Consider the following 576,716-nt stretch of genomic DNA (forward strand, 5'->3'; position numbering starts at 1 on the left):
CTTCCCTCACCAGCACGACTCCCCGCCGCATCGCATGCCGCCCTGCTGCGTCCCCGACGGGCGGCATGCCAAGCCACTTCCCACCATCTCCGCGGCCCGCCAACTACCTCCTGCACAGCCGCCGACTTGAGCCGCCACGCCACCAACGCCAATAGGACCATCCACGCACAGCCTCTACGACCTGCCCGCTCGACCCCGTCGCTGGAGACAAGGTGGCGGCCTCACCCCCTTGCCCCGACGCGCCGCTAACTGTCCCTCTCCCTCTCACCATGGCGGCGGTGAGTCTCCCCCGCTCCCGGCCGCTGCGAAAAACACCTAGCGCCCGCTGTATTCAGCCCACAGTGAGCTTAAATTCTATTATTTTCATAAGGCAGAGCCTGCAGTGCCAGTAGCTGGATGAGCCATTTAAGAGCCATTCAAACCCTTGCCTTCCAGTCTTCACAAATAGCCACAAACCACCACGAACTACATCAAAATTCTTGGACGTTCGTGGCAGTTCTTCAGTTCGCAGACATTCCTTTGCAAACCATGAACTGGTTAAAATTCATTATGAACTTTCGCTTAAGAGCTGGTTTGTGCCCATCCCTATTCAATATAACTTCATTTCAGGATATTGCAGATCTGGGGAAAATGCAGAAATGGTGGACCAAAACAATGTACTTTTCCTGCATAGGGAGAGTCAACTTGTGGAATGCATTGCGACATACTGTGATGGCAGCTGACTTTTAAAGGGCACGAGATAAATTTATGGAGAGTCTGCTATGCTAAGTGCAATCTTGCTCAACTGCAGGGTATCATGGCATATAAGCTTCTGGGGAACAACAACAGGGGCATGCTTTGACCTCTGCATTTTACTTGTCGTCTCCCCCTGGTTTCTGGTTGGCCACAGGAGGATACAGGGGGCTGGACTAGGTAATCCTTTGGATTGATTCAGTATGGTAATGTTCAGGAGTTCTGGTTTGATATATCAGCTGTTGTATTTTTTGGCAAAACCTCTTTATTTTAATAGCATATACTGTTTACTCGGGAAACCTCCATGAGCCCTGAACACTTGGTAACGCTTTATGTGAGACTGAGCAGAATGAAACCACCACAGTGAGTGATAGATGAGATCCCCAAGTGGTAGAAAAGTAGATTGGCCGTATTTATGTGACTGAGAGACTGGGTTCTGGTGAGTGTATTCCAAATATCCCTGGGCTCACTAAACAGGCTCTTTTCCAGAGTACCAATTTTGCAACATGAAAATTGTGCTTTTCTTTCTTTTTTCGATGGAGCATAAAACCAACTGCATTTCAGTTTATTTTCTGGTCTTGTTTCTGAGCTATGAGCCATGGCATTACTCGCTGCTCGTGGACAGCTTTTCTAAAGGTTTTAATTGAATGACTGACATTCTAATTTTTTAACATTTAAAGCTTAGTAAACACACTCCCCCCCACAAAGCCTCTTTAAAGCTTTTCCATTATTCTGCTTCTAGATTTACTCAACATCCTTCAAGAAGTATTTCCCCTGGGAATGCAGAATGTTCTGAAATATTATGTTTTATATACAGCAGACAGGCCAGCATTCCAATAAACTCATCCTATTTTCAGGGACAGTGGCAAGCTTGCATCAGTTTGATTCTTATCCATTTCAGTCTAGCACGGACTATTTGAACATATTATGTTATTTTATTTCTAAACAAATCACCCCTATATTTAGACAAAACAACCAGAAGTTAGTCTCTTGAGCCTGGGCTAAGAAAAAGCACAGCCCATGATGGAAATGATTTCTGGAAAAGATAGCGGATACATTGGTTGTCTAATCCTGACTAAGGTTTATTATACTAGGAATATTGTATCTACTTCTGTGCTAGTGCAGCAATACAATGCACTGACGACGTAGCTATATGACAGCAATGTCAGTGGCATTCTATGTGAAATAAGGAGGATATAATAGTCTGAAGACCCTGATTTGGATGACCCAGGCTAGCTTATTTCATCTGCTCTTAGAGGATAATCATTGTTTGCTCTGATTAATACTTGGATGGAGACCACTAAGGAGGTCCACGGCTGTTAAACAGAGACAGGCAATGGCAAATTGCCTCTTAATGCCTCGCGCCATGAAAATAATGGGTATGATGGCTGTGACTTGATGGCAATTTTCACCACCAATAGCATTAAGACAATTTTTTAACAATTACCAATCAGAATATTGGACTGAATTGTTCATATTTGGTAAACTGATGTTGGCACCAGCCATTCATCCAAGGGGATCTTTTGCCAGAGGAAATCTCCTGCAGCAGAGGAATGCACCACCTTTAGTTGAACTGAATGAGATCATGCAATCCAACATATTTATGTTGGTTAATCTGCATAACTAGGCATTTCAGAGAATCAAGGTACCAGTGAGAACATTTCTAATGCATAGTGGGTTGGATCCAATTGGTTTTTTTCTCATGGGGAAAAATGGAGGAGAGGGTTCCTTTGGGGCTCAAAAGGCTCCAGTAAGAAGGGGGCTCCAATAAGAAGGGGAATGAGGTGAGATTGAGTGAAAAAAACTGGCTGAATCCAACCCAACTAGAAGGAGAATTATTAGATTCTGTAAATTGGTACCACCCATCACAAATTTAATGAGCCTGAAGTACTCTTGGTTTAGTAACTACGTGAACTCACAATTAACAACTTTATTGGAAACTGTATATTGGATGGGAGACCCAGAGGAATTAAATGGGGGTTAAATTCTATGTTCTCCCCAAGAAAGTGCCCCATCCTCCATTGCTACCAACAGGGACAGGAATTTAACCTTAAAGGGAACACTTTAAAATTTTAATGCCTTTTGCAAGCCATGATGTTGGTGCGAGTGAACCATGCAGGCATTTAAAGGGACTACAAGCCCCTTCTCCAATATGAGGATTCACTCCACAGGCATTTAAAAGGAGAGACCTTCAAATGGACTTTAGTCACTCCTATTCAGCATCTCTGAAATATTTTCACGATTTTTCAGGCGTGGCCATTTTAGATAGATAGCCAAAAATTATATCTGGCTGAATTAATACTTGAAAACTCAAGATAAGGCATTTTTTGGATTTTTTCCCCTTGGATTAGCCGAATCACACCCCTAGCTGTGTATTTTTAAGTTGTGCATTTTTAAGCAAGTTAATTGGACTGCTGGTGTTGCACTGTTAGCCACCAGTCTGAAGAGATAAGGTGGGAGATACATGTTTTAAATGAGTAAACGAGTTGCATAAGCAAAACAATCTTATCTCATCACCGTTTCGGTATTCCTGACTTGGAGCCTAATAAAAGGCTGCTGATGAATTCCTCCTTTGCCCCTTATGGGATGCTTTTCATTGTGAACCCTATTGATTTCCTCCTGAAAAGTAGAGAGAATAAGCATTTCCTTCTGAAGCTGCAGATATGTTTATTTTATGTAATCGCAAGAATAGTCTCCAATAAATTCACAAGCATGAGAGGCATTAAAACCTAGCAGACATTTATCCCCACTAGAGTTATTTGCCATAATTGCTCTTAACAATAGTTATTCTCTTCATTGCACAATGCATCACTTTGTCAAAAGCTCTTCCTGTCTTACTCGGAGCAGAGTATGGACTTCTGTCTTTGACGAATAATGTGCCTGGAGTTATCCTCTTGGAGTCTTGACACTTGAGCATGTTCCTTCATTATCTTCCTTGATTGCAGATTTCCCATGCACAGGCCTGGTTTTTCTCTCTCCAGTCTGAGTTGAATGGTACTTGTCAGTGTTGCAGATCATTTGTATTTGACTTCAGGCAGGCATTGCTGCCCTGCAGATGCTTACAGTTTATTCAGGTGTTAGATGCTTCTTCTTTTTTAAAGAAGATACTCTTTGCCACAGAAAATGCTGTTAAAAGTTATTTCGAATAAGCACATCTTGTGTAGTATTTCTGCAGTTTCCTTCAGGAATCATTGTCTTTCTGTGTGCTTATTTCTGGGTTACATAACATTGATTTGGGGCATATCAAAGTTAGACCTATTCCAAGCTTCCTTGGGTCATGCAGGAGCACCCTAGGAATTACTTTTGTTGCTGTTTGCTGCTTAAGAATATTACAGCCGTAACTGTAATGGTGATTGCTCCTAAGAACCAAAACTGGAAAAGACAATGCAAAGGTTGATGTCGGTCTTCAGAAATTCCAAATGTCCAAATGGTAGAAGAAAATATTTTCCAATGTTAGAGAACATTGTTACAAAAGAGGATTGGCAAATATAGACAAACTAGAAAAAAAAGCCCATTTATAAAAATGGGCAGAGTGCAGGCATAGTGCCAGGGCTCCGTACCTGGGAACTCGCAGAGCAGCTGGTGGGGACAGGCTGGTAAACGGCGCAGTTTGGAGGGCCGGTGGTGCAGGCGATGGGGAAGGGAAGCACGCATGCTCGGGAGTCTGGGCATGCGTGCTGGAGCTAGGGGCGGGGGCGGGGCGTCGGGGCAAGCAACCAGGCATGCGCGTGAGTCCGCGCATGCCTGGTTCATTCGCGTGGCCTGCCGGCCAGCGGGCAAGCCGCGCTGGCTGGCGGCGTGGCTAGCAGGAGAAAGGGAAGAGAGGGAGAGGGAGCAGGAGGCCCGGCAGAAGGTGAGCGCGGAGCAGGGAGCGGCCGGGGGAAGGGTGAGTTGGTGTCGGGTTTAGAAGTGTGGGGACAGGGGCTGGGGTAGAGGCGGCAGATGGTTTTTGGGGCGTTGTGGCGTGTCGGGAAGGGGTTTGCGGAGGGTGGGCGGGTGAGCGGGCTGCAGGTGGGAGGCGGGGTGGGTTGTTTTTTGTTGGGAAGCGGCGGGAGGTTGTGCAGGGGTCTGGGGAGGGTTTGGGGGGTTGGGTGGCGGCGGGTGGGTGTCGGAGTGTGTGGCTGGGTGGGTTTTGTTGTCTCGGGAAGCGGCGGCGGGTTGGGAAGGGGTCTGGGGAGGGTTGGGTGGTTGGCTGGCGAGCTTCTATCATTGGCGGCGGGCTGACGCGGTCCCTCCGAGTCCCAGCTCCCGGAACTGCGAGCCGCGCGTAGCGTGGCTCGCATTACCTCCCGGCCTCTCGCCGCGCCAGCCCGCCAGGCAGGGAACCCCCGGCAGCCGCGCTTCACGCGACTGCCTGGGGCTCCCTGGGTTGGTGGCCTGACGCGGTGAGAGGCGCTTCGCGCCTCTCACCGCGTCAGGCCGGGAGGTAATGCGAGCCACGCTACGCGCGGCTCGCAGTTCCGGGAGCTGGGACTCGGAGGGACCAATCGGCAGGCGCTTCGCGCCTGCCGATTGGTCCCTCCGATTGTCTGTCGTGAGGAAGGGTCCAATCCGGACCCTTCCTCATCACGGACACATCCCGCCTCGGCAGGCCTTACCGAATTATTTAGTCCGTGGCGCCTGTGGCGCCAGGGGCGGTTTAAAGATGGGATGGTTTGTAGTGAATACAATAAAGGGGAGAAAAACTTACCCGAACCTCTAACTGCAGTTGGTATTACTAGCATCCCCATATTGAAGAGCCAAAGGCTGATATATATATATTATTCAATAGAGGTTGAATTTCACAATTTGGACATTCATAACATTCACATTCAAAACCGAGGACAACCATTGAGGAAGATTATTATTTGAAAACGGGACAAATCTAGATACCGTTCTGGTTGGATCCTATATAGGAATAAACAAGAATGAAGAACCTTTTATTTCATGTCTTCTGTATAATTTGTCTACAAAAGAGGATTGGGCTAATCTTCCCCAGCTCCTCCCCCAAATAGTTTTGCAGAGAGAAGGTTGCACTTGCCTATTCATGCAGTCAAGGAATATTCCCATTAGTATTTATTTATTTAATTATATTTATGTACTGCCCTCCCTGAAGGCTCAGGACGGTTTACATGAAACAGAAACAAATCAGATAATTCAGTTTATAACAATAATACTGTGATAACGGCAAGCAACATAGTAGAATGATAGATTAATATGGAGAACATTAAATCAACGCATACTGATAGCCTAGTGGGTTGGGTGGATCTGCGGTGATTGACATAGGAGATGGAGGTTCAGGTCGTCCTCAACCAAATACCTGGTGGAGGAGCATACATTTACAGGTCCTGCGGAACTGTTTGAGTTCTGTTAGTAGAGGAATGTGTGGAGGCATCACCCATGGGACTGTAGTTAAGTGAACTGTGTTCACTCAGCCTCATTCAACATTAGGAAACAGCAGGCTCAGCAACACTGGGGTGACTCACTGCTGTATCCTGTGGGCTCTTGGGCCAAGCACCATACTCCTTGTCATCTGGTCACAATCGGATTGTCATCGAGCATTGCTTGTAAGGTGGGACCAGGTCCACAGTTCCGTTGGTTTTGAGATTTCATTGGCATGTATGCTACCATAGACTGGAGGAAGTTCTTACAGTGTAAAGAGTTTTCTCCAGTTTAAGTGGTCTTTCCTCCAATGGCACCTTTAAGACCAACAAAGATTTATTCAAGCACTCTTCGTCAGACTAAGAACTGACCATCATAACAGGAATATAAAAGCAAAAGTTATTCCTACTGTTAAGAGCCTCTTGTGGTGCAGAGTGGTAAGGCAGCAGACATGCAGTCTGAAGCTTTGCCCATGCGGCTGGGAGTTCAATCCCAGCAGCCGGCTCAAGGTTGACTCAGCCTTCCATCCTTCCGAGGTTGGTAAAATGAGTACCCAGCTTGCTGTGGGGGTAAAACTGTAATGACTGGGGAAGGCACTGGCAAACCACCCTGCATTGAGTCTACCATGAAAACGCTCAAGTTGGATGCTCATCCAATGGATGAGCCGCTCAAGTTGGAGGAAGGCTTCAAACTTTGCTCAGTGTTGTGGCAAGATACATGCTGCTGTCATGTGCTGTACAATGGACACATAAAAAACCTTGTACTTACTATTGCATGTCCAGCTTCGAAGCTCATTGAGGTGTTAGCATGTCAGAGTAGAACCTGGGACAACCTCAAATCCTCACGACTCCATTAAATGTCAGGGGTGATGTTGGACCAATCATATTAATCTAACCTGTGTCACAGGGTTGTTCTGAGGATAACTTGTAGGAAGGGAGTACCTTAAATGGCAAGAAGTTCCTTGGAGGAAGAGCAAGAGAAACATATGCAGTACCAGGCTAGGTTTAGACATAACACAAAACCATGATTTATCTTAACCATAGTTAGTTTGTGAAATCAGGATACAGCAAGGGAAAATTAGCATGGCTTCTGCAAAGAGAAGTTCTGACTCACCAACATATTTCATAACATGAATAAACATGTTGAATACAGTGACCTGGTAGACTTTATATAGTACCTTCAAAAGGCTTTGAACCAGGCGCTTCACAAAAGACTCCTGAGTAAATTTAGCAGTCATGGGATAAGAGGTTGGGCTCTCTTATGGATTAAAAATGGTTAAATGAGAGACAGCAAAGAGTAGGAATAAATGGACAGTTCTCACTATAGCCATGATGCTGAACTTATCATGTATACCTGATTGGCATAGCCCTCTGCAGACCAGAACACCTGAGCTCACGCAATTCGCTGGCCTCAGCCTTCCTAGCAGCTGCAATTCATCTCCCAGATGCTATTAAACTTTGACAACTCCTGAATTCTGACTACCTCTGCAGAAGGAAGTAATCAGTGGGGTCCCACAAGGATCAGTACTAGGGCTGCTACTGTATAATTTATTCATAAATAATCTGGAACTAGAGGTGAGTAACGTAGTGGTCAATTCTGCAGATGGCACAAAATTATTCTGGATGGTGGAAACCAAGGCTGGCTGTGAAGAACTCCAAGATAATCTCCACAAAGTGGGTGAGTGGGTGACACAGTGGCAAATGAAGTTAACGATAACCCAAAGTCAAACCACGGTTTCATATCATAGCTCGGTGTATTTTAATTAATCACAGTTAGTGAAAAGGCCCATGTAGAGATAATCATAGTAACTATGGCAGATTAAATAATTATATATGATACTTGAACTGAGCCATATAGTGTTCCCAATTAATCTATAACCACAAAGATGCTTGGTGTGAGTTTGACACTATAAATAAAGGTTGTGATATGAGGTACGCACAGGGTGAATACTTTGGTAGTAGGAATGAGCCTTCGTTGTTGTTGTTAGGTGCGAAGTCATGTCCGACCCATCACGACCCCATGGACAATGATCCTCCAGGTCTTCCTGTCCTCTGCTATTTCCTGGAGTCCATTTAAGTTCGCACCGACTGCTTCAGTGACTCCATCCAGCCACCTCATTCTCTGTCGTCCCCTTCTTCTTTTGCCCTTAATCGCTCCCAGCATTAGGCTCTTCTCCAGGGAGTCCTTCCTTCTCATGAGGTGGCCAAAGTATTTGAGTTTCATCTTCAAGATCTGGCCTTCTAAGGAGCAGTCAGGGCTGATCTCCTCTAGGACTGACCGGTTTGTTAGCCTTGCAGTCCAAGGGACTCGCAAGAGTCTTCTCCAGCACCAGAGTTCAAAAGCATCAATTCTTTGACGCTCGGCCTTCCTTATGGTCCAACTTTCACAGCCATACATTGCAACTGGGAAGAGAATAGCCTTGACTAGATGCACTTTAGTTGGCAGGGTGATGTCTAGATTTGCCATAGCTTTTCTCCCCAGGAGCAATTTTTTAAAAATTTCTTTGCTGCAGTCCCCATCTGCAGTGATCTTGGAGCCCAGGAAAATAAAATCTATCACTATCTCCATTTCTTCCCCATCTATCTGCCAGGAATTGAGAGGGCCGGATGCCATGATCTTTGTTTTCTTGATGTTGAGTTTCAAGCCAACTTTTGCACTCTCCTCCTTCACCCGCATCAGCAGGCTCTTTAGTTCCTCTTCACTTTCTGCCATTAGAGTGGTATCATCTGCATATCTGAGGTTGTTGATATTTCTCCCTGCAATCTTGATCCCAATTTGTGACTCAATAAGCCTTTAGACTCTGTTCTTTCTAGGAAATATGTGGTACGCAGTTTGAGCCTGATTTCCCCCCCCCCCCCCAACAATAACCCAAATTCATCTATATCAATTTTATATACATTTATATCTGAAAGCTGCCTCAAAGTGCAACCCTGTCCATACTTACTGGCATTCAGCGTGACTCCTTTCTGAGTAAAAATTGTGTGGGAACCGACTGTAAATAATATTTTTAAAGAGAGGGTGTTTTCTTATTTGTGTAGGAATAAGGGTGACTAGATTGCCTTCTCTCATCTTTCACACCGCAGCGAATGACCGCTAGGCCGTCAGTATTCCAGTCATGTTTCCAGAAGCATTTTCAGTTTCTCATCACTTCATGTGTTGCTAAGGCGAGTTCACAGGATTCTCTGAAGGGCAGCAGCTTTCTGATCGAAGCCATAGAAATCCTCAGCTAAACTTTCTGCAAGCCGAGGCCTAGAATCTTTTGATTAAATATGGAAAAGCTACATGTAAACAGTCGAAATTTTGTTTTTCTTTTAAAAAAAGGAACCCAGAAATGATTAAATCATGTATCTGCAACAAATGATAAAATGAACAAAAGACACTTGGGCAACACGTAAACATTCCCCTGTTATGCAGACATATTAGAAACTCTTGTTAGAAAATCATGCTTTTTATAAACACTCTGGTTGTTACCAAGGAAATTGTTTTCATTTGGATTACTGATTAAATATTTTCTGACTCTGAGGCAAAAAATCATTCAAATCAACACTTCCTTTCATTCCAATTTACTTATAAAGTGCTTAGACACCCTCTGGATTTCTCTTTACCAGATGACTTCCCCAAATGAAAAATCCCTCACACCATTGCATGGCTGAGACTCACACTGGCTGCCAGTTGACGCTGTAGAGGGTTCACAGCATACATGCTGGGTGTCAGCAGATTTGGGCATGGGAAGGAGCCTGTTGGCAGGGAGCCCAGTTGCTATTGGACTCTCTGGAGTTCAGGGCCTCCTAAGAGGCAGCATGTAAATGAGCATGGCTGACCCACCTGGGAGGGGGCTCATTTTGCCAGGTGGCCTGGGGTCAGCCAAATGAGGTTGGTGCCCTTTGGCCCCCCACACAGGATGCTTCCCTTAGTGGTGGACTCCAGTAGGCAAGGGGAAGCTGGTTTCCCGGCTGGGAATGGTGCTGATCCCCAGAGCGCCTCTGGATTCAGGGGGTTTGGTGCAGTCCACTGACTTGCTCGGTCAATCTCCCTCACTCATGCGGTGCCAACCCTCCAGTGAGGAAAATAAACCTGTGGCCATGTTTAATGCTAACCAGTGGTGTCATGTCTTATTCCAGTCAAAATCTCCTCCTGCCAGTCAATACATTTTTTCAACACTCAAAGCGTATTAGGAATCTAGTCTTATTATGAGTGACTGTGTGCATAGTGCAGGGGGTTGGACTAGATGACCCTTGAGGTATCTTCCAACTCTATGATTCCATGATTATTTAAGAGGGCAAATATCATTCACTTAAAATCCACATGATGTGTTCTTGAGTTCACTTACCCCCCCCCCCCCAAGCAAGGCAGGTCATCCTTGTAAGCTACAGTGAAGAATAAAGCTAAGGAGATCTTACTCTGGACATATTATCCTCTCCATCACCAATACACGATACAATAAACGCCATATCCTATATAAGCCTAGAATTTGGCCTCTGGGGATTTGGCACCCTCTTAAAACTGACAGCGGAAGAGAGACACAGTTTTGCCTTCAGAGTAATTACTTTTTTCATTTTGTCCTAGAGTAATAAGGTTCTTCATTTCCTCAGCACTGCAGATAGTAGCCGCAGGTATTGATGCGATCCGTATTGCGTTCCCCTCTATGCACCTACTGTATATCAATCCTAATTAATATTGACTTAGTCTGCCAGGAGCCGTCCCCCTTGTAGAATTTATTCATTCTGTGATACACAATTTAAAACTTGTTGGTTTTAGAGAAGCAAAGGCCTAAGCCCTCTGGTGCAGACTTCGTTCCTGCACCTGCCATCACCTTCTGTTTACTTAGGCCCTAATGTTCTGAAAGGCTGTTAAGAGATAAAATACATCCCTAACTCACTAGCAAAATGAGGAAGGAGAAATTATGGCTTTCTCCACGTGACTCAGAGAAAGGTATACAGTTCAGATTCATTATATATTTATTTTACTCAACCAAGGATCCAGTTTGTATACTATATTCCCCACCCATATCACATTCCTTTATTCTGTCATCTTTATATGTATCAACATCAGTTTTTCTGAAATATCTTCTGGGCTGAGGGCTGGAAATCAGGGGAGCTTGGTCTGTTTAGCCTGAGGAAAAGACAATATGATAGCCATCTTAAAGTATTTGAAAGGATGTCATAGACCCATTATGCACGGGGCTAGAAATCCGGGATGGTGGCAGCAGGGCAACCCCGATTATGCACCTTGCTGCCGCCATCCCAGCCCTGGCCCGGCGCAGTGCCCCAGAAGACCTGCAACAAGGGAACGTGGGATTTTCTGCATTCCCTGGGATGCTGCGGGTGCCAGAGGAGGCTGGGTTGGGCCGCGGAGATGAATGAGGCTGTGCTTGTCAGGGTGCTGGGGAAAAAATGTATTTCTAGCAAAAAACATATACTTCTAGTATAATCTATATTGTGTTTTAGTTGATGAGGATGCCATAGTGAAAGGACAGTTGTTGTTTTGGATGTATACCTGGAAACTTCTAGCAAAAATGTTGAAAGATGTAAGTGAGGAACAAAGACTTGCTTTCAGGTAAAAAATATTTTACCAATTAACAAAATCTCATAGTTTAAAACGTATCTGTATAGCTCAGCTAAAAAGCCTGAGCTTATCAAGTTCTTGATGCAACAGTGGAGGATGCCTAAGACCTTGAAGAGGTTGGAGGAGAAAACACTTCATGCAATAAGACCTGTTTCAAGATGACCATAAGCCATTGGGAAGACCACTGTCTGAGGAAATGTGCATGCACATGGAAGCTCACACCCTGGATAAATTTGTTGGCCTTAAAGGTGCTATTGGATTAAAATTTCATTGGGAAGAAGTATGTGAGCTGAAATCTTTTCAAGAAGTTGAAACTAGGATGTGGCAGCTGCATGCATGACATGTAGCAAAGGGTGCAGCAAATCTGTCATTTCAGAAGACACAGATGTGAGTGCATCTTGGATTCGCAAATGAAATATGTCCCATGTTTGTTAAATGTGGAACAGACATTTCCACATGGTTCACTGACAAACTGAGTTTCCCTTGGACAGAAAATGTCTGCTTACTGGATTGAATAGGGAAAAAAAGGAAAGAGATAAACAAGAGGGGCTTGAATAGGGACTAGGCTCTTTCAGTAGCAGGAGGGATTGGAGTATTGCCAACCTCTAGGTGGGGGCAATCTATATGCTGTCATACTCTGATGAGGACCCTCCCTAGGCTCCAGGAATTTTCCTACCTGGAGTTCTCGCTCTCAGGAGAATTGTATTCTGGGCCTGAGTAAAGAAAGAACAAGTAATTGTTCTCAGCAAGGACCATGGAGGAAGTGTCAGTCACAGGGCCTAACTCTGAAGCAAGGGTGCAGAGACTCAAAGCTGTAACTAAAAGAAGCTGGAGAGACCAATTCCCCCAGGATCAGAGCAGGAGACTGGGTGTGACTCCAACAACCAAAACAAAAGCATTGTTAATGACCACAGACATCCTTGCTCTAATTTGGCCACCTGAAATCTCTTAAACGGGAACTTATTCTGCTTAAAGGCAGGCTCATCTGCTTCACCTGTGTCTGGGTTGTGATTGTTGTGGCAGCAGGAGGGTGAGAAACCCTTAAGCAGGGAAACCTTATTCACAGCTAGAGTTCTTCATTGGTAAGTAAGCATTCTTTCTAGTTGCACTAGTGAGCTGAATTTAATTAGAATTTATTATGCTTTATTGGTGAGGACCAGTGTGTCAGAAAGTTGTTATTCTGTGCTTTTGTGGGAAAGATTTATTTCATATGTATAAAAAGCAAAATGTGAAATAGCTGTTTATATTACAGTACTGCATTTTTCATGGAGTGAGGCTGTGGCTCAGTGGTGGTTTTATGTGTATATTTGTATTTAAAAAAATATCCTGTTACTGGCCACTTTTTGTGTCTTGAAGCTATTAGCTGCTTTGTTACCTGCCTTGAGTTGGAAGAGATAAGGTGAGACATACGTAAATTAAATGAGCAGAGCATCTTCAGTACTATGCAAAAGAAAAAAGAAAATCATCAAAAATGTACGTTCCCCCCACATGCTGTGAGATCTGATTTACCTTCTGTGGTTAAGTGATCATGATGAGTAATACATAGGCACACTTGGAGTATCTTCAGAACTGTTTTAGAAGGAGTTAAAATATACTTTACAGATTGCTTGCTTCCTATCTTCCATGTTGTCCCTCATTGGAGTGAAAAGCAAAGGGCGTGGAGCAGACAATATTGACCCCTTCAGAATTCTCTGAATCTCTATGGTTTGTATCATAGACACTGGGGAATTCCTAGAGCATTGCAATGTCACTTCTGGATGAAACTAGAAGCGAAATCCTATGATATAATTCCACCCTTTATTTTTTGTCTCACTGCTGTAAAACCTCTGGCTGGCAATCGTAATACTTGGACCTGAATGAAAGGTTCATATAAAACTTCCTTAAAGTGAGTCAAGCCCATGACTCTTTTAGATGGTACTGTCTGTCCTGACCAGCAACAAGTCCCTGGGGTGCTGCACAGAGGGAGAGAAAGAGGTCTTTTTCAATACCTGCTGCTGCAGGCTTTTAAACATGATTCCATTGATTGAACCTGGGACTTCCTACATGTAAATCTGCTCTATCCCTGCTCTGTTCCTGAACCCTAACTTTTCAGAGATGCAGCTTTCCTAGTCGGTCTGGCAGAGGTCCTCATTGCCATGTAGATCAGCCAGATCAGCCTTTCAAAGCCAGCCATAGTGTTGGAGATCATCCAGAATTAAGATGTTGACTTTTATTCCTAGTGGAGAACCATTGTTTGTATCAGAACGGTTGGGGGTCGCTCTTGTCCTTTTCAATACTTTAAATAATCTAGTGGTATTTGAGTAAAAGTTTTTTTTTTTGGGGGGGGGGGTTGAAATTGGCGATCTCTATGAGCCAAACTTCTGAGCAGGTAAGGTCAGCAACAATTTGGGTCTGGGATTGTTTCAGATACCTGTATATTGGAAAGATCATCAGATATCTTGTGTTGCAACTTTAGGGTTTAAAAAAAAAGAATGTCTCTGTGAAATCTTATGAAATTTTTCAGTTGTCTCATTTTTACCATGCTATGTAAGAAATGAATACAATGGGTAGTGGATTGGATCTAAAGAGTTCTTGCTATTGGGAGAGTTTCTGCTGTAAGTGGAAAATTCTTGTGAGTGGAAGATTGCCCTTGGATACAACAACTAGTTGTATCCTGTGCATGTGGAACTGATTGCGATTTTTATATGTGATAGATTACCTTAATTTTCTTGTTCTAGGGAATACCTTCTCTGCTTAATACTCTTGATAGATCAGTCAGCTGTCTTAGTGTAAGGTAGCTTCTCATGGTAGGGGAAGGATTTATGTCAGATATTTATGGTGGGGACAGATAAGGTGAATATGGGTTTTGTGTAGGGCCTACCCATTTTTGAGTAAGAAAACTATTTTCCTACAATCTAATATTTCTCAATTAACCTGTTCCTTTTTATTGGTGTACACTTTATTTTCTTGAGGCTCCCCACTGACTTGTGAGAGTCTGTGCGATGAATGTCCCAGCTTTATGGAATATTCTGTGTCCCAAGAGACCTGGCCTGGCTAAAGCAATGTGAAAGCTACCAATCTTATTGTCTTGAGCTTTAATTGTGTAGGGCAAACTTACTGAAAGATAGCTTGCTTGTTTTTATCAAAGTCTCCCTGCAATGCATGCTTGAAGGAGAGCACTGGGAGACTTTCTGACTTGTTCACAGGTATGGTGACACCCATGCAAATGCTATAGTTCTGGGGAAGACAGACTTTTTGGTCCATGTAATATCTTCTAAAAAAGGCTGGGCCAAAAAAGTATGTGCTAATGTAACCCTGATTCCACTAGAGGGAGTTAAAGAGCTGGGGTATTCCTAATAAGGAAGAAAAGGCGCAATTTCCCCAGGAGGACTGGAGCTGCAGGGAGAAGGCCTCTCCCCTCAGAAGCACGCCTTCGCATAAAAACTATATTCACATTTTTGGTAAGGGATTCTGCTGCCACTTGTAGCCTGACGCCTTCCATGTGGAGAATGCAGAGATACCAGAGACTTCTGTGAGGAACAGAAGATTTTCCAGCACAGCACAGCTGCAGGTTGCTGCTTCTGCAAGGGACTGCCTGGGCAGAAGTATATAAAAAAAAGACGGAGGCCCTGGTCTGCCTGAATGCAACAGGCCTGAATGGTTTACTCCTGGTTGCTGTTGGATGTACTTGATTATTGTTCCAAATGTGGTATCTGTTGAAGTTGGGTTACAGCTATTTCCATGAATGAAAGGGTCACAAGGTGGGATCACACTGTCATAGATGTGAACTCCCTCTTCCCCAATAAAAATAAATTATTTTTGATATTGATGTTTAAACTAAATAGGTTACGCTGGCAAACAAAAGAGGGGGGCGGGCGGGAGAGATTAGTCTTGCACTTGAGTAGACGGACTAAGAGCAAGGCAACCAGCATCTCAGAGGCTCACTTCATTCCTTTGGGTTGAGAACTGGTCTCGTGGGCCAAGTGGACCGAACAGGCGTGCCACTATCTAGTTCTTGGCCTACTCTTGCTGTAGTGGCTTCTGGGCTTGTTTCTAGGCAGCCCGGACAAAGGTACTGTTCATGGGACTTAGTTCATGCATAGCTGCCATTATTCTAGGGCTAGAGGCAAAGCCCAGTGCACCCAGGAAAGCACCGGGCGCTAGGATGCACACATGGATTGTGGCCTTCGGGGGTGCTGGCCACATGGCAAAAGCATAAATCATGGTTTTGACATCCCCTTCCCCCCGCTTCCCACTCGATCTTCAGATTCAGTATAGTGCAGTGGTTAAATAGTGGTGGACTCTAATCTCAAGAGCTGGATTTCATGCCACTTTTCTGTGCAGCCAACTGGGTTGCCAACCTCTGGGGAAGCTGAGAAAAAGAATTAATAATTGGCTGGGTAATAAAGGCTGTTTTGAATAAATAGGCTTTATCCCACAGCCAATCATCTGTTTGTGTCTTGGCCTCTACTTAGTGGGTTCAACAGGTTTTTTGGTTTTGAACCTCATGGGGAAGCCTGGAGATCTTCAGGAAGTACAACTGGTCTCCATGCAGAGAGGGCAGAGAAAAGCATTCTGCCAGCTGTTGCTAATCTGTGGCATGGTGTAGGTCTTTCCAGGGGAATTTCGCATACATGTCATCTCAAAAGTACAAATATCCAGAGTATAAAGATCAGCTCTGCAGGGGAAAAGGGCTGCTGTGGAGGGCAGACTGTGAGGCACTGCACCATCTTGAGACCCCAGCTCCAAACCTCCAGGAATATTCCCACCCCAGGGGTTGCTAACCTCTAGGTGGGGCCTGGAGATCTATGGGAATTGGAGTTCATGTGCAGACTATACAAATCAGCTCCGCTGGCAGCTGGGGAGGGGGGACTCTGGCCTTGGACCCAACTGTGGTTCAGGGATGCCACTCTCCAGGTGGGACCTGGGGATCCCCTGCAACTATAGCTCTTCTCCCGACCACAGTGATGAGTCCCCCTGGAGGGGGGGACTTCAGGTGACATGTGGAGATCTCACAGGATTTCAAGAACTCTTACTTGCAAAAGGCAGTCATCCTGGAGGAGGACTGCATGACATAGAATTGCAGATGCCAGCATCCAGAAGAGGCCTGAGGTGAAAAATTGGAGATCCTCCTTCAGAGCAGCCAGAGGAGCAGACTCTAGCAATATCCCTGCCCACTAAAAATCATGTCCACTTCCAGCCCCAAAGCCAAAACCTCCAGGTATTTTCCAATCCAGAGGTGTCAACTCTCAACCCCCACCCCCCAAGCTTTCTGGCCATGGAGGAGGGAGAGAGATTTTGGTAGTATGGAAGGAAAGAAGGAAAAGAGAAAGAGGACTGGAGACAGGAATGGAGATAGAGATGGGGGAAGGAGTGGGAAGAAGGGAGGGAGGGGGGAAGCTTCCCCTTGGTGCCCTGCATCCCATAGGATTGGTAGGTGGTTGTTTCTGGACAGAAGGCCAATCCAGAGTCTGCACTGCCATAGCCCCGTTTCAGCATGAGTGCACAGCAGCCCTCTCCTGATTCAGCGTGTGTGCCATCTCGGTCTTGATTCAACACCAGCCCAGCCCTGATCCAGGGAAGAGCATGTGAAGGCTTCTCCCGGCTGTTCTGCACCCAATATGGCTGGCAAGGGGCCATGGCCCTGATGCCTGGCACACTGCAGATGGGCACCGCCAAGGCTGGCAGAGGCCTCGGTAGGCCCAGTGGGGTGGGTGTAATTGTGGACCTTCTGGGCAATAGCTTCTCAGAGCTCTCCAAGGAGAGAGACAAGTATTTCCTACAAGGAGAGGTGATTGTGTGCTACATAAGGTTTGCAGTTGGAGAAGGGAGGGATGCTTTTGTCTTCTGTGTTCACTCTCTTTGTGAGTGTATGTAGTCCTCCCTCCAAAACAGCCATTTTTTGTGAGGAGCTGCTTTCTAGAGTCTGTAGATGACATCCCTTTCCAGGAGATTTCCAGGAGGCTTTTGACCCTTGGGTCAAGAATGTTCCTTGAGGTTTGGAGCCTCAAGATTCCAGGGATGGACAGGAGCTTTTGCCATGTAACCAGCCCACAGGAAGGCCACAGTGCAGGTGTGCATCCTAGTGCCTGTTGTTTCCCTGGGTATGTCGGGCTTTGCCTCTAGTAGATTATAATGGAGAATTGACCCGGGGGCAGTATCTGAGGCTCAGAAGATCTTTGTTTTGAGGTCGAGGCATCTAATTTAAAGCATAGCTACTGGTGCTTCTTCTAAAAAACCCCCACCAAGCTTCAAAAAGATTGGACCACAGTGTCCAATTCTAAGAGCCCCCAAAGAAGGTGTCCCCATCCTTAATTATTTCCAATGGAGAGGGAAAGGGGCATTTAAAGGGATCATGATCCCTTTAAATACTTTATTCCTGCCATGACTGGCTTGGAGTGAACTCCTAAGGCATTTACAGGGCTCACATTCACTTTAAATGCCTTCTCCAAATCGAGAATTCACTTGGAAGGCATTTAAAGGGACTGTAATATCTTTAACTTTGACGATCTTCAGCCCAATCTATATTCGATTAAATTCAGCCCAATTATATCTGGTTAAAGAATATCTAAAAAATTACTGATAAGGTATTTTTCAGGGTTTTCTTTGGATCACACTGGCTGATACATCCACACACATTGGATAATGTCAGTGAGCTTTTGCAGCTGGATGTCCTTGTTCAAAATAGGAAAATATGCTTCTAAAATAAATTGAAAGTGCATTATCCAGCATGTGCAGAATGTGAACCATGCTGCCTTATTTCTGGTTATGTGTATGTGTGTTTGTGTGTGTGCATAATTGAATAGAAACCATCAATAGTGCAAGATATTTTTTAGCTCCTAGTTTATTATTATTATTTTACAATTTGGATTTTTATGCCAATCTGGGGATTCCCCTGAGGTTTGCAGAGCCCAGAATACTTGTCATGGTTAGCTGTGCAGATTCTCTGTATCATGGTCTTGAAGAGTTCTATTAAATAGGGGAGGGGGAATTATTACCTGATCTGGTCACAAGATGTCAGTGTTCCTCCACAGACCCTTCACCTTTTGCCTAGCCATAAAGGGCGGAAAAAGGCATCTTGGAGAAAGTTCAGGTATGTCTGTATAATGCATGTCAAAACAAGTGTTCTGATAATTTAATTAGGGGGCAAAGATTCAGTATAGTTCAGAACCCTGCCCTTTCTTGCTTAATTTTTTATTTAAATTGAGATACTTGATCAGTGTTTGTCTTTAGATTAAAAAGGTTTATTTCTTTGAACTGCAAAATCCTTGGAAAACAGGGTCAATTAAACTGATTTGTTATAACATGCAGAACATTTAGTAAAGCAGTAAACTTTTTTGGGGGAGGGGGAAAGTGCCAAGAAAGGTGAGATTTATATTTAGAATTTTCTATTGAATACACTATAGCTGTTTTTTTTTTTAAATAAAGGCTTAACAGCATCAAATGGCAGTCTTCTCACTCCAAAGTAAACTGAAATTTCCTACAACGTCCCCTGACAATTGTGGCTATAACTCAATGAAGAAATTTACCATGACAGCCTCGAGGTTGTTAACTTTCTTTCAAACTTGTGTCTAAAATTTCTGTGGTTGATGGGGATAACATTTGAACTGGTAGGTTCACCCAGTGGAAGAAATTCTCTTCCCGTGATTTCCCAAAGGGTTATGGTTACTGACTCTTAAAGTTTGATTAATTCAACAAATGTGTTAAAGCAGACTCACAGTCTCTCATCCAGGACTGACTTACAGCGCTCTGAGTTCCATGTAATGGATTTCAATGGGTATCTCCAGCCCCTGCCTTGCTCTGTGTAACCAGAGCAATAAGAATAAGGGTAAAACCCTGGCAATACTTAACTCAGTTTAGCAAGTCAGATAATACTAATCGGAAGAAGGTGTATGGGACTTTAGCATATTTTTGCTCTAGAACTTTCCTTGCTGTGTCAGGAGCTAACCTGTTATGGGACCGTGGCTGAATGGCAGGGTATCTGCCTTGCATGCAGAAAGTCCCTGGTTGAATCCCTGGCATCTTCAATTCAAAGAATTAAGTAGGTGGAGATAGGAAAATAAGATTGCCAGGTCCCTACTGTCCACTGGCAGGGGGTGCAAAGTTAGGGTTGTCAGCTTCAGGTTGGGAAACTTCTGGAGATTTAGGAATGGAACCTGGAAAGGACAGGGACCTTAGTGGGGTAAAACTGTTTATTTATTTGGATTTTTATACTACCCATTCTTTACAGCTCTGGCCGGTTTACATGGAACATTATATAACTTTACATAGAACATTATAATAATCTATAACATTATACAAGTAAAATGCCATTGAGGCCACCCTCCAAAGCAGCCATTTTCTCCAGGGGGAATTATCTTTGTAATCTGGAAATGAGCTGTGATACCTGGGGATCCCCACATCCTACCTTGAGGCTGCATCCTTATATACAAATCCCCTAGCCAAGACCTTGGAGATCTGCTGCCAATCAGAGTAGACAGTACTGACGTTGATGGACTAATGTTGCAACACTGTTCAAGCTAAACTGGGTATGATCCTGGGCTATTTTTGAGGAGGATACAAAGAGGGCCATTCCGCACCAGGATCTATGTTGCAAATTGGTTGCGGAACAAAAAAACGCCATTTTAAATAGTGGAATTCGTCGTTATGCATACCTGCCTTCGTAGTGGAATATCGTTTCCCACAGGTTTCCGGTCTGTGGGAGCCAGTTTGGTGTAGTGGTTAGGAGTGCGGACTTCTAATCTGGCATGCCGGGTCCGATTCTGCGCTCCCCCGCATGCAACCAGCTGGGTGACCTTGGGCTCGCCACAGCACTGATAAAACTGTTCTGACCGGGCAGTGATATCAGGGCTCTCTCAGCCTCACCTACCCCACAGGGTGTCTGTTGTGGGGAGAGGAATGGGAAGGCGACTGTAAGCCGCTTTGAGCCTCCTTCGGGTAGGGAAAAGCGGCATATAAGAACCAACTCTTCTTCTTCTTCTTCTTCTTGGCAAAAATCGCTAGCCAGGAAGCGATATTGCTGAGCTTTGTCCCGCCCCTGGCCGTCAATCAAACGAGCAGCCAATGGGCGGCCATTATCATGCTCCAGAAAAGCCCCTTTCCCTTTAAGGCAGGTTTAAAAAAAAGAAACACATGTTGCAACGAATCTGCGTTGATTCGTTGCAGCAGAGAGACCAATCTAGCTAGCAGGTGGTGTTTGAGCTGCCGTTTCATCGTTGCCACGCTCCCCCCGAGTGAAAGAAAAATACCCCCCTAGCATGGGCGCGATTTTCGGCCGAAAATTAAGGGAAAAATAAAGGGAAAATAAACCAGCAAACGGGACTGTGTGGTGCTTGGTGCCTTAAAACAGCTCTGGGGAGGGACTGCAGCCGGGGAAGCCTTGCTGGGTAAACAAAGGCTCGCCGGTGCGTTGATCTCCGCTCGCTCGGAGAAAAAAAATGGCGATCGCTTCGCCGGAAGATCAGAGGAGAGAGCTAGGGGGAGGGACTTTGCAGAAACTGCAACAATGGTAACCCACAGAATTTTCCAACTAGTGTTGCAGATTGGTTGCAAGAGTGTAGCGCTTTCCAGAGGGTGAATCTACTTGTGGGGATTTCCCTGAAAGCGCTACAACAAAGCACTTTTTGCAGATCGGTTTCAGGAGTGTGGCAGATTGTCAACAACGTTGTACATAACTGCAAATTAGTAGCGATTTCAATTTGCCATACTCCTGCTACAAACAATCAGTGCGGAATGGCCCAGAGAATCCTTGAAAGGAAGAGAAAGATGGAAATAAAAACCCTCAAAAAACAGAAGTTTGGGAACTTGGACCTCCTCAGTCCCATGCAACATAGAAGAATAGGGGAGAGAGCATTTTATATCACTGTCCCTCCCTGCTCCCAGAAAACGATGCTAAGAAGAGTTAGGCACAGAAGAGAGCAGCTACTTGGGTAAGCATCTTTGCCCTGAGTTCAGACAATCCTAGTGTTATGTGATCTGGTTTCTAGGTAGCACATCTGGTTGAGGGTAGCATCTATTATTGCATGGTGGTTGTGGGGCCTTTGAAGAGAAACCGCTGGGGTAGCAACTGGGTGTAAGAAGCTTTGTGTCACTGCTCCTCCAGCATATGCATCAGTTACAACTAGCTTTTTAAAATTATGTCCGTAGGTTCTTAATCTTCTTCTGCTGTGAATTGCCTTGGAGTCAGAATGGCAGCCCAGAAATCAATCAATCAATATATGATATCAGGAGTGATGTCTTGCCAGAGAAGCTGGCCTTCAGTTCACTGCACTGATGTGATTCTTGACTACAACCGTCTGGTGCCCCCATTCTTGTATTAAACCATTCTCAGAAAGTCCTTCATAATGCTTACTTTGCTCCATACAATTAGATTAGATGGGATTTCATAGGAGGAGGTCATGTTTGGTTGCTATGGATTCCCAGCTACTTCTTTCCTAGGCTGGATTTGGGAGCATCTTGAAAATCCAAATGTCTTGGAAATAATAGGGGATGCTACCTTTTTCCAGATGACATTTTAAGATATGGGAGTGAGGCTGAGGAGTGTTATGATGCCCATTATGGTAAGCCATGATTTACATAGGGTCCTCCCTGTTGGTCAACATTTCTCTTCTTGACAGTCTTGACTGGATATTTTTGCTTGTATCCATGTACTTTTCTCAACCTTGTTGATCATCTTGGCCTATCGTCTAATGGAAAAGAGGCCAAATGGCGTATTATTTACAAAATGCCAATGTGCGTATTTAAACCTGCCAGGAACTGTTTCTAGGGAAAAGTAGCTTTGGGAGTAGGGCTGCCAGCCGAATTACTATTTGAATTACAATTTGAAAGTCCAAAATGAAAGGCCTCAGTTCCCCTGGAAAAAATGGCAGCACTGGCAAGTAGGTGGGATTATACTCTACTGAGATTCTTCTTCTCCCTAAGTGCTGCTCTTCCCACCCCAAAATATTTTGGAATCTACCAACCTGAAAATAGAAATTCTCTTTGGGAGTGGGTGATGTTCAGTAGGAAGCCGGGCAAGAGGAGGGATGTTTAATCCTTGGCTTGTCTTCTGCAGCCTGTCTTCCCCCAATGGTAGTCTCCCCAAAGCTTTTGGACACATAGTCGCAGAGATAAATATGTGTCTGCCATGTGCCTCTGGGTGTATAAAGACACTTAGGGAAGGAGTTGGGGAAAGGTTAAACCCCTTTTCTGTTCCAGAAACTGTTTGGAGCCACTGAAGATAGCTCCTCTCAATGTTTCTTTTCCTTAGAAGTAGCCACCAAAGTTTATATACACATGTAGCAGGCTAATATGGCGTTTGGCCCTGTGTAGTAAGGCTCACAAGCAAAGGTGCTGGAATGTGGTTTAAGTAGATTCTCTGCGGGTGAGAATCTCCTGGTTGTTCCCGGCCCTAGGGAAGCACTCCTAGCCTTGACCAGGGCCAGGGCCTTCTTGGTCTTGGCCCCCACCTGGTGGAACGAGCTCCCGGGAGAGCTGCGGGCCCTGCGGGATCTTCCAGCATTCTGCAGGGCCTGCAAGACGGAGCTCTTCCGCCAGGTCTATGGTTGAGGCGGGGGCTGCCGAGGTACATCGACTGCTCTCCCCCGGGCTTCTCCTTGAACATCGTTGACCTCCTTCTCCGCCCCCCCTTTTAGGAATGGGGGGTAGGAAGGGGATTTTGTTATTGCGCCGCCATGTTGTGATGGTTTTAAGTCTTTTAATTGGAGTTTTAATGGGGTTTTAAGACATTGTAACCCGTCACGAGCCATTTGGGAGTAGCGGGAAATAAACAAACAAACAAATAAATAAATATTATTATAATAATAAAGCTTAACCCTAGGTAAAGGTAAAGGTAAAGGTATCCCCTGTGCAAGCACCAAGTCATGTCTGACCCTTGGGGTGACGCCCTCTAGCGTTTTCTTGGCAGACTCAATACGGGGTGGTTTGCCAGTGCCTTCCCCAGTCATCACCGTTTACCCCCCAGCAAGCTGGGTACTCATTTTACCGACCTCGGAAGGATGGAAGGCTGAGTCAACCTTGAGCCGGCTGCTGGGATCGAACTCCCAACCTCATGGGCAGACAGATTCAGACAGCATATCGCTGCCTTACCACTCTGCGCCACAAGAGGCTCCTTACCCTAGGAGCTTAACCCTATTCTGATTGATGAGCTCTTTCTGAGGCTTTGAATAATTTGTGAACTGGGAATAACAGTGACAGACTTTACAGATTTGCAGTATGAACAAATAAAATAAAAGCATATTTTCCATTTCAACTATGAAAGCAATGATTATTAATCATAGAGTTTTAGCCGAGTGTTCTAACCTGCCCTTTTGGATATATTCATTGATGAATCCCATTGTATTTCAATGCTTATTTAAGCCCCCTCTTTTCCCGATGGGGACCCAATGCAGCTTACATTGTTCTCTTCTCTATTTTATAGTCATAACAGTCCAGTGAGTGGACATGATTTGGTCAAAGTCACCCAGAAAGTTTCCATAGCAGAGTGAAAATTCAGCCTGGGGAAGAGAAGGTTAAGGGGAATATTATTACTCTTTTAAAGCATCTGAATGGCTGTCATTTAATTGTTTCAACTGATAGTGGAGAGCAGGACTCTTAATAATAGGTTCAGATTTTGAATGGGGAGCTGTGGGGGATATTGGGAAAAACTTCCTAACAATTTGTACTCCTTGGATGTTGAGTGTTGGCCAGGGTTTCTTTAGGTCAATGCTTTCAGTCCCTTCCTTCTTTTAAATTCTATATTGAGTTTGCCAAATCCTCAAATATCCTTAAATATAGATAATAGCAGTTTGGGATGACCCCGTACACAGAACTGTTTCCTGTTCCTTCTTAGACAAAATACTCCCTTCCATTCAAATCAGTATAATGCTTTTAATTCATTTGCCCCACAGACCCTTTATTTCTTTTCCAGGGATACAGAGAGCCCAAGATTTACTTAGCAACTTCTTGCCTGGGTACCTCATTCCAACAAAAACACTTTTCTGTTTATAGCTGTTTGGTGTGTACTGGCTGACAATACATCTGCCAGTCATTCCAAGATAATTTCAATCTAACATAACAACAGCAACTTTATTTTTATAGCCTGCCCTTCCTGGTTGGCTCAGGGAAGGAGCTGTTGTATCCAATAGCTTTATCTCATATATAATGCTGTGCTGAAATTCAGCACCAGTTTGCTTATTATGGTTACATTGCTTCTTAATCAATGCAACCCATAAAGCTTTTATTTATTTATTTATTTTGTTTTGATTACTTGTATCCTGCCCCTATTGTACTCACTGTCTTGTGCTGGTGAACAGAAAATTCAGAATTCACATTCATGGAATAAAACCATAAAAACACTAAAACAATAAAACAATGTAATTTTTTTACAATTGTAACTAAAATACTGATTCTCAGTACTGATGAAGAAGAAATTTCTGGCCTATTAGAGTTAGAAAGGCAACGAGGTGGTGGGCGGCCACATCTGTAAGCAGCTATTTCATCCTGCATGTGAAAATATATTGCAGAGCAGGGGAAAAGCAGACCCCCCCCCAACAATCCTGCCCAAAGAAAACCAAACCTTTTGTCATGCTACAGTCCTGTGCACAGTTGCTTGCTATTCAATCTTATTGAATAATGCAGGACTTATTTATTTATGTTATTTATAGTCAAGTCTCTCTCAGTGGGACTCAAAACAGATTACACAGAATAAGGCAGTACAGTCAACAGAGTGGAACTTCCAATAGACAGTGCAATAAGATTGGACTTGTAGAAACCAGGATGCAGCCAGCGGTAAAGCAAAAGATAAGCATTCAAAGGATGTGTTAAACAAATTACGTAGTAGGAACCTGCCCTAAGCATAAATTAGTACGAATTATATGTAGTTCCTTTACTCCCGCTTGTTTCTGAACCACATTGTTAACCGTGCCGCCCTCTTTCCCATGCAAAAACCCCTCTTGTATAATTCAAAGCCAGGATAATGGGAGTCTTCCTTGCCTCCTCAGGCAGGCCATTCCATAAGGTGGTGACCACAACAGAGAATGCACAGGTACAGGTAGTTGATGATTTGGGCCATTTGCAGAGCAGCGCCCCCAGGAGGCCCTGCTCAGATGAGCAAAGCACTTGTGGCAGAGCAGAGGGAGAGAAGCAGTCCTGCAGATATGAGGGAGCAAGGCCATGCAGGACTTTGTATGTGACAGACAGAATCTTAAATTAAGCCTGGGAACTGATGGGCAACCAATGGTGTAACCACGGAATGGGAGGAATGGGCCTGCATTATCTGTGGCGTTCTGCACCAGCTGGAGTCTCCAGATTAGCTTTCTTCCTCATGTTAAGTCCACCCTGCAAGGGATTGCATCATTAGTGGTCAGTTAAAGGGACACTGTATGTGCTGTCAATCATTTTGTTTAACTCTTGAAGGTAAGCGTTCTGGGGTTCTTGAAAACTGTTTTCTGGAACCAGCAGGACTTTAGCTTGGGCTCGTTGTATGTACTTAATTACCCTGCGGTAGGCCTTTTTGTGCCTGTGACCAAAGGCCTCCTTACTTGCATATTTATTTAGAAATAAATTATGCTGCCTCTCCAGTTATCTGCTTGGGAAGGCTTTCAAAAGAAACAATAATAAAATGTTAAAAGGTATCATGGCCCAGCATTTAAAAACTCAGCCCAGCAGAAAAATATGGACCCTAAAAACAGAGCACTGAGACCTTAAGATAACAGACAAAACAGTGCTAAAATTATCCCCTTAATTAAAGGCCTGGATGGACAGAAACATTCTGGGCTGATGATGGATAGAAAGCAGTATAGGTGCTAAAGGAGACTGAAGGAGAAGGGCAGTTTATAAGCAAGGTCCCACAACTGAAACAGCCTTGTCTCTGGTGTCCCCTTGCATCACCTCTGAAGATGAGGACACAGCGACCATAATTTGTGAGGCAGAACTTAACTGGCAGTTTGGACGGTATGGGAGGAGGTGGTCCTTCAAGTACCATGGCCCCAAGCCATTTGAGGAAGAATCCGCCCTTTGAATTCCGCCCAGAAACAAGTGGGTGGCCAGTGCAGATCTTTTAGCACTGGGGTGATAATGATCCCTGTTATCAGCCCCTGCCAGGGGCCTGGCTGCTGCATTTCAGAGTAGCTGAAATCTCTGGGCCTTTTTCAAAGACAGCCTCTGTAGAGTACATTATCGTGATTGATGTGATCAGTGTATGGATCATTGTGGCCAGATCATGCTTTCTGAGGAATGGCCATAGCTGGGGAGCCTGCCAGGGCTGATAAAAGGGGCTTCATGTCATAGAGAAGAACTGACCTTTCAACTGTAGGCCAGGTTCTAATTTCACCCCTTCAGGATCAATCTCTTCCAGGACAAACTGACTCCTCCATCCTTGATCAGCTTTTTCATTGATCAGCAGCACTTCAGTCTTGGCTGGACAGAATTTTAGGTTATTGATCATCATCCTTCCCATTACCCTCTCCAAGCACCTGTCCTTTATTTTCATAGACCCCAATGGCCCAGCTGTTAGGGAGAGGTGGAGTATGGTATCATCTGCGTATTGGTGGCATTTTACTCCAAATCCTCTGACTTCTCCCTGTGGTTTCATGTAGATATTAAAAAGTATGGAGGACAAGGTGGCATAAATGCCATGGTGCTGTGGGACAGAATACATGGAGTCCAGCAGCAGTCCCTCTTCTACAATCAAGCAGCCAAGAGGACCAACCAAAGTATGGTACCCTGCTCCCCACAACTAAGTCAGCATGTCCAGAATGATACCATGCTTGATGGGGTGAAATGCCTTGCATGTGTTACATTGCAACATGACTACTGAGTACATGAGCAAGGGTTTGTGGGGAATTCAGGATCAGATTGAGACCTGCAAAGCTCCTGCCCTCCTTTGTCTCATGAGCCTTACGCTTCTTTTCAGTGTTGAGTAGTGGGCTTTAGGAAAGCAGGAAAGGTGGCAGGATTTCTCTGCTGCACTGTGATCATGGTAGCCCTGTCCACATGTTGCAGTGAAGGCTTATGCGATCTGAGTACAACGGATACCTGATTTTTCTTTATACATCTGTTGAATAACTCTCCAGTTATATCCAATGGGTGCAGAGCTGCAGATGTGATTCAAACCCCACATTTATCCAACCACTGAACCTTGGCTTGATTTGTAAAGTGGCTCTCACATACAGACAGTTATATGCCCACACATGCTGGCTATATATGTGTTCATGGTAAGATGTTAACTGGGCTAGTTGCAAAAGGAGAGGTTGCATTAGACTGGAACTTCCAAGGAGATCCATTATGTTTATGAGCTCCTGTGTATATTATAATGTATTTGGTGACAATCATCCTTGGGTAGGGTCTGATCTAGCCTGTACATTCTTGTTGATATGGGCTGTAATGTCACAGTGTTGGTCCACGCAGCAAGCCTTAAGAAGATTAAGATTAGTAAGGTGCCACCAATATGCAGATGAGAGCCAAGTCACTTTCCCAAAAGTCATGTTGCAGCTGCAGGGAACTGTCTCGTAAAGAGCTTCAGGATCCCAGTTGTGCTCAGGTCTGTGCCATGTGGGAGTGGGGGAGTGTCAGGGCTTTCAGACTTGGCTGGGCCCTCCAGAGAAACAGAGCTGCAGGGTAACAGAGGGTTTGAAAGTATGCCGTTATTAGTTACCTTTGTGGATGAGGCACAGAACTCACAGGTTTAAAAGAGGGATAGGTTTTACAGATATATCATATTCATCTGTTCCAGTCTCTTTACTAAAGCAGAATACAAAAGTTTAAAAGATAGTTACAAAGACAAGGATTGCAAGTCTCTTGTGGCTAGGAATCAGGCAGGCTACAGCTCATACATCAGCGGATGAAGAGAGCTGAGAGCCTCAATGGCTGTTGCTCCTTGCTTCAGCAGAGGACAACATACTGATCTGCTCTTCCTGAAGAAAGTCGAAGTGGGTGGGAGCCCACCTTAAAAGAATCCCCAGGCCATGTGCTCAGGGTTTTTCCATTGCAACCTCACCGGTAAGCACTTGATGCACTAGTGAATACAAAGGTACAACTCATCTGCTTAAACAGCTTAACAACAGCCCTTCGAGACTGATGTCACCAAATTAACTTGCTGATTGCAATTCCAACAGGGAGGAGGGGCTCCTGCCTTCCTCTAAGATGTTTCTTGAACCTAAACAGTCTTGAGGGACAATAGTTTTTTTGAAATCTGTTTTGAAATCCCTGAACCTGACTTGTTAGAAGTCATAATATCTAGCTTGAGCAAAAGATATCAAAATACATACTTTAAAAGAAAATAGGTTTCCTTTCTCAGTAAACCATCTCAACATTCTTTATTAAATGGTTACTAGAAGAATAGGTAGCTGTTGAAGAAATAATAGTAGCCTCCTGTACTTCTTTTCCCTGACAAGTGCTCTAGCGCCTCATACTAATGGAAATGAGAGAGGCTATTATGCGGTGAAGAGGACTGGTGGAAAGTTTTTGAACTAGCTGTGAATTTCTGGGAAAAGAGAGGCAGAAGGAAAGGTAACGATGTTTTATAACCTAGCCAGCTCCATGCCCCATGGTTTCTGGGAATCAGCTACTGTGTATTCCGCTCCTTAATTTTATGAGCGCAAAAAATTTAGCAAGAAGGAAACTGGGAATGTTAAAGTGATTAAAACAACTGCTTCTTTATTAGTCTACATGGTACTAGTTCTGTATAATGAGTTGCATAATTATATAGTGCAAAGCCCCTGAAGCCTTGTATTATATGAATAAGATAGTTAAATTGTAAAATAGATCTGATCACTGTAAGATAAAAGAAATACACACAAAATTTGCAGACTAATCTTTTTGTTTTTGTTAAAATTGGCTCTGTACAAAGACATTATTTTAGAAACCTTGTGTCCTAAATAGGTGTGTACTTCTGCTCCCCCCCCCTTTAACTGGTGGTTCTCCACTGGAACTCTGGTGTTCCCCCCATCTCTACCTTTGAACTGAGGCTTTTTTTAGCTCTCATACTGTAGTCTGTTAAACAGAACACTTTTCTCCAGACCAGCTGGAAACCTTACCAACAATCCAAATATGGCCACTGGACAAACAATCTGTATACCTATAATAAAAGGCCTAATGACCTTTTGGGCCTCAGAAGGACTTTTGGGACCTCATAATTTACAAGCCAATGAATGCTCCTGCCTTGGGCCTCACAATGTAAGGGCCAATGAGTACTTTGGCCTGTGTCAACCTGCCACCTGAGTGGCTGGCTGCCCAATGGCCACCCACCCAATCAGGCTGTGTCTCCTGCCCCTAACTATCACATCCAACAACTTCACTCACTTTGCCTCAGATCACTGATGGAGCTGGCAGGAGGCTGGTGAGTGTGCTCCCCCCCCTTCCCTTCAGGTCTGCTGTGAAGGAGCCGCTGACAGCCCCTGACTGAGGGGAGAGACGCATTTCCAAAAGCAATGCAGAGGAGTCTGTGGGGGACTTGGGCTTTCCTTTGGGGGGGGGAAGCTTTCCCCTTCTGCCAAACAGGTAGCTGACAGAAAATCCGCTTCTCACTTAAAATACTGCTGTGGCTGGCCTCACTGCTGGAGAGAAAATGCAGCCAAGCAACTCTCTGTAGATTTGAGGCGTACCACTCAGGGTTGTTGTGCAGAAAAAACTGGATGCTGTTGCAGAGGTTCTTTTGCTTCCTGTTTCATCTGCATAACAACCCTGTGCAGTAGGCCTCAAGTGTTTCAACTCCACAATAAGCTGCGTGGGAGTCCTTAAATATTCTCCACAACAACCCTGTCCTATCTCCAAAGCAGCCCTTTCTGCCTGAGGACCTGATCTTTATAGTCTGGAGATGAGCTGTAATTCCAGGAGCTCTCCAGGCCACACATGGAGGTTAGAAATATTCCTGGAGGTTTGGAGGCAGGACAATGCCTCAGAGTCCACCCTTCAAAACAGTCATTTTTGCCAGGGAAGCTGATCTTTATAATTTGGAAATGAGCTTTAATTTCAGGAGCTCTCCAGGCCCTTACGAGCAACTATTTGTATTCTGGGGCGCAAACAGACAAGCCATCATGGTTCCCGTGAGTCTGGAAAGTGCAGGAAGATCTAAATAAAGAATATTAACAGGCTGAAACTGTAAATGATGAACAAGTAAACGGCTGGAGAGACACAGGAACTGAAGTGACTTTTCTCAAGCTTGGCCTGGTAAATACAAATCAGTATTTGCCAGTAAGATCCTACAAAATCAAAGGCATAAGCAGCCCAGAATTTCAAGTGGAGTTAGCCTTACAGGAAAGTATTCAGTTTGTTAGCCCTATTTCAAAACTGCCTTCAGATACCTGTTCACAGTTCCCATAGCCTCCCTGGGCTCTGCTGGAAGCACAAGGTAGAGCTGAGCATCAGCCACATATTGGTGGCAATTCAGTCCAGATCTCTGAATTACCTCTCCCAACTGCTTTACGTAGATATTGAAAAGCATGGCAGCTAGATGAAACCTTGTGGAATCTTGTAGACCTGGCTCCTATATATCAGCAGTCCTTGGACAGATTTAAATTGGTCCTGCAGTTTGAACATTCCTCAGCCAACAGGCACTTGGGTATTAATGTAGTGGATAAGTTGAGTGGTGAAGTAAAAGAGAAACTCTGGTATATGGTTGATGCTCTGGGTTAGGAATCCTTTGCAGAAGACCAGAGAATAGCTGTATTACAAGGAATGGATGTGAGTTGGTTGGCAGAGAAGCAGGGAAGGCAGCAGGAATAGTTGCTTATGATCCAAGTAAGCATGCGTGCGAGAAGTTTGAAACAGACCTCCTCTGAGTTGTATGTGCACAACAAGTTGCCACTGTGGAACGAAACCAGAGCTGGTGCAACAGCAAGCCCTTCTCAGTTTCCTTTAGCCCTTTCACTTCCTAGTCTTTTCCATCAATGAAAAGAACCACTTAAGGGCATTTCACAGTTTCTTTGTCTACATCTTGCAAAGAAATAGGCCAAAGAGACATCATCAGCCAGGGGCCACCAGAATGAACTGCAGTGCAGGTAGTCTCTTGTGCCCTGCAGTTTTTGAAGGATGACTGTACTTCTTAGAGGAAAATGTTCACCCTGCCACTTTAAAGGAAACTGCGGTTCACCTTCCTCGGAGCTGATTCACCGTACCTTGCTCATGCCAATAAAAAAAAGGAATGAATAATCTGGACACAGATAAGACCTTTGACAGCAATCAAAGTAAGTACTTGTGGGTTTTGCCCCTGGAGCTATAACCAGCTGCATATGCGATGTGAGGATGACACCACAGGACCAATTATGCGCTAGTCCCCTGTGTAATGCTCCATCTAATGACCACTCACAGGGAACATTACAATGTTACCCTATGACATTACATTTCAAAACTGGGCAGGAAACGTTCTCTTTATATTTGCTGTAATGTTTAATGATTTGTGAAATCAACAGCCACAAAATCGCCCTCTTTTTCGCCAGGTAGCAAGTGGAGAATGTAGTTTTTATATTCATTGCTTGGCCTTTTATCTGCTCCATTTGCGACTTTGGCAGAGAGGCACTTGGGTCTAATAACCTAAAACCCCGGAAGGAAAACCTGTGCTTTAACCAAAGCTGATGTCAGGCTGGGGAGCCTATTCTTGAACATGTATGTACTGTAAAATATCAACAATAGACATACAGTAGTCTCCAGCTTGAGAGAACCAGTGTTGAAGACTTGGTACCACAATCAGTTGTCTGTCTGCCTTGGTTTGGGAAAGGAAAGAAATAAGTGACTTCTGATGAGTGATGGACCAGCTCGTCCTAGGCTGGGTCCCACTCCATCCCGGGTTTTACTGAAAATTCCTGGAGTAAAGTTTTTTAGATGCTCCAACTTTCTGACTGTTTCCGAACTAGTGATATCCCTTCCTTTTGACTTTTTAGAGTGTTCATTTCTGCACCTCATTTTGCCTTTTTTGCAGACCCAAACGGCACGCTTATCCCCCAATTAAGGATTCCCCAGTTACAGCCATGTAATTTTTAAAGGCAGATTCTAATTTGGGGCTACTCAATAGAGAAATCCTTGCATTCGGGTTTCCCCCCAGCTACCATTTTGATTTGTTTCTGCACACCCCCTTCCTCAACACCATCATGCTCCCCCCTCCCTCCGTCCTGAAACATCTGACTTCATTTTTTTTATATAAAAGGGGTGATCACATTACAATGCTGTCACTAACCATAAAAAATAGCAATCAGTCTTGCTTGTTATACTGCAACAGCACTGTAATGCAAGTTTTTTTTTTTAATCACATACTGTATATTTTTGCAAACTTAAATGGACTCCGGGGAATGGTAGAGGACAGGAAGGCCTGGAGGATCATTGTCCATGGGGTTGCGATGGGTCGGACACGACTTCGCACATAACAACAACAACAACTGTATATTTGGGGGGAAGGTGATCAGGATGTCTGAAGGAGGGCACAGAATGGTGGAATTAAGGGGCTCAATAAGAAAGGTGTAAGCAGACACCATTTTGCAAAAATAACTTTTTGGAAATGGGGAAGGGACCAAAGCATGAGGGGAGGCTGCCAAATCAGCTGAGGAAAACATATGGTGAATTTCAGCCTGGGAAATGAGGGGAGGAAATCCCAAATGCAGAAAGCCTAGAGTTGACTCACGGCATCCAATGGAAATCCGAAATGAGGCTAAAACAATGTATGTCCCAAATGCAGAAATGGTCTCTGAGGGAACAAAGAGAATCCCGTTCTCTGCCAGTTCTCCCTTCTAGGGAAAATGCTATTGAGACTGGGGAATGGATAACAGGTACCAAGGAGAACTATAGAGAGGTGATGCATAGTTTCCAGCTTCACTCATCCCTAGACATAGCAGTCATGCTCAATGTTATTTCCCGCCTGGAAGTTATAGTTCCTTCTGCTGCTGGAACTCACCTGGGAAGTGAAGGCATCCAAACTCCATATTCTTCAGCTAACTTTTCTTGTTGGGGAGGATGGGATTGAAAATTTTGCTTCCTTTTGATTGAGCTCAAGAAGGAGAGCAAAATAGGAATGCCATGCTTTCAGCAGGATATGATGCTCCCAAGCATGTTGAACACTTTCACTTTCAGTTATTGATGAGGCTTGTGGGCAGGCTTGTCATGTTTAGTGGGACTTCCCAGTTACTAATTTCCTGTTCTTGAGCATTATATGTTTTCCTTTGGGAAAGAGGGTGATAGAGAAGTTGAGCTATTGAGAAAAGGACCTGATTTATGAGGTAATAAAGATAAAGATTTCAGAACTGTAGGAGTTTGTACTCCAACCTCCTCCAATACAGAACAGTCAACACGTAGTCCTTGCATCCTGAGCTAGAAATATAATTCCCACTGAAATTTCATCTGAATCAAAATTTCCTGAGGCAAAAATTCTAAAGAGATCTGAGGGAAGTCAAGAGCGCTGCGTAAACAGTGGGATTTCTGAATAAAGCTTATCACTGTTCTGGGTTTTCTCTGGATAATCACCCAAAGCAAGCCTGAAAATGAATCTTGAAGGACCTACTTGGGAGAAACACCAAGAAATGTTGAAGAAAACCGGACATTTAATGAGATTAGCTAAACATTGCAGAAGAACATGTCATATCCCTTGACAAAATGAAACTAATTTTGATTTGTGTTGCATAATGACCCAATTTGTTTCTTTTCCTCATATGCTTTCAACTGTTTATTTTCCTTAATGCCAGTCCCCTTGTTTAATGTGCAGAAACTTCTCTGGGATTCTCAATGGTTCACTCCATCTGGACTTCAAGACGATGTATGTTTACTCTGCTCATGAGCTGCTTTGGTTTTGCATGGGATTAATTATCCTGGTGATGTCTAAGAAGAAATATTATGTACCCCAAACCTATGAAAAACAAATCCCTGCTGTGTGTACTGCAGACCTGAACAAAAGCAAAGTTGCTAGTGATGATAGTGATAAGCTTATTCCAGGCAGAATACCTGTAAAGACTTGTGACATAGACTAATGTCGGGTCTAGCAGATCCATGACTTTCGCTTTAAAGAAGCTTGCAGGGGGACTTGAATTTGCTAAGAGCAGTGGTGCAAGGTGAGAGGATTTAATAGCCCTGTTAGGATAACATTACCTTCAGGATGATTTAAATTGGGAACTGGGGAGGTATTAAACACTTCTCTGCCAGGTGCTGCTACTTGTGATCCATTTTGGAGCTTCTCCCCACATGAAATGGATGCTGACTCCCCCCCCCCCACACACACACATCTAAATACCCTGGAAGATCTAGCCATAGATCTCATATATAATATGTAGTTTGGACCCTGGTGTGAAGCCACAAGCATTAGATTTATAATGGTAGGTTTTGTTTTTGCTTCAAGTTAATCATGAGCTGTTTTGAGCAACGTTTGTCCATGTAGCTCGAATTGCCTAACGAAGCTCCTCGTCAGCGAGCCAATGAAAGGTTCTTTTGTTTTTTCTATTACAAAATTAAAATATAAAACCAGCTCATCTATGCAGACAGTAAACAAGACATTCAGCTTCAGATGCAAGCATTCTAGATGTGCCAGATACCAATAAACTCTGAACACAGTAGACTTTCAAAATGAGGCAAGCCAACACAGGCCCAAACTGTTTGGGGGCAAACTACTTGGGAAGCTGGGAATGAAAGAGAGATGAACGGTGAGCCAAGCTCAGTTCTTCATATACGTCCCTGCTTATTTCTTTTCCTGTCTTTGGAGCTGTTGTTGATTCAGGCCTTCAGCCTGTGTAAACATAAGGAACTCTAGCAACCTCTAGGGTGATTTAGGTCTGACTTTAAGAGAGCGATGCCCTTTCCGTGTGAGCATTTGTATTGAAATCTTGACCCTACTTGCCCAAATGTGTTTTTACCACCAGGGAGATCCTGAATTAGTAACATTCCTCCAGTACAATTCAGGTATATAGTTACGGTGGTCTGAAAGAATAGAACCAAATTTTGGGCTCAGTGGAACCTTTAAGGCCAACAAAGTTTAATTCTGGTTATAAGTTGTCACATGCTCCAGATCTTAACTGTGCATGCACATTAAAGCTTATAAGTAGAAATAAACTTTGCTGGTCTTAAAGGCACCCATGGAATCAAACATTCTTTTCCTACGGTATGCTGGACACCCTGGCAGTTCTCATTCCTCTTTCAAATGACAACTTGAAAACACACAAACTATACACTTCATGCTGCTTTGGATGGAGCTACTACAGCCTGGAGGCCTGGAGGATCATTGTCCATGGGGTCGCGATGGGTCGGACACGACTTTGCACCTAATAATAACAACAACAACAACACTACAGCTTGAAATCACAGTAGTTCCATAGCAACATCCAGGATTCCAAAATGTTGGCTGGCTTTGGAAGAATCTTGCCATTTTTTGCTGTGCTTTAGAGCAGTGGTCCCCAACCCCCAGTCTGGAGACCGGTCCCGGTTTGTGGATCAGTTGGTACCAGGCCGCGACTCCTCCTCCTCCCCCCCCGGCTACTGCCTCGGGGGCTGCCCTGACACTCTGCTGCCAGCTCACCTTTAGTGGTGAGAAGCGGGTGGTGAGAAGTCAGGCGTACCAGCAGGAAAGCAAGTGGAGCAGGGGTCAGGCGGCAGTGGCAGCGATGTCCCTCGGCAAAAGACTACCTGCCCCCGGGCCTCAGTAAAATTGGCATGCGTTGACCGGTCCCCGGTGATAAAAAGGTTGGGGACCACTGCTTTAGAGGTTCTCCCTGAGGCTCAGAGCGACTGAAGGGATGATCCTACTCCCTAATACAGGAAGAAGAGTCTTGTCACACTCGCCAGCAAGGTGGGAGATGCTCACTATTAAGACTGCTCTACTCCTAAAATGAACACCCCATGTCTTTGAGTTTAGACTACTGGATCTAGAGGCTCCTAATTTAACCTTTACTGTTTTATGCAAGTAAACGTAAATTGCAACTGATACGTTGCCATTTATTTTAAAGTGTTTAAAACTATTGTTCATTTATTATCTCAAGATAGGACTACAAGAATGAATACAGATCTAACCACATGCGTAGTGGTGGGTACCATAACTCTGCTGCTACTGCCCCAGTGGGATGGATAAAGGGATTGATCTGACATAGAGAAATGGCATGGTGTAAACTGTAATGTATACATAGAAAGCTGGGGACTAAAATGACATTTACCTAGATACCACAATGCAAAGTTTACTATGACAGTAGTATTAAAATCCAATGAGGCAACTGCTTCCATACATAATATCTTGTCACAAATGATTGTTGTCAGGCAGCTATAAAACAGGTGGTATCGTCAAAACATAGCATGGGAATAGCCATAAATACCTTTGCTAAATTTTTAGTTCATGTTGTATACTGCATGTTTTGTGAAGGTAATGTGGCTTGGAGCACCTGTTTTGCATTCAGACATTCCAAGGTTCAATCCTTGGCATCCTCAGTTAAAAGGATCAGGTAGCAGGCAATGTTAAAAGATTTCTTCCAAAGGCAGTGGAAGGTAGACTATACTGACCTTGATAGACCAATGGCCCGAATCAGTATAAGCTAGCTTCATGTGTAAGGAGGTTGGAATGAAACCCACTCCATACCTGCTGATTTGGCACTCCAGTCTCCCCCAAGCTTCTGCTTTAGCTCCTCAATAGGAGTTTCAAAGGAGTGTTTGATTATTAGATTTTCAGTTTACCTCTAGCGTCTCTTGGTGGCTTTAAATAACAATGATAATGGACTGCCTATGTGGGATGGGTTTGAGAAGTACAATTCTGTGCTGGTTGGGGTCCTACTTGGAAAGTAGATCCAGAAGGTGATATTGGGGAACTGCTGTTCAACCCCTTGGCCTTTGGCCTAAGTAGTCCTCCAAAGTTCCATCTTGTCACCTATGGTCTTTAATATCTACATGAAACCCCTGTGTGAGTTCATCTGGATATATGGTCTGGGTTGTCACCAAGGGTGCTGGGTTACACCAATGGTATGAACTCAAGGAGGGGGGAATCAGGGCTCAGGACTACCCGGGAGGGGCGGGCGGGCAACACCTGTTCAGGGTACCAGGTAACACCATACAACTACTTAGGCTATCAGGATCTCAAAATCATCCTCAAACAACAGTAGTGCATGACAAAGATCACAGCAAAAAACAGTTTATGTATATATACAATAATAAGCTCTTAATAAATAATTATGATTCCTGTTTATTTCCAATCCTTAATAACCAGGGGGGAAATTCTCAATAATGCCTGCTGAACAGGATTCCAGTACAAACAAAGCCTGTTTCATTACTTTCCTCAGCAGCATTAACACAGCTCTATCTTGTGCTTCCAGGGAGGTTGAGGAAACCATGAAGGCAATTTCTAAGTGGTTGTAGGCTAATAAACTACTACTGGTGGCCAGAAAGTCTGACCCAGATTTAAGGTTGGGTTGCACTCCCTGTGAAAGGAATTGGTCCATAATTTGGGGGTGTTCTTAGACCTGGGCCTGTAGATGGGTAAACAGGTAGCATAAAACATTTAATTACCCCATTAAAACTACTTTAAAAATCCCATGGCGGCGGCAAGTCCAAAATCCCATACTCATTGGCTGCTATTTAAAATGTGATTTTATCATATGTTTAAAAAAATTAGCAACCTTGATGGCCTTTGTGAGGGCAGTAAGGTGAGATGTCAGCTCTGCAAATAAGTAGATACTTCTTCAACCAGATCAGCCTCTCCATGAAGTTCTTTTCCTTAAAAAGAAAATCTTTCATTGGTCACCTTAGACATAAAGCTGTTTTTCCAGGAGACCTGTAAGCCTCCAGGAGACTTCTTGTACCTGTAAGCCTTCTTCTCTAGGGAAACAGAATTTTTGTGCAAAATATATGCCTTGGTAACATATTAATGTTGGGTAGCATACACGTTTCTTGATAGTACAGACACTTATTTTTAGTTTAGTACTCTTATTCTTAATTATATTTTCTCGGGCTAACTCCAGTTCTGAAAAGCTTTGGTGTCTTCCGTTCTTGACATGATTTGATGCAATTGTATTCCCAACAGAGAAGTCCATAACTTCTGTGGTTGGTATGAATCAGTAATGCAAAAACTTCATTAAAAATAACTGTCAGGGGTTTTAGCTTTTGGGAACAGTAGCCTAGGATGTGGCAGTGAGGGTTTCTTTATTCTTTTGGCTGACTGCCCTTTTCAAAAATTATTGGATTCATTAATGTAAAGCCTGTTATTAAAGCTGTTAAGTTCAGGTTCTTGCTTCTGACAGTGTTCGGTATCAGTACGTGGACTTTTTAGAAATAGCTTTTGGGCATAGTTGTCTGGAGATGTTTATTTCCAGGGAAGCCTTACGTATTGTTTCTGTCATGTGTCATCTGACTTTGCTCGCATTAATTTGTTAAAAATGCATCAATTTTTCAATATTGTGATTTGCTCTATAAATGGTTTAGAGTAGAGAGATGAAAAATGTGTTTCCAGCGAAGACAAAGGAGGACAAAGTCTTGAAAATGCTCGCTCGTTTCACAACTGGTGATTTAAGGAAATATTAATTGTGCAAAAATGTGCCCTGTAAATCTTTAGCAATTTTATGGGGCAATTTTATCAAACTTTAACTGCGGTTTACAGTATGATTAAGCAATGGGGAAGACAAGCAGAAACTCACTGACTTTGGATTTAAGACGGACATGACATTATACAGAGGTAACGCCCTGGCAATGGTGTATTTTCTTTGTACATTTTGCCAAGGATAAACCAAATTTCACCATATTTCTTTTAGAATTGAAAACACAGCTGTGTATGTGTCTGCTGGACTCAAGTTCCATGTGTCTTTGGTTTAACTTGTGAACAGATCACATGCCAGTGCAGAATGCATGCAAGTAACTTTGGCTGGTGCAGGCAAGAACCCTGGCCAATGTATGACCAGTCCCTTTTCATTCATATACTTTATCTGCCATAAGCTCTGTTGACAATTGATATCAAATGCACAGAGGGACAAGACCAGTGGGTACCATTCTGCTTCCCCTTCCCTGTTCACCTCTTCCTCCCATGAGTTCTGAATAGTCCTCTAGTCTCTTTGAGATGCTAGTTTCAGAAACACCTGCTGAATAACAGAAAACTAGTCTCACCCAGGGCAATTCATGTATGCTTATTAGTGAAATAAAGCAACATATTTCTATTGACGGCTTTGACGTTAGGGTGATTCAAGTTGTCATCAATTGTTATCAAAACATGAGGATTGAAAGGCGAGAAAAACGATTGATAGTTGACAACTGTAGAAAAAAGTGTTGCCATGCTGGATCAGACCAATGGTCCATCCAGTCTTCATCCTGTTTATAACAACACCCATTCTGATACCCGTGGGCAAGCAGCAGCCCTCAACTACTCACTGTACCCTAAATCTTACAATCAATGGCATTCTGCTCAAGAAAGACTCTTTACCAAATATTTCAACTTCTGAGATTTGATAGAACACCGAGAACCTGTAATTGCCTCATGTGGGAGGTTGTAAGGACTGGAAGAGAGGCTTTCAAATTCTTTCTGTCTTGTTTAGAAAATTCTCATGTTGGTTTTGTTTCTCCGAACAACCCATGCATATTCAGCATCTTTTCCATGTCATTATATTTTCCCCTTAAGACAAACAAATTCTGTGTTAATGACATAGACATAAAATGTGTCAAGAAAACAAAAGTATTGGCACTAGCGAGGTGAACCAAAATCAGCGATAAAGATGGCATATCCTTATCCATGGTTCCCTTATATCAGGGGTAGTCAAACTGTGCCCCTCCAGATATCCAAGGACTACAATTCCCATGAGCCCCTGCCAGCATTTGCCCCACGACTGGACCACTACCTTCCCCAACCCTGCCTTCCAGGCCGCCCCATCACACAAATGCCACACCAGGAGGAACAACACCTGCCACTGTGAAACACAGTTATTCCTCTCCACAGCCCAGCGACTGGAGCACTACCTGCCCCAACCCTGTCTTCCAGGCCGCTGTGCTGCACAAATGCCGCACCAGGGGGCATGCCGCCTGCCTACCACCCCTGCCAGCACAAAACACAGCTCCACCCCCCACAGCCCTGTGACTGCCCTGCTACCTTCCGTAACACAACCCAAGAAACCCGGGATGGAGGCCGCTCCACCCCCCCACATCCCCCAGCCTCCCCAACCCAAACAACCATCCTTGCTAGCGCCCGCTGCATTGCACACTGTTCCTTAATAAACTTTTATTTATAATCAGGTTGTGCACTGTTATTGTGTTAATTATACTGACCCCTCTGTTTCCCACAACAGAAGGCGGGAACTGGAAAAAAAATTGCCACTTCCTTTAGAAGAAATTTGAGGGCACACTGTTTAAATTGCATTGTTGGATACAGGCCAATGTATTATTGTCTGCGAGGTACTGGACTACTTGCCCTTCTCCACTGTTTATTTCAGACTAATATCAAAGCTCATTTTAAAAACAAACTTTGAAAGGGGTGGCAGGCAGAAGGGCGCCTGCAGACTGCAGTGCCCAGCCTCCCCTGCTCACTGGATCTGACAAGAGGCTTCGGCACTGGTGGGCAAGTCATGGCGGTAAGCCACTGGTGGGCAAGCTATGGAGTGCCACTACAGTCCACCTGACTTACCTGCTGCCAGCTCTTTTTCCTCCCAAGTCCACAGAAAGGGCAGTAAGGAGGAGGGCGAGGAGGATGGGGGTAGGGAAGTCCTGCAGTTGGCCCTCAGTGGGGGGAGTGCCTGCTCCCTATTGGGTCATATCTCCCAGCAATGGCCAATCGGGTAGGGTGTGTCATCTGCACACCAACCAAAGGTTATCTTGGCTATAGATAACAAAAACAGGATTTCACTGTACCTAACTGGTGGGCTGTATTCAACTTCAGGGACACAATGGCAAGTTTAGGGCTGTGGGGAATCCCACAAGGATACATATTAATTTCTGAGATGAGTGTAAATTGCAACAATGAGTACAACATACATTGCTTTGCTAAAAAAAAAAAAAACATCACCCCAAATTAACAGTGAAGTACTCAAGTCTTGGTCAAACAAGAAATGAGAAGACTGAACATCGACATTTTAGGAATCAGTGAACTAAAATGGACAGGAATGGGTGAATTTAATTCAGATGACCATCAGGTATACTACTGTGGACAAGAATCTCGCAGAAGAAATGGAGTAGCCTTCATAATCAATAAGAGAGTAGGAAAAGCAGTCTTGGGATACAATCTCCAAAATGACAGAATGATCTCAGTTCGAATCCAAGGCAAACCATTCAACATCACAGTGATCCAGGTCTATGCCCCAACCACTGCTGCTGAAGAGGATGAAGTTGATCAGTTCTATGAAGCCCTACAACACCTTCTAGAAGCAACGCCAAAAAATGATGTACTTATCATCATGGGGGATTGGAATGCTAAAGTAGGAAGCCAAAAGATAACCGGGATAACAGGCAAGTTTGGCCTTGGAGTACAAAATGAAGCAGGGCACAGGCTGGTAGAATTTTGTCAAGAGAATACAATGGTCATAGCAAACACTCTTTTCCAACAACCCAAGAGACGACTCTACACATGGACATCACCAGACGGTCAACACAGAAATCAGATTGACTATGTGCTCTGCAGCCAAAGATGGAAAAGTTCTATCCAGTCAATAAAAACAAGACCAGGAGCTGATTGTGGTTCAGATCATGAGCTTCTTGTTGCAAAATTTAGGCTTAAATTGAAGAAAGTAGGGAAAAGCACTAGGCCACTCAGGTATGAACTAAATCATATCCCCAACGAATACACAGTAGAGGTGACAAATAGATTTAAGGAATTAGATCTGATAGACAGAGTGCCTGAAGAACTATGGATGGAGGTTCGCAACATTGTACAAGAGGTAGCAACTAAAACCATCCCAAAGAAAAAGAAATGCAAGAAATCAAAATGGCTGTCTGAGGAAGCTTTACAAATAGCTAAGGAGAGAAGGGAAGTGAAAGGCAAGGGAGAAAGAGAAAGATACACCCAATTGAATGCAGAATTCCAGAGAAAAGCTAGAAGAGATAAGAATGCCTTCTTAAATGAACAGTGCAAACAAATAGAAGAAAACAATAGAATGGGGAGGACCAGAGATCTTTTCAAGAAAATTGGAGATATGAAGAGAACGTTTCATGCAAAGATGGGTATAATAAGGGACCAAAATGGTAGGGACCTCACAGAAGCAGAAGAGATTAAACAAAGGTGGCAAAATTATACAGAAGAACTATACAAGAGTGAGCTTAACATCCCTGATGACCACAATGGGGTAGTTACTGACATGGAGCCAGACATCCTGGAATGTGAAGTCAAATGGGCCTTAGGAACTCTGAGCAACAATAAAGCTAGTGGTGGTGACAGCATTCCAGTTGAACTATTCAAAATCTTAAAGGACGATGCAGTAAAAGTGCTACACTCAATATGCCAGCAAATTTGGAAAACTCAACAATGGCCACAGGATTGGAAAAGGTCAGTTTACATTCCAATCCCAAAGAAGGGCAATGCCAAAGAATGTTCAAACTACCGCACCATTGCACTAATTTCTCATGCTAGCAAAGTTATGCTCAAAATCCTACAAGCTAGGCTCCAGCAATATGTGGACCGAGAACTTCCAGAAGTACAGGCAGGATTTCGAAGAGGCAGAGGAACTAGAGATCAAATTGCCAACATACGCTGGATCATGGAGAAAGCTAGGGAGTACCAGAAGAATGTCTACTTCTGCTTCATTGACTATGCTAAAGCCTTTGATTGTGTGGAGCACAACAAATTGTGGCAAGTTCTTAAAGAGATGGGAATACCAGAGCATCTTATTTGTCTCTTGAGAAATTTATATGCAGGTCAAGAAGCAACAGTGAGAACTGAACATGGAATCACTAACTGGTTCAAAATTGAGAAAGGAGTTCGGCAAGGCTGTATACTGTCGCCTTGCCTATTTAACTTGTATGCAGAGCACATCATGAGAAATGCGGGATTAGAGGAGTCACAAATTGGGATCAAGATTGCAGGGAGAAATATCAACAACCTCAGATATGCAGATGATACCACTCTAATGGCAGAAAGTGAAGAGGAACTAAAGAGCCTGTTGATGCGGGTGAAGGAGGAGAGTGCAAAAGTTGGCTTGAAACTCAACATCAAGAAAACGAAGATCATGGCATCCGGCCCTCTCAATTCATGGCAAATAGATGGGGAAGAAATGGAGATAGTGACAGATTTTATTTTCCTGGGCTCCAAGATCACTGCAGATGGGGACTGTAGCAAAGAAATTAAAAGACGCTTGCTCCTGGGGAGGAAAGCTATGGCAAATCTAGACAGCATCCTAAAAAGCAGAGACATCACCCTGCCAACAAAAGTGCGTTTAGTCAAGGCTATGGTATTCCCAGTTGCAATGTATGGCTGCGAAAGTTGGACCATAAGGAAGGCCGAGCGTCAAAGAATTGAGGCTTTTGAACTCTGGTGCTGGAGAAGACTCTTGCAAGTCCCTTGGACTGCAAGGCGAACAAACCGGTCAGTCCTAGAGGAGATCAACCCTGACTGCTCTTTAGAAGGCCAGATCCTGAAGATGAAACTCAAATACTTTGGCCACCTCATGAGAAGGAAGGACTCCCTGGAGAAGAGCCTAATGCTGGGAGCGATCGAGGGCAAAAGAAGAAGGGGGCGACAGAGAATGAGGTGGCTGGATGGAGTCACTGAAGCAGTAGGTGCAAACTTAAATGGACTCCGGGGAATGGTAGAGGACAGGAAGGCCTGGAGGATCATTGTCCATGGGGTCGCGATGGGTCGGACACGACTTCGCACATAACAACAACTCAAGTCTTTGTTAATGTTTCCTCTGCTATTTGTGAGGAGTAGTAATTTAAATTTTTAAAAAGGCAATAAAGATTATATTTGTGACAAATGGGCCTGTAGAATGTGGGTATAATCTACTGGAGGAACAAATTGACATTTACTATTTTAATCATGTTATCACCCTAATGGTAAAACAAACAGGAGTGTAAAATTATAATCTTGATTGTTCAGGTCTCAAACCTTCGATAAAAACACAGAAAAATACACAGCTGCATTAATGGCTTTAGAATGCCAGCAGACATTCACAGGGGGGGGCAGAGGAAGAAGGCACTACTAAATGTCAGTTTTATTGACAAGAAGAAAATAATAACTTTAAACACTCCTCAAAAAGCTAGACTTCAAAGATTAATTAATATGCCGCTGAGGTGCCACACTGGAAAAATTTCCACACAGCCAAAAATTTACTTTATCCTGCTGTCTAGTAAAAAAAAAACCCCAAAACAACCACTCCCTTAATATTTACACTAAATTCTGTTTACAGAAGGGCATCTGTGCTAAGTGAATTAACTGTGAACTTACATTTCATTTGAGTTTTAGCCACTACCAAATGCAAAAACAAGGAACCTGATTAAGGCTGTATTTATGCAAGACATGATTGTAACTTTCGTGTGCCCAATACCTCTTAATTTGGATAACTTTGGGTTGATCTCCTCAATGCTACCTCCACAAAGGTTGAAATGAAAATAATTCAGAGTGTTGTAAACACACAAGACTTTTGACAGAGCTTGATTTTAATCTTTCTTTAGAACTGGGCCCATTCTGCACACATTCGATAATGCACTTTCAATGCACTTTTAAAGTAGATTTTCCTGTTCTGCACAAGAAAATCCAGTTGCCAAAGCACATTGAAAGTGCATTATCCAACGTGTGCGGAATGGATGGGGTGTAAAGGGATCCCAGCTCAGAGGTGGAACATGTTTCTTATATCAAGTCAATACCTATAAAGGTATCCCCTGTGCAAGCACCGAGTCATATCTGACCCTTGGGGTGACGCCCTCTAGCGTTTTCTTGGCAGACTCAATACAGGGTGGTTTGCCAGTGCCTTCCCCAGTCATTACCGTTTACCCCCCAGCAAGCTGGGTACTCATTTTACCGACCTCGGAAGGATGGAAGGCTGAGTCAACCTTGAGCCAGCTCTTGGGATTGAACTCCCAGCCTCATGGGCAAAGCTTTCAGACGGCTGCCTTACCACTCTGCGCCACAAGAGGCTCAATACCTATAATATGAGCAAATTCAGGCTTCTTGTAGATTCTGCCATATTGTACCTTTGGGCAAATGCTTGTGCATTTAGCACATCACACCCAAGGTGCTTTTGTACACTGGGGTATTAAAAATACACAAATATCACCTGTAATGAAATATGATACAAGTTTGTGGGAAGGGTACACCGAAGATGCACAGTAGCTGTTGGGAGGATTATGCTGCTCGATTTAGAGGCTGGTGATTTATAAGACTGTATTGCATTTGAGCTCATAATTATATTTGCCAATAAATTTCCCAGGCAAGCATCATTTATAATTTTCATGTTCATTTTATAACAAGCATCGTCATAAATGGCATTCTTCCCCTCCCCCTCGCCCCCCGCCTCCTGAAAATAAGAGGCTGGCTTGTTAGAATGATCTAAGATTACATAAAAATGAGAACCACCCCCATGAGAAAATAATCACTCCAGCGGAACACAACAAAAGTCATTATGGCCTTTATCAGGGTCATGAGATGTAAGAAACAAAGTTTCACTTTAAATGCCAAGGTGATTCGGTTGTTGCCGTTGTTCCTAGCGCTTTTGTTGGAGCTATTTAAAAGACAGAAATATTTCCCCTGCCTATGCATATATTTCAGACTGATGAGAGGGAAAGTGTAGTATTTGTGAATTACTTTGTACATTTCAGGATCTTTAATTACCTTTGAAATGTAATCCTAGCCATGAAAAGGAGCTATATATTACATTCGAGGAAAAGTTTAATTTTTCTTTCTTACCCATGAATTTGAATTGGAATGGTAATTGCACATTGTTTAAAGGACAATTGTTTCTAAATCAGGAAATGCATATTATCTGGCGTTGAAATAGATTCTACTTTTAATCATAATGTATACATGTCAAAGTGTTGTGGCTGAACTCAGAAGATGAGGGTGCAACAAAGACCCAAGCCTGCAGTCTCTTAAAAACATTGATTACTGATATGGGGTTCCATAATCAGCATAATTAGCATAATCAGTTAAATTTAGGCAGCAGCAGACCTGGACCCTTAACTCTGTCTAAAAACCTTGGGTTTATTTCAAGGAAATTGATTAGTTGTATATTCAAAGGAATTAGAGCCAGCTTGGTGTAGTGGTTAGGAGCACGGATTTCTAATCTGGTGAGCCGGGTTTGATTCTGCACTCCCCCACATGCAGCCAGCTGGGTGACCTTGGGCTCACCACAGCACTGATAAAGCTGTCCTGGCCAAGCAGTAATATCAGGGCTCTATCAGCCTCACCTACCTCACAGGGTGTCTGTTGTGGGGAGAGAAAAGGGAAGGTGGTTGTAAGTTGCTTTGAGACTCCTTTGGGGTAGAGAAAAACGGCATATAAGAACCAACTCTCCTCCTCCTCTTCCTCCTTCTTCTTGTGAATACAATGCATAGCTTAATTTACATAATTCACTACTACAGAATGTTGTGATCACCACAGACTTAGATTTTATTTCTTTTACAAAATTTATACACTGCCTTTCTGCCCTCATAAGGTCCACCAAGAAAGTTAACAGACTAAAAATACACATCATAAAATTACATCTTTAAAATTGTTAAAACGGTTGGCAGAATGTCAGTGTGCAAAGAATGCAAACACCAAGCTGATTAAAAGAATAAAATAGTTCTACTAATAAGAGGAAAAAAAGAAGAGAGTTTCCTAAATGTCTTAACAGTTCTGTTGGCTTGATTCTGTCTGTTCATTCTGGAGGCAAGCTGGAAGTATGTGCAAAGGAGCATAAAGACTCTAGGACCATTTACGCACTGGGAACTTCACTGCCCCAGCTCTCATGCAGGAGCTCAAATTTGGGGCGGATGAGGCGCACCAGTCCAAATACTCCCCCGTGTAGGTGCAGGAAGAGGAGGGGCAACCAGCCACAACTAAAACTCTAGCCTGCAGCCCAGCATGAAACCTCTAGTGCATTAACAGTCTTGTTGTTGTTAGGTGCAAAGTCGTGTCCGATCCATTGCGACCCCATGGACAATGATCCTCCAGGCCTTCCTGTCCTCTACCATTCCCCGGAGTCCATTTAAGTTTGCACCTACTGCTTCAGTGACTCCATCCAGCCACCTCATTCTCTGTCGTCCCCTTCTTCTTTTGCCCTCAATCGCTCCCAGCATTAGGCTCTTCTCCAGAGAGTCCTTCCTTCTCATGAGGTGGCCAAAGTATTTGAGTTTCATCTTCAGGATCTGGCCTTCTAAGGAGCAGTCTAGTTGAGCAAATTAGAACATAGGCGGAGACGATTTGAAAAATATTGGGAAGTTCCTGCTCCATATATGCTAAATACACATTTCATCTGATGCCCCCGGTAGGATATTCCTCATATTCTGTTCAATCATGCACATTGCAGATCTTGCATAGTCCAACAAAAGCACATAATTAAACAAAATTAAAGCCCAAACTAAAATATGTATGCAAACCAATAAAAAACATTGGGCAGGAAGTAGGGCTCACTGAGGAAATGCCAAATGAAGCCAAAAATATCTTTACCTGCCAGCAGAAGATGGCAATAGAAGAGTTTCCCTGAGGAGAGAATTACAGAATTTTGGTGCCACTACCGAAAATGCCTCGTCTTGAGTTTATTTTATTACCCCCCACTCCTGGACTACCTGGTTCATTGCCACGGACTTAATCTCAGAAGGTGGAGGGACTGAAGCAGGACCTTAGAAAATGACTATAGTAGTTGGGTAGGTCGATAATGGAGAAAACACACCTTCAGTTATGTTGGATCCAACCCATATAGTGTTATAAAGCTCAATACCATGAATTGAGACTGGAAACCGATTGGGAGACAGTGTAGGCCGAAACTAGAGTAATATGGTTCCTACAATCCCCTCCAGTCAGCATCCTGCCTCCAGTATTTTGTAACAACTGACGTTTCTTTTTTAAATATATATAACCTTTTATTGCAGGTTTTTGATTATATAAAGAGGAGCAAAAGTAATAAAGAAGAAACATTAGAAATAGCAAGAAAAATGAAGAGGAAAAATGCAGTAGAAGAAACAGACATACAAAAGTCATATAAAATGCAGTTCATCGGTTTCTCATTTATCATATCTGATTAAATACATTGAAACACCTTATTATACCTTAGTAATTCAGTCTAGAGAAGAGCCTCTTGTGACGCAGAGTGGTAAGCTTTGCCCATGAGGCTAGGAGTTCAATCCCAGCAGCCGGCTCAAGGTTGACTCAGCCTTCCATCCTTCCGAGGTAGGTAAAATGAGTACCCAGCTTGCTGGGGGGTAAACGGTAATGACTGGGGAAGGCACTGGCAAACCACCCCGTATTGAGTCTGACATGAAAACACTTGAGGGCGTCACCCCAAGGGTCAGACATGACTCGGTGCTTGCACAGGGGATACCTTTACCTTTAATTCATTCTAGAGCCTCTTGAGGCACAGAGTGGTAAGGCAGCAGATATGCAGTCTGAAAGCTTTGCCCATGAGGCTGGGAGTTCAATCCCAGCAGCCGGCTCAAGGTTGACTTCCATCCTTCAGAGGTCAGTAAAATGAGTACCCAGCTTGCTGGGGGGTAAATGGTAATGACTGGGGAAAGCACTGGCAAACCACCCCGTATTGAGTGTGCCATGAAAACGCTGGAGGGCGTCACCCTAAGGGTCAGACATAACTCGGTGCTTGCACAGGGAATACCTTGTTAATACCTTTTTAATTCAGTCTAAAGTTATCACAGCATTTGTGTAGAGACCAATATGATATTTATTACTCCTCATTTAACCCTTAAATCCCTTAAGTTAAAAAATTATTTTTGTCATGATAATGCAAGAAGTCAATAAAAGGTTTCCATTCTGTTTCAAAAGATTCTTCCCTGATCAATGCTGTGAGTTTTGCCATTTCAACAAGTCTTGTTTTTAGTATCCACTCCTCAATTGTAGGTAGTTCTACCGAGAACCAAACTTGAGGTCTGAAGAGGATTGTTAGCCTGCACAGTAATTGACCAATGCACGTCTAAATCCCATCTGCTGGATCCAGTCAGTTTAAAGTGAAACTGACCAATAACATGCACTGGTAGGAAGATCTATTGTGTGGCTTTTGTATACAAGTTGGTGTTGGTTGTGGGTTTCTTTGGTTCAGTTTTTGCCTCTTGTACCATCATGCTGAGGTCACAATAAAGAGCTGAAATGAACTTCCAGTGTCCTGGTCTCTCAACCCACAGATCTAACGGGTAGCTTCTCATTTTTCCAGTTCTGCACTGTTATCATATATAGAACTAATGTCTCCTTAATCTTCAAAATCTTTTGTACATACATGTGAATCTGAGACCAAATTATATTGACCTTATAGCAAGTCCACCATATGATAAAACGCCCCCGGCATTTGTTTCCATTTCCAATACTTGATATATTTTTGTACATTTTACACTGCCTGTTCAGCATCAAATACTACATATACATCAGTTTATTAAAAAATCTCTTTCAATTAGCACACAGTGTAAACTTAATCCCCTTACTCCTCATTATTTTCCATTGATTCATTTGAACATTATAACCAAAAATTCTATGCCATTTAACAATACACTCTGCAGGAGCTTACAGCGTTCCTCAGGGCCTGTAAAACGGAGCTCTTCCGCCGGGTTGTTGGATGAGGCTGGGCCACAAGGAAGATCTGCCCCCTCCTTATAGCAATGTGGCAGCAGTAGCAAAATGTAATCAGCACCCTCTGTTTTCTATCACCCACCACCCTCTAGAATGGGTTATTGGGGGTAATTTATATCGACATTGGAGTTTTTGCCACATCTGTTTTATTGTTTTATTTTGTGTATTATTATGTATTTGGGGCTTTATGGATTTTACTGTACGGTTTTATTGGGGGGTTTATGCTGTAACTCGCCTCGAGCCTCCAGGGAGAGAGATGAGTAACAAGTCTAATAAACAATAATAATAAAATAATAATACTTGTTCACCTGTTTCGTATTTCAATAAAATCTTGTACATTTTTTCATCATTTGCACACAATTCAGTTTCAAATACCATATTCTCTTATCTATTTTAAATCTTTCTGTCGATTTTACATATAAGAACCATTAACAGTCAAAACGTTCTCTTATTTGGGACTTTATGGATTTTACTGTACGGTTTTATTGGGCCTCCAGGGAGAGAGGCGAGTAACAAGTCTAATAAATAATAATAATAATAAATAATAAAATATAATAATAATAATACTTGTTCACCTTCTGTTTTGTATTTCAATAAAATCTTGTACATTTTTCATCATTTGCACACAATTCAGTTTCAAATACCATATTCTCTTATCTATTTTAAATCTTTCTGCCAATTTTACATATAAGAACCATTGACAGTCATAACTTTCTCTTAACATTTCTCTTGATTTCATCTTACATTCACATGAAAATATCAAAATGTCTGTTAACCACTTGTCTTTCAGAGTCATTTCTCTTCTAAAAAAATCTTCTTGCATAAAGATCCATAGTGGAGTATTGGTATAAAACCTTTTCCTATACTTATTCCAAATTCTCTGCAAATGACCCTCGCCAGGAGCGGGCTGAGACCCCGGAAGCTGCAACGCTTGCACCGGGCCTCCCAGGAGCCGGCGAGCGGTGTCCCCAGCAAGCCTCTCAGGTAGGTGCCGCCACGGGGCCCAAGAACCCAGCCGGCGACCCATGGCCTTCCTCCACTGCACAGCCGCCCCAACCCCCACAGTCCGCCAGCTAGCGCCCGCTGTATTTACAGCACAGCGGGCTTAATTTCTAGTTTTGATATAATCTATTATGATCAGTTTTGGAACCACTGTGTTTGCTGTCACTAGGTTATGATGTATACTCATGAAATTTAATGTAAACCACCCTGAGCCTTATAGGAGGGCGGTATAGAAATTCCAGAAAACAAAATAAATAAATAAAATATTTTTAATAGGAAGTTGGAATATACTTTTTCAAATTAAATGAGTCACTGCGAGAGTCAACAACAGTAGGCAAGAAAGAACTGTGACCTTACTAAGTCTATCATTGGCACCACTGCACCACCAACATGGGTAACTTATACCATGCCCTTGTCTAGTAGAAAACAGAAATGTCAAGAAAGAACACCCAGCCCCAAGGAGCTGTGAACATACACAATACTGCTGAAACCAAAGTCACCAAATGGCATGCACCAAATGGCAATGATGACTCTGTGTCAGTCAAACATGGAAGTGGGGAATCAGTTGATGGCAATACCAGACTGCTTACCTCCAAAATAGAACCAGGTAAGACAGAAAGGTTTCACAGTCCTCTCCACTGTATGGAGGGGTGTGATGTGTCCTTTGCTTACCAGCTTTCCAGGATCTTGACAGGATCTTCAAATTCTCTCTTGCACAAAAAAACTTCCCAGCAGCTCCCTCCAACAAAGAAACAAAACCATACTCTTGATAGGAGGACATCTCGGGGGATGTTTATGATTATTTCAACTTTTTTGCCAGCATAGAATCATAGAGTTGGAAGGGATTCCAGGGTCACCTAGTCCAACCCCCTGCTCAATGCAGGAAAAGGTTAGGGCAAAGCCTGTGCTGGGACATAGGCATAAAGGGATTTAGGCTGCTGACTAGTCCTATTCCTTTCCAATTGTTGTCTTCCTTGCTGCTACATTCTACAGAGTTTATACCAGTGCACCATCAGTTTATGTCAAGAAACTCTTGCATATCTTTGACGTCATCATAAGCATTTTTCTGAATGGCTTTAGGATTGTGCTTACTGAAATCTGGGTATCTGAGATGTACCCACAAGAAAATGCAACCCTGAAGCAGCCATGTACATGGTATATGCAGAAGCAGCAAATGGGGCATTTTTAATGGTCAGTTATTAATTCCCCCAAGAGGCTCTACAACTAATAAGACACTTGAAACCAATTTTTCATCTGTATGAAATTCAGCCCCTCATCTATTTGTGGAAGTCTGTTGACATTGTGGACTGGTTTATTTTATTCTGAACAAGAAGAAAACCTTTTTTTCTTGCACCCACACACACTTCCTTTCATAATATATTAAGAACTTTGTACCCTAATGCCATTATGTGAGGTAATTATGTAATTGTACATCATTACACATTCTGGAGACACAAACACGCATGGGTTCCATTAATTGTGTAATTAGACCTAATTACAGCAGTTGTGGATGTATATGGTAGCAGGGAAGGGGGGAAAGGGCAGAAAATTTTAAACAAGATCCAAATTTCATGAATAGTCATATGAATACATGGAAGCCCATCACTGAAATAGGGGGCCCTTTTATTTCATCCTGATTATATAGTATTTCGTGGTGTATATTCAGTGCTTTCTATGCACGAGTACTGTATCCAGGAATAGAGATCAGCAGGGAAACATTGAGATTTGCCATTTCAGGGAAGAAAGCAGGTCAGACCTAATTTTTGAATGTTTCATCTAGCAGCCCTGGTGAGACTGAATGTTATTAGCTCTGACATGCACCAATTCATGCAAGTACATCACTGGTAGGGCTAATGTCTTAGAGGGTGTAATTGTGGAAGAAATGCCAGTTCACTGAAACTGGGCTGCAAAAATTTAATTCCGGCAGTACTGGCTACTTGAGCAGTGCCAGTGAGTAGAGACAAGGAAGGCCCTACAAGGGAACATCCAATGATGTATGCATATCACCACAGGGATGGTAGAAATCAGGCTAGACTGGTTTAGGGTCAGGGTTTATGTTGTTAGTTTGGGGGGTAACATTGTGGCTGGAACATGACAAGGTCTGGGCTCTGTATCCAATCCCTGGGTTTCCAAGAAGGAAGGGCACTTCTGTCTTCAGAAAAAAGGGGCAGAGATTTTCACTGATTCCGTTTTCTCACAGAAGACCCTGTTTTAGGATCATAGAATCACAAGGGCTTTCCGCACCGGGATCCTTGTAGCAAATTGTTTGCTGAACGAAAAACCGCCATTTAAAATAGTGGAATTCGTCATTATGCATACCTGACTTTGTAGTGGAATCCAGTTGCGTTTCCATCGTTTCCCACAAGCTTCCGGTCTCAGCAAAAATCGCTAGAAAGGAAGCGCTATTGCCGAGCTCGTCCCGCCCCTGGCCGTCAAGCAGCCAATGGGCAGCCGTTAGCATGCTCCCAAACAGCCCCTTTCCCTTTAAGAAAGGTTTTTTTTTTTAAACACACCCATTGCAACGAATATGTGTTGATTCGTTGCAACGGAGAGACCCATCCAGCTGGCAGGTGTGTTTGAGCTGCCGTTTCATCGTTGCCACGCTCCCCCGAGTGAAAAAAAAAATCCCCCCCCCTCACGGGCCCGATTTTCGGCTGAAAACAGTGTAAAAAATAAAGGGAAAATACATCAGCAAACGGGCTTCTCTGTTGTTTGTGCTTAGTGACTAAACAGCTCTGGGGAGGGACTGAAGCCGGGGAAGCCTCTAAACAGGCTTGCTGGTGGGTTGAACTTCGCTCGCTCGGAGAAAAAAAAATGGCGATCGCTTCGCCGGAAGATCAGAGGAGAGAGCCAGTGGGAGGGACTTTGTAGAAACCACAACAATGGTAACGCACAGAACTTTCCCGCTAGTGTTGCAGATTGGTTGCAGGAGTGTAGCGCTTTCCGGAGGGTGAATCCACTTTTGGGGATTTCCCTGAAAGCGCTACAAGGAAGCGCTTTTTGCGGATCGGTTTCAGGTGTGTGGCAGATTGCCAACGACGTTGTGCATAATGGCAAATCAGTAGCGTTTTCAATTGGCAACCATTGTGCGATTTTGAAGTCGTGCGAAAAGCCCCACAGAATTGGAAATGATCCCCAGAGTCATTTAGTTCAGGGGTAGTCAACCTGTGGTCCTTCAGATGTTCATGGACTACAATTCCCATGAGCCCCTGCCAGAAAACACTGGCAGGGGCTCATAGGAATTGTAGTTCATGAACATCTGGAGGACCACAGGTAGACTACCTCTGATCTAGTTCAACCCCTTGCAGAATGGAGGAAATTCACAACTTCCTGCCCACCCACAATGACACAATTCCATGCCCACATGATGCCCCCCCCCAAACCAGAACCCTTGGCGAGTCTGTTTTGTTCCCTGTGTTGTTCTTGCAGATCTGCTGACTCACAGGAATAAATGGGTGTGTGTATGTGAGTGTGCTCCGTAGAGTGTAGTAAAATGGGAAATGAGACAGTCAGGAGATCTTGTTGAATTCAGTCTCTGGATTTTGTTGATGTTTCAGCCTCTGATACTGGTTAATTGACAGAGGACATTTTGGTGGCTAGGGTGATAAAATGTAGGCTGGTTGGTAGCCCTGTACATTACTACTCTATGTTCTATGTTTTTTTTAACACTGTAATTTTATCTTCTTAGCAGAAGTGTACAGTACTATATAATGAATGACCTACTTTTTCAACCTTATACATAGAAATAGAAGATTGCTTGTGTGGACTGGTAGATGTGCTCAGGGTTACCAGCTCCATGTTGGGAAATACCTGGATATTTGGGGGGTGAGAAGGATGGGGTTTGGGGAGGGGAGGGACTTCAACAGGGTATTATGCAGGGGTGGCCAAGCTGTGGCTCTCCAGATGTCCATGGACTACAATTCCCATGAGCCCCTGCCAGTATGGAAATTGAAGTCCATGGACATCTGGAGCTTGGCCATCCCTGCATAGAGTCTACCTTCCAAAGTGACCATTTTCTCTAGAGAGCCAGTTTGGTGTAGTGGTTAGGAGTGCGGACTTCTAATCTGGCATGCCAGGTTCGATTCTGTGCTCCCCGACATGCAACCAGCTGGGTGACCTTGGGCTCGCCACGGCACTGATAAAACGGTTCTGACCAGGCAGTGATATCAGGGCTCTCTCAGCCTCACTCACCTCACAGGGTGTCTGTTGTGGGGAGAGGAATGGGAAGGCAACTGTAAGCCGCTTTGAGCCTCCTTCAGGTAGGGAAAAGCAGCATATAAGAACCAACTCTTCTTCTTCTTCTAGGTCAACTGATCTCTGTTGGAGATCGATTGTAATAGCAGATCTTCAGCCACCACTAGAGGATGGCAACTTTAATTGTGTAAGGCAGTTGTCCCCAACCTTTTTATCACCGGGGACCGGTCAACGCTTGACAATTTTACTGAGGCCCGGTGTGGGGGGGGTAGATTTCTGCCGAGGTAGGTCCCTGCCGCTGCCTGAGCCCCTGCTCCACTTGCTTTCCACCAGCGCCACTGACTTCCCGCTGCCCGCTTGGGGGCGCTGCCAGCAGCAGCTGTGTAGTGCCGCGCCGAGGGGTGGCCGCTGGAGAGCACCAAAGGTGAGCCGGCAGCACAGTGGCAGGGCAACCCCCAAGGCAGCAGCCGGGGAAGAGGACGAGGAGGGGCCGCAGCCCGATACCGACTGATCCACGGACCGGCACCGGTCCTTGGACCGGGGGTTGGGGACTACTGGTGTAAGGTATACCAATTCTATCTCAGAGTCCTTAAAGACTTATAGTGGAATTTCACATATTAAGGCCCCATATAATCCCTTCAGAGAAAATCTCTTTTCTTATTTAAAAAAAAATACATACTGGCTGATGGAAATGGCATATCCGTGTGTGTGTGTGTGTGTATGAATTGCATTTCTTTCATCTCAGTTATTTAATAATTTATCCAATCTGCTCCCTTTCTCCCAGTTCCATGTCACATGTATAAACCTTTTTATTTGTCGAATTGTTCCTGATGACAGCTAAATAACAATAATGGTACAGATAATTCTCCATAGAAACGGAGGGTCTGTTTTCTCTTCAGGCTTCTTCTGGCAGTCAGACATGTATTCTTACAGAGGTGAGAATGCTTTGGGCTTTTGGGGGGTTGTTTTTAATCTAATTTTAATTGCGTCTTCTGCCGGAGATTCAACAAAATGGTTAGTTTAATTTCCTGGAGGAGCATATCTGAGCTCTCCTAGCATATGGAAAATGTCTCTTGCTTGATTGTATTGGCTAGGAAATGAGAAGATTTAATTCCTCTGGTAGCCGCTTTCTCTCTCTCTCCTCATTAAGCTTAGTCAGGAAATCTAGCTGTGAATACCTTGGCCTCTCTCATTTGTCCACCCTAAGCAGGTGACAAGGTAAAATCTAGCCACGAGGGAACGTAACCTTTGCAGGGCCCATCATTAGGCTGCTCTGCGATGCTTTGTCCTGGATTCCATTTTGTGCCGGTGACAGAATGTGAGAGGGTGGCTCTTCCGCTTCATTATAGCTAGAGGAAAGAGCACAACCACCAAAGGCCTTTGTGGTCTGTGCCCAGTGATGACAATGGAGTGATACCGGGGATTAATTTAGCTCCTTGTATGTAGTCTCACTCCCTGCTGTGGAGGAGTGGAAGTTCTTGGTGCCTTTATTTAGAAGCTGCAGTTTCCATTAAATTTAATTACTTTTCCTTGTGGCTGTAAATAGAAGGTGACTCTGGTTATATTTAATTCCTTCTCCTGGCAGTTAGTGTGATAAAAGTGTGGCTACTAAATGAGGGGGGGCTTTGGAATGGAAACTGCTAATATGTACTGTGGCTATCTAATGTCTAGGTAAAGCTATAATAGCCGGAAACCAACTGTCACAACGAGAGAGAGAGAGAGAGAGAGAGAGAGAGAGATTTGTTAAGACTTTTTAAAAATCTATTGTTAAAAAATAGACTGTATCAGCCAGGTTGAGGCTTGCCTTCCAAATTAAATTCAAAACATATAAAAATGGAGATCTGGACCATTACCACGTAGGAAGCATTGCACTGCGCTGCTGCCTGGTTTCTTGCTCTGGGCAGGTTGCCTCAATTCTTCCTGGTACCACATGGGGAAGCATTTGGGCTGCTTCCCCTCATCCAACCCAGATCTGTGCTCCTGAACGAGTCACCTGGGGCAGCGAGGTTCCACAGTGCTGCGGGGCACTGTGGACCTTTTGCTTTTTATTTGTAAGAACGTGTGATGGTGTAACAACACAATACCACTTTCTTACCAAAAAAAAAAAAAGAAAAAGAAAGAAAGAAAGAAATGCCCCAGGCATTTCTGCACACATGGTATTGTGAGAGGGGGTGGGGAGAGGCTGGGCCAGGACAGCCTGATACTCCCCTTCTGGACAGTGAATCCACTTTATGTGGGCTTTTCTGCACCTGTTAAAAATAGTGTCATACCCTCCAAATGGAAGCTGAATATTCCAGCCCCTCCATATGACTTCACCCACATCCAGTGTCTGGCCAGCTGACTGCTCGCTACATCATCAGTTTTAAAGCACTTCTTTGGGAATCACATAAAGTGGTTTCATCACCCTAAAAAGTGCAATCCACTGGCAGGCAACCAGCAGGAAACCAGCAGATGAAAAGTATAGAGGCTCAAACGCGCTACAGTCGTCTGCATCATTTCGTCCTTGCACCCGTCTCCCTCTCCATCGTACCCAGGAGTGTGAATTTCTTTTCTTTTTAAAAATGGCGACATGCCTGGAGCAATGAATAGGCAGACATGTGTCTAAGTAATGCCAGAAATAAAATAATATTTTATTCAGTGTGGTGACACAAAACATATTTCTCAAAAGTTTTCTTCCCCCAAAATCAGGAATGATATTAATGTATCAAAGGACTCATGATCCAATAAGGGGTGGCATTCAAAAAGCGCTATGCATCTACAATTCCATGCATAGACATTGCAACGGATAAGTATGGAATTAAACAAAAAAAATAGTGGGCATTACGGGACCTTTAAATTGCATCAAAATATGGAGAAAGGGATTGGTTGCCTGAATTGATTGACAAGCTGAAGCACGACACGTATAAGGTGTATTGCTCTCTTCTGCCTTTTACAGCAGAAGACGAGATGAGGAGGGCATGGGAGATGCAATATAATTTTGCGCTTTGCCATTCCATGGGCATAACACTATTTTTACTAATATGTGGACATTCCCCCTGATTCCTGAAGAAGCACTTTAAAATGGAGGATGTAGACAGCAGTCAGTTGGCCCGTTGCTGGATGTGGTTGACGTCAGATGGAGGGGCTGGAATATTCATCTTCCATTCGGTGGGCATGACACTATTTTTAACGAGTGTGGAGAAGCCCTAGAGGTCTTCAGTCACAGTAGGCAATATTCACCTTGAAAGATGAATAGTCTGACTGAACATTAGGAAGCTTCACAAATTCATATGTTTAGGTATCCTGGGAGTGAAAGCCTAATCAGAGATGGTGCTTGAGTCCAAGTGCATATTGTGTCTGATTTAACTGGTGTGGTTCATTTGCATTGGAACATTACATTGAAAGAGAATCTGTTTTAGTAAAACACATTGTACTGTAGGAAATGTAAGCAGCAATGAACTCCTGTGAGCCTGTTCCATGAATGGCGGTGTCTTCCTCTGAGGCAAGGCAATTTTCCTGTACCCAAGAACCCTAGTGGAAGAGATTCCTGCATTAAGGGAAGGCAATTTGTGCTGTAAGAATGCACCGCCATTAGCAGAACACGTGTTTGCAGTCCAGACCTGAAAAAGGTTACAAATGTTGAACAGATGCCACCATAAGTAGCTCTCTCTGGGAAAGAGGTGTATCGAGTAGAACTATTGAATCTGCCCACATGAAAACTTATATTTCGTTCTTTATCATTTTTCACAGGAGAAAAATGTGGCCAAGTAACTGCAGAGGTTAGGACTTATGCACTGATCAACTCAGCCTTGAAGAGGGCATGAGAACAAACTCTCCTTTTCCAGCTTTATCTATTTACATTCTTGGGCCAGACACCTAAGGGGCGTTATTATAGGGTTTATTTTGTAAAATAGTCAGTGCTAGTTGAATTATAGTTCTGCCAATCCAGGCAAAACGTGTTTTGCTTTAAACTTAATTTCTAGTCATAAATCATCATAAATATTCCAGGACAAGCTTTCTGTCGACTCTAGTACAAGACTAGTGCTGTTGTTGTTTTTAATGACACTTAAAACATTTGGTCCTTGCTCTTGAGACACGTAAACAGGGAATTATTCTTTTGTTAGAAATTGTACTTGAGCTGATTGTTTGATTGGCACCTTGAGGAATCTGAACTCTTAACATGCTGCCGCTCACATAGATTTCATAATTAATGCTAAAGAAGATTAGAGGATTATTTCATATAATGAACTTGAGAGCTAGAAGAAAACCAACAAAGAAAGTCATGGTGCCCTAAAGACTAAGAATTGGCACAAAGTTTTCCCTCTGCTAATGGAGGAGCCTTTCCTGATGTAAGAAAGTTCTTGCCAGGGGCACACATCTCTTCTACTGCAGAAAGTCTCTGTGGTTGTGGAAAGTTATTTATTGATTAGATTTTTATACCATCCTTCCTAAAAGCTCAGGATGGTTTACATCTTGGTAGAATCATGCAATCATCTTACCATCGCGTCCCAGGCCAGAAACTTGGGTGTGACCATTGATGCCTCCCTGACTATGGAGGCGCAGGTCAGGAAAGTAGCCGGCCAGGCATTTTTCCATTTTCGCCAAGCCCGGCTACTAGCGCCCTACCTGTCCCCCGAACACCTGGCCACCGTGATCCATGTAACGGTCACCTCCAGATTAGATTTCTGTAACTCGCTCTACGCGGGCCTATCCCTGTCTCTGATCCGGAAACTCCAGCTGGTACAAAATGCAGCCGCTAGGGTCCTCACTGACACACCTTGGAGGGCCCACATCCAGCCTGTGCTGAGGCAGCTGCACTGGTTACCAATTGCTGTCCGGATCCGGTTCAAGGTTCTGGTTCTAACCTTTAAGGCTTTACGCGGGCTGGGACCCACATACCTGAGGGACCGCCTAGTGCCCTATGCCCCCCGCAGGGCTCTGCGCTCTGCGAGTGAGAATCTCCTGGTCGTTCCCGGCCCTAGGGAAGCACGCCTAGCCTCGACCAAGGCCAGGGCCTTTTCGGTCCTGGCCCCCACCTGGTGGAATGAGCTCCCGGGTGAGCTGCGGGCCCTGCGGGACCTTTCAACGTTCCGCAGGGCCTGCAAGACGGAGCTCTTCCGCCAGGTCTATGGTTGAGGCTGGGGCTGCCGGGGTACATCGACTGCTCTCCCCCGGGCTTCTTGAACATCGTCGACCTCCTTCTCCTCCACCCCCCCTTTTTTAGGAATGGGGGTAGGAAGGGGATCTTATTATTGTGCTGCCATGTTGTGACATTTTAAAGTCTTTTAATGGGAGTTTTAATGGGTTTTTTAAGACATTGTAACCCGCCGCGAGCCATTTGGGAGTGGCGGGAAATAAATCGAAATAATAATAATAATAATAATAATAATAATAATAATAATAATAATAATAATAATATCAGAATAAAACATAACTATAATTTCATACCACTCTTGATTCAAAGGAGGATTAGGGTGAACCAGTAGTGAGATAGAACCTTTGGCCACAACCCTGAAAACTCTTACAGTAGAAGTGTTCAGAACAGGTTGTCAAATTCATCCAAGCAGAGGAACATCCATGTTCCTTTTGTGTGCAAAACCCATATTTGTGCAACATATATAACACGCATGTTGGATAATGCACTTTCAGTGTGCTTTCGTAGCTGGATTTTCCCTTGTGAAACAGGAAAAACTGCTTCTAGTGCATTATCCAACATGTGAAGTATGAACATAGAACGCTTTCACACTCACCAAATATGCACTTTTTGATGCAGTTTACAACTGGATTTTATTGTGTGAAATGGTGAAATCCACTTGCCAACGGTTGCTGATGTGAATTGAAACTGCATGGTTTAGCATGCACGAGAGTGCTCTTAAGTCAAAATGAGTGCCAAAAGGCCCTTCTGTCAATGTGTACTTAAGACTGAAGTTTATAATCTAGTTTGCCTTCTTTTACTATACAAACCAGACCCTCGAAACAGTGAGGAATAGAACACCTCAAAAACACAGAGCAGCAAAATAACAGAACGAACCAATGAATGAAACGGCAGCTCCATCTACTGCTGCCCAAAGTCTTCTGGAACATGAACAGTCATGGCAATATGTCAAAATATTGCGAAATGCAAAATGGATGTATTCTTAGGCTGCTTGTACTTTGACTGCTAAGCCATCAAATATCATGACAGGATGGGAAACACTCAGAAATTTATCATACAATGCAGTGTAACAATTACTGCCTGACCTGGCTTGCCAAGAGCAATCCCTTCATCTCCTCTGAAAGTCCTGAATGTTTTAAGATCCTGAACCGAACAAGACTCCAGTTCTTATTGTTGCCAACCCCTTCCTCAAGGGCAGCTTTCCAAGTTCATTTATATGATTCATAGGAGTGCGTAACACAGCAAGGCCATTGCTCGTGCCTCCCTGTGAATCAAAGTGAACCCAAAATAAATTCAAACGTTCAGGGTTGTCCTCTCAGAAATGTTTCACTTTACAATGTATCATGTTAGAATTACTTCTTGGGTCAAATATTGCCTCTGTGTGGAACACTAGCACCTCACAGAAATAGATTTCATTTTATTTAAGGCATTTTTCACCTACTGCTTTTCTAGCAAGGACTCAAGGTGAGTTGCAGTGTTAATTAAAATAATCGGACAACAGTAAAAACCAACCTATACCCCCATTAAAACAATTTTCAAGGGCTAGGGATTGCTCATTTCATCCCGATGCTTTGCTCTCAGAACTATTATGCATCTGCTGGAAAGGGCTTTCTCAATCATTCATTAGGATACCATACTATTAATAACAAGATGGTTTGCCTGACAATCTCAGGCAATCTCCCTGACAATCTCCCGTGTCAATACATGGGGGCATTTCCCACGGCTTAAAAATAGCACAATGGTTGCCGATTGAAAACGCTACTAATTTGCCATAACGCACGACGTCGTCAACAATCTGCAACAATCCTGAAACCGATCAGCAATAAGCGCTTCGTTGTGGCGCTTTCAGGGGAATCCAGAAAACTGGATTCACCCTCCGGATAGCGATACACTCCTGCAACCAATCTGCAACACTAGCGCTAAAGACCTGTGCGTTACCATTGTAGCTGGTTCTTCAAAGTCCCTCCCCCTGGATCTCTCCTCCAAACTTCCGGCGAAGCGATCGCCATTTTTTTTTCTCGGAGCGAGCGGGGATAAACGCACCGGCGAGCCTCTTTCTGTTTAGAGGCTTCCCTGGCTTCAGTCCTTCACCTTTAGTCACTAAGCACAAACCACTTAAAAGCCCGTTTGCTGAAATAAAGTCCCTTTATTTTTTACACATAAATTCAGCCGAAAATCGAGCCCGTGAGAAGGGGGGGGGGGAATTTTTTTTTATCACTCGGGGCAGCGTGCAAACGATCATACAATCAAACGATAGCTCACAATAGGCAGCTGGATGGGTCTCTCCGTAGCAACGAATCTACACAGATTCGTTGCTATGGGTCTGTTTTTTTTTTTTAAAAACCTTCCTTAAAGGGAAAGCGGCTGTTTGGGAGCATGCTAACGGCTGCCCATTGGCTGCTTGACGGCCAGGGGCGGGACGAGCTTGGCAATAGCGCTTCCTTTCTAGCGATTTCTGCCGAGACCGGAAGCCTGTGGGAAATGCTAAAAAACGCAACTGATTCCACTACAAAGCCAGGTGTGCAAAACGACGAATTCCACTATTTTAAATGGAGATTTTTCATTCCGCAAACAATTTGCAACAAAGATCCCCGTGCGAAATGGCCCATGGAATGTGTCAATACAGATCGGTATCATCAAAGCTATGTGAGCCTGTGGCCAGTATTATATTATTATTATTATATATAAGGACTTGTCACTGATGAAAGAATCTCACTGAAAATGGATATTACCTGGATTCCGTTTTGACAGAAGTCCTACAGAATGAAGAAATAAGGAAAACTACAAAAAAAGGACACCTTTCTTTTATGAATATATTTATTGTATTGCCATTGGATAGGTCTATTTCTCTGTTTGGTTTAATTATTAGACCGTCCTTCTTATATTCTTATATGGTGCAACCTATCATGACTAAAACTCCAGCCTGCAGCCTGGCATGAAACCTCCAGTGCATAAACGGTCAGTTGCCCTGCTAGAACATGGTCTACATCAGGTTTTCTCAACCAGGGTTTCATGAAACCCTGGGGTTTCTTGACTGCTCTAGAAGGGTATCTGAATGGTTGGGAATTAAAACATTTGTTAAAAATTTATCAGGTGATATTTCATATATGGACATGTCAACCCATCGACCCATCCCAAAATGGCCAATAATGGGCCTAAAGGGGGTGGGAAAGGGAGGGGCCCGGTCTGGTTTTGAATACTGATAAACTTCCCAACCATTTTCTGCAAAATCATACCACTTCTGGGGTTTCTCAAAGCATGAAGAATGTTTCATGGGTTTCTCAATGGTAAAAAGTTGAGAAAGGCTGGTCTACATGGAGCTGCCATTGAAGACAACTTAAGTGGGTGTAAAAGGCAGCAGTGTATTTACTATCTGGAGTACATTGTCTATGTGATGGCACAAACTTGAGGATGTCAGGATTGTCTTCAAATTATTGATTTTCCAGAGGCTTTACAAAACCTTACTTGGTTGAAGGAGTTTCTATGACTGATTGTTTAGATCTCGTAGTCAATGTCTCTTTCTTGTATGGAAGCTGACAAGGCATCTCGTGATGCAAACCTGAGCAGAGTTTCATCCTTCTAAGTTCCTTGAAATCAATGAAGTGACAGGCTGTGTCTCTGGATTGCTTATGACACTGCCTGATATTCCTGGAAGATAAGATGGAAGGAGGCAGCATTTCCTGTAGTGCAGCTAACCAACTGTGTTTCCATTATTTATTAGCAAGGTGAAATGTTGTGCCTGATTCTTTGTCTCCTGCCCACTGGAACATCTTGGCTGTTCCTCAGTCATTTGGAGTAAATTTAAGAGAGCTGTCCTATGTATGTGAAGTTTTGAGAACTGTTTTATCCCTTATCAAGAGGATACATTAGGTTAATAGCTACAGGAACCGAATTATTGAGAATGAGACTTTTAGGTTTAATTTGATACACCTATGACCATTAATTCCATCTGTTTGAGTGTAAATTACTTTTAAGGGTCCTTTGCATCATGGAATAAGCCAGTACTTCTGTAAAAATTAACCTTTGATCCTACATCACGATTGTTTTGTGCCATAAAGTGAAATTATTTCTTGTGGTGTGAATGTGATACAACAATAAGAGGATAATTTGATCACAAGTGTACTAACAGATGGACATTCTTTTGATGCCAAGCTGCTGTGTCAGTTTTGTTTGCATGAAAACCAAATCTTCACCCCAATGCTATGTGTCGTATCAATTTGATGTAGAAAATGAAAATATCTCCCTATTAGTGCCGTCTAAAATCGGCTTTGTTTTAGACATTTTAGACCATCTGTATAGATCCATCTGAGATATATTTATCTCTATATCGTGTTGGGAATGACTGCATAATACTGCCGATTATAATGTCAGATGTATGTTATGTCATCAACTTCAGGTATATAGCCAGTGTCCAGATGACTTTTGTTTTCTGTAAAACATCACTGAGATTGTTATATTGGATGAATATTCAAAAATAGACTGGAGTAATCCTATCACTAAAAATGTTCTAAATTTTAGGCCTATCACAAAGTGCTGTCACCCCTCTACCATGACTGGCCCAAATTTCAGGATATTCTTTTCAAACTAGGCATATAGATATATAGAGAATATGTGTTGCTGGAGATTCCGATTTATTGTATAGTTTTGCTGATTGTAGAATATATTTAATATATTCATTCAATTTTTCATAATACCTATATTAATATAAAATATATGTACACTTTTCTGGCCTTCATGAGCTTCAGTGGAGATTATGTAGGAGGAGGAAATGTACAATAAAAGTCCTCGCTACAGATTGAATGAGTTTCTTTAAATATTAAAGATTAGAGAATTGCCACAGAAAATTTACATCTCCCATTTAAATTTCCATTGATTGTGCAAATTTTCTAATCTGTGACAAATTGTGTTGAGACTCTGTTGAAGTTAATAATTTTTTAATAGACTGGGTAGATTTTCCAAAAGCTAATAAAATTGAAGTATCAATGTGGACGGCAGAATAGTTGGCCAAAGGTTCAGATGTTTGAAGTTGTAAAATAGCGTGCAGTCCAGCTAACTATGCTTTTTGGCAGTCATTGCAGACATTTGAGTTTTGATCTCTGCTGTGATTTTGTATTCTGTGAAATGTTCTCTCAAATGCAAGTCCATAGCTTTAGGATCGGTGGGTACTGAAGTCTCACTTCAGCTCGTAAAAGTGCCATAACCTTTAATCCAGTACTGCCCATCAAGCGTGCAAAATTATCACTGAATGCCTTGCAGAATGGGTTTCTGCAGTGGGTTTTTATTTGCGATTTTAGCCTGCATTAGGGATCACTCATGGCACAGTCAGTCACGCTAGGAGTTCTGTTAGATAAAGGATTATTTATTTATCTATATTTAAATTTATTAACTGCCACTCCCAGATCAAGCTGGCTTGTGGCGATTTTCAATAAAACCCATAAAACACAAGACAGACTAACAAATAGATAACCAGTATTAGCAGCAGAATCCCATCTATTCCCTCCCAACTCACCAGTCCGGACCTAGTACCCACAGCCCACTGACCTAGAGAGAGGCCACCTTCCTAGATGGTTGGGCATCTGAAGGGCCTCTAAGGGAGTGACCCAGATCTTCCTTAGCCTGGCCTCAACCAAAATGCCTGGTGGAAGAACTCCATCTTGCAGGCCCTGCGGAACTGTGATAGCTCTCTCAGAGCCATCAGCTTTTCCAGGAGCTCATTCCATCAGGTCAGGGTCAGGCCTGAAAAGGCCCTGGCCCTGGTTGAGGCCAGGAATGCCTCCCGAGGGCCATGGAACACCAGCAAATCCAAACCCGCAGAGCAAAGAGCCCTACGAGGGGCATAAGGAGACAAGCGGTCTTTTAGATACGAGGGGCCCAGACCATGAATGGCCTTGAAAGTAAGTAGCAGAACTTAATCCGGTGCACAATTGGCAACCAATGCAGCTGCCTCAAAGCAGGCTGGACATGGGCCCTCCAAGATGATGACAGGTTGGGTGCTAATAGCCTGGATTGGCACAGGTGGGAAAATGTCACCTGGGCTACTCTCGTGATCTGCGCCTCCATAGATAAGGAGGCATCAAAGATCATCCCCAAATTCCTGGCTAAGGGTACAGCCACAAGCTGCACCCCGTCTAGGGAGGGGAGGTGCACTTCCTGGTCCTGCCCTCTTCTGCCCAGCCACAGAAGCTCCATCTTGTCTCCACTGAACAACCTGTTTGGAGTCCAGTTCTAAAACTCTGTCCCAGTTGCTTTCAGTGATAGGGACTGTGCATTGCTTTGACATATCTAGATATTGTTCCTTTATCATACCCTGAAATTGCTTCTATTGTGATGGTAGGCAGAATTCCAAGAGCGGTAAGCCAAATCGAAATGATTCAGCAGGTCATTCCAGAACAGTAGCCAAGTGTTCTCTAAAGCAATTTAGTAATGAGCACAATGGAACAAAAGACTAACAAATTAATTAGTGTATGAACTTCCATGAGTCCTTGAACACTTGATCAGGTACACACAATGTTATATTGTATTGACAAATACTTATATGTACAATTGGGGCACTCATGACTAGGGAGGTGCCTTCAGCTCAGTTTAGCTGGGGGGCGGAGGGATTTCAGAAAAATAGTTTACCAGTATTTTTTCCGTATTTCTCAGTTGAATTCAGATTAGAGAATGTGCTATTGCTACCAATACAGCTGACCCAAATTAGAAGAGTTCGGATCAGGGCGTGGAGCAGAGCCACATGGGACTGTGCCAAAGGGGCTGGGCAGGATCACCCTCTTCAGCTACGTTGGGGTCGGGCTTTGTTCCTGCTTGCTGAGCCACTGCCTGCACTTCTGGGTTCGATCTGGTTGCTTCTTGTTCCCTCAGTTTTCTCCTGGTGTGCCACTACCTTCTCCTCCTCCTCTGATGCTGTCCTTACTCCTATGCTGGCTTGTTGCCCTTCCGGGCCATCTGTATGTAGCCTCTATGCCTGGAAGAGCTCAGCTTCTGCGGATGGAGCAAGCCTGGGGATATTTCAGATGTTTTAGACACATGACTCCGGAGAATGGTAGAGGACAGGAAGGCCTGGAGGATCATTGTCCATGGGGTCGCAATGGGTCGGACACGACTTCGCACCTAACAACAACAACAAATTATGAAGCATGTGCCAAAGTTGATGGGGTTCATGTTCCAGGAACTGCAATTATGGCTCATCATGCCAGTATGAGAAAATTATCACAAAATATTAAACGATAGCAGTGACCATACATTTACCACTTGGTAGTCAAGCTGCCGTTTTGCCAGTAACAGTAATAATTTTTATTTGCTGATCTTTATAGCAATATAATGGCTCTCGAACTTGCATAGTGAAGCTAGTGCTGTGGACAGGTATTCCTATGTCTTACTGCTGCTCCTTCTACATTGTGAAATGATCCACAGTGCATATGTTATCATTTTGATAGCACTGAAATATAGATTTTATTCTGCTGCTTTCCTTTATAACGTATGTCTTTTAATAGCCTCTTACTTTCAAATGCCATTCTGGAAGTATTGGAGATTGCCATTCACATTTTTAAACAGTGAAACCAGAATCTTGTTGGCAGCAACTGAACTCTGCTGTTGATGCCTGGATTACTTCTTCAATGTTGTGTCTCTCTATTCTATGTTATTCTCTCTTGCCTGGCCTCTTCTCTGCAAAGCTTCCTGGGACTATGTTCTCCTGACCCGTGGAACAATTTTTCAAGCTAAGAGTTCTCTAACTTTACTTTCCCGACCCTTCATTTGAAAGCAGCTCTTAACACCTACACCAACGCAAAACTGTGCAGAGCTACACATGTGTACGATGCTCAGGTTTTCCCAGCTGACCCCCCCAATACAAACTTAAATTATACATTCAAATGGAGTTTGATATTTAAGAAGGAGAAGGAAAATGAAGTAAAGCAAAGGACTACCGGGTGGCATGCTTTTCTAAGCGGATGATCTTTTCTGCGTCCTTCGGCATAAAGTTCTGAGACTAAATTTAGCAGCTCAGTCCATTGGGAATTTAATGCCTTTGTTCACAGGATATGCCCATCCTGTATGCCAACAAGCCAGGATTTACTTGAATACTTCGAGTTGTTTTTGCTTGGTGTACAGCCAGCTTGGTGTAGTGGTTAGGAGTGCAGACTTCTAATCTGGTGAGTGGGGTTCGATTCTGCAGTCCCCCACATGCAGCCAGCTGGGTGTCCTTGGGCTTGCAACAGCACTGATAAAACTGTTCTGACTGAGCAGTAATGTCAGGGCTCTCTCAGCCTCACCCACCTCACAGGGTTTCTGTTGTGGGGAAGGAAAGGGAAGGCGAATGTACGCCGCTTTGAGCCTCCTCCGGGTTGAGAAAAGCGGCATCTTCTTCTTCTTCTTCTTCTTCTTCTTCTTCTTCTTCTTCTTCTTCTTCTTCTTCTTCTTCTTCTTCTTCTTCTTCTTCTTGCTGATGTACTTTCAGCAGCCTTATGGATGGGAAGTTGAGTCACTGACTCCAGCCATGGGTTTTTCTTCTCTGCCTATCCTCAGGTGGTCAGCTCGTCTGCTTTGCCGAGACCCTGCTTCAACTGCTTGTAGTGGGTATTTATGTCTTTAATCAAGTAATTCCTTCCCTAAGGACAGCGGCACATGGAGTTCTCTGGTGTGGAGGTCACCAAACAGTTATTATTAAACATCATTATAGCACTCTGTTATCTGCATTATAACTACAGTTACCTTGTATCGAGTCAGACGCTCACAATAAAAAAGGCCAAGATTGGGCATTTTTCTTGACCATGGCTAATTGGCTGTCAGAGCATAACAAGGAATCCTAATGAACACAACTCGAACTGTTGTTTGTCTTAATTATCTGAGTGCAAACTCTCACTGGAAGGTACTTCCAGAGTTTGGGGGTGGAGGGAGTGAGCTCTTTGTGTTTTTCTTCCTTTGCCAATATCACCTCACTGGTTTACAGGATTTTGCTTTCAACAAGAAGCTCTTTTCATCCATGTTTGGACACTAAAGGGGCCTTATTGTCTGATGCTGAAAAATCAATACTGTGTATACCGTGCATGTTTAGATTACTTGTTCTGTATGGTTGTCATGGCTACGCATAGAGGTATTGATTCATTCCTAGGACTTGGATAGTGCTGGCAGTGAAGCAGGAGCCCTTTGTCCTGAAAACCCAAGTACTTTATGTATTTTCCACGGATCACTGTATGAGTTACTTTTCTTTCTCAAGCGCCTGCTGCTAAACCCGGCATTTTTTGTTGCCGTGCTGTAGCCTTTTTTTCGTAGGAATGTTTTCTTCTCCTTTCTTATTTGATCCTTGCTAAGAACATATTATTGGGCAAATAGACTGTATGCTAAAGAAGAGTAATGCAATAAAATGAAAGAAAATGTTAGAAAATATGATTTAGTCTAATATATAATCTAGAACTTGAAATCTGGAAAGACCTGGACCTTCAGGATTAGATCAGTATGCACATCAGAATTTATTTTCCATTTCTCTACTGAGGAATTTGTGCAATAGAAGCATACTTGAACAGATCATTACCCTCTCATTTCAAAAACTGGTTTTGTAAGAACTGCCATAAGTGAAAATTAGACTACTTTATGGCACATTTAATGAGATTTTAATATGATAATATGGTTGGAAAATGCTCTTTCTGGATATTAGGCTTACACAATAAAGACTGAGCATTCATATTAACAGTACTCCTATTTACTTATTTACTTATATACACACACATACATATATACATACATATATACATATGTGTGTGTGTGTGTGTGTATACACACACAACCCACGTGGTTCAGGACAGTTCACAGGGAACAAGAAAACCATATGACAGATACAACGTAAGTTCAGAAACTGCATCAATTAAAAGTAACAACAGAAACAACAATTGAACATTTGATTGTTCTCTGTTTATCTGTTAACATTTCAACCATAACCCCATAGATTAGTCAGACTGGAATTGCCCCACAATGTGATTAATAAGTGTATCTGAATGGGAGGGGATTCTGGGAGCCCAGTAGATGTCATTTCACTGACCTCAACCAAATGCTTGGCAAAAGAGCTCCATTTGGCAGGTCTTGCAGAACTGTGCTGCTTCTAACAGGGCCCAGATCTCCTCTGGGGGCTCATTCCACCAGGTGGGGGCCAGGACAGAAAATAACCTGGCCCTGGTTGAGGCCAAAGGTGCTTCCTTGGGAGCCTTCCCATCCATTTATGGATATGATGCCTCATTTTGAATACACTCTGCTTAGCACAAGATGATTTTACATGATTCCCTCTTTAATACATGCACGAGAACTACACGTTATCAATTGCGATAAATACTTTGAATATCAGTAAACATATCACATGATCCACTATGCCTGTTCCCACAGCAACAAGTGTCAACACATCTGTTAACCCTTTTTCTGACAGTCAGTGGCTGACTCCTGCTCACAGATAAAGTCTAACAATATTTCCATGCCCCCCCCCCCACTTTCCTCATAGGGCTTGGTCTCCGGGTCCGTGATCATCTTTGTTGCCCCCCTCTGCATTCACTTCATCACATCCACATCCTTTTTCAAATGAGGCCGGGAGAACTACACATGGTACTCCAGGTATAGCCTGACCAATGTGGTGTGCAGTAGAACCATGACATCTTGTGATTGGGATGTCATCTCTATGTTGGTACACCCCAAGACCACATTGTCCTTTACCCCCACTGCATCACACTGACTGCTTATATTCAACTTCACCCGTATCCCAAGATCTTGTTCATACACACTGCTACTCAGAAGTGCTTCCCCCATCCAGTATGCATTCTTGTTATCCAAATGTAGAACGTAATCAATCAATCAATGGATTGGTCAATTGATAGACTTTTAGGTCATCACTCCTAGCCTGCTAGGCCGCAGTGTCTTACGATGTTGTTTAAACAATAATATCCACAACAACAAAGATCCCCTCCCACCCACCCCAGCTCTCCCTTCCAAACCCTTTGCACTTATGTTTCCTGAAGTGCATGCTATTTATCTCTGCTGAGTTTTCCAGTGTGTTCACATCTCATTGAATTCTGTCTCTATTTTCCCGTGTGTTCACTACTTCTCCCAATTTGGTGCCCTATGCCAATTTAATGAGTAGTATTTCCACCCCCTCATCTAGGTCTTGTGTTGTTAGCACGCAGGCATTTTAGACTTTTCTGTCCTTTTCCTAACCAAGGGAATGCATTCTGTCTGGACTTTAGTGAACCTGGTTAAATAGCTTCCAAGCATCCACTAAGGATTTGACTCTCCTGTGTTTCCCTTCCAGCTTTGTTTTCACTACATCCTTCATTTTTTTTGGCAAAGTTGCCTCTACAGAAATCAGATCTTTGAGCCGTAAGTTTTAAAAAAAATTAAACATTTTATGGTACTCTCTGACAAGGGAGGGGATATAGCTGGTTGAGCTCTTATATCCATCTTAAAATTTTATTCCTTGTATATACAATTTATAATTGGTATTGCTAAGTTAAGTGACAATTGAATAATTGAATATTTATATTTTAACTCGAATGGACTGTAAAACACTGAGAAGGGAAAGTCCAGCTGAGGCAACAACACTAAAGCAAAGATTCTTGTTCCCTCCTCACTCTAATAAATTTGATATATTAATTTCTGAAATCCCTGTCCTTGAAGCTATCTGTGAATTCCCTAATCGAGAACAGAGAAATATTGCTTTACCACAAACGAATAAAACTTTGGACACCCTTATTATTGAAAATATGATGGAAGGACCACAATTAGCTCCAAAGCTTAAAAGACAGGCTACACAAAGTGACTTTTCTGATAGCTGCACATCTATGTTTTAGCAATGATTTTTTCTTTGAGTTCCAGTACTAATTCTCAAGGAATGCGTGTTGGTCTTTGCCTAAATTAACTCATCTAGGTTAAATGACTGCACTGTGTCAGCTGATTATAATATATCAGCTTCCCACACATTACTGGCAGCAGAAACTCTTCAAGATATTTTTAGTACATTAAAGATAATGAGTAAGAACCTAAATGCTTTACAATCAGCATATTCAAATATAGCAACAAAACCTCATGCTTTATGTAGAAAAACCATATCCAATTTAGAAACTGGCAAATGTATAAATTCTTCCCAGTCTACAATGGATCTCTCTTTGAATTCAAAATTTTTTAGCACATATCTTCCCAAACAATAGTCCATATCTCTCCCGGAGATCAAAGTGGAAGGCTAGGGAACCTCAGCTCTTTATTACGTTTGCAGTAAGATTAATTGTTCTTGTTTCAACTTATTCTCTGACAAGTTCTCAAAGCATGAAAGGTTATTCCTGCCTTCAGGTGTACTAATTTTCCTATTATTTTTAGGCAAATAATAGAGGCTAAGGAGCTTCTTCCCAAGTGTGGAGTTTTCCCTACTTGAGTTTTTAAAGATAATCAGAAGAGGTCTTTCATTTTTCCTCACTTTTATATTCTAATAGCAGTTGGCTAAATCTGACAGACTTACATTTAGTGACTGGAATTGTGAACAGGCAAGACAAATCTTTCTACAAGGTTTCATGGAAAATGTAGAATCTTATTAATAAACAAACAAACATATAAATAAAAAGAGGGGTTTAAAAACCCTCAAATGATAAAAGGGATGCCTATAGCTTTATGAAAGAAAAAACCCTCAGTGGTTGTTGCTGGGGAACCACAGAATTCTAGGCTTGGTTTCTCTAAAAGGTACAGGTGGAGAAAGGGTCCTTTCCATAGCTATTTTGATCTTTGAGAGAGGACTCAATGGATCCAGGCCTGCCTGGTAGCAGCCAATGGGTGGCTTGTAATCATCCAACTTGTATTACTTACCAATACTTGGCTGCTTGCCATTGTCAACAACAGCCAACTCATGAAAGCCATTGTGGTGTAGCTTCAGGGCAGGGTCTGGGAGACCCTGGTTCAAATCCCCATCTTGCTGTGGTGGATCATCGAATGATTCTGGGCCTGTCACATATTTTCAGACTAATCTACCTCAGTTGGTCTGCTGTGAGGATAACAGAGGGAATAATGGAAGCTGCTTTGGTTCCCACTGTGGAGAAAGGTAGAATATAAATCAAGTAAATAAATAAGAAATATAGCCAAAGATGGGAGGCTGATAAAAGGTAGCTGGTGAGTGGCTGAAAGGGAGAGAATGAAGCTGGGAAAGTGTAGAGGATATGGGGATTGCCAAGAAGAGATGAAAAGAAAATAATGTGGGAAGAATCTGGGATATGCACTTGGATGCACCTGAGTAAAAATATATATCTGCTGCAGTTTGGCGCTCATATTTAAAAAAAATAACCCCCAGCCACTTGGAAAATTTCCCCTTGTGCAATAATGGACATGAAAAATTAGGATCCCCCCCCAAATAATAATCCAAATACTGAACCAATATTTGGATTTTGGAAATATTTTTCAGATCCAACATACCTGAACCCAACACACACCTTGAATTTTTGCACAGCCCTAGGGAGTAGATATAGGGGAAAGTGAGGTGACCCCCTCATAAGACCTTGAGGGTTTCTTGCCATGCAAGAGGGCCTGGCTCAGAAGTGGCACCACACAAGTAGGCTACAATTTCCCCAGACAGAGGCTGCTTGGAAGGGATGCTGAAGACAGAGATGCAGATAAAAGTACGTTGGATATTGGGTGGGAAGAAAAGAAGGAAGCAGTAAAAGGGGGAGAAAAGAAGGAGAAAAGAAAAATAATGGGGGAGGGAGAAAGCAGATTCCTCCTGCAAATCCTTCCAAGTTTCTGCTTATCGGCTCCAATGCTGATTAGATTAGTATTTGTTTTAGATTTCTATAATCATAGTTCTATAACAGTGCTTTTTAGATGTCTTGTCCTATTGAGAGCATTGATTTATGCCTTGTAATACGCCTTGAGACTCAGCCAGAAAGACTATAAATATTCTAATGAAATAAAATAAATAAATGTAAAAATGCCTTTCCATCAGATCAGTATTGTGTGCATTCATTCAGAGGATGAAAGCAAAGCATTCATTTCTCAGAGTGTTCTTGGATGCTTATTCCCACATAATTTCTCGTTATCACATATATCTGCTTAAACTGTCCTATAAAGGGAAATTAGAATACAGATCTATTTAATTTGTTTGGAGAGACAATTATCTGAATTTTAGTCATGAGGATTTCATCAGTCTGATTAGATCCCCCAAATGGAATTCAGCCTTCTGGTATTATTGTAGTATAGCTTAAAAGAAAAGCTTCAATACAATATCTTCTAAAAATAATGCCATGGAAGGCATAAAGTATATTACTATTTACCTCTTAATCAGAGATGAGTATTCACTCCCTTTAACCCTAATTTCCTTCTTGATCTGCCAGTTCATAAACATCATTCTTAAATACTAGACAGTTTAAAATGTACATCTTAATGCAAAGAAGGCCGCTAGATCTGCAGGTTTAGATTTATGTATTCCATCCATTAAAACGGCTTTCCTGGATGACAGCTATTAATTTATTTACTTTTAAAATATCACATTGCTATTGTAGTAAGTTTGTTAGCAGATAAATTAGTGGCAAGATGTTGATGAATTGCTTAAATTCCAGCCTGGCTTGTCGGTAATCAATAAGAAGAGAAAATAAACTTTTGTAGAAATGTACTGCATCAACTTACAGAGCAGTGCCAAGGAAAGTACTTCAAGTTGTGGAGATGACAACCCCCTGAGACCCCCTGAGATAGTAGGTGAGCCGATACAAACGGACATATCTGATAAGGAGTCTGGGCCAATTGGCCTCTAAGGTTTGGGAAGAGTTTTTTTGGCTTTGCTTAATGTTGGCCAAAGGAGCCTCTTGTGGCGCAGAGTGGTAAGGCAGCCATCTGAAAGCTTTGCCCATTAGGCTGGGAGTTCGATCCCAGCAGCTGGCTCAAAGTTGACTCAGCCTTCCATCCTTCCGAGGTCGGTAAAATGAGTACCCAGCTTGCTGGGGGGTAAAAGGGTAATGACTGGGGAAGGCACTGGCAAACCACCCCGTATTGAGTCTGCCATGAAAACACTAGAGGGTGTCACCCTAAGGGTCAGACATGACCTGGTGCTTGCACAGGGGATACCTTTTACCTTGTTTAATGTTGGCCCTCTTGGACAGTGGCCCTCCAAGAAAGCTTCCTGGAAGTTAAATGACCAATCTGCCCCTGGGCCTGAAGATCACCAAGAATTAAATGCTAGTCTCTGGACTTAAGAGGTCCATTCCCCTGGTGGAAATGGTTGCTTTGGAGTCTAGATTAGTATCAACTCTGATGAATTAGTTTTCCATAGGTAGGAAACTCTTCATGGGATGTGTTGTGTACCTGAGTCAACAGAAACACAGAAAGAGAACTACAATCCAAACTAGGGGGACTTCTAATATTATTGGGTCCATTCAGATGGGCCAATCAATTCTTACCTGAGGAACTTGCACAGCCCAATCACAGATTTTGGTAGGAATCCCCAACTGTTTATAAGTTTGGGTTGTGGGCCATTGAGTTAGTTCTGTGGTGTGATCTTAATAACGAGCTGATGCTTCACTCTATGAATGATTCCATGCCTTACTGAACCCACTATTCAATAGGATGCATGCATAAAAGTTACATCTACATCTGCTTTTTGAAGCATTACAGACTAAGAAGAACTGTATATAGCCATTTTCAGAACATCTGGGTTGATAATGGCCCAAAATTTGGAAATTATCTTTCCTTCTAATTTGGGCTGGCTTAAGGTGACTAAGGCTGATAGAGGTTTTCATGGATGTCTTTTGGAACACAAATCTGGACATTTTCAATTTTGCACCTGATTGTTCGTGTCTCTGGAGTAGCTTTTAAGAAGGGATGGCATAGGGCAGGGGTAGTCAAACTGCGGCCCTCCAGATGTCCATGGACTACAATTCCCAGGAGCCCCCTGCCAGCAAATGCTGGCAGGGGGCTCCTGGGAATTGTAGTCCATGGACATCTGGAGGGCCGCAGTTTGACTACCCCTGGCATAGGGCATAGACTACACCTTGAGTCTGTGGGAAAGAAAAGGGATTGAAGAAGCAGCTCTCCTGCAGAGATCTGGGCAGTTTAGGGGAGGTTAGTGGGGTTAGTTAGTGCTTGCCTGTTGCCTAACGTTGATAGTGTGAATTAGTTTTAATGGTTTTAACTATGGGTTTTATTGTAATTTTTATCTTGTAAACTGCCGTGAGCCTAAGGGAACGGCGGTATAAAATAATGAATGAATGAATGAATGAATGAATGAATGAATGAATGAATGAATGAATAAATAAATAAATAAATAAATAAGTAAAGATTCACATGGTTCAAAACTTGAGTTGCCAAATGCAGCTTGGGAAATTCCTGAAGATTTGATGGCGACACCTGGGGAGGGATTACAGAGGGATATAAGACCACAGGATCTATTCCTCAAAGTAGCTGTTTCTCCAGGGAAACTGATCTTGGTAGTCAGTTGTAATACTGGGAAAACTCCAAGCCCACCTGGAGGCTGGCCATCCTACAGCCACGTTGTCTAACATGTAAAATAAATAGGCTGAGTTCCTTCATAAGAGGCTGGGATTAGTACTTCAGGGAACCTGAAGGATCTTTCTAAACTCTATTACAACTGACAGCACTGGGGCTATATAAGCCAGTGGTGCCTCATCCTAACTGATCACGGCTTGTGGTCCAAAGAACCACAACACTCATGGTCATTGTCCAGTAAGGTGGAATAGAGTCAATGCTCATCGGCATTACATAACATCTATCAATAGTTCGGGTATTTCGTTCCAGGTAAGTAAATAGCTTTCTGCATGTGGCAAAATTTCTCTCTCATTCTATTCAAAGCAAAATAAAATCAGAGTCCAGTAGCACCTTTAAGACCAACAAAGATTTATTCAAGGCGTGAACTTTTGAGTGCAAACACTCTTTGTCAGATTAAGAACTGACCATCATAACAGTAGAATATATAAACAAAGGTTAATCCTGTTACATTAGTAAACTGTGTCACAGCATCCAAACACAGCCACGTGATAACTCCCTGCGAAACCAGCCGATCAAAACCCTCGAACCCATTTGTAGTTCACAAAGGCATGTCAGAAATAAAACTGTCAAAGCCAGTGATGCCAACAATGTCCCTCTGTTCTCTACAAACAGGTCAAACCCTCCGCCAAAGAATTAATGGACACAAGTCTGATATCAAAAGCCACAAGACTGAAAAACCTGTAGGGGAACACTTCAGCCTTCCAGGACATTCTATAAGGGACCAAAAAGTAGCTGTTTTATTACAAAGAAACTTCAAGAACAGGCTAGAAAGGGAGATTGCAGAAATGCAAGTTATTACAACACTCAATACTTTGACATATTCTGGACTCAACAAGGACAAAGGTTTTTTATCTCACTATGCATGCTAACCTTATGTAACTTGTGTATCCACATTCCTCACAATTTATTTTAACTGGGATTATGTGACTGTTAGTAATATGTAATGTAATTTTGAATACTACTTTCTGGTCCCAGGACAAGATAGCTGCCAGGTTAGCTTCTACTTATAAGAAAGTTTCACACTGGTATGGAGACAGATGAGGCCGCCAGTAAATAGTAGGGTGTGAGCCGTGGATCACTGGCGTTGACAGTTTTATTTCTAATATGTCCTTGTGAACTACAAATGGGTTCGAGGGGTTTGATTGGCTGGCTTGGCAGAGAGTTATCATATGGCTGTGTTTGGATGCTGTGACACAGTTTACTAATGTAACAGGGTTAACTTTTGCTTATATATTCCTACTGTAATAATGGTCAGTCTGAGAAAGACTAAGTGCTTGCACTCGAAAGCTCACGCCTTGAATAAATCTTCGTTGGTCTTTATTGTGCTACTTCAGACCAACACGACTACTCATTTGAATCTATTCAAAGCAAAGCACTGCAGTTTTAAAGGACTTGCATCCTGCCCTCCCCTTCACTTCTCCCTCACTCCAGTTCTAACATTACAGATCGTCCCACACCATTCCTGGCCAAGTACAAATACCCAAACTGATACCAATTAACAGGTCTTTGTAACGAGGCCTGCAGAGATTCCAGCCGGGTTAGAAATGAGAAGAGAGAAAGCAAAGGGATCACACTAAGTGTTCTATATTTAGCAAGTCTAACAAAAAAAAAACAAAGACACCATCATTAACCTTCAAGGGCTCAGGGCTTTAAATATTACCAGAGTCACGACAAGTATTAATAATTAATTACTAAGTATTTAATGTAGCACGGAGATGACTATTTTGCGACTGCTGTTCCTTAGACCCAGAATTCAAAAGGGGGCAGGTAAGGAAATAGATGTTTTTCTGATAGCTGGGCTGAAGCCATTAAGGATGTTAAGGCTTCGCTCCCTTTCAGAGCTTAAAGAGAGGCCCTGCTGGGAGAAGTTCATGAAAAATTTAAAAAGGAACATTCAACCAGGAACATCCTTGTGTCTCACACTAGCTTGCCTGAGGTCAAACTGTGTTTTCCCTCTGCAATATTCAGTTAATGTCTTAGAAATAAATCATTCAGCAGATGCAGATGCCAAAACCTCAAAAATGAAACTTTTAACAGTTTCAATCAGAAACCAATTTGGATTAAGTGAGTGGATGCTACCGTTCAAAACTGTTTAACAGATGCTATTTTCCTTGCCGCTGTACAATGATGTGCAGGGAAACACTCTGGTGAACTTTCTCACAAGCCTCACCAAAGTATACAGGAGCTGTAAAAGCTACACTTTCCTTCCTACTGATGGATTATAAGACATTTCATTGTTCACCATTTGAACTGGAACAGCGTGCTAAACTCTCTTCCCTTACTGTGCTAGGAAATTGTGATTTTCCAATACTGGACATGCTTTCTAAGAGTGTGTCACCTGGATGAATTTGAATACATTTATTGTGCAGAACAAGGTATAATTCAGCCTTTCAGCAAGAAAATTGAAGGAAAAGGACCTCTAAAGTAAAACTGTACAATATAGTAAATGTCTGGCTTAAAGAAACCTGGAAGTGAAATCAGTTCTCTTTGGGAATTCTTGAAAACTCTATGTTTTGAGCATAGAGTTTGTGACAATTCCTAGAGCACCATCATGCCATCAACCAAAGGTCACCCCCTAATATTTGTACCGCCCCAGTCTCCTGCTGGTTGCCAGACACTTAGAATCATAGAATCATAGAATCATAGAGTTGGAAGGGGACATACAGGCCATCTAGTCCAACCCCCTGCTCAACGCAGGATCAGCCCTAAGCATCCTAAAACATCCAAGAAAAGTGTGTATCCAACCTTTGCTTGAAGACTGCCAGTGAGGGGGAGCTTACCACCTCCTTAGGCAGCCTATTCCACTGTTGAACTACTCTGACAGTGAAAATTTTTTTCCTGATATCTAGCCTATATCGTTGTACTTGAAGTTTAAACCCATTACTGCGTGTCCTCTCCTCTGCAGCCAACAGAAACAGCATCCTGCCCTCCTCCAAGTGACAACCTTTCAAATACTATCATGTCCCCTCTCAACCTCCTTTTCTCCAGGCTGAACATTCCCAAGTCCCTCAACCTATCTTCATAGGGCTTGGTCACTTGGCCCCAGATCATCTTCATCGCTCTTCTCTGTACCCTTTCAATTTTATCTACATCCTTCTTGAAGTGAGGCCTCCAGAACTGCACACAGTACTCCAGGTGTGGTCTGACCAGTGCCGTATACAATGGGACTATGACATCTTGTGATTTTGATGTGATGCCTCTGTTGATACAGCCCAAAATGGCATTTGCCTTTTTTACCGCTGCATCACACTGCCTGCTCATGTTTAGTTTACAATCCACAAGTACCCCAAGGTCTCGTTCACACACAGTGCTACCTAGAAGCGTATCCCCCATCCTGTAGGCATGATTTTCATTTTTCTGACCCAGATGCAGAACTTTACACTTATCTTTATTAAATTGCATCTTGTTCTCATTTGCCCATTTTTCCATTGTGTTCAGATCTTGTTGAACTCTGTCTCTATCTTCTGGAGTATTTGCCAGTCCTCCCAATTTGGTGTCATCTGCAAACTTGATGAGTAGTCCCTCCACCCCCTCATCTAGATCATTAATAAATTGTTAAAAAGTACCGGGCCGAGCACCAAGCCCTGAGGTACCCCGCTACTCACCTCTCTCCAGTCTGATGAAACACCATTGACAACAACTCTTTGAGTGCGGTTCTCTAACCAATTCCCTATCCACAACTATATGAAAATCCAGATTGCAGTCCTTCAATTTATCAATCAGAACATCATGGGGAACCTTGTCAAAAGCTTTACTAAAATCCAAGTAAACGACATCAACCGAATTTCCACAATCCAGCAAACCTGTTACTTGGTCAAAAAAAGAAACCAGGTTGGTCTGGCAGGACCTGTTGGAGACAAATCCATGCTGACTTCCTTGGATCACCAAATTGTCCTCCAGATGTTTGCAGATCGTTCCCTTTAATATCTGCTCTAATAACTTATCATAATGCCTAGGATTGCCAGACTCCTGAGTGGGAGAAAGCTTTTTAGAAAGGAAAAAAAAAGTTGTTGGACCAATGGTGCAACGTCACTTCTGGAAGGAATGCCAGACCTCTCTAAGAGGAACTCTGTGGCAAAACCAAGGGATTTTGTGTGATTCTTACAGAGGACTGAAATAACATCACCAGTGACCACCTCTCCATATTCCCACCCTGCTCTAGAAAGGTTGCGAGGCCCAGCCTGACAACCTTACTAAAGATTCTAACTACAACCACTCCAGAAGCCATCTTACAAAAACTTTTCTTCTTATGCGTGCTTCTGGCTGTCACAAAGAGTCACAAGAATGTTCATTGGTTGTCAGAATTCTACCTTTTTCTGTCTCTTTTTTGTGCTTCTCCGTGGTCCCATGAAATATTAAATCTATTGTTGAGTCATTCCCTGCTTTGCCTTAGCCATTCTGGAATGATTTCTTATAAATCCTGGCAAAGAAGAGAATGACTGGTTCAAGACATAAGGGAACGATTGATTCAAGACGCAAGGGGATTTCCCCATTCTTTGCCCCTTTTGGATAGCTCTTCATAAGAACGTAGGAAGAACCTTGCTAGAACAAACCAGCAGTCTGTCTGGTCCACCATCGTATCTCAAACAGCGGCCAACCGGTTCTACTGGAGGGTCAACAATAGGCCACAGAGGCTGAGGCCTTCCCCTGTTTTTACTTCCTGGCTCTGGGATTCAGAGGTTCAGGGCCTCTGAATTTACAGATTCCCCTCAGTTACCATTACTAGTAACCATCAGCTTCACTGGATACCCCCAAGTTCTGGTATTTTGGGAGAGGGCGAATAATTTCTCTTTTTCGACCCTCTCTACCCCGTGTATAATTTTATGAACATATATCATGTCCCTCTTATTAGTCTCTCTTCCAATCTGAAAACAAGTCCCAGACTTGTTACAAATGCTAAGATTTAAAGTGCAAAGGGTAGTAGCTGAGTAACTCTCTTTGTAGCTATATTTTGCAATACCTTACCTCCCCTTCTGATGATTAGTAAGCTTTTGTGTTCATGACTTCCTAGGAATAAATACATATCTCTGATTCATTTTATTTTACATCCTTTCATTTATTAATTATATACTGACTACTTTTTCTGTGCTTTGCATTAAGGCGTCTGCCTAGTGCTAGCAAAAGCTGGCAGATTTTTGTGCATTTTCAGTGCTCTAAGAATTGGTTTCCGCTCCATGGTGTCTAGGTGGTAAAAGTCCTCTGTGACTGAATAGATGCCTCTTGTTTCTGCACTGCTAATAGGTATATTGGAGCTGGTCTTTAGATGGCTTATATATTAATAGTACGATTCATTCTGATTGATTTTAATTTCAAGAATTTCAACATCAGAAGAGGGAAGATAGAGCCATTTGGGGATGTGGCTCAAGAATTACAAAAATTCTGATGTTTACCAAGTTCTTGTACATAAATCAGTCCTGTTATCCTAGCGGAATCTATCAATCCTTTGTGATTTTTATAAAAAGGAAGGAACAAAGCAAAGCTTTCTCAGAAGTGTAAATCCTTTAAGACTGTCCACAATATATTTTAAGAATAAGAATTAAATATATTCTTTGCTTAGCTCAGAATTGTTTTCTTAATCACCAATCTACGGGCTTCATAATTTATGACCTGCATAATGTTTAGGAAATGGCTGTTTTTTATTGCTAATTATAGAGTGGGAAAAATTATCAGAGGAGCATTTTACCATTTTTAGTGCATACACATCCTGTTTTAATATTACACCATGAATCTATTTGAGTCATGGCTAGGAATGCTGGGAAAACTTGAGGTTTCTATGAGACATCTTAGTAAGTGATGATCCTCTGAAATGTGCCTAAAAGTAATTAACGAGATTAACCTGCTAGCCAAGCAGCACAATTAGTTTTAAGCTTGTTTAACCACATTCTCTAAAAAGGAAATCAACTGATTAAGGCCATCATGTTGTAGATCCTATTACCATTTTCACATGGAGGGGTAAAACATGAGTGGCTTCCTTCTTGCAAATGTGAGGTTTACCATGGGGAGACCCCTCCTGCCTTTCCCTTTGCCGCCTTGCAGCTTTTTGCCTCCTGACAAGACTGTAAGAGAAAGCAAAATGAACTTCTCCCTCCACTTCTTGGCTTGTTAATCACAGCAAGTCACCAATCACAGCACAGCAGTTATCTCATGGACTGAAACTCCCCCCCCCCAAGCCTCGAAAATAATATATTATATTATTATATATATTATATATATATATAATTTTGCTATGCAGTAATGCCACCACACACATGCATTTTTAATAAAAATCAACACTGATGCATTGGTATGAAGAAATGCCAGAACAATACATTATTTTCCCTCTTTTGGGGATTTTTTAAACTTTATTTCTGTCTGGGCAGATTTTTGAGACACTGAACATGGTCACTGGAGCCCAAAAAAGACTTTTTGTGTTAATGGTTGGCTTAAAAACCATGCGCTCAGACCCCTGTATGATCAGGAGAAGGGTGCCTGATCACCTACCTCCACCCTTTTTTCCAGCTCATTTCCCACCTCCAGAAAACAGAAACGGGGCTGTTTTTGCCTGCCCGAGTTGTGAGGAGGCTGGACATGGTCCCTGGAACCCAAAAAGACACTTTGTGTTAATGTCTGGATTAAAAACAAAGTGCTCAGACCCCTGTATGATTGGGAGAAGCCTGCCCAATCATCCGTCCCCCCTCTTTCCCAGCTCATTTCCCACATCCAGAAAGCAGAAAGGGGCTGTGTTTACCTGCCTGATCCCAAAAAGACTGTGGACATTATAAAGAAGACTGTAGGTTTGTGGTTGCACTACAACACAGGCTGCACCATTAAAAAAAGAAAAATTACTCGGAGCAGGAAATGCAGAGGGAAGGGCAGGTGTGACAGCAGGATAATGCTGTAGAGTTTAGCATACCTTTCCCCCTCCATACATGCTTGCCTCTAGTTGCTCACTAGCTGCTCACTGGTTGCTCACCAATGGTACATGCAATTTAGTGTTGTAAATCCAGTTTTGGCTATTCCCCTAATCACGATGTAAAAATGGCCAAAACTCCACCCAGCTACTGGACAGCCTCGGGATGGAGATGACGTCATGTGAAGGAGGTTCTAAAAGCTGCCAAAATTCGAAGGCTGTCCAAGAGCAGATTCCTCGGGCGGAAATGGTCCATGTTTTACATGAAGTAAGTTGCTTTTATTCTAGCATTTCCATTTTAAAAAAATTAACAGAAAGACTAGGGAAGACTTTGTATTGTCTCCAGATTAATGTTGGCAACCTCCAAATTGGGGCTGGAGTTCTGGGACAAAAGCCAATTTTAAGATTACCAGCTACCTCCAGTGGAGGTGGGAGATCCCTGTCACCACACACCCCCCCGACTACTGATCAGGAGAGGGATAGAGGCCCAGGCTACATCATTGGTCACATAGAGATAGTACTTCTAGCATACACCAGAAGTGACATCATCACACTGCTGATGTCACAGCAATTGCCTGGTAAAGTCCATTTTACCATAGCATTTTCCCCAAGTACCAGAGGATTTCCACAACAGCACAGTGTCATAATGCCACTTCTGGTGCACACCAGAAGCGATGTAGCCACATTGCTACAAATACTAGGCTCACCGTTGAAGAGAAACTACATGACTGGCCAGGAAACAAGGAGGATAGGATGCCGGGACACGATAATATCCAGGCTGTTCTATAGCTAAGCATATGATGCCTGTTGATCGTTCTGTGGCAATATAAAAAAGGTAAAGGTAAAGGTATCCCTGTGCAAGCACCGAGTCATGTCTGACCCTTGGGGTGACACCCTCTAGCGTTTTCATGGCAGACTCAATACGGGGTGGTTGGCCAGTGCCTTCCCCAGTCATTACCTTTTACCCCCCCAGCAATCTGGGTACTCATTTTACCGACCTCGGAAGGATGGAAGGCTGAGTCAACCTTGAGCCGGCTGCTGGGATTGAACTCCCAGCCTCATGGGCAAAGCTTTCAGACGGCTGCCTTACCACTCTGTGCCACAAGAGGCTCATTCTGTGGCAATATATATTCTTTTAAATGTAAAGGTGTGCCTCCAGTCTTAAGTTCTGCCCAGTTGCTGCTTTATAAAAAAAAAATTGTTAATTCAGCAGTTCAGTGAGTTGTGCAATGTCCTTTAAGTGTTTCACTTCTGTATGTCAGAAAACTAAAAACAAACAAACAAAAACCCCCCCCCAACAACCCAGGGATTCTATAAAAGAGGAATTCAGCATTAAACAAAAGGGACCTGACTGTTGAGAAAGTTACTTATGGTCTTAAGCAGGAAGAGAATGAACAAAAATCCTTTGAGACAAATCTGAGTGCCAGATGGTTGGCAATCAGCTCTTCAAGAGAACAGATCCAGAGGTTTTTGTCCACATAAAGAAACCGAGGAATGGGTGAATGCATATCAGTGGGGGATGTAGGCAGCAATCCTAGGCAGGGTTACTTTGGAGGCAGACATGTTGAACAAAGTAGGATGGACTTCTAAGGAAACAGTTATAGAACTGGGCTGATGGCCTTCTCATTTTGGATTATCCTAAAGGTAACTTGTCCCCACAGCTGGAACTGGTAATCACAACTTCAAATAAATGTGGGTGCCAGCTGCATTTTTTTTTTGTAGTAGTTTATTTGGACGTATTTGTTAACTAAATGCCTTTTCTGCCAGTCAGATAACAGCAGAATCAATATACAATTGTTATTCAGTGGGCTGTGTCCGGCAATCTGTCAGCGGAACACACTGATGGATGAAGATGCTCTCTGCTTATCCCTTCCTCACCAGTCCCTAGTTCCTGGGATCACTGGATCTACATGGAATAATAGCCATGCAGGCCAGTGGATTGCAGTGAGGAGCAGGAACGGTGTGAGATTGCCTTTCCTGCCTCTTCCAGCAGCAAAGCTTTGCAGATTTGTGTGCATGTACGAGTAGCTATAAAACTCTACTTCCCTTCCATTGGCTATATCGACATCCAACCAAAATGTAATATTCCTTAGAAGAAGAAAAGAACTGCTTATATGTAGACCATTTTTACTGCCAAAGGAGTCCCAGAGTGGCTTATACTAGCCTACCCTTCCTCTCCTCACAACAGTCACCCTGTGAGGTAGGTGGAACTGAGATAACTCTGAGAAGTTCTCAACTAGGAATCAGCTGCTGTTAGTTGCAGAAGAGATGTAAACACAGTAGGTTCATGGACTAATAATCTTAATTTGATTGCATGATACCATGCTATTGTTGCAGCATTTTAATTTCTTTACTGACATTATTTCATTTATCCTCACAAAAGCCATTAGGCACAGGACACCTCCCTGAAAACAGGGGTAGTCAACCTGTGGTCCTCCAGATGTCCATGGACTACAGTCCCCATGAGACCCTGCCAGAGTTTGCTGGCAGGGGCTCATGGGAATTGTAGTCCATGGACATCTGGAGGACCACAGGTTGACTATCCCTGCCTTAAAACACAACTCACTTCATAGAATGAATATTTTTGATCATATAAGTCTGACATTGTCTTAGTAGGTTTATAGTTTCAGTTATAGTCTGTGCAGTACCTTTTAATAGGTCAAGCTAAATTACCCCTAAAAATTCTGTGAGCACTCAGGCTGACTAGAAGTCTTCAACAGGCTGGTTGTTACAAAACCTTTAAAAGATAAAAGGGTGGACAGTAGATTTTTCAGCTCATGATCTCAAAGTCAGATCTTACATGCAATACAATTAGTTTAAATTTATTCCTGGCGTGTTGAGTTACCTCATGCTCTCTGGAAAGCTGTGTTCAATCCATGTTCTCATTCTTTGTTTTGTCACTGAAATACAGAAACTATCTCAAGTCCATCCAAAACTGTCAATTCCATATTTCCAAAGGTGCAGAAGTTACACAGAGCCGTTTTGGAACAAGTCACCACAGTCAATCTTTCCCATCAAAGTTGCCTCAAATAAAGGTAAATAGCAACATTCAAGTGTCATTACAACAAAACGTTTAGGGTTCAGCTTATTAATTAATTAATTAATTCATTCATTAATTCATTAATTCATTCATTTGGATTTTTATACTGCCCATTCTTTACGCCTCTGGGCGGTTTACATGGAACATTGCATAAATTTACATGGAACATTATAACAATCTATAACATTATACAATTTTCAATAGAACATCACAACAATCTATCAGTAACAATTAAAACACAACCAGAATATTAACAACAACACTGGGGAGATCAAATTGTTCAATCATGGAAAGTTGTCTGAAAGGGCCCACCTAATACTCTCTGACAGTCTTTTAATATCCCTTCATGCATTTTCCAAAGGAGCAAGAATAAGAATATAAGATCAAACAGAATCTGTTTGGATACACACAATGAGATTTGATACTATAAATGGAGAGTTTCAAAGATATCAAGAAGCATGATGTGCAGGAAAGTATTCAAAATTCCTGGCACTCTTTCAAATATCAATAACCAACTGAGTAAAAGGTTTTAGCTTTGCTTTACTAAAAATACCAATCATGCAGCAGTTAAGCTGATAGGTTAGGTATGTGAAAAATGCTTGCTAATCATTTCAGGGTTTTTTTGTCAGTTATGTAACACACCGCACATAAATCTGTTTTCTGTCCTACGTTTATTGCATGGACATTTTACAGACATGCATCCTAAAAATACATTTTATTAGCAGGATGGTATAGGAGTTTGAATGAGGGGATTAGGATGGGGTGGGAAGATGGATGGATCCAGGGGTAAATTGCTACTTAGCTGTGAAACTGGCAGGATGACTTTAGGCTAGCTACTTTTTCTTAGTCCTGCCTTACTAGGGTTGCTATGACAATAAAATGAGAGTTAAGTGTGCATGCTGTAATGGATAAAACATTATTCTTAGGGCAAAAAGGCTGGCTGATCCCACCTCCCCTGTACTCGGTCTTCTCCTGAGATGTAAAGTTCATGTATGCATCCAGGCTGTGGGATTTGCCTTCCGGGGAGAGGGACTCAAAGGGGAGTCTTCTGGGGTTTGTCATGTTCTTGCAGTTCCCAACACACACAGCCCCCACATTTCTAGATGCAAAACCATGCACAATCAGATGAGATGTGTTTTGGAGAGGGGTTCTGAATGAGACTGCTTTCTGGCTAGCATACAGAGGAACTGGAAAATGTAGCTCTGGGTGACTTCATATATTTGTTTAAATATTTGGTGCAAGTGGGTGCAGCTGCCAGAATATCCAAGTATCTGTAGAAGATGTGGCATTCAATATCCTATGACTGTGTTTCACAGAACAAGCATGGGGAAAAAAGCCCTTTAACTCTGTCTTTGTACTTCAAAGTGCTGATAGCATATAATCTGCCAGACTTTATGTTTAGATTTCTGTGTCCTGACTGTCCTTCTTTTCTTTTTTTACTTATTCGTCATCACATTCCATGATAACGTGATAAGTGGGACATCTAGATTGAACCATAGTTTTGGTACAACCCAGATGTGAACTGAACTCTTTGATCATTCAAGTGATGTTATGACACCTGTGGCTGAGTTTGAGAGAGTTTAGTGCTCGTTTTTATTTTTAAATTTTTAGAGATTTGCAGAGTGATTTCGCTGAATAAGTTTTAGGTTTGGGATTGACTAGAAGCCTCAGACAAAGCTAAAAAGGAAAAAAAAAAAAGATCAAATGGCGAAACAATTTTCTGTTGCTTTTACTTTTTTTAAAGCATTGCTGTAAATCGCTTTCAGTTTACCTGACACTTCCTATCATACTGTGAAGGTGAATGTTCTTTTCTCCAAACTTACTGTGATGAAAAACAATCTGAGGTCAACTGCAGGACAGGTGATTGAATAGGTTATCACTGATGTCAGTTTGATTCATTTGCTGCGTTTCAGCGTCAGGGTTCTGCAACAATCCCAAATCAGGACGTCTCTAGGAAGTAAGACTTGCACATTAATTCCTGGATCAAAACAGAAGGAGTAGTTTTTTCACTTTAAAAATACATTTTAAAATTGTAATGGTAGATGTATAATAAAAGTACTGAAATTTCCTTTCGCTGTTTACTTTATATGGTGACATTCATTAATGAATAATGGAATTTCAACTAGTAAAGCCCTTATACAAGCTGAATTTAAAAACATAAGAGTTGGTGTAAATGTAATATTTTTCTCAGGTTTAGTGTGTAATCCAGAACATATACAGAAAGATCAGAAATGTAGATCTCATAGACGGAACAAATAACTTGCCATATTTACTCAAAAGGAAAATGACTGGATTTAAGATAACCCTACTCTGACCTGCATATCCCAGGTTTGCCCTATCTCATCAGAACTCAGAAGATAAGCAGAGTCTGGTCAGAATTTGGATGGGAAACCAGGGTTGCTATGCCGAGCCAGACAACGGCAAATAGCCTCTGAATGTCTTTTGTCTTGATAATCCCACCAGGGGCCACCATAAGCCAGCTGCAACTGGACAGCAAAAAAAAAAAAAATCCCCTCCCAAAGTTATATGCAGAAAGCTTTGTAAATCACTCGACACAGCTGTAGCTAGAACATGATTTTATGACAACCCTCTTTTAAAAAATATATATTACATTTTTTTTGACAGACCAGAAGCTGTCCTGTCCCTATCTGAGCCAGTGGGAGTGCTGCTACAACAGCCAATCACGTTTCAGAAGAGGTGGGGTGGAATGTTGGAAAAGAAGCACAGAAAGAGTTTAGTTAAGGGGCTATTATGCACATATTGGTTTTCACCGCAGTCAGTTTGCCAACTCTTTTAAATCGTCCTTTAAAAAAAGTTTTTAAAATGTCCCCATTTAAGCATGTGCTCTGATACTGCATTTTTGGCAGTGATTATGCATTTGAAGCAGTTATGATGGTAACTCTTCAAGTGGGAGGGGGAACTTTGTTGTGCTAGACGCTCATTGGAAGGCCATGGTCAGCTGCAGTGTCACCTGACTGCCACTCCGGCACATGCTGCTGGCAGGACCTCATGGAAATTGTAGTTCATGGACATGGAGACTTCAACAAGAATCCCCCTTCGGGCCATTTCGCACGGCTTCAAAATAGCACAATGGTTGCTAATTGGAAACGCTACTAATTTGCCATAACCCACGACGTCGTAGACAATCTGCAACAATCCTGAAACCGACCCGCAAAAAGCGCTTCGTTGTAGCGCTTTCAGGGGAATCCAGAAAAGTGGATTCACCCTCCGGATAGCGATACACTCCTGCAACCAATCTGCAACAGTAGCGCTAAAGACCTGTGCGTTACCATTGTTGCTGGTTCTTCAAAGTCCCTCCCCCTGGCTCTCTCCTCCAAACTTCCGGCGAAGCGATCGCCATTTTTTTTTCTCCGAGCGAGCGGGGATAAACGCACCAGCGAGCCTCTTTCTGTTTAGAGGCTTCCCTGGCTTCAGTCCTTCACCTTTAGTCACTAAGCACAAACCACATAAAAGCCCGTTTGCTGAAATAAAGTCCCTTTATTTTTTACACATAAATTCAGCCGAAAATGGGGCCCGTGAGAGGGGGGGGGGATTTTTTTTTTATCACTCGAGGCAGCGTGCCAACGATCATACAATCAAACGACAGCTCACATTAGGCAGCTGGATGGGTCTCTCCGTAGCAACGAATCTACCTAGATTCGTTGCTATGGGTCTGTTTTTTTTTTTTTAAAACCTTTCTTAAAGGGAAAGGGGCTGTTTGGGAGCATGCTAACGGCTGCCCATTGGCTGCTTGACGGCCAGGGGCGGGACGAGCTTGGCCATAGCGCTTCCTTTCTAGCGATTTCTGCCGAGACCGGAAGCCTGTGGGAAACGCTAAAAAACGCAACTGATTCCACTACAAAGGCAGGTATGCATAACAACGAATTCCACTATTTTAAATGGCGATTTTTCATTCCGCAAACAATTTGCAACAAAGATCCCCGTGCGAAAAGGCCCGAAATTTATGTGGCGGCATACAGGCTTTTTAATGCCAAAACTACCACCTTTCCCCCTCTGAGGTATACTGTTCCTTGTAGAGAGTAGGCAGGACGGACCATAGCAGACCACAGGTTCCCATGCAAATCCCCACCACACCTTCCCCAACCTTAAGGTTTTTTTTATCACTAGCAAGCCGGTCCAAAATGAGAGCTTCCACCCATAGACTGAAGCACCCCTGCTTCCTCATTCTCCTACAAGAAGGATCCAGCCGCTGAGCCCACGCAAGGCAGCAAAGGGAAGACCCCTCTGCTTTTCCAGCCTGATAAACTATCAAACAACAGCCCCTCTCCCCCACCATGGTCACTGCTTAGAGGTAAACTGCCGCTGCACATAATTACATGTGTGCTACAGTTCTACAGAGAAGCTACAGTTTTGTAGTCCATGTGGTTCCATAAAGCCAGAGGCTGCACTTCCCTACAGCGAAGGCAGCTCACCTCCTTTGGCAAAGAATCAGCAGCAGGTTCCTCTCGCTCCCTTTGATGGATGAGGGACTGCAAGCAGAAAAGGGGATGTCACAGAGGAGGAGACAAAAAATACGCTAATATTTATGCATGAGCAGAAGGGTGTCCTCGGTACTGTCCTAAAAGAAAAACTGTAAAGCCGGTTTTAAATACTATGCTGAAAAGATGCAGTTGTCACTATGAGGAGGGGGGAGTGCCATAAAGAATCAAAAATACTATGGTGGGTTTTCTGCAGTGAAAATGGTGCCACGTGCAGAAATAATAAAAAGTGCATCTTTGGGGCAGATTTTTTGTGAGGTTTCCTGCTTTGCATAATACACTCAGGTCTGCTTCAAGACAAATACAAAGAAAGTTCAGTTCTGCTTCAGAAAAGGAGCAAACAGCATGAAGCTGTGCTTGGTAGTGGGGTTTAGCTGTACCTATGGGAAAGAGTAGAGTACTTGATTGTTAGGCCTGTCTGGTAATAAGCAGACCTTGTACCGTTTAGTCTAACTCTTGGGAAAGGGCAGGTTGGTGGGGATGGAATCCCAGGTGGGTGAAAGGATCCAAACTAGTGGCTAATCAGTAAATCCCTGCTTGTGCTTCAAATCATTAAACAAGACTCATGCCACTCTCTGAAGCCATAGGTTAAATTTTATGTGCCTCAGCCAGGATTCTCCTTTGTCTACCTGCTGCTTATCTGTTCTTTGAACCATTAAATAGACAAATTATCTGTGTTAATATAAAAATCCTGCTTTAGTGATGTCCATATTCTACTGGCAAAACACAAAACTTACCTCATAGGAGCTAACTCATTCTTATACGCTTGCTACTTAAGAACACCTGGTAATTGAGGGGAAGGTTTGTAGTTTAACACAAACTTGGTTCTCCCCAAATCACAGGAGGTGCAATTTTATTTTAATTTTTTTTGGTGTGTGTGTTTTTTTTGGGGGGGGTGTCACAGGAAATCATTAGATAATTTTCCTTAAAACAACTTAACATAAATCCAATTCAATTCTGGATGACTCGGCATATATATACACATATATGTGTAGATATATGACCAAGCACATCTGTGACTGGACTCAGGCATCTATCGTACCCATATGGGCTCACTTATGGGGTACCACAGGGCGCGGTACTCCCCCATGTTACTCTTGAACAGCTGGTCTGGAGCTATGGGCTGGGTTGTCATCAATATGCAGACACCCAGCTCCGTCTCCTCATGGATGGCCACCTGGACTCTGCCTCGGATACATTTGTCGGTTGTTTGGAAGCCTGTCTGAAACTCAGCCCTTCCTAGACGGAGGTCCTGTGGCTGAGTAGGAAAAGTGCATCTTCCCACCTTTGCGGGGGCACAACTTAACATCTTGCCCACAGCAAGGAATTTGGGAGTGACCTTGGATGCCTTCCTTATGATGAAGGCACAGGTCACAGGGCGTTTTATCATCTTTGCCAAGCATGACTACCAACGCCCTATTTGCCCCAGACTGTCTGGCCACAGTGATCCATGCGATGGTCACCTCTAGACTAAACTTCTGTAACTTGCTCTATGCTGGCCTGGAAACTCCAGCTGGTGCAGAATGCTGCTAGGGTCCTTACTGGTTCACCTTGGAGGACACATATCCAGCCAGTGCTGAGGCAGCTGCTCTGGGTGCCAGTTTTGACTAGGGTTGTGCGTGGTGGCGTCTGAATCGGCCGTTCCAGGCTGCGCCTGTATGTGTGTGCCGAGTTACGCACCGGTGCCCGCGCTTCTCTTCCCCCCCCCCCATGGCGCGGTGCTGGCTGCATTGGCCTGTAATGGCCAATTCAGAAGCTACTGCACACAAACCTAGTTTTGACCCAGATGAAGTTCAAGGTCTTGTTTCTGACTTTTAAGGGGATTCGCAGCTTGGCCCCACTTTTCTGCTTAAGGACCGCTTTTCTGCTTGTCCCCTGAAGGGCCCTTTGTTCTACAGATACTAACCTGTTGGCCCCAGAGAGATATACCTGGCTTTGACCCAGGCCAGGACCTTTTTGGTGGCCCCAACCTGGTGGAATGAGCTCCCAGGAGAGCTGAGAGCCCTGATGGAGCTGATGAAGTTCCACAGGGCCTGCAAAATGGAGCTCACACCTCCCACACCTCCCTAACAAGGGGTGTGCTAGAGCCCAGGTCAGTAAGAGCAATGGGCCCCCCTCAGGCTGCGCTATACAACCCCTAGCACACCTCTTGTTAGGGAGGTGTGGAAGGTAGGAGGGACCTGGCTAGCTTGGTACCTTGGGAGTTATGCTGATCAGGGGATTTTATGGGATTTTATGAAATTTATATTTTATCTAATCCGCCTTGAGTCTTAGGAGGAAGGTGGGCTATAAATTCAAAAACAACAACAACAACAACAACAACTACTACTACTACAACTACTACTACTACTACTACTACTTCACTTAGCCAATAGGTTAAGAAGCAATACCTTCGCCAATAGGTTAAGAAGCAATACCTGGCATGTATCACTGAGACCTGATTGGGAAAGGGGAAGGTGCTGACCTTTTTCAACTATGCCTGCAACGATAGTCAGATCTCAGTATAGGTCTAGTGTGTGGGGAGGTGATGCGGTAGTCCATCGGGATTCTGTCACTATCCAGGACCTTGCTAGGTTAGGGAGTGTGTATTCAGCAGTGATTTTGTGAGAGAAGGTTGGGATTCTGTTGGTGTATAGTCCACCCTGCTGCCCAGCCATGACTACTTGAGCTTTTGGAGGTAGTCAGCCATGATGCTGAGAGCTCCTAGGCTGATTGTCTTGAGGGACTTCAACATCCATGTGGAGGCTACCATATTGGGAGCAGTTCAGGATTTCATAGTCTCCACGACAACCGTATAACAGGCCCTATATACTGTCCAGGTTGATTTTCAGTTTTGTTTTGGGCAGGTAGAAAATCCCAGGCAGCCCTTTGGTTTATTGAGGGGCTGTAGATGATGAAAATATAGGGGAGACTTGATATTTGAATAAATTCATTGTGCATCGTTTTGTAAGAATATGCAGACCTTCAGCTCTATTTTGATTTGCTGGATACCAGAAATGAATAATGCTATTACTTCAAAGTAATCTCTGTCTAATCTCTACCTATATCATTTATATAATCTACATTTTACAGTCGCTACAGCTCAGCTATGGAAGCAACCATTATTCTACAGTTTTGCAGGTAGGAAATCAAGACTGGCAGAATACTGGTTAGCTGATGCTATCTAGTGCTCAACTGACTGGTATGAAATTTTGAGCAGATGTTTTGGTGGTGAGTGGTATGTTGTTTTTCATCCTGGGGGAGGGGTGGTCAAGCTTGTGCTTTGCACCAAAAAAAGAGAGTCTAAAAATTCTTAATGATCATACCAACAGATACAACTTCTATGACAGAGGGGGGGAAACACCACTTTTCTCCTGCCAATCAGCATTAATTCTAACTTCCATCATCTACTTAAGCATTCACCATATTCATTTAACTTAATGAACTAAATCCACATGGCAATTTTGCTGGTGTGCAGTAATCTTTCCTTTAATGGGCCTTGTGTCTGGACTTCACATTACGTTTGTGTGGGTTTAATGTACCAACATGGGGTGGCTGATTACAAAAAGCTCTTGGTGTGCTTAAGGAGATTTATGGTTCTGGGAATGTAAGGATACACATTGGCGCTAACAACAATAAACTTTGTTCATTGCGCCCAATTAATGCAAAATTCACTTGCCCCAACCAAGTGGGAGAAGCAGCGCGCATTATAGGAGCCATATGCATGTAAGTCAAGAATGAATGGCAGGCCCGTTGTTGGGGACTCATTAAACAGTGGCCGACACAACCGTCATTTTACATGTTAATCTAATATTCCAATGAAAAGCAAGCTGCTTAAATTGGCCTGCTTAACCTTTTCACAAAGTCTTGTTAGAGTCTATCCCGTGGACCCAATTTCCTGGTTCAGCAGGGAGTGTTTGTGCAAGGCCAGCTCAACAACAACCCCTGAACAAAGAGCATCAATACATGATTCACAGGTGGCTGTAATCATGTCAATTAAAGGGTAGCACAAAGGCAACTGGGCAGCTCTTAAGCACACCTCACTTTTTCAGAATTCTCGGTCTGATGCCCAAACTATCCCGTAATTGAAGCTGTCAATGCTCGGGCTTCATGGGCAAGATGGGTGCCGCAGAAGGAGCGGTCTCATTTTTTTGCCAGCTGGTTGAATACATCGAAGGGGAAAATGCTGACATTATTATGAAAGTAGAGGTATGATATATTTGAAATTCAGGGCACAGCACGTTCGATTGTCTGGCCACGGTACCAATTAGGGAGTGCTCCCTGAACCCATATATTAGGTATAGTCCCATGAAAATAAGAAAGACCGGTGGTAGTGTGAAAGGGGTCAAAAATCTAGGCCATTAGCTACCTTTTGAACAGATAATAATGACTTCAGATCAACTAAACAAGGAGCCATAGGTCAGATGGATACCTATAATTTACAGAGGACAAAAATAACCTTTTACAGAACATTACAAAATAGTAATTACAAATGCCATCATAGTTCAAAGATGGAAGCCCACCTAAAGTGAAAACATAAGTTTAGTAAAGCCCTGTTACCAAAGATGCCATCACCCGGATTCAGCTGAACAGGGTTGTTTGTGGGAGGAGAAGCACCATAAGGCTTATCTGGGACATTTCTGTGGAGAGGTCCAACATAAGTAATGATACAAATAATCCATGTATAGATGGATTGTGCTTCTGGGTGTGGAGGCTAGTTATCTAATCTGTACTGTGTTCAATGGAATGGGTACATTTATTTATTTCTATGCTGCCTTTCTCACAAAAGGACCAGGATGGCTTATAAGAAATGCGTATCTCCACAAGCGAGTCTGGCATGAAAACCCAGTCATGTGTTTGAAAGTGCAGCCATAACTGATTTGGGGCTCCTAGGGTGTCCCTTACCACTATCCTACCACTCCACTGAACCAAGTTAGTTTGTTTTACTGAAATATTTATACCCTATCTTTCCTTCTGGCTCACATTTGAAGCCTTCTTCCCATATAAGGATTCCTCCCATTTAGGTAGGAGGAAGATCCAACTTAAGTTGGGGGAAGTCTCTTTTGGTTAGAGAAGAGCTACTTGGAGGATGATTGAATCCACTCTACGGGCTATACTTAACCACATGAAATGGAAACCAGTGGCTGGATCCACAGCAGGGTCTGCTAAAGGAAGACCTTCTGCCTCTCCTTTCCCATAGAGGCTCCCAAATTGCTGCTCCTGGAGGATGGGGCATTTCCAGGAACTGAGAGTGGAGCAAAGTGGAGGTTTGCAGAAGAAAGGGTGAACTGAAGTGTATCACCCACCTTCTTGTGTTCTGGTGGAAGTGCCTTACACCAGGGGTAGTCAACCTGTGGTCCTCCAGATGTTCATGGACTACAATTCCCATGAGCCCCTGACAGCAAACGCTGGCAGGGGCTCATGGGAATTGTAGTCCATGAAAAATCTGGAGGACCACAGATTGACTACCCCTACCTTACACCAGTGGAAAAGAAACCTTTGGATCCAAACTCATAGCACTTTAACATATAATCTATAGATAAGGAATGGCTTTTCTGTGCCTTTAGCAACTATGCGACAGACAAAATAATTGCAGCAGATCTCTACAGAAAAGCATTCTATATTGTTTCCAAATTATAGTTGTTATAGTCAGAAACTACACCTATATAAACACATGGAGCAGCTTTACTCTGGGTACTTTGACAGGCAAGAGTTCTCCAGGTTGCCAATTCTGGCCCTTGCGTATTTTCCATATGGAAGAAATGTTTTAAACAACCTATATTGATAGTAAACTGAAGATCTGGAGAACTACTTTTTAGTGATAGTATACTTAAGTGGAGATTACATTTGCACAGTCTATGTACTCTGGCCTAAGTTGTAAGAGATCAAATGTATTCTAAATAGTAATTTCTTAATTTGTACAATGAAATCTATATAGACTTGGATTCTAAGAAGCTCAAGGAGATTCACACTAGGAAAGCAACTTCCAGAGATGGAAAAGCCATCCCATCAGAGGACCTGCAGTTGTGCCACTGGAATGAGATCTTAGGATCCAAGCCTCGTTCTTTCTTGGACTCATTCTCCGTTCCCTATAGAATCCGTTCCGTATAGAATCCCAAGGGGGAATTGTTTTTCTCACGCTCCAACAGAAACTCTGGTGTAAAAATATACAATATGAATATGAATCCAGCCTCTCCCATAAGTCCTGTCCCTTGAAGGACGACCTGAGGGATAAACAGAGATTTGTATATGTCTCTACCATAGCTTAAGAAAATCAGCATAGGACAGCATTTGTACGGAAATCCTTATCCTGTGAAAATGAGCTGATCCAGAGTGAAGACTACAGAAAGCGGGACTCTAAAGAGAGAATGTTTCAGCATCTTCTGGCATCCGATTTCAGTGCGTTGGGCTTGAACACTAAAGAATATTATATCCTTGTTCTGTCATATCATGCAGGACAGACTTTCTATCCTATTTTATGATTGTATAGAAGGGGAAATTTCTTTCTTTTTTACTATAACATCCATTTACTGTATATATGTCTACTAACAGATCATTTCCCATTTACCCAATAATTCAACACACATACATTGTGATTCAATAAATACCACATTAACACTGTGACTGGGGGATGGCCACATTATGTTGTTATAAAGGTAAAGGTATTCCTTCTGCAAGCATCGAATCATATCTGACTCTTGGGGTGACGCCCTCTAGCGTTTTCTTGGCAGATTAATACAGGGTGGTTTGCCGTTTCCTTCCCCAGTCATTACCATTTTACCCCCCCCCCCGAAAGCTGGGTACTCATTTTACCAACCTTGGAAGGATGGAAGGCTGAGTCAACCTTGAGCAGGCTGCTGGGATCGAACTCCTAGCCTCATGGTCATAGCTTCAGGCAGCATGTTGGCTGCATTACCACCCTGCGCTACAAGAGGCTCTGTTATGTTGTTATAGAGTGACACAAATTTCGGCCAGGTACAAAGGGGCTAGGGTAGAAAGCAGTTATTTCTCATGTTTAAACACAAGGGACAATTTATCCCTTTCTGCAATATTACCAGAGCCTGTCTAAGTGTTCTGTAAGAGATATGACAAGAATTTAATTTGTAGTGCTTTGCCAAGCTTCACAAATGGAGTAGGGACCTACTAGATAAGTTAGTAGAGGTGAGTATTCCTGTCTCTCCCCCCACCCCCAAAAGAAAGGAAGAACGGTCATGTTCCCAAACCCCTTTAACTGACTTACACATGTTATAACAGGTCTGTCCCTTCTGACCATCATTGCAAGCTGAAACCATGTCAAAGTTCAAATGAAGAAAGATTCAGTAGACAAAAGAGGGACATTTACTGAAAGCTATCTTACTGTCTAAAACAAGTGGAAGAGGGTTTGATGCACAGTTATCACCCTAAACTGAGTAACTAGACAATTAAACAACAGTGAATTTTTTTCCAGCACTGTAAATCAGTTTTGCAACATCGATTGTAGAAGAGTTATACAGATGTTCGGAGGGTCTCCCCCATCAGTATTAATGATCTTTACCGGCTCATTTATTGCTGTTCTTTGCTCTGTCACTCATGAGTTACTGGGGGCTATCGATAGATTGCAAACATAAATAATGTAGCCATAAAGAAACGCTTTTGAATTCACAGTAGCAAATATATTGCAGGAGGTATAGGGCACAAGAGAGACTAGGAAAGGTCTTGCTGAAAACAGAAGACAAGGAGCATTCTGGGAAACAGCCGAGCACAATGCTGATTAGTGTTGAGCACTGGCAAGTCTGCACAAGCTTCTTGCTAGACATCTATAGAGTCGGGCTTCTCTCTCAGTGAGCTATAGAAAGCTCAAGAAGCAAGCAATACACTGAAATACAGATGTCAAAACCATCCATCAGTGAAGACGTTTGAGTCTCTGTTGAAGATAAAAAGTTTCTTTCCATCATTGGCGTCCATTTTTCCTATACAAATGGTCAAATTATTCCACTGTTTTTGCCCTATTTGTGCAGTGTAAAATGATTTTGTTTGCTAGCATGAAAAAAGAGCTTGTGAGATTGGACGCACATCTTGCAGCTGATGCTCTCTTCCTCTTTTGCTTCCATTGGCATGGCCGGTGTGTAGCCATCCTCAAGAACTAGCCGGTAACAGACAGCCATGAAATTGGATAGAATTATTGGAAATGACAGGATGGAAATTGGACAGAATTGTGTCCTCCAGGAGGCTTGTAAGTGTGCAGCACCTGAATATAGGATAGAGCCAGGTAATTAAGTGCAAGCTGTAAGAGCACTCAGAAGTTTCAGTGGGTGCAGTTACTATCTCCTCATCCTTAGGAAGTGTTTTTTTGTATGTGTGTATTGTATTGTATTGTATTGTACGTATGCTTCTTTCTTGTACATAGTTACAGCACTGCAAAATTTTACTTAGAAAAGATTAACTTTATATCATTGTACTTGTTGGAGTGTGTTTCTCATATTTAGAACAGTGATCATAATCCATGCATACAATTGTCCCTCCTTTAATTATTGCATGGTAATATTTTTGGGGTCTGCTTCCTCATTCAAGATGTTTGATATGATTGGCTCAGGAGAGGTGTATTCCAAAACTTGTTTCTATGGATGTAAGAGTTAGTTTCTTTAAAGTGCTTTTCGAATGGTATCTGCTTCTGCAGAATTTGGCTTTATCAAACTCTATTGGAGATTCCGTTGGCATGTAGTCCACTCTGTTGCCCACCTGTGCCCCCTCCTGAGCTTCTGGAAGTGGTCAGCCATGGTGCTGAAGTCCCCCAGGCTGATTGTCTTGAGGGACTTCAGCATCCATGTGGAAGCTACCATATTGGGATCAGTTCAGGATTTCATAGTCTCCATGAAACTCATGGACATCTTACTGCAGATTTTGAGAGCATTAAGCCTTTAATCATGACTTTAGATTCTGTGCCCATCTTACACAGCATTCTGTAGCTATAATTAAAAAAAAACTTTTCTAAATTGGGATGGAACGTTATTTGTGATATACTTGGGGTAGTGTCCAAAGCTTTTTTTTTAAAAAAAAAATATGCAATTGCCCTATTGCAGCCACACAGCACTAGCATTCAGCAAACACCTTCCAGTTAAATCCTTGTAATATGGGTTTTATGCATGCAATTTAGCATTAGTTCCTTGAATGAAAAGGGAAAGCAAGGAACACAGCAAAGGGAAGGGGGATCCAGTGTTGAAACTGGCAAGCATCTGGGAAGCCCCATTTTCCATATTGCTGTAAGGTAAAGGTAAAGGTATCCCCGTCTGACCCTTGGGGTGACGCCCTCCAGCGTTCTCATGGCAGACTCAATACGGGGTGGTTTGCCAGTGCCTTCCCCAGTCATTACCGTTTACCCCCCAGCAAGCAAGCTGGGTACTCATTTTACCAACCTCGGAAGGATGGAAGGCTGAGTCAACCTTGAGCCGGCTGCTGGGATTGAACTCCCAGCCTCATGGACAGAGAGCTTCAGACTGCATGTCTACTGCCTTACCATCCTGCGCCACAAGAGGCTCTTCCATATTGCTGAGCACTAGGGAATTCTCTGCTGAGTTATTGGCCACAGTGAAATATGGGAAAGAGTTATATGATCTCAGAATATGGGGAAACATGTTGAGTGCACATAATGACACTGACATTGAAACTGCAAGCTGTGTTTGTTAGCAACATGTGTGTGCCCGTGCTGCAATTGTATGGGGGAGGAGTCTTCTGAGATCTTTTTTCATCTTGTCCCACTAAATTGGAAAAAAAGCTGGAGGGGGGTGGGACAGTTCACTTAAATAAGTGAGGACAATCCTGGGGAATGACACAGATTCCCCTCCCCCCAAAAGAAAACCCATACAACCACATATTGTTATTATTTGTTATTATATTTATAACCCACAACTCCCAGGCTAGCTGGCTCTTGGTGGGTTACTTAATAAAATACCCCACAATATAATCCCCAGTAAAAACAGTATAAACATTTTCCCTCCCTGGTGGCGAAAAACTAACCTCCCCCTCCCTGCTCAATGGACTTCCATCATCTCATACCTTGGGGATAGATGATAACAGGAGGGGGGGGGAGAGGTCCGGCTATCTCAGGGAGGGACCTTCAATCTTAACTGCCCTGGCCTCAACCAAAGACCTGGCAGAAGAGCTCCATCTTGAAAACCCTGCAGAACTGAGAAAGTTCCTGCAGGGCCCTCAGCTCTCCCGGGAGCTCATTCCACTAGGTCGAGGCCAGGATCGAAAAGGCCCTGGCCCTGGTCAAGAGCAGGTGTACCTCCGTTGGACGAGGGATCAACAGCAAATTCATACCCATAGAGCGAAGAGTCCTGTGGAGGACATAAGGAGGTTGGTGGTCCCACAGCTGTGTGGGGCCCAGACTGGGGATAGCCTTGAATGTCAGCATCAAAACCTTTAATTTGATCTGGGTCACAACTTGCAACTAATGCAGCACTGGCTTGATATGGGCCTTCCAAGATGTTTCCGTAAGGACCCTAGCAGCTGCATCCTGCACCAGCTACAATTTCAGGGTCAAGGACAAGGGAAGGTCCACGTAGAACAAGTTGCAGAAATCAATCCTGGAAGTGACCATAACATGCAATAAGACATCTACTTATTGAATGTCCTGGAAGGTTGAAGTGTCCCCCTACAGGTTTCTCAGTCCTGTGATTTCTGATGTCAGACTTATGATCATTAATTCTTTGGTGGAAGGTTTGACCCGTTTGTCCTGTGTAGAGAAGAAAAGGGCATTGTTGGCATTTAACGGCATTTACAGTGTTAGAAGATGAGCAATTGAATAAAATTTTGATGGTGTAGGTCGGTGGTCCCCAACCACTGGGCCGCGGCCTGGGGCCGGGCCGCGGCCTAGTGTCGGGCCGCGAAGGCCCTGGCACCGGGCCGCGACTCGCTGCCTCCACAGGGCCACACCGGGCCGCACATATGCGTTTGCGCCATGCATGGCTGCAAACATGCATTCGTGGCACTCCCGCACATGTGCGCATGTGCGGCTGGGTCACGCATGCACATCTGTGGATGTGCATGGCGCAAATGCATATGCTCAACCCGGCCGCGCATGCGTGGCGTGCACAGCCGGGCGATCGACCTCCCCGCCGCTGCCAGTCCGCAGCCTGGAAAAGGTAGCGGACCACTGGTGTAGGTGATGTTGTTAGGTCCAGTGACTGTGTTATTGGACTGTATATGGCAGCAAAGTTGGCATCTGGGTTTGTTGCAAGCTGCAGTACCTGTGTCCATGTTCAAATTTGATGTTGCATTGTTGTGAGTGAGGAGTTGTTTGAGATTGAGGGTTGTCTATGTGCAAGAAAAGGTTTGCCCCCCAGAATTTAGGAATGAGAACTGTCATTTTCCATTACAGGCTGTAGGTCACTGGTGATGCACTGAACTGTTTTGCATTGAGAGCTATATGTAACCACTAGTGGTGTTCTGTTATTGTCTCTTTTGGGCCTGTCTTCCAACAAGATTTCTCTGGCTTTGTCAATCTGTTTCTTGACCTCATTGGGTGGGTACTTTAGTCCCAAGAAGGCTTGTTGTAGACCCTTCAGGTGAGAATCTCTGTGGGTTTGCAGCAGATCTGGTTGTAGTGTAGAGCCTGGCTGTATACAATGGAAGGTTTGGTATGTGTTGGATAGTAGCTAGAGGCATGCAGGTATGTTTGTCAGTCAGTAGGTTTTTGTTATAAAGTGGTCTCTAGGCATCCATTGTTTATTTTTACAATAGTACCTGGAAAATGTATTTCTTATGTAGATGGGTTCATTTTCAGGTTGATAGTGGGGTGAAAGTTATTGTATGCCTAGTGGAAAGTATCCAGGGCTTCTTTACCATGTGTCCATTTGATAAAAATGTCATCAGTGAATCGTAGGTATAATAGAGGTGTGAGTGGGTGGGAGTTTAGGAAGTATTGCTCCAAATCTGCCATGAACATGTTGACATATTGACCGTTTATGCACTGGAGGTTTCATGCCGGGCTGAAGGGTGGAGTTTTAGTCGTGGCAGGTTGCCCCACCTCTTCCTGCACCCACACAGGGGAGCATTTGGCCCGGTGCACTTCATCCGCCCCCAATTTGTACTCCTGCATGAGAGATGGGGCAGTGAAGTTCCCAGTGCATAAATGGTCATTGAGGGACCATGCGGGTGCCCATGGCTGTAGGAACAAGTTGATCTGAAGGAACAAGTTGTCACCAAATCTGAACTGGTTTTGGTTGAGAACAAAATGGCAGTTGGTGGCTGAGTCAGCTATGGTGTTAGAATTTGTATTCCTTATGGCTTGTAATCCATCTTTGTGTGGGATTTTGGTATGCAGGGATTCCACATCCATGGCGGCTAAAATAGTATTCTTTGGTAGGTTGTTCAAAGATTGTGTTTTCCTCAGAAAGTCTGTGGTGTCATGAACGTAACTAGGAGCGCTAATGGCATAGGACAGAGTCCATATAGTCAGATACCCCCATTGTGATAGTGTTTATGCCTGAGAGAATGGGGCGCCCTGGGTTGCCAGGTCTGTGGATTTCGGGTAGAAGATAAAAGGTACCTGTTTGAGGTTCCTTTGATGTGTCTGAAAGGATTTCTTCCTGAATGTGCCAGGGTAATTCTTTAATAAATGTGTAGTTTTTTTTTTTTTTGTATTCCTTTGTGGGGTCTGAATCCAGTTGTTAGTAAAAGGTGTACCTGAGAGTTGTCTTTGAGCCTCCTGGATGTATTCTGCTCTATTCATGATGTCAATATCCAGTTTCCTTAATAATCTGATGGTGTAAAGTGCCATCAAGTCACAGCTGATTTCTGGCAATCCCACTGGATTTCTGAGACAAGAAACATTCAGAGATATCTAGTTTGGGTGGGGTGGAAGAGTGGGGGAGAACCATTTGAATTACCTTCAGTCTCAGATAACAATTCACATATTACAGAGTACACAGGTTGGGGCCAGTGTTTCCACCTGTGTAGGAATCAAATATGAGCTGCAGGATCTCCTCAGTTCCCATGTGTATGGTGCCCTTTTTGGAACTTTACTCTGGCATATGAGCCTCTTGTGGCACAGAGTGGTAAGGCAGCAGACATGCTGTCTGAAGCTCTGTCCATGAGGCTAGGAGTTCAATCTCAGCAGCCGGCTCAAGGTTGACTCAGCCTTCCATCCTTCTGAGGTCGGTAAAATGAGTACCCATCTTGCTGGGGGGTAAACGGTAATAACTGGGGAAGGCACTGGCAAACCACCCCGTATTGAGTCTGCCATGAAAACGCTAGAGGGCGTCACCCCAAGTGCTTGCACAGTGCTTGCACAGGGGATACCTTTACTCAGGCATATGCAGAGAAGGGACTTCAGTCTTCCATCCTGTGCTGATTTGTTTCAATCTGCAGCAGACCCAGGGCTGATAAAATGGCGTGTGTGTGTTTTTGTGTGTTAGTGGTGCAGGCTGAAGCCCCTTCATGACATTTACTGCAGTCACAATTCTAACCAGGCACTGCAAGTACGGGCATTAAAGAGATCCTGCAATTCATAGGTGACTATTACAAAGATGGAGACCCCAGCCCAAAACTGTGTTCTCCTTATGTGTGAGTGGTACATCTCAGAAGCAAGGAGCTAGTTCCTTTGTATCACTGTGAATTGGTGTTGTGAGCAAGACTTTGGTATCATATAAGCTGCCTTTCTCTCTATGAGCCAGTTTGGTGTAGTGGTTAGGAGTGCGGACTTCTAATCTGGCATGCCAGGTTCGATTCTGCGCTCCCCCACATGCAACCAGCTGGGTGACCTTGGGCTCGCCACGGCACTGATAAAACTGTTCTGACCGGGCAGTGATATCAGGGCTCTCTCAGCCTCACCCACCCCACAGGGTGTCTGTTGTGGGGAGAGGAATGGGAAGGGACTGTAAGCCGCTTTGAGCCTCCTTCGGGTAGGGAAAAGCGGCATATAAGAACCAACTCTTCTTCTTCTTCTTCTTCTTCTATGAAGCTTCCTTTTTTGTTTAAAATCATACTTTGCTGTTGCCACTAAATCAGGCCAATTATAGTTAGGGTGAAACAAAATTAGAAACTGTGGCTTGCAGCTGTCAGGCTTTTATTACACACACATGTGTTATTTAATGGGTAATCTGCTATTGACCTGGATATTCGTCACATGATGTAAGTCTCTGTCAGGGGAGATGCTTTACAAAAGCTTTTTCCGTATTTTTAAAAATTAATGTATATGTAAGATTCCAGAATATGCAGAGAAGGGGAAAAAAGCCATCAATAAATGTGAACTTTGATTAATTTTTCATCTGATTCACCATATGAGATATTGACATTTTTAAAGGTTTACATTTTAGTTAAGCAATCAGCTTGGACATACAAAACCGTTTAGTTGATCGAGCCATCCTTTTTTTCCCTGGGAGTGATTTTTTTTCTTCCAGTATGTAACTTAGGCAAGGCAAGTGGTTGTAACTGTGTGTAAAACTTGGAGATGAGATCGAATAGTAATGACATAATTTAACAGTAGCTACTTTAAAGCCTACAGCAGGGAAATGTTTGCCACATTCATTTTCAAATATTTTACAGCTTGTGAGCTGTTGCACCACATATGAAAAACATGATGTTGTTATTGCTACAAAACCAGCACAACCAGAAGTCATTTGTAGTATTATGGATCTGAAGGGATTTGCTTGTTGAAGTAGCAGGTCATTCTGCTACTTTTTTGGATACCTTCCTCCTTTCCTTCTTACTTAAAAGAATTCATTAGTAAATAATCTAGCCTAAAGATTAGCTTCGTGTTTTCTTGTAAGGCTAATTCCACAAATTTTATCGATACTCTTATTAATAATCCCTTGCTTTATTGGGACACTAGAGTCCCACCACAAAATCTGTTTTCGACACATTGGAATCTTCGACACATTGCAAAGTGACTCATGCATTTATGACATCCATGCATTTATGACATCCTGATTTCATGGAAATTAACACAACGTGCTGAAGCTGCATTTTTCACGAAATGACTTAGAAAATGTACCTGATCCAAAATGTTTTGGTTAGGGTGTTGATAAGCACCTCATGCAGTGAGCATGTTATTTCTGTATTGAGAGATTTTGATTGCCTTTTAGTATATTATTTATTTATTCAATTTGTATACCACTTCCCACTGAAATGCTGGTTTTGAGCACTAAAGCCCATAATGGTTTGGGGCCAAGATATATGAAGAACCATCTGCTTCCATATTGTCCAGCCAGTTCTGGTCATTGAATACATCTATGGGGACTGTGCTCTTTGTGCCTCCAATGAGTTAGGGGGAGGTGAGATGGGAGAGAGCTTTTTGAAGGTGGTGTGTGATGATTCTGGAATAGCTTCCCCTTATAGGCTTAGTTGGAGCTGAAATTTCTGTTTCACTCAACATTAGTATATTGTTGACATATTGTTCTGTTGTTGTCCTTGTTGACATATTGTTCTGTTGTTGTCCTTGCTCTTGAGTTTAATGTGTATTTATTTTATCACCTTTTTCTCTAACTAAGATGAGATGTTTTGTCTGTATTCCAAAACCCCTTGTTAAAAGAAGTAGTTTTTATATATCCTGCTTTTCACTATCTGAAATAGTAAAGTATTAATAAAGTAATAGCAAATCAATAGTAAAGTAGTAGTAAAGTATTAGTGAAGCAGTAGTAAAGTAATAGTAGAGGAATAGTAAAATATTGGTAAAGTAATAGTAAAGCAGTAGTGAAATAATAGTAAAGTATTAGTAAACTAGTGGTAAAGTAGTAGAGATGTAGTAGTGGTAGTAGTAGTAATAAAATGAAGCTGTGTGGCTTTAACAGGAAAGTGGCACCTACCAACCTCTTTCAATTTTGCATTAGTGGAGCAAGCTGTATGAATGAGATGTTTTGTCTGTATTCCAAAAAACCCTTGTTAGAAGTAGTTTTTATATATCCTGCTTTCACTATCTGAACTAGTAAAGTAATAGTAAAGTGTTAGTAACGCAGTAGTAAAATCGTGGTAAAGTAATAGTAAATCAGTAGCGAAGTGATAGTAAAGAAGTAGTAAAGAAGTAGTAAAGTAGTAGTAAAGTAGTAGTGGTAGTAGTCATAATTGTAAAATGAAGCTGTGTGGCTTTAACAGGAAAGTGGCATCTGCCCACCTCTTTCAATTTTGCACTAATGGAGCAAGCTGTATGAATGAGATGTTTTGTCTATATTCCAAAAAAAAAAACCTTGTTACAAGTAGTTTTTATATATCCTGCTTTTTACTAAATTTGAAGTAGTAAAGTAATAGTAAAGTGTTAGTAAAGCAATAGTAAAGCAGTAGTAAATGGTAGTAAAGTAATAGCAAATCAGTAGTAAAGTAATAGTGAAGTGATAGTAAAGTAGTAGTAAAGTAGTAGTGGTAGTAGTGGTAGTCATTATCGTAAAATGAAGCTGTGTGGCTTTAACAGGAAAGTGGTATCTTCCCACCTCTTTCCGTTTTGTACTAATGGAGCAAGCTGTATGAATGAAGCTAAAGCTTGCATAGGGCAGGCAGTAGGGGATAGCAGACCACTTGTACTACATGTTGTAGCAGCCCACTTGTACTACATGTTGGGAGGTCCCCCTAATTTTAAGCAGTAACGTTTCCATTGGGTGCATGATTTGCTGTTGAAACTGGTTGCCACGATCTTGTTCCATTCACAAACCACTGAAAATAAATTTCAAAACTAATTATTGTAGGTCACTTAAAAGTTACCATTAATACCTTGTCTGTTCAGACAATTCAGAATCTACAAGTTATTTGTATTCATTACAGGCAAACATTTACGTCTAGTTGTAATGCTTATCTTTGATTTAGTGCTAGACTAAATTTGGTTTCAAAAGGCAAAGATGTCTTGCTATTGCCTTAATAACCAATATCATACACTGGGTGTGCTTACTATAGTAGCTATTTATTTGTATATCTAAAAATGCAGAGCTTCCTTTCTTAATTGCCTTGTTCTCCTTCCTGAGCTGCCTGTAGCTTTTGGACTTCTTATAGCAAGCTGTCTAGAAACATGCTTTCCATTGCTGCCTCTGAAGATTCAGGTCATTGCGATGCTGGGAATATTTATCTATTAATACTGTGTAATTTCCATGGTGATAGTTTACTTCTTGACAGGTATTATATGCAGGACTGGAATTTTGCAGTTGGCTAATCACGTGTGCGGAATTCAGTTTGCTGAGTGCAGCTTTCCTCCAAAAGTATTTTCCACCTTGAAAGGACAATATTGTTTCAGAAAATAACACGAATCATAGCAGAGTATGAAATAATTATCACCCTCTAGATCAGTGGTCCATGGATCAGTCGGTACCGGGCCGCGGCTCCTCCTCGTCCTCTTCCCGACTGCTGCCTCGGAGGCTGCCCTGCCACTCTGCCGCCAGCTCACCTTTGGTGCTCTCCAGTGGCCGCCATGGCTGGGGCTCCGCCTTGGCATGGCAGCTGCTGCTGGCAACGTCCCCCCAGCGGGCGGCAGGAAGTCAGGGGCGCCGGTGGGAAAGCAAGTGGAGCAGGGGCTCAGGCGATGGCAATGTCCCTCGGCAAAAGACTACCCCCCTCAGCAAAATTGTCAAGTGTAAACCGGTCCCCGGTGATAAAAAGTTTTAGGGTTCACAGTTCAAATATTTGGCTTATTTATTATATTTATAATTTATAATTGGTCTTTCTTCCATCATGGAAGTCAAGATAGTATATAAAGTGTTCCCAAGTGGCATCCCATCCAAGAACTGACCTACTTAGTTTCAGAAAAGTGACTCTTTTGTGTATTATTCACCTATATTGTGGGCACAAAATGGGTAAAAGAAGTGAAAAGAGAAAACACACAGCAAAAAATCAAAGCTGGAGAGAAGACTCTGATAAGATCAGTGACAAACCTGGGATTGTTGAACACCTCAGGTTGCCTTAAACTGAGTCAGAACATTGGTGTAACAAGGAAGCTATGGCTTACTCTTACTGACAGCAGCTCTCTGGAGTCTCAGGTAGAGCTCATACCTTGATCCTTTGAACTGGAGATGCCAGGAGCTGAATCCTACATATTTTGCATGCAGAGCAGATGCTTTACCTTTGAGCCTTGACCCACATAATGCATGCACAGCTCCTGAATTACCTGCAAATCTACACCAATGACTTACTCTCTCATTTTCTTTGATTAAATGACAAGAACAAAGCTCTTTTTGTCAGCTGCATATCAGAACCCGTCATATTGAACAGAATGTGAAGTGTGTCAGTAAGACAGAAACAATAAATAGTGTCAATATGCTAAGGACAGAAAATGGACTAGTGCTCTATTTATCGTATTTTCTGTCCCCTACCTACCCCATCATTCTAGCTACATTTGGGTTTCTAACAGCACAACCTTCTCCTTCATTCCACATTTCTGGAAGGGTTACTGTATCATTTATCATTGGCAGACTGACTTTCCTAGCACAGCATTAACATGACTCACCAGAGTGCTGAGATGCTGCTGTGCTTTTTATGAAACATGATAAAAACAGCACGGCTGATGGGCTTTAGCACAGTGGCTTTCCGGCCGGAAGTGCAAATGTCTGGGTGTACAGAGGCCAACAAATCTGCTCCCCAGTGGTGGCTAGAGAAGGATGTGAGGACTATTCCAAGAGGACTCTCTTGGAAGGTGTTTTCATCGGCCGTTGGAAATGACATCAAAACCACAAAAACAAGGGACAGGCATTTTTAAAATTTTAATTGTATTATAACACGAATGCATTATTGCGCATGCTCAGACCAAAAAAAAGGGGGCGGAGGTGGAATGGGAGGCGGGACTGGCCACTCTCCCGATGGAATTATAGAACACATGCTGAGAATGGAGTCCTGGCCAGTGATGGAAGAACAGCACAAATGCAGAATGCCAGGTGCAAATTCAGAGTCTGCATTTAGAATCTGATGCGGTGAGAACACACAGGCAAATCCCATCTGTGGAAACAATCTTGGATTTGGCTAAGATAACATTATGTAGGTTATTCAGAATGAGAGCAACACTTCTTGTTTTCATACTGGCTTTTTGATGTCATCATCTTTTGCACCAAAAATGTTCCCACTTGAGAATCTTCATGGCAAGTTTGTCTACTCTTCACCACTATTGGAGGTGGATAAACTCTAATATTTTTATGTTAATGTGATATCATGGTTGCTTCTACACATTATGGCAAATAAAAGGAGAATTTTATTCAAAGATGTTCATTTTTTGGCAGCATGCCCATAGGGTGTGTAGTTTAGGCTATTTGTCTCTGTACATCTCCAAAGACAATCACAGAGACACACACAGTTTAGCCCCAGAATAGCCATAGAATCATGGAGTTGGTAGGGGCCATCCAGGCCATCCAGTCCAACTCCCTGCTCAATGCTCAATGCAGGATCAGCCTAAACGGAGCTTAAACAGTTCCGCAGGGCCTGCAAAAAGGAGCTCTTCCGCCAGGCATTCGGCTGAGACCAGACGTAATCAACAGCGACCGAAGGGCCCCTGCTCCCCCCCGCCCCCCCCCCCAGAATCCCACCTATAAGCCCTGGACCTGTTGTACTTTTATATTGTTGTGTTGTTATAGTGCTATTGTTATATTGTTATATTGTACTGTTACATTGTTATCTGGTTATAACTATTAGTTGTTATTATAAGGTTATTCACATGTTTTTATAGACCGCTGTTATGTATTGTTCCTTGTTATATGTAAACCGCCCTGAGCCTCCGGGGAGGGCGGTATATAAGTATGATAGATAGATAGATAGATAGATAGATAGATAGATAGATAGATAGATAGATAGATAGATAGATAGATAGATAGATAGATAGATAGATAGATAGATAAAGCATCTATGAAAAAATCTGTCCAATGTTTTTCTTGGTGCCTACTTGCTTCTTCTGTAACGTATCTCCTTCCCAAAGCAAAGCCAATCAAGGCTTTTCTCCAGTTCACTGGAATAGTGGCGCTTCAGCAGAGCCTTGGAGGCATCATCTTTGTATCTACAAGAAGCATCCATTTGGAAGGAGAGGCCTCCATCACTGGAGGATACATGGCTCGAACCGTGTTAACAGTTTGTGAAACCTCCCAGCATTTTGTGCTGGGATCCAGCCCTTCTGGTGGCCATTTTGTTGTGGTGTTCTCTGCCTGTTCTCAAAATTCTGACCATGTTTGGAAGTTCAATAAGGTTGGTGATCCTTGATGAAAAGACATGGGGCTCCACTCTCCTATTATATCAATGTATCTTAAAAGTGTTTCGCTTTGCTGCATCATATCCAAATGCGTATTTTTACAGCAGAATCCTGCGTCAAATGGCATAGAAAGTAGTCCATTCATGATAGAAGAATAATAAGTAGTCTCCTGCTGTGATTTTAAAACAGTTTCAATGGGGGAAATGTGTAAAGTGATTGATTTTTTTTAAGTGCTTCATGAACAAGTGTTCCCAGCAAAAGATCAAATGTTCATACTTAGAGTCCCTAAAAGCATGAACCTGCAGAAGCCACAGCTAGTATATTGTGGAAATAAGTTTGCTTTACCCAGCTTGAATGGATTCTAATGAGCAAAAAAAGCCTTGAAATTTCTGTGCCAGGCTTTGAAATATTTAATAACCTTCAAGAAATATGGTCAGTTAAGAACAGGGCTTCCATCAGCTCTCATTATTCCTATTCTCGCTACAAAAATTTCCCTAAATTGTACATTTAAATTAGCCTTCACATTAAAAAAAGGGCACCGCAGCAGGGGTTAGAGTATAAATATCTGCTGTGTATTTTAAGAGCTGTTTTGAAAGAAATCGTCCAAGCATTATTTCGTCATGATTTGTACAATTGCTTTCAGACTTAACTGCTATACTTGGTTATTTCTGACCCTTCATTTTTCCTTGGCAACTGCAAGAATTCTAATGAACCAAACGCTTTCTGAAGTGTAAGACAAGGGCATTTTACTACTGCTCCTAATGGCTTCAATGGATGTACATTAAATTCTGCCACTGTGCATAGATCTTTAACATTGCCAGTCCCAGTTAATCAATGTTGCCCTCTCTGGGTTAAGGGATTATGTTATAACTGAAGGGGGAAAAAAAGGTTTAGCATTTTAAAGCTGAGGAAAACAATTTACATTTGCAAGATCCCTGTCACTGGGAGCCAAACAATACTTCTCCCCTTAATAAATGATTTCCCTGTGTGAAGATGTGCAACAGCCCTTCATCTTGAATTAGAAAGGGGCCTTTCTCTAAGGATTTGGGGTCAGTTTGCCTTGGGATCAAAATAATAAGGTGTTGGGACTTTTGGACTAGGCTCAGTCCTGAGTCCTGCCAGAGAAATGGTGCTGCAGAGTAACAGAGCATTTTGAAAATGTGCATTTACTAGTTACCTTTGTGATGAGGCACAGATCCAGACTCACAGCGCTTTAGGTTTAAATGAGAGATAATCTTTAGTGGGAAAATTATACATGAAAATATATCATATTCATCTGCTTCAGTCTCCTTACTGAAGCAGATTACAAAAGCTTAGTTACAGGAGCAGCATATTTCAAGACTCTGTGGCTAGGCTGCAAGCAGACTACAGGCCACACATGTGTGGATGGAGAGAGCAGAGAGCCTAATGGAGGCTTGCTTGCTTCTGCAAAACACACACATTGAACTTCTTCTTTCTGAAAAAGCAGGAAGTGGGCAGGAGGGCACGTTAAACAAAAGAATCCCCAGAATATGTGCTCAGGGTTTTTCCATTGCAACCTCACTAGTGACCACTTGATGCACTAGTGAATACAAAGGTACAACTCATCTGCTTAAACAGCTTAAGAACAGGCCTTCAAGGCTGACTTCAACAAATTACTTGCTGATTGCAATTCCAACATAAGGAATTGTTTCATATTTACGCACTTCCTGTGATGTCAAAGGCGCATGAAGAAGTCTTGGGGCCCAGATCCTACTATCTTTCCCCCCCACCACCCTGGTCCATTTTATTCTCTTTTGCCTAATGCAGCTCCCGAGAGGATCTTTGTCAGACCCTAGATCAAGATGTGTAGTTGTCAGTCTGTTTTCAGTAGTAGAAAAGAGCAAGAGTCCAGTAGCACTTAAAGACTAACAACATTTGTGGCACTGTTCACTTGAACTGAGCTGTGACTCACAAAAATTCATACCCTGCCATTATTTTTGTTAGTCTTTAAGGAGCTACCGGACTTTTGCTCTTTTCTGTTGTTAGGTCCTTGTTACTGCCATGATTATATGGCACTGCCAGTAACTGTGAAAAATATAGTTGCCTCAAAGCCTCACAGAGAAGCTGATTCTCTGAGGTTCAAGGAGGTGGCAGGCTATAGTGGGTGAGCAATAGGGTTCTGACTGTCCTGCATTGTGTGTGGGGGCTGGACTAGATGACCTAGGAGGTACCTTCCAACTCTGTGATTCTGTGATTCCTGCTGCTTGTAGGATAGATGGTAGGACAGTCCAGCAGCTGCTAATGTGTAATAAGATGACCAAGGACTCAGGTATTCCTAATGGAGGTTTTGATCCCCACCCATGCTTTAAAGCAGGGGTAGTCAAACTGCGGCCCTCCAGATGTCCATGGACTACAATTCCCAGGAGCCCCCTGCCAGCATTCACTGGCAGGGGGCTCCTGGGAATTGTAGTCCATGGACATCTGGAGGGCCGCAGTTTGACTACCCCTGCTTTAAACAGCCGGTGGCTGGGCTATACAACAAAATGCTTTCAAAAACATTGAAGATTACTCAAAGGAAGAGTGGTCATTTATTGGCTTTGGTGGACCGTAGCCCCAAAACAAGCTTTCTAATGTGCCTGTATAGTTCTTGAGGGATAAAGAGTCTCCTTCAGACTGATGGAATATTTAATGCACATGCACTAGTTTTTTCAGGATGTTGTGAGTGTGCCCGTCTTCCTAAACAGAATCACACCCTTCAAGGTCCGTTGAAGTAAACAGAAGGCTGCAGTTCTGCTTAGGAATGGATGGCCCTGTGAACCTGTGTATCTTCATTGTGAGTCCAGTTACTCCATTGATCTGCATATAATTAGAGGGAGGGGCTGTGGCTGTGCGGGATAGCATCATCACTGCCTGCAGAAGGTCCCAGGTGGAGTCTCTGGCATCTCCCGTCAAAAGAATCAGATAGCGGGTGATACGAAGGATCTGAGACCCCTACGAGCTGCTGTCAGTCAGAATACACCAGGCTTTCTCTGCCAGGGTTTCATGAAACTCAGGGGTTTCTTGATGGCAATGAATGGGTCTCCCAAGTGGTTGGGAGTTCATTTTAATATATTTTAAAATTTGTTAAACATTTATTGGGTGATATGATTACATATGGTTATGTCAACCAACCTACACCTTCCCAAAATGGTTGATGATGGGCCTGGAGGGGGTAGGAAGGGCAGAGGCCCCAGGTGAGCATGTACACAGTTGTGTTCCCCAAGCGTATTCTGCATGATCGTGTCACTTCTGGGGTTTCTGGAAGCCTGAAGAATGTTGCAGGGGTTTCTCAATGCAAACAAAATTGAGAAAGGTTGGAGTACACTATATTGATCTGGACCGTCCAGTAGTTTGACTTGATATAAGGCACAATAAAATCAGAGTCCAGTAGCACCTTTAAGACCAACAGATATTTATTCAAGGCATGAGCTTTCGAGTGCAAGCACTCTTCCTCAGACTTCAGACCAACATGACTACCCATTTGAATCTTGGTATAAGGCAGTTTTGTGTATTCAGGTATTTGCCACTAAGGCCTAACTGTGCAAAGACTTGCTGCAGGTTGTTGTATTGCATCTGATGTAATCAGGTGTGATGTATGAAGCTGAAGATCCTGGGTTAGCAAGTAGGGAACTGGAAGGCCAAAGTGATGAGGGGACAGTGGGTGGTTGAGGGGCCTGAGTCTTCTCAGGTGGACAGCTGAGTAGTCCCAGAGCCATAGAGATAACTCAAATACCATTTTTGTCTTCAATAGCTGTCAGTGGACTAGACTTGCCTAGTTGGAAGCTTTCAGGCCTGCTCCTTTTCCCTGATCTAAATCTCTGCACAATAAAGGTGATAAACGTTAGGTTTATAGACTGTTCTATGTATTGTTCTTTGTTCCTATGTAAACCGCCCTGAGCCTTCGGGGAGGGCGGTATATAAATATAATAAATAAAATAAATAAATAAATAATAATATCCTTTACCTTTGTTATGTCCAGATATTATCCATTTTAATGATTTTTTTATTAATACCCAATTTCTAGAATTTAAGTATCTATTTTCATGCCTGCATTGGAAAAATCTCCAATAATTAAAAAAAAAAAACCACCTTTGCAAATTACGGCTATAAAACATAACTTTAGAAATAATTCCCTTTCAAGGTTTTCTGACAAAAAATACGTCAAGTAATTTTCTGGACATCACTTACCTTCTTTCGTCAAACATTTTAACCATGTAATTAACAAAAAAATATCAGAAAGCACTCTGCTGCAAATTTCTCTCCTGCAGACAGGTTAATACATTTCCGACACTTTTGCTTTGTGCGTAAAGAGGTACGTGTGCGAAAGATGGGCTGGAATCCAAGTCGGGGTGTAATAATTCACTCATGAGAACTGTAGCTGTGTGGCCTCCCAGAGAAGTGTCCTACAGCCCTACAGCTGCAGAATGGGCTCTGGGCATAAGTCTGTTTGGCTCCACTGCCGTCCACTCATCCATCATCCTCTCCCTTCTGCTGACACACAGTAGAAAGTCACCTTAAGAGTGAGCACCGTTGTCCACCAAAGACTCTGAATACAGCGTCTCCTCATTCATTTAAGCATATGTTTTCACTCCCTCGCCCCTTAAGGTTAAGGGAACAAGTTTTAGGGTGACCAACTTTAGCTATACTATTACTATCAGCTCTTTTTGTAGAAATGAAGCATTGGGACAGAGGGAACTTCACCTGAAGGACTCTCAAAATGGCGTACAAATTCCTTTCCCTTCCTCTCCCCACAACAGACACTCTGTAAGATAGGTGGGGCTGACAGACTTCTATGTGAACTGCTATTCAGGGACTGCTCTAAAAGAAATGTGGCTACCTCAAGGTCACCCAGCTGGCTGCATGTGGAGGAGTGGGGAATCCAACCCGGCACTCCAGATTAGAACTCACTGCTTTTAACTGCTCTGCCGCTATTATCTGATTATTTGAGATGCCAGTTCCACAGTGCAGAGGAAGATGGCAGGATGAGCTGAGCTTCAATTCACGCTGAGTTCATTTTAAAAACAAAAGGATTCCTTGGCCATGGGAAGGTGTTATATAGGAGTGTGATATAGGAGTAAGACCAGGGTCTGGGAGAACTAGGATCATATTCCTGTTCTGTCTGAGAAACTTGCTGGGTGACCTTGGGCTAGTAATTCGACCTCAGCTGCATCTACTTCTTGAAGTTCTTGTGAGGATAAAACAGAGGAGGGGAGAAAATCACATACAACATTGCCCTGAGCACCGGAGTTGGGTGGGGAGTGAAGGTTGGGATGGAACTGTACTAAATCAAGAAATTCTCTGACAGCAGGCAGGGTGCCATATTTCCAAGCAATGCTACAGTTTCTCACCCTTCTCAAAAGACAAAGGTTCCAATATCAGAGAGACTCTTAAACAGAAGCGGAAAGTAAAGCCAGAGTAACTACAAAGATCCGCCTCTTTCTTTCCTGACAAGGAGTGAAAGGTTTGCTCCAATTGGCAAATGAGAGAAAAGACTGTGATCTGATTGGTTGCAGCTACACTCAGTACTGGCTGGGTCTCTGTTTACTTCTTAGGTAAAGTGACCAGATTGTCCCACTTTTGGAGGGACATCTGGGGGTACCTGGCAAATTGTACTTATGTTGAATTAAAAAAATATATATTACAAAACTTTGTTTGCGTTCTATGAAACTTTTTTTTGCTCCATTTAGACCAAATTTTTAATCAAGACCCCCCCCCCCCCCGGTCAATGGTGTCCCGCTTTACCAATGATAAAATCTGGTCACCTTATTCTTAGGAGCTCTGTCACTACAAGGCAGGTGACTCTGCCATGGAGATGGCATTTCTCAAAGCCATTCAGAAGCAAGATAGCACATTTCAGACTCCTGTCCCCCCACTCAATCTCATAACAAGTAGAGCACTTAGATCCCAATGTAGTAACAAGTTATCAGTAAATTTGTACATCTAAGTAGTTATTAAATTTCCCCAATACCCTAGGCTATAAATATTGGTTTGATAGCTTCCAGGCTGATTTCTATTATTAGCTTTCCTTAGACTGCCCGATGTTTTAAGCTTCGGGGTATTGTTGGTTGGTTTTTAATGGCAGTTAATTTTCACAATTTTATGTTTTATGATGATTTTAACCTTTTCTATTGAGAGCGGTCACGAGCAGGTATCTGAAGAGGGGGCATGTAAATGTTTCTAGTAAACAAACATCCATGCACTGGTTAGATCCCTACCAAGTCCTCAAGTACGCCTGGCTGCTTCTAATCTGCCATCTAGAGAGAAAACCTCTAGAGCAGGGGTGGCCAAACTGATTAAAACACCCCTGGATGCTGTCGGTCATAAGGCAGCTGAATATTCAGCATTGGCAGGTGACTGTCTTAAACTACATCTACCACATGGTCACCATGAGGATTTGCAGCAGGAAAACCAACTGCACGTTCCCTATTGTACCTCAATTTAGAAGCTCTGCAGGGGCCTGAAATGGGTTTCTGCCTTCTCCCCGGCATCATTTTTGCAATCTAAAACAGCACTGAGGGGTGTTATTTGCCTGGGGGGGAGGAGATGCACATTCAAGCATTCAAAGCTTATAATTCCTCTCCGGGCCAATTCAGTTTGGGGAAACCATGCAGGAGGAAAGTCAGGGGACGCTATTTCCTCTGCCCTGCTGTCAAAGTCTGAATTGGACTTCTGTGGCATTCCTGAATGGAGTGCCCATGGGAAACTCACAGCTATCATATGGCTGTGTCTCCATGGTGATCATATGGTAGATGTAACACGAAGTTTAGATCTTAGTTCAAGGCTGTTTCAAAGCTGGCACTGCCATGCTTCTTAAACATCTCCCACAAAGCCACCATTGTATAGAAACTAGAGGAGGGTTGCCAGGTAAGAATGGCAACCAGTGTGGGGCTGGGGAGGGGAGGATTTATTGGCAACAGGGGAAGCTTGCACCAGCATCTCAGTGTCATTGCAGACAGTGTGGAGACCTCACTTCCAGTGGCATGGGGACACTCTGGTACTTGGGCAAAAACTTGGTTGAAGCTATTTGTTCCATGGAATTTTTGCTCAAGTACCAGCATGTCCCTGTGTTGCCAGTGATGTGGTGATGTCACTTCCAGCAATAAAGTTGAAATGCTGGTGTAGGCCTCCAGTTCTGCTGGCAAGTCTGCCTGCCAGTGAACTGATTGATACTAGGGAGGGAGGTGCCCTCACCACCAGCAGAGGGGTGGCAACTCTAAGCGTATTGGGATTGGCCTGCAGTTATTTTTTAATTTATTTTATTATTATTAAATTGACTAGCCGCAAAGCCCGTTCCTAAGAACAGGCTTTGAAAGGCACCTCACCCTCACTGGCCTGGCTGCTGTCCCATAGTGTGTGAAGCGGTGGCCAGGCAGCGTGGAAGCGTCCAGGGGGGGAAGGGGGAAGAGATTGCTTCCCTGGGGCCCAGCAAGCACAGCAGGCGCCTCAGTGAAGCAGCGGGTGTGCTTGGGCAATGGTGGGGAAGCGGCCCCCCTGGTGGGCAGAACGCTTCTCTGTGGCCGGGAAGCACATCCGGCACTTCCATGAGGCGCGGAGAAGCATTCCCTCCCCCTGGTGGCTGGAATGCTTATCTGCGGCTGGGAAGCACACCCGCTTCATGCATCCAGGCCGTGGAGAAGCGTTTCCTCCCACCCCTCCCCCTGCTGGTGGCCGGAACGTTTCTCTGCAGCCAGGAAACACACCCGGTGCGTCCAAGAGGCGCTGGGTGTGCATCCAGGCTGCAAAGAAGCGTTCCCTCCCCCCTCCCCCTGGCAGCTGGAACACTTCTCTGCGCCTGGGAAGCACACCCGTGCTCCCGGCCATGGAGAAGTGTTCCCTCCCCCCTCCCCCTGGCGGCCAGGCCTCTTAGCTGGGGTCCTGCAAGTCCGTGGAGCAGCAGAGACTAACAGACGTGCCTGGCTTTAGCCAGGTGTGATGGCTCAGTGAGGGAGGGTGGGAGCTGCAGGGGCAGGGCCAATCAGGGTGCAGCTGGCTGCACCCTGATTGACCCTATTCCAACTTGGACAGCCCCTGAGGCTATTTCACACACATATATAGGAACCAATGGATAAGGATATCCCACCCCTCCTGACAAGTTGGCTTGGGGTGGCTTACAGAATAAAATGGGCTCAGTAGCCCCAGAACAATAAAACAATAAAATCAACATGCTCCCACCCTATTTTAACAATAAAACAGTGTAACAGCAACAAGATGGTGGGCAGAAATCAAAATACCTCCCCCCCGTTGCCCATATCCTGCCAACAAAGTAGCTGTCAGATGCACTTGCCATGTATCTAAGCTCAGGTGGAGATCAGTTCTCCTGATTTGAATCTCCAGCCAGCCATGGAACTTTCTGGATGACTAAAGATCAGTTACTCAGCTCTCCTGACAGGATAAAGTGGGGTAACCTCTATTTACTCTGTCCTATGCTGCTCAAAAGGTCAGAACACAAACATTATTTATGAACATCACCACCAGAAACGCAGACCCATGCGGGCTGGTGATATAGCTTCCACACGTGGTAGTTTTCTGCATGCTTCCAAGTGTGCTCTGTGGGTATGATTGTCACTACCACTGTGGTGACTTGCTGCCTCTTCTTTTTGTTCTTTTTCTCATGAGTGCCCTATAGTGCTATAGCGATTCTGTTCTGTTCAACGTTGAGATAGGTAAATGGCAGTAGCTCATTATAGCACTTAAAAGTAAATCCTCAGAAGGTCCTCTGATGATCCAGCAGGAAGATGTTGCTAGAAAAATGGTACCTACAAAGGGCTGTCTTTCACATGTGGAATCAAATCATTCCTTCAAGTCGGCATGCATATTGGGCATTCCCATTGCTCTCTGAGAGGCACAGAATGTTGAGGGGAACTGAACATCTGTTAAGAAACGAGGAAGAGGGCATTTCTTAGCTCAATCTGCTAAGTACTTATAATATTTTAGAGGGGAGTTGCAGGTGGTGGTAGGGAACTTTCTCAGCCATTTATCCCCACCCTGTTGTCCCTTGCAGGCTTCCAGCTTTACTTCCTTTATTAAATAACTTTTCCTAATGCTTTAAATGTGATTTTGGGAGTGGTGGTCATATAAATCCAATAATAAACAAACAAACAAACAAATAAATAAATAATTTTGAAAAGAGAAAATTCAGTTTAGAGTTCTATTTTGGCCCCATATCCGACCCGTGCAGCCTATGATGTGTGCACAGAAGATATTTCTCCCTCCAAATTGTTCAGTCATCTCTGACACTCTCTTCTTTTAGTCTGGTCATGCTACCTAGGCTGTAATGGTGGTTTCTGTGTGTGGAAATGCCCTCCAGGTTCTAGCAACTGAACTTGAAAAAAGGAATGTACCATAAGGAAGAATGGCACAATGAGGTATTTATTTATTTATCTATCTATTTAATAGATAGATAGATAGATAGATAGATAGATAGATAGATAGATAGATAGATAGATAGATAGATAGATAGATAGATAGATAAACAATTTTGAGAAGAGAAAATTCAGTTTCGAGTTCTGTTTGGCTCCATTTCCGAGTCCAGTAGCACCCTGTCATGTAAGGAGTTCATATTCTGAGGAGGAGTGCTTGCACTTGAAAGCTCACACCCTGAATAAATCTTGGTTGGTCTTAAAGGTGCCATTGGACTCTGATTTTATTGTGCTACCCTTTTGAATACAAATAAGCCATCTGCCACTCATGTTTATTTGGGAAGTATTCTTTTTTTGTTCTGCACGCATATTTTATTGTGTGGAGAAGGTGCATTAGCATAAATGTTGGGCCCAGTGACTGTAGGTCACCAAGTTCTGAAAGCAGCTTCAAACAGTAAGCCTTGTAAGCAATGCCGGCATAATTTAGCAGCCGTCACTCAGTGTCTGTGGAATTTTGAGTTTTAAGGTCCTCATAGGCCCTTCCCCCGCATATCACTGTTGCCAAGTTTAAGTCTTCTATGACATCAGATCACAACGCATCATGAGCAACAGAGAAGCCATGACATGTTTACCTGTCAGATCACAGCAAATCAGCAACTTCCAATGGAAGGGCATCAGGAATGTATAGCATTTGGAGATTCCGCTGAGTATATCTGACAGTGAATGTTGACATTCACAGGCGCATGTTGAAAGTTCCAGGCACATTTCATGGTTGGTTGAAAACTCAGAGATATGCTGTGAAAATATGATATTCCGTATTCACTAAAGTGTGTATCAGTTTTGAAGAAAGGCCCCGTTTATTTCAGCTATTTGCAAAGTTTATCTGGGATGGTCAGAATTCAGATGTGAGTGATGATACTGAAATATAGTACATGGAACACGTAAGGAAGTGAAATCGTGAAACCACAGCATGACCTATGTGATTTCCCAGTAACGGAGAACATAAAGTTCATGAATAGTGTCTCCTGTTTTAGATGTTTTAGAATAAATGTGTCAATTGGAGAAACAGACGAAGCCTTGGGAGGCCTCAATTCGGAAAAAGAGCTCCTTCATGCTCTTAGCCGTGCCACTGTGTTTCTGCCTCAGTTCCCCGTAATGGCAAGACTAATGGTCCGTCTCGGGAGGGTAGCAACGATAAATGAAATGAGGAAATGTTGTTACCTGCCTGGAAATCTATGAATCTGGTGAGCTGTAAATTTAAATCACAACTGAACTTGTGAACTCCAGCACATTTTAGCGGAGTCTAAATTCACAGGTCTGCTAGTTACGGTGTAGGAGCTGGACTTTCCGATTTACTGTAGAGAAATCTTTCCGAACAGCTAAGATTTAAACGCATTTTTCCCCAACTAGTTCATGCCTTATCTCCGCTTCCATGACAATTGGATTTTAAAGGTTCACAGGAGCGAATGTTGACGTAAGAATCATTATGGAATAATGCTGAGTGCCTGGAAAAAAAAACAGCTTGAAGATGTGATGCTGTACTTTGCCCTCTCACTTCCTCCCCTCCTTTCCTCCCATTTTCTCCTGAGGGCACACCCAAATGTTCAGTATTCCCTGGGCCCCCTGGATTGCTTGTGTAAAAAAATGTCAAAATGTTGGCTGCCATAAGTATGGATTGGCAGAAGGCTACAGGGTTACAAACTGCGCACCATTTTAAAGAGCTCTGATCATAGGGTGTAAAACAGAGATTACGGATGGAGTTCTTGTGCATTTTGTGAACGCAGAATTGTGCGTCAGCCAACATCATCTTTTCATTGCCTTTTCTTTGCTTATAAGTGAAATGAAACGTCAGTATGCTGCAGGAAATATGGGAAAATTAGTTGAAATTAGAAGGAAGGAGGTCAACAGAGCCTGTGCTGTGTGCCATTTTTCACCCCATATACAACAAGAAATTAGTTATCAATATATTCCCCTGGTGTACCGATCTGGGAAGTGTACATTAATGATGGAAAATGAAATAAAAACTATATTTGTTAACCTGACCAGCCTCTGGCTAAATACTGTATTAAATGTGTACCACCGTTTTATTTGTAGTTAGTTTGTTTTAGTGTATTATTCATTGTGTTGTATAGTTTTATACCGTATACTCTTTTTAATGCCATTATTGTGAACCGCCGCAAGCCAGCTTTCTGGGAGCGGGAATAGATAGATAGATAGATAGATAGATAGATAGATAGATAGATAGATAGATAGATAGATAGATAGATAGATAGATAGATAGATAGATAGATAGATTCTGATTCTGATTCTGATTCTGATTCTGATTCTGATTCTGATTCTGAACCTAACCAGCACAAAATGCTGGTGTACAAAGTGGGCCAATGTACATTTTGTTTTTATCCTGGCTCTGTGGATCAGGTTTATATGTGACAGCATAGCCTACTATGTGTGAATGGCTGGATGGTTTGTAATTGACCAACCTAAAAAGTAGCCAAAAAGGAGGTATGAGAGCAAGGTCTTCCGCTGCCTCGAATGAATCCAGCTGCAAGTTATTGATCATTTTATGATTACCTGTATTTTCAAGTATTCTGCAAAGATTGTTCTACTTCAAATGGGGTGGGAGGAGAAGAGAGAGGAAAACGGCTCCCATGATCAACATCCCCCCCCTCCCCAGCAGTATTTTAAAAACTCTATTTTTACAGCTGAATAGCTACGGACTTGGAATTTGCTCAGTGCTTTATTTTTTTTTTAGTCTTAGCTGGCCGTTTTTGTGAACATGCAATTTCCTACAGAACTTTCTTGGCAGATATCAGCTGGTAATTGTCCCTGGCCCTCCTTTCTTCTCCCCCACTACCGTTCCCCTTCAGCTTATGTGCAATTAAGGTGAACAGAAATGATTTCCTGCCAATGAAAAATGCTGTTCAAGGAAGTTTGCCAGAAAGCCCCTCTGTTTTGTTGTGGAAAGAACGTTCACTCGAGTAATTGGACTGAAGATTTCTGTGTCCTTTCAGAGCAGCAAAATATATTGATCTCTGTAGTGTTTTTGCATCTGCAATAAATTCTTCAAAATCAGCACAATTGTTATTGTTCTGAAAAAATTGATAATTGGGCTCCAGGGATTAGTAAATGTAGAGGCTTAGCCTATTAGCGGGCATCTGGAAGCAGTGTGCAGCTATTGCAAATGTCACATTTTTAGAAAATATCTGAATTGCTATGATTAGGTTATCATGTCACTTTCACTATTTCTAGCCAAGTGATGTAGCTGAATATGCTTTCCAAACACAAAGAGTTTTGAGGGAGGAAGTCTTTAAGTTACTGGCGTAAAGTGCCATATTTCCGGCACTGTTAAATACCCCCTCTTCCCTTTCCTTGTTATCTCTTGTACTTACAGATCTTGTAACCAATTCCCTCTTTTTCATTCTTCCATCTTTCTTCAGCACTGTGATGACTGACTAGCTTACACCCTGGCACAAAGACATGACTTTGCTGTTCGATGATTGGAGGAAACTGGGGGATGCAATGGTATATAATTAGCTCTGGAAAAGTGCCAGGCGTGCAAAACCCTTTTAGAGGCAGAGCCACCTGGCAGTTTACGATAGTGATGTTTCTGCCGCTTTAAAGGCTTTCTAGCGTCCTTGTTAGGAAGTTGGGTTATTCATGCTTCCTTTTTTCCGCTTTACAAAATGAATTGTCTATTTATTTTGTAAAAAAGAGAGAACACTCTAGCTTGATGAGATTATCTCACATAACATGTTGCAAGATGCACAAGGATTTTTTTGGGAGAGAGAAGATGAAGAGTTGGTTCTTATATGCCGCTTTTCCCTACCCAAAGGAGACTCAAAGCGGCTTACAATTGCCTTCCCATTCTTCTCCCCACAACAGACACCCTGTAGGGTGGGTAAGGCTGAGAGAGCCCTGATATCACTGCCCGGTCAGAACAGTTTTTATCAGTGCCGTGGCGAGCCCAAGGTCACCCAGCAGGATGCATGTGGGGGAGCGCAGAATCGAACCTGGAATGCCAGATTAGAAGTCCGCACTCCTAACCACTACACCAAACTGGGGGTTGCACAGCTTCCTAGCATATGTGCAACCAATGTACATATGGATGAATAGTGATCATACATGAGGGTCTTTCAGTAGAATCTCCTTCGTGCATTGTGGCCTCCGTCAGAAGGGTCCCATATAGAATTCTTCTGCAGGATTCCAGGGAGTGCTTACCATGCAAGTGAACCTCATTATAGTGGTGGCAGCTGACACTGATCTGCCAACATGGCTGGTGACTTGAATAAATCAAAAATGTTAAGCACAGCAGTACATGGTATTTCTGTTGGGCAGCAGCTCTCTGACAATCATAAGATGGTGGCAGATTGTAGCCAAATACTGGGGTGGATCCAGACAGCTGCTCCAGAAAGGGGAAAATGCCTTCCTTATGCCCAAAGGAACTTCCTCCTGATTAAAGTAACTCTTCTGTTGGCGGAAGAACCATTTAAGTAGAAGGAAAGTTGCTGGATTCATCCCAGACCTTCTCACTGACAGCATAGCCCTCTTAGTCTCTAAAGGAGAGCACCAGTCGGCTTCTTCTTACTTGGGTCTTAGAACAATAAGGACACCTTGACTTTAGTAGGAGAGAATTCAGCATTTACTCAGCAGGAAAAGGAAGACATAGTGCATACTATATAAATATACTTTACTGTGTCTCTCTCTGTATGTATATATTTATAGACTGACAGACAGACAGATTGATAAAACCTTATAAAATCGAAACTGACAACTCACTCCCTACCTGATTGGTGCTCCCTGGGTGTGTGCCACCACTAGAGCACTCAACCAGTGAGGGCCAATAGTTCAAACTGTACTCTTTCATCGAGGGCCAATCGGTTCAAATACCACTCTGCCAACAAGGGACAATCAGCTCAAATTGCACTCTGCCAATGAGGGCCACTCAGTTGAAATTGCATGCAGATGACTCACTCTCTACCTGATTGCCCCTCACCTGCAAATATTCCCCCATTAGGAGATGGCCTTCAGTCAGAAATAGCTCACCCTGGTAATTTAGCCCCAATCAGGAGGAAGCTCACAGCCAGGAAAGGCTAATAAGTAGTTTGCTGTCTGCCTCCAATTTACGAACAGTTTTAGAAGTTTGTTGGGTGGGAGAGGAGCCAGCCTCAGAATATGTTATACTGCCAGTAAGTTGCCCTGGGAACTTTCAACTCAGGGGGGTTGAACATGCTGCCTCCTGGTGCAGCCTTTGCACATCTTCTGGAGGGGGGGATATGGGAGGTCCAGAAGCAGCTCCCTGTCACCCCTCTGGGACCCAGGGCAGCCATGAAAAGTCTCTGCCCTGGGAATGTTTACTCATGAATAAGTCATGTAAGGTTTGAAATTTGCAATCTGAGAAGGGAAGAATGCTTTAGGAGTAACCATCACAGGCAATTGCAGCAGGGAAAATAAGGCTGGGAAGATGCAGACTTTCCCTTTCCATATGGATACCACCTCGGTCCTGCTGCAGTCTTCCCAAAACCTAGCAAATTTGAGACCAATGGCATGGAAGATGGGGAAACTGTAGGTGGGGCACAAAAGTACCATGTAGCCATGGGGACCTGTGGAGAGGGGAGTTTCCCAGTAGCACCTTCCCAGTAGAAGAGTTGTTTTTATACCCTGCTTTTCCCTGCCCAAAGGAGTCTCAGAATGGCTTATAACAGCTTTCTTTCCTCTCCCCACAACAGACCTACTTATGAGGTAGGCGAGGCTGAGAGAGCTCTGAAATAAACTGCTCTGTGAGAACAGTTTCTAACAGGACTGTGACTAGCCCAAGGTCACCCAGTATGTGGAGGAGCAGGGAATCAAATCCAGCTCACCATATTAGAAGCTGCTGCTCTTAACCATTACACCAAGTTGTACAAATGGCCATTGCCTTTAAGAGGTGTAGCTAGAGCACAGGCAGAAGAAGCTGTTGCAGGAGGATGGTGTAAGTTTTTTTTTTACTTGCTCAGTGAGTGTTATGGGATTCTTTTCCTTCAAATATGGACCTTCTGGGCAATGGCTTCTCAGAGCAATTCAAGGAGAGAGCTACTTAGGTACTTCCTACACAGAGAGGTGATTGTGTGCTTCATAAGGTGTGCAATTGGACAAGGGAGGAATGCTTTTGTCTTCTGTGTTCTCTCTCTCTTTCTCTCTCTGTGTGTAGAGGGGAGTGCTACACAGCCCCCATCCCCGTCCCAAGCAGCTCTTTCCTCCAGGGGAACTGATCTTTGCAGTCTGGAGAGGAACTTTCATTCTGGGGGTTCACCAGGTCAGGCATCCCTGAACAATGGCAGGGATGCTAGCCTCTAGCTGGGATCTGGAGATCTCACTTCTGGGGTTTTCTGAAGCCTGAGGAACATTTCAGGGGTTTCTTAATGGGGTAAAAATTGAGAAAAGCTGACATAGAGGCAGAAATTGAGACACCCTCTGTAAGTTCTTTGCCAATCAATGTTTTCATGCTTAATTGTAACATACAACTGTTTTTGATTTACTTTGATATTGAATTGAACTGAAGAACATACAGACTGAAAGGTTTTCAGTTCTTCAAGCAAATTTTGATATCAATTAAATATTTTCATTGAAGGAAGAAACTGACAAGTTTATTAATTATTTGGTGTTTATTGTTATTACCAATTGCCCCCACCCTGCTGGGCCCACTGAGGCCTCTGCCAGCCTTAGCAGCGCCCATCCGTGTCTGGGGGGACCAGGAAGCCTCCCTGTGGTGTGACAGGAATCATGGCCATGGTGCTGGCCCAGAAATGGTCCCCTGCTGGCCCTGTGGGATGCAGGGCAGCCAGGAGAATCCTTGTCCTTCTCCTTCTTGGATCAGGGCTCGGCACTGCTGACTTGAGACTGGGGTGCCACACATGCTGAATTGGGGGCAAGGTGCTGTGCACACATGCTGAACTGGAGTCATGGCAGTGTGCCCTTTGGTTTGGCCCTCTGTCCAGAAACATCCTTCTGCTGGTCTAAGGGGATGCAGGGCACCCAGGAGAAGCCTCACCCCTCCCTGCCTCCCTCCCTTCTTCCCCCTCCTTTCTCCTTTCCTTTTTCTAGTGCTCTTTATCTAGTCTCCTTCCTTCCTTCCTTCCTTCCTTCCTTCCTTCCTTCCTTCCTTCCTTCCTTCCTTCCTTCCTTCCTTCCTTCCCTCCTTCCTTCCTTCCTTCCTTCCTTCCTTCCTTCCTTCCTTCCTTCCTTCCTTCCTTCCTTCCTTCCTTCCTTCCTTCCTTCCTTCCTTCCTTCCTTCCTTCCACAGGCTTCCATGCTACCAAAATATCTCTCTCCCTATCCCGCACTCTCTTCCATGGCCAGAAAGCTTGGGGTGGTGGTGGTAGTGGAGAGTTGCAAACTCTGGGTTGGAAAATACCTGGAGGATTTGGCTTTGGGGCTGGAAGTGGACATGATTTTGGGTGGACAGGGACCTTGCTGGAGTCTGCTCCTCTGAGTTCCCCCTTCAGAACAGCTAATTTTGTCACCTGAGGATCCTCAGTCCCAGATAAGGACTGCCATGCAAGTCTTGTTGTACACTGCCCTGAGCTGACATAACATGAGGAGTGGAATAGAAGCTCAACAAAGAAACAAACTTGATTTTTCTTTACTTGTACGTTTAGTAATTCTCATGATACATTCAAAGCATATGCAGCTGATAATGGGATTGAAATCACACATTTACCCAGGTTCTGCTACAAGGTTTTATTTGGGATGTGAATGTACGTTGGCTCTATGTTACAAACAGGTGTAGTCATGTATGCGTAGAGTACATATATTCACCGAAACGTGAACAGGCTTAATGAAGGGTGGTAACAGAAGGAGGTTTTAAGTGGCTAGTTGAAATGCAGAGAGAAATGGGAAACTGGGTTGCTGTGAGGGAAGGGACATTTCCGGTGTGCAAAGAAACACAAACATTTGGGCATAAATGAGGCCACAACATTTGTTAAATACAAATAAGCGTAGGCATAAACCTGTGCAGGGGGGCAGACCCAATGCCCCAATCCCCTCCCGCCAGTAGTCATGCCAACCATACTTTACAGGAGGGGAAAACCCACCCCCACCGGCAGGCCCGCCTGCGGGGTCCGAGCGACACACCTGTCATGCTCCCCCTCTCCATCAGGCCTGCTGAACTGTCTGGAAGGGGCTGCTTGGAAGAAGCCCATGGGCATCAGCCTCTGTTGTGGTCTCGCTTAGCTGCCCCTTAGCAGGGTTCCTGTTTGGGGAGACCCTGCTGCTTTGGCACATGTGTAGCCTCATAGGGAGTCTCCTGAGACTAAGTGGAACCCCATCACTTGTGTGTGCTCTGCCTCCAAAGGATCCGGCCCCCAGCAAACCACCAGCTGTGACAATGAAACATAACCACAACAAAATAGGGAGGGGAGGTGGTTGCCTGGCACTGGTTGTCTCTTATGAAGCTGCCCTACTGGTGACCACGCCCCGCCCTACGGCAACCGGGCATCCACATGGCCAGCCAGCAGGCCTCCCCTCAGCGCTTCTGGAGCCCTTGCCCCCCCAGCTGCGCCGTCTACTCTCTGAGGTGTGTGTGTGTGTGTGAAGGGGGGGATGCGTGAAGGTATTTATGAAGAAGAGTTGGTTCTTATATCCCACTTTTCCCTACCCGAAGGAGGCTCAAAGCGGCTTACATTCGCCTTCCCTTTCCTCTCCCCACAACAGACACCCTGTGAGGTGGGTGAGGCTGAGAGAGCCCTGATATCACTGCCCGGTCAGAACAGCTTTATCAGTGCAGTGGAGAGCCCAAGGTCACCCAGCTTAGCGGTCGGCAACCTTCTGGTTGCTGCGGCCTGCTGCTGCCGCCGAGTAAAGGGAGAGCACGGCCCGGGGCTCCGCGCACGCGCGGCAGCCCCAGCACAAACGCGCATGCGTGGACTTGCTGCGCGTGCGCGTTTGCGTCTGGCGGGGGCGCAAACGCATGCGCGCGGAAGCACTGTGCACGGGCGCATGTGCAGAACTGCCACACGTGCGCGTTTGCACCGCCGCGTGCGTTTGCGCCGCCACGGCTCTCCCTCCCTGCCCCTCCAGGCCGCCAGGGCTCTCTCTCCCCGCCCCTCCAGGCCGCCAGCTTTTCTTCCCCCCTCCCAAAGCAAGAAGCTTGCCAGGCCACAAGCTAATTGGCTGCTTTGGCGGCTGGTTTGCTTGTGGGCTGGCGAGCTTCTTGCTGCTGGGGGGGCGGGAAGAGGGAGCCGCGGCCTCGTGCCACGGCCCGCAGGTTGGGGACCACTGACCCAGCTGGCTGCATGTGGGGGAGCGCAGAATCAAACCCGGCTTGCCAGATTAGAAGTCCACACTCCTAACCGCTACACCAAGGAAATACAGCTAGATGATAACAAAATGCTTTCCTGCTGTTATTGAAACTCTCTAGAGTCGGCGGCTTCCAAGTTTGGGGAGGTGTGGCTAGAATAACTTGGCTGAGAACCCTTTTACCATTAAACATTCTCTTTATATCTTTTTAGAGATAAAGCTAGGCCTTAATTTTGGATTCTATTAGAAGTGTTCAAAGATAACATTCAACAATTGCTTGCTGCTGCCTATACAACCCCACCCCCCATGTTCTTTCCCAGCAGAGAACTGCAAAAGAATGGAAAGCAGAATAGAATTATTAGATCTCACAAAGATAACAGTCTGATTACCTCCAGGCTGAGTGTATTTCCTGCGAACAGCCAGTCACGGAGAAGGCTTACGGTCTAGCAATATGCTTCAGGCTTGTAATTATTTTTTTTAAACTGCATTTCAAGTGTTAGAACACATTGCATAAGTAAAATGCCACGACCATGTTGAAACACAAATCGATCATGTTACCGTATATTAAAAGATTTCTATATTGTCTGTTTTCACATCACAGACATTTTTGTGTTTCCTGCTCCACAGATTGATGCCTGCCCCTCAGTCCTTTAATTTCTCTAGTTGAGGTAAGAGCACTTATTTTCTAATGAATATGTAAATCTATGGAGCTGTCTTGTTTCGAAGACCATCTGTTCAATAAAGCTGACTTGAATTCTTGTCATGTTATGCATCATCATATGTATGCATATTGCGCGCATGTCAAGCAATCGTAAGTAGGGAATTTGTATACTGAAACGTGAGATCTTTATGATCTGTAAAGGCAGTCAGTTTCCAAATGGATCAGTGGACATTTGCCAAAAGCGTCGCCTCTTCAAAGTAAGGATTTTGAGCATTGAGAAAATTTGGCCTATTCCTGAGTAATATATGCACAGATTTCCATATTTAGTTTTAGCTACGCAGAACGTAGAACTTCACAGAACTTCAACATTAAGGACAGCAGGCTCCATACTGCCATTCAGTCTTCCTAATAGAAAAACACTAGAGGTAGAGTTGCTACTAATGTTTTGGCAAATGCCTGGAAATGATGAGGGTTATGCCTGGGGGGATTGGGGGAGGATGTGACGTCACTTCTGGGGGACACTCTAGCAATCTTCCCTAACCTTTATGGTAAATACAACAGCATCACTATGCAGGCCATTTTTTTCACCACTTTCCCCCTCCCCCTTACTCCCCAGTTTCCCAAGGGTGGGGGATTGAGTTTAAGGCCATGGATTTACCTATGGCAGTGGGCTAATGGCAAGGCCTAATGAGACAAGAGTGAAGGATATCCATGATCTTCTAAATTAATAGGAGTTGCCAGGTGTGGGCATGCCAACTGGATTTGGCCATACTGCTATGGAAGAGCATTCCCAACTCCCTGCACGCCCCTCATGCTGTTTTGCTGATATAAATCATTCTTCCCTCTCCAGTTCCTCTTAATCCTATGTGGAGTGGTGCAAATCAGGAAAGAACCAGGGGAAAAGATCTAAAAGCCCAGTCAGGTAATGTGCGATGAATCCTTGATGGAAGATTTCTGATTTCAAATGATTAGAATTACTTCGAAGTATATTTCTCTGAATGCAAATTGTAACATCAGTAGATCTCAACATAATATTTTCTATCCTGTAGCTCACAGTAGTGGGGCAACAGGAGTGCTCCCTACCTTAAATATGGACAGAAGCGCAAAATGGGACTCAGGAAATGAGTAATAAATAAGAAATAATGTTATGTGTTTTGGTTTCACATTTGGAATAATATGGCCCAGTATGAGAGTTTCAAATGAAAAGCTTGTTGGGAGGTTAATTGTTGATAACAAAGAAGAATGGTGCTCATGGCTCTTCTCTTTGGCTCCGTGTCTATAGTTTAAGATTGTAACCCCCTTTTCACAACTGAATACTGCTAAAGGCAAGGCGATAACTGGAGATAGGTTACTTCTGCTCCAGCTACTGAGTAATAGTGGGGCTAAGGCAACTTGTGGGTTTTTCTAATTTTTTTGTTTGTACCGTCATACACATTGATGTATATCTCAGTGGCCTTACTAAACCAGGTTCCTGTAGAATCACCCAAGGCAAGAGTGGTCTGCTTACCATGGAATTTCAGCAACAGCACACAAAAGAACACAAAAGAGGTCCGTTCCCCTTGGGAAAATGGCTGCTTTGGAAGGTGGACTCTGACAGGTCTGCTGAGGTCTCCCCTCCACAAAGTCTACCCCCCAGACTCCACCCCCAAATCTCCAGGAACTTTCCACCCTAGAGTTAGCAGCTCTAATATCCAGCATTGGTTGCCCCTTGGAATTGTTATTGTTGTTAGGTGCGAAGTCGTGTCCGACCCATCGCAACCCCATGGACAATGATCCTCCAGGCCTTCCTGTCCTCTACCATTTCCCGGAGTCCATTTAAGTTTGCATCCACTGCTTCAGTGACTCCATCCAGCCACCTCATTCTCTGTCGTCCCCTTCTTCTTTTGCCCTCGATCACTCCCAGCATTAGGCTCTTCTCCAGGGAGTCCTTCCTTCTCATGAGGTGGCCAAAGTATTTGAGTTTCAACCCCCTTGGAATATCTTATTGCAAAAAGAATTAAGCTTTGCATGGAGTTTCAAGGTGGTTTGTTCACATTTACCTCTTAGACAGTAGCTTGCATTTAGCAATCTTTACTATGAAAATGGCTACCAAAATTGTGAGTGGAAAGCAGCGATGAAAAGGAAGCAAGGAGGAAGTAGCTTGCTAAATTTTTTTTTTTGCAAATTCCTGACTTATCCAGCTAACGTTATGGTGTAATATATCAAAATCTCATAGAATGTATGTGGATTGTGGCTGAATGAGTACATTGTTTTTTTCAGACTCTATTGAAGGTTATTTAGTAGAACACAGTTGCAGAGGCAAAATGGATAAAATTCTGTTTGGGATTGGGAATGCTAGTCAAGCATAAGAAAAGGTGTTCAAAGGAAATCTTACCTGTCCATTTTTCTTCTTGATCCTTTATTCATTTTAATTATGAAACGTATGGATTAATAATAGTAATAAAAAGACTTGCATGGACATACACTAAGGGTTTCATTCCCTGTGAATCTCAAACCATCTTGTGCTTTCACACCTTAAATATTTCACTACGCCATTGATTTAAATGATGTTTCTAAGGGATAGAACTAGACAGCTTTGGTGTGAATCCAGCCATTAATGAACACATGAGCCAATCAATGGTAGACTCAAAAGGTCATTGTATTTGCCTTGAAGGTCGATGCAGGGAATGAAACTGTTATAAAAGTATCCAGAGTTCAGAAGTCAAATATTTATTAACACTGAAGGGAAGACTGAGTTGATTACATGACTTCCAATTGGAAGGTAGCCTCTCTTCTTTCAAATAAAACACAATCAATATTGCTCAACCAAGTAGTCCTCAATTTATTAGATTTTTCCACTTAGAAAAGCCTCTGCAAAGTTCAATTTGCTTTATTGGTTCAGTGGAGAAGTACTGAAGCAGATCTGCATCTATGCTTTTTGCTGCTATTTGAAAAGCAGAGTCTCTCCTTCCTATTCCATGAAGCACAATAAGGCAAATCAATCTAGTGTATTGGTTGTTGCGACATTTGTGGCAAAATCTGTTTTTCCACAATGGTCATGCTTAAAATGGCATCACTCACTCAGAAGTCTTAGGCGTAATAATTTCACACAATTTTTTGCAAAGGCACTTTGGTTTTTAACTTCTGCTTACATTCAGTGTTTGGGATTGAAGTTTATTGTGGGACCGTTTACAGTTTTGCCTAGCTGACTCTTATTAAAACTGTAATTATGCTTTGTAATATAATATTATTATGCAAATAGCCATGTTCTAATTATACAATTAGACTTACACTAATTGTGTTATCTACAGAAGACTTTCTTTTCTATTTTTTTGGAAACTCAAGATGAATTATCTTAAACACTAATAGCAAATTGCCGTCCGCTGTGGGCACACGCACAATAACAATAGGATAAAATTAAAGGGGAAGGTTAAATCCTGTTACAACTTGGCTTTCCTCAGCTAAACTTGCGTCCTAATAGGTATGTTCATTCTGCCTCTCTCTCGCTATTCTCTTTGATGGTAACTATAAGCAGTCTCTATTTATAACAACTGTTTTCTACTTGCTTGGCTATCCAAATAATATTGTAGTTGTGTTTGCAGAGCTTTACTCAGAGCGTCTTCTGCTGTTAGCTTTTGAAGCCATGCTACCTTTCCATTAAAATGATCCACAAGGCGGCTCCACAGCAACTGTAGAAGTAAAAGCATTAAAAACACTATTGAACCAGCCCTAAACCAAATCAACAATGCAAATAAATTTAACAGTAGGAAGAACAATAAAATCGACAAATATCTTGGTATTTTGGAAGCTGACGACATCAGCTTGTTAAGGCAAATATAACCAAGGAGACCAAAGGGTTAGAAAGAGATTGTGAACAAAATTAACGTATGGGCAGTCCCAGTTCTAAGATACACAGCTCCCATTATCTATTGGAAACAAGCCGAATTAGAAACAATAGATTGCCAAACTCACATGCTTAACTTTCAGGAGACCTCTTCCATCTAATTTTCTTGCACTGAATGACTACACCAAGAAAAGCAAAGAGAAGTTTCTAGCTGAAGTGTACAAGGCAGACTCATTTAAGTTTACAGAAACCCAAGATTACAAAAAAGATTGAATAAAAAAACTCACTTTGACAACTGGAAGCAAAAGCACTTGCAAGGGCAATACTTGAAAGACATAGAGAACAAAGTTGATAACAAAAACACCTTGAAATCATGCCCTTGTTCCCTTCCCTTCAGGAACCCTTTTTGATCTTGGGAAGGTCGATTCCTAGGTCGCAGCCATAAAGTTTGATGTGGGAGGGGTGCACTGAGGAATAGAAAAGAGGCCCTTTCTGCCTCTTCCGTCAGCGTTGGACCTGAAAAGGAAGGAGAGGGTGATTTTTTTTACCCCTTCCAATGCAGCCTCCCTATGCATATGGCTGCTAAGACCATGTGGGCCCTGCAATCCCAGAAATCAACTTTCCTGGGATCCAGAAAGGAGTGTTAAGGGGAGGGGAACAAGGGAAAGACCTGCACATGTCGGTTCCTTCCAATGACAGATGGGCCCCCTCCCAAATATAGAACTATTTGTTAACGGCAGTCTGAAGACTGCATCAGCATAAACAAAATGGTAAGGCTGCTTTGCTCTGACTTGCTGAGGTTGCTGTTCGTTTGTTGGTTTTCAGATTTTAGTATTTTCAATGTTGAATCTGGTTTTACTGTTACCTACCTTTTATTAGTTTTGTAAGTTGCTTCTTCCTTTTCTTGGAGAAGTGGGACATAAAGAATTCAATGAATTTTTTAAAAGAAAATGAAAACGTTCTCTTCTTCAGCCTCTCTTAAGACATGGCTTTCTCTAATTCTCTTGGCCACTTTTCCAAATTGCCTTTGCAGAGCAGAAGAATTTTGATTTATACACTTTATTTTACTGAATGCAGCACTATTTCCTTTTGATCTATCACTACATACACAACATCTTGAAGTCACAAATCTTTTCTGAGGCATCCTAGCGCATAGGCACAGGAAGCTGAAGTCACATGTTCTGCTCCTGATGCTGTAAATTTATCAAGTGCCACAGCTGTATATGGAGAAATTAGCTTGATGCAGTTAATGGGTTCACCTCCACATAGTTCAGGCAACCTTACGCAAAGGTCATAGGAAGCACTAACTCCGATTTATGATATTGAGAAGTATTGATGTTTTATATATGTGATCTTCTAATTCGGTGAGGTGAGGGTGGGGTCAGGGTAATCTCACTGATCTAAGGGGAGCTTTATGGGAGTTCAGATGCAGGGTAAGCAGCACATTACGAAGGAATCCCTTTAGTTTTCACAACTAACATCTCCAGTCCTGAAGCTGCAGTGACAGATTTTGGGGGAGAGTCATTGGAAGAAATGCTAAACAGCAGAAGAGAACTTCATGTAATAATTCTGTAGATGTTCCCAAAGAGCTAATGGAGCAGATCCCCCTCCCATCCCTTTAGAATGTAGGTAGAAAGTGTGTGTGGGGGGGGGACATCCATGTGGGCCCTGCAATCCCTGCGCATGGGATTGCGCAGTTGCACTTCAGTTTATTCTTACAAGCTTTTCTTCATGCAAATGACATTAAGGTTTTAGAAGCTTCAGAGCGGAACACAGGAGAGGTCATGTGAGACGAAACAGCACAATTTCAGGACATTTCATATAAGCCAAGATGTGGAGGTTAAGTTGTAAGCATACCATTGGTGCGCTGAGGATGACTTGTGGTGAAGTGGACTGTAATGATTGAAAACCGTATTGCACACGGATGCTCACTTTCAATTATTTGCTCATGGCAGGCAACCTTTTTGGTCACTTGGTAGTGACAGTTGGGAGTCCTGGGGAAATCAGTCTCTTGGATATGATGAGCAATCGTTTGAATAGAACATTTCTTGTGCTTTTGGGTCAGCTACTGCCCAAGAAAGGTTTTTAAAAATCCGCCCAACCAATCAGAGGCTCTGCTGGGCATGATAGCCCAGGGCCTGGTCTGGGTGTTTTGGAATCGTTTGCCTAGTGTGCAGCACCCAAACAGAGTGACCAACAGACTGGAAAACCTTTTCAAAATGTTATTCGACTGCAGAAGAACAAAATGACACAGGGGGGTTGTCTCAGAAAAGCCTGTGTGTCAAACAAAGAATTACACGAGCTTTTATAATATTTCATTGAAGGCAGGGAAAGATGATGCTTTTCAGGTCAAACCAATAACCTTGGGTCTCCACCCCTTTGCATGTCCCACAGGACCACCCCATTGCTATTATGCTAAGTCACCGAAAAAAGGTTACAAAAGGCAATTTCCCATTCTTTCTCAATCCTCTGGTAACAAACAATGGCATGATATAAACAACTGTCCCTGACCTTCAGAATAGAACATATCAGATACAGTCAAAAGCAAGTTCCTGGGCCTTCTATTGCGAAATGGTTTGGTACACTAAGCTTCTCTTTACAGAACAATTATAAAAAAAAATTATTTCACTCTCCTATACATCAGGCAGAAACTCCACCTGGTCCCTCTCACAAGTTGAGTACCATCACTTACAGAGTGGAACGTTGGGGATCCCTGATGTCCCTGTTTAATTTCCCATCAGTCTATCACACAGTGTGTGACATTTTCCAGCCGAATGTGTGGAATGATTAGGTTGAAAGGGTGGCGAAGACATGGTGAAAATTCTGCTTGTGGTGAAGAATATGCAAAAGGCTCATTCACACATGCACATAATCACTTTTTATTACAACCAACGAGCAATTAACATAAACTTTTAGTCCAGGGGCACCTTTTCAACCAACCAAGTTCTATTCACGGTATAAGCTTTCATGCACAAGCACGCTTCTTCAGATACATAGAAGTTCATATATATTTTGAATAAAATGTGGTTGCCCTTAAAGGTGCCACGGGACTCCAACTTTCTTTTGCTGCTTCAGACCAACATGACTACCCACCTGAAGCTATTAACATGCTTGGGTGGGCTCACCATGAGATGTTTTCTGCTAGCCATTAAAACTGGAATGATTTCTGCACTTCTGGACCTTGTGATTGTGAGAAAATTATGTGCAGAATATTGAGGAAAAGCCAGAGATTATCTGAGCTTATCTAGTTTCGATGTATTGGAACTTTGCGATGGTTTCTTAAAGGAAAAGGCATAATTTAAGAGCAATAACTTGGCAAATGGGAAGGAAGGCAACAGGGTATAGCTCAGGGCATTTCCGCACTCGTTAAATGTAGTGAAATGCTTACCTTATGTAGCCAATGTATTCCAGCCTCTCCATATGACGTCGCCAGTATTCAGCGACTGGGGATTAACAGGCCAGCTATATCCTCCATTTTAAAGTGCTGCTTGGGGAATTGTATAACGTGTATTCCCCAACCTGTTTAGCAGTAGCTACCGGAGAGCAACCAGCAGGCAAGCAGCAGAAGGAAGATATTTATTTATTTATTTATAATTGGATTTATATACCGCCGTTCGCCAAAAGGTCTCACGGCGGTTCACAATAAAGTATAAAATCAAAGTAAAATCACATAGAATCCCATTATTACAATAAAAGATGGCATTCTATTCTATAACTTTCCCCGCTTGTTCAGAGAGAGGTTGGGCGTTAATCCTGTAAGAGAGAGAGGAGAGAAAGACTGGCCAATGGATTAGGGATCTTGGAAGGAACCCGGGCTCTGCCCTGGCCTCAACCATATGCCTGGCAGAAGAGCTCCGTCTTACAGGCCCTGCGGAAAGATGGTAATTCCGACAAGGCCCTTAGTTCCTCCGGGAGCTCATTACACCAGGTTGGGGCCAGGACCGAAAAGGACCTGGTCCTGGTCAAGGCCAGGCGAACGTCCCGGGGGCCCGGGACAGTCAGTAGATTCATACCCGCAGAGCGGAGAGCCCTGCGGGGGGCATAAGCAACCAAACGGTCCCGCAGGTAAGTAGGACCCAAGCTGCGTATGGCCTTAAAGTTTAATACCAACACCTTAAACTTGACCCGGAAAAAGACTGGTAACCAATGAAGATGATGGAGTACCGGCTGAATATGGGCCCTCCAAAGTGTCCTAGTGAGGACCCTAGCTGCCATATTTTGTACCAGCTGTAACTTCCGGATCAGAGTCAAGGGTAGGCCTGCGTAGAGTGAGTTACAGTAGTCTAGTCTGGAAGTGACTAGACTATGGAATATGGAGGCTCAAACGCACTTAAGGCGCCTGCCTCATCCCGCCCTCACACCATCTCCCTCTCCCTTGTTTTAAAAATGGATAACTTCCTGGAGCTACAAATAGATGGACAAGCGTGCAGACGATGCCAGAAATAAAAGATTCCCCCCCAAAGATTTACCACAAAGCATATCTCTCTAAAGTCTCCCCCCCTAAAATCAGGAGTGAGAATTTTTAGAAGTATCAAAAACTTGTGATTCCATAAGGAGTGGCATTCAAAAAGCTCTACGCATCTATGAGTAGATCCGTTTTAAACAGAGAAGCATGAATAAAAAAAAATAGCATGCATTGCGGGACCTTTGAAGCATGGAGAAAGGGGATTGGTTGCCTGGATTGATGGACAGGTGGAAGAGAGTCACATATAAAGTGCATTGCTCCCTTCCACCATTTGCAGCAGCAGATATGGAGGGTGAGAAACGCAAAAATGCGGCAGATGAAAGTGACACAAGAAAAAGGTGAGGAGGGGCTTGGAGGCGCGATAATATTTAGCGCTACACCATTCAACTGGCATAGCGCTATTTTTCTGGTGTGCGGAAATGCCCTCAGTCTTGGCAGTCCAATCTTGTCAGATCTCAGAATGTAAGCACGTTTAGTAGGAGGCCACAGAAGAAGACTCTGCAGAGGAAGGCAAGGACAACTTCCTTTTGCTTCTCACATGCCTTGAGAGACCTTTGCTGGGTTCACAAGTCAGCTGTGACTTGACCGTACTTTACACACACGCATCACAGCAACCATTAGGTTTATGTAACTAGAACTTTAATTTGCTTTGATGCCCAGAGATTTTTCATTAATGACTAGAGGCAAAGCCCAGTGCGCCCAGGAAAGCACTGGGCGCTAGGAGGCATGTCTGGACTGTGGCCTTCGTGGGTGCTGGCCACATGGTAAAAGCATAAATCATGGTTTTGACATCCCCTTCCCCCTGCTTCCCACTTTATCAAGATTCAGTGTGGTGTAGTGGTTGAAGGATGGCAACTCTAATCTCAAGAGCTGGACTTGATACCACCTCCATGTGCAGCCAGCTGGGTTGCCAACTTCCAGGGGAGCCAAGAAAAAGGAACAATAATTAGCTGTACAATAAAGTCTATTTTGAATAAATAGACTTTAACATACAGCCATCAATTTGTTTCTCAGCTTCTATTTAGTGGGATCGACAGGTTTTTGTTTTTGAACCTCATGGGGAGGCCTGGAGGAACAACTGGTGTCCAGGCAGCAGTCCCCATGGAGAAAACAGGTGCATTTGAGAGTGAGCTCCCCCCCCCGCACTCTCTGGATGCAGAGAAGGCAGAGAAAAGTGCTTAGCCAGCAGTTGCTAATCTGTGACCTGGTGTAGGTCCTGCCAGGGGAATTTCACACACACAAACGTGCATGTCATCTCAAAGTGCTCATCTGCAGCTCTGCAGAGGAAAAGGTCCTACCTCTAAACCACCAGGAATATTCCCACCCCGGGGTTCGCTAACCTCCAGGTGGTGCCTGGAGATCTCCAGGAATTAGAGTTCATGGGCAGACTATACAGAACAGCTCCCCTGGCAGAAAGGCAGCAAAAAGGGGAGGGGGGGACTCTGGCCTTGGATCCCACTGAGGTTCAGGGTTGCCACACTCCAGGTGGGACCTGGGAATCTCCTGGAACCATAGCTCTTCTCCAGACCACAGCGATGAGTCCCCCTGGAGAACATGGCTGCTTTGGAGAGGGGACTACAGGTGAGATGTGGAGGTCTCCACAAATTACAACAACTCTTGCCTGCAAAAGGCAGTCATCCCACACTGCATGGCATAGTGTTGCATGTGCCAGCATCCAGAAGGGGGCTGAGGTTCCTCAGGTGACAAAATTGGCTGCTCTGAAGGGAGAACTCCAGAGGAGCAGACTCCAGTGAGGTCCCTGCCCCCCAAAAATCCTGTCCACTTCCAGCCCCTAAACCAAAGCCTCCAGGTATTTTTCAACCCAGAGCTGGCAATCCCCCCCCCCAAAGGTTCCTGGCCATGGAGGAGGGAGCGGGGGAGAGATTTTGGTAGCATGGAAGCCTGTGGAAGGCATGAAGGATGGAAGGAATGAAAAGAGAAAGATGCCTAAGGCATTTTAATTCAAAAAAAAGATGCAGCAATACCACGTTCTTACAGATTAAAATTAAATTAAATAAAAAAAAAACCAGGCCCACACCACCCTTGCAGCCCTGGGTTCTGTGTAGGAGTACAAATCTGGAGTGGATGAGATGTGCTGGGCCTACCTTTCCCCTGTGAAGGAGCAGGAAGAGGCGGAGCAACCTACCCGGGGCCCAAGCAGCAGGCTGCAGCCAGGGGCAATGGCGACCATGCAGCAAACATCCCTGTGGTAGGAATCTATATTTATTTATTTATTTATTTATTTTATTTATTTATTTAGATTTATATACCGCCCTCCCCGAAGGCTCAGGGCGGTTTACATTAAAACTAGTCAACGATACATGAAACAGTCTTCGTTAAAACATACAGTAATTAATAACAGTGGTTGTAACCATATAACAGAATAATGTAACAGTATAACAATATAATAAAATAATATAACGATGGAACGGTGCAATACCACAACAGGTCCAGAGTGCTCTGGTGGAGTTCTGGGAGGAAGGGGGGAGAGGGGGGGAGGGGGAGGAGCGGGGGGGGGGGAGCGGGGGCCCTTCATTCGCTGTTGGTTGTGCCTGGTCTCAACCAAATGCCTGGCGGAGGAGCTCCTTTTTGCAGGCCCTGCGGAACTGTTTAAGCTCCGTCAGGGCCCTGATCTCCTCCGGGAGCTCGTTCCACCAGGTGGGGGCCAGGACAGAGAATGTTCTGGCCCTGGTCGAGACCAGGCGGGAAAGAATGTTCTGGCCCTGGTCGAGACCAGGCGGGAAAGAATGTTCTGGCCCTGGTCGAGACCAGGGAAAGATATCATTTCCAATCTATTATTTATCAGATGGCTTGCAGGGAAAAATCCAGTACCTGTGAAATATTATTTGAACGCAGTTTACCAGGCAACCAGCTTTAAAGGTATCATTTTGTTGTATCTGGTTTTAAAAAAGATAAGGTATGCTGGTGAGAAGTAATGATGAAGAAATGTTTAGGAATGGTTTATATATTGTAAAAAGGTTTACAAAGTGTTAAAATGCCCCCATCAAATCTTGTGGGGAAGACTCATTCTCTGCAGCAATACTATTTTTAGAAAGATTAATTAAAAATCCATTCAGTAGGTTGAAGACTAACACAGACAGATCACCTGGTATGCTTTTAATTTCCACTGAAATTTGCCTGATACTGTGTATTAGCGCTCTTAACAATTTATCTTCATGATTCGATACTCTGGCAGACTGGTAGATTGCAAGGATAAAAGTATTAATTTTTTTTATATAAAAAAATTCTCTTCCATCGATATAGTAAGTTGCAGTAAAGATTTTCTACTTAATAATCCTGGCACTTTGCAAATAAGGCTTTGCTGAGAGTAGCTTTCAGTCCAAAAATACACCCAGAGCTGAAAGAACACGGTTGGGAACAACTACGGATCAAGGACAAATTACAAAGATGGACAAAGGTGCCCTCAACTTAAAGAGATCGATTTAACATATATGCTCAAGGGGCTCAGCTATAGCTTGAGAGCCAGGGTGGCTAGAGTACACTGGGTTCCAATCCCCACTTAACCATAATACATGTTCGGTGACTGACATGTGGGTCTACTCTGAATTCTACTGAAGTCTACACCATGTACTCTCAGGATAGCTTTATTAGGATTGCAACGTTTAGCTATTCTTTCTTTCTGTGTAGATTAGTTATCCCAGAGGAAATGGCTACTTTGAAGGGGTAACTATCATATCGCATTCTGTCTGATTCCCCCTCCCCTCCCCAGGCTCTGTTCTCCATAGGCACTGCCCCCAAATCATTAGAAATTTTTAAAGATGAGGAAGGCAGCCCATTGACAGCAAGAACTGTACACAGTATTGCAAAGGAGGCTGCACCACATATGAGGGGTTCCAGGCTACTGACTGGTGGACTGGGGGAAATAAAGGGGCACACAGTGTCAGGAAAGCCCAGAAGTGACATGGAGTAGCTCTGGGAATCACCAGAAACTTTATGGCAGTGGTTCCCAAACTTATCTGGCCTACCGCCCCCTTTCCAGAAAAAATATTACTCAGCGCCCTGGAAATTAATTTTTAAAAATTTTAATAGTTATTCATCACCCCCAAATGCACCTGTGGCCCATCACCGCCCCCCCCTGGATCACTGCAGCACCCACCAGGGGGCGGTAGCACCCACTTTGGGAATCACTGCTTTATGGTTTCACTGTAGGGTAAAACCATAGAATTTACAGTGATTCCTGATGATGATGTTAGCCATTCAGTTGTGTTGGCAGTCATACAGCTCAGCTCTCTCCCAGTCTTCTGATCAGTGATTTCTAGAGCTACACTGTGTTTCTTCTCTGGAAGTGACATTGCAACACAGCTGACATTACTGCTGATGTTTAAAAACGGGCCCCTGTCATAGTGGGAGCCCTACCATAGAAACATGATATTGGTAATTTCATTTTTAGTTCCTTTTGCCTTCCATGTTGTAGTGGTGAAGAGTGATGGCCTCTAACCTGGAGAACTGGGTTTGATTCCCCGTTCCTCCCCATGCAGCCAGTTGGTTGACCTTGGGCCAGTCACAGTTCTCTCAGAGCTCACTCATCATCACCTACCTCACAGGGTGTCTGCAGTGGGAAGAGGAAGGGTAGGGGATGGTAAGCCACTTTGAGACTAGGGAGAGAAAAGCAGGGTACAACACTCACAACTATCACTTGCTGTCTTCTTTTGTTGGTCAGCACCAGACACTGAATCAACATTTTCATTGTGTTATCCACTACAACCTCAAAATATCTTTGTTGCAGTCTTGGCCAGTTTAAATTTAAAGCTGGATTTGTTTTGTTTTGCAGTTGACAGTTATCCTAATTGAACTTCATTAGCTACATCATTTTCAGCTTGCCTAATTTATAGAAGATCCTCCTGTAGCTCTTCACAATCAACCTTCAACTTCTCCTTGCATCAATGTGGGCATTTCTACACATCAGTAAAAATAGCGTTTTGCCAGCTGAATGGCAAAGCACTAATTGTTATCTTGCTTCCCAGCCATTCCTCACCTTTGTTGCTGTCTCGCCTTGTCTGCCACCGTTTCACCCTTCTTACACTCCACGTGCTGCTGGAAGTGGCGGAGGAGAGCAACGCACGTTATACACGACTCTCTTCCACCTATCAATCAATCCAGGCAGCCAATCCCCTTCCTCCATATTCTATAATGGGAATTTCAGCATTCCCACCTTTCCTGGGGCCTGGGGGGGTGTTGGGGTTTTAGATAGAGCCTCCAATCTTTTAGGGTAGTGCTGGGAGACTATTCCCTGACTCCCCTCCAAATTTCAGAATGATTGGTCCGGTGGTCTATGTCTAGGGGCTCCCAAAGAGGGAGCCCCCCTCCCTCCATTATATCCAATGGGACAGACTCACCATAGGATATAATAGAGGGATGGGAGCACACTCTTCAGGATCCTTATGGGTGGGGGGAACAAAAAACTTTAAAGAGACATCCTTTGTGGGACAACTTGGGAAAGAATTATTTTTTGCCTTGACTGCACAATTCAACACCTCTTCATTGCTCTAGGCAGATTGCTCTAACCCCCCCCCAAAAAAAAAAACATCCCCGGGAGAAGGGAGAGGGAGGTGGGTGCGAGGGTGGGACATTGGAGGCGGAGATAATGCTTCTTCGCCTCCACACATTTCTTTAGCATGTGGCCTGCTGGTTGCTCTCTTGTAGCTAGTGCTTTTTAGGCTGGGGAATCCACTTTATACGATTCCCCACCAAGTGCTTTAAGATAATGTAACTAACGATTTGTTCCTTGGACGCTGGATATCGGTGAAGTGCGAAAGGCCAAAAATGTAGCATCTTCACCAGGTAAGCATTTCTCTATATTTATGGTGTGCAGAAAAGCCCTGTCTTTTCCAGTGAGTCTTGTTTTCTCACAGTGTGACCAGAGCAAATGATAACTAGCAGAGAACCAAGTTTGAGTCCAGTGGCGCCTTTAAGAATAACACATTTTTATTCAAGCTGTAAACTTTCATATGCACAGCACACTACCTCAGATGCAATGGAATGGGAATTACAAGTCATGGAATACCTGGGAGTCCTTTTTTGCCACTAGACTCAAATTTAGTTCTACTGCTTCAGACCAACATGGCTACTCACCTGAATCTGATTACAAGCACAGGGCCAGTTCCAGAAGAGCAGCCACAGCAAGGCAAATGTGGTTAGCCTAGCTGTTTGTGGCAGGTTGTATTTTAGCATTATCACGGTGGATGAGCCATTTGAATAGTCAATCACAGACAGAATTCTTGCCACCACCTGAAACACTTTGAATCCTTTTTACCAAGAGAGAAGAATAACATACTCGGATCCTAGAATATCAGGCTAGGATCCGAGGGAATTGGGTCTGGATTGCCCACTTTGTCATGGGTGACTCTGGGATAGTCACTCTTGGCCTAAACTACCAAGAGGCGGGGTGGGTTGTTTTTTGTTGGGAAGCGGCGGGAGGTTGCGCAGGGGTCTGGGGAGGGTTTGGGGGGTTGGGTGGCGGCGGGTGGGTGTCGGAGTGTGTGGCTGGGTGGGTTTTGTTTTATCGGGAAGCGGCGGCGGGTTGGGAAGGGGTCTGGGGAGGGTTGGGTGGTTGGCTGGCGAGCTTGGGCCTCTCGCCGCATCAGCCCGCCAGGCAGGGAACCCCCGGCAGCCGCGCTTCGCGCGACTGCCGGGGGCTCCCTGGGTCGGTGGCCTGGGAGGAACTGTGAGCCGCGCTGCGCGCGGCTCGCAGTTCCTGGAGCTGGGACTCGGAGGGACCAATCGGCAGGCGCTTCGCGCCTGCCGATTGGTCCCTCCGATTGTCTGTCGTGAGGAAGGGTCCAATCCGGACCCTTCCTCATCACGGACACATCCCGCCTCGGCAGGCCTTACCGAATTATTTAGTCCGTGGCGCCCGTGGCGCCACGGGCGGTTTAAAGATACTGTGGCTTTTAACAAACCTACTATGGCCATTGTGGCATAAGAAGATATTTGCCAGGTGAACATTGGTCTTTGTTTGATTGCTGCAGCGCCTAGCAAAACCATGCACGTCTGAATGGATCATTACATGTAGAACTTGCATTCGCTTTCCATTTCTGAAGTTCAGACCTCTTCAGTAGAGGCAGTCCACTCTTGTTGCATCACCTGTAGAGAGAGCTGTAGATGCAGGTGGAGGATTTTGCTCAGTGAGATTATAGTCCTGAGCTCATGAGTGCCTGCCTCGGCTGGTTTCCTACACATCAGGATTGTCATTTCAGTAGAACGTCAAGAGACACAGCAAAGAAATCATTTCCTGGCTCAGTGGGAGATCACATGGAGAAGGAGCAGCCAGGAAGACAGAAGCAAGGCTGGGGAGGGGGGAGGGAGTAAAATAAATGCAGTGACCGAAATTCAGGCTTGCATCTAGGCTATGTACAGTTTCTGTGTGGTCGGCACCTTCTGAACCTGTCCTAACAGCTACAAATACAAGTGTAAGCTTCCATTCCTTACAATAATTAGAGATGAGCCTCTTTTCCCTTATAGAAAGCCGTTTGTGAGTGTAATGAAAGCTAGAAGATACTTGGAATAACCAATGACTAGCAATTTAGAAATTAAAGTGCAGCCTCAGTAAATGATATACCATGGTGCTAATAAGATTAGGAAGTTTGAGCCGATTTTCATATGCAGAAACATGTGGAAAATAATTTCTAATCCCCAGAGCGCTACAAGGGCATATTTAGTGTAATTAGCATTTGTATGTATATCTGCTCAGGCACAAATTCTGTTGTCTCTTCCGTGACACCTTTTGAAATCCTGGGTATAATTAAAAGCTAGAAGAGTTCTAGCTAGTTGCAGAATGGCATCTGAGGAAGGCATCTGAAGAAGGGAACAGCAACTCAAAAAAGCTGACCCCCTGCCACAAATTCTGTTTGTCTTTAAGGTGTTCCTGGACTGTTTTCCCCCATTCCCCCCCTGCTACAGACAGACTAACATGGCTACTCATCGTGATCTGCTATACATAATCGGCTATACCCTGGATGTTATGTTTCACTGCATGTATATTCTCCTATGTTTAGAAGAAGAAGAAGAGTTGGTTCTTATACACCATTTTTCTTTACCCAAAGGAGTCTCAAAGCGGCTTACATTCGCCTTCTGTTTCCTCTCCCCACGACAGACACCCTGTGAGGTGGGTGAGGCTGAGAGAGCCCTGAAATTGCTTCTCAGTCAGAACAGCTTTATCAATGCTGTGCCAAGCCCAAGGTCACCCAGCATGTGGAGAAGGAGCAGGGAATCAAACCTGGTTCGCCAGCTTAGAAGTCCATGCTCCTAACCACTACACCAAGCTAGCTTTCTGGGAAGAGCTGATACGTTATACTGTTCTGTATTCTTATTCTGTAGGCTCACTGAATTCCATGTTCAGATTCCCCATGTTCTTGAAGTTTGAAATTAATTTCAGAATCAGTGCATATGCAGAGTTGAGACAAGTTTTTACCACTCTACCCCCCAAGCTATCCTATAAAGGGAAATAACTGCTTCTAGCATGTCTAAACCCTGTTTGGAATCCAATGGATCACTCAAGATTTAAAGGATAAGGTGCCTTAGAAGTAGTGAGCACAGATGTGATGTGTTGTTTAATTTTTGCCCCCCCCATGGGTCTTCTTCAGTGGTCAATATTATTATACAATACACTCCTATCTAAAACCAATTCTGAAGTTTAGCTGGGTAGTCAAGGGAAATCCTGGGAAAATGAATGTAAAAAGCATATTAGAATGAGCAAATATTTTAAAAAGGAAAGTCTAATATATTTTGTAAGTTTGCTGTTCAAAAACATGTGGCGCTTTGCCATTTTGTGTAGCTCCAACAAATACTTCTATTGTGTTTCTTTTTGGAGCCCACCTTCTAAGATATACAATATCTAGGACCACCACTCTGTAAAGATAATAAAGATAGAAGTCTAGCATTCAAAAAGTATAAGGTAAAAATGCCCATACTTCAAACAGGATATCTCCATACATACCTCAGCTATTGTCTTATTCTGCATAGAGAGTGCATTACGTGTGTGTCAGAAAAAAAGCTTTATTACAGTGGAGAGGAGACGTTTTATGCCAACCTGTAAGACTGACACAATCTAGCTGTTATTGCATCAGCAATTTTCTGTGGACTAGCCTTGAAGTCCACCAAAGGAATGTGTGGGGGAGGGAAGAAGGAACAAAGATAAACCACCATATCAAGCCTACCAACATGCAGTTTGAAATACAGTTTTACAGACATTAAAATGCCGATATCCAATCCATCTCCTCATTCAGGCCATGTGTGATAGAGTCCAGCTGGTACATCCAAAATGGTTCCCTTTTTATCAAAAGTTTGGATAACTCTCCCCTATGTTATTTAACATTTATACATGCCCTCTGGCACAGCTGGTCTGGAGCTTCGGCTGGGGTGTCACCAGTATGGAAGTGGTGTCTAGATGGCTCAGGCAGAGTCACCAGAAACGCAACCCCTCCATGATGGAGGTCCTGTGGTTGGGTAGAAGAGGGTAGGATCAGGAAGTGAGCTTACCCTTACTGGATGGGGTGCAGCTTACAGCTGTGCCTACTGCCAGGAATCTGAAGAAGAAGAATTGGTTCTTGCATGCCAATTTTCTCTATCAGAAGGAGTCTCAAAGTGGCTTACAATCGCCTTCCCTTTCCTCTCCCCACAACAGACAGCCTGTGAGGTAGGTGAGGCTGATATTACTGCTCGGTCAGAACAGCTTTATCAGTATTGTGGCAAACCCAAGGTCACCCAGCTGGCTGCATGTGGGGGGAGCGGGGAATCAAACTCGGCTCACCAGATTAGAAGTCCACACTCCTAACCACTACACCAATCTGGCTGAGGGTGGTTTTTGATGCCTCCCTATCTATGGAGGCTCAGATCACAAGAGTAGCACAAGTGGCATTTTACCATCTGCACCAAGTGTGGCTACCTGTCCCCAGAACACTTGGCCACCATGATCCATGCAACGATCACTTCCAGGCTAGACTTGTATAACACTCTATGCAGGCCTTCCCTTATCTCTGACTCAGAAATTGCAATTGGTCCAAAATGTGGCTGCTAGGGTCCTCACAAGGTAATATTGGAGGGTCTATATCCAGCCTGCGCGGAGGCAGCTGCATTGGTTACTGGTTAGCTTCCAGATCTGGTTTATGCTTTAGGATCTTACCTTCAAGGCCACATCTCCAGGTCTGCTTGTCTCCTTATATTCCCTGCAGAGCCCTTTGCTCTACCAGATTTAATATGTTGGTTGTCCCTCATCCCTGGGAGGAATGCCTCCCTGTCATGGCCTCAACCTAGTGGAATGATCTCCAGGAAGAACTGAGAGCCCTGACGGAGCTATTACAGTTCTGCTAGTACAGTTCAGGCAGTGCGATGCAGCAGTAAAAAAGGCAAATGCCATTTTGGGCTGTATCAACAGGGGCATCACATCAAAATGACAAGATGTCATAGTCCCATTGTATACGGTACTGGTCAGACCACACTTGGAGTACTGGGTGCAGTTCTGGAGGCCTCACTTCAAGAAGGACGTAGATAAAATTGAAAGGGTACAGAGGAGAGTGACGAAGATGATCTGGGGCCAAGGGACCAAGCCCTATGAAGATAGGTTGAGGGACTTGGGAATGTTCAGCCTGGAGAAAAGGAGGTTGAGAGGGGACATGATAGCCCTCTTTAAGTATTTGAAAGGTTGTCACTTGGAGGAGGGCAGGATGCTGTTCCCGTTGGCTGCAGAGGAGAGGACACGCAGTCATGGGTTTAAACTTCAAGTACAACGATATAGGCTAGATATCAGGAAAAAAAATTTCACAGTCAGAGTAGTTCAGCAGTGGAATAGGCTACCTAAGGAGGTGGTGAGCTCCCCCTCACTGGCAGTCTTCAAGCAAAGGTTGGATACACACTTTTCTTGGATGCTTCAGGATGCTTTGGGCTGATCCTGCGTTGAGCAGGGGGTTGGACTAGATGGCCTGTATGGCCCCTTCCAACTCTATGATTCTATGCACAGCCTGTAAGATGGAGCTCTTCCATCAGGCTTTTAGTTGAGGCCAGGCCAGGAAGACTGGGTCCCTCCCTGTATGGGCCCATGTACCGGATATCTACGCAGGAGTTCCTCCCCTCCACCCGGCGCAGTGCTGTGGGGTTGCTGTTGGGTAGGGACATGTGGAGGGGGAGGATTTTTGCTGCCATATTTTATTTGTACTTTTACGTGGTGTTTGATTTGAGTTTTATAATCTTACTGTAAACTGCCAAGAGTGGCGGTCAATAAGAACAAATATAATTCAATAAAATATAAAGTAAGTATTCTTTCTCTCCCCTCCCCTCCTGGTCTTTTCTCTCTCACTATTCTTTCTTCACAGACAGTATTGCCCACTGAAGTCCCCTTCCCTCTCTTGTCTTCACAAAAACCAGCAAACAAAACCAGCCCCTTACCTCCTATGAACTCGCTAAGTTGCTATAGAACAAGACCAACTGAACTTGACACCCTGAGCAGTTGCATGATGCTACCTAGCAGTCCCCCCCCCCCTATTGATTCAACTTGAAAATCACCTAGCAGCCTGAGCCTCACTGCCCCCTGATGGAGGGAGAATGTTATTCCAGCGCTATAAGATCTGCAATGGATGAACCATTTGTTTCCGGCCAGATTTCAAAGTACTGGGGATGGGATAGTTGAAAGAGCGTCTCTTCCTACATTGTCCAGCCCACCAGTTAAAATCTGTTTCACAAGCCCTGCTGTCTGGGCCTCTCTCTGCCTTCAGAGATGGGCAACCAGGGACAAGGCTGTTTCGGTAGGGGCACCACATTCATAGAATGTCTCGCCTGCACCTACATTGCTTTCTATTTGGCCAAAATGTGTCTATTTATCCAGACATCATAATTAAAAAGTGGATTTTTTGGACACCATTTAAGTCTGTTATTCTAAGTCTCTAAGATGTCAGTGGTGTGTTTTTATGCTCTATGTTTAATGTTGGGTTAGTGTTTATGCTGGATTTTAATTAATGTCTATTAATGTGTTATTTTTATTGATTGTATTTTATAAGCCACTTTAGGCTTACAAAAATGGAGAGATGGCATAAAAATGTTCTAAAAATAATTACATGTGTTTTGGTACTTGAGAGTCACTGGCATAGACTATAGTTCTTGGTGTGTGTGTGTTAAATAAAAGACCCTTCCAAGCCATTCCATTTTACCACTGCCCTATTACCCTTATTAACACGCTGTCCTGAACAACTCTGTTTTACAAGGGTTTGAATTGACAGAAGGAGGGGAGCCTTCCTGACCTAGCCAAACTAAAAATGTGGGGCTCTGCATATTTTTTTTGTGAGTGAAAATTTACAAAGTGAAAAGTAGATTCAGGGAAGTATGAAATGGTCCTCTTGGCCACTTTCCTCCCCCTTCTGTCTCATTTCCTGGCCCCAGCCAATCAGGGACCATATAGTGTGCAAGAGCATAGTGTTTACATAGCCAATCAGAATGGCTTTGTAGGACTGTTCTCGAGAGCCAGTTAAGTTACATTATGTTTATCTCCCTGTGTTTTTAAAGGTAACTGGATCATGTTTCTGGGCTGCACTTTGAAGAGGAACAATGAAATTATGGCAGCCGAGTGTGACAAGACAGGATGCGTTACATCTGTAATCCAGAGACACTTTTGGTGTCACCTTTCCCAGGACATCTGCCTCCAGAAGAAATGTGAATGCTTTAAGCCCTGCTGCCCATGATGCAAACAGGGTGTGTGTGCTACAAAGATACCCCGTTTCAATTCAGCTCAGTTAACAGCTCAACTATCTTTCCTGCTATTTGCATAATCATTATTGACTGACACAGCTGCAATGCTCTCATCTCTTGCACGTTATGGCCTGTGATTCCTACCCTACTGTGCATTTTGTGGTCTCTTTAGACTGAGTACTTTCTGGAGCAGTGACTGCAGAGTGCCTGACTCAGTGCTTCTTGCTCTCAATTGGTCCCCAGACACAAGCACAGTAAACATGAGTAATATTAGTAATAAAGTGGCTGTTGGTGCCCATTAGTCCAAAATACTTTCCCTCCAGACTGTCACATCCCAACAGGCTCTGCTAGCAATAGCCAGCAGGGAGGGAAGGTGTCAGTATAGCTTGAGGTGTAGAAGCAGTGAGGGTGGGGGAGGGAGAAAAGAAAACAGAGCTTCTGTGGGCAATTAGCTTTGGAGAGAGGGCATGGGCCAAGGTGATGCTTTGAATTAGATTCCAAGTAAAGATGTTCAAGCTAAAGAGAAAGTCTTTGTAGACCTCTCCGCTGTCTTCGATAGGATCAATTGAAAGAGATTGTGGTGCTGATGAGAGTCAGAATAGGAGCAGAAAAGCTGCTTTCTGGTAAGATCTCTCTACTGTTCAGGAGGTGAGAACAGGCTGCTTAATGGCTTCATTTTTTTTTAACATATCCCTGATGTGAGCTACTAGAATTACAGTGAACAACAAAAGCGGGAACACAATAACCCAATCTGTTACACAAGCTAGGAACCTAAATGGTTAAGCAGCAGAAGAATATATTATAAATTAAAACACAATTTTATATTATACATAAATATATTATACATTAAATATTAAATTATGTATTTAAATGCAAATATTTATTATAATTCATGTGCACATATGAAATATTTAAACATCAACATCAGTCACGCACTATTGCATAAATCCAAAGCAGATTCTCATCCACGTTAAATTGAGATAGTTATAGAAAGATTATATGTACCCCATACCAAAGTGATAAAACAGTGGCATTTTAGTTGGCTGGACGGCAGTGTGACTCATAGTGACATGTGCTGTTTTTGACCCAGGAATCTGATATAAATAATGAAGCTGCCTTACACTGAATCAGGCCATTGGTCCATCAAAATCAGTATTGCCTACTCAGACTGGCAGTGGTTTTCCAGGATCTCAAGCAGAGAACTTTCGCATCCTTCATTAAACTGGAGATGCTGGGAATGGAACCTGGGACCTTCTCCATGTCAAGCAGTGCTCTACCAGTGAGCTACAGCCACTTTCTTAATTTAGATATGGACGCTATGGAGGATTTTCTCAAAGGGAAGGGGGGATTCTTTTTACTAATTTCCTCTTCCTGCTGCAACTTGAAACTCCACCTCCCCCATGCTGTTCCGGGGTGTGTGTGTTCCCCTGACCTCTAGAACTAGCACGTCAGAGGACATTTTGAAGTGCAGAGATTTCAGGAAAGATTGTGTTCTTTGGATGCAAATCCCTTCTGGCCATTGAAATTACCAGTGGATGGCCACTCATTTTTAAGGCTCTAAAACATGACTGGAGGACAAGTCTATTGACAATTATTGTTTATTTATAATTTCATTGGCAAAATTCATTGCATGTATTTCTGCTTTCACAAGTGTCCCCAAAGCAGCTGACAATTTAAAATATGCATGATAAGAAACACACTTTAAAATCATTAAAATCAATCCATCATCAATCTTTGATGACCAGAGGCAGTATACTTCTGAATATTAACATTGTAGGAAGGGGGAGGGATGGAGGGCAGAGGTTTAGCAAAATCCAAAATTTCTTTATTAAGACCATCCTAAACCAAACAACATAGCATATGATATTCTGAATACTTAAGATTCTTCTTCAGGCTGGATGTTAGAACAAAATAAAAGGGGGTACAGAGAGAAAATATATACAGTATTTGCTGGCGTATAGGACTACTTTTCCTCCCTGAAAAACATGCCTCTAAGTGGGGGGGGGGGGTCTTTCCTATACGCTGGGTGCACTTCAGTTGGGATAGACATAGCTGCCCATAGTGGCCCATAGTACTGTACTGTACTGTAATGTAACAAACTCTATATTTTGAGTGGAAATGTTGGGGGGTCATCTTATATGCCCAGTCATCTTATATGCCGGCAAATACGGTATATATATTTCAGGTCCTTTAAGGCAATGATCCCCAACCATACTACCCATTAATGTGCTTCTTGCCTATTTTCTTCTCCCCAAGATGTCAGTCCTGGCTTTCTTCCATCCCATTGGAACAGGAGGTGGTTCAGAAGAACCCGGTAAGTTTCATCTTTCATTTAATGTGAGCACCCATTTCAAAACAGCTGTCCTCATTATGAGTAGACACTTGGTCTGGAACCTCCTAATATTTTCTGAAGTGGTGTAACCTCTATGGTAGCCATTTTGTGGTAGGCTGCACCACCCCCTGGCAGCCATTTGTGCTTAAGGTGTCTTTTCTGTAGCCTGTGTAGAATAGGTAGTGGTACTGGGTGGAACTAGTATCAGGCTGTACCTTTGGCTTTCTGGTAAGAAGGGGGTGGGGAGTCAACAGCAGCAGTTGCAAATATCAAGAACAGTCGTTCATTAAATGTGTCTCCAAAGGAAAAGACATTGCTGTTGAATTTCCCAGAAGCATTATCTGACTACTTCCAGAAACTGGATGCTGAATTACTTAGAACCTTCTTCAAATCCTATAGGGCTCTTACGTTTGGAAGAGAGTGTTAATAAGACAGTAGTATCTGTGGTGACTGTTGGGAGCCATTACACAAAATGTGTCATGCAAAGCTTACACTGGTGTTTCTGTGGGAGTTAGTTTCTGAAGAACTTTGCAATATCCAGAAGAAGAAAACATTGATTGAAGAGGGAGGATGGAATATGAGTGGTCCATCTGGCCCAGTTGTCAGTGATATGTGCAAGCTATTGAACAGATACCAGCCCATTAAGCTGTTATTGGCTTCAGCTACATGATTTACCACCAGGACAAGCTGGGTGACTAGAATTATTAACATGTGTTGACATTAATGTGTTGAATTTTTTTTTTCTTTAGAAGTAAATTTCTCTTGGACATTTGCTCAGTGTGTACATTTGCTAGAAGCCTGGAAGATGAAAGTCATTCCCGCTTGTCATTTAATAGGTTAGATTACAAGTGGTTTAGTCATGCTCAGCATATGTTCTTTGGTCTGTGAATGCTTTTGCTATTGGTGCTCTCCAGACTTGTGTTTTTAATTATTTAAAACACTGTGTGGCTTCATCCTGATTTATTCGTTTCCCTTGGAGTAATATGGCTTGGGGGAGAGGAAGGGAGTTAGACATATTTCCTTTTGGAGATTATGGAGTACATAATCATCATCTTTAGCGTTTATATAGCACATTTCAAGTCTTTGAAGTGCTTCACATATATTACCTCAGTGATCCTCATAACAGTCCAGGACTACAATGCATATATTGCAGATGGTGGTTGGAGGACTGAAGTTAAGAGAGCAGTGTCTTGTTACATTGGTGTTTTCTTACAGCAAATACATGCTGAGAAAACCTGCTGGGTTAAACTAAGGATTCAGCATTCTGCTTCCCAGACTGGACAGCCAGATGCCTCCAGGAATCTTTCAAGCACAGTGGGAAAGTAACGGGTTGGATCCTATGATTTGTCAGTGTGTTATTTCTGCTCCATAGATAAAGGCTGCCAGAATGAGGAACAACTTCAAAGAACTTTAATGTGAACAGCAATTAAGACGTCCTGTGCAACAGTTGCTAAGCCTTGTTGAAAAAATAAGGTCATATGATCTTGTAGCAAGCCAAACAATTACCAGTTCCCCAACAGTGTAAAATATAAGATATTGTCTCGAATCTGTAAATTTTACCAGAACAGACGTTTACCAGAACAGACATATCCAAATCTTGGGAAATGTGATTCTGGGGTCTTGGCAGCCATGTCAATAATGTAGGTTTGAATGCTGCAACAATGGGGGGAAATCACCCAGTCCTCACTCTTCTGCTAGTGCAGCTCTGCTGATGGAAGAGTCAGGAAGGGCTTTCTTGTTCTCTTCTCTCCATGAAGCCATAAGTGTATTTGTCCATGTAGAACTGCAAGCCTAGTTCTACATGGGGACGGGGGGAGACTTGGGTAATGTCCATTACCATCAATGCTTCCTGCTGATGGATCATGGTATCTAGTCATTAGCTGTACCCCCATAAAGGTTAGACCAGTGGTCCCCAACCTGCAGTCTGCGGCCCGGTGCCGGGCTGCAATAGCCAGGGCACCGGGCCGCGGTTCCCCCCCCCGCCCCCCGCAGTAAAAACTTCCCCGGGCCGCAAGCTTGTGGCCCGGGAAGCTTCTTACTGCGGGAGGGGGGGAGAGGAATCAGGGCCGCAATTGCGCATGCGCGAAAGTGCCACGCATGTGCGGCCCGGCCGCGCATGCGTGCTGCGCAGGCGGGGCAGTTGCCCCGCTGGTCCCCAGCCAGAAAAAGGCTGGGGACCACTGGGTTAGACTACTGCAGTATGAGTCTTTGAAGAGTGTCTGGAAGCTACAGCTGGTACAGAACACTGCAGCTAGACTGGTGACTGGAGTGGGTTGTAGGGGCCATCTCTTTCCGGTCTTGTTCCACCTACATTGGCTCTAATCAGCTTTCAAGCCCAAGTCAAGGAGCTGGTTTTGATTTTTAAGGTCCTGTATGGCTTAGGCCAATATATTTTAAGGGCCACCTTCTCCCATATGAGCCTACTTGATCACCATGGTTATCTTTACATAAAGTTGTTTGGGTGCCTTCATGAGCTGAGGCTAAGTAGATGGCAACTGGAGTGAGGGCCTTGGAGATCCTAGCCCCTACCCCTGCCCTTTGCTGACAGAGCAAAGCTTGGAATTCTGTAGTTGCCTAGTGACAACCACTGAGGGAATCCATTGCTTAAAGCCAAAGAACAGGTTGATTTAGATGCTATGGATTAGACTTCTTAGCTATTTCTTTATATTCCAGATTTGTAATGGATGTTTCTTAATTCGGTGTTGATTTATTATGTTATTCACGGTGTTCAAACGAGAATGGATTTCCTTGCTATCAAACTAATATCAGAATAGTGTGTAAGAGAAACCCAGTGTTTTGCCATTTTATGGACAAGGAGCCCAAAGCACAGAGACACCAGTAAATCCTTGCTGCATCTTTCCCCATCAATGCCAACGCATAAAAGAGCATCAATCCTCAAACCATATATTTGGCATAGCAGTTGGAAGAAGTCAGGCTTAATTGATTTGTCCTGGGCCACACAGTTATTTAGTGCTACGACAATCCCTTCGAAGTTCCATTTTTTCTCAAGCTACATCTGGTACAAAGAGACAAAAGACAATCAATTTCTCATTCATTGAGTTTTACTGTTTGATTGTTATTTGTCTTAAACAAGGCTTGCATTCTGCTCCTTCCTTTGTGCGGGTTGTATTGACTTGTGTCAGCTGTAATCATCTCCTCCTCAAAGATGCACATGACCTTTAGATTATCTTCCAAGCAGAAAACAGTGAGCAAGAGTGAATAATACATCGTTCTTTTTTTTCCAAAGTGTAGGAGGAAGGCTTCAGCCTCTTACACACAAAAAGTGTGGTGTAGAGGTTGCAGCAGGCTTTCTCAACTGGGGTTTCATGAAACTCTAGGGTTTCGTGACTGCCGCAAAAAGGTTTTGCTGATTGGGTGGAGTTAATTTTTTATATATATTTTTAATTTAAAAAATGATATGACCATATGTGGTCATGTTGATCAGCCCCATCCCAAAATGGCCAATGATGGGCCTAGAAGGGAATAGAAGGGGAGGAGCCCCAGCTATACAAATCTTTGCTGGCCAAGAATCATTGCATGTGATAGTGATTGGAGTCCAGACAGGTGAGTACTCTCATTTTAACTCAACTGGGGGGAGGGGGGAAACAGAGCAGCATAGGCCTACTACAGTCCTGTTTCTGGTGTTGGGGGAGGGTAGAGGTGATGGAGAAACATAGGTCTGCCCTGATTCTGTTCCTTGCAGGCTCCCACTATAGGCTCTCTTTGGCAAAGAAGAGCAAACTTGTAGCCAGCCCAGAGTGCAGGTATGGTTCTGTTCACAAATCTCTGAAAAAAATCTTTGTGCTGTCACTTCCTGTGCTGTGGGAGTGGCGTGGTCTTATCTGGTGGGAGTATTTGGGTGATGTCACTTCTGGTGTGACTTCTAGGGGCATGGCAGGAAGGTCTGTCATGCTAACATTACTTCTGAATTTTCTTGAAGCCTGAAGAATGCTTCAGGGATTTCTCAATGGTAAAAAGTTTAAAATATTGAGAAAGGCTGGGTGTTGGACTAGGATACGGAAAATCTAGGTTGGAACCCCTAGTCTGATTTGTAAGCTTGATGAGTGATGTTGGGCCAGTCGCACACCCTAAACCTACTTAGGGATTCTAGCTCAATGCTGGCAACCAATGGGAGCTTTAGCGACGTGGAGACAGGCAAATAAGCATGTGGACACTGCAGTATCACTTCCAGCATGAACCAGGAACTGACATCATTGCATTGGTACAACACTACCATATTCCCCTGTAACTCAATGATTTTGCAAAGAAATTTCAGGAGGACTGCAAAGTGTTGTATTGGTGTTTGACCATTTTATGGAAGAGGAGTCCAAAACACATCAAACCAGATGCTGGATTCAGCCAATTTCCCCATTCAATCCTGTTGGAATTGCAATCAGCAAGTAATTTGGTGAAGTCAGCTCTAAAGGGCTGTTGTTGAGCTGTTTAAGCAGCTAAGCTGCACCTGTGTGCTCACTAGGGGTGCTGGGTGGTCAATGCTGAGGTTACACTCATGAGCAGTGGAAAAAACCCAAACACATGCTTTGGGATTCCCTTTGTTTAAAAGTGGGCTGTTTCCCACTTCCTGCTTCTTCAGGAAGAGCAGCTTAGTGTGTGCTTTGCTCAAGCAAGGAGCTGAATCCTCCATTAAGGCTCTCTGCTCTCCATCTGCTGAAGTGTGGGCATGTAGTCTGCTTGCAGCCTAGCCATAGAGGCTTACATTGCGCTGCTTTTATAACTACTTTTTAAATTTTTTGTACTCTGTTTCAGTAAGGAGACTGAGGTAGATGAATATGATATATTTCTGTAAATAATCTTTCTCAGTAAAGATTACTGTCCTTTAAACCTCAAAGTGCTCTGAATCTGGATTTGTGCCTCATCCACAAATGTAACTAATAACTAGCATACTTACAAATGCTGTCACTCTGCTGCTCTATTTCTCTAGAGGGACTTAGGACAAAGCCAAGCCCCCAAAGTCCCAACAAATCCCACCTAATTTCTCTCCTTATGACAGCCCCTATCTTTTGTCCATATTGATCCCTTTTGTGTTGTTGAAGGGACTCCTTTTTCCCTTGTGAAAAACTATTTGGATCCAACATAGTGAGAAAGATTTCACCAACTTAGTTTCTACATATTAGGTCGATGTGACACTTTCACCTTTGATATCTAGGGCTGTCTAAAAGGTAAAGGTAAAGGTATTCCCTGTGCAAGCACCGAATCATGTCTGACCCTTGGGGTGACGCCCTCCAGCGTTTTCATAGCAGACTCAATACGGGGTGGTTTGCCAGTGCCTTCCCCAGTCATTACCGTTTACCTCCCAGCAATCTGGGTACTCATTTTACCGACCTCGGAAGGATGGAAGGCTGAGTCAACCTTGAGCCGGCTGCTGGGATTGAACTCCCAGCCTCATGGACAGAGCTTTCAGACGGCTGCCGTACCACTCTGCACCACAAGAGGCTCTGCAGGGCTGTCTGTGTTGTGCATTAAAATAATTAACTTCATAATAGGAAGGAGAACACATGCTGCAATGAGAAGGGAAAAGAAGATGTTTATCAGGTATTTACCATTTATATAGCAGTATAGTTTACAGTTGCACCAATAGAAGAAAGCCGGAGCAGAACAGTCTCTTTCTACTGAGTAGAGGAAAAAAGGTGCAGGGTTTCTAAAACACAGAATTTATATCCAGAATGAAAACATTGGTAGTTTTCAGAAATATCCATTATGATTACTAATTGCATTTGATGCTCTTTTGCAGTACTTGCCTGTGAAAGTAGTTTGCTTGCAGTGTCCAAAGAGGAACACCAGATCAAGCTGGATATAAGAATACAAGTCTCTCTATATTCTCCTCCTCCCCCTTGACATAGCCAGTGTACCTGCAGGGAAGAAAGGCTATAACTCTGCTTGTACTCTCTGGAAGGCAGGCAGAGCAGACTTGGAAGGAAATAGAGGGAAATGCGAAAAAACTGTGCTAAAAGTAATTTTATTTGTTTGTTTATTTTATATTTATAGACTGCCACTCTCAGCGCAGCTGGCTCATGGCGGTTTAAATAAAAACAGCATAAAACCCCAATACAATCGCAATACAATTGATGGCAGCAACAATTCACAGTCTACTTTCTCATGCAAACCCTCAGCCCTTTTGAATACCAGTTGCTGCTGTGCTGATAGATGACCACAGGCAATGTTTGGCCTGGAGGGGCTGCAGATACAAAGGGATACAAGGAATACAAAGGGGAGGGACCTGATCTTACTACCCTGGCCTCAACTAAACGTCTGGTGGAAGAGCTCCATCTTGCAGGCCTTGCAGAACCTAGAGAGCTCTGACAGGGCCCTCAGCTCTTCCGGAAGCTCATTCCACCAGCAGATTCATAAATCTTGCACTGATTTTTTTTTTTTGGGGGGGGGGAAGGACGGATCCAGAATATTCTCCTTTGTACTTTAGTATTCATGTAGAATATGCCTAGTATTGTGATAACAGCTGTGTGTGGGCTGCAAAATTATGACTTCACCTCATCAAAGAGGCTCAAAAAAGACAATCAACAAACTGCTGAATTTATTAAAATAATACGTCAAAGGCCACTTCGTTCTTTCTTTCACCCTCTGGTCTTAGCCCGGGGTCTTGAACAATCATATTGAAAAAAATAAAACCACACCTCCCTTTGACATTTCTCCCCAGTCTCTAGAAATGGAGCAACAGAATAACTACACTGAGAATCTTAGTCTACGGATGTGGGGCGAGAAGCCTATTGATGGACATTTGCTTGTCAGAGATGGCAAGTCTGATGCAATCCAAGCCGTTTCAGTTTTCTTTTAATGTTGAGTGGTCTACATTTTGACTATTCCCGGGCGTTTTAAATGACCCCAGCTCTCCATACCATTTTCACAGCTAATCTGCTTGCTAATGGAAATATTCTAATTGCAAAAGCAGACAAACATTTATTAAGAGGTTCTTTAACATTATGCCATGTGCTTGGATGGACAATTGGATGAGCAGTAATTTGTGCAAGTTTTAGTTGATGACAATAATGTCCATACTAGGTTCTGTAACTACATGTGTGCATCTGCTGAGGCATAGAGAAGGGGCAGCTGCATGAACAAATACGAACACGTGATGCTCCCTTTAAGTGCCTTTGTCCCCAGATCTCTTGAGGTCACAACTGTCTATTATTCTCTCTGGCAGTGGCAGAGTCACAGGCAGAGGCTTTTCACACCTATTAACTGATCCTTCTAGCTGGAGATGCAGAAGATTGAACCTGGGACCTTTTGTATGCCAAGCATGTATCCTACTGGTTGTTGTGGGTTTTCTGGGCTGTGTGGCCGTGGTCTGGTAGTTTTAGTCCTTGACATTTCGCCATGAACTGTGTCTGGCATCTTCAGAAGTAGGGCATGGCAAGATGGGGATCTCTCCATGCCAAAGTGTGGAGAAAAACTTTGGCACAGAGAGATTTCCACCTTGCTGAGTGCTACCTTTGAAGATGTCAGCCACAGTTACTGGCAAAATGTCTGAGGCTATAACTACGGACCACGGCCACACAGTCCAGAAAACCATCAACAACCAGTTGACTCCTGCTGGGAAAGCCTTCGGCCATTCATGTACTCTACTACTGAGCCATGACTTTATCCAAAGAGATTTTAAGCGCCAGAATGGAAAAATGGTAATAGACATTTTTAATTGTTGATTTTTTAAAAAATCACAGCAAATCAGATATATTAAAAACTAGGGTCCAAGACTGTTGAATTCAGAAAAACAACGGGTACTAGATTAGGGGGTGGAGTGGAAGAACTCTCTGGATAGCCTCTCCCTCCCCCCAGGACCTGGAAAGGCTGCAGGCAGCTGTTACTCACTGGCAGGAGCAGCCCTCATGCAGCAGGGATCTGCAGCCTCCAAGCCTCAGAGGGAAGTGGAAGGAGGAGGGGTGGTTAGGGATGGGGGATGGAAGATGATTGGCTGGCTAGCCGGTTGGAGGAGGAGGCACTCAGGGGCGGGACAGCCACCCTGAGTGGGTGTTAAGCGCTGAGTGGCACTTAAGCCATGAGACCAGTTCCTCCTCCAAGCCCTTATACCAGATATATTAAGTGGAACAGATACTTGAGAATAATGTTTAAGGATTTAGAAGCACTGACCCTTTTATTATCCCATTCCAAGACAGAATATATTTTTAACAACTAAAGTACCCAAATTTGGGTAGCAAAACAGTGCAAATGGTGGTGTGTTAACAAATCAGAGAGTAGACTGTGGACCACTGGCCTATTTGCAATGAATTAACATGTTGGGATTCATGCAGAAATTATTAAAATGAATCATAGCAAGATGGGTTTATATGTTCTTAAACAAGAGTGCATGTCCAGAATTACATCATAAAGATTAGAACAAAGTCTGAGTCCAACGGCACCTTTAAAAACAACATGAAAGCTGGATATAACCTTCCATATATATACACACCGATCTGATGAAGTGTGCACATAAAATCTTATACCCTGAATAAAAGTTTCTTGGGCTTAAAGGTGCCACTGGACTCAGACTTTGTTCTGCTGCTTCAGGCCAACGTGCCTGCCAACCCGAATCGTAATACTGATTATTTATTCCTTAATGGTGGTGAAATCTTGAGAAGGCCTTCTCACCCCTGAAATTTAAAGCCTCCATAAACATCCATGCACCTGCCTTATGTTGAATGAGACCACTGGTCCATTGTGGTCGGTATTGTCCACCCAGACTGGCAGTAGCTCTCCAGAGTCTCAGGGCTGAGGTTTTTCACATCACCTGCATCTGATCCTTTTAAGTGGGGATGCTGGTGACTGAGCCTGGGACCGTCTGCATGCAAAGCAGGGGCTCCTCAACCCCTCCCATTCCACACAGCTGTTGAAAAAATGGAATTCTAGTTGTTGCTTGAAAGTATACCATGCAAGAGTGAAATAAGCCAATCCATATTATAAAGAAACCAAGACCCTGTTCTTATCATTCAGCATATCATTCAGCATTCAGCTGATGACCCTGTCTCAGAATACCAGGATTTTAGACACTTTCCAGACTGGCAAGACACTTCATATGTCAGAGGAGTGGGTGTTCTCCTTTATCACCTACCCACACGTGTGATGTAGCCTCCCAGGCATCTGTTTCGTGAGATTCTTGCAACCTAAATAGGGAAGTTGGAAGAACAGATGCCTGTGGGATCAGGCATCCACATGGACCGTCTGTGGCACAACACGGCATTTTACACCCAGTGGAAGGGACAAACTGCTCAGTTTCAGCCCGTGAAAAAACTCTCCTCCAGCACATCCAGTAGTGAATTGCATCCAAGAACTGCCGTGTCTTGGGTGCTAAAGAAATGGGGGTGGAGTGGCATGGTATCGCTCAATCTGATCAGACACCAAGCAGGCTTGGCATTTGGATGGAAGAGCACCAAGGAAGGCTTTGCAGAGGGAGGGAATAGCAAACCAGCTTTGCTTCTCACTTGCCTTGAAAGCCCCTTACTGGGGTCTCCGTAAGTCAGCTGTGACTTAACAACATCTCGCTCTCTTTCTCTCGTAGATTCAAATGGGTAGCCATGTTGGTCTGAAGCAGCACAATAAAATCAGAGTCCAGTGGCACTTTTAAGACCAACAAAGATCTTTGTTGGTCTTAAAGGTGCTACTGGACTCTGATTTTGTTCTTTCTCTCATACTCACTCACACAGATTACTCCACTTGCAAAAATCACCAGTTAAATATTGGAGAAAATTAAAATCTGCTAGTGTAGACAAGAAGGACAAAATGCATAGAATTCTAGGTGAAAGTGATCTGGAGATTATCCGAGAAGTAGCCAAGGTATTCTTTGAAAGGGTGAATTGCTCATATCTGAACCCTGTACTGGCTAACAGTGGACCACTGTGTTACCCACTGTGGACCGCGCATTGCGGTATGGCCATCTTGTAATATTTGTGTGTTGCTGGAGTGCATGTCGCTTGGTCGACCTGTTTTGGCTGTATCATTTAATCTTTAAAAAAAAATCATTGTTATGCCAATGTTATGTTGGCAGGTGGGAGTAGATTGTGATTGGCTGCCGCCATGTTATGATTTTTAATGTCTCTTAATGGGGTTTTAATTGGGATATTTAAGACAACTGTTACCCGCCACGAGCCTACCCAGGGAGTGGCGGGAAATAAATATAATAATACTAATAATAATACTACTACTACTACTAATAATAATAATAATAAATAATGTTATTCTGTATTCTTTCACTCACACACATACACATGCGCACTGACTGCTGGTCCACTGAAGATACTGAGTTGGCTTGCAGACCTGTGGAAAAATAACATACCATGGGGAATTGGGGGGCAAGTATTACAATGGAATGAAAAAGAAAATTATTTCAGGTGGCTTTAGTGGCCTGGGTGTCTGAAAACGCTTGTCTCACCATACCTCAAATAGATACGCAATTATTTCCAGACATAAAAGCAAAAGAGAAGAGGGCATTGCCTTGAGCTCATAGAAAGAAAGGGGATGGCAAAAAGGGGATCAGGTGACCTGCATCTTCCAGACAGAATGGCGTGATGTAGATACACAGATGTGTGAACATTTCAAAGAAAGATGGGGGAGGGGGGAATCACACATGAGAAGCCAGATTCTTGCCACATGAAATTGTCCAGATTCCTATAGATTGAATGTTTAAAACTACTGTTCCTTTACATAGCAGGTTTTCTCAGCATCTCCTCTTCCTCAGACTCATCCATTTAAGGTGGGGCAGCTCTGATTAGTTTTGAAAGCAGAACAGTTTACATTGCAAGGGACTCTTGGGTGCCTGTGAGGTAGGAGATGGCTGTCATTGGTGGAATGTCTCCAAGACCTGGCTGCAGCTTAGGGACACCAGCCTCCAGGTGGGACCAGGGGGTTCCCCAGAATCCCAGATCATTTCCAGACCACAGAGATTGGTTATCCTGGAGAAAATTGGTGCTTGGGAGGGTGGACTCTATGGTATTGTACCCACCTCTTGGAGTTTCCCAACCTTGAGCTAGCAACTTAACTCCTCCATCCCACGCTGGTGACCAAGGCCTAGCAACTCTCATGCAGCTGCTGAATAGGGGCTATCCTTATGAAACCAGAAGATATAAAATGGGAGCAGGGCACAAGAAATACATCTAGTTACAGGGTGGCTCATTTTGATTCCAAGGACAAGGGTTTTAAAAAAAAGCATGTGGTAGTCAAAAGGGGTTTTATGCAGTGTGCTAAAGGATAATTTCAGTCATGGTACCCGATGTTGGTTTGGGAATGACACAGTCATAATTACAGGGTAGTTCAGGATCTTTGCGTGGCAACAACTAGATTGCTTATCAAATCAGATGGCTATCAGGAGGGACAGGAAAAGACAAAAGAGTGGAAATTAATTCACAGGGTAATGATTTTTAATTAGTGTTTAAAAACTCAGACTTCAGCAGTATATTTCCCTGTAGGGAACCATATAGAATAATCCAGGTAATTAGACCAAGTGGAGATACTAAAACAAACTTATGGATATAATGTAATAAAAGTTGTTTGAAGGTCAATTGCAACCATCAAAGCCAGGGTATGAAATCGTTAGATGAAGGTAAGCAGTGGATACCACCAGGTCTTTTCTTTTTAGAAAACATTCAAAAGGTCACAGCATTTAAAATAAAAGATGAAACAAATATTGTTTCTTTTCCTTTTTGGTAAAATATCTTATTGTTCTTCAGAGATATACAGGGATGCTTATTTTGAAGTAGTGACTGTGGGAAATTAATTTTTGCCATCAGATTTGGGGGTGGGAAAGAGATTGGGGAGGAGAGACTGCTAGCCTGGAAGAACTGAGGGTCTTGACGGAGCTGTCATCATTCCGCAGGGCCTGTAGGACGGAGCTCTTCCGCCAGGCATTTGGTTCAGGCCAGGCCAGGAAGATTGGGTCCCTCCCTATATAGGCCCTGCGGGGACACTGCCTTTGATATCTAGGCATGGTTTCTCTCCCGAGGATGACGGCGGTTATTGGGGATTGATTGGGGAGGGGGTGGGTTTTTAGTTTCTTTTCCTGCCGTCTTGGTTATTGTTACTGTTGAAGGGTCATATTTTATTTTTTTATTTTTATTATATGTCATATTGTGTTTTATTCTGTTACTGTAAACCACCATGAGCCGAACTGATTTTGGGACTGGCAGGGATAAGCCAAATACAAATAAATAAGTCTTGTTCCCAATCTCATTGGGCACCGATTTTAGGAAGTAAGATTTAAATAATTTTTAATCCTTTGTATATGCCTTTATATATCTTTCTCTTTTGCAATACAGTAGCAATTTCCATTGCACAGTTTATTTTGCATTCTTTCAGTACAAAATTACTCTGTTCTGATATTAACATAGCAGTGCAATCCAGAGTAGAACTACACCCTTCACTGGACTCAGAAGGGGGTGTAATCCTGCTTAGCATGGCACAGGAAGAGTAGCTTTGCAAGAGCAAACTAAATAACAAAGCTAGGATGTTTGAGTGAAAGTCACATGAAGCTAACATATTCAGACATTATAAGATTGGTATTGTCTCCTTTGATTGATAGTGGTTCCCCATGTCCCCACTGGTTCACATAGTCTATTACTTGATCATTACAGTTAGTTAGGATGGGGATTGAAGCTGGGTTGATCTGCATGTAAAGCAGATTCAGTGTCTCTCAGACTGTTTCTGCAGTAGTGCTATTGTTCAGATTTGCATTTTTAAAGTGTTGACTTTTTTGTCTGTTTCTGCGCTAAAATTTACTTCTTCAGGCACAATCCTGAATTGCCCCTCACTTGCCCCAAGCAAAGGAATCCCCAGAAAACTGGATTTCATCTTTTCAATCGGGGGGTCTAATGGGGTCTAATTTGGGGCTGCCCAATGTGGAAATGGATGCCACTGGTTTTTTCCCTCAAGCCCACCATTTTGAATCATTTGGGAATGCCCCTTCCTTGACCCTGTACTTCCTCCCCCTCGCTCCCTCCATTTGGAAAAATCTGCCTTTAAACAAATAAGGTGATCACGTTATAACGCGGTTTCGAAGTTTTTAAAAAAAAGTAGTCTTGCACAGCAGCGTATAATGCTATAACGTTATAATGTTATAATTCAGGGTCTAAAAAATATTACATTCAGGACTCTTTGGGAGGAAGGGAGAAGGCAATCAAGGGTGCAGAATGGTGGGATGAAGGGGCGCAACAAAAACAAAGGTTCAGGTTGGCACCATTTTTTTAAAAACATGTTTTTGAAAAGGGGAACGAAAGCATGCTTGGAGGCTGCCTCTATTGGACTCAGTGGGGAAAGCATGTTGTGAATTTCAGCCTGGGAAATAAGGGGAGGAAAGGTGGGGGGAGAAATATGGAAGTTTAGTTGAGTATCTGCATACAGCCTAGGTGCTTATGACTACACATGCAATGAGGCTTCCTCTGCACAATTGGCAACTCTGCAAAAAGGCTTCCCTGTTATATTCAAAGTCTAATCTTTGTTTATTACCCAGCTTACAAATGTAGCCTCCATGCAGACCTTTAACAGGCCACAGCCAATAGGACACAATCAACTTAAAGAGGTCATCTGAACGCAGCTGGTAAAAACTTCCTTTGTAACATTTTCTATGCTATGCACCTGTTTTAGCACAACCTGAAAAAGAAGGTAAAGTAAAATGTGGACACATATGGAATAAAAACCAGAATACATAGACTTGTGTATGCTTTGAGATGTACTATTTGTTACCACATTCCTCCTACATACATCTTAAGCCAGATTTTACAATAAGAAGTCCATAAAACTAAATAGCTGGTATCAATCACAAAATATGCTTTTGAAAAGTAAGTGTGAATGCAGTGTATAAAGTCATGCATTCTATCACTTTTTATGCAAGGTTTTGTTTAAATTTCACTCAGATGTTCACAGCCACCCAAAACTAAACTAAAATGCTGGACTATCTTTATGGAAATGACTGGTTAAGGTCAAGTATCTGATATAGCTAATGCTCCAAGGCATTAAAAGGAGATGAAGGGCCAATTAAGATTAAAAGATGAAAACCAGAAAAGATCTGGGAGAAAGAATAATTACCTTTCTAGTGTTATCTTTTGAAAGTGTTGTCTTTAGGCACTGATTCAAACCACATGAGTTTACAGTAAGGTGACAAGATTGTCCCACTTTTGGAGGGACATCTGGGGGCACCTGGCAAATTGTACTTATGTTGAAATTTAAAATATATATATTACAATACAATTTTTGCGTTCTATGAAACTTTTTGTTGCTTCATATAGACCAAATTTTTAAGCAAGAACCCCCCCCCCCCCGGTCAATGGTGTCCCGCTTTACCAATGTTAAATTGGGTCACCTTAGTTTAGAGGGAACCTTCTAGCCTTTGTAGACTCTTATATAATAATAGTAGACCATCAAGTTGCAATGGGCTCATGGCAACTTTAGGACCATGGGGTATTCAAGGCAAGACATGAGAAGAGGTGGTTTCCTCTGCATAGTAACTCAGTCTTCCTTATTGGTCTCCCATCACAATACTAACTATGGCCAACCTTGCTTAACTTCCAAGTTCTAATGAGGTTGGACTATGGCCAACCTTGCTTAATTTTCAAGTTCTAATGAGGTTGGGCTAGTCAGAGCTATTTAGGCTGCTAGACTCTTATATACACCTAAGTGCCATCAATTTGCAATCCATATATGGTGACCTCAGCAAGGGGCTTTCAGGGCAATTGAGAAGCAAAAGGTGGTTTGCCATTGCCTTTCTCTGCAGAGTTTTCCATGGTAGTCATCCATCCCAAACCAACCCTGCTTAACTTATGATGTAATGATATGATGAAATAGGACTTTACTCTGCACCTTTCATCCAAGCTAGACTCTAGTGTTCTGGAACTTTCTAAGCTCCAGTTTCGAAGAAGGATATTGATGTTGTGAGATTATGTGTAAATTTATGTGTGGGATAAGGTAATATGTGTTTTTCTTCTCCAGTTCTCGTGTACAATCTGCTGTTTCACATATTCTTCAAGCTAACGGTGACTAACCTTTTTGGCAAACATGTCACAAGTCATGTCCAAAATATGAGCTGTTACCATTGTAAAACACTTTTCAGTTCATATGGTGTCTGCCATGCCTGTGGGCGGTTTTTCCTGTCATCCACTGAGCCATGGAACAGCCACCAGAATGTCGCAGAGAGCCAGGCCAAGATGCCATTTCAAAGGGAAGAGGCGTATATTTTTTAAATTGATGGTGCAGTGGGAAAAGACATCGTATTGTGTTTTACAGACATCCCTATGGAAAATCCCTACACATTTCACATGCTGCTTTGCATCATAAGTGGGAATATTCTGAGAGTTAATTGTCTTACAGATCACCTGACAGTGTGGTTGTGAGTGTGGGTGGGCCCACAAGAAAAAGCTACTGCCTATGGGACCTTTCACATACACCCATAGGAAGGGGGAGAGTTGATGGACACATCAGTCCCTAGGGATTGGCCTCATAAGGGCCCAGCGGGCATCTAGGGAGAAGCTGGAGTTCTTTCCAGCTGTTGCGATCCAGGAGGGAGCACTGGGCAAAGGAAGAAAGAGATGCGTTTAACCCCTTCCATTCTCTTGACCTAGGCCTCTGAGGAGTGTTGGGGGAAAAGTGAGGGGCTTTTTGCACGGCTTCAAAATAGCACAATGGTTGCTAATTGAAAACGCTACTAATTTGCCTTAACGCACGACGTCGTAGACAATCTGCAACACTCCTGAAACCAATCAGCAAAAAGCGCTTCGTTGTGGCGCTTTTAGGGGAATCCCAAAAAGTGGATTCACCCTCCGGAAAGCGATACACTCCTGCATCCAATCTGCAACAGTAGCGAAAAAGACCTGTGCGTTCCCATTGTTGCGGTTTCTTCAAAGTCCCTCCTCCTGAGCCTGTCCTCCAAACTTCCGGCGAAGCGATCGCCATTTTTTTTTCCCCGAGCGAGTGGAGATCAACGCACCGGCGAGCCTCCGTTTAGCCAGTGAGGCTTCCCAGGCTGCAGTCCCTCCTCAGAGCTGTTTACAGTCACAAGAAGCCCGCAGAAGCCCGTTTGCTGATGTATTTTCCCTTTATTTTTCACACTGTTTCGGCTGAAAATCGCGCCCGTGAGGGGGGGGGGGAGGGGGGATTTTTTTTTCCACTCCGAGGCAGCGTGGCCACGATCAAATGACAGCTCAAACAGAGGATTCCCGGCTTCAGTCCCTCCCCTTCAGTCACTAAGCACACACATTTCACACACACATTTCACACACACATTTCACACATTCCATTCAGCCGAAAATCGGGCCCGTGAGAGGGGGGGGGATTTTTTTTTTTTCACTCTGAGGCAGCGTGTTAACGATCAACCGATCAAACGACAGCTCAAAAACCCCAGGCAGCTGGATGGGTCTCTCCGTTGCAACGAATCTACCCAGATTCGTTACAATGGGTCTGTTTTTTTTTTTTTTTTTTAAAAACCTTCCTTAAAGGGAAAGGGGCTGTTTGGGAGCATGCTAACGGCTGCCCATTGGCTGCTTGACGGCCAGGGGCGGGACGAGCTTGGCAATAGCGCTTCCTTTCTAGCGATTTCTGCTGAGACCGGAAGCCTGTGGGAAACGCTAAAAAACGCAACTGATTCCACTACAAAGGCAGGTATGCATAACGACGAATTCCACTATTTTAAATGGCGATTTTTCATTCCGCAAACAATTTGCAACAAAGATCCCCGTGCAAAAAGGCCCTGAGATTGTAAAGCCTCATTTGTGGCAATAATTTGGTTGTCAATATTACTGTAATTACAAGTAAAATGCAAGTTGTCTTAGCTTTGAAAATTTCCAAGGAAGTGGCAAAATGGTATTTTAGATCTTGACTGTTTAGCTCACTATGTTTTATTTTATGATCTATTAAAATATTTATAGGATCACCTTTCAATCAAACGAATTGTCACCCAGAGAGAGCAACAAAATAAAACAAAAAATATTGCAGTAAAAGGTCAAATAGAAAATAAAAGAAACAGTAAATGAGTTAAAAATAGACAGAAATCTTCTTAATTAACACTCATTCAGACCAGGGCCCCTTATCCAAGTAGCATATGTAGCACGTGCTATAGGCCCCACACTTCCAATGGCCCTGTGTGGTGCCTTCCCCCACATGGATCACGGCCATAGCTTCTCCTCCCCCCTTCAAGGACTCTCCAAGTGACACCCCTTTTCACCTGGGGGCCCTCTCTGCCCCCAGTCCAGCTGCTCCCATCACAATTGTCCCTGCTAGGGCCCCATAACTCCTTATACTGGCTCTGGTGCTATGGGTCCCGCGAATCCTCAAACTACTCCTGATTTAGACACCTGCATCCCCAAAGCCTATGAAGCTGTAGCAAAAAATCCTGATTTAGAACCCTTATGAAAATAGAGTTGTGAGGCAAAGCACTCCTGATTCTTCCCAGGAGTTAATGTGTACAGTAATGGACTCATTCCATCTTGCAGGTGTTAACTGGGCCTCACTGCTTACTTGGCTCTTAGCATCTTCAAGGCCAGAGTTAGAAATGGGGTAATTTGCTCTTCATGAGAACCTGCAGCCCACAGGATGGAAGGGGGAATCAGGAGTGATTTTTCTAGAATGTTCCAGAAAGAACAAATCCTGCTTGGGTTGTTATCATCCCTTGAGGCTGATTGTTTGAAAAACATAATTGAACTAAGAGCCTAAAGAAAAGCTTGTTTGGATACTGATGGACTAAAAGCATAGACCACAGTAGCAGCATAGGGAATGCTTGAGCCTTTGACTGCCTTTGACTTTGGGACTGTAAGATTGTGCCATGTGATGCAGATTTTCAAATTTGTTAGATAGTTAAACTAGATTTTCTTGCTTCCTTGTGGTATGACTTTTAGAGTTGTAAGTTGCCTAAAGATAAAACTATTTCTGAAGTATTGAAATAGACTTTCACTATAAACATTGAAGAAGGATTGATTTCTTGTGCACACTAGCCCTGGAAACCTGTAGGGTTCGGATTTGGACTCCTTTGACAATTATTATTTATTCTTGTATTTGTTGACTGCCACTCCTAGACCAGCTGGCTCATGGTGGTTCACATCAAATTAAAATACAACCCCAACAATATTCCCCAACTACACCCAACCCACCCTTCTCCCCTCCTGAGAACTCGATGGACCGTCAGCTCCATGCCGAGGTGGGGTGCTCAGCAGTGTTCGAAATGGTTCCGAGTTGTTTGAAATTCTGCTGAAATTCAGGTGTTCAATCCCCAGGGAGTCCAGTGTTCAATGATCAGATGCTCGTGGTATTCAGAGCAGGGACCTTGTAGATATTTTTCTAATAAAGATGAAGTATGTCAGCATTTAGAAGTCTGTTCCATGGGGTAGAGGCAGCAACTTAAAAATAACCATGAGGCAGTGGAGTAAATAAGCACTGGATTGGGCTTTAATTTAGGGTGGGAGAGTATACATACTTGGAATAAATGTACATCTTACTCCCTGTCTTGGCCTAGGATCTTGCAAACACCTTTGTAGCATATGCTTGTTCATGTTATTAATAAAAGTATTGTTGTTTGTACGCTTCATTAAATCCATCAGTTCAGTAACAGTTCTTATGCCTTTAGCAAAATCAAATCCTTCATTACTTGACTTCTAGTTAATAGAATCTGTCCATCAATATGTCGGTCATCATCTTAGACAAAAACTTGATTAGTGAACTTCAGGAGAAATGAATCTTCAAGGTGAATATCCAATACAATTCTACATGTGGCAGAATCAGCATAATCTTTGGTATTGATTGACTGATATTTAGCAATTAATGTAGTTCTTATTTGTGGAAGTTAAGAGGTGCTTTTACAGATAGTCTGAAAATGTAGCAAGATCACATGGAGCATGAGACCATTTATAAAATATAATAAGCGTTTTCATGAGGGTTTCTTAGTCTGTATCACACAAAGCTTGTTAAGGTGATCTTTCAAGGAAGATGAAATGTTCTTGGGAAAGAAAAAGAAAACTCCAATAAAAGTAATGGATCCAGCCATGTATGCTTGGAAGGCGCACTGATTCCCCCCACATTCTTCTCTGTTCTTGTGGCTACTTTGAACACTTGGAAAAATCATTCCTGAGGTCCTGGAATCCATGTGGTTGGATGGGCTAGGGTGAAGAGGGACAGGGTGACTGACCTTTTCTGTTGGAATATTCAAGATCTGTTGAGTTCATGATTGAACCGAATATGAAGTGTGTCCTGCAGGGAAAATTGGAGGAGATGTATATTTAGCATAGTTAGATTAGAAATTTCCTGGAATTTTTCTAAAAGTCTCATTCAGTGTCCTGGGTTAAATCTGCACTCATTTTTTTCTGCTGTTGATCCTGCAGAAATCTGATCAATCTGAACCCAGACCTTCTGTTTTCCTTTTTTCTGATTTGAAACAAACACTGTCTTCTGCACTTAATTGTCTGGCTATTCTCTTCTTCCCGCTTGATTAGGGAAGCTATGCAGGGGGGAGGAGGGCGGGGGTGTGGTGGTTGTATGAAGCTCCAGCCCTCATTGAAGGAGCAAAAAGCTGTAGAGGGGTTTATTTCCAGCCTTTTGTCTCTCAATTCTACAGTGAAATCAAGCTGGGTAGTGTCACCACGGATCCAACCATATGTAGACGTTACAGATGGAAAATTTAAAGCACTAAATATCAAAATTGAATAATGTGCATAGGGTTTTTTAAAATTCAGACTGACAGAGGATAAAAAGTCCAGTGCAGAAAGTACCCTGATTGCCTCTATTGGAGACTTTCTGCTTCTTTGCGCACGCTCCCTCCCTGCTTGTGTCCAGAGCAGCCAGAATGAAGACAACAGAACAGAGCAGTTAGACAGACTGCTAAGACTCTAGCAGTTCTTCTTAATAAAAGTATTTTATTCTTTCAAGCAGCCTGGTGCTTTACCTCTTTTTGTATATTGAAACGCTGCCAACACGTTCTTCAATAGAATTGCACTTGAAGAGGAAGAAGGAACGATTTCACTCCCCTCACTCCTACTAACTCATATGATAATTGCTTTTTTTGAGAGCCTGATCCTGAATCCAGGACTAGATTAAGACACGTTGAAGCCCTTAAAGTTTAGGAGGGCCCCACAGCATTTCTAAAAATAAAAATGGTAATATGGTAATTTTTTGTAATTATTTTATTGTGGTGTAATTTGAGGCATAAATCCAGCTCTGCCCACTACCCTGGGAATAATCTTTCCAGGGGGCATAAGAGACTGCAAGAGACTGGGTCCAGGTAAGGTTTCTGATTAACCATTGGAGATTTAATTGGCTGAGCCAATTTTTAAAATGTTGTTTTGGCAGCAGTTGCCACCAATGCACAGGTATCTTTCCTGCGTGTAAAACCTGTGGGTTTGGCAAGACACAGATGTAGCTTCTTCAGATCCAACAGCTCTTTATCCAACACCAACAAGAATACCAAACAGTAAACATAGGAACTCATGGAACGTACATACATTTAAGCTGGCCCACCAAGGAACCTGTTTGGCCCTTAATGGAGCCGTTTGATTGGCCTATAAGAGAAGCCGAATACAAGTCACTCATTGGTCACATTAGGATCCCTCAGTTTCTTACCACAGCTCTTGAGCAGAATGTCTTCATACACAACACCATGTTACTGAAGTTAAGCTGTGGCAGTCATTTTATGGTAAAGCCCAACTGCTGTGGCAGCCATTTTGTTGCTGCACTCACCACGCCATGTCAGAATTTCCCGTACACCCTCCAGCTGCAAAAGGCTGGGGATCATTGAACCATTTTTATATAACAGCAGACTAACACTATCCTATTTTTAACAAAGTTTGAAAAAACCTCAATGATGGAGGAGAGGAATGGCAGCCATAGGGTGGGGCTGAGGCAAGCAATGTGCAGGGGAAAACTTCAGCTGTTTTTGCTCTGATTGTGAAAGCTGCATGGAGAATCACCACTGTGTGGAAGGAATCTTAGAATCAATCACAGCTCCTCAAAAACTGGACGGACTTTTCCTGTTCGTTTCATAAAATGCTAATATTTAGTCCGAAAAGAATTCGGATCTGAAACCATTTCAGGTTGAGGCTAGTTTCTCGGTGTGCATTATTCCTGCACAAATGATGCCCTCATCGTTTCTGTATGATAAATGATTGGAAGTAAGTATTTAAAAGATTCTCTTCTCTGGCTTTCCACTTAACAAAACTGTGCTTCTGAAGCATTATTTAAAGAATGAATAGCAATTATGGCTTTTTCGCAAAGTGCTATTAAGAATGAAAAAGATCATAAATCATTCTAAGTATTATGGAATGACGGTGCTCTGTCAACGAGTAAAACCTCTAATAAAGTACTGTAAAGTCGTATGGTAAGTTTGTTACGTTACCAATTTTAATTTGTTCAATAACGCTAATTTAAGCCACGTGCAGATTACTTTTGTTTGCCCTGTTTGTCTGCAATGGGATTAGTAAATGCGTTTTATGAATGGGAAACTTGGGGAGGGAGGTGCTATGGCTCGTAAATCCAGGTGGAGAGGAACTAAGGTATCTGCACTTTTTCAATTTATGAAAGAACTGTTTTGTGTTAATGCCTCTGAGCTGAAGTCTGTCAGCTCACAGTGCGTAATGGATCGAACATGATACTGAAACGGTTAAGTCTGTTATTAAATCTGCCAATGGAGTGGCAGCTTTTTAGTGTCTTTAAACAGTTTTCTTTAGTTTTGCTTCAGGTATCTTCTTTTCAGATCCCTTCCCGCCTTAACGTTCCTAAGACAAATTCTGAACATAACATGGCTTTTATGACCCATCATTGCCAATTAATCAGCTGGAGTGCTAAGAGATGGCTGGTACGGCTGCCGATATATCTCCTGCTCCAGCCACTCATGTGTTTTATGTTTCCCTTAAATTATTAGATCACTTTTCCTGAGATCAGCTTTTCTTTAGATCTGCTAGTCTCCGGGTAACGAGAAAATATGAAGCGAATTTTTACTTCAAATTGATTTAATCTAGACCCATTCACTTCACAGATATCCCATAAGCCTACCACAAACTTTTTAATGAATGCAACCTTTCTGCCACGGGCATATTTACGTCCAGTCCAGAATAGACTGTAACACGCTTGTGCGTGTAGATGTTGGAGGTTTGTTACGTGTTCCCTAAGCTCTTGTCAAAAGACGTCCAAGGGATTTGTCATTGCGCTTTCTGCCTACCTGGAGGGATCAGTATTATGGTCTGAAGCAATAACACGGTTTTCCCTTTAGGACTCAGCTCGCCTCTGCCTTTCACCACACACTCACTTCTGTGTTGTAGGCTTTTAATGTGCATCTTACCTACAAGCACCTGTTCACCTGGGATTTGGCATAGCCATTTGGTCTCCGCACTAAAACTGTCCCGGACTGAAGGGGATATATTATCCTTCTTCATTTTGCACGACACCAATAGCTGTACGAATGAAGGTTTTATTTTCATCTGGGGGCTCTGCTGACGTGCTTGCTGTTTGTAGGAAGAGACGCTTGTGTATCCTTCTGACATGAGCCAGGCGCTGGTGGTGGGGAAGAGTCATTTGTCATATTATAGTGCTGCAGAACTCATGAAGGCAAGAAATGCTGTATAACCCCCCTCAGCTGCTGGGATAAAATTTGAGCTTAATGGTAGTGGGGTATGGTTCGAGTAGCTGTGAAATCACAACAGTTTCGCATGAGAAAGGAGGCAAAATCCATCACTACTATTTAATGATCACTCTTGTTAAAAAATTGAGGCTTAAAATTCCTTCACTAACACTTGACACAGTGGCAAGGAAAGTCCATCCAGAGTTGGAGACGTTTCTTTTAGCACTCCTCTGTGCATTTGACCAACGGCATATGGCCCCCTTTCTCTAAAAGAGCTGATTTCAAGTGAGTCCATTGTAATCCTGAGTGCCCCGTGGCATGAGATATGTGAGCCAGAAGAACAACATGAAATGAAGTCCACGAAGGTGTCAAACCCGGAAGGACAAAGAACGAGATCTCTCAAATAAAAGCCCATTTGAAAGATCTATCTCTGCTGAGGTTGCAAAGAGAGCTGGAGAGCAGAGGTCAGGAAGGGGCCAGCGGACTATTGATCAAAACTACCTGGCAGGAGAGAGAGATTCTGAACAGACTGCTCAAGAGAGAAGTTGAGAATCCCACAGTATTCAGTACTCAGCCCTTCTCAACTTTGTTAGCTTTGAGAACCCCCTGAAATATTCTTCAGGCTTCGAGATACCCATGATCATGTAGAATATGGTTGGGAAGCATATTTGTGTACACACCCATCTAGGGCCCCTCCCCTTCCTACCCTCTCCATGTCCATCACTGGCCATTTTGGGAGATGCAGATTGGTCAACATGGACATATATGGACATATCACCCAATAAATGTTTAACATACATAAAAAAAAAAATTAAATCCCACCCATTCGGGAAACCCTTCCAGGGCTGTCAAGAAACCCCAGGGTTTCACAAAACCCTTGTTGAGAAAGCCTGGGCTATGTTGTCTAAATTTGTACTTTTAAACTGTGGCATTACCCTTTCAATTACAATTTCAGCATTTCACTTGCCTCTGCCATTCAGAGAGATGAAAAGAAGCGACATGACAGCAAGCAGTTCAGAAGATTTCCTCCACCATGTGGATTTCCTCCACCAAGTAAAATACTTGGCCCTTCTCACACGTTCATTTGTGTTTGTTTCGTTATATAATTCCATTGTCCCAGCAAATGCATTTCTTCTATAAATATTAATTTTAAAACCCTGATTGAACAATTGAATGAATGTTCTGAGGGCCAGTTCATAAAGTATCAAATCTCTCCCTTAGTGTACCTCCTTTCAGGGAAGGTAAAGTCCTTAATAAGAGGGTTCAGATTGAATGCTTTTCTTAAGACGATATACAAGATTATTGTGTTAAGCAAGGGGGGGGGAGGGCACAACCAAATGAAACGGCAGCCCTTCAGTCCCTGACTTAAGTGATGCTGGAACTGCTTGCAAATTCAATGTGATCGTTGTAAAAGATTTCAAAAACGACTTCTTCTCCTTATGACTTGCCTAATGAGAATTCTCTCACTTGAGCTTGTAGCTGAATCGGAGTGTAATAAATTATTTTGCAGATTTCTTCTGAAGCGTTGGCAACTGTCAGTAAGTTAGTGCTTGTCTGCGGTCTCCCAAACGGATCGCAGCACAGAAGAACGTTCTGCTGAAGGGCAGAAGGTTGCATTTATTTGAGATTCAGAGAGAGAGAGAGAGAGAGAGAGAGAGAGAGAGAGAGAGAGAGAGAGAGAAGCATTCAAAGAGCTTAAAGTCCAACACCTTTATTACAGAAGGTCCTTCATCTGGGGAGGCAATACCAAACAGACAAGCGCATGAACTCAGCATATAGTTTACGAAATGCCTGCCAGCTTGTCATAATTTGCTCCACTATTTCTCTTTTCTCGAAAAGCCAACAGTCAAAAAGAAAAGCTTGACAAATCTCCAGTGGAAGAACAACCCTCTCATGCAGGCTTCCTTCCAGAAACTCTTTGGAAAACTCTAGCCTGCCGATGGAGGTGGATCACGGCTGTTGTCGCACTGCCTTTTGCCATGCTGTCTGTCACCCAGAGGTGCGATCGCCCCCTTTCCATCCTGTTATGGGCAAGGGTGGCTTTTTTTAGTTAGGTTACTTGAGTGAGAAATATTCAAAACTGTGCAACACTCTGTGAGGTTTATCGAAGTACCATGGGGTGTAGCAGATGGCAAGCCCTTACCCCGAGGGCTGAGAGAAAACCACACCATAACAGACCGTTTGACACAGGGGAGAGTGCTGTGCTACACTGCCAATGCTGGGTCTGCTTATAGGGAGGCAGAATTTCAGAAGCAGCTGATATGGTTGAAGGGTAGCACAAGTCTGGTTCCATTCTCTGTCTTAGTCCCATGTAGCTGGCTGAAGTGAAGCCATGAGTTTTTCTTCTCTCTCTCTCTCTCTCTCTCTCTCTCTCTCTCTCTCTCTCTCTCTCTCTCTCTCTCTCATTCTCTCTCTCTCTCTCAAAGCTGTCATCAAATTTATGCACCACTGCTGTTTCTCCGAACAAAATATTCCAAAGTGGAAAGAAGATCTGATCAAATATTGCCGTTTTTTATTCCCTCTCTCCAGCCCGCATCAATAGACTGCAAATTATTTAATTCTGTTCCATGTGATGGAGCTATTAAAGGGCTGCGAGTCTGTTGTAGCTTCTTTGAAGTATACAGAACAATCCTAGGGTCAGTGGTTATTAAATTATCCTGAGTGTAATGAGTTCAAACGGCACCGTCTTCGTGAACTTTAAATGTTCAGAAATGCTACATGCAAGCTCTTTGATCTAAGGGCTAGGACGGGAAGAGGTGCTGGAAAGGCAAGCCGACTGCCATTTTGCTTCCAATTAAATCTATGGTTTGTGTGCTTGAAAAATGTTATCAGCAAATACAGGAGGTGTTCCGGTATTGAGGATTCATTACAGATACACTTGATTTTAATGGGAACTCCTCTGCCTCCCCATTACTGTTGTTTAGTAGTTTTTCTCTGAATAATTTAAAAAAGAAACATGACAACGTCATCTGTGATTCTCAACCAAATCACAGTCTCTTGGTTCTGGCAAAACAGAGCTTCAACAAAGCACTAAGGAAGGGATAGTATGGGTTTATAACAGGATGCAAGAGGCATATAGTCAGCCAATGACTCTCTGCTTGGCATGCAAAAGATCCCAGGTTTAATCTCTGGCATCTCCAGTTCAAAAGAATAGCCTTGCTCAACTTCTTTACCATTGACAAAGCCCTGAAACATTCTTCAGGCTTGGAAAAACTTTCTTCAGGCTTGGAAACATTCTTCAGGCTTGGAAAAACCCAGAAGTGGTGCAAGCATGCAGAATATGGTTGGGAAGCATAGCTGTATACATGCTCACCTGGAGCCCTTCCCCTTCACACCCCCTCCAGGCCAATCATTGGCCTTTTGTTTGGGGTGGTGGTGGTATGTTGACATGGCCATATATTGTCATATTATTTGGTAAATGTTTAACAAATTAAAAAATTATAGCCTGGCTGGCTCGTGGTGGTTTACATAAAAACATAAACTGAAAAACTTAGGTCCCAATAAAACCCACAGTACATCCAAAATGGCGGCAGCAATCAACAATCTAAGATCCCCCCCCTCAACCCTTCTACTAACATTCACCATTACCCTTGTAGATGTTCGCAGGCGATGGTCAGACTAGGGGGCCACAGCTATAAAGGCTGCCGAGGCTACAGAGAGAGGGACCTGATCGTACTACTCCGGCCTCCACCAAAATCCTGGTCGAGAAAGCCTGGATCAGTGATATGAGTGACCTCTGCTTCGGCTGCTGAAAGTCTGCATAGATAACATCAAAAATCGGATTCAGTATAAGGCTGCTTTATGTGTTCATGTGATGATAACAACCATGGCATAACTTTTTTTTTTAGAAGTACCATCTTTAGAAGAGTTACACACTGGAGAACCAGTGTGGTGTAGTGGTTAAGGAGCGGCAAACTCTCCTGGAGAGGTGGGTTTGGTTCCCCACTCCTCCACATGCACCCTGCCGAGTGACTGAGGGCTAGTCACAGTTCTCTTAAAGCTGTTCTTGCAGAGCAATTCTCTCAGAGCTCTCTCAGCCCCACCTAGCTCACATTGTAAGGTGAGGAAGGCAAAGGTGTTTGTAAGCTGCTTTGGGACTCCTTCGGGCATTGAAAAGCAGAGTAATAAAAAACTTGCTCTACTTTCTATCCATCGATATAAATGGAATTTAAAGGGTGTAAGTCTATATCAAATGACACTACCAATTACCTCCCCCAGTATCTTCATGCCATTTTAAAATATATGTTTATGAAAGCAAATGTCATCTGGTACTTTCATGGGGAGGATAACTGGAGTGATTTTGAGCAGGGAAAACTAGCAGGTGGGGAGAGGTTTAAGGACCAAAACAGCTTCTTCCAAGACAGGAAGGGAAGACTGTTGTTAGATATGTTTGCTTATAATGTTTAGCTTGATCCTGTGATTGTGTGAGGAGGACTACTGTTCATGACCACTAGATATCCTTGAGAACAACATTTTTTTTGGTATCAGCCAATGAAATGGTTCAGGCAGCAGACTGGCTCATGATCTTTCCTGCTAGCCACAACAGTGGGGTGGGGGGAGTTCTTTTCTGCTTGTATTGAGGCAATCAGCATTATGGTACTACCTTTGCACAGTCAAAACAGCATTGCGTTGCAGCAGCCAAGACAGGCTATTACTCATTGGAGGATGCGATAAGGACACAGCGGTGACTTATGCTATGTGGGTGGTTTGAAAGGGTAATGCCTGTAACTCAAATCCTCAGCCAAGCCTGCTCGGGAATAAGAGTGTTTTTTCCTCTTCCACTCTTTCTGGGCAGTCCTTGCCTGCCCTTCAAAGAAATAAAGCTTCATTTTGATTGTATCGTCTTGTATTAATGCGCAATTTAATTGCCACAAATGCATTTTCAAATCGGTATCTATATGTTTCTGTGAACAGGAGACATCAGCACATACACACACGTGTTCTGTTTTGTTCTGTTTTGAGACTCAGCAAAGGATACGATGCCCTCTGAAAAGAAAAGAAAAAACAATAACCTGTAGGCCTACATAAGGGACTGTGGCTCACAGATGGAGCACTTGCTTGGCATTCAGCTGGTCCCTCCTTCAGTCCCCGAGACCTCAAGTTTAGGTCAGCATGAAAACATGGCTATTGTGTCAGACCAGGATCTGGGAGATCAAATCTTCATTCAGCCAAAGGAAGCTCTCTGGGTGATTTTGGGCCAATCAATTCCTCTTCGCTTAGCCCATCACACAGGGTTGATGTAAAGATAGAATTAGCGATACCAGCCTCCAGATGGGACCTGGGGATCCCTTGGAATGACAGCTCATCTCCAGTTAACAGGTGGACTCAATAGGATTGTACTCTACCGAGGTCTGCTCCCCAGGCTCCATCCCAAATTCACCGGGAGTTTCCCAACCTGAATCTAATAACCCTCCTTGCTGGTGGCCAGGAGGGCCTTTGCAACCCTAGATAAAGTGGAAGAGGCGAGAAGAGAGTTGTAAGTTGCTTTGGATCCTCAGAGGGATGGGGACGACATGGTATAAATATCCAAACAAAATTGGGAGAGATTTCTGCCTAAAATCCTGGAGAGCTGTTGCCAGTCAGAGTAGACAGTACTGCACTGGATGGAGCAATGGCCCGATTCTGTATGGGGCAAATTCATATGTCCAACTGATAGCTCATATTAAACGAGTTTTCGGTTGCTTCTGAAGAGTACTTGTTCAATTTTAAGGTAACTGTTGACTATAGAGCAAGAACTGAGCACTCCTTCTATACGACCTTATGAAGAAAAAGAAGAGTTGGTTCTTATATGCCACTTTTCTGTACCCGAAGGAGGCTCAAAGTGGCTTCCAATCGCCTTCCCTTTCCGATCCCCACAACAGATACCCTGTGAGGTGAGTGAGGCTGAGAGAGCCCTGATATCACTGCCCAGTCAGAGCAGTTTTATCAGTGCTGTGGCGAGCCCAAGGTCACCCAGCTGGCTGCATGTGGGGGAGCGCAGAATCAAACCTGGCGTGCCAGATTAGAAGTTCACACTCCTAACCACTACACCCCTACTAGTTCAACATTGATGTTGTCAAAACTGGATTGTTGAATGAGGACTTTATTTATTTATTTAGAACATTTTTATGCCAGGAACCTGAGTCAGCTGACTTACAAATGAAGAAATTAAAATACAAAAATTCCAAACATTTAAATATGTTAAATTTAAAATCTGGCATTTAGAAAAAACCCAGCCTAGCATAATAACATAGATCATAAAAACAGACCACAAATAGCTTAAAACAGTTGCTAAAATAGTGTTAAAAATCAACCCCTTAATTAAAAACCTGGGTGAATTGAAGCTTTTTGTCCTGGCAGTGGCACCTAAAAAGAGGCAAAGGAGGTGCCTAGTAAGCCACAAAAGAAAGGGCATTCCAGTGAGTTGATACTGTTCCTACAAACTACTACTACTACTGCTGCCGAAAAGGCTCTGTCACTGCTTTTTTGAAGGGTACAGCGAGGAGGCCTAATGAAGCATATTTTAACTGGTCAGCTGGGCAATATGGGAAGAGGTGGTCCATCAAGGTACTTGAAAAATATGTTGGAGAGAAACGGAAGACATAGTTGGCCAGTGTTAGCTTTAAAAGCAGTCTGCTGTCCTTAGATATACTCTTTATTCTAACTACTCATTTCTGTTTTCTAAATTCTGTGTTTATGGGTTCAGTGATTGCTCTTGGGCAAATTATTTATTGTGGTCCAGCTTTCCTCGGCTCGAAAATGGAACGGATGTTCCGCACATGATAGAAATGTCATGTCCTTCTGTGACTCAGCTCACCTGCTTTGGTCGTCACAAGTCATCTGTTGAGATGGTGGCAGTCTTAGCTCCAGCGTTCAGCTTGTGGCATGTTTGACCCTTGATCGTACTGATATTGCCACTGTCCGCCAGACCCTGTAGCTGAGCTGCTGGACTCTGCCAATTCATGCACTAGAATGTGAAATGTTGGAGGGTTGAAGTCAGAGACAAAGCGTTTTGATGTGGGTAACACAAGGCCTCCAGAGTTGTGAATTTTCAAGATATTGCCATGTGTTGCCCAAGAATACCTCAAGTTTCATGACAATATAAGGTGGTAGAAAAGGGCTGCCTATGTGAATCAATGCGAGCCTAGGAGTTTTTAAATGTATGAAGTGATCCACGGGATTCAACTGGAATCCCTTGCATCCCTTGTGCTGGAACAACCACAAGTGAGCAGGGAGACTATTCCTACTGTAATCCCCCTTCTTCCCCAGTGTGCTCTGAAAAAAGGCAATTTTAGCAGAAATGATGTCTCATGCCCTCTCACTCACCTGCCTACTTGTCCCTCGTTCCTTCCATCCATGTGGTACATTTTTATCCCTCCAAACACCTCAAGATGGGATATATAGTTTTCCCTTCCTCCTTTTCCCTCAAAATGACCGAGCCTCCGGGGAGGGCGGTATATAAATAAAATAATAAAAAGAAATAAAAAGAAAATGAAAGTTAGGTTGGACCAAGATAGAAATGGACTTGTCAGCTAGTGAGCTTCATGGCAGAGTAAGGATTTGGGACCCAGATTTAACCACTGGCTCGGGCCAGGTGTCACCCAGAACACTTGTTTGCCAGGATAATGCATAATTCCACACCAAGGTCTTAGGTGGACCAGGCAAAAGCATTTGAATTGCTGAGCAGTTGAAGAGTTCTGTCCTTTGTGAACAGGTAGTGTGAGGAATGTGATTCCTACTGATCTCCATCACTAAAAGGAAGATTTTCTAAAAGCCAAGCAGTCAGAGTGAGAGCTCAGGTCTTTCATTTGCCTTAATTATATACATAAAACCTTATTGCTTCCCATTACTTTTAATATTCATTCTTTGAAATTATTGAAGTAATCAGTTGGACTGGAAGATACTGAAATGTAGCTGACTGAATGAAAGAGCCGATCCAGGCTCATTCCATTACAAAGGAGGGAAAGCTTAGTCTCAGTCCAGTGCCTTTTGTATCATCCACGTCTCCTCTACCTTTACAAGAAATTCAAATTTGATTGCAGCCTGCTTTTTAGGTTTACCTTCGGAATAACTCATGAATAGCCCTTTCATTTAGCAATGAATCTGAGCAAACGCTTCAGGACTCTGTATATATTATTTGCAAGAGATACATATTTGATCTGTCTGTGGCTGCATTTCTCTCTGCCTTTATGTCCACATGATAAGGGAAATGCCTTGTCTGACTGAAGATATGGGAAACAGCGAATTCTCAGGAAGAGCAGCAGCTTCTGCCACCAACTAGCACTTGCTAGTGGGTGTTTGGCTGCCCGCATCCTCCCATGACAGGCACCACCTTTTGCATACTATAGCCGTAGTGGATCTTTTTTGAGTAACGAACCGTCTGCATTAGTGTGTGTCTTGGGTATGTCGTCGAAGGTTTACCTGACCTTCCGTCAGACGCCCCCGTGCTTCCGAATCCCTTCCATTCGGGATCTTGGTAAGGTGTTAAGATTATTGTTAGAGGCTTAATACACTCATTAGCTTTCTGCCTTAATGCTGAGGGATTAAATCCATTACACGGTTATTCAGCTTTGAATATTACATTTGCCCATGAATATCCATTTCCCTTTGTGTTTCAAAATGGAAAACGCACAGCCACCCTATTTGGCTTGCCCGAAGTTCTTTTCAGTGCAGCACAATTATGGCAAATTGGGAGTCGTGATTGATGCGAAGATTATAGGATACCTTTGGATCCGATGAAAAATGGAGGGGGGGGGGGAGTTTAGCAAATACTGCTGTCTGCAAATACAATGCCACCTTCTGATTGCATGAGAACCTGCAGAGTTATCTCATCTGAGAGTTAGTGCCTCAATATGCTTGTTTGCCTCTTCCCTTTCAGTCCTCTCTTCCTTTTATGCTGTGAGTATTATTTTGGCTTGAAAAGTCTTTACGGTGCTCCTCATCAAACCTTTCAACACCACTTGCAAATGAACTTCCACTTCTCTTCCCCACCTTTCTTGGATACAGATTTGTGTAGTAAAGGAAACAGTTTCTACAACTCCCTTGGGCAAAGTAGCCAGTTGCCAGACTTCCCTTTTGACTTGTAGTCTTCTCCCAACACCAAATAACACCAGAGATGCTCACAAAATTGCAAAAATTACAATCAACAATCAGACTTAGCAGGATCAAAATGCCTGTTTTTTGGTTGGGCTGAATCTCTCTTTGAGGACCTCAAAGATTTGATCATCAGCAAATTAGTGTCTCATAGGTCATCATGGGGAAGTCTCTTTTAAAAAGGAGCTATGCTTCATTATAAATATATATTAATTTTAGACCTGCATGATTGGTTTAATTCCTTACTCTCCCCCTTTTCCATTGCTCTTCATAGGCTTTCCCCTTTAGTTCTTTATTTCTGTATATTCCAAGTGTTTGTACTTCTGAAGTTTAAAAGGCCTTGATCAATTGCATATCAAGTTCCCGAATTCAGAACTGCACCCCTCTAAACTAATTCACCAAAACAGCTCATCCTGACTATTTCTGCACATTCATTCATTCATTCATTCATTCATTCATTCATTCATTCATTCATTCATTCATTCATTATTTTTCAGTTTATTTCCCGCCACTCCCTAAGCGGCTCGTGGCGGGTCACAATGTCTTAAAAACCCCATTAAAACTCCCATTAAAAGACTTAAAATCCATCACAACATGGCGGCAGCAAAAAAGATCCCCTTCCTACCCCCATTGCTAAGGGGGAGGTGGAGAAGAAGGAGGTCAATGATGTACAAGAAGTCCGGGGGGGGAGCCATCGGTGTACCTCGCCGACCCTAGCCTCAACCATGGACCTGGCAGAAGGGCTCCGTTTTGCAGGCCCTGCGGAACGCCGAAAGATCCTGCAGGGCCCGCAGCTTACCCGGAGCTCATTCCACCAGGTGGGGACCAGGACCGAAAATGCCTGGCCCTGGTAGAGGCTAGGCAGGCTTCCCTAGGGCCGGGAATGACCATCAAGTTTTCACCCGCAGAGCACAAGGCCCTGTAGGGGGCATAAGGCAACAGGCGGTCCCTCAGGTATGCAATATCGTTTGTGCATTTGTCTGCAAGCCACTCACAATCCTCTGAGAAGAGGTTCCAGGCTATCGGCAGATTGCTGGGAGGAGGGGAGGGTGAGGAATGATCTATGTCACCAATTCCTTCTGTGGACTCTTCCACGGGATTCAATCCACTGAAAGATGCAATCTGAAAACATATTTACACACTGAAATTTAGGGGGAGGGGCACACTATTGATATCAAAGTGATATTGATATCAGAGTGAGGTGAGAACTTGGAATAGGAACTCTTCTTGATTATTTGAACTCTTTGGGCCTTCCATTTCGTGATTTATTGTCATTTCTGTTGTAATCAAATATATTGCACAATGAGGCTGAACAATCCAGGGGTCTAGCAGAAATCATTATATTCTCCTGCTAGTGGAAAGCAAATATAAATTTCTTTGAGATGGGTATGGATCATACCTTCATGGCTTTCTGTGGCCTACAATTATAGCAGTGTTTGGGGTGGCATGCTAATCTGGTCCCAAATGCTGTGGTCCTAGGTCCCAAAATTAGACAAACTGGGATGCCTGTGTGTAGATCAGGGCTAGTCAAACTGCGGCCCTCCAGATGTCCATAGACTACAATTCCCATGAGCCCCTGCCAGCATTCGCTAGCAGGAGCTCTTGGGAATTGTAGTCCATGGACATCTGGAGGGCCACAGTTTGACTACCCCTGGTGTAGATCCTTGACAACATCCCATGTGGAAATCTTCAGCCCCCCCCCCCCCTGGAGGAGATTATATGTTAACAAACTAGGCTTTCATTTCTGTTGTTAAACTTACCACATGTTCAGAGTAACGGTGAGCAGCATTTTAAATAAGAAGTTTGAAATGAGTGAGGTTTCCCTGGACATGCAGAGCAATGTACAGTAAGGAAAGGATCAACCACAGTATTAAAATAAATATATATATATAACTTTGGAATGAGTGTTGGAGGAGATTTGACAAAAAAGGGCTTGAGTGTATTGTGATATTTTCCATGGCAAGTCTATCAGAGTTGTGGTATGTCCATCTGCCGGACAGGTAAACAACTGGGCTAATCTCTGATGTCTATCTAGCTTCCAAATAAAGTACCTCACCCTGTCCCTGGCTCTATATATGTTACCACCTCCTTGTATAAACACTGTGAGATAATGCTTGATTTATCTTAGTGTGGGAAACTGTCGAAGGCAAACTGAATCAGTCCAGAATAAGTTATGTTACCCAAACAGCAGTGACCGTAACAGCATAAAGGTTAAAGATAAGACTTAGATAATATTTTGTTTTAAAAAAAATCCAGGAGCAGTGGGCTAAAAATGTTTAAAATCTTGAAAGGTTTATTATCAGTTCCTTGAAAAGTTGCAGTCAGTTCAACCCCCGGTGGAGTGTTACACTAGAGTAGTCTTACAGAATTGAGTGGAACTTCACTAACTCCGCTGCCATGTAATCCATCAGTGAAAAGTTCCTGGCCCCTCTATCAATCAATTCATCATCTGGTACGTTTTTATCCCATCCTTCCTCTAGGGAGTTGAGGCAGCAGACCTGTTGCTCTCATTTTCTCCTTGCAGAGAATATTGCAAGGTAGATTAGCACAGATGCATTGGCAAATGATTGCTGCCTATAGCAATCATTTACAACTGGATCTTCCTTTGTGGACAAGGCAGTCCAGCTGCAGGTGATGGGTACAGCAGAACAATATTGCATTATCCTACAATGTAGGGATAACATTTAGAATCCAAAACCTTATGCAAGCATGTCCAACTGTCCAAGTCTTTCTCAACCTTCTAGATTATTATTGTTATAATAATATATATATAATAATATATAATACTATATATTATAATATATAATTATTGTTATAATATATTATTATTGTTATGATGTTATTACTGTTACTGTTACCTGTTACCATATGTTAATTGTATCTTTTCCTGTTTTCTGTAAACCGCCCTGGGCCCTCGGGGAGGGCGGTATATAAATATAATAGATAGATAGATAGATAGATAGATAGATAGATAGATAGATAGATAGATAGATAGATAGATAGATAGATAGATAGATAGATAGATAGATAGATAGATAGATAGATAGGTCAGGTACAAAGGACTTTTTGACTGGCCCCACTCTTCTTTTTTAAAAGATCATGTGATAGCTTTAGAAGAAGCCACAGGGAAGAATCTTTTATGTCACTAGTGTTCTGTATTAAGGGACTTTTATTTTCATCCAGAATTATTGATATTGGCGGTTCTTGGAACCTAACTTTTCTCCATCTCCGTTTAACTTACTTCCAATCAATATTCAAGCTATAATCCACTGGCTTCTGACAACAAATCTGCACATGATTTGGATAGATGACAGACTGTGCATTGGACTGGAATGCAAGAGATAGAGTCTACCTGACCTGACTAAGAACAAACCCATAAATATTCATACCATTGTATGAATTAATACTAAATACTTTTGGATATAGGCCTTGATGTCAGTGAGAGACAACTTTCATTTTAGATCTTTTCTGTTCTTTTTCTGCTACTAGTACTTTTAGGACTGCTATTACAATGAACATGAGCCTCTTGTGGTGCAGAGTGGTAAAACAGCAGACATGCAGTCTGAAAGCTCTGCCCATGAGGCTGGGAGTTCAATCCCAGCAGCCGGCTCATGGTTGACTCAGCCTTCCATCCTTCCGAGGTTGGTAAAATGAGTACCCAGCTTGCTGGGGGGTAAACGGTAATGACTGGGGAAGGCACCAGCAAACCACCCGTATTGAGTCTGCCATGAAAACGCTAGAGGGTGTCACCCCAAGGGTCAGACATGACCCAGTGCTTGCACAGGGGATACCTTTACCTTTATTACAATGAACAGTAGTTGTACTATTACTGGTACTGTTGAATAACTTAGACTTGGAGACAACTTGTTCCTTCAATCAATGGTACATCTGTATGGCCCCACATTATGGTAACATCTTAACTTGGAGCAATGTTTCCTAAACCCCCACCCTCTATTATACCCGCGATCAACTGATCACATTTTTATTCTCCAGACACATGATAAAGATGCCCTGGACATGTTCCACCAGACATTCAACAACTTTCAACCCACCATCAAACTGACAATGAAACAATCTATATAACACATTTTCTGGACACTACTAGAAAAATACCCAATGAACACATAGACACTGCCTTGCTGACTGACAAATATACCTACATGCCTCTAGCAACCATCCTAAACATAGAAAATGATCCATTGTATACAGCCGTGCTCTAAGCTACAGCCTCATCTACACCAATCCCACAGACAGAGATTCTCACCTGAGGGATCTACTACTAAACTTTTTGGAACTCAAGTACCCACCTGATGAAGCCAAAAAATAGAGTTAAAAAGCTAGAATGGTACCCAGGGAAAATCTGCTGCAAGACAAGCTCAAAAGAGACAATAACAGAACATCACTGATAGTCACCTACAGTTCTCAGCTCAAAATAGTTCAGTGCAACAACCTTTACTGGATAATGACCGTTCTCTTGCACAAGTACTGGGCGGCAAACCTTTTCTTGCACACCGGCAGCACCCAATCTCAAACAACTCCTCACCCACAATAATGTAACATCCAATTTGAACATGGACATGAGTACCAAGATGCCTACTTTGCTGCTTCATATACCCAGACAAATCACTAAATCTAACAAGAATGCCCTCAGGACATTCGCCTAGCCTTGATCAGGGCCAGGGCCTTTTTGGCCCTGGCCCCAGCCTAGTGGAATGAGCTCCCAGGAGAGCTACGGGTCTTGATGGAGCTATCAACATTCCACAGGGCCTGTAAGATGGAGCTCTTCTGCCAGGCTTTTGGTTGAGGCTAGGGAGGAAGAGCTGTCCCGGGGAATAAATAATCTACAAACTGAAGGTCCCGCCTAGTAGATGATCTATTTGGTTGCACCAGAGCACAGATGCTATTAGGATAGGTGATCCACTGACTGGTGTAGGAGAGGAATGTAAGTATGAATGGATAACTCCTGTTGCATTGCATCTGAAGAAGTGTGCATTCACATGAAAACTTATACTGTGAATAAAACTTTGTTCATCTTAAAGGCTGCCACTGGATTACCTTTTAGTAATACCTTTAGTAGTATATTTTAGAGTTTGCTGTACTCTGTGTCAATAAAGGAAATCCACAGCCCTTAGTTTGCAAGACCTGAGTGAATACATGGTGTTTTGTGAAGCTGACCTCTGTTTGGAATAATATTTCAGAGTTGAGTTTCCGGAAAGTTTAAGGACTGATATACGCAAAAAGTTGGCTTACCTCTGGATGGTGTGAAAAAGCAATTGTCAGTACTTATGCTGAATGGCATATATTTGTCCCACTGTTGGTCAGCTGAGAATTCACAGATTGGAAACCCTCAGTTATCAGCATAGCACTAGAATCTACTCCATGCCTTTGTCTGAGAAGGTAGAAAGAATACCAACAACTCCTTGAAGTGTTCTGGTCGCAGCATGGACTGTGAATTTTACTATGTGTCCCTTGTCATACTCACTCCTAGTGGATGCTGGCTTTAGAGAGCTTCCTCATGGCTATGGTGATAGTAGCTCAAAGAAGAAGCAGGACAAAATACCTTTGAAAAGGGGTCATTTTTAGAGTGAGACTTGATACTACTTGTGAGGTTCTTGTGCTATGGAACCTGTGCTGCCTATGTTAAACCTAGCAGCAGGCAGAATGGTCCCTGACAATGAAAAAGTGTGTTGAATGCATTCTTTTGCAACAACTATTAGTAGCAATAGTACTGCTATTAATACGACTGAAAATAGTAGTACAATAAAAGCATTGTGGTTAAGGTTTGTTATACTGTTGAATAGTATTATAGGGAAACCTAGCTGTGATTGCTTTCGTATTCTTTTAGGTTGTGTATGACAATAGATCATTTAGGTTCAGATGACAGTAAGCGACTGTTGAGCTGTAAAAACTCCCGAGGTGACTTTGTAAACCTGGTGTGGTGTTACTCCATCACTTTGTAGATCATTGATTCATTTAAACCTGAGCCTGTTTGCTTTTCCCACATTGCTAGTTACAGAGCTCAAGGTTCCAGCAAACCAGGTAAACAGAAGCACCTTTGCTTTTCCCTTTTACACCAGACCTCTTAGCTAAGTGAAGCAAGGGGCTTGCTGTCACTCACTTTTCAAATATGCTGCTGTTTTGTTTTAATTTTGGTCCGCTTCAGTCATCATAGGAAAAATGGGGGTTCTTTTCTGCTCTTGAGGATTTAAATGATTTCAGATATTGAGCCTGAATAACTATTTTAAGTAACAGGCAGTATCAAATGAACAGTTTTAAAATATTTACATATATATTAATTGTTGTAAATGTTAAGATTGTAAAGTCTATTTGTTCAGCCAGATCATTTCCAGTTGTCCTATGCCCATAGGCTTCCTGGTGTAACCATGTATGAGATATTTCCTAAGAAGAAATTAATATATTCATATTCTGATGCAAAATGATAAACTAACTTTGGATCAGATCCAGCCAGCTTTTTTGCTCACTCTCTGTCAATTCCACTCCTTATCACAGCTCCTATTCCACATGGCATTTGTCCTGTGATTCCAAACATAGCTTGTTTTGGTGACCCTAGCGGGCTCTTTCCTTCTATTTTTCTCTAGTGGAAAATCTGATTGGATCCAACCCTTGTACTTCCACAGAATTGCTGAGAAACACTACAATTAAAAAATGCTAAAAATAGGGGCACACAATACAATTTCTAGGTGCCGTGGTGACCTGATGCCTGGAATTTGTAGAGCTCTGCATCAAACATCCCCTTTCATATATAGCCATACATATCCCCCATCTTAACACTATCCAGTAAAAATTCCTTGCACAGATGCTTACCTTACATGCTTATTTCCACGCTGTAGAAGCACTTGTGTAAATCAATTATTTGTGTGTAGAAAACATACAATTCCTAGGATTTCTCTTCCCTATGATACGTGCTCTGTAATGGAATGTATGGGAGAGACTGGATCCACATATTATAAGCACCTAAATACCTTTTCCACGTGAGGAGAAAAAGGCTGGCCGGTGCTTGTCTGGCAGAGAGGGCTAAATGAGCTATGACAGTGTCCATGGGTCAGACTTGTAGATGGGTCAGATTTGTAGATTGTTCAGGAGTGGTGGTTGATAAATACAAGCTTAGATACAAAAATAAAATAAGAATGCAATTTCTTTTAAAAAATACATTTTTATTAAGAGACAAACTGATTTTTCTAAACTCAAAAGGGAACTTCAAAGGCAACAGTTATAGCGGTGCTCCCCAACCACTGGAGGCCTCGGTACCGGGCCGCGGCAGGGAGAGAGGGAGGGAGGTGTGGGTGCCTACCCCCCCCCCCCCGTGGCGCACGCTGGCTGCACTGGGAGTGATTGGCTGCCTCCTGGCACAGCGAGCGCCGTACTGCGGGGGGAGGCACTGGTGCTGGTGGGCTGGCGGGCATTTGCGACCACCGGCACCCCGGCACCCGCACCTCCCCCCCACAGCGCATTCCCGGTGCAACAAGCGCCGCACCCCGGAGGGGGTGGGAGGCATGCCTGCTGGTTTGTGGGTGCTGGCACTCCGGTGCCTGCACCTCCTTCTGCCCCCCTGTCCCCGCACTTTCTTCTCCCCCCCTGGGCCCCAGCCTGAAAAAGGTTGGTGACCGCTGAGTTATAGGATGTAGACAAAGGGGTCCCATTCATTTCCTGTCCATCCAGTGCAACACCAGGCTTTAGCTTATTGCCCGGCTGGTTCTTCCTTGATGCTCCTAGATCTGGTTGTTGGAAAGGTTCGCCCTGCTAAATAAATTGTGAATTGGCCTTTGTCTGATTTTAGAAAGGGCAAAAATTCCTCAACTCTTCTCCCCAACTCTGTTAGGCGCAAGCCGTTTTGCATAATTGCATATTTTTCTCTCATTTGCATTCCAGTTTTCTACCGTCATAATAAAAATACATTTGAAGAGCTGCAAGCCAAGCAGGAGAATTTCTTCTGAGATGCTCCAGGATATTAAATGACAATTTGGGAAGTCAATGTGCTTCCTACTGCATATAGTCAATTACCAGATGTTGTTAGTATTCTAGGCACAATTTCTTGTTTATTTGAATAATGCAAAACCTTCAGAAGAAGCTGAGTGTAAATCATTCATGAATAGAGCCTTTCCTGTTTCCCCTCTACTTTAAGCTATTTACTGTAAATAGGATAGTATAATCTCTCATGTAATGTGATCAGCGCTTAATTGCAACACAAAACAGCAGTGCTGGAGCATAATGTAGTTGGCGTGATGTTAACACAACAAGATCTCAAAGTAAATTGTTTTACATAAAAGATCTGCTTTTAAATAATTTTGCTGCTTAATGCTCTTATTAGAGTTTGCTTCGAGCAGCAGTCTAGTTATTAGGGGGGGGGGAATGGAAACATACTCAACTTTGGAGAGGGGGAAAGGAAATCTTCTCTCATGATCCACAGTAAAATTTAGCAGGTATGCTGTTGTTCTTTCGTATGAGTGGACCGCTCTGGGATGTTTCCTGGAGGTGGGTCTGTGATATGGTGTGGGAGCCAGGATGGTTGGACTACAATCTAGAAGCCCCAGGTTCGAATGTGACCTTGAGAACGCTAAGAATGCTAAGAATGCTAAAAGAAAAATGGTCTGGGATCAGCATACCTGCGAGGCTGCCTTTCCCACTATAGCCCCATTAGAACTTTACACTCTCAAACAGCAAATCTCCTGGTGGTCCCTGATCTGATCTGGGTCCATCCCTGATTGGCCAGAACCAGGCTTTTTCAGCCCTGGCCTCAACCTGGTGGAACGCTCCAAACAATGTGGTACTTCCTACAGTTCCACAGGGCCTGTAAAACTGAGCTGTTCTGCTGTGCCTATGGTTGATGGTAGGCATCTTCCATTGTTGGACTCCTGGTCTAGCCCCCTCCTCAGGTGATTGACCCATAAAATGCTGGGTTGTCTTTTTCAATTGAGATCTTTCTAGCTTTTAATAATTATTGATATTTTTTCTTTTGAGCCCGCTGAAAAATGGGTTGGGCAGCCTATAAATCGAATTTATAAATAAATAAATTATGCACACTGTAGGTCTTGCATCTTCCAACCCCCTCTCATATAGCTCCAGTGATATTTGTATTACCTGTAGTCCAATCCCAGAAGAAAAGACAGTGAATGGGAAAGGAAGAGGTGGAATAAATTGTGGTATTGACATTCAAGTTTCTCCTTGCTTGACAACTGATAAGTTCTCATTAGCTTCCTGTTCACCACTTACAAAGCATTTGCATCCAGTTGGGTAAAGGTAAAGGTAAAGGTATCCCCTGTGCAAGCACCGAGTCATGTCTGACCCTTGGGGTGACACCCTCCAGCGTTTTCATGGCAGACTCAATACAGGGTGGCCTTGCCAGTGCCTTCCCCATTCATTACCGTTTTACTCCCCAGCAAGCTGCATACTCATTTACCAACCTTGGAAGGATGGAAGGCTGAGTCAACCTTGAGCTGGCTGCTGGGATCGAACTCCCAACCTCATGGACATTGCTTCAGACAGCATTTCTGCTGCTTACCACTCTGCGCCACCAGAGGCTCATATCCAGTTGGGTAGTATCTGTTAGTTTAATTATGTTTTTAATTCTCAGTGATTGTAAACGTACTTGGAAGTTGTTGCTATTAAGTACTGGCAACGCAGTGACAGCACAGTGGGCTGCCTCAGGAGGGCAAAATTCATAAGCTGGGTTGGAGGAATGCAAACTGGAAAGTTCAGGTTGGTAGTAAGAGTTGTTGGACAACTTGTCGGACCAGGTCAATTCATGCACGAGGCCAGCTTAGAGGAAGGAGCTTTCTAATAAGAGATGTTGCCAAATTATGTGCAGAAGATGTAGTCCAAAACACATTCCATCAGTTCAATAAGAAATCATAAAATAGGTTTGTGAGAGACATTTTTATTTGTTTGTTTTCATTTATATACCGCCCTCCCTTGCGGCTTTACAGAAAGATGTTAGGTGAGTAACAATACAGGGTAAATGTGGTAATTATAGCCTTTAAAACATGTATTTTCTGTTTTACCAACAGAAGCTGGTGTTTAGCTAAAAGAATTTGCATTCTCTCTGTGATCTTAACATTTCTTACAGGTTATCTTCAGACACTTTTGGTTAGCGACTCTGATAAGGGATTCTGTTATCTAGCTGGCTAGAAAAATCTATAATCACTCCTATCACCGTCGTATATATGACCCTGTCATATGACATGCTTCTCTTCTCTTCAGATGATCAAATTCTCATTCCTGTTGGAAAGATCCACTCTCCTGGATCCCTGTTGGAAAGATCCACTCTCCTGGATCCCTGTTGGAAAGATCCACTCTTTTGGAATTTTAAACAGTTCTCATTTTTTTCTAGAACAGAAACGATGTGCTTCATTCTTCCTATTTTCTATCACTAAGCTTATGGGTTCAACTGCAGGAAAAAAAGCTCTGCTGAAGTAATGTGATCACTACACGGCAATCAACAACACATTCTTTTGGAAAACCATTATTTTCCTTCTAGTGGGGCGGAATGGATGAAGCTTTAAAAAAGAATAACTTAAGCAATCCATTTCGTGCGGCTGTTTTACATGTATTCACCAATCATCCGTAGAAGCTGTCCCGTCCTGTTTAGCTTTACTGTGCTCAGGCTGCCTGTCCAGATTCCATGAAAAGATCTCCAAGAACAATATCTCTCCCAGAAAATGTTTGGAATCACTAAGTGATATGTGAGCAGTAGGCATTTGCCTGCTGTGCATTGTAAATCAGTGTTTTACGGTCGACTTTTGACATTTTTTGTACACCATGGTATCTTGTTTTTATTGTGAGATGTTGGGTGTCCAAGATACTTTGAACATAATTCAGTTGTGGACCCAGAGTCAAAAGGGGGGGGGGGGAAGGGCAAGGCAAATGGACTGAACAAGCTTGTCACCGCAGATGCATCATGGAAGTAGAAGTGGCCCCACTGTATTGGTTACAGTTGAAAAAAATTTGACCCAGCACGGAGTGGGTGGGTGGTTCGAGGCATCAACATGGAAGTGTGCTAAGCAGAGTCCTAACCAACCTCCAAAGTCCTAACCAACCTCTTTACTTGCCAAGTGGCCTACAGAGCGGTGAGCAAGTCTGGGACCTGTGAGGCTACAACTAGCAATGTCTCTTGGACACGTCTGGGATGCCACACTCCAACCTCTCTTTGCCCACCCTCTGTAAAGAGGCTTAGTTGCCCTCGGTCTCTTCACATATACCCCAAATCTACTCTGGAACAGAAGAAGAAGAGTTAGTTCTTAAATGTCGTTTTTCTTTACCCGAAGAAGTCTCAAAGCAGTTTACAATCTCCTTCCCTTTCCTCTCCCCACAACAGACACCCAGTGAGGTAGGTGAGGCCGAGAGAGCCCTGATATCACTGCTTGGTCAGAACAGCTTTATCAGGGCTGTGGTGAGCCCAAGATCACCCAACTGGTTGCATGTGGGGGAGTGGGGAATCAAACCTGGCTCTCCAGATTAGAAGCCACCACTCTTACCAACTACATCATGCTGGCTCTCCATCATCAACTGTTTCTGCTAATCCCTAACTATTATGAAACGTACTTCAAACTGTTGTCAAGTGTTGCTTCATCTAGTCGAGAGTGAACCTTCCCTCCATATAACTCTGCATCCTCCCCTCTAGTTCAAGATGTGGCCATGTCTCTAATCTCAGTTATTTCTCTACCAAGGTTTTTCATTCATGCTCCCCCCCCCCCTACTTTCCTACTCCAGTCCAAGAGGAGCTTGGGCTCTGGCTATTACATTCTTAGGATCTTTATTTCTCCTGCCAATTGCGAGTATTTCCCCTTATCTGTGAGGATTAAAGGCACAGTAGCCATGCCTCATATTGATTTTGGCAGCTCCAGTCCACATGGCTGGGTGCAGCTGTTTTAGTTACAACCTATGGCTAGATCAAGGGTGGTGGCAGAAGTAAAGAAATTCAGCAGCTCCAAAATTGATATATTTTCAGTTCACTTAATTCAATCTACAGCACTATTCACTGTGCCAACTAGAGGAAAATAAACCCTTTATTGCCTTCTGCAGATATAGGGAAAGAAAAGGATGAAGGGGGAAAATCTATCCAGCCAAGAATTTAGGTCAATCAATTTTTTACAGTCTTTTCCTCAGCCAGCTAGGAGTTTAACCACTAATGAAGCCAGTAAACAAACTGCTTTATTATTCAAATAAATAGAAAACCTTGTATTTGTGTGTGAATCTCTCTGTTGATATTCATTGGTCAGTTTAGGATTGTCCTTATTTAAGAAGTGTAAAGGTAAAGGTAAAGGTATCCCCTGTGCAAGCACCGAGTCAAGGGATGGATTAAATGAGATTAGAAAGAAGCAGCAACTTCAGTCGTTCTTCAGCGCAGAGCAATATTATGCTCTTGTGAAGCAAGATTCTTATAGTTCCTCCTGCTCAAAAACTGAGATAAAAACTCTTAATGGGAAATGGTTGCTGATTGGTTTATTGATGTGGAACATCTATTGGCACACTCCCACAAACGGATATGTAGACGGACGTGATGTCCATTATCCTGCCTTAGGGAGCGCACCAGTAGATGACCTGCAGCAGTGGCGGAGGCACCAGAGCTCTCATTGCTCTGGCGCTGCCACCATCTGAGGAGCAGGAGACTGGTGGAGCTGCCGGCAGCGTGCCTGTGTGTTGGGGCTCACTGGACTGGGCTGGTGCTGCCCCTGCTAGGCTTCCGAGGCTGCTCCTGCGCTCTGGAGAGCAGGAGAAGCCTCGGGAAACTTGCAGGGGCCGTGGCAGCAAGCATGCCTCAGCGTGGGTTCCAACCACCAGGGCTGCACCAGCCACTGCGCCAAGGAGCCATGCAGGCAGGTAGGAAAAGGGAGTAGGGGGTGGAGGGGAGGAGGGAGTGGGCAGGGGTAAGGATTCTCATCTCCTATGTAGATGTTCTGCATGAGGGATGAGAAACATTGTCGGTTGATTTTTATTTTATTACTAGCCCAAAAGCCCATTGCATAAAAATGCAATGGGCGCTAGCGGGGGCTGTGATAGAAAGGGGGAATCAGAGGGAGGTGAAGCACCTTGGGACACCGTGGAGGAATAGGTGAGGTCCTCAGGCGGTGAAGCATGTTGACGGCGGGGCCAAGGCCCTCTCAGGCGTAACCCCAGGCCCCCATCCCCGTGGCAAGGCCGCGGCTTCGCTATGGCCCTCTGTGAGGTGGCGGGTGTGCTCTGCAGGCCGCGGGGAAGGCCTCCCTGTCCCCACCTCTGACAGCCTCCTAACTGGGGAGAACTCATGGTCTCCGGGTTGCGCAGTCGGCTCCTGGAGGTGGGTGCTCCAGGGGCTGGCCCATTCCGGATGTGCCCAGCTTTGCTGGGTACATCCAGATTGGCCCGCTGCCTGTGGTTTTGGAAGGCCAGACAGGGCCGGACAGGCCCATACAGCAGCCCTGAGACCTGGACAGTGCCGCCCAGATGGCCTTTTCAAAAATATATAGAGGAACTGTGGTAAGGATTATTACTGAACTCAGTAATTTGGAGTTCTTTATTGTAACTTAGACCATTGAAAAGATTGATTCTGGTGGGTAGCCATGTTGGCCTGATGCAACAGAACATAGTTTTTGAGTCCAGCAGCACGTTTAAGACCAACCAAGCTGAAAGTAGGGGGTCACGATCTACTACGAAACAGTTGGGTTTGAAACAGAGTTTAATTCTGGGTATAAGTTTCATTTACATGCACACAAATACCCTGAATCAAACTCTGTTGGCCTTAAAGGTACCAGTGGATTCATACTTTGTTCTGTTGAAAAGGTTGATTATGCTAGCTCAGTGTCTTGGGCTTGTCATGCATGAGTATCTCCATCTTTTGGTATCCTTCCCCCAAGACATTTGCCATCATCATCATCAGTATTAGTATTATTAAAATGCATTCCTTGAATACAGCATATGTTTCCCTTCAGGGGCACTCCGGCTGACTTGTTCCCCCACGGAATTCTCCCCCTCCCCAACCCCTTCTTGGCAGCCCTGCCTAGTGGAGGTCAGGCATGACTGAAGGTGGCTTCAGCTGTCTGAGATGCTTGTAAGCTTCAACGTGTTTGAATAGGTTCAGGCTGATTTCAGTGGTGGATGCTGATAGGATTTGGGTGTTGTAAAAGTCACCTGCTGTTCTGAGTCCTTGCATTTCCAGATGTGTACAGTTTTGCTGGGAAAATGGTTTTGGACCACTCTCCAAACACAGAGTTAGACTGAAGACTTTGAAAGAATAAGTTTTGTTCTTTTTAAAAAGTTTTCTCTAGCTGTAGAAGATGAGACCAATCACAGGCTTTCCATATATCATTGTTGGACAAAATAACTGCAGGTAAAACTTCTAGCTGTTCTTCCAATTAAGGCAGCCTAAAGTTGTCCGTGTCCTTTTTGGCTGTGGTTCCTAGTTTATGGAATCGACTCCCTGAAGAGGTTAAGAATTAGAAGGCACTGTATGGCCATTTTATTTGTGAAGGTTTTAAATGGAGTTTAAGCTACAGGCATTTTCTCAGAGAGGGTTATGAAACTGGATGTAGAAGTGTGAATGGTTTATTTCCATGGTTTTGGTCTCAGATTGACTAGTGGTCATCAGTTTTGTTTTGTTTTTAATGATGATTACATCCTGTATTTAGCTTTTTCTTTTTCTTTCTGAAGTCATGTATGCTCTATCCGTCAACAATGGCTACCTTTTTTAGATTCTTGTTCGTCTGTGTCAGCAGCTCAAGTGTTTTAGGTAGACTTTGCCTCATCTCACCCATGCTCATCTTTGGACTTGGGAAGGGATTTTCCTTCAGATCAAATTGATCCGCTTGGAGGGATATTTGGAGGGATGGTTGCCTTTTTCTGGTACATGTAGCCTGATTCATTGGATTGCATTTTCTGGATCTGTTAGCCCTGCAGGCGCTTTTGACACTGAGCTTTTGCAGTGAGCTTGTGGCCCATGATATTTGAATGCCGTCATTTCTGCACATTGGTTGGTGTTAGCAATTAGCTATAATGAAAGCTGAGGGTCAGGGAAGGGGTGGTCCGTCTCCTCCTTGACACCCAAACAGTTAAGCCTAAGATTTGTTTCAAGCTCAGGCACTAACGGCGAGAAAAGACCCCAGCATGATTTGCAAACAAAGCTGCAGCTCTTATTAATTAGAGAATTCCCCTGCCAAAAAACTTTCATACATTTTACCCTTAACTGGAAAGCCATCTGGGTTCCATGGCTGATTGATTAGGAGAAACCTGCCAAAGGAGATTTCTGCCTCATGCTGGGTGAGCCTAGGGTTGCTAGCTCCGATTTGGGAAAATTTTTTTTAGGGTAGAGCCTCTAGAGAGCGGGCTTGGGGGAGGGGAAGGATCAATTGGGTATAATGACATCTAAGTGGCCATTTTCTCCAGGGGAACTGACTGCTGTTATCTGGAGATTCCAGGGGACTCCCAGTTCCCACCTGGAGGCTGGCATCCCAAAGTGAACCTTGCTTCTGTAATGTTAGTCCGGATCCAATATCTGTGTATGTCATCTTGTGAACTTTGAAATACTGTTAGCATTTGCTAGATGAGGAAGAGGAGTAAACTAACCAGTCACACATTCTAGGGACTTTTCTTAGCTTATTTCAATGTGTAGCCATAGCTGTGGCTTGTGCCTATGTGATTTTATCCTCCTAGGGCCCCTTCTATCTTAAGAGGTCATGGCCTTGCCCGATCTCAGCCTCATGTCCCTCCTCTTCCCATATTGACCTGCCAGCAAATATATAGATGTTTTCATACTTATCTCCTTGATCCACCTGCTTGCCCACATATGGGGCAGCTGCAAATTCTCTTTACGGTACAGGGTTGAATAAAATCAAATTTTAATCATTAAGCTCCAATAATTGTGCAAGAGCAGCTGACTTTGGACTTGAAACCTGACCATAGTCAGCCGTTTCCGGGAAACAGAACTTCTGGCATTTGTGAATGAAGGCCATGTCTGCTTGTGCAGAGGCCACACCTGCCCTGGTCAAGCAGGCTCTCTTTTCCAGGAAAAACATGTACTTTTCCTATGGTTACACAATTAGTTCTGCAGAGCACAGTAAGCTCGGCAACCATTAGAACTGACATAATCAGATACGTATGAGCATTAAGATCCATCATATCCAAGTGGAGAGGAGAAGGGCCAACTGGGTCAGGATGCAAAAGCCCAATGGAAAACATAATCGGATTGATTAGACTAAGGCAGCCTTTCTCAAAGGTTTTATCATTGAGAAACTCCTGAAAGAATCTTCAGGTATTGAGAAACCACATAAATATTGTGATTATGCAGAATATGGTTGGGAAGCATTGCTGTTTACATGCCCACTGGGGGCACCCTCCTCTTCCCCCTTCTTCCCCCCTCCAGGCCCATCATTGGCCATTTTGGGACGGGTTTACGTGACCATTTATTTATTTATCTATCTGCTTATTTATTTATTTCATGTCTACCCCACCATTCCTGTGACTGGCTCGTGGCTGCTAACCATCTGGGTAAAACGACATTAAAAGCCATACTAAACCCCCTTAAAATAACAGCATAATCCAGGGGTAGTCAAACTGTGGCCCTCCAGATGTCCATGGACTACAATTCCCAGAAGCCCCTGCCAGCATTCGCTGGGAATTGTAGTCCATGGACATCTGGAGGGCCGCAGTTTGACTACCCCTGGCATAATCCATAAAACCAACCCAATAGGCAATTGATAACTTTCCCCATCTCCTTGCTCATACAGATAGATACATATTGGGGGGGGGGGGTATTAGAGAAGCTGCCTCGATCTTAATCAATGAAAATAAGGAAAAATAAGGATGGGAGCCAGATCTTATAGCTCTGGCCTCAACCAAAGACCAGGCAGAAGAGCTCTGTCTTGTAGGCTCTGATAAATGTTTATCAAATTTAAAAAATGACTCCCACTCATTCAGGAAACCCTTCCAGGGCCATCAAGGGTTTCATGAAAGCCTGGACTAAGGAAATATACATAGAAGTGGGAAATGCAGATTAGCATTAGCATTCATAAACAAGTTATGAGAATCAAAAGGACTTGGGGCAAATTATTTAGCTAATGGTAAGCTTGTACTTCCCAACATAATTTAGTGTTCAGGCACATACCACCAGCATTGTGAAATTAGATTCAAGTGGGTAGGCAAGTTGGTCTGACACTGAGAGGAAAGAGGCCAGACACAGGCATGTAACCGCATATATATGGGCTTTCTGGCCAAGGGCCTATCAAGCGCCACCTCTGAGTTTCATGTAGGCTGTGCCCAGCCAGCTCCACACACTGGCTGTGCCAGCGTCTTGGCCTGCCTCACCCCAACATGAAGGCCTTCCCTCCTTGACCGGCTTCTCGTTCTCGGAGGCTGCAGTCTTGCATCTTCTTTTCCTTGGCAAAACAATTGGGGAATTAATGTTACATTGAATGGAAATGTTTTAAGGCAGACCCAGTGACCTTCTGCGGAAAGAGTTCATTTTCACTGGAGTTTACTCAGGGCTCACTGTTCCTCTTTGTATGGCCTGACAACATTTCAGGATCCGAATCCTCTGAAATAGAAAGAATAATAGATCAGCTACAGAGACAGTGATTGTGGGCAGACCCAAATTGCAAAATGAATTTTAATGACAGAACCCACCAATAACAGCTCCTGCATCGGCCCCATCAAACCGTTCTCGTTCATTCCTGGGGGCATATCCTGACAAATTTGCTGGTGGACTGGGACCAAAACCTAGGGAGGAAATCCGAGGCTGCTGGCATTCATATTTCAAGCAGAAAGAAACAGCTGAGTATTCATCAAGTATATTACTCATAGTGAATTATTCATTTGGCAGGGCTCATGTGGTTATAGCTGTATGACATACTTTCATATTATTGATTATCGTTATTTTTTTGGGGGGGTATTCATTATGGCTTCATCATAAATAGCACTTTATTTTTCTGAGTTTGCCTTTTGATGTGCTAGAAAATGGTATTCATAAGTACACCAGTGTTGATTTAATATTCAGTGTGTTTACGGAATCAGTTTTAATGTTTTTGCTGTGTAAGTACAGGCTGGTTCTTCATATAGAGGACCAACCAGCATTCCATGTCCTCTCGGGATTCCCATACTAACGGCAACCCAGAAAGTAACCTAATGCATGTACCATAAAATTACTGCCCACTCTGATTTTGCCACTTCTTTGCCAGACATACATTACTATGAACAGCCACAAGAAGTAAAGTATTGTTTCAGAATTGGAATTCTTGTGAGCTGCATCTAGGAAAAAAAATATTTCCTGAAAATATTGATCAGTCTTTGTGTGCGCTTAAGGTTATTTTTTAAAGTTCACACCGAGATTGCAATGCAGTCTTTTCCAATTAATTCCCATTTTTTTCCCATTACATATTTTTGAAACTGCATAATAACCTTTCTTCGGTTGATCAGCTAGCTTAATCTCCAATAATGAAAGACTAGCCAGCCAGACATAATACAAACAGCATAGAAAACAAACACACACAAAAAGGCAATTCAACTAACTCTTCGAACAGAGTGGTATTAAAAACTTGGAATCTTTTCTAATTGAAAAGCAAACATGATACTGGTATTCAGTTGTACATATGAGCTAGCACAGGATAGTGGCTAAGATAAGAAAGGATCCAAGAGATTCCCTGTGCAAATCTTGCTTTGCGACAAATTCTTTGGGTGTACCTCCATCTGTAATATGAGAATAATAAAACTGGTCTACTTCAAAGAGCTGTTGTGATTAAGACATAACCATGTACACGAACACCTTAAAGCGATATGTAAATATTAATCCTACTATTGGGCTTTATCCAAAGGTTGTATTTTTCTAGCAGTTGTCATCAGTTCCTGGCCCAGTACTGACCTCTACTTCACCATCCACACAGTTCTTGGGGTTACTGGGTTGGAGAGCCAGCATGGTGTAGTGATTAGGAGTGCAGACTTCTAATCTGGCATGCCGGGTTTGATTCCCCACTCTTTCCCCACATGTAACCAGCTGAGTGACCTTGGGCTTGCCATAGCACCGATAAAGCTGCAGTAATATCAGGGCTCTCTCAGCCTCACCTACCTCACAGGGTATTTGTTGTGAGGAGAGGAAAGGGAAGATGATTGTAAGCTGCTTTGAGACTCCTTCGGGTAGAGAAAAGCGGCATATAAGAACCAATTCTTCTTGTTGCCATGCATGGTTCAAAGACACTTATCAATGTGAATATAGCACACTTTCCAATACAAGCCCAAACCCCCAATTGAAATAACTTCTGGAAGAAAACTCTCCTTCCACAGCCTCTCACTCCTATGCTAAAGATAAAGGTATGTCATTTATCTGCCCAGAGAATCACACTAGAAAACAGCAGAGATGGATAATGCATCAAAGGGAAGCCCCTATAGTGACCAGCAGGGGTGTAGCAAGGAGAAGAACACATATGGGTGAAGAATCTAGTTCCACTCTTAGGCCAGACAGCCAACTCAATGGAAGATTATTTTCTTTCCAGGTTTAGAAAGATGGAGAAGGCAAGAAGGTGCTCAGATATACTGGCTGAACAGGTAAGTGGGAATTGTGTGTTTCAGTGTGCTAGCAACCTCTCCAAACTTGTTAAAGAGGGGAAGGGTGCATGTTGGGAGTATTCTTGGTCAAATCAGAGAGTGGAGCACTTCAGCAGTGCCGTCCTCGTTGGCAGTAAGCTGACCATTTTCAGTGGGCTTACAGTGAAGTAACTCTGTGTCCTGGGGGACAACATGCCTGTCCTGAACTGGAGTTAAAGGGCAGAAAGCTGGCGGGAGGAGACTGCCTGCCAGTGGACTGTAATGTCTGAATTCAGCCCTACCTCTTCTAGCTATTGTGGCAGGGCTGGGTCAGGGAGGAATGGCAGGTAGATTGGTATGGCGCTGAGCCTTAGATCAATTCTAAGGAAAGAGAATTTTCCTTTGAGAAATGCTGACTCAATGGATTCTTTATGTACCTAAAGGCACATTGATGAATCACGGAAAGGACTTGATGAATGAGCCAACAGCCAGAGACAGGGTAAAGCATAGCTTCTGGAGATGACCATTCCACTTAATGCTGTACTTGTGATAAGACTCAGAAACTTGCTTAACACAAAGAGAGAGAGAAAGAGAGAGAGAGAGAAAAACAGCTGGTCTTAACACCAGGGTGCAAAGAGGAATATATTCCCGCCAGGCCCCTTGATGTCAGCACTGTATCCCAGGAGCCGCATCTTAGGAAACTAATAGGCTTCAGTGAAAGTAGCAGGAATATCCTAGTAGCTGAAAGACACCAAGCTGCACCTTTTTTTACAGCTTGGTATGGAGGCAAATTGTCCATGGTACTACTTTCCCTATGTAGCACTGGGGGAGAAAAGAGATGCAGGACTCATGTTCTGAGCTTCAGCCATGCGCTTCACTTGAACTTCTTCGCCTGGTAATACTCCCATGTGCTAGTTTCCATCCTCAGAAAAGCCTTCTCCTGTTGCTAGTGTCTCCTAGGACTACTTGGCAACAGGTCCGGATCTTTTGCTGTTGTTTTTGTTGTTGTTGGTATACACCTATGGAACAGCCTGCCAAGAAGGGGTCTGCACTTGCTGCATGTAGGAAGGCATGTAAGACGGAGTTGTTTCAGAGGGTGTTTGGTGGAAGGCACGACAGTTAAGCAGATTTGGCTGCATTTTTACCTGACTTGCATGCTTTAATTGTGAATTGTGGGTTGTTTTTAATGAGAGGTTTGTGATTTTGTTTGTGTATGTCCTTGCAGCTTTGTTAGCAGCCTTGAGTGTAAGAAAATAAGGAAAGGTATAAATAAATAAATAAAATTTAAATAAGTCATGTGCCATTCAGCCATCAGCCTAAGCACTCTAGATGTGTAACTCTTCAAGCGCTTTAAATGTTCAGGGATGTTCAAGCATGGCTTAGCTTTGGTTTAATTGCTGACATTTTGTGCTATCACAAACATCTAGGAAAATCTTTTAGACAGTTTTGAATCTCAGGAGAGAAGCCAAGAAGTGTAAAATGTGGAGACGGTACCCTGTTGACCTACAGGCCTAAATGATAAAGCAAATATATTGTAAATTCAGGAAAGTCATTCTGTAGACCGTATCTTAGCTTTTCAGGTAGTTTCTGAATATCAAGACATGCAATTACTGAGTAAAACGTTGCATATTAATGGCTTCTTCCAATACAGAGTTCAAGATAAATAATTTATTTTCTCCCTGTTGTGATTTAGGATTTGCTTTGGTTTTTTTTTTTTTTTTTTTGGAGGTGCAGGGACTAGATTCATTTTACTTATTCCCATGCTGTTTCACCCAATTTCCCAGTCCACTTGACTGATTCTCCAGGAGGCCAAGCGATTATCCCAGGATGACCGGAAGGTTGGTCCGATTAAGAAGGCTTCCTCCAGCCTACTTCTATTACGTGTGAAGATAAAGATCATAATGGGACAGAGATACCTTTCAGCAAGAGCACTTAAATAGTTTAGATTTCCACTGGGTTTGAGAGCTTCATGCCTGCAATCTGCATTCTCCTTCAAGCTTGCTGACATCTTATTAAAGTTGTGTTCAAATATTATTAAAAGGATAGGCAGATAAAGCCTACTGCGCACTGGCCCATTTTCACAGGCCTTGGTCACTGAGAATTATCGGACCTAACTCTGGCTAATCTATGGATGTGGGTGTCACAGGAGGCTACAGATGGCATGCTGCAAGAAACCAGGTTGCCGATAGCTTACAAATGAGGAGAGAAATATGTTGCTTCCTTCCCTCCTAACCCGCTCATTTTTCCCCCATAGCACCAGGCAGTCAATCATAATATTGGTAATTTTACTGACAGGGCACCACACATAATTGGCATTAAATATGTATTAATATCCCCCCCCCCAATTACATTTCTCCCTTTGTTCCCTCTGTGTGAGTTATCGGAGGCCAATTCATGTGACATTTGTGAAAGCCGTTTGCACAGCAATAATCTTGTGTGAGTTGTTGGTCGCTGGCAGAGTCAGCGCCCGTTGAAATTTCATTCACGTAGAGAACTGCCATGAGAAGAAAAGTTCAAACAATCAGGTTAGCATCTGATAACTGTTGGGCTCAGAACACCAGCAGACTGGATGGAAGCCATTTTCTGTGTTATCTCTAAAGTAACAGGAAAATAATGAAAGAGATGACCATTCCGGCAACAAACATGCCATTTTATTTCAGGTAATACAATGATAATTAAGCCTGGGGCACAATTTCTCTCTCCCCTACCCAAGAGAATAGTATAACCTACGTTGAATCTGAATAGGCAAAGTACTGGGAGTATGCCTATAAGACTGGTTAATCTAATCTTAGCGTAACTGTCAACGGACACCAAGAGAGGTTTCTTTCCAAAAATTCAAAGTGGAAGGTGTTTGAAAAGGGTTGCGTGCCTCGCAGGCAAGGCAGCTAGTAAACCATAAATCCTAACAAGTGGACAGCACATATTTGCCAGGGGTAGCTAGTTCATTAAGGGAAAAGGGGCAGTGCTCCACCAATGTTAGCTCCTTGTTGCTTGCCTCCTTCATAGGAAGAGTAATACAGCCTTACTGAACTTGCTACTAGTCCAGGGCTTGCTTAATCCACAGTTATTGTCTTCTCTGTCTGGACCTCAGCTAAGTTTGTCTGTACCTTTACAGCAATAGGGGGTCCTCCTATTATTAAAAGTATAGACACTTACCTGGAGCATAACCAATGGCTATCCACAGAAAAACAAAGAAGAGGAGGAGGAGGAGGAGGAGTTGGTTCTTATATGCTTCTTTTCTCTACCCTAAGGAGTCTCAAAGCGGCTTACAGTCGACTTCCCTTTCCACTCCCCACAACAGACACCTTGTGAGGTGGGTGAGGCTGAGAGAGCCCTGATATTATTGAAGAAGAAGAGTTGGTTCTTATATGCTGCTTTTCTCTACCTGAGGAGTCTCAAAGCGGCTTACAGTCGCCTTCCCTTTCCGCTCCTCACAACAGACACCTTGTGAGGTGGGTGAGGCTGAGAGAGCCCTGATATTACTGCTCGGTCAGAACAGCTTTTTCAGTGCTGTGGTGAGCCCAAGGTCACCCAGCTGGTTGCATGTGGGGGAGCGCAGAATCAAACCTGGCTCGTCAGAGTAGAAATCCGCCCTCCTAACCACTACACCAAGAAAGGATAAGGCATATTAAAATAAGAAAAGACTGAACATGTGAATGGCATATTAGGGAAATCTCACATTCTAATAGTGAAGGCCAGATATCTTTGCATACTTATATCTGGTGATTGGAACTGTGGGTGGGCAAGACAGGTTTTTCTACAAACTTGGAAAGGCCCTAAGTTTGCAGAAAAATATGAAATCATTAAAAAAAAACATTGTCCAGCTTAAAAAAATCCAAAAATGATAAAAGGGGCTCCTGTAGCTTTAAGCATCAGATTCCCTCAGTGGCTGTTACTAAGTAACCATAGCATTCCAAGCTTGGCTCCCATCAGTAGAAGTCTTGAGCCCTGTTTTGGCCTTTGAGGGAGAACTCCATATATTTCCAGCGCCAGATCGGAAAATCCCTGGAGATTTTGTAATGTAGCCTGAGGTCTGCTGTGTTTGGGGAGGGGATAATGTGGCGAATTATAATGCCACAGAGTTCACCCTCGAATGCGGCCATTTTCTTTAGGAGTTCAGTTTTCATTTCGGGCGATCTTTAAGTCTGACCTGGAGGTTGGAAACCCTAGCCTTGGCAGCAATATCTGGGTAACTTGATGCTACCAATATTGCATGACTCAAGTACACAGCTTACTACTGTTCAAAAGCTGGCAATCCATGAGGCTCATTGTGGTGTAGCAGTTAGAACTTCAGAATAGGGTCTACGTGACCCAGATTCAGTTCTTTGTCTTGCTATGGAAGCTCACTGGGTGATTTTTGACCAGTCACATACTTGTGCCCTAACCGACCTCACATGATTGTTGTGTGAATAAAAATTATATAATAATGTTTTGGTCTCCACGGTAGAGAGAGGTGGGGTATAAATATTGAGATCTCTAATATCGAGATCATTGTTAGATCTATTGTATTGGTGCCACCCTCTTCTGAATATTATTCTCCCCACCAGGCTGAACTTGGGGGAAGTCAGGTAACTAAGATCAGAATTGTGACCACGGCCGCTTATATGTTATATGTAACTTGTTGTTGATGTTAATTGGGGGTTTTATGGGGATTTTATTGTGTTTTAACTGTTTATGTTGTAAACCGCCCTGAGACCTATTGGAGAAGGGCGGTCTAAAAATTAAATAATAATAATAATAATAATAATAATAATAATAATAATAATAATAAAATGAAGTTTAAAAACATAGCTTAAAATGGGAGGCAGATAGGCCGATTTCACATGGGCAGAAAAGGCTGAGAGGGCAGTCATATGTAAGTGGGGCAAATTCCTGTTTTGAAATGACGTTGCCGCCAGGCCTAGTGCGGATCAGGCCCCAGAAGTCCGAGGCTAAGGGAACATGGATTCTTCTCAGTTCCATAGCCCACTGCAGGGCCAACAGGGCCTGTCCCGTGGAAGGCCCATGTGGATAGGCAAAAGCTGACCCTTCCAGGCCCAGCTCCTCTCTGTCTTACGGTGGCTCAGAGGAAGCAAAAAATGCCCCACTCGGCTTTGTGGCACTTTGCTGCTTTGCGAGGCGAACCGAGGCATTTATTTTGATTCTGCAGGAAGATGAGATTGTGTTCCACACTGACAAGTGTCTCCTGCAGGGCAACAGAAAGCTGTAGAGCTTTATGCTTTGCAGCACCGCACCACTGGCGGTCTGCCCTAGCTAATCAACCATAGATGGTGAATAGTTGAGAAGGAGAGAATGAGGCATATAGAGGATATGGGGAATGCTAAGAGGTGGGAAAGAGGCTAGGAAAAACCTAGAATTTTGGGGGGGAGAAGCCAAAGTGACTAGGAAAGCACTTGGAAGTACAACAGCTTGCCAAATGCCAGAGATCCGTTCCCTAAGAGAAAGTGGTTGCTTTGGAGGGTAAATTTTATGGCATTGTAACCCCCTGAGATTCCTGTCCTCCCAAGTCTCCACTCCCAAAGCTACAGGAATTTCCCGTCCTCAATTTGTCAACTCTAAGGGGAAATGATTCTCAATAGCTGGAAGATCTGTTGTGATTCCAGGAGATCTCCAGTCCCCATGAGAAAAGAAGGAGGCAAGAAAAGGAGAGTGGCTAATGGGTTTTTCAGGAAAAGGAAAGAAGAAATAATGGAAGGAGAGGTGAGATGGGCTTCCAGCTGTCTAGTGATGCATGACTTCTATCTGCGGATATCTAAATCTGCTAATTGGGGCCATATGGATGCTAACCAGATATTTCAGCAAACTTGACGAACTCCCCAGGTGGAGAGAACTCCCTGGGGAGGGAGGCATATAAATATAAATAAATATGTGATAGATATTTCCATGCTATGTCCTATAGGTATAATTAAGAGCATGACGTGAATCCTGTAGCCTCTGTTGCAATCTTTCATTAATAAAGCTATTTCAAAACACCCAGCCCTCCTCACGTTTTGAGGACAGAAACTATCCTTAGTGTGAGCTGAAAGTTCAGGATCCTAGTAATCACTATCGATTTATAAGCATATTATTTTACTTGTACAGGTTCAGTATGGCTCCTAGAGATGGTGAATAAACATGTCACTTTGGGGGGTTCTCTTACTCATATTAAATGAAAACCACCTCGAGCCAAGAGGTGAGGCTTGTACATATTTTAAGAAAGAGCAAAGTAATAAACACACAAAATGGTACATGTGTTGCCAGAGGTGATATTTGGTCTTCTTCCTACCCCACCTTAAGCAAAGAAGCACATCTCCATCCCAGCCCAAAGATCAATGGCAAATCACAGTGCCATCTAGTGATTAAACCACAAAATAACACTTGTTCTCCGCAAAAATGTGTGCAGTGCAGTCCTAAATAGAGTTATGCCCTGCTAAGTTTATTGACTTCAATAGATCTAGAAGGGTGGGACTCTGCTTAGGATTGCACTGGTTCTTACTTATGTGGTTTGACCTTTAAATGGTGTTTCCAGAATGAATATCCCTAGTTTTTTTTAACACATAGCTTCCCATTCTGAACAATCAGCTTGGACAGGCCATATCTCTGTGTGAATATCTTTCCATTTTTAGACATCCTACCAGAGCTTGGAAGCTAAGCTAGTATGTGCATGGGAGACCACCCAGGAAGATGGGGCTCCTAGGCCAACAGCAAACCACCTCTTCTAATCTCTTGCCTTGAAAAATAGAGTGTCAAAGGGTCGCCTGTGACTTGACTTGACAATGCCCTTTACCTTCCCCCAAGGTGCATCTCTCAGCCAATATGCTTCCATTTTCCGGCATCCTTCCTAAGGCAATAGCTTGTTCTTTACATCTGTAAGTGATGCCTCATAATATTACTGTGGATTTAGATCTGGTAGCCCTAACTTTGACATTGCTTCTTTCAAGTTTTAGTTCAGCATTGTAGACTGGAGACCCTGCATGGAAACTAGGCATTTGTGCTTCCTCTCAACAACGTTATGTTGCAATGCAGGCACTGGCCGTTCCCATGCGAAGATGGTTCAATGCGACTGTCGCATTGCTCTCCTGCTAACAGCTGGAAGCCGAATTAAGGGTGTGCTTCAGCACAGCAGTTATTATAGCACTATGTTCCCATTAAGATCCTGTAATGACTGTCTGCGCTCGTGGACATGACCCCCCTGCGGGCTGACACGGCCCCCTGCCTGCAGTAACTCAAAACCAGCTCTGTTTGACTCTCCTCTGCCTGCCAACTGCTCACACCATATGCCGGCATGACGAGGTCTTAAAATTACGACCTGAAAAATCTGGGTCCCTCCCCCCCTTTATTTCAGTTTTTAAGTTTTTATGACATCTGACCCAGTGAAGTGTTCTGATGAGCTGGAAAGCTTACACTTTGTTATCTGTTGTTGTCCTGGTTCGAATTACAGATAGGGACTTTTTTCAGATTTGCCCCAGAAAGGCAGGTGAGGAAGCTGTTTTTACTCCCATTCCTTCCCCTCTGTCCCCCCAGATGTGGGAATGGCAGTGTTTTAGTCCATTTCAAGTAGTTTTGTCCAGCTGTGTCCTCTTTTTCTTGTGACATTCTAATCTTTTGTAAGTTTCATGGAGTCATTTCAAGCTATGAACTATTTCTCCATTGCACAGCTACTGGGCTACAAGTACAAGCAAAGGCCATTCTGTACTTCTAAAAAAATAGTGTTAAACCAGCACAATTGCTTATTGCTATTAAAAAATGCACCCCTGCCATTTCTCACCTCCTCACTCTCTTCCCGCTTTCTCACGCTTCCTGGCACTCTGCATGGCTGATTAAAATGGCTGCAGAGAGGGACTCGCAATACTAGCGAGTCTCCCCCTGCCTGTCAATCATGGCAGCCAGCCAATCAGCTTTCTCCTAGCTTTAAAGGGAAAGCAAAAATTTTAAAGTAGAAATTCTCTGTTGCTATGCCTATGCATCTAATCATGAATGAATAGTGCATATTTTAATGCCACCCCATTTTGGAATTATGTGGCTTGAAGATCCACAAAAGTAATTTTCCCCAATCAAATAAACAAACAAACAAATAAATAAAATGTGGGGAGGGGGTTGAGAGGCATGCTTTGTGTGCCAACTGGTAGATCGAAATTTTTTTTACTCTACCTGGCTTAAGCAACGTGTATTCGTTGCTCCAGACAGCTTGCTACAAAAAAAAAGCCCCATTCCAGGGAGGGGAAAAGGAGGCAGGTATGAGGGCGGGCACTGGAGATGGAGATCACGCTACTTCTGGCCACTTTGGTTATGAGCAGACATTTCGCTAGGGGTTGCTGGTTGCTGTCCTCCCACTCACGCAATATAGATGGGGTAATCCAGTTTTGTGGATTCCCCAGCTAGCGCTTTAAAATGGAGGATGTAGCTGCCGGTTTGCTGCTGGAACACTGAATGCTGACATCATGTAAAATGGGGGGGGGTAGTGTCTACAAGAGGTAACCCTTTCACTTCATTTTCTGGGTGTGGATTGGCCCCAAGATTTTACAAACAGAAAAAAAATGGTTGTACTCAGGCTTCTTTCATACAGTATTAAAACATTTTTTTATTTTTCTGTGAATTATTATTTCACTATTGAAAACCAGGGGAAATGATTGCTCCCCACCCCCCAAAAAAACCCTTTCACACTTGAAGCTGAAATTTTAAAAATCAGGATCTTATGCTTTTTCTATACATTTACTTGACCATTTTTATGAAGATATCTCCTCTTTGTTCTCGTAACCATTTTAAAATAATGGATGAAGGGACCACATTATAAGCTATTTCAAAACAGCAGTGCATCCAGTGTGGTGCTGTGGTTAAGAACGATGGCTTCTAATCTGGTAAACTGAGTTTGATTCCCCACTCTTCCACATGCCCCCAGCTAGGTGACCATGGGCTAGTCTCGCAGAACTCTCTCAGCCTCACCTACTTAACAAGGTGTCTGTTGTAGGGAGAGGAAGGGAAGGCAACTGGAAGCCGCTTTGAGACTCCTTCGGGCAGTGGAAAGCAGGGTATAAAAAACCAACTCTTCTTCATCCACACAATGAAGGGCTGCTACATACCATGTCACTGAACCAACCACTCAATATGCTACAAACTCAACAGGCCAACACTATTATTCTGGTCAATGTCAAAAATATTGTAAAAGAGTGTTTAGGAAAAAATACAGGCGGGGAAGAATCAACAGAGAAACAAAGGCAGGCAACAATTGGGCAAAATTGGCACCACTTCAAGTTGGGACACCACAACTTCTTTCTCAGAGGCCTCTCCCCCATTTCACTTTGTTAGCAGTTGGCCCAGTAGGTAGTATTCTTGTTCAACCCCCCCCCCCCTTTTCTTTCTCATTCATGGAGGAAGGTCCTTTTACTCATTGCTAATTCAAGTTCTTCTCAAAATTAACTTCCGATGGTGTGTTTCCTGGAAGCAGTCTTCTAAAACAAATGTTCATTGTGCGGCTCTGATCTATATCGAGCACTTGGTGGAGGTGGGGAGACTGCAAAGAGTGCATGCATAATAAACACTGATGACTAAAAATACAATCTGCATTGGTTTAAGTGCTGCAGAGTTAGGAATCTCTAAACAAATGGGCTGCTTTGTAATATGTTATTACAGAGTAGTGTGATCCCCCCCCCCAGGTGGCAGGGCAGGGAGGCACATCTGGTGGTTTCTAGAGCCATTTGTTTTGATCTGGATAAAGATTTGGTTTCTTGAGGGCCAGCAACCAATGTGTTTTTATCTATCCTAATCTGCACCTTCTATGAATTAAGTCTCAGAATTACCCTAACATTTGGAAAATGCATTAAAAATCATCAGATTCCAGAAAGTATACCCCACATGGAGGGAAAAAACACACGTTTTCTATAACCTATAACTCAAAGTGGCTTACAATAACCTTCCCTTCCTCTCCCCACAACAGACACCCTGTGAGGTAGGTGGAGCAGAGAGAGCCCTGACAGGACTGCCTTGTGAAAACAACTCTAAAAGGACTGTGACTAGCCCAAGGTCATCCAGCTGATTGCATATGGAGGAGCGGGGAATCAAATGAGGCTTGCCAGATTAAAAGCCGCTGCTCTTAACCACCCCACCAACCCACTAGAAGTATTAGCAGAGCCCAGATCATTACTTCTGTGGACCTCACCACAAATCTTCCCATCCCTTAAGTACAATCTTTATAGTTTTAAAAAGAAGAATGTCTATTATAGCTCTGAAAAGACATAAATAATTGCAGCCTTGGGATTTTCTCCAGAATTTCCGTTGAAGATGGCTTATGACCAGGCTGAAGAAGTTATTAAACTGCGAGCAGTGGACATAGAAAACATGATTTAGCAAGTAACATGATTTAGCAAGTAACTCTGTTTTTATCATTAGTGAAAGCAATAGGTATCTCACTTTTCCCATGGCTTATTTAGCTAATCTTGCGGTGCGTAGTAACCGGAAGGCTTTTACTTTGGCTCGCTGCAATGTCCTTCCTTCAGCTGTACTTGAAGGAAGATACAAGAAAATTCCCTATGCTGAAAGGAAGTGCCCCTGTGGCTCTGGTCAAATAGAAACAATGGAATGTATCCTTCTTCACTGTCAGTATTATAATGATATACGTTCCATTTTTATACAGAATCCCAGGATGCTCAGGTCAATTTTATACCTCCTTACAGCTCACAGACACAAATTATGCTGGAATGTATAGTGTTGCCAGATTCTGTGCTGCTAATGTGAAAATTCGGCAGTAGACAACTAACACCTAACTGGTTCAGAGAGAATAATTTCCTATATGTATTTCCTATATGTATAATCTAATTTATGCTTTTAGCAATTTTATGTTAAGTTATTTTATATTATTAGCAAATTTATTCCTTTAGCTGTATTATATTTTATATTTATATATGTACTAGTAATCAAGCCCGCTGCAGGGGAATGCAGCGGGCGCTAGGTCCTACCTCAGGCGGCGGCGGCGGGCTGGTCGGTGGCGGCGGTGGGCTGGTCGGCGGCGGGCTTGTCGGTGGCGGCGAGGTCGTTTCGTTGGCGGTGGGCTGACGCGGTGAGAGGCGCTTTGCTCCTCTCGCCGCGTCAGCCCGCCAGGCAGGGAACCCCCAGCAGCCGCGCTTCGCGCGACTGCCGGGGGCTCCCTGGATCGGCGCCCTGACGCGGTGAGAGGCGCTTCGCGCCTCTCGCCGCGTCAGGCCGGGAGGAACTGTGAGCCGCGCTGCGCGCGGCTCGCAGTTCCTTCAGCTGGGAATCGGGGGCTCCCTGGGTCAGCGGCCTGGGTTGGCTTCGCGCGACTGCCGGGGGCTCCCTGGATCGGCGCCCTGACGCGGCGAGAGGCGCTTTGCGCCTCTCGCCGTGTCAGGCCGGGAGGAACTGCGAGCCGCGCTGTGCGCGGCTCGCAGTTCCTTCAGCTGGGAATCGGGGGCTCCCTGGGTTGGCGGCCTGACGCGGCGAGAGGTGCTTTGCGCCTCTCGCCGCGTCAGGCCGGGAGGAACTGTGAGCCGCGCTGCGCGCGGCTCACAGTTCCTGGAGCTGGGAATCGGAGGGGCCAATCCGATTGGTCCCTCCGATTGTCTGTCGTGAGATTGGACCCTTCCTCATCACGGATTGGACCCTTCCTCATCACGGACTAATCCCACCTCTACCCCCCTTACCGAATTATATAGTCCGTGGTGCCCGTGGCGCCACGGGCGATTTAAAGATTATAACTTACATGCCGCTGCTCTCAAAGACTCGTGGTGTTTACAATAAAAGAATAAAACAACTCTTAAAATCTCCACACATAAAAGATGGCAATTCATTAAAATTAGCCCCCCATCTCTTCCCCTGTCCAGCTTGCAGTCTGGAGCTCTTTCATTAAGAGCGAGGGTCCTGATCTCATTGGTTCTAGGGGGTCCCCTGATGGTATCTCTGGGACCACAACCTGGCCTCACCCATATGCCTGGCGGAAGAGCTCTATCTTACAGGCCCTGTGGAAAGCCGGTAAATCCGGCAGGGCCCTTAGCTCTTCCGGGAGCTCATTTCACTAGGTTGGGGCCAGGGCCAAAAAGCCGTGGCCCTGGTCGAGGCCAGGCAAATGTCCCAGGGGCCCGGGACCAGGAGCAGATTCATACCCGCAGAGCAGAGTCCCCTGCGGGGAGCATAGGCAAACAAGCGGTCCTGCAGATAGGCTGGGCCCAAGCCACGTATAGCCTTAAAGGTTAAAAACTGATATCTTAAACTTGATCCAAAAACAGACTGGTAACAGTACAGATGATGTAACAGCAGTAGGATGTGGGTCCTCCAAGCTATACCAGTGAGGACCCTAGCAGCCGCATTTTGTACCAGCTGTAATTTCCGGGTCAAAGCCAAGGGTAGGCCCATGTAAAGCGAGTTACAGTAGTCTAGCCTGGAAGTGACCGTTGCATGGATCACTGTGGCCAGATGTTCAAAGGACAGGTAGGGTGCTACCTGGCACGCTTGGCACAGATGAAAAAACACTGTTCAGGCTACCTTAGTGACCTGAGCCTCCATCGAGATGAAGAAAAAAGGAAATCACTTTATGAAATCCCCAGACGATTATGAGCATATTGCCAATGTGATACTACGACTACTACTATGACAGTATATTGGAAGAGCAACCACTGACGAAGATAAAACAGAAAGCGGGTAACTTAACCTAGGATCCCGTTTTGGTTGACTCTTTATGTTTGATCATTTAGACTTTATGTTATAACCTTTTCACCTATAAATATAGAGAACACTACTATACATTGTGCCTCGTGATTTCCTTTTTTCTTCTGAGTCCACATTGAGGAATCCACGGCTCTATACTCCATCGAGATGAAGGCATCAAAGATCACCCCCAAGTTCCTGGTGGTTGGTACAGGTGTCAGTTGAACCCCATCCAGTCATGGGAGGTACACTTCCTGGTTCTGACCTTGTCTCTCCGGCCACAGGACCTCCGTCTTAGAGGGGTTGAGTTTCAGGTGGCTCTGCCTGAGCCATCCAGCCACTGCTTCCAAACATCTGGCGAATGTTTTTTTGGGGGGGGAGTCCATTCGTCCATTAGGAGATAGAGCTGGGCGTCATCCGCATATTGGTGAGAACCCAGCCGATAATTCCAGGTCAACTGGGCTAGAAGGTGCATATTATACAATGTAGGGTCCTTGTGGGACCGTTTTGTAACTGATTGATTGCTAATTTTCACTCTGCTGGTCTGTGACCATAATAAAGATCTGTTTACTGTTTACTTACATAAATAAAACATTTTGTTAATGGTAGGCTCTTCTCTGGAACCCCAGACCTCTGGTAACTTGAGACCGTTTTCTCTCCCTGCTCTCAAAACTAGAGTTTGAGTCAAACTTGGACAGTTTCCTCACTAGTGATATTGCTCGGGTTTGCTATTTTAAAGGGCTGACTTTTCCATCCATTTCTGCATTAAAATCCGCCCTTCCAAGCACAGACCTGAATCATCCTATCACTTACCACCCGGTTAGGGAATTCTTGGTTATAGTGATTTCATCTTTCAAGACGGAATCTAATTTGGGGCTGCCCAATGGAGAAATGCTTGCATTGGTCCCCGCCCCCCCCCGAGCTATCTTTTTTAGTTGTTTGTACCTGCCCATTTCCTCATGGCCATCCTCCCTCCCCTCCCTTTCTCCCCTCCCTCCCTAAAATCTCACTTAAAAAAAAAGAGGGGTGATCATATTGCAATGCTTTTTCTAAATGTTAAACAAGAACAATCTTGCATGTTACACTGCAGCAGGGTTGTATAGTGATAACCTAGTTTTTTTTTAAATTGCATCCACTATACTTGGGGGGGGGCAGTCAGAGGCACAGAATGGCAGAATGAAGGGGCGCAATCAAAATCTGGGCTCTAAGAAGATGTTGATTTTTAATATATTAAACCTTTTGTATGCTGCCTTTCCCCACACCATTGGCTAAGTCTTTGCACTTGTTTGATTACAAGGAAGAGGAGGCAGGCTGTCGTGGGGGTGGGCAATGAAGCCGATGCAAAGGGAGAGTTAAAGACTCTCCCCAGAGGGAAGTCTAGGGGGTGAAACTGAGGCGTGTTCTTGGCATAAGGATACAAACAGAAAAGGTAACTGGAGAAACAGGTAAGGGAAAAGAAGTGCTGAATTTTAGATACTGATTTCAAACAACCAGCCAAATCTTTGGCCGAGTTACCTCATTTCCAGATAACAGTACAGCTGCTATCACCAAAGGAACACATCCCAGCCTCGAATGGATTCAGTATGACAGTTTGCTCTCTCCAAACGAACAGCATGCAACGATATTGTGAACCATTTCGGAAGCAAATTATCCATGTTACATTTTCATCGTTTTGTTTTGTGTTCAGGCACCCAGGAGCGAGTCCCCATTTTCATAGAAAATTGTCTGTCTATTGATATTTTCCATATAACATCCAAGTTGCCTCAAGAAATGAGGCTGAGGAAGCATCCCAGACCACTTGTTTGATTTTTATATATAATTTCTTTGGCAAAAAAAAAGAAGAAAGAAAAGCCCAACAACTTCCAGGAACTGTAAATATTAAAAAGCAACATAGTATGTTGTTACATTGAGTGCATCCACAATGATTTCTCAGTATAAATTTTCAAGAAATGAAATGACTGTATATATCTGGAAGGTTTGATAATTTCCTCTCTCCCTCTCTCTCCCTCTCTCTCTCTCTCTCTCTCTCACCCTTAAAACAAGTTGTTTTTATCAGCTTAAGCAAGGGAACTTAATGGGTGTACCATATGCCAACCGTGGAGTCAGATTAAAAACAAATAATTAATCTGGATCCTTTTTCAATCAAAACAGATTGTGATATGTTTGTGGAAAGGAGCCTAATCTGATTTACCATGTTTTGATAGTTTTTCTTTTTTTTTAGGGGGGGGGGGAGGGATCAGTCAGACTTGAATATCAGATTTAGAGATTCCATTTGGAATACACAAATTCATACTTCCACAAAAGCCAGCTAGTCTATCATCATCACATATCTAGATGTAGGACTTGCTATTTACACATACTCACACATGCATATGCACTCCCTCCCTTGATTCAATTCTTAAAGATAAACTGCTACCAGCTGAGGATGTTCTACTGATTTCTTCCCAATAAGATGTCAGTGTCCTAGTTCACCATGGAGCGTGCTGGCTTTGGGGGAGTTTAACTCATGCTTTGGCAGCCTGCCACATGCTAGACACCATGTGGATGTGTTTTTGGATCGGCGCACTGGGGAAAAGGTGCTGAGCCAGTACATAATGAGTTCTCTGTGCCATTCCCAGTGGATCAGAGTGAAAATTTTCCTTGGCCTGCTGGCTCCCTGTTTACCTCGTCTGACACTAGAATACTTTGTACCTGAGGGAAATATCCCATTACCTCGGCACAAAGGAAAGGATTTGTGTGAGTGATGCAATGGATGTTGTTCTGAGGTGCAAGAAAAAGTGGGAAAGGGATGGCCTGATGTTTTGATTTTTTTTAAACCCTCCAATGTCATGTAGTGAAAACCCGTCTTTGTTGAAATAGGTAACTTTGTTTTGAGTGGACTCATTTTACCATATTCCTAAATGGAAAGATACTTAAAAATTCCACCTGCGAATACGCATAATAACTTAGAAATAAACTGAACCTTTGGATTGTGGGTTACTTGTGAAATTAGCCTGCATTAGTGAAAAGGACATCAGAAAATCTGTTTGGGCTGGTAAAATCAATCATGCCAGTCATGCCAGGAGGTATCCCCTTCTCCCTCTAGTGCTGCAGAGAATTAGAGAGGGCTGCTGTTTAGCAGGCAAATGTGGTCTGTCTTTTCCCTCTTTCCTTCTTCAAAGCTGCCCCATGTGTCTGTGCCACAGTGCAATAGTGTGCCTTCACACATCCTGAAAAAATGCACTTCCAGTCCACTTTGGATGCACTTTAGTGATCATTGGCGAGTGGCTTTTGATTTTGCACACATTTAAATCCAGTTGCAAAGTGCTTTGAGGTTAGATTGATGGGCCGGATTGTTAAACATTCTTGTTAGAGCTGGCTGCAGAGTCAACTTTAACAGTTTTACTAGTCTTCTGCCATTCCTTTAGTAATGTATTTGCTGCCTTTCCAGGTTGAGAGGATTCAAAGCTGGTTCAGTACCATGACTGGGATCATATGCCTTGTTTCCATTTGTGCTCCTCCTGTCATGGAGGTGCTACTAGACTCTGATTTTATTGTATACAAATTAGTTTTTTTCCAGGGTTTCTCAGTTCTGCCTCCTGTCCCACCATGCCGATCTCACTCTTTTCCACTGCTCCAGACAGATGAATGCTCTATCTCGATCTACCACGCAAGGCTGTTGTGTGGATGGCCCCCCCGGGCCAAGCTGCTTGTCCTGCCGCGACCCCTGTGAAAGGGTTGTTCGACCCCCAAAGGGGTCCTGACCCCCAGGTTGAGAACCACAGCTCTACGACAAAAAAGAGCAAGTGGAAGCAAGGAATACGATCTAGGCCCAAATAAATACAACCCTGGAATAAAAACAAGAGATTAAAAACAAATACATTTGGAGTAAGTAAACATGGTTTTCACTTGCTTTGGAAGTCCTGTGGTGTAGGGGCCAGAATAGGGAGATACGGGACAACTATCCAGCAGGCCCCCATGAGATTCATCCTCAACATATACACCTCTGCCTTCATTGGTTTCTGCAGTACGGCCTCCCCACAGATCTTAAAGAAATCCTTGGGTGCAGATGCTTCTGTCTTTAAAAGTTTTTAATAGCACTTTCTGTGGTGTCTGCAGACAGGGAGAGAGCCAGTATATGGAAGGCTTGTGGGGAAAAACTGGTTGATGTCTGGCAAGCAGCCCCTGACTGTAATCCCCATCTGATTTAGCATACCTGAAGATGTTAGGGCCTTCCCACTGGAAGAAGCGTTTTAATTTGTGGACAGAGCAGACCTGCTACTGACTGCCACTGGACCTCCCACGGTTCTTATTGTAATGAACATCACTGAATATTAAAACAGGAGAAAACACGCAATTTTTTTATTATGGCTTTTGAATACTGTTCTTAATGTATTAAAAAAATCTGCAGATTTTTATAAAAATAATACATTTTCTCAACTAGCTCCAGGTATCTTTTCTTTTACCTGGTTTGTTTTCCTCTTCTAAGTAATCAACAGAATTTGCAGTATTTTGTTTTCCTGAGCGTCATTATGTGCTCTTAAAAAATATCTCCAAAGCCATTAGTAGCTACAATTGCTGACACAGGCCATGCGGTGCAATACAGAAATTGTAAGCAGGGGAGGCGAATAGGACACATCTTACCTAACTACTGCTATCATCACAGTAACAACTCCTCCATGCTCCTATAATTTATTTTGTGTATCTCTTTCCTCAATGCCTGAAAAATAGCCAATGATAACAGCATACATAGAAGCAAAACTGGTCAGCCAGATGACCTTTGTGCAGAATACAGATGTAATGTTTTCCTTGACAAAAGAAGAACTGTGTTTGGCATTTCACTGATCAAAGCTGAACACAAGGGAATGAATATCGAAAGCTGAGTTTTGAAAAGCGCAGCTCAGGGCGTGAAAACGAATCGGTGCTCTCGGTGTCAAAACAGATTCACAATGAATAGTCTCTTTCACTTGCTCTACTGTGAATTATTTTGAAACAGGCAAAATCTCCTTGCTTCCCTTTTTATTTTATTTTCAGTGGGGCTTACTCCCAGGAAAGCGCCCTTAATACAACTATTGTTTCTGCTTTTACCATAGATTTTTTGACTTTTGACACAGTATAACTTCACAAGAGCCTCTTGTGGCGCAGAGTGGTAAGGCAGCCGTCTGAAAGCTTTGCCCATGAGGCTGAGAGTTCAATCTCAGCAGCCGGCTCCAGGTTGACTCAGCCTTCCATCCTTCCGAGGTCGGTAAAATGAGTACCCATCTTGCTGGGGGGTAAACGGTAATGACTGGGGAAGGCACTGGCAAACCACCCCGTATTGAGTCTGCCATGAAAACGCTAGAGGGCGTCACCCCAAGGGTCAGACATGACCCAGTGCTTGCACAGGGGATACCTTTACCTTTACCTAACTTCTTCGCCCAAGTTATGGACTACCTTGGGTCAGTACAGCGTAGGGATGTGCGCCTCGGCTCGGCTGCCTTGGTGATCACCGAAGCTCAAGGCGGCGCTTAGGAGGCCCATTGGTGTTCAGTGGCACAGGGGAGATCAAAAGCATGCTAGCATTTATGCATGCAAAAATAGGTGTTTTCATGACCATTGTAAAAGAAAAGTCGTTTTAAAGCTAGTTTTAAATACTGCACTGTTTTAAATACTGCACTGCAGTGGCTGCTATGAAGGGGGGATGCCATGCAGAATCAAAAATACTATGGTGACTTTTCCGTGGCGAAACCAGCTCCACATGTAGAAATAAAAAAAAGAAACATCTTTGGGGGTAGAATTTTTGTGAGGTTTCCTGCTGTGCATTTTCTCAACTATACTTACTCAAGTATCCTTAAAGAGGGAAAAGGTGGTGGGGGAAGGAGAGAGGCTACAGCCCTGATCCTTGGGGAGGAGGCACAGCATGGGGCCCCTGAAAGCACAGGGCCCCTACACATGTTACATGTGCTACATGGATAAACTGGCCCTGTACCACCTTTATATGTCTCCCGCGATTATCAGCTCTCTCTCTCCCTCTGAAAGCACATTCAACCTCTTCCCTTTTCTTCCTTCCTCCATCCTAAACTTTTCTGTCTCCGCATTCAGTTAACTTCTTTCCTTCCTCCTTCCTTCTCCTCTCATCTTTACGTTTTTCAGTCTTTCTTCCTCCATTGACAGTAATCGAGATGTCACAACATAGCCTTCTCTCAATCAGCATTCATTTCCTAAAATGAAGGACAATGTGTTTATTATGTGGAATTTTTTTTACCTCTTCTGATCTCAGATTTTTCTATTTCCCCCCCAGTTTGTAGAAATCCCCTCCATCTGTCTCTGACCCCACTGTATGGATTTCTTTTTATCTGCACTCTAGCACCAGGTTTAGCATTGGATATATGATACGTCAGTGTCTAGTTAAATGTGATATGATAATCAGTGCGAAGTTACATATTACACTTCTCACGTAATGAATAGCTCAGTGCTCCTCAAACAGAACTATGAAATTGTCCCAAGAAGACTCATTCCTTGCTCGCCCTGGGCTTCTGGGAAGGAAGGCAGGATGGTAGAGGAGAGAGAAGAACTTGTGGGTTGGCTTGGCTTTCATGTCCCTTTCTTGCAGATCATCTTCTGTCAACTCTGTGGTGGAAGAGCAGAGACATCTGCCATGAGAAATAATGTTGTAAGATTGGAAGAAAAGCCAGAAAAGATTCTATCCTTTGGCAAGGAGCTACTCTTCTGAGTGTGACATTTGTAAAACGGTTTAGAGAGGAGCCAATATTCCCTATTTCATTTCTTGTGATATTCCTCTACAGTTTTTCAGTGGTTTTGGCTCTCAGCTTTTGCTGTTGGCTTTGCAGATTTGTTTGTAGTGTGGGCTCATCTTGAATGGTTTTGATAAACAGTTTGTGACATTTATATGCAAAATATATTTTATAATCAGAGCAGGCCCAAGGATTTTTGGATCTTCAGCCAGTTATAGCTTGGATGTGCAACCACCACCACCAACCCTGCCCCATGCACACATATTGCTTTGAGGGTGTGGAATGGCAGGCAGATTGGGGAAATCTGGCCTGAGCTATAGATCAGGACACACCTGCCCAGCCTACCTGGCTGGAAGATGGCTTGGAGCATGACCACCCTGTGCCCAGGGCTTGCCCCTGAGTGCTCACCGGTTGCTCACCAATGGGATGCGAGATAACAAGTGGCAAATCCACTTTTTGCAATTTCCCTCCTGAGGCAAATCTGGGAAAATGTGAGCTAGCCCCTGGACAGCCTCAGGATGTAGGCTACATCATGTGGAGGGGCCTCTAAAACCCTCCAGCAACCAGAAGATGTCCAGGGGTAACTTGTTGCAGACTACTATTTCTGATTACAGTTCAGCCATATAAAATGGTTTGCCCCTGTCTATTCTCCTTCTCCTTACCTACATTTTGTCCTTTAAAAGACTCCCCAGAACTGTCCTCAGACAAGAGTTTGCCAGATTTCCTTGAGGTTTGCTGGGCAGGTGGGGTGATTACTGTTATGTATATAGACAATCTAAGGCAGGGAGCTTGAAACAAGAGAACAAGAGACTGGAATCCTGGACGAATTGGATTATTTGAGTCACCATTTCTGATTGCTAATTGGGCTATGTAATTGACCTATCAGAAGCCTCCATTAAAGACCAGTTGCATTTCTTGGCAGGAGCCTCAAACATGTATATAAATTCCACAGTTTTGCTTGTTGTTCAGTGTTCTTGTGCTTAGTAAAGAGTTGGTTGTTTGGAGCTGAAGTGTTTGTGCCTTTCCTGAACCCATAGATTTAACAGTTACCAAACAAACTAAAGTGACTGGTATGGAGCCACCAACTTAGGACAGAAGCTGCCAAAAGCTCCTTGTTACCAGTGGTCCAGTCTGTAGCACATTCTGAGTTGGGGTGTGACTTAGACCGTTTATGCACTGGGAGCTTCACTGTCCCAGCTCCCGTGCAGGAACACAAATAGGAGGTGGATGAGGTGCAACAGGCCAAATGCTCCCCTGTGTGGGGGCATGAATAGGTGGGGCCACCTGCCACGACTAAAACTCCAATCTGCAGCGCAGCATGAAACCTCCGGTGCATAAACGGTCATTCAGAAGCATTTCAATGTCTAAAGTCATTCCCTCCCCTGCCCCTGGCATTCCTTTCCATGGTAAATGTTCTACCACAAACTTTCATACACTCTCCAGTTCTCCTTCTCCCAATGCCCTTTTATTCTCTTCTGGACAAACTGGGATTCATATGGAAGATCAGTGGGTAAGAGTCTTCCAACATGTTATATGGTTTCCATCTTTTAAGAACTCTATAGAAGGATAGCATTCCATATACATATATATATACACACACACCACTACCACCATTTCAGTAACCTGGATCTGGCCCTTGGAAAAATATAGCAACCTGAAAACTTGTTAGAATCCATATCACACATGATGAATTGTGCAAAATATAATGCCAACACAAATCCCATCATAACGTGAATTCAGAACATTTGTTGATTCATCTGGTTGTCAAGGATGAGTTAGAAGAGTGATAGGTCTGGGTTCTGAGTGATATTTTGCACACTGTTTACTTAAGTGAGGAAATATGGCTTGTCAGCTTTGTGAAAGACATGTCATCCAAAGGTGTGTGTAGCAGGAAGGGAAGTAATAGCCTAAGCGGGGTGTGAACAGGCTTGCCTGCATTCAGGTTACAGGACAGCAGAATGAATAATTCATAGGGAATAATTTAGCCCGTGAATACAATTCAAAAGTTTCAGTCTTGGGTGCCTGAATTTGTCACAGAGATACATATGCAAATATTGTTCTTTTTAAAAACTGAATTGCTTTGTGACAAAATAATATGATGGACGCTTTCGGTATCAGTTATTCTTACTGCTTACTTATGCCTCACTCTTTGCTTGCTGTAAGTAGTACTCTTCTGCTGTGGCATCATTTTAGGATGCTGACTTTAAGACTTCTAAGATTCCTTTGGAAACCACAGGAGTTGGGGACTTAAAACAGCCCTAATTAATTCGGGATTATAGACTGCCTCCAGTTCTGCCTCTTTCTGTTACATGGATGGTTGAGATGACATACCAGTGTATGTCCACTCCTTTGCCTCCTGTACCCCACCCCCCATAAATGGCGGGTCGGATAATCATAGAATCATAGAGTTGGAATGGGCCTTACAGGCCATATAGTCCAACCCCCTGCGCAATGCAGGAGCAGCTCAAAGCATCCTAAAGCAAGTTCTATAATAAGTTCTATGAACACACAAAAGTGGCTTCTTGCCTGTAGTGGCCCTTCTCCATGGAGGCACCTGATCATCTGTCACAGGACCCCAGGGTGAAAGTAGTTGAAGTGCTGGCATGAGATCTGGGAGAGCCCAACTCTTCCATGGATGATCCAGGGCCATTCACCCTCTCAGCCCAACCTAATGCATGGAAGTGGATGGAGGACTGAATAATTATGTAAGCCACTTTTGGGTCCCTGCTGCGGGGAGAGATGGAGTATGAAGATAAATATGGAGGATTCTGTGCTGTGTTCTAGGATGCACAATCATTCTGCATTGGCTAATGGACAGGTGGATTAGTAGGGCTCTATATAGCTCATTGTGAACTAAGGTTGCACTCTTGTGCCTGTATATGGCTATAACTGCAGTAAGTAACTAGCTGCATCCACCAGTTAGATTACAGGATCCATGGACCTCATCAGTAAGATGGTGACAGACAGACATAATCCTTCATTCGCTGCACACACTCATTTTAACCTGTGCTTTTAAATATCTTCTGGTAGTTTAAGGTATCTTAGATGGCTCTGTTTAGTCTAATTGGATCTGAACCACCAGATTTTGTTTGGACTGTTTTGCATTCCAATATAAAGGAGGAGCCGTTGATACATCTATCGCCAGATCACCAGCCATCTAATGGAGATAAATCCTGTAATACAATGGGGACGATAGCCAACAAACGTCAGAGCAAAGGAGCTCCTTTTGAGGGTGAGGAATGACAAGCTACCATTTACAGGAGGTTGTCTTCCATTACTTCTCTTCTAACACATTTCCTAGACTCTCCAAGGTCCCATAAGCACTTGATCTATGGCCTGCTTTAAAACAACAACAGCAACCCCCCCCCCAAAAAAAAAGTCTATGAAGGAGAAAATAAGCAAATAATTGGAGAGGAAATGTAGTAGGAAGGTGCTGGATTTTTTAGATACCCCTGTTTCTGTATCTGTAGCCAAAGCAATCATTGACCTACTTGCAATGAAACGCAGTATTTGTCTCCTAGGGTGAGATGGGCTGCCATCTGGGCCCAGGTGTAGAAATAAGACTGCTTTTCTTCTTTGGATGCAGAAGCTCAGTAACCAGCTCACATTCCCTATGCTATGTAATCAGCACTCTCTCCCCAAGCACACCCCTCTGTTTGCAATTTTTAGAAAACACAAGCAAAACGTGAATGTGCCTATTCTGACATTACAGGGCAACTTCTTGGAGCGTGCCTATTGCTGTGCATGTTTGTTTCTCTGTATGCACCCAACCCTGTTCTCTGTGAAACTTTTAGTGAGGCGAAGACATCAATTGTCAGCCTGGTGCAGAAATACCGTTGGCAGTGCTGTGAACTGTCATCCGAAGGAAGCCAAGTTAAAGCTTGATTAAAACAACAACAAGGTTGTAAATTTTCCACAGTATGCAATTGCTGACGTTATAGGATCTCTTTTTGTACTTTTCTTATTCTGGTTATTTTGCTGGGGCTTTTTTTGCTGGCGGAATCTCTTGCAGAGAATCAAAATATTTTATATTGTCTGACACTATCTGGGCCTCTAATCCCATTAAATGAATGGATTAACCATGAATCTGTTTGAATGCAGTGCACACACTGGGCACCCACCAGGGCAAATGCCATATATTTAAACATATCCCAGCTGGATGCAATTATCCTTCATTACTTCTCTTCCAACTGAGGACCTGAGCAAGGAAATGCAGGAAGACAGGCATGTTTGTAGTGACCTGGGCCCATTCCGCACACATAGGATAATGTACTTTCAGTGTGCTTTGGCAGCTGGATTTTCCTGTGCAGAACAGGAAAATCTACTTCTAAAGTGCATTGAAAGTGCATTATCTATTGTGTCAGAATAGGTCCTGGATGAAGCAACGCAGCAGAAGCTGTTTGCATGCCAGGACTTTACCTTCCAGTTGGTCCTCAATATGGTGCTGGTGGTGGAGATTGCGGAGGCCAGTATGCAGGCAGTGTGGCAACCTGAGGGTGCAGCATCTGAGGCTCCTGTCCTGCAAAGTGACTCAGTCTGTAAACACCATTTGGCGCCTCATCTCACAAGATAACCAGTGAACAATTGCAGTCATAGGTGAGACAAACCTGTGCTAGCTGTGGGGGTCAACATGATCGGGCATCCTGCTTTGGGTACCCCCTGCCTTCTGAGACTAGGCATGTAGTAGCTTGGGGGAAGGTCTTCTCCTTCATGGCACCAAAGCTCTGGAACTCTCTCTCCAGGGAGCTTTGTCTGTTCTCTTCTGTTTCTATTTTCCACCAGCAGGTGAAGACTTCTGTTTCATTAGGCATTTCCTCAACGATCCTTCCTTCCTAATCCAAGTATTTATGTTTTGCATGTATATTAATTATGTTTTTTTAAAAAAGTGTTTCAATGATATACTAGGAGAAGTGTTGGTTTTAATGCTTTTAAAATGTAACAGTATCTTATATGTTTTAAATTGCGAGTCTCCTTGGCAGTCAGTGCAAGGGCAGAAAGGTGGGATGCAAATTTTATAAATAAATAAGCACCTGTGGAGAAGCAGCAGCAAAGATGGCAGGTTCCTTATGAAGTGTCAATCAATTACCTTGTTCAAAATTCTGGGTCAAAATTCCTCCTTGATAAGTTATTCTCCTTGCAGCATGCTTTCTCTTCTGAGTTGTCCAGGTCATGCCATGAAACTGAATGTATATTTACTCATCCTATTTTCTGTTGCTGCATTTAATGCATGTAGAGAGGGGAGAAGGGCACGCATTTGGACATACATTTTGATGAATATGACACTGCTGCGGAAGTGTGGATTGCATAACATATTGCATGAATTCTGTATAATTATCTGAAAGAAGAATGTTTTGAAAAAAGGTAAAAAAAAATGACAGCTAGCAGCTTAATGATAATCATGCTTCAGTATTTCTTCCTGCTTGTAGTTCATAAAATCTGCAGAGTGAAATTTTGACAAGTGATAAACATTCCTATAATTAACCCCCCTCCCCACGCCTTGGGTCGCTTTGTTCCTGGACTACGAGAATGTCCATGTAGGGGTGTGTGAAAACGCTCTCCGAAAAATTGTTTGCCTTTATCAAAACTCTTCAGGCTTCCTTCTGACTTCTCCAGATGTTTTCCATAAGAAGGCTTCTTATGCTTCAAATCTAATCTCTGTCAGAAACAGGTGACAACCTAGGGTTGGGCCAAATTCCCCTGAGGAATTGGATTAGTTTTATCATCACTTTTGGCTTCCCTCATAAATTCTTTAGATGTTTTGCTTGATGAAAAAAGCTTCCCTCCTTGTTAGCCTTACTTGATAGGTGAGGCTTCAAAGAAATGAATAGAAAATCTGTCATTACCTTCTAACTAACAGAAACTTCCAGAACCCAAGCCCAAATTTCTGTGTGAGCAGTAGGATCTCTGAATTGTTTGTGTCAGAAATGTATAAGGTGAAGGAAGCAATTATCTCCTTATAACAAATACTTGTCTTAAATCAATAATAATTTCCTTAAACTACCATTGACTCAGCCCCCTCCCACCATTCCAACTCAAAGGAGCTGAAGGTAGACTTTCCCCATCAAAGTATTTGAAAAATACCCATGATGAATCTGGGAAAGAAAGAGCTGTGTGGGTCTGGTGAGTGAAATCTGGAAACTACTATTGGCAGAAATTTAAAAGCTTGGTTTTATTTATTTGTTTGTTAACGTTGGGATGAATCAACACACACTGTCCCTCTCCACCCTATCTACAACACAGGCACCCCAACATTCATTTAGAATTTAATTTTAAGCATAACTGAGTTGGCCATTCTTAGTGGGCATCCCTAGTTCAAAGCTTTTTAGGTGCTCTAATTTGGTGCTTTGTCTCTGGATTTAGGTACTTTGTCTCTAATTTAGGTGCTTTGTTTCTGGATGCTATAGAGCAGTGGTCCTCAACCTTTTTATCACCAGGGACCACTCAACGCCAGGGACCACTCACCGGGGACCACTCAACGCCTTTCACTGAGGCCCAGTAGGGGGGGTAGTTTACTCCTCTACTCTCAACAACTGCCCTAACACTCTCTGATCGCTATGGTAATGTTTAAACATCCCTTCAAAATAAGATACAGACACGCCACAACAATGAACATAAGGAACATTTTATTTTCATGGAAATTTTAACTCATGACAATGACAAATCAATGGGAACCCTGAGCTTGTTTCTCTGCAACGAGATAGTCTCATCTGGGAGTGATGGGAGAAAATGACACCCGAAGTGTGATGTAAAGGGCCGGGGTGGATGAAGTAAAGGTCTGGAGGGGAGAAGGTGTCCTTCAGGGCCCACCTCCAATTAGTCGAAGGACCACATGTGGTCTGCGGCCCACAGGTTGGGGATCGCTACTATGGAGGCCTATCATGAACTACGGCTTAGATTGCCAGAAGCCTACTAGGAAGAAGGGATCCCCCACTGCGGCATCAGGAGGACAAATGGGAGCCTTGCACAAAAAGCTAGGAAGCCGGAAGCTACATAGCCACAATGCCCTAGGAATGTCCCCAGCATCTATGGTTTTTCCAGTGCAGTTTCTCTCTCCAGTTGCCAGTAATGGGCTGGTAACCCTAGCCCACAGGTTGATTATATTTTTCTCTGTTCTGCCAAGTTCTGTTTCCTGTGGTCTTCCTGCTCCCTCAGGACAACTTACTGTGTTTTTGAAGTTACTAATGGTGATCTTTTTCTTTTAAAGGATGATTTATTTCTATGAGGCAGGTTAGTCCTTCATTTCCTGCCTAAGATAGCTTCAGGTGGGTAGCTGTGTTGGTTTGCAATAGAAGAGCAAGAATCAAGCCCAATAGCACCTTAAACAGCAACAAGTTCTCCAGGTTATAGGCTTTTGAGAGCCAAAGCTCTCTTAGGCAGATGCCACTTCCTAGAGAAATTCAGGACTTAGGATTCGCTCTTGCCCATTTTATGGAGAAAGTCTTGACCAGCCCTGAGGAAAGGCACAAGAGCCTAGGGAAACTTCTAAAACTTTCCTCAAGAATTCAGTGTTGGGGTTGTTGTGGGTAGGAAAGTGTATCTGTTGCTGCATGATTTCAGGTTCAGTTTTTTGGCTTGTACAGGTGGCTTCAGCAAGCTTGAGAAAGGGCTACCTTCCATCCCTTGGTGACGGGCACCATGAATGCAAAACAGTTTGCGGCACCAGACTTTAATTCAGGGTCCAGTGTTTTTCAGGGCAGTCCCAGCACTTCTTCGATCCCTGCCACCTAAGTTCCCTCCCCTACCCCAGTGGTCCCCAACCTTTTTATCACCGGGGACCAGTCAACACTTGACAATTTTACTGAGGCCCGGGGGGGGGGGTAGTCTTTTGCTGAGGGACGTCGCTGCCTGGGCCCCTGTTGCACTTGCTTTCCCGCTGGCGCCCCTGTCTTCCTGCCTCCCGCTGAGGGGCACTGCTAATAGCAGCTGCGCAGTGCAATGCCGAAAGGGAGCCCCAGCCATGGCGGCCACTGGAGAGCACCAAAGGTGAGCCGGTGGCAGGGCAGCCCCCGAGCCAGCAGCCGGAGAGGAGGACGAGGAGGAGCCGTGGCCCAGTACCAACTGATCCACGGACCGGGACCGGTCCCTGGACCGGGAGTTGAAGACCACTGCCCTACCCCATGCCATCAGGACTATCTCAGTCTCTGCCTTGTGTCCCTCATATGTCTTCTCCCACCTAGTTCTTCAGTTCAGCCATTCTTCAATCCTCCCCTAGTTTCAGCCATGGACCTTTTCTCAGGGCCATTCCGCACCAGGATCTATGTGGCAAATTGGTTGCGGGACAAAAAAACGCCATTTTAAATAGTGGAATTCGTCGTTATGCATACCTGGCTTTGTAGTGGAATCCAGTTGCGTTTCTATCGTTTCCCACAGGGTTCCAGCCCCTAGCAAACATTCTCTCTCCAGTCAGTGCTCCTCCAGCCATATCTGAGCCACAGGTGGCCTCCAGCAGGGTTCCCTCATGCACCTCCTATTGGTGCCTCACCCCTTCCTAGTTCCCCCCTGCCACAGTATCCTCACACAAGGAAGTGTTGGTATGTTTATTAGATTCAGAATCTGCTTTAATGTAATATAGTTGAACTGGAGACCAGATCAAAGAAGTTGTGTTAAGGACTTCATTGTTGTTTCCTATATTCTGTTAGCTCAGAGAGATATTTTTAGCACTGAAGTCAGGCTAACTGTTCATTGTTTTGAAAGGTGCAAGTTATTGACAACTACTGGAGCATTTTTGTTTTTTCTGTCAAAGGCAATATTTTAATAGATGTTTTTAAAACCCTGCAAGGATTTTCACATCTCAGGCTTCATTTCACTTGTGGATAGCTTCCCCTTTATCCAAGAAGAAGAGTCGGTTCTTATTTGCCGCTTTTCTCTACCTGAAAGAGTCTCAAAGCGGTTTACAATCGCCTTCCCTTTCCTCTCCCCACAACAGGCACCCTATGAGGTGGGTGAGGCTAAGAGAGCCCAGATATTACTGCTTAGTCAGAAAAGCTTTATCAGTGCTGTGTCGAGCCCAAGGTCACCCAGTTGGCTGTGTGTAGAGGAGTGAGGAATCAAAACTGGCATGCCATATTAGAAGACCTAACCAGTACACCAAGAAGGCCCGGCCTGGGTGTGTTAGAAAGGAAATGGGGTGACCTGGCCTTCTCCCACGTACAGGAAAATCCCCAACCCAGTTTGGTGTCAGGTAGGATCTGGTCTTCTCAAAGTTAACTGAGGCAGGTAGAAGAAAGGGAACAGTGGTATATTGCATCAAACTCTTTCCCATATAGGGTACCTTGTGTTGTCACCAGAGCCACAGAAGAGCTGTCACATACACAAAAAGCCATAGAATCAGTATTTCCAACTTTACAAGCAAATATAAGAGTCATAATTTTTGTAAGAAGAAATGTACTTTCCCCCCTTCGTATTCCAGCGCTGCGATAGTAAAAAAAGTTGATAAACTTCGGTTTCTTAACTTACACAGTTAGGACAGTGCTTTGATTCTCAGGTTTTACAAACCTATGTTTACCTTTTATAGAAGACTAGGTGAGAAGGTAATATTATGCCTCCTGTCTTAATCTGAGCATATTTCACATTGAGACATGGCGACAGAAGGAAATGTATTCTTCATTTTCTTTGCTGATGCTTCGGGAACACCCCTTGATTCATTTTTTTAAAAGCTTGCAAAAACCATTGAAAGGCTCAGTGTTTGCATAGCGAAATCTGCAGAACCAAAATATAATCCTTCAATTTATAGGAACTGCCAGGTCGGCTAAAACTCTTGCTGTCTCCATCAATTTCTGCATTGCAGCAAATATAACCTTTCATGCTGATTTAGATTTAAGCAACAGAGCAGGTAGCTCAAATCTTGGTTTCTCTCTCCCTTCTTCCGTTCTCCAGAGCAGAAAACACACAGCTCCAGGAACGTTTTTGCTGCTAAGGGAGATTTAAATAGAGTAGACATTCCACTAACACGCGGAGCTTCATCATTTCTCTGCCTTCCCCAAATTAAGACTTTTAGTTTTTCTCTTCAAAGCATTTACCAAATTGTTTGAGTAAGAGAAGCTTATATCTGAGACTTCGTATAGGAATTGGGAGGCCTCACTACTTGCTGACTAGAATATGCACCATTTTGGTATCCTACTATAGTCTCTGCACAAATTGTAATTTGTCAGCTGTTTAGCACTTAAGTCACAAAGCCATGGCTAATGCTGTATCAATAACTAATGGTGCCAACTGATACAGCTGTTGAACACTGTCCATCGTGCCCATGCCTTGAGAGCTCATGGAACAGTTTTTCAATGTTTTAGCCCACATCCTCCAAATGAAAACATTTAAAATGGATCCATTCCAAATTAAATATAGGAATAGGATGAGCATGCACACATTTTCCAGTGGCATCGTATTTATTTCATCGATGTTTCCATTGTGCAGTGTAGAAATGGGCTGAATGAGAATGAACAAGCTGAAACATAATCCTGACAAGTTCTTGGGCTTTGTAGAGAGTCAGACCAGAGATGCCAGATCTTCCCAGTATTGGATGGGATTATATTCACCTTGAAAAACAGGATTAGCAGTTTGTAATTGCTACTTGATATAGCAGGCACCTTATGTGTCTGTTCTTCGGTCACTCAGGAACCCCTGAAATCAGGTTTTGAAGCCCCTCAGAAGTGGTCAGCTGGTCACACCTCCCTGCCTCAAACCCCAGAAGTGACATGTCCCCACGACATAACCAGCTGCACCCTTCACCCTCCTTTACTACTACCATGGCAACTCTGCCTTACGTTGACTTGAAAAAAATGTCAGAAGCTGAGAAGACAGCTCAGACCCTCCCATACCATGATCCAACTGACTCCTCCCCTTTGATTTTTACATACATAGCCTAACTACTGAGCCCTCTGGATGGAGGCAGCCAGTTTCCTAGCTAGTGGCTAAGTTTGTTAAGGTAGGAGAAGAAAGGCCATAGACCCCCTCTGGAGCTCCCAAAGACCCCAATGTTCCATGAATTCCCAGCTGAAAATCCCTGCCTTAGTTACACCTAGAATGGACGGTTTCAATATTCTTTACTTGGACCTACCCTTGAAGACTCTCCAGAGGCTGCAAACTACTACAGAATGCTATGGCTAGATTTCTGGTTGGGACCAGCTATTGGGAGCATGTGACCCCAACACTACAGCAATTGGTTACTGATCCATTCTTGAGCCCAATACTGGGTGTTGTTTTGGACTTTTAAAGGCCTCCATGGCTTGGAACTGAAATATTTTCCCATATATTCCTGCCTGGGAATTAAGATCAGAGGCTGAAGCCCTCTTGATTGTCCCACCAACCAATGAAGGTTGTCTGATGGGTACATGAAAGAGGACCTTGTTGGTACCAGCCCTATGATTATAGAACCTGGGTTGTTCACTTTTGAGCTTTAGCAGGATGCCGGAAACAGTTTTATTTAAGACTGCATTTGATTAAAGGAGTTCTAAATTGTAGCTGTGCATTTTTGTTTGTTTATTTTTACGTACTCTTTTGTATGTATTGTATCTATTATATTGTAAGCCCCCATGAGCTCTGTAAGGGAGAAAGACATGAATAAGTAATAATAGATAGTAGTGAATGACTGATCTTATTCATGGGGGGATGTGGTATAATTCTGTCATGGGACTGTTCTTCTAAAGTACATAAAGTAGCACTTGTTTGAAAGTGTTGACATTTCTCATATGGAAAAGTACCGGGCTGCTAGAAAACATCTCTCTGACATGTAGGGTTCTTTTTCATACACAGAGATTTTGACATGGAATTGTCTTTATACAAGTAACTCAGCTTGTGTATTTTGAGGCTGAAGTCATATTGCCATAACATGTCCCCCCTTTAGATCCTTTTTCACATGCCCTTTTAAAATTGGTTTATTCTTTGGTTTATTCCAATTTTTACATGCATTTTTATGCCTTTAGTTTTTGGTCCAGTGTTTTGTGCCCCCCCCCCCCACTTGAGACCTGATACCTCAGGCTTTTTCCTGGAAGCCGATTTTGGTTTGGCTTTTACCTTGTGCTTAATATTTCTCTTCCCACCACCACCCACTTCCAGTCCACTTTTTTGATGATTATTCTCATCATCATCAAACTACTCCCTCTCCTTTCCCCCACCCTGAAGACAAGGGATTTTAAAAAACTGGCACTACAATAGTGCTATATTGATAAAGTGCTGTAATAATAGGTTAAGAAAATTCTCTGAATTCCTACCTTTCTGTCTCCTTTGTAAAAAAAGTACAAGTCTCTTGCTTTTTCCCTAGTGGGGATATAAGGAGAACAAAATCTCTATCAGAGAAGGAGGTAGGGACATACTGAAAAAAAGAAAAAGAAATCTGGGAATTCAGAGACACTGCTTGAGCCATAATTATAGCACTTTGTTGTTGGAAGGTGCAAAGTCGTGTCCAACCCATCACGACCCCATGGACAATGATCCTCCAGGCCTTCCTGTCTTCTACCATTCCCCAGAGTCCATTTAAGTTTGCACCTACTGCTTCAGGGACTCCATCCAGCCACCTCATTCTATGTCGTCCCCTTCTTCTTTTGCCCTCGATTGCTCCCAGCATTAGGCTCTTCTCCAGGGAATCCTTCCTTCTCATGAGGTGGCCAAAGTATTTGAGTTTCATCTTCAGGATCTGGCCTTCTAAGGAGCAGTCAGGGCTGATCTCCTCTAGGACTGACCGGGTTGTTCACCTTGCAGTCCAAGGGACTCGCAAGAGTCTTCTCCAGCACCAGAGTTCAAAAGCCTCAATTCTTTGACGCTCGGCCTTCCTTATGGTCCAACTTTCGCAGCCATACATTGCAACTGGGAATACCATAGCATTGACTAAATGCACTTTTGTTGGCAGGGTGATGTCTCTGCTTTTTAGGATGCTGTTTAGATTTGCCATAGCTTTCCTCCCCAGGAGCAAGGGTCTTTTAATTTCTTTGCTGCAGTCCCCATCTGCAGTGATCTTGGAGCCCAGGAAAATAAAATCTGTCACTATCTCCATTTCTTCCCCTTCTATTTGCCATGAATTGAGAGGGCCGGATGCCATGATCTTTGTTTTCTTGATGTTGAGTTTCAAGCCAACATTTGCACTTTCCTCCTTCACCCGCCTCAACAGGCTCTTTAGTTCCTCTTCACTTTCTGCCATTAGAATGGTATCATCTGCATATCTGAGGTTGTTGATATTTCTCCCTGCAATCTTGATCCCAATTTGTGACTCCTCTAATCCCGCCTTTCTCATGATGTGCTCTGCATACAAGTTAAATAGGCAAGGCGACAGTATACAGCCTTGCCGAACTCCTTTCTCAATTTTGAACCAATCAGTGATTTCATGTTCAGTTCTCACTGTTGCTTCTTGACCTGCATATAAGTTTCTCAAGAGACAAATAAGATGCTCTGGTATTCCCATCTCTTTAATGTTGTTGTTGTTATGTGCGAAGTCGTGTCCGACCCATCGCGACCCCATGGACAATGATCCTCCAGGCCTTCCTGTCCTCTACCATTCCCCGGAATCCATTTAAGTTTGCACCTACTGCTTCAGTGACTCCATCCAGCCACCTCATTCTCTGTCGTCCCCTTCTTCTTTTGCCCTCGATCGCTCCCAGCATTAGGCTCTTCTCCAGGGAGTCCTTCCTTCTCATGAGGTGGCCAAAATATTTGAGTTTCATCTTCAGGATCTGGCCTTCTAAAGAGCAGTCAGGGCTGATCTCCTCTAGGACTGACCGGGTTGTTCGCCTTGCAGTCCAAGGGACTCGCAAGAGTCTTCTCCAGCACCAGAGTTCAAAAGCCTCAATTCTTTGATGCTCGGCCTTCCTTATGGTCCAACTTTCGCAGCCATACATTGCAACTGGGAAGACCATAGCCTTGACTAAACGCACTTTTGTTGGCAGGGTGATGTCTCTGCTTTTTAGGATGCTGTCTAGATTTGCCATAGCTTTCCTCCCCAGGAGCAAGCGTCTTTTAATTTCTTTGCTGCAGTCCCCATCTGCAGTGATCTTGGAGCCCAGGAAAATAAAATCTGTCACTATCTCCATTTCTTCCCCTTCTATTTGCCATGAATTGAGAGGGCCGGATGCCATGATCTTTGTTTTCTTGATGTTGAGTTTCAAGCCAACTTTTGCACTCTCCTCCTTCACCCGCATCAACAGGCTCTTTAGTTCCTCTTCACTTTCTGCCATTAGAGTGGTATCATCTGCATATCTGAGGTTGTTGATATTTCTCCCTGCAATCTTGATCCCAATTTGTGACTCCTCTAATCCCGCATTTCTCATGATGTGCTCTGCATACAAGTTAAATAGGCAAGGCGACAGTATACAGCCTTGCCGAACTCCTTTCTCAATTTTGAACCAGTCAGTGATTCCATGTTCAGTTCTCACTGTTGCTTCTTGACCTGCATATAAATTTCTCAAGAGACAAATAAGATGCTCTGGTATTCCCATCTCTTTAATAACTTGCCGCAATTTGTTGTGCTCCACACAATCAAAGGCTTTAGCATAGTCAATGAAGCAGAAGTAGATGTTCTTCTGGAACTCCCTAGCTTTCTCCATGATCCAGCATATGTTGGCAATTTGATCTCTAGTTCCTCTGCCTCTTCGAAATCCTGACTGTACTTCTGGAAGTTCTCGGTCCACATATTGCTGGAGGCTAGCTTGTAGGATTTTGAGCATAACTTTGCTAGCATGAGAAATGAGTGCAATGGTGCGGTAGTTTGAACATTCTTTGGCATTGCCCTTCTTTGGGATTGGAATGTAAACTGCCCTTTTCCAATCCTGTGGCCATTGTTGAGTTTTCCAAATTTGCTGGCATATTGAGTGTAGCACTTTTACTGCATCGTCTTTTAAGATTTTGAATAGTTCAACTGGAATGCTATTACAGCACTATATATATCAAAATAAGAATGTGAAAAAGGGAGGGGGTGCTATGACACCACTGATGATGACAACACATTCCTTTGAAAATCTTCATTCATGAAGGCATGTGTAGAAGAAAACAAAGTGACTTCACAACTGTGAAAATGTCGAGAGAAGGCAGACTTTAGGAAGAACTAGGCCAACATTCATTCCAGTGCTTGTGGATCAACTCCCAATAAAATCAGGAGTCAGTGGAGGATGAGGAAAAGCCCTAGGATAACCTCTTATTATGTTCCTCTAAACATTCAGAGCAATTTCTTTTCAATATACTCCAAGGAGAACCCAAGTTGGCATTTAAAAAAAATCAAATACAAAATACAATTACTGTGTAGATCAGCCTTTTTGAACCTTTTGACCATGGAGGTACCGCTGAAATATTTTTCAGGCTTTGAGAGACCAGGAAGTGATATTAGCTGTCTGTGCCTCCCTGCCACACCCCTGCACGTCAGAGGAGCCTTGGGCAGCAAAAGGTTTAAATGGCCTACGACCCTTCCTCTTCCCACTCCCACCAGGCCCAACAGTGGCCATGGGGAGGGAGCAGATCAACCTGCCCAATTAAGGGGAGATTTTTATTTTAATTAAAAATTTCACAAGGCAGGAGTGCTCTCCCCAGCCGCCATTTAGAACCCCACCTCCCCATGCCCCAGTACCATTGAGGAGCCCACATGGTACCCAATGGCACCTCAGTACCATGAATGAGAAACCCTGGTGTAGAGAGATTCAGAGTTGGTCTGAAGCTGAAGAAAAATTTTTTTACAGTCAGAGTAGTTCAGCAGTGGAATAGGCTGCCTAAGGAGGTGGTGAGCTCCCCCTCACTGGCAGTCTTCAAGCAAAGGTTGGATACACACTTTTCTTGGATGCTTTAGGATGCTTTGGTCTGATCCTGCGTTGAGCACGGGGTTGGACTAGATGGCCTGTATGGCCCCTTCCAACTCTATGATTCTGTGATTCTAACAAAGTCCAGTGGCACCTTTAAGATCACCTTTATTCAAGGTATAAACTTTTTTGTGCATGCACAAGTTCTCAGATACAACTTATTTCTTATTTAACATTTGTATATCGCCCTCTCATAAATTGAAATTGCCATTCCATACATGTAGGTAGAGGGTGAGCAGTAAATTACTACAAGGATAATAAATGGTGTTTCTCTGAAGGAAACCTGCCACTGGCTGAACCTCTGCTTAAGTCTTCTGTTTGTTCCTCCTTTGAGGATGCTGTCTTTGCTCCTGCCATCAATTTTCCAAAAAGTGTTCAGGAGAGAGGGAGATATATATATATATTTCAAGACAGTAATGGATTGTGACTAGGATACCTGCTGTGCATGAGGAGGCTATCTAATCTGTAAATAGTCACAAGGAGTCCAATTAAAATGTTGCTGTGTAACTGTGCAAGCTGAAGCAGTTCATTCCAAAGATGAGTTTTATATGGCAGAGGGAACTGGTAGTGATTTTATGCTAAATGAGTAGAGTAGGTCCGCTTTTCTGAGATGAGGTTTGATTTAAACAATATTGTTGGAAATAATTTTGGTGTTTGTTATGGCTGAAATGACAGAAGCGTCGAGGTTTGTATTTTCCACTTCAGTCCATTTTGGGAGCTTCAGCTGAACAGATTGGACTGAAAATGCAAAGATCGCCCCTCAAGTCATTTCTCCTGTTATTTCAGCCGTGGCAACATCAGAACCTGTTCAAATTGTTTCCAATATTGCCTTTTAAAATTGGATTTCAATTTTCTAGTCTGTCTGAGCACACCTGTGCACACAGAAATAAGATTTCTTTTCCTCCTCCTTTGAAAACTAAACCCATGTAATGTTAAAAATGATCTGTTTTTCTGCTGTTTAGTCTCCAGAAGTTACTTAGTTAGTCCCTGCAGTGCATGAACAGACATGAAGCATAACATAAAAGCTAGAAATAATGTGTATGGGGCGACTCAGTAGCAACAATAATAAAAAAGGTCTAGGTTTTGTTGGCATGTTTCATAAACCAAAGTTAGTGTATATGTTTTTATTTATTTATTTATTGTATAGCCTCAGTTGTGGAGAACCTCCCATTGTACACTGAACCAAGGAAAAACTTTCTTGCTAATTTAATAAATAGTTTAAATGGTCAGTCTAAGGAAAAACTGACTTTCGAATGCTTGCCCTCGAAAGCTCACGCCTTGAATAAATCTTTGTTGGTCTTAAAGGTGCTACTGGACTCAGATTTTGTTGTGCTACTTCAGACCAACACAGCTACCCATTTGAATCTTTTCTTGTTGTTGGATACTAATTCTTTAGTTACCAACAGAATGTCATGGTTTGCCCTTGTAGCTAAGTAAATAAGGGCTAAAGAGCAGCTAAAGAGAGCAAATATCTAGAGTCTCTAGTTTATAATATATAATCTGAATATTTTTTTAATTGATTGGTAGGTATATTCTAATTTGTCAGTCAGTTAGTCAGTAACCTTTTATTGGCATAAAATATTTTAATTTGTATTGTTTATTTTGTGTTATGTTTTATAATGTCTTAATAATTTTAATTTATTTTGTAATGGCTTATGTAAATAAAATGACTGTGATATATAGATTTATTCAATTTATATATTGCCCTTCACTGTGACATCTTGGAGCGGTGTACGTAAAACCAGTGGGGAATGGAAAAGGTACATAGAACATCGGAACAGTATGAACAAGAAAAGGTATAAGATGGGTAATCATGAACAATGGAAGTGGTAACAGCAGTAGTCAGGGCCAGTTTGTTGCCAGGTTGCCTGGTAGAGGGACAGGTTGTGAGAAGGTCCACCAGGTTAGGGCCATGGTCGAGATGGCCTTAGATCTGGTCAAGGCCAGGTGGACTTCTTTGGGGCCAGGGATCACCAAGTTGTTGGAATGGATAAAGTGTGTGGCTATTCAGGGAATATATGCAGACAGACGGTCCTTGAGGTATGCAGGACCCTGGCCGCATATGGCTTTGAATGTATCAGCACCTTAAACCTGATCCTTATTTTGGACTCCTTGTTTTGCAAGTATCAGCTAGATAAGCTATGTTTTTTAAACATCCATGCAACATTCAAGCACATCATAGGAATACTTTCCTTGGAGTAAATCCCGTTGAATAGACCTGGGTATTCTGAGCACTTGAGTATCAGTTGTTTGGCTTGCTGTAGAATTTCTATATAAAAAGATTTGGTTTATATTGTAGATTTCCAACAGGAGAGATTAAAGTTCTACTCTACTGAACCACCTGTCCATATTATTCCTGGGAATGTAATTTAATTCTGTTGGAGATTTCCAATACATCATTCAGAAATCTTCCTTCCAAAGTTTTGATTGTTAAATATTTCTGAGAAGTCAATACGTTGTTTATCCCGATTCTGTACACAAATGGCTCTCTGGCATGAGGGGACACAAATAATTTCCCAGGGGATGTGGTTAGTAAGAGGTGACAAAATGAATCCGTGACTTTGGGCAACACTGAGGTTACAGGTGTCCTGATAACGATGACAGGTAAAAGACCATTGCTTCTTGCTTCAGACCCAGCCTCCAGGTTCTCAAAGATTTTTCTGGCTTTGCCCTAATGCGGAAATGAAATGTCTGTATAGTGAAGAAAACTGTCATTCTGATCAGTGAAATTACAATTTGAAGGCAAAGGAAAATATTAATTAGGCAGGAATCTATTATGTCAGTACTGGTGTAATGACATTGCCGATTTTTTTTTTTTTTACTGGATTCTTATGAGATGTCAACTGACTCAATGTAGTAATGATCTGTTTCACAGCCCACATCACTGCTACATTTTAGAGTGACTCTGCAGAGACTGGTTCTTTGGTGGTTGTGCTGACAGGTGTGATTCCAGAGCTGTTCGTCTTGGTATTTTACACCCCTTCCTGACACTTCCTGCATTCTAGGAAAATCAAGAAATAAAACTGAAAAACTCAAAGGAGGCCCTGCAATTTGGGAACCGATTTTTATCAGTTGGTGGAAAGAAGTCCAAGACTTTGAATTGTGAGGTGGAGTTTGCTTTGAGCGGCTCAGAGGTTGAAGGAATTGATTGGATCTTCTGGCAAGCAGCCAGCAGGGAGGAGATAGCAGTGCACGGTGGAGCCTTCAGAGAGTAACAGTGCAATCCTACACAGAATTTTACTTTTCTCCATATAAGCTTATAGCTCTGCTAAGAGCTACACTATAAAACATGTATGTGTGTGTGTGTGTGTGTGTGTGTGTGATCCATGATGCAAAGTTCTGCCAAATCAGATTCTTGGGAACCCATGAATTGGTGAAAAAATTTATTTAATGTATTTATTATATTTATATAGTGCCCTCCATTTCGGCTCAGGGCAGTTTACGTAATAACTCTCATATGTGGTAAAGTACATTGAACATTCAATATGAAACTTATTTAACAGTGAACTTGTATCAAACAGTGTAATATAACAACAGTACTTAATAACAGCAGCAGCAAAGTGTGGTATAACAGTATTCAATAACAACAGTTTGGTCAGTCTGCACCATGGCCTGGTTTTCAGTTAGTGCAGATTATGGGGCTTCTGGTTGGTGGTAGCTGCTTATTCACTAATCTTGGCCAAATGCCCGGTGGAAGAATTCCTTTTTGCAGGCCTGGTTTTAGCTCCGGCAGGGCCCTGATGTCTTCCGGGAGCTCGTTCCACCAGGTGGGGGCCAAGACTGAGAAAGCCCTGGCTCTGGTCATTGATAGACGAGCTTCCTTGGGGCTAGGGGTCACCAGCTTATTGGTGTTAGAGGAGTATAAAGCTCTTTGGGGGCATAGGTGGAGAGGCGGTTTCTCAGATAGGGCCCAGACCACATATGGCCTTGAAGGTAATTACCAGAAACTTAAGCCTGATCTGGTTGGTAGCCAACTGGCAGCCAGTTGGAGTGCGGGCCTGATATGGGCCCTCCAAGGTGCCCCCATAAGGACTCTGGCTGCCACGTACTGCACTAGTTGGAGTTTCCAGGTTAGGGATAAGGGTAGGCCTTCATAGAGTGGGTTGCATAAATCCAGCCTAGAGTTGAAAATAAGGGCAAGCTCAGTCTTCTTTCTTAAGGCCCCTTTCTCATTCACACACCTTAGCTTAAGCAAAGTAACTATTTAATGCAACAAAGAAAATACAATTCTGCACAAAGGGTATAGTACTCTCCACTCCCAAACTCCTTTTCCTTCCCAAACCAAAGGTCCTGTAATTAGAGTCTTAGAAATGCTGTTTCCAGGGTGAAGCTGGTCTAGTCGTAGTCCCTCAGAAGCAGCCTACACTGAGAAGGAAAGTTCTTCAGGCCTCCAAGGAAATGTTATCCAGGCCTCTCACGGGGAAGGAAAGTTCTCTAGGCCTCCCTCCTTACCAGTCAAGAAGAAATCAGCTCCAGTTCACAGGCAGTTGATCTTGGGGGCTAACCTCCTTCAGAAGAAGTGATTTGCATAAAGAATCACCAGACAAACTTCTTCAACCAAGTCCTTTTCAGCAATCCAGACCTTGGAGACACCAACGACCAGGCCTTATGCTCCATCCCTCCTCAATTCCTTCTTTTTTTCCAGTCCTTCTACACTTATAATATGTAAATTAAGTCATTTCATTAGTCCACCCAACAGCAGGTATCCCCCCAAACCCCTTATTGATCACGACTGAGAACAGTGGGTTAAGAATATCACAATGGTGCCATGAAAGATCAGTGATAAACAAAACCATACATTCCTGGTTTGTACAAGACCTGCCGGTTTCCTGTGTGTGAGGAGATCATGCCATCCACTCTCCATGTAAGTTCACCCAGCTGACCTTTCTACTGTCATTTGCTACAGAGAAGAGGATTTCGGATTTGGCGAGATTGTCAAATGAGTCATATGAAAACGAGGGGGGGGGTGAGTTTCCTTGTTATTTATTATTTTGAAGTTGCCAGCTGCCAAATGTAAGGACTGAGCAGAAGTAGAAAAAGGGACAAAGACATTGGGACACCCAGGTCACAGGATAAGCAGTAGGCAGGATGTTGGGGAGGTGGACTGTGCAGAATTGAAAGCCAGTGATAGACGGAAGGTACTTCACAGTAGAAAAGCCTGAGGCAAAGCACTTTTTGGTGAGGAAAACTTCAAGAAAGTTCCCACAGTTGTGTGTTTAGGAAACAGGGAGTGATTAAAGGGGAGGAGGTTAGCGACCTGAGACAGGAAGCAGAGTGGTCAGAGGGATTACCAACTTGAATGCTGCATTCATCAAGGAACAAGGCAGAGGGGCCAGCAAAAAGGAATGAAGTGATTTGTATACATTTTTAAAAGAAAATACATTGACCTGTATTGGTAAGTTTACAAGGGGCAAGTATACTTGAAGTCACCTTGCAATGGGGAACGAAGGTGCTCCTTGCACTGAAAACTCGGGAATTTTTGGAAAGGGTGAAGGAATTTTTGGAAAGGGTCTCTCAATGGCAGGCTTTACATTGCTGATCCAGGCGACATGGAGTTGCACCAAAAACAGCTTGGCTACTAAAACAGTTAAACAATCTGGGTACCTTTGACTAAGCCAAGAAGGTATGCTCAAATTATTCTGGTTTTGAAGACATTGCACTAGCTACTACAATGCTTCTGAGTCCCATTCCAGAGGTTGATTATTTCCTTTCAAGTCTTTCATGACCCAGGGCCCTCAGGTGTTTTCCCCATTTGGGCAACTGTTAATTTTAATCTGAGTATGTATTTAAAAGTGAATCATAATTTTATACAGAGTTGTAATTCTTTTCGATGTTTAGCACCAAGTTGTTGTCAGTAAGCTGTATAGATTTCTTTTAGGAAGATATTTGGTGATTAATTTCTGGCTGCCTGTGTAAGGCAAGGTGGGACACAGTGGGCCTGTGACATAAAGGTACTTTATGAAAGATCAGTGATAAACAAAATCATACATTCTTGGTTTGTACAAAACCTGCCATTTTCTGGGGAAAAATCTGGATGTCAGTTTCTAGCAATTCCTCTGTGATGTCACTTCTGTAGTTTTCCTGACAGTCATACCCATATCATCTTTCCTACTGGTTAACAGGCTGGGACTGGGGACACTAATCAGCCTGCAGATCTAAATTCCCATGAGGCAGGTGCCAGAGTGATGGTCAGGTGACATTGCAACACAACGGTGGAAGTTTCCCCCGTTTCAAATGCATAATTGGTACAAAAAATATCCCCAACGTAGTATCAGAGCTCATGCGTAAACAGGAATGTTTAAAAAAAAATTTTTTAAGGGATGATTTAAAAGGGTCAGTGAACTGACTGCAGTAAAAATCAGTATATGCATAATAGCTCCAGGGCCCTGTTGGAGCTGTCTGAGTTCCGTAGGGCCTGCAAGATGGAACTCTTCCTCCAAGCATTCGGTTTGGGCCAGTGATTCCAGTAACATCAATTGTGTTTCCCCCAGATAACCCCCCCATGGAAAATGCCTTCTGTCAGGTATATTGGAAAACTGCTGAGAAACTGAAATTTTGATGTGTTGAGATTTTAATATTTGGACATTTATTGGGTTAAGGTTTTAATACTGTGTTTTATTGATGTATGATATTATATATGTTGCATACTGCCCTAAACCATATGGGAAGGCAGTATATAAATCAAGTAAATGATGTTGATGATGATGATGATGATGTAGTCCAGGGCTCTAGTTCTTGCTTACAATAGATCCTGACACCAGATTCTGACTGGTGATGCATGTCAAATCCATCTGCATTGGTATCAAGCTGTACCTCGCTGCAGATGCAGTCCCCAATCATGGCCACCATGCATGCTCAACATATTATTGTGCATTCAGAATGAATTTCTTGATTCTCCTTCCTTATTTGTTCTGGAAACCAGTGTTTCATTCAGGCACAAAAAGGATCCTGTGAGAATTTCTGCACTGCAGGCACTTTTCTATGTGGCATAAGACCCAGGAAGCTGCACATATGGCAGAGTTTTCTGTATTTGGAGCATAAATACTGAATCAGAACCCTCTGTCACTTAAAGTGATAGAGAGATATCTTCAGAGAGTTTGGAAAGTACAGTATCTTGTGTTAATGATACACCATTTCTGCTGATAGGCAGACCATTAATTCCTACCAGTTTTGTAGACTATGAACGTATCATTATGGCTATTGACTTTTTTCCTCCCTTTGTATTCTGAAGTGCTCTTGAGTGTCTTTCTTTAAGAGCTGTTTGAGTTAACTACCTTGGACCCCAAGTTCAGTGCTTAAACTTTTTCTGTTGGTTCATAAAAGTCCCAGAGTTGCCCTGTCAAGGAAAATGCTCATTTCAGAGTTTTTTCACATGTGGTAACTTCTTCAGGTTTGTTGTGCTGATGCTATTTCACATACATTTCACATACATTTCACATATATTATATCATTTTAGTACATTTATATACTGCCCTCCCCTGCGGCTCAGGGCAGTTTACATTGCAACTTGTGGTGTGGTACAAGGAACGTCATCATTTTTGAACATATAATAATTGGAAATACATAATACTTCTGAACATACAACAAATTGAGAACACATAAAACCTCTAATGGTAGAGTGCATAACCATAACGTTTAGCATTCAATATCATATTCAACAATTAGCTGTAATGCTCTGAATTCACAGATTCATTAACTGATGTCTCTTCATTTTGGCTCGGCACAGTTATCTTCAAGATGTAGTTGGTGGTGGGAGGGGCCCCTGGGCTCTGATAGGTGGCAATGATTAATTGGCTCACCCGAAAGCCTGGTGGAAGAACTCCATTTTGCACACCCTGCGGAAGTGTTTTAATTTCAGCAGGGCCCTGATCTTTTCTGGGAATTCATTCCACAAGGTAGAGCCAGGATGGAAAAATCCCTGGCCCTGGTTGAGGCCAAACGAGCCTCCCTGGGGCCACAAATCACCATGAGCACCTCATGGATGTCTGGGGCTTGCAAGGGCGTCTTTCCCTCCCTGGCCAGTCTAGCAAGTAGCTTCCTGCCCTCCCACGCTATATGGTTGGGGATTCACGGTTGGTGTTGGTGTTGTGTTGTTGGTGTGTTTGCATTGTGCTGGGGCTTTAATGCATATGTTGCATTGTCACAGCTGGTGGAGGACAAGGGAAAGGATCCTAAACAGGGAAGGGGAGAACAAAGAGAGAGGGATAGGACTCCCCTGATTGTGGGACCTTGGGAAGAGGCAACAACACCGAGTGAGGCCAACCCGAAAGGGTAAGCCCAAATGCTCTAGGTCAGGTTGACTGGAATGAGCTGAGGGAGGTCTACACCTCTTGAAGCATTCTGCGCTACCTACACTTAAGCATACTCAATGGCAAGGGATCCCATGACCCAGCAGGGGTCTGGAACAGGATACCTAGGGCGCCATTTGGGTAGCTTAGGGTAGCGATCCCCAACCTGTGGGCCGCGCACCACATGTGGTCCGACTAATTGGACGTGGGCCCCGAAGGACGCCTTCTCCCCCCCCAGCCCTTTACTTCATCCCCCCCCCCAGCCCTTTACAACACACTTCATTGTCTGTATCGTATTTTGAAGGGATGTTTAAACATTACCATAGCGATCAGAGAGCGCTAGGGCAGTGGTTGAGAGTAGAAGAGTAAACTACCCCCCCCCCTCACTGGGCCTCAGTAAAAGGCGTTGAGTGGTCCCCGGCGAGTGGTCCCCGGCGTTGAGTGGTCTCCGGTGATAAAAAGGTTGGGAACCACTGGCTTAGGGTCAGGTGACCCAGGAAATAAGTCTAGGTTCCTAAACCCTTGTTGCCCAACACCCTGTTGTTGTTAAAATAATAAAACTGTGGCCTGTTTGCCAATTCAAAAGGCGGTGAGCATCATCCTTAGCCCAACTGCACGCCTGCGAGTCAACAATGTGTTGTGTGAACCAGACCAAAGCCACCACATCACACTCTCCAAAATTAAACTGCCCTATATTTTTAGTGTACCCCAGTGAGACAGTACAAAAGGAACTGTCTTAATATTTTGTGGTTAGGGTCCGTCAAGTCATTTCCGCTTCATGGTGTTGTAGTGCATTTATTATACATTTGCAAAATAATATTCATGCAGAATGGCTTGTTGCAGATGGCATTGAGAGGTTGGAAATACTGATACACAGAGTGAGTTGTTTAGAATGTGGAAGGGTTATATTTGATATGGTTGGAACCCACTGCAGTGATACATACGGCTTTCCTTTGCTCCTTGAATTTGTGTTCTCCTGACCCTGTTTGCCTACTTAACATTTGAAGTGTTAGCTGCACAGAACCTAGCACAGAGCACTCCGGAGCCCTCTAGATGGCACTCTCATTGCATAATCTGGCAATTTCTTATTCTAGTCCATTTACCAGCTGTTCACAACTGTGTGTCCCACCGCACACAGAGATGCCTTTTAATTTGGCCTTATCCAGTATGCTGATCAACGTCCTGAATATTTTGGCCAGCTGCACAGGCAACATCAGTTACTTCTTGGCCTGGCACAGCCAAAGAGACCACAGATTTTTCAAGTTAGGAAACAAGCCAGTAACTTTTGGCCATGAATAGTAACTTAGTCACTCAGCCCTCGATTTTGATTTTTCTTATATTCTCTTAGTTGCAAGGAGTTACACCCAGGTGGAGCAGTACTCATTGAATAACCCCTTCAGAAGAATGTATTCTACAGCTGAGCAATTTTAAAATAGAAATGTGGCTTCCACGGTCTTTTGATTGCCCTGTACAGTTTTTATATATTAAAGCATGGAAAATACATGACTTCAAAGCAAGCAAGGATATCCACAAAGTTGGGACTACAAATATTCTAGCGCAAATGTAGAGAGAAGTAGTTCTGCAGAAACCAGTAGGTCAAGTATGTTTATTTTCTCAAGTTTTATTTTCTGCAATGATACAAAAGTGATCAAAGCAGTTAACAGTCTTGGATTGTGAATAACACCAGTCATAAAATCAAAGGATAGCTTTGAATAAATGGTAACTTTCTTGTCTCCCATTTCTCTGTGCCCCAAATTATGCCCTAGGACTCAGCCAACCCAAGAACATAATGAGGAAAGTGAGGGGGAATTAATGAAGGCCACCTTTCTTCTCTTCTTTGATTGGAAGGGCATATTATTTACGAAAGGGCACTTCCGATCCAAGCCTAAATGACTAGTTATGACAAGGGTTGACAGTTGGGAAATACCGAGATTTTTTTTGGGGGGGGGGTCCTGAGGAAGGTGGGATTTGGGGAAGGGAAGGACTTCAATGTTATACAATGCAATAAAGTTCACCTTCCAAAGTGGCCATTTTCTCCAGGAGAACTGATCTTTCACCTAGAGATCAATTGTAATAGTAGGAGATCTCCAGCTAAAGATCATAGTAGATATTTTAATATGTGCAAATTAAAGGTTTTTTATGTGACATCTTACAAAACAGATTTAAGTTATAGCCTATGTGAAAATTTGAGATAATGTTGAATTATGTACCAAAGGGTACTTGTTAATGGTTCAGCATCCTCTTGAAGAAGAGTGACAAGTGGATCTGTCCTGGGACCTGTGTTGTTCAACATATTTATAAATGATTTGGATGAGGGATTAGATGGGGTACTTATTAAATTTGCATATTATACTAGACTGGGAGGGGTAGCAAACACAACAGAATCAGAGTACAGGATGATCTTGATAGGCTCGAGAAGTGGGATAAACTGAATAAAATGATGTTCAATGGGGACAAATGTAAAGTTCTGCATTTACGTTGGAAAAACCATATCATAGAAACATAGAATCATAGAGTTGGAAGGGGCCATACAGGCCATCTAGTCCAACCCCCTGCTCTACGCGGGATCAGCCCTAAGCATCCTAAAGCATCCAAGAAAAGTGTGTATCCAACCTTTGCTTGAAGACTGCCAGTGAGGGGGAGCTCACCACCTCCTTAGGCAGCCTATTCCACTGCTGAACTACTCTGACTGTGAAAAATTATACACCAATTTTTATACACCAATATAGGATGGGGGAGGCTTGTCTTGGCAGTAATATGTGCAAAAAGGATCTAGGAATTTTAGTAGACCATACATTGAACATGATTCAACAGTGTGACTCAGTGGCTAAAAGGGCAAATGGGATTTTGGGCTGTATCAAATGGAGTATCATGTCCAGGAGGTGATGGCACCGCTTTGCTCTGGTTCGGCCTCACTTGGAGTACTGTGTTCAGTTTTGGGCACCCCAGTTGAAGAGGGATGTAGACGAACTGAAGTGTGTCCAGAGGAGGGCAACAAAGATGGTGAGGGGTTTGGAGACCAAAACGTATGAGGAAAAGTTGGGGGAGCTTGGTCTGTTTAGCTTGGAGAGGATACGACTGAGAGGGGATTTGATAACCATCTTCAATTATTTAAAAGGGTGCCATATAGAGGATGGAGCAGAGTTGTTCTCTCTTGCTCCAGAGGTACGGACCAGAACCATTGGAATGAAATTAATTCAAAAGTAATTCCGTCTAAACATCCGGAAAAGATTCCTAACATTTAGAGCAGTTTCTCAGGGGAACAGGCTTCCTCGGGAGGTGGTGGGTTCTCCATCCTTGGAAATTTTTAAACAGAGGCTAGATAGCCATATGACGGAGACACTGATTCTGTGAAGGTTCAAGCGGGTGGCAGGATACAGTAGATAAGTGATTGGATTGGGCATGTCCTGCATGGTGCAGGGGGTTAGACTAGATGACCTAGGGTGTCTCTTCTAACTCTATGATTCTGTGTGTGAAGAACATACTTTTCTTTCAGTATGTGGTAGCCTGTGTCAGCTTCTAAGTTTTTCCAGTTTTTTTTAATCATCACTGTCTCTTCAGTTTTAATAAGGACTAAACTTCTCTGATTAGGACCTGGTCCATTGCCTGTAAAAGTCTTTTGTATGCAATTTTAAATCGACAATGTTTTACTTACCATTTCACTTAATGACAATAACATCCCTTCTAAGGACGTACTGGACGTGAACAGAGAAATATAATATTTACGTTGAAAATACAAATCCGCTCACAGTTCAGATCCGTGGGCACCTTGTGCTCAAAACGTCAGCCAGGTATTGAAAACATCTTGGCATTCCGAAATGAGATACGACTATTTACGTGGAAAGCATATTTACATGGAAAGCAGTTGGAGACATGATATGAGGCAACAGAGGCCTATTGATTGCTAAACATGGGTTCCCCTAAATTCCCCTTGATAAAGCAATTTGTTGATTTTTAATACATGTTAAAATATTCTACACTTTAGGCATAAGCAGAAAAATTACACACTTTTATACATTTGATTTCAATGTCATTATAGACTAGGGGGAAAAAAAACCTTCCTAAACTTGTTGGATAGGCAAGGGACCAGTTTTCGATGATTGCACCATTTCGATGTTTCAGTGGTTTGATGGAGGTGTGATAGCACATGCAGTCATCAATTTCATCTTGAAACCCACCTCCTAAAACCATCATCTGCACGTCTGCTCATGACTTTAGCGGGATTAAGCACATGCTGATTTAGTGAATGCACGTGTGTTCCATATTTTTCTATTACACATCTTGCTATGCGAAAGTGCAAGAATAGTGAAATTGTGTGACAATCATTCATTTACCCCATTTTTCTCCCAGTGAGCTTATAATATTAACCACTTCTCTATTTTATCCTTGCATTGCAACTACTCTGTGATGTACGTTAGAGTGACCATATGTAGCTGATCTAAGAGCACACTGTGAATTTCCATGGCAGAATTGCTGGAGCGGGGGGGGGGGGTCTCATCTGGGCTTCCTGGAACCTAGTCTGACACTTTACTATGCCACAATGGCTGCTTACAATTCCAGAATGTGTCTGCTTAAAATTATTTCTTACTAAAACTTGCCATAAAAGTTTTAAAAAACAGAATTACAAAATCTACTTTTTGCACATTATTTGATTTTAAAGTCTCCAGGGGAAAAAAAATGTACCCCTCCAAGTTTTTCATAGACAGTACCAACATGTAAAAATCCTCCAAATATAATTTTATTGCAGCTATCCAGAGGTTGTTCCCTTTCTTAAACTAGATTTCCCTCCCCTATTTAACTTAGAGCTTGCAATTCATACTGAACTGGGTTTGGGTTCCTGTTTACTCGTCTCTTCTGGGGTGGGAGAAAACAAACTTTACCAGGATGACTCTGAGGCAGGATGTTTATGGGAATAATGTCTTAATCTTTTTCCAGAATTTTTTCCCCCCTTCGCTGCCAAATAATTAGGTTGCCAAAGCTAGCAGACCATCCGAAACGGTAGCTCTGTCCCTTTCCAGATTACAGCCCTGGATCATTCATTCTTTTACATAAATAGGCCCCTCTTTGCAGATGGCCCTGATCAAAGAAAAAGGTGTCACTGAAGAAGAATTGGGATCCAATGTATTTTTCTGGGTTCTGACAGCTTTTGGCCCTTTGATCAGACACCTATCAGCTCAGACAGTCACCTGTCTCCCCCCCCCCCTTCCCTCCCCTTTAGTCTGAGCCAGGAAATGAGAGTTGATAGCAGCATTTTGGCCATATTCCACACCACTCTTCTTGACAGGAGATGAAAGGATCCCTGGTTATTTACAAGTAATAGCTGACTAGTGTATGCCTTCATTATCATAACAAATTATATGCTAAGTCTATCTTTCTTACCTGTGATTTATAGAAGGAGAACACACAAAAACAAAAAAAAAAAATGATAGCATTACTTACCCAGAGGTGTGGAAGATCTTGGAGTGGTAATGCATTCAGCTAGGGATATATAATAAGCGTACAATCAAATGAAAAGTGTGCTCCCAGAGTGCTTGGAATCTAATAACGATGTTAAGAGCTACGGTTTAAAATCTTGATACATAAAACCTTACATTTTGTTCCAAGGGCTTGTAAAATACTGCTAGAAGGCTCTTATGATAACTCGGCAGTCTTACGAAGAAATGCCCACAAAGAGGAAAAATTATCTTGCTGAAATGAGTGTTGAGTAGGGAATTAGGCCCCAACTGAAGTTTGGCAACCATGTTTCGAAGATTCCCAGAGATTTCTCGGGGGAAAGTGGAGTTCTGACAGTCAGGGAGCCCAGGATGAGATGCCATAGAGTAGCGGTCCCCAACCTTTCTCAGGTCAGGGACTGCCTCCGGAGTGAGGGAGGAGCCGACGGCCCGGGTGCTGCGAAAACACGCACGCACAATTGCCGAGCATGCGTGCTTTCACCACCAGGTGGCGCTAACGCACATGTGCGGCAACTGCACGTGCGTGTTTTCGCCACTAGGGGCGCTAACGTACATGCGCGGCAACAGCGCGCATGCGCGTTTGCGTCACCGCCATGCCGGCGGCTGCGCCTGCCTCTTCCCTCCCTTCTTGCTGCCGGCGAGGGAAGGCAGGCGTGGCTGGCCGCGGCCCGGTACCGTGGCCTTTGCGGACCGGGGGTTGATGACCCCTGCCATAGAGTCCACTCCTCAAAACTGCCATATCCCCTGTGGAACTCATATGTGTAGTCTGGAGATAATTCTGGAAATAGAATTTTCTGGGGTAGAATGTTTAATGCCATAACTTGCTAGATTAGAAATCATCCATTATGGGATCTCTTTTATTTCCTTCTTTAAAAAAAAAAAAAAAAAAAGCCAACAGCTCCCAAAGGAACTTACGTTGGCATACATATTTAATTTCTCCTCCACTGTATGTTCATGACAATTCTGTGACATAAATAGCATGTCAGGTCTCCTGTTATGGGGCAGACCTCCCACTAGCAGCCCACTCTTTCCACTGTTGCTCAGAGCAGTGGGAGAATTAAAAACAAAACAAAACAACAAAACAGCATCAGGCCAAAAAATAGAAATTATATCAGTGCCCTCTAGGAATCAACAGCAATGCTTCAGTTTCACCACAAAGTTTCCAATGATTCCTAGAGAGAACTAGTTTTTTTATTTTATTTTGGAATTTTCACCAGAAGTAAACTCATTCTGTTACATACCACACCCCCCGTGTCTGCATACGCTGGAATTCTCACCAGTTTCTAAGCATGGCCTGGGAAACCTACCAAATCAGGGGCCCCAAGGCAGTACACATGAAAATAGTAGAACATTTGAACAATTACAAACATTTCATTTTGAATAATAAATAATTCAATAGCAAACACCAGCACCAGGGAAAGAGGGCCAATATTTTTACACAAGGCCGTAAGGGCTTAGGGGGAGGAGTTAGGGCAGGCTCTGTCCGCGAAGCACCTCTCGCCTCGTCAAGCCGCCCGCCAAGGGAGCCCCCGCCAACCGCGCTCCGCGCGACTGCCGGGGGCTCCCTTGCCTAGCGCCCGCTGTATTTATTTTACAGCGTGCTTGATTACTAGTCCATTATAAGGGATATGCCAAACAGAAAAGTCTCCATCCATTGGTGGAAGACACTGACTGACAGAGTCATATGAATCTCCCTGGGCCTCCAAAGATTACTGGAATGAATGGAGAGGCTTATATGGAAGTGGGTAGCCCTTAAAATAAGGGGGTATCAGAGCATACAGTACTTTAAAGGTCAATATCTGCTCCTTTAATTGTTGCTGGAAGCAACTTGGTAGCCAGTTTAGATGGAGCAAGACTGGAGCAATATGGTCCATAGGAGGACCATAATGATAAATATTAAAGTACATTATGCATGTAAATGTTTTCATCGAAGCCAGCACGCTGACCCTTTGAAATCTTCATTTTTTTAAAAATGTTAATTCCTCCATTGTGCTATACGTTCATTGGAAGGCCATGGTCAGCTGCAATGTCACATGACCGCTACTCTGGCACATGCTACTGGCAGGGCCTTGTGGGAATTGTAGTTCATGGACATGGAGATCTCAACAAGAAATTTCTGTGGAGGCACCCAGTCTTTTGAAAACACTACAACCTTTCCCCCCCCAGAGGTATGCTGTTCCGTGTAGAGAGCCAGCTTGGTGTAGTGATTAGTAGTGTAGACTTCTAATCTGGCCAGCTAGGGTTGATTCCCTACTCCTCCCCCACATACAACCAGCAGGGTGACCCTGGGCTTGCCACATCACTGATAAAAACTGTTCTCACTGAGCAGTGATATCAGGGCTTTCTCAGCCTCACCTACCTCACAGGGTGTCTGTGGTGGGGAGAGGAAAGGGAAGGTAAATGTAAGCCACTTTGAGACTCCATCGGGGAGATAAAAACAGCATATAAGAACTAATTCTTCTTCAGAGTGAATTGAAATACTTGCAAATGTCTCTGAGGGAATGACTAAATTAATTTTCTGCTAGTGTAATCTTGTCATAGCAGAGGTGGGTGGGTCTGTGCTGAATAAGGGGCAACTCAAGCTCCCATTCGTGGATGAGGGACTAGAGGCTGTCCCTCTCCCTCATTGGGGTACAGTGGCACAGGGGAGGAGATCAAAAACACATTAGCGTTTATGCATGCAAAAACTGGCATTTTCATGACCATTGTAAAAAAAGAGGTAGTTTTAAACCTAGTTTTAAATACTGGACTGAAAAGACGCAGGGGCTGCTCTGAGGGGGGAACACTGTGTATAATCAAAAATACAATGGTGACTTTTCCATGGTGAAACCAGCCTCATATGCAGAAATAAAAACACCAACGTCTTTTGGGGCAGACTTTTTGCGAGATTTCCTGCCATGCATAATACACCCTGAATTGAAAAATGGCACAAGCCTTCTTAGAAAGTATTTATTTCAGGGGGAGACGTGACCATTGTTCACCAGCCACCCCTCTTTCAGAATGTGTATTTTGGGAAGCTACAGTGGGCTTCCCTAAAGCTTTGTTTTCTGTGTACCTAACATCCTGGCATTGCGAGCATTGTGCGGCCTTGTGGAGGTTCCTGCCAGTGTTGGCTTTGTGTTTAGCATTCTGCCCACCGTTCCCGGGAAGCCTTTCATTTAACACCTTAGCCTTTGTTCTCATTGAACTAGCTGGATTTGCTGACATTTGTACTATTGCGTTGTAGGACACTTCTGTATTTAACTTGGAACCCTTCCTTCTGAAAGCTGCGTGAGCCATCCAAATGGAAAACGATGCGAACAAATCACAAAAAAACATCTGTCTGTTTCTACCTTTTGGTTTTGGAGCTACCTTTTCCTGGGTCTGATCCCAGCTGCTTGTTTTGCTGCTGAAAAAAAGGGAACAAGAAGTCCTGCCCCCCCTCCCTGCCGAAGACTGTTTGTGGGGTCTGTGCGGACAATAGCCCTGTGCGATGGGAGCTGTAATGAAGAGGGGGATTGGGAAATATAGAGTGACACGGCTGGCAGGATCCAAATATTCTATGAAACAAACAAAAAGCGAAAAGTAGTTTGGCTTTTGATGACACTCAAAGCTGCAAAACGGTTGTTTTATAAAAGGCGCTGGTGGTAAATGCAGTGAGAAAAGCAATCAAATATGTTGTCTGCGAGAAGGAAAATCCTTGGAACCCATTTGGATTACAGCCCATCAGAATGACACAAAATATTGTGCAAGTTGAGATCATACCAACTCTAGATCAGGCAGATATTACAATTCTTTTTAAGGGAAAGAGGGAGGAGACAGCTTCTGATGCCCAGGAAGCCTTTGATTTAACACCTTTATTCTCATTAAAGTCAACTGGATTTGCTGATCATACTATTGTTGGGTGCTGGATGCTAACAGGCACCCCAAATAGTTTAACAGCTGGAGGTGTCAGAGTCCAGCACTGGTAGAAGGCAACAACAGAGGCACATCTCAGTAAAGAAAATGAAGTCCAGTTAGATCTCTCCTTTAGTAGACTTACATAAACATAATTGCCCAGCATATCCCAGCTTGGTGTAAGAGTGTGGTGGTTAAGAGTGGTGGCCTCTAATCTGGAGAACTGGATTTGATTCCCCGCTCCTCCTCCATATACCCCATATGGTGGGTGGATGACCTTGGGCCACCTTGGGCCTCAGATGTCTCTCAGCCTCATCTACCTCACAATGTCTGTTATGGGGAGAGGAAGGGTAGGCAATTGTAAGCCGCTTTGAGACTCCTTTGGGCAGTGAGAAATGGTGTATAGAAAACCAGTTCTTCTCTTCAAGTGTTCATCATTACATAAAGATATACTCTTCACTGTATCCAGAAAGGTCAGTACCTAATATAGCATTATTAGTGCCATGTCATCCTTTGGAATTATACCCTTTTACCTCTGCTGAAGTCAATGAGTATAAAAGGTTATATCCCTCTTTAGGATTGCAATGTTAGGCTGCCACATGTTGGAAATGAACAGAAGAGAAAGAGGGAAAGAAACATGATCCTGCTAATGTTGAAGGGGTACTATTCTCAGAGCAGCATCAGCACCCAGTAACACAAGGAAATGAAGAATCACAAGGGCATGACAGAATTGATGTACTTTAAACAAACAGCAAAACATTTATACCATGGATTGCTTAGGATGCATTCATACGTTGTCATTCCGATTGCCTAAGATCGTGGCAACAGTCTTTGCACCAATGAAAGTACTAAATTAATTGTTGTGCTGCACACATTTTGTCAGCTACATACCAAGATGTCACTTTTATCAAATTTGCTTCTTTCTGCTTCCTCCCCTTTTGCTTTGTTGTCTTTCGCTTTGCTCCAATTCTGTGCTTGGGGAAGGTTCCTTCCTTCCTTCCTTCCTTCCTTCCTTCCTTCCTTCCTTCCTTCCTTCCTTCCTTCCTTCCTTCCTTCCTTCCTTCCTTCCTTCCTTCCTTCCTTCCTTCCTTCGCCTTTAACAGTGCTGCACACGTAGCATAATTCTGAATTGCTTCTGTTGCCATTTGGAATCGTTACAACAGTTAAAATGTGCTTGAAGACTGAGGATAAATAGAGGTATCTGTGATGACTAGACACTGATTAGCATTTATTTGGATTCCAAAGGCATGAAAGCAACCTCAAAATCAAACTTTCTTGCTTGAGCACACCATGTACTTCCTTTGCGGTGTGCTGCTGGATGTGAAGGAGGTTCAGTTAAGCCCCTGGGCTTGATTTGGAATGGGTCTCAAGGAAGTTGAATGGTGTGCCTCCAAAAATGGCAAATGCCTTGGCCCCATTTTGACCTTGGAGTCGCTTGGAAGGCTGATCCCTTCCTCTTCTTTTACTTCTGGCCTTGGTGCTGACTGGGTGGCCAATACAGTAGCCCTATATCTGATGGGTAGGTGGGAACAAGCAAGTTTTCTTTCCCTTCCCCTCCTCTTTTACTAGCATAGTTCAAAGTGCCTACAGACACCTTCAGAAATGCAGTCAACAGTGTATCTGATATCTGGTGTAGGGTTCCCTGTGCCCTTGTGGTACATCTAGTGAAAGGAGGGCGAAGGAGTGGGAGGGAGGGAAGGGGAGAGAGAGAGAGAGAGAGATTGCCTGCCTACCTGTCGCTACTGCCTGCCCGCATTAAGCATGGGTGAGGTATAGTGGGGGTGGGGGAAGAACGCAGAGGAAGAGGGGTTCATCTGTGACTTGGGCAGGCAATCCAAGCCACAGGAAAAGTTGTGACTTGTAAAGCTTGACACTGCATTGCGAGTAAGCACTACAAAGGTGGGTCTCTCTAATTCACTCCAGTTCATTCCCATAATTGGGCTCCAAAACAGCAGCAAAGTAGGGAGGTCAATGCAAATTGGAGTTATTTGGGGACCCGGGAGGTTCTACAACCTGGAAGGTCTGCCCTGGATTTCGCAGTATATGACTTTGTCCTGGACCCAGCAGATCCCACTTATAGCCCTATGGAGGCAATGGTTCATGAGAAGAGAGGCAGGGTCTTGGATGGGGAGGTGCCAGGTCTCTCAGAGACGCTTGATGGCTGCACAGTGTGTCTCTTGGCTCCTCTCCAGAGTTGCCAGACTCAGCAGAGAGCTGGGCAATTAAAGGTACAAGAGTCCTGTCCTCTATTGAGTCTGGCAACCCTACCTCATTCCCAGTAATTGCTGTCAGGTATTTATGTATAATTTATTGGTCCCTTGGAGAGAACATCCTGGTAAACAACCCTGGAACTGATTGATTAATTCTTTCAGATAAGTGTCAAGATTGATTAACTAATTCCATAATAATTTATTCCCCTATGAATAAAAGATGGACCAAGAGACAAGAGGCAGAACAGCAGGGGGTAAGTGATTATGGCAAGAGCAGCATCTGCAATAACAAGAGACGCAGTTCATTGTTACATCATCACACTATATTGCAGAGAGGTAAAAGGTCTTTTAAGTTGAGATAGCTGGGGAATTAGCGTGTTGCGCATGGAGTGTTCCCATGGTATTTCAATGGCCCATGGAAAGGCAGACAGCTGGAAGTTCATCCCATGAATTTGCCATTTCACTGTTTGATTGATCTGATCCTGATGTTTTTGAATTCACTTTGCTTTGCCTCTCCAGACTAGATGGGCCACTCGTCTGGTCTAGCAGTATTCATGCTATAAGCCAGGGGTAGTCAAACTGAGGCCCTCCAGATGTCCATGAACTACGATTCCCATGAGCTCATGGGAATTGTAGTCCATGGACATCTGGAGGGCCACAGTTTGACTACCCCAGCTATAAGCACTTGGGTAAGAAAATGGAGTTCCACTGGATAAATGTGATTGGTTAATCATAACAGTGGCACTTCAGGTGATACCATGTAGTGATAGGGAAATGCATAATGGTGTCTAATGTGAATTCAGAATTACAGCTGCTAATAGGGAGGCCTGATAATAAATCCTGGGATGAACAGGTGATCAGCCTTTGAACTGTGACCAGAAGCCAATAGGGATTGGTACAGATGCTCAAGTGCCATTCCCTTGAAAAAGGCAAGGGGCACACCACATTAAATCTTTAATTGCTTCACCGCCAGTCAAGAAATCAACACAATGCTGATTCCAATCAGTAGCTACCATGTTACAGGCACTTGGGGACTGCCTCCTAACTCAATCCATTTAGTCTGTGTGAGGTTATAATTACTATTGTAGTGCTCTCTAAATATACAATTTGGAGAATATCTCACCAGGCATTCCTCATTGTGGGCATTTTACTGCCTGGGCCTCATGATTCCCAAGTATGTGCTTAAGAAATAAAAGCGATTTAAGTGGTTTTATACTTTAGAAAAGGAGCCTCTTGTGGCGCAGAGTGGTAAGCAGCAGAAACACTGTCTGAAGCTTTGCCCATGAGGCTGGGAGTTCGATCCCAGCAGCCGGCTCAAGATTGACTCAGCCTTCCATCCTTCCGAGGTCGGTAAAATGAGGACCCAGCTTGCTGGGGGGTAAACGGTAATGACTGGGGAAGGCACTGGCCAACCACCCCGTATTGAGTCTGCCATGAAAACGCTGGAGGGCGTCTCCCCAAGGGTCAGACATGACTCGGTGCTTGCACAGGGGATACCTTTATACTTTAGACCTAGGGAATCATTCTGCACTCTATGTCTGCAATCCTTAAAAAAAAAACACTTTCCTGGGAGTAAGCCCAATCGAATAAAATGAGACTTACTCCTTAGTAGACCCACTTAGGCTTGCTCTCTAACTCTTTTTTTTCCTTTCCTTCATTCCTTTAATCCAAACAACAGGATTTCCCTGTCCTTTGCTGTATTTAAATGGTGTGTCTGTTGCTCTTCTATATGCATCCACTTCTCACTCCTGTTTCACTTTGATAAAAAATAGCCTGACTGGCAAGATTGTTCCTTCCACATGCGTGAACTACTGCTTCAAAATCTGGTGTGACGATCATGTCGTCAGTGCAAGGCCCTTGCACCTCCGATAGCCATCAGAGGGCAGGTTGGTCCTCCCCCACGTTGACAGAGAGATCTCCAGGTGTGTCGAGTGGGCTTTAAAGGCAAACAGTGTGCAGCAGTGCCTAGACATCTGATGCCTGATCAAGGATACATTTGCACTTTGATGGATATTACTCCATGATTTGCAATTGGGCGTTCCTGTGTGGACAAGCCACCTAGTTGTGAATTATAGCTGTAACATAACAAAAGTGGAAAATCCAACCAGGAATGCACTGGTTAGGCTTCTGTACTGCCATTTTTCCATAGCAGTCATTGTTACTGAAGTGTCATATGCCAGGGTGGCCAAACAGTGGCTCTCCAGATGTCCATGAACTGCAATTACTATGATCCACAGCCAGCAGGGGCTAATGGTACTTATAGTCTGTGAACATCAGGAGAGCCACAGTTTGGCTATCTCTGGCATATGCATACTAGGAAAATCCAGTTGCCAATGATTTGGAAAGCACACTGGTCATACAACATCTGAGCAATTGTGGGAGTGGTGGGCTATAAATCTAATCAATCACAATCCAACAATGTGTGAATGAAACAACTGTCATCCAGGGAATTAAGGGCAAAGGTAATTCTTAAAGTATCCTGTACCTTGAACATATAGAGGTATGGCCCCTGAAGCAGATAGGTAGCCAGTGTAGGTCTTTCTAGATTGGTTTCCTGTTAGATTTCCAGATTTCTGTAGACCAAGCAAGGTCTGTAGACCAAGGTTCGACTGTAACATTTTGTACCAGTTGATGTTTCTAAGCAGTTTTGAAGGGCAGCCCATTGTGTGGCGCTCTGCAGTAATTCAGTGTGAACATGACCAGAGCAAGGATAACAGCAGCCATATCATCCCTGCTAGTAGTAGTGAGGTAGTAGTGGTAGTAGTAGCAGTCATAAAATGAAGCCGTGTGGCATTAACAGGAAAGTGGCATATGCTCATCTCAATCAGTTTTGCACTAATGGAGCAAGCTGTATGAATGAGATGTTTTGCCTGTATTCCAAAACCCCTTGTTAGAAGTTTTTTATATATCCTGCTTTTCACTATCTGAAGTAGTAAAGCAATAGTATCATAGAATCATAGAATCATAGAATCATAGAGTTGGAAGGGGCCATACAGGCCATCTAGTCCAACACCCTGCTCTACGCAGGATCAACCCTAAGCATCCTAAAGTATCCAAGAAAAGTGTGCATCCAACCTTTGCTTGAAGACTGCCAGTGAGGGGGAGCTCACCACCTCCTTGGGCAGCCTATTCCACTGCTGAACTACTCTGACTGTGAATTTTTTTTTCCTGATATCGTTGTACTTGAAGTTTAAAACCATTACTGCATGTCCTCTCCTCTGCAGCCAACAGAAACAGCATCCTGCCCTCCTCCAAGTGACAACCTTTCAAATACTTAAAGAGGGCTATCATGTCCCCTCTCAACCTCCTTTTCTCCAGGCTGAACATTCCCAAATCCCTCAACCTATCTTCATAGGGTTGGTCCCTTGGCCCCAGATCATCTTCGTCGCTCTCCTCTGCACCCTTTCTATTTTATCTACGTCCTTCTTGAAGTGAGGCCTCCAGAACTGCACACAGTACTCCAGGTGTGGTCTGACCAGTGCCGTATACTGGTATTAGTATTAGTAAAGCAGTAGTAAATTGTCAGTAAAGTAATAGTAAAGTGTTAGTAAGGCAGTAGTAAAGCAGTAGTAAATAGTGGTGAGGTGTTAGTGAGGTAGTAGTAAAGTGTTAGTTAAGTAATAGTAGACTGTTAGCAAAATAGTTGTGAAGAGTCAGTAAAGTAGTGGCAAAGTAGTAGTAAAGTGTTAGAGTAATAGAGCAGTAGCAAAGTGTTAGTAAAGTAATAGTAAACCAGTAGTAAAGTGTTAGCAAAATAGCCGCAAAGTGTCAGTAAAGTAGTGGTGAAGTAGTAGTGATTTGCTAGTGTAGTAATAGTAAAGCAGTAGTTAAGTGTTAGTAAAGTAGTAGTAATGTGTTAGTAAAATAGTCATAAAGTGTCGGTAAAGCAGTAGTGGAATAGTCGTGAAGTGTTGGTAAAGTAGTAGTAAAGTATTAGTAAAGTAGTAGTAAAGTGATAGTGAAATGATAGTGAAACAGTAGTGAAGTAGTAACAAAGTAATAGTGAAGTGATAGTAAAGCAGTAGTAAAGCAGAGGTACAGTAGTAGTGGTAGTAGTAGTAATCATTGTAAGATGAAGCTGTGTGGCTTTAACAGGAAAGTGGCATCTGCCCACCTCTTTCAATTTTGCATTAATGGAGCAAGCAGTATGAATTAGATGTTTTGTCTGTATTCCAAAACTTCTTGTTAGAAGTAGTTTTTTAATATATCCTGCTTTTCACTATCTGAAGTAGTAAAGCAGTAGTAAAGTATTAGTAAAGTAACAGTAAAGCAGTAGTGAAAAAAACAGTAAAGTAATGGTGAAGTAGTAGTGAAGTAGTAGTAGTCGTCGTAAAATGAAGCTGTGTGGCTTTAACAGGAAAGTGCCATCTGCCTACCCCTTTCAATTTTGCACTAATGGAATAAGCTGTATGAATGTAGCTGAAGCTTATATAGGGCAGGCAGTAGGGGATAGATTTGGAACAATATCAGCTTTTTGCAGCAGCCCACTTGTACTACATGTTGGGAGATCCCCCTAATCTTAAGCAGTAACTTTTCCATTGGGTGCATGATTTGCTGTTGAAACTGGTTGCCACGATCTTGTTCCATTCACAACCCACTGAAAATAAATAAATTATTGTAGGTCACTTAGGTACCGGGCCGCGGTAATAAGTAATCTTATTACTTAATAAGTAATATTACTTAATAAGTAATAAGTATCTCAGTGGTGCATTGCAAGGGTGACATGCTGGAGTACAGCCTTGGAATTCAGAAGTCAGTCTTTCGAAATAAGGACTGCTTGACTAAGTCTGTTTCCAATATCGGAAGAGGGGGCTTGCAAAGCCCTCAAATGGTCCACAGAGGTAAGGCCATCCCTTTGCAGGAATGAATTGCTCAGTCAGTAGCTTTATCAGCAGAGGGACCAGTTTGTGCCAGAATGGCGCCTGTAAAACCATGAATCAGAATACTGATGTTGGGAAATGCCGAAGGATAAGGGAGTTGTTCCTGTCAATGGTTTATGTGCAGTGACTGTGCAAAAGAATCTGACCCAGTGGTTGTACTTGAAGAGTCTTCATTTGGCCTGCTAAGCAGTATTAGCCTAGAAGAAGCCTTGGTCCTTATGTGCCGTTTTTCTCTACTGGAAGGAGTCTCAAGCTGGCTTACAGTCGCCTCCCCCCCCCAGACACCCTGTGGGGTGGGTGAGGCTGAGAGAGCCCTGACATCACTGCTCGGTCAGAACAGCTTTATCAGTGCCACGGCAAGCCCAAGGTCACCCAGCTGGCTGCATGTGGGGGAGGAGCGGGGAAGCAAACCTGGCTCACCAGATTAGGAGTCTACACTCCTAACCACTACACCAAGCTGACTATCTGACAAGGAACAAAGAAGTTTGGAAAACACACAAAAGACACCCATTTAAGCAGAATCCCAACAGTGATGCTGTTGTCATCTTCCCTATTTTGATACCATCACACCCAGGTGGATTTTATGAGTGAAACTGTAAGTGCCAAGTGTTTGCTCAATTTCCTGTGTGCCTTCAGTTTTCCATGAATCTCTGGAAACAGTAAGTGATATATTCTGTTTGGAGGGAAAACAATTTGTGCAGCAGTGTACAGATTTACTAGTTGAGGAACGATTTCCTTTAACTATTTCTTCTGGCTTTCTCTTCTAAGGAAGATTTGGGCATGTCTTGCAATAGGGTGTGGGATTCTTGATGGGTTCTGTGATACCTGAGTTGGTATTTAAGATCAATAACATTTATCCTGTCAATACTTTTCTAAGTTTATTCAGCCAATGATTTATACACACTTTCCCTCCTTATCCATAGGCCTTTAGATTTTTTGGTAGAACTCACATAGTAGAAAAACTTCTGTGCAATGCTTTGGTGTGGCCAACTCTAATTAAAGGCCCACTTGCTTAGTTCTTTTTGCAGCTCTGTTTTGGGATTTTGTCTGATTCCAATCTGTTCCACATAATATATTTCTGGTAAGGGCTTGGATGAGGAATGTGTCTCACGGCTTAAGTGCACAGCACTTAACATCCATTCAGGATGGCTGTCCCATCCCTGCGTGCCTCCTCCTCCAACCGGTTTGCCTCTCTGTCCAGTGGCCAGCCAATCACCTTCCATCCCCCACCCCTGATCACCCCTCCTCCTTCCACTTCCCTCTGAGGCTCAGAGGCTGCAGATCCCTGCTGCATGAAAGCTGCTCCTGCCTTTGAGTTCCCTAACAGCTGCCTGCAGCCTTTCCAGGTCCTGGGTACAGAGGGAGGCCATCCACAGAGTTCTCCCACCCCCAACCCAATCTAGTGCCCATTGTATTCCTGAATGCAACAGGCATGGCCCCTAGTTTTCATAATAAATTACATTTGGTCATAAAGTTTGTCTGAATCTACCATAGGTAACAAAGGAAGGATACGTACAGAAGTTGTTTTGCTTTGTTCATTTATTATTAGAGGATTAATTATCAGGATTGTGGGTTGTTTTTATTGTATTTTATTTACTCTGTGGACCACCCTGAGCAGGTCACAAGAGGAGGAGAAGAGCTGGTGTTTGTACCCCACTTTTTACTACCCGAAGGAGTCTCAAAGTGGTCAACAACTGCCTAGCTTTCCTCTCTCCACAACGGCCACCCTGTGAGATAGGTGAGGCTGAGAGAATCCTGAGAGAACTGTGACTGAGAGAGGCTGAGAGAGCTCTGAGAGAACTGTGACTGGCCCAAGGTCACCCTGCTGTGAAGGCATACTAGAAATAGTGGAATTGTGGTTCTCAGTTTCCCTAATTGCCCTTTTGCTAAGCTGCTGTTGACCACACAAGGAAAACGTAGAGGTAGCATATGAAGCAGCATGTAAATGAATGAATAGATGCTGAATTTAATCCTGAAGCTCCTGACACTATAGCAGATTCTACCGATGAAACACAAGCATTACACACCCAGCAAACAGCACACAAAAAATTGACTTCTGGAAGTGTACCTTCCTTGCTACTTCTCTCCGCTCAATATATTACACCATGACATTCATTGCAGGCTACTGCCGATTGCCAAGAGATCAATAATTTAGCTCAGACCAGTGAAACAATCTTTGCTCAGTCATTGTGATCATTCTAATGCTGAGCAAAGTCCAAGCCAATGACTGTGAAACGTGCTCTGTGAAACAGAAATCTGCAGTGGGGAATGAAAGTACCATAAAAATGATTACAATTATATTTATTTGGTTGCTCCACGATTGCACACGCATTAAAGTCTGAAGATCATTGATGTCTGAAAAACTCTCTTTTTTGATAACGTCTGTGACATTATGACTATGTATCAAATAGTGAAACATAAGCACATGGCAGGGAAGAAATTGCAGGGCATTACTGTGATGTTAAATAGCCAAAATGTTTTCTCCATTCAATATTTTCATATTTCTTGGTCCCTAACGACAGTCATACTTGAAATCAGTGGGATTTAATATGCAGCATTTCCCACAGTACATTCTTGCAACTCAGCAATTGCAGCACAACTGAAATGCCATCCCTTGTTTTCTGGTTGGAGCTCCTATGTTTTGCGCTGCCTTGGGCCTCATTCATTTTGCTGCCATGTGGAAGCTGCTTAGCCTTGCTTGTTGGAAAGACCAACTGAATTCATCTTCCGCCATACCGTGCCAAGTGATCTCCCTGGGATGGGGGTAACTTTTGATAGCCTGGAGCAGTGGTCCCCAACCTTTTTATCACTGGGGACCACTCAACGCCGGGGACCGCTCACCGGGGACCACTCAACGCCTTTTACTGAGGCCCGGTGGGGGGGGTAGTTTACTCCTCTACTCTCAACCACTGCCCTAGTGCTCTCTGATCGCTATGGTAATGTTTAAACATCCCTTCAAAATAAGATACAGACACGCCACAACAATGAAGTGTGTTGTAAAGGGCTGGGGGGGATGAAGTAAAGGGCCGGGGGGGGGGGAGAAGGCGTCCTTCGGGGCCCACCTCCAATTAGTCGAAGGACCACATGTGGTCCACGGCCCACAGGTTGGGGATCGCTAGCCTGGAGGACATGGTCACATGAATATTGGAGGCAAGTTGAAACTGTCCCGGAAAAGCAAGTCTATTCCTACTTTCTTTACCCACATCAATGGCAACTAGGGTGGCCAACTCAGGTTGCAAAATCCCTGGATATTTAGGGATTGGTGCCTGGGGAGGGCGGAGAAGAGGAAAGGGAGGGAGCTCAGAGGATGGGATGCTGGAGAGTCTGCCTTGCAGGGGTGGCCAAAGTGTGGATCTCCAGATGTCCATGGACTATAATTGTAGTTCATGGACATCTGGAGAGCCATAGATTGGCCACCCTGCAAAACTGAGCTCTTGGGCACTGAGTCTTGATCTGTGGTCTGTGATCACTTTTTGTTGTCAGCAAAAAGTGTTCAGGAGGCTCCTTTGGAGGTGCCTGTATTGGGTCATGCAGACAGAGCTGTTCCACCAGGACTAAGCTTGAGGCCAGAATTAACATCAAGAAGGTACTGCCCTCCCTGCTTGAAAGTCCCTCCATAAGCAACATCTTAAGCACTCCGTATGGCTCTCCCAGGCAGAAACCTATCTTAATATTTTGTAAGAAGAGAGGGCCTTAGGTTTTTGTAATTGGATTACTTTGCTTTTTTAAAAACTAAATTTTAGATTTTAAACTGTATCGTTTAATTATTTGTATTTTAATCTCGGTTAGAAGCTGCCCTGAGCCCTTTTGAAGAATGGCAAGGTAGACGTCTAAAAATGAATAATTTTTTAAACTTTCATTTCAGCAATGTGTTTATCCTCTTGCCAAGGACATTCCCAAAAGCTGAATGATGGGAGTGAAAATCATCAGTAGGTACTAGCATCCTGATCGATGCCACTGTCTGAGAATGCATCTTTGTACTTTTTGGGAGGGTCTGTAACCTACCAAGCAGATGCAGAAATCACTTAGAGTTGAGGAATTACAGAACCTTCTTGCCTGGATTCCAAGAAACCATTTGTTATTTGTTTCTTCCCCAACCTAAATCAATCCAAAGTTTCTTTTTTTTTTTTTAAGGTTTTCACTGTAATCTCTACTGCTGTCCAATCACTTGGCTCTAAGACAAAATCTAATGGCCACCATGTCAACAGGTGGTTGCTGATCTACAGAACACACACACACACACACACACACACACACACACACAAAGAATCCCTGTGGCTTGGGGAGGGAATCGATGCCGCTGGACAGCTATGACAGACATTTAAGTCTATTCAGCTTTTCTAAATTTCAGTCCTCCCATTTCTATATGAGGAAGAAGACAGGCTGTGAATAGGTTCCTAAATGAAGGAGAGAGAAGCTTTTTGAGATAATTGCATAAAGCCATTTTAAAGATTTTGCTTTGGTATGAAACACTATACATTTCTGTCATGTAATTTTGAACATCATTTCTAGCCCTAATTCAGTGCCATTTACCCAGTGATTAGTGGCAGAATCATTCATTCTGAACTCTTATTATCTGTCAGTGGGGCCACAGAATACCCCTTCCCTACTGCTAGGGAATTTGCTTTAAATATTACTCACAGTGGTACTAATGTATGTGGATGGTCTTACTACAGTTTCTGAGGTGAGCAGCATTTGCTTTGAATGAGCAAAAGATAATACAAAAATAAACCGACTGAGGGGTTTACAGTACATATTACAGTATTTTAAATATATTTCAGAGAACAAATATGTCTGTTTATGTCTTGGTGAGTCAAACAGTGATGTTTAAATAGCAAATAAAAGACTATGACGTAACTTCCATAGAAAGATATTATATTTGTTATTTTTTTAAGAAAAAAGGGGAAAAGTGGGAACTATATATATATATATAGACTCTATTTCTATAGAGCCTTCCTTTCTGATTGATGAAAATTTTATAAAATGAATCATTTTCCATTTATATAGATGCCTAGTACATTACTAGTCTTGTTGAACTGTAGGCACTGTTACAATTTTGAGGACAGGTCGTTAGCGGGTGCCTCCGCAAAATGACTGTCATGGGGGCCGAAGCTAATCAGGAAATAGCGGTTCATTCCAAGCTAAGCATGTTAATGCTGGAGTTAATCCTGAAGCGGTACCAATCCCTATCGCGATGAAAGGAGCTGTTTCCAAATGGTGCTCCCCGTAGACACAAAATAATGTCTTGTGCACTGTTCTGAAATATTGGCTCTTTGCTCCGGGAAAGGAGGAGGCCGGTAATTGGAAACCTATCAGCAAAGCATACTAGAAATAGTGGAATTGTGGTTCTCACAAAGGGAAAAGAACTCTTGGCTTCCCTAATCCCAATGACGTTTCTCTTAACATGCTGTTAACAAGTAAAACATACAGATACCCTCAGAGTTAGCCCAGCACCCAGATTCCAGTCCAAATTATTCCTTCCCACCACTTCTGGTTTTAGCCATTCGAAGAACTGGGAAATTTTAATCACAAATGTTATGTCTAATTGGATTTTCCCCCCCAAAGCTGTGGAATAATTCGTCATAAGCAAAAAAAGGGATTCCTTTGTAAGTGTCAGGAGGTCACTTTTTCTTCCCTGTAATATTTAGATAGGTTTTGGAGAAAAATATTTGTTTCTATACGTATTCTAGCTTTTGCGATTTTGAAATGTTCTCTTGGTTATGAACTTGCACCTCAATGGGAAACTCTTACTAACCCAAGCTCCCTACTTCTTTAAACATTACAAATGTGACATTTAAAAAAAAGCCTCTGACTCTAGTCAACGAAGTGCCTCTAACATTCATCATTCCTGTTTTCATTCATTCTGCATTAGCAAGCAGAAATGGGCCAACTGACCTCGAGTTTAATAAATTGGAACCAGCCTTTGAACTGTGACCAGAAGCCAATAGGGATTGGTACAGATGCTCAAGTGCCATTCCCTTGAAAAAGGCAAGGGGCACACCACATTCAATCTTTAATTGCTTTACCGCCAGTCAAGAAATCAACACAATGTTGATTCCAATCAGTAGCTACCCTGTTACAGGCAACTGTCCTTGGGGACTGCCTCCTAACTCAATCCATTTAGTCTATGTGAGGTTATAATTACTATTGTAGTGCTCTCTAAATGTACAATTTGGAGAATATCTCACCAGGCATTCCTCACGGTGGGCATTCTACTGCCTGGGCCTCGTGATTCCCAAGCCTGTGCTTAAGCAACACGCCAGCCTCCGTGTCTGTCAATGGTTATGCTAGCCTGTGACTAGTAGCTCTCATCTCCTGACAAAATTGCTAATGGGAAAGCTGTGAAAAAAAAGGCCCATCAGGCTAATCAAACTCTCCAAGCGCACAAGCCTCATTAAAATAGAGTAAACGGCTCTGGGAGGAAAGTTCCTTAGTATATCAAGTATAGGCTGTGTTCCTCAACCCTTGAAGGAATTTGTGTAATAAGCTTAATAGGTTTTACATGGGAAGAAAAGTAATATGGCTTGTTTCTAATTGTCCCCCCGGAATCATCTAATTTAGTGTCGTGTTTATGAAATAAATAAAAAAAAAATGACCATATTCTCCAGTTTACTGTTCATTGATTGGAAATTTGCAGCTGGGAATTAGGAGCCTAATTTTTGAGGGTTGGGGGTGTGACCTGTCGTGACTCGTACTGGTTCCATTATGGAGGGGCTGGTTATTAAAAAAAAAAACTCATACAGGGATAGTGGTAAAAATGGGAGGCTATTCCCCTTCCGTTTACTATTTCTTGCTTTGTTACCAAGAAAATGATACCATTTCTCCATTCATTGAGCACTTGAAGAAACCTGCTGGGATGGATCCAAAGAACTGGGTAGGTTCATGCCTGGATAATTTGTGAATATTCTTTTGTCTGTGAACACTGGCCATATTTAGTCTTAGTCTTAGTTGTTGTTTTTTTCTTTCATGTTTCCCATTGTGGGATATTTTCATCCCTGCCGGTTCATCCCTGCTCTTGACCACTCTTATAGCGGGAGAAAACCAAGAAGGAAATGAAATGGCAGATGCAGCAAGGTCATTTCTGTATGCCACATCCACAGCACTCTAGGAATTTCTCCAATCTCTGTGGTCTTTACCATAGAGATTGGGGGAATTCCTTGAGCATTGTTGTGATATCACTTCCTAGTCTGCATTGCTTGACACTCCCCCTCCCCAGGCCCCATCTTCAAAGGAGCAGGGATTACTAGACCCAGGCCTGGTAAACCTATCTAATTCAACCATTTCAAAAGCAGATTTTTCATGTGTTCCATAAGATGTCCAAAGCACGCTTGAGCTAACAGAACTAATTTCACAGTTCATTGCCTTAGATGCAATGAGGGTCACTCAGGGGGGCCTGTAGTTCAGGCACTAGTTTGCTACTCTCTGTGCCATCGGCAATGCCATGGACCTTGGCTGATTCCTTATGTTGGTTTAGCAACAGAACATTTTCTTCTGCGTTGAGTCTCAAAAGAGGGTGTGTGTGTGTGTATATATGAGGATGATGGACATTTAATTTCTTAGTCATAGTATCTATAGCTTAAAAGCTAAGCTTTCAATCACCTTCCCTTCCTCTCCCTACAATACACATCTTATGAAGCAGCTGTGGCTAAGAGAGTTCTGAGATAATTATGACTGACCCAAGGTCTCCTAGCTGGCTTTATGTGAAGGAGGAGCGTGGAATCAAACTTAGTTCTCCAGGTTAGAGTCCACTGGTCTTAACCACTACACGAAGCTGGCTTTCCAAGAGAATGCTGCAGCTAGCTATAGACAACTCCCAGAAACATGTGACCCCAATCCCACATTCAATCTGTTCCTAAGCCCAATTCAAGGGGTTAGTTTTGTCATTTATAGCCTTACATGGTTTGGGACTGGGATATCTGAAGGACTATTTTCTCCCATATGTTTCCTGCCTGGGAATTAAGATCACAGAGATATTTGTGTCCTCCAAATCAAAGAAGCTCATTCGGGCCCATTATGCACGGCCGTCCTTAACAGCGGCGATCCCCTCGCCCCCCTCCACTGTGAGCTCTCCGGCCGCCTTTCCGTCCGTGTTCCCTTGGGTTCCCCCCGGCCTGCGCCGCCGTTCGTTCCAGCAGCCACTTGAGCGGTTGCGCCGCCTCCGACCCTCCGGCCTCCCCTATTATGCACGCGGTCAATTCGGCGCCGCCTCCAGTTGCGCCCTGATTGCCCAGGAAGCTGCGCTTTCTTCCGCGTTCCACTTTTTCGGCAGCATGCACCGAATCTGCGGCCGGTTGCAGCCGACTCCGCGCATTATTGGTGATTTTAGTCGCCGCCATTCCACCCCGAACGCGCGCTAAAATCCCCGTGCATAATGGGTCTCGGTGAATACAAGAAAGAGGACCTTTTCAGTGGCAAATACACAATTATGGAACAACCTCCCCAGGGAGATGTGCCCAGCCCCCTAACTTTTGAGCATCCAGAGGCAGCATTTGACTAATTTACTTTTTATTTACTAGCAATTGTAATTGACATTTTTACTCGTTGTTTGTATGTGTTTTATATCCTTTATTTTATATTTTAATTACATTGTAAGGTGACTTGAGTGCCTCAAAGTAGAAAGGCAGTGAATAAACTATCACAGCATAATAAAATGTGATGGAGGTTGTGGGAGGAGTTCTGCAACCAACTCAATGCCTATCTGATTGACCGTCTGTCCAATGAATGGCCAGTCAGGATGTCTCCCCCTCCAACATCTTCCACCAGGAAGAAGCACTGGCCCACTCTACTTACCTGCCTCCATGAGGTAAACCAGCAAGAAGGAACTGAGAGGAAAGGCCTGGAATGCTGCTGGGGGGGGGGGGGAGGTCCAACCAATGCTGCAGTCCGAAGCCTCCTCACCACCTGGCCGTCCACCTTCACGTGGCCCAAGCCCACCTCCAAGCTGCATGCTCAGAGTGGTTACATATGCTAGGCAGGGCTCTCCCTGAAGCCTCCCAGTCCGCCACCAGAGCCCTCCATGCTGCCTGCCCACTCACCTTCCCTTGGGCTGAGGAGTGGCGTTGCTGTCCTGCTGGGGACACAGCAGCTTCCCAGCCCCGCATGGACACAGTTGGCCTTTCCCCATGGCCACCAGACCCTTCCCTGCCAACTGCCTGCCCTCCTCCTCAAGGGCTGAGAGGTGGTGGCAGCAGCCTGCTGTAACTGCATGGAGTTGGGAAATGGCTGCCTTCCCAGCTGGCATGGTTGCACTGCCCCTCAGTCCACGGGAAGGCAGGTGAACAGGTGGCAGGCAAGAAAAATCACGTTCTCCTTCTTTGACACCATAACTTTTCAGTTTATTCTTTCAGTTCCTTTGTATCATCTTGAGTCTGTATTGGAGCTTTCTGCAACCAGTCCACATTTTGTACTCTTTTCTCCGGAGCCCAAACATTTCATTTTAGTTTCAGCCAAAGCTTCCTCAGTTTGTATTGCTATAGCTTTCTCTAAAAAGAGTTCTAGTTACAAAAGCAACCCTTCTCTTATGCAAGACATATTTGTCTTTTCAACTAGCTGGTTTCTAATTATCTCAACAGCCAGCGCTCCAAACTCACAGGGTCCAATTAAGTCTCTCAAAACAGCGATATAGTGTAAAGTTGATTCCCCCGGCTTCTGTTCACGCTGATGAAATTTATGATGATTAGCTACCACATTAACTCTGGGCACAAAAAAATCCTTCAGTGCAGTAAGAGCAATCTCATATTTACCATCAGTAAGAGGAAATGTACAAAAAGTACATTGTCCTTCTACTCCCAAGGAGTGAATAAGCAGCACAAGTTTTTTCCCCCTTCGCACACATCTGTATCACTAATTGAAAGCAGATAATGATTAAAAAATATGAATCCATGAAATAAAAGCAATTGGAGGCTCACCTGAATTCTGCAAAAAAGGTGCCAGTGGGTTTAAAGGCAAAAAAGCCATCCCACCTTGATCACCAATGTGTCGTATCTGTTCAATAACATCTCCAAGTCAAAATCCAAAAGCTGTTTATTAGGGTCTCAGCCAAATAGCAGATAAAACACATTCCTACAACTGCATTCAGTCTCACTGAATCTAACTGATGTACACCTCTTCCCATAACAGTTCTCTTAAAGAAACATACACATACATGTACCACACATATGTAAACATGCAAGAAAAGCTAACAATCTTCGCAAAATAAGAACTGACTAAAGAACGTGAAAAGGAAACTCAATCAGTAGGATAAAAGGATTTCCCTGAAAAGGATGAACATCCAATCATTAACAGATCAGAGAAAATATATAACAGTCTTACATGTTTCACCCAAATCACTGTGGATTTTGTAAAATAGCCAAGGCTTATTTATTTATTTACCATCCTCCCCTGAGGCTCAGGACGGTTTAATCCCCAACAAACTGGAAAATTGAAATTCTACCACTACCATTCTACCACTGGGAGTTTCCATCCACTAAGGCAGAGGGACTGTAGGTAGGAAAAGATGTCAATGAACAAGACCGCCAAGCCCAAGTTTAAAGACTATAATACACATAAGTAGATGATCTGGACCAGAACATTAGCCTTTTCAGGTGCCTCCTTAACATATAAGAATAATTTGAAATAGCATCTTTTTCTGTTCCAAGAGTGGTGCTAACTGAATTATTAATGGGAGGCAGGCAACCTGCCTTCAGTGGAAGGGTGGAGAAGATCTTGGTTCTGAGCCCATATAGTGCCATAGGTGTGAAAATAATTGTAAGACTCCTGTGAGTGGTAGTCATGACAGCAGACCAGGGGATTTTATTTCTTTTGTCTTGTAGAATAAATCACCATAGAGGAGAAATGAAAGAATTCAAAAGATTTTTGACAAATCTGATTACCAGAGACTTTTTCAGTAGGAGATACCTAAGAAAGAACCCGGCATCTTGCACATGGAAAAAATATGTTCACAACTAGGAAACATCACAGTATTTGAAAGGCCCATTACGCACGGCCGACGAAACGGCGGTTTCGGGTCACATGGAAAACGCGGAGGGGGAAGACACACCGGTTATGCACGGGGCGGGGCGCGCCCGCGGGGCGGGTTATGCACGGGCCGGTTATGCACGGGGCGGGGCGCAACGGCGGCAAAACCCAGAGTAACCGATTATGCACGCGGCGATTCGGGCACCGCTTCTGGTTGCGCCCCGGTCACCCGGAAGCTGCGCTTTCTTCCGCATTTCGCTAACGCGGCTTTTTCGGCGGCATGCACCGAAGCTGCGGCCGGTTGCAGCCGGCACCGTGCGTTATCGGTGATTTTAGTCGCCACCATTCCACCCCGAATGTGCGCTAAAAACCCCGTGCATAATGGGTCAAAGGGAGGAAACGAGGTGACTCTTAAAAGTTCTGACAGAAAGCCTGTTCCTCCCCATAGAGTGTTGGCCAACTGGGCTGAAGAACTCATAGCCTTTTTTTGGAGCCTCTCCACCCCTGCCCCGACATTAATCCCTAGTATAGGCTAGGGAAGTGTAAAAAGACTGACCCAAATTAAAGGACAGATTTACCATGTACATCAGAACCAGAAGCTGTGAGACACGGTACAACAAGCTACCTTCAAAGGGTATAGTAAAAGAGCTATATGACCCTATTGATGCACAATAAGAATAAAGAATAAAGATTTTTTAAAACTTAAAGGGAAATTGTGGCAGAGAAAATCTGCTTCCCATCCAGGCTAATAGTTTATAGCTCTCACACTCTGCAGTGGCTGAATTAGAAATGAAGTTCTATTTACTCTGCAAGCCATCAGTCACAGTAGAGATGACCCGTGATATCCATATATATGGGGAGCACTGTTTAGAGTAGAACAAACAAGCAACCACAACTAGAGGGCACAGTACCTGGTACGTAACACCTCTCAGAAAGAGCCATAGAGAATATCAAGATTGTTGACCTATACCTCCATGGATTTCATCTTGAAAGTAAGGGCAGCCAGTAAAGACAGCCAGGAAAAGATGAGCACAACTCAGGTACATATCATAGATGCTTTAGGCTGATCTTGCATTCAGGAGGGGGTTGGATTAGATGGCCTGCATGGCCCCTTCCAACTCTATGATTCTATGATGCTAGGTTCTTTCAGTCAGGCATGGGCAAGCTTTAAACAGGCTTTCATCAAGCCACACCTTCCAGTTTCTGGACAGTCTGGCAGCCTCTGCTAGACCACACCTCAAGGCTCTTGGATTTGAGAGAAGCCAGGGAAGGGAAACTAAAACTAATGAGATCAGGACCCTTGCTCCTAATGGAAGAGCTCCTGACTGCAAGCTGGGCAGGGGGTTAACACTAATTGAATTGCCATCTTTTAATGTGATGGTTTTTTTTAAGGGTTATATTGGTTTTATTCTTTTATATTATAAACCACCGTGAGTCTTTCGAGAGCAGCAGTATATAAGTTAAAATATGAATGAATGAATGAATGAATGAACGAACGAACGGACGAACGAACGAACGAACGAACGAACGAACGAACGAATGAATGAATGAATGAATGAATGAATGAATGAGAATTCCTTCTGTCAGACATGCTGCAGCCAAAGCCTTTGAAAATTGCCATTCTGAATGGAGGGCTCTGTCAGACAACACCTTCACATTTCTCCCCTTCAAAGCCAAGGAGTGGGAATGTGCCTTTATTCAGGTTGGTGTGCAGTAAAAGCCATTGAAAAGAGCCAGCCAATCTGAGGCTCTGTCACACTACACCTTGCCAGTGAGGGGGAATGTGCTTTTATTCAGGTTGGCGCACAGCCAAAGCCTTTAAAACAGAGTTCTTTCGAGTCCAGATCTATCAAATCCTTAAGTGGAAATCGGTGACAGAAAGAGCAGGCAGCTCTGTTGTGTGAAGCCCTAGGCAGTTAACGTGCACCGAGAATGGTTGTTTAAGAGCACCATCCTAAAACGATAGTTGCCACAATGACATACTGGGAATCCAGAAACATTCCTTCCTTAAATGTAGTTTATTCTTCACTATAATGAGTACAGATGAGAAATATCTTTTGATAGAAATATGTCTCTTGAGCCTCAAGAATGCGGTGAGGAAAGAACAGAGGCAAGCAGCCGTGATCTTCTCTGAGGCCCTTCCCTTCTGCAAACCTTGTCCTTCCCAGACCACTCCCAAATCTCCAGGAATTTCCAAACCCAGAGTTGGTAAGCCTAACAGCAGATGATTCCCCCCCTCCTTTAACAGCATCATGCCCTTATTGTTTCCTACTGATCTTTGTTCTCAACTTCTTCCCACTCTGCAGAGTTTTAAAGTTTCGTTTTTCTTCCCTTACTCTAACTCAGTTGTTCCACTGTTGCGTGTGGCATCTGGGCTGTGGTAGAAAACCCCAGAAGTTGTCAATCAGCCGTTCCCTTCAGATTGGGTCCCCCAGATGTTTCTGAACAGGGGCCATCTGACCTCAGTGCATCATATGCCAGGATTCAGAATGTTGAAAGCACACGCTCTCCTGAATTGTGCCCGGAAGTATAAAGATCCTCACAAATGAACCAAAAATGGCTACATTTATCTCTCTGTTTGTTGAATTTCAATTATTCTGACGCTATTGATTTCAAATAACAGAAGTGTGGGATAATCTATGGCGTGAGTGCAGTACATGCATAAAAAAGTAGATGAAGGGTAAAGAATCCTTCACAAGAATCTGTCAAAGTTCACAGTGAGTGCCCTGCACCACTCCAGAGCCCAAAACACTGAGAAAGCAGGGTACTCTAAATCAGGGGTAGTCAACCTGTGGTCCTCCAGATGCCCATGGACTACAATTCCCATGAGCCCCTGCCAGTGTTTGCTGGCAGGGGCTCATGGGAATTGTAGTCCATGGGCATCTGGAGGACCACAGGTTGACTACCCTTGCTCTAAATGACATTCCTCAAATATTCATTTATTTATAAATATGATTTATAGGCTGCCCAACCCACAGTGGGCTCAGGGCGGCTAAAAATAACACGAATAACTATAATGTAAAGTTGCTAGAACTAATAACATCTTAGATTTAAAAGATGAACTCAACAGTTGAGGAGAGGGCGTGGGGTACACCAGGAGGCCATGATGGAAGCTCTGCAGGAAAACTCAGTTTTACAGGTCCTGCAGAACTGCAATAAGCCCCCCAGGGCCTGGAGCTCTGTTGGCCAGGGTTAAAAGGCTCTGGCTCTGGGTGATTAAAGGGCCACAAGTTTCAGGCTAAGGGCCAGCAGGAGGCTCTCTGCTTGAGAGTGTAAAGCTGTAAGGGGGTATATTGGGAAAGTATACACATCATGGAATGCAACATTGCTAGGATTGCATCCATGTTTATTTCATTTCTCACAAAGTTCAAGTTACATAATTGGGGCATTACTGCAGCATATTTGTACTCTTCAACCCAAAGAAGCTACAGTTTTGGGAAATGTGGGTTTTGGCCTTCAGATTAGGAAGATAAAGTATGAACTCAGTTAAGGTTTCTTTCAAAACATACAGTGCTGACATGGCAGGTTTCTACTTTCGAGTTTACGCGGCAGGTAGGACCAGGTGGTATATGGCGTCCTGGTTGCACGGACATGCAGATTCTATAAAACAGATACAATGGAACATCTGTTTTCAAAACTAAATGTTCATAATTACAATGGAATTAAACTGGACAAGGCAGAAACATTGTTACCCAATGCCAATGAGTAATTTTATGACCCGTTTTTGGAAAATATGTGCTCATTCCCTTCCTTATCCCTTGAAGGATGCACAGTTTAAGAGTGAAACTGGGAGCACAGAATGTAGTTTTGTGTTCTTCTTGTCATATCTGACAGAATCAGCAGCTATGGCATCTCCTGACGGTATCACATTCTGTAACTCTTAAATGCCCTGAGTGAAATTAGGGTGCTGAAGTGCTCTTGGCAGTGCATCCTCTGTGCCTCTAAGGGGCCTGGAAATGCCAGGTGGTAAATAAAAATGTGGGAAAGAGAATTCTTGTGGAGACCCTTCATGGAAAACTCATGACAACAGTGTTTTGTTAACCCTCACTCATTGCCAGAATGTTCCTGGACACAGTTCAAGGTGGAATTTTTTGTTGTTTTTGACCTTTAATAAATAGATTGTTGAGGACCACGGTATTTGAATGACAACCATCCATCTGTTATGATCTTGCTCTGTGTACTTTCACTGACAGAGGTGAAAAGGATTGGCATGGAAAACACTCTATTATTATGCCTGTATTCTAGAAACTTCCCCTACTAGAATGCTCATGTTCCAACAACTTCCAAGACCTGTCTAATCTGGAAGGCTTTTGGCTACCGTCAATCACAAGAGAAAGGTGGAGAGGACATATTTTAATAATTTTTAAAAAAGAGAATGGTGTAATTTCCCCACAATTTGAGGCCAGATATGTTTGATGCTGTAATGTTAACACTTTAATTACTGCACTGTTATAGTTTTAAGTCTCAGCTACGTTGTGGCTCATATTGTTCAAAGGTGATATTTTTGAGTTTGTTAATGGTTGATTTTAGTTGGATGTATATTTTAACTCGAGGGGGATGCAGTACAAACGGGGAGGAAGCCACCAGTGCATAAAAGACCATAGCCACACAAGCTTCACAAGCTTTACCCCAAGGGTAAAAACCAGGACAAACTAGGGAGTGGCCAGAGACCATGCATGCAGCATGCCTTTCAGTACACTTTAAGGCTTCCAGGAATATATTAGGCCCGCCCCTCTGGTCTTCTACTATTCTCTGACTATCCACTGCACTAATGTCATGTGAAAACAAACAGGAGTCTTGTGGCGCCTGAAAGGTTGACTTAAAAGAAGAAGAAAAATCTTACCGTAAGCTTTGAACGAGGGCCCACTTTCTCAGATGTTAGTATTTAAGGGGCCATGGGAGTCTTGTTTGCTTTTCTTGCACTAGGCTACAATGGCCACCATGATATAATTGAGTATAATCAGAAACACAACATAGTGGCAGGGCAAATGATCTGCATGTAGAAAGTCCTAGGTTCAACTCTTGGTTTGGCATTTCTGATTAAGAAAAAGTTAAGCCTTGTTTGGAGAGAGACACGCAGGCAGAGGAGACCATGGTTCAAAAGGAATACAAGGGAATAAACTCAGAAGAAGCACAGATCCCCACCGGTCTGCACAAGGATAATTGTGCATGTACTAACCTCAGTTTATCCTTTCAATCCCATCTCAGTTCTGTTAATGGAAACCAAGCTGTCTGCCCTGTTATTACTATTGGTTGAGCTGGCTGCCATAGAAAAGTGGTAAAATGTTGAAATTGAATCCTGATAGGACAGCAGTGATGCTGAGCAGTAAGGCTGAGGTCTTAGAGAGTATTGTGCTTCTTATATTAGTTGGGATTCTGCTGGCTTTTGCTGAGTGTGTTTGGGGCTAAGGGGCTGTATGGACTCCACCATTATTACTGGGGAAGCAGGTGGATTCAGCTGTGAAAAATGTCTCCTATCATTAGCATGGACATGACCTCCATATGTTCACCCAGCCAATCTGACCACGTGGATCCAGGTGACAGTAACATAGAGGCTAGACTATTGTAATGCTCTGGATCCGGGACTGTTTTTGGCGAGAACTTGGAAACGTCAGTCGGTGCAAAATGCTGCAGCTTGTTTGAACGTATTACACAGACTTTTACAATTGCTTTCCTGGTTGATGATCAGTTTACAGTCGGTGATCTGTTATCTTTATCACATCCATTTGTGTCCCAAGAAAGTGCCTTGTATCCAATACCGGGGCAGTTCATAAATATAAAATATATTATACTTTGGCTTTACCAACATGTTTTTAGTTATGAGAAGTTGCACCTACAGCTTTATCAGCTTAATATCATAAACTCTGTTATTATGTTGGCACTGTAGAGCCATAAGGAACAAATATTTCAGAGCAGATGTTCGACATGTACAGCTTGGGTGTGCTGTACTGAAGGCACACATGATGGGTTTAGAATCTGAATGCCTGATTCAGCTTTCCCCACTCCCTTCCTTTATGCTCTGGACACCAATCAAGGTTCCATCATTATTAATGCGGTGTAGCAGTGACAAGCTGGCAATGCTGCCTTTTCACATCTAAGTGCATCTCCGAGAGATTTGCGCATGCTGCTGCCTGTAATGTCTGTTAAGTGCATTTGTACATTGTAAGACCGGGGTGGGGGGGGGGAGACTGAACTGCCGCAAGGGCTGCCAAGAGAAAGCATCGGCTACAAGCAGCCCGCTCGGTCTCAAACAACATCATGTCTCTTCAGCGTCTCTCAAGTTTATCTGAGTTATGCAGCTGTTGCCTCCGCTGGAGGAAGTGCCAACTAGACATAATGAGATTACATTGAACTCCAAACAGTGGCTTTCTTAAGGAAAGAAAAAGGTGGGGGAAAGAGGGGCTTTCAAAGGAAATTACAGAGTACCGGAGCTGAAACCGCAGTCGGACTTACTGCTTATTTACATAACATACTTTAAATGATTTGCATTAGGGTTTTACTTTGAAAACTGGCCTTCACTGGAATAAGCTTAAACACTCCAGTTATTCATCCAGCAAAAGTTAATCTGAAGAAAGGTTTTGCTGTCTTAAGATGTAGAGGATTGGGCCCTTCCTTCCTTCCTTCCTTCCTTCCTTCCTTCCTTCCTTCCTTCCTTCCTTCCTTCCTTCCTTCCTTCCTTCCTTCCTTCCTTCCTTCCTGATTTTTGACCTAATTATATAACTATCTGGGCTGTTTCAGTTTCAAGTGGAAGTCATGAAGTGGTGGCACAACCCTGGAAAAGTGAAGCCACTTTTAAGACCCGATTTCTTTCAAAGGGAAAATAGCAGTTCGATCCTAAACTGAATTATACTTAAAAAAAAAAAAAAAAAAGCAATGAACTTCAGTGGACCTAGAAGAATTGTGCTGCATGGCACATGCTCAGATATTTCACACTGAAATGAACGAGCCTTGAAAGTGCTTAATTTTACCCAAAGTTTTTGTTGGCCTTCAACATTGAATAACATGTAGAGAAACATTCCTTCACCAATAAGTATAAGGACCACATTATAAGTCAGTACTCCCTGTCTCGTAACATCAGGAAAACAAAACCCTTGTAAGGTAAAAAGTAGATAATGTGAAACAGACTAGGCATTAGATTAGCACTGCTTCAGGCCAGATGTGAGAGAGCCAGACGTGAGTGTCAAAATGTTTTATTGATTGTTCCATATGTTACTATGGTCTGACAATACATTAACCTTGACACTGAAAAGAAAAGGAATGATTTTGATTTGTTTTTAACATGTCTTACACATGGTGAATTTTGCCATCTTGGGAATATAGGAGAAAATGATACATTATGGTGATATTTTAGAAATATATAATTCTACACTTCCCCTGCACAAACACTGTACAGCTCCTGAAAATACTCTACTTACTTTTTCTTTGATTCCTTTAACTTCTGTCACGTGGACTTCATCTTGTCCTCCTCTTTTTCCTTCAGCTTTCTTTGGGTCATCATTTTTTGATTTTCAAGCAAAATGTAGGATTTTGTGGCAATGCACCGACTCTCTGGGCTCCTCCCTGTTGCTCAGTTCAGACAGTCCTCCATGCCACAGTTGGAACATTAGAATCAAACTGTAGGCTCATGAGCTCCCTTCTTCTGTTGCTCGTGGCTTTCTTTTAACTTTCTTTGACATCCAAATGAGCAAACTATGGTTTATGCCAGGCATTTTCAACTAGGGTTGGGTGAAACGATGGGGGTTCTTGTCGGCCCTGGAAGGGTTTCCCAAATAAGTGGGAGTTAATTAATATTTAATATATTTTAAAATTTGTTAAGCATATTTGTTAAGCATAACCATATATGGTCATGTTGATTTGCCCCCCCCCCCCCCCAAATGGTCAATGATGGACCTGGAGGGGATGGGAAGGGGAGGGCCCCCGAGTAGGCATGTACCCAGCTATGCTTCCCAACCATATTCTGCACAACTGCGTCACTTCTGGGGCTTCTCAAAGCCTGAAGAACGTTTCAGGGCTTTCTCAATGGTAAAAAAAGTTGAGAAAGGCTGGTTTATGCTATCCCTAAAAAACAAACATCAGAAACCCATTTCAGAGTATGGTTTCTAATTCTGGATTGGAGGGAAAATAACCTGCTGATTTGAACATCACAGCTAACTATGATTGCACCAAGCAAGAAATCTAAAAGGAATCTGTGCTCACAAGGAAAGAAGGGAAGAGGAGCATATCAGTCTGTGGTTCATTTCCAATACAGTAAGTTATTTCATATACCTGAATGTATTTTGCTGTGCACACATTTTCCTACCACAGTCTGATACTGCACTTAATTATGTTGAGCTAGCTGTTTTACTGTGGTATTGGATGCAGGCGTAGCATCATATTGTCTTCTCTCTCAGTGAAAAAGTTGCTGGTCGCAAGTAGAAGCCGAGGGGGAGGGGGCATTTCTGCATCCACAGCCAAACCAGTGCAACGTACTACAGCCTAGCAGCAGAACCCAGTGCCACCCTCCTAGTGCCCAGCAACAGAACTCAGGGGGCTTGCAGAACAAGTACAATGCTGCAGAAATTCCCCTTCCACCAAGTTTTTACTTGAGATAGTCACAGGTGTGAACTTAGCCCTGATCGGTTTGGCCACTACCACAGTGACACTGGTTCTGCTGGGCAATGCTTTCCCTACTGTCCTGGCAGATCTCTCCTCCTTCCTAGGATTGTGATTCTGTGCTGCAGTCCTGTTGCACTGACATTTGCCACCATGGGGCACTGGGTTCTGCTGCTGGGCACTAATACACTGCTTGCACTGATTCTGCTGTCTTTGCAGATATGTCCCCTTTCCCATTTCTGCTTCAAAGATTCTCAGATTTGACCTTCATCCTGTTGGGTTTTGCCACTGCCACAATGGCACTGGTTGTGCCAGCTCACTGCACTGTTCTGGCTGCTGGACTGGCCTTGCAAAACAGCCCCTCCTTCATTCTCACTGCAGAGATTCTCTGGGACATTCTGCTGGGCTTGTACTGATGCTTAGCTATTTCCTCCCATTGGTAACAATGGAGGATCGTGGCACCTTCTTTAGGTGTCCATACACTTGAACCCATTTTGAAACTTGGGGGTTCTTGTTAGGAGGGACACCAGCCGCTACACTGCAAATTTGGTACCTCTATCTCAAACCCTCCCTGCACCAGAACAATGAATAGACTCAGGCTACATTTGCCGTGAACTTTAACAACCCTATAGGGTATAATGTAGCCAAAAATATTTGGCATTCCAGAATACTGTTGAATCTAAATTAAAGTATTAGAAATTTCAGCAAATACTGGTATTTTCCAGCTCTAATATACCTGAACCTAAAAAATACTGATCCCCCCACGTACATGCTTAGTTGTTAGCACATGTTAGGGCAGCCAGATACTAGGGGCTTTTCGCACGCCTTCAAAATCGCACAATGGTTGCCAATTGAAAACGCTACTGATTTGCCGTTATGCACAACGTCGTTGACAATCTGCCACACACCTGAAACCGATCTGCAAAAAGCGCTTCCTTGTAGCGCTTTCAGGGAAATCCCCAAAAGTGGATTCACCCTCCGGAAAACGATACACTCCTGCAACCAATCTGCAACACTAGCGAAAAAGACCTGTGCGTTAACATTGTTGCGGTTTCTACGAAGTCCCTCCCCCTGGCTCCCTCCTCTGATCTTCCGGCGAAGCGATCGCCATTTTTTTTTCTCCGAGCGAGCGGGGATAAACGCACCAGCGAGCCTCTTTCTGTTTAGAGGCTTCCCCGGCTTCAGTCCCTCCCCAGAGTCACTAAGCACAAACAACAGAAAAGCCCGTTTGCTGATGTATTTTCCCTTTATTTTTTACACTTTCAGCCTAAAATCGGGCCCGTGAGAGGGGGGGGGGATTTTTTTTTTTCACTCGGAGGGAGCGTGGCAACGATGAAATGACAGCTCAAACACACCAGGCAGCTGGATGGGTCTCTCCGTTGCAACGAATCAACACAGATTCGTTGCAATGGGTCTGTTTTTTTTTTTTAAAAAAACCTTTCTTAAAGGGAAAGGGGCTGTTTGGGAGCATGCTAACGGCTGCCCATTGGCTGCTTGACGGCCAGGGGCGGGACGAGCTTGGCAATAGCGCTTCTTTCTAGCGATTTTTGCCGAGACCGGAAGCCTGTGGGAAACGCTACAAAACGCAACTGGATTCCACTACAAAGGCAGGTATGCATAACGACGAATTCCACTATTTTAAATGGCGATTTTTCATTCAGCAACCAATTTGCTACAAAGATCCCGGTGCGGAAAGCCCCCTAGTATTCTCTCTTCATTTGGTGAGTTGTACAGGGTTTTCTTGGAAAGAACTGCTGAGGGGAAAACCTGAATGCATAACGGCATTGATTATGCTCAGTAATTTCAAAACCCATCTAATCGTCGGACAAATTGCTTAAACCAGTTTTAGTCATTCTTGCTGAAATCTTTGTTTCTCATATCATCGTCACAAAATAATGCTGGGTTTCATTATTTTGTTCTTTTGGATTCAAGGGGGATTTGTGGGCTCATCGAGGGACACATTTTAGACTAAAGAGAAAACTATATTACATTATTCCAAGGAGCACTGCAGAAATTAGAAGCGTTTTTTTTCCAACACCAGAATTTCCATCTTGCGTTCAAAGCTCTTTCAGACCTTGTGGTAGTTGCTGTGTTAGAATTTTAATAGAAGAAAGCAGTTCCACTGATACCCTTTGCTTGGTACCTGTTCGTGGATGTCATCACAAAGCTTCTTTCATAGGAAGTGGGTTAGAAGGCAAGATGGTCCGCCAAGAATCAGAGGTTTTCAAGTATTTTTCTCCAATGTAACTTTGAGAATCATCGCTCTTGTAGAGTATATAATATGTACTCAAATTTCATTAACGCCTGTATTTAGAAACGATGCCATCTTTAAGAGGAAAAAGGAAATTACGTTCAAATTAGTATCTCCCAGAGTTTCTATTTAGGGGACATTAGGGAATCGCATAAGCCAAAAGTTGAGTCAGAACCATTTTTAAAACTCCTTCTGTTAACTTAAGATTTCTTTTTTTCCCATTTAATGCTGGCTGGAAATCTGAAACCTTTTAAATATCGCTAATGGCATACAGATTTAGAATGTGAGCTTTAGGCACAAATGAGTTGTGTCTCCTATGTTCAGAGCAGCTGACCTGAAGGCACTCTTAAATTTATACAGGTCACCGGAGTTACTAATTTGTGGTGTGAAGTCCTGAATTTGAAATGTTGGGGATAAAAGAGGGTACTGCCTTGTAGGATTAACTACTGCATTCCTGGCATCATTTGAAATTCTTTAGAAGGAAATTCTGAGAATTACACTCCACGTGCTTGGGTATTGGAAGCTTGCTTTGCTCCAGAAGAAGACGACTTTGTTGTAGTCATAGGGAGAATGGCTGAAGGCAATCAAGTGGCCATCTCATATTTGAAATCCTAGGCGTGATTCTCAGATCACAGTTAATGTTGCTTATGCTGGCACACAGACAAAAAAAAAAAAAGTTAGCCAAGAGATTATCAGTCCTTAGATTGCTCATTTTGAAGGCTTTTGGCAGCAACATCTCGACCTTATAGATACTCTCCAGTGTCAAGTTAACTTTCTCTTCAAGGCTGAACTTTGCTCTTCTATGAGATAATGACCTAAAGGAAGAGATTTTTTTAAAGCTCATGTAAGGACATCATGGAGAGACAGCAGCATGTGCATGATCTCACTTTTGTGATTCAGATGACATGCTGTTATTCCTCAAAAGCACATAAATCTCTGCTAGTGCAAAGTGGCTAAATATCAACTGAGTAGTTTTTTAAAAATAAAGAATGACTGGCTTACTTACTAGAGATGGTTGTTGATGATGGCGCAAATCACGTTGCTTAGAGGGCAGGTGTTTGACCTCTATTGCTGTGGGATGCTGTAGATACTGGAGTATTTCAAGAGTAACTGCAACAAATAAATTGCTTCTTTGTTTTGTTTGCAGTTTGATATTCGTACCTTCATGAACAGGCCTTGGAAACTAGCCAGGAATGCTGTCCCTTAATAAAATCTCTTGAATATGGAATAGGCTCTCTGCTGATAAATGTGAACACCCTAAAGTCTAAAGAAATACCTTTTTCATTACATCATACAGGTTGGGACAATACTCTGACTATTTTGGAAATGCACAAATAGGTAACGAGTAATTATTGCAGCATACAGTTCAAACTCATTGTAACTCTTAGACCACCCTGATCCATATATGCTTCTGGAAAGGATGTCAAATTGTATTAAATAGTATACTTTTTTAAAAACAGAAAGATTATTTAATAACACTTACATTGCATTTGTATGCCTATTGGTTTCAATGGATTTCATTCATGCCATTGGCCTTATTTTTGACAGCTTAATTTCCTTTTTTCCAGCGTCGTGAACAAGGAATGGGAGCTTAAATTGTGATTTTGAAGACTATTCGTAAAGGAATGTAAAGAAAGTCCTGTTGATATGTTTCCTGTAAGCCTCGGGCCTTTACTTGACTAGCATGGCAACTATTAAAAACCACAAGAAGTTTATGACACACTGCTGTAGGGTGACGGTATTTCTTTGTAAATGAATGTGGGTTGTGATTGAGACATAAGGGCTGCGGCTGTTAAGGAGCTCACAATCAGACAAATGTGGACTATGTTGTTTTTACCTTGATAAATACTGGACTGAAAAGTCCTTTTTCATATCGAATGAATAGAAACAGTGGACAGGATCCAAAGCACCATGTGAGGCACTTAAGTAGGCCTCAGGATTCTGTTTCTCAAAGGGAAAATTTCTTACTGCATAGAGAACTATTTTTGAATTTGGAGAAACTTCCAAAAGTTGTTTGTGCCTGGAGTATTTATGTTCACACTTGAAAAATAAAACTTTTTGTGCATGGCTAACCCTTTGGTCATACGTAAAATAAGACCTTAGATCCTCAAATAACAGACTGGATCCATAGGAATTATTAACAAGATAAAAATTTAGCAGTACATCTTTTTTTTAAAATTAAGGAAAGTAAGGGACAAAAAGATTAGTGTATCTTTTTTAAGAAGTGCATGTTGTCTCAGTCTAGACAATCTTTGTGAATACAAAGTTCTGGAGAAACAAACATCTTCTGAACCATGTAAGTAATGTAATCAATACTGTTGTCAGATTGCATTCCCCTATAATGTTGCTCAGCCACTTCAGTGACATGAAAGTGTGGCAATGCTTTGATTACATAACTCATGAATACTGAAATCAATAGGTAGGATCCCCCCAGATCATTTGTGTGTACCAAGGGAGGGTGATGTTGGCCAGTTTCCTTCTCTTGTACCCAACTCTTCATGTTTGTCCTTGGAGAATCCTAGTTTAAAGCTAAGTTCAGTTGCCCATAATATGTGAATCCAAGAGAGTTTTAAACCAAGGTGTACTATGCAGTATGGAAAACTTGTAAAAAGACTGCCAAAAATGTTGCCTTTTTTTTTTTAATTCTTAATGTGGCACTGGTTTCACAGTGCAAAAACCATCATATCATTTTTGTTTTTGCATTACAAATGCTGCCCACAGTTCCGGCAGTGTTTTATCAGTGAGGCTTCTGAAACTAGCTTTACAGCAACTTTTCTTACGGCACTGAGGATGGTCTTTTTGATGCATAAATGTTGGCATGATTTTGGTCTCCCCCCCCCCTTTTTCTGCTTGCAGTCCCTCACCTACCAATGGGAGCTTGAGTGCCTACTGCTGATACTCTGCCTTTGTCAGTGATCATGTGAATATGCCATTTGCCTTGGCAACTGAGCCCACTGTATTGCTATGTAAATTAGTAGAAATTACCCTGTAGTATTTATTTATTTAGATTTTTATACCACCCATTCCATATGGCTCTGGCATTTCCTCCTTCTGCAAACGCTCCTGAGACTACAAAGTTCTACCTCTGATCTGTGGGTGGGCGGGTGGGGGTTGAAAGTTTATCAGGCTGGTGAAGCGGAGGAGTCTGAAATGCCGGTTCCGAATTGCAGGAGAATGAGGAAACAGAGCTTCTTCAGGCTATGGGCAGAGGCTCCTGTTTTGGGCTTGCCAGTGATAAAAAAAATTCACAGTGGAAGGGATGGTATGGTGGGGGCTTTATGTTTGCATGGGAGCCTGTGGTATGCTGTGGTCTATCCTGCCTACACTCTACGAGGAACAATATATTTCAGAGAGGAAAAGGTGGTAGTTTTGGCATTCAGAACGCTTTGTATATCACAGAAATCAGTCCTTCATAGCTTGATGTATGCAGACCTAGGATCTCTGTCTTGAAGATACTGGCTGCAGCTCTAGGCGAAGCTGCAATTGAAATGCCAGTTGAGAACAAAACTAGCTGGAATGTGCATGGCATTGGCTAGCAGTGGAATTCCCTCCTCGAATGCTCCTGAGACTACAAAACTAGTAATTACTTGCAATGGCAGAATACTTCTGGTCAGTCACCATGGGGTGTGAGTTGTTTGATAAGCTGACAAAGCGGAGGGGTCTTCCCTATACTGCCTAGCGTTGGCTCAGCAGCTGTCTGAAAGGCAAAAGTCTGTGTGTCCCCATGGACATTTCTTGTTAGGTCTCCATGTTTATGAACTACATGTTTATGAACTACAATTCCCATGAGGCCCTGCCGGCCTCCATGTTTATGAACTACAATTCCCATGAGGCCCTGCCGGCAGCATGTGCTATAGTAGTGGTCAAGTGACATTGTAGCACAACAGAGGAAGTTCCCTCTCCCAGAGTTATCATCAGAATGTTTTAAGGGGCATAATTGCTGGGGAGGGGGAAAACAACACAGTATCACAGTGCATGCATAAATGGGAATGTTTTTTAAAATGACAATTTAAAGGGATAGTGAATTGACTGTGGAGAAAACGGAAATATGCATAATAGGCCCAGTTCACCTTCACTGAAACTTGCACAGAGGGAGAAACAAAGCATGTCTAAATACAGCTGGAGCATCTCTCGCAACATCTAGCTAGATGTTATGGTTATGGCTTCCAGTCCTTATGTTAAGATAAGACTATGGAAAGAGACGTCTGGGCACCTGTTGAGCTATTTGATAACAGTTGTAAGTATCCAGGGCAACTTTCCAAAATTTTTCCTACCAACTGTATGTTATGAGATACGGCATGAAGTCTATCCCGTCGCAATCATTCCTGGACATATCGTGAAGTGGGGTTTTTATCATGGCGATCTATTCCAGCGCACCTGAATCTGACAAAGAACATAATACATTGGCCAGGAATTGCATTACAACTTGAAATTACAAGAGAGCATTTGTGTGCTTTTCGGTATCACATGTGCAGTGCATACAAGCTGTGCATCTTTGAAGCGGACTGAAAATTCAGTAAAAAACATTGAACTGGTTTTACTTGCGGATGGAGGAAACAAAATACAATTTTTAAAAAACTTATAAGGGACTGTGGAATTGCTTAGCACTGAAGCCAGTCTAATGTTTCTTCTGTAAGCAGAGCACAAACCTTGATAGTTTCAGGCTATGAATAAAAAATAATTTAAGCCAATGCAGAGATCAAGGCAGTAGTGACTGCTGTGACTCCATTTCAGCTGAAAACACCAGGCAGGATAGCCCAGGCTCACCTGGCACCACCTTTAATAGATGGAGAGAGGTTACAAATATCCTAAGCTCCCTCCACTTTAAACAGCAGCCAGAGGGATTGATCCCATTCATCCCTCCATTTGGACCCTGCCTGCCCAGGGGCTCTGTGTCCAAAGGGGCTGATCGGGCTCAATCCCCAAATCTGGCAGCTAATCTAGAAAGCCCATTTCTACAGCCTCCACCAACTCAGGGTGAAGCAGTCATATGGCGGAATGGTCAGTAACCCCCAAATTCAGCACCTGCAAACTCCGCTCGGAATCCTTCTGCGGATGCAGATATATTTTAAATGTAAATCAGTGAGATTAAAAGCAGAGACCACCTTTGCAGGACAAAACGATCGATGGTGCACGCATAGGCCCATGCTCCAGTAGGGCCTTGTTTGGGAGCACCAGTGCATGTAATCCGTCTGTAGCAGGAGTGTCTTGCAGGACTGCTAGTAAAATGTATTTTAGAGACTAAAGCACAGCTACATCAGCTGCGGTGAAGGGCTTGAATTGCAATCCAGGAACCACAATAAAGCCCACTTCCTTCTATCAGATGTGATGATTAATATGTGGTAGGCCAGAGCTCCAAGTCCCTCCCCACCCCCCACCCCCCAGGCCTGGCCTTTTAACTGATCAGGAGCCAAAGCTTGTGGCTATATAATTACATTAGCTGGAAAATTAATGCAGGAAATGGCTTGTTGACTCAACTGGGTTAAAAAACAAAATACACTTTGTACTTTTAAACCTCTTTTTTTTTCCAATTTCACTTGGTGCCAAAAAATTAGGTTTAACTACATCTTTGCAGTTTTCTGACCTTGGGGTACTTTTTTTCTTCAGTCTTTACCATGTGTGATGTTTATACCGAAAGACAGTAAGCACAGGGTAGCCCATTAAAGAGCTCTTCCTAGCTGCTGAATAGGCTTCAGGCGCATAAATGTTTTGGTCTGGCGATGGGTCTGTCTGGAAAAGTGCCCAGAAACGGTGGCAAAAAGGTGCGGATCAGTGGAGAATGCTGTTGGGTTGCAGAAGTAGCTAAATGGGGGACATACGATCGTTACTTTCTGCTGGGAAATGTGACTCAAGAGCCAGTTTCGTGTAGTGGTTAGGAGTGCGGACTTCTAATCTGGCATGCCGGGTTCGATTCTGCGCTCCCCCACATGCAGCCAGCTGGGTGACCTTGGGCTCGCCACGGCACTGATAAAACTGTTCTGACCGGGCAGTGATATCAGGGCTCTCTCAGCCTCACCCACCTCACAGGGTGTCTGTTGTGGGGAGAGGAATGGGAAGGCGACTGTAAGCCGCTTTGAGCCTCCTTCGGGTAGGGAAAAGCGGCATATAAGAACCAACTCTTCTTCTTCTTCTTCTTCTTAATATTTGAGTTAGTGCAATAGATAGAGAGGCGGATAGATAATTCTTTGTAATGGAGACCCAAAGCAGCTTACATCTCATCTCTGTAATGATATAACCTTGCAAACTGCCCCGGTCAGAATCAAATATCCTTTTCCAGGATTTAAGGATTCCCAGGACCCATAGCACCAGAGCCAGCTTCAGGATTTGCGGGGCCCTAGCAGAGTGCAGTTGCAGTGCGAGTAGCCAGACTACAGGTGGAGGGGGTCCCAGACTGTAGACAGGCATGTCACTCTGAGATCTAATATCCACGACAGCAGCCGCACCAGGCTGCTGCCAGTTTCTTGTGGTGGAGAAGCATGCCCTGCCACTTCTTGTGTATGAACGGGAGGAAATTTCCCCCGCTGGACATGATCTGCCCTGGATTTCTTTGTGCACACATGCTGCTGGTACGGAAAAGTTGCTCAATGCTTCGCTGTGCTGGTAGGGGATTACTTTCATGACGGTGGGGTTGGGTCACAATGCAATCCCACCGTTTGGCTCTGCACTAACATGATGCACTGTGGAGCTGAACGGGATGTTTTCTGTCCCTGCTGGGACACTGTAGGCAGGGGAGGAGCTGGGCCTGGAAGGGTCGACTCTTCCTTGTATACACAGGATAGGCTTGACATGGATGCTGATGGTGCCCATGGTGAAAGAGGGAAGGTGGAAACATCCACATCCCCTTCCCGCGGGGCATGGGAGGCCCTAAAACAAGCCAAAGCTCGGAGAGGGCCATGCTGATTCCGACGTCATGTGTAAACTGGGATTAGCCCTACTGCTATGCGAGTGTTGGCCTGGCCTTTCCCCACCATGTGGAATCTTTCTGAGTGCCCTTAAGGAGGGAAAAGGAGGGAGGAGACTGGCTGGAGGGGGGGGAGGCACAGTGCGGGACCCCTGGAAGCGCAGGGCCTGTAGCATGTGCCACATGGAAAAATCGGCCCTGTCCTTTTCATGTTGACCACAGGTAAAGGAACCCTATCCACGGTTGCAAGACCAGACGTGCATCAGTATCACCCTTTTGAATGCCAACTCACTTGTTTATATAGGGTGTGTTCCTTGGAACTTTCCTCACATTTGAATTTGGGCTGCAGTACCTCCCCTTCTGCTCCGTCCACCCAGGTTGGGGGTGTGGGTGGGGTAGCTGCTCTGCATACTGTTATTGGGCCACACTGCCTCAAGCAGGCCAGTCAGTGAGAAGCAATGCAAGACAAGATAAAAATGGCCTCGTATACTGTTTTTCTGGATCGCTTAGCCAACTGCCCAGCAGTACTCCCCTATCCTGCCATGGATGGCTACTGGGATTTAGCCCAGCTGGCACTATTTCTTCTTATAGCCTAAATTAATCAGTAGTTTGGGTGGGGAAGTTGTCTATTCCCTTCCTGGCGGGATTAGCATACAGCGAGAGCAAAACGTTTCACGTTAAGTAGATAATTGTTAAGTAGTTCACAGTGGGCAAGAGCTGTGCTGGGTAGACTGGAAATTAAAAGAAAGCAGTGCTGGTATGTTCCTGAATGTGGGTGAAAGACAGGGAGTCCCCCTTCCCCAGCTCTTCTACCAGCTGCCACTCAGTGGGGGGGGGGGTTCAGGGAGAAAGGGGTAATAGGGGAGGAAATGATGTTGCCGGGATGCCATTACATCACTTCAGGAATGACCCAGAAGTGACATCATTATGTTGTGTGACATCCTAGCATGCACCTCAAAAATCGTGACTTAGCAAGACCTCCCTGTGCACACCGGGATGGGCATGAAAACCCTGGAACCAATTACACAGTTGCTTCTCATCTCTGAACAACTTGAGTCACTGTGGGTAGTTGGTTGTTGTGTCTTAATAGCGGTATCTCATTTCATTGTGTTGTTCAGGCTCATTTCTAGGCTGCCCCTCCCTGCACAGCAGGTTCGGGGTGGCTTAGAACATGAAATTTATACATAGATTAAAATTATAAAACATTTGTATAAAAACAATACATAGACTAGTAGTTTTTATGGATAAGGAGTGGAGCTCCAATGATTAAATTAGTGGGATTATACAGTTGTTTCCAATTCTGATTTCTCCTGGTGCGGAAGGGGAGAGGAGGGAAGGGGCCCCCATTTCAATGTTCTGTTGGACATTTTGGCCTCAACCACATGCCTGGTGGAAGCGTGCATTTTTGCAGGCCCTTCAGAACTTTGATGGAGCCCAGGTCTCCACTAGCAGCTCATTCCATTAGGCTGGAGCCAAGGCCAAACATATTTCTTTGAAACCAGGGACCACAAACAGGTTGGAACTATCAGAGTGCAATGCTCTTTGGGGGACAGAGTAGCACTTCCTTAGATATACAGAGCCTGGACTGCATAAGGCCTTGAAGCTTAGAGCCAATACCTTGAGCCTGACCTGGAACTCAAGTGACAGCCAATACAGCTGTTGGAGAGCAGGTCGAATATGAGCCCTCCATAGGGTCCTTGTAAGGACCCGGGCAGCCTGGTGAAGTCCATCAAATTAGGTGGTCTAATAGTATATACTGAAGAGAGCATAGAGTAGGGACAAGAAAGAAAGGTGGAAGAGAAAGTGGAACAGAAGCTGTAAGAAGGATGGAATATAAAACGTTGTGTTATGAACCCTTCTTGTTTCGTCTCTGTTGCCAATTTATATGTACATTGAAGGGGCGCAGTGGTGACAGGTAATAGTTGATATGTGCACATCATAAATACATTTACCTTTATAAAAAGGCCAACTATCAAGCCCCGAAAAGAAGCATCCACAGCTGCAAAACCGAGAATTCATTTGTCCCAGCCCCTCTTCAAATAAGGCATGAGACAGTGATTGGTTGGTGGAATTGTGTAGCTGTGTGGAATATAAGAGTTTTTGTTTACTTTAATTCTGTGCAGTGAACAGCATGTGTAGTAGCTGATGGTTGGTGAATAATGGTTCTATTGTGGCTAGGGTTGTGAGATCTACGTTTGGGAAATTACTGGAGAATTTGGGGGTGGAGATGAGAGTGAGCAGGTTTTGGGGTGGGAAAGGACCTCAGTGCTGTATAAGACTATGGAGTCACCCCTCCAAAGCAGCCATTTTCTCCAGAACTGCTGTCTTTAGTCTGGAGATGATCTGTAATTCTGGGGGATACCCAGGTCCTACTTGGGCACTGGCGTCCCTACTTGGGACCGTCTGCTCAAGTTCTTCCATTCAGTGGGTACAACTGGAGGTCTCTGACAAGGTCATCTCTATTGTGTATTGGGAGGGGTCTGTTGAACTGCTTTCTTGCTGCATCAGAGATCTGGCATGGAAACATATATGGGGGGGGGGGGAGGAATCTCAACACCATGATGGGGTAGGCTGAAGAAGAATTGAATGGCAAGAGCAGTTTTAGAAGAAGAGTTGGTTCTTATATGCTGCTTTTCTCTACCCGAAAGAGTCTCAGTATGGCTTACAGTCGCCTTCCCTTTCCTCTCCCCACAACAGACACCCTGTGAGGTGGTTAAGGCTGAGAGCGCCCTGATATCACTGCTTGGGCAGAACAGCTTTATTAGGGCTGTGGCGAGCCCAAAGTCATCAGCTGGCTGCATGTGGGGGAGGGCAGAATCGAACCCGGCTCGCCAGATTAGAAGTCTGCACTCCTAACCACTACACCAAGCTGGCTCTAAGCAAAACATGTTGACAGGGGTGTGTGCCGTAGAGCCTTTTGAGCAGTGGTGCTAATTTTTGCAGATATTTTCTTGGCTGCATGGCCATTTGTGGAATGACCTTTAAATCAGAGGCCTTTTTGTGATCTGGGGCCAGGTGGTGGCCATTTCATTAGCCTCTCCTTGGCAAAGCTTTTACCACCCCTCCTCTTTGGTATGGTGTCATTAAAAGCCATAACACTAGAGACATATTTAGGTAAGTAAAGTTGTGGATGGAGCAGTTAAGCATATTAAGGTAGGCTCAGTAATATTAGGTTACTTATAAAGGGATAATTAAGTCTGTGGAGTTTAAAGTGAGTCACAAAGAGGAATTTTCTGTAATTTGTTGTAGAAGCTATAATATAATAAAAGAGAAGGAAATAAATTAATAACCATAGGGAATTATAGTAGCATTATACACGTAAGTTAAGTCGAAAACAATATTTAAACAATTGCTGGGTTGGAATAGTTGCATAATATAACCTGGAGGAAGGGGTCAAACACTGTTTTTGTGGTTTCTTACTGTGTGAGATTTGCTATCTTTTCAGGATGGCTTCGAAAACAATTTAGCAGAAGAAGGGCTATCTTCAGATGAGGAGGAGCTTGTGGCCAGGATTGAAGCCATGTTGGCCATGTAGCTGGGGTGGCTCCATGTCTGTCAATGGGAGAGGAATGGGAAGGCTACTGTAAGCCGCTTTGAGCCTCCTTCGGGTAGGGAAAAGCGGCATATAAGAACCAACTCTTCTTCTTCTTCTTCTTCTTCTTCTTCTTCTTCTTCTTCTTCTTCTTCTTCTTCTTCTTCTTCTTCTTCTTCTTCCTTCTTCTTCTTCTTCTTCTTCTTCTTCTTCTTCTTCAAAGCATGCTAAGCAGGCTTCCAACAAATCCTCTTCTTGAGTGGATAGGGTGGCAGCATTGGAACTGGATATGTTAGGCAATCCTGCAAGTATGCCTGGTATGGAGGGATGAGGGTGGACCTTGCCGCATGATTCTACGAATAAGAGTGAGGGTGCAGAGGCAACAGGGATGCAGAGTTGCAAGCTGTATCCACTGAGACTGGTGGAGTGGGATGGAACCCTGAGCAATAGAATGATTGGCTGGGCCGTCAGGGCTGCAGGGACCAGTCACCACGGTCCCTGCCACAAGAAATGATATTTGAGGGCACTGGAGGTGATATGCCAACCAAGCTCTTGCAGGGCCTCATCTGCAAAACAGTGCCACAGGCCAGCTACCAAAGTTAGAGCCCCAACCGGCCCTCTTAAAAACATGTTAAGGAACAGCAGTTTTGCAACCTGATAGTGAGCACTGATCACAGTCAGGTGTCAGTGCTCGTCGAGCTATGGCACTTTGGGGAGCTGAAGCACAATGTGCAATAATGGCACCATTGGCACCCAGTGTAAGAGTTGCTTATGAAAGGCAAAGTTCTGAGTTTCTTTGGTGACAAGACGGGGATCAAATCTAGCCTTTGCAAATTGCCCAGGTCCAAAGGTGTATAAGAAGAAGAGAAAGAGTTTTTTTTTCATATGCCGCTTTTCTCTGCCAGAAAGAGTCTGAAAGTGTTTTACGGTCACCTTTCCTTTCCTTTCCAGTCGCCTTCCCTTTCCTCTCCCCACAACAGACACCCTGTGAGGTGGGTGAGGCCGAAAGAGCCCTGATATTACTGCTCATTCAGAGCAGCTTTATCAGTGCTGTGACAAGCCCAAGGTCACCCAGCTGGCTGCTTGTGGGGGTAGGAGTGGGGAATCACATCTGGCTTGCCAGATTAAAAGCTGCCACTCTTATCCACCACGCCAGGCTGAGGGTGAAAGGACTAGTTCCTGAGACTGTTAGGGATTACCTGGTGACCTTGATACTCTCAGAAAAGGCAAAGGGTATAAGGAGTTCTACTTCAACTTTTTAACCAATTAGGCTAGCCTTTCTCAACTTTTTTACCATTGAAAAGCCCCAGAAGTGGTGTGATTGTGCAGAATATGATTGGGAAGCATAGCTGTATACATGCCCACCTGGGGTCTCTCCCCTTCCCACCCTTCCAGGCCCATCATTGCCCATTTTGGGGAAGGGGAAGATTGACAGGACCACATATGGCCATATCACCTGATAAATGTATAACAAAATTTTAATATATATATATATATAAATAATTAACTCCAACCCTTTTGGGAAACCCTTCCAGGGCCACCAAGAAACTCCAGGCTTTCATGAAACCCTGGTTGAGAAAACCTGAGCTAGGCTAGGCACCTTGTATGGCAGGGATAGAGTGGGTTGGTCATGAAAGGCAGAGATGAGTGGTGAGCACCCCGAGCCATTGAGCATGATGGAAGATGTGTCTGGAACAGGCAACCACTGGCTTTTCAGTGGGATTTGGCTTGGGGATTGCTTTAGGATTCTTTGGGCTGATCCTGCGTAGAGCAGGGGGTTGGACTAGATGGCCTGTATGGCCCCTTCCAACTCTATGATTCTATGAGGAGAACCTTTGGTGCTGGTAGTGGCCTTACAGTGCATCAGGAATGAGGCTTGGCATCTCTCAGTGCAGGCCAGTATAAACAAGGCTGGCAGAAGCCATTGACCAAATTTGACACCAGGCTGGATTTGCCAAAACAAAGGCAGCTGTATCTAAGCTGCCAAAACTGTCCCCCCCATTAAATGTTAGCATAATTTATGATGTTGATTTGCTAATTTTAATAAGCTCCTTAACCCATGCTCTGATCTTGGGTTCTGGGACAATGAATTTTGTCCTCTTATTTGCTGAATGTGTATGCAACAGAACAATATGCTGAGGGTAAAAGATATATTTATTATATAAATCTCTCACTCACACAATACACTCCCTACAGATATCCATTGAAAAGTACATCTTTATTGAGGAAAGAAAAAGTCCAGTGTGTATTACACTTGTGACTACTGGGTTTAGATAAGATTAAAATATATGATACAACCGTATCACCCCCAATGGTTTTTGAGGCAATGATCCTTTTTCTGCATTCATCTAATTCTGCATGAAAATGAAAACTATTTTCACATAATGGGGTTTCAGTCAAGCAGTCTTATCTATAAATACAGTTGAGTGTATATTGCTAACAATTTATGAAATGTTTCCAGATAAAACATGACCAAGATGAAATGTTTCCCTGCTACAGTACTTATATTCCTGAATCAGCCAGTGGCCACATGTGGGAGAATGCAGGCTTCACCTTGCATGAGAACCAGTGTGGTGTAATGCTTAGAATATGGGTCTAGGATCTGGGAGCCCCATGTTCACGACTTCTTTCTTGCCTTGGTGACATTTGTTTTCTTAAGCACGCCTACATAGGTTTGCCAGCCCTGACCCTGACAGAAGTAGAGAGGGCAGAGACTGGCAAAATGGCACTGCATGTGGCACTGTAAAACGGAGCTCTTCTGCCAGGTCTATGGTTGAGGCTGGGATTGGCAAGGAAGAACATTGCCCCCCTGGGGGTTTTGAAGTAGTCATCATCACCCCCCCCCATCCCCCAATGCCCTTGTTTGGGTAGGGGAGAGTGGTATTTTCCGCCATGTTGGGTATTTTTATAGTCTTTTAACGGGGGTTTTAATGGGGGATTTTAAGACTATTGTTACCCGCCACGAGCCTGTAGGGAGTGGCGGGAAATAAATCTAATAATAACAACAACAACAACAACAACAACAACAACAACTTCTGGCTAGGAACTCAGAAGTACATTGCATTACACCCTACTATTTCCCCTGATTTCTATGGTGAAAACCATTGAGATGGATGAAAACCACTGAGATTGGGGGACAGTACATCTTGCATCATGCAGTGATGATACTTCCAGGTTGCTTTGGGGTTGTTTCTTTTTTTTGGGGGGGGGTTCAGCACTGCAGTTGGGAGAAGCATTTGGAGGGGCTGTCTTCTTATGTCATTGTCAAGCTGTTTATCAGCAGCAATCATAGAACATTTGATCTGGGAGAGAGCAGAGGAAATGGAAACCATTAATTATGCCTTGAGGATCAAGGGTTGTGCTGACTGTATTTCTGCATGTTTTATTTCTAATTCTTCTACAATATAATCTCCATTAACTACATTTCAAAGTAGGATACAGTCAGTAATAAAAGAGCACTACTGTCCCATCATTTCTAAAACAAGTCTTATTTCTGGTAAAACAGAGGGCAACTCTTGGTCATGGAGTATTTACTTTTCTTGGTTTGTCTCTTCTGACAAACCACTAGACTTAGATCTAGTGAAACCTTTCAGTTCCTATCAGGTTTCCCTGACAAGTTTCTTCTTCCTGACCAAGACCTTGTGGCACTGAAGGTCGGGGCAACCTTCGAGCTTGTGGGAGCAATAATGGGAAATGATCTTGCATCCATAGCATGGATGGACATCCATAGAATGGATGTCAGCCCTGTGCCAGCAGCTGTCATAAAATTTGGAAGGAAGTACCCGAGGAAGGTTCAGGAAATGTGATTTCACATCTTCTGCAACACATCAGGAATTTTCCCAATCACTCAGGTAAAGATCATAGAGACTGGGGACATTTCTAGATTATTACAAAGCATGGGAAGTCACTTCTGTATGGAGGTTAGGAGAATGTGACATGACTTCTGGATTAGACTTTAGGAATCCATCAAATCTTTATGGTTTTTACAAGAGAAATTGGGGGACTCCCTAGGCCCACTCCGCTCAATGGGAAAAGTAACCTGAGCGGCCCTACATGGGCCAGCACAACACTTTGTAGTGTCCTACCTTCATTTTACACTGGGAAGCCCTCTCAGTTTTATCTCCATGATTGTAGCGTTTGCAGCATTCCTTACCTCCTTCCAAGGAGTGAGGAATACGCTATGAGCTTCCAGTGCCTCCCACAGCTTGCGCCTGTCAATCACTCCCAACAACCAATCACCTTGCAGCAAGGTTGGGACATGTTTTTAAACCATCTTGCAGCCTCGCAGACACCTATTTGTTGTCCCGGCGGCTTTCCCATTTTTAAAAAAGGCAGCAAAACCCTGCTCCCAGAAATGAAGGGGGCAGAAGCAAGGGTGGGACGTCTCTTTGCGTAACAACCACTGCCCTCGCCTCCTGACTCTCCCTTGGCTGGCTGCTTGTGGCAGCTGGCGGGATTTCCCCAGGGGAATCCACTTTTTGGGATTACCCTGATCTCACTACAAATCAGAAGATGTAGCAAGATCAGTGCTGGGAGGAGGCGGGAGGCTGACGGCATTGTTTAAAACCACAAAAAAACCCTTCTGCATAAGGTGAGAGTCTCGCTGCTTTTTCTTTGTGCAGAATGGCCCCTAGAGCCCTCACCATTGGTGATAACCCCCCCTCCTCCTTTCCCCTCACCTCTTCAAGTCATCAAGGATGGGGGACTGAGAGCAAGGGATTGGCTGCAGTCAGTGGATTAATTTCAAGCCTAACCGAAATGTCCTGCACTGTTCCACCCAAGTAGAGGTAGCTGGGAGTAGCAAGCCTGGCTTGGCTTGGCTGGAGGAGTAATGGCTTTTGCTTATTGCTGAGGATAACCACCTTCAGGTTTCTGTAAACGTTAATCCCCAAACTGAAACTTGTAGTAACAAAAAGCGGTGGTGGAAAATGTTATGGGGGAGTACCTGCTGCTTGCTGTTTTTCATCATAATCGGCCACCGTGGATTGCAGCTGGTAGTCAGTAAGTTTCTGCTGCTTCCTTTGAGCTGAAAATGCTATTGTAATTAAAAAAAGATAAGATGGCAGAGCATCAAAGCCTACAGAAACCAAAAAAATGTAAATTTTCCATATATTAGCTTCATGTGTTTCTGGAGCTACCTACTTCAGAGCTGGATGTGGGAAAGGCTTGCGGTAGCATAAACATTATATGCTTATTTTGCCATGAGGCAGCTCCACATCTCTTATTTGATTCTTGCCATGTGCAGATGAATGGTCCTCAGAAATCTGCAGCCAATTTAGCTTTGAGTCCAAGAAATTTCATAGGATCCTGTAAATGTTTGCATTGATTTTCTTTTACTCAGACTGGACAAAGCAGATATGCAGTACGTTGGCTGAGCTTCATTGTCAGTTTCTAGTTAAACAGTAGCTTCCGAAGATACTCATATTTTTCTCAACTGCTAGTAGACTATACAAGAACAGAGAAATGGTAGGCTGCCTATTTACCGGCCACAACAGAAGTGCAATAACATTACTATTAATAGTAACATGAAACTAGTTAGCCTTCTTTTGTAAATGTTGAATGTAAACCTCCAAGAGTATAATTACAGTTTCTTAAAAAAAAAAATCCCTCTGGGTTATTTTTTTCTTTAAATGGCCCTAAATCGGCTAATACTATTTATAATCATAATAATTAGTTTTGCCATATAAGAACAGCCATCTGTGCTCCTTGTTGTAGTGTATATACTATATGTTCTGATGAAGAAACCGTTGCGCAAGAACCCTCTCGGGAATTTTAGGTAGCGTACTATTCCTGGCAATTTGCGGCTCCCGTTGGCAGTGCTGATGGTCCTCAGGAGCAACCTCGGTGGGTCACAGGTGCTGCAGGGGGAAAGGGGGGTGGGTGGGGAGAGTTAGGCATTCACAATTAGGCCCATTTCGCACAAGGATCAATGTGGCAAATTGCTTACGGAAAGAAAAAATGGAATTTAAAATTGTGGAATTCGGCGTAACGCGTACCTGCCTTTGTAGTGGAATCCAGTTGCGTTTCAATCGTTTCCCACAGGTTTCCAGTCTCGGCAAAAATCGCTAGAAAGGAAGCTTTGTCCCGCCCCTGGCTGTCAATCAAACGAGCAGCCAACAGGCGGTTGTTACCATGCTCCGGAAAAGCCCCTTTCCCTTTAAGAACAGGTTTAAAAAAAAAACACAAACACACACGTTGCAACGAATATGCCTTGATTCCTTGATTCCTTGCTTCCTCCTAACGTGTGAGCTGCCGTGTGAGCTGCCGTTTCATTGTTGCCACGCTCCACCCAGTGAAAAAAAATCCCCCCCCCGTGCACGGGCACGATTTTCAGCCGCAAATAAAGGGAACTTGCAAAAGGGGCTGTGTTGTGCTTGGTGACTTGAGGGGAGTTTTAAAGCAGCTCTGTGCAGCCGGAGAAGCCTCGCTGGGTGAATGAAGGCTCGCTGGTTCATTGCTCTCCGCTTGCTCCGAGAAAAAAAAATAGCAATCGCTTCACCGGAAGTTCAGAGGAGAGAGCCAGGGGGAGGGGCTTTGCTGAAACCGCAACAATGGTAACGCACAGAACTTTTTTGAAACCGTTGCAGATTTTGCAAGAGTGTAGCACTTTCCAGAGGGTGAATCCATGTTTTGGGATTTCCCTGGAAGCGCTACAACGAAGCGCTTTTAGCGGGACTGTTTCAGGAGTGTGGCAGATTGTGTATGACGTCGTGCATAACTGCATATTAGAAGCGATTACAATTTCCAACCTTTCTGCTACATTAAACTTGTGCAGAATGGACCTTAGTATAGACTTTAGGTTACAAACTAGCCTCAAACTGTAATTTCAAATCCCAATGCCACGCCTCCCCATGAAGTCTTTCTTCAGCGATCTGCATTTAGAGATCACAGCAGGTGAGATTTCTGTTTTAAAAACGTGGTGTCTGAATGCTGCCTTGGTCTGATCTGGAAGGGCTTTTCTTAGGAGCATCAATGATACTGAAGTGAAAACGGGTATGCATTCGAAAGAGGCTTGTTGATATTATCTGTTTGGTGCTGCAAAATCACAGTGATCGGGCTCCCCGCCCCGCCCCTGGGTGTGCAGTTATGCATTAACAATGCATCAATAGTCTAAGTAGAGCTCCCCCCCCCCTAATTAAAAAAAGGGTTTAACAAAATGTGCTTCTGATAGCAGGGTTGTCTGCAGAATGTAGACAGTGTTGTTTTTCTCCATGATAAATAATGGGGCTACATGAGACAGTGGTAATAATTTACATAAATAAAATCAAGTCCAAACCTTCAAATGCCCTGAAAAGTTAAAGCGGGGGGGAGGGGAGGGGGGAGAGACTTCCAGCCAGCCAGAAAAAACACTCCATCCATTAAAAACTAGAATGAAGTGTTAAATCAGCACATTGAAATGTTATATAAAATGTCATTGCCTTATTTAGTCTCAGACTTCTATTTCAAACCTCTCAAAGCGGCATTTCATTAAAATAAATATCTGGTATCAGTTTTCACATCCCACTTGGTGAGCTTCAGGCAAAGAGTAAAGTTTGCCCATTGTTGTTCTTTATACCCCTCACTACATCTTCACCCTTCTCCACCTCTATCCACACACACACCCCTCCCCAATCCTGGCCCCAGGCCGGCTTCCTTTGCTTCCATGCACAGCCTACAGACGATCTGAAGGCAGGATTGTGAAGGACGCAGTGTTGCTAATTTACTAAACCTCTGCCGGTGTAGAGATTAGGCTGCTGAAATTAGTGTAAGCATCGGTGATCCCAGATAAGAAGAAGGAGGGTTGGCCTGCTTATACGTTTCTTTTGTGGCTTGAAAATCCAATTTAGAGACCAAATTTAACATGATGGAGCGGTGTTATTGGAAACTTCATTGGAAATTTCATAACTAAGGCCGGAAGTATTAAGATAGGCTGGAAGTCGGTACTCATTCTCCCCTCCCTCCTGGAATCTCAAGATCGAAGGTGGTTTTCCAAACTTAAAATAATAAGACAAAAGATTGGTGGCTTGCAAAATGACCCAGGATGTCTTGTGATTGTGGGTTTAATTAGTTATAGGTTGTCTGTGCAGTGCAGAAGTGACAGTAACACTATCTTTTTGAAAATATATTTTGTTATATAGAGTTGTATAGCCCAGCAGCTAGACATTTTAAATATCACAGACTCCATGTGGAGACTGCTAAAAAGTGAACCCATTTGCTAGTACTCCATAGTATTGAGAAAGTCTCCTTAACGTGGACCCCCAACCCTCCCCCCCCCGGGATCCTCTTCATATCTTTGATAGCAGCTCATGCTGGTATGTAGACATCAGACATAAGTGGACCTAAGATGCAGCATGAAATTTTCAGACATGACAGGACACCTGTAAGTGCTGCTGAACAGAAATTCCTTTTTAGCAGGCTAATGTCTGAAATCACCGTGATTCTTAAGAGCCAGATGATGAGGAATACTCATGGTTTTTGTTATCTCAAAACAAGTTTAGTTATATTAAAGGTAAAGGTAAAGGTATCCCCTGTGCAAGCACCGGGTCATGTCTGACCCTTGGGGTGACGCCCTCCAGCGTTTTCATGGCAGACTCAATACGGGGTGGTTTGCCAGTGCCTTCCCCAGTCATTACCGTTTACTCCCCAGCAAGCTGGGTACTCATTTTACCGACCTCGGAAGGATGGAAGGCTGAGTCAACCTTGAGCCGGCTGCTGAGATTGAACTCCCAGCCTCACGGGCAGACAGCTTCAGACAGCATTTCTGCCGCTTACCACTCTGCGCCACAATCCTAATAATTTATTTTATACAAAGATTAATTCTCAACAAAAACAAACATACTTTTCTGTCTTGTATTTAATTCAGCTTTTGAAGAGACCCAAACACAGACTTCAGTTCTAAAGCATAACGCCCCTTTCCCGACGTTTCGCTGTGGGCCTTATCAAAGGAAATGTGGGGCTTATGGGAGATTCTCCACTGTTCAAAAACATATCGTAAATTGTCTTATCATGGGGGTATATTTGATTTGTGTTTACACGGGAAGTTCAGATTGTCTCTCTGACACAGTGCACCTTCCAGCAGCTTCTGATGGTTCATCAGCCGTGGCGCTTTCCCGAGAAAGGTGAGATGAACACACTTATGCCATGGTGCGATCATATCCAATCCCTGCATAGTTTATTTTAAAAATTCCTTTATTAAAATATTTATTCCCCACCTTTCCTCTCGGCTGAAGAGGTATCCTACTGCCTTCATCTTCCTTAAACACCTCTGTCGGTCTGGAGCCCAAGATTATTGCAATTCAGCTTTTAGAAAAGCGTCTATTCCCATTTCTAAACATGTTAGCTGTTTTTATTTCACTTTTATGGCAGACGAATGGTGCAATTCCGAACAGAGTTACAGGCTTCTAAGCCTATTGACTTGAACGGATTTAGAAGAGTACAACTCTGTTTAGGGCTGCACGATATTTTCATTGTACCGACAACAGTTGATACACTTCATTAAACTGCTAAAACAGCAGAGAGTCTTGTGGCATCTTAAAAATGAACAGATTTATTGCTGCTCTTAATTACCTAATGATGTAAGTATACCACTTGTAGCTATTAAGTGTTCAGTCTTCTTGTGCTAACAGCAAAATATTTATTTGTTTGGTAATTTCTGCCACAGTTTATTGGTGTGTGCAATGACATGGGCAATATCTGAGGACATTCCTCTCTGAAATGTTGCATTGTGGAATGATGGGACACAAGTATTCAAAACGGAATGTTTATTCAGGTGTTCCCCCCCCCCCGAATTAAATGTACCATATAAAAAATTGACTGTGTGGATGATGACAGTATAAAGTGAAAAGAAAAGAAAGTTTATAGCAGCATCACTGATTTGAAATTATTTCACAAACAAATTCATTTTAGATCCTGCAGCATCATCTCACACTTGATATTTCCCCATCATTAGAATGGGACAAAATAATTATAAGTATGAAAGGCACACAAAAACCTGTTTTGCCATGAGAACACCTAATCAGAAATTGTGGTACTCAGCTGCTGTATCGAGACAGCTCAAGCAAAGCAGTATTTGCAAGCAAACCTGAAATGCTCTGGCTTACATCCGTTCTTTCTCTCTTCTCCTTTCTCCCTTTCCCTTTCCTCGGGAGACAAAAATGTGTATTATGCAATCTTCACGTTTGTATAAAACCCTGTCTTGAGTCTAACGTGATTCTGATTCAAGTTTCAAAAAAGTATATATTTCCATGGTAATGTCTTACATTCTGGGACAATCTGCAGGTTCTTACAACTGTGGACCAAGCCCACACAGAAGAAAGACAGATGCTCTTGTCACCTTGCGGACTCCCCAGATCGGCAGAACAATCTGAAAATTCTGGAACAAAATTAATCAGGGAGATTGATCGCGCCCCACCCCCCCCATTTCAAAAGTGTTGTCTGTGCAAGCTCAGAAATCTCCCCTGTCAATATAGGATTCAGCCCCCCCCCCGTTCATTGCCACATTTGGGGAAGCTCCCAGCAGAAAGCTGTGCGTTGCCAGAATCCAGAGTGCCTCCCCATCCCTGCTAATGTGTGACAGCAGGACCACCCAGGGGCAAAGTCACCTCCAGCTCTCCACCTTCTTCCAGTCTGGTCAGTGGCAGTAATGTTAGGATCAGGTGGCCTTTCCTAGGGTGCTGATGCTTCTGGGCCTGCCTGTGGCTTCCAGCATCTGCAATACCTTGGAGCTCACCTCCCTCTTGCCTGTGCCAAACCACACAACCCTCTGTGGCTGCCGCTACTGCCAGGTGCTGTCCTCAACACCATCAAGTCCTGCTGCAGAACAAGTTGTGCAACATCACACTTTTCCACTGGAAACGAATATAAAGAAAAAAGGAAGTAAGTCAGGGGTGGGGGGAGGATGATGAAGATGAGAAAGCAAATAAAGGTAGGCTTGCTGGTAGGTGGGTAGGTAGGTAGGTAGGTAGGTAGGTAGGAAGGAAGGAAGGAAGGAAGGAAGGAAGGAAGGAAGGAAGGAAGGAAGGAAGGAAGGAAGGAAGGAAGGAAGGAAGGAAGGAAGGAAGGAAGCCAGAAAGTGGAAGAAGTTATGGGGTTTTCAGGGAACAGAAGGAGAAAATAATGGGGGATGGGTAAATGCTATGTCCTGCACAAGTCCATGTAAGTCCCCTGCTTGTACATTACTTAGTTTTATTCTGCCCCAAATTTTATTCTAACCACACTAACCACATATTTCTGTGTCTAAGTACTTCAGCATATTAGATTTTGTTTCTTACCCACAGATTGGGATTCTAAACTAGTTTGGGGGCAAGACACACTCAGTTGGTGGACCCACTTCCAAATTTGGATATTGCAGAAAATTTTTTTGATCACAGACTTATGAGAGCCAGTTTGGTGTAGTGGTTAGGAGTGTGGACTTCTAATCTGGCATGCCAGGTTCGATTCTGCACTCCCCCACATGCAGCCAGCTGGGTGACCTTGGGCTCGCCATGGCACTGATAAAACTGTTCTGACTGGGCAGTGATATCAGGGCTCTCTCAGCCTCACCCACCCCACAGGGTGTCTGTTGTGGGGAGAGGAATGGGAAGGCGCTTTGAGCCTCCTTCGGGTAGGGAAAAGCGGCATATAAGAACCAACTCTTCTTCTTCTTCTATTAAGGCAGGCTGTCTCCAATTTGAGCTCCACCTGCAAAGGAAGACAAAAGGCAGGGAAGGTGGGAGGAATTAAATTGGGTTTCAAATATATTTGCATCATAAATATGTTTCAGGTATATTTACATCGTCTGTTTAAGATGTCTGATTGCACCAATTGGCTTGTAAGTATTTTCAGTTGTGGCAAAATAGGTCCTTGTACCTTCCCCCCCCCCTTATATAAGAACAATTGTCAGACATTAAGCAGCTTTTCAGGGTATTTTGACAAGTGAGGCCAAGCAGGACTTTTAAGCAGGAGTGGGTAACTTGTGCCTCTCTGCAGTGCAGGACAGAGAGCCAATCTTAACTCACCTGTACGTTGTAACCGATGTCAGGTTTACACATGAATTAGTAATGTGAAATATTAAACTCATGAATTATGAACAGATGGCAGTTAAATATAATGATGGGGATCCATTGATCCCAAAGCACCTGGCCTTTAACTTTTTATCGTATTGACGAACAACCAGTAAAAAGTAAAACTGTGCCATTAAAATATCTTTCTGCTACCTGTCTCTATGTGCTATATTTCATTGTACAGGGTATTATATATGCATACAGGAAAATCAGGTTCACATCTCCACTCACCAAATGTTTTTTTTTTGGGGGGGGGAAGCTATTGTTTGTCAAATGGGATAATAATGAGGATAAAGCAGGTTAATTATGATAACGAAGTTTGCAAGCAGATGATGTGGTGAAATTACAATCTATTCATTTCATTTATGCTCCACCTTTCTCATCAAAGGCATCCCAAAGTAACTTACCACATCCTTCCTGCTTTCATTTTATCCTCACAACAACCCTGTGAGGTCGGCCACGTGAAGAGTGTGTAACTAGCCTAAGGTCACCCAGCAAGCTTCCCTAGCGCAGTGGGGATCTGAATTAGGGTCTCCCAAAACTTGGTTTGATGTTCTAGCCACTGTGCCATGCTGGCTTGTATTGTCCAGATAGTCTTTATGAACTTTACAGGTGTCGTGACAAAGTCTAATTTGTACTCTAAAACCAGACACTCGCTTTAAGAACCCTTAGTGTAAAACCAGCCTTTTCAGCCTGGAGGACAGCTGAGACCTGGCCTTTCATAGGAAGACAACATGGGCTTTGTGAGAAAGGAGAGGCTTTCTGAAAAGCAGCTGAATTTCACTTTTACAATGTAAGAATCTCCTCAGAAATGACTATATATTTCTGGAAAGTTACTGTGCGTAGTTGAAAGGGATTTGATTAGGAATAAGGGAGGGGGGGAAGAGATGGATTGATTTTTGCAGGCCGTAGTTTGAAAAATATTTTGACAAAAGGGGAGAAGAGATCAAAAAGTATCCTAGATAGAAGGATAAAGATTATGAGAAGGAGAAAGCATATAAAGGTAAAGGTATCCCCTGTGCAAGCACTGGGTCATGTCTGACCCTTGGGGTGACGCCCTCTAGCGTTTTCTTAGCAAACTCAATACAGGGTGGTTTGCCAGTGCCTTCCCCAGTTCCCCAGAAGGCATCTAGATAGTGGAAATGTTGGAAATTTGGGGCAGGGGGTTCTGGGAGGGGCTATAGTTTCTCTTAGGCTGTGTAGTATATCACAGAGTTCACCCTGCCATGTTCTCCGGGGGAAGTGATCTCTGTAGTCTGGAGAACTCTTCTCAAAGAATGCCAACCTCCACTTGGGTGTTGGTAAATCTAGATTTAAATCTTTCTCTCACTTATATCTTTATTTAATTTAATACATTCCATTGGGGGATCTAATTTTCCACTCGTTAAGTGTAAAATCAGGCTTGGTCCATCTAGTCCAGCCTCATGTACCACCCGGTGGCCAACCAGTTCCTCTGGATCAGGGGTAGTCAAACTGCGGCCCTCCAGATGTCCATGGACTACAATTCCCAGGAGCCCCCTGCCAGCATTCGCTGGCAGGGGGCTCCTGGGAATTGTAGTCCATGGACATCTGGAGGGCCGCAGTTTGACTACCCCTGCTCTGGATGGCCAACCCACAAGGCATAGAGGCTGAGGCCTTCCCCAGGTGTTGCCTCCTGGCTCTGTGTTTCAGAGGCTTATTCTCCAGTAGCCAGACTGAGCAGCTGAAAGGCTGGAAGATTATTTCAAATTACCCATTTAATGTAATTAAGTTCATGTCTGCCAAGATGTGAGCTGGGCAGTGATAGGTCTATCCCCTCCCCTCATTCTGTTATGACACTTTAGAGATGAACTGAATCTCCTGTGGTGTATCACCTAGCAGTAGTGTGAACATTTTGATTAACTGGTGAAGCTGAAGTTATTTGAGATCTATTAATACAGGGAGGCCAGGTCACTGCAAATATCTGATATTTCAGAGAATCCATAGGATCCAGCTCATTTCCAGCGCATCTGTGTGTCCCCAGTCAAGCATGCTTTATTTCTGTTCACGTCTCCAGTGGCTACCTTTGATCTTACTATGTGCCAAAACTACAATATCCTTTTTTTGACAGACCTTGAGCAGAGCTGTATTCTATTGCTTCTTCACGGAAAAGGAGGTCATTCAGAGAATGCGCAAGGTGGCAATGGCCATCCCATCATGTACTCTAGAAATGAGCAATGCTGTTTAATGGCAGGATGAAGTGATACAGCATCCTGATCAGGAAGGCTGATGTTTTAGAAGCTGGTTCTGTGAAAGCTTAAGGGGGTGGCAGGTTACAGTAGATGAGTGATAGGGTTGTGAGTGTCCTGCATAGTGCAGGGGGTTGGACTAGGTGACCCATGAGGTCCATTCCAACTCTATGATTCTAGGATTCCAGGGGCTGGAACCACCAGTGGCAGACTGAGTGGAGTTGGCACTTGCAGAGCAGGGGAAGAGACCAGAGGTGCTTGTAGACCATGGACCTCATGGTTGGATTACTATACTATCGAGCACTGGATCCTTTAAGAGAATCCAGGAATAGCAGCTGATTGAGAATATTTAGTATGATTATTATTAGCCAAAAGGAACATATCTTGTCTACCTTGAAAGTGCTACATTGGTTGCCCGTTTGTTACCAAATTCAGTTCAAGGTGTTGATTTATGACCATTAAAGCCCTTCATGTCCTAAGACCTACATCTCTCAAGGACTGTCTCTTCTCATATGTCTCTGTGTGCTAGTTGTGTTCTTCAGGCTGCCACCTGCTAGTTGTTCCCCCAGAGCTCGTGTCTTTGTGGAATGGCCTCCCTGAGAAGGTGAGGGGCACTGTCCTTAGGAATTTCTAGGAGGTGCTGTAGGACCACATTATTTCCTGGGACTTTTAATGGGGATTAATGGGGATCTCTCTTTGGAGAGACAAGGGGTATTTGGGGTTATATTTTATTCTGCATGCTTTAAATCATGATTTGTGATCTGTCGTGAGCGATGAGGAAAGGTGGGATATAAATATATATTTTAAAATAAACAAAAAAACTATATAGTTTTTCTTCAAAGCATATTTTATTTTCTATTTATTTTCTTAGATTTTTGTATCGCCCTCCCCTAAGGTCCAGGGTGGTATATCAAGCACACTGTTCAATCATCTATGCTAGTTTAGTTGAAGGCAAAAAATTGGTCAGCCTTCCACACAAGATCAAACTGTGGAGTGGGAGTTTAATATAACATCTATTTGCCGCTCAAGCACTTTGATCTTTCATAATACACATTAAATTGGCATGTAATTAAAGAGTACACAGACATTTCCTGACACCTAGTAGACGAATAGCCCCGTCCTGTACATAATTACTCAGACATATCCCATTTTATTTAGGATTACTCCCAGGTAAATGTGCATAGAGCAGCCATCGCATGGTGCAGTCCTGTAGGTTCAGACTGGAGTAACTTTGAAGAAGAGTTGTTTTTTATACCCTATTTTAACTATCTAAGGCAGTGGTCCCCAACCTTTTTATCACTGGGGACCGGTCAACACTCGACAATTTTACTGAGGCCCTGGGGGGAGGGACACTTTTGCCAAGGGATGTCGCCACTACCGCCTGAACCCCTGCTCCACTTGCTTTCCCGCTGGCACCCCTGATTTCCCGCTGCCCACTGGGGGGGTGCTGCCAGCAGCAGCTGTGCAGTGCTATGCCAAGGGGGAGCCCCAGCCATGGCAGCCGCCAGACAGCACCAAAGGTGATCTGGCAGCAGAGTGGCAAGGCAGCCCCCGAGGCAGCAGCCGGGGAGGAGGACAAGGAGGAGCCATGGCCCAGTACTGACTGATCCATGGACCGGTCCCCGGACCAGGGGTTGGGGACAGCTGATCTAAGGGAACCTCAAGGTGGCATACAATTGTCTTCACTTCCTCTCCCCTGACTTTTTCTGCAAAAGGAATTTGCCCCGACTCACTGCATGTCCGGGGCAACTTCCTAGTTCTGCTTGATGTCAGTGCCAGTCCAGGGCCATCCCAGGCCTGTCTCGACTCAGGCCCTCAGTTGCCCCAGGGCGATAGAGCATGGACCAATCAGCCTTCCCTTTTTTTGCCCTGTATGGCAATGTGGCCTATGTCAGGCAGTGGCTCATCCCCACCCTCATCTGACAGGCGGCATCCCGGAAGGAACAAAAAATGCCCGAGGTGGCTCCACAACATTACACAGCATGGTGGAGCCTCCTGGGGCATTTTTGTTTTGTTTAGGAACGTGGCATTGCTTCCCAACGCAGTACCGCGTTCTTAAACAAACAAAGTAACAAACATAAAAAGTCCTCCGCATGATGGAACCTCGCTCCCTTGGCTCCCATGTGGAAGCACAAATCTGGCACGGACAGGATGCAACAGGCAAAATGCTCCCCTGTGTCGGAGCAGGAAGAGGCAGGGTAACCTGTTCCGGCCTAAAACCTGGCAATAGCCCGGTGCGCAGGCCCGGGTGTGGAAAACGTCCCTGCAAAGTAGGTGAGACTGAGAGTTCTGTAATAATAGCTCTAACAGAACTGTGATGAGCCCAAGGGCACATGCAGCTGGCTGCATGTGGAGGATCAGGTAATCCAACCTGGCTGTCCGGACTAGAAGGTGCCACTATTAACAGTGGTCCCCAACCTTTTTATCACCGGGGACCACTCAACGCCGGGGACCACTCACCGGGGACCACTCAACGCCTTTTACTGAGGCCCGGTGTGGGGGGGGGTAGTTTACTCCTCTACTCTCAACCTCTGCCTTAACGTTCTCTGATCGCTATGGTAATGTTTAAACATCCCTTCAGAATAAGATACAGACACGCCACAACAATGAAGTGTGTTGTAAAGGGCTGGGGGGGATAAAATAAAGGGCCGGGGGGGGGGGGAGAAGGCGTCCTTCGGGGCCCACCTCCAATTAGTCAAAGGACCACATGTGGTCCACGGCCCACAGGTTGGGGATCGCTACTCTACGTTACACTCTAAAGCTTTCTTTATCATTATATTTCATTAAGTTTCTTTTAAATATGTCATGAAGTTGAAGTTGTTCCATAGTTTTAAAAAGCCAACACTAAAACCGACTTTCTGTCAACTTCATTTGAGCATGTACTAATGAAATTAGCTTCTCAATTTTCCCATTAGCCCCACATAAGAAAGACAAAGGAAGGGCAAAGGGTGCTGCCCCCTCCTTCATGCATGACTGGGCATTGGGTAGAATGGTGCACAAAACCTTTCCAGAAGGCACCCACTTCCTGTCATGCTAATTGCATACCCCAGAGAAGCATTCCATGCTATTATCAAAGGTTTAGCTCTGATGTCAAAATTATTCCTGTTAATCTGCATGTGCATGAAAAGTGGGTATTCTTCTGTCTTTTGAAGAATGGGCTGGCTTCTGACTGGAGCTATATGCTCCCCACTACCATCCCCAACCCCCTTCCCATTTCATATGTGCATGATGCATTAGTTTGGACCATCTGGGTGGATTTTAATGGCATATGTTCTTTGTCATGCAAGGGCTTTGGATGTGGATCATCTTGCTCTCTGTTTCTCTCCCCTCTCTGCTTCTGACTGTGGGCCAAAGTAAGGATACTGTGGGCCAAAGTAGGGATACTGTGATTTGCAATTGTTTTTGGATTAATGGGGAAAAGGGCCCTGACCTGGGTGTAAACTGCACGGAGCTTTTCTTCCAACCCCAGGTCGATTCAGTCCCTGCCCTCTACACAGAATGCGATTTCCGTTTGGATTTTGGCTGATTTAAATTTTCCTTCTGCAGGAAGAAGGATTGATCTGGAGTGACCCTATCTTTATTGTGCGATATCTCAGACTGCTTTTAATTCTCAATATCCATTTGGGAAAGAAAGCTCCGTGGTAGGGAACCTCTGATAGGCTACACCTGGTCATGTGACACGCTTGCTTTAAAGGAGAAGCCCCTGATTTCTCTCAACTTTTCCTCCCTCCTCTGCCTTTTTCGATCCTCTCCCCCACCCCTCCAAGAAAAGAAAGAGGCTCCCTGCCTGGCTCCTCTCCCCCCACCCTTCAAGAAAAGAAAGAGGCTTGGCTCCCCCCCCCCTTCTCAACTACCCTAACCACGTGCAGAAGACTTTCCTGTTTCAATGGGGGGGGGGAGAAGAAGACCCGAGTTCAAAGCGATCTGAATTCAACAGGATTGACAATGGAATAAAGAAAGTAAGTGCAAACTCTGCCCTGGATAGCCCAAACTGGCTTGATCTTATCAGATCTCAGAAGATAAGCAGGTCAGCCCTAATCAGAATTTGGATGGGACATCCCCAATGAATACCCAGGTTGCTGCGCAGAGGCAGGCAATTTTCTTGTCTCACAGCTTTTTTAATTTAAAAAGAAACAAAATCAGGAGCAAGTAACTTTCACAACATAACATGTTGTGACAGACTCTCAGTATGACTGAGTGGAAATTAAGGGGTTTAAAAAATACCTTTCAGGAGAAATTGCTCTAGCAATGTCACATTCTCCATTTAACCCGATACACTTAAATTAAACATTTCACAAATACTTCTGACCTCCAATATGTTAATCTTCTTCCACTGAATGCATAACTGTAATTATTCCTGCCAGTTTCCCCTGAAAGCAGAAAACAAATGGAAGAGAAAAATCTCTTTTTGTATATCTTTTGTGTCAATGTACTTTTTAGTTTAAGTGTGACACCTGAGGACCTCCTCGGCCATTGCTATATTTAATAAGTGAGAAACAAATTTGGGGAGAATATGTTAACATGTTTACTTGGCATATGAGGGGGAGAGGGGGGAGAGAGAGAGAGAGAGAAAGAGAGAGATCATGGTTCAAATTGATTCTTATATCATACTGAATGTGAGTGTAAACTTCTTGGAAAGCTAGAAAATTTTTCCTAATTAATCCCTGGGAGAATAATTAGCACAGCTGAAAATATAAAATTTAAACCTCCCAGGTGGATTTCTTTATAACAGCCTCATGGGACACGAATATGACTACTGCACTTTTCCTAAGAGCCAATGTGTTTGTAAAATGACCAGAGCATAAAATATTTGTGTAATAATCCAGAGAATGGAACATGAAGCAAGAAGTGCATTCTAATAAGCAGTGCTGCAATTGAGAACAGAACACAGACACTTTTTTTTCAACTAAGGTTAGTCATTGCATTGAAGAGATTCTCCTTATGCCTCCTCTCTCAGCAATATGAATGATGCATTTGATGGAAACAACCCATCGATTTAAGGTTAGGAAGTTCCTTGGAAGTTCCATGGAAAACTGGATGGTCTCATAGGCACTCTTGTCTCTCCGCTGTTCTAATAAACACAATACAAAGGATGGGTCCCCACCCAAGATGAATGTGTAATGGATGAATTTATGGAAAAATATGACCCTGGGGTCTTTTTGGAAAGAGGTTTTCCCTTTTTTTTTGGTTGCCAAACTGCAGTGGTCTTTCCTCACACACTCATATTCCATTCCATTCCATTCCATTCCATTCCATTCCATTCATTCATTCATTCATTCATTCATTCATTCATTCATATTATTTATTTACAGCCCTCCCCTGGGACTCAGGGTGGTTTTCAGTGAAATTCATAATTCAAAGAACGTCATCATCTTTAGAACATATCATAACTGAGAACATGTAATATTTCTAAGGGTACAACTCATCACAATAGAATGTTTAACATTTAATGTATAATGTTTAATTATAACTTTCTGATTTTGCAGCTTGCTGTTTTACAACATTGTGGCTTGACACCCTGTGAAATTAGTTAGTGGTGGGAGGAACCTGTTACCCGAATTGCATTTACATGTATCCTGCGACATGTGTATTAAGCCATGGAGAACTAGCTGAGCAGCGGGGGGAGGGGTAACTTAGCATTTAAGGATCGAATGCCTGTGTATACGAGGTAATTAAACCCTTAAGAACTCAAGGCGGACAACTTTGGTAAATTCTAAAAATAGTAACAGTCGTTATTAGAAAGAAAATAATAAAAGCATAAATATATCTAACACACCTATCAAGCAGTTGTATACGGAAGAATCAGGGTGGGAAAAGAAGGTTCAGTATAATTACCGTTCCTGTAGAGAGTCAGAGAGTAGCAACATGAGCCAGCGTGACGGGAGGTTCCAATGGATCCTGAGTTGGAAAGCACTCAGAGATGCTGTGTACAGCCACAGTTTATATAAGTTTTTTGGGGAGGTGGGGAGGTAATGTGGCCTAAGTGAGCACATGATGGAATTTTCCAGGGGTCAGGGTGTTGGACAATGCCCTGGTCAGGTTCGGAGATGGCCGTTGATGGGCTTAAACACAGGCATTAATGGGTCTAAGAAAAAGGAGCCATCATGTCTCACTAGGTCTAACTGCAGGGTTTGGGGAAGAGATTTCCCAGTGCAGAGGGGCCAAGTAGTAGCCATATGAAAGACAAAATGGTTTGCCTAGGAGTCCCTGGGCAAACAGATTTTAGCCAGTCCACTAAATCAGCAATATAATTTTTTGGGGGGCGGGGGGTTAGGAGGAAAGCAATCTTGAGTCAGGAGGTACCTGTGTCAGGCAGAGACTGCCTTTCTGAACCTGTGGCCAAGGGCAATATCTTTAAGTCTGATCTGACTTGGCAGACTTTAACAGTGCCATGGCTTTGGCTTAAGGCTAGACCAGGGGTAGTCAAACTGCGGCCCTCCAGATGTCCATGGACTACAATTCCCAGGAGCCCCTGCCAGCGAACGCTGGCAGGGGGCTCATGGGAATTGTAGTCCATGGACATCTGTAGGGCCGCAGTTTGACTACCCCTGGCCTAGACTATAGAGGGTGTCACTGGTTGTAGAACACAGTATGCCAGTTTGTGAGGCAGGGGTCCCGCTATGCGTTACAACTCTGATTGGTGTTATTGCTTCATTGGCCCCAACCAAAAGCCTGGTGGAAGAACTCCATTTTCCAGGCCCTGCAGAACTGTTTTATTTATTTCTTTCTTATATTTCTATACCACCCTGATCTCTTCTGGGAGCTCTTTCCACCAGGTGGAGGCCAGGATGGAGAAAGCCCTGGCCCTGGTTGAAGCCAGATGAGCCTCCCTGGGGCCAGGGATCACCAGCTGTCTTTCCACGTTTTCCTCTTCATTCCACCGTGCTTTCTCAACCTACCTTTGATGCAGTGTGAGAAATGACAGAGGATCAGCAAAGCAACCATGGAAAAACAACAACCTTAAAATGACATTGCAAGGAAGCCGTGAGGAAAAACCAACAACTGGAGATGCTCTGTGTGAAAAGACCACAGGCTGTTTGTGAGGATAAGGTAGTAAAACAAAAGGGGGTAACTAAAAGCCTACCTTCATGTTTAGTAAGTGCAGTTTGCGTGCCGCTTCCAAGATTTTCAACATTTTGGAATGCAGGTGTGAGCGTGCATGTTCAAATGTTTGCTCCATGTGACTCTATGGTAGAAGATGTGCTTTGCATGCAGAAAGCAGGTTTAAACGGTCATCTCTAGTGAAAAAGATCAAGTAGTAGGGGGTGTAAAATAGAGTAGATCATACCTTGATGGATGAATGTTTATTATAAGGCAGCTTCATGGGTTTAAGAAAAAAGCAAGCCAGAAGATCTGAGAGCAGTCTAAGCCCAAACTCTCCTTCCTCCCTTGCTGTCTTCTGTTTTCAGGGAGTGTGGGGGAGGAGGGAAGAATTCAAACTTGAACTAATTCCTCACAAATTGGCCTCGTCTGCTCTGTACTACCTCATCTCCTTGTTCTTCCCATACGAAGGCAATTAATGTAGACTAGGAAAAACTCTGCATAGGATTACACTTTTAGACCATTTACGCACTGGAGATTTCATGCCGGGCTGCAGGCTGGAGTTTTACTTGTGGCAGGTTGCCCCACCTCTTCCTGCACCCACACGAGGGAGCATTTGGCCCGGTGTGCCTCATCTGTCCCCGATTTGTGCTCCTGCATGGGAGCTGGGGCAGTGAATTTCCCAGTGCATAAACGGGCATAGTGTCTCATGAAACAGACATAAAGGATGGTTTGAAAGCCTGTGTAACTTCATTTGCAATGAGAATAAAGTGGACAAGAGCTGAGTAAGTCTTTTAATAGTTGCGTTGGTGCAGATAGGCATAGAGATATGTTGGATGGAAACAGTTTCAGTGTGTATCCTATTGTGAAGTGTAGACTTATTTTTGTCTGTATATAAATGACCGAGACAGCTCCGACTTAATTTTCCGGTCATGGAATGAACGCAGTAGCTAACCAAGGGAAAATATAGGAAGCTGTGCTAAATCTTTAGGTAGCAGCTCAGATTTTGACTTAATTTAATATCTGAAATTAGACCTGAGCTAACTGACTGCCGAGGTTAGTAAGGGAACCTTAATAAGAACACAAGATTCAGTCTCCATGGGGAAAGTACTTCCCCCAGTTTTGATGTTTCTCCCTGTGCAAATGCCAACTGGACTAATGTAAGAGTTAGAATACTGCTTTTCTGTCTTGCCTTCATCTTGAAGGTTGGTAAGTGGTGAAAAGTTTTAAATTCCAAAATCCTTATTCAGCTGTGGAACACAGAGGCTTGCTTTCTGGAGAATGGGGCTGTGATGATGATGATGTTATCCGTTCAGTCGTGTCCGACCCTCAGCGATTCTATAGGAAAGTCTTCGCCACGCATCTCTGTCAATGACCGCTTCTTTCAGTTGGTCCACGGTCGTCCCTGTATCGGCTTTGATCGTGTCAAGCCAGCGGATCCTTTGGCAGCCATGTTTCTTTTTGCTGCTGACCATGCCGAGCATTAATGATTTCTCCAACGAGTTTGATCTCATGATGTGTCCAAAGTAATAGCTGTAATAATAGCATTTTATCATTTTAGGCACATACTCTTAGACAGAGTCCTAAGGAAATGGAATTTGTGGACCTGTCCTAGGATCACATGACCTTGTTTCTAAAACAAGATTTAAAGACTGCTATCCAAGTTGTAGAGCCTCTTGTGGCGCAGAGCAGTAAGGCAGCAGACATGCAGCCTGAAAGCTCTGCCCATGAGGCTGGGAGTTCGATCCCAGCAGCCGGCTCAAGGTTGACTCAGCCTTCTATCCTTCCGAGGTCGGTAAAATGAGTACCCAGCTTGCTGGGGGGGGGGGGGTAAATGGTAATGACTGGGGAAGGCACTGGCAAACCACCCTGTATTGAGTCTGCCATGAAAACGATAGAGGGCGTCACCCCAAGGGTCAGACATGATCCGGTGCTTGCACAGGGGATACCTTTACCTTTATCCAAGTTGTGTTGCCTTACACCTATGATTATTATTAATATTATTAATGTTGGTGTCGTTTGGCCCTCTTCAGCCCCTGTAGTCTTGGAGAGAGGCTGAACAAAGTGGAGTTCAGCGTTAGTGTTGGCTGTGTTCTGAGACAATAACCCTAGTTATGATTAAGGCCCGTTTCTTATTATTACCAGATAGAGAAATTGCTCTTTATATTAAAGTAGTTTTAAGCTGGTGGCTTCTATCCCAGAATCAAGAAATATTTCATAGGGCATCTCCAGTTTGTCCTAACACAATGCTGAGTTTTAGTACATTTTCATGGGATTTTTTCTGGCTCAGAAAAGCACTGGCACATGGGATATAAAATGTTTATGGAAAAGCTTACTCTGCTCTCACTTTTGCTGCATGATCTTTGCAGGGCTCAGGGAATTCCTGCAGACATCTAAAAACTGAGAAATCACGTCAATGACTTTTCTTATGAACTGGAAATAGGAGACATCCTAGAACTGGGGAGCCTTACCTTTTCATCCTGTGAAAGGAAGAACAGTTTTAAAAAAATGATATTGTTCAATCATAAAATTCCTTTAAAGCATGCAGTTGGAGAGGAAAAATAATCTATATTTGGGAGTTTTCAGGGTACGGCTTTTTATCACTTTAAAAACAGTCCACTCAACCAAGTCCTCGCGGAGCTTCACTTCAACAAAGCAAAGCGCATAGGAAAGGAATTTAAATCAATAGGCTGATATTGACACAAAGCAATGCTTATATGGTTGCCATTAAATCAGTGACCCCTTTGCCTAACCTCTGTATGCTCAGCTGCAAATGCAATCGGAGCAACAAAAATCAAGATCAGAACAAGGGTCTGACCAAAAACAAAAGGCTTTTTCCCTCTGGCAAAGACAAAAAAAAAAAGAAGGGAAGTGGCGATAGTAAAATTAATAGAGTAACTTTCATCCTACTGACAAACATTTACCTGAATGATACTCAAAAGCACACAAGACACTCTCCACAGTGACATCAACAGGCAATTATGGCCCAGTAAATCTTAGCTGGAAGTGTAAACTGACCTTCAACTCTTGCTCATTCCTCAGATTAAGTGGACATATTTACCTATGACGCAAGATTGCTCTGAGCTTTGTTTAACCCATTTTCACTCATACATGTTATGCCTCGTCTCCACAGGCTGTGAAAAATACTTCTGGGACTGGAAACAGAGATAAGTCTACATCCTTCATTTTTTTAAAGGAAAAAAAAGAGAGTTTTTGAAAAAGAATAGAAAAAGGGGATCCAGTGCCTCAGTTTAACATTTCCGTGCTAAATGGAAAGGACATTTTCCTGAGTTTTCTTACTCCTTGTGCAATTACTTTTTGAGCCTTTGTCTCCAAATAGTGGTGATTGTCAAGAAAAATTACAAATGTAAGACAGGTAATAGTATTAAAATGTAATGGTTTAAAGTTATTTTTAAAACACCGTTAATAACAAACATCAATCAATGAGAGAAGTGACAATTTAGTATCTCATTGTTATTGAAGCAAAATGAAATGAAACATATCTAAATATATTAATATTCTAACGATGCTTTAAAAAGGAATTGTAATACAGTTTCATAAAGCATCACTTGGATATTCCATATTAATGCACCCACTATTATAAAATATATTATGAATAAGTAACCCTTTTCTTCAATGAGATCTGTAATTTTTGTTATAATTAATTTAAACCTTATCTTTTTGTGGCCAGCTTCTCAGCGACAATCTAAGTTGTGGTTTCCACTGAGCTGCTACAGCTACTCCATCAGTAGCTAATAATTGGTCTATGAATCCAGTATGTCTAGTTCTCATTTTTATAATGAAAAATAACTAAAACTGCTAATACCACAGATTTATCAACCTTCTGCTCCATAGTTTAGCCCAAAGCACTAAACTTGAGAGTAGCACATAGAAGTTGTGTTACCGACCATTGTATCCCTCCAGCATCTCCCCTCGTTATTCATTGGTTTTGCTGTGCAAATGCTACCTTAATGCTATAGGTTAACTCAGGGGTAGTCAAACTGCGGCCCTCCAGATGTCCATGGACTACAATTCCCAGAAGCCCCTGCCAGCATTCGCTGGCAGGGGCTTCTGGAATTGTGGTCCATGGACATCTGGAGGGCCGCAGTTTGACTACCCCTGGGTTAACTCATCACTCCCTCACAAAGTCAGTGTTCTAATTTCTATAATTTCCTTTAATTTCCAACTCTCTTACACCATTCCATTAATCCATCAGATACTAATTTATTATCTATCATCTATTATTTATATATTTTTCCTTTTTTATTTTCAATTTTTTATACTGCCACTCCAGAGAACACCGGCTTGTGGCAGTTTACAGAAATCTAAAAATCCGTAAAGCAGTAACATCCCAAGATGGCCATAAAAAACAGGATGAAACCACTAGACTGTACCCACCCCCAGCTTCCAAAATTAACAGTCGCAAATTCCCCAGAGTGCAACTGCAGATATGTCCTGGCTGCTATATGAGACCCGCACAGGGTGGGAGTAGTTCTTCCTAGCCCAGCCTCAACCGAACACCTGGTGGAAGAGCTCCATCTTGCAGGGCCCTTAGCTCATTTCACCAGGTTGGGGCCAGGACCGAAAATGCTCACCTCCCGGGGGCCAGGGACAACCAGCAAATTCCTACCTGCAGAGCGAAGAGCCCTGCAGGGGGCATAAGGAGATAAGTGGTCCCTCAGAGAAGCAGGGCCCAGGCTGCAGATGGTCTCAAAGGTAAGTACCAAGACCTTGAACCTGTTCTAGAAGCTGATCGACAACCAATACGTTTGCCTCAGCATAGGCTGGACATGGGCCTCCAAGAGGACCCATTTTGTACCAGCTGTAATTTCCTGGTCAGAGACAAGGGAAGGCCCGCATAGAGCGAACAACATCTAATATCAGTTATTGAGATTAAGCCGATGGCCTTTTCTACTATAAAAAGTAAATGGATTTTGTTCTCAAATGGTGAAAATCTGAGGTATTAGTGTTAGGGTTCAACAGCAGGTACCCTATGAAAGCCAGTGTGGTGTCGCTTCAGAGCATGGTCTGGGTGACCCAGACTTGAATCCCTATCTTTCTGTGGAAGCTCACTGGATCCTTTCCCACAATGGAAATTTGCCCTGCCTTACCTCTCGTCTGGTGGAAGGGCAAATTCCTGGTTCTGCTCGATGTCAGTGCCGGGCCACAGCCATCCTGGACCTGGTCCAACTCAGGCCCTCCATTGCCACACGGCAAGGGAACGCGGATACATCCATGTTCCCTTTCCTGCCCCAGGCGTCAATGGGGCCTATGCTGAGCCTGGGCTGTAGGGAAGTGAAGAGTTGGGCTGCCGAGGCCTGGCTCCTCCCTCTACTACAGCATCTCAGAGTGGACAAAAAATGCCCTTGGCAGCTCTGCAGCTGCGCACCGCCATGCAAAAAGGCCCCCGCTGCCTTGCAGCATGGTGGAACCTGGCTGCCCTGGCTGCCAGTGTAGGGGCACAAACACATGATGGACTGGGTTCAGCTGCCAAAAGGCTCCCCTGCTCTGCTCTGGGCTCTGGGCAGTAAATGTCTGGGTGATTTTCTGCCAGTCACATACTTTCAGCCTAACCTACCTCCAAGATTTTTTGAAATGGCTCACAGGTGATGGGTGCACCCACCTCACTGTTAGACTGAAATGGCCACAAGCCATTAAAACACATCCGTTTTGCTTGCTCTCACTTCAAAGCTCTCTTTCTCCTGGCTGTGGCTTGCTGTGGCCAGGAGAAAGGAGAATCCAAACTGGCCTGTTCGGCTTGGGGAAATTCTGACTCTGTTTGGGGTTCAGTTTGGACACCGAACCTAATGAGCATATTTAGATGCTATGTAACTGCTGAGTACTATTAGAAGTATCAAGTAGTATTTCAGTAGGAAAGCTTTTGGATTTCTTATTGCATGCGATTTGATACTAAACATCTTTTCATTCCTGAACTGGAATTGCCCATTTCATTGCACTACAAATGGATCAATTATGCTGAAAAACATGCCTCCCCCCCAACTATTCACTTATTTTGAATATTTTCCCTTTGGAAATAATGCATCCCTTAAAAGTTTCTATGCATACAATATAGTGGTTTTTACTGCCTTTGTCCCAAATACATGTCGCTAATGTATAAAATCCATATCCTTTCTGTTCAAAAAGCCAAATGTTGAAGGAATTTAAGTAAAGTGATAGAAATACACAGTACAAGTCTGTAAGGAAGAGAACCTAAAACACTGACAAAATAATAACCAGATAAAGAAAGAAGCACAATACATTCTTACATCCGTATATTGAATCTCTCCATGTTTCAGCTGTGGTGGGGGATGTATAAATTGCAAGGTAGAGAAATAGTTAGTTGTTACAGAAAAGAATATAAAAAGCTCTATTCCCAGAGGATGCCATTGTTTGCATTTCTCTTTTCTGATGAAATTGCTGAGGCAGGATACTGTGCCGCAAGGAAATGCTGACCTAGAGGGAGATATTATTGTCAATTTGTTAATTAGAGATCTATTTCTTGTTTATGAAAGAAGGCAAAGCAAAACAAACAAACAAACCCTCAGTTATTACTTGGGAGCAAATTCCAATGTGGCCTGACATAGGTTTCCTCTAGAGATTTCACATTTCATGTTCACTGCTCTTCGAACCTTTGTTGTTGTTATGTACGAAGTCGTGTCCGACCCATCGCTACCCCATGGCCAATGATCCTCCAGGCCTTCCTGTCCTCTACTATTCCCCGGAGTCCATTTAAGTTTGCACCTACTGCTTCAGGGACCCCATCCAGCCACCTCATTCTCTGTCGTCCCCTTCTTCTTTTGCCCTCAATCGCTCCCAGATTAGGCTCTTCTCCAGGGAGTCCTTCTTTCTCATGAGGTGGCCAAAGTATTTGAGTTTCATCTTCAGGATCTGGCTTTCTAAGGAGCAGTCCGGGACTCGCAAGAGTCTTCTCCAGCACCAGAGTTCAAAAGCCTCAATTCTTTGACGCTCGGCCTTCCTTATGGTCCAACTTTCGCAGCCATACATTGCAACTGGGAATACCATAGCCTTGACTAAGCACACTTTTGTTGGCAGGGTGATATCTCTGCTTTTTAGGATGCTGTCTAGATTTGCCATAGCTTTCCTCCCTAGGAGCAAACGTCTTTTAATTTCTTTGCTGCAGTCCCCATCTGCAGTGATCTTGGAGCCCAGGAAAATAAAATCTGTCACTATCTCCATTTCTTCCCCATCTATTTGCCAGGAATTGAGAGGGCCGGATGCCATGATCTTTGTTTTCTTGATGTTGAGTTTCAAGCCAACTTTTGCACTCTCCTCCTTCACCCGCCTCAACAGGCTCTTTAGTTCCTCTTCACTTTCTGCCATTAGAGTGGTATCATCTGCATATCTGAGGTTGTTGATATTTCTCCCTGAAATCTTGATCCCAATTTGTGATTCCTCTAATCCTGCCTTTCTCATGATGTGCTCTGCATACAAGTTAAATAGGCAAGGCGACAGTATACAGTCTTGCTGAACTCCTTTCTCAATTTTGAACCAATCAGTGATTCCATGTTCAGTTCTCACTGTTGCTTCTTGACCTGCATATAAGTTGCTCAAGAAACAAATAAAATGCTCTGGTATTCCCATCTCTTTAAGAACTTGCCACACTCCACACAATCAAAGGCTTTAGCATAGTCAATGAAGCAGAAGTAGATGTTCTTCTGGAACTCCCTAGCTTTCTCCATGATCCAGCATATGTTGGCAATTTGATCTCTAGTTACTCTGCCTCTTCGAAATCCTGCCTGTACTTCTGGAAGTTCTCGGTCCACATATTGCTGGAGCCTAGCTTGTAGGATTTTGAGCATAACTTTGCTAGCATGAGAAATGAGTGCAATGGTGTGGTAGTTTGAACATTCTTTGGCATTGCCCTTCTTTGGGATTGGAATGTAAACTGGCCTTTTCCAATCCTGTGGCCATTATTGAGTTTTCCAAATTTGCTGGCATATTGAGTGTAGCACTTTTACTGCATCGTCTTTTAAGATTTTGAATAGTTCAACTGGAATGCTGTCACCACCACTAGCTTTATTGTTGCTCAGACTTCCTGAGGCCCATTTGACTTCACAGGTCAGTAACTACCCCATTGTGGTTATCAGGGATGTTAAGCTCGCTCCTGTATAGTTCTTCTGTATAATTCTGCCACCTTTTTAAAATCTCTTCTGCTTCTGTGAGGTCCCTACCATTTTGGTCCCTTATCATACTCATCGTTGCATGAAATGTTCTCTTCATGTCTCCAATTTTCTTGAAAAGATCTCTGGTCCTCCCCATTCTATTGTTTTCTATTTGTTTGCGCTGTTCATTTAAGAAAGCATTCTTATCTCTTCTAGCTTTTAATTCCTTAAATCTATTTGTCACCTCTACTGTATACTCGTTGGGGATATGATTTAGTTCATACCTGAGTGGCCTAGTGCTTTTCCCTACTTCTAACCTTACATCATAATATCTTGCACCTCTGGGAATCTGCTTACTCCTCCAAACTGCAATTCCAGTGGGAGTAGGAATGGGGTGGTTGAAAGGAAATAAACAAGGAAAACAGATGGACGGCAGCTAGTTATAAAAGTGGATTGGGCAGATTCATGGAAGAAGGCTCCATCAATCCGTCAGTGAGCCAAGGTACAGAAAGGTAACCTCCACATCCAGAATGAGTAAAACTCAGTGCAGCTGCTCTGCCAGGTTTGTTTGGCCCTCCAATGGTTTTTCATGGGTTAGGACTGTTGTCTAAATGGTTGTGGCCATGAAGTCCCTGTCACTAGGCTATTCAGTTTTCACCTTGTTCACCTGTGTTACTCTTGTGTCAAACAGCAGAACGGCATTTTGAATCCATTGTGCATTCTTGGCAATACAGCTTTTCACTTCAATTCACAGAGGGGGAAAAAATGGAAACAGCCGAAGCATTAATAGTGAACAGGGGTTGCAATCTGGAAAGATATATATTTTCATGCCACCCATCGCTATAAAATGATTGCTTGATAAAAGAGGTGTTGTACGGAAGACCAGAAATGTTTGAAAGGCTCTCATTGTTAGAAACTGACATCAGAAAGAGGTTGGGAATGGACAGTTTCCACAGTCCATAAAGACAAGCTGATCTTTCACAAAGAGCCAAATATACTTACAGGGCTCCTCGGAATGCATAATTTCATAAATTAGAAGCCTTCTAAATTGCATGTTTGTGATGTTTACAATGTAGCTTAATTGTGACAAATGCTTTAATTGTTTCCCAGTGATAGTGCGCATCCTTATGTTCCACAGAGACATGTCTGTCTAAATTTTCAAAGGTAATGTGTGTCGGCAGAGATTTCATTCTCTCCCTCTATGGCAGAACCTGTCAATCTGCTTCTTGAAAAGGTTAGTTGCTTGGTTGCTTGACTAAATTATAAGTCGAAACATCTGCATTCACTACCTCATGAATGAAGGCTCCGGTGCTATTAGCTAATCAATCAGTACTGGAAAGAGAGGGGTCCCTGTTCTGTGGTGAAAGAAAATCAGAAAAAAGGGGGGTGGGGTGGAAATTAACTACTGCTTGCTTGATAGCCTTCACAATTTCACTAATTCTCTTCTCTGGCAGTTGGCAGCGACCAATTTGATTTTAAAAGCTTCTCGGCGTTACTGCCATGACATTCAACCAGAAGCTATATATTTGCATAAACTATTTTCTTTACTATTGTGCTGGTCAGTAACTGTTATTTTAGATTCCAGGGGCTGGTAGGTGGACAGTTCTCTCCCTATTTTTTTTCAGTTTTGAGGAGCTACTGATTACTTGAGAGTCTATTTGAGAGTCATTTTTGTTGTACCCAAAAACTAAACAATAAGGATGTAATAGGGTGGGGGGGATAGGTAGTTTTGTTTCTCCATCAATGAAGAGCCCTACTGGCTCACATGAGGAGGAGGAGGAATTGGTTCTTATATGCTGCTTTTCTCTACCTGAAGGAGGCTCAAAGTGGCTTAACAATCACCTTCCCTTCTGTCTCCCCACAACAGACACCCTGTGAGGGAGGTGAGGCTGAGAGAGCCCTGATATCACTGCTCAGTCAGAACAGCTTTATCAGTGCCGTGGTGAGCCCAGGGTCACCCAGCTGGCTGCATGTGGGGGAGCGCAGAATCGAATCCTACTCACCAGATTAGAAGTCCGCACTCCTAACCACTACACCAAACTGGTAAGGTGACATGCCAGATGCACTGCTCTTATGTATTTGACGCCATACATAGCTGATAATGGTGGAACCAGGAGCTGTAAAGCTCTATATTTTGAAGCCACCAGACCATACAGCCATTCTTCCCTATGTGGATGTAGCCCTAGAACACCTGTCTGACCTAAGGGGAAGGGGAGGGCATTCGTCACTCAAGGGTCACCTCATGTGTTACATTTTTCTCGGTTTCATCTATACTTGCAAAACTGAAGTGTGTTCAGGGAGCACATGTGTATCTATGACACAATGTATCTTGTAGATGAAGCAATTGTATGTATTTACATATTCATATAAAGGCACTCATGGATAAGCGCGCGTTTGCGGATATGTAGCAGTTGGGGGAGGCCTCAATCGGATGCCATTTCAGAACTCTGAGGCCTCTTATTAAGCGGGAAGGGTTGACATTACAGAAAAGCAGATCAGACTTTTGCATAAACTTCAGTTTTTAATACTCCAAGAGAAGAGGGATAATGTCTTCCAGATGATGACTTTCTACACAGGAGTCTGAAGCCTTCAGCGAGATGAAATTTTCATTACTATTCAGATGACATTTCATTTTGATTCCTGCTCTGTGAGGAAGCTCATTTGGACTCCAGCCAGCCTTGCAGTGTGATGACAACACAATGTGTCCCTCCGTCTCTTTTCCCCTGATAACGATGCCCTGAATGGCAGCCGCGATTGATCTCCGAGGTCACCATGACGCTTCAGAACAGAGTCCTTAGGCATTTGGTCTTCCAGTTGCTCTGCACTGTCTCTTGGCCATGTGCATGCATGCACAAATACATCGCAGATACTTTCAGGTGACTAGCTTCTTGCCCCATTACATGTCACATCCTGTACCATTTTGTGATACGCTGGTCTGGGTCCAGGCTAGTGTTTCCTTGGGCACAAAGATTTCTGCCTAAGGACCAATGTTCTTATTGTTTTTGCCTCACCCTTCCTACAGGATCCTGAAATGCATCCCGAAATCCTCTTCTAGTTTTCACCTTCACCAGAATTAGTGCTGCAACTTGAAATGGGAGAGATAGGGCTGGACAAGAGGAGAGATTATTCACTCTGCCTCTCCTGTTCCTCCTTTTTACCTCTTCCCTTCTTCTGTGTCTATGATACCCAGCGACTATAGCACTCGGTGCACTCTGGGAAATGTAGTTCTCAGAATACTTGACATTCTTATTCGAGAGGAAGGGGAGGAGGGAGGAGCCTCTTCACTGGCTAGCCCACCACATCTTGCTTCTGCATTCAGTAGGCCTTGATCATGGAAATATGTATAAACTTGGGGTTAGGTACTGTCATTACTAAACACCTGAACAGACTCTGTCTTGTGGCATTATTGTCTAAGGTTATGAGTAAACCTTTGATCTTACGGGCATCATCTGCTATCAGTATGCCTGAACAAACCAGTTCTCAGCGTAGGACTTGCCTAATTTTATTGTAACTGATAAGGACATGAAGTTTGACACCTAAAACCAAAACTGTGGCAGAAAGATGAGTGCACGAGAGGGCGGCATGCATGGTGGGTGCAGCTCTATAAGCCTTGGGGCCATTTGTGTATCTAAAAACATGTGCCGTTTTTTGATTCCGTGGTTCTGTGATTTATATATGTCAAGGCTAGGCAGACACATATTTTCAATGTGGATCCTGTTATCTTACAAAAGCACTGCAGAGCAACAGTTAAACACAGATAATAATATACATCGATGTTTCAAAAGCAGCAGAAGCAGTTTATAAAGCTGTTTGGTAGAAGAATATCAATTTCCACTGCTGATTGCTACTGCAGGGGGAGGGAAGACTTGACCTCACCCAACTAAAAGTATATTGAAAAGTAGAGGCAAGGGGTTGGATACAGTTGACTTTTCTGCTGGTTAAAATGGGAGGAAGGGTCCCCCTTTGACTGCCAAAAAGACTCTGTTGGAGGCCAGAAAACCTGCATTGACAAAAGTCATGGGAGAAGGGGGCTGTATCAGGGACAGGAATTGGGTGACTGAGTGGATGAGCTGGCTGGATCTAAATCATTTGGTCTCCTCCTTCTGTTCTGGCGTTGCAGTTGCTGAGTGAGAGCCGTGTCGAGGAGGGGCGGCTGGCACCAGGGCATAAGCCATTGCAGCTTTTCAGTTGTAACTCATCACTAATGCAGAGAACATAAGGGAAGCCATGTTGGATCAGGCCAATAGCCCATCCAGTCCAACACTCTGTGTCACACAGGGTTCAAAACCCAGATACCACCAGGAGTTTCATCAGCAGGGCCAGAGGGAACAAAATGACTGCTATGCATGCAGAGGAGAAAATTGCTGTACTATAAAATAATTCAACATGGACAGGGGCTGCTGCTGATTTTGATCTGACAGCTCCAACATTCCAGGCTGCAAGTGAAGATTTTCTGTAGCCGCCTCCAAAACAACAGTGTGTCGCTTTTCAGGAATCCTGGTTTGCTTTCCTTTATGCCCTATTAATATTTAAGAGTTGGTTTAATTTTGCTGATCCTCTCATGCTCTTTTTTGATGTAAATGTACATATAAGCCTTTTTTTTTCTCCCTGTGTGAACAAGAATTTTAGCATAACAAAAGTGCTGGGGTGAATCTGTGGTTACTGGCACAGAGCAGAAAATTCATCCATTTTATATCAGGGTTTAATTTTAAAGTCGGGATGACTTAAAATGCATTTATTACAACTGACCTACTTTTTAAATCTTTAATATTCCAATTTGATTTCTTTGCTACATGGTGCTTCAAGATATCCTTGCTCAAGCCAGCACCTTGCTAGTAATGTTGCATTTGTGTGCAAAAGGGTGGCGGGGAGCTAATCTGTAATAGCATAGCACAGGAGGCTGTACATTGTACCTTCCTGAGGTACGTTGTTGCCCTCATACAAACTCATAGTCCAGTTGCAAAATAAAGAAATTTAAAAAAGGCCTCCTTGGACGTTTTGACTGAGGAGGAGCAATCTCCAAAGTTGCTAGAAATTTCACGTTAGGCAGCAAACAATGAACAATGGGAGCAGAATTATATACTGTTCAGGCTATCAAAAGTAACACAATAGTATTCTGTTCAAGCTGCATTTCTTTTCATTTGTGTCCCTCGCTGTTAAGTGAATATTTTCATTCATTCTGGTTCCTTACTCTAAAATGTTCATTTACATCCTGAAACTGTGGATTGAAAAAAAAATGTACAATTTGAAAGTTTTAGCTTTCTGTTAAAGCAATGAATGTGTCTGAGCAATGGGCCTTGTTTGCCATTACCTTTGCATAGAAAAGGTTCGTGAATGAACGTGAGAAGGAGGAAGGAAGTCTTTAAACCAGGCTTTCAGTCTTTCTGTACTAATGTTCATGCTTTCTTAATACGAATTGACATCTTGTGGTCTTCACTATGATGGCAGTCTTGTTTGCAAATGTTGGTGCTATCTGGAATTCCAGGCATAACATTCAGTGGCAAGATAATGCTTCACTTGACTCACATTCTAAACTTTCATTTTTAAAAAGAGAAATGGCTATCCTTTTGGCAGAGGACTGAGGCACCTGGCTGCTTAAAATAATAAAACAGGTTTATTGTGAAGAGAGAAACAACATTGCATAGAAAGAGAAAGGAGAAAAAGTCCTACAGTCTAACTTCATTATGGGAGCAGGTCTTCTCGGTGGTCCTCCCTTGTTTTCTCTAGTTGATCCTCTGACTTCAACTTCTGCATGACCTTCTGGTTCTTGGGGCTCTGCTGCTGCTTCATCCGCAAAGTTCATGATGCTCCGCTGCACTGCCTCTGGCTGCTGTACTCTGTTTTCCCCCAAGGTACTCTTCAAGTTGGCTGATTACTTCAGAGAGAGACATTTTTTTCATTCTTTCAATATAAGAACAAAGTTTGAGGCTCTATCAGTCAGTTCCTTAAGTATGGCTCCTCTTACATTTTCATTATCAGAATTAGGTCCCTTGTCTTGTGCTAGTCATCTCTTGGTCAGGGGTCTTTAATGGTATACCACAGCCCTGTCTCTAGCAGGTGGCTCTTCATTCTCTCCTTCCAGATCAGATAGTTGCCTTCAGTAAGCCTACCCAGTTGGTAGTTATGCTGTGTGTTGCAGAAAACTGTTATTTTGTTTCTTCTTCTACTTTGCCTGTCAAAAACTATCTCATATTTTGGATCCGGAGTGTTCACACTGGGACTGGAACTCTGTTGGCAGAATTTCAGTATGCAAAGAGGTGTGTAACACCAGGATGCTTAAAAGAATCAAAGTTTTATCGTGAAGAGAGAAACAACTTTGTATAGAAAGAGAAAGGAAAGAGAGTACTATAGTCTGTCTCTTACTAACATTCTGTCCGTTGGCTGTGGAGGCAAGTATGGAGGAAATATGCTCAAAGGAGCAGGAAGTCTCCAAGGAACCTATCTGGATACTGGAGGCAATTATCTGAAAAACAGGAAGTTCCCATGCTTACTACACATCTCCTCTGATGCTAAATACACATTTCCTTTGATGTCTTCTGCATTACATTCTTCATATGTTTCTGAATCATGAACACTACAGACCTTACATATTCCAACATATCCCTCATTGTATTTAAACAAAACAAGAATATGTGAAGATCTTTTGATAAATTGACCTTGTTAATAGGAGTCAAGCTTCAGTTGTGATTGACAATCCAAAGAAGCAATAAAGAGTTGGTTTTTGTACCCTGCTTTTCTCTACCCTAAGGAGTTTCAAAGCAACTTAGTATCACCTTCCCATAACAGTCACCTTGTGAAGCAGGTGAGGCTGAGAGAGTTCTGAGAGAATCGTGACTGGCTGAAGATCATCCAGCTGACTGCATGTGAAGGAGGCATGGGGAATCAAACCACATCCTCCAGATTAGAGGCTGCCACTCTTAACCCACTACATCAAGCTGGCTCTCAAGTGAGCCTCATCTGTCCCCTACCTTGGCCAATGGAGAAAAAAAAGTCTTATTGGTGTTCTGAAAATAATGTAATAGGAAGGCTGTACTTCCATGATTGCATTTATCTCTATTGCCATCTAATTTTTTCACTGTAGATAGCTTATGAAGAGTATAAATATAATTTTGACTAAAAAATACTCAGTACAACTCCAACTTCTGGGACGGTCCAGGATATACTGGGTCCACTCACTCAGGGTTACAGGCTGTGAGCTGTGAGCTTAAGGCCAGTACCCCTTTGGCTCTTGCCCTTTGACCTTAGTGAAAAGTCCTCTGGCCACGTATAGGCTAAAATGCATGCAAAAAGATGAGGGAATCGAAGCTGAGCACTGGAGCCATATCCCCAGTTCTCCTTCCCTGCTTTCTCTTGAACATTCAATTATTGTTTGATTTCTAAATTAGTTGAACTGGTAATATCACATCTTTTGTGGAAGTTTAGCTTTCTCTAACCGTGCTGGACTAGTGTAATCAGAGGCTGCTTAATGCATTAAGCTTCAATGGTTCCATTGTTCCACTTGTGACGAAGTTGCGAGAACATCCTAACCCCGCCCGCGGTGCCATGGACTAAATAAAGCCATAAGGGCTTAGGGGGAGGAGTTAGGGCGGGCTCTCTCTGGGATGAGGAAGGGTGCTGATTGGCCCCTTCCTCCGGACAGACCATCAACGGGGCCAATCGCGTCTGCCGATTGGCCTCTCCGATTCCCGCCCACGCGGCTCGCAGTTGCTCCCTTGCCGGTGGCCTGATGCGTCGGAGGCGCGAAGCGCCTCTCGCCGTGTCAGGCCGCCGGCCAGGGAGCCCCCGCCAGCCGCGCTGCGCGCGACTGCTGGGGGCTCCCTTGCCTAGCGCCCGATGTATTGTGACTACAGCGGGCTTGATTACTAGTCCTATAGAATGCAGTTCAGAGGCTATGAAATGCTGGTGAAGTGGGTAAAACACAAATTTTACCCAACTGAAATCGAATTTGCAATTATTTAGGGTAGTTCGATCTCTTACCACTCTAGAGAAAGGGTGCTAAAATAATAACCAATTGGACATCAGCTGTGAGGCATTTGCAAGTCATTTTGCAGACAAAATCTCGACACTCCGCCAGGACCTCCCTCCAGCTTTAGATACAGAAAGTGAACTAGAGACTCCCTGGCCATCTTTGGAGATTACACTGAATAACTGCAGACAACACATGCTGACCGAAGTGGACATGTTGCTAAAGGCAGTGAAGCCAACCAGTTGCTCTCTAGACCCATGTCCATCATGGATGCTAAAAACGACTGATATAAGCCCCACTCCGGTAGATAATCAATCACTCCCTCTCAACAGGAGAATTCCTGAAGGGGCTAAAAGAGACAGTGGTTTGCCAACTACTCAAAAAAACATCTCTGGACCCAAGACATCCTGTCAATTATCGTCTTGTCTTGGGATGATGCTTCAGAGGGCTGTCATAGACCAACTGTCAGCATACTTGGAAGAAATTCTGGTCCTAGTAAGTTTTCCAGCCTTGCCATGGGGTAGAGACAAATGACCTCCACTGCCAGTTCAACAAGAACGGGTTGGTGCTGCTTGTGTTATTAGACCTCTCAGCAGCATTTGACACAGTCAACTATGAGCTTTTAGCTCACTGCCTTGCTTATGCCAGGATCAAAGGGGCTGCCCTTCAGTGACTAATCTCCTTTTTCCAGAATCGCAAACATAGGAGAGAATTCATCAAGCCATCAACAGCTGGCATGTGGAGTCCCTCAGGGAGCAGTTCTCTCTCCAATCCTATTTAATACCTTTATGCACCCACTTGCTCAACTGGTGTGGAGGTTTGGGCCAGGCTGTGACCAATATGCTGATGACACCCAGCTCTTCCTCCTGATGGACAGCCAGCCTGATTCTCCCCCAGAAACATTAGCCAGCTGCCTGGAAGCAGTGATGAGGTGGCTCAAGCAGAGTGAACTAGACTGGACTTCTGCAACTCACTCTGTGCTGGCCTGCCCTTAATCTTGATCCAGAAGCTACAGCTGGTCCAGAATACAGCGGCCAGTGTCCTCACAGTAACACCATGGAAGTCCCACATTTGGCCTATCCTCTAGCAGCTGTGCTGGCTTCTGGTCAAATCCAGATCAGGCTTAAGTTTCTGGTTATCACCTTTAAGGACATACCTGAGGGAATCACCATTCTGCCTACACCCCTCAAAGAGCATTATGCTCCTCTACCTCCAACTACCTGGTGATCCCTTGCCCCAAATCAGTAGATACATTCATACCGATGCCTCCACTGACAGGACACGTTTTGGTATTAACAACTTTATCAGGCATGAAATAAAAACAGCATACATGAAATACAAGAATTGTTCTATGCACTTAGCTCCTTTACATAAAATGGTATTATAGGAGACTATGGACCTCTGAAACTGCAACGCCTGGTCATGTGGGAATTGATTACCTGCATTTTCTGCTGCGTATACCCTTAGTATACACATCTGTAACAAGAAAATCTGCAGCTACTTTATTTCTGGTATGTCATACAGTCCTATAACTCCCCACTCCCTCCCTTCATATGCTATAATGCAGAGAGCAAAGCTGCCGTCAGCTCCCTCTCCTTTGAATCCTGGCTACCGACAGTAATTGAAACCAGCTCTCCTTCAGCCCTTGCTGCATAAGTGCAAGACAGAAACTCTTCCCATCTATTTTGTACATCCAGTGAGATCCGTCTTGCAACTTTTGATGAGTATTTGGAGACTCATGGATTACAAGTAATGGAGGTATTTGTTAAGCACATGTCTGCTTGACTGAGAGCGACTCGCAGTCCCCCCACTGAGCCTGGCTGTTCTAATGGGGCAAACCGAGCCGTAAGGATGCCTTGGGGAGCCTTCTGTTTATAAATATACATGTTCCTGTTCATAACTTGATATATTTTCAACCATTTCTCTGTGATCGCACGGTGTAATATCAGACCTTAGCGCTAAAATGTAGCCTGGAAAATAGAGCCCTTCGGTAGCTCAGGGTCCCACTGCACCACTCATTTTGCTTGCACATGTTGTTCTCGTTATGCTCTTTTTCTTTGTATGTTTCGTAAGGAAGTGGTCCTGGCACTCCTGAGCTTAGTAGGATTGGCTGCGCAATTTGCATTAAGCGACTTCAGAACTATCCATACTCCGGCAAAACAGGGAGAAATGACTTGTTGTAGTGCACCTGGTGGTGCTCATCTACTTTTTGCTCAGGTATGTCTGATCCAGTTTTGGACTCTGCTGAGCACTGGGCATTATATGAAGAAGAAGAGTTGGTTCTTATAGGCTGCTTTTCTCTACCCAAAGGAGTAGCAGCTTACAGTCACCTTCCCTTCTGTCTCCCCACAACAGACACCCTGTGAGGTGGGTGAGGCTGAGAGAGCCCTGATATTACTGCTTGGTCAGAACAGCTTTATCAGTGCTGTGGCGAGCCCAAGGTCACCCAGCTGGCTGCATGTGGGGGAGTGCAGATTAGAAGTCCGCACTCCTAACCACTACACCAAGCTGGCTGTAATTTGTATCTGATCCATGTGCCTTTAAAGCAGCCTTTCTCAACTTTTTTAACATTGAGAAACCCCCAAAACATTTTTCAGGCTTTGCAAACCCCAGAAGTGGCGCGATCATGCAGATTAGGATTAGGAAGGATAGTTGTGTACATGCCCACCCCGGGGCCCATCCCCTCCAGGTCCATCTTTGGCCATTTTGGGAGGAGGGGGCAGGTCGACATGACCATATGTAGTCATATCACCCAATAAATGTCTGACAAATTTTAAAAATATATTAAACATTTATTAACTCCCACCCATTTGGGAAACGCTTCCAGGGGTATCGAGAAACCCAAGGGTTTTATAGAACCCTGGTTTTGAAAGCCTGCTTTAGAACTCATATGCCTGATAATCTCTGATACTTCCATGGCAAACCAAGCACAGGATTATTGTGCTATGTTCCTGGGCTCCACATATACTCCGGGCCATTCCGCACAACGGGCAATGTTGCTAAATCTGAGCGCTATTGAAAAGTGCTGCAAACAATAGCGGCAGGTCTTGGTAACACACACAGCCGTTTCTATTTTTAAAAGGCTCTCCCACTAGTTCTGTTCTCGTAACGCACAAGTTTCTGGTCTCGCTGAAATTGCAACAAAGGAGGTGATATTTTTCCGTGCTTCCTCCCGCCCCTGGCCGTTAATCAAACAGAACAGCCAGTTAACTGTTGTGTTCATGCTTCCGTTTAAAATCTGTTTTTTAAAAACCTGAAAACACCAGTAGCAATGCAGATTTGTTCATTTGATGTATCAGAAAGACCTTTCTCGCTGGTGTAGGAGCTGGCGCTTAATCGTTTACATGCTCTTAAAGTTTAAAAAAATCCCCCCGTGCTATTTCTGGCTGAAATTACGGGCAGTGTCAAAAGGGGTGGGGGTGGGGGGCTGTATTTTGCTTGGAAACTTTACAGACAATTGCTTGTGGAGGGATTTCAGACAAAGAAGCATTGCTTATTTGTTGCTTTTGCTGGTTTAAGGGGGGGGGGGAATGGCGATCGTGACACCGGAAGCTCGGATGCGAGAGTTTAGGGAGGGACATGCTTGCTACCACTATGCTGAGAATGCACATGTCATTTTCGGATGTGTTGCAGGTTGTTCTCAAGAGTCTAGCAGTTTTTAAAGGGGGAATCCACTTTTGTGGATTCCACTTTTGTGGATTCCCCAAAAAGCGCTATAATGAAGCAATTTTTGCAGGAGTGTTGCAGGAGTGTTGCAGATTGTGTACGACATCGTGAATAATGAAAAATAAATAGTGTTATACAATGATAACACTTCAGCAACATTAATGCTGTGCAGAATGGCCCACGGCTTTGGTGCACATTATCATGTCCAGTTTCTGGGTTCGAGGTGAATCTGAGGAAAGGGTTAGTGGGGACGATGCTTGCAGCATATTGCTGGGAGTGCTGGGAGGGACTGTTAGGAAAACAAGAATGTAACAAAAGGGGTAGAGAGATACCTGCAAAACCATAGCAAATGAATTCTTGCAATATCAGAACTAGGAGATCGAACACGAAACTGGCCATGTAGCCATTTCCACAGGCAATGTTAGCCCATTTTATGCCTGGTTTAAATCAGGCTTAATTTAACTTTACACCCAAGACAGAAGTCAGAAGCTTCTTTAGGAAAGAGAAATCTTCCAACCTAACGTATTAATAGTGCAATCCTATGCAGAATTACTATACTATGACAATCCCAGTTGGTTTATACTGGAATAACATTGCATAGGATTGCATTTTGAAGGGCTCTGCAAGCTTAGGTCACCTTTCAAGGTCATGTCTCATTTTGAATTTGAAACAGATGGAGAAATATCAATGCCTTAAATGGATGAAAATACAAAGATAAATCTATAATGCTTGTTGCTCTTACAGAAATTATAAGGTAGGAAATACTGAAGAAGTGATTTTATTCAGTGTTTCAATATCTTGTGTGTCGGGTGGTGGTGGGGTGTGGATTTAATATTATATTTCCACACATGGTTAGTATGCTTGCCATAAAATGCCCTTGCACCTTTTGAAAAGGACATGAATCTAATAGAACACTTAGTGTCAAATTGAAAAACAAACAAACATGGATAAAATATTATGTCAAAACAAGCAAGCAAATGAAAGCCCTCTAACTGGAGAATGTCAGCTGATTGAAAGAATCCAATGACTTTTGTCCTGAAGGTATGAAGTTACTGGCACATTGAGCTAAAAATGAGTTCAATTGCAGAAAAAAAGAGACTTTTGAGTGTGAGATTTTTAAGAGCTGGGCCCTATGCCACTTCCTACCCTACATCTGTCACTAGTCCAACTTAAAGGCACTTTGTTAAATATCAAAAAGAAAAAAAAATGGCATTTTTGAACCGCTAAGGCTGTGTTTGCACATGGGTTCTGTTCAAAACTGGTTTTTTTCATTGCTTCCCCATAGCATTGTGGCACATTCTTTCTCAAACTTGATTTGCTCAAGTTGTGCATTCATCGTAACATATGTATTTGCATATTTAATACATTATTTATCTCACCCTTCCTCCAAGGAGCTCAGGGTTGTGTTCTAGTTTCCTCTTTCCCATACAACAGACTTGAGAAAGGCTGAAAGAGGGTGACTGACCCAAGATCACCTAGCAACCATCAATGCACAGTAGGATTCCAGATCCCAGAAACCATTACACTAGTTCCAAAAATCTATATATGAGTGTATGACTCTTTCCATGCAGTGATGGATCCTGTTTTTTGTGGGGTCCTAAGTGTGAGCCCTACGTATGTATATTCTATAGCAGGGGTGGCCAAACCAGATGTCCATGGACTGCCATGGGCCCCAGGAACTCATGCTAATTGTAGGCCATGGACATCTAGAGAGCCACAGCTTAGCCACCCCTGCTCTGTAGTATGTTTCAGGCACATGTAGGTTGTAGGGTGGAGTTGTACACCGCCATCCCATTTCCCATAGTTTGTGTGCTCAGTCTACCTGATCCAAATAGCTAAGACAGGCTTTCTCAACCAGTGTTTTGTGAAACTCTGGGTTCTCGACAGCTCTGGAAGGGTTTCCTGAATGAGTGGGAGTTAATTTTTTACATATTTTAAACATTTGTTAAACATTTATTGGGTGATATGACCATATGTGTTCATGTCGGCCTGTCCTCCCCCCATTGGCCAATGATGGGCCTGGAGCTGGTGGGGAGTGGCCCCAAGTGGGCATGTACACAGATATGCTTCCCACCATATCCTGCACCATTGCACCATTTCTGGGGTTTCTCGAAGCCTGCAGGATGTTTCAAGGGTGTCTTAATGGTTAACAAGTTCAGAAAGACTGATCTGAGAGTCTAAGAGCTACAGGCCCTGCAGGAGCTTCTGGCTTTTTGCAGGGCCTGCAAAACAAAGCTCTTCCACTGGGTCTATGGTTGAGGCCAGGGCGAAGAGAAGATCTGTGGCCCCCCCAAAGGAGGAGTAAGGAGGGAAGGTATTCCACCATGTTTTATCAATGGTGGCCAGCTGTTTCCCCCTTGTACCCAGTGGGGGTAGGTGTAGGGTTGGTCTGCCGTCGTGTTTTTGCTGGATTGTATTCTTTTAACTTCTGTGCTCTGGGGGGGGGGGTGTTTAGGGTATTGTATTTTACTTATTTTATCTTGTAACTCACCACGAGCCGGCTTTGCTGAAAGTGGTGGGCAATAAATTCAAATTTATTACTACTACTACTACTATTACTACTACTACTAAAGCAATGTAATCTAGGATTTGGCTATTGCTCATGAAGGGGTGGGAATATGCAGATACAAGTTTAATTCTCAGTGATTGAGGTCACTAAGGTCAGGACAAAGCTGCAGGATCCAACCTAGAAGTCCATCCCTTTATTTTTCCCCACTATTGTTGCCATTTAATACAAGGGAAAATACTGCTTATGAGGATAATTGCAGTGCAAACAACACCTGACATCTGACAGTGGACAACCTACCGATACGGAGCTGGATGCCACATAAACATGCATGTCTGTCTCTAATTCCCTAATGATACATGTCCGATCTCCCCACAAAATCTGTCATAACAATGGGCACTTTGCTAGCAGAAATAATAGCAGCTAGACATACAGCGCTGAATACATGTTCAAAATGTTTTGCAGACATCAAATCCCTAATTCTTACAAGAAGTCCTGTGTGTGTTTATTTCTCACAGCTTCTATGCATTTGGGAACAGGGGACTGTGTTTCCAGAGCACCATGTGTGACTCCTAGGCGGGCTGAACTCCGAACATTTCTCCTTAATACAAATTAAGTATTGGTTGCACACAAACACCATGTTATTTGTGAGCTCAGAAATCATTCCAACAATGACATAATGGTAAGTGAAACAAACAGATGGGGGCAGGATGAGATAACAGTAATTTAAGCATGTTTTTCCTCGTCTGTCTCACCAGAGAGACAGGTAATCGCAGTGGGTAAAGTTTAGTCCTAATTAGAGCAGTGTCAGCGGAACAGTTATTGTCACAATCGGGGCACTAGCAGACACATGGTGGGTAAGAACATGTTTTAAAGGATGTGCTGCACATAATAAAGTCACTGGAGAATAGGACACGATTGGTGTGTTTTCAAAAATTGCCCTTTTCATTTATAATCAGGTCCCAATCAGGTTTTCTTTTAAAACCAGACATGCAAAATACTTTTAGTATATGTGGACCAACATTTTCCACTCTGTCCCTTAATGCTGAGAGAATGTAAAATTTATTTTGCTTTATTTTCAGTATGTTTTGTCATTTGAAGGAGAAATCCAATTCTGCAAGGCTAGTAAAGTCAGATGAAGATCTTTTCTGCACCAGTGGTTTCCTCTGGATTCACAGTGAATTCCCATCTGATTATTTTTTTCAGTTCCGCATTTGACCCCACTTTCTAAGCAGATGTCAGTCAGAGTCCCCTACCCCCCCTTCTGTATTGTTTTTATAACCTTCAGGATTCAGCAGACATTCCATTTGTGGTTCTTACAGGTTTTTTATGGGTTCCTGTGCCCCCCCCCCAAAAGGAGGGGCCATGATTTTTCTAATATTTTTTACCCCAAGTTGAAGTTATTTCAAAGCAGAAATATTCTGTTCAATTTTTTGCCTCACCCTTCTTCCGTCATTGGGACACTCTTGCATCACCCCCATTAATCAGGGACCACCTGTTGTGTTCCTTCAACCTCCAGCCCTCTTAGGCATACCATCACTAATGTTGGTGCACTATTATATTTATTTTTTAAAAAAAACTGAACGTGCAAACATGTTTGAATGAAATCTCTATCAAATTGACTGCACTGAACATTGAAAGTAGGCTGTGCATGAGGAAAAAGTTGAAGTCCCCAGATCCCTTCATCACGTTCTTGTTTCAAGATGGATGGAAATTTACAACCTGGTGCCATAATGGATTGTATCTACTTAGCCACAGAAATATCAGGCCACTAGTTGGCCACTTCTGCAAAAGCTGCACCCCACAAAGCTTCTATTGTCATCTGGATTTGGTGTAAAGGATCAAGTGTAATCTTACTCACTGTTACGCTTACATCACCTTTATTGGCATTCAAAAAAATACAACAAGCCGTAAGATCTCAACAGCCCAGCAAAGGTTTCCAAATAGACAACAAAACCAAATTTAAAATAGGAAGATTAACACAGTGTAAAGTTAAAATTAGCTATAACCTCAGGTCTGTGTCTTTGAATTACAATTCTGGTACAATTTGTAAATCTTTGCAGTTGAGCCTAGGATGTGTCTAGACAGAATACGGTGGAAAGGAAGGAAGAGGTCAACTAGGGGACCCCATTTTGTACAGAGAGTACAACTGTTGTTTGTTTTGCTTTGAAAAAAAACCACAGCAGTGTATCAAACCATTTCAGTCTTTTTCTTGAGAGCCAGCAGGGTGTAGTCATTAAGAGCATCAGCCTGAAATCTTGAGAACCAGGTTCAATTCCCTATTCCTCCACATGAAGCCAGCTGGGTGACCGTGGACTAGTCACCATTCTTCTCAGAGCTCTCTCAGCTGTACCTACTTCACAGGGTGAGCCTTGTGGGAGGTGGAAGGGTAGGTGATTGTTACCCATTTTGACACTCCTTTGGATAGTAAAAAGTGAGGTACAAAAATAACTCTTCTTCTTCTGGAGTCTTAGTATTACCAAAATAATACCCAATGGGGACAAAGGTTCCTTTTCATGACATCTCATTGTTTTGTCATTTGACATAAGATATTGTTCTTTCCTTTTCCACAGGCGTCACATTTCAGGCAGCTCTCCTGGCTGAAATGACAGAGAAGGGATGGGGCTCATATAGGATTGAGCTGGATATAGCAAGCCAAGCTCTGCCATCAGGGAGGCCTTAGTAGGCACCAGTCCAGTTCACTGGGTCACCAGTTTCATATTCTTTCCACCCACAGGAATGCCAACTCCCGTGGGAGGTCAGAAGTACTAATGGGGCTTGCATGAGATGTGCTGTACTAGTTAGGAAGCCTGGAGAAGGCATGGTAAGGATGATGAATGTAAGCCAGCTCTCAGATATAAGGGACGTGCCATGTGGAGATGAGTATGATGTTGTATAACCCCCCCCCCCCCTCCCAGTCTGGCTGAGGCTGCAGCAAAGCAGCAGAGCTCTGAGGGCCTGAAGAGGAGCAGTGTGACCTGATGTCTCTCTCATTTACCTTTTGGTTGTTCCAGCTTCCCCACACCTCCAGAGAACCTCCCCACCACCAACAACAGGGTGATGATCCATCCCAGTCTCCATGGAACAGACAGGGAGGGCAGCCAGATGTGACTTGAGTGCTCTAGGCCAGGGGTAGTCAAACTGCGGCCCTCCAGATGTCCATGGACTACAATTCCCAGGAACCCCTGCCAGTGAATGCTGGCAGGGGCTCCTGGGAATTGTAGTCCATGGACATCTGGAGGGCCGCAGTTTGACTACCCCTGCTCTAGGCTATGATATTTATGCTGGAGGCTTTTGGCTGATCGTGCATTGAGCAGGGGGTTGGACTAGATGGCCTGTATGGCCCCTTCCAACTCTATGATTCTATGATAACTATAGCCTTCTATTCAAGAATGGTTGAATCCACAGCCCGATTTCCCACATAGAGCCATGTTCACATTCCCAAGCTCCTTTGCGGCAGGGTGGGATAAGAACAAGAACTCTATGTATAGTAATTCCACAGTGCTCAGAAAAGAGCAAGGGTGTTGCTTCTCTGGTCTCAGTATGTGGCTCCCTGTATCCCAGCTGCTCCTCCACATGGCATTCCAATAATGCTTGAAATCTAGGATGTGAATAATTGAATGAACCAAAATGTGTACTGGGATTATTTTTGAAACCACCTTTTAAAAATGTAGCATGGGGGGATGTTTTCAGCCTGACATGTGCAATAAAAAGCCACTTGAAAGGATTAGAGAACAAAAGCTACCTTTGTAAACTGACTGAGTTTGGATGCCTGTCAAGTATGTTCTCTATCATAAAATGGTTGTATTTGATTATATGTATTGCTGTTTCTCTTATTGGCTATTACAAGCTGTTTCAAGTGTATTGTTTTATCGTGTGTGTCCTTTGAGAGCTGCCTTTGGCACTCTCATGAAAGAAAAAGCAGGAGCTATATTGCCCAAAAAGTAATGATAAAGGCAAAATAGATTTTGTTTGCCACATGGAAATGTATAGGGAAGGTGGAACTTTCAATGGAACTTTAAGATCTATATTCTAACATGTGAATGCCAGTCTCCTTTTTGGAGAACAAAACCAAAATTTCAGATGGGGTGATAGTTCAGACCTTACATTTTCATACCTTTTTGGAATCTGATCCTATATTTTTAAATTACCCTTTTGGAATGTGATTTAATGTGTGGTTAAATTTCGAGAAAGACTTTGTGCTGAATTTTAACTTCACTTATTACATTTTCATATTGATACTCTGATACCTTACTTGTCATCAAAACTCAACATTCCACAATATTCATAAGGGAAAATGTCAGAGAGGAAAATCAAACCAGGAATGAGAATTCGACTAGAAGTTGCAGTGGTTGGAATGTCTGGTAGTCATCCATGAATCTGGTTGCGCTTCTTTTTCCTGGTGGGCATTCACCAGTATGGCATTGTGGCAATATCGTACATGCTGCTGGAATATTCCTGTGGGTGTCCTTTTCTGCACAGTACAGACTTATCCTTGTGCCTCCTGTGTTACAGACAGTGCTTCCAACAGTTGAGAGAGGAGAATTGTTGAGTGTATACAGTATTTACCTGGTTCAGGGCAAGAGGAAACATTAACAACTGATCCCTCCCTTCCTTGCCTACCTGTGTTGAGTGCATAGTTCTTACATTTGCAGTTGCAGGACCAGAGGCTCCCAATCACTGTTAGAGTCACGAGGTGGAGTACCTGAAAAAGTTTGGAGCAGAGCAGGTCTTAGCAATATTCTGATACAATATTTTCCCCTTCCTTGTCTCCTTGTGCAATGTGCCTTTTCTTAGGAACCATAATTTTGAGTATACATGCTTTAAGTATGCCCAGTGTGAGCTCAGAAAGATGTGGTGCCCTATCTGAAATATAAGTGCCCTGGCAGTAGGCTATGTAGCATTATAGAGTATAAAGCAAGCTTTCTCAATCAGGGTTTCATGAAACCCTGGAGCTTCTTGATGGCCATGGAAGAGTTTCCTGAATGGGTGGGAGTTAATTAGTTTCTTATATATTTTTAAAAATTCTTAAACATGTATTGGGTGACATGGCCATACGTAGTCATGTCAACCTACCCCCGCAACAATGCATCTGGATAGGGTGGGAAGGGGGGGCCTTGTACACAGCTATGCTTCCTAACCATATTCTGCATGATCATATCACTTCTGGGGTTTCTCAAAGCCTGAAGAATGTTTCAGGGGTTTCTGGACCATCAAAAGTTAAGAAAGACTCGTATATAATGATCCATGACTGGTTGCAGACTCGACGGGCATCCTAAACTGCTGTGGTTATGTGGACATGATGAGTCAGTCTCTGCCTTCTTTACTTACATTCATCCTAGGTGTGTTCTTATTTACGAGAATAACATTATTGCACACCACACCAGGCCACAAGATGGAGAAGCTTTAGGACTCCAGATAATCCCTACTTTGTCTCCAGGGAGCCCCCAACATGGACCATTTCTAATCCAGTGCTGGGTGTATACTAGACACTATGGCACAGCATAGCGTCACCCCAAATATACCAGCATATCTTGAAGTTATGCCCTCCCAGAGGCTACCTTAAGCAGTCCCCAGACTGGCTTTAGGATTAATATGCAATCAATATGATTAGCAAAAGCAAGAACTTTTGTATGCCCTTTATTTGCATAGCCCTCTTTAAAATATCATAGCTTTCCGGTACTTTGAATGCTTGGATTCATCTTGTTTAGGGGAAACTGATATGCATTAACAGGAAGGTTTCAAAAGATTTAAGACATTCTCCCCTAAAGGTCATTCCCATTCTCAGGCTCTCCAGGACCACATGATCAGAGACATGACAGGAAAGATTCAGCTCTGACTCACTTGGGTTGGTTGATTCCATTTCTAGCATGTGGTTGCCTGACTATTGAAGTCATTTTATTGTGTCAAATTCCCGTTGGGCATATTCTGAAATTCGGTTTGCTCACTGTGGTGAATAAGTGGTCACTCATTTTTTACGGTCTGAGAGGCTGATGTGATCGACCTTCCGGTTCAATGAGATGATCTCAAAGAGTTCTTGCTTCCCCTGTTTAGCAGTTACTTTATCTGAAGAGCTTTATCTAGAGAGCTATACTTTATTTGAGAACTACCATCACTGCAGAAGAAGCCTTCCAGAAAGTCAGTGCTGGAGTGTTTCCCCACACCACTTTAACTATAGGGAAGCAACAGAGGAGAAGGAAATGGAATCTGCCAGGTCAGGTTTCATTTGCGTACTATTATCAATAACAGGCTAAAAAAAGTTCCAGAGGGGAGTCATGTTGGCTTGCAGTAGAACAGTTAGATACAAGTCTAGTGGAAGCTGAGAGATCAACAAGATTTTCATGGGCCACCACAGTATACGATCCATGGGAAACTTCTCCCACAAAACCTTTGGAGGTTGTGCAAGAATGCACTTACATGTTCCATTCATCATGTTCCACATCTTTGGATAGTAGATCATACCCATTGTGAGTCAAAATGGTACTTAGAGATGTGTTAATGTGTGGTATGTTGGTTCAGGTGATGGACTAGAACCCAGGGACCTAAATTCTTGCCCAATCATGAAGCTTATTGAGTAACCCCAAATTGGTCACTCTCTCTTTCTTTGTAGCCTACCTCACAAGGTTGTTGTGAGGATAAGTTGGAGGAAAGGAGAACAATGCATGTTGCCTTAACTTTTTGGGAAAGAGGGATGAATAAAATATATAGTTAATGTCATGTATCATCGCTCCATTTTCTAGAGCTGCATACTTTGGACAGGTTTCCAGAGTAAATACCACTATGAACCATATTACTGTAAATTCTAACAAATGGTGCGTGTGGTGGTAGAGAGCACATATTGTTGACGTGTTCCAGGAAACAAGCTGGATTCCCAGCACAGTTATACCCATTCTGTTTTGTTTCCTTTTTCCTTTTTGGTATTATTAGCACACAGTGACAATCTGCAAGATTCTTGAAATCTTGGGCACTTTTATGTCCCATTGATTCCAATGCAAAAGCTAGATGCATGCATCTGCCTGTTCCATTGAAATTAATGGAGCTTTAAAGTGCTTAATTTCTTTGGATTCCCATTATTCCCCAGAAGCTGTAGCCATAGCAACAAAAGATATCCCAGTTCAACAACGGCTGTTTGGGTTCGTAGGGTTTTTTTCTTTTTTCTTTTTTGGTAAAAATATCATTTTGTAATGAGCTAAACTTCATGTTGGGGACAAAAACCCAACAAGCCACTTCACGATTTCTTCTTCACTTTCCTTTGGCATTGAGAAAATGGCGCGTGTGAATCCAAGAACAATGGGACTGGTTTCTCATCAAAATATGCCAAGTTGCGGCTTTGTCACCGTGTCCTACACCACTCAGAGAAAGTGCCAGCAACCTTTCAAAAAGAATTACGGCAACATTTGTACTTCATAGAACTCCAGCTGGGAGTTAGTTATTTAAGACTCAGACACAGAATAAAAGATGACACTCTGAGATACATTATTCTGTGAGGTCAAGTATCAGGAACATGGTAAGACGGATGACAGGAAAGCTATCAGTCGGGATGGGAAAGTGAATTGCAGCCACAGGGTAATAAAAGCACGGGGAAATTGAATGCACCAGAGAGCTCTTGTACTTCTGCCCCACAGTCTGGCAGGGTTCCTTTCAAGTGCTCAGCATGGGTGTGTGTGTGTGTGTGTGTGTGTGTGTGTGTGTGTGTGTGAGGGATTGTGTTTGAATCTGTAATGATTTTATTTAGTCTATAATGGAGCAATACTATTTAGCAATTATATAACGTTGTCAAAGGACTTCCTGTATACAACTCTCATGTGGTCAGCATGACATGCAAGTAACTGCTTGTGTGAACGGTCCGCTTGAGTGAGTGGTGAAGGGGCTGCAAACAGACAGAAGACCATAATTTTACAGGAGAGTTTTGTGGCTAGGTGTGTGTTCCCAGCTCCAGCATTTCAGCTGAATGAGCAGCTTACATAACAAATATCTTTGTGGCAGTCTCTTGCTCCCTGATACCAGATAATCCTTAAAGAGGGTATCACAAGTTGGTGTCAGTATTTGATGGGTGGCCAAGACGGAGAGGGCAGTAGGTTGTCCAAGGCCACCAAAGCTGTAGGGGGATTTGAAGTGGAGTCATACAAGTTTGCAACCCATGAAATACACTGGGTTCATTCACATTTTTGGCCTACCATTCTTTATATATGAATGTGGCTCCGGTATTGCCATAGAAAACCCACCATAGTAATTTTGATTTTGCATGACACTTCCCCCTCATAGCAGCAACTGCATCTTTTCCGTGCAGTATTTAAAACTAGCTTTACAACAACTTTTCTTTTACGATGGTACTGAGGACTCCTGTTTTCACATGCATAAACGTTTAACATGTTTTTGGTCTCCTCCTCTGCGCCACCGTACACCAATGGGTGAAAGGACAGCCTCTAGTCCCTCATCCACCAATGGGAGCTTGAGGTGCCCCTTGTTCAGCACAGACCCTTCTACTTCTAGTATGACAACATTACACCAGCAGAAATTAATGTATGCATTCCCTCAGAGGCTTTTCAGTCCACTCTCTAGGAGGAACAGCACCCCTCTGAGGGGGAAAGGTTGAAGTGTTTTCAAAAGGCTGCATGTCCCCATGGAAATTTCTTGTTGAGGTCTCCATGCCCATGAACTACAATTCCCATGAGGCCCTGCCAGCAGCATGTGCCAGAATGGCGGTCATGTCATATCGCAGCTGACCATGGATTGCCAATGAGCATCTAGCACAATGGAGGAAGTGCCCCCTCACTTAAAGATTTGCCATTGTAAGTCTTGCAAATGCATAATCGTATGCAAAAAAAAACAACACAGCATCAGAGCACAGGCATAATTGTGACCATTTAAAAATATGACAATTTAAAAGGGTTGGCGCACTGACTTCAGTGAAAACCTGCATATGTATAATAGTCCTGGGACTCTTACACTGTCATCCTATGACTTCACAAGAGGAAATGTTTACCAATTGGAAGATTGGCGTAGTTTGTCTCTTGAAGATTGCCAACAATTTATCAGGGCCTTTGAAGTGAGGATATTGGCCTCAGAAATGTTTATTTTTTAATTTATATCCCATCGCTCTCGGCAAGCCGTCTCAAGACAGGTTACAGATAAAACCCCACATAAAACATCAATATAAAATCCCAATTAAACACCACCACCCCTGCCGGTAAAAACTCCAAATCCCATCGCCTCTGGGCCTTCTCCCGGCGTCCAAGGGGGTCCCAGAATACTGACAATCAGTGGGTGGAGATCACTGGGTGGAGATCTCATCTCTTTGGTTCTTCCTCTCCTCCTCCTTCTTCTGGGGGGTGGGGGGGGGAGAGAAGAAACATTTAAGAAATGTTGTTCAAGAAATGTTGTTAGGATGATCAGAGGAGATGAGCGTTGTAGTATATGGTTCTCTTGCAAAGGCATCTTCCTGAGTTGTGAAATTGTTCCTTGTCCCAAAATACCTTTCTGTTTTTGAATTTCTCTGCAAGAAGATGATGGTTACTTTTTTCCAAGTATCCAAAGCTAAGCAGTGAGTCCATTTATCACCTTGATCGTTCTATTTACTTGGGTCTTCCCAACCTGCCTGCTTGGACACTGCCTTCTTCCTCCCCAACTCATCCAGTTGTCCGATTTTCCCCACCCCACCCTGTCCTACAAAATGCATTGTGTCCTATCCCCTCCCCAACACATCCAATTGTGTGGTTTCCTCTCCCTTCCTGCTGCCAATCTCTACCTTCTTACACCTTTTTAACAGCAGCATTTTCACATGCATGGAGGTTGGAGACTATTTGGGGAGTTTTCTTGTACTCTGGCATATTTTTTGCACTCTAGATTGACTTATCAGTTTTGGAGCCACTTGGGAATGCTGCCCATCACTCTTAGATGTGTGCTATAATAGCTTTATTATGTTCTGCAGCTGTATCCATTATGGCATAAGGCTTTATTATTGAAAATTTAAGCATACATCCTGGTTAGCCTGATGGAATACCAACATGCTTGATTTTTAAATGGGCTTATAGACGTGCCCATCCTGCTGTTCATTGAGCACAGATAGTATGCAAGCCATTGCAGTTGATGTACTTTGATTTCAGGGCTTATAAATGCAGATGTGTGCCTTTTAGAGATACAAATACATGGTTGTCAGGAGAGAGATCCAGATGACTTGTGAAAAACCCATTGATGCAGTGATAATTTCATCATGCATTAGCTTTCTTCTCAGTGATGCCTACTGGGGAATGAAAAATAAAAACTATCTAGTTGTGAGCTATGATGTGATAAAAGCATCAAATAGCTGAGCTATCATGTGATAATTGCTGTCATCATGTTAATAAGATGGTGGCCTGATTCCTTCCTGGGTGATAAGAAAATGTGTTCTTAAAACTATCTTGTTTTCATTACTTGTAGTATACTCCACTCATCACGATGTGAAATGTACACTTAATTTCAACTGTCAAATATCATAGATTATACAAAACACCTAAACCGTTGAGCGGAAAGGACATACCCATCCCTTAATCATGCAGGTAACAGGTGTAAGCAAAGCATGTAGACTGAAATATCACTGAATTCTGACAAAGTTGGGTCCAATATTTGTTTGTTTGTTTGTTTTGTCGTTACATTTCTGTGCCACCCTCCCTTGCTGCTCAGGGTGGTTTACAATAGAAGTTCATAGCTTGCAGCTCATAGTACAAAGAACACAGAACACAAGAACACTTTGAATTTGTAACACTTTGAACAAAACAGTACAGAATATATCACAAGTTTTGGCTTATAACAATTCTAAACTTAACAGCAATTTAGCAGTCTATAATGTGCAATGTACACTATTGGCTGCTTAGCGGTGAGTGTTGTTCCTTTTTATGCATGGCCGGTCAGGCGTTACCCTATATTGTTTCTGTTGGGCACAGCTGGTGATTGGGAGGAGGCTTCTGGGTTGGTGTTGCTCTACTGGCCTCAACCAAAGCTTGGTGGAAGAGCTCCATTTTGCAGGCCCTGTGGGACTGTTTTAGCTCCTGCAGAGCCCTGATATCATATGGGAGCTCATTCCACCAAGTGGGAGACAGGACAGAGAAGGCTCTGGTTGAGTCCAGGCAAGCCTTTTTGGGGCCAGGGAATACCAATTTGTTGGGGAGCATTGAGTTCTTTGGGGGGCATAAGTAGAGAGGCGGTCCCTCAAGTACACAGGGCCTAGACCGCATATGGCCTTGAAGGTGATTACCAAGACCTTAAACCTAGACCTATTCTGCACACAATAGAAAATGTACTTTCAATGCACTTTAGAAGTAGATTTTCCTGTTCTGCACAGGAAAGTCCAGCTGCCAAAGCGCATTGAAAGGGCATTATCCTATATGTGTGGAATGGGTCCTCATCTGGATTATGTGTGACTCACCTACCTACATGGCAGCCACCATGGCAGTACTCAGATCATAGCACAAAGGCAGAGGAAAACATTCCTGTTGCATCATAAAACATTCTCAGAATTTACCCAAAAGCATAGTTATACAAGTAATATGTGCAAAGAATCTACATAATGTATGACATATGGATTTTTAAAAAAAATGTCCATAATGTTACACGGCTGTAATCCAGTCAGTCTCATTTGCCCCTGACAGGTATTTGATACAGCTTGTACATACTGAGAGGCTTCTGATTTGTATACAGTAGACTCAACATGGGATTGACAATCTCATCCATTATATGCACAATTTTATTCATGACTTTGAAGGAAATCCCGAAAGCATCCCAAAATATGTTTAAGTAAATACCCCATAGCATCTATAGAAGGAAGTGATACTATAGCAACTGTCACCTGGACTCTCCTTTCTTGGATATCTGCAGCAGTACTCAAAAAGGAGAGAGAGAGAGAGAGAGAGAGAGAGAGAGAGAGAGAGAGACTTTTTTCACATTAGGAGACATACCTCATTTTAGAATTTGCTTTGAATTTCCTTTGGATGCTGTGGCCACACTATACTTTTCATTTTCCCAAGGGGGACCCAAAGCAGAGGCAGATTAGCAAAGCCAACCGGGGTCTCCATAGGACAGGGAGGAGCCAGGTCTGGAAGGCCCAGTTCTTCCGTGTTGGCCCCCACAGTGGGCTAAGGGAACTCAAAAGAACCTGTGTTCCCTTAGGCTGGGGCTTTTGGGGCCTGATCCATGCCAGGCCTGGGAGAGTGGCAGCCTGGCAGCAACATCAAATGGAAATGAGGTTTTGCCCCACTTCCAAATGGCTGCCCTCTTGGCCTTTACCACCCATGCGGAATAGGCCTGTGAGTTGACTCCAGGCTTTCCACATTTGGGCTTTCCTTCCCTTATTTCCCAGGCTGAAATTGTGGCATGGAGGCAGCCTCCCATGATACTTTGCTCCCCCCCCATTTTTTTTTTTTTTTGCAAAATGGTGCCTGCTTGCACCTTTCGTTTTGTTGAGCCCCTTAATCTCACCATTCTGCATCCTCTGTTGCCTACCTCCTTTTCCCCAAGTATACTGGAAGTGGATTTTTTAAAATGTGGGTTATCACATTAAATACTGTTGCAGTGCAACATGGAAGACTGCTGCTGTTTTTTATTGTTAGAAACAGCATTGTAACACAATAATCCAGTTTTTTTAAAAAGCTGATGTTTTGGAACAGAGGGAGGGAGAGGAAGGGGGAAAGATGGCGATGAGAAAAGAGATGTACACAAATGACTAAAAATGGCATCTTTGGGGAAGAACTCAAATGCAGGCATTTCTCCATTGGGCAGACCCAAATTAGATTCCGCCTTGACCAATGAAATCGCCATAACCGGGAATTTCCAAAACACAGTAAATCACAGAGCTATTTGGGCCTGTACCTGGAAAGGCAGATTTTAATGCAGAAATGGATGGAAAACTCATCTCTTTAAAAATGCAAATTCGAATGAATAGTGCAGCAACGGTCAGGGTAAGACACTATCCATTGGTTGGCCTGCCCCTCCTCAGTAACAAGACACTACAAGGCCTTTCCATTGGCTTACTCTCATTCATTGTACAATGTCTTGGTCCCAAGATTGGATGCAATGGACTGTCCAGGGGGATGCTATCTGTTAAACTTCACCACTGCTCCAAACTCAGTCCAGACTAAGTTGAATCTCCACCATCAATTATTGCTGGCTTTTTCTTGCTTGCCATGGACGCTGCCAAGAGGAGCACAGTTTCATCCCCTTTCCAGAATGAAAGTTCTTGTGGATGTTGGCCCAGCACTGAGGGTGTTCCCTCCCAACCCAACCCACAATACAATGACTGATGAGCTTTTGCAGGAAATGACCTTCACTGTATTAAGACTACTACCCCGCGGGTAGCCCCCAGTTTGCCCTTCCTATCATAAGCAACTACTCTGTCCCTGCCATCTCTCATTAGGGGCTAACCAGGTCAAAGTCTAGGCCCTGTTTGGTCTCATCCCTTCTATGGCAGCATGAAATGGATGAAAACATGGTCCCCTAAACTGCCAGTCATAGGAGACTCTGAAACAACCAGTTGATCTCACGTCAACCTGAAGGAAGGTGGCTGGATGGGTCAGCAACGCCCAGCAAATGCCTATATGGGGAAGACAAGGTGCATTTTTATGGCTTTCCCCATAGCCCACACTCCGTAGGCTCAGCAATTAACTGCCCTCAGCCAATCACATCCTGTACCTGATTTGAATGTTTAAGAAAGGTTGGGTTGACAGCATCCCTACTGCCAATGGCCGGGAGTGAATTTGATTTGCACTTCGCTGAAACAAAATAACACATGTTTAAAGCAATGCAAAAATGTAAAATAGCATCCGGATTGTGACTTGAGGCGTCGCCTGCAGGCATGTTTAAGATAATTGCTCCGATTTGTATTGTGTTGTAACAAAAGCAGCCCTTTCTGGTTTTGCTGGTCACCACCCAGGTACTTTTTAATACCTCTCAGAAGATGTCAATTAGGATGGGATTACTTTAATTCTCTCAGATGTCTCTCCAGAATTTGTGAACTGAGGCCAGTGACCTCACTGCACATGGCTGGGCACCTGGAATGTGCAGTAAGCTTTCTGCCAGTTAGTACCAAGTATTCTTAGACGTGTGGGAAAAAAAAATACTGTGTCAGCTGATGATGTGTAACAGAAGGAATACTGTGGTGGTGCTGGAAGAAGGCTTCTGGTTCTGAGATACTGCGGGGCTTTCAGGGTGATTTCATTGTTTGGAATGAGAGCTGTGATTCATTCTCATTTCTAAAGGCAAAAATATGAGGATTGTTTGAAGGCAAGGTGATACGAGCTCTAGCCAATTAAAAGTTGAAGAATAGCTCTTTCTGTGATCAAGGGTTTCATGTCCCAGATTTAGATCCTTTAAAGTTAATGACATCTCGGTACATGTGTCTAGCTGCTTCTGGTATGCACGATGGTTCTTGCTGCATATAGTGTGTATGTGCAATGTATATAGTACAATGGAAAAAAGGAGCTTGATAAAAGTAATATAAAGTCACAAGTTCCCTAGAGAATGTGACTGCTAGATATTCAGGCTAGTAAAGCACAAGCAGAGCCAGGCGGTTGTGGCGGTGGCGTCTTCTAATGTGGAACCCAAGTGGCGGCTTCTAATGTGGAACCCGAGTTTGATTCCTCGCTTCTCCACATGGGTGACCTTGGGCTAGTAACAGTCCTGTTAGAGCTGTTATCACAGAGCAATTCCGCCAGAGCTCTCTCAGCCCACGTACCTCCTGGGGTGTCTGTTGTGGGGAAAGGAAAGCGATTGTATGCCACTTTGTGACTCCATCAGGCAGTGAAAAGAAGGGTATAAAAACCAACTCCTCCTCTTCTTCTGATACTATCACACGCCCAGCAAAGCCTTTATCATTCATGAGTGTGGCTCTCCTGATAAGGTGTGCCATGGATTTACATGTAGAGATAATCATTGGATGTTGTAAACAAATCAGGGGTCAACTCTTTTGGACTCCTCACTGGATAACATCTTGAACATCGTTGACCTCCTTCTCCTCCACCCCCCCCTTTTTTAGGAATGGGGGTAGGAAGGGGATCTTATTATTGTGCTGCCATGTTGTGACATTTTAAAGTCTTTTAATGGGAGTTTTAATGGGTTTTTTAAGACATTGTAACCCGCCGCGAGCCATTTGGGAGTGGCGGGAAATAAATCGAAATAATAATAATAAATAATAATAATAATAATAATAATAATAATAATAATAATAATAATAATAATAATAATAATAAATGTCTGGGACCTCAGGAGAGCAGTTCAAAGGGGTTCATGCTGTTTTAAATTCATTTCCCCAGTGTCCATGAAAATGGAAAATGCCACCTTTCCTGCATGATGTCATGAATAAAACTATACCAAAAGAGAGAGACATGGTGGCATCAACCATTAAGCTTGGCTTAATAGACAAATCTTACTAGTCTAAGATTAAGATAATTTTTAATAACATGATGGAAATAATGTTGTGTAGGTTTTATATAGTCTTAATAATTTTAACAATGTCATTGGGGTATTTAAGGAGTTTTCTTGTATATAAGTGGGAATGGCGGTATATACATTAAATAAATAAATAAATAATAGTAGTCTTGGAGCTGTCTTACAAATAAATTTGAATTTGATGTAAATAGTCTTACTAAGGTTATTAATTGAGACTTGTTAATCAGCTGGCTTTTTAAGCTCACCTTCATTATATTATTGTTGTTGTTGTTGTTGTTAAATTTATAGACTGCCCTTTCCAGTCAGCGTCATTGGTGTCCTGTTAGAGCTACAAATGGAGGGTGTCCTTAAACTTGATAATTTAAAATTATTTGGTCATAACTAGCCAGTAATTATTGCTTGTACCATTCTTGAATACCTGCAGAGCTTCCGTAGGTGTTTTGTTCCAGATGCATTGCCTTTAACTCTCAGGCACTAGTGAGTGCTAATACTCACCTGGGACCCACTAAACTGCCAGCATGTGATCAGGGAAAGGGGGAGTCAGAATTCTGACCTCCCCAGTATTAAGGCAGGATCATAGGCAGCAGGTCAAGAGAGCCAGGGACAGGAAACCCAAGTTGTGTGCCACAGTGAGGAATGAGTCTAGAGCTGACCACAGGAATGAGTCTAGAGCTCTCCATCTCAGAGAGGCCTCGCCTTATTGTCCTACTGCTACTCTCTTGGCATGAGTGCCAAGAGAAGCAGGAGCTGTGGTACCCTTGTTCTTTGTGCATGCATACTAGCAGCAGGTCACCTGCATAACCAGCAGAATAAAAGAGGGACTCACAACTTAACATGTAGGGTTCTGTGGGAGCCATCTCATGGTCCTGACATATTAGCTGAAGACCAACAACAGAGTGGACACCCTGGAATTCCTATGATTTCCCCAGTTGATTTTGTCATAGACTCAGAATCACAGAGTAGGAAGGGGCCATACAGGCCACCTAGTACAACCCCCTGCTCAATGCAAGATCAGCCGAAATCATGCAAGATAAGTAACTGTCCAGCCACTGCTTGAAGACCACCAGTGAGGGGGAGCTCACCACCTCCTTAGGCAGCCTATTCCACTGCTGAACTACTCTGACTATGAAAAATGTTTTCCTGTTATCTAGCCAATATCGTTCTCCACATAGTTTAAACCCATTACTGCAGGGCCTATCCTCTGCTGCCAACAGGAACCTTTCCCAGCCCTCCTCTAAGTGACAACCATTCATACATGTAAAAAACAGCAGTCCTGTCCCCTCTCAGCCTCCTCTTCTCCAGGCTGAACATTCCCAAGTCCCTTGCCCTTTCCTCAAAGGACTTTGTCCCCAGGCCCCAGATCATTCTCGTTGGTGTCCTCTGAACCCTCTCAATTTTGTCCATGTGCTTATTGAACTGCACATGGTACTTCAAGTGCAGTCTGACCAATCCAGCATCCAGTGGGCCTGATTCTGCATGGTGGGGACAGAGGGTTTACAATGGGGGACTATTTTTCATAGTGTCACAGAGCACTTTGGGGCATGTTCTGTCCATTCTGGGACACTGTAGGAGGGGGAGGAGCTGGGCCTGGAAGGAGACGAGCCCGTCTATACAGGCTTTCTCTGGGACAGGCCCCATTGGCCCCCTCCGCAAAAAAAGGGAATGTGGTGGGCAACAGAGGACTGATCAGATTAGCCCCGTTGCCCTACACATGCCAGACCAGTCTTTTCCTCCCAAGCAGAATCAGTGGACTATGACAATTAGTGATTTTGATTTCCTATGTTGGCATTTATCTAGACACTGACTCTGAGACAACCCAGCTTAGTTTTCTTCAATTCCTACAATGAACATTATGTAGTTTCCTGAAGGTAAAGATATAGGAAAGGTGTCACTGGGACATAACATAGATTAATTCAAGCGGGTAGCCGCTTGAATCCAGGGGCACCTTTAAGACCAACAAAGTTCTATTCAAGGGTATAAGCTTTCATGAGCACATTTGTTCTGGCACATAATGTAGTCTGGTATAATTGAAAATATAGATCTTAATTACATTTTCCATTTCTGAACCCAGCAGTGAGTCTGGTGCAGTGTGAAAGTTAAACACAGTGATCAAAAAGTTAAACATTCAAGTTTTCCCTCCCTTGGTCAAAGACTTTTCAGCAAGAAAGAAACAAGTTTCAAGTCCCTTCCGTTAGTCTTCTCATCCTCTTAATTGATGCCAGGTTTTTTTGGTCACATATCGTCCTTGGTATCACTTTTAGAGCCTCTTGTGGCACAGAGTGGTAAGCGGCAGAAATGCTGTCTGAAGCTGTCTGTCCATGAGGCTGGGAGTTCAATCCCAGCAGCCGGCTCAAGGTTGACTCAGCCTTCCATCCTTCCGAGGTTGGTGAAATGAGTACCCAGCTTGCTGGGGGGTAAATGGTAATGACTGGGGAAGGCACTGGCAAACCACCCCGTATTGAGTCTGCCATGAAAACGCTGGAGGGCGTCACCCCAAGGGTCAGACATGACCCGGTGCTTGCACAGGGCATACCTTTACCTTTTATCACTTTTAATCAATGGCTATTTTGAAGCATGCTTCACCTGTGCCTGGGAATTTTAAAATGTCTTCTACCTTGGACAACTGTCATAAATTTGTTCTGGGACTGAGTTGACTTTCTTACATAATTATCAATTCTCCCCACCCAACCTCTCTCCCCGCCCTGAATGGCTTATTTATGAACTATCTCCCAGACCAGGAAAACAAAACAAATCAGAACAGAACAACCTGGAATTTTGTGATGGAATATGCAAGATCTGTAGTGTGATTCAAAAACATACGAAGAATATCCTACAGAGGGCACTGGAGGGAATATGTATTTAGTATAGTTAGAATAGGAGTTTCCTGATCTTTTAAAAATCATCTCCTCCAGCGTCCTGATTGGCTCAGTTGCAGACTTCCTGCTCCTTTGAGCACACTTCCTCCCTGCTTTCCTCCTTCACAGACAGGATGAAGACAGAACAGTTGGACTCTCTCTCTCTCTCTCCAAAATTGATTAGTAAAGCCAGGGGTAGTCAAACTGCGGCCCTCCAGAGGTCCATGGACTACAATTCCCAGGAGCCCCCTGCCAGCGAATGCATTCGCTGGCAGGGGGCTCCTGGGAATTGTAGTCCATGGACCTCTGGAAGGCCGCAGTTTGACTACCCCTGGTAAAGCTATCTCATTATATTAAGCAGCCTCGTGCCTTGCTCCTCTTTGCCAATTTTAATTCTGCCACCCATTTGTAAAGCAGTTTGAACAGTGTAATGAGTGCACATGGGCTCTGCAGACTTTCCATAAATAAGCAAGGCAATTTCTTCCCCCACAACAAAATGCCAATGTGACCAGATTAAAACATTGGTAAAGCGGGACGCCATTGACTGGAGGGAGGGGGGGGGTTCTTGATTAAAATTTGGTCTCTATGGAGCAACAATTTTTTTCATAGAACGCATAGTACACACTAATAGTATTGTAATATATATATTTTTATTATAACATAGGTACAATTTACCAGGTGCCCCCAGATGTCCCTCCAAAAGTGGAACAATCTGGTCACCTAACATTTTGAAATGTATCAATAAGAATGCCTAGCCCTATGGGAAGTGGGGACTGGTTTCCTAGGGCATCTTTCCACATGGTTCTGATAAATTGGATGGAGCAACCATATGGTGAGGACCACAGTGTGGTTCTAAGACTGAAGCCAGCCAGCCGTTTTCTCACAAGATGGGGCTGCAGCTTTTCCAAAGAGGATCAGGCTTTCTGCAGTGAATTTGCAGAGTGTGATGGGGAAGAGTCTGCCCCACAGAGCTTCAGTCTTGAGGCTGAAGAAACCACCTATCCTTGCCTTAATTTAACCCCCAATCCCTTAAGCCAGGCTCATTCACAGTCAAGGTAGCTTTAGGATAAAGTTTTGTCCTTGAAATTTAACCATAAAGGAAAGCTGTCAAAAAATTCATAAGTAAAAATGCATAAGCGGAAGAGCGCAATGCAGGCAGCCAATCTCCTTTCTCCATGTTATAAAGGTCCTGCGATGCCTGCTAATTTTTTTAAATTACAATTTCTTTGTTTAATCGCCTATGCGTAGATGCATAGTGTTTTTTTAACACCACCCCTTATGGAATCACGAGTCTTTAGATACTTTTAAACATTAATCTTGTTCCTGATTTTGGGGGAAGGGGACTTTAAAGAGACATGTTTTGTGTCACAACTTTGGAAAAATACTTTTATTTCTGGCATTGCCTGCACGTTTTTGCGCCTGTTTGTTGCTCCAGGCTGTTCTCCATTTTTAAAAAGCAATTCCCATCCTCCGGAAGAAGGGAGAGGGAGGTGGGTGCAAGGGTGGGACATTGGAGGTGGAGGTAGCGCTTCTTCACCTCCATATATTTCTTTGGCTGGTGGCCTGCTGCTTGTCTGCTGGGGGATAGCACTTTTTAGGTTGGTGAATCCACTTTTGGGGATTCACCAACTCGCACTTTAAAATGGCGGATATTTTGAGCTGTTTGCTGACCGGATGTTGGAAGTTGGCGACATCATGCAGAGCGCCCGGAATATAACAACTACATTAGGTAAGCATTTCACTATATTTACTGCGTGCAGAAAAGCTCCAAGTTTTGAATTCCTAGTCTACTATGCAAGCTTGCTGGGTAACCTTGGGCTGATCACATACTAACCTACTCCACAGTGGTTCTGTGAGGATAAAATGGAGGAGAGGGGGACCAAGTAAACCATTTTAGGGATACCTTGGGAAGAAAGGTGAGGTATAAATAAAGTAAATAAGTAGCTGTTCACAACCCCACTGACATTTCATCTCAAGAAGGCACTGTTAAGCCTCTCTGAATTCAAAATCAATTAGACCTAAATATTCTTCACTCTGGACAGATTGCATCCTATGTTTATGATGGGAAAAGTTATAACTCCAAAGGTTTTTGCTGCCCTTGGAGAATTAAGACATTGCCTGCATTTCAACAATGTACTGAAAGATGAAAAATTGGCCAAAGTAATTTGTATGGGTAATAGCTGCCACTTCTTTACTACTTCTCCTTTAAAGCTATGCCCTTGGTATTGGATAGCAATTGGAAGACTCTCAATCATGTCCAGCAGAATGTATGGGATATTGAGCAGATAATGAGGTGTTCGCTTCTTCCAGAAGACCAGGCTGTGGCTGTCCTTCCAAGACAATTAGATGCCTGCCTAGTATATCTTTGCCACTGTTGAACAGGGGAACAAGAACAACAGTCTTCCCAGTTTCCAGAATAAACCACCTAGGAAGCTATCGGTGTGCTGCTTGAGAATGAAACATGGTCAGGTTCGGTGAAAGTGTGTTCATTCACTTCTGGTGATGTGAATCAAACATCTCACATATCTTAGAGATAGCAAGGATTTGGAATTTGCAAAAGTCAATCAGGAGCAATAAAATTTCATTTTCTGTGCTAATGAAAGTCGATTTGAATGAAACACTTTGGACATTGAATTAATAGTTAAGGAAGAATAGAATAGCTGTCTTATTTCTCTCTGGCTCATTCTGCATGTGTTAGAAAATGCACTTTCAATGCACTTTAGAAGCAGATTTTCTTGTGCACAGGAAAATCCAGCTGCAAAAAACACATTGAAAGGGCATTATCCAATATGTGTACAATCAGACTTTGGGACAGCATGGCAAGGAATTTGGAAAAATTTCCTATGACACATTTGCAGACATTTAAGTGTTTGCACTCCTTCCTGAGTGCATCTCTAGATCCCTGGGCCAAAGGACCTTTGGTCTGTGTTTCAGTAGATACAAGCCTGGTTAGAATCATAGAATCATAGAGTTGGAAGGGGCCATACAGGCCATCTAGTCCAACCCCCTGCTCAATGCAGGATCACCCCAAAGCATCCTAAAGCATCCAAGAAAAGTGTGTATCCAACCTTTGCTTGAAGACTGCCAGTGAGGGGGAGCTCACCACCTCCTTAGGCAGCCTATTCCACTGCTGAACTACTCTGACTGTTCTAGTAGAAACCACCCTTGGTGTTGTTAAGGTCACAGTATCTCCAGAGAGATGGGGTGTGCTAGTTATAAGAGGAAGAATCGAGTTTCTTTCTGAGCTGCTCTTGGAGAGGAGAAGGGGAGCAAGGAGGTCAGGATTGGAGGGAAGGAAGAGCGGATAAGGAAGCAGAGCAGTGAGTTTCATATGTTGCCTGATCCAATGGAATCAAAACAGTTGAAGTCCCTACGTAGCAGCGGTAGGGTAGGGGAGAGTGAAGAGAGGTCTTTTGTCCTGGGGAAGAGCAACAATGGAGAGGAGCAATCCTGGGGATGGGACTGAACCTTTACACCACTAATACTTGTCTTATGATGGGGAAGGAACTGTCTGGGTAGAGAACTGAATATACACATGCCAGATTACAATTGTGATTTCTATTATGGCCAGATCTTACTGGTCACCAACTGAACCCTAGTAGTATAGCCCTGGGGAAAAGTTGATAGGGCTCTGCATAATTCTGTGCCAGATTATTTTTAAGTCTTAAATACCTGAGATCAAGCTCTGTTGGTTGTACTCCAGAATTCTCCCTGGCACTGGGCCAAATTGCTGAAGCTGGCTGTGACTAATTTGGGATGTTCTGTGATTGAATAAATATTGCAGTTGTTGTTCTTGAAGAAGAAGAAGAGTTGGTTCTTATATGCCGCTTTTCTCTACTCGAAGGAGGCTCAAAGCAGCTTGCAGTCGCCTTCCCTTTCCTCTCCCCACAACAGACACCCTGTGGGGTGGGTGAGGCTGAAAGAGCCCTGATATTCCTGCTTGGTCAAAACAGCTTTATCAGTGCCGTGGCGAGCCCAAGGTCACCCAGCTGGCTGCATGTGGCGGAGTGCAGAATCAAGCCCAGCATGCCGGATTAGAAGTCCGCACTCCTAATCACTACACCAAACTGGCTTGGGGGGTGGGGGTGGGGGGACTCAGAATCCTGGCTCCAGTTGATGGTTCCAATTTCTGTGTGTGTTTGTTTGAACAAAATATCCTGGTACAAAGAAAACCAGATGAGGTAATGGGAAGGTGCAATGGATCTGGGTGGGATGACTGAATCATCTGAATGACAGGTCTGAATAATGCCTTTTAACAAAGGCCAAAGGATGGGTTGATGCTCGCAGCCATACTCTTCATCACATTTCCAGAGAAGTCTGCAGCATGAGACAAATTCCTCCACGGCCTTAGAAAGGTGGGTATTGTCCTGCAAGTTTCAATCATTAATCATAACTTGAATTTTGATGTTTCTTCGGGTTGCCTCAGAATAGAGCCATTGTCTAGAGCTAACCAAACTCCCTTGGTAACCTGGCTCCCCTCCCTTCTAAGGTGTTGACATCTTGATAGCAGGTAGCCTGGTCTTAAATTCTCAGCTTTAATATCAACCTTGGGCCTTCAACAATCTCAGGCATCACAAGGTCTGAGGAGTCAGAGAGTGTGTGGATACAAGCCGTCGTTTATACTTTCTGCCAGCCACTGAACTTTCTATTTCAGTGGAAATGAAAACAAATGGATGTAATAGGGGTAAATGACAATGTAATCCAAAATAAAAGGTGTACTAAAATGGATATGATTTTATGCTGTGAGTTTGGAGTGAGCTTCCCTAGTCCATTTCAATGGCATCCACTTGGTGGGGGGAAGGGGGTCAAGAAAACGCAGTACTCTATGAGCAGTATTTATATAGTACTAGCAGAAAAGCCCATTGTATAAAAAATTCATCGGGCTCTAGCGTCCTGCTCCCCTTCTTGGCAGCCCCAGTGAGGCCTCACCAGGCTGCTGCGAGGCTGGTTGGGGCAGGGGAGAACTCTGGCAGGCGCTCCCTGCCTCCCACACCCACCCACCTGGGCAGCCCTGCTGAAGCTTTACCATGCTGCAGTGAGGTGGGGGTGAGTTCAAGTGGTCTCTCCTTGCCTCCCTCCTCCACCCACCTGGGCAGGCCCACTGAGGCCTGTGTGTGTGTGTTTATATATATATGTGTGTGTATATGTTTGTGTATGTATATATGGCCCATTATGCACAGAGTGTAAGGTCGGCATTCGGGGTGGAATGGCAGCGGCTAAAATCACCAATTATGCACGCAGCAGGCGGCAACTGGGCGCAGTGTCAACGTATGCCGCCGAAAAAGCTGCGTTAGCGAGATGTGGAAGAAAGTGGAGCTTCCCGGGACCAGGGCACAACCAGAAGCGGCTCCAGAGTAGCCATGTGCATAATCGGATACTCTGGGTTTTGCTGCTGTTGCGTTCCGTCCTGTGCGTAAACGGTTTGCTTCGCTTCTTCCTCCTCCGCATACTCCATGCCGCCGTTTCAGCGGCCGTGCATAATAGGCCTTTGTGTATTCCACTTTGTGCATTTCAGCCTTATATTCGGTTTACACTTCGGCCTATTATGCACGGCCGCTGAAACGGTGGCATGGAGAACGAGGAGGAGGAAGAAGCGAAGCACAACGATTATGCACGGGATGGAACACAATGGCGGCAAAACCCAGAGTATCCGATTATGCACGCAGATACTCCGGAGCCGCTTCTGGTTGTGCCCTGGTCCCAGGAAGCTCCACTTTCTTCTGCATCTCGCTAATGAGGCTTTTTCGGCGGCATAAGTTGACTCTGCACCCGGTTGCCGCCTGCAGCGTGCATAATTGGTGATTTTAGCCGCCGCCATTCCACCCCGAATGCAGACTTTCCACTCCGTGCATAATGGGCCTTTAAGAAGCAGATATATATTCTTATGAAATACATTGTGCTCTCCTCATTCACTGGACTATTGTGCTAACAATAAACCAAGATGGCGGACAATAAATTGTGACCGCCTACAGTCCAGTGTTGCATGTGCCACTTTTAAGCACTGGTGGCAAGTCAGGAAGTCTAACGGATTTGCTGTCAGAAGATAACACCAGCTCGGAAGAGCCAATCACAAATCTACCAGTTACTATTTCAAGCCTGTGCAGGTAGTTTCTTGATATATTCATTTATCTAGCGTTCAGTGAATTGTTTAAAAGACGGCCACTTCCCCTGTAAAAAAAGCCCAAAACATTGGTTTTAGAGCCCCTTTTAACCAAAATCTTCCCCACAGGTATTTTGTATAGCTTTGAATAGCTATGATTGTTTTCCCCCCCAGTTGTGGCGCCTGGTTCTCAGCTTTGGCTTCATGTCCCTCAGGCCAAAATTTCTTCATGAATCATTACGTTTCTTGCCTCCTAAGTGCGACAAGAGAGACTAAATCAGCAGTTGCGAGATGACTCATTCCTCTTTATTACCTTACTAAATATAGGCCTGGTGGTTTTGTTTACTTTAGTTTCTTCTAAGGTCCCCTCTCCTTCTCTTAATCCTGCAGACAGAATTCTTGGTAGGACAGGAAATTGAGAGGAGGCAGAATGTTTGCTTGTTTTACAAGAGCCAAAAAGAGGGTGAGCAGGAGAGCGTAGCCAGGGCGTGAGAGACCAGAGAGGAGAAAGAGGTGAACAACTGGGATCAGATAATGAGTAACAGGAAATTTGAGCAGGGAGATAGTAGCAAAGGTAGCTGTTGTCAACAGGTGGCTGTTGAGCACAGCTTTAGAGCTCTGGATTGTTCGACAGCACAAGGTGCGCTGAGGTAGCTCTGAAGCATGTGAAACCGGGAGAGCATTTTCTCATGCGTTTGGAATGAAGGGTAAATCTCTCCTTCCCTCCCCACTGGCTAGAGCAAATATGAAGCAAGGGCATGATGACTGTCCAAACTAGCTGCCTAAAACCCCACTTTGGACTCCTTTAAAAACAAAACAGTGAGCGTTCTCGTCTGCAGTTATGTGCGAACACCAGTATGGATTTCTTAAGCAAATGGCTAGCAAGGCTGTCTGGATAGGCAGGCCTCCAACAAATTTAAAAGGTTTGGGAGATGGATTTCTTCTTACTGGGGGCTTTCTTTTTTCTGGCCTATGACTGAGGCCAGAAGAATATCATCTGCTGAAAATGCACCTGCAGATAGAAAATCCCTCCAATTTCTGTGTAACCTCATAGGGACATTTTTTTTCCCTGGGTGGCAGGGAAGAACTGGGCTTTCCAGGCCTGGCTCCTTCCCTGCCCTGGGCGAACTACAGTGTCCCAGAAGGTGCACAAAAATGCCCTAGCTGGCTCTGCTTCCGCATTCCTAAACAGAAAAAAATTCCCCCTGTTATGCTGGGGAATTTCTCCCCCATTTTGCAGGACACTTTCTCCCCCATTTTGCAGGACACTCATAACCCTATCGCTCCTCCACTGTAACCTGCCGCCCCCTTGAACCTTCATGGAATCAGCCTCTCCAACAGATGGCCATCCAGCCTCTATTTAAAAATCTCCAAAGATGGAGAATCCACCACCTCCCGAGGAAGCCTGTTCCACTGAGAAACCGCTCTTTCAGGAACTTCTTCTGAATGTGTAGATGGAATTTCTTTTGAATTAATTTTATCCCATTAGTTCTGGTCTGTCCCTCCAGGGCAAGAGAGAACAACTCTCCTCCATCCTCTATATGGCAGCCTTTTAAATACTTGAAGATGGTTATCAGATCCCCTCTTAGTCGTCTGCTCTCTAGGCTAAACAGACCAAACTCTCCCAACCTTTCTTCATATGTCTTGGTCTCCGAACCCCTCACCATCTTTGTTGCCCTCCTCTGGACACATTCCAGTTTGTCTATATCCCTCTTCAATTGGGGTGCCCAAAACTGAACACAGTACTTGAAATGAGGCCGAACCAGAGCAAAGTAAAGCGGTAACATCACCTCCCATGATCTGGACATGATATCCGTTTGATACAGTCCAAAATCCCATTTGCCTTTTTAGCCACCTAATCACTGGGGGGGGGGGGAGAGGATGTTGGAGGTTTTTTTAACGCCACTGTGGTTGTTTTGAATGCAAAGAAACCAAGAACCAGGGTCGTCTGTTAGCTGCAGACTGCTGGGAGCCTCCTTCGTTAGCTTTATTAGGCTACTAGGTGGTCCTTGGGGCTAAATTGCGACTCAGGCTATGCAGGCCCATGTGAGTCTGCCATGCAAGTCTCTTTGGCGTCCACAGTTTTGCAAGTTTCTTTGCCATTACAATGACCAATGAGAAGATTTCATCACCCCTCCAGTTTCCATGGAGAAACAGATGCAGACAACAGCAACTCTGTGAAGGCTGTTTCAGATTGCGGAAAATATCTGGGCCCCGACCGAACAGAAATCGGCAGGACCAGGAGCGGAAGAAATCCATGAGTGCAGATTCAGCCTTTATTGTGTATGGACCTTCTGCTTCAGTGCAATCAACTTGCACCCATCTTGTTCAGAAAACTAGTGCTGTGACTTTGCTGCTTTCTGGGACGGTCAAAAGCTGGAGCTCACCACCTTGCAACTTGCATGCACCAAAGTGTGAAATGATTTTGAGAGTTGAGAGCAAGATATTGTCTGGCAGGGAAATGTCCTCTGGAAGATATTTTGAGATGAGAAAATCCACCTTGAAGATTTGCCTGCGGTCCTCATCATCCTGGGATTTTGTCACGTCTCCGCCTGTCATTTGTATGGCTGTGAATTCAGTGGCAAATGGATAGATTCTTTCGTGTGTGTGTGTGTGTGTTTTTTTAAATGCTACTAACAGCTTCCTCTCGATTAATGCCTTCTCTGAGCTGGGTTGCTCCTTTCCTATTCGTGGAAACTGATGTCATCAAGACCATTTGAGGGGATTCACGTTGGAGCCTCTTGCAAACACTGACCCCCTTGTCCTCTGCCCTTCTCTTCGGTTTCTTGCAAAAGTTGATGACACAAAAGTCTAGGTTGTTTCCTCAACTCTTGCTCTCTCTTTTCTCTCTCTCCCCTCCTCCTCTGAAATGATCCGCTTTCTCAGGGTATCATTCTTCTTCTGGACTGTTTGAACAAACTCCGGGCAAGCTTGTTCCATTCGTGACCAGAAATTCTGTACAGTCCAAAGAAAATGACAATTAAGGAAATGGATTGTATATTTCTAGATTTATATCGACATTGAGAAGCAAAGAAGCATGACCAAGTGAATCACTAATGAAGGACTTTGAATTAGGCAGGCCATCCCTCCTGTTTGCCTTATGGGCCAAAGTGGGATAATGCCCCATCTGCTCCTTTCGCTTCCTGAGAGCCAGTGTGGAATAGTGATTTAAGAGCAGCTGCCCCTGATCTGGAGAACTGAGTTTGATTCCCCACTCCTCTTCCACATGGGTGACCTGGGGCCAGTCACAGTTCTCTCTGAACTCTCTCAGCCTCATCTAACTCACAAGATGTGTATCGTGGGGAGAGGAAGGGTAAGTGATTGTAAGCTGCTTTGAGATTCCTTCAGTTTAAAAAAGTGGGGTAGAAAACCCAGCTCTTCTCTTGTGCTGCTGCTTAGTCATCCTGCTGGAGTCTCTCCAGTGCTATCAAGCTGAAAGAGAGCTCACTTGCAGCTGGATTTCTTCCCCATTCAGATACAGTTGGAACACCTAAAGCTATCAAAGGTATTTATACACATTTTTCCATGTGGCTTCTTCAACAGAGGGAAACACGTTGAAGATATTTATTTATAGATCCAATCCAATATCTGTGATGTCCTCAAGGGTTGTCCCATCCCAACACAGGCCAGTTCCAGAACTGCTTGCCTTCAGCAAACTTGCATCCTCCTGCACCTTCAGGCTGTGCCCCTCTGCTGTGGCAAGGGTAGTCAAACTGCGACCCTCCAGATGGCCATGGACTACAATTCCCATGAGCCCCTGCCAGCATTTGTAGTCCATGGACATCTGGAGGGCTGCAGTTTGACTACCCCCGTGCTTTGGTATAGGAACCAAAGGAGATTATAACCTGTTGCTTGCTCTTAAAAGTTGCAATCCTAAATATCCTGCTGGAATCCTAAACTATGTTTGTAAAAAGCGGATAGTAAAAAGCGGGGTATAACAAAACCAGCTATTCTTCTTCAAAAAGGGAAGCCTTAAACTAATTTCCTGTCGTTCGAACATCCTACGAGTTCTGAGGAGCTCTATTATAATACCCACAGTCTGGAGCAGTAATCCTTCCCACTCCATCTCTTTCCTTCCTTCGAGTGTTTACAGGCTCAGGTCTCTTTGTGGGCTGCCTCTTGCCTATCTAGCCATCTACCCAATTTCCTTTCAGCCTTTCTTGTCTATTGCAGGCAATCGCAGTCTGCTATAAATAAGCCTGCTGTGGGAGAGTGCGGATGTCTGATGATCCATGCCAGGAGGGTCATCCACCAGACAGATACCACCTGCACATTCCTGACTGCTATGGGAAACTGGAATGCCAGTGATTTACTTCTAGACCATCCCTTCTCTTGTGTTCATGCTCAAATATCTATGTGACAGAGGAGTCTTTCTGAAGTAAATGAAAACTGACCTAAGTTTAAATTTTTTCTATTACAAAGATACCAATGAGACTCCCAGTTCCTCCTTCAGGTCTCCCAACCTTTCCCTTGACTATATTTCAGCATTCCTTAACTCAGGGTTACACATTTTGTTTTCACATATTGTCTGTGTTGACTCCACGAGAGGGGCCCGGGCCCTTCCCCCTGAGGCCAGAAGAGGCAAAAAAGGCCAGAAGAAGAACAAGAGTTGTTCTTTTGTACCCCACTTTTCACTACCCAATGGAGTCTCCAAGCACCTTATAATTGCCTACCTTTCTTCTCCCCACAACAGATACCCTGTGAGGTCGGTAGGGCTGAGGGAGAGAGCTGTGACGGTCCCAAGGTCACCCATCTGGCTGCATGTGGAGGAGAGGGGAAATCAAACTCGGCTCACCAGATTAGAGGCTCCAATTCTTAACCATTACACCATATTTCCTCTTAGCCCACCACCTGAACTCATAGGGAGGACGTGCTAGAACCATGGCTCAGACCAAGGCAGCAAATTCAGACTCCTCAGGAGGTGACCAGAAAGGGCCAAGATGTGGGCTTCCAGCCACCCCAAACACACTTACCCAACCCGAGCAGGATGCCAAGCACTAGCAGTGATGTGTGCAAGCAGGAAAGGAGGAAAAGCCATCCCCAGTCCAGTGGGGGCATGTCGGAACAGGAGCAGAGCAGAGCTAAGGAGGCTGGCTGTGCCCATCCCAAAGGAAGAATAAGGAGGACGTATGGGGAGGGATAGAAGGCCAAAGATGATGGGGTGAATGGGAGTGGGCAGTGGTAACAAGCCCCCTGAGTGCAGGATGAGATCATGATTAGGTGGTAGACATGTGTGGTAATCCAACTGGATGAGTGGCCCATTCCTCCATAATGATATTTGGGGGGGGGGGGCTGTCAGGCAAAGCAACCCCATTCCCCCCTCCTAAGAGTTAATGCGTACTTTATAAACTTGGTTCCATCCCACAGGTGTTCCTAACTGAAGCTCAGCTGACCCTGGTTCTCTTTTCATCTTCAAGGACAAGGCATGGGCCAGGGATGTGGTTACGTGAGAAACATCCAGCCAGTGCTGGATGACCGTTCTCAGCCCCAGGGAGGCTCGCCTGGCCTCAACCAGGGCCAGGGCCTTTTCAGTCCTGGCCCCAACCTGGTGGAATGAGCTCCTGGAGGAGGTGCGGGTCCTGCTCTTCCGCCAGGTCTATGGTTGAGGCTGGGCAGCAAGGAAGAACAGCCACCCCCCATAGGAGTGGCAGTAGCAAAGTCTATCGGTACCCTCTTGCACCTTCCCCTCTAAGTGAAGTAGATTGGGGTCTTATGTACAGGAGGAGTTTTTTTGCCGCAGCATCTTGGTTTTATGGGGTTGTTTGTATTGTATGTATTGTGAGTTTTATTCTGGTTTTAATGGATTGTACTGGGGTTTTAAGAGCTTCTTGTGGCGCAGAGTGGTAAGGCAGCAGTCATGCTGTCTGAAAGCTCTGCCCATGAGGCTGGGAGTTCGATCCCAGCAGCCGGCTCAAGGTTGACTCAGCCTTTCATCCTTCCGAGGTCGGTAAAATGAGTACCCAGCTTGCTGGGGGATAAAATGGTAATGAATGGGGAAGGCACTGGCAAACCACCCCGTATTGAGTCTGCCAAGAAAACGCTGGAGGGCGTCTCCCCAAGGGTCAGACATGACCCGGTGCTTGCACAGGGGATACCTTTACCTTTACCTTACTGGGGTTTTTATCTGAGTGTTGTAACCCATCTTGAGCCTTTGGAGGGAGGCAGGTAACAAATAAACAAACAAATCACCAACAAATAATAATAAACAAGGGAGAGAGGGAGAGCTAGAGGTATGAGGTAATTTCCCCAAAGGGTTTTAACAAGGATGGCCTCTAATTGGTTCAATGTCATTGCCTGACTGAGGTAGGCCAAAGCCTCTATCTGGTGCGGTCAGAGAAAGAGAGGTTAGTGTAGATTTTCAGAGGCTACATCGATGAACTGCTGCAGCTGTGTGGAAAGAAAGCTTGAATTGTGGCCCACAACTGTAAGGATGTATAACCGTGTCACCTAATGTCATTCTTAAAGTATTAGGCAGTAAGCTAGCTGTCATTATGTTCTGTGTTGCTTGTTTTAGAGTCGTCCTGTACCTAACTTATTAGCTTAAAGCAATATTTCTAAATTCCTTATCATAATTTACATGTATATTTTCTATGAAAATGTCTGGTGATTTGCACACTCTTGCCCTGGGGACCCGCAGAGTTCAGTCAGGAACTCCTGGACAGGGGCAAACAGCTATGCTTGGGAGGAGTCCAGCTGAATCGCCTCAGGGAGGTCTGTTCTCATATGGAAACTGAACGGCTGGCCTCAGGGATGCTCTCCCCGTGCCATGCCATGTACATCTGTTTAAGATTGCACTGTTAACCACCTTAGCCGTTCACACCAGCGACTTAAGCTACGTACCAGGAGGAGAGCAAAACATTTTTTCCTGTGTAATTTGGATTGTATATACCTGTGAAGAAGAAGAAGAAGAAGAGTTGGTTCTTATATGCCGCTTTTCTCTAACCAGAGTCTCAAAGTGGCTTACATTCGCCTTCCCTTTCCTCTCCCCACAACAGACACCCTGTGAGGTAGGTGAGGCTAAGAGAGCCCTGAGATTACTGCTTGGTCAGAACAGCTTTATCAGTGCCGTGGCGAGCCCAAGGTCACCCAGCCGGCTGCATGTGGGGTAGCATGGAATCAAACCCGGCTTGTCAGATTAGAAGTCCGCACTCCTAACCACTACACCAAACTGGCTCTCAGTAACCTGAGAAGGCTTAGGTTTCGTTATCCATACTGTACAACCAGAAGTCCCAGTTCATCGCAGGTGTCCTTTTCTCATTGTCTCTCCTGCTTCACGGCGGAACAAAAATTCCAAGTGTTCGTCTCATTTCATTGCTTTGGCAAACGTATACACCGTATAGTATTAAATCAAGATGATCGCTTGGTCATCCCCTTGAATATTTCTTCCAGCTAAAACGCTATTCCTCTCTTGTGGCATAATTAATGTGGCTTCCTCCTCCCCTCCCTGCAGTTGTCAGCTTGGTTCATAACAGCCAGGAAGAATGATCGGAGGGTAATGCACTTGGCATGTGTGGTTTCAGAGTGTCAGGATGAGTATTCGGTGTAATCTCTGCCTTCACACTCCAAGAACCTGCCAGCTGGCAGAGCAGGCAAGTTGTCTGCTGCTCATTCTGTTACACCTTCTGCAGTCTGCCACCTTATTTCCTGCAATCCTGTCTTCAGCAAGAGCTCCCCCCCCCCAGCTCCATCGTTTGTTCCCTAAAAATGGTGGTGCCTCCCCATGGAAACACCCCAGAGAAGCTGCCTGCTCCGTTCAGTGCTGCTGCTCGTTTTTCCTCGCCGTCTTGGGGATAAGCATAAAAACATTAGATTCAAATGGGTAGTCCTGTTGGTCTGAAGTAGCACAACAAAATCAGAGCCCAGTAGCACTTCTAAGACCAACAAAGATTTATTCAAGGCGTGAGCTTTCAAGTGCAAGCACTCTTCCTCAGACGTTGTTCTAGAGAGCTACTGTCAAGTGTGGAGTTTAGTGCTCTAATGTGACAACACGATGTTCCCCATTTCCTTCAGGTTGCAACTTTGCACCCAAATGAAAAAAGACAGCAGTGGCAAACCTGTGGCTTCTTAATTTTTGTCTCTGTGCATCTTGGGATTTTGGGCAATCACTTCCTGGTGTGGTTGGGCCACGAGGGCCATCTGTATAATATAATATATAATCAAATTCTTGTTCAACAACAATCCTGTCAATAAAGTTGTCTTAGTTTGAGGAGGGTCAAACTATTTGTGAGGATAGCAAATGCCTGCCTTGAAATCTGAGCCAAACCTCTATCATACAAGGTTGTTGGGATGATCAAAGGAGGAGGGGGAAATAGTGCTCTGAGATCTGTGGAGGAAAAGCAAGACAAAAATGGGACCAATGCATATGCAAGCTATTGTGGAGATGAATGGTGGTCTGCGTTCTTGTTGTATAAATGCAGATGCATTTTAAAGGGAATATAGATTCAGGTGGGTAGTAGTGTTGGTCTGAAGTAGAAGAAGAAAATTTGAGTCCAGTGGGATCTTTAAGAAAAATAAGCTTTCATGTTTATGCACAATTCTTCAGATAATGAATTGTTATAGATGTTAGAATAGGCAAGATCAGCAGTGTGCATAATTGAGCAGAACATAAAGGGGGCATTGGGGGAGGTGTATATGTAGCATAGAGAGGATAGGAAATTCCTGATGGTTTTTAAATGATCTTCTCCAGTGTCCTGACCGGCTCAACTGGAGACTTCCTACTTTGGTTCACACTCCCTCTCTGCTTGCCTCCAGAACAGCAGTCAAACAAAAGAGTGACTGCAGATAACAAACAAAACTATTTTATTCTTCAAGCAGCCTGGTGCTGAATCCTCTCTGCATATTCAAACTCTGTCAGCAGTGGAACCCGGGAAACAAATTAAATGTTGCATGTGAACATGGGTGTAGGGTGAGTCACATTGGGGTTACACCAGAATGCTTTTTGCTGCATTATAGCTCACAATGACTCTGAAAAGAAGAAATGAGGGAGAAAAGGATATTATTTCCTTAAGAGCAGAAGTGAATGTCTTTGTCTGTTAAACTAGCTAATGTGAGATGGTGTTGAGGTTCAGGCCAAGGCTTGGATGGGATGCAGAATGACAGAACAATGAGCACTGGAACGGAGATACTTGGGCTGACACCCTTTGGTTCCCCAGAGAACAGAAAGCAAAACTAACGATGGCAAACTCTATTTATTCCAACAATGGCGAAGTCAAAGTCAAAACAAGTCCCTAGGCAGATTACTTGCTTTCAAACAACTTCTTCAGTGACGATATACAGATATACAAAAGATATCTCACTATCAGTATCAGTATCTTAATATCATATCATATCATATCATATCAGTATCTTAAATAAACCAATTAGTCAGAATAAAGAATACAGCAGTAATTCTTCTTCTTACAGCATACCTTACTTTTACATCACAAAGTTTTCTATCATAACAATATATTCCAATTAAGTGATTTATCCTCACACAGCAAACAATAATATCATTTACTTATAAAGCATATTTTAGCATCACACCCCACAACCTCTTCTTGTCTATACTGCTTGCCACAATTTATCACATCCACCCAAAGGTTTTCACATTCAATTGGCTTGGAGATCTAGTGGTCTCAGGATACAAACGTCCCAACTCTCATACAATCCTGTCGGTAATTTAACGCTACCAGGTGTGAGTCAGCATTTTTACTTAAAGGACCAGCATTCGGTTAGTGAAATCATTCTACTAGTGAAATTGACCAGTCTCTATTACATTGTATATTTATAAAAGACAAATCCCAACTGTTATTGAGCCCAATAAGAGTAACAGTGACTAATAAAAATATAAACTGTGCTTCTTGTTGTAGCAAGCGTTTCACAATATCCATTTTTCCCAGTCCAGATGTTCAAGACTACAAAAGTGAAACTGATCCAATGAGTGGCCTTTTAAATATATATAATGCAGTGCTATTGGCGCATCCAGTATATCATGTTTGATTCTGAAAATGTGCTCAAGAATGTAAACTTTGAGAGGGCAGGTGGTCATTCCAATATACAAAAGTTTACATTCACATATTATAGTGTAAACAATATTTGAATTATTAGAACTGATGAAACTTTTAATAGATAAAGTAAAATCTTTGGTAGGATGTTTAAAGTTTCTTACATCCTTCATGTACTTACAAGCTGCACATGAACCACACTTGAAAGAACCCTGTAATGAGGTAGGAATGAGCTTAATTTTCAGTGGGGGTAATAAGATCTCTGACATTTCTATCCCGTTTCAAAGCAAATAACAGTTTATTCTCACATCCCTTAATGTGAGATGATACGTCAATGTTTCAAAATTATGTGTTTATTATCAAGGGTATATGGAGAAAATCCCAAGGGACAAGGTATTCTATCCAAAAGTGAGGGCCAATAAGTTCTAATTGCATGTTCTGCCAATGAGGACCAATCAGTTCAAATTGCACTCTGTCAATGAGATTCAGTCAGTTCAAATTGCATGCAGACAATTCACTCCCAGCCTGATTGGCACTCCCTGGGGGTGTGCCACCAATAGGGAGAGAACACACTGCCAGTGAGTGCCAATCAGTTCAAATTGTGTGCAGATAACCCAATCCCTGTCTGATAGGTCATCCGTGGGGATGTGCTGCCAAAAGGGAGAGAACACTCTTCTGATGAGGGCCAATTGTGGGGCTTATCTGTCCTCTTCATCCTCTTCCTGCTGCTTGCTGGGTGGTAGAGGTGCTGGCCTCCCTCAGGGCTCTGCTGCTGGTAAGTTGCCCAATCCTCAGCCTGTTCCCACCTTCTATCTTGCCTAGGCAAGGGAGAAGAAGAGTTGGTTCTTATATGCTGCTTTCTACCAGAAGGAATCTCAAAGCGGCCTACAAACACTTTTTCTTTCCTCTCCTCACAACAGACACCCTGTGAGGCAGGCGAGGCTGAGAAAGCCCTGAGATTCCTGCTTGATCAGAACAGCTTTATTAGTGCTGTGGCAAGCTTAATTGGCTCAGGTGAGCCAGGTTGGCTGACAAAGCAGCAAGCTGCAGCTGGAGGTTGAGCATAAAAATTAAGAGCTCCTGAAACAACTTAGGAATCATAGCCATGGTTTTTCTGCATTTCCTCCTGCTAGTCAGAGCTCTCTGCCTATTGAACATGTATGCATGTATGTATGTATTCTGCACTCCCCCAGCCCACATGCAACCAGGTGGGTGACCTTGGGCTCACCACGGCACTGATAAAGCTGTTCTGACTGAGCAGTGATATCAGGGCTCTCTCAGCCTGACCTACCCCACAGGGTGTCTGTTGTGGGGAGAGGAAAGGGAAGGCGACTTTAAGCCACTTCGAGCCTCCTTTGGGTAGAGAAAAGCGACCTATAAGAACCAACTCTTCTTCTGCTGCTGCTTCTGCTTCTTCTACTTCATAACAGAATCCAATGAAGCCAGATAGATTTTGCTATCGAGCAAAATTTGGCTACATTCTCTGTAATCTGATCGCGTTTCTCTGCCAGGTGGACGGTAAGATAAGGCTTTTCTGTTCTCCGCGGGAGTGTTCATAGACTAGAGAAAAGCTGCTCGTCTTGAATGCATGCTGCTTTGTATCATTTGGGTGGGTCCTAATAAAAGCCAGTTTGTGGGGTTTGTTTTTGTTTAGTTTAACCAGGAGCAAAGAACGACCTCCTTTTCTCCAGCTAGGGGCCAATGTTTTATGAGGTGCAGAGAGCACTTCCATGTGAAAGCTCTGTCTGTAGCTTTTCTGGAGTGGGGGCAGAGCCTTGCATCACTTTCAAAATGGGGGTACTCTGCTCCAGCAGTTTCCCCACTCTTCTGGCCCTTTTACCCTCAGGAGGGTAGCGGCTCCTCCAGAGCAGCAGCAGCAGTTGTGGGGAAGACACCAGCCACAGTGAACTCTTACAGTGGTAGCAGTCACCACAAGATTGGGTTGGGAACCAAACCTGCTAGCACTCCAACTGGTCAATTGTGGAAGCAGCAAGGCCAGGCTGACTTGAGGCAGAAGAGATCAGCCAACTCTTGATTGCTGGAAAATGAATGAGAAATGTAGTTTCCTTCACCCTCCTGCAGGACCAGCAGTTTCAGCGATGGCTCAGGAAGTCTGATTGGGAATGTGTGAGATGTATGGCTTTATTTAGGGGAGGGGGAGGGGGGTTAGAATCTGATTTCTGCTGAAAGGGGCAGGGTGGGAGGAGAGGAGGAGGATCAGGATGCTGCATATCCCTTCCCTTTAATCTCAGAAGAAGAAGCAGAATTGGATTTTATACCCTTCTTTTCACTGTCCAAAGGAGTCTCAAAGTGGCTTTCAATCGCCTTCCCTTCCTCTCCCTGTAACAGACACCCTGTGAGGTAGTTGGGGCTGAGAGAGCTCTGCCAGGACTGCTCTGTGAGAACAGCAGTATCAGGTCTGTGACGAGCCCAAGGTCACCCAGCTGGCTGCACGTGGAGGAGTGGGGAATCAAATCGAGCTTGCCAGGTTAGAAGCTGCTGCTCTTACCCACTACACCATGCAGGCCCTGAGGTCTTCTGAGAAAGGAAACTGCATGGGCAGTTGCTCAGAAGCAGAAGATGCTCAGAGGAGGTGCCAAGGACTTCATTTTAGATGGCAACAGAGAAAACCTCTCAGCGAGGGCTTCTCCCATACACACAGGCCCAGGTCATGCTGGAGCTTACAGTTGAGGCTGAAGGACTCGTAACTTGGTGCTCCACTGGGGATTTTTAAAAGCAATCAAGCCATCTCTCAGCTACTGTAGAGAAGGAGGTTGAGGGACCATGGGCAAGCCATCAAGATGATCCTCGAGTTGGCCCTTTTGTGCTGATGTGATAAAAGAAACAGGGATTAGGATTGGGACAGGATGGGTAGAGGTTACCTCTGCATGCCTTTACCTTGCCTTCTTTCACAGCAGGGGCCACTCCCCCCCCCATCAAGTGGAACTGGCCTGTGCTTCTTTAATCCTTAGCAGCAAAAGGAATAAAACCGTGTTTCCATTTCTTTGTCCCTGAGATTCTTTCTTTTAACCAACATTCTAGCAAGCCAAACTACATTTTAATACTAAGCCATGGTTGCCAAGTGACCATTGGAAAAGATCATCCTGGCCTATTTGCATCCCTTTATCTGGGCTTTGATGTGCCTGCAATCCGCAGGTGAGCCTTTTCAGGGCCGGAGCACAACATTATCACCTTCTTAGAGCTGCAGATCAAATTGCTTTCGAGGGCCCGGGTTACAAGAACCAGTTCCAAAACTGGCAGCCCAAGACTAAGCGGTGTGGTTTTTCGGAGAATATTAATCAGCGCTTTTTTAGCATTATGACAATTTCATTGCTCGTGTGTGCCACTTCTTAAAAGAAAATCATGACAGATTCACAAAATGCCTCTTGTAAGGGTTGGAATGGTAAAAGAGAAAGCCTGTTAGGTGTGCTGTTTTGCTTGAAGAACTTGGCTGGAAATACTTAAGCATTTTGCCTGGGCAGATGGACAATGTGGTCATTTTTAAAATGGCAACACATAGATGCATTTCATTAAAACATGATTTGCCAAACACTTGTTCCATTCTTCATGTCCTCCTGCACGAGGCGGACAATTATTTGTCTGAGGAATAATGTTATTAGGTGTCTTTCTGCCGCACAGGGTCATGTTTGTGTAGTTTGACAGTGACAATAACACAAGGAGCCGGGACAATATGTACTCCAAAGTCTGATTTTGTCTTTGATGAAAATGAGCACCTTAGTGAATAGCAACTAACTTCCTGCCATCGGCTTGAACAGATACGTTTCTGGTGTCCTTTTCTCCTGTCCATTGCCCTTTGCTGTGCTCTTTTATGGTTGGAGCTTACTTTCTCAAAAATGTTAATGATATTTTGTGCATAGTGTTTATGATGGAACAGATAGATCCATTTCACCATCCTTGCCAAAGATCCAGGCTTTCTACTGAAATAACAAACCGGAGTGCATTCTAGGTATTCACTCACTCACTCACTGATTTTTTAATTTATACCCCGCCTCTCTTGACAATGTCGCCTCAAGGCAGCTTACAGAATGAAACAATGAAACAACATAGCCCATAAAAGCCCATTAAAACATAATAACATTAGTCACAAAATCAAAGCAGTTATAAAGATGGCGGTACAAATTCCCAGATACCTCCGTGCACAGACAGAACAGACATAATTTGCAAGATTTGCCACGTACTTTTTGTCTAAGGATCACCATCGCTACCAGTTTTATCAAAGGAAACTGGGAAGTCCAAAATAAGTCTTTCAATGAGTGAGGTGTTGTGGATAGAGGGGGTGAGAGATACTAGTAAGAATGGGTCAGTTTGCTATCTATTTTTTATTGTTACGGGTGTTTTTATGGGGTTTATTGTATTTTTACCCTTTTATCTTGTGGGAGCAAGTTACAGTGATGCAGTTTGGACTTGACCATTGCATGGACCACGTGATCTAGGGACAGGTAGTAGCTTAGATTGGCAAAGATAGTAGAATGCCAGCTGTGCTACTCCATCTGTCCATCTGTCCATCCTCTATTTATTTTTCAATTTATTACCCACCACTCCTGGATCCCACCAGCTTGTGGCAGCTTACAATAAGATTTAAAACCCACATAAAAACATACAATATCAAAAGACCATATTGGTGTCAAAAAAACACTCCATAAACCTCCTTCCCCCATAACAACCCTATAATAGTGGCGCCCACTGCACCCACGCCCAGGGGGAGATCTTCTAGTGATGTCCCACCTATGGCAGCCTATACTGGGAGGGACCCATTCTTCTTAGCCTGGACTCAACTAAATGCTTAGTGGAAGAGCTCCATCTTGCAGGCCCTGCAGAACTGTGATAGTTCCATTAGGGCCCTTAGCTCTTTCAGGAGCTCATTCTACTATGTCGGGACTACCAAAAAGGCCCCGGCCCTGGTCGAGGCCAGGCATGCCTCCCAAGGACCGGGGATAACCAACCAATTCAAACCCACAGAGCAAAGGGTCCTGCAGGAGGCATAAGAAGACCAACGGTCCCTCAGGGGCTCAAGCCATGGATGTTCTTAAAGGTAAGAACCAAAACCTTAAACCGGATCCAGAAGCTAACTGGCAACCAGTGCATCTGCCTCAGCACAGGCTGGATGTGGGTCCTCCAAGATGACATCATAAGGACCCTTGCCGCTGCATTTTGCACCAATTGAAGTTTCCTGGTCAGAGATAAGAGTAGGCTTGTGTAGAGTGAGTTACAGAACTCTAATCTGGAAGTGACCATTGTGTGGATCACTGTGGCCAAGTGTTCTAGAAACAGATAGGGCGTTAGTAGTCTTACTTGGCACAGGTGGTAAAATGCCAATTGGGCTAACCTCATTATATGAGCCGCCATAGAAAGAGAGGCATCAAAGATCACCTCCAAATTCCTGGCACTAGGTACAGCCATAAGCTGCAACCCATCCAGGAAGGGAAGGCACACTTCCTGATCCTGCCCTGTTCTACCCAGCCACAGGACCCCCCGTCTTGGAGGGGTTGAGTTTCAGGCAACTCTGCCTGAGCCATCCAGACACTGGCAAATGTTTCTGGGGGGAAGTCTGGCCGGCCATCTATCAGGAGATACAGCTGGGTGTCATCCACATATTGGTGACAACCCAGCCTAAGGGGCTTTCTGCACCGGGATCCTTGTAGCAAATTGTTTGCTGAACGAAAAATCACCATTTAAAATAGTGGAATTCGTCGTTATGCATACCTGCCTTTGTAGTGGAATCCAGTTGCGTTTCCATCGTTTCCCACAGGCTTCCGGTCTCGGCAAAAATTGCTAGAAAGGAAGCGCTATTGCCAAGCTCGTCCCGCCCCTGGCCGTCAAGCAGCCAATGGGCGGCCGTTAGCATGCTCCCAAACAGCCCCTTTCCCTTTAAGAAAGGTTTAAAAAAAAAAAAACACAAACCCGTTGCAACGAATATGAGTTGCTTCGTTGCAACGGAGAGACCCATCCAGCTGGCAGGTGTGTTTGAGCTGCCGTTTCATCGTTGCCACACTCCCCCCCCCCTCATGGGCGCGATTTTCGGCCGAAAACAGTGTGAAAAATAAAGGGAAAATAAATCAGCAAACGGGCTTCTCTGTTGTTTGTGCTTAGTGACTGTAAACAGCTCTGGGGAGGGACTGCAGCCGGGAAAGCCTCACTGGCTAAACGGAGGCTCGCCGGTGCGTTGATCTCCGCTCGCTCGGAGAAAAAAAAATGGCGATCGCTTCGACGGAAGATCAGAGGAGAGAGCCAGGGGGAGGGACTTTGTAGAAACCACAACAATGGTAACGCAAAAAACTTTCCCGCTAGTGTTGCAGATTGGTTGCAGGAGTGTAGCGCTTTCCGGAGGGTGAATCCACTTTTGGGGATTTCCCTGAAAACGCTACAAGGAAGCGCATTTTGCAGATCGGTTTCAGGTGTGTGGCAGATTGTCAATGACGTTGTGCATAACGGCAAATCAGTAGCGTTTTCAATTGGCAACCATTATGCGATTTTGAAGGAGTGCGGAAAGCCCCTAAAACTCTGGGCGAGCTGTACCTGAGGGTACATATAGATGGTGAAAAATAGGGGGGGAGTATTGCCCCCTGTGGGACCTCACAGGGGAGGCTATAGGAGCGTGATAGCTCTTTCCCCACTGCCACCCTCTGTGTCCGGTTCTGGTGAAAGGAGACTAGCCACTGTAGGGCTGTCCCCCTAATCCCCAACCCAGCGAGATGGTGCACTAAAAACTCGTGGTCGACTATATCAAATGCAGCCCACAGATCCAAAAGGACAAAGATAGCTGGATTGCCCCAATCCAGCTGGCCCCAGAGATCGTCCATCAAGGCAACCAGCACAGTCTCCACCCTGTGGCCAGGTTGGAAGCCTGACTGGTATGGGTCCAGGGCCGAACTTTCCTCCAAGAATGTCATGACCTGGTCTGCAGCAGCCCTCTCAACCACCTTATCCAGAAATGCCAAGTGCGAAACCGGGCGGTAGCTGGCAGAGTCCCACAGATCCAGCAATGGCTTTTTTGGAACCACTGCCCTTCAGGGATCTCTCTTGATGATCAGGAGAGGTTAACAGTATCTCTCCAAGAGCCTCCTATTCCTTAGTCGCCAAATTTGAGTATCCACAACAGACAGGGATTTAAATCACAAGTAGTTGCCCTTACTGAACCCAGCAACTTGTCCAGTTCGGTTAAAGAAAGGCACCTAAAGCCATCAAATATCACCCCCCTCCCCATCAATGGCCATTTCATGTTCTGTCTCTATCATGGCAGGAAGGTCATGGCGGAGCAACAAGGCTTTATCTGCAAAAAAGCTAGCAAATGCCACACAGCTCAAATCCAATCTACTTCCATTCTGGAACCCTTCCTTGAGGGCAGTAAAGGTCCAAGTTACCATAAATAACTGTGTTGGTGAGAAGTTGCGGATGAATTTCAGCAGCGAAAAATTCACGTTTTGCTGCCTTCACTGCCATCTCATATGCTTTCATAAGTGTGCCGTAGGAGACTTGGACTAAATTTTATTTATTTGAATATTTATTAACCACCTTTCTGCCTTGTGGAACTCACGGCAGTTCACAATGTAAATTTATTTATTTATTTAATTTATATACCACCCTATCTAGTAAACTGGCTCAGGGCAGCGAATATCACCTTCCACTGAGAGATTAAACAATTTATTAAAATTAATTCTTAAATAAAATAGATCAAATCTAAAATGTAATATAGCATTTACAGAGTTTCCATTACGTTGCAGCTTCCTCCACCTCTTCAGGCCACACATGGCCTCCTCCTACAGACCTCAGTTAAGAGTTCTGTCTACTTTGATGGACTCAGCACCAAATAGACCTTTTGCTTTCCTCCCCTGAGTTTTATCACCTGTCTTATCCTACCCACTGACCAGATCATGCTGGGTCAGAGAAACTTTTCCTGGAGATTGTTTCTGAAGACTCTCTTGCATCAAACACTTCCCAATCTCTGTTCCCTGCTTAGAGAAGAGGGACGGGTCTGGACCCTCATATAGTCCCTAGCTAGATTTATTAGCATTCCTTAAGAGGTAGCTGAGGTGAGCCTGGAAAGCAATTGACCTGACTTCCTCCTCTCTGCCTGATCTCTGATGAGAGAGTGGGGGGGGGGGAGGGAGAGAGAGGATTTTTAAAACACTAAGTAAAGAATTCACCCATTTCAGCCTGTAAAGAAAAATGTACCCAGTGAGCTTTGCTGCTGAATGGAGATTTCAACTCAGGTCTAATTCAAAACAATATGATATAATCATTCAACAACCAAGTGTCAAAAAGTGGTCATGCCAGTTAAACTATCACTCCTGGCGATTGAGAATAGGAGTGACAATACCAGCAGTTGTGCCATTTGACAATGAAAATTGTATAGATCAGCTGGTCATCAACAGTTCAACAGTGTCATCACATAGTATATATATAGATTAGTGTGTACAGGCTCAAGTGTGCAGGCAACCCCTGGGTTTGTGCCAACAAAGGCCCAGTAAGCTCCACCGTAGACAAACTTTAATGAAAATGCTTCCACAGATAATTTTTTTTCTCAAAGGCGTTTAATTTCCACTGTTCATCTTTGCCCTGATCATGTTAGAACAAGGGCCAGATGGTCATGCATAGATTTGCTACAAAAAAGAGCTGTGACTCAAATTTTAATTAGGCAATTGTGTTTGGTGTATTTTTGGTCCCTTTGAACAATAGAATCTTGGGCGGGTTTATTTAAAAGAATTAAGAAACAATAAAAGGAATCTTTAAACAGTTATAAATAACAGATCTCTGTGCTCATCACAAAGCAATCGATTGTGTTTGTCAAGTTTCTTCACTGCAGAACAGACAAGTCTGGCCACGGATCCCGCAATATCAAGGACTCACCCATGCCAAAATATCCATCCATGTGGAAGAAAAACACATTAAGGAAACAATCTCCCTGATGTCCTGGGGACTAAGTACTCCTAGGATACAATGGATGGAATTCTATCTTGCCTGCATTTAATAACTAAAAATCAGCCTGTGCCCCAAAACGGACCTTGACTGTGAACATCTTGAGGTTTATGAACATAAAGTGGTGACTCCCATATAAGTTCATGTATTTAATTTGCATTCTAAGGATGCAAGCAGAATGACTGTATAAATCACACATACACACACACACACACACAGATGCAGGATGTCAATTAAATGACGTTTAATTAATACCTGTATTTTAAGCTGTAATTTAAGCAATATTTTTTTGAGTAAAAAAATCCACAATGCTTATTATAAAAACCCATTAAAAGATATTTTTTAGCAATTAAAGTATGCTTTATTTAATTGCCATTGGTCACCATTGGCATTTGATTAAACTATCCATTAAGCCCATTTCTCCTAGATTTAATCCAGGGAGTGTTTCTAACATTCCTGTCTGACTTACAGGGTATATTTCAAATATAGGGAAACTATATTTGGGGACACTTACAATATTAATCTGCACTTGTACAACTGTGATGTATGAATGTAGAAATTTGGCAGATTTCAAACACTCACTGTCAAAAATCGGGTATCAGTTTATGAGGATATCATTTAATATGAGCATTTTGTTAATGAATAATATGGAAAATATGCCATGGACTTTTACTAACGGCTGCTATTGTTTATGGGGTTTGAGACTCTCACAGGCATATCCCCTGCATGTGCTCCTATAACAGCTAGTTGGCTCCCTTAGTGCTTTTAGTCCCCCTCCCCAAGGATTGCACTGCAAGACTCACAAATAAAGGGGAGATTAGAAGGGAGGAGGCTGGATGAAGGGCATACCGTGAAAGGAAGAGGACAAAAGGAAGGAAGAGGGAAGAGCTGAAAAGTGGAAGAGAAATTAAGATAAGAGGAGAGGTTGTTTTATTTTCTAAAACTGGTTGAGCAGACAAAATGATGGAGCTAGAGGGAAGGAAAGGAGGAGAGAAACACACTTCTGGAAACAATAACTTCAACAGGAGGAGGCAGCCTGGCCATGAGCATAGCAGCGATGAGCTGTGATCTGGTCTTTCCTTTCCTTGTTCTGGCTTGGTTGACAAGGTTTAGCAAGTGCTCGCTTCCTTGTAGTCAAATCTGCAGGAAGGCACCGCAAAGCGAAAGCAGAGCTACTGGTACTTAGATCATTTCTGCATTAGGAGACATGCCTTATTTTAGCCTCACTTTGGACTTCAGAGCTCTTAATGCTCAAATTCTGAACACTGCACATAGGAGAGCGCCGTTCCTTTATTACAGGGGTAGTCCAACTGTGACCTTCCAGCTGTCCAGGGGCTCGTGGGAATTGTAGTCCGTTGTCATCTGGAGGGCCGCAGTTTGACTACGCCTGCTTTATGTCAAAACCACAAACACCTATATACCTAATATTAGGTGATTTTTAGGTTGGAGAAAATGATTTTAGTTCATGGGACTTGGGAATTTCCTGATGTAGTAACCAAAATTCTGATTAATTGCCCTGCCCTCAGCTTTCCAAACACTGCTTTGACTCATGCCCCCCTTAAGAGAAGAATATTAGTATGCTAGTTAACTAAACAAAGGACTTGTATTATGATTTAAAAGATTTGTATGCTGCCTTTCCAGACCTCAGTGCCAGGTAGCCGGGGGTGGGACCAAGGGTGGTGGGTGCCTCTCCTTGGCATCCCAGGGTTTACCATGCCAGATGGTCTGGGAGAGACCAAGGGAAGTGTGTGCTTCCTCTTGGCACCCCATGTGGGACACTTCCCTGTGGTGGAATCCAGCAGCAAGGGGGCCCACATTCTCTGTGGGGGATCCGGATGGGCCCCAGGGTGCCGCAGGGGACCAGATTATTGTGGTTGGATGACTGAAAGTCAGGCTCCCTCTCCCATGCTGCGGCCACACTCCTGCGGAGGTAATAGTAAAGCTGTAGCCTTGTTCAAGCCAACGGAAGTGTGTGCAAGTCTTCCTTAAGTCTAAGGTACTGTTATGATATGTGATGGCTATATGGCTTTATTTAAAACTTCTGTGTATTCCAGCACATTGTAATTAGTACACATGTAAATTGAAGACATCCGGCAGTAATCTAGCTTTAACAGTTCATCTGAAGTGTGGTGACAGAAAATGCTGTCAAGTTGCAGCCAATTTATGGTGACCCTGTGGGGTTTTCTAGGCAAGAGTTGTGCAGAGGCAGTTTGCCATTGCCTGCCCCTGCATAGTAACCCTGGATTTCCTTGGTGGTCTCCCATCCCAGTACTAACCAGGGCTAACCCTGCTTAGCTTCCAAAGCCTGCCTCAATCAGGATAGCCTGGGCCATTTCCCCTCTGCTGAATAGCATAATTTTTCAAGGATGCATTATGGTTGCTACAAACATACCATGCCTGGAAGTGGAGATCCAGCATGCTGTAGTGGTGAAAGTGTTGGCCTAGTATCTGGGTTTAAATCTGAGTTTAAATCCCCACTCTGCCATGGAAGCTTGCTAGGTAAGCTTGGGCCAGCCACACACTTTCAGCCTCACCTCCTTCACCTGTTCGTTGGAAGGATAAAGCGGAGGAGAACAGAACAGCACAAGCCGATCAGGGTCTGTGTTGAGGAGAAAGGCATAATAAAGTCAAGAAATAAGGATAGATTCAAATGGGTAGCCGTGTTGGTCTGAAGTAGCACAATAGAATCCGAGTCCAGTAGCACCTTTAAGACCAACAAAGAGTTATTCAGGGCGTGAGCTTTCGAGTGCAAGCACTCTTCGTCGGACTAAGAACTCCATACATGACAGGGAGTATATAGTAAATATTCCCTGTCATGTAAGAAGATCTAATCTGAGGAAGAGTGCTTGCCCTCGAAAGCTCACAACCTGCATAACTCTTTGTTTGTCTTAAAGGTGCTACTGGACTCTGGTTTCAATAACTAAGGAACAAGTAAATCATGCTATTAATGTTCAATTTGGTATCAACAGGTCCTTTCTCATGACATCACTGTAACCAGTGATCTCAAGAAGCAAAACAAGAAGGGAACAAAAACCCAACCTGAGAGAACAAGTCAGGTTGCTGAAGGCTGAACAAAAAATAGTAACATTCAAATACAAATATTTATTATTTAGTGCACATAAAGAGGATAAAAATATTGGATCTCAAGGCAATGCTAGTCCCTTCAGTGTGCTCATGCTCCCTTCATTAAACTGACAGCTACTGCAGTGTCTTCTGGAAATTGTTGGTGGACTTGTATATAAAAAATGCACCATAGCCCTCATTTGCATGACACAGTTCGCCAAAGATCATTCTGAATATCTTTCCCCACTTCTCAGAAATATTAGCTTCCTTTACTCTGTGTGCCTGAGCCTCTTGTGGCACAGAGTGGTAAGACAGCAGACATGCAGTCTGAAGCTCTGCCCATGAGGCTGGGAGTCCGATCCCAGCAGCTGGCTCAAGGTTGACTCAGCCTTCCATCCTTCCGAGGTCGGTAAAATGAGTACTCAGCTTGCTAGGGGGTAAACGGTAATGACCGGGGAAGGCACTGGCAAACCACCCCGTATTGAGTCTGCCATGAAAACGCTGACCCCAAGGGTCAGACATGACTCGGTGCTTGCACAGGGGATACCTTTACCTTTACTCTTTGTACCACTAACACAGCCCAAATTTACCCAGTTTATCTTTGGGTGGCTGATTAAGAGTTGAAGGATCTAAAGATGGAGGACAGAAAATATGATTTGACTGATTTGGGTTCACCCATTCTAAGACATTTTAACACTGCACAGTTGGGCGGTTTGTATGTGAGATAAGAAAGCATGTCTACTGCTTTTTGAGGGGTGTGTTCCAGGATATCTCTAACAATATATATATATATTTGCAGTTTAGTACTTGTATAATCAAGGTTGACTCAGCCTTCCATCCTTCCGAGGTTGGTAAAATGAGTACCCAGCTTGCTGGGGGGTAAAACGGTAATGACTGGGGAAGGCACTGGCAAACCACCCCGTATTGAGTCTGCCATGAAAACACTAGAGGACGTCACCCCAATGGTCAGACATGACCCGGTGCTTGCACAGGGGATACCTTTACCTTTACAAACTAAGGGGCTTTTTGCACGGCTTCAAAATAGCACAATGGTTGCCAATTGAAAACGCTACTAATTTGGAATAACCCACGACGTCGTAGACAATCTGCAACACTCCTGAAACCGACCCGCAAAAAGCGCTTCGTTGTAGCGCTTTCAGGGGAATCCCAAAAAGTGGATTCACCCTCCGGAAAGCGATACACTCCTGCAACCAATCTACAACAATAGCGATAAAGACCTGTGCGTTAACATTGTTGCAGTTTCTTCAAAGTCCCTCCTCCTGAGCCTGTCCTCCAAACTTCCGGCGAAGCGATCGCCATTTTTTTTTCCCCGAGCGAGTGGAGATCAACGCACCGGCGAGCCTCCGTTTAGCCAGTGAGGCTTCCCAGGCTGCAGTCCCTCCTCAGAGCTGTTTACAGTCACTAAGCACAAGAAGCCCGCAGAAGCCCGTTTGCTGATGTATTTTCCCTTTATTTTTCACACTGTTCCCTTTATTTTTCACACTGCTGAAAATCGCGCCCGTGAGGGGGGGGGAGGGGGGATTTTTTTTTTCCACTCGGAGGCAGCGTGGCCACGATCAAATGACAGCTCGAACAGAGGCTTCCCCGGCTTCAGTCCCTCCCCTTCAGTCACTAAGCACACACATTTCACACATTCCATTCAGCCGAAAATCGGGCCCGTGAGAGGGGGGGGGGATTTTTTTTTTCACTAGGAGGCAGCGTGTTAACGATCAACCGATCAAACGACAGCTCAAACACCCCAGGCAGCTGGATGGGTCTCTCCGTAGCAACGAATCATCACAGATTCGTTATAATGGGTGTGTTTTTTTTAAAAAAAAACCTTCCTTAAAGGGAAAGGGGCTGTTTGGGAGCATGCTAACGGCTGCCCATTGGCTGCTTGACGGCCAGGGGCGGGACGAGCTTGGCAATAGCGCTTCCTTTCTAGCGATTTCTGCCGAGACCGGAAGCCTGTGGGAAACGCTAAAAAACGCAACTGATTCCACTACAAAGCCAGGTATGCATAACGACGAATTCCACTATTTTAAATGGCGATTTTTCATTCAGTGACCAATTTGCAACAAAGATCCCCGTGCGAAAAGGCCCTAAATGTTTGTTCGTGCAATTGCCACCCTCAGTTCTTTTTGAAAGCGAAGCTTTGTGAGCTGGCTGGAGGTTCACCTGTGTGTAGGAGAGGAGATTCTATCAGCAAGGCAGCATATATGTGGAAAATCTGGAATGTATTAAGTTAGCCAGGCTGAAAAGAGAAGCTGTTGGACAAACAACCCATTCTGGAGATGTAACTGATCACTGAATTCAGCTGTTGTACCAGAAGTCTGGAGAATAGTAAACGCCATGTCAATTTTAAAAAGGGATTCAGAAGGGAACCAGGAAAGTACCAACCAGTTAGCCTCATGTCTATTCCAGGCAGATTCATAGAAACTGTCCTTAAAGATAGGATTATTATGATAGGGAAGCAAAGCCTGCTTAGGGAAAATCAGCATGCTGTCTGCAAAGGGAAGGCCTGCCTCACCAACCTTTTGGACTTTTTTGAGGCAAGCATGTAGACAACAGTAATCTAGTAGATATTATGTATTTGGGCTTTCAAAAGGCTTTGGACAAAGTACCTCACCAAAGACACCTGATTAAACTTAGAAGTCAGGTGATAAGATGAGAGGATTAAAAACTGGTTAAATGACAGGGAGCAAAGGTAAAAGGTAAAGGTAAAGGTATCCCCCTGTGCAAGCACCGGGTCATGTCTGACCCTTGGGGTGACGCCCTCTAGCGTTTTCATGGCAGACTCAATAGGAGTGGTTTGCCAGTGCCTTCTCCAGTCATTACCATTTTTACCCCCCAGCAAGCTGGGTACTCAGAGCCTCTTGTGGTGCAGAGTGGTAACGCAGCAGACATGCTGTCTGAAGCTCTGCCCATGAGGCTGGGAGCTCAATCCCAGCAGCCGGCTCAAGGTTGACTCAACCTTCCATCCTTCTGAGGGAGCAAAGAGTGGGAATCAATTGACAGTTCTCACAATGGAGGCAAGTAAGCAGTGACATCTATGACATGTTGTTTGACCTTCCAAGCCATGGTGAACTGACCATGACACAAACTTTTCATGAGGAATGCATGCAAAGGAAGAATGGGGCATTGTATGATAAATTGCTCCTTATTCTGTGTAACGTGATAAACAAAATATCTAGCTTTCTTCCTGACATACTATTTTCCGTGTTCAGAGACATTTTTTTTTTGTTTGTGGAGGAGCATTCAGGTTACTTCCACATCAGCAGTGCCACTCTGGGCTGCCCCCTGTGTACTGCAGGGGACACATGGGAGCAGGACACCCTGTGTCCTGCTGAAATGAGTTCCCCTGGGGAACACAGTAGAGGCAGATAGCCTCCATCATGTGGGGGGGGCAGTGGGTGTTGTTTTAGTTTGTTGGAAGGCGGGATTGTGTTCCACGCAATCCCACCTTCCTGCAAACTAAATAAGTGCCACAAACCTGTGCAGGGCATTTGTTGTCCCTGCAGGCCTCTGTAGGACGGGGAGAAGCCAGGCCTTCTTCCCATCCAGATGTTGGCCCCTGCAGCGCCAAAAGGGAATGATCTGCGCCAGGCCTAGGAGGGCCTCCATATAGATGCTGTCCCGGGTTGTAATGCCTGTGTGGAATCGGCCTCAGACAAACTCCCATCTACATTCCAAAGTGGCACAATCCAGATAATAGCTTTATTACTTCAATCCGATTGAGGCCCAAGATAAGGATGGAGTGTGTTCAGTGCTATTTTTCTGAATAATAAGCACAGTGTTAAAAGACACAGCCATGGGGAAATCATGCAACGTGAAGCCGCACATATTAATGAAGTGGGAAGTCAGACACTGGGCAAATGCCAATATTATTTAGAATTTTAAGGCACACTCTCACATGGCAGCAAATTAGCACCCAATTTGTGTATGCAAACTAATGGTAATCCTGGGTCAACATTTTTGCAATTGGAATCTATGCATCTGGGAAAGCCCTGTTAATGAGGGATGCCCAAACTCCGTAGGTTCAGATTGCACCTTGACTGCTGGTTACGATTATGCCATCGATTTATCAATGATTGGGTCAATTATCTGCTGATCCATTTGTAGGATTTTCACTGGGTGGCTGCTTAGCTGCCCACAACAGATTGGCTTTCACAAATGTTCAGTGTCTCTCACAACCTGAAGGCACTTCTGCATAGGCAGAATTTTTTGTTCTGCAATGAAATTTAGATCTATCATGAATGTGAATTAGTGTTAAAGCAGAGCCTACCTTTTACTGTTCCCATTAATGGTTTTTTTTTGGATTACATGGTTTTGCCGAGTACCATGTACATTGTTTTGCCGAAAATTATCGTTGCCCCACAAGTCAATGTAGAATACACACAGTGAGGGAAATAACCCTAAGGTAGTATTGGGTATTAATGCCCCAAGTCAACAGAGTTTTGTAATGTAACACCCAGGTCAGTCTGACCCTTTTATCCTTTTGACCAAGAATGATAGGGAAGCAATGACATAAAAACAACCCACTGCTGCCTTGCCGGTTTCAGTGAATGCAGCTGAAAACTTTCTTTCCCACTTCTGGCTCAGCACGCATCCTTGCCTGCAAAGCTAGACTGCTCCAGGGTTCATTCCACACACTCTCCCTCCTAGATCCAGGACAATTTGGTTCACTATTTCACTGGTTCATCCATCTGTCTATAATGTCAGAGAGCAAAGAAGTAGCATGGCTAGGAAGCAAAAAAACTACTGGGCAACCAGTTTACCAGAATCACTGATTATGGTAAATTAATCTGGCAAGCTCATCCCTAATTAACTGAAGTTTTAGCATAATATACGTTCCCGTTAAAATCGAGTTCTGGAATGTTTCTGTGTAGATTTTACTGAACAGCTTCATAATAAATCCGAACATTAAGTTCGGGAGCACTGACATTAAGTTCGGCATCCACAAAGAAATATATGAATAAGTCCAATTATTCATCGATGGATTCTTTACTAACAGATTCGTTAGCAGTAGTAGAACAAAGAATTTCCTAATCTGGGTCGGTTATGCACAACAGTGTGCAAAAATAGATTATTGTCTTTTTTGATTCTGCATGTGGCAGTGGTTTTGCCACGGAAAACCCACTGGAGTATTTTTGATTATGCATGGCACTCACCCCTCATGGCATTTTCTGCGTTGTTTCCTCACAGTATTGTAAACTTGTTTTGCTACAGTTCTTTCCTGTAAACCAGATCCAAGGATGCTCTGCATATAATGCATAAATGTTACTGTGTTTTCTATGTCATATGTCATCCCCTGAGCTGTCTTACACCAATGACTGAATGGAAAGCCCATGAACTACAATTCCCATGAGTCTCTGCCAGCAGCATGTGTCCATTAGGTGACCTTGCTGCTGACAACAGCCTACCGATGAGCTCTGAGAACAATGGATGAAGTACTCTCTCACTTGAGGAAGGCTCTTTCAAATGCATAATCGTTTGCTTCACTCTACAGTGGTATGCAAATAGCACAAAACGCACGTTTTAACAAGGGGCGATTTACAAGGGCTATTTAACAGCATCAGTGATCTGACTTCAATGAATAATTGTGCATAACCGCCCCAGGATAGCCCAGATGAACCTCATCTAGATGGAAACTAAGTAGGGATGGTCCTGGATAGTATTTGGATGGGAGATCTCCAAGGCATACCAGGAATGTGATGTAGAGACAGGCATTGGCAAGCCATGTCTGCTGACACATCTATTGCCTTGAAAACCCTATGTGGCCATCATAAGACAGCTGTGGTGTAACAACACTATCCACCACCATCAACAGGACGAGGATCATCTTGACTCCCTCTGTTGGCTTTTGCACCACCGGCTATGTTAGCTGTTTTGTTGGTGCTGTCATTGTTGGGTAGGTGAGACTGATTTCCTGCTTGGTGAGGTGACCAGAAGAAGCAAGACTGTAACTATGGTGGATCCTCCACTCCTCATACCAAATGCAATCCCTTCCTAGGTAGGGTTCACGTTGAACATCCTTTTCCTGCCCAATTCAACCATGTCTAGAATCATCTCTATGAATGCCAAGAGCCAGTTCTCTTGTTCAAAAACCAAGAGCCAGCAGAACAATATCTCCTAGTTTGTCCTTTCATTGACTTGTGGAGGCAGCATGCTGGGAAGTATTTCTTTTATGGCTCGGTGGGAATCCAGTGTAGTTTTTAAATGCACTTTATCTTGAAACAGTGATTAAAACATTGAAATCCTGTAGAACGTTATAATTGCTCTGGACCTTTGTGTCATCAGCAGAAATATTTTTAATGATCAATGGAGCATAAAGCACAGTATTTTCATTTGATGTCCCTCATCAACAAATTGATTCCGCATTTCCATATGATTAAAGAAACATGGCCTTTCCCTCAAAAGAATTGTTTGAAATCCTAGGGAAAAAAATGAGCCACCGAAAGAGAGCTCACAGCAGTTACGGAAAACTTGTCTAGACTGGAGGGGCAAGGATCACATAAACAACTTGTTTGGTCATAGAATCATAGAATAATAGAGTTGGAAAGGGACCTCATGGGTCATCTAGTCCAACCCCCTGCACTATGCAGGACACTCACATCCCAATCGCTCATCTACTGTAACCTGCCACCCCTTTGCCTTCACAGAATCAGCCTCTCCGTCAGATGGCTATCTAGCATCTGTTTAAAAATTTCCGAAGATGGAAACCCACCACCTCCCGAGGAAGCCTGTTCCACTGAGAAACCGCTCTAACTGTCAGGAACTTCTTCCGGATGTTGAGACGGAATTTCTGTTGGATTAATTTCATCCCATTTGTTCTGGTCTGTCCCTCTGGGGCAAGAGAGAACAATTCTACTTCATCCTCCATATGGCATCCTTTTAAATACTTGAAGATGGTTATCAGATCCCCTCACAGTCGTCTCCTTTCTAGGTTAAACAGACCAAGCTCCCACAACCTTTCTTCATACGTCTTGGTCTCCAAACCCCTCACCATCTTTGTTGCCCTCCTCTGGACACGTTCCAGTTTGTCAACATCCCTCTTCAATTGGGGTGCCCCAAACTGAACACAATACTCCAAGTGAGGCCGAACCAGAGCAGAGTAAAGCGTTACCATCACCTCTCGTGATCTGGACACGATACTCCGTTTGATAGAGCCCAAATGCAGAATGGTCAATGCATTCTGTTCCATTAATGCCTGAGATGGTAAGTCTCAGAAACGGCCAAAGCAGTGTGCTCTCCTAGGCCAGTTGTTCTTAACCTTCCTAATGCTGCGACCCTTTAATACAGTTCCTCATGTTTGTTTGTTTGTTTATTTATTTATCATACTTATAAATACTTGTGGTGACCACCAACCATAAAATGATGCAAGTGTTCTTTCACAGAAATTAAACTGAAACTGACCAATGGCGTGAAGATCCATTGTTCATGATTGTATATAAATTGTTTTTCCCCCAGGGTTTCTCAGTTCATTTCTGCCTCTTGTCCCACCATGTCGATCTCGCTCTTTTCCACTGCTCCAGACAGACGAACGCTCTATCTTGATCTACCTCGCAGGGCTGTTGTGTGGATGGCACACCCCCCCAGCCAAGCTGCCTGTCCTGCCACGACCCCTGTGAAAGTGTCGTTCGATCCCCAAAGGGGTCCCAACCCCAGGTTGAGAACCACTGTCCTAGGAGATTTCCTTTTTAGAAGGGATGAAAGGAAGTGATAAAGGACTGTGATCCCATGATGCATCCCATGCACACAAGCTAGTCATGGTTTGCATAAAATGCTGTTTTGGAAAAAGCCTTGGCTGCTTCTTGAAATCAGTGAGTCTTAAAAAGGCTGAAGTCTGACTATCTTGAGTTTGGATTGCATGTACCCATGTATAATATGTATGTGACAGAGTAATTAAAGGTTATCCAGATGACAGCTGTTATGCACCCATATTTGTCCAGTTCTGCCTCTTCATACTGCTGCAGCAATTCCTCCATCTATCTGGAATACCTAGAAACAGGCATCTTACAATTGCTGTTCACCCAGCTTTTCTAACTCTGGGGATTTGGCTTATATAATTATATTGGGGGAATGATCATTTTTTAAAATCCCTGGCAAAGCGAGCTGCAATGATACTTCCTGACCTGTTTAGAATAATCCAAAGTTTGCAGGTCCACATGCAGGTAATTTAGTTACCTGACTAAATAACATTTAGACAAGGGTTAGGCCATGGCCACCAATTTTTGCCGAGCCTTAGTAGAACTGTGCTGAACTGCTCCTGACACAGTAGCACCTTCTCAGGGAACATAACATAGCAAACATGTGGGTTTTGAGTCACTTTCCGTTTGTGTTCTTTAAGGAATACTGTGTCATTTTGCCATAGTCCTTGCTGCACAGCACCCTGGCCACTGCTCAGGCACAGGGCTTCTACTGGACACATATAAATGACCATAGAAGACTTTGCTAGAACAGGACAACAACAGTGGATTTAATCCTGAACTGCTGGGGTCAATAGTGCAACAGCAAGATTGTACCAGCAGTGCTTGTTTTGCAGTACTGGCTCCTGTGGTCAGGATTTACAGAAAGGTAACTGATTTACCTTTCAGTACCCCCCCTGTGCCTACCTGCTTCATTAAAAACCAGCTTGGTGTACTGGTTAGGAGCATGACTTCTAATCTGGCGAGCCGGGTTTGATTCCCCGCTCCCCCACATGCAGCCAGCTGGGTGACCTTGGGCTCACCATGGCACTTATAAAGCTGTTCTGGTAGAGCAGCTCTCTCAGCCTCACCCACCTCACAGGGTGTCTGTTGTAAAGTAGATCCTGTGGACTTTTCCTGGCACTGAAGTGTTACCTATGAAAGTCATTACCAAGTAAGTGGGTCGTGAGAAATCAGTTAACTGGAATATTTATACTCCCCCCCCCCCCAAATTGGTGATGGTTTGACACCAGTATTTCTGTCCTTGTAAGTTTGTTTCTGGAAATCAAGTGGAACAGCCTTTGATACCCTTGTTTAGGCTCTTCCCACATAGCAATTTGATGGTGTGCTTGCTCAGTTTGTTAAGAAGAACAGCAAGGTGGTGCACTGTGGGAAAACTGAGCCATAATTATTTGGTTAAGTACTCAAGAGTGGCAGAAACAGGTTTGAAATAAATGATTAGGATTTCCGCTACCTCTTTAGCTTCTTATATATTGTAATTACAATATTGATTCCTACTTTAAGATTGGTCCATTGCCAAATGAATGCAACCTATTTGGACTGGTTAAATCAGCAAACAAGAACACCACATTGATTGCTAGCATTTTGTTCCAATTAGTAATTAGGAACTACCCTAAATCCATTAGCAGCGTTTATGAGAGCTGAAGACAAGACTGGGGTTTCTGTGTACTTTGGGATCTGCCTGGGTATACAGAAAATTACTAGTTTGTAAAAGGTTTCTGAAAATTGATCATCCAAACATGATCTGATAGTGGGGTAGATTCAACCATCTTCTCAGGAACCTTCCTCCAGCCTGCCTAAGGAAATTTCCTCCATCTTAAGTGGCTGTTCCTTCAACAGAAGGACCTGTAGGGTTGACAGTCTGCTGGCCAGCGGAAAGGACTTACCAGGAGCAGGAGGGAGGCCCAGGGGCTATTATACACTTACCAATTTTCACTGAAGTCAGTTCTCTGACCCTGTTCAGTCTCCCCTTTTTAAACCATTCCTGCTTATGCATGTGAGCTAATACTGCAGTGGGCCTTTTTCTTCCTACTATAGTAGACTGAAGTAAACAATTATGCATTTAAGAGCGTTATTTCCAAGTGGGAACTTCCTCCATTGTACTGGGAGCTCATTGGTTGGTTATGGTCAGCAGCAATGTCACCTGACTGACACATGTGCTTGCAGAGGCTCCTGGGAATTGTAGTTCATGGGCTTTCCATTCAGTCATTGGTGTGAGGCAGCCCAGGAGAGGAGACAAAAACATGATCACATTTATGCATGTAAAAAATGGCATCCTTAGAACTATCTTAAAAGAAAAGTTGTAGCAAAGCAAGTTTACAATACTGCGAGTAAACAACGTGGAAAAGGTTCTCAACCTTACCGGGACCGCAACTTCAACTTCAGTGGCAGTGTGCGTACACGCAGGCGCACAACAATCGAGGCGGTGTGGAGGCGGCCAGTGACTCCACTGGCCACCTGCCACCACCACCACCACCACCGTGGGCCGCCGCCAGCAATCTGGCAACCCCGGGGAAGGGGCCAAGTGGCCCCAAATGGGGTCGCGACCCCAAGGTTGAGAACCACTAATGTAGAAGAAAAGTTGGTTTTTATGCCCTATTTTTCACTACCTGAAGGAGTCTCAAAGCAGCTTAAAATCACCTTGCCTTCCTCTCCCCACAACAGACACTATGAGGTTGGTGGGGCTGAGAGAACAGCTCTGTGAGAACAGCTCTAACGAGATTGTGATGAGCCCAGGCTGGCTGCATATGGAGGAGTAGGGAATCAAACCCAGCTTGCCTGATTAGAAGCCACTACTCTTGACCACTATACCAGTGGCAAAAGAAGACATTCCATGTTCTCATGCTGCACAGGATCCTCTGCTGGAGGTTGCCCAGGCCCTTAGCACAGGTGTTTCAAGTTTGCTGCCGTACAAGGAAGCTGGAAAAAGAATCCATGAACTGACATAACTTAGAAGTTTAGCCAGTAAGGCCTGAGCCCCATTTTCTGTGGGGCACTTGGATACAGAAGAGTGCAACAACATGAAGACTTCCCACTGATAATCTGAAGTAGTACAGTTAGCGTGGGGTAGGGGTTAAGAGCGGTGGCTCCTAATCTGATAAGCCCGTTCCCCCACATGCAGCCAGCTGGGTGACCTTGGGCTCGCCAAGCACTGATAAAGCTGTTCTGACTGAGCAGTAATATCAGGGCTCTCTCAGTCTCAGCCACCTCACAGGGTGTCTGTTGTGGGGAGAGGAAAAGGAAGGCAATTGTAAGCCACTTTGAGACTCCTTAGGGTAGAGAAAAGCGGCATATAAGAACCAACCCTTCCCTTTCAGTAATATCAGGGCTCTCTCAGCCTCACCTACCTCACAGGGCGTCTGTTGTTGGAGAGGAATGGGAAGGCGACTGTAAGCCACTTTGAGACTCCTTTGGGTAGAGAAAAGCAACATATAAGAACCAACTCTTCTTCTTCTACAACAATTGCCAGGTTTCCTCGGCCCTCCTGTGGGATACCAGAGGATAAGGCTGCCAGATTTATGTTGGGAATCTCTTCTAGATTTGTCAATGGAACTTGGGAAGGATAGGGACCTCAGTACAGTTCAGTGCCATAGAGAACATCAAAAGCATCCATTTCCCCCCCAGGGGAACTGATCTCTGTCATCTGGAGATGAGCTGTAATTCCAGGGGCTCCTCAGGTCCTACTTGGAGGCTGGCATCCTTAGGCACAGGCCCAGAACATGACAACCCCCGAGTCTTAAGGATACGCAACTCATGATGCACATGCAAATGTTTCTCTTGAAATAAGTAATTTCTTGCTGGGGAGAATACGGCTTCAGCTGGGAGCTTTATTTCTGAATTTCTGCTTCAGAGATCTCAGGCAACACAGATTTTGTGTTGGCTGGATATTTCATTTATCATTTTTATGGCTTTTTAAAGTTGTTTAGAAGAAGAAGGGGGATCCAAATCTTGGCTGTTAAGTCCCCCTGTATTATAAATAACGGCATTAAAAACATCAAACAAATATATTGAGGTAAACACAGACTCTGAGCTGCCATCCCATCATTTAAAGAGGGATAGGCCAAGTCTAGCAAAACGACAGCACACCACACCTTCTTTCGTGTCCTTCAAACAGAAAATTCCGTTTTTTTGTAAATTCAAACAGAAAATACCCTTGTATTTCTACACATCACACAAAGAAAAATGCCATGTATGAAAGTAAGTTTTGTATGGGTAGGCAGTAGACCAGGGGTTAACAAGCTGCAACCCTCCAGATGTCCATGGACTGCAATTCCCATGAGCCCCTGCCAGCAAACGCTGGCAGGGGCTCATGGGAATTGTAGTCCATGAACATCTGGAGGGCCACAGGTTGACTACCCCTGCTCTAGAGGACAACCTTACAGAAAGCTGACAGAACAAACCTTTCTCCACCTTTCCCTCCCCCAAACAACCTGCTGTTTTCTCTCTGAGAATCAGGAGAATTGAGTGAAATCACCACTGGTTCCTTCTTCCCAGCTTGCAATTCTGCTTGGTCCTCCAACATTCCCTGTTCCATCATGTGCTGCTTTTTCTTACAGGCCTCTTCTGAGAGGAATTTTGAGGCACACAGCAAGCTACTGCGCGAAGGGGAAATGTTGGCATGGCAATCAGCAAGTAATTTGGTGAAGTCAGCCTTGAAGGACTGTTGTGATACTATTTAAGCAGTTGTGCTCTACCTGTGTGCTTAGTAGTGATGCCTGGTGGTCAGTGTTGGCTAGAAACAATGGCTCCTTTGTTCAAGGTGGGCTTCTTTCAGTGAATGTGCTTTGCTCAAGCAAGGAGCAGCAGGTTTCAGCTCTTTCCATCAGCTGATATGTGAGTTGTAATCTTCTTGCTCCTGTCTGAGAGACTCCCTTGTTGAAGGTGGGCTCCTGCCTACTTCCTGCTTCTTCAGGAAGAGGAGGTTAGTCTCTACGTGTGCTTGCTGAAGCAAGGAGAAGACTCCATTAAGGCCCTCAGCTCTCCATCTGCTGGTGTGTAGGCATGTAATTTGCTTGAGCCAACCATAGAGGCTTGCAATGTGTTTTCTTTGTAACAATGTTTTAAGCTTTTGTAAGGAGACTAAAGCAGATGAATATTTTATGTTTTCTGTAAATAACCATCCAGTAAAGCTTCTCTCTCTTTTAAACCTCAAAGTACTGTGAATCTGGATCTGTGCTTCATCCACAAAGGTAACTAATAACTTCATACTTTCAAAACACTCTGTTACTCTGCAGCTCTGTTTTCTGGGGTGCCTCAGGACCAACCAAGTTCTAAAGCCCCAACAGGAAAGCGGAGAAATATTAATTCCGTCAACTCCTTGCATGAACTCTTCCACTGGTTCCAAGTGAGTAAACAATAAAATATACATATTATTTTCAAGCAGAAAGTTACTTATGCACATGCAAATGTACATAAATTTATTTGGTTAAATCAGTCTGTTGACTAGAAACTCAGATGATGAGCATTCGTTGGGGTGATCTCTCTACTACTGTTGTGTGGTGGGAAAATTTGGGGGCTGATTTGTTCAAGATTATATATATCTTGGTTCCTGTTGATATACCTCAAATGATCAGTAGATGCTAGATTGTTTTCCTAACTGATTGAGCCGCTTGTTAAAAAGCCTTGTTCTTGCTGACCAAAGTGAATTTCCAGAGATTGTTACCACGATAACACTCATGGTGATTCTTGAATGTTCCCAGTGCCACTGCTAGTGGATCTCCATTATAATAAAAGTTTTCACCAGTTTCCTTTTTAATTTTTTATCCTGGATTTCTGGGTGTCTCGTTACTATTTTGGGATTCTCCATAACAGCAGAGAGACCAGGGGATGGGCCGGGAGGCTGGTGCGCCCTTTCCAGGAGCTTGTTAAATAAGAAGTTAGTTTAATTTTTGTGTGTGCAGTACCTTGCCTGAGCAAAACAAAGACACATTCATCTCAGCAGTCATAAAGCCCACCGTGCAAAGCAGCAATTCTTCTCAGGGAAAACGATCTGTGTGATTTGGAGATTACTTGTAAATTTGAAAGATCTCCAGGTACCACTAGGAGGTTAGCAATCCTAGCAAGACCTAAGAATATATTTTCTCAGGGGCAGAAATGGCTACCAAGGCAAGGGGAAACCTGGGAAGAAAGGAATCCTTGTGCAGGCTGTGCACAGTCCTTGCACTGGATCCAGGTGGAGTAGCTCTTGGCTAGGGACCTGAAGATCCCCAGGAATTTCAGCTCATCTCTAAACTATAGAGATCAGTTTACTGGAGAAAAGTGCTACTTGGGAGGGGGGACTCTGTGGCATTGGATGCAGCCCTCTCCTGCTTGAATATCTGAATCTCACTGCTTGCAACAGCTTTCCTCCAGCTTTCTCTGTAGAGGCCCAGGTCACAAAAGTGGTGTGGCTGGCATTCTTCTGTCTACATCAAGCAAGGCTACTAGTGCCCTTCCTGGCTCGTCTCCAGATTGGACTTCTGTAACTTGCTCTACATGGGCGTGTCCATGACTTGCAAACTGCAGCTAGGGCACTAGAACACCTTGGAGAGACCATATTCAGCCTGTGCTGAGGCAGCTGCGTTGGTTGCCAGTTGAATTCTGGATCAAGTTCAAGGTCTTGGTTCTGACCTTTAAGGTTATCCACAGTCTGGACCCAGTCTGAAGGACCATCTTTACTCCCTGTGCCCCTGGCAGAATGCTTCACTCTGCAAATACCAACAGGTTGGTGATCCCTGGCCTGCATGAGGTTCACCTGGCCTTAGCCAGGGTTTTTTTGGTCCTGCCTGGTGGAATGAGTTCCCAGAAGAGCTGCAGGCCCTGTACTTCCACAAGGCTTGTGAGACAGATCTCTTCTGCAAGGTGTTTGCTTAAGGTCAGGTCGAGGAGACATCATAGGTCCCTTCTCCTAAACTGATCTCTGTTATTCCCCATCTGGGTCGCATCTCCTTCCTGGGTATTGGCAGATGGGGTTGGGTGGGGTGGGTGGGTATTATTACTTGTATAAAATATGTTGTTGTTTTTATTTATTTACTTGAAATTTTGATGTTAGCTGCTGTGAGCCGACTGGCCGGGACCATCAGTCTACAATCACAAACACACACACCAAACATTCTTCCAGTGGGGCTTTAAGAAGAAATTTGGGGGGGGGGATTGGGAGGATCAAATGCAGGGGGGGGGGGTGAAGCAGATCCAGCTTTCCCCTCCTATTCCTTTTCCATTGTATGTGAATTAAACAAGGTCACCACAAACCAGACAGATGAGCTGATAAGCCACTCTGTCCTCCTGACTCCTCCCTGGGTTAGTTAATTTTTTAAAAACCATATATGTTTTAACAATTTAAATCTCTCCCCCACTGGAGTAACCCCTCTGGGTTTCCGGAGTAACCTTGGGGTTACTCTAAATTTGTTCTTGGGGTTGCTGGTAACCCAGGTTGAGAATGACTGGGTTAGATCAACATTTTCTCATTTAAATTATTTAAGAACCCTTAGGATATATGATGCAATATGAACTTGGATCTTTATTAGTTTTTAATTTGTCCATGAATCCTAGAACTTGATTTGATTTGATTTATTGGATTTATAAAACCGCCCCTCTTGGCAAAGCCATCTCTGGGCGGTGTTCAACAATTTAAAAACCAGTAATACAATAAAACAAGATAAAGTTATTTAAAACCATCGCAGGACTGCAGTCGGCATCCTTATAATTCCCGGCCCAATGCAAAGGATTGTTTAGCTCAGATGTTATGAAGGGGGTACCTAGTTGTTACTTGTAGCCTGGCCTCAATCAAATGCATGGTGGAAAAGCTCCTTCTCACAGGCCCTGTAGAACTACTTGTAACCTGGCCCATATCTCTTCTGGGAGCTTATTTTACCATGTGGAGGCCAGGACCCAAAAGGCCCTGACTCTGGTCAAGGCCAGGTGGACATCTCTTGGGCCAGGGACCATTAGTCTGTTGGAACCAACAGTAGCCAAGAGTAACACTCTTGAGCGGGTATATTCAGGTATGTGAGCCCCAGACCTTAAAGGTGAAACCCAGCATCTTGAACCTAATCTGATAGTCCACTGTGAGCCAATGCAACTGCCTGAGCACAGGGCATAAATGAGGCATCCACCATGGTGTTCTGGTGAAAACTCTGGCAGCTGTATTTTGGACCAGCTGTACCTTCTGAAGGAGGGAACCACTCACTGGCTGGTTTTAGGAGCCAAGAGGGGTAAGGGTCCAAGGGGCATGTGGTTGGTCTCAGCCTAACTAGTATCCTATCCACCTCATCCTGGGACAGACATCTGAAGCTCTCTTGTCACCTCTATTTGACTCAGATTTTCAGACCTCCTTCCTGAAAACAGCTTGTCCCACATTATCCATGTGAACACAGATGCCAAGAATTCATTCAACTTCTCTGGCATCTCTGCATCTTCCTTATGCAATCATTTCACTCTAGTGGCCTACCTGTCTCCATGGCTGGTTTCCTGATTCTGATAAATTTGAGGAAATGTTCAGTGCTCAATATTTTCTAACAATTTTCTCCTCCGGTGCTAATTTGCTTGCTTTATTGTCAGTTTGCAGTTGTTTTGCCAGGACGTGTGTTCCTTTCTGTTTACCTTATTCAGTTAAATATTCAGCATTTGTAGTTAAATCTTCGTGCTTCAAATGGCATCCTTAATTTGGATCATTAACTGCGCTGGCATTCTTTCACATTCGGTACCTTTCCTAATCCAATTCTCTCTGGACATTCAGTTAACGTGGCTTTACACAGTTTCCAAATATTCTGGAAGGATTTGAAGAACCTAAATCTTTCTTTCAGCTCCCTTCTTGCATATCCCTTCACTTTTGTTGTTCTAACTTTGTGGGATTTGGGGAACAACTTTCCATTGACATAAATGCTGAACTAAATAGAACAGAGATTACTTTCCACAGTTGGTACAACAGCATCTACATTTGATACCGGGTCTTGAACACTCAGTCCAGGCAGGGTCATTTCCCATCAAGTCATCTTCATGGACGACTGACCTAACATGCAATCATTTATGATGTCCAGAAACCTTGCATCCGTGGTATGACCAGAGCACACATTCGCCAAATCCATGTATGGAAAATAGAAACATATATTGTTTGCTTTGGTCGCTTTCCTTATTTCCTTCTCCATCTCAATATATGCTCCATAGTTTTGACTAGGGAAATAATTCACCTTCACCTTTAAATAACCTGAAGGACCCATGTGTCTCCACCTATAGTGATTCCAATGGGGGAGTTTATTCCACTGATGTTTTCTAGCTTATCTGATTTTATACTCTCGTTGAGATACAAAACAAACAACACCGTCATCAAAACATCCTTCCCTGCCCTGTCAATACAGTTTACATCTGGGAATAAATGTATCCCATTGATTTCTCTTATTCTGCCAGGTTTCTGAATTGCCCACTGTAATCTATGTTGTCATTTAGCACCAAGCAGTACAGCAATCATTTGCAAGTGAACTGGCCTGTCCACAGCAGAAAATTCAGGTGCAAACAATTGCTGTAACACAACTGTAGCACCATATCTGACAATGGCACCTAAGATGAATAGTAAACGATAGGGGAATTTTTTTCCCATGGAAGTTGATCTTTCTGCATGATTGTATTCCAGCTTTAAACAATTGCAGGTAGTGTGTGCTTCATGGTAACAATGGGGGAAGGGAACACAGAAAGCAACCCTGAAAACAGATTCAAGTTGTTTGCATGCAGCTCAGTCTGCTATACATACAATAAGCTCTATGATTGTCCATGACAAAAGCTGAATCAAGCATTTCTTGAACGTAACTTGTACGGATGAAGAGAGAGTGCATAGCAGGGTGTTTCCTCTGAATGATCCACATTTGTCATATGCTGTCTCTAAAGAAACCTAGCGTGCACCACCAGTGTTTAGATGCTTTATTGCAATTTTACCTGTCCTGCCAGGTTTTTCATAATAGTAACGGAGAAAGTGACCTATCAGTCGACTGCAATCAGAATAGATGATGAGAAAACACTGACAGCTGGACTATCAGTTGTAGAAGCAAATGACCACCTTTATTTTCATGCAGCTATGTTGTAACGTGGACCAGTTATAAAACACATTTTCATAGTGGCTTCCTCAGTGACATAACTGTGAGGTGAAATGAAATATACATATGTATGATATCCTTTAATGAAAATAAATACAACCTTATTGAGTTGTTTGTTGTCTGTTACTTACACAGTTTCCAAGTTGATGAAACACTCTTAAGTAAAGCTTCTTAATTCCAATACATCACACACTTAAAACCAAAAAGAAACAGAGCTGGGGTGGTTATGCACTCACAGTTTTTCATTGAAGTCAGATCACTGACACTGTTCAATCGCCCCTTTTTAAATCTGCTCTTTATTTTTGCATACCATAGTAGACTGAAGTAAAGGGTTTTGCTTTTATGACCGTTTATGCACTGGGAACTTCACTGCCCCACCCCCCTGTCAGGAGTACAGATCGGGGGTGGATGAGGTGCATCAGGCCAAATGCTCCCCCATGTGGGTGCAGGAAGAGATGGAGCAACCTGTCATGACTAAAACTCCAGCCTGCAACCTGGCATGAAACCTTCAGTGCATAAACGGTCTAAGAGAGCCTTCCTCAAGTGGGAGAGTACTTCATCCACTGTTCTCGGAGCTCATCGGTAGGCTGTGGTCAACAGCAATGTTACCTGACCTACACATGCTGCTGGCAGAGCCTCATGGGAATTGTAGTTCATGGTCTTCCATTCAGCCTTTGTTGTAAGGTAGCTCAGGGGAGGAGACGTGCCCTAAAAAGCATGCCCTAAAAAGTGTCCCTGGAATCGGCTTTCAGGGGAAAAACTGTAGCAAAGCAAGTTTACAGTACTGTGAGGAAATGACAGAAAATTCCATGAGGGGTGAAATGCTCTGATGGGTTTTCTGTCTGCCACATGCAGAATCAAAAACACAAATGTCTTTTTTTGTAGACTTTTTGTGAGGTTTCCTGTTGTGCATAATCGGCCCTGGTTTCAATATGAGTTTTTGATAACAGAAACACAAAAACAGTAGAGAGTACAAATTCAGGCATTGTAATCAAAGATGCAATATATTAAAAAAAATCATGAGCTCCACAATAATCGATAATGAAGTCCCATGCAAAGCAAAATATAAATCCATGTTTGGTTCTGTGGCTCTTTGTTCAAAGTATAGCAGTGAAGCACTGCACTGAATCCATGTTTGGCTCTCTGGCTTGACAGACATTCCAGGTAATTCAGTCTGTTTTGAATTTCTATTTCAATTAGTCACAGGAGATCAGACATTGTGTCTTGTACAAGAGTGAAATTGCAGCATGTTCACAAGTCCAAGGGGACCTGAAGGGAACTTGCCCCTTGTGACTTTTAGTTGATTTTTACCAGTTTTAGTTAATTGTTTTCATTTAGATCATTGGTTGCTATTTTATCATTTGGGCCCATTTCACACACATTGGATAATGCACTATCAGTGTGCTTTTGTACTGGATTTTACAGGAAAAACTACTTCTAAAGTTCATTGGAAGTGTATTACCTAATGTGTATGGAATATGAATTAATTCTTTAGTGATTAATGGAGTAGTGCCACTATATGCCTGCTAGGCTAGGAAATCTCCTACCAACTGTCAATCCAGAAGCCAATGGGAGAGGGGTTTTTTAAGCAATTGGTGACAAGATGATATTGCTTCTTGTAAAAATACAAAAATGACACTATGCCTTTCTAGAAATTTCTAGGAACTCTGTGATAAAACTACAGTGTCTAGTAATTCCTAGGGAGGCCTGATGTCATTTCCAGATTTTCATGGCATTGACACGTCAGAATCACAGAATCATAGAGTTGGAAGGGGCCACACAGGCCATCTAGTCCAACCCCCTGCTCAATGCAGGATCAGTCCAAAGTATCCTAAAGCATCCAAGAAAAATCTGTATCCAACCTTTCCTTGAAGACTGCCAGTGAGGGGGAGCTCACCAACTCCTTAGGCAGCCTATTCCACTGCTGAACTACTCTGACTGTGAAATTATTTTTCCTGATATCTAGCCTATATCGTTGTACTTGCAGTTTAAACCCATTACTGCGTGTCCTTTCCTCTGCAGCCAATGGGAACAGCATCCTGCCCTCCTCCAAATGACAACCTTTCAAATACTTAAAGAGGGCTATGTTCAACTGGAAAGATTTGTATCAAAGGAGAATAAAAGAATAAAGCATGCATAGAAACACACTGAAAAAGTCATACAAGGTTAGCTAAGAGGAAGTCAAGGAGGAAAGGGGAGAATTTCAGGGGAAGGCAATAATTACAGTTTTCAATTAAAGAGGTTCACAGAGAGAAGAAGAGAAAGACCCAAGCAGACTTAGGAGTGTATATACAGATATGAGAACACACACAGTGGTAGGGAGCAAGATAATTTATATGGCAAAATGCTCCCTGGGGCAATCTGACATATTTGCCCCCAAAACAATCTCGATGGGTTTTCTAAATGTGAACAATGATTTGGGAGAAGCTTGATGGGGTTTCCTGAGGTGGACTAAAGGTATAAATGGTGCTTGATGACCCTAAAAATAGCAGATGGGACAAGCTACCAGTCTTGATGAAAAGAATTAAATGTTGCTTAATTGGGGTAAAAGAGTGAAGGGAATTGAGGCTGGATGTTGATGAAATTATAGAATCATAGAATCAGAGTTGGAAGGGGCCATACAGGCCATCTAGTCCCAACCCCCTGCTCAACGCAGGATCAGCCCTAAGCATCCTAAAGCATCCAAGAAAAGTGTGTATCCAACCTTTGCTTGAAGACTTCCAGTGAGGGAGAGCTCACCACCTCCCTAGGCAGCCTATTCCACTGATGAACTACTCTGACTGTGAAAACGTTTTCCTGATATCTAGCCTATATCGTTGTACTTGAAGTTTAAACCCATTACTGCGTGTCCTCTCCTCTGCAGCCAGCAGAAACAGCATCCTGCCCTCCTCCAAGTGACAACCTTTCAAATACTTAAAGAGGGCTAACCATGTCACCTCTCAACCTCCTTTTCTCCAGGCTGAACATTCCCAAGTCCCTCAACCTATCTTCATAGGGCTTGGCCCCAGGTCATCCTCGTCGCTTTCCTCTGTACCCTTTCAATTTTATCTATGTCCCTGCCTCCTTGATCTCCTGCCTGTTGTCAGGCGGGGCTTGGCAACTATATAACGGAGAAATGATAAATATATTTAAATACAATAAAAATTCTGTTGATCTGTTGGTGGCATTGTTCTTCATGGTTCCATGTGGGTTCTATCTATTCTAGGTAGCAGTAATTATTGGGCGTTCCCAAACATACAAGCATGCTTACATACACATATATTCATGTGTACTGATATGCATATTGACCCCTCTACTTCCAGGATGGGAACTTACCTTAAGCAGTTCCGCACCCAGGAAAAATAGTGAAATACTTACCTTTTGCAAAGCCATATTTTTGGCGCGTTGCATGATGTTGTCAGCATTCAGTGACCCAGCAGCAAACTCGCAGCTAAAACCTCCATTTTAAAGTGTTAGTGGGGGAATCGCATAAACTGGATTCCCCCAACTATGTAGGGCGAGCGGCAGGAGAGCTTTGTATTTTTTAATATACAAACTGCCTAGAGCAATGAATAGTGTACAATCGCCTCGGCAGAGCAAAAAAAAAAATCGGGGAAAATATAATTTCTTAAAAGCTTCAACGCTCAGGATTCCAAGGCAGGTAGCAGTAAAAAAAAAAAAAAAAAAAAAGCCCTATGCATAGGCCTTTAAACAGAGAACTTTTATTTTTTTAAAAATTACCTCGCATTGTGGTCCCTTTAAGAGAGGGAGAAAGGTGATTGGCCGCCTGTCTTGATTGACAGGTGGAAGAGAGGAGTGTGTGTAGTGCATTCTCCTCTTCCACCATTTCAAGCAGGTGTGCAGAGTGGCAAGACTCGCAAGAGGGCGGCAGAGGAGCCAGGAGGTGAGGAATTGCCAGAGGTGCGATTTTTTTCTAGCATTACTCAATTATGCTGGAGAAATGCTATTTTTAAGGGTGTGGAAAAGCCCCTTCTTTTTCTCCCAGGCTGTCTAATTTACTCATGCCGGGACCCATCAAGTGTGGTTGATTATTGATGTGATGGAGGAGTTGTATGATCTATATTGTAATTTTATCCTACTTTTATTTTACTTTTGCAGGTTATTGTGTTACTTTGTTAGCTGCCCTGAGACTTCGTGAGGGGTGGGAAATAAATAAAAAATGAGGAAATGGACAAGAATTAGTGAAAAAGCTTGCTGGATCTAACCATGCATGTTCATTTTATATTGATATGATTAGAAGAGTTAATTCCAATGCCCTTTTAACAGTGAAATGAAATGTCCAAAAGGAGATGGAGCTAAATATTTGTTTTTCTGTCCTTGACTTTGAAGATGGCCTGGCAAGTGGACACCAGAGGCTGCATCTGAAAATAGCAATAATGAATCAGAGAGCTAAGGTGGTGGGAATACCATTTGGAAAACAAATAGCTGCCAGTAGTGAATTTAGAACGAAAAAAGATAGAGACCAGGGATGGTGTCTCTCTGCTATAGCCAATGTAGCCCAAGGGGCTTGTGGAAAAGATTGGACTAAACCTGCCCCACACTGGGGAGCAAATCAAATTGTGTTGCATTTTCATCAGCTGTCAGAGGCAGACGGATATTTCTACAGGGCCTGGCAGGAAATTAGGCTATTAAATTTCTCTCTCTCTCTCTCTCTCTCTCTCTCTCTCTCTCTCTCTCTCTCTCTCTCTCTCTCTCTCTCACACACACACACACACACACACACACACACACACACACACACACACACACACACACACACACACACACACACAGCTGTCATTCTCTTCTCCTTTACTACAGATGTCCTATCAAAGCAAGTCATTGTAATCATTTATCTTTCCAAACTTAAAATACCTTCTTCAGAACTAATTTCCCCCCCTCAGCACTTGAGGTCTTTGTACTCTGTGTCTTGCTTCCCTGATCTTGTATGGATCTAAGATTAATTTGCACCAGCTAGGAGTTCAACAACAGAATCAATTTCAATTGGGTCATCTGGGGTCACCAGCAGCTCAGTAGTGTGAGGAGAGAAACAGATTATTATCATTCTGGGAACATACTACTATGCTTTGGTGTATACACACACAAAGGGGAGGGGGAGAAAATGCACATATTATTATTATTTGAAAAACAGAGCTTTGGGTTTTGCTATATTTAACATGAGCAGAGCCAATAATGTTCATACAGTCTCCCCTTGTACGCTCTTACACGTCGAGAAAATGATGGGAGAGGCTTTGTTGTTGGACTGGTAGCATTTCACTAGCAAAAACATGGCACTGTCAAAGCAATATTGCAGTACCTTTGATAGATCTTTTTTATACTCCTAGCACGTAGCAGGTGTAAATTAAACAGCATTCTGTCTGTTAGATATTCCATGCTACAGAAGGATGGCTAGAGGTGGAATTAAAGGGGCAGTACCCCTAGAAATACAGTAAACCCTGATAGCATTTCACTTTGAACATTTTAGAATTAAAATGTTCAGTTAGAAATGCCAGGGCAGAAGAAATGTCAGAAATTCTTTCCAAACCTCCGTATGCATTTGGGGGTGGGGGGAACGCGGGGGGAAAGAGGTGTAATTTGTTTGCCAACCTTGTTGAGTTATTGGTGCATTGGTTTTATTTGTTTTTCATTTACTCATCTGCCTAATCTACGGCATAGGAATAACCTTGACGTGGGCAGGAAGGATTAATGTGGGGTTTACGTTCCGTACAGCGCTTATTAATATCACGCGCACACATTCAGGTGATGAAAACTAATTGTAGATTCTTTCCCCTTCAAATGCTGCATGTTGATTTATGCTTCAGAAATCCATCCCATAATCACTGGTTGCAATATGATTACTCGGCTAGGACTGTCTGGTGGAGTCCTCCCTTGAAACTTCAGACAGCTCAAATTCTCATGCAATTGGATAAGAGGGTTATTTTGTACAAGAGGCTCTGTTGTTGAAGTCCGAGTCTTTAGGTCTGTTATCTATGGATACCTTAGAGGCGCAGGTTCTTTAATGCACAAAGAAACGAGTTAAACGAATTTTCTTGAAAATAAATGTGCTTGTGACAAAAGAAACGAAATGGGCAACATCTGCTCCCAAGCATTACATAGGGAGTGAATCTAGTCGATCGGTTAGCAGTTGCTTAAGTATCCTTCAGTGCCATCAGAATGTTAAAATATTCTGGGCCAATTTAAATCTCTAGCCATGCAATCCTATGCGCAGTTATTCTACCGTTAGCCCAGTAACATAAATGGATTCAGACTGAGCTACCTCTGCATAGGATTGCACCATTAATCATCTTTCTGAGAACTGTAGAAATGATTGATTTGGCCCAGTGAACTTCCATTACCTCTTCTGATAATCCTGACTGCAGGATTCAAATGTGTTAAATTAGATAATCCTAACAGTCATTTCTCATGCCTTAGAGGATGTATTTTATTTATTCTGAAGCATGTATATATTTAAATTTAATTAAATATTTAGACGAGGTCAATTAGCTTAAGTACACACAAGGTTTTGTTCCTCATTACCTGGTTTCTGTTTTTTCCCCCCATGAGGGCCCTTAAAAGTATGTTTCTGAACAGCAATCACAACCTCCAGTACGGTAATTTTTATGAAACTGCTACTATGGAACAACTAATCCCTTGAATCCTTTCATAAAACCTTCTCTTGCTGCATAATATTAAATAAATCTCTCTTCCCTGTTGGAACTGGACTTTTTATGACATAGATAAAGTTCAGATGCTTAACCCTTTGAAGATAGTAATCCAAGCATCTTGTCGCCAAGGAACATTTTCAATATGACGAACGAAAAAAGTTAGCTTCATAATATCTTATTAATATTACTAAATCCTAAAGAGAAAGAATCCTTGCACATATAGCAGTCATGTATCACCATGCTTAGAGACCCAACAGCACTTTCAGCATGCAACTCTGTGCATGTAGAATCATAGAATAACAGAAAAGAGGTTTGATAATAAATAAATAAAGCTGCTTACTGCTATTTAACTAGTTTGGTATAGTGGTTAGGAGCGCGGACTTCTAATCTGGCATGGCGGGTTCGATTCTGCGCTCCCCCACATGCAGCCAGTTGGGTGACCTTGGGCTCGCCACAGCACTGATCAGGCTGAGCAGTGATATCAGGGCTCTCTCAGCCTCACCTACCTCACAGGGTGTCTGTTGTGGGGAGAGGAAAGGGAAGGCGATTGTAAGCTGCTTTGAGACTCCTTCGCGTAGAGAAAAGCGGCATTTAAGAACCAACTGTTGTTCTTCTACATGATATGAGACATATCCCGCTACACGTTTGGTAGCGTTACACTGGGGCTCTGTGAACTGCTGTGTCCCTCAATTTTCTGAGTCTGTAGAAGCCTACAAGTTCTGTAATCAGTAAAATTAAATTCAGTCATTTGAGTCTGTTTCAGTCAGCTCCAGACTGAACATGGGATTTGGTAAGTATCTAGGCTTAATTCAGCTGTCTTTCAGCCACTTCATCTAACGTAATATTAGTAACAGTGTCAGAGATATTGGTTGAGGAGTGTAACCTTTTTACAACCCCACCCCCTTTTATTTTTTTTTTACAAAACATAACAAGAGTTTTCTAAAATACTTTGTGGCATGCTCCCATAATGTTTTACTCCTGAAATTGTCTGCAGTATGTGCTTTCTCATTAATCTTATAGAAATGTATTCACTTTTAAGTTCTCAAGATGTCATGGTTGCCACTTAAAAGCAAACTCTCCAGAGAGTTTAGGGTTTTTTTTCTTTTTTAAAAGGTATCTCTCCGTGGTTTTTAGTTTCTTCTAAATTTACACCACATCTTTTAAAACGTATCTTTCTACTAGTTTACTTGAGAAAGTTTGATTTATAGTTCAGATCAAAGGCAGGGCCATTGTGTTTCTCTGTGGAACAAATTATCTGAGGGGCAGATCCTCGACTTGGGTAAATCAGTTTAGCTTAACTGGATCCTGTAACTGAGATATTTGATTCGTAATATATTAAGTGCACCTTGTTTACACAAGAAGAAAGAACCTTCCAATTAGTGTAGCTGTTTGATCTGACTCTTAAATTTATTTAGTCAGTATTAATATTTTATGGTGATATACTGTTTCCTGCTTTGTTTGTCTTATGTTCTCTACTTTGGACTTCTGTTTAAAGCCACCTTTGTATAGCTGCTATTGATGTTAACATCTGAAAGGAGAAAATAGGTAGGCATTTATTGAACAAGGAGACCATAGCATAGTTAAATAGCAAGCCGAAGACTAAGCTTTCTCCATTCAATCTTGCAACATTGGGCAGGATATAAAAACTACAATAGAATGTACTGTGTTCAGCCTGATTCTGACATCATTTTGTAGTGGGCAATGCAGCATGTAGTAGATAAGGTCTTCTACTTGGTTAAGCCCACAAGGGCACAACCGACTATCTGGTGGGACCCAATTAAATCTACCATGCAAGTATGCAAAATGGAAGGTAGAGGTAAAGCCCTTTCTAAGATGTGCATTTGTTAAATCATTTAGGTATCTGGAGAAAAATCTGGAATATTTAACCTTGGATACCACCTGGAAAATTGAGAGATTAGGATCATATACCTGCCATGTAAGGCATTTCCCCCCATGAACCCAATCTTGAATTTGACAAAATTTCCAAGTTTTGAACAAATCAGGGGGAGGGGGGGGGATCCATATAAACACAAGATAGGGGAAAGCACAGTTGTCCAGCAATTCATCTGTAACACTTAGCTGCTCTTACTATTTGAGCAGGAGCCTCCTGGGCTGAGCTGGTCCAGCTTCTTTTTCCGGTCCAGGATTGTGTGCGTCCTAATTGGCCTGTGGACTGGAAACAGAGGCTGGCTCGGCCCACAACGAACCCAGCGACGGGCAGTCTGGCGCAATCACTGCCAGTCTGCCCCTGCTCTCCACTGGAAGAGGAGGTTGGTGGGGCTGGCTGGGGGGAGGAGAACGAGAGTTCCCTGCCCCAAAAATGCCCACCGAAGCTTGGACAGGCTGCATTGGGTGTTTTCGGGGCAGGGGAGGAGGGCTGGCTGGAGAGGTGTCGGGGGGGGAGGAGGACAGGGCATGCTAGCATCCATTGCAATTACATGTGCAATGGGTTATAAATCTAGTTTATAAATAAAACTGAAAGCTGAATTTAACTACGTTTGTTATGATTGTTATAGTTGTTGTGATGTTCCATGTAATTACCTCATGATGTTTTATGAAAACCACCCAGAGCCTTGAGGAAGGGTGGTATAAACATCTAAATAAATAAATAAGTGGGTCTCAGTTTTATTAATAAGAGATAAATAGAATTTCAGGTACGCTCTGGAGGTAATACTTGGGAGTCCAACCTCAGTTCTAAGGAAGGCAGCTGGTATGCCTTGAGGAAGACCCAAACTTTTCCTCATAAAGGTATTTTGTACTGCTGTTGTATGTAGGAGTGAATTCATTAAATGCCAACCACCCTTGAATAAAACAAATATATAATACCATATATAAAGATAAAGGTATCCCCTGTGCAAGCACCAAGGGCCATTCCTCACCGGGATCCATGTTGCAAATTGGTTGCGGAATGAAAAATCGCCATTTTAAATAGTGGAATTCGTCATTATGCATACCTGCCTTTGTAGTGGAATCCAGTTGCGTTTCTATCGTTTCCCACAGGTTTCCGGTCTCAGCAAAAATCGCTAGCCAGGAAGCGATATTGCCGAGCTGTGTCCCGCCCCTGGCCGTCAAGCAGCCAATGGGCGGCCGTTATCATGCTCCCAAACAGCCCCTTTCCCTTTAAGGAAAGTTTAAAAAAACACACACACGTTGCAACGAATCTGCATTGATTCGTTGCAACGGAGAGACCCATCCAGCTAGCAGGTGGTGTTTGAGCTGCCATTTCATCGTTGCCACGCTCCCCCCGAGTGAAAAAAAATACCCCCCCTCACGGGGGCGATTTTCGGCCGAAAATAGTGTGAAAAATAAAGGGAAAATAAACCAGCATACGGGCCTCTGTGTTGCTTGTGCTTGGTGACTTTAAACAGAGGGACTGCAGCCGGGGAAGCCTCACTGGGTAAACGAAGGCTTGCCGGTGCGTTAATCTCCGCTCGCTCGGAGAAAAAAAAATGGCGATTGCTTCACCGGAAGATCAGAGGAGAGAGCCAGGGGGAGGGACTTTGTAGAAACCGCAACAATGGTAACGCACAGAACTTTTCCGCTAGTGTTGCAGATTGGTTGCAGGAGTGTAGCGCTTTCCGGAGGGTGAATCCACTTTTTGGGATTTCCCTAAAAGTGCTACAACGAAGCGCTTTTTGCGGATCGGTTTCAGGAGTGTTGCAGATTGTCAACGACGTTGTGCATAATGGCAAAATTTGTAACCAGTGTGCTATTTTGGACGAGTGCGGAACGGCCCCAAGTCATGTCTGACCCTTGAGGTGATGCCCTCTAGCGTTTTCATGGCAGACTCAATACGGGGTGGTTTGCCAGTGCCTTCCCCAGTCATTACCGTTTACCCCCCCAGCAAGCTGGGTACTCATTTTACCCACCTCGGAAGGAAGGAAGGCTGAGTCAACCTTGAGCCGGCTGTTGGGATCAAACTCCCAGCCTCATGGGCAGAGCTTTGGACTCGCCACGGCACTGAGAAAACTGTTCTGACCGAGCAGGAGTATCAGTGCTCTCTCAGCCTCACCCACCCCACAGGGTGTCTGTTGTGGGGAGAGGAATGGGAAGGTGACTGTAAGTCGCTTTGAGCCTCCTTCGGGTAAAGAAAAGCCGCATATAAGAACCAACTCTTCTTCTAAAAGCTCTCCTTTGAGTTTTAATTTGCAATCAGAATAAGTATTCTGCTGGGGCTTGAATATTTCTAGAATGGGGGGGGGAGGAGTTAGAAAATTTGGAGAACTCAGGAGGTCAGTCTGCCCATGTATAGTACATATGATCTCTCCCATGTGGATTGAGGAACATAGGTGAGTAGTGGGGAAGTCATATTAATTGTAAACATAAAAAGATATAAGCTTACTGCTCGACCTACAGGTGACACCATATTGGAAGATATATGCATAGTCTCAACTATGTATTTCAGATTATTGTACTGCGCACCATATGGATCATCCCTACAAAAATCTGTCTGTGCTAAATAAAATAGCAATATGCTTATTTAAATGAAACATTTGCCACCATGTGTACAGGCAATAGATCACAGTATGACCCTCAAGCCAATGATGCTTTGGTCAAAATGCCTCCAATTTCTCCCACCATTTCATTATCCTGCTTAGAGGCCTTTGGATATGAAGCAAGCACCAGTGTTCCTTGTGTTTTGCCAGGCCTTTAATTTTAGCACACGAAGCTTTGGAAGGTTATTAGAAAGATACATTTAATGTGTAAATAGTGTTGAAGGGGAAACATTTGGCAAAAGTTTATTTTTTCCATTCATTCCAGCTTTTTGAGCAGCAGCTGTCACTGGGTTGGAACCAGGATCTGCTGGCCGATAACTGGGTGGAAGCCAGGTTGAATCAAATCCTTGCTGGGAATTATTCCCCTCGATCTCAACTCAACTTTTGATGTCCTCTGTGCTGTGAAAGAAGACAGACTCAGATCTCTCATATACTCTGCTCTGCCCTAGAAAGGGCAAAGAGGTGATTCTGAGAAGCCCCTTCCCCATTGTGTACCCTTCAGTTTAAATTTAAAGCAAGCCTGGAGGTTTGTTTGGGACCAGAGCCCGAGGTTCGTGCTGACTTGTTAAGTTTTCCAACCAGCTTATCAGTCCATGCCAAAAAAATGTATCTCTTTTCAGTCTCGGGCGCTGGCTACCATGTGGCTGTGCTCACATTTTCCCTTGCCTTCATTAAAGTGGTTGAGCAGCAGCCAAGAAAGGGTCTATTTTAGAACTCTGCTATATTTGAGGAAATAGGAACATCCTAAGAAAAAGAATCCTCTCATCTCAGAAGAATGTTAAACTTCGTTTCCCTTCAGCTGCTTACTGGGTCTTCCGCTGTAAGGCAGAGGTTTGGTTCTGGTCATTGCAGTTTGCATGATTTACTATGCAGTGCTAATCAGATTTACACCCTTTGAAGTCCAGCTAATTCAGTGAGGTTTAAAAGGCATATCTCTGGGCAGGAGCACACTGATGGCATATTTCAAATGCCGTCTGTGGCGATCCACGTAACGTTTAGGGTTATGGACTACTGGTCATTGCTAGTTTCACACCTGTACGGCACGACTATAACATTTGTTAATGATTTTGACAGAAGTCCCCTTGAATTAATATTATGTCTTGTTACTTAGCTGCAAAATTCTATGTGGACTGCTAGAGCATCCCCTGAAATTTAAATAACGTGAAAACTGAGAAGAGTGTTACCGACATGTTCAAAACATCTGCTAAAATACATACAAATGAGTCCCATTTCCCTAGGTAAGTGGGTATCACACATCTCGCAAATATACATAATCACATCCTGTAAAATCTGAGGTTGCCAACTCTGGCTTAGAAAATCCTTGGAGACCAGGGGGTGGCTGTCTGAGGAGGCTGAAGTGTGAATAAGGAAGGGAGATCAGCAGGGATTCAATGCCCTTGAGAAAGCCCCCCAAAGTGCTATTTTTGCCAGGGAACCAATCTCTGAGCCTGGAGGTTTGGCGTAATTCTAGGAGAACTACAGGTTGCACCTGGAGGTAGGTAACCCAATTCCTCCCCAATCTGTATGTTTTGATTCTTCATGACTGCTTCTTCTGATTTTCTTTACTAGATATAAGTCTAACAGGTGAACAAAGCTTTGAAACATAGACATTTAATACCATGAGCAATAAAAATCAAGGAACTTCTGAATCAGGAGAAAATGCAGGCCGGACTCAAACTTTTGCATCATTTCCTTCCCAAGTAACTGCAAAGGAGCTGCTTTGTCTGGGGTCCTTCACTTCTTGCAGGGTCTGCTGTGTGGCTTCCATGTCCCTTTCACTGCCCGTTTCCCGCCAAGGGGTTATCCTTTGATGGACTATTAGTGCCCAATGATAACATAGGAGCTCTGGTTGGGGTTATCCTAGTGAAGATAAGTAGATTAGTTTTTGAACAGGGAGGAAGAACAATTGGATTGCATTAATAGTACCACCCTAAACAGAATTACACCCTTCTAAATCTGTTGACTCCCAGGAAGAGAAGGGTGTCACTCTGCTAAGGACGGGGCATTTCAGATCTTTAGGGATTCAGGCAGTCTACTGGATCGAGCTAGGATTATGATGCATAACTGTTCTTATGACGGATTTCACTCCAGTAGCTGTAAATATATAGGACAGTAAACTGTTTCCCATGGTAACTGCAAACCTATATGACTGATGTCTTCTCAGCATAAATCATCACCACTCTGTGGACATTGACCTTGGCGGATGACCCAAGTGACCTTGACCGAGGTCAGAAGACTGAAGCTGGGCTGTGAAGGTTCAGAGTTTTATAAGCATGTTTGTGTGACAGGCCCATATTATACTCACCGTTGCCTGTGGGCTTCAGCTTTGTGATAGACGCCTATTTGAGTAATACCTTGTAAAACAAAGTAAATTGGTAGTTGCGAGAAAAGAATGTGTATGTGTATATAGTATACATCCCATTGATGCAAAAAAAAAAAAATGCTAGCGTAGCAAAGATTGCAACTATTCCCCCCTTCACTGTTCACAAAAGAAAATTGTTTCTTTGCAGTGTCAAACATGGTTAACTACCTGCACCTTTATCCAGTTTTTGAAAGGTTTTAAGAAGGCTGTTTGTACTCCAAGAACAGATTCACTAATGGGAATCCTGTATATACATTTCCCTCCCATCTTAAAACATTCAACCTCTTAGGTAGTACATCTGTATACATATGAATTCAGTTTTCATAAACAGGAAGCTTCTTTTCTCTCTCTCTCTCTCTCTCTCTCTCTCTCTCTTTCTCTCTTTTGCTATAACATGAATCTTCCGGGGGAGCTTGTATAGCGTGAGAGTTCAACTGAAGGCCAATAATACAATATATATGTTTTTGAAGGGAGGGAAAGGACAATAGAAATCCTGCCTTTCACAGGATGAGAAATAAAAATAGCTCTGAATGTTATCACTTAGAAATGATTCCTAGGCCTGGAGAGACGTGATCCACATAGCAAGCAACAAGCCTCATGCATACAATGGCGGTAGATAAAGGCCCCATGCTGGAATTTGATTAAACATTATCGAGAACCATATAAAAGATGGCAAGCAGCCAACCAAGCATTCCATTTTCTGTCCATCTGCATGCTTCTCGCTAGTTGTTTATGCAACTTGTCATAAAAACCAATTCTGCAGGCCACACGGAGTATCAGGTAGCAGAGTGAACATTTTCCCCATCCCCATCAAGGGTGACTTCCATGTGATTCTCATTGTCATCGTGATAAGAGCAAGGCTGCGTATTTCAACGGCATCGCTTGCTGACTTTGGAATTGCACGCCGACAGTCCAATATCGATTTCCTTCTATGGGGGTTAGAATGGAAGTTTGCATGACTGTCCGTGTGCTCACCATGTCAAATTGTCAAGAACAGGAAAGAGGGGAGCCCGTTGCAGGTGTTCTAGTCATGTACAAAGAGCTTGTATAGGGAAGGTTGGGATGGTTGCAGCAAGCTCTGTGCCCATAACATCTGACCCATAACATCTACAGGTTCCCCCCACCCCCCAGACTGAGGGATCGAACCTACTGAGGGAGTTTCAAAAGTTATTATTGAAATACTGTTCTAGTTGTTCTAGTTGGTATGTTATTGTTATTGTTATATTGATTTTGAGAGTGTTCTATGTAAATGTTCCAAAATGTTTTATGTAAACCACCCAGAGCCGTAGGGAAGGGAGGTATAAAAATCTAAATGAAGTAAGACTCAGGAGCTTAAGAACTAATGTGGGCATACCAGGCCTGCCAAGCTATCAGCAAGAGCAGAGAACCACCCACCCTATGCTCCTTTTGCCCACTGCTAGGGTGGGGAATCACCCACCTTTTTGCTCACTGCCATGTTGAGCTGCAGCATATGTTAGGGGGAACTCATCCACATAGCAAGGATGAGGGTGTTATTTCCATGGAAAGCCGGGAAGCAACAGCAGTTGCTTCTAGGACTGCTGAAAAATCTGTTGTTTTGCTGTAGCATTTCCAGTGATTCCTTGAGATACCAGTGTCACTTCTGGACATATATGCAATGGAGCAATCTGCTCTTTCCCTAATATCTGGGTGAATTAGTTTGGTCCTATGGGGTGGAGCTCTTTTTTTAGTGTCTAGTTTGTATGGTAGCTGTTATGATAGCTGGTGTTGGAGTTCTGTCCTTGGAATGGGGGAGAAATGGGGGTTATGCCGCCTCCTGTATTTTTATGGTTTTAGGGGTTATGACTGTTTTACTGGGGTTCTTATTCGGTTTTATGTAACCTGCCAAGAGTCCATGGAGAGTGGTGGGATATAAATTGAAACAATAAATACATACATAAATAACCTGACGATGCTTTGAGCCAGCTTGTCTCTGCCAAGTGAGTACTCTAACCAGGGAACCAACAGCCATCCATCATCTATCTGTCCATCCATCATCTATCCCACTCTCCTGTAAGGCTCAGGTGGTTTACATAAAATATTGTAACCATAGCAATAATCATAATTTAACAGTAACAATAACAGTTATAACCAGTATTGAACAATAGTATGGCAATTAACAATACAATAGAACTTTTTAAACAGAGCACATAAGGGGTCAGTCGGGTTCAGAATGTGAAAGGATTTCTGCAATGTCTGGGGGGCCAGCTGAATGCCTGGCAGAAGAGCTCACTTTTACAGGCCTTGTGGAATTGCAGGAGTTCATGAAGGGCCCTGATTTCTTCAGGGAGCTCGTTCCACCAGGTAGGGGCCAGGTGTTACCAAAAACCCACATGTGTCCAAGACACGTGTATATATATATATAGTGGGGAATGACTTGTGAGAGGTTGGTAACATAGCAAATGGATCATGTGCCAATGTTTACAAGGTAATAGAACCCTTTGGAACTCAAGGCAGACAACAAATAGTAATAGTAAAATAACAAGCAATCTTTATAAGAAAACAATAAAAAGAAATAGACAAACATATATCAAGCACATTAACAGTCAATTGGATAGGAATTCAAAGAGGGAAAAGGGTTTCAGTAGGTATATTTACCAGTCCTGGAGAGCGGAGAGACAGAGATACGACATAGCCAGCCAGCAGCATGAAGGGTGATCTGAATGGTTCCTGGATCAGAAGCACACTTTGGCTTGGCAAAGCCAGAGTTTTCATATCTTTTTGAGAGAAGGGGTTGAGCTTGGCACATGATGGGGGTGTGATCGGGGCATGGTAGAGGCATGATGGAATTTTCCATGGGTGAGAAGTTGGGAAATGGCCTGGCTGGGTCCGGAGATGGATGCTGATGAGCTTAAAGAAAGGAAGCCATCCTGTCTCAATAGGTTTGCCAGTCTATTGAGCAGGGTCCAGCCACACAGAACAGAGAAGGCTCTGGCCCTGGTTGAGGCCTGATGTGCTTCTTTTGGGCCAGGGATCCTCAACCAGTTGGTGGTGGCAGAACGTAATGCTCTTTGGGGGGTATAGGCAGAGAGGCAGTCTCTCCGATATACTGGGCCCAGACTGCATATGGCCTTGAAGGTGATTACCAGAACCTTAAGCCTGATCCGGAATTCAACTGGGAGCCGGTGATCATGCACAGAGAGGGCATTGATCTATTTTATATCACAGTATATAAAAACTGTTATTTAGTTTACTGCTCACTGAATGGCTGATGCAGTGAAATGACTTGGCTTATAGAGGTTGAACTGTCACTCTCAGAGGGTAAAGCTATAGAATTGTAAGATTGCTTGAAGATATCAGTGGACAGTTTGAGCAAGGTGAAACGTGCAACAGGATCAGATGGTAAAGCTTCCTCTAGCCTATATCACTTGATAATGCAGGTACCATGTTACTAGTTTGATTTATGAACAAACACTGGTTAAATCTAGAAGAAAAGAATTTAAGAATGAAAATAGGGCTGAGTTCTTCCCATTTCTTAATTTTATGTATGCAGATGCTGGAGAAGTGAGATGTGAACAGCTGAGTCAACATAATTACTGATACAGGGCCTGTTTAGTTCATTTGAACTCTAGGAGGAACTGTAATTTATGCCTTTTGTTGTTCAGAGGCTGCTCAATCCTCTTATCCCCTCCCCACCTCTTCTGCTGCTTCTCCACCTCTTAAGTCGGATGTAACTTCAAGGCCTCGCTGATAATGGAAGACTACAGTTATTTATTACTTGTAGTGCTGTTCTGGCTGAGCAGTTCTGTCAGAGCTCTTTTAGCCCCACCTACCTCATAATGTGTCTGTTGTGGGGAGAAGAAGGGAAGGCGATTTTAAGCTGCTTTGAGATTCCACCTGGAAGTGAAAAGTGGGATATAAAAAATAACTCTTCTGATTCTTCTAGTCCTGTGTCAGCAACCTTTACAGACTGCTATTCTACATGTGTGGGACAGGTTTATTTCACCTACTCTTACAACAACAGGGAAGTTTTCCTAAGGGGGGAGACCGGTGATTCAGAAGCATTCAAACATTGTATTTCCCAGTATATTTCAGGGGGAAATAACATTATTACTTACATCTATTAGAACACATATCTTGGTGTCTGTGTCCATGTGGGTTTTTTAAAAAAAATCTGGCAGTATACAATCTCTCTCTCTCTCGGGCTGGGCTACCTTTGTGATCTGAGCCTCCATAGATAAGGAGGCATCGACGATCACCCCCAAATTCTTGGCTGCAGATACAGCTGTAAGCTGGACCTCATCCAGGCAGGGTAGGGGGGCACGCTTCCTGATCCTGCCCCTTCCTGCCCAGCCACAGGACCTCAGTCTTGGAGGGGTTGGTCTGAAGTAGCACAATAAAATCAGAGTCCAGTAGCACTTTTAAGACCAACAAAGATTTATTCAAGGTGTGAGCTTTTGAGGGCAAGCACCCTTCGTCAGACTCACGCCTTGAATAAATCTTTGTTGGTCTTAACGGTGGTACTGGACTCTGATTTTATTGTGCCTTTTGTTTTGTTCTGCTGTTGTATTGGAGCCAACAGCTTGTCCTGGCTTTGGAAAATAGTACGAAACCTGTGGGACCTGTCCGTCAGGGGCCAAAGTGGGATGTGTACAAAGAACTCCACTAAGCAGCGGTTCTATCTCTCTCGAGAAAATACTCCACAAACAGTAATCTGTCTTTAGTCTTGCTTCTCTCCAGCACAGCAGTCTAGCCTTTTCTGCATATATTCTTCCTACTATTGACCTCTGTTGCCAAGTAATGTGGGTTAATAAGAAGAAGAAGAAGAAGAAGAGTTGGTTCTTATATGCCGCTTTTCCCTACCCGAAGGAGTCTCAAAGCGGCTTACAGTCGCCTTCCCTTTCCTCTCCCCACAACAGACACCCTGTGAGGTGGGTGAGGCTGAGAGAGCCCTGATATTACTGCCCGGTCAGAACAGTTTTATCAGTGCCGTGGCGAGCCCAAGGTCACCCAGCTGGCTGCATGTGGGGGAGCGCAGAATCGAACCTGGCATGCCAGATTAGAAGTCCGCACTCCTAACCACTACACCAAACTGGCAACAAAAATTGCCATGCTGCTAATGGTTTTGTTGAAATTCCTTAGCATCTGCCACCATTCTTCATGATATGAAACATTTAACAAATCTGAAAGAATGTAATAATGTTGGGAGCATTTTTTTTTTACCTCAGCTATTTGGAGATTACATTTGACTCTGCCTAAAGAGCAATTTACTTGGATTTTTTTTTTACATAAAGTTGAACCAATAATGAAGTAGGATTCATTAAATGAAACCCAGCGTGTGGCAATAGAGATTTCTGACCCACCAGCAGCATTGCTATTATGACAGACTACTAAGTCATAATTGCCTCCATCTATTTGAGTGTTCTTTTAAAACGGCATAATAAGATATGAATTTTTGTTTTAATTTAAAGTGTTGATCTCCTGCCTTTTAGATTTCTGCACATCCAGATACTGTTAAGGCCCCCCAACACTTGTTAATAGTGAATAAACAGTTCTTGGCCCTAGAGGGGACTCCCTGACTATGTAGGGATGAGTTGGGGTATAGAATCATATAATCATAGAATCATAGAGTTGGAAGGGGCCATGCAGGCCATCTAGTCCAACCCCCTGCTCAACGCAGGATTAGCCCTAAGCATCCTAAAGCATCCAAGAAAAGTGTGTATCTAACCTTTGCTTGAAGACTGCCAGTGTGCTGTTGGGACTCCACTAATCACAATCCAGTCCAATAGGAGGGACTGACTCCCTGAAGAGGTGAAGGGAGACCCTCACTGGAGGCCTTCAGAAGGCAATGCAAGTCATACTTATTTACCAGGGCTTTTGATGAGGTATGAACACCAGGCATCTTTGAAGGGAGGGGGAAGTAATTTGTTTTTGGTTTTTTACATTCCATTTGTTTGTAATTGGTGACCAACTCTGCATGGAAAATACTGGTGAGTGGCTCCCCCCCCCTTGTGTGTGTGTTCCCCCCCTTGTCTGTTGTTGATAGTGGGTATCCATTGGACAAAGTCGGACTTCATGGTAGATACAAAAGGGTGCTTAGCTCAGAATTCTGGAGAATCCTTGTTCATGCTTAGTGGTGCCTATGCTGTTTCTACTGCAGTGACAGCTGCTGGAAGATTGTCTGTTTCTAGGCTGTTTTTTTTTTAAAAAGAAAGAAAACAAATTAACATTTAAAGATTTACTGGCCTATAATATGGTAGTAATGTGTGAATTACTGTGCTTGTATTTTTACACTAAGCAACATCTGGTTTACAGCTGTGTGTGTATATGCCATGTTTAAAATGTTTCTGAAGTTAAGGCTTGAGACATGAAAAAAAAAATCTTATCAACAGTGACATATGGTATCAAAAACAGTGCCGCTGTACATGGTCGAGTATATTTTCCGTCTGCATGCCTCAGTGCTTTTGGGATATGTACTGTGTTCCTGGGTGGGACGCAAGCCTCCTTTTGCTAAGCTTGGAACAAATGTGGAACGTACCACCAATCCTGCCCCATACATTCTCATGAAATGTGAAGGAAAAACATTCACTTTTATTCTGAAATGAAATAAATCACGCCGGACGTCCAGAGAACCATCCCCATCCGCACACATATACACCCTGGTGCAGCCGAGTTTCTTGAATTTGCTTAGTTCAGGGGTAGTCAAACTGCGGCCCTCCAGATGTCCATGGACTACAATTCCCAGGAGCCCCCTGCCAGCATTCGCTGGCAGGGGCTCCTGGGAATTGTAGTCCATGGACATCTGGAGGGCCGCAGTTTGACTACCCCTGGCTTAGTTGATCTTGTTTAGCCTGTTTAAGCTGTTGGTCCCAATCGTGTTAAACTTACTTTTGCAACTAAGTCCCCATTGTAGTAAGTCTTACCATGAAATCCTAATAAAATCAGTGTCCAGTAGCACCTTTAAGACCAACAAAGATTTATTCAAGGCTTGAGCTTTCGAGTGCAAGCACCCTTCGTCAGACTATGATCTTCTTACATGAAGTATGTGACACCAACATCATGACAGGAAGAGGCTGACCCATATTTATGACTTCTATCATATAAAGGACACATTTGTGGACTGAGAAAGCTGAGCACCAAGATGTGTACCATTTATTTATCTTATTTTTTATGCATTTATTTATTGAATTTCTATACTGCCCATTGTGGCGACTTGGCTCTGGGCTGTGCACAGTATGGCATACTGCACACTGAAATTGGCTAGGGCAGTTTAAAGAGCCAGATTGGTGTAGTGGTTAGGAGTGTGGACTTCTAATTTGGAGAGCCGGGTTTGATTCCACGCTCCTCCTCCACGTGCAGCCAGCTGGGTGACCTTGGGCTCACCACAGCACTGATAAAGCTGTTCTGAGCAAGCAGTAATATTAGGGCTCTCTCAGCCTCACCTCCCTCACAGCGTGTCTGTAGTGGGGAGAAGAAAGGGAAGGCAATTGTAAGCTGCTTTGAGACTCCTTTGGGTAGGGAAAAGTGGCATATAAGAACCAACTCTTCTTCTTCTAAAATACAATTAAAATGAGTAGCCGTGTTGGTCTGAAGTAGCACAATAAAATCAGAGCCCAGTAGCACCTTTAAGACCAACAAAGATTTATTCAAGGCGTGAGCTTTTGAGTGCAAAAATCCTAGGCAGAGTTACTCCCTTGTTCATCCGTTACCCAATCCGGGCTGTGAGAATGGAGAAGCTGTTCAAGGTACAGCCAATTTTAAAACATGAACCTTTTAAAAGTAAAAAAAATGTGAACTGAATCTGATGGTCATTTTTCTACTTCAGTTTTCAGCACAGTCAATAGCTCAGTTTGGAAGATATGAGGTTGAAGATTAGAAGGCTTCTGGTTCAATCCCAGGTTTGGCCACTAACTTTCCTTCCCTTCCTAGTTCACCTTTTCTGCTTTTGAAAAGCTCATCTTTAGCTATGATGATTAATACGGCATCCCATCTATAATTTGGGCTTCATTCTTTAATTTGTCTAAGACCTCACTGGGTTTTAGATCAGCATCTGTTTTACAGCTTACACATACACATAGAGCGCTCCCTGATGCCTTTTTTTTACCAGTCTTGCATGGCTAGACTTATTTCATTTCCTAAACAAAAAAGAAAATGACATTGACAAGATGGGGAAAGTAAAGAGGGATTGGGAAGGGGGTCTTCTGCTAAGATGACTACTGGACAGTAAATGCAGCCGGAAGAATCTCTTCTTAAAATTTCAAAAAATACTCAGTGCAGAGTTGACCAGTAAGGAGAGAACGACCATGCTGCTCCCAACAGCACCTGTTGTATGTCTCTCACTGCTACCAAACTATCTGTTTTTTTCTCATTGGCATGCAAAACACATCTCCGCTGTTCCAATGGGAAAATCAGACTTTTTAAAAAGTGCAGGTTGCAAGCACAGGATTTGAGTTAAAGGCATACTGATGCAAATTCAGTGATAATTGAAGGTAAGCTATGCATGCAGAAAGGACCCAAAATATGCCCACTTTTTGTAGGATTTGATTCCAGGGTTTATGTCTTTGGTAAACCAGCTCACTGAATGTTTGTCATCAAAATGAATCCCTACCATAAGCTTGTAGCCTTATTACTTTGGCCAAAAAAGTCCCAGCTGAGCCACCTCTCATCTTTTGCAATTGCTTCCCCCCCCCCCAAGTGCTTTTGAGTCTATTGGACCTGAAAAATATCAAGAAGTCCTGAAGAATCCCGGATCAAATTCCTGTACTGAAATCTGATTTTTTTTTTTTTTTGTCGGGAGGGGATTCTGTCATTTTTAGGGTCTAATAGATCCGAACCCAAAAATACTGAGGAAAAAATTGCACACCCCTACCACACACCTTTTAGATAGCTTGCATTTAATATGATATGCAAAGTGGGAAGAAATTTCTTAATTGTAAGATCTACAGTGTATGGAGGACTTGGATGCTGTAGATAGAAATACTGACAATGTGTATCCACATCAAGTTTAAAACAAAATCTTCATTCCCCCCTCCCTTTCTGTATTAGTGTTTGATTATATTATGTTGCTGTAAGTTGAAATGTTGAAAAAATATGGAAAGTGGTATGATCTAGCCACAACATAAGATTATTTTAAGCCAGATTTTTATGGGAGAGAGTTGACGTCTTGCTTGACTTTTCCAATTAAATTAATTTGGTTTAAATATGATTGATTTCGGTTGTATTGTATCGAAAGTGATTTTTTTCGGAATGTTGACACCAATTTGGTAGCTCAGCAGCTTTAGTCTTGGTTTCAAAACTTTAGTATAAACTAAGCTAAGTTAAACTGCTAATGGAAATATTTATGCCCAAGGCACAGCACTTATAGCGTGGTGTTGCAGTTAAGAGCGGTGGCTTCTAATCGGGTGAGCCGGGTTTGAGTCCCTGCTCCTCCACACCCCCTCAACTGGGTGTCCTTGGGCTAGTCACAGCCCTGTTAGAGCTATGTTCTCAGAGCAGTCCTGTCAGAGCTCTCTCAGCCTCATCTACCTCACAGAGTATCTGTTGTGGGGAGAGGAAGGGAAGGTGTTTGTAAGCTGCTTTGAGACTCCTTCAGGCAGTAAAAAGCAGGGTATAAAAACCAACTGTTTTTCTTTTACAAACCTGGGATTGTTGCCAGGTGAATGTCATCAGACTTCTGCTGAGTTTCTTTCCGTCAGCAAGTGACAACAGCTATCCTAATCGGGGTTAATGCTGTTGCATGTCGTTTCTAGGAATTCCTCTCCAGTCTTAACAAAAGGGAAGATAATTCTCTTAGGAGCTGTTGCCTATCCATCTCAACAAATAGTTCACAGTGTAAGGTAATCTTAATGGTTGAATTAGTGAGCCAAGTTACCATTTTCAGGAAAAGGTAACTTTGTATAGCCAACGAGCCCAGTACTACAGTTTTTCTATCCCCAATATGATTGTCAGGGATGCCGTCAGATCTCAGGAGTCTTGTTGGTAGTAGTAGGTGGCAGGATTCACAGTAAAATTCAAAGTCTTAATATTGAATATATTTTATATTAAATTGCCAAAATATTGTATATTGTAAGCACATCTGATGTTATTGTTATTTTATTTATTTATTTATTTTATTATTATATTTATATACCACTCTCCCCTGAGGCTCAGGGCGGTTTACATGGGACTTGAGAAAATATTATCTGTTAATAACTACACATTTAGGACTTCCTGAGGTTCACACCTCACCTGAAATCCAGGTTAGGCAGTATGATTTGGTAACTGATAGGTGTGATTTGTGATGTGGATCTTGTTCCACTGGTGTCAGCTGCCTAACAGTGTAACAAAATAATTACTTATTATTATTATTATTATTATTATTATTATTATTATTATTATTTCCCACCACTCCCAAATGGCTCATGGCGGGTTACAATGTCTTAAAACCCCATTAAAACTCCCATTAAAAGACTTAAAACCATCACAACATGGCAGAGTAAAAAAAAAAAAATCCCCTTTCTACCCCCGTTCCTAAAGGGGGAGCGGAGGAGAAGGTCAACGATGTTCAAGAAGAAGCCCGGGGGAGAGCAGTCGATGTATCACGGCAGCCCCAGCCTCAACCGTAGATCTGGCGGAAGAGCTCCGTCACTAAAGATCTTTTTACTATAACAAAATTAACTTTTAAGGATGAAATCTTAACGAATTATTTAGTCCGCGGCGTCCGCGGCGCCGCAGGCGTGTTAAGGATGTTATTTTTGACTATGTTATATGTTAGATCATTCCATGTATCCCCCTGCGACTTTATATGTAAACCGCCCTGAGCCGTATGGAAGGGTGGTATAAAAATTTAATAAAATAAATACATACATACATTTATTTCAGTATTTTTGTTGCTTTTCCTCCTGAATTGGAACCCAAAGAAGCTTACAAAAGACAAAATGCAGTTTACAAAAAAGCAACTTAAACAGGAAAATAGGAAAAAACCAAGCAAGCAAACCAAAAATAATACATCACACCACATAGTGGGATAGTTCTTGGAACATCTACCCTGATTCACTTAAGGTCTTAGGCTACAAGACAAGTCATGCGCAAACAGCATTGGAGGTAGATGGGAATATTTAATTCCTTCTCCTCACACCCATTTCACCATCCAAAATTAACACCTCAAGTTAACTCCACCGAGGGCATCTTATGAATATCTGTATACTTTCCACAATGCAGGTTAAATTTTCAGCAGGAAAATAGGGGAAAAGAAACAGTTCAATGGGCCCTCTTCCTCTATGCCAGATTTTACTCCATGAGATGGTTTTCTGTAAAAGAAAAGCACTTCTACCCAACAAAAAAAAATCATGAAACGACACGTTGTTCTGACTCTTATCTTTCAGAAAAATATTTTTTTCCCAGTTCGACAAAGTGCTCCTTTTCTGTGTGAAAAGGTGACTCAAGACAATATAGAACTTGTTTCCACAGCAATAACAATAGTCAACTCTTTGGTGAAAGCGTTGTATGAAACTAGACGAAGAATGTTCTGGAGATAGCTTGTTTTCTTAAAACATTTTATAATGATCCAAACTGTTATGAAACATGACTTATAAAAACCTTCTGTTATCTCCCTTATTTCAAATTCTCTGTCTGTGGTTTTCTTTTTATGCCATTCTTCGTCTACCTACCCACCCAGTAGAAAAAGGAAGGAGAGAGAGACAAGAAAATAAAAAATGGGAATAAGTTATCATCTACCAGAAGTTTAATGATCATGGTGCTGTCATTTTTAAAATCTGTACATGGGTGGCAAGTTGGGTGAGACGGGCAAGAGGCAACCAAGGGGTAGATTTCTGAAATGTAAAATAGCTTCTTTGATCCTAAAATACAGTTATTTCTATTTGCATTGGGATGGCAGCTACCAGAATTACAGGTCCTCTCCAGACTACAGAGATCAGTTCCCTTGGAGAAAATGGCATGGTACACCACTGTCCTCCCGGGGCTCCTCCCCCAAATCTTGAGGAGTTTTTTAACCATGATCTGGCAACTCAACATCTCCCCGCCCCACCCTGCACACACACTAGTAGTCAGGGGAAATCTCTCAACCTTAAGAACCAAATTTGGCAGCATTTCACTTTTTTTCCGTGCTGTCTCTCCCCCATCTCCCTGTCAATTTTATTGCAGGGAGCTACTATGAAATGTGCTCAAGCTCTGTTTTTTCCCCTTCCTCTGATGGTACCTTTTAAGAAATTTCAGTGAAATGCTCCGAAGAAGATCCAGTGGTTGACAGTCTAGAAAAGGCACATAAATAGGATTAAAACCAAATATTAGAAGCACAAGGCATTTCTGAGAAAAGACAGGTTTCTCTGTTTATATAATAGATTAGTGTCATATATAGACCTTCTGAGGAGGTGGAGATTGCCAGAGGTCAGGACCCTGTGCTAAGAAAGCCTGAGTTGTCTTGGCTGAATCTCCTTTAACCTTACAAGCAGAAGGAAAACCATTCCACTTTCAACACTTGCTGTGGCATAAAGGAAGTTTTGGTTTGCATGTTTAAATGATTTATTTATTAAAATTTGAGGATATATGTGCACTTCTTGAACATAAGTATTGTCCCCCCCCTCTCCCCAGTTGAATGTTTTCTCTTCACACACAATTCACTCACCTTATCTTCTGGTCCTATGACAATAGTCCGATTTCCGGTTTCCAACAAAGCAAACTTGTTTTACACTGGCACCCTAATGAATCAGCAGGAATGAAAAGGACACAAAGGGTAGCCTTCTTCTCTTTAGATGGATCCTATAGAAATTTGATGCTAACAGTCAAGGAGAGGTGAATTTATTTGTAGTTTGATTTGTATATTGTCCCTCTTGGACTCACCATTTCTGTGCCCCCTTTCCACCCAGTTTAGGGTTCTCAAGACAGTGAACAATCAATAACATTAAAACAACTAAGATATTGTTGATTCTTCCCTCTCCCTGCTGGTCTCTGACTTCCTCCCTCCAAATTCTTCTTGTGAGCCCCTCATTTCCCTGGACAAGTCAAAAAGTATTGCTACAAAATCATACAAACCTTTATTAAACAAAAATACCAAAATGTGAAATTATTGTTCCTTGACATATTCTCCGTCTAGGTTTATCCACCTCTGATGGCAGTGGTTCTCAGCCTTCCTAATACCATGACCCTTTAATACAGCTCCTCATGTTGTGGTGACCCCCAACCATAAAATTATGCAAGTGTTCTTTCACAGAAATTAAACCGAAACTGACCAATGGTGTGAAGATCCATTGTTCATGATTGCCCTGCTGCGACCCCTGCGAACGGGTCATTCAACCCCCAAAGGGGTCCCGACCCCCAGGTTGGGAACCACTGCTGTACCCCTTCCCTGAAGTATTCTTTGTTCTTTGGTTTACACCATGTCAAACTGGCAGTTTGGCATCCTCAAGGAACCCAAATAGTGTTCCTTTGAAATGTTCTTTGAGTTTGGGGAACTTTTTGTTTGAAGGGGCAAGATCAGGGCTTTAGGATGGATGGAGTAAGGTTTACCAATATAAAATCCTTGCTTCCCTCAAAGAATGAGCAGGTGCATTGTTGTGATGGGGAAAATATTCCGTGTTGCAACTTTCTGGGCCTTTTTCTCACCAATGCAGCTTTCAGTATTTTTAAGGCACCCTAATGAGACTAAGACAAGTGTGTTTCCAAGAGAACTTGTCTGCAGCCATCCACTGATGATAGAGATACGTTTAAACATGTTTTGTTTGGAATAAACCTGTGCATATATGAACTCTAGTAGCAATAATATTTGACTTACCCTTGTACCTTTATACTTAATTTATCATTTAGTGAATGTACAGGTTTTTTAAAAATGTTTCTGTGCCCCATTTCCACCCAGCTTAGGGTTCTCAAGACAGTGAACAATCCAAAACATTAAAAGAATCGAAGCAAGCAAAACAGAATGCTGACACAGCTAAAATGCACACATGGGAAGGGGGGTCAGTGAAGGAATGCTGGAAAAAACAGACATTTTCACCCACTGGCAGATGATAAGAGAGGGGCAGACAGATCTTTGGGGGGAGAGTGGAACATTCAGTTCTCCCAGGGGAGGGAATGCCATCATTTTGAACCTGTAATTTATCCAGGCCCTGATCCCCAGTTTTATTTGTACTTTGAATGTAAGTTGGGTCTTCCAAAGAGGTTGGGTCTGATGTAAAAAGTGCTTCTAACAGAAGAAGGGAGGGTGTTGGGGAGTATTTGGTATACACCCAGTACTGATGCTGATTTTACTACAAATTCTAACATACCTCAATGCTTGTTATGTTCTGAGGACATTTATGTACTGAGGACATAATCGTCCTTCCATGATACTCTGGATTCTCAGCCCAAAGTTTGATTCTCTGTGTAGGCTTGTATTTGGAACCAGATGTGATATCTGCATCAAAACTTCTGGAAATGGCCCTGCTATTAATAGTTGGTTTGTTTCTCCGGGGCCCAGTTAGATCAGGGTTATGGATGAACAGAACATCCCACAGCATTTTTTTAAAACAACGCCAGTGGACAATGCTGCCTGAGGGATGCTAACATTATTATCTATGATATTGAAAGTCTGTCTTCCTTACTGAGACTCAGGCCTAACTATCTCATACCTAAACAGAAATACCTAGGTAAAATGATGTTAAATAGAGGGTCTTTAAATGTTACTTATTCATTGCAAGGGAGTATGGAATCCTCACAACACTATTTTAGACGTGGAGATAAATCCAAGGAAAGCAAGACGGCAGAGAAATGTAATGTACGTAATTGAATCTTACAGATTCTGAAATAAACAGTGTAGTGATATCATTATTTTATAGCACATTCAGTTTGCAGTGTACTTTACATTCTTTAATGCACTTATCTGCACCACAGTTTCTCAGAGTAATCACATTTCTTCTCATTTTTCAGATGAGGAATTGAGGGTAGGAATTGATTGCTGGTAAAATTCCACCTTGCACCTCAGGAGCAGGGCTTAGTGGGGGGTTTTTTCAAGGTGCGCACAGTACTGCTCTATATGTAGATGATTTAAAACAGCTAGTGATATTTCTATGAGAGAAGTTGCTTTGATTTAATATCAGAACATCAGCCACTTGGGAGAAATCCAAGGCATGTTTTGAGCAGACAGCAAAGAAGGAATACAAATATGGCCGCCTATGCAATAATTGATCCAATAAAGCAGACTCGATTCCGGATAGTAATAGATTGACCCATTTGTTGACCTGACTTCAGAAAGAAATACAGAAAGGGTGTCAGGTGCCTACAAAGCAGGCAGCAGCTGGCCATTCCCATACTAAACAGGAAACAGAAGTTATATCCATCTGAAGAATGTCAACAGAGCAAAGAAAATTAAAAGCAGGGAAGCAGCAGAGGATGGAATTTATCAGTAAGAGCTCAAAAATGACATAACCTCTTAGAAAAGGTGGCAAAAATGTGAACAGGCATGTGACACTTTAATTAAGCACTTCTCAGTGAACAGCAGTGAGGTATTCTGAAAGATTAAGATAGAAGGTTGTGTTGGGAAAAGGTCTCTGCACTGGAACCAGGGAGCGTCAAGATAGGAGATGGAAATGATGCTCTTGCCCAGGGGTAGTCAAACTGCGGCCCTCCAGATGTCCATGGACTACAATTCCCAGGAGCCCCTGTCAGCGAATGCTGGCAGGGGCTTCTGGGAATTGTAGTCCATGGACATCTGGAGGGCCACAGTTTGACTACCCCTGCTCTTGCCTATAGAAGGGCACAAACACCTGGAGCTCTGGTTGCAAGGTGATGGTTAAAAGATGAAGGGACATTTTAGAACTTTTTCTAGATTTATTTCAACTTATTATTCTATAGACCACCGTGCAGCACTTGTATCTGATGAAGTGGTCTCCAGCTCACAAAAAGTTACGCACTAGTCTGCCATTGGTCAGCCCTAGACTTCTTGTTGTTTTAGTCATAAGTTACATTTTAAATTTATTTTGGGTTTGTGTTAGTGCTCCTGAGAAAGGCATGCTTTCAAGATTATGTATCACACATCCTCTTCCACGGCTCTAACCACCACAAGCATACAGGCTCTTCTAAGTCAGAATTATAAAATCAGAGTCCAGTGGCACCTTTAAGACCAACAAAGATTTATTAGGGCGTGAGCTTTCAAGGGCAAGCACTCTTCCTCAGACTGTGAACTCCTTACATGACAGGAAATATATAGCAAAAATCTTATTGTGCTACTTCAGACCAACACGGCTACCCATTTGAATCTAAGTCAGAATTGTTATCTCCATATCGAGAGGCTTACTACCATTCATCCCGTCAAGTTACGGACACTCTGGTATTTTACCTCATCTGTGTGGCTTCTAATCATTATTGCCATATAATTACTATCGTTATTAAATATAGAATTGCATGAAATATACAAATGTTAAGCTGGTTATGAAAGAAAATAAATGGAAAAACAAACTAAATTAATTAATACTCTGTAAAATTAATGGTTGTGATACCTGACTGGTTTAGAATTGAAGGAGGGAAGAGAGTGAGGAGAAGAGAAGAGAAGGTGGGGTGAACAAGGGGAAGCTGCAAGCAAATGGTTTCATTAATGAAAATAACAAAAACAGACATTTTTATTCTCATTGGGTGGGAAGCAGAAGAACATAGCCTCACTTTCTTACCTCAAGAAGCCTTTTGCAAGACAAGGTCTTCATGCCCTTTACAAAAAAAGGTATTATCGAGGTAACAAAGAACAATACGTATTTTGAAACTAAAGGCAGACCTGACTGAAGTTGGTTTCAGCACCACAATAATATAGAAACTCATTCCATAATAATTTATCATTATTGTGGATGGAACTCCGGAATCAGATAAAAATATATCAATCATAAATACCAATCGTGCAGAAAATTATAAGGCTGGTTGAAGGGCTGCTTGCCTTAGCCTCTTTAGGGGGTTTGTTGTTGAGGCAGAATTTGATCTGGGGACTTTGTGAGTCACAGTTCAGTCTTCTAGGCCCTGTCGTTTTAATGTCGTCTAAAGAGCCCTGAGAAAATACTGGGCCCTCTGCTCAAATGACAAAACTCAAAACCAGCCCAGTGAAAATAATCAAAGCAGATAAACCATGCTAAGCCAGGGCATGTGTTGAAGAGCCTTGATGTGCCAGACATTGAATCACATTAATATTCAACTGCTCTAGCGAGCCGTCTGTGGTTGGGGGTGTTTTTAAGTCAGCTCCAAATGTACCAACAGACGAAAAATGAATGTCTTACATCAGCTTTAATTTTCTAATGCAGTGACCCATCCTGCTGTGGTGTAAGAAGAGGTGCTAGCAAGGCAATTAAAACAAATCACCTTACAGAACATGCTGCTGGGTGTGGTCATGCCTCATCAGGATCTGAATTCTTAGATATCTTAGGGGAAGTTTTAGAACATTGGCTAGCTAAAAGTTTAACATAAATTAATGGATTTCATTGTGTATTCTATGATAACGGAATACAAAACACTGGATATTGAGTTCAATATTTTCTAGCTAGCAAAATGGAAATGAGATCTAGGCCGGGGACATATATTTACTGGATGATAGGGCAAAGAACCCGTAGAAGGGAGAGCTTAACCCCTTCCTAACTCCCTGCATCTACTCCATTACCTTTTCTCCCAAACCTTTGGTCGCCTGGCTGGCTTTATTTGGAGTCAGCTGGGAGCAGATTGTTGGGAAGAATCTGTGAGTGAGGGAAGGGGGAAGGGGGTGACTTAACTTCTCACCCAACACGTCCTTTACTTTGAGTTAAGCATTATGAGGTATAGACAGGGTGGGGAAATCCCTTTTGTTGTAAAGTAGCTTTACTCAAAGCCATGCCTTCATAAACAGTATAATCTTGCTATCTAGACACATTTCAAATGCCATACATGGTAGAAAAGCTCAAGAGTCCAGTATCACCTTAAAGGCTAACAAAATTATGAGCTTTCATGAGTCTTCAGAAACCAACATGGCTTCCTATCTTGTGTGATGGTGTCCACATTTGTAAGAATTAAATTAGCAGTGCATCGCTATCAATGAATTAGAAAAAGAAGACATATTGCGTATCTTTTGTGCCTATAACATTTTAGTACATGTCATGAGATGCCCAGACAAATAATTTGGCTTTCTGTTGGTAATTACAATTGTATGTCTTGTGTCTAAATGTAGAATTGGTTTTCCCTCCCCCCTCCATTGTATTGATGTAGTGTGATTAATACTAGAAAAAAGTTTTCCCATAATATGCCTCAATATTATTAATTTATCTATGTCAAATCACAATCCATATATTAAATCTTTATTAATATTGAAGTTCATTTTGTTATTCATTGCATGATTCTCCTTCACACTGCATGGTCTTGTTTTAACTGTGATTGCTTTGATTAGTACTTGTAGTCCGTAGGAAGCCATAACCTTTTGATAAAGTTATTCATAAAAGTTCTGGAATTTGACAAAAGTTTGTCTGATACATGGATTTATGCTGTGGGTAGAGGTTGTCTTTTTGATCAAGAAAGGCAGTATAGAAAATGGAAGACATGGGTCATTAGGTTGCAAAAATTTACTTTCACATTTTTGTAAACTAGGGAAATTGTTAAATTGTTATGTAACATGATTCCATTTGGGCATCTCCAAACTGGCTGATATTCCCAATACTCCTGCATTAAGTGGGAATGTTCCATGTTTTGCCACCAGTTCATTTATTTTCATAGCTCCACTCATTCAGTGCTTTCCCGAGAAGGTGGTTTCATGGACTGACTTAATTCACAATGTCAGTCTCATAACCTTACAAAAAAATGTCTCCCCACCTCTGAAACACTACTTACAGTGCCTCACTGCCAGCAGGTTTGTCATGTATTCACAAATCTCATGTATTCACCTATTATTATTATTGTTATTAGATTTATTGATCACCGTTCCTTAGGACAAGCTTGGGGCAGCTACCAAGAAGAACACACACACACACACACATGAATCAACAGTAATTAAAAATTTTTTTTACCTAAAGACCCCACTTTAGAGCCCCAAATCCGACCACTAGGTCATGAAAATTCTGACACAGATTTTATAGCCAGATTTTGGATTTCAAGATGGATAGGAATGTGGAAAAGGGAGGGGGGTTGGTGTCATATTGTGCTTGTGTTGGCCTCAACCATAAATCTGGTGGAAGGTGTTGTCTTGCAGGCCCTTCAGGACTTTGTCAGCTCTGATAGGGCCCAAATCTTGACTAGCAACTCATTCCACCTAGCTGAGCGCTTCCATACAATGAAAACAGTCACTGAGTTGGGCAACTTGATTGATATCACGGAAGAAAGGCTGACTGCTCTATGGTGTGCTTCAAATTCTTTACTGGGAGAGTATTCTTCAATACACAGGGCCATTCCGCACCGGGATCCATGTTGCAAATTGGTTGCGGAATGCAAAACCGCTATTGTAAATAGTGGAATTTGTCATTATGCATACCTGCCTTTGTAGTGGAATCCAGTTGCGTTTCTATCGTTTCCCACAGGTTTCCGTTCTCGGCAAAAATCACTAGCCAGGAAGCGATATTGCTGAGCTGTGTCCCGCCCCTGGCCGTCAAGCAGCCAATGGGTGGCCGTTATCATGCTCCCAAACATCCCCTTTCCCTTTAAGGAAGATTAAAAAAAAAACACGTTGCAACGAATCTGCGTTGATTCGTTGCAATGGAGAGACCCATCCAGCTAGCAGGTGGTGTTTGAGCTGCCGTTTCATCATTGCCATGCTCCCCCCGAGTGAAAAAAAAATAACCCCCCCCCGGCACGGGCACGATTTTCGGCCGAAAACAGTGTGAAAAATAAAGGGAAAATAAACCAGCAAACGGGCCTCTGTGTTGCTTGTGCTTGGTGACTTTAAACGGAGGGACTGCAGCCAGGGAAGCCTCACTGGGTAAACGAAGGCTTGCCGGTGCGTTGATCTCCGCTCGCTCGGAGAAAAAAAAATGGCGATCGCTTCGCCAGAAGATCAGAGGAGAGAGCCAGGGGGAGGGACTTTGCAGAAACCGCAACAATGGTAACGCACAGAATTTTCCCGCTAGTGTTGCAGATTGGTTGCAGGAGTGTAGCGCTTTCCGGAGGGTGAATCCACTTTTTGGGATTTCCCTGAAAGCGCTACAAAGAAGCACTTTTTGCGGATCAACGTTGTGCATAATGGCAAAACTGTAGCGATTTCAATTTGTAACCATTGTGCTATTTTGGACGAGTGCGGAACGGCCCATAGTCATGACTCCTAATTCAAGGCAAGTGGTTCCCACAGGCAGAAATTAGGCTAGGTGTGCTTTTCCATATTTTCAAAATGTACTCAGATTTAATAATCCATATGTATATAGAACTAATACATACAATCTCTGATGATATGTCCCCATTTTCTTAACTTTATTGTTTTTAGTATGCCTATCAAGGACTTTTAGATTGTATTCAAGATGGTAGAAACCAAAGCAGGTGGTGAAAACTTTCAAAACAATTTGACTGAATGGTTAACATCATAGGAGATGAGAGTCGTTGTAAGTTAATGTACAGTAATATGCATAAGGACAAAATCTACAGATTCCACATATATAACTCTTGAAGTCAAAACTAGCAGTAACTCATCAGAAAAGTGATTTTTGAGGTCTTGGTTATTTAAAACATCTTGCTATCCCAAACCAATTAAAATGCAAAGTCTGTGTAGCTGCTTATTTAAAGTGATAGATAAACATCACTTATTATGATGTTCTTGTACTGACTATTGTACAGCCATATTTGAAATACTCCATACAGTTGCTTATCTAAAAGCAGCAACTTGAGGGTTTATAAAATTCTATATAGTGTAGTGCAAAGAGAACATTTTCTTGTTCTCTCGTAATACTAGGACATAGTCAGTGAAATCACAAGCAGAATTACACCTAAGTTCGTGATTTCAAGAGATTTGGAAGAATATAACTGTCCTAAATGTAACTGTACTGGTGATGGTCAGTAGATACAGGACAAATTATTTACTATATTGATGTAGTAATGACCATTAGGGGAGGTCTGACAATGAAACAACAAAAGAGGGAACAAAGTAACCCAACCTGTATAACAAGTAACCCAACCTGAAAGTTTGAGCAGCAGCAGAATATATTAAATATTAAAATGCAAATATTGATTCCAATGCATGTGTACATATAAAACTTTAAAACATCAAGAAGAAGAAGAAGAGTTGGTTCTTATATGCCGCTTTTCCCTACCCGAAGGAGGCTCAAAGCGGCTTACAGTCGCCTTCCCATTCCTCTCCCCACAACAGACACCCTGTGGGGTGGGTGAGGCTGAGAGAGCCCTGATATCACTGCCCGGTCAGAACAGTTTTATCAGTGCCGTGGCCAGCCCAAGGTCACCCAGCTGGTTGCATGTGGGAGAGCGCAGAATCGAACCTGGCATGCCAGATTACAAGTCCGCACTCCTAACCACTACACCAAACTGGCTCTTATGCTAGCAAGGGGTGATGCTCTCCCATCGGCAGTTCCAGGTTTGGTGTCAAGAGGTTGGGTGTTGAGAGATAGGGTGCAAGCCACCATGCCTATATCACGCACTATTGCACAAATCCAAAGCACATGGATAAATGACAGAAAACAGAAAACCAAACACATTTCAAACAAACACACACACATACATACATATAGTGGCTGGCATGCTGACTGAAGCTCTGACCATGAGTCTGGGAGTTTGATCCCAGCAGCCGGCTCACTGTTGACTCAGCCTTCCATCCTTCCGAGGTCAGTAAAATGAGTAGCCATCTTGCTGGGGAGTTAAATGGTAATGACTGGGGAAGGGAATGGCAAACCCCTCGGTATTGAGTCTGCCAAGAAAATGCTAGAGGGCATCACCCCAAGAGTCAGGATGACTTGGTGCATATGCACACACACACATATATAGAGAAGATACACACATATATAGAGAGTATTTAGAGAAGAGGCTCTTTAAGCTTCACTGAAAGTTTAGACCCCCATCCACCCCAGGCCTTAGAGAAGATGGAAATAGGAAAATTCCCATTGACTATATATGTGTGTGTATACTATCTTTAGTAAGACTAAAATGTGTGTGTATACTATCTTCTGTTGATTTTAGAAGACATCTGGTTTGTCAATAAAATCAGAGTCCAGTAGCACCTTTAAGACCAACAAAGATTTATTCAAGGCGTGAGCTTTGGAGTGCAAGCACTCTTCGTCAGAATCTGGTTTGTCAGTTTGGCTTTGATTCTATGTTTGTCTATTTTATTGTTCTATCTTGAATTTTAAAAAATGTTTTTGAGCCATTGTGAGAACCCCCATGTAATTGTTGGTGGGGTAAAGTTTCTTTAATGAACTAACTAAATTAATCCCTCAGATCCCCCAAAACCCTTAAAGCAGGGGTAGTCAAACTGCGGCACTCCAGATGTCCATTTGCTGGCAGGGGCTCCTGGGAATTGTAGTCCATGGACATCTGGAGGGCTGCAGTTTGACTACCCCTGCCTTAAAGAAACCTTCTTCCAACAGGTTCAGGCTGTGCTGTCATGAAGAGATTTGTTTTCAGTGGCACTCCTCTGTCATATTATTTAAAAACTCACACTATAATAGTGGCAGCCCCCAATTATGGAACTCATTGTAGACTTGCCAGCATCCAAAACTTTCAAAATACTTGCCTTTTGATAGTTAGGAACAAACATGGGTCATGCAGTTGACATTCTATCCCTGCCTGCTGGATACATTCTTTTTTGTGTGGGGTGGAGGGCAGCTTTGACTAATCACATTGGATCTTCCGTATAAAGTGGGTTTTAAATGTGGAGAAATAAATAATGCTTAGCAGCAATGTTGAGTCAAGGAAAAATGTCACAGGAAATGCGACAGCCTTTTCATAACCTATTTCTCTGTTCTTGTTCAGCTGGGCAAAGCTGCCAGTAATATAGTCTGAAGGTGGTTTTCCTGCAGACAAAGAGAAATGCTGTTCTGTTGTGTAGCAGTAACAAGGTTATAAGCAATGGGGGAATATACCTGATCCTCCCATAGGGCTCCCACTAAATACTACAATGGCTCTTTACAACTCTATTGGTTAAAACCTCCAAAGCTTTACTACCGTGGAGCGGCGAGATATAAGCAAAAGTCAGAAAAAGGAGAGAAGGAGGGAGGACTTCACATTGGTGCTTGAATATTTGTAAACATGCCTCTGAGGTAACTGTATTACCTTGAGATCTTCTCTAGTCATCAGTAGTTCAGTAATATGAAAAAGTGGTCCCTTTTTCTTTTCCTTAAGATAGAGATTTAAAATCTAATCTTATTTTCTGAGCAAACCAGAAACAGTCTTGCTCTCAATTTTGTCAAGATTTGGCAAATGGATTCCAGTGTATTATGTCTCACCCCATTGTCTGACTTTTCTTTTAAACTCAGGCATTGTATTATCCAAAGATTAAAAAGAGTCAAGTGTCTCTATTAAGTAGGTTCCAATCTTCCACATTTATATTAATATCTCTAACTGTACTCTTCCTTAATTTTCTATTTTTCTAAAAGAACAAAACAATATTTAAAAAGAAAAATCAGATTCCAGTGGCACCTTTAAGACCAACAAAGATTTATTCAAGGTGTGAGCTTTCGAGTGCTTGCAAGCACTCGAAAACTCACACCTTGAATAAATCTTTGTTGGTCTTAAAGGTGCCACTGGACTCTGATTTTCTTTTGTTGGGCTGCTTCAGACCAACACGGCTACCCACTTTAATCAATGTTGAAAAAGAACTACTTCAGTAAGGCCAGTTTGGATCTCAATAGAAGTCTCTTGAATTATGAGCAACTTTACTGTGGTTTTCCACTTCCGTGTGGAATACATTAGGAATTCTTGGTAGAATCGTGAGAATAGCTGGCCACTTAATTTTTTTTTTAAATCTGGATTTCAGCGAGTGCATTGGTTCTATTATTCCAAATGTGAGAATGTTTGAGAATGGGAGGGTTTTACAGAATTATGGACCTATTTTATCCTCTCCCATAACACACACACACACACACACATTGAAGCAGTGGGGAGAAATTGGCCTTAGCAAAGAGTTCGTAGTTGTTCTCCCTTAAGGGCTATTGTATTCTGTGGAAAGGTCTTCCCTCATATATCTCCACAATGGAAGGAGCTATAGTCTTTATTTTGAAAAAAAGAAGAAAAAAGCTGTGAATTCAGAGAACCAGCTTCTCTTATTATTATAATGTTATATTGATATAATAATATTAATTTTCTGATTTAAAAAAAAAAATGAGCCCCCTGGTGGCTGTGGAAGAAATGGCCACCATAGGGACGCTGTGATTGCCTTGGCACTCATCCTTTTGTTTTAAACCCTAAAAGAATGAGGATGAGGTAGATGGTCACTGGATAACAGCTCTACTCCTTATAGGAAATAATGGCCCGTAAAGCTGGCCTGTGGATGTCCAGACTGTCAAGGGTGAGTTGGCTCATCTGTCAGTTGGTGTCTTTGTTCTCTTTAAAGTTTAGAGGACTGTTATTTTTTTTATGGGACTCGTCCTGATCTCTGGAACACTGCAGGCCAAGTTTTCCCATAAAAAATAACAACCCTTTAAATTTTAAAGAGACCAAAGACACTGACTAAACTATTGACTGGTGTCAGGTTTCTCTCTGTCTCCATTCTGATTTCTGCCCTGAAACTTTAAATATTCCAAAAAATCAAGTAGATAACTTTTCATTATGTCTGGAATTTTGGAAGAATTTGGAGAGTTTCAAATATCCCCTGAACTGAAACAGTGGGTTTGGGGTGTATTTTTGACAGAACATCTAAATGAATGCTCTGATAATGACACATACAGCCAGCTGGGTGACCTTGGGCAGAGCTTTGGACTCGCCACGGCACTGAGAAAACTGTTCTGACCAAGCAATGATATCAGGGCTCTCTCAGCCACACCCACCTCACAGGGTGTCTGTTTTAGGGAGAGGAAGGGAAGGCGACTGTAAGCCACTTTGAGTCTCCTTCGGGTAGGGAAAAGCGGCATATAAGAACCAACTCTTCTTCTTCTTCTTCTTCCATCTTTCAAGCCAGGATCTGAAGTGGTTTATTTACCACAGTTAGTCTTAACAACGGTTTTGTGTGATATAAAAATCTGGCTATTTTGGCTTAATCCGGATTGCATCCTCTCTTGTGACCAGGTAACATCCTCCCAGGTTAAAAAAGAAAAGCCAATGATGCCAGGATTTGTCAAAGCAAACCAAGAGTGATTCTCTGTGAGCTAAATCCTGGTTTTATAACCAAGCCATCTTTAAAATCAACCGTGGCTTTGTGTGGTTTCCTCCTTTGCCTCTAACAATAACAGCAGCCAGGCATGCAGAAATTTCCTGCCACTTCATCTCTATTCCAGAATGAGTATCACCTGCTAAATTTCTCTATGCCAAGTTGTTGTTATTGGCACAAGAGCAGAGACAGAAAAAATGGTGGCATCTCTAAGAGTATAAAGGTAAAGGTAAAGGTATCCCCTGTGCAAGCACCGAGTCATGTCTGACCCTTGGGGTGACGCCCTCTAGCGTTTTCATGGCAGACTCAATACGGGGTGGTTTGCCAGTGCCTTCCCCAGTCATTACCGTTTACCCCCCAGCAAGCTGGGTACTCATTTTACCAACCTCGGAAGGATGGAAGGCTGAGTCAACCTTGAGCCGGCTGCTGGGATTGAACTCCCAGCCTCATGGGCAAAGCTTTCAGACGGCTGCCTTACCACTCTGCACCACAAGAGGCTCTTCCTCTAAGAGTATATGAAGAGAATATTCTGTGACCATAGAAACTTGTGTCTCCCTGAAGTGAAAAGAATCCCTGGGCTAAAATATATGCTTAAGAAGAATGTGACCATAATCAGATTCTGACCTGACCAGACTGTCCTGTCCCACCCTGAATCCAAAATATAGCCCACTTTATCATCTATATGGGAGAGTGGGTTGTGTTCCATCTGAGTGCCAGGAAAAATGCAAGAATTATTTTGGTTGTATTTTAAAATGCTAGCCTGACATTTCTGCATTTCTGATCTGTGAACACATCTGATGTTATAACTCCCCAGTCTAATTCCAGTCTCATGCAAATATTGAAATGCCAGAACTTCTCAAGTGGCGGAAACACAGTTTTAAGCAGTTGTGAAAGCAATATATTCTAAAAGCTTTCCCCGGGAGTCAGAAACATATTTCTCACAGACATTACAGAAGGAACCTGTATTTTCCCCTCACATCCGGAATATATCGCTTTCTTTGAGCTGGGTATGTATTCCGAGACAGAGCTGTTTTTCTGACAGTATACAGTAGTACAGACTACCATTACCTTTTTAAATGGCCATTTTAGTTTAACAGCCTCTGTGACCAGGTGCAGTCACTGCTGGGTGGCAGGAGAAGAAGGAGGCTCCATGAACACTCTGCAGGCCACCAGTGAGCTGTAGTCTGGTCATGCCTGCTGCCTTGGATGAAGGATGGAGGCCAGGTGTGTGTGTCCCATTTGGCTCCTCCAGGAAGGATTTAGCTGCAGATAAGGTTCTTTAACAGCCTGCGGACAGAGGAGGCAAGAAATGATTCCTGACAAGGCCATGAGGGATGGGGAGTTTTGCCATGCTTGTGCAGACAGCCATCACTTGCAGGTTAGTTGTAGCTGCAAGACACATGCAGAACAGAAAAAAATAATGCAGAAAGGCCTATTGTCCTGTAGTTTGTCCTGGGAAATCTTAACCTCTAAGAATAGCAGAGAGAAAGGTGAATCTGTGTGGATCTAAAGTAGCCTGTGGGTTGCTGACTGAAGGACACATGTAGAACTTGGTCTGACATGGAAAAGAGGGTGACTTTAGAAGACATAGTTATGAGGAGAGGGACGTCTGTTGTTCTGTAGATGATGGTAATGTGATATCACATTTGGTACTGTTTTTGGTACTGCTGGAACCTCTCATTTTCCTTGAAAGGTTCTTGGTCACTTTCTCACTGGAATAAATAGACTGGGTTGGATCCTATACTAACATCAATGGAGAGAATTCACAGATTAATTTATTGAATTAATTCATACTCAATAACTGACTCAGTAAGTTTAATTTCAGGTAGAGATTTGAACCTGAACGTCCCAGATGGATACTCTAGCCCCTGCACTACACGGGCTTAAAGAAGTGGGCTAAATTCTAGCCCAAATTCAGCAATTGTTATCTGGGACTGAGTACTGTGAAAGGGACTTAAGCATACACAAATCAGGGGACTTAACCATTTTTGAATAGGCTGTGTCCATTCTAAACACATTTTCTACTTAAGAGCAGTTTCAGTGGAACACATTTTTACCTCTAGCTTGAAATTCTTCCATCTAATTGAAGTGAAACTCTGAGGGACCCACACAAAAGATCCCACATGTCCAGTTTCAAGCAGATAGGTTCATTTTTAAAGTAACGACAGTTCTCACTTTAAAAAGAGACAGGTCATGAATTGATGTGAGTTTTTCCTCCTTACATGGGATCCCTAAGTGGAAAATAAGGGGGCTCTAGTTTTAAACAAAAATGAGAGATAAAGATGAAGGGAACCAAATGCTTCTCCATCATCTTACCTCCCCAGTGTTTTTGGTAATGTCGGCTTCAGATATCCAAATACTAGAGTAAGTTAAGGCATGATGCAATGTAAACCTTAACCTCCATGGAAGCTTTGTTTCTGCTTAGAAATAGATGTCATTTTGCTTACTCCTGTATTGGAGGCTTTCAGTCATTAAAAATAATCCAAGAAATGTTTCTCTGTATTGGAATCAACAGTGATGCCACTTTTAATTAAATCCAGGAACCTGTGCTTCTTCATATTGATCCTTTATAATCTACCATATTTCATTAAGTATGTTATTACTGGTGCTAATGAAGATTTGGCATGAGGATTTTGTAGATCTAATAATTCTTTGGAGCAACACCTGCTTCCTCTCATATAATCTGTTGAATTTATTCAGCTTTCAAGCATGTTGTTCAAAGCCTTTCTAGTTTTTCCTTTTGGCTATTCTGTTAGCAGTCACACTCCTCCCCTCACTGAGGGGCAGTTTATAGCTAGAAACCATAAATACCCTCCCTAAAGTATCATCTCAAATATCCTAAGTGCAATACACTGCCAGGCCCAAATGACTTACAATGGATGCCAGCCACAGATAAGCCTGGACATTTAGTTTAGAAGTGTGAGTAAGAGCGGCTAGTTAAAGAGGACAATGGGCCTTCTAAGAACCCATTGACTAATTTAATCAACATCCAGCCTCAATTCCCTTCACTCTTTTACCCCAATTAAGCAACATTTAATTCTTTTCATAAAGACTGGTAGCTTGTCCCATCTGCTATTTTTAGGGTCATCAAGCATCATTTATACCTTTAGTCCACCTCAGGAAACCCCATCAAGCTTCTCCCAAATCATTGTTCACATTTAGAAAACCCATCGAGATTGTTTTGGGGGCAAATATGTCAGATTGCCCCAGGGAGCATTTTGCCATATAAATTATCTTGCTCCCTACCACTGTGTGTGTTCTCAGATCTGTATATACTCCCCTAAGTCTGCTTGGGTCTTTCTCTTCTCTCTGTGAACCTCTTTAATTGAAAACTGTAATTATTGCCTTCCCCTGAAATTCTCCCCTTTCCTCCTTGACTTCCTCTTAGCTAACCTTGTATGAATTTTTCAGTGTGTTTCTATGCATGCTTTATTCTTTTATTCTCCTTTGATAAAAATCTTTCCAGTTGAACATCTGCATGGTTAATTTCAAGTCGTCTTAAGGGAAAAAATCTTGGTATATATTGGTGGAGAATCCTAGTAACCCTTTCTCACTTTGTCTTGTTTAAAGCTTATTTCCCCCAACTAATTAGGAGACTGCCTCTTTGGATAACACGTCTAACTATGGTAATGCCAGAAAGAAATCACACAGCTATTTTTCCTACATACAATTTTATACTCCTCCAAATACTATATTAATGGGGTTTTTTTTTAGCTACATAACTTCTGAATTAGTTTCTATAGTACTACTGAAGTTCATTTTACACATTCACTCTCAGCAATTGCTTTACTTATTTTATATTGTAAAGGTGTTTGTAGAAATTCTATTCCACATTTAGTAAAAACAGCCACAGATCTCTGCTTTTTCCTCAGCGTACTTTTCTAGGGACCCTTCCTAGATGGCTCAGGCCAAGCTGGTCTCATCAGATCTTGGAAACTAAGCAGGGTCAGCTATGGCTAGTACTTGGAAAGGAGACCACCAAGTGACTCCAGGGTGGCTATGCCTTGAAAACCCGCTGGGTCACCATGAGTCAGCTATAGTTTGACAGCACTTTCCACCACAACCTTCCTTGGATAGGACATACAGGAGGGTTTGGATCTACTGTGTTTTCTTTACTTGCCCAAGTTTCTGCTGAAGCTTTACTTTCCGATATCCATAAGAACATAAGAAGATGAAAGAAGAACCCTGCTGAATCAAACCACAATGGTCCAACTAATCCAGAATTCTATCTCACACAGTGGCCAACCAGTTCTTCTGGAGCAGTGGTCCCCAACCTTTTTATCACCAAGGACCACTCAACGCCGGGGACCACTCAACGCCTTTTACTGAGGCCCAGTGGGGGGGTAGTTTACTCCTCTACTCTCAACCACTGCCCTAGCGCTCTCTGATTGCTTTGGTAATATTTAAACATCCCTTCAAAATAAGATACAGACACGCCACAACAATGAATTGTGTTGTAAAGGGCTGGGGGGATGAAGTAAAGGGCTGGGGGGGGGGAGAAGGCGTCCTTCGGGGCCCACCTCCAATTAGCCGAGGGACTACATGTGGTCCGCGGCCCACAGGTTGGGGATCGCTATTCTGGAGGACCAACAAAAGGGCATAGAGCAGCCTTTCTCAATGTTTTTACCATGGAGAAACGTCTGAAATATTCAGACTCTGAGAAACTCCAGAAGCACTGTGATCATGCAGAATTTGATTGGGAAGCATAGCTGTGTACATACCCACCTGGGGCCCCTCCTCTTCCTACCCCATCCAGGCCCATCACTGGCCATTGTGGGTGGGTTGACATGACTATATAGGGTCATATTACCCAATAAATGTTTAACAAATTTAAAAAATATATCTAAAAAACTTCATTAACTCCCAACCATTTGAGAAACTCTTCCAGGGCCACTAATAAACCCCAGGGTTTCATGAAACCGTGGTTGAGAAAGTCTGGCATAGAGGCTAACATCTTCCCCTCATGCTGCCTCCTGGCTCTGGGATTCAGAGGTTTAGTACCTCTGGATGCAGAGATTCCCCTTAGTGACCACACGGAGTAGCCACTAAGGGTGTGCATTCAGCTAGAATCTGATTCGCTACTATTATTGCTAGGCCCAAATAAAAGCTGTTTTTTCCCTGCTTTTATTTGGGGATATTCAGCTATACTGAAGGTCAGCTGGGGCAGTGAGAGCTGAGAGATCCATGCTGCTGCAAGCAGGAGGTGGCTACTCCTGCAGCTCGGTTTAAATGGAGCTGCAAGAGGAATCAGCCCAGGACTGGCTGGGAGCGGAAGCTGAGAGCTCCACGCTGCCTCAGCTCGGACTGGTGCCTCTTGCAGCTTGGTTTAAACCAAGCTGCAAGTGGAGCCAGCTTCCACTGCCCCATCCGTATATATTCTAGTCCACATTTCATAAGTATTGTTTTCAATCGTTTTATTAAAATACTCAAGCATTTTTTCATCAGCTTAGATTGGCTGTAATCCATGTGATCGTACGCTATAGTATTCTGTTTTATGAGTTAATCTGTTAGAAATGCCTGGTTATATTGCTTTGGTACTGTAAGTGCTTTTCAGAGATTTCATTTGCTGAGGTCACCACAGTGAGCTTCACAGCCCTATCTGGGGCTGTTTTAGTGGCGAGCTCTGTTGTCAGCATGTAAATCTACACAGCCAAATGTCCCATTTATGTCGTTATATGGAAGTCTTGCAAATTTCAAACTGGACAGACTTTTTTTGGGGGGTGTCACGTGTAATGCGTCTGCCAATGGTTGGATTGTATGCTTTCTATTGTTGTGCAATAGCCATTTTTGGCAATTGGATTGTCTTGTGTGGACAAGGCAATCTAGTTGCAAATGATTGCCGAAGTGCAACAATAGCACACTGTCCAACCACGTTTAGATGCAGCCACTTTTTCCTCCCCCCCCCCAATAGTAAGTAGTGGACAATTTATTGCTGACGGATATGTAAATAAATGATCATATGCGAATCAGCTGTCCTCCTGGCTGCCATCAAAACCAGCCTAGCTTGACCTCTGACTAACCCCAGCTCAGTGAGAAGATAGCCATCTTTGCCCCTCTGCTAACCTCAGCCAGACATGGAGATTGTCAAGAGGCGAAGTCATAACCATCTGCTAGCCACAAAGAGACATGCAAGTACATGATATGCAAACTCCGTGTTAAAAATACACTCGCAAATTAGGAATATTTTGCCTCCAGTTTCTTATTTAACAGCCTTGAAGTATTTATAACCTCCAGCAATTAAATCTGATGGCTCATCCATATTTAAATCTAGAGCAATGTCTTAATTATCCTCTTGTATGTGCAGCACTCACATGCTGTGCAACATTGTGCCTGTGTTTGATATCTTCAACTCCCTGGTGTAACATAGGGTGTCCATCTGTTCTTTGATTTACGGTGGGGTTGTAGATCACCTTTACATAACTATTTGCATTCAAAACCAAGGCCCTAGAGAGCTAAGCTTTCTTGACTTCTCACAAGGAGGCAGTGAACACACGTGACCCCTCCCCACCATTGCCAAGAGGTAAAACCTTGGGAGAGGCTTGAAGAAAGAGGCATTTAGGGGAGAGCACTCTAGAGTAAACTAAAGGTAGCAGTTCAGAACTATGGGGGGGGGAATGAATGCTGTTATGAAGTAGAAGAAGCAGAAGCAGCAGCAGCAGAAGAAGAAGAGTTGGTTCTTATATGCCGCTTTTCTATACCCGAAGGAGCCTCAAAGTGGCTTACATTCGCCTTCCCTTTCCTCTCCCCACAACAGACACCCTGTGAGGTGGGTGAGGCTGAGAGAGCCCTGATATTCCTGCTCAGTCAGAACAGCTTTCTCAGTGCCAAGGCGAGCCCAAGGCCACCCAGCTGGCTGCATGTGGGGGAGTGCAGAATCGAACCCAGCATGCCAGATTAGAAGCCCGCGCTCCTAACCACTACACCAAACTGGTGTTTGCTTTGTGGGTTGCACTATTTCATTTAGGGTAGACCCAATAACTTCCTGTCCTAGAGTAAGGAAAAAGCAGGTTAAGATCCTACCAGTCTAGATGAAAGAAGATGGCCATAGAAAATAAGGTGCTGAGAACTTACTTACACAAAGCTTAAAGTGGTTAGTATTTGTATAGGTTAATGCGAATGTGAAACCTATACTGGTCAAAACGTTCACTGACATGACAAGAATGTCTCCTTCTACTTTCCTTCTCACATGATCAAGGATTAGCCATTAAGGGAAAGCGTGGTTTGCAGTGGTATCCAATGCGGGCACCTGATCAGACTGGAGTTTGTTTCTTCCACACAGACTTTAATTCTAAACCACCAATTAATCCTGGTATAGAATCACAGTTGGGGGATCTAACTCTGATTTGACTGGATGCCAAGATTTAGATGTTATAGAAAAGTGGAGTTTAGATCAAGGCTACTGAAATCAGAGAGCTTTCCATTGTCCTCTGTGCAGGAGTGGAAAATGTAAGCATAGCAGCTAGCAAAATTCAATGCGAACAGAGGTTGATTGTAATATCTGAAGGCAGCCAGAAATTCAAGATAACACACTGATCTGGATAGCCCAGGCTATCCAGATATTTGGATGGGAGACCTCCAAGGATTTGGAATGGAGATCCTCCAGCGAACACTAGGGGCCATGACATGGAGACAGGGAGAGCAAACCACCTTCGAATGGCCCTTGCCTGCCTGCCAGACAATCCTAAGGATCTCCTGACTGCACCACACATGCCACACGATAAATAAATAAGTCAAGATAATGCTGTAATTCAAAACATGTTGCTACATGCTCGTGCTTTGAAAACCAATGCGTAACTCTTAATTATATATTTTTAATTATGGGGTTTCCCTTCAACTATGGATTTCTGCCAGTTTTAAAAATATTCAGTGGTATTGAAAGCTGAGGACATTCCTCTCCTGAAATGGTTACTGACAGTGCTGTCCTAAGCTGAGTTACACCCTCATAAGTGAGTTGAAGTTTATGAGCGCTGTTTAAAATTGTACTCTAAGAAACTTTAGGGTCAATTTCAGTGATGCTGGGGAGTTTTTTTCAAATTAGTTGTAGACTCCAGATATACTGGGGAATGAACATAAAAGAAGATGAAGACATTTGGGAATCTCAAATGTATTGGCTCAATGAGCAGCTAACTCTTACATAATTGGAAGATCAATTAGGATTTCTGTTGAAACGGAACTGAGCAAAGAAGTTCTTTGAGCCTCTCTTAGGGGAAGCATGTAGGTGGCAGATGCTTATGCGTGCGATTTTGTGATGCTGTTTGAGATCAAACTCAAAGGCATGCACTTAGGTTGCAAAGTTGCAGTTTTGATATCATTCTGTCTTTGATAACCATGAAATGAGATTCCAAAGATAAGAAGCTGCTTGTGTTAAAAAAATAAAATAAAAATAAATCAGAGACCACCAAATAAGACTAAGGGATGAATGAAAAACTCTGAACAACATTGTGTAGTATCGTCCTTGCCATCTATTTTTATTTATTTAAAGTAGCTTTTGTTGACTACCACTCCCGGGTCCTGCCGGCTTGTGCCGGTTTATATCTTTATACAGCTTTCGCTGTATTCATATTTAGTTAAAGGCTAAGTGGGCGGAGAGTGGGCGGGGCAATCCGATTAGCCCCTCACCAGGACAGACAGCAGTTCTAGCCAATCGGGTGAGGGCACAATCTAGGCCCTCACCAGCACAGCCCAGAAAGGCTTCTAGGCCCTCACCAGGGCAGGCTTCGAAGCCCTCACCTGGTCAGGCCAGAAAGCCACGGGGAAGTGGCAGGACACCATGAGTAAAGACGGAAGCCTTCCCCTCCTTGAAGAGGCCCCAGGTGTGCTTCTAGGCCCAAGCGGAAGGCCGCGCCGACGCTGTGGGGAAGGGGGAAGCAGGCCTTCCCCTCGGGCCTAGAGGCACATGGGGGGGGGGCTTTCAAAGCTCGTTTTCATGAACAGGCTTTGAATCTAGTACAGTCATAAAAACCAAGGAAGTACAATAAAATTACAATATGATGACTAAATCAGACCAGCTTTTTGAGGAACTCATTCTATCAGGTTGGGGCCAGGACTGAAAAGGCCCTGGCCCTGGTCGAGACAAGTGGCCCCTTAGATAAGCAGGGCTGAGGCCGCAGCTGGCCTTGAAGGTAAGAAACAAAATATTAAACCTGATCTGAAAGCTAACCGGGAACCAATGCAGCTGCCTCAGCACAGGCTGGATATGTTCTCAGGATGACCTTGTGAGAACACTACAGCCAAATTTTGGACCAGTTGCAATTTCCGGGTCAGAGATAAGGGAAGGCCCGCGTAGAGCGAGCCTAGGTAATGTAAAGTACAGAGATCTACTGAGTAATGACAATCCATATTTCAGTTAGATTTCTGATTGGCTTGTTTGTTTTCTGCATTTGAATGTCTGGCCTTCCTGTGATAATAGCACATCAGAGCACATTGAGAGTTCCTAACAGAGCTACTCTGCCTGCCTGTCTGTGTATCCATTTATTCTGCCCTTTCTTCAAGAAGCTCAAATTGGTGATCCATCATCCCTTTACTCTCCATTTTATCCTCACAACAACTCTGTGAGGTTGGCTAGGCAGACAGAGAGTGACTGGCCAAAAGTCATCCAGCAATATGTGCCTTTGCACCAGGATCTCACAGATCTTAGTCTATTGTCAACTAGGCTGCATCAGCTAGATCAGTGGTTCCCAATTTTTTTTCAGGCTGCCACCTCCTTGGCTCCCAGGCCACATCCCTAGTGCCCCCCCCCATACCTACATACACATGAACACACACCACTTTCCTGATGTTAGGTCTACTGCAAATCCAAAACACACTATGTTGCCTACACTTCTTTTTTGGTTGTTGTGTAGTGGCCATGTTTTAGTCTAGAAAAAAATGTATCAGTTCTTTGTAAAAGTCATTTGTAAAAAGCCACCTTGGTTCCTTAGTGGGGAGAAAGACAGGAAAAGAGAGAGAGAGAGAGAGAGAGAGAAGCAAGCAATGGAAAATCCCATGGCCAGGAGCAGTGGTCCCAACCTTTTTATCACTGGGGTCCACTCAACGCTTGACAATTTTACTGAGGCCCGGTGGGGGGGGGGTAGTTTACTCCTCTACTCTCAACCACTGCCCTAACGCTCTCTGATCGCTATGGTAATGTTTAAACATCCCTTCAAAATGAGATACAGACATGCCACAACAATGAACATAAGGAACATTTTATTTTCATGGAAATTTTAATTCATGACAATGACAAATCAATAGGAACCCTGAGCTTGTTTCTCTGCAACGAGATAGTCCCATCTGGGAGTGATGGGAGACAATGACACCTGAAGTGTGTTGTAAAGGGCCGGGGGGGATGAAGTAAAGGGCCGGGGGGGGGAAGGCGTCCTTCGCGGCCCACCTCCAATTAGTTAACGGACCACATGTGGTCCGCAGGCCACAGGTTGGGGATCACTAGCCAGGAGGACGAAGAAGAAAGCTTTTCCAGTCTCCCAAAGATTGAGATTTTTGGGAAGAGCTGCCAAACCTGGGTTAAGAAATTCAGGGTAGAGTCTGGGAAAGACAGTCTGAAGATAGGAAGGAGCTCAGCAGGAATATGATTCCATTTAGCCTACCTTCTAAAGGTGTTGTTTTCTTCCGGGAACTAAGCAGGACTGATGCTGGCCAGCACTGGGAGGGGAAACCCCTAAGGAAGTCCAAGGTTGCTCCTATCCCGAGGCAGGAAGTCTCTCACTAGGAAAATGCAGCTGCAGCAGGAAGAGTCAGACTACTGCCCCCCTAATTCCCCCAAATTTTTCAGTACCCTCCTTCTGACCCCAAATTCCTCACCACCCTCCTGGATCCTTCCGCCACCCCTGGAGGGGTTACTGCCCACTTTGGGAACTCCTAATCTAAAACAACTGGAGTAAATTGTTGTTGTTGTGATTTATTAAAAATTTCTAGACCGCATCTCACAGTATGGGGCCAAGGTGATTGACATCATAATAAAATTACATTAATACATAATGTATTAACTTCCATATTAAAATTATTAAAACTAAAACCAGCTCACTGACTAGTGACTACTTTAACTAACTACCCCTCCAGTATTCCAGCCATCTTTCCTTTTCCTGCCTGTTGGTTTTGGTATCTCTGCCAGTGGCATAAGAAAAAAAAAGGGGGGGGACTGTACAAGAAGAAGTAAGTAGACGTTGCAGTGCATTATATATAAATAAAACTTGTATTTTACGAGGTGCCTGTCTTCAGTCCTTTCCATATATCAGATTCTCCTGTTGTCCTTAGGGACTGTCTATATCCACTCTTAGTAAAATGCTATTTGACAGATCTCTTCCGTATAGGGATTTCATTTTCTCTCTCTCATACATACGTCTGTTTCGGTAACCAGCATGGCTTCCAAAATAAGGAGTGAAATTTGGAAAGAAACTCTGGTTCTGATGAATTTTTAACCTGATTAATTATTTAGTCAGAATTATTTCGGCTTTATCAGAGCAAGGTGCTTCATCTGATATGCAAAGTGTGTAGTGAAGGGGCGTTTTGGCAAAACTCAGTGTAGGATGGACTCATTTTAGGTTGCAAGGGACTATCCTGGTTTTAAGTTTTCATGGCCCCATTTAGTTTTGTCTTGGCTAAAGGTATGTGAATGATGTAATCATTAAGCTGAGAAATACAGAATGTGTATAGATGGTACAAATTATTACTCAGGTGGACAAACTTGATCTTCCGCAAAGCTTCAGAGGCTGTTATTTGTTCCTTGGTCCATTTCTAGCCGGTTTGTGACTTCTGTCCTTGAGCCATGGGTTAACAAGTAGAATAATGTGTTTACAAGCGTAATTCAGTTTTTACTGGGATAATTAAATACGCGTCATGAGCCATATAAATATTATGGAATTTATTTCCAAGTAAAATCCAACTAAGTCCTGCAACAACTAATTCCACAGGTTAATTGTGCATGATACTAAAATGTGTTTCCATTTAGTAGGTTTGCTACCAAATGATGCCACCGATTAAACCTTGCTCTTATGGCTTGCACATGAGAGGCAAGTGTTGATTGCCTTGTGGCTGATAAACTCAGGTAGTAATTAAAATGAGCCTTCCCATGACAAAAAAAAAAAGAACTGAATGGGATTTTTGGACCAACCATCTCTCAAGACTGGGATAAGAGTTTGCCTACTGTTTAGCCAGATCCCTTTCTCAAACGTTCAACACATTTGAACTTATATGTGTGTCTTACAGTTTGGTCCTAGTTAGCATTTGGCAATTCAAAGGGGAATATATGAATTGGCCCTACAGAAACGTACCGTATTAATTTAACACTTTCATGCCTCCTTTCCACCCAGTTTCAGATCCCCAGTGCAGCGAACAATCAAAAACATGAAAGCAAACTTGTAAAAAGCTTTAGCCCTGTACACATGTGGCCAACCAATGCCCATAAAACAGGATCACACCTAACTAGCCTGCTTTCTTCCTGTGCTGATGCTAGCACAGAGCCTGTGCCTGGGCAAGCAGTGCACATGCAATGGGAACTCTTGAAAAGCAATATGCACGTTTATGTCTGCAGATGGTGGTCTATACAGTTTATGCCCTCAGAGGCTCTGTGCAAATATGGATCTGAACAAAGGGAGGGGGGGATGCTCGGAGGTGGAAGCAAGGATGGTGGGCACCATTTGCTCTCCATGCAGTGTGCATACACAATATGCTACGGTGGTGAAATTCTGGCCGTGGTGGTTGATCAGTTGTGGCTTCTTGGCACATGGTCCCATTGTGCAGCAAGGATCCTGAAGGTGTTAGCCAGCTGTTAGTAATCAGTGGGCTTGAATGTTGAAAGGGCTTATTCACAGTGCAACTTTATGAGTCTCCTTCCTAAGTGCCTTTAATTAATTCAGAATTCAGAAGGAACGGTAAAGGAAATGTGAACCTTCTTTCAAACTAGCAATCTGTAATGCATTGTAAACGTAAAAAGGCTACTAACAATGGTAGGCCACTGTTCTGCTTAGCAATAGCTTGTTGTTCTTACATGCACCAATTAATATATTAGCAAAATGTTTTTGTTGTGTTGTTTTCACATAGGGACCATTTTGATAGTTCGCAAAGGCACTTAAAAAAAATTGTAAAAATTAAAATATATATATATAACTTTTGTGATCTTATTTGCTTAAGTGCCAAGATTTTATTTATTAAATTCAACATTTGTTTTGACTTATAATAAATTCAAAAATTCTATTGAAAACAGTGGCAATACCTTGCATTAAGATAGTTGTAATGTTAACATTTAACTTACAAACACATCGCGGTTTAATCTGCTAAATCTTTACCGTCCTCCCGGACAATATTGTTAAAAGCTCGATGGATTTTAAAGCACCGCTAAAAAGAAACTTGCAGCTGTTTTAGTGCTGCTCTCTTGGTCAGACATAGAATTTACAGCTATTTAACAGCACTGTAGGTAAGAACAAAGGGGAGGCCCCTATAGGTAAAGGTAAAGGTATCCCCTGTGCAATCACCAGGTCATGTCTGACCCTTGGGGTGATGCCCTCTAGCAGCTAGCCAAATGTACACAATGGGGCCATCTACAGGTACCATGCACAGAAGTACAAACTCAGAGCATTCTCCAAGTTTGGAAAAATATTTGATAATTTTAAGGTAACTGCCCCCAGGTTATTAGCAGTGCCCATACATGCACACAGACTGCTCACCCTCAGTGTTTGGGTGTCCTTTGGGTTGCTGTGGGAAATCTAAGTGGTGCATGGAAAAGGGAGGGGTGGTGGTGGCAGTCAGCAGAGGAGAGACATGAGCTAGAGCTGATGGCAAAGAATCAGCAGGGTGCACATGGGACCAGTGACCAGGGGGAGGAAGAGGAGAAAGCTGAAGGTCATAACAGGGGCGGGGGAGAAGCTGAAGCTCTGGGCAGCCGAGGAGGAAACTGAGATTTTCCCTGGCCTGTGATCAGGGGTAGTCAACCTGTGGTCCTCCAGATGTTCATGGACTACAATTCCCATGGACCACAGGTTGACTACCCCTGCCTGTGATTACTAGCAGGTCCCCCATTTGTATGCTAATGACTTCTAGACTACTTAGAGGAAGTAGCACAAGATCAGTGTGGGATATATTTCTAATGCAGGGGGGGGGGGCTGCCTTTGAAGAGTGTTCAGAATCTAGTTCACCCAAAACACATCGGCAAAGCTTTGAAATGGTATTGGTCATGGTGATTGTGTTTCAGAAGTGTTCTAAGGACTGCCTTGGCTGCCCACGTCTCCCCAGGTTCAATTTCAAATGCTGGTGTATTGGCCATTAAAACCCTATTGAGAGCAGTGGCAATCCCTTGCATTAAGCTCCGGACTGCGTCAGAAGAGATCACCTTCCTGTGATTTAAATCGGCCTCTGTAGAGCTTGTCCATCCTAGCAGAGGTCAGATTGATGTATTTGTTGGGACAGGGTGGTCTCAGCTGTGGCCCCCCGTACTTTGGAAGGAGAGAGGGTATAGCATGATTACATAGGCACCATCACCTCCCCCACTCCCCCCCTTCCTGCACTACAATTCCTAAGTGTTGTGGCACACACCCCACTTGGCAAAAGTGAGCCAATTTAAAGGTGTTGATTGAAAAGCAATCTTTTGTTGGAGCCTTTGCAGATGCTGCTCCTCTGAGTGAGTGGCGAGCCAGCCATGGTTTGATCTGCTGTGAGTTCACCTGCTACTATTGTGCACAATTAAAGACACTCCTAGATTAACCACAAACCTAGGGTCTAAAATCATAGCTCACACAAACCCTCAAAATCCCTTCAAAATGAAATTTATGCTACAAAACGTTTGGAGCTACCAGGGCAGCTAACAGATTAAAAACGTGCATAGGAAAACACTTCTTTAAAAACATCAGACCCCGAACAAAAGCATATCATTGAAATGATTAAAAGTGACAGTGCACAGATGAAAACATAGGGCAGGAAGGAGGGATTGCTGAAGGAATCCCAGGCAGAATTTATTTTAAAAGGTTTCGCCTGCAAGCAGAAGATGGCAACAGAAGGGGACAGCTAAGTCATCCTGAGGGAGAGGGTTCCAGAGCTTTGATGTCACAATTGTGAAGTCCAAAGGAGAGTCATGTTGCTGTCATGATTAAGATCAGTGGCCTCTAATCTGGACAGCCAGATTCAATTCCCTGTTCCTCCTCCCCATGCAGCCAGCTGGGTGACCTTGGGCTAGTCATAGTCCTGATAGTACTGTTCTCATCGAACAATTCTGACAGAGCTCTCTCAACCCCACCTACCTCACAGGGTGTCTGTTGTGGGGAGAGGAGGGAAAGGCAAGTGTTAACTGGTTTGAGACTCCTTTGGGCACTGAAAAGTAGGGTGTATCACAGGAGATGGCACAATTTGAACCCGGAATCTTCTTTATGAAAAGCAGAAGCTCTGTCACTGAGCACCAGGCCCTCCTCAAAGTCACTTTCTGTTGCTACTTAACTCTCCATACTATCCACTTCCTTGTTTAAACATTACTTTCTTCTGTGGTGTTATACTGTTGCCTGTATTTTCTAACATCACTCCTACAGATCAATAAACAACATCTCTCCTCACCTAGGAGCACGAAAAGACACCACACAGCTTTGGGAGCTGCTAAAAATACTGAAAAACTCCCCACAGACACCTGAGCCTTTGTGTCAGATATGACGCTACGCCTATCTGCAGGGAGTAACCCTTAGACAGTAAAGCACACACACATTCGGAAAGAGGTGTATACTGAAGCACTCCGACAAGCAGAGATCCCTAAAATTCTTGCAGCTCAGAATGTCATCGCCTCAAAGTCATCCTTATAACGGGATCCACATCTTATAGCAACATGTTGGAAAGGAGCATATTTAGACGGGCCATAATAGTCTCTTTTATTTTATTCTCTTTTTGTAATGTTATATTTCCTTTCTCTCTCTTGCCGAAACACGTTATATGTTATATTTCATCATTGTGCCCTTTCCCCCGCAGCAACAATCTTGTGAGGTAGGTTAGGTTGAGAGATTGTGATGGGCCTAGGGTCACAAATGGCAGAACAGAAATGCAAACCAGGGCCCATTCCGCATGCATAGGATAATTGACTTTCAATGTGGTTTGGCAGCTGGATTTTCCTGTGCAGAACAGGAAAATCTACTTCTAAAGTGCATTGAAAGTGCATTATCTATTTTGTGCAGAATAGGCCCTGGTTGTCCCAGATCCCAGTGCGACAATCTAACCACCACACCACACTGAATACCGAATGTTTGTCTCACAAGGGCAGATTGCCCTCCATTGCACTTCTGGAAGCCCATCTTCAATCAATGGTAGTTGCACATGTATAAAGCAAAACTGACATAATAATGCTAGTTTTATTGGCCAGAATGACTGCCAGATACTTACTATGAACTTTGCTAAGAAACTTTGGATAATGTGTGCCATGTGCAGAGGTTAGGTGCTAAATCTAGGTGTTGAAGACATTTTTATCTCAGGTTGTCCTTCATTTTCTTCCCTTTCCCTTGCATATCTGGCTGCAATCTTCTAAAACACCCCAGTTAACTGATGCTTTCCTGTCATCCTAAGTTTCCACAGAAGTGCAGCACACCAAAAAAAAAAATAAAACTCACTGGGTACTGGAGCTTATTTTGAACACAGGATAGAAAGAAACTGTTGGAATCTGCAAGATCTGCAGTGTGCATGATTCAAAAGCATGTGAAGAATGTCCAGCAGGGGGCATCAGAGGAGATGTATAATTAGCATAGTTAGAATAGGAACTTCCTGTTTTTTTTTTTCAAATGACTTCCTCCTGTGTCCTGATTGGCTTCAATGGAGACTTCCTGCTCCTTTGAACACAGTTCCTCCCTACTTGTCTATGGAACAGACAGAATGAATGCAAGAACAGAATGTAAGAGCAACAAAAGAGCTGGCTTGTAGGACTCTCTGGGCCTTTTCGCACAGGGATCTTTGTTGCAAATTGTTTGCGGAATGAAAAATCGCCATTTAAAATAGTGGAATTCGTCGTTATGCATACCTGCCTTTGTAGTGGAATCAGTTGCGTTTTTTAGCGTTTCCCACAGGCTTCCGGTCTCGGCAGAAATCGCTAGTAAGGAAGCGCTATTGCCAAGCTCGTCCCGCCCCTGGCCGTCAAGCAGCCAATGGGCAGCCGTTAGCATGCTCCCAAACAGCCCCTTTCCCTTTAAGAAAGGTTTTAAAAAAAAAAAAACAACCCATAGCAACGAATCTAGGTAGATTCGTTGCTACGGAGAGACCCATCCAGCTGCCTAATGTGAGCTGTCGTTTGATTATATGATCGTTTGCACGCTGCCTCGAGTGATAAAAAAAAATCCCCCCCCCCTCTCACGGGCCCGATTTTCGGCTGAATTTATTTGTAAAAAATAAAGGGACTTTATTTCAGCAAACGGGCTTTTCAGTGGTTTGTGCTTAGTGACTAAAGGTGAAGGACTGAAGCCAGGGAAGCCTCTAAACAGAAAGAGGCTCGCCGGTGCGTTTATCCCCGCTCGCTCGGAGAAAAAAAAATGGCGATCGCTTCGCCGGAAGTTTGGAGGAGAGAGCCAGGGGGAGGGACTTTGAAGAACCAGCAACAATGGTAACGCACAGGTCTTTAGCGCTACTGTTGCAGATTGGTTGCAGGAGTGTATCGCTATCCGGAGGGTGAATCCACTTTTCTGGATTCCCCTGAAAGCGCCACAATGAAGCGCTTTTTGCTGATTGGTTTCAGGATTGTTGCAGATTGTCTACGACGTCGTGGGTTATGGCAAATTAGTAGCGTTTCCAAATAGCAACCATTCTGCTACTTTGAAGCCGTGCGAAATGGCCCTCTCTCCTCTCTTTTTATATACAGAATTGTTTCTCTCTTCATCATAAAATTATTTTATTCTTTTAAGCAGCCTAGTGCTTTACATACCTTTGCAAATTTAAACTTCGCCAACGGAAATAAGGCATCCTGAAAACAACTAATATTCGGTGTTAGATATTGAATTTCTGAAAGTTATAATAGCAAGCTGTATTGTTTTTAAATATCCAATAAAATACAGGTTATTGATTTTGCTTTCTGCTGCAGGCTCCGTCTAGGTCAGTAATGGCTACCCTAACTGGCAGAGTGTCTCCAAGGTCTCAGGCACGGAAAGGCTTTCCCAAGACGTCTTACCTGAGATTATTAATTGAAAATGCCAGGCACAGACGCTGTACTCTGCAGCATACAAAACATGCCTATCATGGGACAATGTCACATCCTTACTAATTTGCAAATTTACTACTTGAATTTACTATTTGACTCGAAAGTCTGACTGTCACAAACCTAGGTTTGAGCCTTCAGCACTTTAAACACATGGCCTAACTTTCAGTATTAAGATTTTTGTTTGTGCCTCCCAATTACAACAAACTAAACATACACCCATGTTTTTGTTGTGATGGGACGGTCCACTGCCATATTGCATGTTCTGGCATTGGAAAGATTTTTGTGAGAAAAAAGGAGACAGCCATTTAGGAGTCTCCAAAGAAGTGAACTTCTTGTGAAGCCACAAGAGTCCCTTTTTGATTTTGATACAAACATGGCTAGCACCCTATCATTTCCTGTAAGTCCTTGTGAACTGTTGCCCTCTTGTTGTGTACTGCGTATCTGTTTCCTCCTCTACTCTCTCCCCAATCTTATATCTCGGGGGAACATCTGAACAGGGCCTTCTCTTGCTCCTGATTTGTGTAGTCTCAGGTAGCAATGAAGCTATATTCCTATCACTTAATAAGAACAGTCTTCAAATCATGCTTCTGTGTTGGTACAAGCCTCACGAAAATTCTGTCTTGGAACCAGCCGAATTGCTTGAGGATGAGCAGAGCCATAGCTAAAAGTCCAAGAACAACCTGCAGGGAAGCGACTCTTTACTTTTAATTTACTATCGACATTTTTACTACATGTTTTAAATACCATGTGATTTTCTACAATACATATATTTCAAGGCTTCGCACAGAATCCCTGGATTTCAGCATATTTCTCTCCATTGCTTTGTTATACAGCAATGTACATCCTACCATTTTGCAAACGGCATGTTACATTTTTTCCTTCTGTCACTGGAAAAGGGGTTTATATATATATATATATGAAAAGAGGTGTTATGCTAATGTGATGGCTACTTGGTGGCTGAATTGAGCTTGCTGTATATATGCAAATTGAAAATTTCCTGATAGTGAACTGAAAACCAGATTGCACGCGTGTGTGTGTGCGCGCACACAAAATCCCACATGTAATGTGCTGATAATTAAACTCCTCTGACAATTACATCATGCACTATCAGTCTTTGCCAGATCCATTACTCATGATCGGTGCCTTGGACAAAACAAAGCTGGTTCACTGGGGACTGTCAGCTGAGCAGATGCTCCTATAGAAGAAAGCAGCCAGGCAATGTTTATGTAATACGAGAGACCCAGTATGGGAAGGAAAGATACAGCTTCAGCTTGTGGAAGGCTTCAGCAGGGTATAAAACAACAGGGAAATGATAGGAAGGCACCAGATTGCCTACACTGCATGCGAATGCCATTCAGTGTGCCTGTTAGTTCACCGGCTGCTACCAAATCTCTCCTGCAACATCCCTCTGAATGTCTTTAGAACAAATGTATAACTCCATCTTGCATGGCACACACATTTAAAAAAAAGAAAATTGCTAGTGGTATAAAGACATTGAAAAAAAAAACCCTGATGCAGCACATAGTAGATGAGATTTTATAAAATGGTCTTTGATGGTCCATAAGCTATTTCATTCCTGACTGCAAACTGCAGTGTAGGATTTGAATTGCAGCATGTGGTTTGTCGCCTTTCTATAACTCTGTACAAAATTTTGAAGCACCCGAAGATTAGATTGCTGGGCACACACGCCCCACCCCCCAAAATCCATTTATGTTTTATAAATCCAAGACAAGATTCATATTCATGTTCCATTTCAGAGGTCTCTACTACATATGCAGTAGGTAATAACAAGGGAACTAAGGGCTAGTTTACTCTTTCCCCCATCGTGTTGACTGTATGTGCTGTCGAGCATGGGATCTTAATCCACATCATGTGAAGAATGCTTAGCATGAGTGGAGCGTATTTGATCAGTCCACCGCCTCTCCTCTTTCATTTTTGCAGTGAATGAATCACCTGAATGGGAACATTTATGTACATACTTAACATGAAATGTCCTGATTATAGCCTACCTTTCTTTCTAACAGAGAATCAAGTCAAATTACAAAAATTGAAAAGAAACCAGGTACAGTGTGAAAATCATTTACAAACTTTAAAAAACTGGAATGCCGATTTCATAGCTATGTCCTCCTGAAAACTTTCCACATCAGTGGGTGTGGGTAGGGGTGGAGGGGCTCGTGACTGTCAAGCAGGCTATTCCACCAAGAAGGAAGAAGGGATCCCTAGGAAAAAGGTTTCAGGGGTATTTGGGACTGCTGCACAGGGGGGGAGGAGCTGTAACGTTTGGCTCTGCATATAGAAACCATTCTGCTTGTGGATGTTCTGTGATGTTCCCAGCCCTTGATCAACATTCTTTCCTGGATGAATCCCATAACATCTAATGGTCCACCTTAAAAAAAAAAAACCTTGTCAACGACCGTTTATGCACTGGGAACTTCACTGCCCCACCCCCCTGTAAGGAGCACAGATCGGGGGCTGATGAGGTGCACCAGGCCAAATGTTCCCCCATATGGGTGCAGGAAGAGGTGGGGCAACCTGCCATGACTAAAACTCCAGCCTGCAGCCCAGCATGAAACCTCCAGTGCATAAACGGTCAACATCTTAATCTGGCAACAGACCTATTCATAGGGACAGCACTAGAAATAATAGTTGTAATTGATGTTGCTGACAGTTATAGATGGTTTTAAATGGCTTTAATATGTTATTAATTACTTTAATTATATTATGGTTTAATTTGATGTTGTACACTTCCCTGAGCCTCTTGCCGAGAAGGTGATATATAAATCTGTCTGGACACAGTCATCCATACGATGGTCACCTCCAGACTGGATTTCTGTAACTCACTCTATGCTGGCCTACCCCTTGTCTTTGACCCGGAAACTCCAGCTGGTCCAGAACACAGTTGCTAGGGTCCTCACTGTTACATTTTGGAGGGCCCATATCCCATGGTGCTGAGGCAGCTGCATTGGTTACCAGTTGTGACGCTAGTCAGGTTCAAGATTTTGGTTTTAACCTTTAAGGCCAACCACGGCTTAGGCCCTGCCTATCTGGGAAACAGCTTCTGTCCTTATGCCACCCCCCCCCGGAGGGCTCTTCACTCTGTGGGTACCAATCTGTGAGAAGTCCCTGGCCCCAGAAAAATATGCCTGGCCTTAACCCAGGCCAGGGTTTTTTGGTTCCTGGCCCCAACCTGGTGGAATGAGCTCCCAGGAGAGCTGAGGGCCCTGGTGGAACTATCAACATTCCGCAGGGCCTGTAGAACAGCTCTTCCACCATGTCTTTGGTTGAGGCTGGATTCTTAAGATTACTGGACCCCCCTGGTAGTTGACTGTGGAGTCGGGGGATCCGCTATCTTGACATTTGACTGGGGTGTTGGTTTTAGGGGAAGGGTTTTTATGGGGTACATCTTTTATGTAACCCACCTTGAGCTTCAGAATAAAGTGGGCTATAAATTGAATCAATAATAATAAATGAAATGAATAAATAAAATATTTAGTGACAGATATTGTCCTGATATCTTGAAGTATTTGGTACATGTGGCTGGTCATTGATCTGAAAGATAGTCTTCCATTACATTTTTGCTATGCTCTTCTAGATTTTAGTGAAAAGTTATTTTCCCCTGCTTTGCCTTTACTAACCCATTCAACCAATATTAACATTCTAAGTGGTGATAACTGGGTTGCCTGATGTTTCTTATTGCTCATATTATTTTCTGGGCATGGAGCATATTATAGAGATCATATAACTGAACATGGTAATATAACATTGAGATTACTACACTGCTGATCTCTCTGCAGAATTATTTTATATATATATATTGCAGCTGTTCTGTTGGAGGGAGTTTCTCTTGCTCTGTTTTATAGTGGCTCCTGTTTGTGCAGAGAGAATAGTGAAAAATCATTGCAGAAATCAGGGCTGAATTTAATGTTCTCTAATTCTGATATCATCTGGAGGAGGAGTTTAACCCTTTTCCCCACCATATTTCTAACCTGAAACAGTCTTGGGAAGCCACTGTTGATGCCATTGGGGAAACTTACGTATATGGATGGGTTATTAAGCCTCCCTACTGGACAAGCAGTAGGTTCTTGGGGCCATTTCAGATTAGGAAACTGTCAGGGGGAAGGATTAAGCAATCTCTCTTCATGCCTTACATTCTCTATCTGAAACAGGATTCTGCACCCTTGGATATCATGGTCCCAGGAACGCCCAGTCCATGCATAGGAAGGGCAAGAAGCAAAATACCCATTTTCCTGAGTAACTCTTTAGTCAAAATCCTTTGGCTCCCACCCAGTGCTTCTACCTGGCCAATAATCAGTAGAACTGAATGATAGTGGGAGCAAATGAAAGTATGAGCAGAGGCAGACTGGCCACTTAACTTACTAGGAACATTCCTGGTGGCCACTGCACCATGGACCCAGGAGAATATCAAGCCAAGCCCCACTAGCCTGGTTCTGCAGCATCCACTAGGCTCAGAAATGGCCAGTGGTGCTCATGATACATTTCAGTTCATTCACTACCCCCAGCTTAGAGGTGAATTTTACATAATTACATTTCACTTTGTACTTCCTGCATTTCAGGACTTTGCAGGGATTTTTGTTTTCCTGACTGTTCTAGACAAAAGGAATGCAAAGTTAGAATTCATTTACCACATCGGAAGACATGGCCCCTGTTCCATGAAAGCTTATGCTGGAATAAAATGTTGTTACACTGTCAGATGCCACAAGATCACTGTTGACAGCTCCCACTCTACAATGGAAGCAGAGGGTGGGGGGAGAGCAGTCTTCAAACTTCAGCTTGGAAATGGACCCGTTCGGAGAAAATAGGTATCCTGCCCAACACATTCAGCAAATATCTTCCTTTGCAGTGACAACTGTATGGTTCTTGCCCGCTCTTAGACACAGAGTTTCACCCAAGGGTTTAAAGATAGGATTGAAGGACTGGATTGCAGTAGTTTGTTTGGGTATGTTCATTTTCAATATGGCACACTTTTGTTTTCTAGGAGCCCTCCTTTCAGTTCTCTGAATGAATCTTCACTTGATTTTTTAGCCTTAATAACATATTTATACCCCGAGCAACCACCCAAGCCAACCATGCTAATTTATGAAATCAAAGTCTACTTTTTTCAAAGCTTCAATTGTGATCGTTTTAGCAAAGCCCTATTGAAGTAAACTGTTCTTTTTTTTCCCTTGGGAAAGCAGATTTCTTCCAAAAAAAAAATTATCCCAAGAGTTCCTGTCATTCCCTCTCCTCCCTCTTCTGGTAGTATTAGGTTAATTCAAAATGCTTCCAGAATTGTTACATTTTCCTCCAGTAATAGCAGTTTGAGCGAGCAGATGGGTGTAATGTGCTGCAATTAAGCTCCAAACATGGGATAATTCTGCCACCTTTCCTTAAACCTGCTCATCATCTAAGCCGCTCGCATTTTGTTTATGAACGTTTTTAAAAAGAGATGATGGTCATAACGTCTCTCTACTTTTTGGTTTCATGTATGAATTTAAATCTTGGTTATGTATTTATTATATTTATATACCACCTTCCCCTGAGGCTCAGGGCGGCTATACTATTAACCCTTTATGTGTCCTGTGACTTTTATGTTCAGTTACGTCAGACCAGCATAGCAGCCCTAACAGCCCACTCTAGCCTGATCTTCAGAGTTTGGAAGATGAGCAGGGCTGGTACTTGGATGGGAGACCACCAAAGAAGACTGGAGTTCCAATGCAGGTGAAGGCAATCATCTCTTCTATTGAAAACTCCATGAGGTCACCATGAGTTGGCTGTGACTTGACAATGTTGGAAATGAACTAATTCCATGCAAATGTGCATGATTCAAGAGGATATGAAGAATATCTTGTGGGGTTTATCAGGGGTGATGAAAAGTTAATATTTTTAGGTCAATTTTCAAATAGTCTTCTCCTATATCCTGATTGCCCCCCGTGGAGACTTCCTGCTCATTTGAGCACCCTTCCTCCCTGCTTGCCTCCTGAACTGCCAGAATGAACACAGAATAGTTAGACTACTAGAACTTTCTCTCTCTTTTCCTACTTACAAAGTCCTTTCTCTTTTTTAAAGAAACTATTTTCTTTAAAGGAAAGGAAAGAAACCTTGGCCCATTCTGCACATGTTGGATAATGCACTTTCAGTGCACTTTAGAAGTAGATTATCCTGTTCTGCACAGGAAAATCCAGCTGCCAAAGCACATTGCAAGCGCATTATCCAACATGTGTGGAATGAGCCCTGGTGCTGTGTGTTCTTTTCATACTGAAACTCTGCCAACAGACAGCACATTTTACCTTACTGACCAGCTGCTCTGTGTTCAGTTGTATCAAGCCTACACAGCTTTGAGTCACCCAACCGCACACAGCATCAGCCAGATATGGCGGTACTGTAAGGGCTTGTTTAATAACCCAGCTTGACAACTTTCTTTTCCAAAGAAAAACTGAACTGTTTTGTTAATTGAGCTGTTGAATGTTCCCACCCATTGTGCCAGCTCAGCCAATCAGTGCCAGAGACTTCACAACAATAAGGGCAATACAGTGTAGGTTTGATATGTATTTCTAGCGGCAAATGCTGCAAATGGGATGCAAAGACCACTGGTCCTTCACAGCTCCATAAAAGATAAAACAGCAAGTTTTGGAGGGAAATATGACCATAGCTAGGTCCCAGAGAATTAGTATGTTAACCGATCCTTCAAGAAAAGTATATCAATCTGAAAAAAGGAACTGAAAAGAAAGAAAAGTCTAATGTAATTAAATATAATATATGAAGTCACACTAGCTTGAAAGGTATATTCCCTGCCTGCTTGTATGAGATTTATATAATAATAATGAAATGTCCATCATTATGATTGATAGGACATTTGTGGAAAGGAGGCCTATATATTGCGGTGGCACCTCAGGGAATCTAGACATCTTTGTCATGTCCGAGATGTACTAAATCTCTACCATTCTGTGAACTGGGCCTGAGCAGCCACTCTTGCATGCATGTTGTTTGTCATGAGCGGAAGGCTTCTAGTGCCAAGACAAAAAGGGAGGGGTAGCTGACAGATCTTAACTGATAGACAGAAAAAGAAGCAAGACTCACAACACTTATTTCATTAGATACTATAAGAGTCTTCCACCTCCCTCTCTGTTTCATAGCAAAACTGGGTATTGAAATCTTTTGTGTACAATATATAGATGGAAATTTCAGCACCAGAAAGTGGGAGGTTAATATTGGCTTGTAAATTGGTTTTGCAGCTGGATCCGCCTCATTTCTTCAGAAGCTTCCTTATTAGGAAGGAATTTCTGGAAAGGCTAGCATAAAACCTAAGTGGAACGTCTACAGAATTCCCCAAGACATCTAAACAAGGCACCTGGATTATAGTTTCATCTATCACTGTGTGTGTGTATGTGTGTACATGTGCATGTAGTGGTATAATGGTGCAGTGGTGAAGAGTAGCAGCCTTTAATCTGAAGAGCTGGGTTTGATTCCCCACTCCTCCACATGCAGCCAGCTGGGTGACCTTGGGCCAGTCATAGTTCTCTCTGAGCACTCTCAACCTTACCTACTTCACAGGGGAGAGGAAGGGTAGCTGTTTTGAGACTTTTTTAGTAGATCAAAGTACAGTGCAACAATCCAGCTCTTCATATTATCAATAAATATTTATTCCCAAAATGTATTTCCTATCTGTGGATAACTAAATCTGAGGATTGGGGCCACATTTACCCAAAACAGGGTTTGTTTTTGTTTGTTTTGTTTTGTTTTTTGTTTTTGCAAACTTGGGTGACCCTTAGGTTTGCAGAAAAATCGGAAAAGTAAAAAACAAAACATTAGACTGTTTAAATTTCCTCCCACCAACATATGCATGTGCAAACAATGCACTTACCTTTATCTTCAAAGCTGTTGGTGAGTCTCTGGGCCTCATCACTAAGAGGCTGGTGTCCTGGAGGATCACTGGGCCTGGCTGCAGGTGTGTTGATAACTTGAGCAGCTTCCAGAAGCTGCAGGAAGCCATTGCTGGGGGAGGGGTACATAGAGGTTGGGAGCTCTGCAACTCTCAACCTCTGAGGCCATTGCGTGTGGTAAAGCCTCAGAGACTGAAGCCAGCTTGGTGTAGTGGTTAGTAGCACCGACTTCTAATCTGGCGAGCTGGGTTTGATTCCCTTCTTCTTCTCCACATACAGCCAGCTGGGTGACCTTGGGCTTGCCTCAGCATTGGCAAAGTTGTTCTGACCGAGCAGTACCATCAGCCTGGTCAGCCTCACCTACCTCACAGGGTGTCTGTTGTGGAGAGATGAAATGGTAGGCAATTGTAGGCTGCTCTAAGACTTCCTCTGGAAAAGTGGCATATAAGAACCAACTCTTCTTCTTCTTCTTCTTCTTCTTCTTCTTCTTCTTCTTCTTCTTCTTCTTCTTCTTCTTCTAGCTCTCAAGTTCTGAGTATGTGTCTGGGGGGGGGGGGCTTGGGGTTGAGAGTTAAAGCTCTGAGACCAGTATGTGCATGTTTCGGTGGAATCCTAGAGAAGCACCCAGACACAATCACATCACTTCTTGAGTTGCATCAGAAGTGGTGTCAGACCAGGAGAAGATTAACAATTCGAATCTTCTTCCCAAGTCTCCTTCCTGGTTCCAGCATTTGGCTAGCAATCCTATAATAAAAAAAATAAGGTTATAATAATAATACAAAAGACAATGACACATGAGACACATAAAAACAAGCATGAAATGTATCAAATGCTCCCAAATTAATAAGTGTGTACGTTTGAGGCCTTCTTAGAGCTTGAGGCCCTGACTAAATTACCTACTGCCATGAGGAAACGTCAACTGACTGTCTCTTTCTGTGCTGCAGCTTGAAGCTGCACTAAGAATGGGGAAATCACTCTCCTCTTTCAATAATAACTAAGGGGAAAGGTTGTTTTGCCCGTGCACTTCTATTCCATGGGAGATCTCTCCATGGTTGCTACTCCAGGAGGAAGCACAAGAAAAGTGTCCATGAAACTTCACCCCCCCCCCCTTGCAACCGAAGCTGAAGCAAAACCAATTTTTTCCCCGAAAAAAAGACTGGCATTTTTTCTAAAATTAAAATTTTGTGTATATGTATTTGTGTACGTGCCCAGGAATCGGTCGACATATCCTGTGTCTTGCTCCACCATTATGACACTTGCTCTAAATAATCACCACAGACCAATGCTTCAAAACCTGAGATGACACTAGGAAACAATATCTAGTCTTCTGCCATGCTGGTGGGTTGCTTCAAGAAAACCCCATTAGCTGAAAGACTCTGCCCCTGTAATTCCGGGGAGATAGAGTCAATCGAACAGGTCCTCTTAAGGTGCCCTACTTTTAGCTCTGCGAGAAATAAATTAATCCTCCCATTACTCAGGAATTCCTCCACCCGCTCAAACAAAGAAAAAGTGAAATTCCTCCTGTGGAATAGTAGGGGCCATATTATTAAGCAGGTTGCCAAATTTTGTGCGCATGTGCTTAGCACACGGGAAATACAACCTAAGCTTAAGTGAAGATTTTTAGAGGAATTTTACTATGCATTTTTTATAATGTACCCATCAATTATACAATTTTATATATTTTAAATGTTGTACTGGCTCCCTGATTTTGCAATGTTCTACTCTGAAATGTTTTTTCTCGCTGTTTTATCTGGCCGCAGTGCTGTATTAAAATAAATTTGAATTTGAAGTCCAATAGCTAGTCAAATCTTCCCCCGCTCATTTGCTATGGTGGCAGGAGTTAGTGTCTTTCCGAACACCCGGAGACTCTTTCAAACCTTCGAAGCTTAGGTGACAGAATTTCACATTGGAGGCTCAGGAGAAAAAAATGAGTGACTGGGTAGTGTGAATACTGAAGATGGTGAAGAAGCCCCAGTGTCTCACGCACAGCACTGGCTATCTGAGGCATCCCACCGCTATGAATATCACACAAAGCAGATTCAGGGCTGTGTGCATTTTGACAGGCGCCTCAGCGCTCCGCACGGCACACAGCAGCTGTTTCCTCACCTTGCTGTGAATACCCTCCTCTCTTATTTCTCAGTATGTGACTTTCACCTGACGCTCAATTTACATCACTGGCGGAGCAGAGCCAGAGGCCTCTGTGGGATTTGCACCCAGATCTACGAGGGCTGGTTGGGTTCCCTGGCGTTCATTTGCCGAGAACAGCGCTGGCCCTGAAGTCACTTACCCCTGTGTTAATCACAAATCGGCTCTTTGGGGCAATTTTCATTTCATTGTTGTTCCTTAATTAAACAGAGGATGATAAATTGTTTGTGTCAATTGCGCAGCCTACAAATGGGCACTTCCTGGTTCATTATCATTGTCATATGACACATGAGAAGAATAAGAAGGGATAGATTAATGGAGCCACGCACCTATCACAGGCTGCTGCAAGGCTCCAGATATCTGTAATCGGGAAGCCATTCATAGGCTGTATGTGTCTGAGCTAATCAGATGAGCCGAAGCTACTGAGCTATGACCGGAATACCAAAGGGGGTTCACATCATCACATCTTTCAACATCACACGCTAAGGAGATTATTGGTTATTGTCATGTAAAATGATTAACAGGATCTGAATTCATAAAAGGCTGTAAATAGGGGATGTGTGTGTAGGGAAACAGAGGAGAAACGGCTATACTGAATACTGTTGGAAAAATTAAATGTAGCAGTTGTTTTAATAGTGGCATGGAGGCCCAAAGACCTGGGGTCAAGAAGGAGGAAATGAATTGCTGCCTAGAAGGCGTTTTCTATTTTTTGTGAAAAACTTTGTATGCAGTATCCTAAACCAGATTCCAACGTAACTCAGTATAATCAAGGGCCCCACAAAAACAGTCTGGTATTAGTGACAAAAAGTGCTTCACAATTCCCAGAATGGTTTCAAATGCTCTAAGCCAACCTTTCTCAACTTTTTGACCATTCAGAAATCACTGAAATGTTCTTCGGGCTTCAAGAAACCCCAGAAGTGGTATGATTGTGCAGAATATGGTTGGGAAGCATGGCTGTGTACATGCCCACCTCAGGCCCCTCCATACCCCCTCCAGGCCCATCCCCGGCCATCTTGGAGGGGGGAGCAAGCCAACATGACCATATATGGTTGTATCACTAGATAAATGTTTTACAAATGTAAAAAAGTATTTTAAAAATTAACTCTGATCCCTCTGAGAAACTCTTCCAGGGCCATCAAGAAACCCCATGGTTTCATGAAGTTCTGGTTGAGGAAGCCTACCCTAAGTTTCAATACTGATTTTAATAGGGGATAGGATGCTTCATTTCTTTAAATTCCCCCTTCCACCACTGCATATGCAGTAACTCCATACACTACCAGTGCCTGACAGATCCTTGATTGATGGTTGGCAGCACAGCTCTCCTCCATGGCATGCAGTACCTTTGATCAGTTTTGGTTGATTTGACAATGACAGGCCTTCCCTGAAAAGGAAGAAGCTCTGATAATATGCAGGTTCGATTACTATAGTGAATTCCATGCCAGGTTGCCTTATAACGGGGGTAGTCAACCTGTGGTCCTCCAGATGTCCATGGATTACAATTCCCATGAGCCCCTGCCAGCAAACACTTGCACGGGCTCATGAGAATTGTAGGTTGACTACCCCTGCCTTATAAGATGATGCTGAAAATTAAATTGGTCAAAAGGTGGTGGCCAGGGGATTGCCATGAGTTGGTTACAGGGATTGGTTCTATCCTGACCTGGAAGATCTGCACTGGCTACATCTCTTTCCAGGCACAATTAAAAGTGATGGTTGTTATTGTAAGGCCCCAAATGCCTTGAGGGCAGGACACCTTCAAGACCATCTCTTCCCTTACTGTCCATTGCACACATACACACCCCAGTTAGAAGTTCCTTCTCAAGCCTTGCTCTCTGTGCCGTCTTTCAATGGGGAGGGAAGAGGCAAGTAGAAACAGAACATGTTCTATGGAATGGCTGGCTTGGCACCTACCTCATTGCCTTTCTGGTGCCAGGCTGAAGCAGTTCTTTTAACCCTGACTTTTAACTAGTGGTTTTACCTTTTTTGGCTGTTTTATGGTCTTCTTCTGGTTTGATGTGCATTTGATGGATATTTTAATGCTGTTTTTATGTTCCTGACATTAAAAACGTGGTGTAGTGGTTAGGACTGCGGACTTCTAATCTGGCAAGCCAGGTTTGATTCCCCGCTCCTCCTCCACATGCAACCAGCTGGGTGACCTTGGACTTGCCAAAGCACTGATAAAGCTGTTCTGACCAAGCAGTGATATCAGGGCTCTCTCAGCCTCACCTACCTCACAGGGTGTCTGTTGTGGGGAGAGGAAATGGAAAGCAACTGTAAGCTGCTTTAAGATTCCTTCGGCTAGAGAAAAGTGGCATATAAGAACCAACTCTTCTTAAAATGTCTTGCATTTTTATATAAGTAATAATGAAAAATGATTTTATTTGCAAGCCACCTTAAGCACGGAGAGGCAGCAGGAAAATCTCCTAGGTAAATAAAGTTATTAGGTCATTTTTCCGTGAAAAGAGGGAGGTGCTTTATCTTGCTTAAACTCTTATCACAGTTTTCCTGGCTTCTCTGGATTAATGCTTTCTGGATTAAAAAAAAATTCAAGGGACATTTTTTTTTTCACCCCAATACCCCATGGATTGTTTGGGACAAAAAAAATTGGGCCAATTGCAAAATCAATTGTCTTATCGGGGGGTCTTTAATTTGTTCCTGTTTTTTATTATTTGTTTGTTTGTTTACAGAAAGAAAACTGTATATGGCAAGTAGTTATGCATTGGGGACAAAATATATTCTTGTGTGGGTGATAATGTTATAAAAGGAAGAAATTGTAGAGCCATTTCTTTATGCGTTCTTTTTCTCCAAAGTGTACCCAGGGAAGAATTTCATGGCAGAAAATTGGTAAATAGTTTGAGAATCACTGTTGTTTATCTCTAAGGGCTTAGAACTATACACAGCTAATTTCAGGGAGGGCTGGCATAGTGTGAGGTTATTGTCTGGGTTCAAGGACTATTGTGGCTATGCAGACAGGGGTGATGTACAAATAATAAAGGAAGTAATTTTGCACCCACACTCACTTCTCCCAGTTGTCATAGGAGGTACAGCATTTCTCCATATTCTGTAACTGAGCCTATTTGATTGTTATGGAAAGCCTCAGTAGAATTCTTTTGTGGAGGGGGTCTAAACTGAAAACCCTGAACGCTGGCCAAACTAGATCAGTTGGGAGTCCTTTTTCTTCATTGTAGTGCTCCTCTTTCCTTCATTTATCTAAAGTTTCTCGCAAGAAACCCAATATGACCTTCCTAAGAACAAAACCCACCATCATCTCCCTCAGCATTTATCCGGAGATTGAGAATCCTTGTTTAATTTCTGCTGTCTAAAATGATTCAGTGAAACAAAGGGATGGCCATTCGGATATTCCCAAGCTGAATTAACAACTGAAATTTCCGGCTTTGCTTTTGACTGGGAAGACTTGAAATTGTACAAAACGCCCATGAAACGTTAGGATGGATAAAATGTATCTCCTGAAAATGTGGAAGTCCCTTGATTCGTTTGGAGCTACTGGCTGGAGGGGAAGATGGAAGTTCCAGTTGGGCCCCTGTGGTGGGAGGCAGCATTACTTGCAGGCTGCGGAAGGAGCAGGAGTGGCAAAGGGGAGGGAGAGTGCTCTTCAGCTGGGCCGCCATGTTGATGCTGCCTTTTAAACTGTGTAGAGCTCCACTGTTGCCAATATGCTGTAGACCTGGCTGGTTTGGAGGCCACTTCTCTCACCTCCTGAAAAGAGAAGGACTTGTCTTGCTGCTTCTTCGATCCTGTAAGGGAGGAGAGAAACCTGCAGCCAGGCTGACCTGCCACTGCACGGCTCCAGCTGTTTCTTTCCCCCTTCTCCCCAGAGCTTCAATTTAATTTCCTTCTTTTAAAAAGTTATTGTTATATTTCTGAACTTGAAAACTGTGCCCAAAATGGAATTGGGAAATGATAAGGACACCTCATTATGACACAGTTAGACATTACCTTGTAATTTTTTCCTGCTTACTTATTCACAAGAACGTTTTCATCCAGTGGCTCCTTTAAGACCAACAATTTTTTTTATTCAAGGCATGAGCTTTTGTGTGCAGGCCCACTTCCTCAAATACAATGAAACCCGAGTTACCGGTCCACACTTATAGGCAAAATGTAAGTAGTAAATGAACTCAAAATTTGTTCCGCTGCATCAGACCAACATGGCTATCCACTTGAATCTTATTCATGAAAATAGACTATTAAAATGAGCAATGTAAAACATGAGCTAGTATCTCATTGACACATCAGTAACTTTCTTGGTTTCTGACATTTTGAAAAATATCTTTAAATTCTAGGTCAATGAACCTAGCTTTTAGGTTAAGAGCAGAGAAGAAGTACGTACAGATCCACCCATGCTTGGGAAAGCTTACAAAAGTTAAGTGATGTGGTAAGCAGTAGATATATCCTAAATCTCTCATAAGATACTGTCGACAAATTAAGATCCATCCTTCCACATTTTCTGTTTGTCTTTTCAACTTGATCTGCTCAGGGAATGGTCTAGGCAGAAATTTGACAGGAACAGTTTTCCAAAACTCTGGTTATATACATACATGTATGCTAAAGAATTGCTTCTCAGCCTGGTGACTATCTCAGCCAGATGGGAAATTGATAATCTCTGCCACTATCTCTGGCTCTTCAAAATAACACTCACGACGGAGGCAGGGCCACTCTTGGGCTTTCTAGGACCCCCATCTGTCTGCGGGCTCTTTGCATGTTGCTAGAACATTACCCTAACTGGGCCACTATTCACCTCCACTGGGCTAGGTTTGCCAGTCCCTTTTACAGGACCCAGGGTGCCCTCAGATTCAAACAACTTAAAATCTGCCCATGAGATGCAGCATGCCATCATCACCAAGACTGCCAGTTGGCTGGGCCATGGGTCCATTTGGTTTCCCTCCTCTTCCAGATCTGGATCCCAGCTGAGGGTAGTTTCCAAGAAGGGTGAATCTCGGATCGATCCTGCCCTGTTTTTTAAGAGCCTGGGGAATGGAGAATGTTGCAAAGCACTTCGGATTCTCTTAGGGAAGACAAGTGGAATATAAATGAAGAGCATAAATAAAAAAACATCATTGATGCACAGATACCCTGCTTCTGTGTGTGTATAGTTCGCGAACAGATGATGGTGTTTGTGGATGAGGCTGGAGAACTATCACCTCCCATTATTCATGGGAGCGTAAGCTGGCCCAAGGAGCACAAGAACAGGCTCTTAGCATGATGAGTTCTCCTCATAGCCCAAGGTCAATATCTCTGCTGTTTGTCTAAATGACATTCATGTCCCCAGGTCCTTCAAATAAATGAGATTGCTCTGGGCTGGCAGTTACACTCATAGCAGCCATTATGCCTTGGAAGACCTTTCCTGAAACGTGTTAGGGTTATCGTTCATTCTGGAGGGGAGGCCAAACAGATCCGCCCCCACAACAGGCTTTTCTTTTGTCCTTGCCCTGGCTCCCCACTTCCTTCCAGAAGAGAAACTGGCAAGTTTCATTGTGATTTTGCCGGCCCTCTTGCTTAACCTACCATTACACAAGACAGTCAATGGAACATAAAAGAAACATTCTCAACACCGAGAGGGGGAAATACTGTACATATGTGTGTGAATGGGAGAATGACAGTCAAGCTTCATTGCGGTCGATCCTCCCTTTGTTAGATGTAAGTTATTCATTATAGCACATCGTGCCTTAAATGTATTCATTATGTCAATAATTTTAAAGGGAATGTCAGTGAATTGGACTATGATTGGATGGACCCTGGAGAACTCAAACTATCACTGCAGCAATTTGTCTACATCTGCATGTGTTTTAAGATAATACTGTCAGGACAAGACTCATTCCCTTGTGGTTATCTCACAACGCGAGTTTACGCGGACGTATTTATTTGCGTGCCTGTATTAGTTCCACATTAGCGTCTTGCTAAATCATATTGACGTGCAAAATGTTTATTACCAAAAACATAAGGTTGCCAAAAGACTGTGATCTGCTAGAGCCTGTGGAGCATCAGACACACAAGCATTTATGTGTGTGTTTGTGTGAGTGTGTACATGCACGTGCATGCGTGAGAAGGCATTGGGTTGAATCCAGAGTCAATGTTCTGATCCTCCTGGCACTTGTCTCAGGGGAACAGAATGACTTCCTCGCCTTCTCCCACCACAGCCTACTAATGTTCCCCGAATACTGCCCCTGGGGGTCAAGAGGCCCTTGAGGGACAGGCTGAAGGCTAGTTGGGGGTCTGCAGCGGAAGGGGAACTGGTGGAAATGACCCCTCCCCTTTTGTTAGTGAAAAATTGAGTCTGGATCTGATCCATTGTCTGTGATTCTCTTCCTCTCATTTGAGACAAAATTAGTTGCATTCATCCTTCTTGCTTTAGCAAGCTCTGTTTTTCTTAGCCCCCACAGCCCCACAGCATCTTCTCATCCTCTCTCACAGCCTGTAGAGTGGTCAGGGAGTTGAAATCAACACTGGGAGACCCAGGCTTAAATCCCCACTCTGCCATGGACTTTGCTAAAATGACGCTGGTCCGGTCATTTACTCCTGTGTCTGCACAGAACAAGAACTGGGTTAAAAGGGTGCACTGTGGGATTATGCTGGATAGATGGATGTGCCCTAGCAGATTCCTGCTCTGTAGTTTTGGAGACAGGATGACTGCGGGTGGCATAACATCAGAACTAGGAGGGAAGTAAAGTGATTTCTCACCAAACTGACACTCATGTTATTATTAAGAAATCATCACCTCCAAGGCTTGCCAGAAATACTAGAGGACAAAGAACCTCTTTAATTCTCTTCCAAATGCATCCATATGCCTGGACCTTACCAAATATTACCTTTCTCCCTTTGATGGCTACTTTTCTTTTTAACTCTTAATGCGTTTCATGTAGGGTTCCGGTCATTTTGCGGGGGGGAAAAACACTCCAATAATTTATTAATTTTCTCCATTTGAAATTGCGGCATTTGTGTGTGGACTTTTTAAGAAACAGTAGATGCTATAAGGCAAATGCCAGAGCCATGTTTTGATTGACTTTCTGCTTCTTTCTTTCAAAACTTTTCTCCCAAAATCTTTTTACCAGCTCATTAAACATTGTGAAAGACTAGGTCATGAGGCACAACGTTGGCATTATTATTAAAGGTTTGCCATTAAACGCCCTGACAGCTGGTAGGAGAAGAACCAGAGGACATCCTGCCAGTTAGCAGTAGCTGAGTAATGTCTCACTGAGCTTGCTCTTCTCTCAGCACATGGCTATTTATGGGCCACATGTGACCAGGGATGTGAGCCAAAGCCAAAGATAGATAGCCATGAGCTCCTGTCCTTTCCCTCTGAGCCTGAGGGTCGAACCTTGAGTTTAGCAGAAGATCAACTAGTGGGAAGAGAGAATCGCTGTTTGGCAATCAGGTCTACCCTCTAGGGCAGGGGTAGTCAAACTGAGGCCCTCCAGATGTCCATGGACTACAATTCCCAGGAGCCCCTGCCAGCGAATGCTGGCAGGGGCTCCTGGGAATTGTACTCCATGGACATCTGGAGGGCCGCAGTTTGACTACCCCTGCTCTAGGGATTTGCCAACGGATATTACTGTGATGAATATATATCTGAAAAACACCTTATCTGTATTTTTAAAACCTATTCAGGTCTCGAAATGGTAGTTAACTCTTAATGCGTTTCATGTAGGGCTGCGGTCATTTTGAAAAAAAAAAAACCCACTCCAATAATTTATTAATTTTTTCCATTTGAAATTGTGGCATTTGTGTGTGGACTTTTTAAGAAACAGTAGATGCTGTAAGGCAAATGCCAAAGCCAAGTTTTGATTGACTTTCTGCTTTCAGAAATCAGGATTAACTGGGAGTATCAGGAACCAGCATTTGAAGATTCCCAGGACAGCCCTGTCTTTTTCCAGAGTGCCTGTGTCTCCTTGGGTTTGCTAATGGATTGCCAGATTGACTTGTGTTAGATTATGCCCTTGTCAGTTGTTTTCACTGTATTCTATGCTTCAGTTTCTTCATGTCAGGTTTGCCTTTTGCAGCAGCAAACAGTATTTGGAACCTGGGAAATGGGAATATCAATATTTTCCAGCTCCAAGGTGGAAGACAGACACACAGACACACACACACACTTTGTTTCCTTTGAGTATTGTTAATTGCTTTTGGTTCCCATTGGAGAGAAAAGTAGAATATAAATATACTAAATAAATGAACCAACAAAATTGCATGGGGTGAACTTTTCTGACTTTAATGTGATTATTCCTGAAGGACAATGCCTCTGACTAACAACTCAGAGATGCCAGTCCAGATGTCTGCAATCCAGAAACAACGTGTGTTTACAGTGAGTAAGCTGGAGACCTCTGTGCAAAAGACAGGGTGGTGGTGGTGGTGGTCATGGGAAATGACAGCATGCCAATGAGTTCACTGGCGGTTGGAGATGCCAGCTCTTGGCCTACCTGCCCACCCAACCATGAATAGTCCATCACTATTCAACTGACTGGAAATAAGTGAGCTGTGGGTGTTGGAAAAATGAACAAAGCTGAGATTTGGCTTCCTGAATCCAAGCAGGCCAAGCAGACAGTGACGCTCATGGATCTAACGGCTTGAGCCACCGCAGCTGATCTCGACTGACAGTGAGAAGAGCCATCCTTGCAGCGTGTTTCATTATACATGGTGCCGATGAACAAAGTCTGGAGAAAGAGATTATTAAGTGTTTTTTTCTTAAGGATAAAGAAAGGGGCCTGCTGTTCTTTTCTGCTACAGCTCACAACGTTGTAGCATTGAACGTTTAATCTTTTGTACGTACCACTTCATACTGTGACCTGGCAATTGCCCAGAGGCCTTGAGATAACAAAGCAAATTCAAATGCAACACAGAATTAGTCATGAGCTGTTATGATCCCGGGCACAAAAATGAGCCTCATGTCCCTCCTTTGGTGAGGACCGGGGGGGGGGGGGGGGGTTGGCTCGGTGATGCCATGCTCCTCATTCAGGCAGCTGCTTTCTCCTCGCACTTAATTGCTGCCATCCAGGGGCAGCTGTCCTGGTGCCACTGGAACGGAAAGCCATCTCTTCCGTGGCAACCTCTCTCAGTCTGCCTCCATCAATCAAGGTTTCTCCGCAGCGACGGCAAAAAAGGACCTCGGGTGCTTTGTCTAAATATATGTGGAAAAGGAGCCAGCAGAGTGCAAACTATTCTAGGTTTTTTTAATGTAGAATGCCTCCGACAGGAGTTAAGAATCGGATTCTTTCTCTCTTTTTTTTTTCCTTAAGCGAAATGTGTTTAGGTATCTCACTAAAAGCATTGATTCAGACTTGAAAATCAAGTTAGCTAGCTGCTGGCTTTATTGACCGCTTAGAAAATGAACTCAATTGAGAACCAAACCACCCTATTAGGCTCTCACTGCTATGGGAAAGCAAGGTCAGCACAGGGTTTCAGGGTGCTCCAGGCAGACGGAATGGACTCTCAGCCCTCTGAGTTGGAGACGGAGCCAGTCGTGATGCCAAAGTCCCAGGGTGTGGTCCAAAGACACATGTATCAACAACCTTGTTGAAGCACCTGGAGAAGAAGATCACCTGAGAAGAACCCAAGCATTGCCTTGACTTCCCCCATGAAAGAAATATCTCATGTCAGTGTAACAGATAAATAAGATATAATTGTACAAGATCTCATCTGCTGACTCCTAAATCTGAATCTTTACTGACAATTTAACTCTGGCACCTTTGAGAGGTTTGTTTGCTTTTTTACCAGTAAAATAACATGAGTACACTATGATAAATCATTCACTAACTCAGGGGTGTCCCCCCAACCATTCAGACAAGCAGTCATCCATCCACTCCTTCAAAAACAGACATAGCTGAACAAAAGTTATGTCCTTATTATCACTCAGTCTCTGAGCCAACCTTTTAAGGCAAATCCAGGTGTGTAGCCCGCTTGGTGTAGTGGTTAAAAGCAGCAGCTTCTAATTTATTGAACTGGGTTTGATTCCCTTCTCCTCCACATGCAGCCAGCTGTGTGACTTTAGGGCTAATCACAGTCCTGTTAGAGCTGTTCTGACGGAGCACTCCTGTCAGGGCTCTCTTGCCCCCACCTACCCCACAGGGTGTCTGTTGTGGGGAGAGGAAGGGAAGGAGACTGTAAGCTGCTTTGAGACTCCTTCAGGCAGTGAAAAGTGAGGTATAAAATCCAACTCTTCTTCTTCTAGCTATATTGGTCTGAAACAGCAGAATGAAGTTTGAGTCCAGTGGTACCTTTAAGACCAACAACATTTAATTCGAGGTGTAAGCTTTCATGTGGATGCAAACAAAAACGTATCTTGTTATTGTCAGCCATTAAGTCATATCCGACTCTTGGCAATCTTATGGCTCAGCTGTCACCATGATCCCCGATCTTGCACCATCTTCCTCAGCCATGCAATGTTCTGGCCAGTGTCCACCCTGACAAAAACATATGCCCAGAATAAAACAGTGTTAATCTTAAAAGTACCACCAAACTCAAACGAAGCAAAGTGATTGAGGGAGCAGTAATGCAGGAGTAGTCAACCTGTGGTCCTACAGATGTCCATGGACTACAATTCCCTTGCAGTAGTGGACCAACTCCAGATCTTCCTGAATGTCCCACAGGTTCTGGCCACTTTTTAGGCTGATTTTAGGCTATGGGACATAAATATTTCTGGTTGTTTTAGCTGATGACCTCTTACTAAATGTAGAAGAAGAAAAAGAGGAAGCTTCTTTGTTGTTCCTTTTGTGTCTATCTGCAGCCTTTGACACAGTGGTTCATGCCATTCTGTTCCGGGGGTTGGAGGCAGAAGTAGCTATTAGGGGATGTGCCTTGGACTGGTTTAAACTGTATCTCATGGATCATATTCAAAGACTTGCCATTGGAGATCAGCTATCTTCAGTTTGGGAGTCATCTTGCAGGGATCCATAGGGTACTATCTTACCTCCCACATTATTCAACCTCTTTGTAAAGCCTTCAGGAACGGCTTTGTAAAGCCTTTGTATAGCTTTGGAACGGGACAGCATCAAGATGCGGATGACACCTAGCTTTACTTTTCAATCTCTGTCGAAATCCCCTGGTGATGCAGCAGAGGTCTGAAACTGAACCTCAACAAGGTGGAAGTGATGTTGGGTGGGAAGGTGGATGTCTTGAAGGACATTGTGGGATCACCTGGTCCCTGCTGACGTAGTTAAAAGTCTTGGGATGAGAGTAGATACAGTATCGCTTCTGGAGAAGCAGGTTGATTCTGATCAAAGATGCGTTCTTCCAGCTCATTCTAGCTCATAAGACGGCCCCCAACATTAACTCAACCAGTCTGGCAACCTGGATCCATGCCATGGTGACACTGAGATTAGACTGCTGTGATGCACTCCGCAGAAGCCTCCCCTTGAAGACAATTCAGAAATGCCAGTTAGTTCAGAATGCCACAGGTAGGTTATTACTGGGAACTAGGTGGAATCATAGAATCATAGAGTTGGACGGGGCCATACAGGCCATCTAGTCCAACCCCCTGCTCAACGCAGGATTAGCCCTAAGCATCCTAAAGCATCCAAGAAAAGTGTGTATCCAACCTTTGCTTGAAGACTGCCAGTGAGGGGGAGCTCACCACCTCCTTAGCCAGCCTATTCCACTGCTGAACTACTCTGACTGTGAAAAATTATTTCCTGATATCTAGCCTATATCGTTGTACTTGAAGTTTAAACCCATTACTGCGTGTCCTCTCCTCTGCAGCCAAGAGAAACAGCATCCTGCCCTCCTCCAAGAGACAACCTTTCAAATACTTAAAGAGGGCTATCATGTCCCCTCTCAACCTCCTTTTCTCCAGGCTGAACATTCCCAAGTCCCTCAACCTATCTTCATAGGGCTTGGTCCCTTGGCCCCAGATCATCTTCGTCGCTCTCCTCTGTACCCTTTCAATTTTATCTACGTCCTTCTTGAAGTGAGGCCTCCAGAACTGCACACAGTACTCCAGGTGTGGTCTGACCAGTGCCGTATACAATGGGACTATGACATCTTGTGAACATGCATATCACTCCTATTCTATAGTTAATCCATTGTCTGCCTATCAGTTACTAGGCTCTGTTCAATAGATTAACTGTCCTATACAAAGCCCTTCATGGCCTTGGTCTTTCATATCTGCATAACCACCTGTTTCCCTATGCTCCAGGATGTTAGCTTTCTTAATCTCAGCAGAGCCCTCTGCAGGTGCCACCCTGCAAATGGCCAAACCTGATAACTGTTCATACTTCTGAATTCTCTGTAGTGATTCTGCCCTGCAGAATGGCTTGCCCAATGAGTTTAGCAAGATTCCCACACTTTTGGCTTCCCACAAACCATGCAAAATGGAATTATTTAAGAGGGATTTTTTTTGCACTGGGACTGTACTGTTATGAAGTGGTTCAGAAAGTTGCATTGGGAAAGGAATGGGGATTGTGACCTATACTACTTATCACCCCTAGTAAGTTCCAACTATGCAGTTTCTGAACCATTTCACATGTCCTGCTTAAATGCTTATGCTTTCTTTCAGGTTTGTTTTAGCTCCGTTTCACTCTTCTGCTGGTTTTCAGATCTTTGTGGGCCAAACCCCACTATTGCACTATTTATTGGATATCCTATCCTGTTGATTATGTGTACCTTGTGCTATTTCTGTCTTGAGTACTGTGTTCAGTTTGGGGCACCCCAGTTGAAGAGGGATGTAGACAAACTGGAGCATACCCAGAGGAGTGTGGCAAAGATGGTGAGGGGTTTGGAGACCAAGATGTATGAGGAAAGGCTGTGGGAGAGCTTGGTCTGTTTAGCCTGGAGAGGAGACGACTAAGAGGGGATCTGATAACCATCTTCGAGTATTTTAAAGGCTGCCATATAGAGTATGGAGCAGAGTTATTCTCTCTTGCCCCAGAGGGATGGACCAGAACCAATGGGATGAAATTAATTCAAAAGGAATTCCATCTAAACATCTAGAAGAGGTTCCTGACAGTTAGAGTGGTTTCTCAGGAGGTGGTGGGTTCTCCATCTTTGGAAATTTTTAAACAGAGGCTAGAGAGCCATCTGACCAAGAGGCTGGTTCTGTGAATGTTCAAGGGGGTGGCAGGTTGCAGTGGATGAGCGATAGGTTTGTGAGTGTCCTGCATAGTGCAGGGGGTTGGACTAGATGACCCAGGAGATCCCTTCCAACTCTGTTATTCTATGATTCTATGACTCTCAGTGGGAAATAGTGTATATAAATAAATCGAGATACCTGTCTTGGAATTCACAGTACAACCATGGCAGCCTAAAGGGAAGAAGCTTTGCTATGAGTACATGCCAGTTTGCTTAATATTTTATCTTTTCCTATGAAACATAGCAGAAATATTGCAGGCATACCTCTGACATTAATAAAGAAAAGAAAACAAGAACCCGGCTCCCCCCAAGTCCAAAAAGGCAGAGATGGGAAGCATGTTTCACAAAAGAATCCCCAAAATCTTTTAAACAGCCTTTACAGAGTAGCCTTTAAAAATAAAGCTCCATTCTTCTTGCCATTTGATTCCCAGTTCTGATGTAAGTGATGCCTCAAAATATATAAACCAGAGAAACATAATATAAATTACTCCTGGAAGACAGCAAAGCCATTAACTGTGTAAATGATGTTGGCTCTAAATCACACTTTCCCATTCATAACGGCTTTTCAGTAGACATAATCCAAGAATATACAATCCTGCAATCTCTTTATTGGACATAATTTATAGGGGGTTGACCCTTTGTTTCCTATTAATTATAGCATCAGTTGCAGTGCCTGTAGATCCATCACGGGAAGGCCCAAATTCTGCCACTCACTAGTTATATTAATTACTAGACGGGTAGTGTTGAACTTTCTCTAACGTCATATGTAAGTGTCTTGGAGCCTTTTAACCATCACAAGAAGCATCCCCAAATATGTCCCTTAACTGATTTCCTCTCTTTCAAGACTGGCGAGGGGCTTTTCACAGATACCAGAGGCACAAACTCCAGTTTGGCATCAAATGTTTGCCAACAGATAGCTGCAGTTAATCAGATCTATGCAGATACTCTCAGGGTTAAGCTTGAAGGCCATCAAGTGAGCTTTGGAAGGTGGGGTAAGCCAAAGGGAGCCCTGAAATGGTTGTTGGACATTTGAAATAGGTCTCTCCAAGAGGAGGGAAGTAAAAAAGCCTGGAACCTTACATGAATCATGGATGTTACTTGGCTCCTTGGAGGAAGGGGCGGAGAAAAACAAGATCTGTTTTTGACACTTGTAAGCAAAATCGATAGCTAATTTTTAAGTGTACTCAAAATAAATCTTAGGTGTGCACATTAAAATATATTACATGTGAAATATTTGCAGCAAGTTCTAATATTGGTGTCTTTTTGCTCCTCTTATGCTCTGTTTATTCTATTGGTGCAGTCCTGCTATTTAGTTAGGCAAAATCTCTCTCCAACCCCCCCACCCCCACCCCCCATGTTCTGTATGGCTTGGAACCTGATGGTAAACAATAATGAACTGAATAATAGCTTTTGAAGGGCAGTGGGCCCAAACTGGGATTTGTGTCAATGCCATCTGCTTGCTGTGGCTTGGAAGGACTTTAGCAAGAAATAAATTAGTTCAGAAATTTAGAATTGGCTGGAAAAGATCACTATGCGGGATCTTGCTAACAGAAACCATTGCTAGAATATAGGGATACTGGAGTGATGTTGTTCTAAGATGAATACCAGTGTGTGTGCTAGCTTCCCATCTGTTCAACCTGTACATTTGCAATGTAAACGATGGGACATCATTACCAGCAGCCATTTTTTTTATCAGTAAGTGTACCACATGCTGCATAAGTCAAGCACTGTATCAGGCCTTCAGGCAGGCTCTTCTTTATTTAAATAAAACAAAACCTTTTTTTTTTTTTAGAGATATGAAAGTGAGATATTTAAGCAGAAGGCTTAATGTTTCTAAATTATTTGGCATGAGGTAAACTCTCCTGACTTAGAAATGGTTCAGACACCCAAACCGACTAGTTTATATAACATTTTAATTAAAATCTCTTTTAGCAGAGGTTCTGTCCAGGAAGGGAAAAGAAAAAAAAACCTTTACACACCTCATCTGGAGATTAGTGATTTATATTGCTTTGAGCATCTCACACGGGTATTTTATGAGGAAATCTAGTGTTTGTTTTTTATTCCCTTTGAAATGCAGCTTTGATAATCATTATTAAAGCACTGTACAGCTTAATGGCTTAGCAGTAAAAATAACAGTACAGTGGAGAGGAAAAAAGAGATTTATTGGAATTGTAATACAAATAAACAGATAATTACGATATTTATACTATTGTAAAGTTTAAGGTGATCTCCACAGTCTCAGGATAAATGGACCCAATCCTTCAGGTAAAGAGAATTATTCAATTCTTAATCTCACTGTTGCACAATATGAATTTAAGGACAGTTTATAAATTAGCTACCTGAACTGGAAAAGAAAATATAAGATAAAACAGAGCTCTGTCAAATCCCAGCATAAAACAAAGAAGGCTTCAATGCTGGCATACACTAGGGCTTCACATTCTTATAAAAGGAAGAAACTTTTAAAAGTGGCATGCATGTTAGGTACTTGGTTCCCTCTCCTGTGCTATCAATATGGGTAATGGGAATGATTCTGAAATCCTCCTCTGCTCTTAGATTCTATAGACATATCGTCATCATTATCACTAAACAAAGCTCAAGTAATAACCAACTCCCTACCTGTTTTGACCTCTATGGAAGTGTTCTGCCAATAGAGAGAGAGGACTCTGTCAGTGAGGGCCAATCAGGTCAAATTGTACTCTGCCAATGAGGGCCAATCAGTTCACATTGCAAGCAGACAATTCACTCTCTACCTGATTGCCCCCCCCCCCGAAATATTCCCCCAGTAAGAGACGGCCATCATCCAGGAATGGCTCATCCTGGTAGTTTGGCCCCAATCAGGAGGGAGCCCTCGGTCAGGAAGGCCTAATAAGGAGTTAGCTCTGTGTCTCCAGTTTACTGGGTAGAAGACTAGGTAGCCTGAGAGCATGCCCCACTGCCAGTAAGTTGCCCTGGCCTCTTTCAACTCAGAGAACATGGGGGAGCAAATTGTCTCATGGGGTAGTTTCTGCTTGCTTTTTGAAGGGGAGCTGCGGGAGGCTCAGAAATGCCCCCCCCTGCTGGCCATCTGGGACTCAGGGAGGCCAGGAAAAGCCTCTACTCAGGGAATGTACTCATGAGTAAGTTGTGAACCTCAGCCAGGATAATTTAGCCAATCATGAGGGCCCTCAGCCCTGGTAGTTTAGCCCCAATCAGGAGGGAACTATCAGCCAGGAAAGGCTAATATGGGATCAGCTCTCTGACTTCAACTACCTGCCAGTTTCAGAGGTTTGCTGCGTGGAAGATGAACCAGCCTCATAGCATGCCCTGTTGCCAGTAAGTTGCCCTGGACTCCTGGACTCTTTCAACTCAAAGGACATGGGGGGGGGGGAGCTGCCTCGTGGAATAGCCTCTGCACGACTTCTAGAAGGGAGGTTATAGGAGGCCCAGAAATGCCCTCTGGAACCTGGGGCAGGCAGGAAAAGCCTCTCCCCGAGAATGTTTACTCATGATTAAGTCATGTGAGGAATACTTTGGGGTAACCATCACAGGCAATTTCAGCAGGAAAAATAAGGCTGATGTGTGTGGGACTGGGAAGATGTAGACTTTTCCTTTCTGCCACCTTGATCTTGCTGCAATCTTTCCAAAGCCATCCCAAAATAGCAAATTTGAGACCAATAGCATGGAATTTGGGGAAACTGTAGAAGGGGACACAAAGGCACCATGAGGCCATGGGTACATGTGGAGAGGGAAGGCACTATTTCCCAGTAGCACCTTCCCAGTAGAAGAAGAGTTGGTTTTTTACCCTGTTTTTCACTGGACAAAGGAGTCCCAGAGTGGCTTATAATAGTCTTCCCTTCCTCTCATCACAATAGGCACCTGTGAGGCAGATGAGGCTGAGGGAGCTCTGAGAGAAACTGCTCTGTGAGCACAGTTTATAACAGGAGTGTGACTAGCCCAAGGTCACCTAGCACATGGAAGAGCAGGGAATCAAATCCAGCACACTGCATTAGAAGCCACTGCTCTTAATCACTACACCAAGCTGTACAAATTGCCATTGCCTTAAAGAGATGTAACTAGAGCACTGGCAGAAGAAACTGTTGCAGGAGGATTAGAGAAAAACTTAACGTATCAACCCAGCATTTGAATGTGTGTTAATTGCTATCAGGTCGCTTCTGACTTTTGATAACCATATGAATTAATTCAAGTCAAGTGCAGTATTGGTCTGAAGTAGTAGAACAAAATTTGTGTCCAGTGGCACCTTTAAGACCAACAAAGATTTATTCAAGGTGTGAGCTTTTGTGTGCATGCACACTTCCACTGTCCACATGCACACAAAAACTCACATCTTGAGTAAATCTTTGTTGGCCTTAAAGGTGCCACTGGATGTAAAATTTGTTGTCCTATGAATCACTGACTTCCCAAATGTCTTATTGGTAACAACCTTGTTTAAGTCTTGTACATTGTGGGATGTGGCTTCCTTGGCTGAGTCAATCCATCTCATGTTGAATCTTTCTCTTTTCCTATCTTTTCCTCCTGCCTTCCCAAGCATTGTTGTCTTTTGAGTCTTTTCTTCCCATCATGCAATCAAAGTATGATAACCTTTTTTTGCTTTCTCTCCTTGTTTCCTTATCCTCCTGGTATTTTGAGTCCTGCCTTGTGTTTCATTCTGTAAGATTCCTGAGTCACTTCATTCTCCCAGGATGTTTGCAGAAGCCCGAGATTAGTTGCAGTCTCTCTTTTGGTTGATAACCGTGCCAAGGAATAGAAAATCTTCCGCATTTTCAATTTCAGGGGGTCACCTGCATTGCTCTACTAACTTTGCCCAGGTGCTAGTCCAGGGGTGGCCAAACTGTGGTTCTCCAGATATCCATGGACTACAATTGTCATGAGATCCTGTGCTGGCAGAGGGTCCTGGTAATTGTAGTCTATGGACATCTGGAGAACCACAGTTTAGCCACCCCAGCTCTGGTCCGTTGGATTTAAGAGCTAATCCCTACTAATGAGGTCCTGCAAAGTCTTTTTTTTTTAATATAATGATTTTTTTTATTTTCATAAAGATAGAAATATAATCATCATTTGAGAATATACGACCCCACATTGACTCCACAGTGATATAAACTTTTGCCCAAAACTCTAAGAGCCATGAGTCTAAGAGCCGTCCACATTTCCACTACATTTAAAAAAAAAAAAAAGCCTGTTTAGATATACAAAAGAAAAGTTATTATTAGTCAACTTACTTGAGAGATCGTAGACCTCACATTAACTGCTTGATACAATCTAAGAGCTATCCTAGCAGATATTTCTAGGTTTGAGTTAGATGCTTAACATTAAACATTTCTTATAGCACAGTATGAGTTTTGGCCCTGTATCAATACCCTGATGAAGGGAGAGGAAAGTAGGGCTTTGCCTTAAAGATGTAAAGAAAAAAAATTACAAAAGGATTTCATAATTTCTCCTTATCCTTAATACAGATACATCTACAAACCATTTATACTTGACCCATTCTAAGAGCCATCCTGACAGGTATAAGTTGAGAGCTTTGCATTTTCTACAGATCAATATGGGCTTTGGCCCTATAACAATACACCAATAAAAAAAAATAATAAGGGGGGAAAGCCCCATTTTATATTTCCAACGCTAACGATTATATTACCTATATGCCTACTAAGAAAAAGAAACAAGAGAGAAAAAAGGCACTGCTTCCCCTTTTTCATAAAAATAGCAATGTAGAATACAGTATACGTTGTTAATACGGAGAATAATAAGATTTCCAGGTTTAGATTAAATGCTTAACATTAAACATAAAACAATATAAGCTTTCAGTCTTCTATAGCTTCTCCTTATCCTTGGTTCTGATACATCTACAAAACAATTTATGCTTGACCCATTCTAAGAACCATCCTAACAGATATATTTTCAGATTTAAGTTGAAAGCTTAACATTAAACATTTTCTACAAGTCAGTGTAGGCTTTAGTCCTAGGACAATACACTAATAGAAGAAAGAAAAAATAAGGGGGGAGAACCCCATTTTACATTTTCAGCACTAATGATTATATTACCTATATGCCTACAAAAGAAAAGAGACAAAAAAAAACAAGAGAGAAAGAGACACTGCTTCCCCTTTTTCATAAAAATGGAAATATAGAATACAGTATAACATTAAACATAAAACAATATGAGCTTTCGGTCTTCTTAAGGGGGTCTCATCTCGAGGCTTGCTACATCTTGTCGTTCCCGTAAAATTATATTCTGTCCCATTGGCCTTTGGCGTAGAAAGTGCAGTTGTACTCTTTCCCGCAGAGTATGCATCGATAAATCTTGAGGCCGTTGCACCTCCTGGACTCCAGTATCAATACAATTTATTCCCCAGAGAGATCCTTTAAATCGGTTACTTTCACTGCAGATCCATATTTCTTTTGATTGATTTTTGTACACTGTTGCTTTGAGATGGCTGTATGTCTTTTAAAAAAGGGTGTCCTTATCTGGGCTGCAGAACTCCGGCATCCCATTTTCCGTCTCCAGAATTTCAGATTTCTCTTCTACTGTTGGTTTTCCACCTTGTTTAGAGCTGTCATCAGCCACTGTTATTGATCCATTATTCCTGTTAAAGACGTCTTCCTTGGCATCTTGGATCTCCTTGAAGATATGAATTTCAGATTTCTCTTCTGCTGTTGGTTTTCCACCTTGTTTAAAGCTGTCATCAGTCACTGTTATTAATCCATCATTCCTATTGAAGACTTCTTCCTTGCCATCTTGGATCTCCTTGGAGATATTTTTGATCAATCCATCTAAGAATACTTTGTAATCTTGGGTTTGTATCTCTATTAGATGAGCCAATCTTTTTAACATAGACATGATTTTGACTTTAAAAAAAACCGGCCTCAAACAATTTTACAAGTGGCCAGTAGAGGTCCTCTGTTTTATCCTCTAATGTTCCGGCACAGGCATGTGACGTATTGAAGTCAGTTAAGGCAGAGATTCTCGTACTGGCACAGAGTTCTCGTGAGATTTTCCCATTCACAGCTCTTATCTTCTTATCTTCGAAAACCAAAACAATTACAATAAGAGCGTTTGCCAATTAATTCGAGTTGATTTGAGTCCTTCTTCTGCTTAGTTAGGAGAATTAGCCTGCCTCTTAACGAGGTGGCTTCAGGCAGAGCAGAGTAAGAGGAGGGGGGAAACAAAGGGCTTTGATGCAGGAAGAAAGACGAAAAAAAAAAAAAACGAGAGATACTTGCAGTAAATGATGTTTTGGAACTCAGCCGATGTCCTCCCCTCAGTTCAAAGCGTTCATTTGTGGTAAATCATCATGTAGGGTTGAAGCAGATACTTTAAGATTAAAGAAAGAAAAGAAAGTCCGAGGTAGAAAATGGCAGTCGTCCTCTGGACCTGGAACGCTGACAGCCTATAATCCAGGGAGATATACTCCCTAAAGGATTGGAGACGGCCCCAAGAACTTCCAGGGTAGAAAGGTGAGGTGGGGTTTGCGTACCCCTCCTCTTTTCTGCCAATTGCTTGCACAATTGACCCCTGTCAGGCTTCAGAGATAGCAGAGCCGATGCCCTGCCACCCTCTCAGGACGACATCTTTAGCCACCGGTCAGGTCCTGCAAAGTCTTAGCCTCAGAGCTTGCTGTTTGCTGAGAGCAACTTCTTTAGCTGGTGAGGTCTTTGCCTAACTAGAGCTCTTGCTTCTTTTCAATCCTTCATTTATTGTAATGGAACTCCATTGCTGATTGGACTACATGCCTGACTCTTGGATAGGAAAGCAGTGTGAACCATAGGCCAACTTGGTTTGATAACTGACTCTCTGCCCAGACCCAAAAAAATGACTGCTATTGGCCTTCCCAAAGCCTGGTGCAACCTGTGTGTTTCTGAAAAGTGATCTTGGTTTCCAAAGTATAGTGAAGTAGATCCAAAAGCAGGAGAAGAACGGAAATATAAATGGAGAACACAGAGAAGAAAACAATAGTGGATTGTATCTTAGCAAGCAGATACCTTGAAATAATATTAATTCCCTTAAGAAAATTAAAATGCCTAACATACTGGTAAATCATTGTAAAGATTTAAACAAAAGGAGACTTAAGCAAATGGTTTCCAGCCATTAACATTTCGGTGTGAGGACTATTTTGTTGGCATTCGTTTTCTTCATTGACTCAGCAGAAAATGACAGAGATTGCTATTTGTGTGTGTGTTGGACCTGTTTTATTCTGTTGGAAGGGCCTTAATGAGTGCTGCCCATTCCTCGCTCCATCGTAACGTTTGAGAGATAATGAGTAATACAGTCTGTAGACCCCCCATTGTGTTGACTTCAGTGATGGGGAAAAAAGAGAAAGATCTGCTGACCCAAGCTCTATAAACTGCTCTCACATTGACAGACACTTCTGGCAGCAATGGACAGTCTCTGTCTGTTCAATATCAAGAACAACAGCCTGACAGATGTTAGTTTTGAACACTGCTTTTGTAAAACAACCCCCCCCAAAAAAAAAACCTTGACCATACTCACTTTCCCCCCTGCTTAACTGTTGAAATGAGTTTCTGTCATTAAAAGAGAAATGTGTAAGAGCTTTGGCTGTGTTAAGGGCCATCAAGTCATTTCCGACATGGTGAACCAACTGAATTAATAGTCTCTAAAATTAATAGCAGCCATTTGCAGGTCTTTCGAACTGAGAGCTGTGGCTTCTTTGTTGAGCCGGTCCACCTCACACAGGGTCGTTCTCTTCTCCCACCGCCTTCAACTTTTCCTAGCATTATTATCTTTTCCAGAGACTTCTCTCTTCTCATAATGTGACAGAAGCTCAAGAGCCTCAGTATAGCCATTTTAGCTTCTAGAGAAACGTCCAACTTAGTTTGGTCTAGGATCCTTTAGGTGCACATTTCAAAGGAATCTGCCTTCTTCCTGTCAGCTCTCTTTATTGTCCAACTTTCACAGCCAATGGGCAAAGTATGACATGAATTAATTTGATCTGGGGTACCAGCAAACACATCCTTACACATGGATCTTTTCTAGCTCCTTCATGGCTGCCTTTATTAGTATCAATCACTTTCTGATTTCTTGAGTGCAGTCTACCTTTTGGTTGGTAATGGAGCCAAACAACAGAAAATCTTGAACAATTTTGTTTTCTTCATTGGCAGCCTTAAAGTTGTATAATTCCTAGGGTTGCAAGCTCTGCACAAGAAAGAAACATCAGTAAACGGATAAAAAGTTACCTTGAGACTGATTTGACTATTTTGAAATGGGCCACGGTGTTCCCAAGGCTAGAGACCCCCCCCCCCCAATTGCTTTGAGCTTTGGTAAACATTTTGTTTGAATTGAAACAGTCCATCTGGAAAAGATTCAATTCATAAACTGGCACAAACCTCCACAAACAGCTTGAAAGTTTGTGGAAAGTTTGTGCCAGTTGACCTGCAATGAACTTCACTTTCTGAGCCAAAATTCATCACAAAATTTAGTTTATGGGCTGGTTCATGCCCATCCCTAGTAATTCCCCAGTAGTGATTACCTTTGACTCCTTGATGTTCAGATGCAATCCTGATTTGGCACTTTCTGCTTTAGCCTTCATCAATAGTTGTTTCAAGTAGTCAGGTTTTTTTCTGGCAATAATGTGGTGGCATCTGCGTATCTCATACTGTTAATGTTCCTTCCACCAGTTTTCACTCCATCTTCGTCAACATGTCATCCAGCATTTCTGATGATATGTTCTCCATAAAGTTTGAGGAGATAAGGAGGTAAAATGCATCCTTGCCTGACATCTTTGCCAGTTGGAAACCACTCTGTTTCTCTCTATCCTGTCCTAACAGTGTCCTCTTGTGCAGAGTATAGGCTGCACCTCAAAACAGTCTGGTGCTCTGGCACACCCATTTCCTTTAAAGCCAGCCATAGCTTTCCTTGATCCAGACAGTCAGCAGCATTGCTGTAATCCATGAAGCACCAGCTCAGGGGTAGTCAAACTGCGGCCCTCCAGATGTCCATGGACTCCAATTCCCAGGAGCCCCTGCCAGCGAATGCTGGCAGGGGCTCCTGGGAATTGGAGTCCATGGACATCTGGAGGGCCGCAGTTTGACTACCCCTGCACTAGCTGATTATCTTCTGAAATTCTCTTGTGTGCTCCAGTAACCTATGTAAATTTACAGTATAATCTCTAGTGCCTCTTCCTTTTCTGAATCAAGCTTGAACATCTGGCATTTCACATTTCATATATGGTAACAGTCTGTGTTGTACATTCAGTGAATACCAATATGGTTACTTTGTTTGTTACTTTCAGGGAATGCCAACACGGGTCTATTTGAGAAGACTGGTGGTGACATTCTGTCCAGAATGCTCGCATCCAGTATAGAATTCCATCACTGGATTGTGGCTTTAGGTCCATGGTTGAAAACAAAGGAGATTCCCTTCACAAATTAAATTCACTCAGGCATTAGTGCCAGGATTTTCAAAATCAAAAGATTTTCAAAATCCATGTGTGCCAGGAGACTCTATCCCCCATGCATACTCAGGAAGCAGCAGGAAATGCCACCCCACCACAAGGGCCTGGCAGTAGCCAAGTGCAGTTGGTCTATGTCAGCTTTCTCAACATCCTTTACCACTGAAAAACCCATGAAATATTCTTCAGGCTTCGAGAAACCCCAGAAGTGGAATCCCTAGGTCCCAGCTTGAGGCTAGCATCCCTGCCATTTTTCAGGGATGTTCAGGCATAGATTTGAACAAGAACAAAGGAAGCTCTGACTGTTGTGTGGACCCATTGCCGAAGACATGCTGTTGCATGATCCCACAGTATGAGTTTTATGTACAGTTGTCAAGGAAGCATTCTTGCTCGCTTTCATAGCTAAGGTCAGCTGATAGCCTTATTTGTGTGTCATCCTGGAAGACAAAGCACCATATTGACATGTTTTTCCTGCCATTTTTGAATTCATTTCCAGAACTATTGGTATTTGCAAGATATTTAATTTTACTGTATACTTGAGACAAAATGGTGGAGCGAGTAGCCTCACGGGAACATAATATGCACCCTTTGGAATTGTAGAAATGGCTGGCAACTGAAAGAGGCAAATAGAAGTACATCTTTTATTAAAACATTGCCAGCCTGAGCAGTAACCAAACTGGCTGTTCATCCGCAAATAAAGAAATGCAGTTGCTGCTGTCTCAGGACTGTCATGGTAGAGGAAGAATAGCTGAAGATTTGTAGTTTTGTGATAGAGTACCTGCTTTTCATGCAGGTTCTGTTTTTTGTATCTCTAGTGAAATTACCTTAGGGATTAAGAAAGAAAGGCCCTTCCCGTCAGAGTACACTTGGTAAGAGTTGTAGAGGTGGTTCCACCAGTTGGACAGTGACCACAATGCTATTAAGTTCAGCACTCAAGTTAGTGGAAAGTGACCCCTAAAATACAAAACTGTATCATTTGATTACAAAAAGAGGGAACTTTGCTGAAATGAATGGAATACTTACAAGAAACACAAGAGAGTCTGATTCTTAGATGACGCTTTGAAGATGTTTAAAACCATGATAACTGAAGCCCAAATATAATGTATTCCAAATGGTTAGGAAAGGCACTGCCAAGTCTAAATGGAGGGCTGCATGGTTAACAATGCAAGCCAAGGAAGCTATAAAAAGTAAAGAAGCTTCTTTTAAAAAGTGGAAGATCTGCCCCAATGCACTGAACAGGAAGGACAACAGGTTCTGGCAAGAGAAAAATCAATCAATAATTCGGCATGCAAAAAGAGATTTGCTGGAAGCATCAAGGCAAACAATAAACATCTAAAATATATCTGGAGAAACCATTCAGGGAAACAGTGGGGCCTTTGATTGACAAAGGAATCAAGGGATTGCTAAAGGAAGATGGGAACATGGCAAAGCAACTCCATTATTTTTTGCTTCTGTGTTCATTGTGAAAAGTGTAGGGCAGGTATCCATGCCACAAAGCCTATTTTTAGGAAAGGAGTCTGAAGAACTAAGCCAAATTGAAGTGACCAGAGATGAAGTCCTAAACCTAGTGGGAAAATAAGTTTCCAGGTCCTGATAGCATACACTACTGACCTACTAACTCATATCTGTGACTTATCACTAAATTTAACTGCTGTATCAGAAGACTGGAAAGTTGTAAATGTTACACCCATTGTTAAGACAGGGATCCAGAGGGGAACCAGGAAATTAGAGGCTAGTCAGCCTAGTTCCAGGCCAATAAGTAGAAACTGTAATCAGAGAAAGAGTTTCTACTAATTTGTCTGAGACAGATATTAGGCTGATTAGCCTCAATGTATCAGAGGAAGCGTGCATGCACAAGGAAGTTCATACCTTGAATAAAACTTTATTGGTCTTAAAGGTGCCCCTGGACTCTCAATTGGTGGACATGATAGAAATTTATAAAATTTTGCATGGGGTAGCGAGAGTCAACAAAGACAAAGTTTTTCTCCTTCTCCCAAAATACTAGAACTTGAGGGCGTCCAGTGAAGCTGATAGTCAGTAAAAAGGTAAAGGTATCCCCTGTGCAAGCACTGGGTCATGTCTGACCCTTGGAGTGACGCCCTCTAGCATTTTCATGGCAGACTCAATAAGGGGTGGTTTGCCAGTGCCTTCCCCAGTCTTTACCATTTACCCTCCAGCAAGCTGGGTACTCATTTTACCGACCTCGGAAGGATGGAAGGCTGAGTCAACCTTGAGCCGGCTGCTGGGATTGAACTCCCAGCCTCATGGACAGAGCTTTCAGACTGCATGTCTGCTGCCTTACCACTCTGCGCCACAAGAGGCTCTTGATAGGCAGTATTTCAGGGCAAACAAAACAAAATACTACTTTATACACAGAGTTATTAGAATGTGGAATTTGCTGCCAGAGAAAGATCATTGCTATCATAATATTGGTAGGCTCTGGATGCTATTGGCTTGTTGTTTACAAAGGGTCCAGCCACATAGCTAGACCATAATCCAACTAAGAGACAGGGAGCAAATCTAAGCAGATGGTAAATCTCATCTTTTTTTTTAATTCCAGAAAAAGGTTTTATTTAGGCATATTTTGGCCCACTGACCTCAAGCCTGTATTGGCTTGTGGTCCTAATAGTTAAGTAGATACTTAGAAAGAAATGTACGATAATATGTAAATAGATAGTAAGACCGAAGTAGAGAAATACAAAGAATTCCATGATAAGGATACTATACTGTAAACTTGAACTTTCTAAACCCTTCCTACTTGTGCTGTCTTCTAGGGTTTTGATATATGATGTGACATTTTATACAGCTGCTCGACATTTTAGACCATTTCCTTTGAGAAGTCGCACATTTGCTTGGGCAAGAGTCCCATAGAATTAAACAACATTGCTCAGTAAACATGCCAAGAAATAAGATGATTACAAGCCTAAATGTACTGATTTCTTTGAACAGTAGATCTTTAAGATGTAGCTGGTTCAATGAAGGACCCAGAGCATACCCAAAGGTGGTAGAAAAGGTGAGCTGACCGGGTAAGTTCAAGTGAATACAACATGCCATGCCATTGGGTGATGCATGAAAGCCTTGCAAAACTTACGGGAACTCTGCATTAACAAGCTATCAATGCTTCTGCTACACCAAACAGCTGGAATTATCTTGTACCCTTTCAGTAATATCTTTTCCCTTACCTTTTTTTCTGTCAGGAATTATTTAACTTCTGGATCATAATGTTTAAGTAATTACGGATCATAATTACTTTAGGCAGTAAAAGATATTTATACCTTTTCAAGACCTAATTCTTAATTAGCATATTTTCATTAATCAAGAAAAATGAATAATTTAAAGATAGGGAAACAGCTGATTTATTTGGAAAAGGGCTTTGTCTAGAAATCCCGGTCTTTTCTCCTCTAGAAGAGGTTGTGGTATTTTCTCCCATCCATGAGAGGCCAATATAGTGTTAACGTTAGGACCGCAGCTATTATTTTGTATCCTCAGACGATTAATATTTAGAAACCTTTTTTTAGAAATAAGAAGTCTAAATCTAGTTGCATTCAGGCAGCTCGATCTGGCAATCCAACAGCAGAAGGCTGAGGGGTGTGGATCTTCCCTGCTTTTCCCCTGCTTTCTTCAGCAGTCCTTCCAAGTCTGGGATAGTTGATTTTTAAGGTTGCAGGAACCATGTAGAGTAATAGCCAGATGGGTCAGTGGCCTGCAGTGAGGAGGAGGAGGAAAAAAGAGGGGCAAAATCCCTCTTCTGGCGGAGAAGCAGTCCTGGGCTGACTCTGCACTTACTTTGTTTTTTTCCAGTGTGGATCCTGCTGAATTCAGATTGATTTGAACTCAGGTCTTCCTCTACCCCCCCCCCCATTGAAACAGAAAGTGTTCTACACATGATTTGGGAAGCTCAGAATGGGGAGGGAAGGCAAGCACAGCAGGAGGCTCTTTCTTTTCTTGATGAAGGGGGGGAGGACTGGAAACAGCAGAGGAGGAGGAATAAATCCAAGAGGCAAATCTCTGCTGAGAGAAGTTAGGGCTTCTGGAGCGCAGTCACTTTAAGGAAAGCCTTGCAACCAGGAACTAGGAAGTCCTTGAACTGACTCCCCGGCCAATCAGGGAAGACTCCCATGCATGGAACAGTAAGTTAATTCGCAAAAAGGAGCTGTCTACATATTTACTCATGGCAGTCTTTCAAATATATATCCACCTCAGGATATCGCAGGGGAAAGTAGGGTCACCACGAATTAAGCATGCATGTTGCAGAGAGAAAATTTAAAGTGCCCAGAATCAAAGTGGAAATTGAATTCAGTGCTGGTGGAGAATCTGCTGGTGTATGGGGAAATCTGGAATGAACTGCGATCCTTGTACTAACAGATTCAGTAGATCCAACCCAGCTTCTAGTATGCAAGGGAGGAAAAAGAGCTAATTACATCTGACATTATCTGTAGGACAGTCCGAGGCTCTTCTCTCTGGTACTTAGCTCCCATTAGGGCAGAATCAAAATTCGGGGCTGGCTTTTACTGGTTCTTCTTCTTATTTCAGTAAAAAATTCGACTGACTGTATTCCGAGGGACTATGACATCTTGTGCTTTTGGTGTGATGCCTCTATTGATACAGCCCAAGACTGCATTCATCTTCTTTACCATCGCATCACACTGTCTGCTCATATTTCGTTTACAGCCCACACGTACCCTGAGATCTTGTTCACACATACTGCAACCCAGAAGTGTGCCTCCCATCCAGTGTGCATGTTTCTCATTTTTGTGACACCGATATAGAACTCTGCACGTCTCATTGAATTGCATCTTGTCCTCATTTGCCTACTTTTCCAGCATGCAGACCTCATTGAAATCCATCTCTATCTTCAGACAAGACCTCAAAGTGTCAAAGTGAAGCAATTTCAGATTCAATGGGAGAGTTTAAATATCTGCGCTGAAAAATATCAGATTTCCAAATGCTTAACCGAGCTTGGATTGTGCCAGCAATGTTTCTGTGGGGTACTTCCTGGTTAAAACTCGCCCACTAAAAATGGGAAATCTAATGATTGATCACAAGGCACACACTGCGACTGTAAAGTGTTAACAACATGGAAAAACATTCTGATTTATGATGTGTCTGACATGTTTTTAAAAGGTTTTTGGTTCTTTTGGCTTTTGAGCCCTAATGGCTTTTGAGAAGAATTAAATACAGTATTCTTAAGATTTTTTTTTTGATCTAAAATGTAGATTGTGATGAATTGTGGCTGATGCAATACATATGTAGAGGGGAAGTAAGACAGTATGACTCTTTTAGCATGCCCTTTAGTGAAATGTAATCTTAAGAGGTAGGAGCGACAAAAAGGAGGAGCAATAAAAGTGAAGCAGGAACTCAAAAACAGACCCCCAAGTGCTTGTGCTTTAGAAAAGCTGGCTGTCCTAAAAAGACTGTTGAGTGCAACAAATATAAAAGGCTGGGGCATTTTGCCATACTATGTTGCACTCATAGATTGAGAGAAGTCGCAAAACAAGACAGTGTCTCAGATCAGGGTTTTTTGGGGGGGACCAGATAGCTGTTCCAAAATCAGTGCTGACCCATGGGTGATATCATTACAAATTTATGGCTTTCTTCTAGAATTCAAAATGTCTAGGGGATGGATGTGAATGAAATTCCAGAAACCAGTGTATAGGAGCTTTACAAGCCCTTCTTGTCTCAATCAAACATCCTCACTATTTTCCAGTTTGGGGAGAGATAGTCTGAGCTGTGTAGGATTCTTCACGGTTCAAACACAAGACAAGGGAGAGGATAACAGTTTTAGAGTCTATGTGCCTTGAGCTCAGTCTAATAATCTACTGAGCTGTGTCTCTGCTGTTACAATGGATCTGATAAGCCATATAGATGAACTCCCTATAGAAAGTCAACAGGAACTGGGAACTTTGCAGAATGCACCAATAAAAATAAAGCTTAAAGAAAAAACTATACCTTCTGCTGTCAGCACAGTCCCACTGCTCCATAGAGTGAAAGCTGAATTGAATGGTCAGATAAAGCCAATTACAGAACCTAATGATGGGGGTACACCTATTGTGCCAATACCCAAAAGGACGGTATAGTGCAAATCTGTGTGGAGCTGAATAAAGCAGTAAAAAGAGAAAACTAAAAAGAGAAAACCATTGATGAAATCCTGCCCTCATTAATTGGCACTCGTGTATTTTCACTGCTGGATGCCACAAGTGGATTCTGGCAGATATGGGTGGAGCCACTTAGTTCGGACTCAGCTCCTTTCATCATGCCATTGGGACAATATTTCTTTCACAGATTGTCATTTGGAATTTCTAGTGCCCTGAGCTATTCCAAAGAGAAACCTGTTGCCTTTTGGTTCAGAACATTGACATATTCTGAGACATATTATGCTAAAATTGAAAAAGGAGAGTCTGTGTGCTGCCCTACCCAAGCATCCCAGCAGAGTCCAAGTTTCAACACCCTTAACCGGCAAGCCAAGACCCAAGACATGTACCAAAAGCTGAATCAAAGTCCAATTTGAGTTCTAATTACTGGCCAACCAGGGCTGATTCTGCACTTACTTTGTTTATTCCATTGTGGATCCTGCTGTATTCAGATCAATTTGAACTCAGGTCTTCCTCTACCCCCCTCCCATTGAAACAGAAAGTGCCAAGCGCAGCAGGAGCTTCTTTCTTTTCTTGAACGGGAGGGGGGAGAGGATTGGAAACAGCAGAGGAGGGGGAATAAATCCCAGTGGCAAATCTTTGCCGAGAGAAGTTAGGGCTTCCCCTTTAAGGGAAGCTTGCAACCTAGGAACAAGGAAGACTTTGAACTGACGCCCTGGCCAGTCAGGGCTTTTTGGCCAATCAGGGCTTTTGGCCAATCAGGGCTTTTTTACAGCGTTTGAGGCTCGGCAGCAAGTTAGTTCGGGACAAGCAGACAGCTGCACCTTTCATCATGCTGATTTTTCAAATATCGAGGGTTATATCCACTCCAGAATATTGCGGGGAAAAGGTAGGGCCACTTCCGATCAATCCTGCTTGTTGTAGAGGGAAAATTTAAACTGCCCAAAATCAAAATGGAAATCGCATTCAGTGTAGATGGCAGGGATTGAATCGACCTGGAATTGGAATAAAAGCTCCATGCAGATTCAGCCCAGGTCTGAGTCCAGGGAGGAGGAGAGAGCACGGTCGTGGAGTGAGCCGAGGTCGGAAGCCAAGTCAATAATTCGGAGAGTAGTCGGGGAAGCAGCCAAGATCAAGAACCTAGTCAGAAGTCCTAATAACAAGAGCCAAAGTCCAGAAGCTGAAAACAGGAGTCAGGAACCGGTAGACAGATGGTCAGAGCTCTGCTGAAGCCAGGTCAAAGTTGAAACCAAGAGCAAAGCGACGGGTGGGGTCGATGCTCAGGTTGCACCCACAAGAATGTGTAGTTGCCGCCCCGCTTAAGTGCAACCCGCTAACCGGCCACACCAGCAGCCTCAGACGTCATCCCTTGCAGTACCTGCACCTGGGGCCCATCTGCCTTGATGACACACCATCAGCTGGGCGCTTTGCTGGCATTCTATCAAATTGGCTTGCCGGCACTATCTCCTGCACTGCTATGAGCTGACTGGGCTGGACTAGAGTGATGATGCTGACAGGGTTGTTGCTGGGACAAAGGGCAGGGTGTCTGCCTGGCTGGGACCTAGTTGCTCATCCCACCCAGGGTTCCTATCGCGCCTATCACATCCCAGTTCCTTCCCACTCAGCTGCATGTTCTGGCAGTGGCAGCAGCAGTGCAGGTGGTGTAAACACAGATGTTCCCAGTGGGGCTGGCGCAAGTGCAGATGAGTCCTCCAGCGGTGGTGGAGGAGCCATGGTCATGACAGCCTGTTTATTTATGCGTTTATTTCTTTGAATTTCTAGACCATCCTCTCTGCCGAAGCGGACTCAGGGTGGTGAATAGCATGTATAAAGACCAGTGCAGTTGAAATCACAACACTTCTACAAACATCGCCCATAGATATCCAACCCAAGGGTGGGGGCGTGAGTACAGAAGGGAGGCTAGTAGGATGTTGTTGGTCATTGTTTTACAGGCCTCAGTCATAGACCTGGTGGATGAGTTCTGTTTTGTGGGCCCTGTGGAATTCCGTGAGTTCTGACAGAGGCCTAATGTTTTCTGGGAGCTCATTCCACTGGGCAGGAGCCAAGGCCAGTCAGATGTCTTAGGGGCCAGGGGCCACTAGCCTGTTGGTATTGGCTGAGCACAAGGCCTTCTGGGGGTGTATTCAGAGAGGTGATCCTGTAGGTATGTTGGGCTTAGACCGCATATGGCCTTAAAGGTTAAAACCAACGCCTAGCAGCTGAACATGGAACTGCATTACAAAGACTGAAACCAATTTTGTAGGTTTTACTCCTACAGCTACAGGCCCTTATTCCTTCTGATACTGAGCTATGGAGGGTATTGGAATTTGTGAGAAAAGGATGGCCACCATGTGTGCATGCTGCAGGCCCTGCGGGAGCCTTTGTCTTTCCAGAGGGCCTGCAAAATGGAACTCTTCCATGGGGTCTATGGTTGAGGCCAGGGCGAAGGCAAGATCTATGAGTCTCCCCAAAAGAGGAGTACTCCACCCAGTTCCATCTGTGGTGGGCAGCTGTTCCCCTGGTCCCCAGCAGGGGTAGATGGGAGGTTGGTTGCCGCCAGTTTTTGATAGTCTGTATCTTAATTATTGGTTTTAGGGGTTTTTAGGGGATTGTATTGTTTTTACAAAAAAATAATAAAAAAAACCTTTAATGGCATATAAAACATCATCGTATTGTTTTTACTTTGTAACCCTTCACGAGCCGGCTCTACCGAGAGTGGCAAGTAATAAATCCAAATAACAACATGACAACTGAACACAAACCCTATTTTGCAGAATGGGGACACCTTACAGAGTTACATGGGGTTATTTCTCCATGGATATTGGATTGTTATCCAAACAGAGAAGAGACAAGAAATACTGCACGAACTTTACTCTGGTCATCAAGGAATCACCAAACATAGGAAATGTGTGCAGCTTTTGGTTTGTTGTTGTGAAGTCGTGTCCGACCCTTCGCAACCCCATGGACAATGATCCTCCAGGCCTTCCTGTCCTCTACCATTCCCCAGAGTCCATTTAAGTTTGCACCTACTGCTTCAGTGACTCCATCCAGCCACCCCATTCTCTGTCGTCCCCTTCTTCTTTTGCCCTCAATCACTCCCAGCATTAGGCTCTTCTCCAGGGAGTCCTTCCTTCTCATGAGGTGGCCAAAGTATTTGAGTTTCATCTTCAGGATCTGGCCTTCTAAGGAGCAGTCCGGGCTGATCTCCTCTAGGACTGACCGGTTTGTTCACCTTGCAGTCCAAGGGACTCGCAAGAGTTTTCTCCAGTACCAGAGTTCAAAAGCCTCAATTCTTTGACGCTTGGCCTTCCTTATGGCCACAAATAGGTCAGGATCTTAAAACTCTTGGTACAAACCTGTGAATTCTTTCAAAAGAATAAATGGAATGAACCCTCCACTGTTAGATAGGCCTTGGGAAAGAGTTGGAGCCGATATTTGTGAACAGCGAGGACACAGGTATTTCGTTGCCGTTGACAACTTCTCAAGATACCTGGAAATAGCCCACATGACTGACTTGACAAGCTCTATAGCTATTAACTGATTTAAAAACATATTTGCCAGATGGGGTTGTCCAGATGTGCTTGTGATTGACAATGCTCTTCAATATGCAGGGGGAGAGTTTGCTCAGTTTGCAAAAAGCATACCATTTCAAACATGTTACAGCTAGTCCCTAATTCCCAGAATCCAACGTGGAGGCAGAAAGAGCTGTACAGACAGCAAAACAGATTTTAAAACAAGATGATCCCTTTTTGGCTTTATTGATCTGTCGTGCAACTGGATATAATGGGCTGTCAGCTACAAATAGCACTTCTGGCCTTGGAGACAAGTCTTTCGCATCACCTACTGTCTAGACTATTTTAAAACTAGGGTTGCTGAGGATTGAACCTGGGGCTTTGGCATGTCAAGCAAATGCTCTACTCCAGAGCCACGGTGCCCCCGCCCCCACCCCAACATTCCGCAGATTAATCACTCTGTGTAAGGAAATCTTTTATTTCGTCTGTCCTGCCCATCAACTTTATTGGGTACCCTTGAATTCCGGCATTTGGAGAGAGGAAAGAAAAACATTCTCTATCCAATTTCTCTGCCTCGTGTATAATTTTATAAACCTCTGTCATGTCTCTCCTTAGTCATCTTTTTTCCTAAACTGACTCTTCTGCCTTCCCTGATAGGAAACGTGCTCCATCTCCCTAATTATCAGGGTTGCCCTCTTCTGTACTTTTACCAGTTCTGCAATGTCCTTTCAGAGGAACAGTGACCAGAACTCTGTACAGTATTCCAAATGAAGATGCTGCAGCAGAGATCTCTATGGGGATGTGAATATGCTGGCTGCTTTATTTTCTGTCCCATTCCTAATAATCCCCATCATCGAGGTTGCCTTTTTCACTGCTGTTCGCACACTGGGCTGACACTTCCATTGAGCTATTGACTATGACCTGAAGGTCTCTTTGTCTCTCAGTTTCACCAAATCCAGATCCCATTAGCAAATTTTTCGTTCCAATATGCATCACCTTACAATGAATGGAACACAACTCATTTGTAAATTGGAGGCTTACTGTATCGTACGCTAACATGGTGAAAACTGAACCACCCCCCTAATTCCCAGGAAAAACATGCCAGTCAAAGAGTGAGATTTTAGTATGTAGCCATGACATATAGAAGAATGAGGTTTAAAGTTCATACTCTCTGAAACAGAAACATTACTGGCCTTGTAAAGGGACCCATTTGTATACCAATATGAGAAAATAAAATAATTCATAGAACATAAGGACAATACACTTTTTTGGCATAACTACCCAGAATCACATCTGTTCAACATGTATTATATTTTGCGACAGAACGGATAAGCTGGAATGAGGCTTATAGCAAGGATCAGAGAGCCAAAGAATTTAGGCTGCTGACATTCCACTGATAATTAACAAAATAGTTTTTTTTTTTTATTGTGATCTCCATTTTCTCATGTTTGGATAGGAAACCACTTAAATACTATCACTATCCAGCATATGAAACACCAGTGGAGATTACTGTGTAAACAGATACAAAGAACACTGAAAGTGCTACGCAAAAGTTAGTTGTTGTCGTTATTATCTGCTTCTTATCCATTTAACTGGATTGTAATAGTAACTGTAAAGAGAAGTGGCTTTTCTCATAAGGTTATCTTAAAGTGATTTCTTTATATATGAGCACCTCTGCATAGGTGGGCCTAAAGCCACTGAAATCAGAAGTGTTCAGTAAAATCTTGAGGAAGTTCAAAGAAGAGTTGGTTCTTATATGCTGTTTTTCTCTACCAGAAGGAGAATCAAAATGGCTTACAATCAGCTTCTCTTTCCTCTCCCCACAGGAGGACATCCTGTGAGATGGGTGAGGCTGAGAGAGCCCTGGTATTATTGCTAAGTCAGAACAGTTTTATCAGGGCTGTGGTGAGCCCAAGGTCACCCAGCTGGTTGCATGTGGGGGAGAGGGGAATCAAAGCGGCTCGCCAGATTAGAAGTCCGCACTCCTAACCACTACACCAAGATGATGAAAAAGTATTCAAATCCTACCTGCTTACAATCTCCATGTTTGCTGCTGAACTGTGAGTCAGTTTCCTAGAAAGTATTTCTATTTGCTTACTTGACGTCTAGGATAAGCTTTATATGAATCCTCTTTTCTGCTTTTATTATGTAACTGGAATTTCAGGGTTTTGTTTTTTATGGAAACTGAGGGAGGCCCAGCAGATTCTGAAAGGAATCCTTACCACCAGAATGCCGCAGTCTGGCATGACGCAATGGGAGTATTTTGAAACCTCAACAGTTCAATTGTTGCAATGGAGGTTTCCCCCCTCCAAATTCAGAAGTGAGCTTGGCCTAGAAGGACCCCAAAATCTAATGCTGGATTCTTTACTTTCCAGAACTTGCTGGTAGCCTATATACATCAATGGCTTGTGGCGATGTGAGGATTCTCCATTCAATGAAATGACCATAACAAATACATTACCGACTATCTTCATGAGTCAGAATTGGGGTAAGTGTTCTGCCTTTTCCTTTGAAGTTGTCTGGGATCTGTCAGACCACACAGTGGTAGACTGCTTAGCAGCACCCCATCCAGGCTATGAAGCTCCCTCACCCAGGGTCAGCTCCAGGTTTGGGAGAGGGAGAAGCAGAGGGTTCCTAGGGGCCCTTCCCTTTCCCTGTCCACTGCTTATGTCCTCTTTTCCTCTCACCTGTGTGTCCTCCTATGCTCATGAGCCATCCCACTGTCCATGCTCCCAGCTGCCTGCACAGCCCCCATTCTTTTCCCTGGTGCCACTAGGCAGTGCAGGCAGATGGAAGCAAAGGTGGTGGGGATGCTAGCAAGAGAGTGGACTGGGGAGTAAGCAGAAGTGGTTGTTGATGGAAGGCCTGGGCCCTGTCAGCTGCCTGCCTCAGACTATGTGGGCATCATCCCTGACCTGACCTGAGAGGAATATTGTTTATCGTTTTATCTCCCTTATGTATTTTATGTTTCTCCCATCTATTTAAAACAGAAAATAATGTTTACCTGGAGTGTGTAAAATGTACAGAAAAGGTATGATCAGCTCAACCATACAATCCATAAGGAGTCTATACAGGACCCAATAAACCTGATTAATTCCAAATGTATAAGAAAATACTTTCTCTCTCTCTCTTCATTCTTTTCTTTAGGAGGCCTTCAGATCTGGCATTAAGTGGGACAGTGGTGAACAGGGTGAGCTATCAGGAAGGGCAGGGTATAAATATAGCACACCATATAGGATGTAGCAAAAGACTGCAACTATTTTTAGAAAAGCGATTTCCTGTACATTCTACATATGTTATTCTGGTTGCATATGGAACTTAGTTCAAGCCAGCAAATTAAAATGCATTTTATCATAAATACAGTACTTGGGTTCCTTTCCGTTTTCACATAATAAATCTGTGAAACAAGGATGCTGGAGGAGAAAATGGCTCAAAAATTTCCCCCCTACTGTTTTAAAAATAGATAACAAGATGTACACACTGCCTGTGTGTCTACTCTTTAAGCAAAAGGTTTAGCGGCTTCAAAATGCTCTGCATCATTGTCGCAGGAATAGTGTTTTAAAATAAGCTTAATATTACGTTATAGACCATGGCTTATGGAAGTGGCTCCAGATCATGCAGAGGACTTTAATTTTTGGTGGACTAGCCCCCAAATTGCCCTTTGGGGGGGGGGCAGGATGATAAGGAAATGCAAGGGTGCAATAACTATAATTATTGTTTGAGGATAAATTTAAAAAGTGAGTAAGTCAAATAATTATGGCATACACAGTAATTGCTTCTATTAGAGAGTAGAAATCAATACTGGCTCAAGCAGCATTTATTGTGGATAGCCAAAGGCTGTTACAATTAATATATTTAATTGCCAACTTTGTCAAAACGTAGCTATTTAAATGCCGAAACTGGGCCTATAAGCAGATAAGGCAGACCTTTCTACAAACCTAAGAAAAGTTCCCAGTTTCCAGAAAAAATTGGAAATGTGGCTGGAGGTGCCACCATACAGTTGGGCTGCGTCTTGGAGCCATGTTGAATAAAGAGAGACTGATGCCATAGACCTCAAGCCACAGGTGGAGGGTGTCCTATTTGGAGCACTCCTACATAAGGAAAAATATCACTTTATGAAAAGAAGGTTGAATGTACTATGTTCTCTATATGCATGGAACAAGAGTATTTAAGAAAAACATTCCCCCCAACTCCTGCAGTTTGGTGGCATAATCTCGGATCCATCATTTCGGTCAGTTGCTTAATTTTGTGTAGAAAAGAGTTTGTATTCCTGACGTGATTCAGACTGAGACCTTTCCTTAACAGAGATTGAATGGACTGCAGCCATTTTAAGAATGTAAGAACTGCCGTACTTATCAAACTAAGGGCCTGTCTGGCTCTGCAGCATTCGGCTTCCCACAGCAGCCAATGACAGCAGATGAGTACGTTACGAGGAAAAGACTTCAGAGGATGACACAAGGCAGTAATTGAGTAGGCTTGCAGTGACAAAAAGGGCTGGTAAGAACCGTCTGGGTAGGGAGGAAAGCTTTGGGAAACTCTTATCTGTGGGCCTTTCCGCACAAGGACCAATATTGCCAATTGGTTCCACAAAGCGGAAACGCTATTTTAAATAGTGGAATCTCAGCGTTCCACATACCTGCACTCGTAGTGGAATCCAGTAGCGTTTCATTCGTTCCCCACAGGTTTCCGGTCTCGCAGGAATCGCTAGAAAGGAAGCGATTTTTTCTGTGCTTGTTCCTGCCGTCAATCAAACGAACAGCCAATGGGCGGTTGTTATCATGCTCCGGAAAAGCCCCTTTCCCTTTAAGCACAGGTTAAAACACACACACACACACGTTGCAACGAATATGCGTTGATTCGTTGCAACGGAGAGACCCATCTAGCTGGCATGTGAGCTGGTGATTCATCGTTACCAGGCTTCTCCGAGTGAAAAAAAAATCCCTTCCCCCGCATGGGTGCGATTTTCGGCCGAAAATAAAAGGAATTTGCAAACAGGGGGCTGTGTTGTGCTTGGGGACTTAGGGGAGCTTTAAAGCACTTCTGTGGAGGGACTGTAGTCGGAGAAGCCTCGCTGGGTGAATGAAACCTTGCTGGTTCATTGCTTTTCCCGCTCGCTCCGAGGGGGAAAAAAATGGTGATCGCTTTGCCGGAAGTTCGGAGGAGAGAGCCAGGGGGAGGGACTTTGTTGCAGCCGCCACATTAAGAACACACAGGTCTTTTTTTGCTAGTGTTGCAGGTTGCTGGCAGGAATGTAGCGATTTTCTGAGGGTGAATCCACTTTTCTGGATTCACCGGAAATCGCTACAACGAAGCAATTTTAGCGCTAGTGTAGCAGGACTGTTGCAGATTGTGTGCGACGTCATGTGGAACGGCAAATTAATAGCGTTTACCATTTGCAAGCCTTCTGCTACTTTGAACTCGTGCGGAATGGCCCTGTGTCTCCCAGCACTATTTTCTTTCATAATCACCACCTTGTTTTGGGTACGGCAGCATGGTTGACACAGAGCTCTTAACAGAACATTCCTGGTGTCGAATCATTTCCAAAATAGAATGGTTCTGATCTTACCCGTATTTTGCTGGTAGTTGGCTTGGGGCCCCCTTGTAAGTCTCCTGAAAACTCCTTGGCAAGGTGATGCATGATAAGGCAACTAATAAACATTCTTATTGAATGCAAGTGCATTTTGTTTCAGGGTTGAACTTTTCTCAGAAGACTTTTTAAGAACGTTAGCTATGTTTGTGCAAAAATACTTAAACCTTGCGGGTGTCTGCAGTGCGATACCATGCACTTTTTGAGAGACCCCCCCCCATTTTCCCTAGTTAAACAATACCTTGCTTCCAGTTTTATTCTTTTGAACTTTTAAAAACACATGGCTGAGCCTCAGGGTCGTGCCAGATATCTGTATCACCCGTGGCTTGCCGGTAGTCTCTGCGACGTTCTCTTCCTGTATTGTATTGCTGGGGCAGTACGTTTTCACTCAGAGCCTGGAAGCCTTTCGAGCTTCATAAACAAGCCGTGTCCCAGCGGACAGGAACGCGAGGCAGGAAGACATCTCTCCAGGAGGTATCAGCCACATAACCGACGTCCCAAAACTCAGGTTGCCATTGCCGAGGCAGAATAGTGACATGTTTGAGGCACTGCTGCTGACATTGCATGTGGCTAATGAATGGCAGTGCCAAAATACCAGCACTTACCTTGTCACCGCCAAAGAGTTGCAATTAAATTGCCCCTTAAAAAACTGACAGGTGACGAAAGAGGTTTCGATGAAGGTCATGGGGCTCTAGGATTTCTATTCCCTTTGAGAACAGGCCGTAATTTCTGATTCCCCACAAACGGAATCACAAGACAAATGTCCTCTCATATCCCGGATGGTTTCTGGGAGAAATATGAGATTACAGAGGTAAACTTCAGAGCTAGGAGCGCAGCATGAAGACATGCTGTACGCTGAGGTACATACCAATCCGGTTCCTCTTCTGTATTTTTAAATCATGCTCTGCCTGTGTGGCACTATCTGTCAAAGGTTGCACTTGTATTTTGTTGTGGAAAATGGTGGCTTTTTTCCCACAGTTAGGAAATGCAGCCAGTTGTGATGTTCCTCAGGAATGTACATCTGTGCCCAGTCAAAGGATTAGTTCCTCACAAATACTTTCAAAACCATTCAGTTCCTCTAAAATTCGGTTTGAACGAAGTTCTCGGAACACATACAGTGGATTTATGCCATGTCAGAGTTTGGTATATATCTGACTTAACATTGCCTACTCTGACAGGCAGCAACTTCCCCCGCAAAGGAAGATCTTTCTTCAAACTGGAAACTGCCTGGGATTAAAATCTCTGAGAGAGATGGGTGCTCTATCCCTGAAACAGCCAGTCCCCAGACCACAATGAATATCATTGTATGTTTCTGTTCAAACAGGCAACCCACCATATTTCTTTCAAATATTTGTATTATGTGCTTTCAGTAAATTTGCTCCAAAATCCATAGTTGACAAAAATAAAACTGTGCTCGATAATTAATGGGGCCAGTGCTAGAGCAATTATTACTAACTAAAGGTAAAGGTAAAGGTATCCCCTGTGCAAGCACCGGGTCATGTCTGACCCTTGGGGTGACGCCCTCTAGCGTTTTCTTGGCAGACTCAATACGGGGTGGTTTGCCATTCCCTTCCCCAGTCATTACCGTTTACCCCCCCAGCAAGCTGGGTACTCATTTTACTGACCTTGGAAGGCTGAGTCAACCTTGAGCCAGCTGCTGGGATTGAACTCCCAGCCTCATGGGCAGAGCTTCAGACTGCATGTCTGCTGCCTTATCACTCTGTGCCACAAAAGGCTACTAACTAGCAGTGACTAAACCCTCAACATGTGCCCGTCAACAGATGTCAAAATACACTGGACAATGAAATTTATTCTACTTTACCTCTAGTAATATTAGCATTAAAAGGTTGCTGTTCTTTTCTTTTTTAAAAAAAATGGTTTATTGATTTTGATTTTTTCAGTTTTCATACGTACCTTCACACAGTGTCATCAACAACCTTCACACAGGGAAGTGTCATCAACAAAATCATCAGGGATGCCCAGCTGGATCTGACCAGTGGTCTATTTTGTCCAGCTTCCTGTTTTACACAGTGGCCAACCAGCAAAAAGGGAGCAGATGCTGTGGTCCTGATGCTGCTTCCCCGAGCTAACATCCCGACTGAGCTTTCCAACTATAGGTTCCCTGTAGTCACCATAGATAGGTCTAGTGTTCATGAATTTGTCCAGCCAGCTTCTAAACCTATCTTTGCATGTGGTAATCACTCAACAATATTATCCAGCTGTTTAATTTGTTTTTCTATATCAGTCATCTATGTCAATAGTTGGAGGAAAGTAATAACAAGTCACAGCTTGGATTTTTAAGACAAGAGATGTTTTGGGTTGGTTTGCCTCTGCCTGCCTCAGCATCTCAAACTTAGTATTCCTTGGAGGGTCTCCCATCCAAATACTAGCCAGGGCCAACCATGCTTAGCTTCTGATTTCTTGAAGGATCAGTTAATCAATACATGCATATTTGGCTTGGAAACGGCCGAATCGGGGCCGTTTCGAGCATTTCCAAGCCTAAAACGGTCTGAAACGGACCGTCCTCCATCTTTAAAAGGCCGAATCCATGAGATTCGGCCGAATCGATTCGGATGGAATAGCCAGCTGTTTGCAGCCTCATGGCTGCTGCAGCGTCCTGGCTGGCTTTTCTTTTCTTTTTTTTCGGCACCTAAAATGGCCGCTGGGGGGAGGGCGGAGGGAGTGGCCAATTAGCATGCCTGTAGCTTTTCAGCTACAGGCATTTGGCACTCACAGCAGCTTTTTTATTTTTAAGTCCCTGGCTTTGCGTAGCCTCTGCTCATGAGGCTACTGAAGCCAGGGTCTCTGCCTGCTGGAGCTCACTCTGCTGAGCTCTAGCTGGGTGCTTAGGTGGTAGAGAGCTGCAGTGACCCATAGGTCTGCTGTCTGCCTCCCACCCTTGCTGCCTGCCTGCCTGCTGCCCTGCTGAACTTCTGCCTGAGGATCATCGCTGGATAAGACATCAAAGGTTTGATTTAGGGTTTTTTCCTGTCCTCTTTTCTATTTTTCTATTTTTTGCCCCTCCTCTCCCTCTTCTAACTGTGTCCTTCTTTTAAAAACACTTGGGTGCCTTAGGGTTTCTGTGGGTGGGGGTTCTTTGTTTGGGGGGAGGGTTGGGGAAATATTTTGTTGTACTTGTTCTGTTTTGTTGTAGTTGTTTTAAAGTTACTGTTTTAAAGCTACTTTTAACTGTTTAAAAGTTACTGTTTTTAAAAGTTACTCTTATGTTGTTCTGTTCTGGGGTGTTTGCTGCTGTTTTTTTTTTTTTGGGGGGGGGGGTTATTTCATTGTTTTTATTTCCTTTTGGCCTGTTTTGGCCAGGTGCTACCTTTGTTTCCTGTTGCTAGTGCTTGCTGCTAGGGCTGTTCTCCCAGAGCAGCTCTATCAGGGCTCTCTCAGGATGTGGTCTGAGTAGAGCAGGTGACGTTGTGGTGGTTGAAGGCAGTGGCCTGTGGCAGTTTGTTTGATTCCCCACCAGTGTTCACTGCACCGTGTGTGGACATCTGGGGGTGGGGGTTGTCTTTTTGCTGCCAGGGCTGTTCTCCCAGAACAGCTCTGTCAGGGCTCTCTCAGGATGTGGCCTGAGTAGAGCAGTTGAATTTGTGGTGGTTGAAGGTGGTGGCCTGAGTGGAGGAAGGGAAAGGTGACTGGAAGACGCTCCCTGAGCTCCCCTGAAAGTTTGGAGAAGATTGGACCAAGGGGATGGCTCCCAAAGAGGCTGACACCATTCCTCATAGACTTTAAAGGTGGGAAAATTAATTTCATCAGGTTAATTGCCAATATCTTGGTTAATTTTCTGCTGAAATTATTTTTTTTTCCACATTTAAAGTCTATGGGGAATGGTGTCAGCCTTTTTGGGAGCCCCTAGGATGGGACCCCGTGGTCCAATCTTCCTGAAACTTGCAGGGGAGCTCAGGGAAGACCGGATCCCAATTTGGATCCGAAACGGTTCAAATTGGCCAAATTCAGATCCAAAACGGTCCGAATTGGGGCCCCGTTGCACATGCCTAATCAATACTAATATCGTCATTGATTGTAATAAAAGTTAAGGCCAATCTGAGGCCATATTTTAAAAAGCCAACACATTTACCTGCCTATGCAGTTCGGAACAGTTATTTCTAGCACAGAGTTTACTAGATAGAATGTGGTCAGTTCATAATTCATGGCAGAACCATGACCAAACCCTCATCCAAACTGGGAGGCTAGTTCACAAACCCTGGAAACCCCATCAAAAGAGACTACAGTCCTTTTCAGTGGGTTTTGCCGAAAGCCTAAAAAAGAAGGTAAGTTTAAGTGGACTGCAGAAGGCAGCCTGAAAACCAGCTGCAGGGTAGGGAGCTGTACGGTATGCAATTGTTTTAGGCTGCCTTCAGCATTCCCTTTCAAGAGTATCTCCCTGCTACACAGCTGTTTTTCATGTTGTTTACAATGTTTTAAATTTTAAAAGGACAGCAGAAAACAGCTAGCCTGAAACAGCTGCATGCCGGAGCGCCTCCCCACTGTGCAGGTGTTTTTCACACTGCCTTCTTTTAAAGTTTAAAGGGACCGCACAAAGCCTGAAACTGGCGATCATCATGGAGCACATCACTATTTTGTGGCTTGCATGGGGGACAAAAAGCAGGGGTTTAAAGAGACTCAAAGTCTCTTTAACTCTTTAAAGGGACTCAGAGTCTCTTTAAACCCCTGCTTCCAGCTCCATCCATGGATCACCATAAACAGCACAGAATGCTCTAAAAATCCGTGATCATAGACCCATCATAAATTTCTTTTCCAAAACCATGAACAGGGCAAAATTAATGACAAATTTTACTTTGCGGTTTGGTTTGACCCAGCCCTAATATGAAAATGTCCTTCACCTTTTTATCATTGAGAAACCTCTGAAACCTTCTCCAGGTTTTGAGAAACCCAGAAGTGGTGTGATCATGTAGAATATGGTAGGGAAGCCCACCTGGGGCCCCTCCCCTTGTGGGCTTCCCAACCAGCCATTTTGGGAGGGGTGGGTGGTTGACATGACCATATATGGCCATATCACCTGATACATGTTTAACAAGTTTTTATAGATAGACAGATACAGATGGATATATTTTATATAGAGATATATCTCCCACCCATTCAGAAAACCCTTCCAGTGCCATCAAGAAACCCCAGGGTTTCACAAAACCCTAGTTGAGAATGCCCAGACTAGAGACTCCCAGGTACAATCCATACAAAGGAAAACCAAAACTGAAATAGTGGGTTTCAAGTTGAACCATCAGGGATGAGAAATTTGAAATTCTCTTTAATACGGAAAGCAAGTGTGCATCTACATTTTTCACTGGGGGGGGGTGCCATTTATTTATTTAATAGATTTTTATACCAGCCTCCCATACGGCTAAGGGCGGTTCACATAAAATAGTGCAGGGGTAATACATAGAACAGTCTAAACCAGGGATAGTCAAACTGCGGCCCTCCAGATGCCCATGGACTACAATTCCCAGGAGCCCCTGCCAGCATTCGCTGGCAGGGGCTCCTGGGAATTGTAGTCCATGGACATCTGGAGGGCCGCAGTTTGACTACCCCTGGTCTAAACAAATAACACAGTCATAAACAACATATCAACAATCTAACAGTGGCTTCAAATAAACAGTAACTTAGACAAGCCCCCCATCACAATGCTAAGGAGCCCATGGGAATCCTGTCATGCTGCCCTCAGCTACAGTTAATAATTGGACTTATCATAGTCAGGCCTACTCCTCATAACTACTCTCCCTTGAACTTCAGTACTCTAAGCGATCGAGTCAGTTCTTTATTGGGCATAAATCAGAACAGAAACAGATTCCTTTCTTTCCAGTCTATTGAACAATTTGCCATAACATCCTGAGGGCTACCTCAGTAGTGAACTAAGACTTTTCTCCAGAGTCATTTACCCTGAAAGCTTAGTATGTGTGAAAAGTGATGCATGTCTCCAAATGTGACTATCCTTAATTCTAAAAATCTTACTCATTAAGTTACAATAATGAGATGTAATGAATATTTATGGAAGATTTTATCTGTACCTATTAATTTGCCAAGATATGCTCCTGATATCCTTGCTCTCTGAATTAATGACATGGTGGGGGGGGGGGGGGGGGGGGCTAAGGAAAGAGATGGAATGAAAAGCTGATTAAAATAAAGACCTACATTTTCTCTCCAAAAGAGTAATGTGATCTGTACAAATGGAGGTTTACTAGAAAATTCATTGAACCTCCCAATGGGATCTCAGTGATTCTCTGTGTGTGTATCTCTGTTTGCTTTCCTGGGCCGGTATCCCTATCCTTCCTGTTCCTTCTTGCACCCTCCTCCCCACATTCCCTTGACTGTCTTTCTTCACTTTCTAGAAACCAAATGTCTTCCCTTCATTCCGTTCCTGTGAGATGCTTATTTGGATTAAAGATCAAAGGGAGAACCGAATGGCAGCTCATCTGTATATAGTTTGTATGTGCCTTCACTGTGACGTGAACAAAGCATCAAATCCAGAAATCACTAAGGAGTGGCTATGAATATAGAATGTGGAACCCGATCCCAAGATAATTTCTGATGTGTTGAAGCTTTGACAAAATATTTTTCCATGGCCATTTTTTCCCAGCGTGTGAAAAATTGCTGGAACCCATGTTACATGACGATGTAGTATTTGCTGATTAATAGTGTTGAAAACCAGGGTTAGCTGTATTAAACTTGAATCTTGAGCTCCAAACCAGATTAAAAATTTGTTTATCTTGGTATATGAGACACTGCTGATGAGAAGTATGATTTCTTGGAGGATAAGCAGTGGGCAGGTTCTGCGATAGCATGGGGGGTTTGGCATGGCAAAAACACTGCGAAGCAATAACTTTGGATTAAAGGAAGTCATTAGACTAATAGGCTATGATCTACTGAAACGCCCATTGATTTCAATGGATAAGTTAAACAAGAATCATGTCCCCCCCCCTTTTTTTTTTTTTTTTGCTTGAAAGGTAAAGACAGAAACTAACTTTTATTTCTGCACGGGTAGGAACTTTGGGCTGGTATTTTGCAAACCAGATTCTCTCTTTCTCGGAAGTGAAATGAAATGTAATGTTTCACGACAGCTCGCTATAAAGGTAGCTGCATTCTGAGCATAAACAAATTATGCTTTCCCAGCAGAAAGATATATAGAATTTAAAGCTTTCAGTTGCAGCTACAGCTGAGCTGGACAAATGTTACCATAAAAGAGTTCACGGACATCTATCTGTTTGAATACTAAACAGCTCTTTGCTGTGCTTCAATCCTTATTTCTTTGTTTCCTAAATTTATGTGAAAGGGGAACTGTTCTTGAAATGAAGGGATGCTTACAGTGCAGTCCTATGCACATGTACTCATAAGTAACACTGTCCTCAATGGGCCTTCTTTCCAGGTAATGTTGTGAATCATTGAAGCCCCAGTCATCTGCAGATGGATAGTCCTGCACCAACAGTTGTCTTTGAAATGCAGGTAACGTGAATCACAGAGAGTGGCTATACTCAATGGCTCAGAATGTCATCCATGCATTATGTATCTGAAGTCACAGGAAGAAGCAACCTAGATAGAGTCTTAGTTCATAGGGCTGCCGTAGTGCATGTAGATGCTTTAATGGTTTTTAATGATTAAATAATTGTCTGTTTTAACCAGTATTGTTACCTGCCCTGATCTATCTATCTGCCTGCCTGCCTATATCCTCTATCATCTTCATTTATTATTAGATGAGAGCGGTATAAAAATGTTGAGCCTAGTTTACTGTGCTTCTCCTCATAGGAAAAGGGGGGAACAAATGTGAACGCATAAGGCATTTGCAGGGGGATGGGAGGGGGGAGTCAGAAACTGAGCCTGCCAGTGGGCATAGGCAGCTGCACACCGCTGGCAGTGGAAACAGTGTGAAGTGAGGGCAGGTGGCCTGGTAGAAATGGGGGAAGGGCTATCACCTGCCTCCCACTCTGTGGCTGCCACTACCTGACTGTGAATCCTCACCACCCAGTGATGCAGGAAGCAGTGATGGGCTCAGTGGCAAGGAGCCAGGGTGCTGCAGAGCTCACCTTCTGCCCATCCCGAGGACCCTCTCACAGTTGCCCTGCTCCCAGTCTCTGATGCAACCTCACCACCAGCTTTTGAAGCCACGGGCAGCTCTTACTCTGGAGGTTTTAACCCTGCCTCCATTTTTGAAGGTTTCAGCTTTTTCTGCAAACCTGGAGGGTCCCCCAAGTTTGAAGGGAGAATCTGTCAATGTGGTCCTGAAGGATTAAGTAATTACTGATTGGGGAACGGTTGACATTTAGAATTTTTAGTTCGCGACTGGGGGATTTGCTATCATATCCACCCCCCCACCCCCCATCGCTGCTGATTTCCCTTATGGCTCAGGGGCTGCTGCTCAGCCCAGCTATTGGCATCCTCTTTTGCCTCATCCATGTTGAGTGGCCTTGTGGCTTCCAGATACCCTCTGCTGTTGGGACTGAGCCAGAGTGGCATCAGAGGCACCCCAGGAGCTGCTGTGGTCACTGGGATCTGTCCCTAGGAGATGATGGGGCTTCCGGGAGCCATTCCAGGAGACATGACAGCTGTAGAATTAAATTTGTGGTGAAAAAGATAAGCTGTGCTCAGTCAACAAGTGGCCTCTCTCCTTTCAATAAGAGAATGTGGATGCTCCAGGGTAAGCAATGCTGGTCCCAGCGAAAATAAGGATTGGGTACTGTATGACTTAAATGGTCACTACTTTTCTTTTCTTTCACAGCATGGGCCAGATTTGCAAATCTCAGCTGACATAGAACCCGTCCATCAGTTTAATATCTTGACTCTTTTGTATGGACAGAATAAGATCTGCTACCTTTATTGGTTTAAGCCCTCCCCCCCCCCCCTTTACCTAGTGCTTTCAATAAATTTCTACAAGAAAAGCAATCACCTGGTGCCAGTTTTAGGCTTTTATTTATTAAAAACTAAAAAAAAAGAATAACATTCAGAACAAAATAGAAACAGCGCATCTAAACAGCAACTCAGTCCTTAGGGACCACCTTTCTGATCGCTTGATGAATGAGTGGAAGACCCATGATGAGTTGATTCTGCTGATAGGACTATCAGGTTGCTTGCGTGGAAGCCCTTGAGGCATTCTGCCTCCTGGTGGGATGCTTGATCTTGGAGCATTTCCTGTTTTGAGTTCTATTGTTGTTTAAAATGTTTTGCTAGTTTATATCCCTAGCCACCTTGAACGCTGATTTATTCAGCAGAGAACTGAAATACAACTGTTCTTCAATAAATAAAAGCCACTCACCCAGAAGTACTCATAGAAGGGTATACCCACAACATTTGTGTGAAACCTACTGACTCCATGTTCACTATCAATATTTGAATACATCTGCATCATTTCTGGGCTGTATTATAACATCAACTTGTCCATTTATGGTGTTTTTGCGTTGATCATTTATGGGAACATCCTTATTCCTGATTGCCAAGCATCATTTTAAACATCTTTCCTTACCTGGACACCAGATTTGATGCTGGTTTCCCTCCCCCATAATCTTTGATTTCCCTCTCTTGAGTTTTCTCTGTTAATCCTTGGCATAACATTGTGCCTCTCCCTCCTCACTGTGGATTGGTTCTAAAAGTGGTCGAGAAGAGTTTGCTTCGATTATTCCGATTCCCCTGCCAAGTCTTATCATGACCGTTTCATTGTGATAAAAATATAGGTAGGTGTCTGAGCGACAATTGATTTAAGTCCAGTTGGGAGCAGTTTTACATTCAAAAATTTACATGACCCACAAATAAGAATGAAGATGAGCAATCAAACCAAGATATTCTACTAATAGAATATATTCCTATACCTTTGTACATTAGAATGCTAGTTGTGAAGGGATTTCATCTTCCACGGGGACTGTTGTGACATGTTTTCTTCAGCATGCACATCTCTGGGTTGCATAATAGCTGGAACCACAAAGACCAAACCAGGAATTTGTTGGAATCTTCCCTCCACCTTTTAAACATCTGTTGACATCATAGCCCTGACCTGAAAAGTAACCCTTGGCATACCTCCAGCATAGCATTAGCATGCCACCCACTGAAAAGTGGTGCCTTGCTAGACAGCCCATGGGCTTGAGTTCACATGCGCTTCAGCAGATCAGGCAATTCACAGTTTGGCTAGGGGAAGCCCTCCTGAAGTGAGCTTGTCTGCAAGTCAAGTGGGATTGATTTCGAGTACAATTGTACACCTTGACTGCCCTGAGGTGCCAGAAGTATAACCAAAATGTCCCAGAAGGGTTGCGGCATTGCTAGTACTGATACAGCTGATTTACCAGACGGATTAGGAGATGCTTGGAAGCAGATACTCTTGCAATTGGTCGAGGAAAAGGGGGAAACCAAAACCAAGACTCTCTTTGGAAGGTCTGAGGGGAAAGAAGACCATGACAGCCCAACAGACAACAGGACACAACCACACCGACTAATCTGAGTCCTCTGGATAGTATTGCAGGGGACAACATGGTGATGAGGAACCTGAGCAAAGCAGAGATAATGGACCGTCTATTGCAGTGGTTCTCAACCTAGAGCTCGGGACCCCTTTGGGGGTCGAACGACCCTTTCACAGGGGTCGCAGCAGGGCAAGCAGCTTGGCGGGGGGGGGGCGCCATCAACCCAACAGCCTTGCGGGGTAGATCAAGATAGAGTGTTTGTCTGTCTGGAGCAGCGGAAAAGAGCGAGAGCAGCATGGTGGGACAAGAGGCAGAGCCGAACTGAGAAACCCCAGGGAAAAAAAGCAATTTATATACAATCATGAACAACGGATCTTTACACCATTGGTCAGTTTCGGTTTAATTTCTGTGAAAGACCCCTTGCATAATAGTATGGTTGGGGGTCACCACAACAGGAGGGACTGTATTAAAGGGTCGTGGCATTAGCAAGGCTGAGGACCGCTGATCTACTGGAAGGAGGGACTGGCTGCCCAGAAGTTGTGGCCGCGTCCTCTGAGGCTTGCCCCTCCATCCTACTTCCCCCGCCAATGTTTACCAGTCTCTAATCCCAGCTGTCTTTAAAGTAAATTAATTGAAACAGCAAAGTTTTCCAAGAGGCTTGCATGGTCAGGCAGCTGTCAGTGATTTCCTCATCGTTCCAGCATGAGGGAACAGGAGTTAATAGCGGAGTTAACAGTGAACCCACATGGCATGAAACCCCGGGCAATTATAAGTCCACATTCACTCTGGCCTCCGTTAACAATCTCTCAAAGACTGGCCTGAAAATGAGAATCCAGTAATGAGTGAGAGTGGGGGAGGGCCGTCCTGTTGCTTGTAGAACGGGGGCTGGAAGAATTTCCTGCTGCAGCCCTGAAATGAAATCATTCAAGGAAAGAAAAAGAAAAACAACCCCCCAAAAAACCAGCAGCACTGTAATGAGTCATACATGCTATACAAAATAATGCCTCTGTAAATAATACTTTAATGAATGCAGCTAGTAGAGGGGAGGGGACATAATGACACAGCTGCAGGAAAGTAATGCAGTTAAAGGGAGCCCTCTAGATTCCCCGAAGCCATACGCGACGGCAGCAATTTTCATGCTTTCTCGCTGCTAATATCCCATCACCATCATCCCCTCTGTCATATTGATTTCTTGCAGGGAGGGGGAAAGGGGAGAGGGGGAACGGTGAGGTGTCCTGCCTTTGTCAATCCAGACCCCGGTTGCCAGGCAACGCGATGACCTGACTCGGCGGAGATCGTTTTAGTGGCCTGACTCAATGCCCCAGTGGTCACCTGAGAATTTGGAAAGAAAAGCATGGCCAATGTTGAATTATTAATGCAATAAACCAAGTGTTATGCCGCTTGTTTGCTACTGTCAAAAGGACAAGTCAGAATGAATTGATGGTTTAATGCGAAAGGCGAGGCGTGTGTCTTCGTGCCAATTAAAAATAGCACAAGCGTCCCGATGATGGACAGAAGGCGCTTTCTCCCTTAATGAAATATTGTGAAATGTGTGTGCTCTCGGGGAGAAGAGGCATGGTGCCCTCTCTTACGTGGCCTCCCAGGGCAGCACTGGACAATGCTAACATAATATCACTTTGGATGCCGATAACCATCTACCTCCACTTGAATGCCAGCGTATAAAGAGACACACCGTTGTAGAAAGCATAAGAGTGGCAGGTATTTATTCTGGAATCTGCTGAACACGGAGATGATGCTTCTCATGTTGCCACTTCGTCGTGTATGCCGGTCCAGAAAGCGAAGCAGTGCTGTCCTCGCGCAAAGCAATTGCCCTAGCATTTTGTGAAAGAAAACGACAACGACAAATTACATGAAAGGCAGGTGGATAGCAGCTTTGGATCAGTTTTAAGCTTCATGACAGGTTTGCTTTGAAACTGACGCTGGGAGGCAGTAAGAGGAATCCAGGCCTCTAAGCAGCTTTTGGCGTATTGGCAAAGTATCTCAGGATGCACATTCCTACTAGAACTGCCAATCTGCTATGCTCCTACAAGCCCTGTTGTTGGACTGGCTGGATCAGTGTTGTCACACAAACGACCCCCACCTTTTTGGGTGACTCACTCCCTGAAGCGACAGCAGGGTCAGAGGTAATAATCTTTTGGCATAGGTATTTTCATTGTGAACCCCATCACTTTAAGGAAGGTAATGGGTTGGATCCAGCCAGCTTTTTTGCTCAGTTTTGGCCGTTCAGCCCCTCCTCATTACAACCTCATTCTAAATGGCTTTTTAAAAAATATCCAGGTGCCTCAACAACATTTTCCTTTTGATAGTCAAAGAGGATTCCTTCCTTCCAGCTGGTTGGATCCAACAAACGAATCCTGAGGTGGATCATTTTGCTTCACAGCACCAAATAATTTTACTCGAGTGTGAGGACAGCATATTGATACAATGTGTGGATATGTCCCATTTTAAAGGCCTAATCCAGCCAACAACTTTGAAATCCTACTAATTTCAATGCCAGAATTCTAAACACGTGATTAATATAGCAACATCTACTGGAATAAAGATTTAGCATTTGTCCTCTGTACATTATATGGCACAACAAATCTTATGAATAGGATATAAGGAGTTCACTAGTTCATTTCTTATTTTCTTTATGCAAACACGTACTAAAATACATGAAATAATGTTAATAAAGGAATATTTACTATTCATTGTTGGCTATTCCACATTCTATGAGCTTCCTGTTCCTTTGAAATCTAACTGGTCCCTCGTGTTTCATGATTTTCTCTTGTATTATATATAAAATTATTGTGACAGTCATTCATGCACAATTATCTCAGTATATAGGTCTGCTATATACACCTGTTAATTCACTGCACAATGTAAAATCTTATTCATCCAGTATATCTGTCAATCAATGGCAACCTCTTTCATTCAACAAATGGCTTGTATTTCCATTAGTGCAGTGGCCTAGGAGAGAATCAGATAATGAAGGTTAACCGAAAGAAGAATGTTCATTTGCAGGGATGAAATTAGGCAGCTTGATTTCTTCCCCAAAAATAAAATTATGGTAACGAAAGCCAAAATGTGAAGTTGTCCTGTCGGTCTTTAATCGAGCACAAAATGAAAACATATGTGATTAGTGCTATTGCATAATTCTAAGTTGGTGCTAGCTATTCAGTGACATAAGCCATTTGTGAGAGCAGTCTAACACCAGAGCCACAAAATCAGGCAAGACTTCAGTTTCCCCTTTATGAAAAGGAAAACCTACTTTGTGGTAAACCTGATGCAAGGTCACAGATTTCTTCTAACTATGCTCACATGACTTGATTTGATTCCTTGCGTTAACAGTATTTTCCCTGCAAAACTGTTTAAACGTATTGTTTAAGGCGACCATTTATCCCGCCTTTGGCGGGACTGTCCCGCTTTTGGGGCATCTGCCCCGTGTCCTGCAGCGTTTCCTGCTTGTCCCGCAGCGTTATCTTATTTTTTTAAAAATTTAATAATTTTTTAAACTTTTTTTTCCAGGCGTGCGACAGGCAGCTGAGTAGGCAGCCGGGCTCAGGAGGACTCCGCGCAGGCGCCCGGGCTCCGGGGCGGGGCTTGCGCGGTGCCGCCATTCCCGGGCTGGCCTGCCTTTGAGACTCCTTCGGGTTGAGAAAAGCGGCATATAAGAATAGACTCTTCTTCTTCTTCTTCTTCTTCTTCTTCTTCTTCTTCTTCTTCTTCTTCTACAGATCAGGGGCACTCACACCTCTCCTTTCTGTCTGGCTGTCATCTCACGAAAGAATTCTCCAGCCCCCATGTTCCTTGTGATTGTGAGCTGATCTTGTGTGCTTGCTGACAAAAGGACTAGTTTGGCTTTAAGCTGCCCCAAAACATCCAGGAGATTACTTTTCCAACTTGGAAGCTCGGATTGGATCCACAATTCTGTCTTGGGCTGACCTCTGTAGTGACTCTGTCATAACCTTGTGCATCTCTGTAATGATACCTGAGGCAGAAAAAGAAGAGAGGCATGAACCTTTCCCAAGATCACGTTAAATGATTTTGAGGACAAGAACTTGCCACTCTTTGCTAGACGGAAGAAGAGACGGCTGGGTGACAGTGCGCTGGGTGCTTAAAATGGATACCTCAGTGTGAAACTGGCAGGGGAGGACTCGACTGCTGCCTAACGTGTGCCTGAATGCATTTTGGATGTGATCGTTATTTAGCATGCAAAATGTGCTGACTGAAAAATGCTTGTTTATGCTAATCGCATCATGTAGGAGAGTCAACGCTGAAATCATGAAATAATTATTGCTTCTCAAATGCACACTTTGATGCTAATAATTTGGAAGCACCTCCAACTCCAGCAGCTTAGAAGTCTTTGAATGGGATTGGTTTTATGTGTTTTGAAAAGTTCTCGTCGCAAAATATTTTCCCATGTTGCAAAAACGCAACCAGTTGGTAAAACTGCAATCATATTGACAGAGTTGGCAACGGAGCCAGTCATGGTGAGCCAATGGCATTTGGACACAAATGATGTCCGGCTGGAATTTTAAGGCGGATTCTATTCATGTTCGTTTGTTTATGAGCCCTGACCTGGATAGCCCAGGCAAGCCTGATTTCATCAGAGCTCAGAAGCTAAACAGGGCTGAAACTATTTGGGTAATAGACCTCCAAGAAACACTAAGGGTCATGATGCAGAAGCAATAGCAAACCACCTTCAAACGACTCTTGCCTGGCCGCCAAACAATCCTAAAGCTCTCCTGGCTATGTTACACACATGCCATATGATTAAATTTTAAAAATTTATTTAGGGAACACTTGGAATTAATTTACCGAGTTTACTTGGGTTTACTGCGCACAGGAGAACTCAGGCACAGGACTGCGTTGGGGGAAGTATGCCCAGTACTCATGCTTCAGTTGCAGCAAGCCGTTGCAGAATGAAATGCGGCTGAAGAGCAACACTGCTTCAGTCTCCTGTCTTTGGATACCCTATTACATAAGATGTTAAGAGCCTCTTGTGGCGCAGAATGGTAAGGCAGCAGATATGCAGTCTGAAAGCTCTGCCCATGAGGCTGGGAGTTCGATCCCAGCAGCCGGCTCAAGGTTGACTCAGCCTGCCATCCTTCTGAGTTCGGTAAAATGAGTACCCAGCTTGCTGGGGGGTAAATGGTAATGACTGGGGAAGGCACTGGCAAACCACCCCATATTGAGTCTGCCATGAAAACACTAGAGGTCGTCACCCCAAGGGTCAGACATGACCCGGTGCTTGCACAGGGGAAACCTTTACCTTTTATCAAGGAAGATGGATTTTTTTTAAAAAAAGAAGAAGTTGCACAGTACAGAAGAAGAAGAGTTGGTTCTTATGCTGCTTTTCTGTACCTGAAGGAGGATCAAAGTGTCTTACAGTTGCCTTCCCTTTCCTATCACCCTGTGAGGTGGGTGAGGCTGAGAGAGCGCTGATATCACTGCTCGGTCAGAACAGTTTTATCAGTGCCATGGTGAGCCCAAGGTCACCCAGCTGGCTGCATGTGGGAGAGTACAGAATCAAACCTGGCGTACCAGATTAGAAGCCCGCACTCCTAACCACTACACCAAACTGGCTGCTGGACTGAACCAGTAGTAACTTGTTGGCATTTCTCACTGGGTTGTTGTCAGGATAAAATGGAGCAGGGAGGAACAATGCCAGCCACGTTGGGTCCCTTTATCGTCCTGGGGATGAATGCAGGGGGTGAATGAAGTGAACAAATACTGCAAATGAATGAAAAAATTCCCTGATCAGAGAGATTGTTGATGGAGGTTCTGATGAATACAACCTGGGGTGTCTCAGAAAACAGAAGTGAGATTCAGAGTCTTAGAAAGTTGACCTTGTACTGCAGTGCTGTGAAGAGTTATCCTAGTCCGAGTCTGAAACTAAGGGGTTTTGATAGGAGTCAACTCTACATAGGATTGCTCTACCATCCAGGAGCTCCTGACTTAGCCCTGTTCTGGTCAGGCTACCAAACGCTAGCCTGAGTAGTTGAAAGGGTACAGCAGTCTTCCTGAAGACCGAATGTATTGTCAAAATGCCATTTCTTCCGCACACTGAATATTCTTCTTTGTCGTCTTGTTCATCATCATCTTCATCTTCTTTCCCTGCTGCAGAATGTCGTGTGCCTTGCAAATGGAGAACAATTGTCACATGAAAGCTTGGTTTGCGAGGCAAGCACATATAGTAGGTTGGCTCCAATATAATGCCAAATGATGGTTTGTGACAGTTGGAGGTGGAATGAGATCATGGCACAAGCAGGAGAGAGAAAAAGAAACCAAGGGGCCCTAGGGACACCCCTCCACCGGCTCATCTATGTCTGATCAGCAGCCTCGGAGCTTTGTGCTGACCATCCACTATTTTAGAAAGTTCACGCTTTATAATGAGAAAATGTCTCACCTTATTAGACACGCGGTAAGGCAACCAGGTATTACTTTCTGTGACTTATCCAAAAAGTCACTGCATTTTCTGCTGTGGCAGATGAACTCTGTGAGCTCCTTTGCTAACCATATTTGTATCTTTTCAACCGCCTAAAGCAAGAAAGTTGTCCACATGCCGTGTGATGGGATCTGGTCTTCGTGGCATTAATATTGATAGCGTACATGTGAATGCTGATCTTGCCATAAGCTGCAGGAGTGCTGAACACCATTTTTTTTTTAGTATCACAGCAAGGGAACTATCACGTTTTCTGTCATTAAAAATAAATATCAATCCCCATCAATATTAGTGTCGAGAGACATACTGCAGAGTTCAACATAATACCAGCTGTAGATCTCTCCTGTAGCTTATAAAGCTGGAAGTCCCCAAAGGATGAGCTGTACATGGGGGAAAAAGTGATTCTGAGCAAATTAGGGAAGGGTTAGGCATGGGTCATTCTACTGGTCCTAACAATTCACGGACAGCTAAGATGGGGAATTTTTCCAGAAAGGGGGAGCACGCAGAATCTCATTTAAATAAGGCAAATTCAAACTGTCCACAGGCTAACTGGGAATCTGAGCCAAAGAGAAAAATTAGCTGCAAGGCAGAAAATGCAACTGACCAATTAAAACAGGACTTTGTTTGCTTGTCCACAACAAGGCAGGGAGCAAAGGTAAACTTTTTTTTTCAACCCATAAAATATGTTACCATAATATGGGTGATCCAAAAAAAAAAAGTTTCCATATATTCTGTGAGCTCTTCTGTTTTTCCTCTTGTTCTCCCCAATTTATTTCCCTTGTTTACAGTCTGCTTTTCTCACCAGGACCTGGATCAGATTACAGAGTATGAATTAATGCAATGCATTAAACAGTAGGATTGCCGAAATCAGGAACCGACCAGAAATCTAAAAACTGAACCTGAATCAAACCGTAAGTATTAATCTAGCACATAGAATGATGCAAACATTACATAGGCGTATCCTACTTACAGCATGCTGTACATGTAATATAGGCCACCATCTCATATCATTTATCCTAGTAATTTTGTTAACCTTTTTGTACAGTGCAACCCTATTACCTGCACAAAATGCTGTCTTGTATAATTCAGTTTTGCCTAGTTTGTGGTAAACCAGGAGAGTGGGAGCCTTCTTGATTTCCTCAAACAGCCCATTCAACAAGGTGGGGGCCACAACAGAGAAGACATGCATACATGCAGTTGTTGATTTTTCCCATTTGCAGGCTGGCACCTGCAAAGTGCCCTTCTTAGATGAGCAAAGCTGCCATGGCAGAGCATAGGGGAAAGAAGATCCTGCAGACTGACAGAAGGGCTGCCAGTAGAGTGACTACAGGGAAGGAGTAATATGCATCCTCCATGGGCCTCCTGTGGAATTCTGCACTACCTGGAATTTTGGGGTTGATTTTGAAGGGAGATCCATGTATGGTGCATTGCATTGTCTAGTCTTGATGCTACCACAACATGGATCCAGGTGGCCAGATCAGCCATTTCAAGATAAGGGGCCACCATATGGACTAGGCTGGGTTGGAAGAAAGCATTTTTGGTGTGGTTGTATTAACTTGCTTCTCCAGCAATAAAGGTAGACCAGTATAAATGCAAGATTCTTGCCTGAGTCAGCAAGGGGCAGCTGAACCTCCATCAAAAGTGAGAAGCACAAGGTCCTTTGACATCTTTGCCTTTCCAACCAGAATTACTTCTGTCTTTTCAAGGTTTAGTTTCAGCTTATTCACTCTTGCTGAATTACCCTCAACAGGCAGGCAGTTACTCAGGACCTCTTCCATATTACCAGGAGATGTGGGTAAGAATACATAGAGTTGGGCATCATCAAGATACTGGTGACAACCTGATTTGTCCCCAAGGCCTTAGATCTACCTTTCTCAACTTTTTGCCATTGAGAATCCCCTGAAACAGTCATTAGGCTTCAAGGAAGGAGGCAGCCCCACCCACAACTTTCCCTGCTTGGTCTAGCCTTTAGAAGATATGGGGGGCAGGGAGGAGGCAGCCCCCCCACAACCTTCCCTGATTGTTCTGGTCTTTAGGACATGTGGGGAGCAGGAAGGAGGCAGCCCCCCATGGCCTTCCCTACCTGGCCTGTCCTTTGAGAAATGTGGGGAAGGGGGCAGGATAGAGGCAGCCCCCTTGTGGCCTTCCTTGCCTGATCCAGTCTTTAGGAAATGTATGTGTGTGGGGGAGGAGAGTGGTTGCAGCCCACCCCCCTGCACGGTTTGATCAGAAGGTGGAGTCAGTGGTGACCTGTATAGACATGGTTTTATGAGGGTGGGGGTACAAGGACAAGTGCTCCTCCAAAACAGCTGTTTTTGCCAGGAAACCTTCCCCGTTTCTCTCTTTCAACGTCCTGAAGGTTTCCAGGCTCCACCTGGAAGTTGGCACCCCAGCTGGCTGCATGCAGAGGATGAGTCAGGAATCAAACCCAGCTCTTGAGATTAGAGTCTGATACTCTTTAACCACTTAACCACAGTGGATCTCAAGACTGAGCAGGGAGCAAGGGGAGGAGGGCCAGAACCCAGGAAGGTCAGAGTGCAGGTGTATGTGCTAGCCCCAGTTGTATTCCTGGGTGCAAAAGGGCTTTGTTTTTAGTATATACATAACATCTCATGAGTCATGAAAAAAAGGTTCCAATGGTTGTGTGCCCGGGCTATTATATAGATGATGAATTATATATGTATAATTATAATTATATAATTATATTATATAGATGATGAATTATATAGATGACAAATATGAATTGTTGCAATTATTCTGCCTCTTTGCCACTAACAATGAACCCTTCATTGCCACCAGGAATTTGGCCATGATCCTGGAGTCCTCCTTTTCAATGGAGGCCCAGGACACAAAATTAGCCCGGCTGGCAGTTTCCCACCTGTGCCAAGTGTAGCTACCAGTGCCCTATCAGTCCCAGGATCACCTTGCCTTAGTGATCCATGTTATGGTCATCTCCAAATTGGATTTCTGTAACTGACTCTACGCAAGCCTGCCCTTGTCCCTGAGCCGGAAATTGCAGCTGGTACAGAATGTGGCTGCTAGGATTCTCACCAGAACACCTTGGAAGGCCCATATCCGGCCTGTACTGAGGCAGCTGCATTGGTTGCCAGTTGAGTAACAGATGAGTTTCACAGTACTGTTTTTGACGTTCAAGGCCATACATCGTCTGGGCCCTGTGTACCTGAGGGACCGTCTAACTCCTTGTGCCCCATGCAGGTCATTGGGTTCAGTAACAGCAGATAGACTAGGGATTCCTGGGCCATGCAAAGTCCACCTGTCCTGAACCAGGGTCAGGGCTTTTTTGGCCTTGACCACAATCTGGTGGAATGAGCTCCCAAAAGAGCTGAGGGCCCTGCAGGAGCTGGTTGAGTTCCACAAGGCCTATAAGATGGAGTTCTTCTGCCAGGGCTGTGGTCAAGGCCAGTGCGAGGAAGAATAGGAAGATCTAGCCCCTCCCCTGCTGTGCCATATTTCCATCTCCCTGGGCATATGGTTGGGGGAGTTGTGGCCAGTGTGGGGGGAGGGGAGGGTCCCTTTAGATTGTTATTGCCTTTAGACTCTTATTATTTTATGATTGTTGCAATCCACTGTGAGCCAGCTGTGCTGGGAACAGTGGGATATAAATATAATAATAAAATATAAATAAATAAAATCTCTTTGAACCACATGTTTGAGCACCATGAATCCTGGTGTTAATTTATAGGATGGATAAAAGGTAAAGGTAAAGGTATCCCCTGTGCAAGCACCGAGTCATGTCTGACCCTTGGGGTGACGCCCTCCAGCGTTTTCATGGCAGACTCAATACGGGGTGGTTTGCCAGTGCCTTCCCCAGTCAATAGGATGGATACGTGAGCATAAAAACATACAGAAAGTGAAAGCAAATCATAAAGGTCTACTAGTAAGAGTCCAAAAGCAATAGTTGTTGTTATGTGCGAAGTGGTGTCCGACCCATCGCGACCCCATGGACAATGATCCTCCAGGCCTTCCTGTCCTCTACCATTCCCCGGAGTCCATTTAAGCTCACACCAACTGCTTCAGTGACTCCATCCAGCCACCTCATTCTCTGTCGTCCCCTTCTTCTTTTGCCCTCGATCGCTCCCAGCATTAGGCTCTCCTCCAGGGAGTCCTTCCTTCTCATGAGGTGGCCAAAGTATTTGAGTTTCATCTTCAGGATCTGGCCTTCTAAGGAGCAGTCTGGACTGATCTCCTCTAGGACTGACCGGTTTGTTCGCCTTGCAGTCCAAGGGGCTCGCAAGAGTAGGACTAGCAATAGTAGGACCAGCTAAAAATTCTCGTAGTTGTTGGGAGCAAACTTTTTGAGTTTCTGGCATGTTTTAATTAGTCTTAGAGGACAAGGATGCTTTCTTCGTATTTTTTTGTCTCTTTTGGAAGACAGAGGAGGCAGAGCTGTTTATTGCAGTTGATGGTACAGAGAGTTCCAAATTACATTTTAGGTTTTCAAAGGGAGAGCAGACAGCTCTTGATTCTCTGTCCCTTAAGCCCTCTGTGCAGCCTGAAGTCTGTTTTGCACTGGCACTCTCTAATTAAGACTGCTTCAAAATGTAAACTTTGGAGTTTTTAAATCAAGCCAGAAATGACTCTTTCCTCTCCCTCTTTTTCTTCCTTTTAAAGTATCTAGCCCAAAGAAGAGTCCCAGGGAACTCGAATACTTGTTGTGATATTTTAGTGGTCATAATATCGAGAATATGTAAATGATCAAAGGCAACGGATTTCGTTTGAATTCTAATTAGCTACAAAAATTGGAGTTGATCTTACTTCTTCTATGATTTCAGAGCTGATCTTAAGGCACAATTTGGTCCAGCATGGTTTTAGTAATTTCTCTGGATTCCAAGCTCTCCTTTCTGCTGTAGGGAACTGGACACATTCCCAGGATCCTGTAGTTTCTGCCATTATTTAGGATGTTTCTGTAACTAGCTTACGTAGAGTATTCACCCCTGTGTAGGAGATGGGGGCAGCTTGTCTGCTTTGTTTTATGACCCTGATGTTCCTTCCTGGATTTCCATTCCCCCCTCCCCTCCCCTCTTCCTCACCTCTAAGCAACCCATTTGCTCTGTTCCTTTCCCCTTCTCCCTTGAATCTGAATTTCTCATCTGAGTGTTAAGACTGTTTGATGTCCCCCACTGGATTCCCATGGGAGGGGGGGAACAGGGTTTGGGATACATGTGGAGACCTTTATCCTCGGCACCAGTTTCGACAATGCCTTGATGAGAGTACTTTCTTACCTAATAAAGAAATCTTCTATCCATCAAGAGTTTGCTTTTCTGAACAATCAAAGATCCTCACAATTTGCTGAAACTCCTGCTGATGGGTTCCAAGCTTCCCATTCGACCAATATGTCTATGGAAGGAAACTTGGATATCAAAGCCCAGGGCGAGGGAGACAAGGATCTGTTTTTGAAACAAGCTCATTTTGTGCCTTGTGCTTCCCTTCCCACATCCAAAAGTTGGCATCCTTGTTCATGCAACATATTTATAAATTACATAGATTTCCCCATCAGATTTTGTCAGATCAGGTCTCTCAGTTTGTTGCCAGGTTTTGCCCGGGGCTTCTGACATCCCTGGGGGTCGAGCAAGCCTTGAGTTCAGGCTACCACCCAGAGACTAATGGACAGACTGAGTGGGTAAATCAGACTCTGGAACAATACCTTCGGTGCTTCATCAACTACCAGCAGAGTGATTGGGTTGACCTGATGGAGTTTGCTCATGGAGTTTGCCTATGGAGTTCATGGAGTTTGGAGTTTGCCTATAACATTGATTTATGGGACTAACTTGTTAGCTGCCCCTATGTGCGTCCCTCACCCTGACAGCCCTCTACACTTGAAAGTTTGGGCTGCACACATCCAGACAGCCTGGCCAACCATTGTGAATGCTCTGGATGTGGTTAGGGTGGAGTACAAAAACAAGAAACACAGTCCAGAACCCCCATGGAAAGTGAGGGATCAGGCATATCTCCCTACCAAGCACCTCCATGGTCAACAGCGGTCTTGCAAGCTGGGGCCCTGGTTTGTGGGGCTGTTTACTGTTTCCTGCATCATTAATGAGGGGGCAGTAGACTTTTCTCTACCTGAGACTTGTAAAAAATGTTCATTCTGTGTTCCATTTTAACATGCTGCGTTGCGCTCCTGAACTGGATAAATAGCACTCTAGTCCTGACACTCCTATTCTGATGTACGTGGAGGAACACACCCACTACGCCAGTGGTTTTCAAACGGGGGGGGGGCGGGACCCCTTTGGGGGTTAAACGACCCTTTCACAGGGGTTGCGGCAGGGCAAGCAGCTTGGCCCAGGGGGGGCCATCCACATAACAGCCTTGCAGGATAGATCGAGATAGAGCGTTCGTCTGTCTGGAGCAGCGGAAAAGAGTGAGATCGGCATGGTGGGACAAGAGGCAGAACTGAACTGAGAAACCCCAGGGGTTATATAATCATGAACAATGGATCTTCATGCCATTGGTCAGTTTTGGTTTAATTTCTGTGAAAGAACACTTGCATCATTTTATGGTTGGGTCGTGGCATTAGGAAAATTGAGCACCCCTGGACTACGAGGTCAAGCAAATCCTGGGCTCTGGGATTTCCACTCAGCCTATCCCCTGAAACCTTCCCTGATGTGTGTATTGCTGATCTTAGGGTGGCAGGATGTCAGAAATCTTGTGACTTCTGTCATTATTTGATGTTCCCCCATTTTCGTTGGATTTCTATGGCCACAGTTTCGACAATGCCTTGATTGGAGTTCTTTCTTATTTAATAAAGAAATCTTTGACTATCAATTAAGAGTTTGCTTTTCTGAGTAATCCAAGATCCTCACACACATGATCATTTTTTAAATAGGGCTATACAGTTTTCCATTTAGGCTGGGAGAATGTCCAGCTCAGAAATCATAGAAGTAAGGAATCTCAATGTAACAACTGCTAAATGCTTTAGAAATTAATGAGGAAAAGATGCGGAGAGCTCTCCTACACAGGAAGTAAATACGCATAGCTTGGGCAGGATCATTCCCACAAACGCAAGTCTATTTTTTTCCTGGTTGAGGGCAGATCATTCCCCAGAGAAGGTTTCATATATTTGGGTAGATCCAGTTAAAAATATCATGTCTTTATCGCTTATCCTCTGGTCTACTATGTGTCAGCTTCCTTCCTGCTGGCATTAGATCTCAGCTTGCAATATTCTCTTGGAATTTGAATGGGTAGATCCTCCCTCACCCCTTTCTTTTGCCAGGAATGCACTTGCTGGCATGGCAAGTTTTCGAATGAAGGGATTAGGCCTCCCAGTAATCCAGCAAATCTATTACTGCTCTGTTCCATGGGCAGGAGTTTACTGTCTTCCATGCGCAATGTAATTACAGAAGGTGTATACACCTAAGACTGGCAAATGAGAAATAGGAGCCGGATTCACAGCTCCTTTCCTCAGGAGGCATTGATGATTCTGCTGCTGACAGTTGCCTTTCCCATTCACACTCCTCTACAACAGCACATTTTTGGTCAGAGACCCTGATAAAGATTAAGCTAGCAGTTAAACGTGTTTCAATATGCTTTGTATGTGAAGGAACAGGAATGCAATAGGAGGGGTAGGACCCAGTGAAGGGCCAAACACAAAGCTAACGATAGGGCACTGGGATTCCAATACGGTAAATGGTAACAAAATAGCTAGTTTGGTGTAGTGGTTAGGAGTGTGGACTTCTAATCTGGCGAGCCGGGTTCAATTCTGCACTCCCCCACATGCAGCCAGCTGGGTGACCTTGGGCTCACGATGGTGCTGATAAAGCTGTTCTACTGAGCAGTGATATCAGGGCTCTCTCAGCCTCTCCCACCTCACAGGGTGTTTGTTGTGGGGAGAGGAAAGGGAAGGCGACTGTAAATCGCTTTGAGCCTCCTTCGGGTAGAGAAAAGCGGCATATAAGAACCAATTCTTCTTCTTCAACAGGAATATCAGGGTTCTCTCAGCCTCACCCACCTCACAGGGTGTCTGTTGTGGGGAGAGGAAAGGAATGGCGACTGTAAGCCACTTTGAGCCTCCTTCGGGTAGAGAAAAGTGGCATATAAGAACCAACTCTTCCTCTTCCTCTTCTTCTTCCTCTTCTTCTTCTTCTTCTTCTAGCTGTTTTTAGAATACTAGTAATCAAGCCCGCTGCGACTAATGCAGCGGGCGCTAGGGCAGGCAGCCCCTGGCAGTTGCGCGGAGCGTGGCTGCCGGGGGCTGCCTCGGCCAGTGGCCTGACACGGCGAGAGGCGCTTTGCGCCTCTCACCGCGTCAGGCGGCCGGGCAGGGAGCCCCCGGCCGCCGCGCTCCGCGCGACTGCCGGGGGCTGCCGTGTCAGGGCGCTGGCAAGGGAGCAACTGCAAGCCGCGCTCCATGCGGCTCGCAGTTGCTTCCTTGTTGGAAGGGCGGGAATCAGCTGATTCGCCCGGCCGATGGTCTGTCCAGACAAAGCCCATCATGGACAAAGCCCACCCTCATCATGGACAAAGCCCGCCCAAACTCCTCCCCCAAAGCGCTTAGCGCTTTATTTAGTCCGCGGCGCCTGCGCCGCGGGCGTGTTAAGGATGTTATAAGAATCTTATAGGTTTCTATTTTAACTTCAGTTTAGAAAGAAAACTTTTAGGACTTCTTGGTCCTCCTTCCTGTCTAATGTAGTTTACTTAATTTTACATTGGTTTGCTGTGTGGTATTCAAGTTAAAAACCATATATACCAAGTAGATTTTTCTTTTTATAATCAGAGGTTCATATTCATGTTACCGCAATGATTAATATTTCCAATGTTTTGATTTTTGCTTTAGACGCGCTGTTACGAGATTGTTCTTCTAAACTGAAGTTGCCCGTAGAAAACGATTTGAGGATGCATCCATGTCATTGGTCAAGTATATTCTTGTTATACTGGTCATATACTGGTTATATTGGTCAAGTATATTCTTGTTGTTGGGACTTATTATTTTGTGAACCTTCACTAATTATACTTTTGTATATTTTCTAAGGACTGATGTGCCTGGATAAAGCTACGCACCAAAATGTGTTGGGATTTATTTAGAATTCTGAATATTAAAGGATCAACTGAAGCTTGAAGACTCCCTGGAAGTCTGTTTATTTTACTGAAACATTTGAGTTACCATATGGGACTCCCAGTGCTCTATGGCTTGCTTTTCATATATGAAGGACACATGGAATAAAACAGTGACATGCCTTCTTCTACTGGCAACACCAACATACAAAAATGTCATTCCTATCTCACTAGGGGCAGTTTCCCACCTTTTTGGAAGTCTGTGGCCTAGGATGCTCAACCCTGGGATGCCAAACGATTTGCAATCTAATACTAATTAAATATTAACCCAATGAACAAGCTTGAACTGCTCAAGAACAGTTCTTTGATCAAGGGACAATTGAGTCCTTGTTTGCGGCTGGCAAACAGATGGTGAGCCGATCCCTAGTGGATGTCTGAGCTAACCTTCACTATGCTAATAGTTGCGTTGACCTGTTAAATGAAGGGAGGATAAAAATGCTTTACAATTTTAAAAGGAATACTGCAACTTATCCGATCTGGTGAAAGTTATGGGTAATTTCATGGTAAGTATCTATTCATATGAGTAATAATGATAATGATATGTAGGGGGAAGTGGACTATTATAATGCAGCCTGATCTCGTCCAGTCCTGGAAGCTAGGCAGGGTTGGTACCTGGACAGGAGACCACCAAGGAAGACAACAGTGAACCTCCCCTGCCTTGAAAGCCTCTTGCTGGCGTCACCAGAAGTTGTTTGCGAATTGATGGCCAATTGCACGCATATGCAACAGTTCCTTCTTTTAGCCTTGTGCATAGTCCTATTTTACTGTCCTCCATCTTTGTAGGAACTCTAAGTCAGCCTTTCTCAACTTTTTTACTGTTAAGAAACCCCTGAAACATTCTTCAGGCTTTGAGAAACCCCAGAAGTGGCACAATCCAGCAGTATATGATTGGGAAGCATAGCTGTGGACACACCCACCTGGGGCACCTCCCCTTCCCATCCCCTACAGGCCCATCATTGGCCATTTAGCAAACCCTTCCAGGGCCGTCAAGAAACCCCAGGGCTTCATGAAACCCTGTTTAAGAAATCCTGCTCTAAGTATTCACGTTATCAGTGTCGCGATCTCAGTCTCCCCTGGCACCCCACACATTTCCTTCCACCTGACCTGAACTAAGTCATCAAGGAGATGTATTGATGGGGAAATTCTTGTCCAGTCTACCCTCCAATCCCGCTGGATCAGAGCTGGGGTAGCAGCCACCACCACTGATTAGAATTTCCCTGGTGGAAAATTGGAAAGGAATCCATCTGAGTGTGTGCCTGTGAGATGCTGCCAAACTCCCCTTCCTGGCTTTTGTTCCTTCCCTCCCAGGCTGTCCCTCAAGAAGTTTGTTCTTGCATAGAAGTAAGGATGGGCGATTCGGATTCGGAAACGCCCGAAACGGTCCGAATCGGGGCCCCGATGCACAACCCTACATAGAAGTCCATGAATATACCTGGCTGGAGTCATTTCTGCAAGGAATTCCCTCTTTCCTGGGGATTGAGCCTTTAGGTTTCAAAAGAGCTTTATTCCACAAAGAGTCAAATATGTCAGGAAGCACAGCTGGCTTGGAAGTGTTTACCACCAAGGCAAATGTTGGGGAGTTGGCCCCACCTTCCCAAAACTCATTCCCCTATGGTTCCCTAACAGAGACTAGACTGGTGAAAGAGCTCATTGCTGGGCACCTCTGTATCTTGGACTGCAAACTAGGGAGTGCCCCTGTTGCTTGGTGTAGTGGTTAAGAGCGACGGCCTCTGGGAAGCTGGGTTTGATTCCCCTCTCCTCCACATGCAGCCAGTTGGGTGACCTTGGACTAGTCCCTGTCAGAGCTGTTCTCACTGGACAGTTTTTCTCTCAGAGCTCTCTCAGCCCCACCTCCCTCACAGGGTGTCTGTTGAGGGGAGAGGAAAGGGAAGGCGACTGTAAGCCGCTTTGAGACTCCTTTGGGCAGTGAAAAGTGGTGTATAAAAAACAACGCTTCTTTTTTCCTTCATTCCTTTAAATACCATGCCAAAAATATTGCTGATATTATTTGCATCCCACTCTCTCTTTTGTGTGCTTTATATAGATTTCAGTAACCAATTTAAAACCGAGGGAACTTACTGGCTTGGGTCTGTACTCATGCCTGAATGAAATGAAGGATTAATGTCTCCTCGTGACCACTGACTTAACATGTTACAATTTATTATGCTGAGGTAAAATAGCTGCCACGTAGAAAATATGGGTTGCTATAACAGACGGCGGTGATTTACGGGGCAACAACAATCAGGTAGGCAGCAAGTGTACTCCTCATATTCAACTGAATATATATTCTGACATGGATTCGAGGGAGGTGGGATACTGTCCCAGGCATGGGAAACGCAGCAGTCCAAAGTGATATTTCATAGAAATTCTGGGAGTGAAGAATTCTGTGCAGAAGTTTTTATTCTGGGCAGTTTTTGTGATAGATGGCAACCTGGCCATTTCCTTTTGCTTTCCTATGCCATCGTGATCATGTGCTTGGGTTTGCCTCATTCTCACAGCAGCTGTTGACAGTTCCTTGGTTTTTTATGCTCCACTTGGCACAGTTTTGGTTCCATTTCACAGGACAGTACTAGGCAGTTACACACTTGAAGGAAATGGACTTTGAAGGGTGCCACTCTGCTTAGATCTGCATGCATATAGAGTTGCCAATTTCCTAGAGGGACCTGGAGCACTCCCAGCATTACAGCTGATCTCCAGATAATGGAGATCAATTGCCTTGGATAAAACAGCTGCTTTGGACGGTGGACTTGGCATTATGCCAACTAAAGTCCCTCCCCTCCCCCAACCCTGTTCTCTTCAGGTTCCACCCCCAGCTAAGTCTAGTAGTGTAGTGGTTAAGAGCCGTGGGTTCTAATCTGTTGAGCCGGTTTTGATTCCCCGCTCCTCCACATGCAGCCAGCTGGGTGACCTTGGGCTTGTCACAGCCCTGATAAAGCTGTTCTGACTGACCAGTCCTATCAGAGCTCTTTCATCCTTGCCTACCTCACAGGGTGTCTGTTATGGGAAGAAGAAGGGAAGGTGATTGTAAGCTCCTTTGAGACTCCTGGTAGAGAAAAGCGGCATATAAAACCAACCAAGCAACCAACCTCCTCCTCCTCCTCCTTCTGTCCAGGAATGTCCCAGTTTGGAGCTGGCAATCTCGAGATGCTATTAACACTCCATTCTTAGATGATTCGTTGCCCCTCAAAGATGTTGAAAATCACATTCATTTTTAACTAGATAGATTCCGCATAAGGTAATGGCTGCAAAAATTAAAAGGATCATAGAAGCAAATAAAACCCCTCATGAGTTGCTTGTTGTTGTTGTTGTTGTTCTTACAAGGAAAAATCAAATGAAAATGGAGATTTCTGACTAAACCAGCCAGCTTTCAAAATGGGACCTCATCCCTGGTTTTTATCCCTTTCCCTGTTCATGTGAAAACATGTTCTGATCAAGATTAGTGTATTAAGCTTGTAACAGTAGGGGAGCCTTGTAAACTCCTTTCTGCAGAGCCCCTGTTCTTACATCCATCACCTTATCCTTAAGGACATACTTTGCTTTGGTATGAGGGAAATGGAGAGGGATTTGATTTATGTTTACAAAGTGCGCTTTGCTCGGGCGGCTTGCAATTTTCAAAACACTGTAGCTGAAGGAAGAAATGTTTGCTATGTACAGGCTAAAATTAGATGGGATTCAGCCTCCGACATTGCGAGTTCACCGGTCCCTAGAGCAACCTCAGCTTGTATCTATTAGGGAGAACTGATGGCTTCATTTGAAGCATTCTGGATTCTGTATGTAGCTAAAAAGTGATACACTGCTTAAATGGAGCTGTGGTCACCTTGGTCACAAAGCAAGCCTGGCTTGGGCTTGGGATTTAAGGAGCCATAAAAAGCGAGGGGGCTTTGGTGACATGTCCAGAGGGCTTGCATGATTGACGCTGAAATCCGTAAGATACCTGCCGTGAGAAATTGCATTACATGTGCCATACAGGAAGCAAGCAGCAAACAGCAAGTATTGCCCCGAAGGAAGTAGCACGATTCAGCTGTCCCATCAAAAACTGAACACGACTATCGCTCCTGCCATCGGCTGGGGAAAGTCAATATTACATTAGTGTGAGTCTCTTTGCTCAGTTCCTACTGTCCTCTAAGCCTTACTCTAGATGGTTGTCTAAGAGCTATAAAGCCAAATGGTCCCAGCACAGTCCAACATACCTAAAGGCCAAACCACACTATGAGTTTCTGGTAAAGGGAAGGTTAATTCTCTCTCTCTCTCTCTCTCTCTCTCTCTCTCTCTCTCACACACACACACACACACACACACACACACACACAGTCCATTTCCCTGATTGGAAAGGCTCCTTCTAGGCTTCTTTCTACAGACACACGCTGAAAAAATCATGAAAGAGCTTTTTACATTTGATACTGAATCACAGATCTCCATGAGAATGTGAAGTTTGGTATTCGGGCTTTAGTGGTACAGCTTGGTGTAGTGGTTAGGAGTGCAGACTTCTAATCTGGCAAGGTGGGTTTGATTCCCTGCTCCTCCACGTGCAGCCACCTGGGTGACCTTGAGCTCATCACAGCACTGATAAGGTGTTCTGACCGAGCAGTGATATCAGGGCTCTCTCAGCCTCACCCACCTCACAGGGTGTCTGTTGTGGGGAGAGGAAAGGGAAGGAAATTGTAAGCCGCTTTGAGACTCCTTCTGGTAGAGAAAAGCGGCATATAAGGACCAACTCTTCTTCTTCAAAAACAATAAGAAGCAAAGAGGTTCTAATCTTCTTTTCTGTTGTTTCCTTTCATTTCCCTTGCATCTCCCTCTCAATTGATCAGGTGCTAATCTAGGAACATATGGAAACACAGGAGTAGGACAAGTCTGGATTTCACCTGCCAGCAATATCCCCAACCTCCAAATGATCAAGGACTCTGTGTGTGACCCTTTATCTTTTGGAGGTATATTTATCCAAAGACTTCATGCATACATTGTGGCATGGTTGCTCCCTCCTTACTGCTCAATTTCACACTGGGCATGTTTTTTGAAATTGTGAGAAGAGATACTTCAAGCTGCATTCACTGTCCAGTAGTCGTCTTAGCAGAAGGTTCTTCCCCCTTCATCATAGTTTACTTTTCCCACCTTGTCAATCTCATTATTTTAGAGCAGGGGTAGTCAAACTGCGGCCCTCCAGATGTCCATGGACTACAATTCCCAGAAGCCCCTGCCAGCATTTGCTGGCAGGGGGCTCCTGGGAATTGTAGTCCATGGACATCTGGAGGGCCGCAATTTGACTACCCCTGTTTTAGAGAAATGGAATAAGTCTAGTGATGCGTGGATGCCTCGAGTCATCTGTATGGAAACGAGTCATCTGTATGGAGAAGTAAGAAGTTGTCTATATGGAGAAATAAGGACTTGAGCCGCTTCTGGAGTAGTCAGGAGGATTTGAGCAGACAAGCATGCCATTGCAAGCTTCAATACCAGTTTAGTTCACAGGCTGTCTGAAGGTCATTTTTTGTCCTAGCTTTGAACAGAGTCAATAGGTAAGTTTGGAGAGTGCTAGGCTGAAGATGTAAAAGTATCCAGTTTGATCCCAGGCATCGAGCAGTGGTATTTTCCTTGCATGAACTCCCCCCCCCCCTTCGGAGTCCTGCATCTACACAAGAAGAGTGTATTAATTGATCAAACAGAGCTACCCTTTCCCCCACAGGTCTCACAGAAACCTTCTGGAATCTCACTCTAAAAGCTATACCCCTTTGCCCCTCTCTACCATATATACAGAGAGCCTCTTGTGGCGCAGAGTGATAAGTGGCAGAAATGTCTGAAGCTGTCTGTCCATGAGGTTGGGAGTTCAATCCCAGCAGCCGGCTCAAGGTTGACTCAGCCTTCCATCCTTCCGAGGTCGGTAAAATGAGTACCCAGCTTGCTGCTGGGGGGTAATGACTTTGGGAAGGCACTGGCAAACCACCCCATATTGAGTCTGCCATGAAAATGCTAGAGGGCATCACCCCAAGGGTCAGACATGACCTGGTGCTTGCACGGGGGATACCTTTACCTTTACCACATATACAAGGCCTCCTGGGGCATTGCAAAATCAGCTTGAAGGGAAAGGGAATGGGATGGTGAAGCTTTCTGTGATGTGCCTATTTCCACCAATCTTCCTGACTTCTCCAGAAGAGGCTCTTGAATTCTGATTCTTACTCCTCCATACAGATGACGTTATCTGATCACCACTCACTCTGAGAGTGAGATCCAGATGGCTTTTAAAGTGCCCCTCCATGCTGCTGCCAAGATGCTTGCTGGGGGAAGACCTCTGCCTCACTCCCTCCCCTTCTAGAGATCCCCGCTCTTGCAGTAAGCATTCTCAACCGAGGGCACACATCTCTTAAAAAATTCAACAGTGCCCCCACCCACCATATACAGCTTTCCTTGAATGTTTTTCTTCACCGGGGATCTGAGTCTCATGAGACATCCATGCATCGCTACAATTAGTCCATGTCTTCAAAGAAATTAAAGTAAACAAGATAGGGAAAGTAAATAATGATGAAGGGGGGATAACCTTCTGTTAAGAACAGTACACACAATTTGAAGAATCTCTTCTTTCAGTTTCAAAAAACACCTCCAACATCAAACTAACTAATAAGGAGAGACCAACCATACCACATAATGCAGTCAATGGAGAAACGGCCTCCGAGGGGTGAGAAAAGGGCAGGGGGGGTGGATCCAATGGAATTATTATGCCTTTGAATTACTTTCATCTTCGGAGAAAGTAAATGGAAAACCGGAACAAAACTGCCCTCACAAAACACGGGAAAACAGTGAATGGAAAGCAATCTATGCGGAATGAAAAAGAAAGCCTGATACACGTGCAAAGAGAAAGTGGGATGAAATGCAGAATGAGAAAGAAAACCCAAGGGGAATGCACAATGAAAACATAAGAAATCATCAGGGCATAAAAGGCCAGAGACTCAAGGTCAAAATGCAAAATGGTTGTTCTGAAAATGTTTTGTTTTGTAGCATCTGTAATTCCACAAGGCTTTATGCGATCCATGAGGAAGATGATGATAGGGTGTCACAACTCCCAAAATGTGACTCTATACCATGCTGCCTCTATATGAATCAATACACTTGGGATTATTTTCTACTGCTATGTCATGGATTGATTTCTTGTGGAAAGGCCAGCTTGTACTTCTAAGTCTTGAACCTAGATAGAGCAGAACATTTGGCTTAGTTTATTGCTCAGCCTATGTTCCCAAGCTATTTCCTCCAGATCAAACATTGATTAAATGAGAACATAAACTGGATTTATTCATGCCCTCATGCCTTACTGATGCTCTGTCTACTTTGGACTTGAAAGAGTGCTTATTAAAGACCAAACCTTATAGCTGAGTCCCCTCAAAATTTGGTATTCATCTAAAGAACACGGATATTTTCCAAAAGCAGTTTTCCAAATGGGCTGGCTTTGTTTGCAGGTTCAGTTTTTAAGGGGAGTCCCTCATGGAAGCACAATGAGGGTCATATATTTAAAACAGCATATATTTGACACATGTGCTAAAAGAAATTGGTTGTTGACACTTGGTTGAAAAGGCTTGACCACACTGCCTTTCTTTCTCATAGACAATGCCTGCCTGAAGTTCAAGGTAGATACTCAGAATGTCTGGCCTGTAAGGTGTGCAGCAGAGTGATATATTCCCCAGAAACTATTGACTGATAAAACAGAAGACTTCTGAAGATTATTCAAGGGAAAGGATTCAAAAGTCAGAATCCTTGAGCGGAATTTTTAAAGCCTGGGATGGGAGCAGTTCTATACCAATCGCAGCAAATAAAAGGTACTTTAAAGGTATAGGATTAAAAACATGACATAAAAGGGCATCCATGGCCCCTTTTCAAGTACTTGAACAACCTACATTATGAACAGCATTTTGAAGTACACATCAAACCGATTCCTCCCTCCTTTATCCTTTCTAATCTCTACCAGATGCACTTTCTTCAAATTCAGGTTTTACATTCCTAACCACAACTTGTCCGAACACACGGGGAAGAGCATTGAGAGAGACATTGGCGCTGTGTTCCCTTTTAGCTTAAAAACTGCCTATTGAAGGCTTAACTTCTTAAATGTCTCAGCTTTGCAGGATTGCGTTCATTTATTTTGATCCTTACTTCAGACAATTCTCTCGTCACCTTTCTAAAAGAAATAAAAGTAACAGTGGACTGCTGTGATACACAGAACGAAAAAGAAATCACGGGGCACAATTCAGTCAGCTGCGAAGCACTTTTAAGTCTCATTGATTTTAATGGGGGAGATAATGGCAATTGGGTTCAAACCTGTATTAGGCCAATGGGCTTGAACACGTCCAGTGTCTGCACACATGTTGATTCCTCACAAATAATGAAAACGATGGTTTGGCATTACACAAGGGAGAAGAAAAGCTGGGGGTTTTGTACCACACTATTTACTACGCCAAGGAGTCTCAAAGTGGCTTACCATCCCCTACCTTTCCTCTCCCCTCAAGTGACACCCTGGCTGATTCCGCACAGAGGCAGCTGTACCAGGCCACCGGTGGTGGATTGCTGTGCAGCGGTATGTTCCGCAGCAATTTGTGTCCACATGGGGGACACACAGAAATGTGTCCCTCCCAGAAACAAAACAGCAGCAGCTTAGTTCCGCTGTTTGGGGGGGGGGTTGTGGGGGGGTCCTTATTTTGCAGGAAGGTGGGATTGTGTGGAACACAATCCCACCTTTCTGCAAAGGGAAAATAAATGCCCTGGTCCACTCCACACACTGTGGCACAGCACTGCAAAGATGATTGGGACATTGTTTGCCCCTTCTGGGCCCCCGTAGAACAGGGGGGACCTGGGCCTGGAAAGAGTGGTGGCCTGGTGGCAATGCCCTATGGAACTGGGGATTTGCCACATCTCCGTATGGCTTGCCCTCTTGGCCTTTTCTGCCTGTGCGGAATCTGCCCCTGTTGGGTAGGCGAGGCTGAGAGAGCTTTAAGAGAAACTGTGACTGGCCCAGTGTCACCCAGCCGGCTGCATGAGGAGAAGGAGTGGAGAATCAAACTCTGTTCTTCAGATTACAGGCTGCCACTCTTAACCAGAACACCAAGCTGGCTCTGAAATGAGCTTTAGGCTTGGGTGCACTCTCCTTTTACCAACCACAATGCTGAATTATAGCTGGTATGTTCATGGAACTGGAAACTGCAGTTTGAGCCTAACAACAAACTGTGATTTACCACAAAAAAAGATAATCCAGGAAAGAGTTGCCATGCAAAAGACTCAAGGCCAAGGCCTAATGGCCCAAATCAATGGCTAAACTATCACACCCAAACCAAAGTATATTGAAATGTCAAAACAAACTCTTTATGCCAGTGGTTCTCAACCTGGGGGTTGGGACCCCTTTAGGAGTCGAACAACGCTTTCATAGGGGTTGCAGCAAGGTGAGCAGCTTGACCAGGGTAGATTGAGAAAGAGTGTTCATCTGTCTGGGGCAGGACAAGAGGCAGAACTGAACTGAGAAACCCCAGAAAAAAAACCAATTTATACACCATCATGAACAATGGATCTTCATGCCATTTTGTCAGTTTCGGTTTAATTACTGTGAAAGAACACTTGCATAATTTTATGGTTGGGGGGTCACCACAACATGAGGAACTGTATTAAAGGGTCGCAGCATTAGGAAGGTTGAGAACCACAGCTTTATGCTAAAAGCATTCTTTGCTGCTATGCATTCAGTTTGTTTTTAAAATTCTGTCATCACTGATGATTTTATCAGGAAAGAAGAACAGAGATTAGAGCAGCATCTAAAAGAAACAAAGTCCTCAAACAGAAGATTTCTGATGCTCTTTACTAAGGCCAACTCAAATATCACAAAACAGTGTCCAGGCTTTTGAGTTACCCAGAATTCTTCCTCAGGATTAATGTTTAAAACAAAAAGAAAGGGGAGGTGAAGTCTCATGTCCTCACCTGAAGGCCTCTGGTCTGTATCCTACACAGGAGGTGGGGCAGATGTAGTTAAAAGAGTGAAATTCAGTTGTGGTTTTGAAAATAACGGTTGTAGTTGTTGTTCTTTCACAGAGTCTCACTGGAGGGCCCAAGTCCTTCCGGGTCTCTTCTGAAGAAGCCCGTGGGACTTTTGCTTTTTCTCAAAGTTCGATTTACTCAGAGCAGCTGGGTCTAGTTGTATACAGGCTCCTCTGCTCTGTCCTCACATGGAAGGGCTATTTGTGCCTCCCCTCTGACTGAGGCCGGATTGCCCAAATCATTTTTATTCATTATGGCAGCACAGCATGTTTTAATGATGCCAAACAGACTCTGCAAACAATCCAGCAAGCCCCTGACACCTTGCTAGTGAAGTGAGATATTCCTTCACTTAGAATATTTGCGTTGTTTAAAAAAGGGACATTTATGGGTGCGCGTACATTTGAAGGGAACTAAAACAACAGCTAATTGCTTTGTGGCGTATGTATCAGCGACACGGAGGTGTTTTTTTTTAAATTGCCAACTTATCCAGGTTAAAGAGGAAAATGAACTTCACAAAGCTCACAGTAAGACTTCCTCCTTGCTTTGTTTTCCCTTCAACTTGACAATTCCATCCTGTTGTCCTCCCCCCCCTCCCCATTTCCCCCTTCTTGTTTCTAATTCATGGGCAAAGTGCATTTGCCTTTTCCCAGAATGCACCTCTGCAGTATACCAGGGAGTTTGCCTGAGGCCATACCTATATATCTGATCCATGCATAATGAAGCATGAAGCTGCCAATTGTGGAGAGCGTCTGCTGTGTCAGAGACTGATAGGCATTTCATTTGCTGAACTCCCCAGGGCCCACCACACATCTCAGGGTTCATGGAGTATTTATTTTAGGCCCTCACATTTCTCATCTGTGAACTTCACACCACGCGGACGAGGAGCAACGCACACTCTCCGGCATGGAAAAGCTCTCTGTGTCGTTTTAAATGGGCCTCGTGTGAGAGCTGGGATGTGGCAGCCATTGTGAAATAAGGCTTGCATGGGAAACGAAGGCACATTAAGCCTCTTGCACACAACAGCTGCGCAGGGTTTTCAAAGCCTGTCAGCGAGAGACCTTGCCTCTCATTTGGAGCGGGGCTGGAGTCTAATATGAGCCTCTCTTTAATAAGGTGTCTGCTTTGCATATGGGGCCTTCAGGAGTGTGTTCTGCCGGCCACCAGGCACTTGTGCCTTTTGCAAAGATTATGACAGTTCTGTTGTATTTTCCAGGGGGAGGAGAGAACGTCTGTGTTTGCTTGGCAGAGGGGCTGATGAACAGCAGGCCCAGATTCGGGGCTCCTTTGAAATCTAAGCAGGGAGTAATGATGCTGAAGTAATCGCTTCTCGGCTGAAAATGTGAACTGGCCATTCTAGCCGACCCGATGCAGTATTTGTTACACAAAGATACGAATGGACATAGTTGAAATACACGGACTCGTGCGTTTAAAATACACATCGGATTGGGGGTGGATGGGAACAAAACCTTTTTGCCATGTTGCCCCAAAGACTGGAAAACTGAATTATTTATACAACCACTTTGTCTTGGATCTGAAGAGCGAGAGACTCCTAAAGGTTAAAGAAAGGTTACAGACTTGCATATTATTAAGTATTTGAGAAAATAGTCAGAGATAGTGTTATATTTACTTCTCCTCCCCATGTTCTTTCTATCTATCTATCTATCTATCTATCTATCTATCTATCTATCTATCTATCTATCTATCTATCTATCTATCTATCTACCTACCTACCTACCTACCTACCTACCTACCTACCTACCTACCCACCCAATTTATATACCCCCTCTTCTGGCGAGCTGACTCAGGGCAGTGTCCAACACGTACTGTGAGCACCATGTCCATTCCAGGTATAGTTAGTGTGTTCCTATCACCACTGAAATAATCACAACATAAGGTTGAAAGCTGATGGCTAAAGGCCTGAGAAACGTAGGTTTATAAAAAGTCCCACCTCTCTCTCTCCCACAAAGTGGAAACGCTTCTGTGCCCATTCTACACTTGATTATTTATGTACCTCATTTATATCCACTTTTCCCCAGTAATCTTTCAACCTCCTTTTGTTTCACAGGGCTGTAGACAACATACTGTATGCTCAATTGTATACATGCTTGAGCATGCATTTACTGTGATGGATCTAGCCAGCAATTCTTTTTTTCTATTCTTGCTCTGTGTTTCCATAGTCCCATTCTTCCTCCCCTGTGACTCTATGGCTATTCCTCGTGTGTCTTTTGTCATGTTGATGCGGTTTCTGGTTTAGAAGGTTTAAAGCTCTTGCCTGCTTTGTGTGTCAAATCCAGCACAAGTGTCAGCAACGCTGGCCTACCTACTTTGCGAATGGAATTCAGCCATGATAAGGAGGGACCACCCTCTAACGGAGGCAGGCAGTAGTTGGGCTCTGCCGATCACTTCAGCGTCGGCTCCCTTTAGAGCAGGATGCCGTGAAGCTGAGCCCCAAACGCTGCATTGATAAAGAAGCAACCAGCTGGCTGGTGGACGGCCCTCAAGAATAAGGCATGTCCCACAACATCTCACCCCTATTTGTAATGCTGAAAGACATGCTGCTAGGAAACATAATAGGGCCGATTTAAGCGGAGGATACCCAAGTCACAGAAATCTTGCTGGCTGTGGCAATTCACAGACATTCACTTCCAAAGAGATTGCATTTGTAAACGGGAAATGTGAAGACAAATGTTCCATTTCGTAGTGGGTCAAATCGTTTTGATGTACCAGACTCCTGGCATCATTAAGAGTTTTCCCCATAAGAATGGGCAATTGAAAACATTCTGCTCACTTCTGTAGAAATGCTTCATTCTGAAAAGCCTCTATACAGTATGAGAGAACAGAACGGCTGACATTGAAAGACATCCCAGCAGCTGCTTTGGTTGTTTTTCAGAAAACATTAGGAAAAGACCAGAATAGGCAGATATTCAATTATCAGAAACTTTACTAATCCCTCTGAGAGGAACTGAAACTTTATTTCCAAAAGACTGCAAAGCTGTCTTGAGGATTCTGTGGGAGGATAAACCTCACAGGAAATACTGGAGCCCAATAAAGTCATTTATTTTAGCATGCAGCCTGTATGCACATTTTAAAAGGTTAAAGACTATTGCTCTGATGCCAGTGGATGAGCCAAATCTCTGCACCTGCCAAGACCTGCTGTGCTGGTTAAAATGGGACTCATTTTCAGTGCAAGATCAATAAATGCCTGATTATCCTCATCTGAATAGGTAATTATTCATATTCTACCTTGCTAAAATTTGTCTGATTGAGACCCATTGATGCTGCTCTCGATTTGCCATGTAGTGTTGCTGTATTCTGTTCAGGGGAACAGAGGCATTTTTTGTTTTAACCCACAGTTTCATTAAAAACTTACCCATTGCATTCAGAATATCATTTCTACCTCAAGCCAAACGTCAATGTATCGTGGGGTCGAAAAAGTCCTTCAAAGCCAATAATGTTTGTGATGGGTGAAGTCATTGAATTTGACAATAACAAAATATCCAGAGCTTGAAAAGAGAACTGAAGGCGGAATTTCCCCTTCCCTTTTGCATATTGAATAACTCACCCCAATTTCACTCCATTATAAAGTGGTGTTTTTATTTCCGGTTTATACAGACATAAGCAGCGTTTTAAACCTTAAGGTGCTAGAAAACTAACACAAATTATTTTAACAAAAACATCCAATGTAAGTAAATTCTAAAGTTGTTTGTGTCAGCGTTTTTTCCCCACCCCACACTGATTCCCAATAACATTTCTTTATTTTGTAAGAGATATGCCAACCCTCTGGTTGTGCCCATTGACAAGTGATGCTGACACTTGGAATCACAGAATCATAGAATCATAGAGTTGGAAGGGGCCATACAGGCCATCTAGTCCAACCCCCTGCTCAACGCAGGATCAGCCCTAAGCATCCTAAAGCATCCAAGAAAAGTGTGTATCCAACCTTTGCTGGAAGACTGCCAGTGAGGGGGAGCTCACCACCTCCTTAGGCAGCCTATTCCACTGCTGAACTCCTCTGTGAAATTTCCCCCCCTGATATCTAGCCTAAACTCCCCTGCTGTTGTGAGCTCTGCTAGCAAGCCTCCCTCAGCTGGCATACTTTCTGATGTTTTCTTTTAAATCTGCTGCCTGGTACCATTACATTGCTCCCACTGTGGTTCCAATGTAGCTTAAAAACTCCTAACCAGGTATGTGCACTCAGATATTTTTGGTCTGCATATATATCTGAGGGGAAACCTCAGTATTTTTCAGATATTTTTGTGCATCTGGATAGTTAGCTAGGGTTTCCTGGAATGCCTGTAGATGGGTCCTGAAAATTCCAGAAATATTCAGGAGTAAATGGGAATATCAGAAGCCAAAGTTTTAAGGCTCTTATCCCCCCCCCCTACCGTCGCGTCCCTTACATCAGCGGTCCCCAACCTTTTGATGGTCGGGGACTGCCTCCGGGGGTGGGGAAGAGCTGGTGGCCCAGGTGCCACACATGCGCATTAGCGCCCCCTGGTGGTGAAAACGTGCATGCGTGGAGCTGCTGCACATGCATGTTTTCACCACCGGGGACGCTAATGCGTATGTGCAGCAGCTCCGCGCATGCGCATTTGTGTCCGTCGGCATGCCGGTGGCCGCGCCTACCTCTCCCCCCCCTGTAGCAGCAAGAAGCTAGCCAGGCCGTGAGCGAAGTGGCCGATTTGGCGGCAGCTTCTCTCGCGGCCTGTTGAGCTGGGGTGACGCAGGTGTGGCTGCCACCGGCCCACTACCGAGGCCTTTGTGGCCCAATACCAGGCTGCAGACCAGGGGTTGACGACCCCCGCCTTACATTGTATGGTGTCTTCTTGCCAAGGCTTGGTTTAGGCTTGCCAGGTAGGTTTGGCGTAGATTCTCTGCTTTGAAATGAGTGCTGTTGGTCATGCAAGTTGCAATATTGTATCATTTGCTCAAACAGTACAATTTGCTCAAATGATGTGCGTGGAATTCTCGGGCATGACATTGGCTTAGATTCTCTGGTTCAAGATTGTCTTGGAGTCTCTGATGTGATATGTATAGGGCTTGTAACAGCATTTCTTTTTTCAATCTGTTAGGGTTGAATTTTCTGGTTTGACATTGGCTTGGATTATCTGGTTTGACATTTGTTGTGTTAGACTTGCCACAGTGTCCTCCTGTGCTTCCACTGGAATCCCCAGGTTCTGGATTGGTTCTTTGGTTCAGTTTGCATGGGGGGGGGGGGCTTTTGTCTAGTGATTGCATTGCTAGTTCTCATGAGTTTGGTTATTGCTTACCATGGAGAAAGCTTGGATTCCCCCCGACATATGGAAACAATGGGGGCACCTTGTTTAAGGACCATGTGGTCCAATTCATTTTAAACTTGATGGTTATTTAATGGACATCAGATGCTCTGCTGCAATTTGGTACCATTAGCTTAACAACAGCCCCCTGGAAAGTTTTCCCATGGGGTATAATGGAGCTGAATAATATCAAAATTTGGAGCTAAGTACCAAACCAGTTTTGGGAGCTGAATACCTGGGAATTTCAATATTTTTCATCATCCTGATATTCAGGTCAGGAAAATATTGGGTTTTATTTTTCCTGTGGTGCACATTCCTTCTTCCAATCTTCCTGGGCATCAATTTTTGGCTCTGTATGTTCACACCTAATGTCTCTGGCTGTTCTATGGTGAATGGGCTGTAGAAATTTGGGTCAACTATTTCATTTCTAATTTTCATAGTATCAACAGTGCTGCAGGTTCACCTTGGAAAGGATCAGCTGGATGTGCAGTACCATCCTCCTATCTCTAGCTATTCCATCTCTTGGAACAGCCATCTCTTGGGCAACCACAGTTGCCTCATCCATGTTTCCAGCAGCCCTCCTTGAGGAATGCTCTGAGGGAGCATAGTCTGCTGGTTTTGAACAGCTTTCTGTTTTTGCCACACAGGCCGATTCTGCACAGGCCAAAAAGGCCAAGAGGATGGTCATATGGAAGCAAATCCCCACTTCCACATGATGCTGACACTGGGCAGGTCCCCTCCCAGGCATGCCACGGAACAGGTCGCCAGGTGCCCCGGGCTAAGGGAACACAGGAGGAGCTGCATTCCCTTAGCTGCTATGGGGGCCAACAGGCCCTGTCCCACAGCAGGCCTTTGTACACAGGAAAGAGCCAGGCCCTACAGTGGTCCAGAGAGGGAAAAGAATGCTCCGGTCAGCTTTGCTTCGCTGTGTGGTGGACCTGGGCATTCATGTTCATTTTGCAGGAAGCTGAGATTGCATGGAACACAATCCCACCCACTTGCAAAATAAAAACCCTCTCACACTCCCCCCCACCCATGGTGGAACTAATCCACCACTGCTTTGTTTCCCAGGGGACACATTTCAGCACCGGAGCAGATCCGGTGCTGAAATGTGTCCCCCAAGTGGAAACAGACTGCTGCAGAACATGCAGCTCGGTAGCAATGCACTGCCAGTGGCATGGCACAGCCACTGCTGTGTGTAATGGGCCATACTATTTCCAGATCCAGTATGATCAGTTTCACAGCTGCTGCTTCAAGCCATCTTGAGAGCTTCTTCAGAATTCATCCATGCAAATTTGAAGGACCTTCATCTTGCAGTGTAGCCAAAGGCCTATTGAGGGGGCTGTTTGATGAGAGGACACGGTATATTTGGGGTGTGATACGCCCATTGTAGCCCCCCTCATGGCCACGGGACGGGTGTTTTAACAGTGCAATCTTGTGTTTAATGGCTTCTGTGATGACTCCTACCACAGAAAGGTCATTAGAGATGTGGAATATATATATGCTAATAAATAGGTTTACAGGAAAGATGTCATGGAGTGAAAAATATGCAGGGTGAGAAACAGCAACCTGTTGTAAGGACAAATTGGGCTGGGGACAGCCTGACTGGCAACAATATTGCCGGAGCGGCCTGTTTGTGGTTTACACATCAAAGTTTGAATCTAATCAAATGATATGAGTTAGCAGTTCACATCATACCAGAGATCTCATGTCAGAATACAATAGCTGAAACTTCGCTAAATCTCCACACTTCGTTATAGTGCCTTCCAGCTCTGTTTCTGCCCACATCTTCCTTCCTTGTCAACCAGAGAGTTTTCCCCTGTCATCGGGCCTAGTTTTTCCCCTTTATTTTATGCAGACCTCTGCCTCACCAGGCAACAGAGAGCAAGCAGCTAAGATCAAAAGCTGGGAAATCCCCAGACCAAGCATCACCCAGCCATGAACTCAAGCCATTAAGCCCTCCACTTGCCTCCATCACTGCAATATGGAGAGAATAATCCTGCCCTTCCATTGTCAGCCGGACTCAGGAAATAATATAGGCAGGGTTATACTGGGACAGTTCTGCCAGCAGGAAAGCCAGGGTGATTTACACCCACTACAATGTTGGTTGAATATTTTTAAAGATTGCCTCTCTTATTTACATATATCTTTTTATCATGAAAGATCACATATGAGGCTGGAATGAGCCCTGCTGGTTTTTTCTTGGACAAACACTGTATTTTTAAAATATAGGTTTTATTGTTTTCCAAAACACGAGATATTAGAAGTACTATGAATATTAAGCTGACACAATATAGCTTATACTTTTTTTCAAAATGCCATTTTTTCCTCCCAAAGATATATTTCCATCATTTATATATAATTCATATAAATCAATTATTTTTCCATTTCATTTTATCAATCGATATCTTATCCATTTGGTGCCTCTTAATAATTGTGAAACAGCCTTGGGGGACGAACAGTCTGATCTATCCAGGGCCAATCAGGGTGCAGCCAGCTGCATCCTGATTGGCCCTGCCCCTACAGCTCCCGCCCTCCCTCACCAAGCCCTCACCCCTTGCCTCACAGATGTGCCTGGCTGTTAGAGCCAGACACGTCTGTGACTCTGCGGCTCCACTTACATGGCCCCAGGTAAGAGGCCGGGCCGTGGTGGTGGTGGGAGAAAATGCTTCCCAAAGGCCTGGAGAGCACACCCGGGGCCTTGGTGGATGCCCTTGGTGTGCTTTCCAGGCCCTCACCAGGACAGGCCAGAAAGGCTTCTAGGCCCTCACCAGGCCAGAATGCGACAGGAAGCGGCAGGACACCATGAGTAAAGAAGTAGGCCTTCCCCTTGGTCCTAGAAGCTTCTTAGTATGCTTCTAGGCCTGAGGGGTGTGCTTCTAGGCCCGAGAGGAAGGCCATGCCGCTGCCGGGGGGGAGGGGCGGAAGCAGGCCTTCCCCTATTCAAGGCCCTGGGTATGCTTCTAGGCCAGAGGGGAGGGCTGCGCCGCCACCGGGGGGATGGGGGAAGCAGGCCTTCCCCTTGGGCCTCGAAGCACACCCGGGGCCTCTTCTAGGTGTGCTTCTAGGCCTGAGGGGTGTGTTTCTAGGCCCGAGGGGAAGGCTGCACTGCTGCCGAGGGGAGGGGGGAAGCAGGCCTTCCCACCAGGCTCAGAAACGCCGCACCCAGGGGCAATGCTGCCTCTATGTGTCTGCTGGGCGGCCACGGCCAGGTGGGGGGCCTTTCAAAGCTTTGAATCTAGTATGAGACATTACTTTAAAGAAGGCCAGGGCTCAGAGTTGTATAAAAGGAGCCATTCTGCCTCTGCATATTACCCTTCCAGTAATAACCCCCCCCCCCCCCGTCAGCTCCTGATTTCCTAAGGCAACATTTTTGGAGGGATAAACTAGACCAGGGGTCATCGCCAGTCTTTTCTGGGAAAGGAAGAGAAAACCACAGTAGCTATTTGGAGAAGATGAGAGTGACAAGACAACCCCATCCAGTAAAGAAGCTCAGGGATGTAGAAAGCTAGGCTACCTTTCTAATGAACCATCAGCTTCTGAAGTGACTATTTTACCTGCCACTTCGAAAAAGAGGTCCTTTTTTTCACTCCGACTATTTCAAAAATACTGTATATGAGATATAATAATGTACAATGATAATTTTATTTATTTATTTATTATATTGATATACTGCCCTCCCCAGAGGCTCAGGGTGGTTTATATAAAACGGATTACATAATAGAATCATAGAATCATAGAGTTGGAAGGGGCCATACAGGCCATCTAGTCCAACCCCCTGCTCTACGCAGGATCATAATCATTGACGATGAGAAGTCCTTTGCCAATTCGAGGCCGATGTAAAAAACTGGCCTCAGAACTCAACAATGACCTCTTGGTATAGAAATTTACCATCAGTATTCAAAAAGTTATTGTTTTGGGTAGTCGGAGAGCCTCTTGTGGTGCAGGATGGTAAGGCAGCCGACATGCTGTCTGAAGCTCTGACCATGAGGTTGGGAGTTCAATCCCAGCAGGCAGCTCAAGGTTGACTCAGCCTTCCATCCTTCCGAGGTCGGTAAAATGAGTACCCAGCTTGCTGGGGGGTAAATGGTAATGACTGGAGAAGGCACTGGCAAACCACCCCGTATTGAGTCTGCCAAGAAAACGCTGGAGGGCGTCACTCCAAGGGTCAGACATGACCCGGTGCTTGCACAGGGGATACCTCTACCTTTATCCTAAAAAAGTCAAAACTTTATTATTTGGGAGCCCTTTGCTTTTAAACTGGTTTTCTTAATTGCACAGGGGATACCTTTACCTTTAAAAACAATGGAGCATTCCTTTATTTCTGTCGCGAGTCATCTTCCTAATTCTATGACAATGTATCTGAGGATGCACACAAAATCTCATCCCTTGAACAAACCTTTTTGGTCTTAAAGGTGCCCCTGGACCCTAAATTTATTCCCCTGCCTCAGAGCAACATGGCTTCCCACTTGAATCTGTGAAATTCTATTACTGTAGCAGTGAGCAATTGTCCCCCTCCTCCCCCCCCCCCAAAAAAAAAATTAACCCCAGAGAGCAAGGATCAGAGAGTTGAATTAAGATTGGAGCTGGTCAGTTCTGAATTCCCATTCTGCAGTGAAGGTCACTAGGTGACCTTGGGACGGTCATTCTCATTCAGCCTAACCTCCCTCATAAAGTTATGGAGGGGTTAAAATGGAGGTGTGGTGAATAGGTACGCTGTTCTGAGCTCCTTGGAGAAAATACTGGATTAAAATGTGATAGAAATAGATAAAAACCAATGAAATAAAATGCTGACTTCTACCTCGTGCTATCAGGTACTGCCTAACAATGCCTGCTCCATATCACTTTCAGATGTCAGATTCCTAATACAAAAAAAACCCCAAAACAAAACCATAACCCTTTCTGAATATTTGCTGAATGTCCAAAGAACCTTTGAATATCTGGGAAAATGTCATTATCTGATTCACAGAGGAGAATTCAAGGTGAACTTCAGAGACAGTTCTTAACTGTTTGAATTTCTGTACTTAAGAAACTCTCAGGCCTTTCCACCCATTCTGGATAATGCACTTTAAATGCACTTTAGAAGTAGAGTTTCTTGTTTTGCACAGAAAAATCCTGCAGTGAAAGCACATTGAAAGTGCACTATCCAATGTCCTCTGAATGGGCCTCAGTTACACTTTCTGCCTTGATCTGCCCACGGTTTTAATCAAACGCAGTCATGCTACTTGGTGCATCTTCCTTCTTAATATTTCTGATGGATTTGGGGGGATTTCTCACTAGACATTTATGGCACTAACAAAAGATATTTAAAATAAAGTTGGCATTACTGGAGAATAAGGCCGCATCCATTTCATCTGATACTAACATGTGCCTGTCAGATGATCGTCTTCTCTGATTTCTTCTTATGACGGTAGCAATAAGGATGCACTTGAAGGCTTAGAATTATAGAATCATGGAAGGGACCTCATGGGTCATCTAGTCCAACCCCTGCACTATGCAGGTCACTCACTTATCCAGGACAATCGCTCATCCACTGTCACCTGCCACCCCCTTGAACCTTCACAGAATCAGCCTCTCTGTCAGATGGCTATCCAGCCACTGTTTAAAAATTTCCAAAGATGGAGAGCCCACCACATCCTGAGGAAGCCTGCCCCACTGAGAAACCACTCTAACTGTCAGGAACTTCTTCCGGAAGTTTAGACGGGATTTCTTTTGAATTAATTTCATCCCATTAGTTCTGGTCCGTCCCTCCGGGGTTTACCCTAGTTTAATATACTACTACAATCAGACCTCCACTCTATCATTATCTGAAAGTTTTCAATGAACAAAAAGCTCATTCCAGTCTTGCTTTGGGATTAATAGCACCGCTATCCTAAAAATAGAGCCTCTTGTGGCACAGGGTGGTAAGGCAGCAGAAATGCTGTCTGAAGCTATCTGCCCATGAGGTTGGGAGTTCAATCCCAGCAGCCGGCTCAGGGTTGACTCAGCCTTCCATCCTTCCAAGGTCAGTAAAATGAGTACCCAGTTTGCTGGGGGGTAAACGGAAATGACTGGGGAAGGCACTGGCAAACCACCCCTTATTGAGTCTGCCATGAAAACGCTAGAGGGCGTCACCCCAAGGGTCAGACATGACCTGGTGCTTGCACAGGGGATACCTTTACTTTTATCCTAAAAAAGTCAAAACTTTATTATTTGGGAGCCCTTTGCTTTTAAACTGGTTTTCTTAATTAAGCCCATGGATGGAATACAACAGCATTCCAGTCATCTCCCTCATCCCTTTGTCCGCTCCCCTCTTCCCTTCCAATATTCTACAATGTTGTAATCTTCTAGTCTGGTGCCAGTCAAGGCACACGTGAAGCTACTTGATATGCAATCAGAGCAGCAGCCCATCAAGGTCTGTGTGGTCTACCCAGACCACCAGCAGCTCTCCCAGGCCTCTGGCAGAGGGCTTTCACATCACACAGTGCCGGAGCCTTTAAATCCTGAGATGCCAGGGGTTGATCCTGCAGCATTCTGCTTGTAAAGCAGAGGCTCTTCCACTGAGCCTTCCTTGTCATAGAACTCATACTGGAATCTTCCATTTTGTAACATGACTATAGAAAATGTTATTGTACCAATAATGTGAGGGCACACTTGTATGGGGAGACACAAATATTGGGGGTTGTGCCCAGGAGCCACAATTCAATCACGCAATTCAAAGCAGATTTACCCTCTTCTAAATGCATTGAAGGGTATAACTCAGATTAGGGTTGCTTTGTAACACACTGTTTAAATGACATATCCAAGGGGAGTTTATGGGAAAAGGGCAGCATGGCAACAGGTTCTTCTGGTCTTTGAGGTTTTGGTTTCTTTGGACCTTTCTTCTCTGTCTATGAATGTGGCTCTCATAAACCAACATTTGTCATTTGCAAGATGGCAATATTTTACAAGGATATTTTTATAGTGTGAGGCTCCAGATAGCCAGTGGGCCTTGTTTAGAGATTCCTTCCTTAAATTCCTGAAAGAATGTTTCCTCACACTGATGTGTTTATGCTAATCACTTCAGAGAGTTATCCTGTGATTGCAGGAACTGGCCCCTGTTTAATAAGCTGTCATTTAAACCCCACAAGCTCAAAAACTTGGAGGGGGAAATTTAAAGCAGAGGTTTGAAATGTCAAAACACAACCTGATTTTAGAAACATTAATTTAAATTATCAAATGATTAAAACAAAAATCAAAATACACTCTAGCAGGTTTCACCTAGAAAAATAAATACCGTGAGCTGGCTATGATGTACAGATAAAAGAACTTCTGAAATGACAGCCCAATTGAGGGTAATTTTGTGGGTCATAAATGTCAGTAAAAATCTTGCATGATTTAAAATCTTGATTCTTGATTGTAAGAAAAATACTGTGTCTGTGAAGGAACTATGATCTTGTAAAACAAGCTGGTAACGATCATTGTTTATACCCTTCAAAACAAATATCTCAAACTTGCATTTGTAGTCTGCTATTATTCTTTTCCATGAACTAAGGAAAATAATATTTTATCTCCTCCTGATAGCTCTACTCAGTATTTATGGTGGATCATAAACAGGCAAGACAAATATCTCCCATTATGAATGGTTCCATCATGAATGGTTCATTGAGTCATCTTTTCTAATCAAGAGAAGGGGAAAATAAACCTGCACTCCAGGATAGAGATTGGCATAAACTGGGAAACGGTGGTTTGGTAAGAACTTTTAGGGCCTAAACCAATGATTTCAGTCTGTGCGGGTTGTGATGTGGTAGAATGCTTCCCCCAGGATCATAGAATAATAGAATTGGAAGGGACCTCATGGGTCATCTAGTCCAACCCCCTGCACTATGCAGGACACTCACAACCCTATTGCTCATCCACTGTAACCTGCCACCCCTTTGAGCCTAGACAGAATCAGCGTTTCCATCAGAGGGCTCGCTAGCCTCTGTTTAAAGATTTCCAAAGATGGAGAACCCACCACCTCTTTTAAATACTTGAAGATGGTTATCAAATCCCGTCTCAGTCGTCTCCTCTCCAGGCTAAACAGACCAAGCTCCCCCAACCTTTCTTCATACATCTTGGTCTCCAAACCCCTCACCATCTTGGTTGCCCTCCTCTGGACACGCTCCAGTTTGTTTACATCCCTCTTCAACTGGGGCGCCCAAAACTGAACACAGTACTCCAAGTGAGGCCGAACCAGAGCAGAGTGAAGCGGTACCATCACCTCCCACGATCTGGATGCGATACTCTGATTGATACAGCCCAAAATCCCATTTGCCTTTTTAGCCACCGAGTCACACTGCTGACTCATGTTCAATGTATGGTCTACTATGACTCCTAGATCCTTTTCGCACATGCTACTGCCAGGTGGTCTGGGGAATTGAAGCAGACACACAGATATAAAAACACAAGATATTTAGCACAAATTAAAGAACAGCAGAGCTGATAGGGTCTTTTGCCATCTGTCTTAGGCTTCCTGAAAGTCTCCCGCAGTCTTTCCTACAACTTGGTTCGCTTTCTGAGGAGCTACTGTCAATCTTCATAAGCTAAAGCTCTCTTTCGGATTTCTTACTACACCGTTTTGTTATCCTTACAGGGAACTCCTTCCGAGGTGGTAATACTTTTCTCCATGCCCTCTTAGAAATCTCTCCCATAGCTATCTCCTACAGGTCCACTTCAGGGGGTGGGGAAACAAAGGCTTCCTCTTGCAAATACCACCTTGGCACCAAATCAATAGGTTTACACACACCACCCCCACTTCAGGAATATATAGGCACACAATAGATAATGCACTTACAATGCACTTTAGAAGTAGATTTTCCTGTTCCGCACAGGGAAAACCAGCTGCCAAAGCACATTGAAAGTGCATTATCCTATGTGTGCAGAATGACCCATAGTATAGGTTGGCTGCTTGTATGGAAATGCCTCTTGTATAGACACAGCTTGTATGGAAGTACCACACAAATGTTTAATTAATAAGCATGAACATTTATGTATATGCGACCACTGTGCAAAACAGGGATAATTCAGAATCACCCCCACCCCCTACCGAAAATGGTCGTTTGCAGGAAAAGTTAGTACCAGCATGTCTGCCATGAGTAAAATGTTTTGAAAGTTGTTTCAAAGGAAATGAACAATTTTCCATAGCTCAGGGAATGGGGAAGGATATGTTTATGAAAGGCACAGATTGTGAACTACCAAGCTGAACCTGTACTTTGACAGATGTCCGTGGTTTGATGGTACTTTAGTTTTCATATTATTTTCAGATTATCCAACACATCTCCTGCAATAAAGCCAAACAGTGATTGGAATGATGTTATTTATTCATTTTACACTCCGTCTGAAAGCCATAAAACATCGCTCTGATGGATGTAAATAGTCTCAGGCAATTAGCCCTGACTGTATGATAGAAACCGCCAGGTCTCTGCAGTTTAATAATCAAGATGCTGTGGATTCCCTATCAAAACAAACACACGAAACAAAGGATATGGTTTACATGGGGCAAGCAAAGGTGTAATGTCTGGGGAGTGACTGGGAAGCATTGCTGGGGACATAAATCGGTAGCTCAGGACATTTTGCCCTGCACAAATCCTTCTAATAAACAGAACATGAGCACATCCATTGTAGGTCTTTGGTTGCAGAACAAACTGTGAGTGGCTTCGTCTTGTTCTTATTGTTGTTGTTGTTGTTTGGTGCGAAGTTGTGTCCGACCCCCATGGACAATGATCCTCCAGGCCTTCCTGTCCTCTACCATTCCCCGGATCATTTAAGTTTGCACCTACTGCTTCAGTGACTCCATCCAGCCACTTCATTCTCTGTCGTCCCCTTCTTCTTTTGCCCTCAATCACTCCCAGCATCAGGCTCTTCTCCAGGGAGTCCTTCCTTCTCATGAGCTGGCCAAAGTATTTGAGTTTCATCTTCAGGATCTGGCCCTCTAAGGAGCAGTCAGGGCTGATTTCCTCTAGGACTGACAGGTTTGTTCGCCTTGCAGTCCAAGGGACTCGCAAGAGTCTTCTCCAGCACCAGAGTTCAAAAGCCTCAATTCTTTGACGCTCGGCCTTCCTTATGGTCCAACTTTCGCAGCCATACATTGCAACTGGGAATACCATAGCCTTGACTAAACGCACTTTTGTTGTCAGGGTGATGTCTCTGCTTTTTAGGATGCTGTCTAGATTTGCCATAGCTTTCCTCCCTTGTTCTTATAGCATGTCCTAATTGTCTTGTCACACCTGTAATGCCTCCCATAAATGTAAAAGGGAGAGTGCTGGGTTCTGATTCTGAGTCACTTGATTCAAATTCCTGGTCACCTATGAAACTGGACCTTGGTACCCCATTCTCTTTTAACTGAACTTTCCGGAGACAGTTATGAGGATTAAAAGGGATGGTCTTCCCCATCGAGCAGAAATGCCATAGGAGAAATGTTACGATGTCAACTGAGAGTACTCTTTTCCTTTCAGGATGAAACTGTTTACTATTGACTGTGTAGTCACCATTGGTGTAGTACTTGGGAGTGCCAATGTTTGATCTGGTGAGCTGGGTTTGATTCCCTGCTCCTCCTCCACATGCAGCCAGCTGGGTGACCTTGGGCTTGCCACTTAAAGCCGTTCTGATCGAGCAGTAATACCAAGGCTCTCTCAGCCTCACCCACCTCACAGGGTGTCTGTTGTGGGGAGAGGAAAGGGAAGGCGATTGTAAGCCGCTTTGAGATTCCTTCTGGCAGAGAAAAGCGACATATAAGAACCAACTCTTCTTCTTTTTCTTCTAAATCTCCTTTTCAGTGGCTAAAATGTTGTTGGGAAGTGGCTGTTGGCTCTGGCTAGATACATACCCAGCTTGTCCCTGGGGGGAAGACAATTTCAAACATTGGCTTCCCATTTCCCTGAAGCCATTGTGGTATAGTGATCTGAGTCTTGGACTGCGATCCAGGAGACCCGGGTTTGAAGCCCCACCCCACCATGCAAACTCGCTGGGTAATTTTGGCCATGTCACAAGCATTCACCCTACCCCACCTCACAAGGCTTAAGTGGAAGGATTAAGTGGAAGAGAGAAGGATATACTTTCATGCGTTAAGATGGTTCATCTATTTTGCTAAGGACATAGCTGCTGATCATTCTTCTCCCAGTTGAGAAACACAAACATTTGTTCAATCTTCACCAAGACAGAGCCAGTTTGGTGTAGTGGTTAGGAGTACAGACTTCTAATCTGGCAAGCTGGGTTCAATTCTGCACTCCCCCACATGCAGCCAGCTGGGTGACCTTGGGCTCACCACAGCCCTGATAAAGCTGTTCTGGCCATGTAGTAATATCAGGGCTCTCTCAGCCTCACCTCCCTCACAGGGTGTCTGTTGTGGGGAGAGGAAAGGGAAGGCTACTGTAAGCTGCTTTGAGACTCCTGTGGGGAAAGAAAAGCGGCAAAGAACCAACTCTTCTTCTATAAGGTGTACACAAGGAGACACACAATGCTTGAGAAAGGGAAGAAATAGTCATTGGGAGCGGAGTGCACCAACCCCCTTAAACGATCACTCTTGGGTCTGGGAGTTGTTTGAATTTCCTCTGTGTCACCAACGGACGTCTACCGGTCAGTTTCTAAATATAGCTCCAGACCGAAATCTTCAGCCGAGAAATGTCCGCCTCTTGCCTCCTTACTGAGAAGAGGGCTTCTGCTGTCGAAACACAAACTGGCGGCCCTGCTGATGTGTGAGGCAGAAAGGAATCCAAGAGCATGAACAGCCGCTCCAAGTGGATTATTTTGAAGCCAGCCCCCGCGCAAGGCTTCCAAGACACAGAGGTCACTGATACGGTGGTGAGTAACGCTGTGCAGTATTTACAAAGGATCACGTTACAGCCTCTCTTGGTCTCAAACATCTGGGGGAAACCTAGCAGAGCCGGCAAAGTTGGCTTTTCCCCACATTTTGCAAAATGTTTAGCGGATCCAAACGGGATGAGAGTCGTGCTTTTATCTGCGTGCCGCTAGCATCCAGGCAGCTGAAGCCGAAATCAGCATTGCAACACATGGCCAAGAAATGAAAAGATATAAATAGATGCCTCTTAGCTATGTGCTACAATGGGTAGACCTATGCCACTGCTCTTGTTGCTTGACCCTTCTGGAGATGCCTATGCTGCCCCCTCCCAAACCCAGCACAGCTCCTTATCTTACTGGGTGTAGGATCGAGCCCACTGTGCATAGTGAGGCGGGAGGTCATTTGGAGGCCAAGGCTGGAATGCAGCTCTTCTCTCTTCTCCCACTGCTTTCCTAATATAACTAGACTGGTTTCCCCCAGACAGGGTTCCTGGGTTTCATGGGCAGAAGTTGACGAGGAAGAAGGCTGAGAAAAGCAACCTCATGCTGTGCATCTTCGCAGGAGTGGTTTAAGGATTTGTGGGGCCCGTAGCACCAGAGCCAGTTTAAGGATTCGTGGGGCCCTAGCAGACTATAATCGCAGCAGGAGACTGGGGGTGGAAGGGCTCCCCATGGTGGAAAGGGGTATCACTCTGAATTTCCTGAAAGTGGGAAAAAGAGGTAGGAGAGAGGCTACAGCCCAGTTCCATTGGGAGGGGGATGGATGCACAGTGCAGGGCCCATGGAATTGCAGGGTCTATGGCACATGCCACATGGATAAACCGGCCTTGCTTCTGGTGTAGTTGTTAGGAGCGTGGACTTCTAATCTGGTGAGCCTGGTTCGATTCTGCACTCCCCCACATGCAGCCAGCTGGGTGACCTTGGGCTCGCTGTTGTGACCTTGGGTGTCTGTTGTGGGAAGAGGAAAGGGAAGGTGACTGTAAGCCGCTTTGAGACTCCTTCAGGTAGAGAAAAGCGGCATATAAGAACCAACTCTTCTTCTTCTGCCTCCTGCTTTCCAGCACCACCATCTTGCCTTTCAGCAGTTCATTTAGGAATAGAAATCCTACTCTAGGCTTAGAAACGGCAAGTAACAATGAGAGAAAATCAACTCTGAGATTAAATCAGAATTTGATTTTGTAACCTTATTCTTGTTCAAAGCCCTCCCATCAGATTTTTACCTTACAAGAGTTTAAGCATTAGTGAATATAAATCTTTTGGGAAGGAGACCTTGTTTTCAAAATATTGGGAGCACTTCCTCATAAACATCCTCCTAATTAAAGAAAATAATCTTGGAAGAATGGAAGACAGATTAGCAAACAGTTTTGTATCACTGTTTTAACCATCTTCTATGCAAGCTAAACATAGGAAATTTGAAACTCTGAATTTTTAAAATTTGAATCCAAGTGGCAAATGCTACTCTGGGGCACCCTTTTTAAAAAGATGGGGGGGGCGGGGGGTGATGAACACTGTAAGTATGGGGAAATTGTAGTAAATTTTCACCAGTAATGTCATATAGGGAAGAATTTCACCAAATTTGAATGAGAAACAAAAATCCCTCACTACTGAGATACTTCAATGAGAAATCTTAGATGTTTGAAAACATTGCATGATTTTTCCTTCCTATTCATTAATGTCCTGCGGACACGGCGGCTGGGCCCTCCTGGTTTCGTGGGCAGGCAGCGACCTGCCCTGTAGCGGCGGCCGGCCGCATGGTAGCGAAGTCGGAGGTGGGCGGATCGGGAGGCGCAAAGCGCTTCCCGATTCATCAGTCCGGTGGCAAGGGACCAATCGGCAGGCGCAAAGCACCTGCCAATTGGGCCCTCCGATTGTCAGTCCGGGGGAAGGGGCCTATCGGCACCCTTCCTCATCCCGGACAGGGCCCGCCCTTGGGGCCCTTACTGCTTAATTTTATCTGCTCCGCTAGGAGTGGTTAAAGATAAAAGAGAGAAAGAAAGAGAAAGAGAGGGGGAGAGAAGGGGGAGGGAAGGAAGGCATCCGTTCTCCTGGAGGACCCTCCTACCCCCAACTCTATAAAACAGTGTATACAGAGTCACCACAGTTCCCACCTTCTCCCACCTTCTCCAAACCCCACATTTTCCAAAGGCCAGGGTGGGCAGGATATGGAGGGGTGGGCTTCCACCTTTTCACTTCCCTACATTTCCCAAAGGCTGGGCCAGGCAGGAAAGACCCCAGGGGGCTGTCTCCTTCCTGCCCTCTCCCCATATCTCCCAATGGTCAGGCTGCTTGGGGAAGGCCGGGGGGATGAGATGCCTCCTTCCCACCCCCCACATCTCCCACGGGCCAGGTTGGGTGGGGAAGGCTGCTGGATCCCACCAGCCCCACTGAGAGGAATGGTGGAGAAAAGCAAAGAGCACTTCAATGGCCAGCTGCAAGGCCATTGGGGTGTGTGTGTGCTGTGACCTCTGGTCCTATTAGGGAGGACTACCTGGAGGAAAGGGAGCTCCCAGCTTCACCTGAGCCCCACCTGGATGAGAGCTTAGATGTTCAACAGGCAGAGAGTTCTGACCAGCAGGAGGGAATGGAACTGCAGACAAACCAGGGCTTAGATTCCAAAGCTTCTCATTCCTCTGCTCACCCTCCATTTGCAGCTCCCTGCCTTGCCAGCCCACCTGGCTCACCTGAGCCAATTAAGCACAGCCACCTATATGCTGGAAGAGAGCTCCAGTCTAAAAGGTACCACACCATGTTAGTAAGACAGTTGCTGATTGCAGGAGACTGAGTCATCACAGACTGAGAGGCTGCTGACAACCTATATTACTGCAAGGCTGGAAGGCTTGGGATGTGGAACTGCTCATTCTGCTGATGCCCTTGGATTGCCTGAATGAACCCTTGACTCACTGGACTAAGTTAAGACCTTCGTTGAAATCTGTCTGTATCTTGGCATTCTGTTTTTGAAATACTGATTGTCTCTGCCTTCCTGACAGCTCATTTGCGCTTCCTTTCAGCAGAGAGCTGAAAATTGAGACCAACACAGCAGGCAAAAGAAGCTGCTGGCTTCCCTTTCTTGTCTAAAGGGGATAGAGGGTGGTAAGAGGCTGAAAATGGGGCAACTTACCAGCAGCAGGGCTTTTCAGAGTGGCCAGCACCTCTTCCACCTGGCAAGCTGCAGGAAGATGACATATAAGCCTCATAATTGGCCCTCATTGAAAGAGTGCTCTCTCCCTATTGGAGGCACACCCCCATGGAGGGCCAATTAGATAAGGAATGAATTGTTTGCATGCAATTTATATTGATTGGCAGATAGGTCTTTCCCTATTGGTGGCACACCCTCAGGAAGAACCAATCAGGTAGGGAGTGAGTTTTTTTCCCATGCAACTTTAGCTTTATAATGTTTAGTGATATTCATTTATTAAAATATTTTCACTTTGCTTTCCTCTTTGGCACAAGGTGGCCTAAGTCATAATCATGAATAAGGTAGAATGATAACAAACATTCCAAATCGGAAGGGGAAAGATCTGACCTATAAAATTATGAGTCCTAACCTGGGTAGCCCAAATTCGTCATCCGATCTCAGGAGCTAAGCAACATCAGCCCTGGATAGTATTTGGATGAGAGGCCTGCAAAGATTACCAGGTCCATGATGTGGATGTAGGCAATGGCAAACCATATCTGAATGTCTCTTGCATTGAGAGCATTTGCTGGCATTGGCTCATAGGAATTGTAGTCTATGGACATCTGGAGGGCCGCAGTTTGACTACGCCTGCTGTAGGGGTTTCAATGCATTTGCTGGTAGGGGCTCATGGGAATTGTAGTCTATGGACATCTGGAGGGCCGCAGTTTGACTACGCCTGTTGTACGGGTTTCAATGCATTTGCTGGTAGGGGCTCATGGGAATTGTAGTCCATGGACATCTGGAGGGCCGCCATTTGACTACGCCTGCTGTAGGGGTTTCAATGCATTTGCTGGTAGGGGCTCATGGGAATTGTAGTCTATGGACATCTGGAGGGCCGCAGTTTGACTACGCCTGTTGTACGGGTTTCAATGCATTTGCTGGTAGGGGCTCATGGGAATTGTAGTCCATGGACATCTGGAGGGCCGCAGTTTGACTACGCCTGCTGTAGGGGTTTCAATGCATTTGCTGGTAGGGGCTCATGGGAATTGTAGTCCATGGACATCTGGAGGGCCGCCGTTTGACTACCCCTGCTGTAGGGGTTTCAATGCATTTTCTGGTAGGGGCTCATGGGAATTGTAGTCCATGGACATCTGGAGGGACGCCGTTTGACTACCCCTGCTGTAGGGGTTTCAGTGCATTTGCTGGTAGGGGCTCATGGGAATTGTAGTCCATGAATATCTGGAGGGACGCCGTTTGACTATCCCTGCTGTAGGGGTTTCAATGCATTTGCTGGTAGGGGCTCATGGGAATTGTAGTCCATGAACATCTGGAGGGCCGCCGTTTGACTACCCCTGCCCTACAGGATCACCAAAGGTCAGCTGGGACTTGACTGCATTTTCCACCATAACCACCAGCTGAGAATTCTGAAAATAAGGAAGAATAAAATAAAGAAATAAAAGGCCATTTGGTAGCCAAGTGGAATCATCTGGTAGTGATTTTAGTACGGCAAAATAACTACAAGCAAGATAGACTGGGGTGAAAGCAGAGAATTGGGAAGCTGCATGGGAAATCAGTGAGCTCAGGGTCTCAAGGCTAGCAGGTTCAAGGAGCAGGTATCGCAGGGCTGTGCCACCAGGTTCCCAAGGCAAAGATCCCCTCTGGCCTCCCTCCTGGATTTTACCCAGAAGCCACACACTCATCATATCCAAACAAGCCACACAATTTGCCTAGCCCCAGGAGCCGGCCCCAAAGAGAATCGACAATGGCAGTCCAATAAAGAAATGTATTCCAAAAAATTCTCAAAGTCTCCTCATGTGGTTTTTCTACTCAATGTCAATATTAATAATAAAAAAAACCCCAGAATTATGCCAGAACGGGTACCTAGGCTTCTACCTCGTTTTCGGAAGTAGCCCTTCCTCAATGGCTGTTTTCTGTTAAGTAAAAAAATACCATATAAATATCTATGTGCTACATATGAAGAAATAATCATATAGAAAATGAATTTTTTATGATGTATGCAGAAAATGTATTCCTTCCATCTGGAAGACCACAGGTTGACTAGCCCTGATATAGACATGTCTATATCAGGGCTAGTCAACCTGTGGTCTTCCAGTTGTTCATGGACTACAATTCCCATAAGGCCCTGCCAGCAAACACTGTAGTCCATGGACATCTGGAGGGCCGCAGTTTGACTACCCCTGCTGTAGGGGTTTCAATGCAGTGCTATTGGACTCAGATTTTACTGTTGTGGAAAGGGAAAACCAGGGAATCAGCAATAGGGTTGTCAGTAGGGAATAGAGCAGCAAGGGAATTTGGGGTGCCAAATTGGCATGAAGCAACAGGATAGAGGAGTCAAAGCCGTGCTAGAGGTGGGAGCTTGATTCGATTGATCAAATCAATCTATTTCACATATTAATTTGAGCAAGCCAGCTAATGCTTCCGCTGCAGGTCTCTGGTGTGTTATTCAATTAACGAAGAGAGTTCATCCAGCAAGCGCATGTTACTAATTGCTTAAGCATCCTAGCACTTGAGTTACAAATTGATATTTGCTTATTATCTTATAATTCCTATATCAGGCTCCAAGGTGCATCCCCCCCACCCACCATCTTCTAATTTAGGGTACGACCAACTGGAAAGTTTTCACATGCGAATCAGCTAAGGGCTGTATAAAATGATTGGGCACAGCTCCCGTTATTACAACGGGCCTTGCATATGAGATCACTGATACCATTATCTTAGATAAATTCTCTCCAGATTGTCATAGCAGTCACTTAAAAAAAAACCCTTAACTGATTACATCTGTGACAAAGTTTTTTTTTTTTAAGTAATAGAAAAACACTGACCTGTCTGCCCAGTCTGTAATGCATACCATGTGGTGTCAAAGTTGTAATTAAAAACAGTGCAACGCAAATCAGGTCCTCCAAATGTTAATCTCATTATCACCTTCACCGAGCTGCTTTGCCAGAGAAAGCAACAGCTATTACAGCTTTGCTGCTCATCCAATCAGAATATTAAATTAATCGGCGGGGTCCTGAAATGACAATTGCCGGTACACTTAATCTTGCTTTGCACATAGCACATGGACTAAGGATGTAACATGGACTAAGGATGGGACAACACAATGGTGCACGAAGCTGGATATGTTTTCATCAATATTTTTGGGTGATGTTGTATGGTAGGATGTTTATATGTGGGAATGTGTTTTGGATATAGGAAGAGTTTGTCAAAGACTTGATAACGTTCTAAATTTGCTGCCATCTGCCTTTCCTTCTGTCTTATTTTTTCCTCTTCTCAAAAAAGGATATTCTTTACTTGTTTATTTTTTTCAAAATCATACGATTATCGGACGAGAAAAGCCAGATTTAATTAGGTGGGCCAGTGATTTCCCACCAGATCCACTATTATCAAATAGACATTGGGAGGGGCTGTGGCTCAGTGGTAGAGCACCTGCTTGGCATGCAGAGGGTGCCAGGTTCAATCCCCCGCATCTCCAGTTTAAGGATTGCGCAGACCTCAACCTGAGACCATTGAGAGCTTCTGCCAGTCTGCGTAGGTAATGTTGACCTGGATGAACCAAAGGTCTGATTCTGTATAATGCAGTTCCATGAGTTCATGTAATGCCGAAGGTGATTCGGTCTAGATGGGAAGCTTCTTCTGTCTTTTTGTTCTATTGGGCATTCCCTCACAATCCCGTTTTTTGTATTTATGGATTTATACATTTCATTAATTATTGTTTTTGTTTTGAAAGCTAGATAGATGGTATTTAAAAATAGCTTGTTTTATTGCCTTTGATTGTTGATCACCTTGGGACTATAATTTGGGTGGAAAGGTGGCCAAAAATCATTAAAATTAATAACACTACTAAACAAGTCTGCGTGGGAGACTTCTTATGGACATGGGGTATTGAGAAGAATTCAGGATTAAGGTCAAATCAAAGAGTTTTGGATGAGGCTTAGAGCATTGCCTGCTCTGAGCCAACTGGGAAGGATGGGCTATAAAAATAAATAATAATTATTATATTATTATCAGTGGAATGACATCAATTTCATTTTTGTGTGTGCCAGAAGTGGCATTGCATGCTACTGGCATGCCTCTTCCATTTTCCCACATTTCCCTTATGCTGGCCCATGAAACATTGTGAGGCAAGGTAGTCATTGTGAGGTCTCCCACTATAGTGTCGTGAGACACTATACACACTGCCAAGGAACTCTGAGAGGCCTCATTTACCTGTACAGCTTTGTCTTCCATGATGGAAGAAAGACAATATCTAAAAGTAAGAAGGAGTATGAATTGTCCCGCAAGGAAACTTATAGGCCTATCATGGAATCCCAGCACATTGCATCTTCTGGGATGTCACTTAGACAAAAAAAGAATTAACTCTTGCCCTATTTGAACTCTAAGTGTAGCTTAGCAATGCTTGTGCATGTTCAGTAGGCAAAGCATGTTTTAGGATAGCTCCTCTTCAATTACTGCTCTTCTCTTTGACTGTTTCCGCACTGGGAACTTTGCTGCTCCAGCTCCCGTGTGGGAGCACAAATCCAGGGAGGATGAGGTGCACCAGGCCAAATGCTCCCCTGTGCGGGAGAAGAAAGAGGCAGGGCAACTTGCCCCAGCTCAGACTCTAGCCTGTGGCCCGATGCGAAGTGTGGCGAAGGAACATCTGAGCTTCTGAGGAACCCAGGTTTCCTTGGATGATAGTCTGGTGACCAGTGAGCAGTCTTTAAAAGGCAATAGGCTTATTTCAGCCAAAATGAGAACATCCATCTTTTAGTACTTTCCACTTAAGTGAACGCATTTAGAAACAAATCCTGTTAACCTGGGTTTAACTATCTTAACAGCATGGGGCTGCAAATGAGATACTCCCCAGAATGTATGAAAATGAGAAACTCCCCAAACTGTTTTAAAAATCTGGAATTAATATGGAAAATCTCTGCGTTTCTCAGGGGCTTAATTAGACAGTTTAATGGGGCCCCGGTGAAATGACTCTCTGTCCTTTAACTATTGGGCCCAAGTGACAGGACAATCAGGCTCTGTTACCCTTTCCCCTCTGTATTTTAATTGGAGCCATTTTGTTCTTCTTGACCAGCCTGTTGCTCCATTGCTGAACAACTACAGCTTTATTGGTTCTCTCGTTATGCTGTGGAAACATTGTGAGCTGCTGAAGAGTCTTGTGTTTTTTTGCAATTCAAATATTTTATTGTGATATCAAAAAGACATATCCATCCCCATTGCTGATTCATCAATTCACTGAATCACAAATAAATACAAATATATATTCAGGACTTCTCTCCTAACCTCTGCTGAAGAGTCTTGTGAAGACACAGGACATCTATTTTTTAAATGACTATAACTAATAATACGAGCCAGCAGCAATTAAACCCTAAGCCTCATTGTGTGTTTGGTTTTTTAAAGATGTGTGTTGTTGTTGTTTTTTTTATGTATTTAACAGTGCTGTCCTATGCAGGCTTACTCTAAAGCTATTTATTTTCTGCATGATATTGCACTGTTTGTCTCTGACTTAGAAATGTGAAAGGACTTAACTCTGAACTGCATAACTTTCCTTCCATGTTTTATTAGCAGCACAATCCTATATGGAGTTACCCCTGTCACACGAACATAGATCTGTCTGCCTGTGTCCCCTGGAGAGCACTTTGCCCTTTGAACACCAACAGGTTGGCAGTGCCTGGCCCAAGGGAAGTCAGCCTAGCCTCAACCAGGTGGGATGAGCTTCCGGAAAATCTCAGGGTCCTGATGGAGCTGGCTCAGTTCAACATGGCCTGTGAGATGGAGCTCTTCCGGGTGCTTGATTGAGGCCAGGATTGCGACTCTGTCATCTCGGTCCCCTCCTCTAAACTTGTAAATCAAAATTCCCCTCTGCTGCTAGTCAGAACGCCGAGTGGGTTGTGGACCGTTATTAATGCTCTAAGGGTTTATTTTATAGTATCAGGTTATTTTTAAGGGTTTACTGTTGTTTTAATATTGTAATTTACTTCAATGTTGTACGCCTCCATGAGCCGGCGTTGCCAGGACTGGCAGGTTAGAAATCAAAATAAACATTTTTAAACTAAAAAAGCTGCCTTATGTAGAGTCAGATCTATGGTCCACTGACAAGGACGTTTATAGCCCACCATTCCTCAAAGGAATTCAGGGTCCTGTATATCCCTCACTTCCCGTCCATTTTCTCATCACGGCAACCCCCAGAGGCTGGTTAGGTTGAGGGAGAGCAGTTGGGCCAAGGTTACCCAGCAAGATAACAATGGAATATGGCTCTGGACTGCATAGATCCTGGTCCAACACCTTACACCAAGGGTAATCAACCTGTGGTCCTCCAGATGTCCATGGACTACAATTCCCATGAGCCCCTGCCAGCGTTTGCTGGTGGGGGCTCATGGGAATTGTAGTCCATGAACATCTGGAGGACCACAGGTTGACTACCCCTGCCCTACACCATGCAGATATTTCCCATCAACTATGACCAATATGATAAGCTAGGGATGCTGAGGAATGAACCTGGGCCCCTCTGCATGCAAACCAGATTCTCTAAGCTCATTGAAATAAAGCATATTGAGATGGAAACTATTACATCCAAGAAAGCCGTTTGGGAGTTCAATCAGCTGTTTATTAGGATCTCGGCATGATGTTATAAGTGGCAAAACTGAACCGAAAAAGCCCTGAAAAAAACCAAACTTATATACAATCGCGAAAAATGCACTTTTCTGCCAGTGTGAGCTATCGGTTCGTTTCGGTTTAAATTGACTGGATCCTGCAGACGGGAATCCAGCAGCGCATTGGCCAGTTACATTACCAAACTCGATCCTACCGTGGACCCCCAAGCTCGCTCCTCGGCAGAACCACCTACAGAACCACAAACCTTGATAAAACAATCACCGAAGCTTTATCTCCTTCTTGCCATCCTCCAGGTAAGATTCTGTGTTCCAGTATAATAAAAAGACCTCAGCAGAACTCTCTGTCCTGGTTAGCTGATGACACTCACAGCCTCTCAGCGTTTCTCTCTCTCTCTCCATCCTGAACCGAGGAAGAATGAGCATCAAGGACCCACAAGCGTTGTGCCTTGAGTATGTATAGAATTTATAAATAATACAATGACAGACCTCTGTGTGAACTCCTTTGCAAAATGGCAGGTGTCTTGAGGAGGGGCACAGAGCGCAGCCTTCAGATGGTTTAAAACAAGAGTGGGCCCACGGAACGCCCGTGCTCCCTGAATAAGCAATGGCAGCGTTATAGCCTTTGGCAGACGATTGATGCCCAGACCCCCACCCAGAGGGCCATTGTGTAGCAATAATAATCAATATTCATGTGATCCTTTTAATAATTTATCACAATAAATATTTATACAACATACATGATGAGGCAGTATAAATGTTTTAGTGGCACACGTCAGAGATTCCCTGCATTATTTAGGAGCGATGAAGCCACAAGTAAGTTGTGTGTGTCATCCCAAATGTGTCCAGTGAAAACTTGGACAACACGGTGTCTTTTGCATGCGCCTTGTGTGGCGCAAAAAATACCGTTCAGGGAACCTTCTGAGGTGCTGACACGAATTTTAACCGGCGCTCCTTGAATGAAAACCACTCTCTGTCCATCCCCCTCCCCATACGATAACGTCTTGCTTTGAAAACGCTTCAATAGAGTTCTTTATTTCACAAGATCATGACTGACTTAAAAAGAAACAACTTTATATCTTCAGCTTCTCAGCATTGACCAGTTTAAGCACATACATAAGCGGAGGACATGACTAATGCAGAAGAAAGCTTAATGCCTTGGGAAATACTCCTGAAATCCTAAATCAGGCTTTCTCAATCAGAGCTTCGTGAAACCCGGAGTTTTCTGGACAGCTCTCAAAGAGTTTCCTGAATAGGTGGGAGTTAAAGGTAAAGGTATCCCCTGTGCAAGCACCGAGTCATGTCTGACCCTTGGGGTGACGCCCTCCAGCGTTTTCATGGCAGACTCAATACGGGGTGGTTTGCCAGTGCCTTCCCCAGTCATTACCGTTTACCCCCCAGCAAACTGGGTACTCATTTTACCGACCTCGGAAGAATGGAAGGCTGAGTCAACCTTGAGCCGGCTGCTGGGATCGAACTCCCAGCCTCATGGGCAGGGCTTTCAGATTGCATGTCTGCTGCCTTACCACTGTGCGCCACAAGAGGCTCTATGGTGGGAGTTAATTACTTTAAAATATATTTTAAAAATCTGTTAAACATGTATCGGGTGGTATGACTATATAGGGTCCTGTCCACTTACCCCTCCCAAAATGGCCAATGATGGGCCTGGAGTGGGTGGAAAGGGGAGGGGTCCTGGGTGGGCATGGACACCACTGTGCTTCCCAACCATATTCGACACAATTGCGTCACATCTGGTGTTTCTCAAAGCCTGAAGGACGTTTCAGGGATTTCTCAACAGTAAAAAAGTTGAGAAAGGCTGTCCTAAATCAATGAGCACACTTAAGATTATTTACAATAATGTAAACCCCCATTAGCCTTCCATTTTTGAGTGCAGTTACCTGGAAATATGGTGCATTGAAATCAATGAAACTTTTAAATAATGGTGGGAATTTGCCTTGGGCATGCAACCCTAATGCGGTATTTACATTCACAGGGTGCTAGATAATTTAATAGATGATTAAATTGGCTCAAGATTAACGTTTCAGCAGGTGCAGGGACTTTTGCTTTAGGTTTGCTTTAGGATGCTTTGGGCTGTGTTGGGGACTGCTGTAGTTGTGGCGAGGCAGGGCCACAGTCTTTGTGCTTGTGGACATGTTAGTCTGTATCCAAAGCATATTTTCTTTCCCATCAGGAATGCAGGCTCTATTTTACGCAGATTGCATTTGCCTATTTTACTATCTATTATAGCAGTGGTCCCCAACCTTTTTATCACCAGGGACCAGTCAACGCTTGACAATTTTACTGAGGCCTGGGGGGGGGGTAGTCTTTTGCCAAGGGATGTCACCGCCGCCTGAGCCCCTGCTCCACTTGCTTTCCTGCCGGCGCCCCTGACTTCCCGCCGCCCACTGGGGGGCGCTGCCAGCAGCACCTGTGCAGTGCCACGTTGAGAGGGAGCCCCAGCCATGGTGGCCGCCGGAGAGCACCAAAGGGGAGCCGGGCGGCAGAGTGACAGGGCAGCCCCTGAGGCAGCAGCTGGGGAGGAGGACGAGGAGCTGCGGACCAGTACCGACTGATCCACGGACCAGTACCGGTCCCCGAACCGGGGGTTGGGGACCACTGGTGATGACCTTATTTATTAATCTATTTATTTAAAATATTTCTTTTGTATCTTTTTTCTATTCAAGGAGGCTAACAAAGCAACAGGGAGCAGCAAACAGGTAAAAACAATGTATTTATTTTATTCATCGTACAACGTTTCGTGCAGCCAGGAGATCCGAGGATTGTCCGGCAGCCGGGCAAAGAATGTTTGGAGGTGGTGTGCCTCTGCGTCTTGACCCTTAGCATTCTTTTGGAGAACCTGCCACCCAAATCCTTGGAGGCCTCCCCTCCAAATACTAGCCAGGGTCAGCCCTGCTTACCTCCTGAGATCTGATGAGATTGGGCTTGCCTGGCCTATCCAGATCAAGCTAAAACAAAGTAACGGCTTAAACTAGAGGTCATCAACCCCCGGTCAGTGGCCCGGTGGCGGGCTGCAAAGGCCACAGTACCGGGCCGCCGCCAGCCACGCCTGTCTTCCCCCGCCGGCAGCAAGAAGGAAGGGAACAGGCAGGCGCAGCCGCCGGCATGGCGGTGACGCAAACGTGCATGCATGCTGTTGCTGCGCATGTGCGTTAGTGCCCCCTACTGGCGAAAACGCGCATGCGTGGCAATTGCGCGTGCACGTTTTCGCAGCGCCCGGGCCGTCGGCTTTTCCCTCACTCCGGAGGCGGTCCCTGACCTGAGAAAGGTTGGGGACCGCTAGCTTAAACAACGTAATTGCCTATAAAACAAGACAAAAATTATAAATATATATATGTCAGTCAGTCAGTCAGTAACCTTTTATTGGCATTATATGTATATGTACGTGTACGTGTATGTATATGTATATGTACACACACACACACACAAACCAGGGAGGCCCACCAGCTTTACTTGTTACCCTTCAGCTAGGCATTCCTAG

The 576,716-nt window shown here is 43.6% G+C and overlaps 1 protein-coding gene and 1 long non-coding RNA gene across 6 annotated transcripts; both read left to right on the forward strand.

Annotated features, from left to right (window-relative positions):
- The first annotated feature begins 12,651 nt into the window (after positions 1-12,651).
- Positions 12,652-479,910, forward strand: LOC143845327 (uncharacterized). Of its 5 annotated transcripts, none has more exons than XM_077300105.1 (8): positions 12,652-12,740; positions 130,843-130,883; positions 131,727-131,798; positions 151,675-151,860; positions 154,114-154,171; positions 400,181-400,290; positions 467,401-467,522; positions 479,645-479,910. In XM_077300105.1, the coding sequence occupies exons 5-8, from the start codon at positions 154,114-154,116 to the stop codon at positions 479,655-479,657; spliced, it is 303 nt and encodes a 100-aa protein (XP_077156220.1). In that variant the 5' UTR covers positions 12,652-12,740; positions 130,843-130,883; positions 131,727-131,798; positions 151,675-151,860; the 3' UTR covers positions 479,658-479,910. The 5 variants fall into 5 exon arrangements, 4 of the variants coding, with proteins under 4 accessions (XP_077156220.1, XP_077156298.1, XP_077156131.1 ...); XM_077300016.1 differs by lacking the exon at positions 12,652-12,740 and adding an exon at positions 121,592-121,713 and having other exon boundaries at positions 130,817-130,883; XM_077300183.1 differs by lacking the exons at positions 130,843-130,883; positions 131,727-131,798 and having other exon boundaries at positions 12,667-12,740.
- An 83,421-nt stretch (positions 479,911-563,331) lies between these two features.
- LOC143819123 (uncharacterized) lies at positions 563,332-575,935 on the forward strand. Its single transcript, XR_013224821.1, has 3 exons — positions 563,332-563,482; positions 573,515-573,670; positions 575,902-575,935. It is a non-coding gene; the product is annotated as an uncharacterized LOC143819123 (long non-coding RNA).
- The last annotated feature ends 781 nt before the right edge of the window (positions 575,936-576,716 follow it).

Source organism: Paroedura picta, chromosome 1, assembly GCF_049243985.1.
Source record: "Paroedura picta isolate Pp20150507F chromosome 1, Ppicta_v3.0, whole genome shotgun sequence".
In the NCBI taxonomy this organism is placed as follows: Eukaryota; Metazoa; Chordata; class Lepidosauria; order Squamata; family Gekkonidae; genus Paroedura; species Paroedura picta.

Excerpts from the sequence above, each read along its gene's own strand:
- LOC143845327 (XM_077299939.1), top strand. The coding sequence starts at position 376,674 with ATGAAGCCAGATAGATTTTGCTATCGAGCAAAATTTGGCTACATTCTC. Across the intron at positions 376,756-400,180 it reads GTTTCTCTGCCAGGTGGACG|CTCTGTTTTCTGGGGTGCCT; the intron begins GTAAGATAAGGC and ends GTTACTCTGCAG. Across the intron at positions 400,291-467,400 it reads AACTCTTCCACTGGTTCCAA|TTACGTCAGACCAGCATAGC; the intron begins GTGAGTAAACAA and ends TTTTATGTTCAG.